Source organism: Hypanus sabinus, chromosome 10 (genome assembly GCF_030144855.1).
Source record: "Hypanus sabinus isolate sHypSab1 chromosome 10, sHypSab1.hap1, whole genome shotgun sequence".
In the NCBI taxonomy this organism is placed as follows: Eukaryota; Metazoa; Chordata; class Chondrichthyes; order Myliobatiformes; family Dasyatidae; genus Hypanus; species Hypanus sabinus.
Window position 1 is genome coordinate 56,550,494 of NC_082715.1, and position 576,716 is coordinate 57,127,209.

Here is a 576,716-nt window from a genome sequence, read left to right on the forward strand (position 1 = left end):
GGCTGGGTACAGCTCGCATATTATAAGTTCACCATTGACACCACGATTGTTGGCAGAATCTCAGATGGTGACGAGGAGGCTAACAGGAGTGAAATAGATTGGCTGATTGGGCAGTGTCTCAATAACAATACTGCACTCAATGCCAGTAAGATCAAGGACTGACTGTGGGCTTCTGGAAGAAGCCAGAATAAAACTCACCAGTCCTTATCGAGGGGTCAACAGTGGAAAAAGGTGAATAGCTTTAAATTCCTAGGTATCGACATCTCAGAGGATCTATTCTAAACGCAATATATTTATGTGTATATTAAAAAGGCACATCAGCAGTTACACTTCAGTTGAGAAGATTTTGTATGCAACATAAGACTCTAGCTAATTTCTGTGGATATACTGTGTGGAGTATTCTGCTTGTTTGAATCCCTGCCTGGTACGAGGGCTCCAATACACAGTCTTGCAACAAAGCTGCAGGGGATTGTAGATTCAGCTAGCTCCATCATGGGCACTATTCTACCCACCATCAAGGACATCTTCAAAAGGTGATGCCTCAAGAAGGCAGCTTCCATTATTAAAGACCCTCACCACTTGGAACGTACATTCTTCTCATTTGTACCATCAGGGAGGAGGGACAAGAGACTGAAATACATACTCAACACTTTAGAAATGGCTTCTTCCCCTCTGCCATCAGGTTCCTGAACGGTCCGCAAACCCATAAACACTACCTCATGATTTCACCCTTTACTGCACTTTGTAAAGTGTTTTATTTTAACTAATGGTCATTTTTGAAGCTCTGCACTGTAAAGCTGACGCAAGACAACAAATTTCATGACATAGAACAATGATGAAAAAACAGATTGTGATTCTGACTACAGATTCCCATTGCCATTTCAATACCTTGAAACTACCTAGAATGTCTGCTTCCATGGCAATCCTGCTGGAATGACAGCAGCAGGCCAGGGATCACAGCCTCAGAGACCCAAGAGTGGAATTATGGAAGTGCTCACGTTTGACGATCTATGCTAGCGGATCCACATACTCTTATGTTAATACTCCCATATAGCAAAGTCCCCAGAGGCTGGCGTTTACCAAGACAAGTGTCACAGAGGCATTGTGTTCTGGCCTACAGCCATACCAGGTCAAGAGCACCGCAACTTCCTCGCCTTGGTGTTATTCCAGGTGGTTGATGATACCATCTTTCATCTGCTGCTCACTGGAGTGCACTATATCCCAGGAGAAAGGAGTGTCTCCTTTTGTCCATTTGTGGAAAGGATGGGCTGAGCAAGTATGTGGATGTTCAGCATTTCTGGACTCTACCAAGGCTGTGGTAGACTCCACTCCTAAAGAATTTCAGGCTCCCTTCGAGAATCCCGGGAACTACATAAACTACAAAGGCCTTGCTCCCTCAAAGACTATGAGAGAAAAAAAACTTTCTTAGGGCCATGTATCCAAAACTCAGAGTATTCCTTCATTTAAAATGAGGACACTTGCTTGCTGTCCTTCACTACCTGCACTGGGAGGCCAAGATTTTAGTGAACAACAATCATCTCCAGGGTTTCACACCTGTCACAATGTTCAATCAACATTGGTTAAGCATTGCTGTACTGAAAGCCCCAGCACCACCAGATCCCTACTAAAGAATCACAACAGTTTTCACAAAGTAGGAATCCACTGTCTGCATCAGTCAAACTGTCCATCACAGAACACTCAAATAGGTCTTAAGACTTTACCATAATCAACTGTATCCTAACCAACAGGACATCTTAGATATTATTTCAGGAGCTACCATGAGGCAATGGTGTGGAACTCAGCCAAAGCAAGGAGAACATCAAGTACTGCAAACAGCAGTGTGTTAGAACTGTGTGATACTGCAGGAGGGGCAGCTTGACATGGTGTCTGTTAACAATCAATAGGCATCATATTGTGGCCAACTTTGTCTTGAACTGCAATAGATCTCACATAATGAAGAAAATGAAATTCTGCTTTTATTATTAGAAAATAAATAGTTCAGGAAACCACACAAAGTTGAAACAGATAGGCAGGAGCATTTCAGTCTGGCTCCATATATATATATGCCATCACTGCAAACGGTGTCTGTGAAATGTAAACTGAGTAGGCATTTGAAAAGGTCCAACTTAGTAGGCTAGTCCAAAAGGTTATGATAAATGGGATCCAAGGTGAGCTGGCTAAAAATGTTCAAAATTGGCTTGATAGCAAGTGGCAAGAGTGCAGTGATATTTTTTTTAATGAGCGTGTCTTTGATTCATGGTGTATATTAGGGATTAGTGCTTGGACTTTGGTACTTGTGATATATAGACAACATTGATATGAACACAGGAGATATGATTAGTAAGTTTGCAGAAGACATTAAAACTTATGGAGTTGTGGATGCCAACAAAGGTTGTCTAAAGCTACAGCAATATGTAAACAAGTTGGAAAATTGGGCAAAAAGATAATATCCAGTGCTTTAGCATTGCAAGTGCTGTTGGTTATGTTTGGTTGACCTAACATAATGACAGAATGTTCAATGCTAGAGGAACTCAATGAATCAGGCAGCAGCTACGAGTGAAAAGGACAGTCAGTGTTTTGGTTCATCAAGGCTGAAACACTAACGAGCCATTTCCTTATATAGATGTGGTCTGACCTGCTGAGTTCTTTCAGCATTTTTATCTTGTCCAGATTCCCAGCATCTGCTGTCACTTTTGTGTTCTTAGTGACTGCACACAGTTACTCCATTTCACTTTGAAGGCCAACTAGTATCTGAGAAAGAAATTCGTGAGGGGGTGATCCACTTTCACCTTGTGTGGCCACTCTGGAGAGCTAGCTTTGAGCCAAAGTCAAGCATCTAATCTAAGAGTCAATAGGAGCTCAAGGGTGCTAGCATGACAGGCAGATGGACTGGAATATTCCCCAATTCTCTCAGCTCTCAGACAGCCAGGTAGACAAAGTTGCTCTATGATCCAGATTAATCGTCCCCAGACCAGTGCCAAATCTAATGTCCACATTCTGCATACATTTTGCTTCAAATATACCCTCAACACCCAGCCCCACTATAGAACAGAAATCTCCAATTCAATGCTATGAATGACTTCTCCTTCATACTATTCAAAGCCGAAAAAGATCCATCAGCCTCCATACAGCAGAAATATTATCAGACCCGGGCACAGGGAGTAAATAGGCTAAACAAACTCACAATGTATTCACAGCTGCCATCTCACAAATATCACCCTACTGTATCCTCTTCTTGAGTAATGTTGGTGTGCTGATATCCTTCCCAATAGGCTGACATACCTTTAACCTTCTGTAATCAGCCCACCTGCGCCTAATGCTCCTTTTGCGCCCTCCCCCCGTAGTATCCTTTCAAATAAGCACAGGTTAATGGAGAAAAAAAACAATAAATTGGGGCTCAAAGGTGCAACTCATGTTAACAAAACCAGAAATGGGGAATACGCATAGTGACAATATTCAGTACACATCAAATTTTGACAGCACTGCTATTTTTCACACAGAAATAATTGCTAACATTATTTATGAGCACCTAAATTAAACCATGCTTACTGATTCAATTTCCAGGCTATTTTATTTCAGTATTTCAGGATCTGTGCTGTATTCTACACATGGGCCCACATTGTTGGGATTACAATTAAAGACGTTTCAACACACTGTCAAAAAGTGGAGTTCATGAATCCCAAAACATCAACATACAGAATGGTTTTAGTAATGCTGCAAACAACTTTACCACAGCAGCCTTATTTCTGTTCACATAGAGAGACAGCTCAGTTCTTTGAGGTGCATTTATACAAGCAGCATCTCTATTAGACACAGACTAGCCCATTTTGTTTGAAATAAAAGAAGTTTGGATACGCACTGTCGACGTTTCGGGCCGAGACCCTTTGTCAGGGTACTGACAAAGGGTCTCGGCCTGAAACGTTGACAGTGCTTCTCCCTAAAGATGCTGCCTGGCCTGTTGCGTTCCACCAGCATTTTGTGTGTGTTGCTTGAATTTCCAGCATCTGCAGATTTCCTCATGTTTGAAGTTTGGAAACAATAGTTTTCCTTTGCTATAAAATCTCTTCCTTCTATACGCAAGAAGCACACTGATAATATTGGGGTGAGCAAAAGTCATTCCATTTGTTAACTAATGGGCGCCCTGATGATTTTCTGGATATAAGAAATATACACAAATCAAAATGATTGGCAACTTAACACAATGTGTGAAAGTCCACAGTGCAGAAAAAAAAAGTCTGGTGTTGTAGCGGTGTGCTACACGCAGTGCTAAAGTTACGACACGGAGTCGGTAACTGCAGTCGAAGGAAAAACTTTATTCGAAATCCTCAGCCTCACTTTTAAGCCTCTCTTGACCTGCCCCCCGTTGCGCAGAGGCTCCAAAGCTCTGTGCTCGCAAACCCCCGTAGGCTATCTAATTGTGAGCCAGTTCGGATGTGCCAGGAAATGGGTCGCGACATAACCGCCCCCCCCCCAGCACCGGCGATACACCCCCCCCAACGTCCACAGTCTGGGCCAGAACCTGCTTGGGAGGTCGGCCTCTGCGCCGAGGTGCCGGAAACTCGGCCGGTTGCGCCAGGTCCACATGGGCCGGTTTGAGGCGGTCCACCGTGAAAACCTCCTCTTTCCCCCCAACGTCTAGCACGAACATGGACCCGTTGTTCCGGAGCACCATAAACGGCCCCTCGTATGGCCGCTGCAGCGGTGGCCGATGCCCGCCCCTTCGTACAAACACAAACTTACAGTTCTGTAGGTCTTTGGGTACACAGGTTGGGTGCCGCCCGTGCTGTGAAGTGGGTATGGGGGCCAGGTTACCGAGCTTCTCGCGTAGTCTGCCCAGGACTGCTGCGGGATCTTCCTCTTGCCCCCGTGGGGCTGGTAGGAACTCCCCGGGGACGACCAGGGGCGCGCCGTATACCAACTCGGCCGACGAGGCGTGCAGGTCGTCCTTGGGCGCTGTGCGGATGCCGAGTAGGACCCAGGGAAGCTCGTCCGCCCAGTTGGCTCCTCGCAGGCGGGCCATGAGGGCCGACTTCAGATGACGGTGGAAACGCTCCACTAGCCCGTTCGACTGTGGGTGGTAGGCAGTGGTGTGGTGCAGCTGAGTCCCCAAAAGGCTGGCCATAGCTGACCACAGGCTGGAGGTGAACTGGGCACCTCTGTCGGAGGTAATGTGGGCCGGTACACCAAAGCGAGATATCCAGGTGGCGATCAGGGCTCGGGCGCAAGATTCGGAGGTGGTGTCGGTGAGCGGGACCGCCTCTGGCCATCTTGTGAACCGGTCCACAATAGTCAGGAGGTGCCGCGCTCTGCGCGACACTGGCAGGGGGCCCATGATATCCACATGAATGTGGTTGAAACGCCGGTGGGCGGGATGGAACTGCTGCGGTGGGGCTTTGGTGTGCCGCTGCACCTTGGCCGTCTGGCAGTGCATGCACGTTTTGGCCCATTCACTGACCTGTTTGCAGAGTCCGTGCCAAACGAACCTGCTGGAAACCATCCGGACAGTTGTCCGGATGGAGGGATGCGCCAAGTTATGAATGGAGTTGAAAACACGGCGCCGCCAGGCTGTCGGGACGACGGGACGGGGCTGGCCGGTGGGGACGTCACAGAGTAGGGTCCTCTCACCCGGGCCCACGGGGAGGTCTTGGAGCTGCAAACTGGAGACTGCGGTTCTGTAACTTGGAATCTCCTCATCCGCCTGCTGCGCCTCTGCCAGTGCCTCAAAGTCTACCCCTTGGGAAAGGGCATGAACGGTAGGGCAAGAGAGCGCATCCGCCACGACATTGTCCTTACCCGAGACGTGCCGGACATCCGTCGTGTATTCAGAGATGTAGGACAGGTGGCGTTGCTGGCGGGACGACCAGGGATCGGACGCTTTCGTAAACGCAAAGGTAAGCGGTTTGTGGTCCGTGAACGCGGTGAAGGGCCGACCTTCTAGGAAGTACCTGAAATGCCGGATTGCCAGGTAGAGCGCTAACAGTTCCCGGTCGAAAGCACTGTTCTTGAGCTCGGGTGGCCGCAGGTGTTTGCTGAAAAACGCCAGGGGTTGCCAGCGACCTGCGATGAGTTGCTCCAGCACCCCACCGACTGCCGTGTTAGATGCGTCCACTGTGAGGGCGGTAGGGGCGTCCATTCTGGGATGTACTAGCATCGCGGCGTTCGCCAAAGCTTCCTTCGTTTGAACGAAAGCGGCGGCGGACTCCTCGTCCCAGGTAATGTCCTTGCTCGGACCCGACATGATCCAGGCAGCTGAAGGGAGGAAGCAGCGGTAGAAATTGACCATACCTACGAATTCCTGAAGGCCTTTGATCGTGGTGGGTCGGGGAAAGTGGCGGACCGCATCTACCTTAGCGGGCAGCGGGGTTGTCCCATCTTTAGTAATCCTGTGGCCCAGGAAGTCAATGGTATCGAGTCCGAACTGGCATTTGGCGGGGTTGATTGTAAGACCGTACTCACTCAGTTGGGCGCAGAGTTGACGGAGGTGGGACAGATGCTCCTGACGACTGCTGCTGGCTATGAGGATATCATCCAAATAGATGAACGCGAAGTCCAGGTCCCGTCCCACCGCGTCCATTGGACCAGAAATGACCGACGCCGCCTCTGTTCATGCGGTTTCGTTGAAACTGCCGGGTTTCTGGACACAGCGCCCGAACCTATGGTTCCAGCAAGCCGAAGCCCAATTCCACGTTCGCCGGATCACGTCGGGGTCACCAATTGTAGCGGTGTGCTACACGCAGCGCTAAAATTACGACACGGAGTCGGTAACTGCAGTCGAAGGAAAAACTTTATTCGAAATCCTCAGCCTCACTTTTAAGCCTCTCTCGACCTGCCCCCCGTGGCGCAGAAGCTCCAAAGCTCTGTGCTCGCAAACCCCTGTAGGCTATCTAATTGTGAGCCGGTTCGGATGTGCTAGGAAATGGGTCGCCACAGTGTAACTAAGGGAAAGCTTCCAGATACTTCTAACAATTGATGTCATCAAAACAAAATGTTGTTTTTTTTTCAACAATAACATTAGCACTGGGGGCAGAGTTTCAAGATGGCGACGTAAACATCTGCCTTTTAGGCGCTCTTCATTTTTTAAACTATAATCACCCTTTATTCAAATCTTTTCATCTTTATTACATGGGTTGATACTTACGATTTATTTCTTTTCTAAAATAATACTTGATTTAATCTTTCCAAACTTAAAATGTCTGCACCTAAGAAATCGTCTAAAGAGCCTCTATCTATTGACGCAATTTCTAATCTTCTGGATACTAAACTTGCAAGTTTGGAAAGTAAAATGACAAGTCTGGAAAATAAGCTTACTGCGAAAATGTCTGGGCTCGAAGAAGCCGTTAGATCGTTTGATACCAAGTTACAATCGCAGGCAGCAGATATTGAACGACATGAAGAAAAGTTCGCAGCTCTTGATAAGTTAATTTGTGAAAAAATACGTACAATCGGAACACTGGAGAAGAAGGTACTGTCGACTGCTAAAACAGTAGAGCATTATAAGTTTAAAATCACCGATCTTGAAAACCGATCTTGCAGACAGAATTTGCGAATCATCGGGTTTCCCGAAAATGTTGAATCTGGTGACTTAACTGAATTTTTCTCTAACTTATTATGGGAAGTTTTTGGCGCTGATGTTTTGAAAGCTAAACCTACTATTGATCATGCCCACAGAGTTTCGAGATTTTCGATCTCGAGAGACAAGCCACGAGCTGTGATTGTTCGCCTCCATTATCCTCGGGTGAAAGAACTTTTAATCCGACTAGCTCGTCAGAAAGGTATGATTTCTTACAGAAGCAACACGTTTCGTATTGTTGAAGATTATTCATTTGAAGTAATGAAAGCAAGAATCGCTTTTAAACCAATGATGGCAGAGATTCATTCGATTGGACTTAAACAAGCTTTAAGATACCCAGCGAATCTCAGAGTTACGTTGAGTGACGACACTCAGCGCTTTTTTAATACTCCGGAAGATGCGAAGAAATTCGTTGAAGAACATCGATCTTCCAGCATAAGCTGAACTATATGTTATGTTGAAGAATTTTTGGAGAGAAGATGCCATTTCGTTTTGGGCTTTAACCTATGAAACTGCGTTATAGCTTCTTACTTTGGTCTGTAGACCCGGTATTTTTTTTAACTATCATGGTTTATAGATGCTCTTTTAATTTTACTATAATGTTTTTTTTCTTATTTTTTTTCTGAATTGGATATACATGTTTATATTTTGTAATGATGATTTCTTTTTTTAAGATGTCATTTCTTCTTCCCATAAGACTTTGCTTGCCGTAAGCATTCATTTGTTTGCTTGTATTTGAGAATGGGACGAATGTTTTGGATTTTTGGACCCTTTTTTAAATATTGTAGTGATTATTGAATCCTTTTTTAATTCTATTTTGATAACCTTTTTTTAATAGATTGGTGAATTTACATTTATATTTTGTAATATGGCTTTTTCAAAATGTCGTTTCTTCTTCCCATAAGTCTTTGCTTTTGAAACATCATTTTTTTGTATTTGAATATGGAATCTTTTTTTTAAAGGTATATTACACTGTTTCAAACTTTAACGTCTATCCTTTTTTAATTAATGATCTTTTACTTTATTATATTACTTTTTTTTTATTTTGATTGATATATATTCTTTTTTTTTGCAACCCTGTACTTAAATCTGGGTGTTTTATAGTCTCTTTTTATCTTTTCATGGAGTTGCCATCTTGAAATGGGGGTAATATTAGTATTAGTTCATGCGCCTGCCGCTTGGCTTTTTTTTTGAGGGGTTGGGGGAGGGGGTAGGGATCTTTTTTCACGCTTTTGCTTTTTATTTTTTTGCTTTTAGTTTATGGGCCAACTTTAAATTATTAATATTGTTGAGGTGTCCTTTTCTCAGGTTGCTCCTGAATCATTTTTTCTTCTTCCTGAATTATGGGTTATGTGTCTTTTTAACCTTTTATGATATATACAATTAATATTGGCATGATGGATAAGTCTATTAATTTTATCTCTTGGAAAACTAATGGTTTAAATCATCCGATTAAACGTAAAAAAATATTTAAAGTACTCCATAGACTTAATGCTAATATTATCTTTGCACAGGAGACCCATATTAGGAGGGAGGATAATCAACGCTTTTTTAGGTGCTGGAAGGGTCAACAATTTCACTCGAATTGTACCGCCAAAATCAGGGGTGTGTCTATTTTTATAGACCCCTCAATTTCGTTTACACATCATGAAATTATTTCTGACCCACAGGGCAGATTTTTGTTGATTACTGGTTCACTTTTTAATTGAAAAGTGGTTCTAGTTAATATTTATGCTCCAAACTTTGACTGCCCTGAATTTGTTAAACGTTTATTTACTTCCCTTCCTAATCTAAATGAATATATGTTGATAATGGGTGGAGATTTTAATTGTTGTTTGAATCCTTTGATGGATAGATCTAAACCTATTCGAACTCTTCCGAATAGATCAGCCTTACTTATTAATTCTTTTATGGTTGATTCGGGAATTACTGAAATATGGCGGTTTTTGAACCCTAAAGATAAAGAATTTTCTTTTTTTTTACACATGTATATCATAGTTATTCTAGAATTGATTATTTCCTTATTGATCATCGTTTATTAACAGATGTTACTGATTGTAAATGTGATTCTATTGCCATTTCGGATCATGCACCTTTGAAGTTATCTATCAAGATTTCGGACTTCCATTAATACTAGATCTTGGAGACTCAACGCTACTTTGCTTCAAGATCCAGAATTTATTACCTTCATAAAACAACAAATTGACCTATTTTTTTCAACAAACTATACCGAAGAGATTGACAGAGGAATACTTTGGGACTCTTTCAAGGCTTTTATCCGTGGACAAATTATCTCATATTCCGTTGGTAAAAGAAAACAAAGATATTTAGATATAGCTTTATTGGGGGATAAAATTAAAGAAATTGATAAGATTTATTCCGTTACTCCTACCAAAGAACTTTATAAGAAGAGAGTTGAGCTTCAAATGGAACATAGCTTATTATTATCTTCTTCAATTGAGAATCAATTAATTAAGACCAGGGCTCAATTTTATATTCATAGTGATCGAACTGGTAAATTGTTAGCTAACCAATTAACAGCTATTTCGAATAGGCAACAAATTATTAAAATTCGTAAACAAGACGGTAATCTGACTACTGATCATAAAGAAATTAATAATACTTTTCAAGATTTTTATAAATCTTTATATCAATCAGAATTTGATGGCGATCTGTCCATGATGGATAATTTTTTTAACAATTTAAATATTCCCAAACTGACAGATGAAGATTGAAGTGTGTTTGATGCTCCTATTTCTGTGGCCGAAGTAGGAGAGGCTATCTCATCAATGAATTCAGGGAAAGCTCCTGGTCCTGATGGTTATATTATAGAATTTTTTAAAACTTTTTCTTCTTTGCTTTCCCCTTGGTTATGTGAAATCTTTAATGATGCATTTACTAAGAAGAGATTACCTCAGTCTTTTTATGAAGCTACTATCTCTCTAATTCTTAAAAAAGATAAAGATCCTACTTTATGTGCATCTTATCGCCCTATATCGCTATTAAATGTAGACTCTAAGATTCTTACAAAAATTTTAGGTATTAGGTTAGAAAAAGTATTATCACAGATTATTTCAGAAGACCAAACTGGTTTTATTAGGAATCGGTATTCCTTTTTCAATATTAGACAATTGATTAATATAATTTATACTTCTTCACCCACAACCTCAGAATGTGTTAACTCATTGGATGCTGAAAAAGCTTTTGATAGAGTTGAATGGACATACTTATTTAATGCCTTGAAAAATTTTAATTTTAGTTCTAATTTTATATCATGGATTAAATTAATATATTATAAACCTGTTGCTTCTGTTCTTACAAATAATTATAGATCCTCTTTTTTTCAATTATCTCGTGGTACGAGACAAGGGTGTCCCTTAAGTCCTTTATTACTTAATATCGCATTAGAACCTTTAGCCATTGCTATTCGTGAATCTCCTAATATTTTAGGTATTACTTGTAATGAAAAGTTATACAAGTTATCACTTTATGCTGATGACTTGTTGTTATATATTTCTGATCCTGATAGGTCTATTCCCGCTATCCTATCTTTGTTGGTTCAATTTGGTAGTTTTTCTGGTTATAAATTAAATTTGGATAAGAGTGAAATATTTCCTTTAAATGAGCAAACTTTATTGAATGACAGGACACCATTTTAAGTTGTTACTGATAATTTTATTTATTTAGGTATAAAAATTACTAAGAAGTATAAAGATTTATTCAGATTGAATTTTTTACCCATGCTTCATCAAATTCAACAACTTACTACTAGATGGTCTCCTTTATCCTTATCATTAGTTGGTCGGATTAATGCTATTAAAATGATGATTTTACCGAAATTTTTATATTTATTTCAAGCCTTACCAACTTTTATTCCTAAATCTTTCTTCGATAACATTGATTCAAAAATTTCCTCATTTGTGTGGCAAAATAAAAATCCCAGGTTAAGTAAAAGACAGTTACAGAAATCTAAAAAAGATGGTGGTTTAGCTTTACCTAACTTTAGATTTTATTATTGGGCGAATAATATTCGAAACTTAATATATTAGAAACTAGATTTGGATTCACCATTGTGCCCACAGTGGGTAAATTTAGAATGTAATGTTGCACAAGGATATTCTTTATTCTCCATTCTTGGTTCTTCTCTTCCGGTTGATTTAGTTAAACTCAATAAACAGATATCCAATCCTATTGTCAAACACACAATACGAATTTGGTTTCAGTTTCGTAAGTTTCTTACTCTGAAAAACTTTGTTCTTGACAGCCCTATCTTACTTAACTTCTTTGTTAAACCTTCTTTAACAGATCAAGCTTTTAGCATATGGAAAAGGAAAGGTATAATATGTTTTCGTGATCTTTTTTTTGAAGGTAGTTTGATGTCTTTTGACCAACTTTCCAACAAATTTAATTTACTTAAATCTAATTTTTTTAGATATTTACAAATTAGAAATTTTTTATATAAAGTTTTACCATCCTTTCCCAATTCAACTTTGATAGACTTTTCAGACATGATTTTTACCCTGAATCCTTGTCAGAAAGGATTAGTGGCTTTTATTTATAATAGGATTATGAAGATACAACCAGAAATATCAGGTAGAATTAAACAAGAGTGGGAAAAAGAACTTCAATATAATATATCAACAGAAAAATGGGAAAAAATTTTACAAATGGTTAATACTTCTTCTATATGTGCTAAACATGCTTTAATACAATTTAAGGTCGTACATAGAGCTCATATGTCTAAAGATAAGCTTGCTCGATTCTATTCTCATATTAACCCTCAATGTGACAGATGTCATTCAGATGTGGCCTCATTGACCCATATGTCCCACTTTACATAACTATTGGAAGGACATATTTGCTACCATTTCCTCAATTTGGAATATTGATTTACAACCTCATTCTATTACTGCAATTTTTGGTATACCAAATGAGGATGGTAGTCGACTTTCCCCTTCAATTAGACGAATGATCGCCTTTGTAACATTAATGGCCAGAAGGTCTATATTACAAAAATGGAAAGAAGTAAACCCTCCTACCACGTTTCAGTGGTTCTCTCAAACTATCTCTTGTCTGAGTTTAGAAAAAGTTAGAAGTACTATTTTCGATTCATCAATTAAATTTGAAGAAACTTGGGGACCGTTCATTCGACACTTTTATATGAATTAATTTGGCCTCTTCCAGACCTTTTCTCTTTTTATTCTTGTTCTGGTATGGAGTTCCGGAGTTTTTGACACTATCATACTCATATAAACTGGTATTATTGCCCATGTTAGTTTAGGTTTATTTTTTTTAATGTACATTTCTTCGTGCATTTTTACTTTTTTTTTCTTTTGATGACTATTTTTATTCTTTTTCATGTTCAATCAAAATAGGTTTGATTGTTTATTATAAGTTTTTTCTTTGGTTGATATTTAATAAGATATTGTTATCCTATTATAAATTTAACTTTAAATCTAATGCATTTATAACCTATTTATATTATGTTATGTTTCTCTTTATATATATGAAATTCAATAAAAAGATTGAAAAAGAAAGAAAAAAGACTGAGTAAATTATTGAAAGTTTGCAAAGATAAGTACTGCCATTGGAATATTCCAGAGGAATTATGCTTTACATCTTGAAGAAAATTAAATTTGATTCAAGATTTAAAATACCAAGGATCTATCAGTTTCCAAAAAAAAAGCAGAAATTACGTTCAGCAGGCAATGGCAAAATTGAGTATTTCATTAACTTTAACAGTAAAATTCATTTGTTTTCATTACATTTAATAGACATTACAAACAGTAGATTTTTTTCCTGGAATTTATAAAAGCACAATTTACAGAGAACCTTTTTTTCCAAAATGAACATAAATAAAGTACCGGTAATAGGCACCCTTGAAAGACTAATCCCAGAGATTTGATCATCTCTGTAAAAAGAGAAACAACCACAGTCCAAGTAAACATAAACTTTTCCTCCAGCAAGTAAAATATTTTACAAGAAACACACCAGATGCAGAGCCAGCTACTCGCTGAACTGATGGAAAACTATGGCATCTTTCCATGATTATATTTTTGCATCGAAAGCTCAAGAATGGTGTTTTCAAGCCGGTTTAAACAAAGGTTAGAAATCTAAAAATCTAGATGCATATCCAATTACATCTTAAAAGACAAATATGGTCTACTAACCTGTCCTGCTTTATAACACCTTTTCACAAAAAGAAAATTCATGGCAAGATCCCAAAAATGTGAGCTAGTTCCCACATTTTGAGATTCATTCTCAATGAAGACTCATTAACAATTAAATTCATTAACAAATTAACTGTGCCAGCATTGCCGCCAGTCAATGATAGAGAAGGATGTTTAAAATTCCAAGTCCTCAAGCAAGACAAAAAATACATCAGAAACAAGGATCATGATGCTGAGATACCAGCAGCAATTACTGTTCCTTAAAGCCATGCAGAGTTACCATCATTGCTGCTTTTACTTATTTTCCCAAATGTACTAGAAAGATAAATGAAACAAGAAAAACATGATCTTTATGCTAATATCACCAGAATTGAGGCACTAATTATATTCAAAAGTTTTCACTTGGCAGGCAATGCCATTCATGTTATAATACCACATTTCTGAAACAGAAGGTCTGTTCCCAGCTCCATCACAAGAAGACATTACCAGAGGCCTCAAGGATGTTCTCAAAGCTCAAGTTCTAAGCAAATTTATTTTCAAAGTACATATACAATATATCACCATTTACAAACCTGAGATTCATTTTATTGCAGGCATTCACAGTAACTACAAAGAAAAACATCCATAAAAGACTACACACAACAGGACAAACAACCAGCGTACAAAAGACAACAATGTGCAAATACAAAAAGAAAATAATAATAAATAAGCAATAAATATTGAAAACATGAAATGAAAGTTGTGGGAAGGGTTCGGTGTTGGGGTGAATGAGTTATTCCCTCAGGTTCAAGAGCCTAATGGTTAAAGGGTAATAACTATTCTTGAACCGGGTGGTATAGGTTCAGCGGCTCCTGTACCTTCTTCCTGATGGCATTAGAAAGAAGAGAGCAGAGTCTGGGAGATGAAGGTGCTTGATGATGAATGCTACTTTCCTGCAACAGGTCTCCATGTAGACGTGGAGATGGCTTTACCCATGATGGACTGGGCCATATCTACTACTTTTTGTTTGGTTTATCATTTAAGGACATTGGTGTTTCCATACCAGGCAGTGATACAACCAGTCAACATAATACAAATAAACTCTTCTCGGTCTTCCAGCTAGGTACACATATCAATTATAACCAATGTTGCAATGACAAACTCTGCCATCTTCATCAAGGATGATGCCTGAGCATGTCTAGAACAGTGGTATTTCTACCCCGTAGTCTGTCCCTCCTGATTGGACGAGGACTAATCAATCAGGTTTCTGCTGTCCCACCTTGTTTACAATCAAATTCCAGTTCCTATTTAGAGCGAGACCTTCAGTTTTTGTTAAAATTCTTTTCCTCTAGTTTTATTTCAATGGCTTCCTTGACTAGGCGGTCCCAAAAGCCACTGATGCAGCACAGTAGTTTTGTGCCAAAGTTAATCTTATAGATATTGTGCCTGCAATGTTCTGCTACTGCCAATTTCTCTGGGTAACCCAAAATGATACACCTCCGATGCTCCTTGATGTGGGTTTCCACTGTGCTTCTAAACAAGAACTGGAATTCCACTGTAAACAAGATGGGAGAGTGGAAACCTGATTGGATGAAGACTAACGAATCAGGAGAGATGAACTCCGATGGGTATAAATACCACTGGACTAGACATGCCCAGGCATCATCCCTGATGAAGATGGCAGAGTATGTCATTGAACTGTTGGTTAAAATCGATACTTGTACCCTGCTGGAAGCCCAAGAAGAGTTTATTCGTCACAAACGCCAGAAAAGCACTAGATCCTTTTTCAGTCAATATACAGTCCACAATGTAAGTATAGAAGTCTGTCAAAGTTTTAGATGAGATGCTGAATCGATGCAAACTTCTAAGAAAGTAGAGGCACTGCCGTGCTTTCTTTGTAATGGCACTTACAGCTGAACCCAAGGCAGATCCTCTGAAATTATAACACCAAGGAATTTAAAGTTGCTGACCCTCTCTTCCTCTTATCCCCTGATGAGGACTGATTTATGGGCCTCTGGTTTCTTCTTCCTCTAGTCAACCTGACCCGTTGACTGCCTGACCTAATAAGTGTTTCCAATGTTTTCTGTTTTTCTTTCATTTCAGATTTCCAGCATCTGCAGTTTGTTGATTTTCAAGAACCAAGGCAAACTCCTGCTCCTTGGTCGTGCTGACATTGAGTGAGAAGTTGTTGTTGTGGCACCATTCAGCCAGACTGTCAATCTTCCACCTATGTGCTAATTCGTCACCACCTTTGATCAGCCAATGACAGTGGTGGTATCAGCAAATGTAATATGGAATGGTAGCCTTACAGTCATTCAGAACATTTGTCCTCAGAGATTTCCTGGAAAGTATGCAATGTCCACTCTGATTCCAGGGAATTGATGTTCCATAACCATGATTTGCATTGGGAGAATTTGGACACCCATTCTTGAAATTAGCAGCAGCTAACCACCAACCTGTTCCAGCAGACACTTGCTGCTCCAGAAGAATGAATAGTCCTACTTTATCCTCATCAGTCTTCTTAGAACCAAAGCAGAAGATAACAGAAGAATGGTGACTGTATAGCTAAGTGAGCCGTTCTGTGCATTTCTGGACAATCTGACTGAGAATATCAAATGCTCATTTGACTATCTAGTAATGGGTTATCACTCCATCATGCCTGACAGCAAGGCTATAAGCTTGTAATTTGCAGTGTAAATTTGTTTCCTCCAGTAAATAGACAAAATGTTTTATTTCTTACTTTCCAATGGGACATGATAATGTCACTGTAATAACTGAACCAGACGTCTGTATTTTTCCTCCAAGAAGGCACAGAACTGGAACATTTACATTAGCAAGGACAAACTTATTTTTGGAACCAAAAAGACTTTAACTTGGTTTTAATGCAAATGACTTGACATGCATTTCCGAGAAATTTGAACTTCAATGATTTGTTTGTTTTTTTGCGGAGGTCAATCCATTGAAACAAGAGCAGTATCCGTTGCTCCCCTTTCTTCATCTACCAATCACCAACTTAAAACCAGGAATTATTTTCCTTTTCCCCAATTCTGACAAGTAGCCTTCCACTTGAAGCATCAAGTTGTTTCTCTCTGCACTGTTACTGCCTGCCGTAATATGTGTTTCCAATGTTTTCTGTTTTTTATTTCAGATTTCCAGCATCTGCAGTTTGTTGATTTTCAAGAACCAAGACAAACTTCTGCCCCTTCCGAACTCAAAGACAGAAATGCTCAACACAGTTCTCCTCTGAAACCTCAGCTGAAAAATTAAATAATTCAGCAAAAAACAACATATCAACATCGGACATCCTGGTCTGCTTGGGTCAGTGCAATCCTAAAACTAAGTAACCTACCATTGAAGATTTTACAAAATGAAGGAATTTCAAACTATGGCTCTGCTATCAAAATGGCACCAAACATTTCTAGTGCTATCATAACAGTGAGGATATTTAAGTAAGAAAAAAAACTTTTCAAAAGATTATGATAAATGTTCACGTTAGTTAAGTGTACAAACAAATGTAACTCTTGCTTTGGCGAGTGGCTTAATATAGGGGATGATAGCCCCCCCCCCACTCGGCCCAGCCAAACTTAAAAAATCTCATTTGGGTGGATGCTGTCCGATGTGTCCCCTGTTTCTAATCAGTACCACGAAATAACAAACAGTACACAATATGTAATTAAACAATTGAGCTTTATAATTCTTAATTTGACTATATAGTTAGTAAAGAAAATTAAAAAAGAAAAACAGCCAATTGTCATAAAACAGTCTAATGCGCAATGTTGGAGCTCACTGATAGGCCGTTCGTCCACCACAGACTGTGGCTGATCTTCGGATCCTCACTCCAAGTCCACTCCATCCAGTGGTCTACCAACTCTCTCCATTCACATCTTCTCTCCTCATCTCTCCCTGGCAAAAAACTGCAAATTCTCAGCTCCCACTCACACAAGAGGGAACAACATCCCGCTTATGGGCTAGCACAGGCATGGGCAAACTACGGCCCCCAGGCCATATGCGGCCCGTTAAGCTTTTTAATCCGGCCCGCAGAACTTGATGAAATTATATTAATAAACCTTGTCAACGTTTTTTTCCCCGCAATTCTGGCGTTTTCCCAATAGATGACGCACACTATATACATTTGTGGCGACCCATTTCCTGGCACATCCGAACTGGCTCAAAATTAGCCAGCATTCCAGCTAAGGGAGATTGCCTGCGGGGATTTGCAAGCACAGAGCTTTGGAGCCTCTGCGCGGGGGGGGGGGGGGGGGCAGGTTGAGGGAGGCTTAAAAGTGAGGCTGGGGATTTCAAATAAAGTTTTTTTTTCTTCGACTGCAGTTACCGACTCCGTGTCGTAATTTTAGCGCTGCATGTAGCACACCGCTACACATTGACCTTTGTTGAGGTGCAGCATATTACTCCACATTTGCGCTTTACTCTTTGTTCGGCTCGACCTATTTGTGTGAACAGGCGTTCAGCGTCATGAACATCAACAAAGCCAGCCACAGATCCAAGTTAACTGACCAACACCTCAGATCCATCCTGAGAATCGCCACAACAAAACTAAATCCAGACTTTGATGCGCTGGCTAAAAAGGGAGACCAACAACACTGTTCCCACTGAAATTAAAAATAAGTTTCTTCGTTGTGTTATGTAAAAAATGCATTTGAAAATATTTTTTTCAATAAGCCTTACATGTTACATGTCATTTCTGTTAAGTGATGGACATGAGTAGTGCGCAGGTGCACGTACGTTCTCAAAATAAAAAATGCGCTCCAGATCAAATAACGGGCTCCGCATACTGTGTTCTGCCCTTGTGCTGGTCGTTGTTGAGTTTTGGCACAGGGGACAATTGAATAAGAAGGAGCAGGACAAGTAGACCTGCATCTCCTACCGTCAGGAGGAGAGTGATGATGATAATATCTTGAAGGATAACAGAATTTTCAGTGCTTTAAAATAATAACTGTTACTATTAAAAAAAGCTGTATTTTATTCATTTAATTTTCAGTGTTTTAAAAGTAATTTCAATAAATAGCTAAATACCATGGGACTTCAAAGACATATTTTTTTGTAATGCATTTGTTCATTTTCAATTGAAATTAAGGCACATGTTTTCTACATATCCCATGATATTTTATTTTCTCTTATGAGGTGTATTACCAAAACACTCCGTCCATCTGCTCCTGGTCCGCCCCCCCCCCCCACCCCCGTCAAATTTTAGAACCCTTTGTGGCCCTCAAGTCAAAAAGTTTGTCCACCCCTGGGCTAGCATGCCTAGTTATCTCTAGTCATAACTCAAACATTGCCGCTACACAGAAACCATTACCTCAGCAGTGGAACAGTACAGAGAAGCCATTATATTAGCAGTGAAACCTTACAGCGTGTTACACAAATAATTAATTATTAAATCAGCAAGATCTCACCCTTGCTTTCTAATTATCCCTCTTAGCTTCCAATCAGCTAGTAACTAGAATTGCACTGTGTCCAATTTAGTCTTGGTAACTAAAAACAAGGCCCACTGTAAATCTGCTTTAATAGACAGAAACAGGTTTTGCTGCAATGTCCTTCAACAGTTAAAAAGCCATGAAGGTTCATCATTAAGACTCAATTTAATAATGAAGAATTGAATGAAGTATCATCCAGCAAGTGGTATTCAGAGACCGCATGACAGAAAGGAGTCAATATTTCCACAATATTAAAGAACATCTTTTTCATTGTACATTATTGTACAGAGAAAATCCAAGTAGAAATCATCACTTTTACCATGGTATCCACTAAGCAGCATGCACCACATCAGACATTCTTCACGGAGAAAAAAATGAAGAACTCTTAATTCTGGATTAAAAACTTGCAAAATTTATGTATGTATTTCAGAACAGGAATGTCTAAAAACAGATCTTTAAAATTTTCAAATGTTGTAATCATCTACAGTAAATGGTAAAAACAATTTCCAATTTTAGAAGTTTGGCAAATAGCAACAATTTTAAATTGATGACATGGATAGAAATTGGCATTTTTTTCTCATCTGTCAAGTGTTACAGCTTAGAATGTCTTGCCCTGGGAAGCAACTGAAAAGATCACAGGATGTTTCAAAAGAACACAAGAAATAGGAGCAGGAGTATGCCATCTGGCCCATCAAGCCTGCTCCACCATTCAATAAGGTCATGGCTGATCTGGCCATGGACTCATCTCCACCTATCTGCCTTTTCCCTACAACCCTTACTTCCTCTACTCTGCAAAAATCTATCCAAACTTGTCTTCAACATATTTACTGAGGCACCCTTCATTGGGCAGAGAATTCCACAGATTCACCACGCTCTGGGAGAAGCAGCTCCTCCTCATCTTTGTCCTAAATCTACTCCCCAGAAAGGCAGAAATATTTCTGAAGCAGTAAAATAAGATGCTTAAAAATGTAAGATTAATATTAGTTTTGATTTCTTTTGCAGAACAAGTATAGGCTGAGGCAGGTGACCAGTACTGTTAATTTAATGAATGGTTCAAACTCATATTTGACCTGTATTACTAATAATAGGTAGCCAATACATATTTAATTAATACAGGAAATAAATATGATAATACAGTAGATACCAGTTAATTGGGGCACACTGGGCCCAGTACATTTTGGCCCAATTAAGCTGCTGCACCAATTAGCCAGGTTTCATGGAAATAGTTCAAAGTATAAAAAAGACAAACTACCATTTAACTGAGTAACGATTAATGTATTTAAATGAAATTAAATATATTAATCGTTACTCGGAACAAATTAGAACACCATCAATCCTTCTACAGTACTATAAAACTGTGCATTAGTTCCTAAAAGTTATCGTGGTGAAATGGTGGAATTTATCTCCTGTGCTCTTTTGATTGTAACTGAACAAAATCGGCACAGATGCCTAATGCATCCTCCAAATCATCATTTTCATTGTAACATTCAAGATGACTGTCGATACCTTCGCAAATTCTTAATTCACTGAAGTCCTAAATGGAGAATCGCGGTGAGCAAAACATTTCATAATAGTCTTACTGCTTATTTCTCGCCAACTATGTGACAAAATCACGGCTTTGTGAACATAAACACGCACAACTGACGCTTTTTAAAAACTGCTCGCTCTAAGCACAGTGTTGTGTCCAACAGCCACTCAAGTACACGCAACTGACGCTAGGTCGAATGTTTCACGTCTCTTGCCCCAATGAAGCGGCAGTGTCCCATATAAACGAAGGAATCCCTGCTATTTTCACGATTTAGTTTTGGTTTGTCACTCGGACTGTCCCGATTAACTACTGGCCCAATTAACAGGAATCCACTGCAACAATACACCGCTGCCTATTCAAATCGCTAGGCTAAATTATTTATCTGCGAGCAAAATCAGCAATGCAATGCAGTCGCAATGGTGGAGGGAAACAAATTGTTTCCTACAATATCAACGATTGCAGAAGTTTAACATATAAAATTAAATTGATACAAGGTACATGAGCACATGATAGAAAGCATGCTCCTCAATATCTTATGTTGCCATCGCGGCTAATGGGCAAGTTTGCAACATCGATCCAGGAATAACATTGCCGGTTCTGCGATTACTTCAGTGAATTCGTATCGGGCGATGTGTTGTCGCTTCAGCCACTGTTGTGGTTGAACTTCCAAAAGTTGGCCAATGCTCGGAAATTTCCAATTTGTCAAATCACTAGAAATAATATCACTAATTACGGTAATATCGCAAAATGGTTACAGAAAATTTATCTAATATATCTTCCATAAAAATACATCCATTGTCTTTTAAATGGATAAGAATATTTTGATAGGACTTATAACACTAAGCAAAGGGAATCGGACGTATTTTCAGGACAAATCATGTGTGAAAATGTTACAAATATTGCAACATATCTTCAAACAGAAAAAATGCTCTTTTTGTAATTCAAAAGACGCCAAGAATGTTACGAAAAACAATCCAAAGGTTAAACCGTTCCTTGGCACGATGTTGACCACTGAAGTGTTTTGAGGATGATGATGAGCATGTGCGCGCGCGTTTAGATTTACCACACATATTAAAATATCTCTTCCAACCTGTAAATCAAGAGCACGGCATGCTTTTAATCATGTTGTATACGTTTTGCACTCGGAATGACAGAAATATAAGCACTCTTTTAAACGAAAATTTTCAACCCCAAGCTTCCCTGCAAACACATGCCAGCCCGTTCAAATAGATGTACTTTTTTTAAACGTTCCAGCGTGTGGGTCAGAACTTTGCATAAGACAGAAAAGCCCAAAAAAATCTTACCGCTAGACAAAATGCAGCTGTTTATTATCGTGGTACAAATCTCCGGTCGAGTATGTGCAAGATTACTCGCTGTTTTGAAAAAGAATGACAAAGCGAGCGATTAAACGCACACGTACGTCGACGAGCCCCACGCCGCAAACTGCTGAAGAGCAGAAGCAAGCGGCTCGCGCACCAGGGAGTTCCTCTGAAGGGAACCAATGGGTAAAGACCTTATGATCGGAGACAAATGCGCTTCCCTGCGCTTACTTCTTTCGCTCTGCAGCGTTCAGTTCACGGACACTATTTGATTATCAATGCACAAGGCGATTGCATGTCTGCTGGTTCTAAAATACTCCCACTATGTTCTTACTATGAGGCTTCGCAGGGACTTTTTAACGCCACCTCAGACGCTCTGCGATGAACTTTAATTGCGTTTTGCAGAGATTAATATTAGGCGCATGACGGAGATGTCCCCTTTTATCGGATTCAAATAGTGGGAGAGGTAAATACGTGAGTCTTTAGTAGCGTTGCTTGTGCTCCACGGGGCGCTCGCGCCCTCTTCCTACAGCTCAGCACAATTGTTGCTATTATCAGAGTGGGTCGGACTGAAGAAGGAATCAGACAACACTGGAGTAGCTCGGCAGGTCATGCAGCATCTATGAAAATGAACCTCTCCTTTAGTCGACCTCTCCGGCCGGGACCCTTAATCAGGACTGGAAAGGAAGCGCGAAGAAGCCAGAATAAAAAGGTGGGAGAGGGAAAGGAACGCAAGCTAGAAGGTGATAGATGAAGCCAGGTGGGTGGGAAAGGTAAAGGGGCTAGAGAGGAAGGAATCTGATAGGAAAGGAGAGTAGACCATGTACTTTTCACAGTTACTTACGAATGTTTGAGGATCAGCCATTGTAAATAAGTGTGATAGTCGATTTAACTGCAGCAATGTCCCACAGACTGCAACAAGAATGTCACGTAAATCTAGATTCTTTGGGTATAATCATCTTAAAAGAATTCCATGTTCTTATATAAAACTTTTCTGTATTTGTGTTTACATGGGAAGCCAAACAGACCTTTGTTTAACACACAAAAAAATCCCTTAAGCAACACACACAAAATGCTAGAGGAATTCAGCCCGTCAGGCAGCATCAATGGAAATGAATAGTCAACGTTTTGGGCCGAGACCCTTCTCCAGGACTGAGGATAAATATTCTTTAAGACTGGATTGGAAATACAGTGAAAATTACAAACCTGGATTTCAGGTGTAGGGTTTGAATCCACAACCTTCTGTAACAAAACACAAGAATGCTCTACATGGACCAAGGCTATATCAAAAACTGTACAAAAAAGATAACATTGGACAATTATACCTTCTAATTTCATAGCCATTGTTGATTTGTGTAATTTTCATCACACCCAAGGGCCTCCTCTTCAAAACTTGCAACACTTGCAAATCAAAATATGACTTTCTTAGAGTAGGAGATGATCCCAAAATGGAGGGTCATTCCATACTATCAGCATCTTGTCACCTCTTGAAAGACTGTTGCCTATATAGTAACTTAAAATTGCAGTGATTTACCACTGAAACTGTTGGATTACAAGAAGGCTTAGTTCTCCCTCTTCATACAACATCTTAAATCAGTATCAGTAAGTTGTCAGCTACTGAAGAAAGCAAACCTAAACTGCAAATTGATAAATGTGAAATAAAAGCTGAAAGTATTGAAAATACTCAAAAATATTGTTCTTAATCTCCTCATACAAATGGCATTACCATTCACATGACCTATCCTTGTATTAAAAGCAATCAGAAAAAAATAATTACTACTAATATAGTATATAAAAATATAGTATTCAACCTGATGGCATGAACATTGACTTCTCTAACTTCCTTTAATGCCCATCCTCCCTTTCTTACCCCATCCCTGAAATACTTAGTTGTTTGTTTTTTTTCTCTCTCTCTGCCCATCACTCTGCCTGTTCTTCATCTCCCTCTGGTGCTCCCTCCCCCTTTCTTTCTCCCGAGGCCTCCTGTCCCATGATCCTTTCCCTTCTCCAGCTCTGAATCCCTTTTGCCAATCACCTTGCTAGCTCTTAGCTTCATCCTACCCTCTCTGGTCTTCTCCTATCATTTTGCATTTCCCCCTCCCCCCACTACTTTCAAATCTTTCCTTTCAGTTAGTCCTGACGAAGGGTTTCGGCCCGAAATGTCAACAGTGCTTCTTCTTATAGATGCCGCATGGCCTGCTGTGTTCCACCAGCATTTTGTGTGTGTTGTTTGAATTTCCAGCATCTGCAGATTTCCTTGTGCTAGTATTACTACTTCTTTTGGGAAACTTTTAGTTATTGCTTGCATGATTTGTGGGTTTTTTTCCTCTTGCGCATCGAGTGTTGGTCTGTTTTTTTTAATTGGGTTCTTTCGGGTTTCATGCTTTGTGGCAAATTTCAATGTTGTGTATACATTCTTTGATAATAATTGAATTTTGAAATTAGAAGAACATATTAGTTAACTCCTTTGATTGTTTTGATTGCTGATTCTTGTTAATATCCATCTTTTCAGGACCCAGTGGAAGGTGATATGTTGCTCCATTTAGTCTAAATACCTACAATGGATGCTGCACAGACAAAAAAAAACTATCTCAAAAGTCAGAGGTATTTCCAATAATATTAATTTTGTTATAACCACTGTGGTGAACTGAACCTATGGGATTTCTTCAAGAACAATGAGTATTTATGCCAAGTAATTTCCTATCCTCCAGCCTCAAAAGCCATTTACAAACAAATGAAGTATTTTGTAAAATTTATTTCAAAAATGAATATTTTTCTTTCAGTCATTTTAATGCTTAGCAATCCATGCCTATTAGACAGATAATAAAATGTGGAATCTCTTTCCAGTTAACAAGTTTCACGTCACATGCCAGACCCACTTGATTCTGATTAGGGTGGATAAATCCACTGGGCCTGACAAAGTGTAAACTTGGACCCTCCAGGAGGCAAGCACAGAGATTGCCAGGGCCCTAGCAGAGATATTTAAATCACCCTTATAGACAGGGGAGGTACCAGAGGATTGGAAGATAGCCAACATTGTTCAGCTGCTTAAACAAGGGTCTAAACATAAACCAGGAAATCATAAGCTGGTGAGTCTGACATCATTTATGGGAAAATTATTGGAAGGTATTCTGAGGGACTGGATATTCTGAGGGATTGGATAGTCATGGTCTGATTAATGATAGGCAGCATGGCTTCCTGATTGGTAGATTATGTCTAACCAAAGTTATAGAGTTTTTCAAGGAAGTTACCAGCAAAGTTCATGAAGGCACGGCAGTGGATGTTGTCTGCATGGCCTCTGGCAAGGCGTTGGACAAGGTCCCGCAAGGACGGGTGGTCAAGAAGGTACAGATGCTTGGCATTCAAGATGAGATAGTAAATTGGATTAGTCCCTGGCTTTGTGGGAAAAGCCTGGAAGTGGTCGTAGATGGTTGCCTCTCTGACTGCGGCCTCATGACAAGTGGAGTGCCACAGGGATCGGTGCTGGGTCTGTAATTGGTTGTCATCTATATCAATGATCTGGATGATAATGTGGTTAACTGGATCAGCAAATTTGTGGATTACACCAGTGTAGTGGACAGTGGGGAAGGCTATTGTGGCTTGCAGTGGGATCTGGATCAGCTTGAAAAATGGCAGATGAAATTTAATATAGACAAGTGTGAGTTGTTGCTCATTGGTAGAACCAACAAGGGTAGGTCTTACACAGTGAACAGTTGGGTACTGAGGAGTGCAGTAGAGCAATGGGATCTGGGAATACAGGTCCATAATTCATTGAAAGTGGAGTCACAGGTAGATAGGTTCAAAAAGAAAACTTCTGGCACACTGTCCTTCAAAAAGCAAAGTTTTGAGTACACGAGATGGGATGTTATGTTGAAGTTGTACAAGACATTAGTGAGCAGTATTGTATGCAGTTTTGGTTACCTACCTACAGGAAAAATGTAAATAAGTTTGAAAGTATACAGAGAAAATTTACAGGGATATTTTCTGAACTGGAGGACCAGAGTTATAAGGAAAGATTGAATAGGTTAGGACGTTTTATTCCTTGGAATGTAAAAGATTGAGAGGAGATTTGCTAGAGGTATTCAAAATTATGTGGGATATAGATAGGGTAAATGCAAGCAGGCTTTTTCCACTGAAGTTGGGTGGGAATACAACCAGAGGTTATGGGTTAAAGGTGAAAGGTGAAAAACTTAAGGGGAATATGAGGGGAAACTTCTTCACTTAGAGGATTGTGGGAGCATGGAAATAGCTGCCAGCAAAAGTGGTCCATGCGAGCTTGATTTCAAAGTCTATGTAAAGTTTGAATAGGTATATGGATGATAGGGGTATGGACGTCCATGGCCCCAGTGCAGATTGATGGGAGCAGGCAGCTCAAATCAGAATCAGAATCAGGTTTATTATCACTGTCATGTGATGTGAAATTTGTTAACAGCAGCAACAGTTCAATGCAATGAAATAAAAAATAATAATTAATAAACAAGCAAATCAATGACAGTATACATATATTGAATAGATTAAAAATCACGCAAAAAATGGAAATAATATATATTTTAAAAATGAGGTAGAGTTCAAGAGTTCAATCTCCATTTAGGAAGAGGATGGCAGAGGGGAAGAAGCTGTTCCTGAATAGCTGAGTGTGTGCCTTCAAGCTTCTGTACCTCCTACCGGATGGTAACAGTGAGAAAATGCTATGCCCTGGGTGTTGGAGGTCCTTAATAATGGACGCTGCCTTTCTGAGACACCGATCCCTGAAGATGTACTGGGTACTTTGTAGGCTCGTACCCAAGATGGAGCCGACTAAATTTACAACCCTCTGCAGCTTCTTTCAGTCCTGCGCTGTAGACCCTCATACCAGACAGTGATGCAGCCTGTCAGAACGCTCTCCACAGTACATCTACAGAAGTTTTTGAGTGTATTTGTTGACATACCAAATCTCTTCAAACTCCTAATGAAGTATAGTTGCTATTTTGCCTTCTTTATCACTGCATTGATATGTTAGAACCAGGTTACATCCTCAGAGATCTTGACACCCAGGAACTTGAAGCTGCTCACTCTCTCTACTTCTGATCCCTTTATGAGGATTGGTATGTGTTCCTTTGTCTTACCCTTCCTGAAGTCCACACTCAGCTCTTTCATCTTACTGACGTTGAGTGCCAGGTTGGCATATCTCGCTTCCGTATGCCTTCTCGTTACCATCTGAGATTCCTCCAACAATGGATGTATTATGAGCAAACTTATAGATGGTATTTGTGCTATGTCTAGCCACACAGTCATGGTATACAGAGAGTAGCGCAGTGGGCTAAGTACACACCCCTGAGGTGCACCAGTGTTGATTGTCGGCAAGGAGGATATGTTATCACCAATCCACACAGATTGTGGTCTTCCAGTTAGGAAGTCGAGGATCCAAATGAAGATGGGGTCCAGAGGCCCAGATTCTGTAGCTTCTCAATCAGAATTGTGGGAATGATGGTATTAAATGTTGAGCTATAGTCGATGAACAGCATCCTGAAGTGGATGCTTGTGTTGTCGAGGTGGTCTAAAGCCGTGTGAAGAGCCATTGAGATTCCATTTGCCATTCACTTATTGTGGCAATAGGCAAATTGCAATGGGTCCAGGTCCTTGCTGAGACAGAAGTTCAGTCTAGTCATGACCAACCTCTCAAAGCATTAAATCGCTGTCGATGTGAGTGCTACTGGGCAAAAGTCATTAAGGCAGCTCACATTATTCTTCTTCGCCACTGGTATAATTGTTGCCTTTTTGAAGCAAGTGGGAACTTCCGCCCATAGCAGTGAGAGGTTGAAAATGTCCTTAAATACCCCCACCTTTGTTTGGCACAGGTTTTCAGAGCCTTACCAGGTACTCCATCAGGACCTTCCACCTTGCGAGGGTTCACTCTCTTTAAAGACAGTCTAACATTGGCCTCAGAGACAGAGATCACAGGGTCATCAGGTGCGGCAGGGATCTTCACAGCTGTAGTTGTGTTCTCCCTTTCAAAGTGGGCATACGAGGCGTTGAGTTCATCTGTTAGTGAAGCTTCACTGTCATTCATGCTATTGGGTTTCACTTTATAGGAAGTAATGTCTTGCAAACCCTGCCAGAGTTGCCGTACATCCGATGTCACCTCCAATCTCGTTCAAAATTGTCTCTCCGCCCTTGAAATAGCACTCCACAAATCATACCTGATTTTTTGGTACAGGCCTGGTTCGCCAGACTTGAATGCCACAGATCCCGCCTTCAGCAGACGACGTACCTCCTGGTTCATCCACGGCTTTTGGTTTGGGAATGTACAGTAAGTCCTTGTAGGCACACACTCATCAACACAGGTTTTAATGAAGTCAGTAACAACTGTAGCATTCTCATCCAGGTTCAAAGATGAATCCCTAAGTGGTTTAAATGTTTTTCACATGGACTATATGGGCCAAAGGACCTGTTTCTGTGCTGTACTTTTGTATGACTAGAAAAAATGGCAAAATATTTCAATAGGTCATCTTTCCCACTGAAGCATAGGATTAATTCAAAACCCTTCCAATGCAAATTTAACAAACACAATATAGACTTTAGATGCACACACACCAGTAAACTCACTAGTGGATACACCTCATGCAACAGTTTTTAAAGTTAAACTACTCACGGAGGGGGGGGGGGGTGCGGAGCAAATGTTCCCATCCTTATGGGAATGGGGCAGGAAGGCACCACCCACCCCCAGACTTCTGCCACCATTGAAGGTCTACCAGTGCCTTTTACAGAGCTTCCAGCAAGGGATATAAGGAATCCTGAATGGAATGCGAGGAATCCTGTGGAGAAACGAACATGTCCTTGTCGGGAGATGGCTTGAAGAACGACCCTTCTTCCTTAACAGCCTCCTGACCTTTCTTCCCCTGGCAGTGCTCTGACCACATGGCATAGAGGGGAGGAGTGGGAGCCCCATTTACCTGCTTATTTGGGACCCCTGCTCTGAGCAGTGCTAGAAACATCTCCCTAGAGGTCATGCGGGATCCCCCACTTCCCATTTGCTCATCCAACTTCTGTACCTGGCTACACGTACTTTATTCTACATGCTCCAACTCTTCTAGTAACTGAATGACTACACGTGCTACACCTACTGCCAGTCCCATTAAAAATGCCCCCACTCCTTTCAAGAAGAGAGCAACTGCCATAACCAAATGCCCTATTCAGAATCCTCTGGCCAGCTATCGCTATCACTGTATAAACCTGTAATTAGAGCCCGCTGGCGAAGGGTTCTGGTCCGTTCCTCTACTGTACTCCACTCTACCTGGGGCTTTCAATCCCACTCAAGGAGGTAATGATACCTGACCCTGACCGCTGCTGCCACCTCGTCCCATAATGATGCATTACCCTCATGAAAAGCGACCACAGGGTGTTAATGAACCTATTATGTCCATCTCTTTATTAGATAGACTCACTCAGGTACCTCTCTCATCCCGTGTCATCAACGACCATGTGCCCAGAGGCTCTCCCAGCTTGTCTGTACCTATTCCCTAATTCCATTGTCCTTAGTGGAGAACTCCCTCATCTCTGATTTCATGGAGGGGCCCATCTTTCTACTCTCCCTCCCAGGTTTCTGGCCCTCTCTCTTGAGGGCCAAAGAGGCCACAGGCTGAAGCTCCCCATAACAGGGTACCCATTCTGGCCTGTACTATCTCAGTTGCATAGGGGAGAGGATGATCTTTTTGAGGGAGAATAATAGGATTTCACTCTACCCTCTCTTCCCTATCCTCAGCATTCAGCCAGATAACCCCATCCCCCTCCATGTGTTGGAATCATCTCCACATGGCATCAAGGCTTGAACCTTAATGGGATCTGATTGCCAATTAGCCCATCCAGCAGCCTGTAATTTCTGCACCTTCATTATCTAACAGGCTATCTCTGTACCCTTGTCTTCTAGCTTGATGGCCCGGGTGTATGCTGACCGAGGAGCTTCTCATATGATGGTGCAGTGCTAGTACAGCACCTCCACCTCGTTCTTGAGACTTACTATCTTCTGCTATCTCTGTGCAATTGTTTCATGCTGGCACTCTATGATTGTTGTTAGCAGCCAGAAAGAATCCTTCCAGCTCTCCTTCTTTTTCAGAAACCTTGCCCTCTTTAGTACAGTCACAATGTGGTGTCCAACTTATCTGCCCTGCCTATGGGCATCCCATAGTCTGCTAGTAGGTTGGTGAGACTTCCAAATCCCACACCATTGTCAGTCCATTCTGCGACTCAGCGCTGTTCACACACAGGGTTCCGTCTCTCATATAACCTTCTGAAGATATTCATCTCCTGTTCAATAACCGAACCCTACTTGCGGTGCCAAATATTATGGGGAAGCAGGTTTGCCGGTTCAGTAAGTGGAACAGAAGACAATGACAACAGATCAGCACATTAGCCATTTATTTACAGACAAACAATAAAACACTTGACCAAACATCAAAGTCAACAAGTACTCATAAGCCATCCTAATTTACAAAAACTATGACACATAACATGCAGTTAACACTATAAACTCAACAGGTACTTTGCTAGGTCTCGCAGAGTTACACAACTACAAATGTAAATATTCAACTAACAGACAAGTGTCTGCTATCTCTGCAGCATACTTTCCCTATAGTTTTTTGGCTTTGGTCACAACCTCATTTTGAAGATAAGCCCCTAACAAAGAGACAGAGTCCTTTGCACATGCTATTTTTATGAGCTGGAGGGACCCAGAACCGGAAGCCAGTGCCATAGCATGAAAGCCAACCAATGGAAAAGAACTGCTACATCCATTGAGTGAGCCAATCAACAACTGACGCAGAAGAAGCAGCTTTCAACTGGCTCACCCTTCATGTTACAGCCACTTTGTCGCAAATTTATCAATATGTGGGGCCCAGGAAAGATCCTCTGAGCTGTCGATGACCAGGAGCTTGTTCACTCTTTCCACTGCTGACCCCTCAGTGAGGAGATGTGTGTTTTCCAACTTCCCCTTCCTGAAGTCCACAATCAATTGTTTGGTTTTGCTGACACGGAGTGCATGGTTGTTGTTGCAACATCACTAGACCAGAGGATATGTTGCTCCTCATCACCATATGAGTTTCTGCCAACAATGCTGGTGTCATTGGTAAATTTCTAGATGACATTTAAGCTGTGCCTAGCCACAACGTCATGAGTGTGGAGAGAGTAGAGCACTGGGCGAAGCATACATCCTTGAAGTGTGCTTGTGTTGATTGTCAGCAAGGAAGAGATGTTATCACCAATTCTACAGACTATGGTCTCCCAGTGAGAAAGTTAGGAATTCAGTTGCAAAGGCAGGTACTGAGTTCCATGTTTAAACACCTGTAAATTAGTATTGTGGGGGTGACGGTGTTGAACTCCAAGATGTAATCAATAAATGGCAGCCTGACATTGGTATTGCTATCATCCAGATGCCCCTAAGACTAGTGGAGAGGCAGTGAAATTGCATCCGGTGTAAACCCGTTATGACAATAGCCAAATTGTAGGCAATCAATTCCAACGTTAACGAAGAATGCTTCCTATATGTGTGCAAGTATGAACACATCTTTAAGTTTCCTGCCACTTTGATTCTCCATACCACTCCCACTCTGATTTTACAATCACCATTAACTTCTACATACTCCATTGAAACTCCAACATAGTGCTTCATTTAATGGACACATTACATCAGCCTTTTTTCCTTTCATTCTCTCCTGGCTTTCACTCTGTCATAGAAAGTGTCTTTTGTTCTTTCCTCTTTCCTACTTTTTTCCATTATAAACTTTGCTTTTGATCTATTTTTTTTCAAGGTTCTGATGAAAACTTTTCAACATAAAGACACCTCTCTCTATTTGCCTCTCCTTGGTTGTTTTCTGGACTTCTGAGTCATTACAATAAGTTCTGGTATTAGTTCAACTTTCCAGCAGGCAGTCATTTTTCTTGAATAAATTGAAAAGTGTTGGAAGAAGACAGTGACAGTGCTATAAGCTAACACTTACTCTGCATTGTGATCACTGACACTCCAGTGGGAGCCCTTGACTCTGGACCAATTTTGGAAGCAGGATTTAAAATTCCTGAGTTGATTTACTGTTGATGATTGTGAATGTTATATTGTTCATATTAATAAAACTGAAATCTAATGAGAATGAGGGATGAATTTAACAGGAAACTGGCACAAATCAAAATGGATGTGGTGGTTAAAACTTAATCACCGCATGCTCCGAAGATATTAGTGTAGGTATTTTTTTCCTTCAGCAGTTTGAACGGGGCACAACTGCGCAAGCGAATGAAGGTCAGCCTGTGACAACAGCGGGAGAGTTTAAAAAGCGAGCAGATTAACGGAGCAGGTGACGGAGTAGTGGGAGACAGAGTAAGAAGGCTTTGGCTCGAGCGAGCAGAGGCTGAGGACAAGCTTGCTCCCAGTGAGGTAAGGCCGGGTATAGCTCCTTTAATTAATCTAATTAACTTAGAAGTAGGTAATAGAGGCAGCAGTTAGGGCAGTTGGGTGCTCCGTTTGCAGTGTGTGGGAAGTCAGGGCGAGCACAGTTGTCCCTGATGACTACACCTATAAAAGGTGTATCCAGCTGCAGCTCCTGACAAACCAAGTTAAGGAACTGGAACTGGAGAGGGATGAACTTCGGATCATTCGTGAGACAGAGGCAGAAATAGACAGGAAGATGGTCACCCCTAAAAGTCAGGAGGCAGGTAGCTGGGTGACTGTCAGGAGAGGGAAGTGGAATAGACAGGAAGAGCATAGACAGGATGACGGTGAGGACAATATGAGTGAGGTTGATAGAATCTTTCCTTCTGAGCTGAGGGTCCAGTCTCCACTGTAACTTGTTCCTGGTAGGTTGACCCCATCAACGGTATCCAAAATGGTATACTTATTATTGATGGGAACAGCCACAGGGGTGCTCTGCTCTTCAGTTTGGGAGACACTTTTTTTACCTGTGTGGGTCTTTAGCATCACTAAGGTCTTCTCTAATGGTATCTTAGAAAACAGTCTGTTGTTTTCAGCCTCTGGAATTAGGACAATGCTGACCCTAAACCCAGTTCCATTTTCAGTTTTACACTAGACACATCTATTGTGATTCAGATGATTTTGTGATCTGCTTCAATTATACTATGCAGTTCGTAGCATGGAAATTCACCTTTGTCAGACTCAATGTTGTCTGATTCTGTTTTACATTCTGTAACTTTATGCATTTGCTTAGTTTTGTGTTTGGGATTTTTCACTCAGTTGTGCTTTTTGTTTGCTCTGCACACTTTCTCTATGTGACCTTGTCTGTGAGTACTGAAAACTTTTTCCTTGAACCAACAGTAATTTGCATCATGGGAGCATTTGCCACAATAGTAACATTTCTGGCTTTTTGCACCATCCAGGGACATTTTGTGCGTTTCACATTCTAACCTCCTTTTCTGTAGTTCTGCTGTAGTCTAACAATATTGCGATGGACAATGTTTGTTCTAAGATCAGGTCTGTTTCAGACAGTAGCCTCTTTTGAGTTCTTTGATTGTGCATGTCACATAGAAACCTGTCCCTTAATGCACCAGAAGATCCATCTCTAAAGTCAGAATACTGGGAAAGTTTGCGCAGTTGTGCAATGTATTCAATGCTTTCATCTTTTAACTGGTTCCTTTTATAAAATCTAAATCTCCCAGCTATTACCAGCAGTTTAGGGGTCAAGAGATTTTGTAAATTTGTAACAATTTTGTCAAATATCTTGTTTACTGGCTTTTCAGGGGTTCTGTACGTTCTTGTACCCATTAAGCTAAGAAGCATGGGGGCTTTCTTTTGCTCCTCTGTGTTATTCACGTTACAATACAGTTCAACCTACTCAATATAAGACTCCAGGTCTTCATTAGCATTATCAAATTTGTCAACTTTCCCAACTGAGGTTATTTTCACTTTAAATTCAGCGTATCTTTCACTGTTACAATGCACTGTACTCGCGCATCTGTTAGTGTCTGTGACTAACTCTCACTGTTTCGTCCCGTAACCGTCCATGTAGTTGGCAATATTTTCTCACATTCAGGTTCATACTTGTTGTCAATTTGCTGTGTCTGTGCACAACTGCGTAGTGAATGAATAAAAGCACGCATGTGGGAGATGACTTTAACTAGTGTATTCACATTGCAGTGCGAAGAGATAGAGAGAGCAATGCACATGTGTAAACAACAGATCAATACATAGTGATAAGGGCAGCCACTGCTCTAAAAGAAATAGATCCATACGTTACAGCAATAAAGTTAGAAGATTGATACATTGGTTTGTTATTGTCGCATGCACTGAGGTACAGTGAAAAGCTTTGTTTTGCATGCCATCCATACAGATCACTTCATCATAACAGTGCTTTGAAGTAGTACAAGGGAAAATCATTAACAGAAAGCAGAATGAAGCATTTACAGAGAAAGTGTAGATTATAGGTGCAAGGGCACAACGAGGAAAACTGTGATGTTAAGAGTCCATCTTATCATACTAGGGAACCGTAGACTTATAACAGTTGGATAGAAGCTGTCCTTGAGTCTAGTGGAAGATTGATAAAGCTATCCACTTCTCTGAATGACTGTACAGTAGCTATAGGAAGTTGAACTCCATTCAGGACAAAGGAATTAATTTCATTTCCAACTCACCTGCTGGCCTCATCACTTACTTCTCTACCATGCTCTTTGAATAGTATATCTGTGTACTGTCTGCAAGAAACATGTGTGATAAATTGCTTTAGCTTCATTGCTAGAACCTTGCAGCTCATAGCACTTTGTCCATGCAGGAGGACAAAGATAATACAATCATGAAAATAATAATATCTACATTTAGCTCTCCAAGTTATATCCATTCCTCTTCCAACATCTATCACCATTCTATTCTCAAAATTCTGGAGCTCTCTATCTGAAAGTATTGTAAGAGAACAGATGGTCTGTGACATGGCATGAAGTTTGGTGGTGCCGGCATTGCCATGTGGTAATTGTCTCTGTCCTATCTGGCAGTAAAGTTTGCAAGTTCTAAAGGTGCTAACAAAGTAGCCTTGAAGAGTAAATGCAGAACATCGATTAATTGATGCTCTCTGAACATGTGGTGTGACAGTGACATCACTGAATATCAAGAAGGTCTCTCTTGTTACAAATAATTGTTGCCTGGCAGTTTTCTGTTGTGCTGTGGATGCTACTCATCACTCATCCCATCATACCTGAAAGTTGTCTAGATCTTGTTGCATATAGATATGTACTACTGCATTTGTAGGGGACTTGTGAATTTAACATCATCAGTAGCCTTGCTTCTGACCTTATTATGCAGTGAAGTATCAATGAACCCCCAGCTGTAGGTGACTGAAGAAAGCCACTATCCTGAGGAACTCCTGTAGTGGGGCTTAGGGCTGGAATGATTTAACTCTTACAGCCATGCCTATTGCCAAGTTGCAAAGTATCCAAACACTAATGTGCTTTAATCCTCACTGACTTCATTTTTATGGGGGCCATTGATGAGTTAAATGCTGATTTTTTTATCATGGTTCTGTAAGCAGAATCGAAAGGAAGGGGCTCCATTTCAGCGTACTTGGCTGAGCTGAAGAAATTGAGCGTTGTCAGTTTAGTGACGTGCTTTAGTGCTGAAGTCAGTTTAGTTCTGAGTGATTCTTCAGTTTGTGAAATCTTACAAGAAAACATTCAAAAACAGCCCCTAACTAAAGCACAACTCACATTTAAAAGAGCAGTTGAAATTTCTGTATCAATGTAAACAGTAGACAGAGACACAATTGAGTTGCAGTCAGAGATTGAATTGAATTTGAATTTGAATTGATTTTATTTCTTACATCCTTTGCGTGTATGAGGAGTAAAAATGTTTACGTTACATCTCTGTCTAAATGTGCAATGTGCAATCATAGTAATTTATATTAAATAGAACAGTCAACATAGAAATACACTCAAATCAGCACGTTAATCAGTCTGATGGTCTGGTGGAAGAAGCTGTGTTGGAGCCTGTTGGTCCTGGCTATTAAGCTGCAGTACCATTTCCCAGATGGTAGCAGCTGGAATAGATTGTGGTTGGGGTGACTCGGGTCCCCAATGATCCTTCGGGCCCTTTTCGCACACCTGTCTTTGTAAATGTCCTAAATCATGGGAAGTTCACAACTACAGGTGCACTGGGCTGTCCGCACCACTTTCTGCAGAGTCCTGCGATTAGGGGAGGTATGGCTCCCATACCAGGCAGTGATGCAGCCAGTCAGGATACTCTCAATTGTGCCCCTGTGGAAAGTTCTTAGGATTTGGGGGATGATACCAAACTTCCTCAATCATCCGAGGTGAAAGAGGCGCTGACTCTGAAGACCAGTGGTACACGTTTTATATTTAGTTGTTCTTTTCAGCCGCAGCGTAGACTTTGTTTTCCATTTGAGAGTTTTAGTTAGTGGCCCTGTTTGACCTCGCATTTATTATTTTCTTTTCCCTATAACACTGTTCGCATTAAAGTCTGTGAACTATCAACCCAAGTCAATGTCTCTCACAAGGCACTTGGGCCATGTCAGAACCGGGTGACATCTGTAATCCACAACCAGCTCCTTTGTTTTTGTGACATTGAGGGAGAGGTTGTTTTCTTGACACCACTGTGTCAGAGAGATGACTTCTTCCCTGTAAGCCACCTCATTATTGCTTGAGATAAGGCCAATCAATGTAGTGTCGTCAGCAAATTTAATTAGCAGTCATGGGGATACAGGGAGTAAAGGAGGGGACTTAGTATACAGCGCTGAGGGGCTACTGTGTTGAGAGTCAGAGGAGTGGAGGTGAGGGAGCCCACTTTTACCACTAGCCGGCAATCTGACAGGAAATCCAGGATCCAGTTGCAGAAGGCAGGGTCAAGGCCAAGGCTGTCTCTGAGCTTCCTGTTGAGGGAGGGAATTATGGCGTTGAATGCTGAACTGTTTTCCAAGATTAGCATTCTCACATAAGCATCCTTCTCCAGATGTGTAAAGATGATATATAGATCAGTGGCTACTGCATTGTCTTTGAAATTCAAGTGAGCATAAACAAAATTGCAGTGTTTAGACAGAGGTCTGCTGGTCAAACAAATTGTGTTACCATTGTGGCAAGGGCTCACATACACCAGACCAATGCTGGTTTGAAGGCCAAAGTAGGACACATACAAAGAGCATGTCGGGCAGACAAAAATAAATGGACTACACAGGGAAGAGGAAAAGATAAAAAGTCAAGTTGCAGTTTCAAAAAGAACACTAATCAGTATGCTGTTGATAAAAAATCTGATAATGATGAGAGTGACACAGGACTGAACAGCCTTCAGATTTACAATGTGAAAAAAAAAAACAAGAAACAAGTAAAAAAACACAAAATGCTGGCAGAACTCAGCAGGCCAGACACCATCTATGGGAGGAGGAAGTAACAACGTTTTTGGCCGAAACCCTTCATCAGGAGTGAAGTAACATGGGATGGTTGAGGGGGGATAAGAAGTGGGGTGGAGGAATAAAGTAGAGAGCTGGGAAGTGATAGGCTGGAGGGAAATGGGTTAGGGGGAAGGTGGAGAATTATGGGAATTAAAAGAGAAAGAAAGGTAGGGCTGGGGGGGAGAGATTATAGTGGGGGGGGGAAGAAAGAGAAAGAGAACCAGACTAAAATAATAGATAGGGATGGGGGTAAGGGTAGGGGAGGGGTATCAACGGAGGTCAGTGAGTTGGATGTTCATGCCGGCAGGAAGGAGGCTACCTAGGCGGGAGATAAGGACAGCAAATTAATTAAAATTGAATTGTACACTGGTTCCACTGTTACACTCATTCCACAAAATGAGTTTAAATGGCATTTTAAATATACTAAACTGAAGCCTGCAGATGTCTAACTTTGAGCTTATACTGGAGAATACATAACACACCCTTGGGAATGGCATTCGTATCAGTGAAATATAACAACCAACAAGCCACATTGAGTGTGTATTTGGTAAAAACAGGAGGGCCAGCATTATGGGGACATGAGTGGCTGAGGCAACTACAACTCGGTTGAGGAACTGTTCTCTATTAGCATGCCACATCCTCTGCAGTAGAATTAAGAAAAGTACTGGATGATGTCATAGCAATGTTCAAGAATGGCATTGAAAAACTCAAACATATCAAGGGTAAAATAGTTCTAAATAAAAATGCCACACCCACGTTTTACAAAACTTGTCTGGTTCCTTATACCAACTATGATAAAGTAGTCAGTGAGCTAGATTGTATGGAAGCTGAAGGAATCCTTTCCAAGGCCGTCTACAGCCCATGGACAAAGCTGGTGGTCTTAGTGGCGAAGAAGAATGCGTCTGTCATGATCTGCAATGATTTTAAGGTCACTATCAACCCAGTCATGAAAGCAGATCTGTTATGAGTGAATGAAGTGAACACTCCATAACTTTTGCATGATATTCCCTTACTGCTGCAGAGAAAAAAGATGAATAGATTGACAGGGAGTCCTTGAGTCTAGTTTGGGGTATAAAACATTTTAACCTGTACTTGTATGGGAGACAGTTTACCCTCATTACTAATCATCAACCACTAGTGTCCATTTTGAGTCCACAGAAGGATGTTCCATTAATGGCAGAAGCATGAATACAGAGACGGGCTCTGTTTCTTGGAGGACAGAATTGCAAGATTGAATTCAAAAGGACGCCTAAGCATGGAAATGCTGATAGATTGACCTTTGGAAAAGGAAATACCTGAAAAATTTACAAATGAAGGCACTCCTCTTGATGTGGTCTCCCTAATGTAAATCAAAGATCCTCTTATTACAGCAGAGTTGATCCAAAGGAAACCAGAAAAGATGCCACATCATCTCCGGTCTGCATGGCAATCCAAAGTGGCTGGGATGTGCAGCAGAGTGTCCAGTTCCCCCATTTTTACCAGTGTCAGGATGAACTTGGCCTAGATGGAGGTTGCCCTATGTGGGAATTGAGAGTTGTTGTACCATCCAAGCAGAGAGCTGAAGTGTTGGAGGAGATATATGCTGGTTATATAAAATAAAAGCATTAGCTGGAAGTTTTCACTGGAGGCCTGGGATAGATCAGCAGATTGAGCAGCTTGCCATGCACTGTTTGGGATGCCAACATGTCCAGAAGGTGCCAAGAGCAGCACCTTTCCATCCCTGGGTATGCCCTGCATTGTCCTTGCAGAGGATTCATGTGGATTTGGCCAGACCATTCATGTTTGGTTGTAACGGATGTAGCTACAAAGTGGCCAGAGGTATTCCCAGTAGCCTCCACTATGGTCGAGCACACTGTTGATGTGTTGAGAAGCCATTTCTCAAGGATTGTTGGTCCAGAACACTTAGACAGTGACAATGGACCACAGTTTGTTGCAGAACAGTTACAGTCATTCCTGAAAATGAATTGAACAAGATATGTTATATCTGCACCATACCCCCCAGCTACAAATGACTTGGTGGAAAGGTTTGTCCAGAATCTAAAGAATGCACTGTGTACAAGGTCAGCAGAACACACTAAACTAACACTGAATCAGAAGTTCATCAATTTCCTCCTTGCATGTTGCAAAGCAGCACACTCCACAACTAATAGTTCACTAGCTGTGCTGTCCCTGGGTTGTCCCTTGTGTTCACATTTGGATTTTTCAAACCCAGTCTCGGAAGGAGTATGCAGGACAAACAGCTGAGACAAATTGATGTTTCACACCTGGACAAACAGTCCTACCAAGGGACTACAGAGGTGATCTAATGTGGGTACTTGGTAAGATTAAGCACAGAACGGAACCACTCTCCTACACAGTGGAGTTTGCATTTGTCATAATCTGGAGATGACTCATCAATCATTTGAGGAGAGCAGAGTCAATTGTTTGAGAAGAAAGTTGTCCGGAGCTGTCAGAGCCACTTCCCGCAGTCCCAGAATCAACTTCTACAACCACCATGGAGGAGGCACCAGAACGAGATTGTTTCCCAGCCACCAATCTCACCTGGCAAGCAGAGTGATTCACCATTGTCAGGAAAGACATTACCCCTCAAGAGTAAGCAAACCTCCACAGCGATTAAATCTTCAAGTCTGAATAGGACAATTTAATTATTTACTATGCTGTGAATGTCTATATATATATGTGTGTATGTGTGTGTGTGTGTGTGAAACCTATGTAAATATGTCATTACACCATACGTCATAACTGTGCTCCTCACTAAAGTAAAAGCTAAAAATCCGCTCCTGTGTTTTTCTTTCAATTAGTTTTATGTTTTGGAGTTACAAAACATAACAAGGATAACTTCTGTGATGGTAAGGATCTCAGAAAGAAATCTAATTGGATCATGTGCTTAGCATTTCTAGCTTTGCACTTTCCAGCTTTTGGCACTTTAATCCTGGGCCCCACTATTACTGATGAAGAAGCTGTTCTTGGAGTCACCTCCTACCTTTAGTTATATAATTGTCAAAGACTATTCATGACTCCATGTGGCAGTAAGGCAGAGCTTTGATGTGATCTGTTGAAATCATCCAGCACTGTCTGTGGCATTTGCTTTCTGCTTTATAGCATACGTGTGCTGTGCTGCAAGATAACAAAGTTGGCAACTCATATTTAGTTTAAGTCTGGTTTCCTGTATACACTGCTCTATAGTCATTATTGAACCAATAATGACGGTCTGACAATATTGCAATGGTAGACTGAGGGACATGTTATGTAGGGAGGTTACACATTGGCATGGCACACTTTTGTTAATGCCATGGACTACAACACAGCTTGGCTTTGAGTTACTAGATCTGGTCTGTGTCTTTCCCATTTAGTAGGGGTCTAGCATCACACAGCATCCTAACAGGAAAAAAGGATTGTGTATGGTCACTTTTACCAGTGCTGTCATGGACATAAACAAATGCAATGGCTAATTTGGTAAGTGCAAAGTATGGCAGTTTCATCTCTTGCACATTTTTATCAGTGAATCATCTTCAGAACTTAGCCAGCAGTGAAGCCACCAAGTGAGCTTCAGTGAAGAATACTTATGTCCTTAACCAGTGTACAGAATTTTTCTTCCAACTCTTACTTAACATCAACTGAGAGAGGTCAATAACTGATAACCAGAAGAATGTTTCCTTGCCCATTGTTTTATGTGGTACCATAAGACTGTGTGTGATCTGTAGTCAATACAGAGAACCCCTAGAGCTACACTCTCCTTCCCAGTTAGCAATAACCACACTCATTGGTGCATCTCATGTTTTTTTTAACCTTTCAGATCTTTGTGTCCATGTTAGCTCTCAGATAATTCCTGTCAACCCCATTCCCTCCACTTATCTCCTAGTACCCCATTTTCTTCCACATATCCATTGACTTCTTCCATCTGCCAATGTTATAATAGGTTAATTGACACCAGCCAATCAACCTATCAACCAGCACTACTTGGGATATGGGAAGAAAATTAATGAAACTGGAGTATGCAAACTCTGCACAGACAGCACCAGAATTTAGGATCAAGTCAATGTTGCTAGATCTGTCAGGCAGAAACTATGCCTGAGTCATTGCTCCAAGTTATGCCAGTTGAACAAGACAATTCTTGGGATTCTGAACTGTCTATCATGTTGTCTGTATGATGTGATTCTGTGAATATAACTCATGGAGGTAGTTGTTTGAAGGCTCTGTGCAGCAGCTTGACTAATATAGTCTCAAGTTCCTAAATGTTTGTGAAGAGGATTTTATAAGAGCTAGGAGCAAATTTGCTGCTTCTGCATTTAGCATTCTGGGTCAACACTGGGGGATTATATCTGATGAAACAGACTACAATTTTAACTTAACAACTCAGTGCCTTCCTGGAATATTTTGGAGGCCATTTAAGAAAACTTTTTTTAATATCAATAATCCAAGATAAACTAGCGGCCTTACGACGGGCCCCCATGGATAAAATCAAAATGGCCTGGGAGCAGGATTTAAGTATCTCCTTATCTGAGGAGTGCTGGGATTCAGTTCTCAGATCGGTTAACTCAACCTCTCTTTGTGCTCGCCACCGCCTTTTACAGTTTAAGATTGTTCAAAGAGCCCATATGTCTAAATCTAAACTATCTCGATTCTACCCTAGCGTTAGTCCGCTCTGTGATAAATGCAAGAGGTGCGTGGCCTCTCTCATCCATATGTACTGGTTCTGTCCTAGCTTGGAGAAATTCTGGAAAGATGTCTTCACTACGTTATCGTGTATTCTGAATCAGCACCTAGAACCAAACCCCTTAATTGCTCTGTTCGGTTTTTGGGGCGAGACAGATTTATGTCTGGGTCCGACCAAATGCCGAATATTATCCTTTGCCTCTCTCCTGGCTAGACGCTTGATCCTCCTCAGATGGAGAGATGTTGCCCCGCTCACTCATTCTCAATGGCTTAACGACATCATGGCCTGTTTGGACCTTGAAAAAATTCATTATTCAGTTCTCAATTCGGATTTAAAATTCCATAAGGTCTGGGGACCTTTTATCGAGTACTTTCATAACCTTCCTCTTGACTAGGGTTTTTTTTTCTTTTCGGTCCCTTGCTTTCAGCTCCTTTTTTTTCTGGTAGAAGGCATTATTACCCTCTTGCTGAGTGTATTCACAGTCTGGGAGCTTGGCTGTCCTGACTTATACGCTCTATATTGTGTTGTGGTTGGTCTGGAGTTGCTGTTGTTTTTTCTTGTGTTGTGGGGCTTGGGGAGGACACTAAGCTTATTTGTCTTTAATTTAGGTGCTTTTTTTTTGCTAAATTCTCTTCCTTTGTAGCATATTGTTATTTTATGCTTAATTTTGCACTGTTTTAATGTTCCTCATTGGGATTTGGGGTTTTTAATTTGTAAAATGTTTTGAAAAACTAATAAAAAACTAAGAAAAAAAGAAAACTTTTAAGATGGATTTTACACAGCAGATCATAGAGTGCAACTGTCACAAAGTAACTAAGAATGTCTAGCTGTCACAGAGTGCTGGCTTTAGTGAGGAGGGTGATTAATACGTATCAATCAGGTGGGCATTTTCAACATTCCCTTAACACTATCAAGGACTGTAGATTGCAGTTACTAATACATACAGTAAAAAAAAAAGCACCCTATGAAAGAGAATATGGGGCCATGGAATATTTCTCCTGCAAAGTAGGAAACCAGGTGACAATATGTGCAGGAGGTGTGTCCAGGTACAGCTCCTGATTGACTACGTTGTGTAGCTGAAGCTGCAGGTGGATCTTCTATGGAGCATGGAGCATCCTGAATGCTAACGACATCATAGATAATGCATTTATTGAATGTCACACCATTATCTCTCAATGCAATGCCCTCTTCTCACTGTTATCTTCAGGAAAGAGGAACAGAAGCTTGAAGACACACGCTCAGCAATTCAGGAACAGCTTCTTGCCCTCTGCCATCCATTTCTTAAATGTATTCTGAACCTATGAACACTATCTTACTTTTTTATATATTATTTCTGTTTTGCACTTTTTAATGTATTCAATATACATATATATATATATTTAATGTAATTGATTTACTTTTTTATCTTTTTGCATTATCAGGTATTGCATTGTACTGCTGCTGCTAAGTTAACAAATTTCACGACCCTTGCCGGTGACAATAAACCCAATTCTGATTCTGATTTGCAAAAAGCGGAACTACAACCTTATTTATCAAAGAGAGCATCACTGTAGTAATGGAAGCTGTACAAGCCCTAATATTCCTGAAGGTGGCAGCACAGGTAAATAGAGAGGTGGAGATGACATATCAGATGTTTGCCTTCTTTGGCCAGGGCATGGAGTACATGAACAGGCAGATCTTGATCCAAACTCTTTAGACCATAGCTATAAGACTGTGTGCAGTTCTAGTTGCCACAGAATAAGAATTGCTCTGGAAAGGGTCACAGATCAACCATTCTAGTTAGAACTCCCCGCTTCCATCTTCCTCTATTAGCCTGTTACTGCACTGCACTGTAAACTCATTAAACCATTTTTCATAATGCTGATTGCATTGCTAATACATGCTGATATTTATGTATTTATGCACATTTTGTTCCATATCTGTACGTTAACCTCTAGATTTGTTTTTGTATTTTTTAAAAATTCTTTATAATTGTTGAATGTTTTTGATTCTTATTGCATGCCACACCCTGACCAACACACCACAGCACATTCCAAAAGCCTGTAAATGTACATATATGGCAAATAAAGTTGATCCTTGATCCTTGAAGGGAGATTCACTAAGATATTAACTGGGATGGAATTTTCAATTATAAGGAGAGACTGCAGACATGGGGTTTGATTTCCTTTGAGCAGAGGAGGCTGAGGGTAGAGACTGGTGGATCTGTATTGGATTTGTCTTTATGTGTGATGTTTAGAATAGATATAGAGGGTTCAAAGACCCATTTTGGGCTGTATAACTCAATGAGTCTATGGCAAACGCAATGTCTGGAACAACTAATATAGCTCAAGAATTAATATTAACTTTTTTCTTAAGTTGTTGCAACATGCATTTAAAATTATAGTACAGAGGAAATAAAGTGGCACTGGTGACCAATGGTGACATTCTGAACGCTACAGGCAATTGTTCCAAACATACTTTTAAAAATACCTGTTTTGAACTAAATTTGTAATCTGCAGCATGTGACTTCCCTCTAAGCAATGAACTTTTAAAACAACTTAGCGGTCTTCAGAATTCACGATCAACTGAAGGGCTCGGTGGACCAGACAGGCAGAACACCTTCAAGAGGACGAAGGTTCATCACTTTGGCTGACAACAAGGTGGGGTGGGGGGGGGAGGGGTATCTCCAAGCCAGGCTGAAATGCAAAGGGATGAGACCTCCTCTACCTCCTCTTGTTGGCAGTCGCTGGAAAACGGAATTGAGGACCTGAGAGTAAGACTGCTGTTCAATTGTATGTTTGATTGAAACGTGGCTTTCTCCGGGCACTCCAGATACAGCGATCAGACCCAGAGGCTTTTCAATTTACAGAATGGGCCAAACTGCTGATTGGGGAAAGGCAAAAGGAGGAGGTGCATGCTTTATGATAAACTCTCCTTGCCCCTCCAATATGGCAGTTTTGTTGAACTCTTGTTCCCCAGATTTGGAACACCTAACAGTCAAACTCCATCCATTCTATTTACCTGGAGAGTTCTTCTCCGGGTAAATGACCATAGTTTACATAGTAGCATACTACTAGCATCATACTGCATGATGCTGTCTCCAAACAAGAAACAGTCCACCCTAATGCATTTCAAATCATAGTCAGAGACTTCAAACAGGATTGTATGAATAAAATCCTACCCAATTACCATCACCTGAAGCGTCAGAGGTCCCAACATACTAGACCACTGTTATACTAAGATAAGGAATGCCAACTGTTCCATGCCAGATCATTTTGGTAAATCTGGTCACTTGACTGTCCTCCTACCTGCATAGAGGCAGAGGCTAAAGCAGATGGCTCCAGAGATTAGGACAGCAAAGAGGGGGGTGCAGGAGGCAGAAGAGCGGCTACAGGATTGCTTTGAGTCAGTGGACTGGGCCACGTTAGAGGACCATTTGTGGATCTGAATGAATACACCATGGTTGTCATGGACTGTATTAAAACAGCTGTAGATAATTATGCCTTCAATAAATCATTCAGAGTCTTCTCCAACCAGAAGCCCTGGCTGAACCATGAGATCCAAAATCTGCTGAGAGCCAGGTCACTGGCATTAAAGTCTGGTTACCAAGAAAGTTACAAGAGGTTCAAGTATGATCGCCAGAAAGCTATCTCATGGGCAAAGTGGAAATTCAGGCCAAACTCGAATCAGTGAAGGATGCCTGACAGTCAAAGCAGGGCTTGAATACTATCGCCTCTTAGAAAGTTAAATCAGGCAACATAGAAGCCAGCTGTTCTTCGCTTCCAGATCAGCTCAATGCCTGTGTGCTTGCTTTGAATGTCAAAACATGGAGGAACCATCATGAACTCCCAAATCCCCTAATGATCCTATGATTTCAGTCTCTGAAGCCAATGTGCTTGCTGCCTTTGGGAGGGTGAAAACAACTTACCAAGATGGGGTACCTGGCCATGTACTAAAAATCTGTGCTGATCAACTGGCTGGTGTGTTCACTGAGATCTGTAACCTCTTGCTTTGGCAGTCTGAGGTAACCACTGGCTTTAAGCAGGCTTCAGTTATGCCAGTGCCCAACAAGAGCATGGTGACCTACCTCAATGACTATCACCCATTAGCACTAACAGTACATCCACAGTAGTGAAGCTTTTTGAGAGGTTGGTAATGAAACATATCAACTCCTGCCTGAGAAGCAACTTTGATCCACTCTTAACTTGCCTACTGGAGGGTCAACAAAAGACGCCATCTCATTGGCTCTTCACTCAACTCAACAGGATTCTTTAATAAAATACAAAATCTCTCTGTAACATTTAATTTTTGGGGAAATGGATGTTTAGGAAACCAAAATTTGCTCTTTTCTACTGACACTCTAATGCAAACAACAAAAAATGACCATCTAAAACAAAATTTATATAAAAAATCTAGGGCACTAGATATAGGACTTTTGCATAAATGTAGGACTTTTGTATGTAATGATAACAAAGCTCTCAACTTAGAAAAAGCAAGGTTTTCTCTCTTTAGAGTGTAAACAGAATCCAGCTATTTAAATATGAACCATGAAATGCTAATATTATAGGACCATATCATTACCCTCATTTAAGTAGGCTCAAGAAATATTGTATTAATGTTAAGGCAGAGTCCCTAAACATGAGAAAAGGTTGAGAGAGCTGGTTTGTAGATGATAGGCTAAAAAATGTGGGTTGGAATGAGCCTCTGTGATATGAAAATACAATACATTATTTGGTAAATTCAATCACAATCTTTCTCTCAAGGACATTTTCAACCTTTCACTACTGCAGTCAGAGGTTCCCATCTGCTTCAAAAGGACAGCAATCCTAACAGTATCCAAGAAGAGCAGGGTGGGCTGCCTCAATAACTATTGGCCAGTTGCACTCAAACCTACTGCAATGAAGTGCTATGAGAGGTCAGTTGTATCTAGAGTTAAATTCTGCCTGAGCAAGGGCCTGGGCCACTGCTAATTGCTTACAGCAACAACAGATACAATCCCACTGGCTATTCACTCTGCTTTGGAGGATCTAGAAAGCATATGTACGGCTGCTGTGTATTGATTAAAGTTCATCATCTCCTCAGTGTTTGTCACCAATCTTCAAACTTTGGGTCTGTACCTCCTTCTACATCTGAATACTTGACTTCCTCATTGGGAGACCACAGTGATAATGTCTCCTGACTGACAATCAACACTGTACACCTCAAGGATGCCTGCCTAGCTGATCGCCCTACCCTCTCCATACCCACAACAGTGTGGCTAAGCACTGTTCAAATACCTTTGCAGATGACACTGCAGTTTTGGTAAAACCTCAGATGGCAACCAGGAAGTGTACAAGGGTGAGGCCAATCAGCTGGTTGAGTGGCCTTGCAAGTTAAAATCAACAAAACCAAGAAATTGAGTGTGGACTTAAGGAAAGGGGAATCCCAAGTACCAATCCTGATGGAGGGGTCAGTGGTGGAACGTGCACAATAATGGAAGTAAACACATCTAGGCAACATACTGTATAACAAACCATGATTTAGATCAACTAATTATAAAATTTCACGAAAATGATCAGAATAAGTTTGAAATGTAACTTTATATTTCTGCAAATTAATCAAGACCCATATGAATAGACTCAGGCAAATAAAAGAAATCAGCATTTATGACAATACTAAAATTTCATTGAAAGTGAACAATACATTTTATCCTATATAAATTACAGTAAATAATTTTGATCCAAATAAAAAATGTGCACAAAAAGAGCGAAAGCAGGAGCTAAAACACGTTAGGAGTAAATCTTTCTATAATTCTTAGTTTTAAACTCAGAATCGTTGAAAAGATCCAATTTCAATAGGAAGATGCTGCGGACGCTAAGAATCGGAACTAAAACCTAAAACGGATGTGAACAGCACATAAACATAAAAGCTCCTCTGTCATTCACTCTAGAAAGTCGAATGCTGAAATTGACAATTGCCCATGTAGCAATAATGTGTGAAGCGAAACAAAACCATATTTTGACGTAAGCAAACTATGACTATCTTTTATTTTCACATGCCGGAGAAAATCTGCAGATGCTGGAAATTTTGTGTTATTTTAATTATTATCGTTATATTTTGTGGTTAGGCAAACTCATGGCAAGCAAATATGTGCGGAAAGTCAACTACTTTAACAAGTTTTTTTTTAGCTTTCTGACTAAGGACGCAACAATTCAAGACATTTTGACTTTCGGGACTTACTCGGGAAGAACGAGTGAACACTGTGAACACTGCTCTGATTTTGTTTCTAATTTGAGCTGCTGGATCCTGTAACTATTTCCCCTCTGACTAATATACTTGACTAACAAGAAAAAAAAATCTTACTTCTGTCAGTAAAAAAAACTTATTGTGGAGTTCTTGGAGTAATTAAGTTAACATAACATTACGCAAAATTAACCCACGAAGAAAAGAGTATTAACTTTGGTCTTAAAATTATAGACACTAAAATGGCTCTGAGATTACAAAGATTGTTAAACTATTTTTACTCTAAATGTTAGTTTTTGATTTCGTATCAAAACAATTCTTGAGAACCAATTCGGACTGGTTAAAATACACGTTCAATGCTTCGGACATATACAATACTCCACAACCTGCTTGCAGGTGCATTTTAATCGGTGTCTACAGTTATTCGCATAGAATAAATGATTAACACGACAAATAAAGTAAAGCAGAATCATAAAAAAATACGCTCAGTATCAAACTACATATTTGTTTCTTACGTCCTCTTAATGTAAAGTTTTATTTTGTATTTGTACAAGTAAAATTATATAAACTCAAATATATTAGGTGATAAACAACAGTTAAACAGTTAGTTTGTTACTAATAATGTTCCAATGCAAGCCCCGCGTTCCATATCCTTTCATGACTTCATAGTTCAATTGCGACGGGAGTTGTCACAGGAGTGACAGTCCGGCTAGGAATTCCATTGCCTGCAGCTGTTATGCAAGCGCTGCAACGACCAGAAAGACCGAGTCGTTTTAAACAGCTGACTGACTCTATTCTTTATTTGTCCTGCTGGTGGTTGACCACCCCCCATTCCATGATGCTTCCGACATGATTAAAAAAAACCTCTCAATTTCTTTGGTAGCCGGCTCTGGGTAGGCGCCTGCATCAAAGATGGCAGCCCCCAAACCTGGCCGCCAGTTGCCAGGCAGGGCAATCTCCGCTCCGCGAATGGGTGAGGGGGATGAGAACTGCGCAAGCGCACAGCTGGGAGACTCCACCCCGAACTGGGAACGATTGCCGTACACCCCGCCCACTCCCTCCCAACAGGCCTCGCGTGGCGAATTCCGATGACGTTTGGGAAGGTCTGTGTGGTTGTTTTTGTCATCGGCTCCGAGTGATCGACTCGCGGCTTCCGATTCAAATCGACACGGCGGCCGTTACTCTCGGCACTGGAAATAGGCGCGGCCTGCCTCAGAGGAGGAGCGGCGGAGAGGGGGCCACCCGCTTGTCTTATGTCTACAGCAAAGTTTTCCGTGTGCCCATCCCTTCCCAAAGGCAGCTGTTTTAGGCCCAAGCTGCCGTGGTCTGCGAGGAGACGGCGGTAGTGGGGCAGCGGGAGGAGAGCGGTGTGAGCCTGTGTCTTGAGCAACTCGCCGAGAGAAAGCCGCCTGATCTGGGGCACAGGACAACAGCCTTTTACGACATGTCGTCGGCAGACAGCCTTAAGTCGCGTCTGAAAAAGCTCGAGGCAATGGTCAGAGACCCGAAGTCTCCGATTAACGCGGAGAGTTTGTTGGTGAGTCCCTAGATAAGGAATGTTTCGCTGCTTCTCTCTGCAACTTAAATCCCCAGCCCACACCCTCCACATTACTGCTGGCCTCCACCGTACAGGCCGTGCCCGAAGTTTGGGATGCTGCTAAGTTGGCCCTTTGTGTTGCAAAGGCGAAAACCAAGTCGTCTTGTTTGGATTCGCGCAACTTTTTGATGTCCAGTACAGACTGTCCTGATTTGAGAGTGGAGGAGGGGGAAGAGGATGTATAACAATGAAGACAAAGCTTGTGATTTAAAATTATGGGGAAGTTGAGTGTTTGTATATTACGATTGACTTAGCGAAAATTGGAAAAAATATTTGTATCAAATATTCAGATGGTTCGTTTGTACTTTGAAATGGTTGAGTGAGCTTTCATTGTATCGTAATGTTTCTTTTTTATATGTAAACAATGGATTCTTTTGGTCACTGGCTCAAGTTTTGGTGAGTAGTGTTAGATTTGTTGATGAATTCTGCCACGGATGGTTGATTTCATTTTATTGAATTAGAAAAGACAGAACTGCCGAATCAGGAAAAATAACGCCTTATTTTTTCATGGCTATAAACTTAACATTGAACAGATATGTAATAGCTTTGTACGTGACATCGGTGGTAATTTTATTAAAATTGATATAATACATGAGCTAAACATTTGACAGTTGTATAAGTTAACATTATCCTGCTGAGCTTTAGTTGTGAAATGTAAGTGTTTCAATGTAATAGCATACTAAGTGCAGGCAAGTTTTAGTAGTAAGAATAAGGTTGAAGTGATTACTTATCAATCTTAAATTTATATCAGATTTTATTTTTGCCCATGCAGATCTACTTCCTGCTGATGTTTATAGGGATTTTGGTAGATGACAGTTCAATTGGAATGTTGATTTAGAGGATACTTTTTAAATATCATTAAAGTGATGTGTAGTTTTTAGGGTTTTACTATTTAAATCTAGAGTATTGCTTTTTGTAATGCTCATTGTGTCTGTCGTATGAATTATGAAACATGAAACAACTGTTTTAATTGTGCAAAGTCATAAAGCATGGTAACGGATTCTTAAGTACACCATGTCTTAGACTCAACTTGGAATGTTTTATGCAGTGATATTTCAAGTGATCATCTGTGTACTTGTGAAAGTGCCTGCCACCAGGTATCCATCATGCTGTGTGATTCAAATTTCAACCATTTGGATGAAAGCAGATCCACTTCACATTTCTTCATTATACCTGCTACTTTTAAACCTATGTCTTCAGGTTACAGACAGATTTAGTTGGGGGTAAGTGTTGTACTATCTGCCTTATTTGGGTGTCCTTCCTATCTGCAGCATCATTGAACTTCTCAATTATATCATTTGTTCAAACCAAATCAGTGCAGTAAAGGGTGAAGCTTGTGAAATCAAATGAATGAAAATTTTTCTTCATTTTAATTCCTTTGGTTTTGAATAGTTTTACCAGTCTGGTGGCCTTTTGGGCTCTGAAATCTAATATTAACTAGGTATCAATATAAAATATTTAAAAGGCATGACACAAATGTACTTGTAAATTTGGGAACTTTCAACAGAAACTCCTGAAAGCAACGTGAAAGCTCTTTGGCTGAGAGTGGCTTTCACTTTCTTTTTTGGCTTTCTTGTCAAAGAAAAAAGGATTTTTTTTAACCATAGTCTGTATTGCTGGAATGGTTTGGTGTTAAATATGTATTGAAAACCAAAATTTTTAACAATAGTTATTAGGATTTTCACTATATTGAAATTGCCTTTTCACTTGAAAGTAAAAACCTAATGTTGATAGTTAGCCAATTTTGAGGAATTTTCATTTGTTATTGCTTTAGTCATCCAAGACAAATTGTAATGGCAGAATTCAACAATTCATTTGGGAAAAGAAATACAGGTTGACACACCCAAAATACTAGAGGAAATGATGAAGGGTCTCACCCTGAAATGTTGACCCTTTATTCCTCTCTATGGATACTCTCTGGCCCGTTGAGTTCCTCCAGCAATTTTTAATGTGTTGCTCTGGATTTTACAGCACCTGCATAATCTCTAATGTTCATGAAGTGCAGATTGATGTGTTTTCCAGATATAAAAGTAAATGTCCTGTTAGAAATTAGTGACTGTAAGTTCTATTGGAGAGACTGTCTATGAGTTCAGTCACTTAGAGCCAACGGTGAGATATAATATCTATTTATGTGTCAGATATAAATATCTGTTATCACATGTATATGTCATAAAAGAGATTGAAGTTAACAGTGGGGAGTGGAAAAGTTCCCAAGATAGAAATTTTACTTAATACCTTGTTCCTTAGATATGCTCACAGTTTATTCAGGTGTGCTATTTGGAAAATGCACATCAATTTCAGCTAAAAGGCCATTTCAAAACATAAAATGTATTTTTATTATTACAATCAAGACAGGTTTTAAATTCTTTTTAAAATTTGAGTAATTTAAGTGAAATTTACGCTGCTGTGCATTTTTAAAACTGATGCTTCCTTTCCACTTAGTGGCAGCACGTGTTAGTTCCCATCTGACTGGGGAAATTTTCTTTGGCACTGTTGGCTCTCTGGATTGTCTCTCAATCCAGGCAACATCCTTGTAAATCTCCTCTGCACACTTTCTTTGGTTTCCACATTCTTCCTGTAGTGAGGTGACCAGAACACAGCGCAGTACTCCAAGTGGGGTCTGACCAGGGTCCTATATAGCTGTAACATTACCTCTCGGCTCTTGAACTCAATCTCACAATACTGACTCACCAGCAGTTGGACCTTCCAGAAACAGGTGTACTTTTACTACAATCAATTGAAACAACTTGACTGCACACAAGCCCCTAAAAACAGACCTCCATTTAACTAATTATGTGAGCTCTAAAATCGATTGGCTGCACCAGTGATGATTTGGTGCATCACATCATAGATGAGTGAATACTTATGCAATGAAGAATATTAAGTTTTACATTTATAATTAATTTAGATCCCTTTGTAGAGGTCTGTTTTCACATTGACATGGAAGAGTCTTTTTTCTGTTGACCAGTGTCAAAAAAAGTCATATTAAATCCATTGTGATTCAGTGTTGTAAACCAATAAAACCTAATCATAGAAAAATTTACAATGGTCAATTAACTTAGTAACCAGTACATCTTTGGACTATGGGAGGAAACCAGAACACCCGGAGAAAACACACGTATTCCACAGGGAGAATGCCTAACAGAGGACGCTGGGATTGAACTCTGAAATCTAACACCCCACGCTGTAATAGAGTTGTGCTGACCACTATGCTACCATGACACCCAATCTTTCGCAATCACTAACCCTGAAAGTGAATTCCACTTACCCTTTACTCAACTTAAACTTACTACATTTAATCTTGTAATTATGGCCAGACATTCCTGACCACTCAAGTGCCTGAAATAATCTGCTTCACACCACCTTCCCTCATCCTTCAAGTGCAAAAGCAGTTCCATATTTTGTAGTTACACTAAAAAATGTCTAATTTTCCCAAATCATCTCCACTTTATTTCCACATATCAGCTAACTGTATGTCCCTGTAACACTTCAATTTCCAAATTTCCATCTGAGTGCAATAATAAAACTACAATGGGAGATTTTTCTCATAACACTAATTAAAAACATGGAATCAACTTCAAATCCTATCTATCTACACTCAGTGAACCTCTATGAGTATAATTTCAACAAAGCTGCCATGTAATCTATACAGCAAGTGAAACAAAAATATAACTGACACCAATCTCAAAAGCACTATATAATAATACAGTTAATGCATTCATTGTAGATTAATATTTAAGCAGTAACTAGTGGTGCCTTTGAACAAGATGGAAGTTTCCTGATCATTTCTCTTACATCCATGAGATACATAGAACATAGAATAGTACAGCACATTACAGGCCCTTCAGCCCACAGTGTTGTGCCGACCCTCAAACCCTGCCTCTCATATAACCCTCCACATTAAATTCCTCCATATACCTATCTAGTAGTCTCTTAAACTTCACTAGTGTATCTGCCTCCACCACTGACTCAGGCAGTGCATTCCATTCATCAACCACTCTATGAGTGGAAAACCTTCCTCTAATATCCCCCTTCCCTCCCCTTTCCTTAAAACCATGTCCTCTTGTACTGAGCAGTGGTGACCTGGGGGAGGTGCTGGCTGTCCACTCTCTATTCCTCTAAATATCTTGGACACCTCTATCATGTCTCCTCTCATCCTCCTCCTCTCCAAAGAGTAAAGCCCTAGCTCCCTTAATCTCTGATCATAATCCATACTCTCTAAACCAGGCAGTATCCTGGTAAATCTCCTCTGTACCCTTTCCAATGCTTCCACATCCTTCCTATAGTGAGGCAACCAGAACTGGACACACCTCGAACTGCTGGTGAGTCAGTATTGTGAGATTGAGTTCAAGAGCCGAGGGGTAATGTTACAGCTATATAGGACCCTGATTAGACCCCACTTGGAGTACTGCACTCTGTTCTGGTCACCTCACTGCAGGAAGTATGTGGAAACTAGGAAGGGTGCAGAGGAGATTTACAAGGATGTTGCCTGGTTTGGGGAGCATGCCTTTGAGAATAGGTTGAGTGAACTCACCTTTTCTCCTTGGAGCTTTGGAGGGAGAGAAGTGACCCGATAGAGGTGTATAAGATGATGAGAGGCATTGATTGTGTGGATAGTCAGAGGCTTTTTCCCAGGGCTGAAATGGCTAGCACGAGAGGGCACGGTTTTAAGGTGCTTGGAAGTAGGTACAGAGGAGATGTCAGGGCTAAGTTTTTTATGCAGAGGGTGGTGGGTGCGTGGAATGGGCTGCCAGCGATGGTGGTGGAGGCGGATACAATAGGGTCTTTTAAGAGACTCTTGGATAGGTACATGGCGTTTAGAAAAATAGAGGGCTGTGGGTAACACTAGGTAATTTCAAAAGTAAGTACATGTTCGGCACAGCATTGTGGGCCGAAAGGCCTACATTGCGCTGTAGATTTTCTACGTTTCTATCCTGGCAAAAGCTACATCATGAAGACAAACCGACACTCCAAGCAACTCTGCAAAAAGGTTATTGAAAAGCACAAGTCATGTGATGGATACAAGAAAATGTCCAACTCACTGAATATCCCGTGGTATACAGTGAAGTCAATCATCAAGAAATGTAAAGAATATGGCACAGAGCAAGCCTAGAGCAAGCCATCCTCAAAAACTGAGTGACTGTGCAAGAAAGGGACTAGTGAGGGAGGCCACCAAGAGACCTATGACAACTCTGGAGGAATTACTAGCTTCAGTGACGGAGATGGGAAAGATTGCACATACAACTGTAGCCGGGTGCTTCACTAGTTTTTATGACAAAGTGACAAAGAGAAAGCCATTGTTGAAAAAAGCTCACATAAAATCTTGGCCAGAATTTGCCAGAGGGTATGTGGGAGACTGAGTCAGTTGGAAGAAGATTCAATGGTTTGATGAAACGTAAATTGAGCTTTTTGGCCATCAGACTAAACACTGTGTCGTAAGTCTAACACACTGCACCCACCATACTGTAAAGCATGGAGTGACTGCATCATCAAACTGTGGGATTGCTTCACTGCAGCAGGCCCTGAAAGGCTTGTGAAGGTAGACAGTAAAACAAGCGCAGCAAAATACAGGGAAATCCTGGAGATAGACCTGCTGTGGATGCAAGAGAACTGCAACTTGAGAGAAGATTTGTTTTCTAGCAAGACAATGACTCCAAGCATAAAGCCAAAGCTACACAGGAATGGCTTAAATACAAGAGTTAATGTCCTGGAGTGGTCAAGTTAGAGTCTAGAGCTCAATCCAATTGAGAATTTGTGGCTGGACTTGAAAAGAGCTGTTCATTCTTAATCCTCATGAGATTTGGCAGCTTGAGCAGTTTTGTAAAGATGACTGGTGATGGTGGGGGGGGGGGGGTGGAATTTGCAGTGTCCGGGTGTAGAAAGCTGATTGAGACCTATCCACACCTGACTCATGGCTGTAATTGCTGCCAAAGGTGCATCTATTAAATACTGACTTGAAGGTGATGTGTAATTATGCAATCAATTATTTTATCTTTAATATTTGTAATAAATTGACTATAGAAACACACACACAATGCTGGAGGAACTCAGCAGGCCAGGCAGCATCTATGGAAAGAATACAGTCAATGTTTTGAGCCGAAACCTTTCAGCAATACTGGACAAATAAAAAGCTGAGTAGATTTGAAAGGGAGGGTGGGGAGAGAAATGCACCAGGTGATAGGTTGAACTTGGAGGAAAAGCGATAAAGCAAACAGCTAGGAAGTTGATTGGTGAAAGAGACAGAAGGTCATGGAAGAAAGTTTTTAAAAAGGGAGGGGAGGAGGAGCACCAGAGGCAGGCGATAGGCGAGCAAGGAGATAACATGAGAGAGGGACATTTTTTCTGCAGTCCTGCGAAGGATTTCGGCCCGAAATGTCAACTGTACTTTTTTCCATTGATGCTGCCTGGCCTGCTGAGTTCCTCCAGCATTTTGTGTGTATTGCTTGGATTTCCAGCACCTGCAGATTTTCTCTTGTTTGCTGTTTGTAGAACTTTGTTTTCACTTTGACATGAAAGAGTCTTTTCTATTGATTAGTGTTAAAAAAGCCAAATTAAATCCACTGAGATTCAGTGTTGTAAAACAATAAAACATGAAAACTTCTAGGGGGATGAATACTTTTTAGATGGACTATAGATGTAGGTATTTGGAAAACAGGTAAAATTAAATCTGTCTGGCTGCAGGGACCATGTTTGCCAGGGGTTCCCAACTTGGGGTCCACGGACCCCTTGTATAGTGGTATTGGTCCATGACATAAAAACAGTTGGGAACCCCTGGTATACGCTGACATTGTCCTCTTTGAATTGAGTATCCTATTCCTGTTTTCTGTGTTCTGGTAAAATCTATATTGAATTGCAACAATGTATCTTTCATGTTAAACCTACAATAATTATAATTTAGTTAAAAATCTATAAATACTTGATTGTAGCTGCCTGCAGGAGGTAAATAATGGGCAGCTGATATGCACTGCTCTGTTATAGGTTCTTTTTGCTCCTGTAACCTATGACATTCCTGTGAAAAGATTTTGCAAATTCATCATTGTCGACTGAAAGAGGCTTAATGCATTTACCCTCAATGCAGAAGAACACGTATGTGGAAAAGGTCACCCCGAGGTTGTCACAAGACTGCAGATACTGGAATCTGCAGCAACACAAAAAACATGTAGGAACTCAGGCCAAGCAGCATCTATGGAGGGAACTGGACAGCTGAAGTGTCTTAAACTGAAATATTGACTGTTTGTTTTCCTCCATAGATGATGCCTAAACCACTGAGTTCCTCAGTTGCTTTGTGTTGCTGTATGTTGCAAGGTAATTCTAGGAATTGCTGCTGTATGTCAATGAAGAAAAGATTTTAAACTGTATATTCTATAAGAACTCTGATCTTGCAATATGAGATTCTGTTGTGTTTCTGTCACTTATTTGAAGCCAATGAATTTTGAGGGCTTGAAAGAATGCATCATCTGCATCTTGATCTATTAACAAGAAAACTATATTCCATGTGAACATTATCCAATTTTATGGGAATAAGTTGGGAAAATGTGGTTGAATTCTTGATGTTGATCTGTCAATTGTGAAATGCAACTCATTGATCTGGTGTGGCAGTTTCAATATAATCTTAGTGCAAAATAACAGGTACTTGGCTACAGTTAAGCCAGTAATTAATTATTCTCAATGCAGTATTGATTTGCCTGTATGATCCCACTTTCTGGCATTAGCCATGACACTCTGTATTCCAATTTTCCTTTTAGATGTTAGTTGACTTGCAGCAGTCATGCATAAGAATGTAAATTGTGTTCTGATGTTCTGGAAATTGAATTCATATACATGAATAAAAATCTTCACGTTATGTCTCTGTTTAAATGTGCAATGTACAGTTTGTAGTAATTTATAATAAATAGTATGTACAACAGGGCAGTCAATATAATATAGAAATACAATTGTATCAGCATGAATTAAGCAGTCTAATGACCTGGTGGAAGAAGCTGTCGTGGAGCCTGTTGATCCTGGCTTTTATGCTGCGATGACATTTCCCGGATGGTAGCAGCTGGAACAGTTTGTGGGTGACTCGGGTCTCCAGTGATTCTTTGGGCTTTTTTTATACACCTGTCTTTGAAAGTATCCTGAATAGTGGGAAGTTCACATCTACAGATGTGTTAGGCTGTTTGCGCCACTCTCTGCAGAGTCCTGCGATTGAGGGAAGTACAGTTTCCATACCAGGCAGTGATGCAGCCAGTTAGGATGCTCTCACTCGTGCTCCTATAGAAAGTTCTTAGAATTTGGGTGGGGGGGGGGGGCCATACCAAATTTCAACAGTCTGAGGCGAAAGAGGCACTGATATATAAAGACCTTATGAGATCCTTGGTGATGTTTATGCCGAGGAACTTAATGCTGTTCATCCCCTCAACCTCAGATCCATTGATGTCAATAGGGCTAGCCTATCTCCATTCCTCCTATAGTCCACAACCAACTCCTTTGTTTTTGTGACATTGAGGGAGAGGTGGTTTTCTTGACACCACTGTGTCAGGGTGGTGATGACTTCCCTGTAGGCTGCCTCATTATTATTTGAGATTAGGCCAATCAGTGTAGTGTCGTCAGCAAATTTAATAGCAGATTGGACCTGTGGGTGGTGATACAGTCATGGGTATACAGAGAATAAAGGAGGGGGTTTAGTACACAGCACCTGTGTTGAGGGGCAGAGGAGAGGGACCCCACTTTTATCATCTGACAGGAAGCCTAAGATCCAGCTACACAAAGCAGGGAGAAGGCTGAAGTCCCTGAGCTTCTTGGCGAGCCTGGAGGGAACTATGGTGTTGAATGCTGAACTGTAGTCTAAGAACAGCATTCTCACATAAGCATCCTTCTTCTCCAGATGTGTAAGGACGGTGTGTGGAGCTGCGGCTATAAAGTTCAGAGAGCTCTAAGTTTTCTTGTCCATGAATGGCAAAAGTGCACTATAATACCAACTAGAAACTACTAAAATACCAAGAAGCAATAGTTAAGAAGACAAAGTTTATTACAAAGGGATTGGAGTTTAAGAATAGGGAAGTTTTGTTACAGTTGAACACAGTGCTGATAAGGCCATATCTGGAATATTGTGCAGTGTTGTTCTCTTTACCTGAAATAAAGACATAAATTGGTTTTGATTGTCACATGTACTGAGGTACAATGAAAAACATTGTTTTGCATGCTATCCATAGTGATAACTTAATTACAGTAGTGCATTGAAGTAAGATAAGGGGTAAAATGACAATGCAGAGAAAGTGGATTGCTGCTTAACACTAAGGTGCAGGTTCATGAAGAAGTACAATGTGAGGTCAAAGGTATTAGAAGACCAGCAGACTCATGAGGTACAGTTCCAAGAAAAAGTTTGTGAACCCTTTGCAATTGTTCGGTTTTCTACATTAATTTCTCATAAAATGTGGTCTGATCTTCATCTAAGTCACAATAATAGACAAACACAATCTGCTGAAACTAGTAACACAAGCAATTGTAGTACTTCTCATCAATACTGAACACATCATTTAAAAATTCACAGTCTAGGTTCAAAAAAAGTAGGTGAACCTCTTGAATAATGATTTCAACGAAAACTATTTGGAGTCATATGTTCCAGTGAGTGAGATGAGATTGGAGGTGTGGATTGTGGAGATGCCCGGCCCTATATAAAACAAAGACACACAAAGTCAGGTGACTGACTGAGGCTGCTTTTCTCAAGAAAGATCTGTTAATGTGTGCCATGCCTTGATCAAAACATTTTTCAGAGGATCTTGGAAGGAAAATTGTAGCAATGCATGAAGCTGGAAAAGGCAATATGGGCATTTCTAAAGACCTGAGTGTTCATTAGACCGCAGTAAGAGAAATTGTCTGCAAATGGAGGGAATTTAGTACTGGTGCTACTAGCAGTGGGTGTCCTGCAAAGATCACACTAAGAGCACAATGTGCAATGCTGAAGGAGGTGAAAAAGAACCCAAGCGTAACAACAAAAGACCTGCAGAAATCTCTTGAACTTGCTAAAATTGCTGTTCATGTGTCCACTACAAGAAAAACACTGAACAAGAATGGTGTTCATGGAAGGATACCATGGAAGGAAACCACTGCTTTACAAAAAAAACATTGCTGCATGTGTTTTAAGTTTGCAAAAGACCACCAGGATGTCCCACAATGCTTCTGGGACAATGTTTTGTGAACAGATGAGACAAAAGTTGAACTTACTGGTAGAAATGCACATTGCTATGTTTGGAGGAAAATGGATACTGCACGCCAACATCAAAACCTCATCCCAATGTGAAGCAAGGTGGAAGGAGCATCATGGTTTGGTCTGCTTTGCTGCCTCAGGGCCTCGGAACAATGAATTCAAAATTATATCAAGACATTTTACAGGAGAATGTCAGGGTGGTGGTCCATTATCTGTAGCTTAATAGTCGTTGAATAATGTAACAAGATAATCCAAAACACGAGTAAGTCAACAACAGAATAATTTTTAAAAGAAAAAAAAATTGTGTTTTGGAATGGCCAAGTCAGAGTCCAGATCTTAATCCAATTGAAATGATGTTGCATGATCTGAAGAGGGCTGTTCATGTAAGGTATGCCAGAAATATTGATGAACTGAAACAGTTTTGTACAGAGGAATGGTTGAAAATTCCTCCTCACCGTCGTGTATGTCTGATCAACAGCTACAGGAAAGGTTTGGTGGCGATTATTGCTGCTAAAGGAGCTTCTGACAGTTAAGGATCACATACTTTTTCCAGCCTGGATTGTGAATGATGGAAAGTATAATTTTGTATTAATAGTTTAGGCAAAATGTTTCTCTTTTATTGTGACTTTGAAGATCAGCCCTCATTGTATGAGTGATTAATGCAAAAAAACAGGTAATTGCAAAGGGTTCATTAACTTTTTCTTGCAACTGTACATTGTGAGGTCACTGGTACCAGGTACTACTACACCAGGAGACCATTCAATAGTCTTGTACCAACAGGATAGAACATGGGGCAATCCAAAGGAGATTCACTAAGATGTTTCCTGGGAATTAGAGGGTTGCCTGTTATGAGAGGCCAGACAGTTTGGCTCTGTGTTCCTCTAAGTTTAGAAGAATATGGGGTGACCTAATTTAAATATATAAAACCTTAATTGCATTTGAAAGGGTAAATGTTTGTGGGTCTTACATTTGTAAAAAAAAATGGGATTTTCAAATTTTAATTCATGTTCTTTATTGTGAACCAAGGGCAAAATACAGAATATTTTAGTACCTACCCTTAAGAATTGTCATTCTAAATTTCACAAAATGAAAGGAACTAAAAAAAAGTTTTCTGAATAACAGTGATGTTGGTCTCAATATTTAGCATTGTCGCCATTTCTTTGTCAGTGTGTAGGATCTAAGATTGTAACTTTTTCACTCAACATTAATAAGTCAGTTATATCTAAACTCTATAAATTTTTTTCTCAGTTTGTTTTGTGGTTTAAAGTTATGGAGCTAGAAAGGGACCTACGTAGGAAAACTTGGAAGGTTGCTGCTATATCAAGTGAAAGTTGGTCACTGCTTGGAATGAATCAGAATCAGATTTATTATCACCGGCATGTGACGTGAAATTTGTTAACTTCGCAGCAGCAGTTCAATGCATTACATAATCTAGCAGAGAGAGAGAAAAAAATAATAAAAAGCCATAATAAATAAACAAGTAAATCAATTATGTATATTGAATTGATTATTAAAAATGTGCAAAAACGGAAATATTTAAGTTAAAAAAAAAAGTGAGGTAGTGTCGAAGGGTTTAAAGTCCATTTCAGAATCGGATGGCAGAAGGGAAGAATCTGTTCCTGAACCACAGAATGTGTGTCTTCAGGCTTCTGTACCTCCTACCTGATGGTAACAGTGAGAAAAGGGCATGCCCTGGATGCTGGAGGTCTTTAATAATGGATGCTGCCTTTCTGAGACACCGCTTCCTAAAGATGTCCTGGGTACTTTGTAGGCTAGTGCCCAAGCTGGAGCTGACTAAATTTACAACCTTCTGTAGCTTCTTTCGGTCTTGTACAGTAGCCTTTCATACCAGACAGTGATGTAGCCTGTCAGAATGCTCTCCAGGTACAACTATAGAAGTTTCTGAGCATATTTGTTGACACCCAAATTGCCTCAAACTCCTAATAAAGTGTGTAGTCACTGTCTTGCCTTCTTTATGACTACATCAATATGTTGGGACTGGGTTAGATCCTCAGAGATCTTGACACCCAGGAGCTTGAAGCTGCTCATTCTCTCCACTTCTGATATCTCTGAGGATTGGTATGTGTTCCTTCGTCTTACCCTTCCTGAAGTCCACAATCAGCTCTTTCGTCTTACTGATGTTGAGTGCCAGGTTGTTGCTGCGGCCCCATTCCACTAGTTGGCCTATCTATCTCCTCTACGCCCTCTCATCACCACCTGAGATTCTACCAACAGTGGTTGTACCGTCAGCAAATTTGTAGATGGTACTTGAGCTATGCTGAACCACACAGTCATGTGTATACAGAAAGTAGAGCAGTGGACTAAGCACACACCCCTGAGGTGTGCCAGTTTTGATCGTCAGTGAAGAGGATATGTTATCACCAATCTGCATAGACTGTGGTCTTCCAGTTAGGAAGTTGAGGATCCAATTGCAGAGGGAGGTACAGAGGCCCAGGTTCTGCAACTTCTCAATCAAGATTGTGGGAATGGTGGTATAAAATGCTGAGCTATAGTTGATGAACAGCATCCTGACGTAGGTGTTTGTGTTGTCTAGGTGGTCTCATCCACACAGGTTTTAATGAAGTCGGTAACAACTGCAGCATACTCAGCCAGATTCAAAGATGGATCCCTGAATACAGTCTAGTCCACTGATTCAAAGCAGTCCTATAGGCACTCCTGTGCTTCCCTTGTCCAAACCTTCTTGGTCCTCACTACTGGTGTTGCAGTCTTCAGTCTCTGCCTATACTCAGGGAGTAGAAGTACAGCTAGGTGCTGTGGGATTCTAACTTGGCCCTGAATATTAAGGTAATATTAACTTGCTGCTCCATTTTTATATTTACCTTGGGGCTCTTTTGGATGAAAGTAGCTTGTTGCTGACTATGCACCTGAATTCGGCACAGCTGTCTACTCTATAATTTTTACAGAAATTCCACCAAATAATGATGTAACTGATTTGTCCTCACGGAACCACTTGAGTGTATTGTCCCTGTCTAGATACTTCCTGAACTCTGAAGTTTCAGCCCAACCTTGCTATAAATCAATGAGCTTAGAAGTTTGGTGCTTTATGGTATTGGGTCACACTGGTAACTATAAAACTGGTAACAATATGATTTTCTTTAGTCAAAGTATATATATTTTTTTGTATCTTGTAATGTACACCTCATAATCCAGGCTTCTACTCAAAATTTTAAGAAACAAGATGGTTCAGAAACTCCTAAGATATATTTTACTAATCAATGGTTTTCTTTGTTTTTTAGAATGGGTATGTGATAATGTAGCCTAATGTACTGGGAACAAAAGGCCATGCATTGTAAAACTGTCATTGAACATAGTTAAACCCATTTTGATAGCCCGATGTGGATTTCAGAATGGTGATTAATCATGATTGTCCTGACCATTTACCACCCATTACTCTAATTCTAAATTGAGATTTTTATTATCCCATTATTTTCATCAATTCCCCAGATTCTACAACTCATCTGCACATTAGGGACATTTTCAGTCACCATCAACCTACCAGCCTACATGTCTTTGGGATGTGGGAAGAATCTGGGGCGTCCAGAGAATACTCATGAAATCATAGAAAAAACACAGATGTCATGCAGGTAGAACCAGAGGTCATGATTAAACTCGGGCACTGGGGCAGGTATATCTATATGTATAGGCAGGTGTGTGTATGAGTATGTGGCGCTGAATTGTGACAGGAGACTCTTGCTGAGCAGCTTCTAACTAGCTTCAGTCATGTGCACTTTTGTGGCAGTTACAGCTACTGTGTGCTTAGAGCAAACAGTTTTTAAATAGTGTCAACTGCTGTGTCTGTTCAAAAAGCGGTTATTTTTGTTATTGATAGTTGGCGAGAAGCAGTGGGACAATTCAGAACTGTTTTTCTCACTGCAGTTTTAAGGATTCAGGCTTGGAGATGCCAGAAATTGCTGGGGTTGAAAATGAAACTATTTCCTGACTTCACCAATTTGTGAACTATGAAGAATTGGAAGGTATCAACACTCATTTGTAATGTTTCAGAATTAGGTTTATTATCACTGGCATGTGAAATTTTTAAACTTAGCAGCAGTTCAATGCGATACATAATATAGAAGAAAAAAAGTAAAATAAAATAAATAATATGTATATTGAATAGATTAAAAATTGTGCAAAAACAGAAAAATATACGTTAAAGAAGTGAGGCAGTGTACACGGGTTCAATGTCTATTTAGGAATCGGATGGCAGAGGGAAAATAGCGATTCCCAAATCACTGAGTGTGTGCCTTCAGGCTTCTGTACCTCCTACTTGATGGTAACAGTGAGAAAAGGGCATACCCTGGGTGCTGGAGGTCCTTAATAATGGACACTGACTTTCTGAAACATTGCTCCTTGAAGATGTCCTGGGTACTTTGTAGGCTGGTATCCAAGATGGAGCAGACTAAATTTACAACCCTCTGCAGCTTCTTGCAGTCTTGGGCTGTAGTCCCATCCATACCAGACGGTGATGTAGCCTGTCAGAATGCTCTCCATGGTACATCTAAAGAAGTTTTTGAGTGTATTTGTTGACATACCAAATCTCTTCAAACTCTTATTGAAGTATGGTCACTGTTTTGCTTTCTTTATAATTGCATCCATATGTTGGGATCAGGTTAGGTCCTCAGAGATCTTGACACCCAGGAACTCGAAACTGCTCATCCTCTTCACTTCTGATCCCTCTCCGAGGATTGGTATGTGTTCCTTTGTCTTACCCTTCCTGAAGTCCACAATGAGTTCTTTTCGTCTTACTGACATTGAGTGCAAGGCTGTTGCTGTGACACCACTCCACTAGTTGGCATATCTTGCTTCTGTACGCCTCTCGTCTCCATCTGAGATTCTACCAACAATGGTTGTATCATCAGCAAATTTATAGATGATATTTGAGCTATGCCTAACCACACAGTCATGGGTTTAGAGAGAATGGACATAAAGCACATACCACTGAGGTCATCAGCGAGGAGGAGATATTAGCACCAATCCACAAGATTGTGGTCTTCCAGTTATGAAGTCAAAGACTAATTGCAGAGGGAGGTACAGAGGCCCAGGTTTTGTAATTTCTCAATCAGGATTGTGGGAATGATGGTATTAAACGCTAAGCTATTGGCCAAGACATAGGTGTTTGTATTGTCTAAGTGGTCTAAAGCCGTATGAAGAGCCATTGAGATTGCACCTGTCTTTGGCCTATTGTGGCAAAAGGCAAATTGCATTGGGTCCAGGTCCTTGCTGAGGCGGCAGGAGTTCAGTCTAGTCATGACCTCCTCTCAAAGCATTTCATCACTGTAAATGTGAGTGCTACTGGTGTTACAGTGAAAATGAAGATTTGGTGCATGCAATCATCGCAAGCATTATATGAAGGCACTATCTTCACCAGTCTGTACTGATTTTGTTCATTTACATGTTTCATATTCATTGACAGTCAATCAAAAGTACACAGAATCAATTCTTCTGGTAGCTATTAGGAACTAAGTTTTATAGTAGTGTATTAGTATTAATAATGTTCTAATTTGTTTTGTATTTCATTTAAGGACATAATTTGTTATAAACTTCTTTTTGATACCTTTTATCTGTTTCCATGAAACCAGCTAATTGGGACAGCCCCTTGATTGGGCCAAAATTGACTGGTCCAGTATGTCCCAATTAATTGGAATCCACTGTATTTCATATTTTGTATGTATGTGTGTACATTCAAGAGGTTGAAAATCAGCCTTTATCACAATTAAAATGTCAATTATTGTCAGATTTGCTCTGTTTATTGTATGAAAATCAATAATTTAACAAAAATTTGTTCGGCTGCACATTAGGACACGGACATGAATACTTAAGTGAGCAATGACAATGCCTGCATTTAATTTGTTTACCTCCTAAGATACTTAATTTTGTATTGTTATTTTGAGAGTCACGGATTAGAAGTCATGGATTTTCTAAACATGATTTTTAAAGCAGATATAAATCCCTAACACTTTTGAAATGTTAGATGTTTTCTGTTGTATTACTGAAATTCCCACTGCTAAGTATCCTAGTCAGTTCTGTCACAGTCGAACTGGGAGTACAACCACCAAATTTATATGGTCTTTTGAGAGTATTTTGACTGCAGGAATCAACATCTTATTCTGCTGTGGGTATTGTTTCTTCAATGTTCTAATGGGATAATTAATAACTACCCTTCTACGTTATGGGTTCACATTGCATATTGGGAAAATAGTCAAGCAACATTTCAGCAAAATACTGAGTGAATTCTACATATGGCCAGTTCAGTGGGATGATTGCAGATGTTTATCTGTTAATTTGATATCGTAAGCTTCAAAAACTTGACTAGGTATTATTTAGGATGTTTGTTGAGTAGAAAATGGGGGCTACCATACTTGAATCTTGTTTCTCAGTGAAGCTACTATGTAAATAAGCCTTTAATCTTTTAAAATGTAATATTATTTGACAGTCATAATTAATGGGCATTTCTTTCTATATTTGCAGTATTTCATGGTTAACAGCCCAGACAAATAATATGAAATGTTGTGTTTAGCAAGTAAATAATTGCTCTGAATAAAATGGGAGCAGAGCCTTTGCCTTTTTAGGTGAGATTCTGCAATTATTTTGCAAGCAGTTACCCAAGGGAAGGGAAGTCTGCCAACAATACTCCAAACTACGAACATGGGAACATAAGAAATAGGAGCAGGAGTAGGCGTCCAGCCCATTGAGCCTGCCCCACCATTCAATAAAATGGCTGGTCTGTCTGCAAGCTCAGCTCCATCTACCTGCCTGTTCCCCATAACCCTTAGTTCCCCACTATGTAAAAATCTATCTGACTGTATCTTTAAATATATTTAGTGAAGAAGCCTCAACTGCTTCCCTGGGCAGAGAATTCTACAGATTCACCACTCTCCTCCAAAACAGTTTCTCCTCATCTACGTCCTAAATCTTCTCCCCTAAATCCTGAGGCAATGTTCTAGTCTCCTCAGCCATGGAAACAACTTTCCTACTTCTATCTTATCTATCCCTTTCAAAATTTTGTATGTTTCTATAAGATCCCCTTTGATTCTTCTGAATTCCAGAGAGTATAGTCCCAGGCGACACGATCTCTCCTCATAAGTTAATCCCTTCACCTCTAATTCAATAAAAATGATCTCACTGTGGTGACCCACTTCCCAGCGCACTCGAACCGGCTTACAATGTGGCACGCGCCGACATTGAGGCCGGCCCCAGAAGGGGCACCAGGCTTTCTTCACCAGCAAGGGGAAAAGCCCGTGCGTGGGACGGGAATGTGAATATGCGCCCCCTACAGCATTCCTGCCTGGGGAGGGCGGGAACAGGAAGGCTTTAAAGCGAGGCCATGAAGTTTGAATAAATCTCTTTTGCAACTGCAACTCACCGACTGCGTGTCGTTATTTCAGCGCTGTGTGTAGCACACCGCTACATCACAACTATAATGCAAATAAATGGTGTTATTAATCTTGGTGCAAATCCAACGTGCTTGGATTGGTATCTGTTTTATAGTGTGACACAGTGCTGCTGCAAACACAAAAACATCAAGCCCTTACTTGCACAAAGACTAGCAGATGGCCCATAAGGACACATCAGATCAACAAACCCCTAACCTCCAAGCCCCTCCTATGCAAAAAAAAAAGACGGTGACAGTAGCATCAACAGCAAAACCCTATCCCCTCACACACTCAAAAAAAGTAACATTGCCCATCCACCAATCGGAACAAGAAAGAAAACACAGAGAAGCTGAAGAAGGCAATTATAGACAACAGTCCACACAGTCTTATATGTCTCAGAATTTCAAAAGCATCCTCCATTGGCATCAAGGAGAGCAATAGCTCAATCTCAGTCCTTCCATCGGGCCTTCATCCACTGAGATGCGGCCTGACCTATGAACAGTAACCACCGATCTAGCCTAATCCACATTCGATCTTAGTGTTTCAATCTTCCCCGATGCTTCCGATCGGTATGAAATGGAGTTGATCATTGCCCCCGCCCCATCTCGGGTCTCCTGTTCGGGACAGTTCATGCTCGTGGTCCTCTCCTGGAATTCTGAAATTTTCTTGAGGTCAGCAGAGTGCTAGATTACTTGATGGAACTCTAAACTGAAAGTCACAGGCTCCAACAGTTTCTGAAACACAATCAAGATAAGAAAGAGTAAAAGGTGTAGCAAAAACTAAACTGACTATCTGGAAGAGGCCTTATGAGGAGTCGCTGTTCGCTGACACCATCTTATAACTTACAGTTATTGCAAATTCATATGTACCTTTTTAGTGTGTTGAATGATGTTAGGTCCAATTTTCTGCAGTCAAACCTTAAGTCATGCCAGCTGATAAAATGGCAAAAGGGAAATTTGTGGGTCAGAATACTTCATGGTCTTGCAAACAAGAGCAATGAAGTCCATTTCCTGTTTCCTGGCTCCCATGGTTGCTTGAAATGATATAAGCAGAATTGAGCAGAACCAATTATATGGGAACCATGCATGTTAATGCCTGTAATAATGTTAGGATGAGATGTTTAATGGAGATCCAGTCTGTTTGTTTTGGTGAATAATAAAATGAAATTTAATGAGATCTTGGAACTCTGAATGTCTAAAATTCATCTTGTGGTCTTGTCTTGTGAGACAGATAAGCTATTAATAATTGAAACAATTGAGTTCCATATTATATCCTCTACACTCAATGTCTAGATGCAATATGTGATGCAGTGTATTCTGGTTAATTGGGGCACTTCGGGACCAGTAACCGCAATTAAGTGACTGTCCCAATTACCAAAGTTTCATGGAAATAGTTAAAAGGCATAACAAAGACCAACTGTTTTTTAAACTAACACAAATTATTTATTTAAATAAAATACAGAACAAATTAGAACTCTAACAATATGACTACAGTATTAAACTTTCAGTTCTTAATAGTTATTGACGTGCTGTGTTCTTTTGATTGTAAATGAAGAAAATCAGCGCAGACACCTAGTGCAAGTAACTGACTACCTTCATTGCTTTCCTGCTTAAAGTCAAAATAAAAAACAATGATCAATAATCACAGCATTTTGAATCACCATCCATTGGTCCAAATGAATAATATAACACAAGCACACACAACTGATGCTGTTTAAAAACTATTTACTCCATGATGTCTGATGGCCTTTGCTGACATCTCCAAGCCTGAATGCTTGAAACCACAGTGAGCAAAACAGTTCTGAATGGTCTTACAACCTATTTTTCTCCAACTATCAGTGACTTAAGAGTTAAGCCTTTGTATTTTCAACAGTAACACATACAACTGACGCTGGTTAGAAAGTATTTGGCAGCAGTCTTCTATCCCAATCAAGTGGCATAATGTTCCAAATAAACAAAGGGAATCCCAGCTATTTTCTCAATTAGTTTTTGTTCTTTAAGAGTTGTCCCAAATAAGCAGTTGCCCCATTTAACCAGAATTTGTTGTGTTTGGAAAATCTACTTAAGTGAACTTGGGCAGAGTTTCCAGATCAAAATAATTTAAAGCATTTCTCTGGAATAGTTAGCGCTAAATTATTTTCTGATTGTTCATTCCAGGTGGAAAAATAAAGAAATGGTAATTTCAAAATTATCAACAATGACACCTTTGTGCAAGTGGAAATTGGTAGGAAATTCAAAACCTGAGCAGTATTACTCAGCAGTTATAAATATTATAAATTTTGATTAGCGCTGTTTAGTCAATCAATTGTTTTTCTTTTCATAAGCTATTATTTCCTTAGAAATATCATATAATAACTTATAGAGACTTCTCATACATTGTAGTTCAAAGTGCTTTACAGTGGAACTGTGCAAATATAAAATAAAAGGTGATAGGTAGAAGCAAGGTTAAATAATTTGGTTTTCAACTGTGTTCTTCATGTATGTGTAAACCCCTTGGGGTTTTCTTTAATCCAATTTCTCATGTCCCCTTTGAACTCTGCTAGTTTGATTTGAAAATTTCTAAGGTACTACTCTCAACTACACACCTACGTAATTTTCCCATGTGTCCACAACTTGCTATGTAAAGAAATGCTTTCTGATGTTAGTCTGAAATATTCCTTTAACTAGTCTCCACCTATGGATTAATTTCAAAATAACAGCTCGCATCCACCTAACTTACTCCCCTTAATGATTTTGAATACACCAACCATGTTTTCTCTCATTCTGCGGCTACTTAGGCTAAAAAGATGTAATTCTTTCGATCTCTCTGCTTATACACTGCAGACCTGGAGTGAGTTTCATTGCCCTTCCTTAACTCTCTGGTGCCTTCACCTCCCTCACAAAATATGGAGACTAAAATTGTACACAGTACTCAAGGTGTTGCCTCACAAGTGCATGAATCGGCTTAAGGAGAATGTCTCTAGACTTAAATGTCACTGAGCTCATTATATACTGTAGCCCAACATTCTATTAGACTTCCTAATTGCTTCTGTACGTTGTCTAGATGTTGATAGTAATGAGTGTACCAGGACACCCAAATCCTCCTTGTACAGTGTACTTTCTAACTCAAGACCTACTCATATATTTATATCTAGTATTACTACTTCCTATATGTAATATTTTACATTCACCTACATTAAATTTAATCTGCCCACATCTGGATTTTTTTCATTCCTAAGCTCCTATTTGGCTATCTTGTCCCTCTCTAGAGCCCGGTCTTATCCTTGCTTCCTAAATTTTAAGTATGCTTCTTTCTTCTTCTTGACAAGATGTTCCACACCTCTTGTCAACCATGGTTCCTTCAACCTATCAGCCTTTCCCTTCCTGATGGGAGAAACCTATCTAAACAGTGTTATGTACTTCTCTGAACACATCCATTCCCAATCAATGTATTGATATATATGAATTTCCCAATGCATTGAGGTAGGAAAAGGTGAAACAATGACAGTGTGCACAATAAAGTGCATCAGCAACAGAGAAGTCAAGTGCACTATCCCTTCTGTGGCTAGCAATGATACAAATATAAATCCCAATGTTTTTAACAAGGTCCCTGCTATTTCTTTCTTCCTAAAATGGCCTAGGACACTGAATGTTTCAAAAAGGGACGGGAGAGGTAAGGGAGGTGGGGGAATAGCATTGCTAATCTGGGAAGTATCAGAGTTGCAGAATGGGACATCACATAGAGGGATTGCCTACTGAGTCAGGGTGGGTGGTTGTTAGAAATAGGAATAGAATAATCACTCTTTTGAGGCAATTCTAAACAGCCCCCTCCCGAATACTAACAGAGACCCAAAGGAACAGATCGGGAAGCAGTGTTTGGAAAGTTGCAAAAATAACAGGGTTGTTGCCTATAACTGCTATAACAGGGTTACAGCCAGCAAGGAACAAATGAAATTTTTGAGTATAATAAATGCAAGAGAGTGCTTAAGAGAGAAATCAGGAAGGCTAAAAGAAGACATGCTACAGTTGCTGTAGCAAGCCGAGTATTTAAAATATCTTTAGCTATGGGTGAGGTGCTGGAGGATTGGAGGATAACTAATGTTGTTCCATTGTTAAAACACCCAAGAGTAAGATGGGAAATTATAGGCTGGTGAGAGTAATGTCAGTAGTGGGTAAATTATTGGAAGATATTTTAAGGGACCGGATATATGAGTATTTGGATAAACGGACTGATAAGGGATAGTCAACATGTTTTTGTGTTTGGTAGATCATGACTAACCAATCTTACAGAGTTTTTTTTAAAGAGTTTTACCAGGATAGTTGATGAAAGAATGACAGTGTTGTCGTCTACGTGGACTTTAGCAAGGCCTTTGATAAGATCTCGCATGGCAATTAGTGAAGAACATTCAGTTGCTTGGCATTCAAGATGAGGTAGAAAATTGGATTCTGCATTGCCTTTGTGGGAGAAGCCAGAGAGTGGTCTTAGAGGGCTGCCTCTCTGATTGGAGACCTGTGACTAGTGGTGTGCCATGAAGATTAATGCTAGGCCCATTGTTGTTTGTCTGGATGAGCAAATCTGGGGATAACACCAAGATTGGGGGCATAATGGGAGTAAGGAAAGCTATCAAAGCTTAGACTATAAGATAAGATATAGGAGCAGAAGTAGGCTATTCAGCCCATCGAGTCTGCTCTGCCACTCTGTTTATACAATTCTTCCAGTCATCCCCACTCCCCTGCCTTCTCCCCATACCCTTTGGTTCCCTGGCTAATCAAGAACCTATTTATTTCTGCCTTAAATACACCCAGTGACTTGGCCTCCACAGCCAGTAATGGCAACAAATTCCACAGATTTACCACCCTCTGACTGAAGTAATTTCTCTGGATCTCAGTTCTGAATGGTCATCATTGAATCCTGAAGTCGTACACTCTTGTCTTAGACTCCCCTACCAAGGGAAATAACTTTGCCATATCTAATCTGTTCAGACCTTTTAACATTCGGAATGTTTCTATGAAATCCCCCCTCATTCTCCTGAACTCCGGGGAATACAGCCCAAGAGCTGCCAGACGTTCCTGATATGGTATCCCTGTTCAGCACCAACTGTCTGCCTCTTGCTTATTGCTGTAAAAGACTCTTGCTTGCTGCTGCTGGATAAGGTGTTTGTGTGTGACTGCCTTTCTCTTGCTGCTGCCGAATGGAGTTGACAGTGTGTGACAGTTGCCAGGCAAAGACCTCTGTGTTCAAGTGGCCTCTCTGTCCCATGATGCTGTCAGAGCATGTTACAGAAGTTCTGTGATTTATGAATTGGACTCTGGACTGTAGTTCAAATTGGTTTCTGTCAGTTTGTGTTTTTTCTTGCATTCAGTGTTTTCACCTGTTCTTTCTTCCTGCTGTTTGGTATCATTTGTTAAGCTATTTTGTGCTTGTGTGTGTTTAGGATTTGATGCTCTTGGTATTTGCACGATTTGTTTTTCTGTGGGGGGGGGTTGATATTCTTGTTGCTATTTGCACAACTTCTGTTCATAGAACAATACAGCACAGGAACAGGCCATTCAGCCCACTAAGTTGTGCAGAACCAGCTAAAAAACAAATCAAATACATGCAAACATTAATTCCTGCCAGCTACCCTGTTGACCATTTCACTCCACATGTGGAGGGATGATGATTGTGTTGCTATTTGAGAGATGCTTTTTGTATATAGGGGGTTTGATGTGTTTCTTTGAATGACTTTAGGGTTTTTGTTTCATGGCTCTCTGGAGAAGACGAATCTCAGAGATGTATACTGCTTACAAGCTTTGCTGATCTAGAAACATAGAAAACCTCAAAACAAAGCTGTGCCAAACATGTCCTTACCTTAGAAATTGCCTGGGGTTACCCATAGCCCTCTATTTTTCTAAGCTCCCTGTACCTATCCAGAATATGATTGGATCTCTTAAAAGATCCTATTGTATTCGCCTCCACCACCATCGCCAGCAGCCCATTCCATGCACTCACTACTCTCTGCATATATATAAAACAACAACTTCTGAATCTTTGACTTTGGGTGTAACTTCAAGTAAAGTCAAATCAAATCAAGTCACTTTTTATTGTCTTTTCAACCATAACTGCTGGTACAGTACACAGTAAAAATGAAACAATGTTTATCAGCACCATGGTGCTACATGAAACAACACAAAAACTACACTGAACTACGTGAAAACAACACAGAAAAAACTACACTGGACTACATACCTACCCAGGATTGCATAAAGTGCACAAAACAGTGGAGGCATTACAATAAATAATGAAGAAGACAATAGGCACTGTAGAGGGCAGTAAATTGGTGTCAGTCCGGGCTCTGGGTATTGAGAAGTCTGATGGCTTGGGGGAAGAAACTGTTACATAGTCTGGTCGTGAGAGCCCGAATGTTTCGGTACCTTTTGCCAAATGGCAGCTTAATAAGCAGAAAAGTAGCAGTTTGGAGTTCAATTCTGTATCATTGGTAAGACAGTTGGATGGTCTTCTCATGTGCTTGAGGGCTTTCCACTGAGTTCTCTAGTTTCTTCGCACAGTCCAAAGACATATCAGTAATTAGGTTAATTGGTCATTGTAAATTGTCCTGTGATTAGGCAGGGATGAAATAGGTGGGTTGCTGGGCTATGTGGCTTGTTGGGCTGGAAGGACTTGTACCACGCTGAACCTCTAATAAATAATTGCAGACGATTATCATAATGTATTTTTGTTGAACAAAAGGAAGATCCCTGTGACGGCAATTAAAGACTTATTTACCAGCTTATGGTCTCCAGAGCATTTGTTTGTTCCCCAGTCATCATTTCTTTCTATTTTAAGCTTTAGTTAGTGTCAACTTGACAGCTCAATGAGTTTGCTTTTTTTTTCTGGATAAGAATGCTTCAGCCTCATTTCCATACAGTTGGCAGTTTGCTGAGGGCTGGGGATTCTTTGCTCCCAATATCATGGCTTTCAAACCTATAATTCAGACCCTTTGAATACTTGTCTTAACATTGTTTGGGAATGCCTGAGATAAGATTAAACAAAATATTCAGGGTTCATTCAGAGAGTATTGAGACATGGGATCCAAGGAGACCTTTCTTTGTGGATCCAAAATTAGCTTGACCACAGAAGGCAAAGGGTGGTTGTAGATGGTTCATATTCTGTACAGAGGACGGTGACCAATGGTGTTCAGTAGGGATCTGTTCTGGGATCCCTCCTCTTTGTGACTTTTATAAATGATCTGGATGGGAAGTAGAAGGGTGGGTTAGTAAGTTTGCTGATGACAGAAAGGTTGGAGATGTGGATAGTCTGGAGGGTTGTCAGAGATAACAGAGGGACATTGATAAGGTGCAGAACTGGGCTGAAAAGTGGCAGATGAAGTGTGAAATGGTTCATTTTGGTAGGTCAGTTTTAAAGCCAGAATATAATATTAATGGAAGACTCTTCGCAGTGGAGGATCAGCAAGATCTTGGGGTCCGTGTCCATAGGACATTCAAAGCTGCTGCGCAGGTTGACAGTGTTGTCAGTAAGGCATATGGTGTGTTGGCCTTCATCAACTGTGGGACTGAGTTCAAGAGCCGTGAGGTAATGTTACACCTATATAAGACCTTAGTTAGACCCCACTTGGAGTATTATGTTCAGTTCTGGTCACCTCACTGCAGGACGGATGTGGATACTATAGAGAGAGTGCAGAGGAGATTTACAAGGATGTTGCCTGGATTGGGGAGCATGCCTTATGAGAATAGGTGAAGTGAACTTGGCCTTTTCTCTTTGGAGTGATGGAGGATGGGAGGTGACTTGATAGAGGTGTATAAGATGATGTGAAGCATTGATTGTGTGGGTAGCCAGAGGCTTTTTCCCAGGGTTGAAATGATTAACACAAGGGGGCATAGTTTTAAGGTGCTTGGAAAGAGGTACAAGGGGGATTTCAGAGTTAAGTTTTTCACACAGAGAGGTGGTGTGTGGAATGCACTGCCAGTGACAGTGGTAGTGTTGGATACAGTAGGTTCTTTTAAGAGACTCTCGGATAGGTACATGGAGTTTAGAAAAATATATTGCTATGTGGTTGGGAAATTCTAAGCAATTCTTAGTCGCTACAGCATTGTGGGGCGAGGGACGTGTAATGTGCTTTAGATTTCTATGCTTCTATATGTTTCTAATTAAAATTATTAAAACATTTTAAATATCGAAAAGCAAATTAGAGTTAAGAATAATTGAAAATAACAAATAATAAAACTTTCTCCCAGCATATGATTTCACTAATGTATTAAAATGTTTAAAAAAACTATGGAAATTTTGTGGTAAGTTGCAATAACTTATTGGACTTCATAATGTGTCCACTGGTTCAGCAGGATTGTGCCTACACCTGAATTAGTAACTCAGGGATCTTGGTTTTAAAGTGAATAACTTTTAGTGGAAAGTGCATCTTAAAACACTTATTCATTATTACAATTGTAGAATGATAAAACACAAAAGGAGATATTCAATTAGTTCTAATTTATGCTCTTTCCTAATAGCCCTGCGATTTTTTTTGCACTGAGAACTTAGATCCCTTTGAAAGCTTTCTTGTATTACAGATATTCACTGCCAATTTCCTTAAGTTATTTTAGTAAGCTAGCTAAGAACTGACAATTTGTGTTTTATGGATTTATTTGAATGTGAGGGATATAATTTGGGGGGCTGTAAAGCCAATTTTACTGATTGTGATGGAAGTAAGAGATGTAGGTTTTAGTTTGTTGATAATGTTTATTGTGAGAGGTGAGGGAAGCGTTCGGGGTCAAGGTAGTTGAGATAATGGGGAAGCACCACTAAGGGTATGAAGTGTATGACCAAGTTTGCACATCCAAGATAAGTTGTGGGGATAGTATTAAAGCACCCAACAGAAGTAGTGAAAAATGATGAGACAAGTATGGTTGAAGAAAGGATAAATAAATTTGAAACCCAAGCTTGAGGCACAAAAGATGCTAGCATTGTGAATTATTTCTAGAGACTGAAATGGTGTTAAGGTTTTTTGAATGAATCAATGGCAATTAAGTAGGGGTAACGGAAAAAGATTAAATAATTAACCTGCTAAGGACTTCCAGTATTCTAATTTTATTTGACTAACAGCTTTTTAGAAGTTTAACTTTTTAAATTTTAGGTTTGATACTCAGTTGGAGGAAGTGTGGATTTTAAGTTTTGTTTTGAGGAGGGAGGCATCAGTGCAGAAGTTTATCAAGTGTGTTTAAGAATGACAGCCAAACTGGTCAAAAGCTTCAAGTGTCACAGACATTGATTAGAATGGTCCTTTTTGTTACAGATGTCTCCCGGTTTTTTGAACATTCTCTTTACGACACCTCGCTGTTAAGAAAGACCTACATTAGTTAACTGTTTTTGCTAACAGAAGGTGTTTTCACTGTTACGAAAAAAGGCAGCATGCGATAAAAGGCAGTGTGTTTTTTTAAAAAAAGGGCAGTGCACGAAAAAAGGCAGCACGCGCGCCGAGCAACCAAGCTCCTCCCCAGAACTGCATTCTAGCCAGCATTGCTTAAACACGTGCCTGTGAGCATCTGTGCTTTATGTCAATTTATTTTGTGCAGCCGTTAGCAAGATGAGTTCTAAGGTATCGGAAAAGCCTAAAAGAGCGCGTAAGGGTGTTACACTTAGCATAAAATTAGACATAATAAAACGTTTCGATCATGGTGAACGAAGTAAGGACATAGTGAGTTTGGCTAAGGAGGCTGGGCTTGTGGAAGTTGACGAAGATGATGTTGAAGAGGTTTTGGCATCCCATGATCAAGAACTGACAGGTGAAGAGCTGATGAAAAGGAAAGGATAACAATTGAAGCCGAATGCAGTAGCCAATGACCTGAAAGTGAAGTCGTCCAGGAACTGAATGTGGAGCAATTGCGTGAGATTTTTGCTGCAATTTACAGCACTGCAATGATTGCAGAAAAGTATGACTTCAATTTTGAAAGGGTATGTAGGTTTAGGGCAGGGGTCGGCAACGTTTACCACTGAAAGAGCCAATATGGACCCATTCCCCACAGAAAAGAAACCACTGGGAGCCACAAAACCCGTTTGACATTTAAAATGAAATAACACTGCATGCAACGTTTTTTTTGCCTTTATGCTATGTATAAGCAAACTATAATGTGTTGCATTTATGAAATTGATGAACTCCTGCAGAGAAAATGAAATTACATTTCTGCATGCAACAAAAACATTTTGAACTCCGAAAAAAAGACGTTGGGTTGAAGGTTACTCCATAGTTAGCCTACCTTGGATCGAAGAATTAAAAAGAAAGCACGCACTGGCGGGTGTCAAGCATTGGCAGTGGTGATGTATATTAATAGCGATAAAAAACACGTTGTAGTGGTGTAGCGCTACACGCAGCGCTAAAATAAAGACACTGCAGTCAAAGGTAACTTTATTCGAACTAAACAGCCTTGATTTAAAGCCTCCCTCAACCTGTCCCCGTGGGCGCAGATGCTCCAAAAGACACGTACTCACAAACCCCTGTAAGCTATCTCCCTTAGCCGGAACGGTGGCTAATTGTGAGCCGGTTCGGATGTGCCAGGAAATGGGGTCTCCACAACGTTTTTAGATTGTACAAGATCACCATAATCTTCAAATTTTGAATTACATTTCAAAAACTAACAAACCACGGGGAGCCGCAGCACAGAGATCAAAGAGCCGCGGGTTGCCAACCCCTGGTTTAGGGCATATTTGCAGGATGGTTTGAGTGCTTACAAAAAACTGATTTAAAAAAAAATGCGCGAGGCTAAGCAGTCAAGCATACTGTCATTTTTCAAGCCTTTCACATCAGCCACAGCAGACAGCGAACCTCGACCTTTGGCATTGAGGCAGGCAGACACAGAAGGTGACCTGCCTGCCCTGACGGAAACAGACGACGATGAGGTGACATCCCAGTCTCCTCTACCTCCCACCACCCCAACCTCCGATGACTCAGCCTAACACACCACCATCAGTGTGCTCACTGTCTTCCCGATTCCATTAAGTGAAACTACACTGGATGCACATTATTTCTACTTTGGCTGTGTATTTTTATGTGTTATTTGGTATGATTTGGCAGCTTCATAGCTTAAAGGTTACTGGAAAGAGTGCTTCTGCCGAAAGCACTTGTGCTGTTTCAGCCAAGAACGCTTGCGCCGAATGTTTTTGCCGCAAGTGCTGCCAAGATTTTCACTACGCTAGACAGTGCTGCAATAGTTGCAGAAAAGTATTCCTACTTTATATAGGCTGTGTATTTATCAGATCATTCCTGCTTTTACTATATGTCACTGTTATTTTTAGGTTTTATGTGTTAATTGGCATGATTTGGTAGGTTATTTTTTGGGTCATTGAACGCTCACAAATATTTACCATATATCTGGATATATGTGGATATCTGTGGAATTCTCTGCCACAGGAAACAATTGAGGCTAGTTCATTGGCTATACTTAAGAGGAAGTTAGATATGGCCCTTGTAGCTAAAGGGATCAGGGGATATGTGGAGAAAGCAGGTACAGGGTTCTGAGTTGGATGATCAGCCATGATCAAACTGAATGGCGGTGCAGGCTTGAAGGGCTGAATGGCCTACTTCTGCACCTATTTTCTATGTTTCTCTAAAGAAATTATATTTGCTTCTTCACTTTATGACATTCCAGCTTACGAACCATTTCATAGGAACGCTCTACCTTTGAATAGTGGGGGAAACCTGTAAAAGTTTTCTGTGATTCTTTGGCGGGCTGGGAACAGGTGAATAACTATGTGATTTGAAGATCAGAAGATACAGTGTGGATTTTGGCCTGAAGAAGGTTGCAACAGTGGAAGAATTCAAAGTTTTTAAAAATCACTGCAGTCAAAGAAATATTCTGTTCATTAGAGTTTAGGATTTGTGTCACCATCTTCTGATGTGTGCATGGAATTGACAAAGGGTTGCACTTGGAAATCCAATTGAAAAGCGCTGGAAAATTTGAGGTTGAAAATAACAAATGATTTTATTTTGAAGGGCTGATTATAGAAGTATACTTACCTTGATGGTAGATTTACAGGGCATTGACTGACAGTTTAATACTGTACAATAAAGGCATACGTAATTACAAGGAATTTTTTTAAAAATCTCTGATTTAATGCATTCTGCAATGTATTTAACTTTGAAATTTCTCTTCATTGAAATGTGTGATGGCCATTTGCAAACTGTCACGATCATTATGGGTCAGCATCTATTTAAATTTTTGTTTCATAAAGTACTTTGGAGCTCAAAGTCCTTTAAATTAAAGGGGCTTTGATGTTCAGAGGCTAACATGTTGAAACGGCTTCCATTACTATTTGGTTTTGGTTTTCACAGTAATTATAATGTAGAAAGTTTTATTGTATTTTGACAGGAAAATCTCAAGATTTATCTGGATTTCTGTTAGCATGGTCATTTGAGTTACTGCAAAATTGTTTATTGATCCTTGTACAAAAAAAAATCGCACTAAAAGAAATCAGCAGAAAGTATTGGAGAAAATCAGTATTGGAGCCCAGAGAATAACTTGTGGATATATTTTGCATTGTCTGAATTTATTTGCATACATCAACAGTTCAGAACCATTTAAAGCTATTTTCTCAATGTTCAATACAATATTACAGCAATGTTGTCATCTTTTATTCAAGATTCATAAGTGCAATAGAATGAGGATGTTGCTACCTTTAAAATAGAACTGTATATTGAACCATATGCGCATCACATAAAGGTAGAAGTTTGTGAAGACGTAGATGAGATTGAATCTATTTGGGACATTATGATGAAACATTATAACTTTTAAATAAAAGGCTCTTTTCACTGGAACATTTTTCTCATGTTCATAATCATTAAAGTTTTATTAATACTAATTTAAAATAGAAGGAATGGTATTGTCAAGAAAATAGTGTTATTAATAAACTGCAGGTGTTTTGAGACTAAAATACCACAGTATAATTTTTGGGTAATCTTACCTTAAGGTGAAATTGATGTTTTTGGGCCGATTGCCACAATGAGATCACTCTCAAAGTGGAGGACCAACACTTCATATTCTTGTCCGAGTAGCCTTCAGCCTGATAGCATGAATATCTATTTCTCTTTCTGGTTTAAAAAAAATCCCTCCCTTCTTCCTCGTCCTATTTCCCAATCTGACTGCTCACCTCTTTTCACCTGTCTATTACCTCTCCCTGGTGTCTCTCCTTTCCTTTCTCCCATGGTCCATTCTCCTGGCTTACTAGATTACTTCCTCTCCAGCCTTTTACCTTCCCACCCACCTGGCTTCACTTCCCATCTTCTAGTTTGTCCTTCTTCACCTACTCCACCTTTTTATTCTGGTATCATCCCCCTTTCCAGTCCCGAGGAGGTTTCTCGGCCCAAAAAGTTGACTGTGTATTCATTTCCATAGATGCTACCTGACCTGCTAAGTTCTTCCAGCCTTCTGTGTATGCATCATTTTGTTCAATTCAAAGTCGAGTTTATTGTCATATACACAAGTATTTGTATTGGATACAGTCCACTCCTCTGTGTAGTTGCTTACATTCCAGTGCATTCAAATTGCTATTCTGCACATATGCAACTAGTCCAGATACTTTACAACTGAATCTGTAGAAGTTTGTTAAGGTGCTCAATGCCAATTCAGTCTTTATCTATCTGGAAGAATAAAGACACTGGTGTAGTTTCTTTGTGATTACATTTATGTGCTGGTCCCAGGGCAGGTGTTCTAATATGCCAGGAATTTAAAACTGCTGTCTCTCTCCATTGTTGATTTCCCACTGTAGCTTGGTGAATGTTTGACCTCCTACCCCTATCTGAAGTCAACAATCAGCTCTTTAGTTTTGTTGATGGTGAGCGAGAAGTTGTTGATACATTATCACTAACCAGTAAGCTGGCTCAGCACAAATTTTGATTGATCTGACGATAGTGTGATCGATGAATCTAAGTTGGCATTGAAGCTGTGTTCAGCCACACAGTTCAGTCTATAGAGAGGAGAGTAGGGAGCTAAACAAGGAGCTTTTTGGGTCTTTATTGAGGGTAAGATAGTAAGCAAGGTGATGTTGTTGTCAATCCTCATCAATGAGGAAATTGAGTGTACTGTTACAGAAGGAGGTACAGTGGCCCAGGTCTTGCAGCTTTATGATAAGTTTGGATGGGGAGATTGTGTTAAGTGTTGAGCTCTAGTTGATGAACAGCAGCCTGTCAAATGTTTTTGTTGACCTGATGGCCCAGAGCAGTGAAGAGCCAGAGAATTTACACCCGCTGTTGACCTGTGTGGCAAAAGGCAAATTGGAGCAGTTCCAGGTAATTTCTGAGGTGAGAATTGTCTTGGGCTGTGACCAACCTCTCAAACCACATTATAGTTGATGAAAGCCCTGCTGGATGGTAGTTATTGAGACAGATCACCACTCACTTCTTGGGCGCTGGTACAAAACATCCATTTTAAAAGCAGGTAAGAATGTCAAATCGCAGAAGTGAGAGGTAGAATACTCCAGCCACTTGGTCCTAATATCTGGACCAGATTCACCTCTTGAAGGTTACTTGATGTTGTCCTCTGACACTGAAATTGCAGAGTCATCTGGAAGTGTGGAGATTGGTGGTCATAGTTCTCTCTTAAAATTGCTTAAAAGGTGTTGATTTCATCTGGAAGCGATGTGTTTGCCACTTGTGCTACCCAATCTTGCCTTGTGAGAAGTTCTATTGTGCAAGCCCTGCCACAGTTGTCAAATGTTCATCTGTGATTACAATTTAGTCAGAAATTGTCTCTGTTTAATGCAATGGACTTCAGCAAGTTGTAGCTAGATTATTTGTGCATCTGTGGTCGCCAGCCCAAAACACCATTGTTAAATGATTGTTGCATAATCATTTAAATCTGCTGAAGAATCCTTGAGCATTGTTCTTAAACGGATGGACAATGGAGTTGCATAGGGAGTGATCCTTGCAGAAAGCATAATGGGGGGAGGTAGGGAAAGATGTGCTTGGTGGTGGGATGCTTTTGGAGATGGAGGGAGTGTTACGTACCCCGTAACTGGGTCACTTACCAGCAAAGATAGAGAGGTCCGTTGAAGTCTGATGGTACTATTTTTAACAGTATTTATTGATAAAAATACACAAAAATAATATCAATGCAAACATACAGATAATATACGTCGTCAATACTAAATCTAAAAGTGCGGGTATAATAATAATCGATAAGGAATAGCTTTATCGTTGTCTAGGGGATAATGTATTGTCCGATGGAAATATAAAAGTCACTTCAGTTCATTCAAGCTGCAGCTTTTTTGGTTGGAGAGAAGTACAGGTTAAAACCTGCCCATTCCTTTTATGATGTCAATCCTTCGGGAGTCGTTGGGAGTTGATTTCCCCGTTGTTAGCTAAAGACCGTTCTTCCGTGGTAAAGGCCCACCGATTCTGGGGCAAATGGAAATGGACGCATGTGGCTTTCCCACCGACTTTTGCTATTACGGGATCACTAGCGTTTCTTCTGGTGTGTCTGAGGGGCTGTTCCCACAGACCCTCTTTTATCCTGACTCACAGGGTCTCAGATGTCAATCAGGTTAGGATGATGCAATCCCTCCACCAACCTCCCCCTCGGTTCATTGCCTGGGGCTTCGATGCATTGTACATGATTCAGTACACAATTCTGTCTCCAAGAGACAATAGCCGGTATCAATGGTTCTGCCTTTCGGAGGTCAGGACACATTCCAACTCTTTGTGGATTCTGCATATCTTTCTTTCATTTCCTGGGTCTCCTGAACTGACTCAATAGTAGTGATCTTACAATCCTCGAAAAGGAGGGGGCTACCCCGCACCCTTCGGCCCCTCAGAGCTGTGGCACATTCGTAACAGGAGTTACAGAAAATTATGTGCTGGGCATGGAGGCTGGTAGGGTGGTAGGTGAGGACAGGAGGATAGGGTGAGGGCAGACATGTACAAAATGGAAGAGATGCAGTTGAGGGCAGTGTTGATGATGGAGGAAGGGAAGCCCCTTTCTTTGAAAAAGGAGGACATTCCTTCATTCTAGAATGAAAAGCCTCATCCTGAGAGCAGATAGGGTGGAGACAGAGGAATTGAGAGAAGGGAATAGGATTTTTACAAGTACCAGGGTGGGACAAGGTATAGTCTGGGTAGCTGTGAGAGTTGGTGAGTTTATAATAGACATCAGTAAAATAAGCTGTCTCCAGAGATAGAGACAGAGAGATCAAGAATGGAGAGGGAGTTGTCAGAAATGGACTAGATAAACTTAAGGGTAGGGTGAAGTTGGAGACAAAGTTGATGAAGTTGGCGAGCTTGGCATGTGTGGAGGAAGCAGCACCAATGCATTTGTTGATGTAGCATAGGAAAAGTGTGGGGGAGTGACACCAGAGCAGGCTTGGAACATAGTTAAACATTTCATCTTTTTTAAAATCATAATTAAAGAAATGTGTATTAATTTCAAAATTAAGTAGAAATTCATTCTCACTCACTTGTGCTAACCATGACATGACATTTAATGGAATCAAGTTGTGGAAGCTAAGAATAAATGGATCTATAACTGTGTGTTTTATGTTTGGCCAAGGATTGAGGGTGCTTTTCTATTCCATAAAGTTTGTTGCTTTTGAGTCAGTAAAATTAGCATAGTCATTATATTTAAAAAATTTAGTGAAGTCTGCTGTCTTTCACAGCAGGCACCTCTTGTTTGTACAAAATTATTTCTTTATCCAAGTAGTGCTCAGCAAAGTGGTTTTTATTGTTTGTATAACAACATAAAGGCTTTGCAGTTGTTGCTATGGGCTCATCAGTGCAGATTGCTATGTTGTTTTCCTAGCTGATATCTGCTGAAGACATTAGATTATGGATTGTTGTTTGGAGCTCTTTGAGAAGCAAAGCCACACTTAAAATCCTTATAAACATATTGGAGTCAAGGGGACATTTTGGAATTGTGTGGAATCATTCTGATCCACAACATTGTTAAATCATTCTCTTACAATTTCAGTGGTATATTGAAATTATCGTCTTTGGTTTAATTATACATGATTTTCCTGCTTCCTCTTGGAAAGACCACAGGTTTTTCAGCCATGATAACAGAGAATTTTATTGCTATATTAACACTGTTCCTTAACATTTCATTCAAAACAGATTTTGCTTGTCGTTGCATTTCATGTTTGGCCGTTAAGCTGTCTCTAATTTAGGCACTTTGAAACATTCACTTTGGAGTATTTATTTTATTTGGAGATACAGCGTGGAATGTCTATAGTATACTGTAGTTGATTTATTTCTACAGCTCCATTGCAAAGAAAACCGAAGTTCAAGTACTATACTTACTAATCACAACTTGTCATGATTGAACCTTGGCCTGTGGCATTGTGAATTTGTACTGAATATGTTGTTTTGAAAGTTATTTTTTGCAAGTATCTTCTGGGTTGCCTAAGCATTCAAGAAAGGAGAGAAGGTAGAATGATAATAATCTAGCGAAGGAAAAAACAAGTTTTTTATGCAAAAAGGAAATTGGTAAAAAGAATTTTTGGTGTTAAAGCCACTTAGGGAAATATGGGAGCTGAGAATGTGGGGGAAAGAAATTTAATATAAGTGGGTGCTCAAATTCGAGTTGCTGGAACCGTGATGCAAGCAGTGCTACTTGCTATGCCACTGTATTGCATCTTGAGTTGTTTATATTAAATAAAGATCTTCTTTGTTGTTGGTAACATTAGCATCTGTGGGTGATTGAATGAGCAGGGCACTTTCAGAATGACAAAAAACTGTTACCTGCAGGTCCAGAAGAATCATGACTAGGGTTACAGCAATTTACAATTTGGATCAATGTTATGGATAAAATGTGTGCTTTTTTTTTTGAAGTTTTCCAGCATTAAAAGTCAGACGGGAAGGTGCACTTTTTAAAATCTTCCTAATAGGCTATAGGAATACGGAATTTGCTGAATATATTCAGGAAGGTATGCAGATATGGCATTATTTATTTTGTTTAAGATGAATAGGAAAACAAGAGTTTTGGTACTGACTGAAGTTGAATGGGTTGAGAGCTTCATATTCTTAGTAGTGAATGCATTAATAGTGATAGAGTTCCTCTTGAGACCTACCACCCCATGAGTCTCTGCATCAAACATATCCTTCACAATTTCTGCCATCTCCAAAGGGATTCTACCACTAAACATATCTTTACATGTCTCTCCCTCCCCACATTCCGCAGGGATCACTCTCTGTGATTTTCTTGTCTAGTCATCTGTACCTACTAATCTCCCTCCAGGCACTTATACCTGCAAGTGGCTTAAGTGCTGCACCAGCCTATTCACCTCTTCCCTTACCTCCATTCAGGGCTCCAGACAGCCCTTCCAGGTGAAGCAACACTTCACCTGCAAACCTGCTGGTGTTGTCTATTGTGTTTGGCGCTCCTGATGCAGCCTCCCCTATATTGGCGAGACCCATTGTAAATTGGGGAACTGCTTTGTTGAACACCTCTGCTCCATCCGTCAAAATCAGAACTTCCCAAGGGCCGAACATTCTAATTCCGATTCCCATTCCCGTTCTAACATGCCAGTCCAAGGACTCTTGTGCCAAGATGAGCCACCCTCAGGGTGTAGAAGTAATAGCTTGTATCCCATCTGGGTATCTTCCAACCTGATGACTTGAATATCGATTTCTCTTTCAAGTAAAAAAAAAATCCCCCTCTCTCTTCCTCTGTTCCCCATCCTGGCCTTTTACTGCTTTTCACCTGCCTATCACTTCCCCTTGGGTTTCTTCCTTCCCTTTTTCGTACAGTCCACTCTTGTCTCCTATCAGATTCCTCCTTCTCCAGGCCATGAATTTTCTCACCTACCTATCACCTTCTAGCTAGCGCCCCTGCCCCTTTTTTTATTCTTGTGTCTTTCCAGTCCTGATGAGGGTATACTCTGCCTGAAACGTTGACTGTTTATTCATTTCCATAGATGCTGCCTGACCTGCTTGAGTTTGTCCAGCACTTTGTGTGTGTTGCTTTGGATTTCCAACATATTCAGACTTTCATGTTTATAACATTACCAATAGCCCATCGAGTCACATGTACGACACAGACAAGGAAGCTCACTACCACTTCTTCCTGAGGAGGTGAAAGAAATTTGATGTGTCCCTGTCAACTCTTGGCAACTTTTATCACTGCACCATAGAAAGCATTCAATCTGGATGCATCATTGCTTAGAATGACATCTACTGTGCCATGACCACAAGAAACTGCAGAGTTCTGGGCACAGTTCAGTACACTGTTGGAAGCCAGTCTCTCCTCCATGCTACCTCAATAAAGCAGCCAGCATAGTCAAAGACCCTTTCCATCCCAGACATTTTCTCTTTTCCCTTTTTGCATCAGGCAGAAGATATAAAACCTGTACCACCTGGCTGAAGGATAGCTACTGCCCTGCTGTAAAATACTATTGAATTGTACCCCCATGTGATAAGATGGAGTCTTGACTGCACAATCTACCTCATTACGATTTTGCAGAAGAGTTTTGGCCCGAAATCTCGACTGTACTCTTTTCGTAGCTATCTCCTGGCCTGTTGAGTTGTTCCAGCATTTTGAGTGTGTTGCTCATTTCACCTTAAGCCTATGCCCTCTAGCTTTAGATCATAAGATCTATAACCAGAATTAAGCCATTTGGCCGAATGAGCCTGCCCCACCATTTCAATATGGCTGATTTATGATCCCTCTCGACCCCATTCTCTTGCCTTCTTCCTATAACCTTTGACACCATGGTTAATCAAGAACCTGTCAACTTCCACCTTATACCCAATGATTTGGCTTGCACAGCATCTGTGGCATTGAATTCCATAGATTCACCGCTATCTGGCTAAAGAAATTTTTCATGATCTCTGTTCTAAATGGATGTCCCTCAGTTCTGAGATGGTTATCTCTGGCCCCAGACTCCCTCACCATAGGAAATATCCTCTCTGTAAGCACTCTATCCAGATCTTTCAAAATTTGATAGGTTTCAATGAGATCCCCTCCTGATTGTTCTAAACTTAAGCAAGTGTAGGAACAGAGCCATCAGGTCCTCCTCATATGTTAACCCTTTCGTTCCTGGGATCATTCTCGTGAACTTCCTCTGGAGTCCCTCCAATACAGGCACACCCTTCCTTAGATAAGGGGTCCAAAACTACTTAGTATACTCCAAGTGTGGTCTGGCCAATGCCTTAGAAAACCTTCAGCATGACACCCTTGCTTTTGTATACTAATCCTCTCAGAATGAGTGCTATCATTGCTTTTACCTTCTTTACCCTCTGACTCAACCTGCACATTACCCTATAGGGAATCCTGCATGAGGATTCCAAGTACCTTTGCAGTTGTGGTTTTTGGATTTTCTCCCCATTTAGGAAATAGTCCATGTCTTTATTACTTCTCGCAAAGTACATGGTGATGCACTTCACCCCGTTACATTCCGTCTGCCTCTTCTTTGCCATTCCCCCATCTAACAAAATAAGTAACTAAGTGCTTTGTTATTCACACCTTTTTTGGTAAATGATCACTGCAAACGGGCCTCTGGCTTCCCTATCGGAGTTGAGTGGAATTGTCTGTACAACTGGCATTTTTACATGAGATTTCACTACTTCAAGTTAGGAACTACAAATTTGAAGACAACCATCTTGAAGCTTACAATGGAAATTTAGATTTGTAGGATGCAATCATCAAAAGTATTGTATGAAGGTAGTCCATTATCTGCAGTAGGTGTCTGCGCTGATTTTGTTCATTTACAATCAATCAAAAGAACACAGCAGTGAACATGCTGGATGAATTCCAACGATGTAACTATGAGGAAATGCAGTTTTAGTAAGTTTTATAGTACTGTAGTAGTATTGTTAGTATTCTAGTTTGTTCGCTATTTCATTTAAATACATAATTTGTTACTCAAACTGTCGTTTGTCTTTTTTTTAATATGTTTTAAATTATTTCCATGAAACTTCAGTGATTGGGGCAGCCATGTAATTGACCCAAAATGTACTGGTCCCAATGTGTCCCAATTGACTGGACTATACTGTAAATATAAAAGCAATCTTACAGAACAGAATGTTCAAATAACTGAGTGTGGTCATATATATAAGATTAGCTTGCATACATAGATTATGTACACAAGTGACATTAGATGCAAAAGCATTTAAGCATAAGGTGATTCTGACAGGAAGAGAAAGTGACCCTTGGCGAGAGGAACTCTTAAGTAGCAGCAGGACAAATAAAAACAGTAGTACAGTAACTCTGTCAGTATGAGGTGTAGAGTGTAAGGACAAAGTGCATAGAAAGATGAAGAGTGCGGAGGGGCCAAGGAGAAGAGTGGCTGACACCGATGCAGTGGTGGGGTGGGTTAATCGATGGAGATGTTGCTCAGTTTCTCATTTGTTTTTCGGTCCAGCGGACCTAGTGTGGAAGCTGGGTGGTTGGGTTCATTCGTCATATCGCTGGTATTTTTTCCAGCACCTTTCTATTATATAGAGTATGTACTTGATGGTGGAGTAGGCTGAAGCTGGTGATGTGTTTACAGTTTTAGCTACTTGTTGTAGGGACATCCTGTCCGCCACAGCAATGTCCATACCACACAGTGATGAAGCATGTTTGGATGCTTTCAATTACACATCTGTAGGACATCATAAGGATTGGTGTCCATCCAGCTCTCTTCAGCCACCTCGAAGTTGAGGCATTGCTGAGCTTTCTTGATTGTGGAGGATGTGTTCTGGGACAATGAGAGGTTGTGAAAGATATGTACTCATAGGTATTTGAAACAGTTTACACAACAATATGGTTGTATGGAAGAAAAATAATAACATATTGATTAGACCTCTTTTAAAGAAGTAACATGTTCAGTGTTTCCGGCAGATTATTGTGGCTGCAACTGTGGGAAGAGAAATAAGGGTGATGTTTTGATTTGAGAGACCCTTGGTTTGAATTGAAAAGGAGTTAAAAGAACCCAGAAAAGTTACAGGAAGAATGGGGGAGTGGTGTTAGATTATGCCTCCTGGGTAACCACAACCTCATCCTTAACAATTGACTCCACTTCCCAATCACTTTCTTGTTTTCCGCTATTATTTCTCTGGTCTCAGTTTCTGGTGATCCTAAATCCACTCTTATCTCTTTTAAATACTTGGTTTTGTTTGCTAGCTTGTTTTCATATTTCATCTTTTTCCTCCTGATGATTCTTTTAGTTGCTTTCTGTAAGTCAAAATCTTCCAAGACCTTTATCTTCCTGCTAGTTGTTGTATGCCCTCTCTTTTGCTTTTACATTAGCTTTGACTTGTCAGCCATGGTTGTATTATTTTGTCATTTGAGTATTTCTTCATTTTTGGAATACATCTATCCTGCATCTTCCCCATTTTCCCCAGAAACTCAAGCTGTTGCTACTCTGCTGTCATCCCTGCTAGCATCCCCTTACAATTTAATTTGGCCAACTTCTCTCACTCTAGTTTTCAGTGGAGGATAGGAATGCTCAGACTTTGCTGACGTAGCGGTATTTCAGTGGATCAAATTTCAAGTTACATTCAATCATATTGTGATCACTGCCTTCTAAGGGCTCATTTACCTTAAGCTCCCTATACGCCTCTGGTTCATTGCGTAACACCAAATCCAGTATTGCTGATTCCCCCTAGAATGGCAAGCTGTTCTAAAAAGCCATCTGGTAGACATTCAACAAACTTATTCTCGGGATCCATTACCAATCTGATTTTCCCCGATCAATCTGCATATTAAAACCTCCCATGACTATCATAACATTGCCCTCTTGACATACCTTTTCTATTTCCCATTGCATTCTGTAGTCCATGGCCCAGCTACTGTTTGGAGATCTGTATGTATCTGGCACCAGGGTCCTTTTACCCTTGCAGTTTCTTAACTCAGTGGTCCCCAACCTCCGGGCAGCGAAGCATGCAGTGGTGCACTGGTAGCCGGCATGCACCCAGCTCATTTTTAAGAAAAAAGCTGAAGTAGACAATTAGAGCACCTCTGATCTGGGCCGATATTTATGTGCCAAGCGGCACCTATTCACGGCCCAGTATCAATCCGCGGCCCAGAGGTTGGGCAGTGTCTTAACTCAACCCACAACAATTCAACATCTTCTGATCCTATGTCACATCTTTCTAATGATATGATGCTATTTTTTTCCAGCAGAGTCACGCCAGCCCCTCTGGCTACCTTCCTATCCCTCTGATACAATGTGTAACCTTGGACATTCGACTCCCAACTGCAATCATCCTAACATGATTCAGTGATGGCCACAACATCATACCCAGCAATCAGTAAAAGTGCAACAAGATCATCCACCTTATTTCTTATATTCTCTGCATTGAGATAACACTTTGAATACTATATTTGCTAGCCTTTTTTTGATTCTGCATCCTTAGTGCACTGATACTTACTCTGCTGTCTGCAATTTTGAGCTATCACCTGTCTGCCCTTCCTGACTCTCTTGACAGCTGTCTTTGCTTTTTTACATCCGTCCTATCCTGAGTCCCTTTGTTCTGGTTCCCATCCCTTTGCTAAATTAGTTTAAACCCTCCCCAACAGCTCTAACAAACCTGCCCACGAGAATATTTGTCTCCTTCAGATTCAGGAGCAACCTGTCTCTTTTATACAGGTCATACCTCCCCCAGAGGAGATTCCAGTGATCCAAGAACTTGAAGCCCTGCCTCCAGACCCGTTTCTCAACCACAGATCTATCTGCCAAATCATCCTGTTTCTACCCTCACTGGTAATTCAGAAATGACTACCTTAGAAGTCCTGCTTCTAATTCTTCTGACTTGCTGTCTAAATTCTCTCTTCAGGACCGTTTTGCTTTTCATTTGTCATTGGCTGCTTCCCCGTCCAAAATGCTGTGGATGTGATCTGAGATGTCCTTGATCCTAACACCCGGGAGGCAACATATCATCAGAGTGTCTCTTTTATGTCCACAAAATCTCCTGTCCCACAGATTATTGAGTCCTCAATCACTACTGTTCCCCTCTTCTCCCTCTTTCTCTTCTGCACCACAGACCTATGCTCGGTGCCAGTAACCCGGTCTCTGTGGCATTCCCCTAGGAGGTCATCCCCTACAACAGTATCCAAAATGGCATTTTATTATTGAGGGGAATGGCCACTAACTGCCTATTCACTGCCCCATTTCCTCTCCTGATAGTCACCCAGCTGTCTGCCTTCTGTACCTTAGGGGCAACTACTTCCGTGTAGCTCCAATCAATGATCTGCTCACTCTCCTGTACAAGCCAAAGGTCATCCAGCTGCTGCTCCACATCCCTAACTAACACAGTATTCAAGGAGCTGCAATGGATGCACTTCACACAGATGTAGTTCTTTTGGAGACTCTGAGTCTCCCAGGACTCCAACATCCAACACAAAGAACACACAACAGCCATTTACACTACACTAAGCATCGTAAGAAAAAAGGGACTCTTAACAGAACCTTGCCCAGACAACTTAATCAGAGCCAAAACTTGACACTCCCACTCCCCCCACTGGCCCACTCCCAAAAATGGCCGCTCTGCTTATTCCTCCTGTTCTTTTATTTACTCCTCCTCTTTGAACTGATTGGGATGCTGGAATGATACCGAAAGCCCATGAAGCTCTCCTTTTAAATGAGAGCCACCAACCTGCGAGAAACCTGTGTGCACTGCTCCCACCACTGAATGGGATGTCGGAATGACGCTGGAAAGCTAGATGTGTTTGAGAAAGCATAGGTGGAGCGCAAAGGAATTTAAAGTAAGGGTGATTGTGATTAATTGAATTGTTCTGTTGGGAGTTAACATGCCCTTGATGGCAGATTAAGCAACAGATTGCTCTGGCCTTCAAGCTTCATTACAGCTGCACGGAATTGGAATTGGTTTATTGTTGTCACGTGCTGAGATACAGTGAATAGCTTGTCTTGCATATTGTTCGTACAGATCAGATCATTGAGGTAAAACAATAACAATGCAGGATAAAGTGTATCAGCTAAAGAGTAAAGTGCAGTGCAGATAAATAATAAGGTGCAAGGTTATAATGAGGTAGATTATAAGGTTAAAAGTTCATTTTATCATACCAAAAAGCAATTTAATAGTCTTATCTAAGCCAGGCATGGGCAAACTACGGCCCTTTAAGCTTTTTAATCCGGCCCGCAGAGCTTGATGAAATTATATTAATAAACCTTGTTAATGTTTTTTCCCCGCAATTCTGGCGTTTTCCCAATAGATGACGCACTCTATATACATTGACCTTTGTTGAGGTGCAGCGTATTACTCCACATTTGCGCTTTACTCTTTGTTCGGCTCGACCTATTTGTGTGAACAGGCGTTCAGCGTCATGAACATCAACAAAGCCAGCCACAGATCCAAGTTAACTGACCAACACCTCAGATCCATCCTGAGAATCGCCACAACAAAACTAAATCCAGACTTTGATGCGCTGGCTAAAAAGGGAGACCAACAACACTGTTCCCACTGAAATTAAAAATAAGTTTCTTCGTTGTGTTATGTAAAAAATGCATTTGAAAATATTTTTTTCAATATGCCTTACATGTTACATGTCATTTCTGTTAAGTGATGGACATGAGTAGTGAGCAGGTGCACGTACGTTCTCAAAATAAAAAATGTGCTCCAGATCAAATAATGCGCTCCACATACTGGCACGCAGTCACTGTTCTCTCCTTGTGCTGGTCGTTGTTGAGTTTTGGCACGGGACAATTGAATAAGAAGGAGCAGGACAAGTAGACCTGCATCTCCTACCGTTTTTGAAATAAAGGCAGTCAGGAGGAGAGTGATGATGATAATATTTTGAAGGATAACAGAATTTTCAGTGCTTTAAAATAATAACTGTTACTATTAAAAAAAACTGTATTTTATTCATTTAATTTTCAGTGTTTTAAAAGTCATTTCAATAAATAGCTAAATACCATGGGACTTCAAAGACAGATATTTTGTTGTAATGCATTTGTTCATTTTCAATTGAAATTAAAGCACATGTTTTCTACATATCCCATGATATTTTATTTTCTCTTATGAGGTGTATTACCAAAACACTCCGTCCATCTGCTCCTGGTCCAGCCCCCCTGTCAAATTTTAGAACCCTTTGTGGCCCACAAGTCAAAAAGTTTGCCCACCCCTGGTCTAAGCTGTTCTTCAACTTTTGTATCTTTTGTCTGATAGATGGGGAGTGGTGGAAGAGAGAATGCCTGCTGTGTGATTATGCTGGCTGCTTTATAATGGCACTGACAGCTGAAGGCTCTCTTTATGACCCTATTTACGTGTATTTACCCTCTTTATGTGTATTCCCAGATCTTTCTGATCTACCTTGTCGGTGCCCTACCGTTTACAGTGTAAGTCCTACCTTGGTTTGCCCTCGCAAAGAGCAACACCTCACTCTTGGCTGCATTATATTCCACTTTTCATTCCTCGGTTCATTTTTCCAGTAGGTTCAGATTCTGTTGTAAGCTTTGATAAACTTCCACATCTCAATCCTTTTTATTAAAGCACATTCAAAAAGCAGGCTAGCACACGTCTATTTGATAACATGTTTTACTTGCGTTCATTTATAATGAATTTTAGAACTGTGCTCCCAAGTTTTTTGATCACCTTTTGCCTGATTGAGTACATTTCTAATAGTTTACCCAACGCCTGTTCTTTTTAGATCTTCTTGCTAATTTGTGATATTTGCAAGTTGGAATGTAATCCTCTTATTTCTCCAAAATTATTATTAAAGCTGTTCCATTTGATGGATTTTTTTCCCTATTGATTAGATCCAAGAGGAGCACTACTTGTTCTCTGGGACATATACTGCTGTTTTCATTAGTGAGGAAAGTGGAGACCTAAAGTATTTTCTTTGCGGAAACTTCAGTTCATTGGGCATCCCTTTTTGCTGGTAATCTCCTTGAATAAATCTGCACTGAATTTGTTTTGGATTACATGCAAAGGTAGTGTATTAATTATCTTACACCATCAAGCTGAAAGTTAATTGGGTGAAGTCAGTATAGGATTGAACCATCAATAGTTGAAACTGAACTAGGATTATATTTCAACCAGTGCAATGAAAGTAAATCTTCATCTAATGAGTGATTTATTGTTTTCAATGAAATGTATTATTTCAAAAATTAAAGCACTCTTTAATACACACCAAGCAACACTTATATGGCTTTGTTCATTAGATTCAGGAAAAGGTTAAAATATGGGAAATAGTTTATGCAGAGAAGAGAATTTTGGCTGTTGTTTTGAATCTTTCACTAAACATGAAATATTAAGTGGTCACGAAACTCAAACCTTGCCGCATTGAGGTGAAGGATGACTCATGAGCATATACTGGAGTAAAATGTTAAGTTGTTTTTCCTAGGTATTTGTCTTTTTCAAAGCTGGGTATTTTCCTCTTGTTAACTCTTGATACTTCTAGTGATGTATTGCCTGAAATCAATTTTCTGATGGTGGTTGGATGATGGGATTAAAAGTCTGAGGATGTACGATAAGGTTCGTAACAAGTGAATTTTCATCCCATCAGGTGGTGTTGCAATCCCATTTGGAGTTACACCCCATAATTTTGGAAGTCTTGGTTTAAATCACTGATGATTATGTAAATGGTAAAATGACATTGTGGGTAAATGTTTCATACAGGATACAAAAGCATTTCATATGCTTCTATTTCTACTGACAAATAATGCAAGCAGCCAAGTTCATCCAGGATATTCAAAGTGCATTTCTATCTGAGCCTAACGGGATAAAATAAAAGAATCAAAAGTCATGGATTTTCTGTGATCTGAATTGCACTATACAGATTGAAGTAAGTTGATTCAAATGAAACTTTCAAAAAGTAATTGAATAACCACTTGAATGGGAAAACTATTTTATTGGAAGGCAAAGAGCAGGAGAGTGGTGTTATTGAACATTTGTACCAAGAAACAGTATCATTGGTCACATACTATTTTTCCAGGCACTCAAGCTTTCCTCTGAATTCTGTCTTCACTGTGGTTTTGTGAAAAAAAAATATAAATTTTGTCTTGTATTCTAGTCCTCAAAGCACTTAACTGCTTACAGTCGGTCCTCCTCAAATTCCGCATGCGCCAATTCAACCAACTGCGAATCGCAAAAACCTGGAAGGGCTCTTCCAGCACTTGTTGTTCGAGCATGTACAGACTTTTTTCTTCTTGTCATTATTCCCTAAACAATGCAGTATAACAACTATTTACATAGCATTTACATTGTATTAGGCATTATAAGTAATCTAGAGATTATTTAAAGTATACGGGAGGATGTGCGTGAGTTATCGTGGATCAGGATCGAAAAAATCGGAAGTTCTCTTACTAAGTAAGTCGGAACAGGTACATCCGGTACTATTTAACATCAGTTAGTTAAACGTTTACCTTAGTATATAGTATATATTTTACCTTTCTATGCATATAAAACACTTAAGAACGTATGTTTCAGCGCCGGGCTCAGGAGTTCGATCCAGTGACATATCAGTCCCGAGCGTGCTTTCCATCCATGCCGGGTTGATGTGGAGGATCTCAACCCAAAACCCAATAATTAAACCATTGCGTTGCTTGGTAATAATTGTAGCTTTCATCAAGGCAGAGCCTTTCTCACTTTATCCTTTAAAATTGTTCCCATTGTTGACCAACGTAGCCTAATGCTTTTCCAATGACTGATGGTGTTTCACCTCTTTCCGATCACTTTATTATTTCCACTTTATTTTCAATCGTGAACGTGATTATTTTCATGAACAGAAATACTGTGCTGCCACCGGGTCCTAATGCCCACTGCACTTAGACAGGTTAAACAAGGTCTGGGGTTCCGCTGGGTCCTAAGGTCCGCCACATTGAGGCAGGTTGGATAAAGGACTTCAGCATCTGTGAATTTTGGTATCCGCGAGGGGTCCTGGAAGCAATCCCTCGTGGATAAGGAGGGCCGACTGTAATTTGAATTATGTTTGAATCATTGTACCATTGTGGCTAGGCTTGGAGAAATGCTTCTTGACCAAACCCTAGGCAAATTTGGTTGCTGGCATATTTGCCGCCAAAAACAATTTCTCCTCATTTTTTTAGAATCACTCAAGGTTGTAGACACCTTTTACAAATCACATCTAAATCTCTAAAGAAATTAATCTTTGTCAAACCTATCTAACGACATGCTGCTCCTTGTATATTTCTGATGTCCTGCTTGAGCTCTTGGCATCCTCAAATTATAATTCCTAGAATAAGGCACGTAATAGCAAGTAGCTAGTTTTTATGCAACATTATTATAATTTTTTTGTTTTGCACTCTGTGCTTTTTATGATGCCAAAAATCTTAACTGCTTTAACTTATCCAGTTACATCTGAAGATAGGTGTTTAAACAAACAGCCCTGGTATCTTTGGTCCTGCACTAGTTTCAGTGAAAATGTTTAGTTTAATTGTGTAGGTCAACAGTTTTATCCTATTTTCCAAGAGAAATTACTCAAGGTGATTTTTAGAAAATGCTCGTTAAATATGTGGAAAAATGAGGAAATCTGCAGATGCTGGAAATTCAAACAACACACACAAAATGCTGGTGGAATGCAGCAGGCCAGGCAACATCTATGGGAAGAAGTACAGTTGACGTTTCGGGCCGAGACCCTTCGTCAGGACTAACTGAAAGAAAATATAGTAAGAGAGTACTATCTTTTCTTTCAGTTAGTCCTTGATTAAATATGTGGACAGTCCTTTGCACCAACAATATTTGTGCTTTGCTATTGTGTTACATTGGTTACATATTACAGACAAATCAAATTTAAATTCATGTGTTTTGATCCTCCACCGGTTATTTCTTTAGCTCTCGAGTTGGATTTGTGAGTATAAGCACCCTCAAAAAATCTAGGCCAACTTGTGTAATTTCAGTGAGTGCTGTTCCATTTAGAGATGACAGTATAATATGAGAGGGTAAACCACTGATTATCTGCTTCCTCAGCAAACTGCAATGTGCTGTGACTATTATGAAGAGAAGGGTTTTTATTTATATACACATCATAACCATCATTATAAAGGGTCATCACACTTGCTCTTTGAGTGTTTAATGCAGATTGGTTGTGGTTTCTTTCATAACCTGGTGATAGCATTTCAAACTTAATTTGATTAGCTGTAATACATTTGAATTGTTGGATGTATTGAAAAAATAGGTAGTAGGCTTTTTAAAGGTGTTGACTTATCACTCAGATTGCTCTACTAATGTTAGCCCTGACAGTGTTCTGCCCAAGAATTACAAAACCAGCTAAAAATTGTCCTGCTGGATGCTGTTAATTCAACTGGGTTCTTGCAGATAATTTTAAGCATCTGCCAACAATTTGGACTGATAAAACATTCCTTGTAGTTTGAACCTTTTGCACAACTTAGTATAAAATGTGCTAAAATTGATTTAGTGGGATGATGCTTAGAAATGCTTAGCTGCACTTAAAATGGATAAGCAACCTCATTTAAATTGAAATATGTCCCAGGTTTCTGCAGGAAGGGAGGAAATTGCCATAATCTTATCAAAAACGAATAGATTTGGGAAACTTGTAAAAATTTCTTTAGTAAAGGTGTAGGGATAAACCTAGTTCTGTAATCCTTGATGTCAGAGCTGAGGAAGCTCCTGTGCTGATGTTGGATTGATTCTGATTATTGATTAATTCTAAGCCAAGCTAATGCCAGATAATGGAAAATTTGTTGTGTGTAGAAACCCTTTAGTTAACTTTAGCATTGGATAAATTAATTATGGGCAAAGGGAAGTTACTTGGACATGCATATTAATTAGAACAAGCCAACATAGATTTATTAAAACAAATCATGTTAAATGACCATCCTTGTAAATCTCCTCTGCACCCTTTCTATAGTTTCCACATTCTTCCTGAAGTGAAGTGACCACAACTGAGCACAAGTACTCCAAGTGGGGTCTGACCAGGTTCCTGCATGGTTGTAACATTACCTTTCGGCTAACTTGACTTTTTCTCCTTGGAGCAACAGAAGATGAGAGGTGACCAAATAGAGGTGTATAAGAGGATGAGAAGCATTGATCGTGTGGATAGTGGCTTTTTTCCTGGGTTGAAATGGCTAACACGAGAGGGCACAGTTTTAAGGTGCTTGGAAGTAGGTACAGAGATGTCAGGGGTAAGTTTTTTACGCAGAGAGTGGGAGTGTGTGGAATGGGCTCCCGGCGACAGTGGTAGACGCACATACAATAGGGTCTTTGAAGAGACTCTTGGATGGGTACATAGATCTTAGAAAAGTAGAGGACCATGTACCTAAGTAATTTCTAAAGTACAGTATATGTTCAGCACAGCAATGTGGGCTGAAGGGCCTGAACTGTGCTGTGGGTTTTCTGTGTTTCTCTTTTTTATGGAGATAACCTAGGATTTGTGAGGGAAATATGGTCAATGTATAATTCTAAAAAGGCATTTGTCAGTAAGATTGAAGGTCATGGAATAGTAGCAAGGATTGAAAATTGGTGAAATAACAAGAAATATAACTACTGCAATAGGATATTGTTTCAAATGATGGCAAACGACCTCGGGAATTCTTACAAAAATATGTATGAATATATATATTAAAAATTACGGAATTGAGTGCTGATAAATTGAAATAGTACAATTTTGATAGGAAGAATATGAATAAACACTAGAAATTAGGTATAATTTAATTTTCTTTTTGGACAGTGCATATTTTGCTGAAGTGCTTTATGGGCTATTTTCTGGGCTTCATAAGTAAAGGTATGGATTAAAAGAGAACAAATATATTGAATCTGAAACAATTTTGGTACATCTCAATATATATATAGAAGGAAACTTAAAATTACTCCAATACATTCTCATGGACATGAGAAATAGAACCCGAAGCATTGTTATTCTTTAAAGTTGGAATGGACTTGATAGGACAAATGTTGTCCGCTCTTACTGAAATTAATGTAATTCTATCAATTCAGTTGTTGAATGCCATTGCGATGATCTCTGGTACCCAGAAGTTTAATGGTGAAATACACTTGTAAAATTTAATTTCTTGTATTGAGACAAGGCAAGGTATTAGAACATAGAAATCTACAGCACATTACAGGTCCTTCGGCCCACAATGTTCTGCCAACTATGCAATCTACTCTAAAATCTGTCTAGAATTTCCCTACCACATAGTCCTCCATTTTTCTAAGCATCATTTACTGAAGAGTTTCTTAAAAGACCCTGTTGAATCCGCCTCCACCACCATCGCCAGCAGTGCATTCTGCTCACCCACCACTCCCTGTGCGAAAAACTTAACCCTGACATCCCCTATGTACCTACATGTAGTCCCCAAATTACCAACGTCCGACTTATGAACAACTCGTAGTTCTGAACTGAGGAAGGAGAACGGCGTCCGCCATTTTAAGTTGGATCGCGACGGCGTCCACCATTTTAAGTCGTTGCCATTGACACTGTGTTGAGTGTGTAACTTTGTATTTGGCTGAAATTCTTAATTTTTCTTAGCAAGATTCATCCTGACTACCCCCCCCCCCCGGGTCGGCTGGTGGCACAGTTGAGATCAGCGCTGGGCTCGAGAACGGAAGTTCCCGAGTTCGATCCAGTGACTGACCGCTGCCAGGCACGCTGGGTTGATGTCGAGCTTGCAACTGGACCTCTTAAAATAAACACTGCCACCTCCAGTTTAAATTCCCACACGGAATATTGAGGAGGATCAAATACCCAAACTCAGCACAGCCCCCCCCCCCCCCCCCGTCCCATTTAACCTATCTCAGTGCAGTGGACTTTAGGACCTGGGGAATTCAGTGCGGTGATCCTTAGGACCCAGCGGAGCTCGGGAGCCAGCGGAGGTCAGGACTCGCCGCCGGCAGTGTTTCTGTTCTATTGATGGGAAGCGATCACGATTGAAAATAAAGTGGAAATAATAAACTGTTTGGAAAGAGGTTAAATGCCATCGGTCATTGGAAAAGCGTTAGGCTACAGTCGGTCAACGATCGGAACAATTTTAAAGGATAAAGTGAGAATAATGGAGCATGTGAAAGGCCCTGCCCCGATGAAAGCTACAATTATTACTGAGCAACGCAGTGGTTTACTTGTTGAAATACATACGTTTCTTGAGTGTTTTATATTCATAGAAAGGTAAAACATATACTAACTGACGCTAAATAATACTGGATGTACTTGTTCCAACTTAACGTACAAATCCGACTTAAAGACGGACTCAGGAATGGAACTCATACATAACCCGGGGACAGCCTGTACTTCTAGGCACCATGAAACTATGCCATTTCAGGCCTGGGAAAAAGCCTCTGACTATCCACACAATCAGTGCCTCTCATCAACTTGTACACCTCTATCAGGTCACCTCATCCTCTGTTCCAAAGGGAAAAGGCCATGTTCACTCAACCTATTCTCATAAGGCATGCTCTCCAATCCAGGCAACATCTTTGTAGATCTCCTCTGCACTCTTTCTCTGCCTTACTGAAATCCATATACGCTTCACCCACTGCTCTACCTTTATCAATGTGTTTTGTTACTTCCTCAAAGCATTCATTCAGGCTCGTAGGGCACGACCTGCCCTTGACAAAGCATGCTGACTATCCCTAATCAGATCGTCTCTCCAAATGTACATAAATTCTGCCTCTCAGGATCTTCTCCAACAAATTGCCTACCACTGAAGTCAGACTTGCTGGTATATAATTTCCTGGGTGATCTCTACTCCCTTTCTTGAACAAGTGAACAATGTTTGTAGCCCTCCAATCACCAGTACTTCTACCATCCCTATTGATGATGCAAAGATCATCTGTAGAGGCTTAGGAATCTCCTCCCTCGCTTCCCACAGTATCCTAGGTTATTTCTCATCTAGTCCCGGTGACTTATCTAACTTAATGCTTTTCAAGAGCTCAAGCACATCCTCTTTCTTAACTTCTATATGTTCAGGCATTTCAGTCCTCTGTAAGGCATCCGCACAATTGCCACAGCCCTTTTCCCCAGTGAATACTGAAGCAAAATATTCATTAAATACCTCTGCTACCTCCTCCTACTCCATGTACAAGTTTCTACTATTACACCCAATTGATCCTGTTCTCACACGGCTCATCCTCATGCTTTTTCTTGTAGATTTCCTTGGGGATTTTCCTTAATTCTCCTTGCTGGGTTCTTCTCAGGGCTCCTTCTAGCTCTCCTAATTTCATTCTTCAGCTCCTTCCTAGCAACCTCGTAGTTTTCTAGAACTCTATCAGTGCCTAGTTTCTTGAACCTTTCATAAGCTTTACTTTTCTTCTTATCTAGATTTTCCACATCCTTTGTACACCATGGTTCTTTAACGCTTCCCCACCTCAATGGAACATAGCTATGCAGAGCGCCATGCAAGTGTTCCCTGAACAATTCCCAGATTACTGCCATGTGTTTCCCTGAGATCATCTGCTCCCAATTTGTGCTCCCAAGTTCCTGTCTAATAGCATCATACTTTCCCCCTACCCCAATTAAATGTTTTCCCAAATTGTCTGTTTCTATACCTCAATGTTACTGTTGGGGGGGGGGGCGTCTGTTAAAAAAAAGAGTTATTCCCCCCTTCCTGTTTCTGACTTGCACCCACACTGTGCAGATAATCCCTCCATGACTTCCTCCTTTTCTGCAGTGATGACACAATTCCTGATTGCCATGCCCTCACCTTTTTTCCCTCCCTCCTTGTCCTTTTTGAAACATCTAAGGCCTGGCACACTCAGCAGGCATTCCTGCTTCTGAGACATCCAAGTCTCTGTAATGGCCACAACTTCACAGTTCCAAGTATTGATCCATGCTCTTAAGTTCATTCGCCTTGTTTATGCTACTCCTGGCATTAAAATAGACACATCTCAAATTATCAGGCTGAGTGTGTCTTTGCTCTATCATCTGCCTGCCCTTTCTCACAAACTCCCGACAAGCTGTCTCAACTTGTGTGCTAACCACCCCATTTTCTGCCTCTTCACTTTGGTTCTCACCCTCCTACAAATCCAGTTTAAACCCTTCCCAATACTATTAGCAAACTTCCCCGCAGGATTTTGGTCCCCTTTGCCTTCAAGTGCAACCCATCCTGTTTATGCAGGTCATATCTGTTCCAGAAGAGGTCCCAAAGATCCAGGAATCTGGATGCTGCCATGGTCTTGGTGAGCCAAGTTTGTCCAAATAATTTTCTGTTACTCAATTTTCTGCTCAACCGTATCATCAGACACTTGCAGTTCATCATAAGGTAATTCCCTTTAGTAATGAGAGTAGGTACAGAAATTATATTGTGTATCGAACATTTACTTGCTGTACTTTGCTGAAGTAGTTATCCTGTCATAGTGTTTAAATGCATCAGGAATTCAAAAAGCCTTCAAGTCACATCTTGCCCCCTCCAAGCTCGTTGACTAGTCTGTAATCTTGTTATTCATTCAATGTTTATTATGACTTTATTAAACTATTTATGACTTACAAGTTGGTTCAGTTTTCGGACAATGTGGTTGTGGAATTGTAGACCATTGCTAAAACAATATTAAAAATGCTTTCCAGGAATGAAACATGAGATGCTAAAATTAGATTGGTGTTATCGTTAACTTTGAAAGCAAATTGCAAATATATCTCACAATGCTCTTCTGAACTTTCCATAGCTTTTCATAGGACTGATCACGTAGGATTCTGATGTTGTAAATGTGTCTTGTGTTGTCGGTGATGAGCTTTGTGACTAATTTTGACATAATACTCAGAACATAAATGTCTTTTGTACATATTCCAGTCAATTATTGCATACCATAATAAAGGGTTGAGATGAATTGGTAGTGCTTAGTTTCAGCATGCTATCTGGCTGTATTTGTCAAAAATAGTAAAATACAGAATTCAACAGAAAATGTTTTTATGTATTATTTATTTTATTTGTCATGTTTATTGGTAGAGTTCAGCATATTTTTTCCTAAAATTTTTTTATGTACTATCTACATAGTGCTGAGTTTTACATGATTTTGGCCCCTAACCTCTAATATTTTACAGCTTGGTGAAGCAGTAGACTTACAGACTGACATCCAGGCCCCTGAGTAAGATCCAGCACCATTTCGATTTTATCATGAGTCTCAAATTTAAAAAAAAGACATTGGGTAGACCAGTGAAATATATTAACATTACTAACTGTAATTACTGTTGGTTGCTGATACTACTTTGGAATGTCAGATTGTTGTGTGCTTTCCAATTTGTCTGTTGTTCTGCTCCCCAATCTTTTGCTGTCTTTCTAACACCATTTTCAAGATGATCATTATTTGAGACTATATTGTAAAGGGAAAACATGTCAGGCAGCGCTATCCGTAGATGTTCAAAGATAAATTTGAACATCTATAGATGTAGGAGGAAGGGTGGGAAGAGAAATGACGCTACACCCTATGTATTTAAAGACCATAAAACATGGAGCAGAATGATGCCATTCAGCCCATTGACCCTGCTCTGCCATTCCATCATGGCTGATCCTGGATCCCACTCAACCCCGCACATCTTCCACCTTAAATATACGCACCGCAGTCTGTGGCAGAGCATTCCATAGATCTACTGCTCTCAGGCTGAAAAAATTCCGCTGTTGTCAAGGGTCACCCCTCAATTTTAAGGCTGTACTCTTTAATTCTGGTTACCCCCACCATAGGAAACATCCTCTCCACGTCCACCCTGTCTAGTCCTTTCAACATTTGGTGGGTTTCAATGAGATTCCCCCTGCAGTCTTCTAAAATTCCAGTGAATACAGGTTCAAAATTGCCAAACACTCTTTGCATGTTAACCACTTCATTCCCAGAATCATCCTTGTGACCGTCCTGTAAACTCTATCTAATGACAATACATACTTTCTGAGATATGGGACTCCAAGTGCTTATAAAGGCTCAGCATTATCTCCTCGCTTTTATATTCTATTTCACTTGAAATAAATGCCAACATTGCATTTGCCTTCTTTACCACAGTCTCAACCTGTATTTTAACCCTCTGGGAGTCTTGCACAAGGACTCCTAAATCCCTCTGCACCTTTGATGTTTGAACCTTCTCCCTGTTTAGATAATAGTCCACGATATTGTTCCTTTTACCAAAATGCAGTATCATACATTTCCCAATACTATTGCATCTGCCACTTTTTTGCCCATTCTTCCAACTTGTCTAAGGCCTGCTGCAATGTCATTGCTTCCTCAGCACTACCTACCCCTCCGCCTATCTTTGTATCATCCACAAACTTTACCACAAAGCCATCAATTTCATTATCTAAATCATTGACAAACAATGTGAAAAGTAGCGGTAACACTGACCCCTAAGGAACACCACTAGTCTCCAGCAGCCAACTAGGAAAGGCCCCTTTTATTCCTACTCGCTTCCTCCTGCCTGTCAGCTATTCTGCTGTCCATGCCAGTATCTTTCTTGTAATGCCATAGTATTTATCTTGTTAAACAGCCTCATGTGGCACCTTATCAAAAAACTTCAGAAAATCCAAGTAAATGACATCCATTGTTTCTCCTTTGTCCACCCTGATTGTTACTTCCTCAAAGAACTCCAACAAATTTGTCAGGCAAGATTTCCTTTTACTGAAACCATGCTGACTTTTACTTGTTTTATCATTATTTTCTAAGTTATTCGACACCTCATCCTTAATAATAAGCTCCAATCCTTTTCCAACCACTGAGGCTAGGCTAGCTGGCCTATAGTTTCCTTTCTTTTGCATTTCTCCCTTCTTAAAGAGTGGAGTGACATTTGCAATCTTCCAGTCCTTGGAAAATGCCAGAATCAAGTGATTCTTGAAAGATCATGACCAATGCATCTGTTATCTCTTCAGCAACCTCTTTCAGGACTCTGGGATGTAGTCCATCTGGTCCAGGTGACCTTTGAGTTTGTCTAGCACTTGTTCCTTTGTAATAGCAATGGCACTCTCTCCTGCTCCCTGATACTCACAGACCTCTGGCACACTGCTAATGTCTTCCACAGTGAATACAGATGCAAAGTACCCATCAAATTCATCTGCCATTTCTTTGTCTCCTATTACTACCTCACCAGCATCATTTTCCAGTGTTCCAATATCAACTCTCAGCTCCCTTTTGCTCTTTTGCTATCCTGCTTGTTATTATTGGTTAGTCTGTTGTCATATTTAATCTTTTCTCTTGTAGCTTTTTTAGTTGCCTTTTGTTGGATTTTAAAAGCTTCCCAAACATCCACCTTTTGGATTTTAAAAGCTTTCCACTCACTTTTGCTTATATGATCGTTCCTTGGCTTTTATGTAGTCTTTAACTTCCTTTGTCAGCCACAATTGCCTCCCCCGCCATTTGAGAACTTCTGCCTCTGCGGAATGTATCTACCCTTCACCTTGTGAACTATTCCCAGAAACTTCAGCTATCTCTGTTCTGCTGTCATCTCCGCCAGTATCCTCCTCCAATCCTGACGAAGGGTCTCGGCCCGAAACGTTGACTGCTTGTTTCCACGAATGCTGCATGACCTGCTGAGTTCCTCCAGCGTGTTTTACGTGTTCCTCCTCCAATCCACCTGGGCAAGCTCCTCTCTCGTGCTATTGTAAATGCCTTTATTCCATTACGATACGGATACGTGTGAGTTATGCTTCTCCCTCTCAAATTACAGTATGAATTCAATCGCATTATGATCACTGCCTCCTAAGGGTTCCTTTATGTTAAGCTCTGTAATAAGATCTGTGTTATTACACAGCACCCAATCTAAGATACCCTTTCCCCAAGGAGGCTGAAAAACAAGCTGCTCTAAAAACTGATTCATAGACATTCAAAAATTCTCTTTCTTGAGATCTGGATCCAAACTGATTTTTCCAATCCCCTTGCATATTGAAGTCATTCATTACAGTTGTGTCATTACCCTTTTAACATGCCTTTTTCATCTCCCTTTGCAATCTCCACCTCACATCTTGGCTGCTATTTGGAGGCCTATAGAACCATAGAACATTACAGCACAGAAATAGGCCTTTTGACCCTCTTGGCTGTGCCGAACCATTTTTCTGCTTAGTCCCACTGACCTGCACCCGGCCCATATCCCTTCATGTACCTGTCCAAGTTTTTCTTAAATGTTAACAGTGAGTCCACATTTACCACTTCATCTGGCAGCTGATTCCACACTCCCACCGCTCTGTGTGAAGAAGCTCCCCCTAATGTTCCCTTTAAACTTTTCCCCCTTCACCCTTAACCCAGGTCCTCTAGTTTTTTTTATCCCCTAGCCTCAGTGGAAAAAGCCTGCTTGCATTCACTCTATCTATATCCATCATAATTTTATATACCTTTGTCAAGTCTCCCCTCATTCTTCTACGCTGCAGGGAATAAAGTCCTAACCTATTCAACTTTTCTCTGTAACGCAGTTTCTCAAATCCCGCAACATCCTTGTAAACTTTCTCTGCACTCTTTCAACCTTATTAATTTCCTTCCTGTAATTCGGTGACCAAAACTGCACACAATACTCCAAATTTGGCCTCACCAATGCCTTATACAACCTCACCATGACATTCCAACTCTTTACTCAATACTGTGATTTATAAAGGCCAATGTACCAAAAGCTCTCTTTACTACCCTATCTACCGTGACGCCACTTTTAGGGAATTTTGTATCTGTATTCCTAGATTCCTCTGTTCTACTGCACTCCTCAGTGCCCTACCATTTACCTTGTATGTTCTACCTTGGTTTTTCCTTCCAAAGTGCAATACCTCACTCTTGTCTGTATTAAACTCCATCTGCCGTTTTTCAGCCTATTTTTCCAGCTGGTCCAGATCCCTCTGCAAGCTTTGAAAACTTTCCTCACTGTCCACTACACCTCTAATCTTGGTATCATCAGCAAACTTGCTGACCCAATTTACCACATTACCATCCAGATCATTGATATAGATGACAAATAACAATGGACCCAGCACTGATCCCTGTGGCACACCACTAGTCCAAGGCCTCCACTCAGAGAAGCAATCCTCCACTACCACTCTCTGACTTCTTCCATTGAGCCAATGTCTAGTTCGGTTTACTACCTTACCATGTATACCCAGTGACTGAATCTTCCTAACTAACCTCCCATGTGGGACCTTGTCAAAGGCCTTACTGAAGTCCATGTATACAACATCCACTGCCTTCCCTTCATCCACTTTTCTTGTAACCTCAAAAAACTCTAATAGATTGATTAAACATGACCTACCACACACAAAGCCGTGTTGACTTTCTCTAATAAGTCCCTGTCTATCTAAGTACTTGTAGATCCTATCTCTTAGTACTCCTTCCAATAATTAACTTACTAGCAGCGTCAAATTTACCGGCCTATAATTTACTGGATTACTTTTAGAGCCTTTTTTAAACAGCGGAACAACATGAGCTATCCTCCAATCCTCTAGCACCTTACCCGTACGTACCGACATTTTAAATACATTACATGATTCCCATAATGTTCTACCCTTGCAGTTTCTTAACTCCACCCACAAAGATTCAACATTCTCGGAACCTATGTGAAAGAGAACATCTGAGTTGAGTAAACCAAAATATATTGAGGTATTTAGCTCCCTTTTTAAACTCACCTGGTTCATTGGAAAATTAGTATTATCATGTGCCATCTAAATAGGGTAGGTTAAAATTTTATTGGGTTGTTATTAGAGATATTATGCAGTAGTCAGGAAAATCTGCAAGTCTGATACAACTCAAGTCATGAGAATTCCAGAGTAGTGGATTTCTTTTGTATAGACAGGCCCAGTTTATGTAAGCTGAATTGTCTATAAATTAGAAATGTTGGTTTTCTTTAGTAACCCATATTGTATGGCTCTGCATATACTTGTAATTTAATTTCATTGAATAATTAACCATTATTAAACTTATGAAATCAATACTGCTTTAATCATTCATGAATACTATGAAGCATTATTATTACTAGCTTGCAAAAAACTCAAAATATACATAGGAGAATTTGCATAAAGTTGTTTTACCATCAGTCAGGCTATTTGTAACCCAGAATCCTTCTATATTTGTGAAATTATGGGCTAACTAGATCACTGAAGAAAGAGATACCATCCTCAAACTCTGCATATACAACTTCACTCTGATCTTCCTGTCAGGAAGTTTTTAACAAGTGAACAGTTAAGCACAATGTTGACTCCAGTGCAACCTTTGTTCTATAGTTTTGTCTTTAGTGACTGTGTGTTTGGTCATTTAGAATCTTTGTCTTGCAATTTCTATTAGGGGGAGTTCTCCATTTCACCATTTACCATCCTCTGAAAGCCCACAATTCTGTCTTGCCTTTTGTTACCCTTCCTGCGATTTTTTTTCCTCCTCCTTTTCCCCCATCTGCTCCTACTCACTCACTGATAAAGTGGATTATCAGCTGGAGGGCACAGCATCAAAATAGAGGGACTGTGGCGACCCACTTCCCAGTGCACTCGAACCGGTTCACAAAGTGGCACGCGCCAGCATAGAGGCCGGTTCCAAAGAGGGTGCCAAGTCTGCTTCACCAGCAAGGGGAAAAGCCCGCGTGCGGGACTGTAAATATGCATTCACAGTATTCCCGCCCGGGGAGGGCGGGATCAGGAAGGCTTTAAAGCGAGGTTTGAATAAATCTCTTCTGCAACTGCAGCTCATCGACAACGTGTCGTTATTTCAGCGCTGCGTGTAGCACCGCTACAGGATGTCTATTTAGAACAGAGATGAGGAGTTTTTTTAGCCACAGAGCGGTGAATCTGTGTAATTCATTGCCACAGACAGCTGTGGAGGCTTAATCATTGAGTATACTTAAAGTTACAGATTGATAGGTTCCTGGTTAGTCAGAGTGTCAAAGATTACGGGCAGAAGGCAGGACAGTGGGGGTCAGAGGCATAATAAATCAGCCACAATGGAAAAGTAGAGGAGTCTTGATGGGCTGAGTTGCTTAATTCTGGTCTTCTATGGTCTTTATTTGAGCATCCTTCTATTGGAAACTGGAGATTTTTTTCTTTGATTAGAGCTGCTATAAACATCCTATTTATTAATGAAAATGGCTTTTAAATTTGTCCACACACAAATCCTAACCCCTTATTAGCTCTGTCACTTTCCTTATTTGAAGCAGGGCAGCATTCAACAGGGATTTCATTGTTTTCCCTGTTAATGGTGGTTAATTCAGCACTTTTGATCCAGAGTTCCCAGATCAGTCCAGTAGAAATACTTTGTGGAGTGAGTTGGAAATGTGAACAAGCAAATGTAGTTACTTTTTTGTTGATTCTGATGTAAGAGAGTACTTATCTTTGGAAGAGAAATACTTGCATCATTCTTTCCTCCTCTTGATTTTCCTTACAGGGTTTAAAATTTTAATTTTCCATTTATCAATTTCTACTTTTTTATACAGCAAGACAGGGGAATGTAATAAAAATGAGATATTCAAAAGTTAGATAAAGTTGACTGCTGATAAGAAAACTGAAATTAGATTTTTGCTTTTAGAGTTATCAAAAGTTTTTTGAACTACTTACTAAACGGTAAGCCCGATACATGATAGTAAAATATAATTTAAAGCAATCAGTGCTAAACAACAATCATTGGGTAAAATTTGTTCGCTCTGCCTAAGTATCCGGAGGCAGTTTGAAAAAATAACCTCAGTGAACAAAATGTACACTAACAAATAGGGAAAGAAAGTGCCAAATTGTACTTTATGTGGATAAAGCTAAAGTTTCCAATGAAAGGGCTTTTCATGATCAAGTGTTCAATTTGCCTTCTGGATTTAGCTGAAAGTAATGCACAGATTCTTTATTTGAATATTCATGAAGGGAGTCTTATTTCTTGGGTAACAGTATATTTGTCATAAATATGGCTTTCTTTTGTTTTACTTGGCACTTTTTAAAGTCCTTACTTATTTTAGGCCACAGAATAATTTGCACTGAGCAATCATTGGTATTCACAATCTTTGCCAAACATAACTTTGACGATACTGCAGCATGAAACAACATTGGGCTATATCAAAGCAATATGCATAAAAATCATTGATTATTTCACTGATAAGTCAATCAGTGGCATCTATATTTCAGCACAGTAGAAATGTTGTGGTTTATTTTATTTATTTTTATTTAGAGATACAGCATAGAATAAGCTCTTCTGATCCTTGAAGCCACGTCAGCCTGTAAACCCTGACATCTCCAATATAACCCTAGTCAAAACACAGGACGATTTACAATGAACAATTAACCTATCTGATACGTCTTTGGACTATGGGAGGAAACCAGAAGACCCAGATAAAACCCACACATTTCACAGGGAGAACCTACAGACTCCTTGCAGATGGCACCATTATTGAACTCTGAGCACCCCAACCTGTAAGAGTGACAGACTAACCACTGTTGTATATTGTTTTGTTATTGTTCACAAAAGACAAATCCAATCTGACTAGTTAATGTGTAATTAACCTACTGTTAGTCAATAAAATCGTAACAGTTACCGTGAATGGTGCTGCTGACTTTTGTACAAAATGCTTAGTTTTTTCTGTCAATTTACTTTTCAGACCATGTTAAAATATTATGATATCTTGAATCTCAGAATCAGCTGAGTTTCAGTAATGAGATGAGATTGAATCCTCTTGTTTTCAATCTTACCATGTATCCAAATGTTTTATTTGGAATATTGGTGTGAGAGGATAGAAACTAGTTAAAGATGATGACATAGTGGAGAATGGAAGCTTAGTGACATTTCATGTGTTCCAGTTGATTAGAATTGTGGATAACCTCTGGAAGAAGATGGTTTTGGTAGTACAGTGGATTACAGTTAATTGGGCCATCGGTTGCAGCTGCTAACTTGGGCAAACTCAAAGAACAGAAACAAATCAAGAAAATAGCCAGGTTATTTGGAACACGATGCTGCTTAATTGGGACAGAAGACAGTTTCTAACTAGCGTAGATCACATGAACTTGTGTGGCTGTTAGACACTACACCACACTTAGAGTGAACAGTTTTGAAATAGAGTCATTTGCGTGTGTTTGTATTGAAAGAGCAGTGATTGTTGGCAAGAAATAAGTAGTATGACCATTTTGAATTGTGTTTCTTACTGCGGTTTTAAGCATTCTGGCTTGGAGATGATGGAAATGACCAGGAGCGAAAAAGAATTGAATTCACTGCTTCAAATAGTTGAGAACTACAGGTGTCCCCTCCTTTACGGAAGTTCGCTTTACGCCACTTCACTTTTACGAAAGACCTCCATTAGTACGTGTTTTCACTAACGGAAAGAAATCCGAAGAGGATTTCTGCTTTTACGAGAAAAGGCACCCGCTTTAAACTTGTGTTTACCCCATGAAAGACTACCATGACGGTGAAGCCTTGCGCGGGCAGGTGTGTGCGCATGTGTGTACCTGCCGATTTAGTTTCCTCCTCCCCCCCCGACAAATCAGTTTTTGGCTAAATCCTGATTCCTGTAAGTGAAACTACACTGTACATACAGTATTTCTACCTTATATAGGCTGCATATTTATCATATCGTTCCTACTTTTACTAGATGTTAGTTTTATTTTAAGTTTTATGTGCTATTTGGTATGATTTGATAGGTTATTTTTTGGGTCTGGGAACGCTCAAAAATGTTTCCCATACAAATTGATGGTAATTGCTTCTTCACTTTACGCATTTCGGCTTAAGAAAGGTTTCATGGGAATGCTCTACTTTCGGATAACGGGGGAAATCTGTATGACGTATTTGAAGGTATTGATAGTCATCTTAAACGTAATAGTGGAAATGAAGATTTGGAGGATGCAATTATCCAAAGCAATGTATGAAGGCAGTCCATTATCTGCACTAGGTGCCTGCACTGATTTTACATAGAACATAAAATAGTACAGCACATTACAGGCCCTTCAGCCCACAACGTCGTGCCGACCTTCAAACCTGGTCTCCCATATAACCCCCCCCCCCCCCCCAGCTTAAATTCCTCCATATACCTGTCTAGTGGTCTCTTAAACTTCACTAGTTTATCTGCCTCCACCACTGACTCAGGCAGTGCATTCCATGCACCAACCACTCTCTGAGTGAAAAACCTTCCTCTAATATCCCCCTTGAACATCCCTCCCCTTACTTTAAAGCCATGTCCTCTTGTACTGAGCAGTGGTGCCCTGGGGAAGAGGCGCTGGCTGTCCACTCTGTCTATTCCTCTTAATATCTTGTACACCTCTATCATGTCTCCTCTCATCCTCCTCCTCTCCAAAGAGTAAAGCCCTAGCTCCCTTAATCTCTGATCATAATCCATACTCTTTAAACCAGGCAGCATCCTGGTAAATCTCCTCTGTACCCTTCCTAATGCTTCCACATCCTTCCTATAGTGAGGCAACCAGAACTGGACGCAGTACTCCAAGTGTGGCCTAACTAGAGTTTTATAGAGCTGCATCATTACATCGTGACTCTTAAACTCTATCCCTCGACTTTTGAAAGCTAACACCCCATAAGCTTTCTTAACTACCCTATCTACCTGTGAGGCAACTTTCAGGGATCTGTGGACATGTACCCCCAGATCCCTCTGCTCCTCCACACTACCAAGTATCCTGCCATTTACTTTGACTCTGCCTTGGAGTTTGTCCTTCCAAGGTGTACCACCTCACACTTCTCCAGGTTGAACTCCATCTGCCACTTCTCAGCCCACTTCTGCATCCTCTCAATGTCTCTCTGCAATCTTTGACAATCCTCTACACTATCTACAACACCACCAACCTTTGTGTCGTCTGCAAACTTGCCAACCCACCCTTCTACTCCCACATCCAGGTTGTTAATAAAAATCACAAAAAGTAGAGGTCCCAGAACAGATCCTTGTGGGACACCACTAGTCACAACCCTCCAATCTGAATGTACTCCCTCCACCATGACCCTCTGCCTTCTGCAGGCAAGCCGATTCTGAATCCACCTGGCCAAACTTTCCTGGATCCCATGCCTTCTGACTTTCTGAATAAGCCTACTGTGTGGAACCTTGTCAAATGCCTTACTAAAATCCATGTAGATCACATCCACTGCACTACCCTCATCTATATGCCTGGTCACCTCCTCAAAGAAGTCTATCAGGCTTGTTAGGCATGATCTGCCCTTCACAAAGCCATGCTGACTGTCCCTGATCAGATCATGATTCTCTAATTGCCCATAGATCCTATCTCTAAGAATCTTTTCCAACAGCTTTTCCACCACAGACGTAAGGCTCACTGGCCTATAATTACCTGGACTATCCCAACTACCTTTTTTGAACAAGGGGACAACATTTGCCTCCCTCCAATCCTCCGGTACCATTCCCATCGACAACGAGGACATAAAGATCCTAGCCAGAGGTTCAGCAATCTCTTCCCTCGCCTCGTGGAGCAGCCTGGAGAATACTCCGTCAGGCCCCGGGGATTTATCCGTCCTAATGTATTTTAACAACTCCAACACCTCCTCTCCCTTAATATTAACATACTCCAGAACATCAACCTCACTCATATTGTCCTCACCGTCATCAAGTTCCCTCTCATGAATACCGAAGAGAAGTATTAATTGAGGACCTCGCTCACTTCCACAGCCTCCAGGCACATCTTCCCACTTTTATCTCTAATCGGTCCTACCTTCACTCCTGTCATCCTTTTGTTCTTCACATAATTGAAGAATGCCTTGGGGTTTTCCTTTACCCTACTTGCCAAGGCCTTCTCATGCCCCCTTCTTGCTCTTCTCAGCCCCTTCTTAAGCTCCTTTCTTGCTACCCTTTATTCCTCAATAGACCCATCTGATCCTTGCTTCCTAAACCTCATGTATGCTGCCTTCTTCCACCTGACTAGATTTTCCACTTGTCACTTATGGTTCCTTCACCCTACCATTCTTTATCTTCCTCACCAGGACAAATTTATCCCTAACATCCTGCAAGATATCCCTAAACATCGACCACATGTCCATAGTACATTTCCTTGCAAAAACATCATCCCAATTCACACCTGCAAGTTCTAGCCTTATAGCCTCATAATTTGCCCTTCCCCAATTAAAAATTTTCCTGTCCTCTCTGATTCTACTTTTTTCCATGATTAATGCTAAAGGTCAGGGAGTGATGATCACTGTCCCCCAGATGCTCTGCTCACCCACTAACAGATCTGTAACCTGACCCGGTTCATTACCTAATCAGGGGTCGGCAACGTTTACCACTGAAAGAGCCATTATGGACCCATTTCCCACAGAAAAGAAAACACTGGGAGCCACAAAACCCGTTTGACATTTAAAATGAAATAACACTGCATACAACGGTTTTTTTTTTTGCCTTTATGCTACGTATAAACAAACTATAATGTGTTGCATTTATGAAATTGATGAACTCCTGCAGAGAAAACGAAATTACATTTCTGCATGCAACAAAAACATTTTGAACTCCGAAAAAAAGACGTTGGGTTGAAGGTTACTCCATAGTTAGCCTACCTTGGATCGAAGAATTAAAAGAAAGCGCGCACTGGCAGGTGTCAGGCATTGGCAGTGGTGATGTATATTAATAGTGATAAAAAACACGTTGTAGCGGTGTAGCGCTACACGCAGCGCTAAAATAAAGACACTGCAGTCAAGGTAACTTTATTCGAACTAAACAGCCTTGCTTTAAAGCTTCCCTCAACCCATGGGCGCGGATGCTCCAAAAGACACGTACTCACAAACCCCCGTAGGCTATCTCCCTTAGCCGGAACGGTGGCTAATTGTGAGCCGGTTCGGATGTGCCAGGAAATGGGGTTTCCACAACGTTTTTAGATTGTACAGGATCATCATAATCTTCAAATTTCGAATTACATTTCAAAAACTAACAAAACACGGGGAGCCGCAGCACAGAGATGAAAGAAGCGCACGCGGCTCCGGAGCCACGGGTTGCCGACCCCTGACCTAATACTAGATCTAGTATGGCATTCCCCCTAGTCGGCCTGTCAACATACTGTGACAGGAATCCATCCTGGACACACTTAACAAACTCTGCCCCATCTAAACCCTTGGAACTAATTAAGTGTCAATCAATATTAGGGAATATCAATATTTTGATCATTTATAGTCCATCAAAAGAACACAGTAGATGGTGATTGTCTATTGTATCTGGAGATGACAGTGAAACCCTGTGCAGAAGACTTTTTATAAGTGGAAAAGCCATTTCCCTTGTACATTGGCGATGTAGCATGGCGTTCCTGTTGGGTTGGAGGATGGCCTTCAGTGATTGATTGATGGAATGATGATTGTGTGTATACGTTATTCTGTGGACAGCTAAGAACTGGTTGTTCTTCCCAATAACACCTGTGTGCCATCAATTTACAGAGCATGTCACTCAGTGACTTGGGGTATAATATTTTTTTTAGTGTGACTGTATGTTTTACTGCTTTCTTATACATGCCTTGTGCTGTGTATGACTGTAGGTACTGTGTTTTGCACTTTAGTTCTGGAGGAATTTTGTTTGATTTGTCTATACTGATCAGTGTTCATGTATGGTTGAATACAAGAAACACAATAGAATCTATGAAAGTTCACCCCCAACAATGAACATCAACGTGCAAGAGACACCAGACTATGCAAATACAAAAAGAAAAGCAACCAACTAAATAAATAAATAAACAATAAATACCAAGAACTTGAGATGAAAAGTCATTGAAATTGAGTCGATGGGTTGTGGGAACAGTTCAGTGATGGGGCAAGTGGAGTTCAAGAACCTGATGGTTGAGGGGTTTTCTTGAACCTGGTGGTGTGGATCCTGTGCCAATTTCCTGATGTCAACAGCAAGAAGTGTGTATGGTGTGCATGGTGGGGATGATGGATATTGTTTTCGTCCAACGGTGCTCTGTGTAGGTGTGTTCAGTGTTGGAAGGGTTGTATTTATGATGGACTGGGCATGTCCCTATTTCACCAGGGTATGAAGACCCTGGCTGCCCTAGGATGTGGCCACTGTTGCATACGAATAGCTCGTTGGAGCCACAGGTGAGAGCTGAGTGTCCAGTATAGCCAAAGGTGAGTGAGTTGCCCCAGAATGGAAATGACAAGTTCCTTGAGCCAAAGTGTTATTTCCATTTATACTACTAGTAATAAGTACTCTACTGAACCTAAGTGGGAAATATTTCGTTTCAGCAGCAACATTTAAAAAACACTTGACAATACTTTTTCTTTTTTCTTTTCAAATCTTATTAGTATTATTATCCAAAATACAAGAGTACATCGAAGTAAGTAACACAATGTCTCAAAAGAGGAAAAAAAAACAATATTAAGGATTGAAAAATATGGTGACACAAAAAAAGAAAAAAAACCCTACTAAAGCAAGAAAAAGGTGAGAAAAAAAGAACCCATTAGGTGTTCAACCCCAGAGTCATGCGTCATACAAAAAGCTTCTAAAGATAAACATCAAACCGCCAGCAAAAAAAAATTATACCAAAATTTACAATTAGATCGCGTAGAACATCTATCAATGAACTCAAATGGTAGTAACGAGCAAATGAACCACATCTTTTCTCAAAATCGAACATAGGTTCAAAGGTTCAACTTCTAATTTTCTCCAAATTAAGACATAACATCACTGAAGAGAACCATTGTGACAGAGTGGGAGCCGACGTATCCTTCCACTTCAACAGAATGGCCCTCCTAGCTATTAATGTAACAAATGCAATAACATGTTTGTCAAACAAAGAAATACCAGGGGCGGGATAGAGAACCTTTAAAAATTTTCTTTGGACAGACAGAGCAGTCTAGACTTTGCTTTTCTATCATACGGTACTTGTTTTTTTCTGAGCTGTGGGGAGAGGGGGGTGGGGCTAGAGTTAGAGTTAGGGTTTTTTTTTCCATTGGGTCGTGCCAGAGCATGCGTGTTTTTTATGTGGCTGTATTCTTCACCGCCGCCATTTTTGATCATCCCATATTGGTTTGTGCTCTGCGCATGTGTAAAGTAGAATAAAATTATTGTATAATATTTAAATGGATTCATGTAATAAGTTGGAAAGTAAGTGGTTGGAATCATCCTATCAAATGAAAAAAGACTTTTAAAATCATTAATCAATTCCAGCCTGATACAATTTTTGCCCAAGGGACGCATATCATGGCGGAGATCAAGGCAGATTTTTTGGATTGTGGAATGGTTTGCAATTTCACTCTACTTATCAAAGTAAAACTAAAGGGGTGTCTATTGTTGGTTAACTCTTCCTCGATTTGTGCTAGCCATTCATTGGTTCAATTTAAAATTGTACATCGTTACTGTTTGACGAAGGAGAGATTGATGTTGATAGTTCCTAATGTTGATAGTTATTGTGATTGATGTAAAACTGAGACAGCTACACTTTTGGTCTTGTTCTATACTGGAACAGTTTTGGAAGTCAGTTTTTTCTACAATTTCTAAAGCACTTAAAATTAATTTACAACTTAACAAATTAACTGTGCTCTGTGGAATAATACTTCAAAATATTTATGGTATTTCTTTTTCTGAACACTTAGCAATACTAATAAATATAATAATACTGTATTAACTAATAAAGTACAGAATAATTCTATACACCATAATTTGCAAATGTGCAATAATAACTTAGGAAATAATAAAACAGACTCTTGTACTATGGTGTGTGTTCTCCTGTTGCACAGAGATGAACTGTGGTATATGCTTATTGTTTTAGTAGGAAAAATTTTCTGTAACTATCCTTATGACAGCAGAGTTGAATGAGCCTGTTAAAATGGGTGCCCCGCTGCTTAGTCAGTAGTTCATGGAGAGGATGTACTTGATTGTCCGTATGGCTAACAGTTTGTTTACTGACCTCTTCACCAGCACTAACTCAAAAACGTCCAGGTTGTAGCCAAGGATGGATCCAGCCTTTCTGAGTTTACTTAGTCTTTTTACATTATCAGTACCGATGCTGATCCCCCAACACAAAGCTGCAAAGAAGTCTGTGTTTGTAAAAGATCTCTAACATCCTGCTGCACACATAGAAGGATTTCAGCTTCCTTAGAAAATAGTCTGCTCATCTTATTCTTGTAAATGGCCTTTGTGTTGGTTTTCCAGTCAAGTCTGTTGTTCAGGTGAACACCCAAGCACTTGTACTCCTCCACCACTGCAACTTCTCCCAGAATGTATACAGGATTCATCACAGTCCCCTTCCTCTTGAAATCAATTACTGTCTCCCTGGTTTTGGCCACATTCAAGAGCAAGTGATTCCTCCCACACCACTTGACAGTCTTGTGCACCTGTCCTCTGTATTCCGACTCTTGCTCATCTCCCAACCACTGGAGAGTCATCACAGAAATTCTACATGTGACAAGACTTAGATTTGCACTGAAAATCTGAGGTGTACAGTGTGAACAGAAACGTAAACAGGACAGTCCCTTGTGATGCTCCAGTGCCACTCATCAGTATCTCATTTGTACGAAGTGGAGTCTATCTGTCAGGTAGTAAGTAATCCAGGAGATAGTGGATTTGTCTATGCCTGTCCTTTGCAGCTTCTCATTCAGAAGAAGTGACTGGATTGAATTGAAGGCATCAGAGAAATCAAAAACTGTGGTTCTCACAATGCCACCAGCATCATCCAAGTGGGAGTGAGCTCTCTGCAACGGGTAGATGATGGCATCATCCACTCCCACATGAGGTCAGTAGGCAAACTGTAGAGAGTCCAATGAAGATCTCATCTGCTTTCCAAGGTAAGTCAGGACCAGGCACTCCAGCATCTTCATCAAATGAGATGTGAGGGCAATTGGTCTGTCGTCATTAATTTCAAATGGAGTCACCTTCTTGAGTACAGGAACCAAGCAGGAAGTCTTCCATAGCACCAGTATCTTTTCCTGACTCTGACTCGGACTCAGATTGTAAAGGTGCTGCAAAATACCAGACATCTGGTTGCATAGGCCTTCAGTATCCTGGGGCTGATACCTTCTGGTCCAGCAGCCTTGCCGTGATGTAGCCTCTCTAGCTGTCTCTTAACTTGATCTGTAGTCACAGTCAGGTGGGGGAGGGTGGTCATCCCCATGGAGGCGGGATACTCCAAAGTTGAGAAGTTTGGAACACAACCACTCACCAGAGGGGAGGGAGGGATGGAAGGAGAAGGCTGCAACGCAAGGAGGGTATGTAGTTTGAGCAAGTGAGGGAGAGGACAGCAGGAGGACCCATGCTGAATCTGTTGAAAAACAAGTTCAATTCATTGAGGCAGCCCTCAATCTTCCTTTCCTTAACCTTGAAGCCAGTGATCTAATTCATGCTTGACCTCACGTCCCTTTTGCTATTCTACTGGAGCTTGTATCCAGCTACCTCTTGTAGGATTCTTTATACTCCCTTAGCTTTACCCTCAATTCACTCTGCACTCACCTCAGTACTCAAGTCCAGACCTTGAGTTGGTCTTGTTGCCTCAGAAAGAGGATTAGAATCCTCAGTAACAACCACAAAAGCATTCAGGATATTGAGTTTGTATTCCAAGAACCGTTGAAAGAATAGCATCGCATGCTATGTTTGCATCAGCTGATGGTTGAATGTAAACAACAGCTAAAACTGCAGCTGAGAATTCCCAAGGCAGATAATATTGTCATATCTCAAAGGCTAACAGCTCAATGTCCAGCTACATAAATGTTCTTTTACAGTAACATGTCTGGGATTACACAACCTGTCATTTACAAACACTGCAGTCCCTCCTACCTTCTTAGTGTAACTTCCCCATCTGCTCGGATGGTCTTGAAGCGGGGTATGGTAGCACCAGAAAATGCACATGTAGCCAAGTCTCAGTTAAGTGCAAAACACTGCATTTCCGGTATTCTTTCTGGCTCTTAATCAGTGCACCAAGCTCATCCATCTTATTTTCCAAGGACCCCACATTTCCCATGATAATTGTGGGGATAGAGGTTTATATTTCCTCCTCAGCCTTAACCTTGGCTACGGCCTTGCAGCCTTGGCATCCTCTCCTAAGCTCCTGCAGGATCTTGGACTACCTCTGGGTAATAGTGTCACTTTGCATAGCTCAATCAGCTGGTCTCTGGAATAAACAGAAGCTTTGCTCCAAACACAATGTAGCCATCACAAATGGTCCAGGCACACAATAATCCAGAATGATATACAAGAGAGCATAAAAATAACAAAAGAATATGAAAAACTGTAAAAACACAGGAGCTACTGTGACAAGCTGCCACTATTACGGTGCCATCTTGGATATTAGGAGCTAATGCAGATATTTATCATATTTATTGGTAGTTTCTAATTTGTTCTGTATTTCATTTAAATCCCAATTTACTCAGTTAAATGATAATTTGTCTTTTTTGATACCTTTTTAAACTATTTCCACAAAACTTCAGCTAATTGGGGCAGCCACTTAATTGGGCCAAATTGTACTGGTCCCAATGTGTCCCAGTTAACCGGAATCCAGTGTATTTGAACTGAGGTCACTAGATCAGTTGATGAATAATTGTCGTGCATCAAGTCTAAAAACTTGGAATTAAAGATAATGAAAGATAATTAAAGAGCAAAGGTAATGAATTTAATTGGGGGCGCCGTCATCAAGACTAGCCATGATACTCATAGTGAGTGAGAAACCTAATGATAGTGTCTTGGGTATTTGAGTTCTGGTCACAAGAATGCATGCAGACAGAAGTAAAGGAAACAACAGTGGAAATAGTTGGCAAGTAATGTGCTGAAGTTAACTATGATGGCATTTTCAAAAATTTAGATTGGTGAGTTGGCAGTGTTGAGGGGCAATTTAAAAATGACAAGGAACATTTCAGAGGTGAGGTGGAAAGATGGGAGAGTATTGAATCAAGAGTAGAGAGCAATTGAAGAGATCAAATGCAGATACATTCCACCCCCCCCCCCCCAATTTATTTTGGTTGTGAGTGGATAACTTTATTACTTATTCCTTAATTTTTAAGCAGAGAAAATACTGGCCTTACTCAACACTTAAGGCAACAAGAAGTTAATTGACAGTTCAGGATGAAGTCACTTAATCAGAATGGGGAAATGGAGAAAGCTGGTAAATTTCAAGTTTGAGAATGGAGAATGGATAGTAGAATAAAGTGTGGGGACATTGTGAGAGCATTATCCTTTGTCTTAACCATACATCTCTCTGAAATTTAAAATTGTTTTCACTCTTTCTCAGTTCTGATCAAGAACTGTTGACACGAAATTCTAACTTGGTCTATTTCCACAGATGTTGTTTAACCTCTTCGCCTGTTCTCACTGTTTTCTCTTTTGTTTCAAATGCTGAGTGTCTACAGTTTTTGCTTTAATAGAAACATAGAAGCATAGAAAACCTACAGCGCAATACAGGCCCTTCGGCCCACAATGCTGTGCCGAATATGTCCCTGCTTTAGAAATTACTAGGCTTACCTATAGCCCTCTATTTTACTAAGCTACATGTACCTATCTAAAAGTCTCTTAAAAGTCCCAATCGTATCCGCCTCCACCACCATTGCCGCAGCCCATTCCACGCACTCACAACTCTTGAGTAAAAAAACTTACCCCTGATATCTCCTCTGTACTGTTACGTACCCCATAACTGGGTCACTTACCAGCAAAGATAGAGAGGTCCGTTGAAGTCTGATGGTACTATTTTTAACAGTATTTATTGATAAAAATACACAAAAATAATATCAATGCAAACATACGGATAATATACGTCGTCAATACTAAATCTAAAAGCACGGGTATAATAATAATCAATAAGAAATAGCTCTGTTGTTGTCTAGGGGATAATGTATTGTCCGATGGAAAAATAAAAGTCACTCAAGTTCATTCAAGCTGCAGCTTTTGGTTGGAGAGAAAGAAGGATGTTTAACTTGCCCATTCCTTTTATGATGTCAATCCTTCGAGAGTTGTTGGGGGCTGATTTCCCCTTTTGTTGTTAGCTAAAGCCATTCTTCCATGGCAAGACCCACCAATTCCGAGGCAAATGGAAAAGGACTCACGTGGGCTTTTCCACCGGCTTTCGCTATTACGCTGTTACTGGAGTTCTAGCATTTCTTCTGGTGCGTCTGAGGGGCTGTTCCCACAGACTCTCTTTTATCCCCACTCACGGGGTCTCAGATGTCAATCAGGTTGGGGAGGATGCCATCCCCCAACCAGCCCACGTTGCCTGATTGCTTGAGGGCATCGATGAATAGCTCAATACACAATTCCGTCTCCAAGAGACAATAGCCGTTATCAGTGGTTCCGCCTTTCGGAGGCCAGGACTCTTCATGGATTCTGCATGTCTTTCTCTCATTTCCTGGGTCTCCTGACCTGACTTAATAGTGATCTTGCAATTCTCAAAAAGGAGGGGTGGGGGGGAGAGTACAGGCGTAACAGTACCTACTCCCCAGCACTTGAAACTTGTATCCTCTTGTGGCAACCATTTCAGCCCTGGGGAAAAAGCCTCTGACTATCCACGTGATCAATGCCTCATGATCCTGTACACCTCTATCAGGTCACCTCTCATCCCCCTTCGTTCCAAGGAGAAAAGGCCGAGTTCACTCAACCTATTTTCATAAGGCATGCTCCCCAATCCAGGCAGCATCCTTGTAAATGTCCTCTGCACCCTTTCAATGGCTTCCACGTCCTTCCTGTAGTGAGGCGACTAGAAATGAGCACAGTTCACCAAGTGGGGTCTGACTAGGGTCCTATATAGCTGCAACATTACCTCTCGGCTCCTAAATTCAATTCCACGATTGATGAAGGCCAATACACCGTACACCTTCTTAATCACAGAGTCAACCTGCACAGCTGCTTTGAGAGTCCTATGGACTTGGACCCCAAGATCCCTCTGATCCTCCACATTGCCAGGAGTCTTACCATTAATACTATATTCTGGCATCATATTTGACCTACCAAAATGAACCACTTCACATTTATCTGGGTTGAACTCCATCTGCCACTTCTCAGCCCAGTTTTGCATCCTATCAACGTCCCGCTGTAACCTCTGACAGCCCTCCACACTATCCACAACACCTCCAACCTTTGCGTCATCAGCAAACTTATTAACCCATCCTTTCATTTTCAGTATTTTTTAAACAATACTGTAGTAAAACCAAATTATATTGAATTCATTTTCACTAGAGGGTCATTTTTAATTTAAGGATGTTAATAGCATTAAGTTCAAGTATTTTACAATTGAAAAGCAAGAGGCTTGCAATTACTGGTAATATGAAATAGTTCTGGAAATCAGAGTGATAAGTCATTGATCTGAAATGTTAACTGAGGTGTTGCATATGTTAATGTATCAGCCTAGTGAATTTGATAAAGAATGCTGTTCATTACTTGTTGTGTAGTTCTGATGAAAATGGCTACTTCAACAGTATTGTGCTAGCATCAACATCCATCCCAACAGCAGTAGTTCAAGAAAGAGAAAATCAATCAAGTCAAAGTTGATCTTATTGTATTATGCTTGAGTGGCAGCAGTGCCAGAACAATATGGAAAACATTGACAATGTGTGTAAAGAACAGAAAGGCATGGAATGGTTTATTCTTGTCAATAATTTTTTGTTGTCAATAACATTTTGTTTAAAATGCATAATTACATATATGCATAGCTGCAATGAAACACTTAATTGTTGCATCATCACAGGCACATTACATCAGATGGGGATAGGTTCTGGAGGACTGAAGAGTGGCTAATGTATGCCATTGTTTAAAAAGGGTAGCAAGTGCAAACCAGTGGTGGATATGTTGCTGGAAGGGATTCTGAAGGAGAGGATCTACCAACATTGGGTAGATTTGATATTAAGAATGTGCATGTGCTATTACCCACATCCCAGGAATTCTTTTAAAATGTTCATTGTGTTAGCTGGGTGATGCATTAGCTTTAAGGAAAGAGTCAAGTCAAGTTAAGTTTATTGTCATTTCGACTATAAAAACGGCACTAGACTGCGTACCTGCACAAGACTACATAAAGTGTACAAAACAGTGCAGGGCAGTACAATAATTAATAAGCAAGACAATAGGCATAGTAGAGGACAAATTGCAATATAATAATAAATGATGTATATGTCAGTCTGGACTCTGTATTGAGGAGTCTGATGGCTTGGGGGAAGAAACTGTTGCACAGTCCGGTTGTGAGAGCCCGAATGCTTCAGTACCTTTTCCCAGATGGCAGGAGGCAGAAGAGTTTGTGTGAGGGGTGCGTGAGGTCCTTCACAATGCTGTTAGCTTTGCGGGTGCAGCGTGTGGTGCAAATGTCTATAATAGAGGGAAGAGAGACCCCGATGATCTTCTCAGCTGACCTCACTATCCGCTGCAGGGTCTTGCGATCCGAGATGGTGCAATTCCCGAACCAGCAGTGGTGCAGCTGCTCAGGATGCTATTTCAAGACCCATTTGAAGAGGGGGGATACCACAAAAAGAGTGGTGGACCATTTAGCTCATGGAGGCTGTTCATCCATTTGAATACCTCACTCATTTACCATTAAAATGTCAAAGAATGAGAGAGTCTGACAAATATTTATCAGTCTCAGTCTTGAAACATTTGATTGATATTGCAGCCACAGCCTCTTGGAGGTTTTCCCCTGCCCGTTATGTGGGAGAGTGCTTCCCCGTTTCTCTGAATAGTTTAATTTGGTTTAATTGGCACCATTTTCTTAGCCTGACTTTAAATGATACTATTATATTCCTATAATTGTTGAACAGCAGTGATAAATATGTTATAATACAAATAGATTAGTTTCAAATTTCAGACAAATACTATTGATATTTTAGGAAATCAAATACAGGTATTTTCTGAGTTACGAATGTCCAACTTACGGACAACTCATTCTTACGATCCGAGGAAGGAGAACACTGTCCACCATTTTAAGTCAAATCGTGACACCGTCCGCCATTTTAAGTTGGATCGTGATTCCATCCGCCATTTTAAGTCGTTGCCATTGACACTGCGTTGAGTGTTTAACTTTGTATTTGGCTTAAATTTTTCTTAGTAAGATTCACTAACCCCCCCCCCCCCCACCCCCGTTCCAGTCGGCTGGTGGTGCAGTGAGATCAGCGCCAGGCTCGAGAACAGAGTTTCCTGAGTTCGATCCAGTGACAGACTGCTCCCATGCCAGGTTGATGTTGAGCTCGCAACTCGACCTCGTTTAAAAAAAACATTGCCAACTTCAGTTTAAATTCCCACGCGGAATATTGTGGAGGGTCAAATACCCAAACCCAGCCAGAGCCCCACTTGTCCCATTTAGCCTGTCTCAGTGCGGTGGTCCTTAGGACCCAGCGGACCTCGGGAGCCGGCGGAGCTCAGGACCCGCCGCCCGCAGTGTTTCTGTTCCATTGACTGGAAGCGATCGCGATTGAAAATAAAGTGGAAATAATAAAGCATGTGGAAAGAGGTGAAATGCCATCGGTCATTGGAAAATCGTTAGGCTACAGTGGGTCAACGATGAGAACAATTTTAAAGGGTAATGGATAAAGTGAGAATAATGGAGCATGTGAAAGGCCCTGCCCTGATGAAAGCTACAATTATTTCTAAGCAACGCAGTGGTTTAATTGTTGGAATACATATGTTTCTTGTGTTTTATATGCATAGAGAGGTAAAATATATACTATATTTACTAAGACAAACGTTTGACTAACTGACGCTAAATAATACCGGATGTACTTGTTCCGACTTACGTACAAATCCGACTTAAAGACGGACTCAGGAACGGAACTGGTACGTAACCCAGGGACTGCCTGTAATTTGCCAGGTGGGTGAGAGGGGAAATTAAACTAATGTAACACCTTTATGATCCATTTGGAAATTTCAACTGTGATTTTAAGATTTTAAGCTCATGCTTTCTGTATTTTTAGACTCCCAAGACAGAAAAACAAATTCTCAAGTTCTCTGTATTTAATTTCATTGTATTACTATTCGAGAACTTGTTCTACATTAAAACTATGATAATTGATCAAAACTACATTTATGTACATTGACAGTGGTAGAAAATAAAGTTATTTTATCTATCTATCGAATGGAAAACAATACAGTTGCAAGATTTAACTTTTTAGAATATGAATCAGAATAAAAGACTTCTCCAAACATCTATATCTTTAGTATGTTTTAGCTGAAAGTGTTTATAGATCTTTGGACACTTAATTATTCCTGGGGGGGGGGTGGTTTAGTGTTGTTTGCCGCTGCTTGAGATGTAGACTTAAAATTTGATTTCAGAATACAGAGAGCTGCTTAAGTTTTTATTAGTTCCACTGAAATAATGCAGATGTGTTTATGATAAATGTATAGGAATCAAAATTCCTGGGACCACCAAGGACTATTGACTTAGATTGAAGAAGGAGCTGAATATTCAGTCGGATGTAATTTTTTTGGGTCTTTTGGTTAGTACAGGCAGTCCCCAAGTTATGAACGTCCAACTTACGAACAGCTCGTGCTTATGAACAGAGGAAGGAGAACACTGTTTGCCATTTTAAGTCGGATCACGATACCGTCAGCCATTTTAAGTCGTTTCCGTGCAGGTGGACTTTAAGACCTGGGGGAGCTAAGGTCAGGATCCGCCGCCCGCCGCTGCTGCTGAATTCGCAGTGTTTCTATTCCATTGATGGAAAACAATCACCATTGAAAATAAAGTGGAAATAATAAAGCAATTGGAAAGAGATCAAATGCCATTGGTCATTGGAAAAGTGTTAAGCTACAGTCGGTCAATGATCGGAACAATTTTAAAGGATAACAGATAAAGTGAGAATAATGGAGCATGTAAAAGGCCCTGCCCCGATGAAAGCTACAGTTATTACTAAGCAACGCACTGATTTAATTATTGAAATACATACATTTCTTAAGTGTTTTATAAGCATGGAAAGATCAAGTATATACTATATACTAAGACAAAGTTTGACTGACGCTAAATGATACCGGATGCTCCTGTTCCGACTTGTGTACAAATCTAACTTGAAGACACTCAGGAACGGAACTCGTTCGTAGCCTGGAGACTGCCTGTATAAACTGTTTTTATTATCTGTTGCACAGGTAGAATAGTGATTAAAATCTAGCCAGCTCTGCATTCTTTGTCTTATAAGTTGCATGACAGATTGACACAATTAATAGGATGACTGGCATACCATACTGTTTTCTGTTGGCATAAAAGGACATGAAATCGCATTTTTAAGAATTTGAATTAATTCACAGCCAACCAGGGCTAACTTCCAAGGGGGTGAATACTTTTGTAGGCACTGTGTAAGTAAGCATCATGGTTCCACAGTACTTGAGTTTAAGGATTATTATGATGTTTTAACGTCAATAGTCTCCATTTACTAATTAGTATTCAGTATTAACAGATGCACCATTTTAAGTTATGAATAGGAGCAGACCAGAAAACGATTTGTTCAAGCTAAATTTTTAGTTTATTGTACATCATAGTGCAATAGTCTGTTTTTTTTGTACATTGATAAATTATTGTGTATATTATTATTTTGTACTTTATTTGTTAAAATTATATGTATTATTATTTATTGTTATTGCTAAGTGTATTTTTAAATATTGCTGTTGTAATGAAATAATTTCCCACTTGGGATCAACAATTTATTTATTATTATTATTATTATTATTACTCAGATGTGCATTGATATGCTACCAAACAAAATAATGTTCCTCCAGCCCAAGATGCACTTCGCATCACATATAACTCACGCGCAACACATTATGTAATATTACTGCAAGTAAATTAGCAGCTAATAAAGTGCACTTATAACACAAGTTTAAAAATTAAACAGTATGACATAACTGGTGCTTCATGTGATGAGAACTAAGTGGTTGTAAGGAGTTCAGTAGTCTAACGGCACAGGGACGAAGCTGTTTTTCGTTCTAGCAGTCCTTCTCCAAACGCAATGTTACCTCCTGCTTGAAGGTTGGGGGTCAAAGAGATTGGACAGATGGTTGGGATCATTGACCAAGCTAAGAGCCCTGCATGCATAGCACTCCTGATAAATATCTCTGAAAGGTGGAAGAATGACCCCGATGATCCTCTCAGCAGCCCTCACAGTCCTTTGTAGGGACTTGCGGTCAGATGCCTTGCAATTCCATGACCATGCATGGCCTTGCATGACCAGAACATGTTAAGTTTTTATCTGCAGTTTAAGAAGGATAAAGGCAGATCGGAGGTGTCAGTGTTGCAGTTGAACGGGGAAACTATGGAGCCATGAGGGAGTAGCTGGCCAAAGTTAACTGGACGGATATCCTAGCAGAAAAAACAGTGGAACAGCAATGGCAGACATTCTTAGGAATAATGCACAAAGTGCAAAATCAGTTCATCCCCCGGAGAAGGAAGGATTCAAAGGGGGAAAAGGGGCCACAGTGGTTGACAAAGGAAGTCATAGCATAGCATAGATTGTATAGCATTAAAAAAAAGGAAATATGACAGAGCTAAGGTGAGTGGGAGGACAGATGATTGGGAAATTTTTAAGGAACAACAGAACTTGACTAAAAAGGCAATACGGGGAGACAAAATGAGGTACGAATGTAAGCTTGCCAGGAATATAAAAATACAAAGCTTGCCATGACCTCAGAATGGTGGTGCAGGCTCGAAGGGCCGAATAGTCTACTTCTGCTCCTATTGTCTAATTCCTGAAGTCCAGTAACAGAAAATGATGCAGCTGGCCAGGATACTTTCAGTGGTGCTCTTGTAAAAATTGGTTAGAATGAGGAGGGGGCTGGGGAGGAGGAGAGTCTTGCTTGTATCAGGAAGTGGCGACGCTATTGTGCTTTCTTTACTAAAGAGGTGGTGTTGCAGGGCCAGGTGAGCTTTGTTTTGTTTTCTCCTTATCTCTGGGTAATAATTTCTTTATTGCCTGCCTGGCAAGGATCAGTTAACACTGGCTAACCCAGATATTTAACTTGAACTGATTCAGAGATTTGATGCCTTAAAGAAAATATTAAGTTTGTTTGACATTGTGGTTATGTACAACACATCAAACAATTACAGTGGCACCTAAAACTGGATAAACATCCAAGCTGTGTATTATGTTTTAGTCTGTCATTTTTCCGTTAATGCAATCGCTTTTTTACAACTTAGAGCAGTAAGTTGGACCTTGCTATCATTCTGATGATGAGTGGTCATACCTCGCTCTTGAAAATGCTCAATTGTCAAACCCTGTAATCCCTAATTAAATTCAGCTGCTCCCCAAAACCAAAATTTAAATGTCTACAAGATGACTCATGTTTGGTTATGGAATATGAATGTCTAATGCTCCAACAAAATATTCTGCGTATTATTCCAGGAAATAACTATAGTGGTTATGGAGTTACAATCAGCTAGGAGATTATTTGGGATTTTAAAAACATGTAACAACTTGTCATGCTGAAACCCTCAAAAACATTTAACAGAGTCACTATGGGCACAGTGTTGTGAGTCTAATAAGGAATCAATAATAAGGAGTCTGATAAGGAATTGATGGACTTGAAGCAAAAATGAAACACATTGAAACAGTTACATGCTGTGTGAAAACAGTCATTTGATGTATGACCTTAGGGCTGTAAGTTATAGGAACAGAATTAAGACATTAGGCCCATCGAGTCTGCTCTGGCATTTTATTATGGCTGATCCAATTTTCGTCTCAGACCCAATCCCCTCAGTTCTCCCTGTATCCCTTCATGCCTTGACTAGTCAAGAATCTGTTAACCTCCGTCTTAAATATACATAAAGACTTGGTCTCCACAGCTGCATCATCTGCAAACATTATTCCTTACCTTCTCTTAAACTCTTGACTGTGTTTCATTTAGCACCGGTCACCTCCTATTCTTGTCCGAGAAGTGTCCAATTGTGTTCTTTCATAACACAGGCTTGAGCATATTTGCACTTAACATACTTGTTAGCAAGAAGAAACAGTTCTTGGAAATTTGACCTACCATGGTGATGAATCAATCCCCTTTTCCATTTCCCTTTTACTTACACTCTTCTTACTACCCTCTCATCCATCATCAAAAAGGAGTTGATTCCTACTCCCCCATAATGAACCAACTCAAAACAGATCTACAGATGTGGATATATCCTGATCTATAATGCTTTACTGATAACCAGGTAATTTGAACATTGGAATATGGTTGAGAACACGTAGTATGACTAATTTGACAGTACGTATAACAGAAGTACAAATTTCTAAAGTTAATTAGTTGATGTTTTTGATCTGTATTTTGTGATCAATGTATACAGTGTCCTTTGTTTTTGTTGTGTTGCTACCCTTCCAATAGGCCTATATTTCAGGTGTTAGTACAAATATCATCAGAATTGGTTATACATATTTCTGTAATTTCTGTTAGTAATTATTCATAATTTAACATCAAGTAGTCTAATTCTAAATTGCAACAGTTTGAATAAAAAATACTTTAGGAACCTCAAACTCAAAAAATGCAAATTGAATTTGAGGATTGGTTTTCATAATTTGGGGAAAAATTTGGTGATGTTATGATTCAAATAAAATGCCCAGAATGGGTTTGAAGAATATGGGCCAGTGGAACTGATTTGTAACATCGTCAGGTCTTCATCTGCAACTGCTTTTGTGTCTGAAAAGTGGGAGTTCTTGTTAGTAGAATTGCCCTCTGTCATGGAAATGTATACTTAGCTGATTTCTTTTTGGTGTTTCTCATTTGCCCATATAGCCTAACTAACACATCTCATTTTATTTTCAGGATGGGCTAAATGCTCTGGTTCAGGATTTGGACTTCCCTGCTCTCAGGAAGAACAAAAACATTGAAAATTTTCTCAATAGGTGTAAGTTGATTTTCTTTTGCATATCTTAGAAATTGGTTTTGCCTCTTTACTAATCCGATGAATCTGTTATGTTCAGCTTGAATTATAATGGCTTTTGAAAAATATAAATATTCAGCTAAAAATGAAAAAAGAGCATCACTTTAATAATTGTACATAAACATGAGTGGACACAAAGTGACTTAAATGGAGATATTTTTGTTATAGCACTGGGAAGCAAGAGATTACTTGGTACTGAGCTAAGTGTATTCAATAAAATAGGATTTTGGTAGCAGATGGATATTCTTTAATTAGGCTTACTTAGGGGCTAACATTTACTGCATCTCGATATCCCAAAGAAATATTGTCCTCTTGGTATCAGGTATAAAGTTAACACAGAATGAGTGGATAAGCTACAAAGAAAGACAGGAGATTTGATTACCATAAATTTCTACTGAAGTGACTGTCATAAATCATGCACAGTGGAAATAGGTCCTTTGAACCAATTGTTGAACTGTGTTGCCCAATGAGTTAATCCCATCAGTTTGTGTTGGCCCAGTTATCTGAACCTCTTCTATCAATGTATTTATCTCAATTGTTTTTAAATGTTGCTGATGTGACTGCCTCAACCACTATTTCTGGTAGCTCATTCCGAACATACACCACCTTTTTGTGTGAAGGTATCCCCAGTGATCCTTCTAAATCTCTTGCCTCTGATCTTAAACCTGTACCGTTTTGTTTTCAATATCCCCTCCATGGAAAGAGTTGAAATAATATAGTGAGGCTCTGTGAAGGAAGTCTTACAGGTTTGTAATCGATTAAGAAGCATTATTTTAGGGATAATTCCAGCGGTTGTATCACTGCTGCACATCATTTGAACTGTTAATAATTGTGTCATTATGTTGTACCAAATGATTTAACACATACAGCTGTTAAAATGTTGGACTTGGCAAGATTAACTCCAAATAAAAAGCAAATTTTTACTTTTCCCATTTCCTATCAACCAACCAGATGACAAAGTAATGGGTAAGGTTCGAGAAATGCAAATGAAAGTGGAGGACTATGAGGTCGTAAAGGTGATAGGACGTGGTGCATTCGGTGAAGTTCAGCTGGTAAGTTTGCAGTTGTCCAGAACAAAAGTAGACATTACATATAGGTATGGCAGCAATTCTATTTTATGTTTTATGCAGTTCTAGTGGACTTTTGAAAATGCTTTAAATAATTCATGAATGTTTTGGAATTAAACTCAATGGTTTTATTCCATTTTGCATACTATCAATTCGGTTGTCATCTATTTTCTTAAAGGTTTAGAAAGTGCTCTAGTCTTGTTTCTTGATTGGCTGAAGTATTTTAGAAACGAGTTGTGGTTGAACTCCCTTCAATGTTTATCTTTTAATGTCCATGTTATAATTTTAATGACCTCGCTATACAGAAAATATGGCAAACAGCTTATTAACATAATTCATTCTCACTCTTAAAAAACATTTCCGAACTTAAAGGCTTCCTTTATTTTTGGTGGGTACATTGATCATTTATTTCTTGAGTTCATTATAGCTGTAATGCCCATTGGTTGTGTTTCCTGATGATAATAACCTCTTTGAAGCTAATGGAAACAACTGAGACATACATGTATGATTAGTGAATATAACCATCATGGAAAGAAAGTGACAAAGGTGGTGATTTTAAAATGTAGGATTCAAGTTACACAATGCCAGTGTAGGTCAGTGAGCACAGTGGTGATAAATCCATTGGAGATGGTGTAGGTCAGGAAGCATGCGGCAGAATTTTGTATAAACTGGCTGGGGGGGTGGAAGAATGGAACTTGGATGAGAATGCTTTACAAACAAAGGGTTGAACTTCAAATGGAACATAGTTTATTACTTACATCCTCGATTGAAAATCAATTAATGAAAACTAAATCTGATTTTTATATACATAGTGATAAATCTGGTAAACTGTTAGCTAGTCAATTGAAGAATGCTCTGGTTAAACGTCAAATCACTAAGATTGGTCAGCAGAATGGGAATCTGACAGTTAATCATGATGAGATAAATAAGGCATTTCAAGATTTCTATACCTCCCTGTATCAATCTGAATTTCCTCAAGATTATAATACCATGTCTGATTTTCTGGGGAAATTAAATTTTCCAAGGTTATCATCTGATGATCTTTTGATATTGGATACTCCTATTACGGATGTAGAAATTAAAGGGGCTATTTCCTCAATGAATTCTGGGAAAGCACCGGGTCCAGATGGTTATACAGTTGAATTTTTTAAATTTTTTTCCGCTACTCTTTCCCCTTGGTTAGGTAAGGTTTTTGAGGAGGCCATTAGATTAGGGAATTTGCCACAATCTTTTTATAGAGCTTCCATTTCTCTAATATTGAAGAAAGATAAAGACCCTGCTAATTGTGCTTCTTATAGACCTATATCTTTATTGAATGTAGACTCCAAGATTTTTTCTAAGTTACTGGCATCTAGATTGGAGAAGGTATTACCCAAAATTATTTCAGATGATCAAACTGGCTTTATTAAAAATCGTTATTCTTTTTTTAACATTAGGAGATTGTTGAATATTGTTTATACTCCCTCACATGATACTTCAGAATGCGTGATTTCATTAGATGCGGAGAAAGCATTTGACAGAGTTGAATGGCCTTATTTATTTAATGTGTTGGAGAAGTTTAATTTTAGTCCGATATTTATATCATGGATTAAATTGATTTATCATACTCCAGTAGCCTCAGTGGTTACCAATAATCAAAGATCTCCCTTTTTTCGCCTATTTCGGGGCACTAGACAGGGATGTCCTCTTAGTCCATTACTATTTAACATTGCCTTAGAACCTTTGGCAATTGCCATCAGACAATCACAGGATATTTTGGGTATTAATCGTGGGACAGATATTCATAAGTTATTTTTGTATGCAGATGATTTATTACTATTCATTTCTAACCCGGAGAAATCCATTCCAGTAGTTTTATCATTATTGGCTCAATTTAGTGAGTTTTCTGGGTATAAGTTAAATCTTAATAAAAGTGAATTGTTTCCATTAAATAAACGGGTCCCAATTTATGGAAATTTACCCTTTAAATTAGTTAATGACTCTTTTACTTATTTAGGGATCAAAATCACAAAGAACCATAAAGATTTGTTTGGATTTAATTTTTTACCCTTAATTGATCAGATTAAAGGTTTGTTTACTAGGTGGTCACCTTTGTCTCTATCTCTAATAGGCAGGATTAATGCTATTAAGATGGTTATTTTACCTAAGTTTTTATATATTTTTCAAGCGATACCAATTTTTATCCCGAAATCTTTTTTTACTAATGTTGACTCTAAAATTTCTTCATATATATGGCAGTATAAAAATCCCAGGTTAGGTAAAACATATTTACAGAAGACAAAAAAGGAAGGCGGGTTAGCATTACCTAATTTCAGATTTTACTATTGGGCAGCTAATATTAGATATTTGTTATGCTGGTTGAAAGATGGGGGTGGATCTTTTGGCCCTTGTTGGGTGAGTTTAGAAACTAAATCGGTATCAGCTTATGCTTTGGGTTCTATTTTAGGGACTTCTCTCCCTTTTGCTCTTTCTAAATTGCCAAAACGAATCGACAACCCGATAGTTAAACATACATTGCGTATATGGTTTCAATTTCGGAGATTTTTTGGGTTGACTCAATTCGTTTTAAATAGTCCTATTGTATCTAATTGTTTTTTTCACCCTTCCATTATAGATCAAGCTTATTCAGCTTGGAAAACTAAGGGATTACTAAGATTTTCTGATTTATTTTTAGATATTTGTTTCATGTCTTTTGAACAATTATCCAACAGATATAACTTGCCGAGATTTCATTTTTTTAGATATTTACAGATTAGACATTTTTTAAGTTCTGTACTCTCTACGTTTCCAAATTTTGTGCCTTCAGATACTTTGGAGAGTTTATTTGAATTAGACCCTTTTCAAAAAGGGCTTATTTCAAAACTTTATAATATAATTATGAAGATACGTTCAGAGCCCCTTTATAAGACTAAACAGGATTGGGAAAGAGAGCTTAGTTTTAGTATTTCTAGTGAGAATTGGGATAGAATTCTTCAATTAGTTAATACATCATCGTTATGTGCCAAACATTCACTAATACAATTTAAGGTTGTACATAGGGCCCATATGTCCAAGGATAAATTAGCTCATTTTTACTCTCATATAAGTCCTATTTGTGATAGATGTCATTCTGAAATTGCGTCTTTAACTCACATGTTTTGGTCGTGTTCATTTTTGGAGAAATATTGGAAAGATATTTTTGATATTATATCTGCGGTTTTGAATATTGATTTACAACCTCATCCTATTACCGCAATTTTTGGTTTACCAATGTTAGATTCACAGCATTTATCTTCTTCAGCCCGTCGAATGATTGCATTTCTAACTTTGATGGCTAGAAGATCTATATTGTTGAATTGGAAAGAAACTGATCCTCCCACTGTATTTAATTGGTTCTCCCAAACTATGTTATGTTTAAATTTAGAAAAAATTAGAAGTGGTACTTTTGAGACTTCTATTAAATTTGAAAAGTTATGGAGACCATTTATTCAACATTTTCATATGATGTAATATGACCCTTTGCCAAGTACATTTGATTTCCCAGCTTTTAGCTTATGTATTTTGAGAGGACCGGAAGTGACGGCATTGATGAATACTTATTTTTGTGAGATATTATAAACAGCCCACTTTTATTTTCCTTCTCTTTTGTTTGTTTTTTTTTCTTTTATATTACTTATTAGCTATAGTTATTAGATTAGATTAGTTAGTTCTGCATTATATAAATTTTTTTTTGTTTTTTTTTTCTTTCTTTTTTCTGTTTTTTTTATATTATACATTATGAAATATTTAGATTTACTATGTCCATACATATATCTTATGGCTTATGTCTTGGTAAACTCATTTATATTGTAACTATTATGTATGTTTTTTTTCATATGTAATGGAATGTGTATGTTGGTAATTTCTTTATCAATATATCATCTGTATTCTGTCCATATTATTAATATTAATAAAAAGATTTAGAAAGAAAGAGAATGTTGGATAATCCACTTTGGGAAATGGCAGAATCATTGGTAAAGAATGCAGGTGGTGGTGGCTGATGTAGGTGAAGGTATAGATTTGCATTACAAAGATAACTTCTGAGCCAATTTAGATTGTAGTTGTTGTGCTATGTGGGATCTTGGACAATAAATTAGCTGGTCAAGGAATGGTGAATGTGACAAAGGCACGTGTTTATGGCAGGGAATAAAGGTAATAGCTTTGCCATTTAGTTGAGGACTTTTTTCATCTACAATTGGATTTCAGGCAAGTCAGGAAAAATGTAGAGAAATTCAATTGGGAGAAGTGCACTGATGCAGTAGTTCATCATTGCGCGAGGCCACTGAGAAGATGTAAAAAGTGAGGAGATTCTTTCAGCAGGAGACTTGATTAGGACAAGGGCATAGATGCAGTAGCTTGTTATTGCACAAGACCCCTGAGAATGTTTTAAAAAGCGAGGAGTTTCTTCCAGTGAGAGATTTGATTGGGAGAAGTACGCAGATGCGTTACCTCGTCATTGCGCAAGGTCACTGAGAGGGTTTTGGGATAAAAAAGAGAGACACTGCATAGGGGAGTAGCGTGAGTCTGGGTAGTAGGGCTTTGGCTCACTGGGCCTTTGGCGAGAACATGCCTAGGTGAGATAAGGAGATAAGTTATTTTCAGATCTGTCTTTTTCCTATAATTTAAGAATAGTGGGTATGACTGCAAGGCCAGTTTTCTGCTCTGGGGGTGTCAGATGTGGGATAACCAGAAGACTTTCAGCTTCCTTGATGGTCACATTAGTGCTAGGTGCATCAAGCTGCAGATCCTTAGAGACCAAGTTAGGGAACTGGAGCTGCAGCTCGATGACCTTCAGCTTGTTAGGGAAAGTGAGGAGGTGATCGATAGATGCCTTGGGCAGGTAGTCACACAGGGGCCACAGAAGACATAAGTGGGTGACTGTCAGGAAAGGAAAGGGAGAGTGTCAGGTAGTGGAGAGCACCCCTGTGGCCATAACCCTTATTAATAAGTACTCCATTTTGAGTACTGTTTGGGGGGGGTGGGGAAGACCTTCCTGCCTGGAGGAAGCAACAGTGGCTGTGCCTCTGGCACTGAGTCAGGCCCTGTGGCTTAGAGAGCAGGGAATGGAAGAGGATGGCTGCAGTAATAGGGGACTCTATAGTTAGGGGGACAGATAGGTGATTCTGTGGGTGTGAAAAAGGAACACTGATGGTAGTTGGCCTCCCAGATGCCAGTGTTTGTGATGTTTCTGGACGTATCCTCAATAACCTGAAATGGGAGGGTGAGCAGCTAGAGGTTGTGGTACGTATTGGTACCCACGACATAGGTAGAAAAAGGGAGAAGGCCCTGAAAGTGGAATACAGGGAGTTATGAAGGTATCTAAGAAGCAGGATCTCAAGGGTAGTAATCTCAAGATTGCTGCATGTACTCACATAACAGTATAGGAATAGAATGAGGTGGCAGATATATGCGTGGCTGAAGGATTGGTGCAGGGGACAGGGATTCAGAGTTTTGGATCATTGGGACCTCTTCTAGGGCAGATGGAACCTGTACAAAAAGGAAGGGTTGCTCTTGAATCTGGGGAGGACCAATATCCTGGTGGGGAGGTTTGCTAATGCTGTTGGGGAGGGTTTAAACTGGATTTGCAGGGTGGTGGTAACCAAAGAGGATGGGGTGGTTGGTGCACAAGTAGAGACAGCTTGGAGTGAGTTTGGGAGGAAAGATAGATGATAGAGCAAAGATGCACTCAGCCAGGTGGTTTGAGGTGCGTCTATTTTAATACAGTGAGTATTAACATAAACAAGGTGGATGAACTTGGAGCGTGGATCAATGTGTGGAACTATGACATTGTGGCCATTACAGAGACTTGTATATCTCAGGGGCAGGAATGTCTGCTGAATGTGCCAGGCTTTAGATGTTTCAAAAAGGACAAGGAGGCAAAAGAGGTGGGGGCGTGGCATTGCTAATCAGGGATATTGTCACACCTTCAGAAAAGGAGGAAGTCATGGAGGGATTATCTACAGAGTCAGTGGGGTGGAAGTCAGAGAAAGTGGGCAATAATTCTACTGGGTGATTTTTGTAGACCCCCCCACCCGCTCCTTAATAGTAACAGTGACATCAAGGAATAGATAGGGGGGCAGATTCTGGAAAGGTGCTATAGTACTAGGGTTGTTTTGATGGGAGATTTAAATTTTCCTAATATTGATGGCCTCTCTTTAGAGCAAGGGGTTTAGATGGGGTGGAGTTTGTTAGGTGTGTTCAAGAAGGTTTCTAGATGCAATATGTAAATAAGCTAACTGGAGGAGAGGCTGTACTTGATTTGGTATTGTGAAATGAACCTGGTCAGGTGTCAGATCTCATTGAGAGAGCATTTTGGAGGTAGTGATCACAACTCTCTATTTCCTTTACCATAGCATTGGAGCGGGATAGGGGCTGATAATTTGGGAAAACATTTAATTGGGATAGGGGGAAATATGATGTTAGGCAGGAACTTGGAAGCATAAATTGGGAACAGGCGTTCTCAGGGAGTTGCATGGCAGAAATGTGGCAAATGTGCCTATTGAGGCAGAGAAAGGATGGTAGGGTAGAAAAACCATGCTGTATAAAGGATGTTGAAAATCTAGTTAAGGAGAAAAGAAAAGCTGAAGTAAGATTCAAGAAACTAGGCACTGATAGAGTTGTAGAAAATTACAAGGTTGCCAGTAAGGAACTGAAGAATGAAATTAGGAGAACTAGAAGGGACCATGAGAAGGCCTTGGTGGGCAGGATTAAGGAAAACTTCAAGGCATTTTATAAGTATGTGAAGAGCAAGAGGATGAGCCGTGTGAGAATATGATCAATTAGGTGCGATAGTGGAAACGTGTGCACAAAGAAGATAGCAGAAGTACTTACTGAATACTTTGCTTCACTATTCACCAAAGAAAAGGACCATGGCAATTGTGGGATGCCTTACAGTGAACTGAAATGCTTGAGTACCACCAATGGTGTTCCATGGATATCTGTTCTGGGACACCTCCTCTTTGTGATTTTTATAAATGACCTGGCTGAAATAGAAGCTTGCTGATGATGCGAAGGGTAGGGATGTTGTGGGTAGTCTGAAGGGTTGTCAGAGGTTACAGCAGGACATTGGCAGGATGCAGAACTGGGCTAAGGAGTGGCAGATGGAGTTTAACCCAGGTAAGTGTGAAGTGGTTCATTTCAGGAGGTCAAATATGATGGCAGAATATAGTATTAATGGCAAGACTCTTGGCAGTGTGGAGGATCAGAGGGATCTTGGGGGTCTGACTCCATAGGAAGCTCAAAGCAGTTGTGCAGGTTGACTCCGTGGTTAAGAAGGCATCTGGTGTATTGGCCTTCATCAAAATGGGACTGAGTTCAAGAGCTGTGAGGTAATGTTACAGCTATAAAAGACCTTGGTCAGACACCATTTGGAGTACTGTTTTCAGTTCTGGTTACCTCACTACAGGAAGGATGTGGATGCTATTGAAAGAGTACAGAGGACTCGGCCTTTTCACCTTGAAGCAAAGGAGGATGAAAGATGACCTGATAGAGGTGTACAAGATGATGAGAGGCATTGATCGTGTGGATACTCAGAGGCTTTTTCCCAGGGCTGAAATGGCTAACATAAGGGAGTATAGTTTTAAGGTGCTTGGAAGTAGGTACAGAGGGGATGCCGGGGTTAAGTTTTTCCACACAGAGAGTGGTTTGTGCGTGGAATGCACTGCTGGCGACGGTAGTGGAGGCAGATAGAAAGAACATAGAAAACCTACAACATAGTACAGGCCCTTTGGCTCACAAAGTTGTGCCGAACATGTCCCTACCTTAGAAATTACCTGGCTTACCCATAGCCCTCTATTTTTCTAAGCTCCATGTACCTATCCAAAAGTCTCTTAAAAGACCCTATTGTGTCTGCCTCCACCACCGTTGCCAACAGCACATTCCATGCACTCACTACTCTCATGTGTAAAAAAGACCTTACATCTGACATCTCCTCTGTACCTACTCTCAAGCATCTTAAACCTGTGACCTCTTGTGGCAGCCATTTCAGCCCTGGTAAAAAGCCTCTGACTATCCACAGGATCAATGCTTCTCACCATCTTATACACCTCTATCAGGTCATCTCTCATCCTCCGTCACTCTAAGGAGAAAAGGTCGAGTTCACTCAACCTGCCTTCATAAGGTATGCTCTCCAATCCAGGCAACATCCTTGTAAATCTCCTCTGCACCCTTTCTGTAGTTTCCACATCCTTCCTGTAGTGAGGTGACCAGAACTGAGCATAGTACTCCAAGTGGGGTCTGACCAGGGTCCTATCTAGCTGCAACGTTACCTCTTGGCTTCTAAATTCAATTCCATGATTGATGACTTCTTAACCACAGTGTCAACCTGCACAGCTGCTTTTGAATGTCCTACGGACTCGGATGTAATAGGGTCCTTTAAGAGACTCTTAGATAGGTACATGGAGCTTAGAAAAATAGAAGGCTATGCAGTAGGGTAATTCTAGAGTAGTTTACATGGTTAGCACAACACTGTGGGCCAAAGGGCTTGTAATGTGCTGTAGATTTCTATGTTCTTAAAAAAAAAGGGATATTGTTGGAGAAACGTGTAAATGCTTGACATAAATAATGGTGTTGGAATAAAGAGATTTTGAGGATGACTTCCTTTTTCTAGCAAGGTGGATATAATTGAAGGAAAGTGAATGCAGACCTACTCAGATTGCTGAATGTCAAAATACTCAAAAGTTATAAATATGTTTCAGGAGATGATATTTTGAGATTTGAATCCAAAACTTTAAATGTTGTTTATTATAGGTTCGACATAAAGCATCTCAAAAGGTGTATGCAATGAAGCTTTTAAGTAAATTTGAAATGATCAAGCGATCTGATTCTGCATTTTTCTGGGAGGAGCGAGATATCATGGCCTTTGCAAACAGTGCCTGGGTTGTCCAGGTAAGGACTTATTGTTTTGTTTTGATAGACAAAGCAATTAGTTTGAATTCTAATTTTTGAATGACGTTTCAGTTGATCATAGTATTAAAGAAACCAAAACCTAGTATCCAACATAATTAGGATTTTTATAGTTCAATTCAATTAATCAGTTAAGGAATGCAGCTAGGTTACTGGATAACATTGTTTTAGCACAGAGTTGATGTGATTAAATATCTATAATAAAATATTTGTATTTCTAAAGAACTATTTCTTTGCAGCTTCATATATTTCCATTGGTAAGTTCTAAGAATAATTCTAGCTTAGCCATAAATGATGAGGCGTTTATTAATATATGTCGCTGTATTTTCAATGGATGACAACACTTTATATTTTTATCTGGCCCATGTTTTGGCAGAGCCATCTGTATGATCTATGATATATGAACTAAACAAAGGTCAAAATAGACAGTGGGACAGCTCTTATTTTTTGAGAAGTGCAGTTCTTGCCATAAAATGTAATTTATATGGGTTAATTCAATTAATTGCTTAGTATTGATTTTAGATATATTATTAAGTGCATCAAAATTCTATCATAGTTGTAAGTTAACTGTTTGAAATTTCAAGGTAAGCTTGTTCTTCAATGATTTTCATTCTACTTGGAATAATGAAATACAATAGATAATTTTACTATAACTGTGATGAGAGATGTTATGCAAAGGTCAGTTCTGGGACCTCAGTTATAAACGACTGGATGAAAATGTAGATCTAATTGGTAAATTAGCAGATAATGTGAGAATGAGTGGAGTTGTGGAAATTGAGGAAAGCTGTTGAACAATATAGTAAGATATGGATTATTTGGAAATTTAGACAGGGAAATGGGCAATTGGGCGGTCAGCTAGTGTGTGGTGTTATATTTTGGGAGGTCAAATACAAGAGGAAAATGTCCAGTGTGTTGCTTGTAGCAATACAGTCGTAAGAGATCCTGAGATGCAAATCCAGAGTTCCCAAATTGTAAAGAAGGCAACATGCCATCAGTCAGGGCATTGAGTAAAAAGGTTGGGGGGGGGGGGTCTTGTATTCTGTTGTTCAGGTGGCTGCATTACAGGAAATATGTAGACGTTTTGGGGGAGGGTACAGAAGACCTGGATTGGAGAGTAATAGATATGGGGAGAGTTAGACATACTTGGACTGTTTTTTATTCTTAAATGATGAGAGATGCAGAATCTTTTTATCAAGGTGGAAATATAAGATACTAGAGGTTACTGGTTTAAGGTAAGGGTAAGGTGTGTGTGTGTGTGTGTGTATGTATCTATATAGAGAGAGAGAGAGAGAGAGAAAGAAGAGACTCTTGGTGCTGTGATTAGTAAGTTTGTAGTTGATGCAACTTGGTGAAGTTGTAGATATTGAAGAAGTTTATCTAATGATACATGAGGATGGGGAACAGTTGAAATTTGGGCAGAGTGGTGGCAGATTGAATGTAATCCAGAAATGTCTAAGGGAGTGATATTTTTGAAGTCAACCTCTGGATATAGTAAGTGGCAGGAACCTTAATAGTGTGCTATGTATATTTGCAGAGAGGACCTGGGATGTAAGTTCACAGCTTGCTTGGAACGGCAACCTTAGGTACATAGAGGAGTGAAGAACACAGTTGTCTTAGCATAAGAGTTGCAGCTGTACAAATGTTGGTTTGGTTATAGTTGCACGTGTAGAGTTCTGGTTACTGCAGTATAGAAAGGATGTGGTACCAACAGAGAGAGTGTAAAGGAGACTTCTTTAGAAATAAACTGTATATTAGTACACATGAGAAAATTCCTTAAATAACAGTGATATATATGAAATTCCATTTAGAAATAGTGATTACTTCTAACCAAAGGAACTAAGTATTTGTTAAAAGATGAGCATTGCACTTTTCCAATGAGAATAGTTATTATTCTTTTACTTAAGGTGTTAGTGTTGTTAATGTATATTGTCTTTTCCACTGAAGTTACCAGAGAATTTAAGTTTAGGCATTGAAAGATGACTACCACTGAATTTTTCCTGTGCATTTATTGCCAAATCATATTGTAAATTTCAGTAGTAAATAGCTACTTTATTACCTGCAATGTACCTTCCTTCCTGACAATGGAATATAATGATCCTTGCAAAATTGAGTGTATTTCTTCCAAATGTTTCTCTTTTCTTTACCACATTGCCTTTGTCATTTTCTTCTTTTAACTACAGTCACTTGATACAGAACAGATTTACAGAAGCAAAGGATATAGTTATAGCTCCCATTATTGTCCTTTTATTTTTTGGAGTATGTGCTTCTCGACTGGTTTTTACCTGTCCTAATGTGTAGAGTTTCTTTTCTCTTATGGGGAAAATTGAATACTTCCTGCCTATAGCATTCTATACGCAGTAATATTTCATCTAACCCCTCTTTCTATACTCAGTAGTATTTTAACTTGAGTGTTCAACTTCACTGAACGTCTGCTGTGTCTTTACAGATACTGTCAATTTTTTTCAACACTAGGCTCTGTTAGGTATCGATAATCAATTCAGTCATGGGTAGTTAGCAATGGAGCTAAATCTGCGCTCTGAAACAAAGTCTGCCATTTGATCTCGTAGCATTCTTGCTTGATTTCAGCTGAACACATCCTTTGGATTGAACAAGATGATTTTGTTTTAATTTTTTTAAAAATACATCAATACAATATATTGCCGGCTCTAGAAATTCACTTTTACAGTTTCCAAATAGAAGTTGTTAGTATATTAGGTATAATATACAAAATGATAACTATTTTACAGGTGGGTGATATATGTGTGTTTGTCATAAAATATTTTAGACCATGTTCTTAAAAATAAATGTTTTTGTTTAATGGCACTGTTCAACACAATGAATACAAATCATTTGCAATTATTAAAAATACAATAATTCTAACTGGTGGCTACCTTTTGTTTGCAGCTATTTTATGCCTTTCAAGATGACAGGTATCTCTACATGGTTATGGAATATATGCCTGGTGGTGACCTTGTAAATCTCATGAGCAATTATGATGTGCCTGAAAAATGGGCCAAATTCTACACTGCTGAAGTAGTGCTTGCCTTGGATGGTATTCACTCAATGGGTTTTATACATAGAGATGTTAAGCCTGATAATATGCTGTTAGACAAACTAGGACACTTAAAGCTGGCAGATTTTGGCACTTGCATGAAAATGGATTCGGTAAGTTAACTAGCATACAAAAGATATGAAATGTTTAACAGTTTTTGGAAACTTTTTTAAACTTGTGCATTAAAATAATTGCAATTGTCCACTGAAGATTTTTATTTGTGGTATTGAAGTCTTAATTTGGCTGATTTATGATTTGCATGTAATTTAGTTAAATAAACTGTCTATATTTTAGTGATTGTAGAAAAGCAGCATTCATTTGTTTTGCTTTGTAAAGATTGAAACAGTTTCATCTTTTCATTACTTGTGAATGTGTGAAAAATATCATGTGCTAATTTGCATTTTTCATGAAATAGTAGCTGTTCCCTGACTCTGGGTTTCTGTTAATGCATTGGCATTTATAATTCCATTCATGTCCTTCAAAACTGGCGCAATAGTCAAAATTTCCATGCAGCAACAACCATTGTGAAGAAACAATTGGTATATTTTGTATTGTTTTCAAAATTTTTGCTTTAAGTTTTAGATGTGTTGGAATATTGCAGTTTTAATATCAAAGCAATATTGTATCTGATGTTTAATTCTGCATGGAATTAGTTTTGTACAAATATTGCTAATTGGGTTTGAATTTGAAATTCATTGATGCATACATTGATTCCAGTCTTTGTATGTAAGAGCAGACCAATAATTTGAGTTTTTTTTCTGGAAATTGTGTACAGATTGTTTCTCATTGTAAGTCATCCTGTAAAGTTATTTTTGCTTGAGCAATAATGATTGCCAAAAAAAATGTAGATTAATCTGATGCATTTATTCACAATTTGGAACAACTTTTACTAAATTTAATGTAGGTTTTTTTTTCCTTTTACATGACAGTACTGAAAATAAGCTCTCTTGTTTCATACAAAATGAATAGTGTTCAGTAAAGTGCCAGTCTTTTGGAAAATGCAAAATATTTGGGTTCCATGGGCTTTATTGTAATGGTGTAACTACTGTTAAAACATTAGCATTTTGGTGTTTGAGTTACTTATTTTCTAAATATTTCTGTTTCATAATCCTCTTAATATACAGAGTGGAATGGTTCGATGTGATACAGCAGTTGGAACTCCTGATTACATTTCTCCTGAAGTACTAAAATCACAGGGTGGAGATGGTTATTATGGACGGGAATGCGATTGGTGGTCTGTAGGAGTTTTCTTATATGAAATGTTGGTTGGTAAGTTTAGAATCTTGCTAATGGCATTAAAATTATAAATTAAACAGAAATTGATGGTTAAAATATCTTTCTTATGGCATTTAATTTTTCATGGTTAGTATGTATTCTTCTGTGATAGCTAAATATTGCCTTTCCCGTTGATATATAATTTTTTGCACTTTAGGAGTGTTGGTTTATGAAAAGCAGGCAGAAAGGTATTGTTATGGTTACGACTATTTTAACCATGATCTTACTAAGTGGCCAAGCAGGCTTAAGGTGCCATATTGCAAGACAATTCCAGTTTTTCTTATGTTCTTGTAAGCGAGTTAACTCTTTAGTTTGCAGCTACAAACATGTAATATTGCTTTTTGTTAGTTCTGGCATGCTTTGTACACAAATAATTAAACCCTAATTTTGTGATACTAAGAGTGAGAGATATAGTAGGTTATGAGGTTAAAGATTAGTGTTTTAATATAATGCAATGAGTTCTGATTGTGGGTAACCAATTTGAGATGTGTCCATTGGTAATCAATCCCATGGCTGTCTAGTTTCCACTGGATCAGAATTAGTTTTTCAATAAAGCAAAACATTCTTGAAATATTCAACATTTATAAAGAGAAAGAGTTATTGTTTTACATTGATGACCTTTCCTTAGATTATAAAGTGTATTTTAAGTTGTTGAGATGTGAGAGGGAAGTTAATAATTCCTTATTTCCCACTCTCTTTACTTAAACAATAAGCTATCTTTGTCATTTGAACCCCAGTCACTTTTGCTAATGATTTAAGTCCACATTCATTACATCAGATTGCAGGCAATCAGTGCTTTGATTTTTCATTCTATGAAACAAAAGCCATGTCTGCTGGAAATTTAAATATAAAATGCTTGAAGTATACAATAGGCACTACATTCACTACACTCCTTACTACATTCCTTACATCTGTTCCACTATTCATTTAGATCATGGCTCATCTGTAAAGTAATTCTGTGTGTTTTTCTTTATTCTATATCCTTTACTATCTGTGGTTATAGGATATAAATTAATAGTTGTGTTGACATCAATCATAATTTGATAAAGAGCTTCACGCTTTCTTCACATTTGCAAAAGCTTCATAACCTCATACCTGAGTGGTCTGGATATAGTGTTAAAATGATGCGCCATCTCTTTATTATAGCTTCTGAGATACAGACAATACAGACACAGTTGTTAATTTATACAGACTCTAATTATCATCTTGGTGAATGGTGTTGCCCTTCAAGATTAATAACTTTGTCTAGTGTGGTACACAGAACAGCATTCAGTTTTCCTCTTCAGCCGAACAGCATACTTTTTAGCCCTGTGCTGTATCCCTCTAAGTGCCAGTGTTCGCTAATTTTGATAAATGCAGTGTTCCCTAATTTTGATAAAAGAATGCCATTTTTGTTTCAAGTTTCTGGGTATTGAATGATTCTAGCTTTACAGCTTCTAAAAATTATACTGGGTATTAAAAGATGGAGCAAAAGTTCCTCCACTGTAATCCAGTTTTCCACAATCTTGGATCTCAAGTTATTACAACAATGGATATGTAACTATCCTTCCCATTTCTTGAATTATTTTTAATTGCCATTTATAATTACAGTCCCAAAAAATTCATGCATTCTGAACGCCTGCCGATTGTCCCCACTATCTGTCTTCTATCATTTTACATTAGGTCAAAAATTTTACATGAATTTCGTGCATTTTATGTAACTTTTACCTATGAAGGACCTTTATTTTGTATCTCTTGAAATTATACAAATAACTTGGATAGATACTCTGCTGTCCATAACTTAATTCGCTCCTTCAGAAATAAATAGATATGCTGTCTTTGGACTTGTTCCACACTACTAAGTTGAGAATTTTATGTGTTTTTACTTTCTTCTATTATCAGCTATTTTAAGGCCACCTGGTCAATAATTCAGTTTTTCTTTCTTTTGTTTTTAGTTTGGAAAATAGAGCATCTTACTTGTCTATTTAAAATGGGAATGATTTGAATTTGGAATTTCACAGTTAAAATGCTTCCAGCATTTCCACTAAACCACAGGAATAAAAAGTGTAAAAATCTTGTGGACTTGTGGCAATTCAGTGACACTGTTTTAACACCTATTTTGTTTACACGGACAAGTCTGTGTCCTTGATTTATTTCCTTAGAATGTCCTGTACACTATGCCTTCCCTCCATTTGAAATAGGGAATCAAGTTCAAAGTCTATTGATACTGTATTTACAGTGTCAATATTGGCCCTATTTTGGTGTTTTCCATAATTTTCTCATTGGTAAGAAAATGTTGTGCTGCTCCTTAAAGTAGGAATCTAATGATAAACTATTGTGCTCTGAGACTTTTATTGAGACTGAAAATATGCTTTGTTCAGAGAATGTTTCTTCTGATCTCATGTCACCTTTGGGAAGGTCTCTCCTCATCACCTGTGGATGCCTATGACTTTTATATCTTGACTTAAGTCTCCAGTCAGAAAGTTAATTTCCTCAACTTGTCTCTGTCATAAAACTGCTGTATTTTATAACTGCTGCTATGATCAGAGTGGCTAAAAAAAACCCTGTGAAATATTACTTTTTATTTTATGCGTCTCTGACGGGATTTAACATACTGCTGAGGTGTTTGGATTTTTTTAAGAGTACATCACCTTATGCGAATACCTCTTATGCTCTCTATCAGGTGATACACCATTTTATGCAGATTCCCTTGTGGGTACGTACAGTAAGATTATGGATCACAAAAATTCACTCAACTTTCCAGATGATGTTGAAATCTCAAAGCACGCCAAAGATCTCATCTGTGCCTTCTTGACAGACAGGTAATTTTGCTAAAATTTTAAAAGCCTGTATTGAATATTAACAAATGTGTAAGTTGATTCCTCTGTTAAGGTGTTGCTTACTTCACAAGTTAATATAAAACTAATGCCTCTTAAAATCATTAAATTTTTAGCTCAATTAATTTAAAGCACAAAAATCCATAATACTAATTTTCGAATCCTCTTCATATCACGAGACTTTTTATCCCTACTAATTCACAATTATTTCAAGTCAGATTTGTTGAACTTGATGTGAATGCATAGTCAATTTGAGGAAGGCTTGAAATAATGCAACTTTTTTGATTGACATTGTGAATCCTTTTTAGTGGCCATTAATGAAACAATAGAAACAACAATCTATCCAGAACCTGATTTTTGATTGTGCACAGGAAGACATAAATGCAGAGTTTATGTCTCACTGTGTGTTATATTGTGTGCAGTTTTGGTCACCTAATTACAGAAAGGATATTAATAAGGTTGAAAGAGTGCAGAGAAGGTTTACAAGGATGTTGCCGGGACTTGAGAAACTAAGTTACAGAGAAAGGTTGAATAGGTTAGGACTTCATTCCCTGGAGCATCGGAGAATGAGGGGTGATTTGATAGAGGTGTATAAAATTATGATGGGTATAGATAGCGAATGTAAGCAGGCTTTTTCCACTGAGGCCAGGGGAGAAAAAAAAACAGAGGTCATGGGTGAAGGGGGAAAAGTTTAAAGTGAACATTAGGGGGGGCTTCTTCATGCAGAGAGTGGTGGGAGTGTGGACTGAGCTGCCAGATGAAGTGGTGAATGCGTGCTCATTTTTGACACTTAAGAAAAACATGGACAGGTATATGAGAGGGGTTTGGAGGGATATGGCCCAGGGGCAGGTCAGTGGGACTAGGCAGAAAAATGGTTTGGCACAGCCAAGAAAGGCCAAAAGGCCTGTTTCTGTGCTGTAATATTCTATGGTTCTAGTTTGTTAATGTGGTCTGTGTAAAAAATGTACACCAAACAGCAAACCAGTAACAGTTTTCTTATTTAAAATGCAGGAAATTCTGTCTGATGTCCAAAAATATTTGATGATGTTAATTCGCTTGAATTAATTTTTATGGCCCTTTTAGTCTTTGATTTGATAACTGTCTGTTTTCAATCCAACCAACAGAATCTTATTAAAGTATAAAGCACCAGCTGAATATAGTAAGTTGAGAGGGCAAGTGAATAAAAATGGACAAAGGAAATGGATAGAATGAAAATTAACATAAAATAAGAACAAAAAGACAATTATTAAGGTTGTAAATAACGACTAAATATTAAGGAGGTGGGAACAATTATAAGTCAGGAGGGAAGTTAAAGGGAAACAACAAGTGAGTTTGCTGTCAAGGGGAAGCGGTCAAGAAAGTGGATGTCATGAAATTTGATGGGCAGGGTGGGGATGGATGTATTAAAAGAACGGCTCTGTTTAAAATAAGTAACAGATAGGATATATCCTATTTCTGGATACTTTCTGCTGGTGATCTTTGCATCATCAGTGGGACAGGAGAGATTCCAGGGAATTGGAGGGTTGAGGGAGATAGAAATGATATTTGCATAAGGACATGGCATAATCTTCCAATCTTCAGATATGGGGGATGTGTCATTGGAATGGAAAATAGCACGTATGATACCTATATTTAAAAATATATAAAAATATCCCTAGCAATGCATGCAACTGTTTAACCACAGCAACAGGAAGGATTTTAAAAGCATAATCAGGGAAGCCCTTAATAAATATTCAGTTCACATATATACTAAAGCTTTCTACAGTTGTGTATCCAACACTTACAGTTTTGTCTGAAAAGATTGCAAGTTGTCTAGCAACATTGGATTCATTGTTCCTCTCCCTGATGCTGAACACTCAGATCAGAAATGAGGAGGTCAGTAGGGAAAGCAGTATTCACTACGGAAAAGGATCTTGGTGATTGTAGGGATGACTTACGGTGGACTGAAAAGCTTGAGAGTGTAGATATTAAGAAAGAAGATGTGCTGGAGCTTTTGGAAAGCAAAAAATTGGATAAGTCACTGGGACCAGACAAGATATGCTCCAGGCTACTGTGGGAGGCAAGGGAGGAGATTGTTAAGCTTCTGGCGATGATCTTTGCGTCATCAATGGGGACAGGAGAGGTTCTGGAGGATTGGAGGGTTGCGGATGTTGTTCCATTATTCAAGAAAGGGAGTAGAGATAACCATGGAAATTATAGACCAGTGAGTCTTACCTCAGTGGTTGGTAAGTTGATGGAGAAGATCCTGAGAGGCAGGATTAATGAATGTTCGGAGAGGCTTAATATGATTAGGAATAGTCAGCATGGCTTTGTCAAAGGCAGGTCATGCCTTACGAGCCTGATGGAATATTTTGAGGATGTGACTTAACAGATTGATGAAGGAAGAGCAGTAGATGTAGTGCATATGGATTTCAGCAAGGCATTTGATAAGGTACCCCATGCATGGCTTATTGAGAAAGTAAGGAGGCATGGGATCCAAGGGAACATTGCTTTGTGGATCCAGAATTGGCTTGCCCACAGAAGGCAGAGTGGTTGTAGATGAGTCATATTCTGCATGGAGGTCGGTGATCAGTGGTGTGCCTCAGGGATCTGTTCTGGGACCCCTACTCTTTTGTGATTTTTATAAATGACCTAGATGGGGAAGTGGAGGGATGGGTTAGTAAATTTGCTGATGACAGGATGGTTGGGGGTGTTGTGGATAATGTGGAGGGCTGTCAGAGGTTACAGCGAGACATTGATAGGATGCAAAACTGGGCTGAGAAGTGGCAGATGGAGTTCAACCCACTTAAGTATGAAGTGGTTCATTTTGGTTTGTCAAATATGATGGCAGAATATAGTATTAATGGTAAGACTCTTGGCAGTGTGGAGGATCAGTGGGATCTTGGGGTCTGAGTCCATAGAACACCCAAAGCTGCTGCGCAGGTTGACTGTGTGGTTAAGAAGGTATACGGTGCATAGGCTTTCATCAATTGTGGGATTGAGTTTAGGAGCCAAGAGGTAATGTTGCAGCTATATAGGACCCTGATCAGACCCCACTTGGAGAACTATGCTCAGTTCTGGTCACCTCACTACAGGAAGGATGTGGAAAGCATAGAAAGGGTGCAAGGATGTTGCCTGGTTTGGGGAGCATGCTTTATGAGAATAGGTTGAGTGAACTTGGCCTTTTCTTCTTGGAGAGACAAAGAATGAGAGGAGACCTGATAAAGGTGTGTAAGATAATGAGAGTCACTGATCATGTGGATAGTCAGAGGCATTTTCCCAGGGCTGAATTGGGTAGCATGAGAGGGTACAGTTTTTAAATGCTTGGAAGTAGGTACAGAGGAAATAGCAGGGGTAAGTTTTTTTTATGCAGAGAGTGGTGAGCACGTGGAATTGGCTGCCGGTGACGGTGGTGGAGACGGTCTTTTAAGAGACTCCTGCATAGGTACGTGATGCTCAGAAAAAAAGAGTGTTATGGGTAACCCTAGGTAATATCTCAGGTAAGGACATGTTCAGCACAGCTTTGTGGGCTGAAGGGCCTGTATTGTGCTGTAGGTCTTCTTTGTTCTATGTTCTAACATCACCCAACAACTCTGGATCCTCCAGGAAAATGTAACAAGAAGATCTCATCTCCAGCAGTAGTACAGCAAACGGGTGTGGCTGATTGTTGAGTCCATGAGATAGGGAGTTGACTATGCATATGATGGTGTATCTTAATTGAAATTCATCTCTTTCCCATGCAATTTTGCTGGTATACAGTACAGTGATACTGGCTGAGCTCCTTGTATGATTATTCCATTTTGCCCCCCTGTTGTTGGTGTGATAATCTGTTAATAAATAGCTCTTCCATTGCTGCCACCAAGATATTACTTCATTCTGGAGATAAACAAGCCCTCACCTATTCTTTGTACATGAAATAATAGACAATAGGTGCAGAAGTAGACCATTCGGCCCTTCGAGCTTGCACCACCATACTGATCATCTACTATCAATACCCGGTTCCTGCCTTGTGCCCATATCCCTGGATTCCCCTATCCATAAGATACCTATCTAGCTCCTTCTTGAAAGCATCCAGAGAATTGGCCTCCACTGTCTTCCGAGGCAGTGCATTCCACACCCCCACAACTCTCTGGGAAAAGAAGTTTTTCCTTAACTCTGTCGTAAATGACCTACCCCTTATTCTCAAACCATGCCCTCTGGTACTGGACTCTCCCAGCATCTGGAACATATTTCCTGCCTCTATCTTGTCCAATCCCTTAATAATCTTATATGTTGAAATCAGATCCCCTCTCAATCTCCTTAATTCCAGCGTGTACAAGCCCAGTCTCTCTAACCTCTCTGCGTAAGACAGTCCGGACATCCCAGGAATTAACCTCGTGAATCTACGCTGCACTTCCTCTACAGCCAGGATGTTCTTCCTTAACCCTGGAGACCAAAACTGTACACAATACTCCAGGTGTGGTCTCACCAGGGCCCTGTACAAATGCAAAAGGATTTCCGTGCTCTTGTACTCAATTCCCTTTGTAATAAAGGCCAACATTCCATTAGGCTTCTTCACTGCCTGCTGCACTTGCTCATTCACCTTCAGTGACTGATGAACAAGGACTCCTAGATCTCTTTGTATTTCTCCCTTACCTAACTCTACACCGTTCAGATAATAATCTGCCTTCCCGTTCTTACTCCCAAAGTGGATAACCTCACACTTATTCACATTAAACGTCATCTGCCAAGTATCTGCCCACTCACCCAGCCTATCCAAGTCATCCTGAATTCTCCTAACATCCTTATCACATGTCACACTGCCACCCTGTTTAGTATCATCAGCAAATTTGCTGATGTTATCTCAATGCCTTCATCTAAATCATTGATGTAAATCGTAAACAGATGTGGTCCCAATACCGAGCCCTGTGGCACCCCACTAGTCACCACCTGCCATTCCGAGAAACACGCATTCACCGTTGCCCTTTGCTTTCTATCTGCCAACCAGTTTTCTATCCATGTCAATATCTCCCCCCCCCCCCCCCCCCAATGCCATGAGCTCTGATTTTACCCACCAATCTTTTATGTGGGACCTTATCAAATGCCTTCTGAAAATCAAGGTACACTACATCCACTGGATCTCCCTTGTCTAACTTCCTGGTTACATCCTCGAACAACTCCAATACAATGTGAAAAACTCCAATAATCTCAATACGATGTGAGCCTCAAAATTATTATGCGAAACTGCTGTTCTTTGAGTCGTCTGTACTTTCATCTTTTGCTGGGAGGAAGTACATGAAACTTTGCCACATTTTTTTTCATTTGATGTAAAGAGACTAACTTGCATTGGATACAGATGAGTACATTCTAGGCAGGTGTGGGTCCGCTACAGGAATAAAAGATAGCAACATCTCACAGAGGCTGAGATTTCAGTGCTTTATTTCAGTGGTATTTTCTGTTAATGTACATTTTTTAATCTCTGAAAATTGTCATTAATTATTTCTGTTTGTCAAAAGAAATAAGACAATGCTTCCAGACTTGGTCCTATCAAAGAAAGGGTAGTGCGTACTTTCAGGAGAACACAGGCCATTATCTCCAGGCTGGACACTCAACTTACTTGACTTTCTTTGTTGATGTGTCTTCAGAAGGGTGATTCTTCCTTCTGTAGCAACTGCTTTAGTTGACCAAAGTACGGAAAATAATGTACATCTCTTTCCTGTATTCCTGAAACTTGTTCTACCTTCTGGAAAATAAATATGAATTTACTTGTGAATTGTTATGTTTCTCTTATTAACCCTGATGTATTTAACATCCTCTTCAAGGTTTTTTTTTGACACTACCACTTTGACTTTCCAATTAATGTGCCTTCAAACATTGGACTCTGTGAACTGGTACTTTCCCTACCAAAATACACAGTATCCATGTATTCAGCTGCATAGCTGAAGACCAAAGCCTGATTCCTATTGCATGCCACCAATAAAATGTTGGTCTAAATGCTGACATTTACTTGCATATATGTCACCTGAAGAGTTTAGCATTATCTACAGTTCTTTTTCATTTAAGTCTTGAGGCCAACTGCACCTTGTATGCTTCAAAACAAGCAAACAGCCTTTGTTGCTGCGCGTGGTCTTTCATTAATTCTGTTGTTTCTTTGTATTTACTGTGAGTGCCCACAAGAAAATGAATTATATGTAATCTGATAATAAATTTGTTTTGAACTTTATTGGCCATTGGGTATTGTTCACATACATTGAGATTAATGGGCTTGGATAGATAATAAATCCATGGTTCAACATACAACCCAAAATTTTTACTCTCTGCAGACCTCCATGAAACAGAAGAAAAACCCCAAAGAATGAATGACAGGGAAATGTCAGAACCTCAAAGCCCTCCCTCCCCCTTTCCTTGCACAAGCAGCAGCAAAGCATCAACCCTCCTCTGCCGCTCCCCCCACCCGACTCAGCAAAAGCTTCTGCCCCCTGCACCACCTGGCATGCAAGTAATAGCAAAGCCTCCAAAGAGACCATAATCTCGCGTCCCATGAAAAACCACTGTTCATCCCAACAATTCAACGTGCCACTAACAAGGGCGAAAGAGGTATCACTCCTGTCACAGCAAGAGCGGAGACCAACGGTTTGTTGTTTCAATGTTACAGTCTGGAGTATCACTTTATTTCAAGTTCTCCGACTCAAGAATTGGTAGCAAACTCTCTCACCATTGAGAAGAGCATGATTGTCCAAGTGTAGAGGCCCCTGACAGCCACACCCATTGTCTTGATTTTCTGATCTCCCGCGAATCTTCATTCAGCGATACTAGTGAGCAATCAGGTCAACCACAAGGCCACACCCTGAAGATGCACGTCTTCTAGGCTGCTCTTGGAGATACCGAAAATGCTGGGAGCGGGAACCAGCCACCGTGAAGGACTGCAGTTTGAGTGCAACTGTAGATCAAGGATTCTGACAGGACCCCAGCCACCTTGAACAGGGACGAAGACGCATTAATGAGAAGAATTTAAACTGTTCTGCAGATGGATTGGGAGAAATCGCCCTCTGGCACTGTCTTTAGCTCCTCCTCTATGGAATGTATTATCAATGGTGGAAAGAAAATGTTAGATAATTAAACAGAATCCACCTGGAGCTTAAGGTAGCATCTCTGGCCACTTGGTACATGATGTATGACTTAATCTAACAGCCTGAGCTGTGAAATGCTGCAAGTTGAAGGATGGCTAGTTGTTGCTCCACTGTTAGCCATGAAAATACCATTAACCCCTTAGCTTTTTTGATTTTTTTTTGGTGTGTATTAAATTTGTTAATTGTGCATTTAAATTTGCCATGGAAATAATGGCATAATCATGTAATGCATGCCACTATTGTTCATTGGAATTAGTTTACTTGGTTTGATCCTTAGTGTATTTTGTATTAGTTAATCTGAGATTGGTTGAATGCAAGGTTAATTCTGCAGCTATCGCATTCTAAAATGTGTATGAACAAACATTAAATAATTTAAGTATTTGAATGTTATTTCTCCTCAATTTCATTTGAGTGTTGTCATTCTTTAAAAAAATAAAGGACTTGGGAGCACTTTTAGCACGTGCAGATAATTTCCTGTTTGTACTAAATTTAGGACAGGAAATATTTGAACCAGTTGCTCACATTACAAAATGGTAATTCAAATTTTAATCTCTTGGGTTTGAATTAATTCTAGAAAACTTATTTACAATTAAACATTTTTAAAAAGTAATATATTTAATGGATATTTTATGGTGTGTTCTTGTACATAATTAGCTAAGATAGGAATGGTTCAGTATGCTGCAATAATCTTTCTACTGCACATAACTTGAGTTTTAAATATTATCTCAGTTTAGAAAGTAAGTTGTTAGCAGTTCAGAATAAATAGTATTTTCTTGTAGCGTATTGATTGCATTGAATTCTCAATTTAAACATCTTACTGGTGGCTGTTTGTAATACAGACTCTTGCTACAATTTGGCAGCATTTGAGCTCTGGTCGCTTTCTTCCGCTCTGTTAAGACCCTCCCCCAAAACGTTCACAGTGTTTCAGTGTTTAAGCAGTATTGCTCCACACGTGGCAGAATGCAGCATTTAACCATGTTGATTATTGACTAAAAAGTGAAAGCATTGAGCATATTAAAAAACAGTAAAGCACATTCACTGCTAAGGAATTCTTATTCAGTGTGCGCAATGATTTGATTTATCTTGATTTAACTTCTCATTCCAACTAATTGTAATGTTCAGGGAAGTTCGCTTAGGGAGAAATGGAGTTGAAGAAATCAAGCGTCACCCTTTCTTCAAAAATGATCAGTGGACATGGGACACTATTCGTGAGGGTGAGTACTAATGGTTATGATAAGGGTATGTTTAATACACTGGTAATGTCAAATAATTAAAGTTAAACTGCTTGAATAGCTTAACTTTTGAAAATCCTTTAACAGTAAATTAGAGTACTTGCAGGTTATGGATACTTAGATTCAATAATATAGTTTCTCACTTTGAAGCAGTGATTTTTTTTGGCATTGAAGACAAAGCAGTGGTTAAAGTGCTTAAAGAGCACTCGGTCCTAATGTCTCAATGGATGCGGCATTCAAGTAATGCTGTAATTTAAAACAATTTGATATATCAGAAATAACATCATGGTAATAGAAAAATGTAAAATATGTGGAAATCCAATATGTGAGTCTGATGACTATCATCTTCCAAAGAATCTTTCAGAGGTTCCTTATGTTCATGGATCTGGCAATTCTAAATTTTAAAATAAATGCATGTATAATTTTAGCATCAAATCTTAAATTATATTTACAGTCAGCTGAACTGACTTCAGAGTGGCATTTGATCAGATTCTGTCAATCTTAACATTTTCTTTTCTAAATGCTTTGAATATTGTGTTGTTTGAGTATTTTTCCCTGTGAGAAGTATTCAACTAATCAAAGATGCTGTAAATATTTGAATGTTAAAACAAATGCTGTGCCTATGCACCAGTGCAAGACAGATGCTAATGTTGGACAAGGTAGTTAAGTTGGTTATTAAAATGAAATGTGTGTAATTTGTACACTACGTTTGGAGGAGATGTTGACTTTTTAATGTATAATTTAAAGCCAAAGCTGTCTGGGTATTATGTATTCAAGTGAAGAATAATCAACTCTACATATTGCTTTGACTATGAAGGCTTCTGTTTCCTTCCCAAACTCAGAAAATAATTTTACACAGATTTTGGGATTGAGTTTTCTATATATCATTGTCAGCAGTGCCTTATTATACTGTACTTTACAATATGTATCCAATTATCATAAGTAGTGAAAAACCCACAGGATTTAATATTTTCATATTATTTTGTATTTGCATGTTATATTGAGATTTGAAATTTATGGTATGGTGTGTGTGTGTGGTTGGTAGTTAAACTGAGTTCTAAATTGAAATACTGGTTGATCATTTGCAGTGCTTTTTTTAAAAACACTGCATGCTTGTGATGTAATCTTTAAAGTGTTGTAAGTAATTATTTTTGGAAATCAGTTGACTAACATTTAGGAAGGAAGTGAGGAGATTTTTAATTTAGTCTTTTGGTTTACATGATAATATCTCTTGAATGCATCCCTGAATTAAATTGTGTTGTAATGTGTGTCTTCTAATCCTCTGAATTTTGAAAGGTTTTTTGAGTGAGTAGTCTCAAATACTAATAGGCTTATTCATATGAAGGTTTTTGACTGTAATATTTAAAAAAAAAAGATGCTCTGAGCTGAGTGTGCACCAAGAATGATTCAGCTGATCTAATTGTTAATGAGGGCATGTCTTGGGAATATGTATTTTTAACATTATTAAAATCACACCAGGGAAAGAAGTTGCATTTTACTTTTTCCTCCATGAAGTATATTTGTTTTCTATTGAAGGAAGTATTTGCATGGAAAGAATAACAAATAATGGGACAAGTTTTCATTCTTTGCAAAATTTACCTGGTACAGTTCAGACAACCAACACAACCATGCTGTAAGCCTCACATGTCCACATAGTTGGATGGTAGGCAGTGTGGCTTCGGCTTCTCAATCCATTTGAGAACTGCTCCTGAAATGTATGGCTTTGGAAACCATATTTCAAGTTAAAACTAATACTGTCCACTAGTATGGGTTTATAGATTAAACATCTTTTGCTGGTTCATGAAGCTCACACCAAGATGATCCATAGTGGACATTGCTTGAAGTGTGTAAAATTTAAACATGCTCAGCACACTTAATGAAGTCGAATTCTAGTAAACTGGTGCCCTTGGGGCTTCGGTGCCAGACTTTCTGGATAAGGGATATTGCTTCTTTTAATATCACAACCCAATTTTAATGAACTGTTTTCAGATATTGTAGTATGATGCAATTTTTTCAGTGAACTATGTGAATTTAATGTAACGCAGGATATATAGGTACCAAATTAATGAATTTGGGAAACAGTCATGGTTGTCTGAAAAAAGTCCTGGAAACTAGAGCCTCAAAACAGAACATAGGAACCAGGGTCCTTATGAATTTATAAGGATGGCTGGATAAAGAGCATGTGGAGTTTGTAGGGAATTCTGGAATGGAGCCTAAATTAATTAACATGGAGGTTAGGAAGTTACTTGAGGTGAATCAGATGCCGAGCCATTAGGATTTCTGAACATTGTTGTTCATGGAAGATGGTGACAAACAAGAGAAAATCTGCGGATGCTGGAAATCCATGCAACTCACACCAAATTCTGGAGGAACTCAGCAGGCCAGACAGCACCTATGAAAAAAACATACAGTTGACGTTTCGGGCCGAGACCCTTCAGCAGGACTGTAGAAAAAAAGATGAGTAGATTTAAAAGGTGGGGGAGTGCAGAGAGAAATATAAAGTGAGAGATGAAACTGGGAGGGGACGGGTGAAGTAAAGAGCTGGGAAGTTGATTGGTGAGAGAGGGTGGGAGAAGGGGGAATCTGAGGAGAGGACAGAAGGCCATGAAGGAAAGAAAAGGGAGGAAGAGCACCAGAGGGAGACAATGGGGAGGCAAGGAGATGAGGTGAGAGAGGGGAAAAGGTATGGGGAATGAAGGGGGGCCATTACCGGAATTTCAGATAATCTAATTTTCAGATAATGCCATGAGGATGGAGGCTACCGAGATGGAATATAAGGTGTTGTTCTTCCAACCTGAGTGTAGTCTCATCACGACAGTAGAGGAGGCCATGGATTAACATATTGGAATGGGAAGTGGAATTAAAATAGGTGGGTACTGGGATATCATGCATCTCCTGGTGGTTAGAGTGGAGGTGCTCAGCGAAGCGGTCTCCCAATCTACGCCGGGTCTCACCAATGTACAGGAGGACACACTGGGAGCACTGGCCACAGTGTATAACCCCAACAGTCTCACAGATGAAGTGTGCTTCATCTGGAAGGACTGCTTGGGACCCTGAATGGTAGTGAGGGAGGAGATGTAAGGGCAAGCATAACACTTGTTCCACCTGCAAGGATGAGTGCCGTCAGGGACGAATGGACAAGGAGAGCATAGAAAAATTGGTGGACAGACACTAGTGTAGGCTTGGAACATACTATTCTGTGTAGCTGACAAAAAGGCAGGTAATAGCAGGGACCCATGAGAGTGCCCATGGTTACACCTTTTGTTTGAAGCAAGTGGGAGGAGCCAAAGGAGAAATTATTGAGAGTGAGGACAAGTTCCATTAGATGGAAGAGAGTGATGGTGGAGGAGTACTGGTTGATTCTGGTGTTTAGAAAGAGCTTTGAGGCCATCCTCGTGGGGCATGGAGGTGTATAGGGACTGGACATCCATAGTAAAAATAAAATGATGGGGATCAGGAAACCTGAAATCATTGAAAAGATCCAGAGTGCATGAAGTATCATGGATGTAGGTCGGAAGGGACTGAACCAGGGGAGATAAAATAAAGTTGAGGTATGCAGATATGAGTTCACTGGGGCGGGAACAAGCTGAAAAGTGGGTCTACCTGGTCAAGTGGGTATCCAAGTGATCTTGGGTAGGAGGTAGAAATGGGAGCTGCAGGATCTATGAGGTTGGTGGCAGTGGATGGGAGATCCCTGGAATCAATAAGGTTGCTAATGGTATGGGAGATAAATGGCTTGGTGTTCCTTCGTGCGATCCTGTTCAAGGAGTAAGTAGGAGGAGGCGTCTACGAGTTGTGGCTGAGGCTCAGCAAGGTAGAGGTCAGTCCGCCAGACTAATACAGCACCTCCTTTATCTATGGGTTTGATGGTGAGGTTAGGATTAGTGTGGAGGGAATGGAGAGTGTCGTGGTTACTTGAAATGACCTGGAGACACAGACAATTCTTAGAGAAGTTTAAACCTTTATTTGCAAACAAAGGCTAAGGCAATCAATGAACTTGTCACCGAAAGCCCATTGAGCTCCGGTGTACAGCATTCTTTATAGTAATTTCTTAGTTACATTTTGGTTTTATCAGCATACCCAATCAATTTTTAGTTGCATATCATCTATACATTAACTAATCAATCGCTCTTGCCTAGCTGTCAGTGCACCACCAGTATTTCTTTCCAGTTCACATCTTGGGCCTCATTCCTGGCCAAGGTTGTTTCTCAGTCAGCCTCCTTAACCTCCCTGACGTTGCATCTTCTGCTCGTACAATCCTGTCTGCAACCGTTATCTCTTAATAAACAAAGGCTGAGTATAATACATGGAGTACGTTTCAGCTAATTAGTGCTGCTAGCTAAACAGGTGTTCTTTAACTGTCACAGTATGTAGCTAAGAGAATACGAGTTATTTAGTAAAACAATACATAGTAATATTCAGTACATAGGAGTGATTACATAGTGTAAATAGCTAGTACCTAGTGGTTATATTTCAGGTATATATAATGATTATGTCAGGTATATTTCTCAATAAGAGCAGAGTGTTTGGAAGATGTGAGGTTGGAATAGGAGAGAGGAGTGTTGAAGTCTAGACAGTTGATGCTCAGTTGGCAATAAAAAGATCCAGAGCAGGCAGAAGACCAGGGCTGCATGTCCAGGAAGAGGAGACAGATTGAAGACGGGAGAAGCGGTCATCAGTGCGGGGTGGAGAGTCCTTGCCAAAGAAGTCAGCTCAGAGACAGGCAGTGGGAAAAAATGCCCAGCGTCTTGGCAGACACAGAACTTGCTTAGGTGTGGGCACAGCGGGACAGAGGTGAGGCCCTTACTATGGTCAGAGCATTCTGACGGAGAAAAGAGGGAAAGGTCAGAGGGAATGGCGAAGACCCAGCATGGATGAGAGCTGGTATCTTTGGGGGGGAGGGGAAGGGGGTTGGCAGTGTCTGAGGAGAAATGAGATGTGAGGTAGTCAGAGATGGTGGGGTGAGAGGAAGATGGAGTCTTCAATGACCCAAGAGCTGACGGTGGGACCTGAGAGACGTAGGGTTGCGGAATGGTGGAGGGGGAAGGGGAGATGGGAGGTCCAGCAGCAGTGCGTGCAGACCTGGCCTGGATATAATTAACTGTTTTTATGTTTTAGATTGTGTGCAGGTGTCACATCTTTTTCAGTTTAATTTTGCCAGCCTTAGTGCAGCCTCTTTTTGCTTGCTTTTATTAGTCATGAGCACTTACCTATTTGCCAGTGTTCACTGTTTTTGATCAGCATGTTCTTAGATCTATGAGAGATGTTTAGTAAATAAATGGGTTGAAAGCTTCTAAGAATAAAGCACACTTGCTACTCTGAGGTGTGCTTGTTGATCACTCACATCCAAATAGTTGTTGATGTGTGATGGAGAGCTGTCAGGTTCGCTAAAATAGCTATTTAGAATAATGTTATTTGATGAAGCTCTCATTTTAAAAATATAAAGCAGATTAATTACACATTATCTTAAATTGTTCTTATGCATAATATGTAGAGGAAACCCTCCTGTTCATTTGTGAAGACCTGATGACAGATCTTGGTTAACCAGGCTTTCAGTATCTATCCTTATTCTCAACAATATGTTATCATAGCTGGTTGAAATATCCCTTTACTGTTTGTCACATTTGATTCCTCCTTGCTGTGATACCTTTTGAGCAATGAATGTGATGTAATTAGGTACAAATTTGATGTTTTTATAGTTTACCACTATACACATGAATAAAATTCTGTTTTATTATTGGTAAATTAGAAAAATGCTGTTCATTATATTTCCAAACCTGAATATTTCTAGTTTAATTTTTATCGTCTAGAGTAAAACAAGAATATTTAGAAAAATTAAATTAATTCTGTAAATGAAATTTTGTGTTATATTGATATATGATCTTATTGCCAGTTGGCAGATTAAACTGTAGAACTATGGCAGAAGAATAATATCACAAGTTGTACAGTTAAGAAACATTGGATATTATATTGCACTGAACTGTCAGTCTTTTATTTACACTGAAGACCTAAAACTCCTGAGATTTGTGAGATTCCTGGCTGGTATAAAGAAGCAAAAGCTAATCACTTTTTTTTTCCTTTACAGCTGCAGCCCCTGTTGTGCCTGAATTGAGTAGCGACATAGACACAAGTAACTTTGATGATATTGAAGATGATAAAGGAGAAGTAGAAACATTTCCAACCCCAAAAGCTTTTGCTGGGAACCAGTTACCTTTTGTAGGATTCACATATTTCAGAGATAGCCAGTAGGTTTTTAACACTTGTACCTTAAAGACATTTGAAATTTATATTTGATAATATTGAATTTATACAGTTGAATAAGTTAACATTTACATTGCCTTGTAATAGTATTCAGCCCCCAACCCTTTGTTCACAACCAGGGATTTCGATCAATTTAACTGAGTGTTTTTACTTGTGAATCACATGCTCCTTTTTCCCCCACTGTAGAGCCCAAAAACAAGGAAAATTGTAAAGCATGAAAAACTAAAAAATTCAAAAACTGAAGTATTCATCCCCCTTTGCTCAATACTTAGTTGCTCAGTACCTCTTGCAGCTATTACAGCCAGTAGTCTTTTTGGATAAGTCTCTTTTAGCTTTGTACAATGTGATGGAGCAAGATTTGCTTATTCTCCCTTGCAAAATTGCTACAGCTGTGCAGGTTAGTTAGGGAGTGGCAATGGTTTGCAACAGCATCCTGAGGTTTTGCCAGAGATGTTGAATTAGGTTAAGGTCACTCCGTGATTTCTCTAGCAGTTGCTTTGTGTCATTGTCCTGCTGAAATGCGAACTTTTCCCACAGTTTAAGATTTCTGGCAGAGGCTAGCAGGTTTTTTTTTATCTAGGATCTCTCTCTTATTTAGCAGCATTCATCTTCCCATCAATCCTGACTTAGATTTCTAATTCCTGCTGCTGGAAAGCATCCCCATATCATTAAACTACATGCACCATACTTTACAGTATGGATGGTATTATCTGGCTGATGTGAAGTATTAGTTTTATGCCACATGTATGCTGAGTGGTGAGGCCAAGAAGTTCCACTTTAGTTTTATCTGACCACAAGACCTCCTTCCACATCTTTACAGTATCTTCTAAGTGATGATTTGCAAAGTCTTTAAGGGTAAGGATATGCTTTTTTTTCGCCAGAGAGTCTTCTTTGCCACTCTTCTATATATAGCCTTTTTTTTTTGTAAGGTCTTAGAAATTGTGGAACCATCAACTTTATCTCCAAGTTGCAGCCACCAGCTCCTCCATCTCATTCAGAGTGACTGTTGGCATCACAGTAGCCTCTCTGTTAAGTGCTGTTCTTCTCCAGTGACTAAACTTAGAGAGGCAGCCTGACCTAGTCAGTGTGGCTGTGGTTTCTTCTTTCTTCCAGTTTTTCACGATGAACTGCACTGTGCTCTGGGATATGTTCAATGCTTTTGAGATAGTCTTGTACCCCTCCCTGGACCTGGGCTTATTTATTATCATTTCCTGACTTGCCTTGAATGCTCTTTTGTTTTCATTTTGCTTTGGTCTGTTCTAAATATTATACTGTTGCACCTTACAAAAAGAGGGACTATTTATTCAGGTGGTCTTCCAACTTTGTACATCAACAAATTGGGTGAGTTGTAAGGTAATATACAGTAAGCACTATGTTTTGTGAATTAGGTCAAAAATCATCCGGTATATTTAAATTTAGAAGTTGAGACAGTAAAATTTGAAACTAGTAGGGGCTGAATAGTTTTACAAGGCATTGTAGATACACTGCACAAAAGTCTATTTGAATTAATGATGTTGTGACTAAGTTCCATTAAAATGAGGGCATCACACTGCATTGTATTTATACAAAGTACAACTCACCAAATGAACAACATTGGAGGTCAGTCCATGATACTGTATCACTAAAAGTGATTAAGTCCTGACGAAGGGTTTCAGCCCGAAACGTTGACAGTGCTTCTTCCTATAGATGCTGCCTGGCCTGCTGTGTTCCACCAGCATTTTGTGTGTGTTATTAAGTCAACGTTATTTAACAGTTCTACTTGAAAGCATTATGTCAATACTTCCTAACAGAGGTTCAGTAGTAAAATTCTAATGTCAGGTTTGTGTAGGTTTTCCCTCAGTGCTTCTTGACACTGTGGCTTACAATCAAATTGAACTGTTCAACAAATCTTAAGTATTCAGGGCATGAAGTGATTCAGTTAACATGTTCATTTAACTCAAACGAGAAAATCTACAGATGCTGGAAACCCAAACAACACACACAAAATGCTGGAGGAACTCAGCAGGCCAGGCAGCATCTAGGGTATAGTCGACATTTCGGGCAGGTTTAAAAGTTTGAAGAGGAGAGAGAAGCACAAGTCCGTGGGTTTATAATAGACATCGGTAGATAAGGTGTCGCAGGAGATAGTGAGATCAAGAAAGGGGAGGGAGACAGCTAATCCACTGTTGTCTATCATAAACCCATGGACTCTCACAGCTACCTGGTCTATACCTCTTCCCCCCATGTTACTTATAAAAACAACATCCCCTCTCTCAATTCCTCCATCTTCACTGCATCTGCTCTCAGGATGAAGCTTTTCATTCTAGAATGAAGGAGGTGTCCTCCTTTTTGAAAGAAAGGTGCTTCCCTTCCTCCACCATCAACACTGCCTTCAACCATATCTTTTCCATTTAAAGCACATCTGCTCTTACCCCATCCTCCCACAACCCTACCAGGATAGGGTTCCTCTTGTCCTCACCTACCACCCCAACAGACTTCGTGTCCAGCACACAATTCTCCAAAACCTCCGCCATTACCAACAGGATCCCACCACCAAGTACATCTTTCCCTCTCTCTCTCTCCCCCCCCCCCACTGCTTTCCACAGGATCACTCCCTACGTAACTCCATTGTCCATTTGTCCCTCCCCAGTGATCTCCCTCCTGGCACTTATCCCTGCAAGCGGAACAAGTGCTACACCTGCCCCTTCACCACCTCCCTCATTACCATTCAGGACTGCAAACAGTCCTTCTAGATGAGGTGACATTTCACCTGTGAGTCTGTTGGGGTTGTATACTGTATCCTGTGCTCCCAGTGTGGCCTCCTGTATATCAGTGAGACCCAATGTAGATCAGGAGCCCACTTTACTGAGCAGCTATGCTCTGTCCACCAGAACAAGCAGGATCTCCCAGAGACCACCCATTTTAATCCCACTTCCTATTCCCATTCCGTTATGTCTATCCATGGTCTCCACTTTTGTGATGAGGCCACGCTTAGGTTGAAGGAACAGCACAGTAAATTCTGTTTGTGTAGCCTCCAGCCTGATGGCATGAACATAGATTTCTCAAACTTTCGGCAATGCCCCACACCCCCACCTCTCCTTTACCAGTTCCCACCCCCTTTCCCCCCTCTCATTTTATCTCGCTGCTCACCCGTCATCTTCCTCCCCCATGGTCTTCTGTCTCTCTTTCACCAATCATCTACCCTGCTTTTTACTTCATCTTACCCCCTTCAAGCTTCACCTTTCACCTATCATCCCCTTCCCCCGACCTTTTAAATCTACTCCTCAGCTTTTTTTTCCTCCAGTCCTGTCAAAGGGTTTTGGCCTGAGATGTCGACTATACTCTTTTCCATAAATGATGGCTGGCTTGCTGAGTTCCTCCTGCATTTTGTGTGTGTTGCTCAGATTTCCAGCATCTGCAGTTTTTCTCTTGTGTAATAGTGGAATCAATGAAAGACCGCAATCAACATGGCAGACTACTAGTGTGGAAGATACAAAAAGGAAAACAAGAAATAATAATAAATAAGCAATAGAAATTGAGAACATGAAATGAAGGGTCCTTGAAAGTGAGTCTATAGGTTGTGGGAACAGTTCAGTGATGGGACAAGTGAAGTTTCCCCCTCTGGTTCAAGCGCCTGATTGTTAAGGGGTAATAACTTTCCCTGGACCCTCTGGTGATGAGTCCTGTGGCTCCTGTAGCAGCTTGTTAATGGCAGCAGTGAGAAACAGCGTATGACCTGAGTGATAGGGTCTTTAATGATGAATGCTGCTCTGTGTAGTTATGCTCATTGGTGGGGGGGCGGGGGGCGGGGAGCTTTACCCATGATGGACTGGGTTGTAGCCACTACTTTTTGCAGGATTTTTTATTCAAGAGCATTGGTGTTTACATACCAGGCCGTGATGCAGCCAACCAATATACTCTTCCGCACTTGGTCAAAGTTTTGAATGTCATGCCGAACCTTGCGAAGTCCTAAGGAAGTAGAGCTGCTGCTGTGTTTCCTTCGTAATTGCACTTGTGTGTTGGGCATCTGAAATGATAACACAAGAATTTAAATTTGCTGACCCTCTCCACCTCTGATCTTCAAAAGAGACCCTCCCTCCTTGTTTCTTCCTGCTAAGGTCAATAATCAGCTCCATATACTTGATAACGTTGACTGAAGTGTTGTTGTTATGGCAGCACTCAGCCAGATTTTCAATATGCTCCTATATGCTGATTTGTCACCACTTTTGTTTCAGCCAATGACAGTAGTGTCATCAGCAAACTTAAGTGTGGCATTGGAGTTGTGCATAGCTACAGTCATAATTCGAAAGCTAGTAGGGCAGGGGGCAAAGCACACAGCCTTGTGGGGCTCCTGTGCCAATGGAGACTGTGAAGATGTTGTCAATCTAAGCAGACTAGGATCTGCAAGTGCAGAAATTGAGGATTCAATTGCACAAGGAGGTATTGAGGCCTAGGTCTTGGACCTTAGTAATTCTTCTGAGGGGATGGTAGCATTGAATGCCCAACTGTAGTCTGTAAAGAGCATCCTGATACTTTGCTGCCCAGGTATTCCAGGATTGAGTGAAAAGTCAATGAAATGACATCTGCTATGAACCTGTTGTGTGGTAGGCAGATTGGAATGAACCAAACCCCTTAGGCAGGCAGGGGTCGATAACTTTTTATCGCCACCTCTCAAAACACTTCATCACTATTGATGTAAGTGCTTCTGGACAATGGTCATTGGGCAGGATTCCATCTTCTTAAGTATAATTGAAGCCTGCTTGAAATAGCTGAGTACCTCAGACTACTGAAGTGAGAGGCTGAACACTCCAGCCAGTTGACCACCACAGGTCTTCAGTACTGGGTACCCTGTCTGGACCGGATGCTTTCCGTGGGTTCATCCTTCTGAAGGATGCTCTCACATTGGTCTCAGTCACAGAAATTACAGGATTATTGGGCTGTAGGAGTGCATAATAGTTTATCCATGTTTTGAAGGTCAAAGTGAGCATAGAAGGCATGAGCTCATCTGCAAGCTCACCCTTCTGTCACCTATGTCAATTGATTTCACTTTGTGATAGCATTCAATCCCTATCACAGTTGTCGAGCATCCTTCCCAAGCTGCTGTGGCTTTTGATAGTTACGAAGATTTGTTGCAAAGACAGCACTGAGCCAGCTTTCTTGGGGAGAAAAATTTGTGTAAATGGAATATAATCAGGATGTGAAACACAGCAGAATAGTAATAAAGTGAACTACAGTATTCAGATAATTAACATGGAGTATCATGTTTCTCCAAAAGAGAAAAGTAAGCTTTAAAGGTAAAAATAGGCCTGAAATATTACAGTCAGTAATTCTGTTACTTATTCCCCTTTTTTGCCAAATTCTTCTCACAATTCAGGAACTAGTAGGTGTTTTTGATAATTTTGAGTACCTTGATTAAATTTGCAATTCTTTTATTTCACTGCAATAGTCTGATAATCTTAAGGCCATAAGATATAAGAGCAGAAGTAGGGCAGTCAGATCTACCATTCAATGATGGACTGATCTAATTCTTCTAGTCATCTCCACTCTCCTGCCTACTCCCCATACCCTATAATGCCCTGGCTAATCAATACCTATCTATCTGTGTCTTAAATGAACCTGATGACTTGGCCTCCAGAGCAGCTCATGGCAACAAATTCCACAGATTTACCACCCTCTGATGGAAGTAATTTCTCTGTGTCTCTTTTTTTAATTGAAGGTCCTTCAATCCTCTTGTCCTAGACTCTCCTACCATGGGAAATAACTTTGCCATGTGTAATCTGTCCAGGCCTTTTAATACTCTGTATGTTTCTATGAGATGCTCCTCATTCTCCATAACTCCAGGGAATACAGCCCAAGAGCTGCCAGACAGTTCTCATATGGTAGCCTTCTTATTCCTAGAATCATTCTTGTGAATCATCTCTGAACCCTCTCCAATGTCAGTATATCCTTTCTAGAATAAGAAGCCCAAAACTGCACACAGTACTCCCAGGTGTGGTCTCATGAGTGCCTTATAGAGCCTCAACATCACATCCCTGTTCTTATATTTGATTATCTCTAGAAATAAACACTAGCATTGCATTCGCCTTCTTCACCACTGACTCAACCTGGACATTTGCCTTTAGGGTATCCTGCACAAGGTCTCCCAAGTCCCTTTGCATCTCTGCATTTTGAATTCTTTCACCATCTAAATAATAGTCTGCCTGTTTATTTCTTCCACCAAAGTGCATGACCATACACTTTCCAACATTGTATTTCATTAGCTACTTCTTTGCCCATTCCCATAAATTATCAGTCTCTCTGCTGGTTTTCTGTTTCCTCAACACTACTCGCTCCTCCACCTATCTTTGTATCATCGACAAATTTAGCTACCAATCCATTAATCCCATTGTCCAAGTCATTGACAAACATCATAAAAAGCTGTGGTCCCAACACTGACCTGTGTTGATCTCCACTGGTAACCAGCAGCCATCCAGAATAGGATCCCTTTATTCCCACCCTCTGTTTTCTGCTAATCAGCCAGTGCTCCACCCATGTTAGTAACTCCCCTGTAATTCCATGGGCTCTTATCTTGCTAAGCAGCCTCATATGTGGCAGCTTGTCAAAGGCTTTTAGAAAATCCAAGTACACCACATCCACTGCACCCCCTTTGCCTACCCTGCTTGTAATTTCCTCAAAAAATTGCTGTCGGTTAGTCAGGCAGGATTTTTCTTTCAGGAAACCTACTGGCTTTGGCCTATCTTGTCATGTGTCTCCAAGTACTCCATAATCTCATCCCTAACAATCGATTCCAACTACTTCCCAACCACTGATGTCAGGCTAACAGTTCTATAGTTTCCTTTCTGCTGTCTTTATGTTATGCTTTTATAGCAAAACAATAAATACGTGTAAATAAGTAACAGGATTCATCCCTTTTCCTTAAAAAGTCCAGAATTGTTAATAATTAATTAATTAATAATCGCTGCTCAACGTTTTCAAGGCATGTGAGAGAGTTTTTTTAGAATTTTATTGCCAATTTTGGAACTTTTCACTGCCCTCAGTGGATGTGTACAAAGCTAGGCAAGGAGTTAAACACCATCTCAAAACTTCATCCAAGCTGGAAGCTTTCTTCAGTGGTTTTAGTGAGTGCTTTCCTTGTGAAACTGTAGAAAGTTAAATAAAATACATATTAACTTCGTACTGAATCAGATTAATGGAGATTGTTATCTTTCTACATGTGTGCTTCAAGTGGAATTCTGAATTAATCTGTGCAGGAAATCACATTAACAAAACAGCTTATGTACAGAAGGTGATGTTCCTACAAAATGAACTGTGTCTCTGGAGGCATGAACACTACCCACTTCCACTTGGCATCTATGGGATGTCAACTTAACTACTTAAACTAAAAGTCAGATGATCATTTCATTAAGTCTTTGGTTAAAGAAGGACGGTCTCCAAGACTGGCCATGAAAATAGTCTTACTGCACAGTTTTTATTCGTTCTTGCTTTGAAGAGGTCTGCTTTGATGACGTACTTGCTTGTGGTAATGCCTGATGAGCAGAGCAACGATGCAGTGCCAGTCTTCCCTCGAAATTTTTTTTTAAGCTGTGCAGACCAACCATTACTCTGAAAAGGAAATTTTCACATGGCCTGAAAACTGTGGCACAGTAAAGCTTTATATAAAAGAAAATTTCAGCTGAATGACAACGAAGGCTATGTGCACACGAGCATTTCAGTTATTGCGTGGCCAATGATCCATAAGTTTTAGGAGGAACAGTGCATAGTGCTCACCCAGTATGAGGATTCTGTGAGGTACCTTGGAAATGAGTTGTTCCCTCTTAATGTCTTTAACTCACAATGGCCCCTCAGTCAAAAAAGGGACAGAGTTCACTGAGGTAACTTTGAATTGGGAAAAGTTCCTGCTTTGTGATGCGCTGCACTTCCTCTGCATACATCTGGATAACCAATTCGGTTGCTCTGCACTGAGAGATTGTTTACAAATGTGCCAACCACTGCAAAGGCTTTTTTGGCTACTCCTACTATCTTCTTCTTCATATAGACACCTAACTCTCACAGAGTCTGAAATGAGGTGGGTATCCATTCTCCTGGATATTAGTCTTAAATGTGTTGACCATGGGCCGAGGAGCAGTGTTCATGTATCTTATGTACACAGGTGGTGTCTCCGTCAAGCAACAGAAGGATATCAACAGAAGCGTCAAATTGGGGTATGTTGTCACAATGTCTTTAAGGTGTGACTGACTGCATGCAATTTCAGGAGTTGGGACTTCATCCCTGTTATTGGGAATATGGCCATAGTCAGTAGGGATTGGGAAGGGTTACAACAAATCCACTGGTTCTAATTCTGGCAGCTGCTGATGTTCCAGAAGATATCTTTGGAATGTATGAGGAAGTAGTTACATCTGATGCCCAGCTGTCTCCCTGCTGTGCGGCGTGTGCTAGAATAAGTAGTAGTCCAAGGTGCTGCCCCTGAATTTACAACTGTGTCTGGGTCTATTTCTTCTGAAGTATCAATAGGTTCTTAGCTCAGCTTCCTGAAGTCCACTGGTGCTTGCTGCACCATGTGTCCATCTGTGTTCTGCAATGTATTGTTGCTGTTTCCCCAGCTTGCCTTGCTACCCTTCCTAGATTCTCCACCATTCTTCGGATGACTGTCTTGCCCACGTGTAAATAACTGTGCCCAGGGCTTCTTTGGCCACTTTCAGCACCTCACTCAAACTATTGTCCAATGGTGATTTATCACCACAGCCTGGTGCAGTGAGTTAAGACTGTGCAGTTGATTCTTTTGTAGCTTCTGTTGAAAGGTGAGCCACTGATGAACTTGGTGCACTGTTCATCCCTTGTGTGCTCTTATTAAGTGGTGAACACCCATGCATTTTCAAGTTGGGTGCTTCTTTCTTTCAACCTGAAGTAAGGGTTTATCTTTGGGTTTGAATCTGAAGCTGAGAAGAACTGGGTAAAAATTCGCTGTGAAGCATAACTGGAAGTTGGTTCTTGTGTTTGTCTTGCTTTGTACACCTTTGCCTCTGTTAAGGCAGCCCCAGCTTCATGCTCCTCTTTGAATGCAGTCAATGTAGCCTGTACATCAGCTTTCTCCATGTTTATATGAGCTTTCTCCATTTGCATTTCAATCCTGCGCTTTGCGCTGCTCTCATTCTTGCCACTTCGGCTGTGGCAAGGGCCCCATGCTACAGCTATGCTAATTGGGGTTTTGTCATGAAGACTGGATTGAATTTGCTTGGTTTTGAAGCTGTCATTGTAGCGTACAGCATTCAGTTGTGTTTTTAGACCATGGGTGGTGCCTTTGAAGATGAGTTGTCTTTTCACTCTACTCACAGTGCACCTGTACAAAGCTAGACAGTGAGTTAAACACCTTTTCAAAAATCACACAAGCCAGAATCTATCTTCAGGGCTTTTAATGAGAACTTCTTTGTGAAACTGCAGAAAGTTAATTAAAATGTGCTAACTTCAATGCAGAATCATTGCACTCCTGATTATACTTATACTATTGATTATTCTCATGAGTGGTGTACTCCAAGATAATATACTCAACATTCCATAACTATGCCGTGTAGTCCAGAGTGAACTCCTGGCACAACGATAGCTTAATACCAATAAACATATTACTTCCTTCAAAATATATACTAAATGTTTATCATATTAAAGCTCACAGATGTTGCTGTTTCAAGGGCATATGGGGAGGGGTGGGTGATGGAGATGGATGCCTTTTTACATCATGTGCTTCAAGTTGAAATCCAAATTAATCCACGCAGGAAATGATTTTAAAATCAGCTTGTGTGCAGGAAGTGATGTTTATATAAAAGGAACTAAATACAAAACGAACTGCCTCGAGAGGCTGGAACAGACATGCTCTCAAAAAGGTTTGTCGCCCCGGGAGCCACTAGGGTTATATCCCCTCTATCACCACGGCTCTAATGCAAACCTTTGTATTATTAGTTTATCACATTTTAGAATGTGCAGATTTCCATTCAGGTAAAGTTTTCATATACTGTGCTACAGAAAGTAACTCACTACTTGAAAGATTTTTGTTTAATTAGACCAATACCTCAGATTTTTTGTAATTCAACACACAGTACCTATAAAAAGTACTCACCTCACCTGGAAGTTTTCACTTTATTGTTTTACAACATTGGATTTCAGTGGATTTAATTAGGCTTTTTTGACACTGATCAACAAAAACTTTCGTGTCAAATGGAAAACAGATCTCTACAGAATGAACTAAATTAATTACAAATATAAAACAAAATTGTTGATTGCATAAGTATACACCCCCTTCAAGTCAGTATTTAATAGATGCACCTTTGGCAGCAGTTAGTCTGTGTGGATAGGTCTCTACGAGCTTTGCACATCTGGACCCTACAATTTTTCCCCTTTCTTCTTTACAAAACTGCTCAAGCTCTGTCAGACTGCAAGGAGATTGTGAGAGATCTGGACCCTGAGTTGACCACTCCATGGCATTAACTTTGTTGTTTTTAAGCCATTCCTGTGTAGCATCAGCTTTATGGTTGGGCTCATTGTCTTGTTGGAGTTTTCCAAGTTGCAGTTTTCTTGCAGACTGCAACGGGTTTTTCTTCAGGATCTCCCTGTATTTAACTGCATTCTTTTTATTCTCTACTTTCATGGTAGGGATGTGTGTTTTGGTGATGTGCAGTGTTTGGCTTATGTCAAACATAGTGTTTATTCTGATGGTCAAAAAGCTCAATTTTGGTCTCTTCAGACCATACAGTTTTCTTCTAGCTGACTTTTGAGTCTCCCACATGCCTTCTGACAAACTCTAGCCAAGATTTCATCGGAGTCTTTTTAACAGTAATGATTTGCTATGTCAGATTAAAGGAGGGTGAACACTTGTGTAATCAATTATTTTGTGTTTTATATTTGTAATTACTTTAGATCACTTTGTAGAGATCTGTTCACTTTGACACAAAATAGTTTTTTTTTCTGTTAATCAGTGTCAAAAAAGCTAAATTAAATTCACTGTGATTCAATGTTGTAAAACAATAAAACATGGAAACTTCCAGGGTTGGGGTGAATATATTTTATAGTCATAATATAAATGATGATTAGGATTTTTAAGTAAGTTCCTTTGTAAAACTCAGGGCTGACTGTACTTCCACCATCTTTCAGTGGCATCTGGCACCAGAACCCTCCAATTGATCAGTAAATGGATCAGCACTGAATGACAAAACAAAATTTGTTTGTGCTAATTGTTCACTGCATTGGGTTTTTTGGACAACAATTTGGATTGAATGATTTTTCTTGCTGACTATCCCAGAGTGTCTAGACCTTAAAAGGTTTTTTTTCCTTACTCAACCCATTATCAAAGGTAGGGCTTTCATGTTTGGTGTGAGTTGGTTGATAAATAAAAGAAATGCTGAGTTAAATTGCACTCTCATTTTAAATTGAGTTCCAAATATTGTCATGGCTACTAACCTTGAAGTCATCTTCTCCCTCAGGCTGCTAAGTGACACGCCCGCATCCTATAAAGAAAATGAGCCCAGTGTACCCAATAAAATTGAGGTGAGTACCAGACTGATGTATAGTTATCACACAAGGCAAGTACAAATTTATTCCCTTTAATTATTTAAAATAGTTTTCTATTTCAATCATGTTGTTTGTTAGAATTACTGTTCTGTGGGAAATTTTTTTTATAATCTTTGAATGACTTGAATATTGGAATGTAAGGTAGACACTCAATTTGTTCATTGTAAGCTTGGAGATATAGCACAAATGAAGATGCAAATCTCTGTAACAGATGGGTGTTATGTTTTCTAGCTCCAAAATATAAAAACTAATTGGAAGGATAATGGGAGTGCTGAGAATTACAGATCTTAGTTTGTATTTACTTTAAATGAGGTGCACACATATTATGTGGTAGCGTCATGACTTAGGCAATTGATAATTTTTTATAACCTGTAATGGTTTATTTAAACAAGAATGCTTAATCAAACAATATATTTACAATAACACTCAAATACTACTCAAATATTAAGTACACAACACTCCTCCCTGTTTAGCTGAGGCATTGATCATATGGGTAGTCAGAGGCTTTTCCCCAGGGCTGGAATGGCTAGCACAAGAGGGCACAGTTTTAAGGTGCTTGGAAGTAGGTACAGAGGAGAGGTCAGGGGTAAGTTTTTTATGCAGGGAGTGGTGATTGCGTGATGCGATTGGGTTTTTTAAGAGACTCCTGGACAGGTACGTGGAGCTCAGAAAAACAGAGGGCTATGGGTAACCCTAGGTAATTTCTAAGGTAAGGATGTGTTTGGCACAGCTTTTTGAGCCAAAGGGCCTGTATTGTGCTATAGGTTTTCTACGTTTCTATGTTTTACACAATACAACCATTATACAGACAGCCACAGCATAGTAAATTTTTAAATTGCCCCATTCAGGCCTAAAGATTTGAATGCCGTGGAAGCTTTCTTACTTTTATAAGGTAGTGGCTTTTCTGACAAAGGGGATCATTCTGACTGGTAGGGAAGATTTGAGGCTGTGAAGCTAACGTGGGTTTTGAGGCCTTCTCCATGGTGGTTGTAGGAGCTGACTGAGACTGCAACTGATTGATGTATCATCTCCAGATGATATTAGACATGATCTCCACTGAGTAAGAGAATGGTCCAGTCTGTTCGTGTCTTTCTGAGTATCCACTTTTGATCACTTCTGTAGTCCCTTGCTAGGAATGCCTGTCCAGGAGTGACACATTGAACCTCCATTTTATCTCGTCTGTTTGACCTGCATACTATTTCTGAGATATGGGTTTGAGGAGTTCCAAGGGTGAATGCAAGTGATGATCCAGGAACAGCAGAGCTAAGGAGCTTTTGGCTATGGTGTGTGCTGCATTTGCGATATGCATGGAGGAAATTCATGAGCTTGTGATTCAGTGTTAAGGTAGTGAGTTCTGCTTATATTGCTTGCAGTGCGTTCTATAGACTCTGGACAAACCTTTCAGCAAAACCATTTTTAGCTTTTTGGTACGGTGCAGGTACCTTATTCCATTTATTTTTAGGAATGACTGAAACTGTTCTTCCACAAACTATGGTCCATTGTCACTACGTGTTCTGGAACACCAGTTTTTGCTCCATCAACAGTCTCTGATGCTGAATTGGAGGCTATTGGGAACACTTCTGGCCACTTTGTAGCTGTATCCACTACTACCAAGGAATTTATGCCAATGAACAGTTCTGCAAAATCCACATGAATCCTCTGCCAGGACAATGCTGACCATTCCCAGGGATGGAGAGGCACTATTTTTGGCATTTTCTGGGTGTGTTGGCATCCTGCACAGTACATAACAAGCTGCTTGATCTGCTGAATTATCATACGACACCAGACAAAGCGTTGAGCGAACACTTTAATTTTAACCATGTCAAGATGTTGTTCCTCCAACACTTTAGCTCTCAGCTTGAATGACACAACAACTCAATCCCTAAGCAAGACAACCCCCATCAAGGGTAAGTTCATCATGGTGCTGGTAAAATGGGGAAACTGGAGTTTCTGCTGTACATTCCAGCCAGTTTAGGTGGCCCTGTAGGCTTGAGACAGTGTGGGGGCTGTTCTGGTTTCCCTTTGGATCAACTCTATTGTAATAGGGAGACATTCAAAGTAAATTTATTATGAAAGTACATATATGTCGTCTTATACAACCCTGAGATTCATTTTCTTGTGGGCATACTCAATAAGTCCAATAAGAGAATAATTATAATGAATCAATGACCATGAGAGCTGACTTCAAGTGACGGTGGAAGCCTTCCACTAGTCCATTCAACTGTGAGTGGTAGGCAGTAGTGTGGTGTAGCTGCGTTCCCAACAGGCTGGCCACAGCCGACCACAGGCTGGAAGTGAATTGGGCGCTTCTGTTGGAGGTAATGTGGGCCGGTACCCCGAAGCGTGCTACCCAGGTTGCAATCAGTGCTCGGGTGCAGGAATCGGCAGATGTGTTGTTGAGCGGGACCGCCTCTGGCCACCTCGTGAACCGGTCTACCATAGTTAGGAGGTACCGCGCTCCTCGGGACACTGGTAGGGGGCCCACGATATCCACATGAATGTGGTCAAACCTCTGGTGGGTGGGTTTGAACTGCTACGGTGGGGCTTTAGTGTGCCGCTGCATCTTGGCTGTTTGGCACTATGCACATGTTCTGGCCCATTCACTGACCTGCTTGTGAAGTCCGTGCCACGCGAACTTGCTGGAGACCAGCCGGATGGTTGTGCTGATAGATGGGTGCGCCAAACCGTGTATGGAGTCGAAAACTCGCCGCCTCCAGGCTGCCGGGACGATGGGGCGAGGTTGGCCGGTAGCCACATCGCACAGGAGGGTCCTCTCACCTGGGCCTACGAGTAAGTCCCGCAGCTGCAAACCCAAGACTGCGGTCCTGTAGCTGGGCATCTCGTCATCTGCCTGCTGCGCCTCCGCCAGTGCTGCATAGTCCACCCCCAGTGACAGGGCCTGGACAGCTGGTCTGGAGCGTGTGTCCGCCACGACGTTGTCCTTTCCCGAGACATGCTGGATGTCCTTCGTGTACTCGGAGATGTAGGACAGATGTCGCTGCTGGCGAGCTGACCATGGATCGGACACCTTCGTGAACGCGAAGGTCAACGGTTTGTGGTCTGTGAACGCGATGAATGGCCTGCCTTCTAAGAAGTTCCTGAAATGCCGGATTGCCAGATACAGTGCCAACAGCTCCCAGTCGAAAGTACTGTACTTGAGCTTGGGTGGTCGTAGGTGCTTGCTGAAGAACGCCAGGGATTGCCAGTGCCCCTCGATGAGTTGCTCCAGCACCCCACCGACTGCTGTGTTGGCTGCATCCACCGTGAGTGCGGTCAGAACGCCTGTTCTGGGGTGCACCAGCATTGCGGCATCTGCCAAGGCTTCCTTGGCTTTAACGAAAGCAGCCGCGGCCTCCTCGTCCCAAGTAATGTCCTTGCCTTTACCGAACATCAGGGTGTACAAAGGGCATATGATACAGGCTGCTGAGGGGAGGAAATGGTGGTAGAAATTCACCATACCAACAAACTCCTGTAACCTTTGACCGTGTTGGGCAGGGCAAAGTGGCAGATCGCATCTGCCTTGGCGGGCAGAGGTGTTGCCCCGTCTTTGGTAACCCTGTGGCCCAGGAAGTCGATGGTATCGAGACTGAACTGGCATTTGGCTAGGTTGATCATGAGGCCGAAATCACTCAGGCGGGAGTGGAGCTGGCAGAGGTGGGACAGATGCTCCTGACGACAACTGCTGGCTATAAGGATGTCATCCAAATAGATGAACACAAAGTCCAGTTCGCGTCCCACTGCATCCATTAGCCACTGGAACGTCTGTGCAGCATTCTTCAGGCCGAACGGCATTCTGAGGAACTCGAACAAGCCGAGCGGGTTCGGGACGTCTTCAGGGTGCACCGGGATTTGATGGTATCCCCAGACAAGGTCTACTTTGGTAAATATTCTTGCCCTGTGCAGGTTTGCTGCAAAGTCCTATATGTGCAGCATGGGGTAGTGGTCTAGAGTTGTAGCTTCGTTCAGTCTGCGGTAGTCGCCGCCCGGTCTCCAACCCCCAACTGCTTTGGGCACCATGTGTAGGGGGGAGGCCCATGTGCAGTCGGACCTCCATACGATCCCCAATTCCTCCATCCTCTTGAACTCCTCCTTCGCCAGGCGGCGCTTTTCCAGGGAGAGCCTTCGTGCGCGGGCGTGGAGGGGTGGTCCCTTGGTCGGGATGTGGTGCTGAACCCCATGTCTGGGCATGGCTGCCGTGAACTGCGGTGCCAGAATCGATGGAAAGTCCGCCAGGATTCTGGTGAATGCGTTGTCCGACAGCGTGATGGGGTCCAAGTGTGGGGCCGGCAGCTTGACTTCACCCAGAGAGAACGTCTGGAAAGTCTCGACATGTACCAGTCTTTTACCTTGCAAGTTGACCAGCAGGCTGTGAGCTTACAAGAAGTCCGCCCCAGGAGTGGTTGGGCCACGGCGGCCAGTGTGAAGTCCCACGTGAACTGTCTGGCGCTGAACTGCAGCTGCACTGTGCGGGTGCCGTAGGTCCGTATCGTGCTGCCAGTTGTGGCCCTCAGGGTGGGTCCTGGCTTCCTGTTGCGGGTGTCGTACCCTGTTAGGGGCAAGACGCTGATTTCCGCTCCAGTGTCAATCAAGAAACGGCATCCCAACTGTTTGTCCCAGACGTTCAAGAGGTTGTCCTGGTGGCCAGCCAACATAGTCATTAGCGGCAGCTGGCCCTGGCCCTTGCAGGGCAGGCAACAACTGCAGGCTTTTGTGCCCCACCGCTGGTGGTAGAAACACCACTGCTCACTGTCCTCCTCACTCCTGCCTCTGTGTTGTGTGCACCCCCCTGCTGGGCCTGGTCTGGTCCGCTGTTGGGCGCATGGCCTGGTAATCTGACCAATGGATGCCACGCTCTCCCTCTTGACTTTCCACAGCACGTCTACCCAGGCTGCCACCTTCCGGGGGTCGCTTAAATCTGCGTCGGTCTGCAGCAGATCTAAGTCCTCGGGCAGTTGCTCTAGGAACGCTTGCCCAAACATGAGGCAGGGCTTTTGTCTGTCAGCCAGGGCCAGCATCTTGTTCATCAATGCTGACGGCAGTCTGTCTCCCAAACCATCCAGGTGAAGCAGGCGGGCACCCCGCTCACGCCGTGAGAGGCCAAAGGTCCCAATGAGCAGCGCTTTGAATGCTTCATATTTGCCTGCTTCCAGGGGCGACTGTATGAAATCTGCAACCTGGGCAGCTGTCTCCTGGTCAAGGGTGCTCACCACGTGATAGTAACGCATGGAATCAGAAGATATCTGCCGAATCTGGAACTGGGCTTCTGCTTGGCTAAACCGCACGTGTGGTCACAGCATCCAGAAAGTCGGCAGTTTTAGCGAAACTGCATGAACAGATGAGTCGGTCATCTTTGGTCCAAATCCCATTTGGACTGTCGGGGTCAGCAATGTAGCATTGTGCTACACACAGCGCTGAAATAACGACACGCTGTCAGTAAGTCTTTTCGAGACTAGTTTATTCAAATTTCATGGTGCTGGCATTTAGTCCCTAGCGCCCGCCCTCTCTGGGCAGAAATGATGTCAGAGGTGCATTACCAAAGTCTCCCCCTGCACACAGGCTATTTGTGAGCCGGTTCGTCTGCGCAGAAAGTGGGTCGCCACAACACATCCTTTGGCCTTGGGGCATCCACCACTGCTTGACTTTTCTCAGCACATTTGCATCCTTATGCATCTGTAGTGTGACCACAGTAGGTGATCTTGGTTTGAAGGTTTCACACTTGTCAAGTTGTATACTGAGGCATGTTCCCTCTAAACTGTGCATGTGTACGCATGCACACGCGTTTCAACCAGCGCACAAAGGAAATTAATGTGCGCACTAAAGGTTAGTTACCTAAAATAATGTAGTAATTAATAATTATACTTACTGAAAATAATCTTTTAGCTAAATGTTTCTGTTAACTAATTAGTCAGTTTTTCAAATACCACAATGCACGTCACTAATTAATGTCACCTCATTGTTCTGTTTCCAGTTTCTACAGCTGCATCACGGCGGCAGCCATCTTTGGCAGACAGTGTTCATATCGTAAACTTCACATCTGGCGATGAACAAGTTAATGCCTTATGTCTAAAATATCATGATATTCTGGCTTGAAAATACTGTAATAGTTACACAGTTTAATGGCTTCAAATTTTCTGTGCAGGAAAAAATTAAATCCAAACTGATTTTAAACTTTGCTCAAATGGTTACATTTGTACTTCAAAATGAACAGTTTTGCGACCTTGCACAGTTGATGGACATTGGGGGAACCTTTCTTGTGTCTAGTGCGGACTGTGAGCGAGGTTTTAGCCTAATGAATCAACTCAAAAACAAGCTGAGAAGCCATTTAGGCGTATGTCATTTGGATATGTTAATGAGAATCAAAAGCTATCAATTGGATGGAAGTTCTATTAGCTCATATAGAGTTTACAAAGTATGGGTAAAATGCCAAAGAAAGGAGAGAGAAAAAATAACTGAGTAACTTAAATATGTATGTTATTTTGTTGTTCTGTGCAGTTTTATGTCGAGTATTTTGTAATCCTGTGCCATGTATGCATTCAGTGCGCACATACTTCTGTCAGGAAAAAAATCTGCACAACATAAGATTTTTGCGCACACTGACTACTAAAAATTAGAGGGAACATTGATACTGAGGCCATTATCTATTAATATTTTTAACGTTGCTTTGAGGTTTTGGAGATGTTCCTGGTCATCCTGACTGATAACAATGATGTCATCCAGGTAGCACTGAGAGCCTGGACTGCCTTGCAGCACGTGGACTATAGCACTGTGCGAGAGTGCAGGTGCTACTCCAAAAATAAGCCTATTATAGCGATAAAACCTTTTGTGAGTGTTTTGGGTTCTTCCATCTTCATCTGTCGGTAGGCCTCAGCTAAATCTACTTTGCTGAAGTGTTTTTCTCCCAAAAAATTTGCAAAGTTTCCCTCTATCCTTGTCAGAGGGTATTGATCTACTTTCATATTGGGTTGATGGTGACGTTCAAATCACCATTGACCCTGACAGACCAATTCTTCTTGACTACTGAAGTTGCCCATGGGCTCCATTCAAACTTGGAAAGAATTTCTTCAGCCTCCATGCGATCTACCTCACTAGTTACTTTATCACAGATGGTATAAGGAACCAGTCGGGCTTTGCAAAGCTTGGTGTGGCATTTTCATTTAGCACTATTTTACCCTTGATATGTTTGAATTTTTCAATGTGGTCTGATCTGGTACCTTTTAAAATTCACTTTCAGTTGATGCTATCACAGGCATGCAAATGGTAGATGGATCTTCAGTCAAATTGTAGTTGTCTCAGCCAATCATGGCCCCACAGTGTTGGTCCTCCTGTCTTGGTTTTACCACATACAAGCTCATTGTGGCTTGTTGGATGTTGAATTTCACTGTCAAGAATGCCATTCCCATGGGAGTTATCTTTTCTCCAGTAGAAGTTCTTAGTTGGATATCTACAAGCTTCTGTTTAGAATCTTTGAAATGCTGTTCAAGTTAATCTTGTTGAATGGCAGAAACTCCTGAGTCAGTGTCCATTTGCCATTCACTCCTGGTGTAGGCCATATTGCTTGTTCCTGTTAGTTGTCAATTTGTAATTCTCAAGGCTATCCAGTCCTGTGTCACTCTCATAATTATTAGATTTTTCACCAACAGCATGCAGATTAGTCCTCCTTTTGAAACTGCAACTTTTTAGCATTTTCTCTTCCCTGTGTAGTCCATTTATTTTTGTCTGTCCAACATGCTCTTTGTCTGTGACCTACTTTGTTGCATTTTCTGCAAGTTTCACTGTTAAATCTGCAGTAGTCTGGTATAGGTGAGCCCCTGCTACAACAGTACCACAACTTGCTCAGCCAGGTAGGTTTCTGCTTAGACATAGCAATTTTGTTCACACTCACCTTCATTCCTAACTGCAACTCAATTGTACCTCTGACTACTGTTACCATTGATACGGGAGCTATTTCAACTGCTCATTTAAATGTTAGTTGTGCTTCAGTTAGAAGCCATTTTTTAATGCTGTCTTGTAAAATTCCACCAACTAAACAATCTCTCAGTGCATCATTAAGCCCATTATTGAACTGACAATGTTCTGACAATCAATTCAGTTCAGTCATGTATGCTGAAATGGACTCCCCTTCTTGTTGTTTCCGCTTATGAAACCAGATGCATACTGCAATGAACAATGGTTTTGGTTCTACGTGTTCCTGTATTACTTTGACGATATCAGCAAAGTTCATTTTGGATGGAGTGGTTAATCTTCAAAACAAACTTTATGTCTTTAAACCCAATGCATTCAGCAAAATTGGTACTCATTTCTCATTAGCTATTTCATTTGCTTCAAAATACTGTTCAATCCATTCGGTATATTAGATCCAGTTATCTGTTGTGTATCAAACATATCAGTCTTTCCGATGTATCCACCCATTTCTACTTTTTCTTATGATTGTCAAACGATACTCACTTTATGAATTGATGCATTCTTTTTTAAGCTTGACTGGTTCTGCACATGCTGCACTGCCTTTTTAAAAAAAAAATCTTGACCATTCCTTGCTGTGCTTCTTTTTAATTTGAATGTTTCGCTGCTCATCTAAAGATCAGTGGTCATCTTGGATTCCTCTTAAAAAAAAAACCTTGTCACCACTTATATTTTGTAACATAAAATAATTGAAAGGAAAACAAGAGAGCTGAGAGATGTACATTTGAAGTGAGGCGTACACATATGTGGTAGTATCATGATGCATGTAATTCACATGTTTTTATATATAATCTAATTAAACAAAGTGCTTAATCAAGTGATATATTTACAGTATTACTCAAATACTACTGGAAATATTAAATACGCAACAGTGTGCAACATGGTAGTGTAGTTGTTAGTATAATGATACTACAGCTCTGGGCATTGGAGTTCAGAGGACAGAACCAATGTCATCTGTAAGGAGACTACATCCTTCCCATGGAATGCATGGGTTTTCTCCAGGTGCTCTGTGTTCCCATAGTCCAAAGGCATACTGGTTAGTAGGTTAATTGATCATTGGAAATTGTCCTGTGATTCAGCTTGGGTTAAGTTGGAGGTTGCTGGGTGGTCTGACTCAAAGGGATGGAAGGGCCTAATGCTGTACCTCAAACAAGCAAATAAATAGTAAGCAGGTAGATGGCGAATGGGGTCAGATACAGAAATATGAGAGTTAGTGTTTTAGAAGGAAGGGTGGGGAAAGGTAATTGGTCTCAATGGCACATTTCTAAAGAGTGTGCAGAAACATAGGGCTGTGTTTGTACATGAAGTTCTTGAAGGTGAGTGATTTAGTTAGCAGGGCAAGTTAATCTCTGCACATCATGAAAAGAACTAGGAGTTTGTAACAGGAAAAAGTATTCAGAAGGACAAGTTAAGTAACAGAATATTGTATCTAATTTTGGTCACTGCAGTTGGAAATGAAGGGCCAAGAGAATGTACAGAAGATATTTATCAGAATTTTTCCAAGGGTGTTGGATTTTAGCTGAAGCTTGGTTGCTTTTGAAACAATGAAAGCTAGAAGGTTTGATAAAAATGCACAAGGTTATGTAAGATTTTCTTCACCTTGACAAAAAACAACTGTTCCCATTACATTATGATAAAAAGATTAAAGAAGGTATATAATACTTTGGGCAAGTGTATATGTGGAATATAAGGGAGAATTAATTTAAAGCAATGAAAGGAAAATGTGCTGAATGTGCTATCCGCAATGGCTGTGGAACTGGAAGCTATCAATAACTATGAAAGAAAATGGGGGAAGTAGAAATAAATTGTAATCCACAGCTAAAATATTACATGGTGTTCTATTAATCATCATAGAAGAGATGAAAAATTCTTGAGCGAGTGCAAATGAAATTTATCAGAATAATTCCAAGACTGAAAAGCAAATCGGTTGCTTTATAGAGAGTAGGAGTATTCAAGTTAGATCAAGTTTATTTCTGCTCTTTAGTGACTGATACCAACGATGATTAGGATTTGTACTTGGTCAGTAATAATACTGGAAAATATTAAATGCTATGCTAAGGACTTTGAAGAATTAATAAGTGCTAGGTAACTAATAATAATGTACATCTCGCCTAGGTCGTAATTAATAGTTCACATTTCATTGTATTGAAAGTAAATAACAATGTGAAAGCTCAATATGGATATGTATTTTAACATTTATGTGAAAACTCACTGATTTATATTGAAAGCAGTTTATAAACCATTGTAAGAGCCTAAAATTTCCAGAAACCTTGTAAAAGATAATGGAAAAAAAAGGCAGTGGGTGTTGGTCATTTTTTTTTTTGTGAAGGAACGGGAGGGGCAGCTGGAGTTTCTATCCAGTTTTTTGATCATCAGATACAGGAGCAGAATTAGCCCATTTGGCCCATCAAGTCTGCTCCACCATTATATCATCACTGATCCATTTTCCCACTCAACCCCAATCTCCTGCCTTCTCCCCTTATCCCTTCATGCCCGGACTAATCAAGAATTTATCAACTTCTGCCTTAAATATACCCAATGATTTGGCCTCCACAGTTGCCTGTGACAACGAATTCCACAGATTTGCCACTCTCTGACTAAAGAAATTTTCCCTTAGTTCTGTTCGAAAAGGACTCCACTTTATTCTGAGGCTTTGTCCTCTGGTCTTAGACTCTCTCGCCATAGGAAACATCCTCTCCACATCCACTCTATTGAGGATTTTCAACATTCGAATAGATTTCAATGAAGTTGCCCCTCATTCTTCTGAATTCTAGTGAATTGCAGCTCAGAGCCATCAACTGCTTCTCATATGACAAGCCTTTCAATCCCAGAATCATTTTCATGCACCTGCTTTGAACCCGCTCCCAATGCCAGTACATTGTTTCTCAGTTAAGGGGTTAAAACTGCTCACAATATTCCAATTGAGGCCTCAACAATATATCCTTGGTTTTATATTCTAATCCCCTCTAAATGAATGCTAATGTCGTATTTTCCTTCCTCACCACCAAGTCAACTTGCAAATTAATCTTTATGAACCCTTGCAAGGATTTCTTGTGCCTTTTACTATAATGGCATGAACATCGATTTCTTGAACTTCCAGTAATGGCACTCCCCTCTTCACCATTTCCCTTCCCTCTTTCCGTCTCTCACCTTATCTCACCCATCGCCTCCCTCTGGTGCTCCTCCCCATTTTTTCTTCCGTGGCCTTCTGTCCTCTCCACTCGGACTCCACCTACTCCAGCCCTGTGTTTCTTTTACCAGTCAACTTCACAACTCTTTACTTTACCCCTCCCCCTCACAGTTTCACCTATCACCTTGTGTTTCTCCCTCCTCTTCCCCCATCTTTTAAATCTACTCCTGATTTTTTTTTCCAATCCTGTTGAAGGGTCTCGCCCCGAAATGTCAACCGTTAGGCTGATGTTAGGCTGTCTTTAAAGAGGGTGAACCCTCGCAAGGCATAAGGTCCCAATGGAGTACCTGGTAGGCTCTGAAAACTTGTGCCAACCAATTGTCAGGAGTATTCAAGGACACTTTCAACCTCTTACTGCTACGGGCAAAAATTCCCACTTGCATCAAAATGCAAAAATTATACCAGTGCCTAAGAAGAATAATGTGAGCTGCCTTAATGACTATTGCTCAGTAGTACTCACATCTGCAGTGATGAAATGCTTTAAGAGGTTGGACATGACTAGACTGAACTCCTGCCTCAGCAAGGACCTGGACCCACTGCAATTTGCCTGTTGCCACAATAGGTCAATGGCAGTTGTAATCTCAATGGTTCTTCGCATGGCCTTAGACCACCTCGACAACACAGTCACCTATGTCAGGATGCTGTTCACCGACTATAGCTCAGCATTTAACGCCATCATTCCCAAAATCCTGATTGAGAAGTTACAGAACCTGGGCCTCTGTATCTCCCTCTGTAATTGGATCCTTGACCTCCTAACTGTAAAACTGCAATCCGTGTGGATTGGTGCTAATATCTCCTCGTTGACAACCTCAGGGGTGTGTGCTTATCCCACTGCTCTACTCTCTCTATATGCCCGTGATTGTGTGGCCAGACATAGCTCAAATACCATCTATAAATTTGCTGATGATACAATCATTGTTGGTAGAACCTCAGATGGAGACAAGAGGGCATACTCCAGCGAGATATGCCAACTAGTGGAGTGGTGTCACAACAGCAACCTTGCGCTCAACATCAGTAAGACAAAAGAGCTGATTGCGGACCTCAGGAAGGGTAAGATGAAGGAACACATGCCATTCCTCATAGAGGAGTGAATGAGCAGCTTCAAGTTTCTGGATGTCAAGATTGCTTAGGACCTAACCTGTTCCCAACATATCGATGCAGCTATAAAGAAGGCAAGACAGCGACTATACTTCATTATGAGTTTGAACAGATTTGCTATGTCATCAAAAACACTCAAAAGCTTCTATAAATGTACTGTGGAGAGCATTCTGACAGGCTGCACCACTGTCTGGTATGGGATGGGGGGGTAGTGGTTGCTACTGAAGAGGACTGAAAGAAGCTGCAGAGGGTTGTAAATTTAGTCTGCTCCATCTTGGGTACTAGCCTACAAAGTACCCAGGACATCTTCAAGGAGCAGTGCCTCATAAAGGCAGTGTCCATTATTAAGGATCTCCAGCACCAAGGGCATGCCCTTTTCTCACTGTTACCATCAGGGGTAGGAGGTACAGAAGCCTGAAGGCACACACTCTGCGATTCAGGAGCAGCTTCTTACCCTCTGCAATCAAATTCCTAAATGGACATTGAGCCTGTGAACACTACCTCACTTTTTAAAAATATATTATTTCTGTTTTTGCACAATTTTTAATCTATTCAATATACATATACAGTAATTGATCTACTTAATTATGAATTATTATTTTCTTCTATATTGTGTATTACATTGAACTGCTTTGCTAAGTTAACAAATTTCTGGACGCATACTGGTGATAATAAACCTGATTCTGATTCTGTAGTCTTTTCCATAGATCCTCCAGCATTTTGTGTGTGTTGCTTGGATTTGCAAAATCTGCAGATTTTCTCTTGTTTGTGGCTATTGTATTTTGATCATTTGTCCCTTAGGGTTCCTTTATTTTAAGCTCTTTAATCAATTCTGGATCATTGTACAACACCTAATCCCCTAGTGGGCTCAACCCCAAGCTGCTCTAAAAAGTCATCTCGTAGGCAATCGAGAAATTCTCCCTCTTGGGATCCAGCATCAGTCTGATTTTCCCAATCTACCTGCATATGGAATCCAGCACCCACACTCATAACTATCATAACATTGCCCCTTTGGCAAGCATTTTCTATCTCCTGTTGTAATTTGTAGATTACATCTTTACTACTGTTTGGGGTTTGGGGTCTGAGGTCTGTATATATCTCCTATCCAGGTCTTTTTACCCTTGCACTTCCTTAGCTCTACCTACAATGGTTCAATAGCTTCTGACCCTATGTCATCTCTTTCTAGTGATTTGGTATTATTATTTTTTTTAATCAACTGAGCCACCTCACCCATTCTGTCTACCTGCCTGTACTTTCGATACTTCATGTATCCTTGGAGTTTAAACTTCCAACTATAATGTTCTTCCAGCCACCATTCAGTGATGCCCACACGTCATACATGGCAATCTGCAACTGTACTTCATCCACTCAAGTCCTTATAGTGTGCAGTCAAACATAACACATTCAGCCCTGTATTCACCCTTCTGGATGTTGTCTGTTTTTTGCATTGCTGGATTTGTTGGATTATTGATTTTGGAAATGTCTATACTCTAAATTTTCATAAGAATTAGGCAGCATGATATGTCTTAAGCACTTGTATGTTTTAAATTCATCTTAATTAAAAAGGGAACATTAAAAGGTACCTTTCTTTTGTATTTTCTAAAAACCTTTGAAAATATATGCAAGTTCTTTCAAATTGCTTGTATTTATTTGCTGATATTTCTGTCATATTTCATTGTAGTCTACAAAACTACAGAAGAAGATACACCAGCTTGAAGAACAATTAAGCAATGAAATGCAAGCCAAAGATGAAATGGAGCAAAAATTTAGGTATGTTGCAGGAAGGATAAATTTTGCACTAATAGGTTGAAAACAATGTTTGCACAAGTGTACGGAATGTGAAATTAATTTTTGTTGTGTTTTTTTTATACAGGAGGTTCAGCAATAATTGTTGCTGCTCTGAAGGTTCAGCTAATGGACATAATTGTAGCAACAGTTATTTCTGTGCTCGCTATAAAAGCTATGATTTTATGAACGTGCACTTATACAGTGTGCAACTGTAGTCTTGTCACTGTAACTGAATTGTTCAGATTTAAATGATTTACTGTCTCAGTGATCATTTTCAACTTGCTAGGCATTGTTCAAGTACAAAAGAATACCAGAAGCAACGTATAGTTACATATTTAAGCTTTTGAAGTCATTGAATTATAAACCATGGAAACAGGTTCTTTGCCCCACTGAATCCATGATGACTATGACTCTCCAGCACTATTAACCTAAAGAAGTCCTAACTTGTTATCCTGACATTGCCCTGAGCTTCCCCAAGATTCTACTGCTCAGCTACATAGGAAGCAATTTGCCAAGCTAAGAAACCCATTAACCTGCATTCTTTTACATTGTGGGAATAAAACTCCCACAGTTCACACAGACAGCATCAGAGATCAGAATTGAAGCTGGGTTGCTGCAAATGTGAGGCAGCAATTCCACCATCTGTTAATTTATGAACGTCTGCTCCAGTGACTAGGCTGTTTTAGAAGTCATATCTGATATTCAATGAAATTATGTTGATTGCTATTAATGTATGGATACCTAATGTAAAAGATGTCACCATAGCCAATAATGACCTGCAGCCAATGAATTAGTTTTGTTACATTATTACCTTTTTGCAGAAACTATAAGGGGGAGAGTGAGGGAGTAGTGGTCAGCAATTTGTGGGAAATCCCTCCCACCCCAAGCTTGTACCTTATTAAAGACTAACTGTTTTTAAGCTTATTTATCACAGACTTATCAACAACCTTTCTAAGCACAAAGTAAGTTTCTGCTTTGGCCTCAGTAAATAGTGCAGCCAAAAGTTTATAAATACTATCACTTTTCGTCTTATGTAAATGTTGTCCTTGTTTAGCACTTGAGTGTAGAGCTGCAGTGACAGGAATGGTGAGTGGGATCCCCATCAATAAAACCTATAAGAGTTGATAGGAACGTAGTGAAGCCTTGCTGTGCCCTGCACCCTGACTTCTTGTCCCTTTGCTCAGCCACGTGCAGATGGGCTAAGGCCACAAACAACAAGCCCAGTTTGAGCCTCTTATATTCACAGAATGTACCTTGGTGTTTACTTGCATTGAATTTTACATTTTGCAAAGAGAACTGACATACAAAATGTAGTTCCATGATCCCTTTATCCTGTAAAATTTTAATGATGCTATGTTAAGTACAACACTTGTTCCAAGCTGTATTGGTGCTTGCCCTTCCCTTGGACTATGTCAGTGACGTGGAGAGGGGGTACCTGCTGCATGGACAGCAGCTGGTTCTTCAAATTTTCTTCACAGTCCACCAGAAGCACAAACTTATTATCCCCTGGGATCAAAGGCTGCCTACTACTACTATGTTAAGTGCACTGATATACGCATGGGGTATTTTGGGCTTCCTCATCTATTCAGCCCAACTGACTTTAAATGTTATAAAGAATTTTATTTTGTGAGGCCTTCCATTGGTCAGGGATCACCATGGATATTGCGTATTAGCTGTCTACATGATACGTAAGCCAAGGCATTAGGATATGGAGAGTAAGCTGTTGGCCCGTGCAGCAGGTGAATCCAGTGGGATGGCAGAGACCGATACAGTTTAACACTAGCGGCATTGCAGGAATTACCAGTCAACATTGAACTCAACATAGGACTTATGGACTCCAGCTCCAGACATTTCCTGAAACCTTCCCTATGTGTGGGTATAGTCGCAAGGCAGTGGAAGTTTGAGATCAGTGTTCTCTTGAATGAGCTGCCAACCAAGGGGCTAATGAGCCCCATCTGCCTGAAGCAACTGGTTTGAAGCTGCCATTCTCCTAACAGTAAAAATGGATTTACTTTGCTTAGTCACTAAGCCGCATGTGAAGCAGTGAGCTGGACTTGTTTATCAGAGGCTATTTGAGGTACACATCATTGGAAGCATTTAATAGGTAGTGGGAGTTTATCCCCACTATCTCCCCCAGCTATGATCACCTTAAAGAAGCCTTTATTATAGGATTAAATTAATATTTAATAACAATTTATTTGATATCAGTGAAGATGGAAAGAAATGCAGATGAAGTTGGTGAGGAAATCTAAGAACATGGGGCTTTGCTTGTTGATTACCCAGTGTATTTAATCAGGAGAAATTAAATTTTAGAGATTTTCAGGAAGCCAAAATTAGACAAGTGTGGTAGAAATTGTCGTGTGAGTGGTATTACTGAAATTGGAATGGTAACATGGTGTACAAGTTGCTAAATAAGAACAAATATTTTAACCTTGAAGTGTTCATCAGAATCCACAATAAGTGAGCAATTAAAAGCGATGTTTGAAAGGGACTTTGCTTGAGTTTAAGTGAAACTCACATTTGCAGAACATAGAACAAGTGTGTATACTAGAATAGTCAAGCTGTGAGGTAAACACAGATATTAAAATTTTCAGCAGCAACTGAGCTGAGGAGCCAAATATACCAGAGGTTTTGAACCGTCCAGTTATTTTTCAAATAGCAAGTGGGAAATTTGATATAGTCATTTACTTGAGTTGAGTTTTTTTCAAGGACCAATATTTGTTTTGGCAAAATTTAAGGAAATTTCTGTTCATCCTGTACTGAATCTAGGAGAAATAAGTCAATAATGCAGAGACAATAAAAGGAGGGAGAGTTGGTGCTGATGCATAATAGGGTTTTGTAAATAGATATGCAGAATTTGGCATTGTCTTTGGGTGTTTTTGTTAATGGCTGGCATGTAAATGAGAGGATTGATTTTATGGAGAATTTAGAAGTTACTGCATAGAAGCTGAAAAAAGTTTACACTGAAGTAACACATAAGATGCTGGAAGAACTTAGCAGATCATGCAGCATCTATGGACAGGAATTGGAGAAATCAATGTTCATGTCATCAGGTTGGAGGCTACCCAGAAGGAATATGAGGTGTTACTCCCAACCATGATAGTGGCCTTATCATGGCAGTATAGGGTGCCATGGACTGATATATCAGAATGGGAATGATATTGGAATTAAAATGTTTGGCCTCTGGGAAATCCTGCTTTTTGTGCATGAAGCAAAGGTGCTCGACAGTGTGGTCCCTCAAACTTGCAGGTGAAGTGTTGTTTCATCTGAAGCCCTGAATGGAGGTGAGGAAGGATGTGAATGGGCAGGGAGATTTGTAGGGAGGGATGAAGGGACGAGAGAACAATCCCTACAGAAGGTGGAATGTCGGGAGAGCTGAGGTAACGATTGTGTTTGGTGCTAGGATCCCCTTTAAGATGGCAAAAGTTGTGGAGAATGAAGTGCTGGAAGCAGAGGATCATGGAGTGGTAGGTAAGGACAAGAGAAACTATATCCCTGTTAGGTTACATGAAGATGGTGTGAAGACGAATGATCATGAAGCAGAGGAGATAATGCAAGGGCAACACCAATGGTGGAGGAAGGGAAACCCTGTCCTTCAAAGAAGAAAGACATCTCTGATGCTATGGAAATGAAACTCATTTTGAGAACAGATGTGGCAGAGACAAATGAACAAAGAGAAAGGAAGGAATACTTCCGGTGTCTTCAACAGGACCTACCACCAAGCACATATTTACCTATCCCTCACTCTCCGCTTTCTGCACAGATTGTTTTCTCTGTGATTCCCTTGTCCATTCGTCCCTCCCTGTTAATCTCCCTCTTGGCACTTAGCCCTGCGAATGGAACAAGTGCTACACCTGCCCATTCACCTCCTTGCTCATTTCTGTTCAAGGCCCCAAGCAGTCCTTCCAGGTGAAGCAACACTTCACCTACAGGTCTGTCAGGGTTATCTACTATATCTGGTACTCCCGATGTGGCCTTTCCCTACATCAGTGAGACCAGACTTAGATCGTGGTACTGCTTTGTTGAGTACCTTCACTCCATCCGCAACAAAGAGGCTTTCCCAGTGGCCAGCCATTTTAATTCTAATCCCTATTCCCATTTTGGCATGTCAATCCATGGCATCCTATGTTGCCATGGCGAGGACACTGAAAGGTTGGAGGAGCAGCATCTTATATTCCATCTGGGTTTCCTCCAAACTGATGGCATGAATGTTGATTTATCTAACTTCTGGTAATTTCACCCCTTCCCCCTTCCCTCTTCTTCCATTCCCTACTCTTCCTCTGCTCTTAGCTCTTCTCCTCATGTGCCTGTCATCTGCCCCAGTACCCCTCCTCCTTTCCTTTCTCCCATGGTCCATTCTCCTAACAGATTCCTCCTTCAGCACTTTACCTTTCCCATCTGTCCCCCTTCGGCTTCTCACTTCATGGCCCCTCCACTCCCCCCACCCACCTAACTTTCCCCACACCTGGCTTTACCAATCACCCATCTTGTACTCCTTCTGCTCTCCCACTTTCAATTTCTGGTTTATTCCCCCTTACTTTCCAGTCCTAATTAATGACCTCACCCTGAAATAGTGACTGTTCATTCCTCTCTATTGATGCTGCCTAACCTGTTGAGGTCCTCCAGCATTTTGTGTGTTACTCTGAATTTCCAGCATTTGCAGAATCTCTTGTGCTTTACTGGAAGATTGCCTGGTTATGATTGGAGGATGGATAAGAATAGAACCAAACAAGAGTGGCCCCAGCCATCTGGATGAAAGATGAATCTGTCTGACTTTACATTCTCTAAATATTAATTCCCAATTATGCAGGAGGAGCACCAAAATAAAGGCTGACATTTAAGTAAGCATAGCTGGACGTCTTCTTAACTATTATTGAATTTTCACTCAGCACAACACATTCCGTTGCACAGTTGGTGGTGAAAATATCTATATACACTTAAGTGCACTAGTATGAGTGCTTCTAAAGAAAAGAAAATAGAATTATTATGAAAACATTATAACAGGAACTAAGATTTTGAATTTCTTCTGTTTTGTTTTAAGCTTTCTGTTTCAGGACATGATCTTTTCTTGATTTGTACTGTTTCTTTTGTAGAACTACAAGCAGTCGTCTTGAAAAGATATCCAAAGATTTGGAAGATGAGGTACAGATTTTTTTTAAAGTGCGCTTTAATCTCTGTCTAAAATTTAAATGAATTGAATTTGGCTGCATGAGCAGCTTGAGCTTGTTCTTAAATATTGTTGTATTCTTTCCTGTATTTCTGATTATTTGTTTAACCAGAAAAACTAAGTGAAAAATACACATATAGTAATCCTATACTCTACCCAAAAATGAATAAATATAAGAAACAAAAGGTTATGCTTAGACAAGAAAGAGATGTTATTTTTAGACTATTAAAGGGAAGAGATGTTGTAGAAATGTTAGCTTTTAAATTGCTTCTTATTTTTAAATAATCCTTTTGGATTGCATCGTCTTTGAGCAAAAAAAGCATTAGGTCAGCCTTTCTGTTATAGTTGGATTAGAAACATAGAAAACCTACAGCACAATACAGGCCCTGCGGCCCACAAAGTTGTGCCGAGCATGTCCCTACCTTAGAAATTACTAGGGTTACCCATAGCCCTCTACTTTTTCTAAGCTCCATGTACCTATTCAAAAGTCTCTTAAAAGTATTGTATCCGCCTCCACCACCGTTGCCGGCAGCCCATTCCACGCACTCACCATTCTACACAAAAAAAAACTTACCCCTGACATCTCCTCTGTTCCTGCTCCCAAGCACCTTTAACCTGTGCCCTCTTGTGGCAGCCATTTCAGCCCTGGGAAAAAGCCTCTGACTATCCACAGTGTCAGTGCTTCTCATCATCTTATATACCTCTATCAGGTCACCTCTCATCCTCCTTCGCCCCAAGGAGAAAAGGCCGAGTTTCCTCAACCTGTTTTCATAAGGCATGCTCCCCAATCCAGGCAACATCCTTGTAAATCTCCTCTACCCTTTCTATGGTTTCCATATCCTTCCTGTAGTGAAGCGATCAGAACTGAGCACAGTACTCCAAGTGGGGTCTGACCAGGGTCCTATATAGCTGCAGCATTACCTCTCGGCTTCTGAATTCAATTCCACCATTGATGAAGGCCAATACACCATGTGCCTTCTTAACCACAGAGTCAACCTGCACAGCTGCTTTGAGTGTCCTATGGACTTGGACCCCAAGATCCCTCTGATCCTCCACGCTGCCAAGAGTCTTACCATTAATATTATATTCTGCAATCATATTTGACCTTCCAAAATGAACCACTTCACACTTACCTGGGTTGAACTCCATCTGCCACTTCTCAGCCCAGTTTTGCATCCTATCAATGTCCTTCTCTGACAGCCCTCCACACTATCCACAACACCCCTAACCTTTGTGTCATCAGCAGACTTACTAACCCATTCTTCCACTTCTTCATCCAGGTCATTTATAAAAATCACTAAGAGTAAGGGTCCCAGAACAGATCCCTGAGGCACACCACCATGCACTGACCTCCATATAGAATATGACCTGCCGACAACCACTCTTTGCCTTCTGTGGGCAAGCCAGTTCTGGATCCACAAAGCAATGTCCCCTTGGATCCCATGCCTCTTTACTTTCTCAATAAACCTTGCATGGAGTACCTTATCAAATGTCTTGCTGAAATCCATGTACACTACACCTACTGCTCTTCCTTCATCAATGTGTTTAGTCAAATCCTTAAAAAAATTCACTCATTCTCGTAAGGCACGACCTGCCCTTGGCAAAGCCATGCTGACTATTCCTAATCATATTATGTCTCTCCAAATGTTCATAAATCCTCCCTCTCAGGATCTTCTCCATCAACTTAACAAACACTGAAGTAAGACTCACTGCTCTATAATTTTCTAGGCTATCTCTACCCCCTTTCTTGAATAAAAGAACAATATCTGCAACCCTCCAATCCTCCAGAACCTCTCCCTTCCCCACTGATGATGCAAATATTATCACCAGAGGCTCAGCAATTTCCTCTCTCACCTCCTACAGTACCCTGGGATACATCTCACCTGGTCCCGGCGACTTATCCTGATGCTTTCTAAAAGCTCCAGCACATCTCTTTCTTAATATCTACATGCTCAGGCTTTTCAGTCCACTGCAAGTCATCACTACAATCACTAAGGCCCTTTTCCATAGTGAATACTGAAGTAAAGTATTCACTAAGTACCTCTGCTATTTCCTCCGGTTCCATACACATTTTCCCACTTGATAGGTCCCATTCTTTCATGTCTTATCCTCTTGCTCTTCACATACTTGTAGAATGCCTTGGGGTTTTTCTTAATCCTGCCTGCCAAGGCCTTCTCATGGCCCCTTCAGGCTCTCCTAATTTCCTTCTTAAGCTTTTTAGCCTTATAATCTTCTAGATCTCTAATATTACCTAACTCTCTGAACCTTTAGTAAGCTTTTCTTCTTGACTAGTTTTATTACAACCTTTGTATACCACAGTTCCTGTACCCTACCATAACCTACCTATCTCATTGGAGAGTCACACTTACCTGGCTTGAACTCCATCTGTCACCACTTCCCACTTACCTGAGTTGAACTCCATCTGAATAAAGATTGATCAAGATAATGCAGTTGATATAAATACATTATCTTCAAAAATTATTTGATGTGGTGAAGTTAAGTCTGAAAGAGAAGGTTAATAGAGCAGTCAAAGCACAGAAGCTGCTTGGGTTTGTAAATAAGAGTAGAATACAAGTGTGAAGGAAACAATTCTTTCATTGTGGCTGAGTTGGTGTACTAAGTGGAAAGGTGGCACAGTATAATTTAGAACATAATATAGAACAGCACAGTACATGTCCTTCAGTCCACTATGTTGTGCCAACCTATGTAAACCTTTTCCATGATCAATCTAAGCCTTCCTTCCCGGACAGCCCATTACCCTCCATTTTTCTTATATCCATGTGCCTGTCTATGCCTATCTCCTCAGCAGTGTGTTCCAGGCCCCTACCACTTTCTGTCAAAAAAAAAAAACAACTACCTCTGATGTCTCCCCTAAACTTTCCTCCACTCATCTTGAACTGGTGTCCTTTGGTATTGGCCATTGCAGCCCCTGAGAAAAAGTTGCAGCCTGTCCATTCTTTTTATGCCTGTCATAACCTTATACACTTCTGATGAGTAGTCTCTTGTCCTCTTTTGCTCCTGAGCATAAAGCCCGAGTTTGCATTATTAGGCATGTTCCCTAATCCAAGTAGGGTCCTGGTGAGTGTCCTCTGCACTCTCTAAACCTTCCACATTCTTCCTAAAATGAAAGAACAAAAACTGAACGCAATGCTTGAAATGAGGTCTAACCAGACTTGTATAGAGCTCAAACAATATTTTGCGACTCTTGAACTCAATCCGCTGACTAATGAAAGCCAAAACACCATAGGCCTTCTAATCACCGTATCAACTCGCATGGCAGCTGCAAGGGATCTGTGGATTTGGGCCCCATAATCCTTCTGTTTCTCCATACTGCTAAGAATCCTGCCATTAACCTTGTACTCTGCTTTCAAGTGTGATCTTCCAAAATGTATCACTTTACACCACTAGACTGAACTCCCATCTGCCACTTCTTTGTCCTCCTCTGTAGCCTGTCTGTATCACATTGTAACCCATAATAACTTCTTACACTATCCACAACACCACCTATCTTCATGTCAACATCAAACTTATTTAACGCCCTTCTACTCTGTCATCCAAGTCATTTATAAAAATCACAACAAGCAGGGGTACCAGAACGGTACCTTGCAGAACAGCACTAGTCATGGACTTCCAGGCAGAACACACTTCATCTACTACCAGCCTCTGTCTTCTATGGGCAAGCTAATTTTGAATCCACACAGCCAAGTTTCCATCGATCCCATGCCACATAACTTTCTGCATGAACTACCACTGGGGGCCTTTTCAAACGCCTTGGTAAAATTCGAATACGCCACCTTCACTGTTCTACCTTTAATTTTTTTTTCACTTCCATGAAAAATTCAGTTAATCTCATTATGCACAATTTGTTCCTCATAAAGCAATGTTCCCTCCTGGCACTTATTCTTGCAAGCAAAACAAGTACCACACCTGCCTTACTACCCCTCCCTCACTACCATTCAGGCCCCAAACAGTCTTTCCAGGTGAGGCGACACGTCACCATTGAGTCTGTTGGGGTCATAAACTGTGTCCGATGCTCCTGGTGTGCCCTCCTGTACTTCAGTGAGACCGGATGTAGATTGGAAGACAGCTTCGCCAGGTTACCTACACTTTGTCTGCCAGAAAAAAACAGATCTCCCAGTGCCCACCCATTTTAATTTCACTTCCCATTCCCTTTCTGATATGTCTATCCATGGCCTCCTCTACTGTCACGATGAGGCCGCACTCACGTTGGAGGAACAACACCTTATGTTCCACCTGGGTAGCCTCCAGATTTCTTCAACTTCAAGTAATGCCCCCCACTTCACCATTCCCCAACCTCTTTTCCCTCTCTCACCTTATCTCCTTGCCTGCCCAAAGATTTATCTATCCTAACGTTTTTTCAAAAGCCCCAACACGGCCTCTTTTTGAACCTCAATATGCTTTAGTACATTAGCCTTTTGTTTGTTGACCTCACATTCATCAAAATTTCTTTCCCTGTTGAACAATGAAGTAAAGTATTCATTAATAACCTCCCCTATTTTCTCCTGTTATCCCTGAGTGGTCCTTCCCCATTCTACTCATACTCCTATTCAAAGCTGCTTTATGTGAGGTCTTTTACCTTAACAGTTTTAGAAAAGGTCTGCTTCCATTGTATACAAAATATTTTGATAACTAATTGAACCTGTGCTTTTTAGATAACATGCAGGAAAGATGTGGAATCAGCTTTAAGGCAGTTGGAACGAGAAAAGGCACTTCTTCAGCACAAGAACGCAGAATATCATCGTAAAGCTGAAATGGAAGCGGATAAAAAACGTGGCTTAGAAAATGAGGGTAGGATCAAAATTGCATTAACTTATCTAAAAGTTGCATTACGAATCAAAGAACGGTAATGGGCTAGTACGCAGCCCGGAGTTCACAATGAAGGAAAATTCAGTAGATTCTGGAAATCTGACTTAAAAAGAGTATGTTAACAATACTTTGCAAACCAGACAAGCATCTGTGGAGACTATACCAGTAATTATTTCAGGTTCATCAGATTTTATGTTGACTGGAAACATATAGTATAACTTTTCTTTCCTGCCAATTAAAAGTTTTATTGGTTCAGGTAGCTTTGTAAATTGGAAGGTATACATTAGTTAGCTGTAACTGTAGATTGAAGTGAGGGAAGCACAGAAGAAAGGTCTGGAATTCACTAGAAGCCATAAGAGATTCAGAATAATTATGAAGTTTGATATCAAAGTTGTACTGTAAAGCATTGTGCCAACCATTCTGCAACTGTGATTATTTGAAGTTTGTTCAATGTAGAGTTGTATTAATTATTAAGTGGGGAAAAGGAAGTATTGGAAGGTTGCTTTTTCTATGATTAATCTCTTGCTTCAGTGGTTCATAATGTGATGTCTCAGATGGTAAGCTCTTGCTTGTTATCATTATACTAGTTCAGCACGTTACCAGGAATGAGATTGGTTTATCTGAGATTTTGGCTGGCTGAATTGTCTGAAGAAATTGGGAATGGGGAAGTGAGTACTCAGCAGGCCAGGCAGCGAATATGGAGAGAAAAACAGTTAACATTTCACATCAAAGTTTTTTCATCTGAATAAGTTATGATGAAATAGTAATTGTTGTCTATACAGTGACCTATCAAAACTCCCCCAGGAAGTTTTCATGTTTTATTGTTTTACAACATTCAATCACAGTGGATTTAACTCAGCTTTTGTGATGCTGATCAACAGAACAAGACTCTTTTGTATCAAAGTGAAAACAGATCTCTACAAAGTCATCTAAATTAATTACAAATATAATACTCATAATAATTAATTGCATAAATATTCACTGCCTTGAAGTCAGTATTTAGTAGCTGCATTTTGGTAGCAGTTACGCTGGAATCTGCGTGGATAGGTTTCTATCAGCTTTGCACATCTGGACACTACAATTGTTCCCCATTCTTCTTTACTAAACTGTTCAAACTCTGTCAGATTGCATGGGGATTGTGAGTGAACAGCCCTTTTCAAGTCCAGCCACAAACTCCCAATTGGATTGAGGCCTGGACTTTCCTATGTAGCTTTGGCTTTATGCTTGGGGTCATCGTCTTGCTGGAAAAGAAATCTCCCAAGTCGCAGTTCTCTTGCAGACTGCATCAGGGTTTCCTCCAGGGTTTTGCTGCATTCATTTTATTCTTTACCTTCACAAGCCTTCCAGGGCCTGCTGCAGTGAAGCATCCCCACAGCATGATATAGCCACCACAGTGCTTCACAGTACGGGTGGTGTGTTTTTGATGATGAGCAATGTTATGCCAAACATAGTGTTAGTCTGATAGCTAAAAATCTCTGTTTGTTTCATCAGACTATAGAACCTTCTTCCAGCTGACTTCAGAGTCTCCCACATGCCTTCCAGCAAACTCCAACTGAGATTTCATATGTGCATTTTTTTTCCCCAACAGTGGCTTTCTCTTTGTCCCTCTCCCATAAAGCTGTGACTGGTGAAGTACCCGGGCAGCAGTTGTATGTGCAGTCTCTCCCATCTCAGCCACTGAAGCTTCTAACTCCTCCAGAATTGTCATAGTTCTGTTGGTGGCCTCCCTCACTAGTCCCCTTCTTGCATGGTCACTCAGTTTTTGAGAATAGACTGCTCTAGGCAGATTTACAGCTGTGCTCTAATATTTCCATTTCTTGATGATTGACTTAACTGTACTCCAAGGGATATTCAGTGACTTGGACATTTTCTTGTACCCATCTCCTGACTTGTGCCTTTCAATAGCCCTTTCCCAGAGTTGCTTGAAATGTTCTTTTGTCCTCATAGTGTAGTTTTTGCCAGGATACGGACTCACCAGCAGTTGGACCTTCCAAATAACAGGTGTATTTTTTTACTACAAGCTAATGAAACACCTTACTTAATTGTAAATAGGCCTCCAAAAAACAGATCTCCATTTAACTAATATTTTGACTTTTAAAACTGATTGGCTGCGATAAATCAGTGATGATTTGGTGTGTTATATTTAATGGGGGGGGGTGAATACTTATGCAATCATTATTTTGTGTTTTGTACTTGTTATTAATTTAGATCACTTTGTGGAGATCTCACTTTGATAGAAAAGTCTTTTTCTGTTGATCAGTGTCTGAAGAAACCAAATTAAGTCCACTGTGATTCAATGTTGTAAAGCAATAAAACATGAATATTTCCAAGGGGGCTGTTTCATCTGAATATTTCAGGAATTTTGGTTCTAATTTCAGATTTTCAGCATCTGCAGTTTTTTGTTTTAATGATTATTTTTCCGAGCTCCTGCTTAATTCAGCTATAGGACAGTTCTTACAGTTACGGTAGAAGTCCCTAGATGTTAGGAGATTGCCAACATTTGACATGGAGTGCGTTTCAGAATTTGATGCCTAGATTGGTGCCAGATGATGTGCCTGGTTTTATTCTTAGTGTTTTGCCTGAGGTGTTTTATATAACTGAGTGATAAGTGGACTTTGAATACAATTACCTGAGTCAGTGTGAAAATTAAAGACAGAGATTGGGTAGCCAGCAATGTGTAAGAGTTCTTTTTGAATGTAATGAACGTCTGAAGTTTATCGAAGAATATACTATTCTTTTATATTATATTTTTAGTAAATAGTATATACCTAAGTGATAACTTTACAAATGAAAAACATGGTTAGAAAACATAATTTTAATAGGTGCACATGACAATTTATTTCTTCAGTTAATACTCTAAAGGATCAACTGGAAGACCTGAAAAAACGGAATCAGAACTCCCAAATCTCAAATGAGAAAATGGCACAATTGCAGAGACAGGTTGGTTGAAGAACAACTTCTGTAAATATTGTTTCTTGGTTTACTATAATGGTACTGAAGCACTGACAGTCTGACTGCATCTTTGATCCCTTTCTGAAGAGGAATGGTTTGAGTTTTCTTCAAAACTTGGTTGGAAACTTCAGTATTTTGTTCAGCTTACTATTTTCCCAAACTAAAATTTTAATTTTAGTCTCTTTTTAACTTGAGCTTTTGCTTTATCTAATCTTGTCTAATCAAAGACTATATTGTGGAAGAACAGATGGAAGTGACTCGCAACATTATGTAATGACAGAGTCCAAAAGTTAGAACTGAAGTGTTAGTGACTGTGCCAAGTCCACATGGGCTGGTTTGAGTCGGTCCACCGTGAAAACCTCCTCTCTCCCCCCAATGTCCAGAACGTACTTGGACCCATTGTTGTTGATCACCTTGAACGGCCCCTCGTACGGCCGCTATAGCGGCATCCGGTGTCTGCCCCTTCGTACAAACACAAACTTACAGTTTTGCAGGTCTTTGGGTACATGGGTCAGGGTCCGTCCCTGCTGTGAAGTTGGGGCGGGGGCCAGGTTGCCGAGCCTTTCGCGTAGCCTGTCCAGGACTGCTGCGGGTTCTTCCTCTTGCCCCCTTGGGGCTGGTATGAGCTCTCCTGGGACGGCCAGGGGCACACCGTACACCAACTCGGCCGAGGAGGCGTGCAGATACTCTTTGGGCGCTGTACGAATTCCAAGCAGGACCCAGGGAAGCTTGTCCACCCATCTAGGTCCTCTCAGGCGGGCCATGAGAGCAGACTTCAAGTGACAATGGAAGCGTTCCACCAGTCCGTTCGACTGTGGGTGGTAGGCAGTTGTGTGGTGCAGCTGTGTTCCCAACAGGCTGGAGGTGAACTGGGCGCCTCTGTCGGAGGTAATGTGGGCCGGTAACCTGAAGCATGCTACCCAGGTTGCCGAGGCGCAGGAATCGGCAGATGTGTCGGTGAGCGGGACCGCCCCTGGCCACCTCGTGAACCGGTCTACCATAGTTAGGAGGTATCGCGCTCCTCGAGACACTGGTAGGGGGCCCACGATATCCACATGAATGTGGTCGAACCTCCGGTGGGTGGGTTCGAACTGCTGCGGCGGGGCTTTAGTGCGCCGCTGCACCTTGGCTATTTGGCGCTGCGCTCACGTTCTGGCCCATTCCCTGACCTGCTTGTGAAGTCTGTGCCACGCGAACTTGCTAGAGACCAGCAGGACAGTTGTCCTGATAGATGGGTGCACCAAACTGTGTATGGAGTCGAAAACCCACCGTCTCCAGGCTGCTAGGACGATGGGATGAGGTTGGCCGGTAGCCACGTCGCACAGGAGGGTCCTATCACCTGGGCCTATGAGAAAGTCCTGCAGCTGCAAACCCGAGACTGCGGTCCTGTGGCTGGGCATCTCGTCAACTGCCTGCTGCGCCTCTGCCAGTGCTGCATAGTCCACCCCCAGGGACAGGGCCTGGACAGCTGGTCCGGAGAGTGTGTCCGCCACGATGTTGTCCTTTCCCAAGACATGCTGGATGTCTGTCGTGTACTCCGAGATGTAGGACAGATGTCGCTGCTGGCGAGCCGACCATGGATCGGACACCTTCGTGAACACGCAGGTCAACGGTTTGTGGTTCGTGAACGTGGCGAACAGCCTGCCTTATAAGAAGTACCTGAAGTGCTGGATCGCCAGGTATAGCGCCAACAGCTCCTGGTCAAAAGCACTGTACTTGAGTTCAGATGGTCGTAGGTGCTTGCTGAAGAACGCCAGGGGTTGCCAGCACCTCTCGATGAGCTGCTCCAGCACCCCACCGACTGCTGTGTCGGATGCGTCCACCGTGAGTGCGGTCGGAGCATCCATTCTGGCGTGCACCAGCATTTCAGCATCTGCCTAGGCTTCCTTGGCTTTAACGAAAGTGGCCCCGGCCTCCTCGTCCCAAGTAATGTCCTTGCCTTTACCCGATATCAGGGTGTACAAAGGGCGCATGATACAAGCTGCTGAGGGGAGGAAACGGTGGTAGAAGTCCACCATACCAACGAACTCCTGCAGGCCTTTGACCGTGGTGGATCGCGTCTACCTTGGTGGGCAGAGGTGTTTCCCCATCTTTGGTAATCCTGTGGCCCAGGAAGTCGATGGTATCGAGACCGAACTGGCACTTGGCCGGGTTGATCGTGAGGCTGTATTCACTCGGTCGGGTGTAGAGTTGACGGAGGTGGGACAGATGCTCCTGACGACTGCTGCTGGCTATGAGGATGTCGTCCAAGTAGATGAAAGCGAAGTCCAGGTCGCGTCCCACCGCATCCATTAACCGCTGAAACGTCTGTGCGGCATTCTTGGCCGAATGGCATGTGGAGGGACTCGAAAAGGCCGAAAGGGGTGATGAGTGCCGTTTTGGGGACGTCGTCTGGATGCATTGGGATTTGATGGTATCCCCGGACGAGGTCTACCTTGGAGAAGATCCGTGCAGGCTTGCTGCAAAGTCCTGAATGTGCGGCACAGGGTAGTGGTCCGGTGTTGTAGCCTCGTTCAGCCTGCGGTAGTCGCCGCATGGTCTCCAGCCCCCTGTTGCTTTGGGCACCATGTGCAGTGGGGAGGCCCATGGGCTGTCGGACCTCCGTACGATCCCCAATTCCTCCATCTGCTTGAATTCCTCCTTCGCCAGGCAGATCTTTTCTGGAGGGAGCCTTCGTGCGCGGGCGTGGAGGGGCGGTCCCTTGGTCAGGATGTGGTGCTGTACCCCTTGTCTGGGCATGGCTGCCGTGAACTGCGGTGCCAGAATCGATGGGAAGTCTGCCAGGATTCTGGTGAATTCGTTATCTAACAACGTGATGGAGTCCAGGTGTGGGGCCGGAAACTTGGCTTCACCCGGGGAGAACGTCTGGAAAGTCTCGGCGTGTACCAGTCTTCTCCCTTGCAAGTCGACCAGCAGGCTGTGACCTCGCAAGAAGTTCACCCCCAGGAGTGGTTGGGCCACCGCGGCCAGTGTGGAGTCCCACGTGAACCTGCTGGCACCGAACTGCAGCTGCACTGTGCAGGTGCCATAGGTCTGTATCGTGCTGCCGTTTGCAGCCCTTAGGGTGGGTCCTGGCTTTCTGTTGCGGGTGTCGTACCCCGTCGGGGGCAAGATGCTGATCTCCGCTCCGATGTCAACCAAGAAGCGGCGTCCCGATTGTTTGTCCCAGACGTACAAGAGGCTGTCCTGGTGGCCAGCCGCCATAGTCATTAGCGGCAGCTGGCCCTGGCCCTGGCCCTTGCAGGGCAGGCGATAACGGCGGGCTTTTGTGCCCCACCGCTGGTGGTAGAAACACCACTGTTCACTGGCCTCTTCACTCCTGCCTCTGTGTTGTGTGCACCCCCCTGCCGGGCCTGGTCTGGTCTGCTGTTGGGTGCATGACCTGGTAATCTGGCTGAGGGATGCCACGCTCTCCCTCTTGGCTTTTCACTGCATGTCTGCCCAGGCTGCCACCTTCCAGGGGTCGCTGAAATCTGCGTCGGCCAGCAGCAGATGTATGTCCTTGGGCAGTTGCTCCAGGAACGCTTGCTTGAACATGAGGCAGGGCTTGTGTCTGTCAGCCAGGGACAGCATCTTGTTCATCAATGCTGACGGCAGTCTGCCTCCCAAACCATCCTGGTGTAGCAGGTGGGCACCCCGTTCACGCTGTGAGAGGCCAAAGGTCCCAATGAGCAGCGCCTTGAATGCTTCATATTTGCCCTCTTCCGGGGGCGAAGGTATGAAATCCTTAACCTGGGCGGCCGTCTCCTGGTCAAGGGCGCTCACCACGTGGTAGTAACATGTGGAATCAGAAGATATCTGCCGAATCTGGAAATGGGCTTCTTCTTGGCTAAACCACACACGTGGTCGCAGCGTCCAGAAAGTCGGCAGTTTTAGCGAAACTGCGTGAACAGATGAAGAGTCGGTCATCTTTGGTCCAAATCCTGTTTGGACCGTCGGGGTCACCAATGTAGCGATGTGCTACACACAGCGCTGACATAATGACACATAGTCGGTAAGTCGTTTCGAGACTGGTTTATTCAAACTTCGCGGTGCTGGCATTTAAATCCCTAGCGCCCGCCCTCTCTGGGCATCCGGGCGGAAATGACGTCGGAGGTACTTTACTAAAGTCTCCCCCCGTGTGCTGGCTATTTGTGAGCCGGTTCGCCTGCGCAGAAAGTGGGTTGCCACAATATTTTACATAAATAATGAGTTACAAAGGCCCGACACTGACTCCCGTGACACTACGTATCTCCGGCCTCCATTCCAAAAAATCAGCATTCAGCCACCATCCTCCGCTTCCTAACTCCAAACCTATTTTCAATACACCTGACTCGCTCTCCCTGGATTCCATGGGACCTAACTTTCCAGATCAGACTAAATGCAGAAACTTTATGTAGGCCTTGCCAAAGTCCAAATAGACTACATCCACTGCCCTACCCTCATCTACCCTTTTAGCTAACTCTTCAAAAAAGAACCCTGAAAGGTTCATCAAATACAACTTCCCACGCAAAAAGTCCTGCAAATTTATCCACCTTATTACATTGTAAGGCTGCAAATACACCTTCCTCGTAATATAAATGTTCTCCAGAACATCCCATTTGTTTTCTTTATCTCTTGAGCATCTATGATTTTGCTATCAATAAACACATTATTATTCACTAAGAAACCCACCCACCTCCTATGGCTCAAGACATAGTAGCCCACTGATCTTTAAAGAGAACTACTCTCTTCAAGTCACCCTTTTAATATAGTTATAGAACTCTTGGTAATTTTCTTGTCCTTTCCTGCCAGAGTGATCTCATGTGTTCTCTTTCTTCGCCTTCCCTCTTAAATTGTATTCTTAATTGTTGGATAAAAATCCATAAAGAGTAGTCACCATTGCCATCCATTATTTAAAAACCACTGCAGGTCAAGAATTTTATCCGAATTAATCTTTTCCTCAGTTTTAAAAATTATTTCTCTTTATTGAACATGTATAGCCAGATAATAAACAATATTTTTTTGTGTGCAAGTGGTGTTTTGTCAATTTCCCCACAGATCAATGTTAATTATTGCAATTAAATTTTCTACTGAAAGATATTTTTGATTTTTATTGTGCATATCTTTGATCTACATATAAATTAGTTGGATGAAGCTAATGCCTTGCTAAGGACAGAATCTGAAACAGCCGTGAGACTGCGAAAGAACCAAACAGAATTGTCAAAACAATTGGGACAACTAGAGACCAACAACAGGGAGTTGCAAGACAAAAATGCTGCATTGGATAATACTAAACTCAAACTTGAAAAGGACTACATAAGTTTACAATCAGCATTAGAAGCTGAACGAAGAGATCGATCTCATGGTTCGGAGATTATCAGTGACTTGCAAGGTATGTTTTAAGGCGAGCTTCAGTTAGGTGCAGAGTTTGTCACAATGTCTATGGTTCAAGATTTTTGGGACTCGTATTTTTATTACATCTTTGTATTAAATGTAAATGATAGTTAAGCATTCACTGTGAAATTTTATCTCCCAAAACGTCACTCCTTTTAATTCCAGATATATCAAAAGAAAAGATCTGAATTTGCGATTAATTTTCCTGTGAATGTACTGAGATGGGTGATCTATTATCAATTTCTATTCTAAGAGTGCTGTTAATTGTGTACCTTAACTATATTGAAAACAGAAAATGCTAGGAATATTCAGCAGTTAAGATGACATCTGTAGAGGGAGAAAAGAATGTTTCAAGTTAAGAACATTTTGATTAAAACTGTTTCCCTAAACTGTTCAATATTTCAGTATGAATATTTCTGAGGCATTATAAATCAATTATAAATTCATATGACTAGTGTATTCATATGTTTCTGATGGCTTTCAGTCTTAAAATTGGATTCCTTATTTGCTTATTAATTGGAACAAATAGTAGTGTAGCAAGTACAAAACCACGGGTATTAAATCAAGCGCTGAAATAACATACAGGTGCACCCTTCCCACTTCCCCCAGCGCCTGGTGTTAGGACCAATTAATTAATTGAAATTTCACCCTTACAAATTTTGTTTATCACCTCCTAATAATTTGAAGTACAGAATCAAATTCAGTCTTACTGAATTTGTGTGGAAGAGTGGAGGCTAGGGAAAAGTACTTTTTTTTTTCCCAGCTTAAGTTTCTTCACAGTAATGGGAAATTGCTGATATAGACAGTGTTTTTCATAGAACACAACCTTCCTGGAAAGTGGAAGTTGCCTAATTGTACTTTTAATTTATAAAAGGTAATTTCTGTAAATTTCTTCCATTAATAAAAATAACTGACATCTTTACAGCATTTAGCCACTTTGATTACGTGACTTGTTATTGTTGAGGTTTCTGTCAGTCAGAGTTGACTATGGATATTGTGTCCTAGCTGTCTAGATATACGAGCCTGGGCAGTACCAAATGGAGAGCAAGCTGTTGCCTCTGTAGCAAGCTCCCCTTCCCATGTATCTGAAGAACCAAAAGGAATGACGAAGACAGATTCAGTTTGGTACCAGCAGCATCGCAAGAATTGCCAGTCAGCATTGAACACAATGTAGGACTGCCTTAGGGACTCCAGCTCTTGATTTTTCCCTCAGGGTTTACTCCTGAAGTCTTCCCCAAGAATTGGTATAGCCACAAAGCAGCAGAGGTTTGAGATCAGAGCTTTCCTTATCCTAGATGAGCTGCCAGCCATGACTGTCTGAAACAACTGGTTTTAAGGCACCAGTAACCGACCTTTACCCCTTCTCCTGTCAGTAGAAATGGTTCTGCTGGGCTTAGTAGCTCAGGAGCTGGACTTGGTTGTCAGAAGCTATTTAGGTGCATGCCATTGGGAGCATTTAATAGGTAGAGCATTTACTAGCCCTGGTTATTAACAACCTTAAGAAACCATTATGGCTACATGCAAATTAAATTGCTTCCTCTTTAATGTAATTGAATTAAGAATTTCATTTGGAAAAATGTATTTTTCCTGTTTTTGTTTTTCAAGTTGATACATCAATGGTTTATTTAAGCTCAACTAACAAAAGTTTTTTGCAGGGCGGATTTCATCAATTGGAGATGAGCTGAAAAACACTAAGGGCATATTGTCCAAAACCGAGATGGAGAAGAGACAACTACAAGATAAACTAACAGACTTGGAAAAGGTGGGGCAGCTTTTATTTTCTTGTCAGAAACTTAATGTCACTAATTGAGGTTTTATCAAATGCATTCTCTCCCTTTTATTAAGTAATGTTTTCTGACCAAGTTGTGCCTCAAGGTTCAGCAGTGGTTTAGGAGTACTTCAGTAGATACCAGACTCTAATGCACATTGGGTATTGACTTGCCAGAAATCATGTACATATGTATAACATTTTTAATGTAGATTAGTATATGACTTTTGCAGTAAACAATGCACATGTATGCTGTTGCTCTTATCACTGTAGTATTGTATCTGAAATATTTTTAAATGAAACAATTCCATTACTCAAATGAAACACTAAAAATCAAGATATAAAAAATTTGTGCTCAGAAAAAGGAATTTTGCTGTTGAAGATGTTTGTAGCTTATCTAATTTCTTGTGTTGATTGTTTACAGGAAAAAAATAACATGGAAATAGACATGACATACAAACAAAAAGTGTTGCAGCAGCATCTAGAGCAGGAAGAAGCTGAGCACAAAGCTACAAAGGCACGGTTAGCAGACAAAAATAAAATCTATGAGTCCATAGAAGAAGCAAAATCGGAAGCCATGAAGGGTAGGTTTTTGCTACAGGAAATCATTTGACCTTGAGGAAACAATTCTGTCCCCAGACGCTCAAATTTTTGAGACGTTGCTTCCACAGACATAAAATATACTTATTTTGTCCCCCATTTCTTTGTTCCACGTTACAGCCTCGTCAGTGGTCTGATGATCCACTGTTGTATCTGAAAAATATTTTGGTATCCTCTTATATATTTTTGGCCTGCTTACCTTCATATTTAATTTTGTTTCTCTCCTTATGGCTTTTTAGTTGCCTCCTGTTGGTTTGTAAAATCTTCCCAATTCTCTATCTTCCCACCTTTTAGCTCTACTGTACGTCCTCTCTCTTGCTTTTTGCTGTGCTTGACTTCCCTCATTAGCCACAGTTGCCTCATCCTCCCTTCAGAATGTTGCCTCTTTCGGATTAACTGATCCTGCGCTTCCAAATTACTTCAAGAAACTCCATCCATTGCTGCTGTACTATGAGTCGTGCTACTGTCCCTTTGCAATCAACTTTGGGCAGATCTCTCTCATACCTCATACTCAACTGTGATACTGATTTTAGCTTCTCCCTCTCAAACTGCAAGTGAATATTCTCATGTTATGAATACTATCTCCTAAGGGTTCCTCTACCTTAAGCTCCCTAATAATCAAATCTATTTCATTGCACAGCATCAAATCCAGAATTTCCCCTTTCCTAGAGAACTCAACCATAAACTACTCAGAAAAGCCATCTGGTAGGCATTCTACAAATTTTCTTTCTTGGGAACCAGCACCATCCTAATTTCCCCAGTCTACTTGCATATTGAAATCCCCTATGACTGTCTAAACATTATCTTTCTACATGATTTTTCTGTCTCCTGTTACAATTTTCTTCTCACATCCTGACTACTGTTCAGAGGATCTGTAAATAACTCCCGCCAGCATCTTTTTAACCTTGAGGTTTCTTAACTCTATGCACAAAGAGTCTTTATCTTTTGATCATATGTCGTTTCTTTCTAAGGATTTGATTTCATTGTATTGTTAACAAACCCATCTCACACTCTCTATCCCACCTGCCTACCTTTTTGATCCAATGTTTATGCTTGGATGTTAAGTTCCTAGCTGTGATCTTCTTTCAACACAACTCTGTGAAGCCCATAATGTCATTCCTGCCAGTTTCTAACTGTGTTGCAAAATTACCTACCTTATTTCATATACTACATGCATTCAAATATAACACCTTCAGCCCTGTACGCACTCCTGTTCTTTTCAATTTTGTCTCCATGTTGCTTGAAGTTAAATCCTTAACCCTTTCTAATTTTTTTGTCTTTTTTTTTATTGGAGGTTTCAGTAACTACTCCTGTACTCAGTTCCATACTTTTCCAAGCTGTTGAACCCCACCCACCCACACCAGTAATCAGTTTAAAGTGTATTCACAGCCCTGGTTATTTGATTCATCAGGATCCTGGCCCCAGCATCGTTCAGATCAAGCTTGGCCCATCATAATTGCTCCTACCTTCCCTAATGCTGGTGTCATTGTCCCACAAATTCAAACCTACTTCTTCTACACCAAACTTTGAGCTATACATTAATAAAATTGCTCTCTGATTTTATTAACCTTGAGCCAATTTGCACATGGCTCAGGTAATGGCCTGGTGTTTATTACCTTTTTGGTTCTGGTGTTTTAATTTAGTCCCTAATTCAAATTCCCTCAGCAGAACCTGTTTACTTTTTCTTCCTACATCATTGGTACCACATGGACAATGACAACTGGATCTTTCGCCTCCCACTCCAACTTTTTCTGCAGGTCATATGAGGTGTTCGATCCTGGGCACCAGGCAGACAACACGACCTTTGTCCTTCTGATACGATGTGTATTTCCTTGGCTGATTTCATACTTTGAGTTACTCCCAATTTGTCTCCCTTTCTACCTTGAAATTGTTTATTCTTTGTGACTGTTTTGTGATCATGTACATTTTTGAATATTGTGCTTTCAAGCCCGATAATCAACTGATGGTTTACAGGAGGAGTAGGTCATCTGGCCTGTTGAGCCTCCTCTGCCACTTTATAAGACCATGGCTGATCTGACCATGGACTCATCTCCACCTACTTGCCTTTTCCCTATAACCCTTAATTTCCCTACTATTCAAAAATCTATCCAACCTTGTCTTAAATATATTTATTGAGGTAGCCTCCACTGCTTCATTAGGCAGAGAATTCCACAGATTCACCACTCTTTTGGAAAAGCAGTTCCTCCTCACCTCCATTCTAAATTTACTCCCCCGAATCTTGAGGCTGTGCCCCCTAGTTCTAGTCTCACTTACTAGTGGAAATAACTTTCCTGCCTCTATCTTATCTCCCTTTCATAACTTCAGATGCTTTTATAAGATCTCCTCTCATCCTTCTGAATTCCAGCAAATACAGTCCCAGGTGGCTCATTCTCCTTATAGTCTAACCCCCTTATCAACCTGGGGTGAACCTCTTCTGCACCACTTCCTAAGTCAGTATATCCTTCCTCAGGTAAGGAGAACAGAGCTGCATGCATTACTCCAGATGTGGCCTCGTTAGTGACCCACACAGTTGCAGGACGGCCTCCCTGCGCTTAAATCCAATCCCTATAGCAGTGAAGGCCAACATTCCATTTACCTTCTTGATGGCCTGCTACACCTGCAAACCAACCTTTTGTGATCCATGCACAAGTACTCCAACGTCCTTCTACACAGCAGTATCTGCAATCTTTTATCATTTAAATAATAATCTGATCTTCTATTTTTCCTTCCAAAGTGGATGAACTCACATTTACCAACATGGTATTCCATCTGCCAGACTCTTGTCCATTCATTTAACCTATCTATATATAACTCTCTACAGACTCTCCAGTCCTCTGCATAATTTGCTTTTCCACTCAATTTATGGTCATAGGTACACTACACTCAGTTCTCTCTTCCAGATTGTTAATGTATATTGTGAAAAGTTGCAGGCCCAGCACCAACCCATGGCATACTGCTTACCACTAATTGCCAACCAGAGAAACTCCCATGCATCCCAACTCTTTGCTTTCTATTAATTAACCAATTCTCTATCCATTCTTATACATCACCCCCAATTCTGTGCATCCTTATCTTATGGATAAGGCTTTTATATGGCACCTTATCGAACATCTTCTGGAAATCTAAGCAAGTAGAACATAGAACAATACAGCACAGTACAGGCCCTTCAGCCCACAATGTTGTGCTGACCCTTAAACCCTGCCTCCCATATAACCCCCCCACCTTAAATTCCTCCATATACCTGTCTAGTTATATCTTAAATTTCACTAGTGTATCTGCCTCTACCACTGACTCAGACAGTGCAGTCCACAAATAACATCCATCTGTTCTCCTTTATCCACTGTGCTTGTTATCTCCTCAAAGAACTCCAGTAAGTTTGTCAGACAGGACCTGCCTTTGCAGAATCAATGCTGTGTCTGCCTGATGGATCCATTTCTTTCCAAATGCCTGGCTATTTCTTGTTAAATGAAAGTTTCAAGCATTTTCCCAACTATAGCTGTTAAACTAACTGGCCTCTAGTTGCCTGCCTTTTGCCTACATACTTTCTTGAACAGTGGTATGACATCCACCGTTTTCCAATCTGCAGGGACCTGCCCAGAATCCACTGAATTTTGGTAAATTATCACCAAAGCCTCAACGATAAAATCTGCTATTTCTTTGAGTAGCCTGGGATGCATTCCATCAGGACCAGGGGACTTGTCTACCTTCAGGCCATCAAGTTTGCTCATCACTACCTTTTTAGTGATGGCCATTCTATCGAGGTCCTCACCTCCCATTGCATCCATATCATCTCTGTTTGGCATGTTGGATGAGTCCTCCACTGTGAAAACAGACAGAAAATAGTCATTCAAAGCCTGGCCTATTTCTTCATTCCCTCTTCTCCTCCTCCAAGGGACCTAGTTCACTTTGGCCACCATTTTCTGGTTTATATAATTATAAAAACTTTTACTATCTGGTTTTATATTTTGTTCTAGTTCATATTCATTATTTATCTTCCCTTTCTTTATTGCTCGCTTAGTGATTCTTTGCTGCTTTTTAAAGTTTTCCCAATCTTCCAGTTTCCCACTACTCTTGGCAACTGTGTACGCACAAGTTTTTAGCTTGATATCTTCCTTTATTTCCTTAGTTATCCATGGCTGGCTCTCTGCACCCTTACCGTCCTTGCTTTTAACTGGAATATAATTTTATTGACCACTGTGAGAAATCTCTTTGAAAGTCTTCCACTGTTTCTGAACTGTCCCACCATGTAGCCTTGTGTTCTCAATCTACCCTGTCCAATTCCTCCCTGATTCCATTGTAGTCTCCCTTGATTAGGCATAATGCACTGGTTGTAGATTGAACTATTGCTTCTCCATTTGTATAAGAAACTCAAGCATACTGTGATTACTCTTTCCAAAAGGATCCCTACCTACAAGATCGCTAGTTTTACCTGTCTCATTTCACAGGACCAGGTCTAAGATAGCACATTTTTTTGTAGGTTCAGTAACATACTGTTCAAGAAAGCTATCACATATGCATTCTATGAAGTCCTCCTCAAGATTGCCGTGACCGACTTGATTCATCCAGTCTATGTGCAAGTTAAAGTCCCCCACGATAACTGCTGTTTTATTCTGACATGCCTCAGCTATTTCTCAATTTATTGCCTGTGCCACTATAATGATATTATTTGGCGGCCTGTAGTCAACTCCCACCAGTGATATTCTTTTTTCCCCTTTACTATTCCTAATCTCTACCCAGATGGATTCAGCATTCTGCTCCTTAGATCTTATATCGTCTCTCAGTATTGTCCTGATCACATCCTTAATTAAGAGCGCTATCCCACCTCCCTTACCTTCCTGCCTAAACTTCTGTATTACCTGATATCCCTGGATATTCAATTCTCAGTTCTCTCCACTCTGCAACCATGTTTCTGTAATGGCCATTAAATCATATCTCTTTATACTGAATTGTGCCACTAGTTCACTGACTTTGTTGTGAATACTGCAGGAGTTCAGATGAAGTACCCTTATTCGTTGTGTTGTTAAAATCTTAGTAATCTTTCTTATGTGCACTTGACTCTTTTGCACTTCACCCTTACTTTTCTTTTTTAACTTTTGCTTTTACGTTATCCATACTTCTCCAGTCTGTTGAACCCATTTCCCTGCTATTTAGTTTAAAGCCCTATCCACAACCTTAGTTATGTGATTCTCCAGGTATAGCTTTTAAAACTATGTGACAAAATTGACTGACAAAGATACATAAGGTGCTGTGTACTTGTAGAATTGGTCTCTCATTTGAGCCCCTCCTCCTCCACTTTCTCTCAGCATCCCATCTCCTCCCCAAACTAAACAGTAGAAGCCTTATTTATTTTTCAAAATTTTAACTTGGGAAAACATAATGAGAGACTTCTGCTGTAAATGCTAATCTCTTGCAGAAAGCAAGGATGATATGTGCAAAGATACAATTTTTAGTATAATTTTAATACTGTATATTGCTTTCATGAGTGAGATCCACTCAGAGAATGGATCTGTATGTGCAAAAGATGATTCAATGTGATCGCAAGGCATTCCAGAGAAGACCTGGTAGAAGACGCACTGATGAGAGAAACTCAATAGAATCTCAAAAGTACACTGAAGCTTTGTACACTGTAAGCACAAACAGAACAGCAAATGAATAAATAGTTTCAATAGTCCCAAATACAGTTTACTTTGACTTTCTGCATGCAAATATATAGCTGTAGAATTACGTGTTTACAGTGGGAGCACATCTCTAATGACAAGAGCAACTTTGTTAGGATTATAGACACCCATAACAGATCTCTTTTATCAGCGCCTTGAGAAAGAGCCCTCTCCGGATACTGCCTTTATCATAGATTGAAAAATACTCATAGTTTGTCCCAACTGGCTGGGCCTATTCCTCAGCTTGCCTTTAGATTTGAGTGAACTTAAATATTTCATAGTCTTTAGCTTGGGATTTGTATAACAAATATGTTAACTAGTTGAAAAATTGTTAATTGAAACATTGTGTCTACACTTTGGAGCTTTAAGAAATTCTTCCCATACATTTTTTGTATATAAATTCCCGTCCAGAAAGAAACCAAAATTTTGCTTCCAGATTCTTTCTCCTCATTCCAGTTTCTAATCGATATAAAGTGACTTGATTTTCAATTTTCTTCCTGTAATACTGCACCAGCAACCTTCTATCGACCCTTACCTCCATCACCCACCCAATAGCACTTTAGAATAGATTTGTTAGGACCTGGGAACTCTTTCTGGGGTATTTCCTTTTTTTGTTGCAATTCCTAGGGTTTCATGGGATATATCTGTATTTAATGGTACTAATAGTTTCCTTTCTAACTGTACTTTATCAGAAATGGAAAAGAAGCTGCAGGAAGAGAGAAGTTCAAAACAGAAAGTTGAAAATTGTCTTCTAGAAGCTGAAAAACAGTGTTCAATGTATGACTGTGATATTAAGCAAGCACAGCAAAAAATAGAAGAACTGTTGAGTCAAAAAGAAAAGTTAACTGAGGAGGTGAGTAGCACCACAGATGCTAGGCTAAGATTTATTTTATTGTGTTTGCATCTGTACTGCAATCATGCCAAATTGAGTGTTTCTTACAAATAGAAACATTCCAACAATAACTTTGTACATACTGTCTAAATTGAGATGATTTGATTTTTGACATGTGGTTTATTGGCATGATGTGCTGAACACTGGATGAATTAGCCAATGTATAGTTCAGGAGCAGTGAAAAACTTAAATGTTGGTTCTTTGTGTTTCATTTTCAGGTCAAAAACTTGTCATTGAAGATAGAACAGGAGACTCAAAAACGTAGTTTAACTCAGAATGACTTGAAGGTGCAGACACAACAAGTAAATTCTCTGAAAATGTCAGAGAAACAGCTGAAGCAGGAGATAAATCACTTGATGGAGACTAAACTGAGTCTGGAAAAACAGATAGGAGAACTGCGAAAGTAAGTTTTTCTTTCTCTGCATTATTAGCCATTAAGATCTACGCAGTAGCGAACTTTAGGAACTTAACAATGTAACTAATTTGGAGCACCCTGCTTTGCAGATTTGATTTGGGCAAAGTGGATTTAAAAGTCAAGATGCAGATAAACTATCTGAAGTATTGCCAGTTGTATCCAATTACACTGAGTTTGGCATTCTGTCCTTGTACTGTCTAATCCACATTGTCACTTTTGTATCAAAGGTTGGAAAAGTGAAATAATATATAGATGGGCTAGTCTGCTGCACCTTTCATAGATCAGTGCTGACACAAATAAGCTTCAAATTCCTTGTTGCCACATTTCCAAGGATCTCACCTGGTTCATAGACTCTTCCATCCTGATCAAAAAGGCACAACAGCACCTTTATTTCCTGCGGAGCATCAAGAAAGCTCACCTCTGTCCCAGGATACTGACGGACTTTTACCGCTGTACCATTGAGCACATACAAACCAGCTGCATCTCAGTGTGGTACGGCAGGTGTTCCGCACCGGACTGCAAAGCACTCCAGTGTGTGGTGAAAACTGCCCAGCGGATTATCGGCACCCAATTGCCCACCATTGAGAACATCTACCATAAATGCTGCCTGGGCAGGGCAAAAAGCATTATCAAGGATGCAATTCACCCTAACCATGGACTTTTTACTCCCCTCCCATCCAGTAGGTACTACAGGAACCTCCGCTCCCACACCAGCAGGCACAGGAAGAGCTTCTTCCCCGAGGCTGTGACCCTGATGAACCTCACATCACAGTGCTAAGCAGTATTGCACCCATATTGTACTGTCTCAGTACGTTTATATTTGTGTGCTGCAGCACCTACCTTTTATTTGCAGTTATTTTGTAAAATATTCTTTGCATTTCTGGTTAGATGCTAACTGCATTTCATTGGCTTAGTATCTGTACTCAGCACAACGACAATAAAGTTTAATCTAATCTAATCTAAAGATATGCTACTACTCAGTCAAATACTGTGGATAAACTAGAAATATACTGCAAGATGGGCAGCTGCTTTATTTTAGAGACTCTTGTTGAAAGTATGGCTGTGTTTGTATTTGTCTGTTGAGTTTTATCTCCAAGATGTTTCTTAGGCATTTTGGCAAGCTTCCACTGAGTATCAAGCAAGAAATTCTTTCTCAAAATAAGATTCTTTTAAACCATTTATCTCTAATTTAAATCCAAATGAGAAGTATTGTCTTAACTTTATTTTTTTTATCCACTGTGAGGTCTTCCCGAACAGTCATTTGGAACCAATGAAATACCAAAAACTTCCTATAAATATTTAGAAGGTGATGGCAGGCCTGGATGTATTTCCTATATGTTTTTATTCTCCAACATAATTCAGATAGTACTGAAATACTTGAGGTAGCTTCTTGTGTTTAAGTTATAATTGTGACATGTTTTATCTTGCAATTAGTTTGGGAACTTTTAAACATCCGAGTGTTTGTAAGGTTTAAAAACCATATGTCCATTTTTTTTTAAATTCATAAACAGTCCTCTGCTTGCAAGATTGAATAGGTGACCAAGAATATTAGTTATCTTCTGCAGATATAAAGCTTTAAACAGTTTTAACCTTGATATACAAAAATGCTGCCAATCATTTCCTTGTTACCTCAAGTTTTTTGGTGCTTAGGTGTCTTTTATATTTGCAGATTGAGGACTATCTGGTCTGGCTTAAAGAAAAGGGCAGTTAAAATTGCCTAGCAGGTAAAGGAAGGTTTTCAATGGGCTTCCTGTAGTCGTGGATAACATTTTTCAAAGAAAAACACTCTTTATTTCTCCTGACCTTCCAACCTCCAATAAACATACACCCGATCACAATCACAACTAGTTAAAAATCTTTCAAGCTGTGGGGTTGTACTTGAATGCTGTGCATTTCAAAAAGGGTTTAGGTAACCAAATTTTAATTGAGATGCCAGCTTTCATATGCCCTGTCTTCAAATACTCAGTGCTTATACCATAATTAAATTTAGATATTGTTTACTAGCAGGAATAAGGGTTTTTAAAGTAAGGCAATTCTTCAGTTTGGCTTCCTTTGAAGCTACTTTCTTTGCATTGAACCTGTGGTTAAGTTGTAATTTTTATTAAAGGCTGGTTTGGGTTTGTGCTCCTTAAAACACTGAAAATGTATCCATTTGTGGTTTGGGCTACAAGTTTCTTCGAAAGTGTCAACTGAAGTTTAAAAGATAACAGAAACCTAAATCTCAAGTGTATGTTTCTTTTTCTGTTCTTCAAATTGTAATTTTGCTTTTAATTATATCCACAATTACAGAGAGCGCCAGGATGCTGATGGTCAAATGAAAGAACTTCAGGACCAGTTGGAGGCAGAGCAGTATTTTTCAGTATGTATTGCATTTGTAACTTTAAAGTGAAGAAAATTTGGTGTGATGAAATTCGACTCATCTTTTCAATAGAAATTTTAAATAATTTTTATGTTTTAACATTAAAAATAGTTACAATAAATGGATAGGTGCAATTGAGAAAACCGTTTTCCTAACTGACTACGTAAAAGAACAGATGCATTGATTTAAGCCGAAAGGAAAAAGAGATGATATGTTCAGCCATTGCTTTAGGCAACTGATAGATCCAGGACTTGACCTTAGGGCTTCATTCCTTAGAGCATAGGAGACTGAGAGGTGATCTTATAGAGGTGTATAAAATTGCATAAATTGAGTGAATATACATGATGTACTTCCCAGCGTGACTATTTTTAATACAAAGTATGGTATCTGTGTGGAATGAGCAACCAGAAGAAGTGGCTGAGGCAGTTTAAACAACTTTGAAAACGCAATTGAACAGGTACATTGAATGGAAGGATTTAGAAGGTTATTGGCAAATGGGTCTAGCTTGGATGAGACATCTTGGTCAACATGGACAAGTTCGGTAGAAGTCTTGTTTCCATGAAGTATGACTCTCTATCTGTACAGTTTTGTTTTAGTTTATTTTAAACCTTTAAATATTATTGTTTTTAAATTCTGCAGACTTTGTACAAGACTCAAGTAAGGGAGCTGAAGGAAGAATGTGAAGAGAAAAGCAAACTTTGTAAGGATTTGCAACAAAAAATGCAGGAGCTGCAGGATGAGAGGTGGGAATTTAACTCAGTTAAACAAATGCACAATCTTGCATATTTTACTTAAAATGCAATCTAAATTATATAATCCTAATTCTCCATTTGGAGAAGTAGAATTTTAATAACCTGGCTTTCCTCACTATGTGGAAATATTTTTAACAAATGTGTAGGGCTTGTCTTGTGACCGTAAAGCATCCCAGAGTCCAGGGATATAGAGACTTCTAAGGCACACTGTCTCTGAGCAGTTGTTAAAGCCTTGACAGCAGGATAAAATCCAGCCCCTCTGCTTTCTCAAATATAAAAACAGAAATCCAATTTTTTGAGGGAGGAAAACTTCACTTTGCTTGATATTGACAGCCTTCAGATCCCCATAGAATTTTAGGAGATCCAATATAAATGCTGGGGAATCTTCATGTCCAGCGACTCATCACCTTATTATGTGTTCAGTCATAGAGTGTATTGGCAGTTGACAGTGGAATTGTTTTAAAAAAAACTCAAAGATGGTTTTTTATTATACAGCTTGAAGTCAATTAAAGCGCTAAATTCAGTGATCATTTCCAGTGAGATCTGACATATTATTTACCAACTTCGAATAGGGAAAGTTCAAATCAAAGCTTTAAATTTCTGGGTAATGTTTGCTATGTAGTTGCAAAAAAAATGCTTGGAAGAAAAATTACTGGGAAATAAAATGTTACTATGAACTGCATCTGAAGTTTTGTGGGAAAATGATAAAAAGATTGCTTATCTAAGTAGTGGTTGGCTAGATTTAAAATAATTTGTTAGTTTTGTTTCAGAATGGGGTTTCATGAATCAAATCCTAAATTTCAAATCTAATTATGCTGTTGTGTTGTTTCTTGTTTGCTTCTCGGCAGAGATTCTTTGGCAGCACAGCTTGAGATCACACTAACGAAAGCAGATTCTGAACAGCTTGCACGCTCAATTGCAGAGGAACAATATTCTGATTTAGAGAAAGAAAAAATTATGAAGGAGCTTGAAATTAAAGAGATGATGGCAAGGCACAAGCAGGAACTGGTGGAGAAGGATGCTACTATTGCATCTGTGAGTCACTTTAATTAATTCCATACAATCGCTTTAGATATAGTATCTGGTGGGACTAAAGTGTTTTATTTTTGCCCAGAACACCTCAGTCCATCCTATAGTTAATAAGAAATTAAGTACATCATATGCATTGTTCATAATCTCTAAAATTGAGGTGGGAATTTATTTGCCAACTTTACGTGGAAGTGGTTGGAAGAGATAGTGGAATAGAATAGGTTTGGTGAAGGTCCAGTTGTCAGGAAATTTGAAAAGCTAAGTTTGCTCAAATCCTTTCAAAGCTAATGCTAGAACCAAATGATCACTTTTAAAATAATTTCCAGGCAGCAGCTAGCTGGGTTTAAATGGCTTGCTAGTCATTTGGCATTGAGACAAGTTGTGGATATGGAAGTGCGATTAGTGAAAGTGAAAAAGCATCAGTGTTGGTAGTGTGGGTATGATGTGGGATTGGGTATACTGGAGCCCAAAGTAGAGTTCAAACAGGAGTGCAGTAGAGGACCTAGGAGATCAGAAATCTGGGAAGACAGTGGTGAAGCACACAGAAATTTCAGTGGGGAACTCAGGGTTAGCATCAGAGTGGGCTACAAAGAAGTTGGGTGTGAGAAAGATCATGTGCACAGGAAAGAAAATACAGGAGTTCCCAGCAACATGGAGATCCATGGCAAGCTTGAAAAGGAAATTGTGATTTTGGAGAAGACTTAAAAACATTGTAAGACTATTGAATATTCTGAGGACTTGATACAGATCAAATTTTCCATTTTACACTATGTCATTTTGAAGCCTTTGTGATTCATAAATGTTATTTATCACATAGTCCACCAACAGCTTGAATATTATAAAGAACAAAGTGATTCAAAATATGGCCACTAAACAATGCACAAAATATAGCCGTGTTGCAGAATCAGTTACAAATCTGGCTTTCTTGATAATACAGTTACATTTTTTTTAAAACAACAGAAAAAGATGGCATAGTTCTCTCTGCAGTTGGGAAGATTAAGAGACAATTTGATAAAATTGTTTTAGTAAAGAAGACTTTGGATAAGATAAGAAACAAGAAAATGATTCAATTTTCTGAAGGATTTAGGCTGATTAACAAAACAAACAGAAGTTTTTCTTTTAATCACATGAGTTGTTAGGATATGGACTGGGCCCTAAAGGGCGATTCCTGCTGATTCAAAAGCAACCTCCAAAGACAATAGAATAAACGCTTGGATTAAAATGACGTGAAGGAAAAATACCCTTCAATGGAGCTGGTAACTAATTCATGGGTCTTATGGCTTCTTTGTACATACAGTCAGACCACCTTATCCATGGGGGATTGCTTCCAAGACCCCCAGCGGATACCAAAAACACGTGGATGCTCAAGTCCCTTATTTAACCTGTCTCAGTGAGGTGGACATTAGGACCCAGCAGTCGAGCTCTGAATCTGCAGTGTTTCTGTTCATGAAAATCATCATAATCACGATTGAAAGTAAGGTGGAAGTAATAAAGCGATCAGAAAGAGGTAAAACACCATCAGTCATTGGAAAAGTGTTAGGCTACAGTCAGTCAAAGATTGGAACAATTTTAATGGAGTATCTGAAAGGCCCTGCCCTGATGAAAGCTACAATTATTACTAAGCAACACAGTGGTTTAATTATTGAAATATGTATGTTTCTTAAGTGTTCTATATGCATAGAAAGGTAAAATATGTACTATATATTAAGAAAAACGTTTGACTAACGCTAAGTAATACCGGATGTACCTGTTCTGACTTCAAATCTGACTTAAATATGGACTCAGGAACGGAATTCATTCATAACCCAGGGACTGCCTGTACTTTTAAGTCATTTCCAGATTACTTATAATACCTAATACAACGTAAATGCTAGGTAAATAGTTGTTATACTGTATTGTTTATGGAATAATGACAAGAAAAAATAGTTTGTACACGCTCAAACTGCGAGTGCTGGAGAGAGAATTTCCAGGTTTTCCTGATCCGTGGTTGGTTGAATCCGCGTGTGCAGAACATGCGGATAAGGAGGGCTGACTGTAGTGATATTCCAGTTCATTGGAATGTATTTTTAGTTTGGGATAGAGCATTTTATTCAGTGAAATTAATTTTAAAGCAGTTTAATTTTAAGAGTGATTTTAAAGCAGAGTGCTTCAGATTTGTTTTTATCTGTCAAAATTGCCTATCTTCCTACTGATGAATTAAAATTGGGTCAGTTTAACTTGATCGGAAATGACTAATGTAGAATTGGCAATTTGGAGTATGTGCGAGAAGATTATTACACAACTGGCATGGAAAAATGCATTTAACTGTGCAGCATTTGTTTATTTTAGAAATTGTTTGAGTTAAGTATTCTAATTTACTTTTAAGCTGGAGGAGACCAATAGAACACTGACAGCTGATGTAGCAAATCTTGCAAGTGAAAAGGAAGAACTTAACAACAAAGTGAAGGAGCTTCAGGACCGTGAGTGCAAGCAAAACTTCAAAATAAGACATTTATTACTACTTTATTTACAAAAATTAGCTTTCTGTGAGCTGTTTATTTGACAATTGAGGAAAAAAGAAAAACCTATAGCAATGACTTCATTAAATACAACTCGGTCGTGCAGGATAAAGGTCTTTTATTGTCCTTGTATAATGTGCATGAAGTAAATTTTATGGCATGGCAGTAATGAAAATAAGCTAGTAACCTATATTTGGAATGAGCTGCCAGAGGAAGTGGTTGAGGCAGGAACAATAATTTAAGAAGCACTTGGACAGGTACATGGAGGGTGGAGCTTTGAGGGATATGGTCTGAATAAACTAGCTAAGTATGCACTGTGAACAGATTGGACGGAATGGCCTGGAGCAATGTTGTCTGTAATATAAAATAGTCCTTTTTGTTATTTAAAATTTTATATAACTTTCCATGTAAGAATTGGCTGATTGTGAAGTGTGCAGTATCCAGAGGATATAAGATAACATTGAAGTGATTAGGTATTATTATTTTGTCAAGATACAGAGTTTTTCACTGTATCTTGGTACTGTGATAATAACAAACCAATAACCAGTTCATTTGGTTGAAATTTCTGTGGATTATTGAGGTGTTCAATACTGTTAGAGATGCATCATTTAAGTTGCAAGAAACCAAAACTGGTAAATAGTTTTTTTTATTATAGTCATAAATACCGAGGTACAGTGAAAATCATGGTTTTGCATTCCATTTAGTATTTCATCACTTCAGTATATTGAGGTAGTGCAAGGTAAAAACAGTGCAGAATATAATGACACAATTACAGGGAAGTGCAGTACAAGCAGCCAATAAGTTGCAAGGCCATGACAACATAGATTCCGAAGTCAAGTTACCTCATTGGAGAAGAACCCTGTTACATAGTCTTATAGCAGTGGTATAGAAATTGTCATTGAGCATTTTGCTGTCTTAGATTTTATTGGTTGCTTATTGGAAGCACCAAGAAGTGTAAACAGAGCCCAGAGAAAGGAGGCTGATTTTTATGATCTGTGTTCACAACTCTGCATACTATGTTTCTTTGATCCTTTTGATTCACTAATCCATTGGCAATATTTCAGGGAGCACTGAAACACACAATCATGATGAGGGGATAGTCCATTTAGGGGTGAATTTAGATTTTTCTCACTCTAAGATTATGAATTTTTGAAAATCTATACCTGTGGAGGACTGGAGGCTCAGTTATGGATTACAATCAAAACAAAGATCAATTAAAATATTTCATTAATTTAGAGGAATTGAAAATTGCAGGAATGGGGTAAAAGAATTGTGTTTGAGGTAGAAGATCAACTGTGATCTCGAATGCTGATTTGGTTCCAGGGGATGAACCCTTTTTATTGTTTTTTCCAGTTGAGATCTGAAATGCAAAAAGAAATGTTGAAACATTATATACTTTAAATTGCAGCATTGTTAATAACTGTAGTTCAGCTGCATATAAAATCTTCATAAGAGGGACAGTTTAAGAATCTTAGAATTTCAAAGACAGTGTTTCATTTCAAATGTGGTGGCAGAGTATAATATTAATGGTAAGACTCTTGGCAGCGTGGAGGATCAGAGGGATCTTGGGGTCAGAGTACATAGGATGCTCAAAGCAGCTGTGCAGGTTGACTCTGTGGTTAAGAAGGCGTACGGTGTATTGGCCTTCATCAATCGTGGAATTGAATTTAGGAGCTGAGCGGTAATGTTGCAGCTATATAGGACTCTGGTCAGACCCCACTTGAAGTACAGTGCTCAGTTCTGGTCGCCTCACTACAGGACGGATGTGGAAGCCATAGAAAGGGTGCAGAGGAGATTTACAAGGATGTTGCCTGGATTGGGGAGCATGCCTTATGAGAATAAGTTGAGTGATCTTGGCCTTTTCTCCTTGGAGTGACGGAGGATGAGAGGTGACCTGAAAGAGGTGTATAAAATGATGACAGGCATTGATTGTGTGGATAGTCAGAGGCTTTTTTCCAGGGCTGAAATGGTTGCCACAAGAGAACACAGGTTTAAGGTGCTGGGGAGTAGGTACAGAGGAGATGTCAGGTAAGTTTTTTTACTCAGAGTGGTGAGTGCATGGAGTGGGCTGCCGGCAACGGTGATGGAGGCGGATACGATAGGGTCTTTTAAGAAACTTTTAGATCGGTAGATGGAGCTTAGTAAAATAGAGGGCTTACAGGTAAGCCTAGTAATTTCTAAGGTTAGGGGCATGTTTGGCACAACTTTGTGTGCTGAGGGGCCTGTATTGTCCTGTAGGTTTTCTATGTTTCTATGTAACATCATTTTCAACCATTAATACAATATTATTGGTGGTTGATCTGCATTAGCACCGTTTTGTAGGGTTAGCTTGGTATTTTGTACAAATATGTAAAGAACTGGCTTGTTGAGATCAGAAATAAAAGTCGAAGAATGTATTCAAGGTGTGTTACATCTAAGGAGAGAGAGTTTAGACTTCAGATCAATGACAATCATGATAGTAATTTATACTCTGATGCTGGAATCTAAAGTGTGTTTGCATTTGGTTTCAGAGGTTAACAAACTAAAAGAAGAAGATGCAAATCTAATGAATATTAAAGTCCAGTACGACAAACAATTGCTAAATGAGAGGACACTCAAAACACAGGTAAGCGTAAAGAAATCAAATCTTAATTGATACAACTGTATTGATATTGATAACTGTATTGTATTGATACAATTGGCACAACTGTAGCACATTCACAAAGCATGTTTGAATTCCTTCGAGCATCATCTTAAAATGGAAATCAATTTTTGTGTCTTAACAATTCAATTTTAAATTTGTTGAATTGACTTTCACGTTGCAGTGTCCATGAGATCTGCTCTGCTATATTTCTTTAGGTTTATTTTTTTTTATGACCACCACTAAAAATGAACAGTGTTTTATCTTCAATCAATGGTGCTGACAATTAAGTATCTGTACCAAAGTACACCATCTTTTCCCTTCTTAATCCACTCTGCACAGTGCTCTTGAATCTTCCTCCAGAATGTGCATGAAAACCCTTCTCATTTGCCTGTTAAGTAATTTTGGTTCAGCTTTTGCACAATGTCATTAGATTTTTTCTTTATGCAGGTAACTGTACATATTGGTTGAGACAGGGCAGGAGGGCAGGAGGTGTCCACATGGACGTTAGTAAACTATTGGACGAGAACCCTCATGTGTTAGACTAGGAAATTAAAGGCCTATAGGAGTGTAGTAATTAGCTTGACGCTATTACAGCTCGGTGTGTCAGAACTAGGAGTTCATTTCTGGTGACCTTTGTAACAAAGATTGTGTGTTCCTCCGGTGTGCACATTGGCTACCTCTGGGTGCTCCAGTTAGAAGGTTAATTGATCATTGTAAGTTGCCTTGTGATTAGGCTAGGGTGAAAATAGGTGGATCTCTGGGTGGTGCAGCTCGTTGGGCTGAAAAGGCCTGTTCTGTGCTGTATCTCTAAATAAATAACAAATGAAGGCACATGGATGGGATCCATGGTGAGCTGGCCATGGATCCCACATGCAAACTGTACAAATCTTCAAACTGCGTACTGAAATTCCAAAGCAACGCACACAAAATGCTGGAGGAACTATGGATTCTGCCTGGCGTGCTGACTTCCTCCAGCATTTTGTGTGTGTTGCTTGGATTTCCAGCATCTTCAGATTTTCTTGTTACTGAAGTTCAAAGTGTTATTTTCACTTTATCGTTTTGGAAACATTTGCAATTAAGCTTGGAGCTACAATGATGTCGGTCATTTTCAACAGCAATAGGAATCTGGTAATATGACTGTATCTGACTATTTATAGTAGGACACTAGACAACTGGGTGACCCTTTGAGAGAAAGGTAGTGCAGTCTGCTGTGATGTACTTTGGAAATTAAAGAAGAAGAACTCAGTTTATTCAAGAATAAAGACGAGTAACAAGACAAATACAGCTCCTCTTCGTTTAACGAGGGACACTTTTGATGACCATGTCTGGTTGAACTGTCACCCTTCAAGAATACTCTGATGTTTTCATTTCCTTTTCTCCGGCTTAAAGCCGCATACAGCTGACCATGCTGGAAGACCGGTTTCTCCAGATAAATCAACACATTCTCCATGGTTTGGCCTGCGCCTTATGTATAGTCATAGCAAAGCATGACTGTATCGGGAGCTGGATGTGCTCAAGAGGGACATCTTCCCCTCTGATAAATTGAGAGTAATTCTTGGGATCATGACTATGTCATTGAACGCACCAATGTTTATCTTTGCTACGATAAAATTGTCATGCAGTTCTTCCACCATCATTTGCGTTCCATTGGAAAGCCCTTGCTGGATCCAAGTTCCTCATTGAAATGATGGGCGATTCCCTCTTCTACTACAGTTTGTGTGGTGGCAATCCAGGGAGTTTGACCGAATCAAGGAATTCTGTTGGAAAATGAGTGGAATTAGCTCCTTCACTTAAGGCATTGAAGAAACAGTATTCTTTCATGATTCTAGGGAAATGTCTAATGCATGTGAAGTCTATTTTTCACATAATTTCATTGAGAGGAACCAAGATAGAATTCTTTAAGAACAATTCTTAAGGATTGTTGAATGTCGGGGCGATAAAATCAATGCATTCTTCCATAGTTATTGCTGACAGAATCATATCTTCAGGTAATTCGATTTCATTGTTTTCATTTTTCTCAATCTTCTCCAACATCCAATAAGAACTCAGAATATCATCCTTCTCCCTCACTCGATCACGTTTCTCTTTAATTGAAACTTGAAGCATTGATGATGTTACTCTGTCCAAGACCATCACTATACGTGCCAACCAGAAGCCATGCATGACCGTAGAGGTGCGTGTGCTGCTGAGGTTCCGCGACTCCGCCTTCAGAGCAGGTGACAAGGCAGCTTTAACAACAGCAAGGGCCAAACAGTCCCGAGCCATCAAAGGGGCAAAACGTGCACATGTCCAGCTAATCCACAGTTACTTCCAGGACAGCGGTGACACGTGGCGCATGTGGAAGGGCAGCCAGGACATCACCAATTACAAGACAACATCACCTGACTGTGCAGGTGATGCCTCCCTCCCAAATGCGTTGAATAACTTCTACACCCAGTTTGAGGCGAAGAATGACGTGGCGGCGAGGAAGTCCACCCCTCCTGCGAATGACCGGGTGCTTTGTCTCTCCATGGCCAACGTGAGAAGAACCCTGTGCAGGGTCAACCCACGGAAGGCTGCTGGACCAGACAACATCCCTGGTAGAGTGCTCAGACCCTCTGGGATGTGCAGACCAGCTAGCAGATGTTCTCACTGACATCTTAAACATCTCCCTGAGCAACGCCACTATTCCAACGTGCTTTAAGGCCGCCACCATTGTCCCCGTGCTGAAGAAGTCTTCAGTGTCCTGCCTAAATGACTACCATCCCGTTGCACTTACATCCATCATCATGAAGTGTTTCAAGAGGCTCGTCATGGGGCATATCAAGACACTGCTGCCCCCCTCACTGGACCCCCTGCAGTTTGCATACCATCCCAACCGCTCAACAGATGACGCCATTGCCACCACCCTCCACCTGGACAAAAAAGACACATACGTTCAGATGCTGTTCATTGACTTCAGTTCAGCATTCAACACAATCATCCCTCAGAAACTGATTGGAAAGCTGAGCCTATTGGGCCTGAATACCTCCCTCTGCAACTGGATCCTAGACTTCCTGACTGGCAGATCTCAGTCAGTCCAGATCGGGAGCAGCATCTCCAACAACATCACACTGAGCACGGGGGCTCCCCAGGGTTGCGTGCTCAGTCCACTGCTGTTCACTCTGCTGACCCACGACTGTGCTGCAACACACAGCTCGAACCATAGCATCAAGTTCGCCGATGACACCACCGTGGTGGGTCTCATCAGCAAGAACGTCGAGTCAGCTTACAGAGAGGAGGTGCAATGGCTAACAGACTGGTGCAGAGCCAACAACCTGTCTCTTAATGTGAGCAAAACAAAAGAGATAGTTGTTGACTTCAGGAGGGCACGGAACGACCACTCCCCGCTGAACATTGACGGCACCTTGGTAGAGATCGTAAAGAGCACCAAATTTCTTGGTGTTCACCTGATGGAGAATCTCACCTGGTCCCTCAACACCAGCTCCATAGCAAAGAAAGCCCAGCAGCGTCTCTACCTTTTGTGAATGCTGAGGAAAGTCCATCTCCCACCCCCCATCCTCATCACATTCTACAGGGGTTGCATAGAGAGCGTCCTGAGCAACTGCATCACTGCCTGGTTCGGAAATTGTATTATCTCGGATCGCAAGACCCTGCAGCGGATAGTGAGGTCAGCTGAGAAGATCATTGGGGTCTCTCTTCCCACCATCACGGACATTTACACTATACGCTGCATCCACAAAGGAAACAGCATTATGAAGGACCCCATGCACCCGTCATACAATCTCTTCTCCCTCCTGCCATCTGGGAAAAGGCTCTGAAGCATTTGGGCTCTTACGATCAGACTATATAACAGTTTCTTCCCTCAAGCTATCAGACTCCTCAGTACACGAAGCCTGGACTGACACCTTGTCCTACTGTCCTGTTTATTATTTATTGTAATGCCGGTACTGTTTTTGTGCACTTTATGCAGTCTGGTGTAGGTCTGTAGTCTAGTGTAGCTTTCTCTGTGTTTTTTATTTCGTAGTTCAGTCTAGTTTTTGTACTGTGTCATGTAAACCATGGTCCTGGAAAACGTTGTCTCATTTTTACTGTGCACTGTACCAGCAGTTATGGTCGAAATGACAATAAAAGTTGACTTGACTTGACTTGACTTTCTCCATAAGTAGGATTTTATATGCATGAGTTCTCCACATCAGCATCATTTCCACGTTTCACAACTGGTAGAAGCTGATGGAAATCGCCAGAGCAAATGGTTAAAATACTCCCGAAGGCCTCATTCTTGCCGCATACATCACAAAGAGTCCGGTCCACGGCTTCAAAGCTGTCCCTCCTAATCATGGGGCACTCATCCCAGACAATATGCCTCACATTTTGGAATAAATTTGCAGTATTGGTGTTTTTATCGAAGTTAAAAAGGGTATCTTCATTGACCTTGAGGGGTATTTTGAATCTTTAATGCACTGTCCTACCACTAGGCATCAATGTTGCTGCAATACCTGATGATCCTGAGCAATAGCAACACCTCCATCTCCCCTAACTTTAGTGAGGATCAAGTTGATGATAAATGTCTTGCCCATTCCTCTTGGTGCATCAATGAAAATCATTGAAGAGAGATTCCTTTCCAAGCAGTCACACACATATTCATATACTTTGCTCATTATTCAATAGGGGCTCCTTCTGTGAAACAAATTCCTGCTGTTCATCTCTGTTATATTGCAGTTCACACAATAATTCCAGATTGCCAGCACTTTGAGTAGTTGTACCGTTTTTTGGCATTGGCAAGTTATATTCTTCAGGCGTTTTGCCCAAGTTCTCAAGTTTCTCTTGGAAATACAGAAGAGCTTGTCCATGATGCCTCTCATCGATCATGATATTAGGATCATTGATAGTTCTCCTTTCCATTTGTAAGAAAGCTTCAGACATTGCATTCTTGAACCGGTTCTATAATTGCTGTGGATTGCTGATTTCAGTGTTTGTTAGCAAGACAACAAACAAATCTCTCATTGCTCTGGGCATTCTTGTTCTCTCTGCTTCTTCCATAGTTTGCTGCCAATGATTGTCAGCTTGCAACAATCCTCTCTCTCTGCAGACGTCTTGAATGATGGAAGGATATCTCCATCATGTGTTTTCAGTGATTCAAGAGATACTTGTCCCTTTATGTGATGAAGAAGTCTCAAATAGTAGAGGTCACCACTTTGTGGAGAAATGATATAAACTCAACCCAGAACATTTGCTTCAAAAATCCCAGAGTACTCCTCCATTCTTTTCCCCATTCTCCTTTCCCATCTCTTATTGGTCCAAGTGTAGAATCTGGGAATATCCGCATAGTACAGGGTTCTTGCAAATGGATCGCGAGTGCAAAGATCCATGAATTCCGTTAAAGTGGTTCTTGCCATACCATTATTCAGTTGCGCAACAGCATTATCTCGAAAAAATACTTGATGCTGTTAGGGAAGGTGCACTTAAGGCGAACAACGGCTGGTTCCCTCTCGTGAATTAGAAATCCAAGTATTGATCTGACAGCTTCAGAGGACCCGATATAGCTGCCTGTCAAATACTGTGTGATTTTTGTCTTCTCTATTCACTGCAAAAATTGCCCGATCACTCAAAGGTGGAATTAGCTCTGAGTATCGTGAGGCGCTGCTGAGACTGGCCATGCGCATGCGTCTTGGTGTCGCGTCCTGATTTCCATGATGGTGGATTGGCTCTCGGGTCAAAATGGGACAGTTGATTTTGGTGAATGAACAATTTTATACAAATATGTAACCCTGAATTTTGCCTGCATTCTGTAAGTTAGCACATTTTAAGTCGATTTAGCCAAAAATAGTGCCACTGTAGTGCACCTTGCACTAATTAGAGGTGATAAACACAGAGCATGAGAGTTTTAGTATTATATAAATAATGGAACTATGGTAAAACTTGTTTATTGTGAAGACCAATCAGAAAGAAGACTTTTCATAGTATTAAGCTCATAGTATTAAACTTCTATAGATGTAACTTGGAGAGCATTTCGACAGGTTGCATCACACTGTCTGGCATGGGGGGGGGGGGGGTGGTTACTGCACAGGACCAAAAGAAACTGCAGAGGGTTGTAAATTTAGTCAGCTCCATCTTGTGTACTAGCCTACAAAGTACCCAGGATATCTTCAAGGAGAGGTGTCTCAGAAAGGCAGCATCCATTATTAAGGACATCCAGCACCCAGGGCTTGTCCTCTTCTCACTGTTACCATCAGGTAAGAGGTACAGAAGCCTGAAGACAGACACACACAGCGATTCAGGAACAGCTTCTTCCCCTCTGCCTCAGATTCCTAAAGGACATTGAAACCTTGGACACTACCTCACTTTTTAAATATATATTATTTCTGTTTTTTGCACTATTTTAATCTATTCAGTATATGTATACTGTAATTTTTAAATTTATTTTATTATTTTATTTTGTGTGGTTTTTTTCTCTATTATGTATTGCTGCTGCTAAGTTAACAAACACATACTGGTACTAATAAATCTGATTCTGATTCTGGCAATCAAACAATGTTCCAACTTCTAGTTTACTTGGTTAATTCTACCCATTTTTCAAGCAACAGTGGCAGCTGGTTCAGCAATGATTACTGGTAGTTCTACACTTGCATTTTCTTCTTTCTATTACTTATTCAGGTATTCCTACCACTTGGTGAATCTGCACATTGAGACGAGACAATTGTCGCTTGATTGTTGTAATTGAAATGAATGTGAACGCACAGCTACAAGTTTACCAAAGAAAGTGATAGGAACTGTTGTCAGTCAATGGGCTTGGAGCCAGAATCGCATAGCACAGAAATACTTTAATCTATCATGCCTGTGCTGACCTTCAAATTGCTATCGATGTTGGATCTGAATGTGAGACCTCCTGTGCCCTTATAATTGAAATACTCATTCAGATGCTTTCCAGGCTTTGTGAGAGTACCTGTTGTCTTCACCTTCTGGACATTGTGTCCTAGGTTACAGCCACTCTCTGGGTGAAAAAATTACCACTAATCCCTCTAAGATAGGCAACCTAATATTCTGCAAATAGGATTACATATTGGGGAGAAAGAGATGCTTAATTTATTTTCTTTCCACAATGCTGCTTCTGTGTTGGACAGACTCAATAGATAGAGCACTCTGAAAACTGAAGGGCAATGCAGTTTTTATTAGGTGAACACAAGGAAGTAAGGGTAGACTACCAACATAATAATATAATTATTAAAATTGAAATCAGTAATTTTGGATGTTCACTCTTAATCTGGAACTCTGTCATATTTTAATTACCATTCCTTAGGCGATTCTTAATCACAAGACTTTTGCTAATCCTTCCTAATTACCCATGACTAAATCTAAAATAGCCTGTTCCCAGCTAGATTCTACAACATAATGCTCTAAGAAGTGATCCTGGATGCATTCCACAAATTTTTCTTGTATGATATCTTTGCCAGTTTGGTTCATCCTATTAATATGTGGATTAAAATCTCCCATTACAATTGCGGTTTCATTCAAATGTACTCCTGATATTTCCCCAGTTATGCTCTACCCTCTCAAGAGGTCACACTTTGGCTGTGTAGACAATTACCCCCGGAGTAATGCCTGTTATTGCCTGTTATTTATGATTATATATAGTTTTTACTAAGTGGGTTTGCTTTGTACTACATAATTTTTACATTTTCTGCCTCAGCTTGTTACACTTGTTAGTTTCCCCTTCGCTGCACTGCGCCTTTGCTTTCCTCACTTTGCCCTGATTTATTAAACATCCTGATCTTGGAACCCTTCTCCATTCCTATATAGTTGAAAGCATCTTCTGATCAATGGAAACCGTTTCTAAGGATTTGATTTCATTTCTTCAAGGTTTCAGTCTACAAATGATTTCTTGCCTATCCCTGTGTGCAGTTACCTGGCTGAATAAATGAATGTCAGATTCTATTGAGCTATGTTACAGGAGTTGCAAAATAAAATCCGAGCACATTGATGCTCTCACAAAGAATGCTTGTCAGCTGTTATTACTACTTTAGGAATTTAAGGAGATCCAATGTGTCGCCAGAGACTATAGGTTTTTGCAGATGTGCAGTGGAGAGCATCCTGACTGGTTGCAGCACTGCCTCATATGGACATTCCACTTTTAAAGGATGCTAAACACAGGGCTGAAGGTGTTATATTTGAATACACAAGTATATGAAACAAGGTATATGATCTTTATAGTTGAAATTGTTAGAAATTGGCAGATATGACGTACACAGAGTTGAGGTTGAAAGAAGATCACAGCTCAAATCTTAACATTCAAGGATACACATCATATTGAAAAGACAGGCAGGGGAGCAGATATCTTCTGGTGGCTTTGTTGGTTAAAAAAAATGAAATCAAATCCTTAGAAGTGATAAAGAATCAGAAGATGTAGAATCCTTGTGGGTGGATTTGAAAAACTGCAAGGGTAAAGAGACCCTGATGAGAGTTATATCCAAGCTTCCAAACAGTAGCCAGGATGTGGGATATAAGTTACTGCAGAGGATAAAAATGACATGTAAAAAGGGCAATGTTACAATGGTCATGGGGTTATTGATATGCAGATAGATTGGGAAAATCAGATTGGTGCTTGATTCCAAGGGAAAGCATTTATAGAATACTTTTTAGAGCAGCTTGTGGTCAAGCCCACTGGTGGAAAAAAGACAATTCTGGATTAAATGTTGTGTAATGTACCAGGATTGACTGGGGAGCTTAATATAAAGGAACCCTTAGGAGGTAGTGATCATAATAATTGTGGTGCATAGTAGCGCAGTGGTTAGCACAGCTCTTTACAGTACCAGTGACCCAGGGTTCAATTCCTGCCGCTGCCTGTAAGGATTTTGTGCATTCTTTCTATGACTGCATGGGTTTTTTGTAGGTGCTTCAGTTTCTTCCCACGTTCCAAAAACATACCAGTGAGAAGTTTAATTGATCATTGTAAATTGTCCTGAGATTAAATTCAGGGGGTTGCACAGCGGCATGGCCTGAAGGGCCTATTCCGTGCTGCATCTCAATAAATAAACAAATATCATAGAACTCACCCTGCAATTTGAGAGGAGAAGCAAAAATCGGATGTATTGGTATTATAATGGAGTAAACAGAGCTATAGAGGTATAAGGAAAGCTGGCCAAAGTTGATTCAAAAGGGCACTTGCAGGAATGATGGTAGAGCAGCACTGGCTGGAGTAGCTCAGAGGATCAGTTCACAACAAAGAAGAAGCAGCATTCTAAAGGAGAATGAGGCAACGATGGCTGACGAGGGAAGTCAAAGACAGTATATAAGCAAAAGACAGCTTATGCAATATTGCAAAATTAGTGGGAAGCTAGAGGACTTGGGAGCTTTTCAAAATCAACAGAAGGCAACTAAAACTGCATTAAAGAAAGGGTAAGTTAGCCAATAATACAGAAGAGGATACCAAAAGTTTTTTTTTTCAGGTATATAAAGAATGAAAGTGGACTTTGGACCACTGGAAAATGATACTGGAGGAGGAGTAGTAATGTGGGGCAAAGAAATGCTGGGTGAACTGAATGAGTATTTCATGTCACATGTCAGAAATTCAAGAGTGTCAGGGGAAGAATCAGTATGGTTGCTATTACTAAGTAGTACCATTGGAAGCTGAAAGGTCTGAAGGTGTAGAAGTCACCTGGACCAGAATGACTTCACTCCATGGTTCTGAAAGTTGTAGCTGAAAAGATTGTGGAAGCATTAGTCATGATCTTTAAAGAGTCACCAGATTTTGGAATGTCTCTGGAGGATTGGAAATTGCAATGTCACTCCACATTTTAAGAAGGAATGGAGGCAAAAGACATGGAGACACATGATAAAGCGGGCTTGAGGGGAAATCATGCCTGACAAATTTGTTGGAATCCTTTGAGGAAATAACAGGCAAGATAGACAGAGAAGAATTAATGGAAATTGAATTTTGGAAGACCTCTGACAAGGTGCCACACATGCAGCTGCTAAACAAGATAAGAACCCATGGAAAGATACCAGCATGCACAGAAGATTGGCTGAGTGGCGGAAGGCAAATTGTATGAACAAAAAGAGTCTTTTCTGTTGGCTGCTGGTGGTTGGTAGTGTTCCACAGGAGTCTGTTGGTCTGCTGCTTTTCATTATGTGTCAATAAATTGGATGATGGAATTCATGGCTTTTGTGGTCAAGTTTGTAGATGATACAAGCAGTGATTGGACAGGTAATGCTGAGAAGCAGGGTGTCTTACAATGTTGGAAAGTGTACGGTCATGCACTTTGGTGGAAGAAATAAACGGACAGACTATTATTTAGATGGAGAGAGAATTCAAAATGCAAAGATGCAAAGGGACTTGGGAGTCCTTGTGCAGGATACCCTAAAGGTTAACCTCCAGGTTGAGTCAGTGGTGAAGAAGGCAAATGCAATGTTGGTATTCATTTCTAGAAGTATAGAATATAAGAACAGGGATGTAATGTTGAGGCCCTATAAGGCACTCATGAGACCACACTTGGAGTATTGTGTGCAGTTTTGGGCTCCTTATTTTAGAAAAGATAGACTGATAGGAGAGGGTTCAGAGAAGATTCATGAGAATGATTCTAGGAACGAAAGAGTTACCATATGAGGAACATCTGGCAGCTCTTAGGCCTTATTCCCTGGAGACCAGGAGAATGATGGGGGATCTCCTAGAAACATTTCGAACATTAAAAGGCCTGAACAGATTAGATGTGGCAAAGTTATTTCCCATGGTAGGAGAGTCTATGACAAGAGGGCACGACTTCAGGACTGAAGAACATCCATTTAGAACAGAGATGTGGGGAAATTACTTTAGTCAAAGGGTGGTAAATCTGTGGAATTTGTTGCCACAAGCAGCTGTGGAGGCCAAGTCATTGGATACATTTAAAGCAGTAATAGATCGGTTTTTGATTATCTAGGCATCAAAGGGTATGGGGAGAAGGCAGGGGAGTGGGAATGACTGGAAGAATTGGATCAACCCATGATTGAATGATGGAGCATACTCAATAGGCTGAATGGCCTGCTCCCATATCTTACGGTCTTATGATCTGTAAAATGCTTTGGACACAGATTAGAAGAATCGGCAAAGAAGTGGCAGATGGAATACAGTATTGGGAAGTGTATAATCATGCATTTTGATAGAAGGATTCCCTGGAAAGGTTAACTTGCAGGTTGAATCGGTAGCATTCATTTCACAAGCACTGGAATACAAAAGAAAGCTGAGAGCTAGATGTCCTATACCCACTAGAGTTATTAACATCATTATTAATAAAATTATCTACAACAGGGTCTTCTAAAATATACTCACTGACAATGTCATTGCACTCATCCTGCAAACTGGATTCTACCTCGATAATCAATTAAGGGAAAATCTGCAGATGCTGGGAAGCTGAGCAACACACATAAAATGCTGGAAGAACTCAGCAGGCAAGGCAGCATCTATGGAAAAGAGTTTAGTCAATGCTTCAGGCCAAGACTCTTCATCAGGACTAGTAACAGATACATCTATTCTATTCAGGCACATCAACCTTCCCTTGTGTTCCAGTATTCCTTTGCCAGTCTTTTTACTGGATAAATTCTTCAAGCATTCATTTCGAGAGTACTAGAATATAAAAGCAAGGATGTAATGCTCAAAGTAATTGTATTATCAGTATGCATGTATGTCACCATATACAGCCTTGAGATTCATTTTCTTGTGAGCAGACAGAGCATATCCAAGTAACATAATAAAATGAATGAAAGACCGCATGCAACAGAAGGGCCAAACCTATTTTTATGTATTCTTTGGCATAGTGCTCCAAAACCAACTTGGAAAATTTACAAAGAAAAATAAGAACTGACATGACAAATTTCAGAAAAGATTATGTATTCTTGAATGCACTTAAATTAAAGCTACCTAGGACAGATGGGGAAAGAGGAATAATCTTACATTAAAAATCTACACAACAGTTAGATAAAACTTCTAAGCATATATTTTCATCAACGATAACAGGATTCAGTACTCCATGCGAACATATGCAATTCTGATGAGGAGTATACACCACTAAACTTAAAAGAGAGTACAACCCAGAAAAATGAAGACATTATCACTATTGAAGAAAAAGTTAACCAATGAAAGAATATATCATAAAAAATATCATAAATACATAATAAAAGACCAACAAATTCAAGATGATAAACATAGAGAAGAAAACGAATACAATCCAATACATTTCAGGATCCATATCAGTTTAGCTCGATTTGATTACTTACACAGGCACAATTATGTGGCAAACATCATTCATCAAAACCTTGCTTTAGAATACAAACATCTAGAAGAAATCATACCTTACTATAAATACAAGCAAGATCCAGTTTTAGAGTCAGAATCCCACAATTGTTTTTATGATTGATCTGTTATTATAGATCAGACACTCCTTAATAACCATCCATATATATTAACGCAGGATAACAAGCAAGAACAACTCACTAAATAGATATAGCCATTCCAAACACATAAACTTACAGAAACTAACAAGTGAAGAACCAGAAATATGCTGAATTAAGAGAGGAAATTGAAAGACTTTAGAACATAAGCAAGGTATACATTGTCCCATTAGTAATATATACAATTGTTATCATTCCAAATGCACTACACAATAGCATTAAACATTTAGGGCTACACAAAAATATCTATGTAAATCTTCAGAAAACCACAATACTAAAATACTCTGAAAGTTCCTTGCAATTGAGAAATGAGCATGCTTGGCTACGCCTGCACCTCCGGTTATACCAGCTTGAGATGAGAAAAACTTGTTTAAAAAAAAATAATGTCAAGAGCATGAGACAAAGAATCTTTCAAAAGTGAGTCCAAAAGTTGTGGGAACAGTTCAGTGGTGGGGTTAGTAAAGTTATATCCACTGGTTCAAGGGCCTGATGACTGAAGGGTAGTTGTTTCTGAACCTGGTGCTGTGGGTCCTGAGGCTCTTATACCACCTTCCTGATTCAGTTTCGAAAGAGCATCTATAGAAATTTGTCAGATCTTTAGATATCATGTCAAATCTTCACAAACTTCTAATGAAGTAGAGTCCCTGTTGTGATTTCTCTGTATCTGCATTTATGTGCTGTGCCAAAGGCAGATCCTCTGAAATGATCACATCAAGGAATTAAAGTTGCTGCCCCTCTCCACCTTTGATTTCCCCCAAAGAGGTCTGGCTCATGGACCTCCCAGTTTCCTCCTTGTGAAGTCAACAATCAGCTCCTTGGTCTTACTGACATTGAGTGAGAGGTTATTATGGCATCACTAAGCCTCTCCTGTATGCTGTTCAATCTCCCTCCTATATGCTGATTTGTCTCCACCTTTGATTTAACCAATAACAATGGGTGTCATCAGTATACTTAGATACGGCATTAGAACTGTGCTTAACCTCATAGTCGTAAGTATAAAGTGAGTAGAGTGGTGGTGGGGTATGTGTGTGCACACAACCTTATAGTGCACCTGTGCTGATGGAGATTGTGAAGATATTATTGCCAGTCCAGACTGGGGTCTGCAAGTGAGGAAATCAAGGGTCCAATTGCACAAAGAGGTATTGAGGCCAAGGTATTGAAGCTTTTTAATTAGTTTTCAGGGGATGATGGTATTGAATGTCGAGCTGTAGTCAAGAGCATCCTGATGTATGCATCAGATATATGCATTTTGCTGCCCAGATGTTCCAGGATTGAATGAAGAGCCAATGAAATGGCACCTATTGTGCTGATAGACAAATTAAAGCAGATCTAAGTCACTTCTCAGGCAGGAGTTGAGAAGTTTCATCACTAATCTCTCACATCACAGTGGTTCTAAGTGTTACTGGATGATGGTCATTGAGGCAGATTACCACATTCTTCTTAGGCACTGGTATAATTTCCTGAAGCAAGTTTTATAAGGCATTTGTGAGACCACATTTGGAGTTTTGTAAGCAGTTTAGGGCCACATATCAAATAAAAGATACACTGCCATTGGTCAGAGTCCAGAGGAAGTTAACAAGAATGTAAGTATTAATGTATGAGGAGCATTTCATGGCTCTGGGCCTGTACTCACTGTCATTTACAAGAATGAGGGTGGGTGGAGGGATCCCATTGAAACTTAATACTGAAAAGACTCGTGGAAAGGATGTTTCCAGTAGTGGAAGAGTCTACAAGCAGAGGGCACAGCCTCAGAATAGAAGGAAGCCCCTTTACAACAGAAAGGAGAAGCAATTCCTTTAGCAAGAGGGTGGTGAATCTGGAATTCATTGCCAGGATTGGCTGTGGAGATCAAGCCATTGGGTTTATTTAAAGCAGAGGTTGATAGCTTTTTAATTAGTAAGGGTGCCAAAGCTTATATAGAAGAGACAGGAGAAATTGGATTGAGAGGAGAAATAAATCGGCCATGATTCACAGAGCAGACCTGATGGGCCAAATATCATAATTTTATTCCTATATATTCTAGTCTCAAAAAGAATACTAGAGTCAAATGTGCTTAGTTTTGTGAAGTTGAATGTTGCATGTTACACTGTTGATGAAATATGTACAAATTTATTCAGTAACCATGTTCTTTAAGTGAAAGATTTTTTTTTTTTGCAGACATACTTTGGGACTTCTCAGTGGGCAAATTGTTCTTTGCTTAAGGAATTACATTCTCAAATGCAAATTCTCAAGAAAATAGTTTTTATCTTTCAGGCTGTCAATAAATTAGCGGAAATTATGAATCGTAAGGATATGAAGAGGGACCATGGGAAGCGTGGAAATGACACTGATGTTCGTAAAAAAGAAAAAGAAAATCGAAAACTGCAATTGGAGCTAAGGTCAGAGCGGGAAAAATTAACACAAATGATGATCAAATACCAGAAAGAGCTCAATGAAATGCAAGCGGTAAGATGATGCATGAAGTTTGCTCTGCAGGCAAAGATAGAAATTTTTATTCGTTAAGATCCCAGTTGTGATATGTGCAGACTCTGTCAATTTTATTATGTAGCAGTGCTTCAATTTCTTCTGCTCTTTGTTCTGTTACAATGGTTTGTAACGATGTTCCAGTACACATGCCTCTCATTTTCAGGGGATTAATTCTGCAAATGTTCTCAAAAGCAGATAAGTGGCCGAGGACAGCACAGTAAAATTTTATATTCTGATGTGCAGACAGTTACTTTGTAAAGTAATAGCTTGGGAAGAAACTTTGAAACACATTTTACACATAATATAAAAGCTTTGAAAAGCAGATGCTAACTGAAGCAAAATATGTACAAATTAAAGTTTACTTAAAAATGAAATTTTTTAACATGTTATTATTTGAAGACATGTAGGTGTGTTGATAAAAGGCAGAATTTTGGTGTGGATATCTTGTTACAATATAAGAACCTGTCACTTTCTGAAGAAGAAATAAGCATTATTAAACAGGTCAGATGAAGAATCTTCAGGTGTATGTTGTTTCTTCTGACATCCGTTTCCCATGAAGAGTATGTGATGAGATCCCTGGTCTATCAAATTATTTAACAAAATAAAGTGACTTGTAAGTGGCATGTATTGGTGAGGTTTGAGAAAAGAGAATTAGTTGATTCAGCAAAGAATGCAGCAGTAAACAATGGGTGGAATTGATGTTTTTTTAGTCGAGTTAAGGGTCAGTTGAGCAATCCTATAAGCTCTGCTAGGGGAAAGTAGTGGGAAGCAATTGTAAAGAAATTGTTTCTGGTTCATGTGAAAGTAATGATAAAGTACTGAAGTCATGAGAAAGGATGTTTGGAGATTGGGTACTAGAATGTAGAAAACATTTAATGTATAAAAAGAATAATAGCAAAATCAAACAGCAGCTTTTAATAAAGTAAAAAAAATGAAGTAAAGCTCATATGGAAGCAAAAGCAATACAGATAAGGCATGTGTTTAATTATTTGCACTAGAGTTCTGTTTTTTAAGGGTTATTTTGTATAAATAACCATAATTCACTGATACAATAATCTTCCCACAGCAAATTGCAGAAGAAAGTCAGGTGCGTATTGAACTGCAGATGGCATTAGACAGCAAAGACAGTGATATTGAACAGCTTCGTTCACAGCTACAGCTAATACATGTGGGCCTAGATACTACTAGTATTGGTAGTGGTCCTGGTGATGCAGAAGCAGATGATGGATTTCCTGGTATGTATAGCTTACTCCCTAATTTAAAAAAAAACATGTCTTTGGGTAATTAAACTTTAAAATGTAGTTAATATTTTAGTGGTTATTTAATGTCCTGATTAATACTTGTTCAGTGTAATGTCTGTGACTAGGATACTGTAATTGTACAATTTATGTAACAAATGCTGTTAAATTTAATATGGATAAATGCTTCACATGATAGTTTTGATGGAAATCAGTCAAGCTGTTTGCACCAGCGCCATTTCCCTAGTTGACTAGGTGTCAGTTTGACTTTTATTCTTTACATCCTTTACATCCCGAGTGTTTTCTCATCTTTTATATGAGCTTGTTTGAATTCTCTCATTTAAAATCCTTGTTCTCACTGTCTATTCAAACACCAAAAATTTTCTAGTGGTGGTACTTCTGCAGTTTTCCTTAGCCTTTAAGTACATTTTCATTCTCTGATTTTTAACCTTCAGCTTTATTCAGAATTCTCTCAATCCCCTTACTTTCACTGTTATCCTTGCTGTATCTCTTATAAGAGCATAAGAACAAAGTAGAAGTAGGCTGCTGTGCCATTCAGTCAAATTATGGGTGCTCTGAACTTTAGCTTTTTGTGCCTATCCTTCTGATGTTTGATTTCCTTGTTTAAAAGCCTATCTTGGAGTTGAATAGACTTACTGGCTCATCCACAACTCTCTTTGGTAGAGATATCCTGGTTTTAAACTCTTAAGATGAAATTCCTCTATCTTGAGCTGTCACAGCTTTGTTTTGCAATACTTTTTCCATAGCTTTTGTTTCTTCCACATAACCACTCCTCCTCCCCCCCCATTTGTCAAACCACCACAGAATCTTTCATGATGTCAACTAATATGTATAGAGATATAATTCCACTCTCTATAGCTGGTGTACTTATTCCTGTGTTCAAAATCCAATCCTAAGTTTCTCTGTCACTTCAAATTATTGCCTCTCAATCTTCTATAATAACACTTTCAATATTAATGTAGGAGTGGGAGCACTTAATAGGACTGAGCTGATCTACGATGCAAGTTCCTAATTACTAACTAAACTTGGCAACATTTTGAGGGCACTGTAGCTTCCCCACAGGATTAACAGCAAGTCTTTCATCTGGTTCGTGTATCCTCTCTCTCAAAAAGCCATATTATACAGTAAAATGTCTTCACTGACCTGAATGACCATAGTAATTCATTGTTTAAGTAAATAGGTACTAAAATGCCATTAAAACAATTTTTATTTCCAATTGAAATTTAGCTGTTTCATTCAGGTACAAAAGGTTACAATATTTAAGTGAAAACTAGAATTCCCAATCTAAACCTCTCCATCAAAGTGAACCATTTAATCCTCAATCAGATTTTGTTGACAAGCCACCTGCCAGATGTACATTAAAGGTGCAAAATAAATACTCCCCATTAGCTCTTCATATTTTGGTGAATGGATGTTTTGATATGCCATACAGTAAAACTTTCTAGTAGATTATGAAAAGACAGTAAAGGTTTTGTGCAACATGCTGTGGGATGATTTGCCCTTCTAATCAAAGTGAATCCGCTTCCTGATCGGGAGATGGCATGTGTAATGAACCAGAATTGATTAGAGAGCTTCGGGATCAGTAATCATAATATGATAGTACTAGCCCTGCAATTTGAGGAGAAGGTAAAGTCGGATGTATCAGTATTACAGTGGAGTAAAGGGAATTACAGAGGTATGAGAGAGGAGCTGGTCAAAATTGATTGGAAAAGAGCATTGGCAGGGATGGCAGCAGAGCAGCAATGGCTAGAATTTCTGGGAGCAATTTGGAAGGCACAGGATATATACATCCCAAATAGGAAGAAGTATTCTAAAGGCAGGTTGACACAACCATTGCTGACAAGAGAAATCAAAGCCATTATCAAAACCAAAGAATATAATAGAGCAAAAAGCAGTGAGAAGTTAGAGGATTGGGAAGCTTTTCAGGACTAACAAAAGGAAACTAAAGTCATAAAGAAGGAAAAGATGGAATACTTCATAGATAATGGAATGAATTGTATTGCTCTCTTGTATCAGCTAGTATAGAATTCTAAAATTATTATATTATAGTTTGAAAAAAATAGTTTCATCCACCCAACTAAAAATATTTTGCAAGACAAAATGTTGTATATAATTAACTTATTTCATTCTTTTACTTTTTGACTACTTTTGTTCAATTTAATTTAATGTTTTATCCTTGTCTGCACTAATTAAAACAATGGAAAGTAAACATCTTCACTTTTCTACTTGTCTTGTCACCTTGGTTTTCTCAGTTCGAATCACTCAATCCCACACCACGGAGTCCATGTCTTTTAGCTACAAGCGTTCTTCCACTTCTGTCACCATTGACACTAAGCCCTCTTATTCTCACCTTCATGGTTTTGATTATGAGTCTGGCTCAGACGACGATACAGAGACCATTGTACACGTACAGTCTGACCCTGATTCTGAAACTGAGCTTGAACCTGATTCTGCAGGTGATGTACTGCATGTGATAAAGCTCTTTCTGCTTGTGTTTATTAAAACTCAGATATTAGAGTATGCCTGGCGTTCTTTATAACAACAAAGAATGTTGTTTGAAGGAGATGCACAAATGAGGATACAGAAGAAAATTGATCGTTAAAATGCACTGCAAAAATTCAATTTTATCTTTAAAAAAATCTATCTTGCTTAACTGGAATTGATCTACCTGTAGAAACTAAATTTCTATGAATATGTTTAGCTAAAAATGCTAGTGAAAGTGCTAAAACATAACCTATTAACTTCCAAATTGTTGGCTTAGCTGATTAGCCTAACCCCTAGTGTTGATCACGTGGCTTTTTGTTCTGGCTTAATATGCAAATTCGAGATTAAAGCTGATTTTTATTTTAAGAGCTGTGATATTTACACAAATTTCAATTTGAGTTTGGATGTCAAATTTTATCTATTAGCAGATTTTGGGTTCTTTGGGTCACTTAATTAAGTGTATAAGAATATTATTCTAAATCGCCATAATTTATGGCTGAAGAACCTGCATAGGTTTCAAGTTGTGATTGGAAATAGTTCTGCAATTCTCTTTTAAATTTATTTAGTTTTATTTAGTTTAAGCTTGGCAAAAATTGCTCCATTGCTTTTTTCACACTGGCAGATATTTTCAAGATTCCAAATTCAAAGTAAACGGTGTCTTATGGATATTTGGAACATAAGAATTTATTGTTGAAGTTGCTGAAGCTTACAGCTCCAGGAGTGTGGGTACATCCTCTTGATAGTATGTCAATAGAGTATGTATAAGTTAGACTGGTGAGGTGGGGTGGGAGGTTAGTTTTCATAGACATCTACAACACATTACTGGCCCTTCGGTCCACAGAGTTCACTCAAGTTTCAAAAGGCATACTCTCCAATCCATGCAACATCCTCGTCAATCTCCTCTGCACTCTTTCAATAGTATCCACATCCTTCCTGCGGTGAGGTGACCAGAATTGAACACAGTACTTCAAGTGGGGTCTAACCGAGGTCTTGTATATCTGCAACATTACCTCACGGCTCCTGAACTCAAATCCATGGTTGATGAATGCCAACACACCATATGCCTTCTCAATAACACTGTCAACCTGCACAATAACTTTGAGTGTCCTATGGATACGGAATTCAAGATCTCTGATCCTCCACATTGCTAGAAGTCTTACCATTAATATTATATTCTGCCTTCATATTTGACCTTCCAGTATGAACCACCTCACACTCTGGGTTGAACTCCATCTGCCTCTTCTCAGCCCAGTTCTGCATCCTATCAATGTCCTGATGTAACCTCTGACAACCCTCCAGACTATCCACAACACCCCCAAACTTAATAACCCACCCTACTTCATCCAAGTCATTTATAAAAATCACAAAGATGAGGGGTCCCTAAACAGATCCCTGCGGAACATCACTGGTCATCGACCTCCATTCAAAACATGAAACATCTGCAACCACCTTCAGAGGGCAAGCCAATTCTGGATCCACAAAGCAAGGTCTCCTTGGATCCCATACCTCCTTAGTTTCTGATTGAGCCTTGCATGGGGAACCTTATCAAATGCCTTACTGAAATCCATATACACTAAATCCACTGCTCTGCCTTCTTTAATGTGTTTTGTTAAATCCTCAAAGAGTTCAATCAGGGCTCTAAGGAAGGACCTGCCCTTGACAAAGCCATGCTGACTATCCCTAATCAGCTAGTCTCTCCAAATGCTAATAAATCCTTCCTCTGAGAATCTTCTTGAACAACTTGTCCATCACTGAAGTAAGACTCACCATGGGAAGCTCTAGCTTGCTCCCTCTTGCACAGAAATGCTGATGTGTTAAATGTCTCCTATAATAACTTTAATGAGGAGAAAGGAAGAGAAAGGTAAGAGCTGGGGTTGATGGGATACATGAGAGAGCATAGGTTGCAGAGAGATGTGTGTGGGAGAATTGGAATGCTGCGTGTGTTCATGAGCTGGATCAATTCAGTAATATTAACGTCCTCCTGTGTCATAAGAAAGGGATACTGATATCACCCATTTGGTACCCGGAACTTTAGCCTAATTGTCATTGTTTTTAATTGCTTTTTGTAGAATCCAGACTGGAAGGCTGGCTTTCCTTGCCCATGAGAAATAACACAAAAAAATTTCTGTGGCGGAAACAGGTATATGAATAAATTCTTTATTATTAACCAGACTAGCTGTCCCTTGCCTGATTAAAATGTATTACTTGTAATTATGTTGGTAGTTAAGATCTCGAACTTGTGGCAATTTGCATACAGTGGCGCAGATAGTAATGACTATCTTTACTAGAGCACTTAAAGGTAGCTATCAGCGCAGGGGAATAATATACCTGCTTATAGCTTTGATAAATGGACATTTTATTTTATTTGCAAATTTCGGGTGATTTGCAGGCAGAAACAGAACATGTTCAGTTACTTTTATGCAAATATTTTGTTTAAAGTTTATTTTTTAAAGAACAATTTGAGTCAATTTGGCTAAGTATTTTTTGTTAAAGACAGACAAATTATTTAATTAAGGTTGATATCTACTCTGGGTATTTGCTTCCACATGTTCTAGAGTTATGGAATTTCAATATTCCTTCCTAAAAATTGGTTTGGCATCCATGGCTAAATCTGTCTGGATCATGTGTTTTCAAATTGTTTACTATTCTAGAATAATTCTGGAGAATAAACATATTCTCAGAGACTATTTTGAAGTTAAAGAAAAAATAAGATGAAATTGTATGTAGGCCAGACTGCATGAATGAGAGAAAAGCAGAGATAATATTTTGGGCCAGTGATCTATCAACAAACAGTAAAACGCTCTTCTCACCTTCAAGTACAAAACCATCATGGATAATTTTGTTGTTAATACTGAGACCATCTCCATTTGTGGCAATTTACTTGCAAACGTTTTGTCACCATACTGGGAAACATCATTAGAACACTATTAATTGTGGTGTATGTTCCAAATGCTTGACCTTTATGTACTTATCAACCAGCTGATCAGTCATCAATTTGGAAACTCAGTTGTGATGTTGGGAGGAAATCTCATCGCATGACCAAATTTTGTGCGTTGTGGTCTAGAATTTTGCCCATGTGGTGATTCATGAATAGCACTGATGTTTACATGTTTGCTTACAGAATTGTTCATAGAAAATCACGCTTCATATTCTATTCACCATTTGACTATATTTTCTCTGAAGCAAATATGATTTTATTTTGCAGTATGTAGTTGTGAGCAGTAAAAAGATCCTATTTTATGACAGCGAGCAAGACAAAGAATTGTCTAATCCTTCTATGGTGTTGGATATTGAGTAAGTAGCTCATTTTATTCTGATAAACCTTTAATATTTAAATTGCTTCAAACTTAAAATGAGTCTTGCTACCAATTAGTACTATAAATGAATAGTTTTTGACTCCCCTTTTCATTAGTTCCCTTATCTTCATTGTTTTCTCTTTTACTATTTATTCAAGCAGAGAGGGAATGGATGAAACCCCTTTATAATATCCTATTATGCTGCTTTGTGGCCTCTGAAAGTCTGTCATTAGTTTCCCAATCCATGAACATGAAAACAACTTTAAACATTGAAAGTACAATTGAGTTATCTAGTACAGTAGAACTCCCAATAATCCGTTCTGGTTATTCAGAACTCTTGATGGTTGAAGTTGTTTTTGCTGGCGGTTGTTGTGGGGATACTTACCCACTGCCTATCAAATGCTCCCAATACCAGGCATCTCAGCCTCTGAAAAGCAAGTTCAGCTCCTGACTTTGACGTGTGACTTATCAACTAAGCCTGGCAAAACCATTTTTACTGACGGAAAGGGGCAAAGATGGGTTACAGTGCCTTAAAACCAGCCACTTTGGGCAGATGGGGTTCATCAGCCATAGTTGACAGCTCATCTAGGAGAAGGAAGACTTTGATCTCAAACCTCCTCTTCTTTGTGGTTATATCCACTCAAGGAGAAAGCTTTGGGACTAAATACGGAGCTGTAGTCCCTGAGGCAGCCCTGCATTGATTTCAGTGGTGACTGGCAACTCCTGCGACACTGGTGGTGCCAAACTATGTCAGTCTCTGCCATTCCTTTAGATTCATCAGCTGTTTTGGAGAGGAAGAGCCTGCTGCATGGGCAACAGTTTGCTTTCCATATCGTATTGCCCTGGTTTCAGTATTATGTAGACAATGAGAACGCAACATCTTTAATCGACCCTGAACAACGGAGGACCTCAGGTGGTTCTGCATTTTTGCTCACTAGTGGTGTTTCCCACACTCCCTTCCAATGTCCATGGGCCCAAGTTTGGGTACTCCCTTCCAACTTGCATGGTTCACTACAACATAAAATCTTTTATAAGAAATTGAATGTGCTAATCCATCACTACCCAATTCCCAAGTATGCCAAATTATCACAGTTTTATTGTACCTCTCAAAATTTAGATACTTTATTGATCCCAAAGGAAATTGCAGTGTCACAGTGACATTACAAATTACAGATATAAATATCAGAAGAGAAGTAGAAAGTTACCTCAAACAATCTTAACAGGAGGGAGTCATCACTTCCCCGGCTATAGGTAGACATAGGGCCTAATGGCTAAGTGTAAGAATGTCCTCATGTAGTGCCCTTTGGAGCCGTGCAGTTTAGTCTATTACTAAAAGTGCTCCTCTGTTCAGCCAATGTGGCATGCAGCAGGTGTGAAGCATGTCCAGAATTGCCAGGATTTTCTGTAGGGTCCATTGTTCTACCACAGCCTCCAGTGTGTTCACCCGTGTTGATGCCATTGCCCCAGCGACACACCACTGCAGAGAAGAATTAACCCAGCAGCTCACCACCGTATAGAAGATGTAAATATAATAATAATTTAGATACAAATACAATTGTGCTTCCTGGAACACATATAATTCACAACAATTTTAGATGAATTCCCAAAATAGAAATAGATACTGTTCAGAAAAATATATTTTTGTGCTAGGACAGAATCTCAAAACATGGGCTGAGCAGCTGTTTCCAAGATGTAAAATTTCCCATGAACAATTATTTTTATTAATTTTCATGTGGTTTTTGTACTCAATTCTAACCATGTAGAAGAGCCTGTTGTCTGTTCTTGTTAGAATAAAGTATCACTGTAATTGAAACTTGTAATTCTTTAATTTTCCTTGGGTACAGTGGTAAGAGTTGAGTGAGCATACCTCATCTTTTCCATAAGCTTTGTTCCTGTGTAAATTCAGTATGAAACAAAACCAGTGCCAGATTTAAGGAAATTTTAATAAAATATAGCTTTTGTCTGGTATAGCATTAAGAGTTACTTCCACTTTACCTTTTAAATACCTAGTTTTTAAAATTGTAAATAATTGGTTCAAGTGGAACCTGAGATTTGTGCTTTTACTTTAATTTTGCATGATTTTTTTTATCACAGCAAATTGTTCCATGTTCGGCAAGTTACACAGGGTGATGTATATAGAGCAGATGCCAAAGAGATTCCCAGAATATTTCAGGTCAGTGGAATTCTGCATCTGGCTTTGAAATACAATGAATACTTGTTATATTTTCAACTTAAAGTATTTTTAATCATGATTATTTTTAACATCTGACTAGCATTAAATATTATTTTTGTGCTTCCTAGATCCTGTATGCTAATGAGGGTGAAAGTAGAAAGGAACAAGAATTCCCTGTGGAGCCTCCTGCCTTGGGAGAGAAGTCAAGCTACATTCCTCACAAAGGACATGAATTTATACCAACCCTCTACCATTTCCCAACCAACTGTGAGGCTTGCCCAAAACCACTGTGGCAAATGTTTAAACCCCCACCAGCTCTGGAGTGTCGCCGTTGCCATATCAAATGCCACAAAGATCACATGGATAAAAAAGAGGACCTTATAGCACCATGTAAAGGTCAGTACCAAAATGTGTTTTCATTTTACATTGTGTTAAATGTAGCATAAAGTAGGATGTTTTGTCATTTTGCATACTATTTAAAATTCAGTGGTCCCCCATAATAAAATTCATCAAAAATTGCTGATACCAAGTGGACAATTAGACGCTGCTTGAAAATTTATTTGTATTTTAATTAAAGCTGTTTCTGATTGTTTTGCTCCCTTTTTTATTGTTAGCATACTCTGTAGGATGTACTGTATATCCTTTTTAAATCTGGTTAAAATAGTACAAATTCTCCTTAGTTCTGATTTGAAGTATAGAAGAACATTTACCGTAATCTTTGTGTATTATTTAAAACAATCTAAAATTACACAGTGGTGAAAATTGAAAGTGAGGAAATAGAGCAGCAAAATGTAGGGCTCATTCAATAAGCTTTTCTAAAGAAGCTTCAACACCTTGCAAATCTCTTGTAATGGAATATTAGTGATTGTTTGACATTTCCTATTGCATGCATTCGGAAGTGGAAATGCATTAGTGTTATTGGGACTGAAATTTAAGTGCATCTCACAGTACTTAAGAAAAGGTAATTACTTAAAAGCCATAGCATCTGGAAAGTGATGAATTTCTTGCATGATTTTTCAGAGTAGATTTCTGCATCATTATCTCAGAGTGAACAAAGTACAAGTGCCACTAGATTGAAGAGTAACTAAAGGCCTAGATTTATTTTAAAGGTTGCAGCTACTTGATCATTTATCTGATAGAAATAATAATACTTATATTAATGTATTAAGGGAGAATGACAACTTGTGTCTCTGGATTTGGGTCTCCAGCCCCTGACCCCCGACTATGATGAGAGAGAGGGAGATTGCCCACAGTAAAATGGTGGCTAAGTCAATAGATGATCAGAAGAATGTAGAGTATAGAACCACTTTAAAATGCAAAACACAAGAGAAAATCTACAGATGCAGGAAGTTCAAGCAACTCATGTAAAATGCTGGAGGAACTCAGCAGGAAGCTCAGCTGGAAAAGAGTATAGTCAGCTTTTCCAGCTGAGCTTCCTGCTGAAGGGTCTCAGCTGAAGCTAAACTCTTTTTCATAGATGCTGCCTGGCCTGCTGAGTTCCTCCAACATTTTATGTGAGTTGCTTGAAGTTACTGCTTCTGTAGATTTTCTCTTGTTTGTGTTTGTGTTTGACGACTCAAGAGTTAAGGGCTTTCTTCCTTCTGTTTAGTTAGTGAGAAGCAAGTAGTGGTTCAGGAATACCTGGGTGCACAGGTGTAGAAAGTAATCCAAGGGTGACCTTTACACCAAGAAGAATGGAATTCTCCAAGCCTGTAGTAATTAAATGATCCAAGATGGCAGTGCGACACAGCTTGACCTGGCCACTCCGGAGCTGATTATCTGTTATTTGTGAAGCGGGGTGCCGTGCGCAATCATAATCAGATGAAAAATGGACGTGGTAGCACGGAGTAGGTCTCTGCTGGGAAGAACAGGCCCCCAGTCCTCAGGGTCGCGTTGGGGATGGCCGTTGGCGGGGGCGTCTTAATACGCTCGGCAGAGAATGGTGCTCGGAGAATCTGTGCTGGAGGGGATGGTTGGAGGCTTGGAGGATCGACGGACTCGGAGTCTGCTGCAGTCAGGTCGTTTTCAGTGTGTGCTGTGTCTGCGAGGCTGGGTTCGATGGAGCTTTCATTGTGTGCTGCACCTGCGAGGCTGAGTCCGTTGGCACCGTGGAAGTGGGGGTATTCCCTTCTGCCACCTGCATGGGATGACAAGTCTATCGGGGACCCTGAGGACTTGTGGAAACTGTGTGGTGGTTTCTTTTGAACTTGTAGTCCTTTAACATCTTTGGACTATTTTTACTGTGCCCATGGTCTGTTTTTTTATCAATTATGCTATTGTTTGCACTGTTGTAACTATGTGGTTTTGTGCAGGTCTTGTAGCTTTAGTTTTTGGTCTTGTTTTGTCTGGTGGGATTGGGGAATGCGCTAAGATGGTAGCGCAATATTATTATGCAGCAGTCTCTCCGGATTGGGGATTGCCAAATGTTATGTGGATTTTCTGGTGGTGTCTGTTTTGTCATGTGTTTTTGTGATATCATTCTGGAGGAATGTTGTCTCAATTTTTAACTGCATTGCATTTGTGTTTTCTAAATTACAATAATCTGAATCTGAAGTATTTTACACTTACAGCAGAGTGAACAGTTCTGCATTGCCTCTTGGTAAGGCCACTTTGGCATTAGTGGAATTTAGAATACATTTACGAGAATGATAACTGGTCTCTCAGATTTACTCATAAAAAAAGTTTTGAAAATAGTAGTTTGCTGGAATTTACAAGTTTAATGATTATTTAAAACACTAAGAAACATAGAAATTCTACAGCACAGTACAGGCCGATCAGCCCACAAAGCTGTGCTGATCATGTCCTGTCCTTAGAAATTACCTAAAAAATCTGTCTTCTGTCAAGGTTCATAGCCTACCTTTTTCTTTCAGTTGTAATTTACTGCTGCAAATTCAAGAATTGTGTTTGATTATTATTGAAAATAATTAACCTGTCTGTATCTTTTGCAGTAAATTATGATGTTTCCTCTGCAAAAGACCTGCTGTTATTAGCTAATTCAACAGAGGAACAACAGAAATGGGTGAGTCGACTGGTGAAAAAGATTCCAAAGAAGCCGCCTGCGCATGACCCTAACTTCCACAGATCTTCTCCTCGGTCCTCAATGCGGGTTCCACCTAATCAGTCCATGAGACGCCCAAGCCGGCAACTTCCTGCAGCTAAGCCCAGGTAATTTATTTAAGAACCTGTTAATTTTAAGTCTGTTGTACATTAGGAGAAAATTTTGACTGAGATGTATAAAGCAAAGCAGCTCTGACTGTAGTAAGTAAGTTTTGCATTTGGAAGACTGCATACTATTTGTAGCAACAATACTAGCAGTGAGAAGAGAGTGTGGCCTAGATGGGTAGGAGTCCTTGCTTCTTTCTTGTGGCGGCATCCCTTGTAGTTGTGCTCAATAGTAAGGAGGGCTTTTCCTGTGATGGAATGGGCTGTATCCACCACCGTTGGTAGGTTTTTGCATTTTTGGGCATTGTTGTTTCCAAACCAGGCCATGATGCAACTAGTCAGGATATACTCCACTGTGCATCTGTAGAAGTTTGTCATAGTTTTAGATGACTTGCTGAATCTGTGCAAACTTAGAAGAAAATAGACAAGCTGCTGTGCCTTCATTGAAATTGCACTTACTTGCTGGTCCCAGTACAGATCCTCTGATATGATAAAGCCCACAAATTTAGTTACCTTCCCTCTCCACCTCTTCCAAATTACTGATACAGATTATGAAGATTACAGATTATAAGGCAAAAATATACGTACTGCTGGAGGAACCCAGCAGATTTCATGGAGACAGAGTTAATAGACAATGTAGTATCCTACATCAGGAGTGAATGTGTTGAGATGGTCAGAATAAAGATGTGAGAAGAAGGGGTGAGATAGAAGCTGATAAATGATAAATAGAACTAGATGAGGTGGATGATAATAAGTGAATGGAGTCAGAAAGGTGAGCTTAGAAAGAGGCTTGTGGGTAATAAGGAAAAAAAAGGAGAAAGAGGAAGGTGGAGGCAGGTTGGAAGGTAATACTGTACAGTAAATTGAATCAGATAAAGGAGAGATAATAGGCAGATGGAACCAGGGGATAAAGGATCCATCAACATTACTAACCTGGATGAAAGAAATGATGCCATTGTGCCCAGGTTTTCATTTATCAAGATGAGGTGGAAGGACAGGTAGTGTTCTGGAGGCAAGAAGCCTCAGATGGACAGACAAGTTGGAAGATTGGGCAAAGTGGCAGGTGCACTATAGTGTAGGCAAGTGTGGTATAATGCATCTTGGTAGAAAGAATAAAGGTGTGGACTGTTTTCCAAATGGGGAGAGAAAGAGTTTGAAATTGAAGATGTGTAAGGACTTTAGAGTCTTCGTAAGGATTTGATTAAGGTTAACTTGCAAGCTGAGTAGGTAGTACAGAAGGCAAATAAAATTTTAGTGTTCAGATCAAGAGGACTAGAACAGAAAAGCAAGGATGTACTACTGAGGCTTTATAAGGCATTAGATCACATTTGGAACTTTATGAGCTCTTCTGGGCCCTGTTTCAAAGAAAAGATGTGCTGGCTCAGAGGATCCAGAGGAGGTTCACAAGAATGAAAGGCTTAACATATGAGCAGCTTTTGAAGTCTTTGGGCCTATACCCGATGGAATTCAGAAAAGTGAGGGGGTATCTCAATGAGTGGAAGTAGAGAGGATGTTCATGTTATTGGAACCTAGAAACCAAGGGCACAGCTCCTCAGGGTGTATTTAAGGCAGAGATTGATATTTATGGATAAGGGTTTAATGGTTATGGAGATAAGGTGAAAATGGGGTTGAGACACAAAAACAACCGATTAAATGGTAGAGCAGACTCAATGGGCTGAATTGCCTAATTGTGTTATATCTTATGGTTTTTGTAGGCAGAGAAGATAGAAAAAGTTGACCAAGGGATAAGCAACCCATGTGGATAGGTGTTTGGATGATAGGCAGATGGAACCAGTCTGGGGAGGGCAACTTCTTAAGTAACAAGTTCTAACATTTTTGCTGTTGCTGCTGTTGGGTTTACTAATTTGCAGTTCCTTGCTTTCTTCTTCCTTCTTCCTTCAGTAGTGGGATTGAGTTCACTTCCTTCATTCCAATCTGCAAGAAGCACACTAGATTCTGGAATTTTATAAGATAATCATCTTCAGTTACCTCTTTTAAAATTATGGGATATAGGTCATCAGATCCTGAGGCTTTGTCTTTTAGTCCCATTAATTTTCCCAGTATAATTTGTTTCATCCAATGATAATTTCTTCTATCTCTTTTTTCATTGTAGACCTTTTGCTCTCCACTATTTCAGGAAGCTGTCACTTCATTGTGGAGAGAGAAAATAATTAAATTTCGTTGCCATTTCTTCATTCCATGCTTTAATTTTTCCTGGCACAATCTGTACAAGACTAACATTGACATTTTTGATCCTTTTTAAAATTTTAAAGTGCTTTAAAACTTTGTTTTTATGTTCCTCACTAGTTTACACTAGGACCCTACTTTCTGTCAATCTCTTACCCCCTTCCTGTTTCTGTGGCAACATTACATGGTTAAACTTTGATAATATGTTATAGGATGAAACTCACAGGATCCCTGCTTGCATCCTTCCTATAATCTGGTAATGAAAAATGTTCATACTCCCACACCTGATTTCCCAACTGTATTTGTATTTTTTGGCTGGAAAACAGTTCATTGCTTGTGGTGAAAAGAGTAGAAAGATAACTGTCTTAAAAATTGAGCTCATTTATATAATAACCTCTATTTGTTGTCCAGATGGCTGAGTGTTTTTAATCTGTGCCATTTTAAACATCAGTCTTTTTATTCTTACACTCTATTAATAACTACTGAGAACTAAGGGACAGTGAGAGCATAGTTTTGTCAGGGATTAAATGTGAATTAGCTTATTCGTGGGCAGCTTGTGCACTATCTCATATTTTACTATTTCTGTAAAGAAATTGCTATCATCTTTTTGCACTTTCTGAATGCCAAACAACTGTAATTTTTGTTTGCTTCTTTAGCACTTTTCATAGTTAAGGTTACCCATGCCTGTTTTGTAGTATCAGCTGCCTTGCCTTTATGGAGTGTCTGGGTCTTAACTCTAAATAATAATTAAGTATTAACATACGAAACTTGATGGTGATTAGCATCAAAATGTACCTGTCCTGTTTGATGATGTTTGCCATTCACAACTATTTTTTCCACAATAAGGAATACTAGCTTTAACTGATTTTCAACTCCTCAATTCAGCCCAGAGTGAAATAATTTGTCTGCATTTAATGAGGATAGCCTGAATCAGCAAAACCCTCACCCCAGTGTTTTGAAACCAGTACATTTCATTCACTATGTTCATTTGATTACTTCCCCATTTCCTTGGCAAGTTTATAATTCACTTTCATTTATGTTTTATTACCTTTGTAACTTGCAAATATTTGCCTCGATTCCCATATTTGTTGCTATTCTTATAGCTTTGACTGTGGCCCTGCTCTTCGAATCATCCTACATTGACACATTTTAATAGCACCAGTAAGTTGTAGAGGGTCACTTTAACTTTGTTAGCATGTAATCAATATTAATTCACAAATTGTATCTAGACCATTCGTTCTGCATGATATTTTCCATGTTTCTTTATCTGCATGCATACTGAAATTTATATCTTTCAATAAGCGTATTAATCCTGTATGTAACTCTAACCAAGTACTTTCTGCATTTAATGTGTTTTTCTGTTATGCCTCTGAAGGCTGTGGCTGAGTTTCAAGGGTACATGCAGCTTTCTATATCCTTCTGATCTTTCTGTATGAAAATCTAGACAGTGCAGCGTGTACAGTAGGAGGGGAAATGTTATTCATTATAAAGAAATATCAAAACGGAAAGTAGATTAATGTGTATTTCCCTCAACTGTTCCAGATTATTTGATATGGCCTTTAAAGACTGGGACTGGCCGTTTGATGATGATGATGATGATGATGATGTTTTTGATTTTTGAAGAAGTTTTACCTGAATGGGGTAAACTATCTGTCTGGAAAGCATTGGGTTTGAAGTTTTGCAGTGTCTTTTAAATGAAGCATGGTGTGATGTGTGCCTTGTCAACACTTTCAAGAACAGCTTTATAGCAGAAGACTGTCTTTGCTGAAATGTTATATTTCAACTCTATTGTTGAGAGCTTTATTCATTCCCTGACAGTATAATCTGAAATTGAAGCCTGTTTCATTTACAAATAGGGTAGCATTATGAATATTTTAACCCAGTAGGTCTTCAAAACTAACTCAACAGAAAACATATCAACTGATGGTCATTTACAAAAAATAGTTCAGTGGCCAGGTTTTTATTTTTCAGCAGAAAGATCCTGGACTTCGATTAGAATTCAGGAACTATTCCCTATTGGACACTGGGATGTTAAAGTTTACTAATGCTTACGTGCAAATGTTAATAGCTTATTACTTTGATCTTTTGGTATAATTACTCAAACATGATTGACTGGTAGGAAAAAATGTCCAAAAAAAAGAGGGGAAAAAACAAGGACATGAAATTGGAATTAAATTGATTACCTTTTTCATTAAAACAACTCAGATAAAATGCAGTCCGCTTGAGAATGTTCAAGCATTGAACTAGCAATTATATTCATCCCAGACTTTTAGACTCTAAATGGAAATTTTTGAATGCTGTGCCCGCATATGTATATTTTGTGCATACAATATTAAATTGACCAAGTAGTGAAAATTCATTGAGTTAATTGAGTCATTACCCTTGTGTCATGGAAATGGGGGCTCTTTGACCTGCCTCATCCATGCTGACCCAAAATGATACTCTACCTAATCTGATTTTACAGCATTTGGCCTATATTCTTCTATTCCTTTTCTGTACGTGTCCAAATGCTTTTTACGCACTGGGATTGTAGCACATTTTTCAGGGAACTATAAACTTGCATCTCAAAGTCACTTTGTGCATCGACACTCCCAATGTGCCTGCGCCTGCCATATACTACATGCCTGACCAGCATTAGGTCACTCAAAGTGTGTTATCTCACACTTCTATGGATTAAATTCTATCTGCCGCATCGCTGCCATCTACTCTAGCTAATTTGTATCCCACCTTAACCTCAAGGAAATGTCAGCAAACTTATTTATCAGACCAAAAGCATTTTTATTCAAGTCATTTACATTTCTTTATGACAAACAGTAAAGGTCACAGCACAGACTCCTACAGTACATCACTGCTTACAATCTTCCAATTAAGAAATACAACCACTACCATCTGCCTCCTATTGCCAAGCCAATTCTGGACCCAGTTTGCCAAAGTACTTTTGGATGCCAGCCCTACTGTATGGGACCAAGTCTAAAGCCTTGCTAATGTCCAGGTATATACCATGTCTACTGCCTTTTTTTCCATTAACTTTCTTAGTAAGCTTCTTTAAAAAAAAGCTCCAATTTGTGAGGATTTTCCATGCACTAAACTATTGCAAACTCTCCCTAATCAGTACCTACTTTTCCAAGTGATCATAAATACTATTCTGAGAAAAATTATTTTGCCTGAATATCAGCTGATTTTTAACTGCTCTTAATTATTGCTGTGTATGCATCTAGTACATACGTGTCAGTGTGTGTTTTATTACAAGCATGTGAGTTACAGGTTTGTTTTAGTCTTCTCTGCACATATTAAGTGTTCAATTGATTTGTAGAGTTTTTAAAGGCAATTGAGGAAAACTTCTTTTTGCTTTTCTGGAAGCGCCATGCTGATAATTTGAGGGAATGAGCCTCATCCTCCGATAGATGAACCTACAATAGACAATTTCATATTTGGAGGAGCAAAATTCATATTTATATCATGTTTTATTTTGGGTATAACATGGTTTCATTATGTCCCCAAAATCCATAAAAATTGGGTAAATGTTAATTTCGCAAATGAAAGAGATGCTGAAGTTGTCCCCCAACATCCACATTAATATTGTACTGCTTCAGTGCAATGAAATAAAGCTGAAAGTCATTAATTTATGTAATTTGGCAGCTCACCAATGTACAAAATCAGTGTTCCAATTTTACCTCACTTCAGTTACGTTCAGCAATATTTTGGTTGCGATCATGGACAAGTTATTTATCTAATTTGACACAAATTCTTAATTTATTTTCATTTTTTTCCTAAAAATCTTACTATTTTTATAGGAAATACAAATTGTGATTTTTATAATAACTACCATTTTCTGCTATCTTTGAGGAGATTGTGCTGAATTTTGCTGAATCTCAGTGAATTTTAGCAGAAATTCATAAATATTCCAGTTTCTTTATTAAGTTGGAAATATTCAAATGGAGCACCATGGACCCATTGAGCTAAATGACCTGCTTGCTCAATGAATAATATTTATAAGGAGCTTCCCTATAATGTCATTTAGGCATAATCATTCTTTCTGTAGTCAATTCTCAGTATGTTTCTTCACAGATAGAATTGGCATTAATTGGCATTAAAGAGCGTGAATTCAGCATTTTAAAATTTTTACAAGGCATTTGTTAACCATTTTATGAATTAACAGTATAATTGCTCGCATGATGTAACTATATTTCTTCTGGGTAGATGTGCCATTTTTGTCCTCCTGACAAAATTCAATATAAAAAAGACATTAAGTCAAATAGCATCTACCAGAAGACAGTTGCCAAAGGCTTTTAGTATTGTAGTCTTGTATTAAAAGCATGTTTTAATTCCATTATCTTTTTGTTTCTTTTTCAGCTAACCCGTCTTCTTGGGAAATGCATTCATTCAGTTCAAGATAATGGGTTTCATTATTAAACAAAAAAGAGACTGTAATACACTTTCTGACATTCAAACAAGGGTGCACAAAATGCTGCAATTTATTTTATAAGAGCTAAAATGACTGCGTATCAAAAGTATCACAGTGGTTTACAGCACTTTGCAGCAAAATAGAATTTTAACCTGGGTACAGTATTGAGTATTGGTCTGCTGCAGACCCAGATAGCAATAGAAGTTGAATTAAAGACACCTCCTGGCTGCTTTGTATGTCTGAACTACATAGAGCTCTGTTGGATGAGATTTTACTTGGCAACCAAGTGAAAAAAAACACTAGATTGGTTGGAGCATAGGATGGGGTAAATAAACCACTGTCCAGTAGGTTGAGTGCTATAAAGAATAATGACTCTGTGAGGTGGTTACATCAGTCCAACATCGTATGAAACCAAATATACTAAACGGTCATGTGAAAGAAATTGTGTTGGACCATCCCAGGAGAGCTTTGGAAATTTCAAAGTTAGTCATACCTTTTCAAGTTTATGCAGAATAGTAAGTAGTGGAAACCTTCAGTTGTCTTGGCACACAATACATCATACGGTATGTATAAAGAAGAAGCTTTTGTAATCACAGTTGCATCTATGCACTTGTATAAAGCCATAGAGTTTAACAGAGTTGCTTATGAACATTTTATAGGAAGCTGCATCTGAAAGGAATGTGGGAAAACTGCAGCCCTTCAGATTGAGGAAATTTTGGAGTATGTCATCAGTCAGAACTACACACTTTATGATGGGCAACCCACAATTTTCATTTCATAAATAACGCCTTAATTTAACATTTTCTAAATGTTTGCCCATCTTGTTAAATTGAAGTTTACTGATGACTGTTATAATGGAAATTAAATGAAAGTTTATTGTTAAGAAAAATAGTGCACTATTTTTACACGTAACTATTTGCATTGGCCAATTTTGAATGTTTCTATAAAATTATTGAAGAAAATATTTCAAGTATGGAATCTTTAAAAAAATCTAGTTATTATAAAACTGTTACTACCCATTGCAAACTGAAAATTATACAAAGGAATAATGTGTTCTTGGCCCACTTGATAATATTGTAATAGAAAATTTACGGAACTTGTAATCCTTTAGAGTCACTAAGTGCTATGAAACCTTATTTGCCTTGGTTTGTGTAGCAGTCTAGATGTTTTATTTACATTATCATTTCTAAAAAAAGAGCATCTGTGTTATTTTTACTACATTCTCACAATACATATAAAGATTTTCACAAACTCTAAAATGATTTAACTGAAGTCATACTGTAGATGTATTTTAAAGTTTGAATAGAGTTCTCTAACACTGTAGCTGTAGCATAGACTCTAGTACAGTTGCAGTAGTTTGTTATGAGGACTCTAAATAGCTGGGAAGCTGAGGCCTTGCAGATAGGGCACTCACAGATATTTTACATGCCATCTTACAAAATACATAATTTATATTGGCTTGACCATTGTATTTATAAAGGCTATCAACTTGAAATGCATGTTTTATACAACTACAGTATGCTAAAGATAATGTAAAACATATTTGACAATAAAACCATTATGTAGCCTTCTAAATTTTGTGTTTTGCATAATTATTAATTAGCTTTTTTGCCCACTCCCATATACATTGTCATGAAATACAAAGCATTTAATGATCCTTCCCCCCCCCCCCCCCGTTTTTACAGGACTGCATTCCATTTGTTACCGTTTTTCTATTGCCCTTTCTTTTCACGTTTCTCTTTCAAGTTTATGGTCTTCATTCCGGCTATCCTTGGTGTTTGACAGCTTTTATTTATCTTCTGTCAAGAACATTTACTGTATTTGCAGGTTTCTTTTAACCACAAACTGAAAAATTATCGATTCTGGTTAAACACAGTGCATTATATTTCCTTAAACTATCAAATGTGATTCAGAGGGAAATTTAACCCTGGTAGATAATTTTTGTAATACAGTCATGGTACTCTGTGTATACTTGATGTGCTTTTTTTTCCTTTGTGAAGATATGCCTAATATATATTTTTGTGAATACCACTAATGAATCTGTACATATAAAATCTGTGAAGGATCTTGTTGCACAATTAATCCTAAACTAAAAGAAGGCTAGCTTAGTGCTGATGCTAAGAAAAATAAACACAACCATTCAGCTGGTAAAACTATTGATTATACTTTCAACAATAGACAAGGATGCACTATGAGAGGATCCTTGTGAAAAGCAAATGGTTCTAAGACCTGTCTTGGTAGATATAGAAAGAGACTGAACCATGGGTACAGCTGGAAGCATCCCGAATGAATAAATGAACTGAAAATACAATCTTGTGTCCCTTTCTTGAATATGTAAATACTTGTAGGTGTTTTCCTAAAGTTATTTTGTATCCATCATTAGCTTATCAGTGTTTCCCAACCTTTTTTAGCACTTTCATACTTGCCAACACCTCCCTAAAGCACTTTCATACTTGCCAATGCCCCTCTAAGGCACAATATACTTTCTGGCACCACTATAGTGTAAAGACATGCCTACCATATGCTGACATGAGAAAAATTATTCTGTTTTTAATTTTTGTCTTTAAACCTAGCTTACACAGTACCTGTGTGCTGTACGGCAGTTTCAGTGTGATCCTCGAGCTTGATGGTTTTTAGCAAGAGCTGAAATATCTGGTTCATGGTGTGACAGCAAAAGCCTTAAGTCTCCACATGTAACAATGTCCAAGTAGCTTCTGTCTTTTGTGAGTATGTGGTTCACTGCACTAAAGCCTCTTTCAACAAGGTAGGGGGATGAAAATGCAATGAGGAGCAGTTTGACTCTTCCCCAAAGACCATGAAACTCCATATGACAGTGTAGCCACATATCACAAAAGCAAGTATTTTTGATGCTTCATCATTTTGAATTTCAATAATTTCTTCTGCAAGCTCTTTTCCTTTTGTTCCACCTTGCAAGGAAATAAGTTAATTACCCAGTGCAGAATTTTCAGATCGTTCACATCAGTGGCAGGAGCAGAGCTCTGCATACTAAATAAAAGTACAGGAGGGATGAGCGGAGCGGGCATTGTCAGGAGTAGGCCAGTAGGCTTTGGCTCCGAGGAGGAGTTGGCTCTGGGTAGGCTTTTAAGGTTTTTTGGGTTTTTTTCTTACTGTACCTGGTATAGTAAATGAGGGTTGTGTGTTCTTCATGCTGGATGCTGCAGTCCTAGGAGACCCAGAGTCTCGTGAGGAACTATATCTGCATGAAGTGCGTCTGGCCTGTGACTCCTTGAATACTATGTTAGGGGTCTGGAACAGCAGCTGGATGACCTTTGGCTTGTACAGGAGAGTGAGGAGAAAATTGAGCAGAATTACAGGGAAGTAGTCACCCCAAATTTGCTGGAGGTGAGTAGCTGGGTGACTGTCAGGAGGAATGGAAATGTAAATAGGCAGTTAGAGTAGAGCACACCTGTGGCCATTCCCCTCAAAAATAATTACAGCATTGGATACTTTCATGGGGGATGACCTCCCAGGCAATGCCATAATGTCCAGGTTACAGGCACTGAGCAGAGGTCCATGGTGCAGTAGGGAAATAGAAGAAGGGAGCGGCAGTGATAGGGAACACAATATTAGGGGAACAGACAGGAGATTCTGTGGACATCAGTGGAACATCCGGATGTTATGTTGCCTCCTAGGTGCCGGGGTCAGGGGCATCTCAGATAGTGTCCACAACATTTTGGAGATGGAGGGAGAGCAGCCAGATTGTCTTGGTATATATTGGTACCAATGACATAGAAAGGAAAAGCAAAGAGGTCTTAGAGAGCCAGGTAGAAAGCTGAGAAGTAGGACCTCCAGGATAGTAATTTTTGGATTGCTACCTGTCCCCTGTGCCTGACTGCCCTGCCAGTGAGGGTAGGAACAGGATAATTTGACAGATAACTATGTGGCTGAGAAGCTGGTGCAGGGGCAGCGCTTCAGATGCTTGGATCATTGGGATCTCCTCTGGGGTAGGTACAACATGTTCAGAAATGCCTGGTTGCACCTGAACCTAAGACGGACCAATATTCTTGCAGGCACTTTTAAACTAATTTGGTGGGCAGTGGGAACCAGAGTGTTGAGACTCAGGATAGGACAGATGGTAAAAAAGTAAATGTAGCATGCAGTCTCAACTCACTGGAAGTTAGAATGATTGGGGGGGGGGGGGGGCCGATCTCATTGAAACCTTTCAAATGTTGAAAGGCCGAGACAGAGTAGATATGGACAGGATGTTTCCCATGGTGGGAGAGTCTAGGACAAAAGGGCACAGCCTCAGGACAGAGGGGTGTCCATTCAAAACAGATGCAGAGAAATTTCTTTAGCCAGAGGGTGATGAATTTTTTCAATTTTGTTGCCCCGTGCAGCTGTGGAGGCCAAGTTGTTGGGTGGATTTAAGGCAGAGATTAATAGGTTCTTGATTGGACATGGCATCAAAGGTTATGGGGAGAAGGCCAGGAAATGGGAAAAAGAAAAAAAGGATCGGCCATGATTGAATGGCGGAGCAGATTCGATGGGCTAAATGGCTAGTTATGCTCCTATGTCTTATGGTCATCCTGAATAAATAAATGAACTGAAAATAAAATTTTGTGTCCCTTCCTTGAATATGTAAACAAGTATTTTCTTAAAGTTAATTTGTATTAATCATTAGCTCATCAGTGTTTCCCAACCTATTTTAGGCCAACAACCCCCTAAATTGTGAGAACATGCTTCCTTGTATATTTCCAATTTTCCGATCAAAGTTAACACTGCACTTTTTGTCTGGATTAAATTGAAATTCTCATGCTGCAATTTCATATTTAGAATGCTCATTTTGTAAAACAGACTGGCTAGGTATGCCACATCTCCACCTTGAAGTTCAATCTTGTTTCCCAAGTTCTTGTTGACTTTGAGCAAAAATTCAACCAGTCAGAAAAACATCTTAAGCAGCAGCCTTTTTACAACCAATGCACTTAAGTGTGAAGAAGCAAGCTGTTCAAATTCTGCTTGGGTAGCTTGGCATAACTGGCCAAATATTCTGCTATTTAACGGATGAGCTTTAATTTTGTTGATAGCAGATTTTTACAAGAGTCATGCATGAAAATGGTCACTGGCTGAAGTTTTTGGCTGTGAGATGTTAATGATGAATTACACAATGGACTGCAAACAGACTTGGATTTTTTTTTCGTAAATCCTCTAAACCAGCATGGTGGCCTGTCATATATGGTGCTCCATCTGTTGCACAAGAAATCACGTTCCTAATCGGAATACTTTTATTCTTAATATACAGTTTGAGCTCGTCGTAGATTGATTCTCCGTTGATACTGGTTTTTAACTTTTAACAAAAGAGAATCTTTTCATAAACTTTTATATTTTTGATAAACCGTACATATGCCGTTAGCAGTGCCGCGTTGTTTGGCATAGTTGACTCATCCAGTCGCATCCCAATTTGTTTTTTTTTGTAGCTCCGTGCACGTAGATGATATTCAATGTCTTCACTCATTTCGTCAATACAATGAGCTACAGTTATTACTCGGAGGAATTGTTTTTAAAGTACTGCTATTTATTTTGGGAATAGTGGTGAGCACTTATGATATAGCAGGTGTTAATTAACTTTTCACCAATTGTATGAGATCTTCCACACTTTGCTATCAGTTTGAAAATGTAAAAAGAAGCAATGATAAACACCCGTTCACCATAGTTGCCCTTTCTCTGGAGCCTGTGAACACGACCTACTGGGAACTGCAGTCCGTCCCGGAAGCGAGATTTAGCTTGGGACCGAGCTTTGCCGCTAGCTTTCCAAGGTCCAAACGGTTCCACAATCTCAGCAACGACTTCGCAGAGAACTCGCCTTTCTTACACCATCTGTGGGAATGTAGTGGAGCGTTTATGATTGTTGGAACAAAGCTTAATCTAATTGGAAAAAACGAATACTCCAACCAAGAGACAGCAACTGCAGAAGCGCGGAAAATAATCGCTGAAATAAACAGAAATTTGAAAAAGACTGTCAAAGCATTTGTTCAAACGTAGTCTGTTAAAACTCATTGCAGCACTGATTGTCTCCGCATTTAACCCCGTTATTGAAGTGCGACAGATTCAATGCAAGTGTAGTTAATATTTCAATTGTGCCTGGGGATTTAATTCCCCGTTTTACTGTATTTCAACTGATAGGATCGGAACAGAACCGATTGTCAACTTTTATTCGGTTATTGTACAAACGCAGTCAGGGGGCCGCTCTTCAGAAAGTGGTGTAATAGCAAACTACTCTGAAAAAATCGTGATGGTGTTCAGCTCTTGCATTGAAACGGGTTAAAGAGATGTTACCAAAATGGGACAAAAGGTAAAAGCCGCATTCCCCACAGCAACTGAACTAGAAACAACATTAACTGCATTCTTCAGATAGGCTAAATGTGACCGCGAGGAACCGATAGGGAAGGTGGAATACTGATTCTGTGTCTGTGGGCTGTAACAGAAATCGGGGTTGTACTGAGTAAGTAGAGGACTGCAAATTCTGATTGTAGATGGAATTTGAATTAGCTCATCAATAAGAAATTTCCAAATTTACATCAAATCAATGTCTAACTATTGTGCAACTCTTGAATGAGTGAGTGGCTGTTGATTTTCCTGTTTGTTTTGTCAGTAATTTTGTCTTCACCTGGAGCTGGTGTACTTGGTCACCGCCTTTGTCCCTTCAGACACGGCGTGCTTGGCCGGCTCCCCGGAGCTGATGGTCTGACGGGAACGGATTAAAACCATACTCCAGGTATGTAACATTTTGACCCCCCCCCCCCCCACAACTTATATTTCCCCTAATGCCCCCTTAGGACACGAAACCGCCCCCTTTGAGCGGTGTAGGGATGAACCACTGTGATGGTTTTCTTGTGCTGTGGATGCCCTTTGAAATGCTAAATGAGACGGGGTATTATTCATTCTTGGGATTTTTTATTTTCTTACAGGTTTCTCAAATCCGGTCTCCATGGGCCCAAACGCTTGGCATCAGAGCCAGGAAAGAAAGAATTTCATCACCAGGATGGTCATGAAATCTTTGAGCTCTCTGCCCAGATAGCTGTGGTGGCAGAGGCATTGAATCTATTCAAGTCAGAATTGACAGACATTTAAACTTCACATCTGTCAAAGAGTTTGAGAAAGAGAGCAGGAAATGGAAATTAAAGCCATAATTGGATCAGTTAGGACCTTATTCAATAGAGTGGCCAATTTAAATTGCCTGTTTTATTACTGCTCTTATGTTCACATACTGGATCTCTTTATCATGTTGTCTAACTTTATCTCTGTAATACAGTACAGGAAACATTCAAATAAACTAGCTTTAATGGTATAAGATGCCACCCCCAATCTGATATTTTTAATTTTGGTAAATCAACAACGTAGCCTATTACCATAGTGAAGCTCTGCTTGCTGGCCAGCCCATTAACTGCATAATGGATAAATATAGTTCTGCCTTACAACCTCCTTATTAGCTGTAATACTGTGCATATAACAAGGTACTTAAGAGGAAAATTTTAATTTATAGAAATTTAATTACCATCTAAAATTTCAGCATGAAAGTATTAATCTTCCTGCTTTTGGAAGTAATTGCTAAGAAAGTAAGAAAATAGCAGGAAATGTCAAGTTTTGATTTCACTTCACTTTCAATATGTGAACTATTTATTATTGGATCACCCATCATGTAAATCAGTTTACTTAGGCTTAAGCTATAGTGTTCCCAGTTTCTGCTCCATTCCAAAACTAGCCTCTCATACAATCAATCACTTGCTTTCCTGATAATAGATCACAAGCCACCTGTACAAAGTGGCATCACTGGTGTTGATTGGGGAGGGGGAGTGAAGAATCAGTTTTGTGAATTCACCAGAATGGCGTTTACTGGTCAAACAGGATGTGGGTTGGAAAAGGAGACCCTGAACTTTATCACATCACTACTTCTTCCTCCACCTTGCATTCAACAGTATACTGCATATCCCACAACAAAAGGAGAGGTCTCTGAGAAGAAGCAAGCAATGTGAGCTCATTTTACTCTTGCTACTTTGCCTGCCTCTGGTGTGCATTGATGGTAGTTAGATTCACAGGAACCATAAATTATTAAGTACCCCTTCCCACCAGATCAAACCCTAGCCTTCTATCTCATCTGAAACTTTCCACCAATTAGTAGTCCAGGTGTGGCAATGATTTCAGCTAAGGTTGGATCACTACCAGAGTAGCTAATACAAGAGCTAGGCAGTTCCACCGATGGTGTATCAAGGGACAAGTGAGCAGATGAAACCAGTGAGTAGGTGGTTGTATGGTGTGCAAATGACTTTCCCAGGCTGGCCACCATAACAATTATATTAGTAATTGTAGGACTGGCCGGTACTGCCCAGTAGAGTAGTAAGCTAATAGTGGACATGTTGAATAAATATTTAAACTCTTAATGGTATAGGAAGAACATGCCAACCAGCTCCAAGGTGCCTAGCACCCTGGGGTACAATGGTAAATAAGGACAGATTAATAAATAATAAAGACATTAATATCACTATTGTGACAAATTCCACAGTTTCATTGGTTTTTCATCTCAGTGTTATCAAAAAAGAGTGGAAATACTGCACTTATTTTTTTGAACTTTTAAATTTCCACCAAATCAAACACTGGTGCTTTGCTTGGAAAATTGCAAAGGCTACACCACTATATAATAATGGAGAGTATGAGCAATCAAGCTATATAGACCAATTAGCCAATTATGTGTTGATCTTAGACAGGACAAAGGGAATCTCTGTTGGGGTGAATGTTCAGGGACTCATCTAACTACTTCCTTCATCTTTGCTCTCAGACTCTCTGCTAACCAGTGCATATACCTTTTGTGACTCTTGTGTCCACTCTTCTGCTTTTACCAACCACTTTCTCTTTTGAGGCAGTTTCCCATGCAACTGTTGAAGGCATAGGACCTAATCTTTTACTTCCCACCAACCAGGGACTCAAAAACACAAGCCTTAATCAACATTTAACTTAGGTGGCATGGATGAGCTAGGTTAAAGGCCTGCTCTGTGTTGTGTAACTCTTGATTCTTCTTCTAATCTATTGTTTTGCATTGGTGCTCACAAGTTATTTTTTAACAACAGAAAAAACACATTTGCAGAGTGGGTGACTGCTTTGTGGAACATCTCATTTCATTTCCCAAGAGTGACAGCATTTCTACTTGTCACTTACTTCAACTCAGTGGCCAGTTTTGTTATCTCAGTGTAATTATGACCTTTGTTTTTCTCCCTCTCAACATACACCAACTGATAAATTGGGCATTTTCAGCCATGGATTTGGTTTCAGCAGTCAAGGCTGGTTTTCATGTCAAGAGAATGGAAGTTAAGAATTTATCCACTGCAATTAACATGTTTGTTTCTGGATGACACACTTTGAAGGAGATATGTTGGACTTGCAGGAAAATCTTGATTTTACAACTGCAATTAAATTTGTTAGGTAGATTTATTAAGGAATCATTGATAAGAGGAGAGTGTGTGCATTTAAGTCAAAAATCAGTCACAATTTGATGAAATGCTTGAATAAGAAATTAAATGGCCGCTTCCTTTTCAATGACAAGTAATAATTCAGGTAAGAGAAATGGTGATAATTCAAGTAAGAGAAATGAAGATTAGCTATTATGTGACAAGGGAGTCTTGGACCTGTGACGTCTTTGCATTTGCACAAGCTCATGCTCACACCAACTAAAGCTGACTATAAAGAAGGACCTTGAAACACCCTACTTTGCCAGCACAGTGCTCACATACACAGTAGAAGCCTGGATTCGGTCTTGGTTAATGTGATGCTTGTTGTACAAAAACATAATGTGGCATGTTATATTTTTCATTAATGAAAGGTAACCCTCAGCTGTTACCATTATATTGAGGAGCAAGAAATTTTTACCTCATGGAAAAGCAGCATGGGGGGATTTTTTTTAACTGAACTGGACACGAGGCCAAATGATTCCCTCTATTATCAAGAATGTCCGTGATTCAATTATTTCTGAATTTGCTTGTGATAAAAGAGAGGTAGGCTTCTTTTTTATAAAGAAAATTATCTCTGTGAAATGTCAGTGGAAAATTGCTCTGATGATCAGTTTATTAAGTTTATTGTGAGACAACCATTCAGGGGCGTGAAATAATGACATATCTGAGGTGATAACAAGAAATTATAGCAGTATCATAACATTCTGGCTCACCAATCTCTTTAGGGCAAGGATATTGCTTGAGACCTCCAAGCCTACTATGTTCTAAAATGACCTAGCAAACTATTCAGTTGTAGCAACCTACAATTATGAAGTATCAAAAAGAGCAAAACTGGAGGAACATTCCCTAATTAACATGGCATCAGATCTGACTATGAGAAAAGCAGTCCCAACTCAGTTAACCTTGCTGTATTTCTCTGGGGATATGCCCAAATTCCACCAACTAAGTGGAATTATTCCATACAATCAATGTCTAGTCTTGTCTGAAATTATCATGGGTATACTCTGCCCCTTCAGTGGTGTACACTGGGAAAACACTGCTCTCAGAATTGTCATTATTAACTGTGGATCTCACAAAGTCTCTTGAAATTAGACCAAGCACTGTTAATAATCATTAATGGACCTGACAACTAAGTCAATCTAATTTTTTCACTGGTCCCTGTTTTTCTTTTCCAGCCTTCTAAAAATATTGTGTTGTTTCAGTGTAATTGCTGCTTTGCAATCAGCTGAAACTGTTCCTTTTGTCTATTGAATTAATCCATTCAGTGTTTCTGCATCCACCTCATATATAGATATATATAGATAGATAGATAGAGCACCTAAGATTTTTGCACGGTATTGTAGTAATTTTATGTATTGCACTGTACTGCCACAAAAACAAAAACAAATTTCAAATTTCATGACATATATGAGTGATGATAAACCTGATTTTGAACTAATGGTGGGAAGGGGGCGGGGGGGGGGGAAATCATTAGATGGTTTGCACCCGAACTGGAAGGGGACTAATATCCTAGTGGGAAGATTTGCGATTTGCTAGTGCTGCACAAGTGGGGTGGGGGAGTTAAACTGGAGTTGTAGGGGGATGAGAACCAGGGTCCCAGAACAGAGAGGAGAGAGGTTATGGAGACATGTTGTTAAGGACTCAGAAAAAGTCAGAATCAAAGGTTTGAGTATGGTGCAACTAATGTTCTGAGCTTCATATATTTCAATGCAAGAACTTTTGTAGGAAAGGCAGATGAGCTCAGGGCATGGATCAGCACATGAGATTATGATACTGTAGCCACTAGTGAGACCTCTTTGCAGGAGGGGCAGGATTGGAAGTTCAATATTCAGGATTCCGTCGTTTTAGATGCAACAGAGGGGAGGGTTGGTGTTACCAGTCGGAAAATGTCACGGCAGTGCTCTGGCAAGACAGACTGCAGAACTTGATTGGTGAGGCTTGATGGGTGGAACTGCAGATTAAGAAAGCTATGAGCACATTAATGGGTTATTTTATAGACCATCCAACAGTCCGTGTGATTTAGAAGAACAAAGTTGCAGAGAGATTGCAGACTGTTGCAAGAAACAGTCGGTTGTATAGGTGATTTTAACTTTCCAAAGATTGAAATACTCCCATACTGTACAAGGACTAGATGGGATAGAGTTTGTCAAGTGTGCTAAGGAAAGTTTCCTTAATCATTATGTAGAATTCCCAACGAGAGAGTGTGTGAACCTTGATCTCCCATTTGGGATTGAGACAGGCCGAGTGGCAGACAGTTTTGTAGGGGAACACTTTGCATCTAGTAATCATAATGCATTAGTTTCAAAGTAAATATGGATAAAGATAGGTCTGCTTTGTGGGCTGAGATTCTAAATTAGAGAAAGGCCAATTTTGATGGGATTGGATTGGGACAGGCAAAGATGCACTTGGCAAGTTGGAGGCCTTCAGAAGTGAAATTTAGAGAGTACAATACCTGTATGTACCTATCAGAATAAAAGGTAAAGATAACAGGTTTAGGGAACCTTGGTTTTCAAGTGGTATTGAGGCCCTGGTTAAGAGGAAAAAAAAGTAGGTGCTTAGCAGGTATGGGCAGATGGGTCCTAAATGAGGTAAGAAATGCAAGAAGACACATAAGAAAGAAATCAGTAGGGCTAAAAGAAAGCTTGATGTTGCCCTCACAGACATGGTGAAAGAAAATTCTGAGGGATTCTACAGATATGTTAAGAGCAAAAGGACTGCAAAGGACAAAACTGGACCTCCGGAAGATCAGAATGGTAATCTATGCATGGAGCCAAAAAGAGATGGGGTGGATCTTAAATTGATTTTGTGCATCTGTATTTACTCGGGAGATGGAGACAGAGTCTGCAGAAGTGAGGCAAAGCTGCAGCAAGGTCATGGAACCTATACAGATTCCATGGGAGGAGGTATCCTTGTTTGCTATCTTGAGGCAAATTAGGGTGGACGAATCCCCAGGGCCTGACAAGGCATTCCCTTTTACCCTGTAGGAGACAAGTACAGAAATTGCAGGGGCCCTAGGAGAGACACTTAAATCATCCTTAGTGACATGTAAAGTACCAGAGGATGGGAGGATAGTTAACCTGGGTCTGCCTTTTAAGAAAGGCTCTAAAAATAAAGCTTAAAATTAAAGGCCAATGAGTTTGACATCAGTAGTGGGGAAGTTATTGGAAGATATTCTAAAGAACTGGAAGTATGAATATTTAGAGAGGCATGGATTGATTAGGGATAATCTGCATGGCTTTGTGCATGTTGGGCTGTATCTAACCAATCTTAAAGAGTTTTTTTTGAGGAAGTTACCAGGCAAGTTGATGAAGGCAAGGCAATGGATGTTGTCTACAGGGAATTTAGCAAGGCATTTGACAAGGTCCTGCATGGGAGGTTGATCAAGAAAGTTCAGTCACTTGGCATTCAAGTTGAGGTGGTAAATTGGATTAGACATTGGAGTCCCATAGGTATCAGTGCTGGGACTGTTGTTGTTTGTCATCTATGTCAACGATCTGTATGATAATATGGTTAACTGGATTAGCCAATTTGCTGATGACACCAAGATTGGGGTGTTATTAGACAGCAAGACTACCAGAGCTTGCAGTTGGATCTGAACCAGCTGGAGAAATGAACTAAAAAATGGCAGATGGAATTTAATGTAGACAAGTGTAAACTGTTGCTCTTCAGTAGGACCAGTCAGGGTAGGTCTTACACACAGGAAGGCACTGAGTGCGGTAGAACAAAGAGATCTGGGAATATTGGTTCATAATTCATTGAAAGCAGTGGCACAGGGCCATATAGAAAGCTTCTGGTACATTGGCCTCATAAATCAAAGTATTGGGTACAGAAGATGGGATATTATGTTGAAGTTGTATAGGACTTTGGTACAGTTCTGGTCACCTACCTACATGAAAGATGTAAATAAGGTTGAAAGCATACAGAAGAAATCTACAAGGATGTAGCTGGTACTGGAGGACTTGAGTTATAAGCTAAGACTGAATAGGTTAGGACTTTATTCTTTGGAACATAAAAGATTGAGGGGAGATTTTATAGATGTATAAAAATTATGAGGGGTATAAATAGGGTAAATGCAGGCAGGCTTTTTCAACTGAAGTTGTGTGGGACTGCAAGTAAAGGTCATGAATTAAGGGTGAAAGGTGAAATATTTAAGAGGAACATGAGGGGAAACAACTTCAGGGGGTTGTGAGAGTGAGGAACGATCTGCCAGCTAAAATGGTTCATATGAGTTTGATTTCAACGTTTAAGAGAAGTTTGGATCACTACATGGATGGGAGTGGCATGGGTTGGGTGCAGGTCAATGGTACTAAACAGTTTTAATGGTTTGGCATGGACTAACTGGCTGAAGGACCTGGTTCTGTGCTGTACTTTTCTATGACTGTAAAAGGGGAAGGGGAAGGGGAGGAAGTGGGAAGCACCAGAGAAACAGTCTGTAATGATCAATAAACCAGTTTGTTTGGAATCAAATAACCTTGCCCGGGTCTCAGGGCTGGATGTGTCTGCACCAGTGCCAGCCCTGCCCGCCTGCCACTCCTTCTTTGCCACCTGTCTCACATCATTCACACCTCTCCTACAGCACTGAACCCCCGCCATTTCCAACAACCTTTGCTTCCGCCAGATTTACAAACTTGCTCTCCACTCCATGTTGACAAATACAGTACTGTGCAAAAGTCTTAGGCACCCAAGCTATATATATGTGCCCAAGACCTTTGCACAGTACCGTATAGTTTATTATATATTGGATTTGATAGTTAGTCCCTTAATTTTTCTAGTGTTTTATTAGTAATTAAACCACTAATCATTAAAGACCCTCACCATCTGAGAAATGCCTTCTTCATGTTACTACCGTCAGCGAGGAGGGTCAGGAGCATTGAGGTATACACCTAACTTTTTAGGAACAGGTACTTCCCATCTCCCATCAGATTTCTGAATGATCCATGAACACCTCATTAACAGTCTTTTGCACTATTGAATTTTTGTAACATAATAATTTTTATGTCTTGCACTGCACTGTGGCCTCAAATTAACAAATTTCATGACATGTGCCTTGAAAATAAACCTGATTTTGGTTTCTCACTATTAAAAGACACTTTGTCCTCCTATTTTGGCACAATGTTTATTTTACAGTGAGGATAGAATTTAGATTAATATTTGATATCCATAATATATTCTCTCTTCCATTCCCACTGCTGAGATAGTTTAGTTTTCTTCTGCCTTCAATTTTAATAATTTACTTAGAATCTTGTTGCTTATTTCATGCTAGTTTTCTTTTTTTCCTTTATATTTTGTTTTGATTGTCCCTGAGACTCCCTGTTTTAGGCTTATTGATAACAGCAACCCTTTCAACAAATGCAACCACTCAAATTAGTCATTGGTGGTCCATTTTGAAGGAACATCTATTCGTTGAGAATTAGAACATGCTCTTAGCACCAACCACATATGTCCCCTCCCTTTCCTTTTCTATTTTCTGCAGGTAGCACCAATGTCGTATCTGTTGGACTAGGGTAAAGTTGAAGCTCCTGCAAGACTTGTTAGCTTACCACATTTGCTTAATTTGTAATTGTCTCCTTCTCTTGCGGATCAACTAATTGACAGCTGTGACTGTCACTCTGCTTTAGCAGAGTGTAATCCTCCCTTTCCCCACGCTGTATAGCTGCAGCTCAGCAACACGGAGCCCAAATTCCTCAAAGCAAATGTTACAGCTATGGTGCCACTATTAATGTTCCATGTTTTACATCACCAGTATCCCACCCCTCATCAAATCCTGTTTTATGCATTGCTTCATTTTCACTGTGATTGTCCACGGTCATTCAAGTTTATCCAGTCTGTTAAAATAAGAGCAAGTTATCTTAATTCAAATCATTGCCCTAGTGCAAAAATGATTTAATTCAATCACTATTTGCTGGCTTACAATGTCACATCTTATTTTTCCTCCTTATTGAGATTTTTTAAAAAAAGGAAATCAAAGGAGCTTGATCAAAGCCTGCTTGATAACTGAGCATCCACACTCGCAAGTTCTCAACTCAATTCTCAAAAAAAAGTTGTCCCCTAGCTTTTTACTATAGTTCTTGGTTTTTGATGTTCACTGTGTAAATCTTTTACAGAACCTTAATCACTTCACTGAGATCACCTCTTTTTCTAAAATGAATTGAATATAGACCTTGGTTTCTTAAAGTTAATCCCATTATTCTAGGAATTAATCTGCTAAATCTATATTGCTGTAGAACTAAGTAAATTATATCTTCCTTTAATTCAGGAATTCAAAACTGCCTACTTTTGTCCAGTTATCTTCTCAGTTATCTCCCCAATACAACACAAGGCTTCACCTTTATTCCTCAGAGCAACTCAAATTACATGTCTGCTGGGTATTTGCTTTATGGATTGCACCATGCAATCTTGGAATCTGGGTCCCTGCAACTGGAAGTAACAAGCTGAACAATTGCCAATAAATTTCTTGTGAACCAGAAAGCAGGTTTGTAGGAGGTTACAAGCCTGCGTGCTCAGCTCCAGTGGTGGAAAGGGAAATGCTGGCAACTATAGCACTGGCTGCCAGTGGACAGGTTGTTACAACTTTAGTTACCTTCTATCTTTTATTTTTATATAATTCTTTACAATTGTTGAAATGCTGTTTTTTTTGTTGCCCATCACGCCAACACAGCACAGCAAATTCCCAATTTGTGTAAATGGATATGGTGAATAAAGTTGATCCTTGTACGATCTGCTTGACAGAATGTAGATAATGGATTTGTTTATCAAAAAAGTATTGGGGGGGGTGGTTGGCGAGTCACCATTAAGTAGAAACTCAACTGGAATGAAGATGAAAATACTTAAGTATGAAAATAGGTCAGAAGCCTGCCCTGAAGACATAACCGGAGTCATTCCATTTTATTTCCATTATATTCTTTCCATTTTCCTAAATGAGTGAAATTCCAGCAACATTTGAGAAACTCAACAGCATGTGGGCAATACAGTAGCACAGCTGGTAAAATTCAATCCCAACGTCTGGTTTTGTCTGTACAGAGTTTGCATGTTTTCCCTGTAATGGCTGGGATGAATCCTGCATTCCAAAAAAATGTGTTAATTCATCATCATCAGCATTATGTGCTGTGTTGTATGACATACGTCATCATGGTCCCATGACCATGATTGTTCATAGCGAATTTTTCTACATAAGTGGTTTGCCATTGCCTTCTTCTGGGCAGTGTCTTTTCAAGACGGGTGACCCCAGCTATTATCAATACTCTCCTGCTGTCAGTGGTCACATATCTCGGACTTGTTATATGCACTAGCTGCTCATATCCCCTGCCTCCATGGCTTCATGGACTTTATTCCCTGGAGCGTAGAAGAATAAGGGGAGACTTGATAGAGGTATATAAAATTATGATGGGTAAAGATAGAGTGACTTGATAGAAGTATATAAAATTATGATGGGTATAGATAGAGTGAATGCAAGCAGGCTTTTTCCACTGAGGCTAGGGGAGAAAAAAAACCCAGAGGACATAGGTTAAGGGTGAAAGGGGAATAGTTTAAAGGGAACATTGGGGGGGCTTCTTCACACAGAGAGTGGTGGGAGTGTGGAATGAGCTGCCAGATGAAGTGCTAAATGCAGGTACACTTTTAACATTTAAGAAAAACTTGGACAGGTACATGGATGAGAGGTGTATGGAGGGATATGGGCCAGGTGCAGGTCAGTGGGACTAGGCAGAAAAATGGTTCAACACAGCCAAGAAGGGCCAAAAGGCCTGTTTCTGTGCTGTAATGTTCTATGGTTCTATGTGATACTGATCAAATGGGGGGGGGGGGGGGAGGGGCTAAGCAGGTGCTGCACTTATCCAAGGGTGACATGCAGGCTAGCGGAGGGAAGGAGCACCTTATACCACCTATGGTGGAGGCGTATCTCCACCTCACCACCCCGGCAAGTTAATTAGCCACTGCAAACTGTCCAGTGTATCGGGGTAATTGGTGGAATCTTGGTGGGGGGTGAGGGGAGTTGTTAGGAATGCAGAGAGAATAAAAAGGGATGAGTGTAAATGGGAACGGGATTCAGTGGACAAAGGATTTTTTTTTTGTGCTGTATAACGAGGTGGACAACCAGGACAAGGCAGCACTTCTGATTGGCACCTATCTATCATCCAAATAGTCACTCCCTCCATGAGTTTGTCCTACAAAATGCACTATCATTGCCTCGTATTGCTGCCCTTTGTCATCACTGGATAGGGACTTCACCAGCAGAATTGCAGTGATTCAAACTCAATAAGGCACTTTTGGAAAACGGCGAATGTGGGTCCAGTTAGTATTTAAGTAGTCTCATTTAAAAAAAAGTAAACGAGTAATGCCCAATCAATTGTTAATTACCCATTTCACATCCCCCCACTCCTTTCCAACATGTCAATTGATATACTTCTAGCAAGAAAACCCAGTCTGGCCTTGCACATTGCAAACCCACCAAATAAGGTTAGGCCTTCAAGCCACCCCAGTTAGAAGGGAATTTAGGTTGGACAATGGATGCCTGCTTTGCCAACAATGTCCACTTCAATGAGGGGTGATTGATAAGTTTGTGCCCTAAGGTAGGAGTCAATTTTAGAAAACCTAGCACTTTTATTTTTCAACATAGTCCCCCTCCTACATTTACACACTTAGTCCTCTGGTCGTGGAGCATACAGATCTTGGACCTCCAGAAAGTGTCCACAGTTTGAAGTTAATAACTAATCTCCTTCTACCTTAGGCCACAAACTTATCAATCACCCCGATGAGTTGTTTACTTCAAACTTTCTGCATAATCACTCAAAGAATTTACTTGCATGTGCATGTAACGAGAGCTGTATAACTCATCTCCTTCTCCCTCAGGCCATGACTTATCAATCACCCATGCTGTGGACGTTTTCTGGAGATCCAAGATCCGTATGCTCCACGACCACTGGACTAAGTGTGTAAATGTAGGAGGGGACTATGTTGAAAAATAAATGTGCTAGTTTTTCTAAAATTGACTCCGTCTACCTTAGGCCACAAACTTATCAACCACCCTCGTATGAATGAATAAAACTAACCTGACACTTAACTCCTTTCAGCTTCTATCATCTTCTCTTCAAAAGGTGCTGCTATCTTCCCTCACCTCAAAAAGTAATCCTTCTTTCTCCAGTTCCTGCAAACTTCAACAACATCACCAACTTGCCCATTGAATATGCTATGCTGTTACCTTGCAAATCCATACTCCGCTTTGCATAACTCAATATTTGAAATCATCCAATCAGATTTTTAATGTAATTACATTATAAAATGGTGGAAATTATGTTTAACATTTCTTTTTCTTTCAATTCTTTTCTGTTGTGTAGCATAGACCCAGGAATGTTTGTAAACACAAGATTCATTCGAGCATAAGAAATAGGAGCAGGAGTAGGCCATCCAGCCCATCGAGCCTACCCCACCATTCAATAAGATCATGGCTGATCTGTCCGTAAACTCACCTCCATCTACCTGCCTTTTCCCCATAACCCTTAATTCTCCTACTATGTAAAAATCTATCTAACTGTATATTAAATATATTTAGTGAAGAGGCCTCAACTGCTTCCCTGGGCAAAGAATTCCACAGATTCACCACTCTCTGGGAAAAACAGATTTTCCTCATCTCAGTCCTAAATCTTCTCCCCTGAACCTTGAGGCAATGTGCCCTAGTTCCAGTCTCTGCAGATACCGCAAATTCAGAGTAACACAGAAACGAAGGTACTCACCAATCAGTCAGCATCTATTAAGAGGAAGAAACAGTTGATATTTTAGGCCAAGAACCTTCATCACCTTCATCAGGAAATGCTTCCTATGCCAATCCTGCCACCTAAAGGACTTTATTATCGAACTTTGATTTTTTTAAATTATAAGTATTCAATGTATAATGTATTTCATTAGGGATGGACGATTAAGCACACATTTAGGCCTCTATTGTGTGATCAATGAGCTTGGCTAAAAGCATTAGATGTAAAAGACATAGATTTTTGTGGGCCACAATAAAATAGAAATGTCAAAGTTGACTTCTCAAACAATTCAGTCCACACAGGCCTTCCACCACCCATCCTGGTTTCTCCTATTCCTCCGCACTACCTGGAACAAGATGCATGCAGGAAAGTCTCTGAAAGAGGAAACTGAGCTGATTCCTTCTCCATTGTGGCAAATTTACAGATAAATGGGTCATCAGGATAATCTGCAGGAGGATGAGGAGGAGGAGGAGGAGGAATAGGAAACTAATCTCCAGTCATATGTGAGACATTAATGCAGATGGTATTAATAAACCAAAAGTACACAAAGATTTAGTCTAGTCAAAATGTTATATTTATGTAAAAATAACATTGTCACATGAAAAATTTCTCCGCATGAATACATTTCCAAACAATTTGATCCGATATGTAGTTAAGCTTTATATATATATATATTAGTTAAGCATTTGTTTTCCATATGAAAATGATTAGAAATACAATTTAATAATTCTTGATCTGTTAAGCTGTAAAGCTATTTGCAGAAACACAAGCATGAAATTATATTTAAAGTTGTCCTTTGGGTCGTATACCCAACTCCCACTTTAACAGTACATTATGGGGAGAAAAAAGTAAAATAGTTTACACAAGATCACTGTGCAACAGACACCTGCACCTGTGGAATCAGGATGAAGTGCCTCTCAACACCATTCTAAGCCAAACAGCAAATACAGAGCTACAACAAAGTGAATGCAATGTTAGTTGCATTCATGAATCAAAATGTCTGAATTACTTACTCATCCAAAGAGGTCACCCCAAAATGAATCTAATGAATTCATATTTTCATCCAATTTAGTCAACTGTCAAGCGATAGAAAAAAATTAAATGTCAATGAAATAAAGCTGTGAAAGTTTCCTTTCACCTCACCTTCAAATTTGTTAATTAAAACGGTTCTGAAGTGGTTTCTCTTCACTTACACTGCATCAGTACATGATAAAATTCAAAACTGTTGCAATCAACTAAGTGCATGAAGGTAGTACATATCTTCCCAATGGCTCTAAAAATGCTTTTATTAGGCGTCTTTCAGAAACTCATGTTTTCACAGTGCCTACATTGATGTTATTTTGGAAATGCAGCAGCCAAAACAGGCACAGCAAGCTGGGACATTGCAAGGATAATCAATGGGTATAAATATTAGCCATCAGAACTTCTACCTGAAAATGTGGATGGAAGTTCAGACTCATCCAAAACACTCCACATTCAACAGTCCAGCTGGTCCTTGGAGTATCACATTGGAATATTCACCCCACACTCCACACATTTGCCACAGAGAGAAAAAAACTCCCATTAACCACCCAAAAACTTTCCTGAACTTGGAATCTGAGAAGTAAAACAATGTTTTAAAGGAGTGAAGCCCTGTATTTTAAATATGAAGTAACTATGAAAAAAAACCTATTCTCTTAATTTAAGGTTCAAAGTAAGTGGTGTTAAAGAGTTAGGTATCCCTGTGGTTAAATAAACTAGTAACATAATCTTAAAGATAGCTGCCTTATATAAAAAAAAATCCTTCATCAACCAAATTCCTCATATTTTAGTAGAATCACTTTGATTCCACAATTTCAAAAGCTGCCAATAATATTTTAAAAATGCTATGCTCTGGACTGCACTATTTTATACATAAGCTAGATTTCTGTCCTACATGTATGAAAAATAATCAGTTTTACATTGTTAAATAACATCCATGTTTAGAGTAAATCTAAAATACATCTCATATCAGCCATTACTCCTCCTGTCAACTGACCATGCATTTTAGTAAAATAACTTCCATTTCTTCACAGAAACTATTTTGCCATTCAATTTAGATCCAAATTCCTCTCCTATATTTTTTAGATTTAGGTTTTAACTTTTGTAAATTCTTATTCCATTAAGCAAACACAATCCAAATACACTTGGTTCCCAATTTTGTAAACCTGGGAAGCTGGTGAGTATGAGGGTGTTGCTGTGTCTGAATACTGTTGACCTCACTTACTCCAGAAAGGTTTTCTTTTTTTTTACCTCCCTAACAAGTTACAATTTTCTGGCGTGGCTCCAGCGCCCCTTCCAAATAAACTCTGGAAGTGATTCTAGTTGAGTGCATCACTCATGCTGGTTCACATGTAGCTGCCATGGGCTAGAATGTTCACCTTAAGAATTCTGGCCCTACTATCAATTAAAGTGAGAGGGCAAAGGAAAAGGGGAGAACTGAAAAGAGTGCGGGGGACATCACAGATGTAGGAGAATGAATTGGGTTACACTGGTTAGCTTGGTAAGAGAACATGCTTACCTTGTGCTTCAAATTAAGTATACTGCAGTATTAAGTGCTCATAAAGGAAACATGTTTAATGTTAGTATCTGTAGTGCAGATATAATATATAATAAAATAATCTTAACTTAGTTTTGCATTGTAATTGCTTTGGGTTAATTTTGGAGGGTTCTGATGTAAACAGTAATGAACCACGGATTAAAGGGTTAGATGTTCTTATTTTAGAGGTTCAACTGTTACAAGTCAGTATTTGTGATTATACTAATAATCATTGTATCAATTGGAATAAAGGGCTCCATCTGCTTTTCATTTTGTATGGAATTCTTGCAGTGAGTACAGCTGTTCCTTTGTATTATTCAAAAAGTAAAAAGCTCATCAGAATTTATTCTCATCCACTTTCTGCTGGCTGAGTAGCATCTATGAAAGACCATCAGATAGACTGAATAAAGAGAAGCCCTGCCAACTATTTTAATCAGTTTCTAGGCTTGGTCCAGAAGAGACCACACAGTCACATACACTGCCAAGACTCCAAACTATGTCTCGCCAACCACAATGTCTTGAGAATTTCTTGGGGGGTATTTATGTTGATTGCCTTTACAAAATATTTCAAATGAACAATAAGAAAGGGTTGCCCGGAGGTTTCTGTTTCAATCCAGAAATCCAGTTGTGCAGTTCTGAGATTCAGCTCCTCATCGTGTTCATGCTTGTTTCTTTCCAGTCTTCCTGTAGTAGATGATGGTAGTCAACACCCACACATTCAGCAAACACAGAATCACATAACGTATAATCACTGGAAAGGAAATCAGAGCCATTATATAAGATGTAGATTTTATTTGAGTACCAACAAGCCAAATGTGTATAAGTCACATGATTTTATTACAGAAGTTTGTAATTATCAAGAGTATTTTATATTAATTTCCATTTATTTGAAATAACAACATCACCTCTGTTAGCTGGACAAGGGTAATTATGCTTGGTGCATATACACTGTTTTAGGGTTTCTGAAATAAATCAACAGGCTCCTTTTTCTTTTACAAAAAAATGTTTTTATTACTTCTAATCAGCTGGCAGTGCTACCCAAAAGTTGCTACCAGATTTTGTCCTCCTCAAGTTTACTACCTGCAAAGGAAGAGGCACCAACTCCTTGTATTATTAATGAAAAAAAACCTGTTACTGAAGGCAAGGGGACACTGAGGAAAAGGTAACATGCATATTGACCCAATTATCCCAGGAAACTAAAATATTGTGTGGGTTAAGAAAACCTGGTAGTGTATTGGTTATGTCATTTAGACTAGTAATCCAAGAACCTGATTAATGAGCTGGAAATGAGTCCACATCCAACTGGAGAATATAAATTCAATTTGTTATTTGATATAAAAGCTAGTTAAGTACAAGTGACCAGAAACCAACCAGAGAAGTGCCAAAACACATCTGATTCACTGACACCTTGTCTGGAAAGAAAATCTGTCTTCTTTATCCCTGGTTATGCCTATAGGTGAATCCAATGCAACCGAATGACTCTGAAAAGCTTCCCAAAATAACCCTTTGAGTGACTCTATTTAAGAGTAATTAGGGATGAGCCATGTAATACAGAATTACATGCCTGTGGTCAAGTAGACAGACTACTCAGTTGTATACCAAATAAGGATGCATATTTTTGTAAATCACGTAAAAATACTATGGCAATTTTGGTATTATTCACTAGATATGATATTTACAGAATTCATTTCTTTCATCTGGGAACCTTTTCCCTTTTCAATACATGAGAAATTCTTATATTCTAAGAACCATTACATTTGCTATTTGGATGAAAGTGATGTTTTCACAAAGGAAGAGTTGATCAATTTTAATTTGTAAAAATTCCAAAATTTCAAATTAGAATTGCAATAAGAAGACTGCATACATATCAAAAACACATTCACCTGCTGTGTCCTGGGTGGTCATCAGTGTAGTGAAGATTCGTGCTGTGTAAGAATAATAAAATTAAGGTCACAATTCAAAGATTAAAAATTGCATAAATTCAGAAGAATAAATTGAATAAAAAGAATAAATAATTGAATAAATTCAGAAGAGAATCCACAGCTCATTGTTGTGGAAAAACACATTCACCATGTGTATAGTCTTTCCACACCCTGCTGTAGTAACTTCCTTTCACAGCAATAGTCTATCCCAATATACTGACTGCTTTACTCATTTCCACCTTTCTGGTCTGTCACAGTTCTACTTATCTACAGTTGTGTTGTTCACAGTCCTGAGTACTCACAAATCCTGCCTATACTTATTAACCTTCATTGGTTCCTTATCTATTAGGTTAGTTATTATACTAACTAAATCACTGAATTAGTATAGCATTGGTAAACCCTCAGCCAATTACTGTGTTGGTGTTTCACAGAAGGAATGAACTGAATTCCAGTCTCCAAGACTTCCCCTGTAGCCCCAGGAATTTTATTTTTTTCACATATTTTAATAGCATATCAGCCTAACTATAGAGTTGCACTTCTGATAAGTTGCCTTTGGCAATGTGCAAACTTTTGCTCACTGTCCAACCTAAAACAGTGTTGCCAAAATTTTTTTTTCAGTGGTTTGATCAAGGTACAACTGCGCAGGCGCACGAACGTCAGTGAGTTAGAGTGGTGGGTAGAATTTAAAAAGAAGACAGCTTTATAGAGCGGGTGTATGACTAGAGTAGGTCAGAGTAGGAGGTCTTTGGCCCAACGGGGCTTCAGTGATAATGCACTGAGATGAGGCAAGTTACTTGTGAAGAATAGGAACGGGAAGTAAGTCTGTGAGGCTGCTGTTCTGGGGATGTCTGGGAGACTGCCAGCCTCCCGGATGGCCACATCTGCACCAGGTGCGTCGAGCTGCAGCTCTGTATGGACTGGGTTAGGGAACTGGAGATTCAGCTCGATGACCTTTGTCTGGTCAGGGAAAGTGAAGAGGTGACAGATAGGAGCTATAGGCAAGTAGTCACACCGGGGCCTCGGGAGACAGATAAGTGGGTAACAGTCTGGAGAGGGAAGGGCAAGAGTCAGATACCAGAGAATACTCCTGTGGCTGTCCCCTTTAAAATAAGTACTCCTGTTTGAGTACTGTTGGGGGGGGATGGGGGAACAACCTACCTGGAGGAAGTAACAGTGGCCACGCCTCTGGCACAGAGTCTGGCCCTGTGGCTCAGAAGGGGAAGGAAAGGAAGAAGATGGCAGCAGTGATAGGGGACTCTGTAGTTTGGGGTTGAGACAGGTGATTCTGCGGATGTAGGAAAGAAACACAGATGGTAGTTTGCCTCCCAGGTGCCAGGATCCGGGATATTTCTGATCATGTCCACAATAACCTGAAGTCGGAAGGTGAACAGCCAGAGGTCGTGGTACATAGTGGAACCAATGTCATAGGTAGGAAGAGGGAGTAGGTCCTGAAAACAGACTACAGGGAGTAAGGAAAGAAGTTGGGAAGCAGGACCACAACATAGTAATCTTGGGATTATTGCCTGTGCTACACCACAGTGAGTATAGGAATAGAGTGAGGTGGAGGATGAACGTGTGACTGAGAAATTGGAACGGGGGCATGCATGACCTTTACAATAAGGATGGGTTGCACTTGAATCCGAGGGGGACCAATATCCTGGCAGGGAGGTTTGCTGAGGCTATTCGGGAGAGTTTAAACTAGAAATGCTGGGGAGTGGGAACCCCCAAAAGTTGTTTTGAAGAGATGGATGGCTCACAAACAGAGAAAACTTGGAGATAGTGCGAGAGGGAGGATAGGCAGGTGATAGAGGGGTTACGCTCAGACTGATGGTTTGAGATGTGTCTATTTTAATGCAAGAAGCATCATGAACAAAGCGGATGAGCTTAGAGCATGGATCAGTACTTGGAGCTATGATGTTGTGGCCATTACAGAAACTTGGATGGCTCAGGGGCAGGAATGGTTAATAAGAGTGCCAAGCTTTAGATGTTTCAGAAAGGACAGGGAGGGAGGCAAAAGAGGTGGGAGCGTGGCACTGCCGATCATAGACAGTGTCATGGCTGCAGAAAAGGAGGAAGTCATGGAGGGATTGTCTACGGAGTCTCTGTAGGTGGAAGTTAGAAACAGGAAGGGGTCAATAACTCTACTGGGTTACATGCAATAGTAACAGGGACATCGAGGAACAGATAGGGAGAAAAATTCTGGAACGGTGCAATAATAACAGGGTTGTCACAATAGGAGATTGTAATTTCGTCAATATTGATTGGCATCTCCCTGGAGCAAGGGGTTTAGATGGGGTGGAGTTTGTTAGATATGTTCAGGAAGGTTTACTGACACAATATGTAGGTAAGCCTACAAGAGAAGAGGCTGTGCTTGATCTGATATTGGGCAATGAACCTGGTCAGGTGTCAGGTCTCTCAGTGGGAGAGCATTTTGGAGATAGTGATCACAATTCTATCTCTTTGACCATAGCATTGGAGAGGGATAGGAACAGACAAGTTAGGAAAACGTTTAATTGGAGTAAGGGGACATATGAAGCTATCAGGCAGGAACGTGAAAGCATAAATTGGGTACAGATGTTCACAGGGAAATATACGGCAGAAATGTGGCAAAAGTTCAGGGGATATTTGCATGGCATACTGTTCCAATGAGACAGGGAAAGGATGATAGGGAACAGGAACCATGGTGTACAGAGGCTGTTGAAAATCTAGTCAAGAAGAAAAGAAAACTTATGAAAGGTTCAAAAAACCAGATAATGATAGAGATCTAGAAAATGATAAAGATCCTGAAAGGGCCATGAGAAGGCCTTGGCGAGCGGGATTAAGGAAAACCCCAAGTCATTCTAGAAGTATGTGAAGAGCAAGAGGATAAGACGTGAGAGAATAGGATCAATCAAGTGTGATAGTGGAAAAGTGTGTATGGAATTGGAAGAGATAGCAGAGGTACTTAATAAGTACTTTGCTTCAGTATTCACTATGGAAAAGGATCTTGGCGATTGTCAGACTGACTTACAGCGGACTGAAAAGCTTGAGCATATAGACATTAGGAAAGAGGATGTGCTGGAGCTTTTGGAAAGCATGAAGTTGGGTAAGTCACCAGGCCCCGATGAGATGTACCCCAGGCTACTGTGGGAGGTGAGGGAGGAGATTGCTGAGCCTATGGTGATGATCTTTGCATCATCAACGGGGATGGGAGAGATTCCAGAGGATTGGAGGATTGCAGATGTTGCTCCCTTATTCAAGAAAAGGAACAGACATATAGACCAGGAAATTATATTCCAGTGAGTCTTACTTCAGTGATTGGTAAGCTGATGAAGAAGATCTTGAGAGGTAAGATTTCTGAACACTTGGAGAGACATAATATGATTAGGAATAGTCAGCATAGTTTTGTTAAATGTAGGTCATGTCATACGTGCCTGAATGAATTTTCTGAGGATGTGACCAAAACACATTGACGACAGTAGAGCTGTAGATGTAGTGTGTATGGATTTCAGCAATGCATTTGATAAGGTGACCCATACAAGGCTTATTGAGAGAATAAGGAGGCATGGGATCCAAGGGAACATTACTTTGTGGATCCAGAACTGGCTTGCCCACAGAAGGCAAACAGTGGTTGTAGATGGGTCATATTCTGCATGGAGGCCACCAGTGGAGTGCCTCAGGGATCTGTTCTGGGACCCCTACTCTTCGTGATTTTTATAAATGACTTAGATGGGGAAGTGGAGGGATGGGTTAGTAAATTTGCTGATGACATGAAGGTTGGGGGTGTTGAGGATAATGTGGAGAGCTGTCAGATGTTACAGTGGGACATTGATAGGATGCAAAATTGCGCTGAGAAGTGGCAGATGGAGTTCAACCCAGGTAAGTGTGAGGTGGTTCATTTTGGTAGGTCAAATATGATGGCAGAATATAGTATTAATGGTAAGTCTCTTGGCAGTGTGGAGGATCAGAAGGATCTTGGGATCCGAGTCTATAGGACACTCAAAGGTTCTGCACAGGTTGACTCTGTGGTTAAGGCAGCATACAGTGTATTGGCCTTCATCAACCGTGAGATTGAGTTCAAGGGCTGAGAGGCAATATTGCAGCTATACAGGACCCTGGTCAGACCCCACTTGGAGTACTGTGCTCAGTTCTGGTTACCTCACTACAGGAAGAATGTGGAAACCACAGAAAGGGTGCAGAGGGGATTAATAAGGATGTTGCCTGTATTGGGGAGCATGCCCTATGAGAATAGGTTGAGAGAACTCAGCCTTTGCTCCTTGTAGTGATTGATGATGAGAGGTGACCTGATAGAGGTGTATAAGATGATGAGAGGCATTGATCGTGTGGATAGTCAGAGGCTTTTTCCCAGGACTGAAATGGCTAGCACAAGAAGGCAGTTTTAAGGTGCTTGGAAGAAGGTACAAAGGAGATGTCAGGGGTAAGTAGTGTTTTAAAAAAAAAAGCAGAGTGTTGAGTGTGTGGAATGGGCTGCCGGTGACGGTGGTGGAGGTGGATACGATAGGGTCTTTTAAGAGAAAAATAGATAGTAGGCTATGGGTAACCCTTGGTAATTTCTAAAGTAAATACATGTTTGGCACAGCATTGTGGACCATAGGGTCTGTACTGTGCTGTAGGTTTTCTATGTTTTTATGTTTTATCTGCCAAACAATGAGATCCATTTTAAAGTCATACTTACTGCAAGTAGTGTAGATTGCAAAACTCCACGTCAGTGCACTAACTTGATCAGAGTTTCGGGTCGTCCACAGAGATTGCAGTTGAGCATATTTACTTAAGGCACTGATATACGTGGATAGATTCTAGAACAAAAAAAGTTAATCAAAAAAGTATCACTAGCCAATCCCCAAGTACTGCCTCTGTGCAAATCAAATCTGTACCCAAGACGGTCATAGATTTCAATTAAAAAATACAGATTTTTTTTTTTAAAGTTCATCAATTAAAGGACTGCACTAGAACATATAAATGCTGGGTCAAAAGAGAATGAAGAATACACAGTATTACTATTCTTATTCTAATAATGAAAGATTAAATGATCTTTGATTCATTCAGTGATTTTTCCCCAAACTGTTCACCAACTTTCAATCAACAAACCACATTTATCATTGGCAATATTAAATGGATATTTTGTAAAACTATTACTTGGTACTAGTAGTGAGGGTCCAATGAACTCAAACCTCAGTTCTGGTAATTTGGGAAATATTACTGGAAAATACTTAGCAGCTTATAAAATAATTGAAATAGAACAGTTCTTAAAAACTTGATTTAGAACTCAAAAGGAAATAAAATGTCACTTTGATCCCAATACCCACTTTTGAATTGTAGTTATTTTAATACAAGCGTCAGTGAGGCAATAGCCAGACAATTTTATTTTGCATGATGTCAATTGAGGATCGATAAAGGTCAGAAAAGAGAATGACTCCTTTTTTTTTAAAAAAAGGCATCTTTCACAGAGACTGGAGTGGACCGGTGTTCAATCATTTGCTCCCATGCTTACATTTCTGGACAAGGGCTTGAATCCATAGCCTTCTGAAGGCCAACCCTCAGTCAATGTGACATCATGAAACCCCGGGCAAGCCCACGGTTTGAAAACCAACTTGCTACATTTGAAACCCGACTTCGTCACTTGCATTCCACTTCAGGGTTTCCCCCATCTTCCAAAGTCCACATCACCTTTTTACGCTTCGTGTGCAGAGAATAGTAAACAAAAGAATAGGAGAAAAGGTTAAGACAAGAACAATAGAATAAAACAGCGAGCAAGAGAAAAAAAAAGTGGGGACAGACTGTGAAATAAAAGGGTGGTGGGGCAATCAATTTCTAAACGTTTTAAATCTGTTTTAACTGACACTGACTTATTACATTTGAATATCAATGATCCTGATAAGTCTTTCTGTAATTAAAATATGTGAACTGATATGGAACAAAGATGTATTTTATACAGGTTTGAATGTTATTGTTATAATCAATTATTATTTTCTTCCATTTAGAATTCACTTTTCATACAAGTATTCTGGAATGGCAATCCTGGTCATGCAGGTAACCCTTTAAACAATTGATAATACAAGGGAAAATTATTTCTAAAACTGAAGTTATTACTTTTTTTTGCAGCACGTTAGATAGAAAACTGCTTGGCATTAGTAAGGACATTCATGATGGAGGCAGTATAGTGAAGTAATTTTTAATGTTAATTCATCCAGCTGCTTGTGAACCAGTACAGGAATCTTTAATTAGAGAGAATGCATCATCAGCCTCTTGGGATGACAGCAAGTTTCCACTTTCTGTTACATCCACACCTTGGCTTTTTTCCTGTACATTTGCTGTGCGCTGATAAAATTTACATCAATGCTATGTGATGGTAAGAAATAGTATGAGCAAAAGAAAAGGATGGCAAATAGCCAGAAAGACTGACAGACCAATTATATTGAATAGAATCAAATTATCCCAATGTTACTTTGCATGAATTAGGATTTTTCTAATTATTTTAGCAGAGTATGGTAATATTAATATCAGAACAGCCATCATAAAAAACTGCCTCTGACGATCACTGAATTCACAACAGTAGGAAAAATTTGCACTTTCTTTAGCAGAAGATACATGGGAAAGCAAAACACTTTGCCAATCACTCTCTCCTGCTCTCCATCTTATCATGGACTTTCCCTTCTGTTCTTTCTACACTACTCTCCCCAACATAACCACACACAGACACACGTGTTTGAGCAAAAGCTGAATTGACAATGAAACTCTTCAATTGATTAATAAGTTGAATTGTTACACTAAATATTTACTGATATTAATATATCAGAAAATATATATTTACTGCAAACAAAGCTCCAAGTTTGGTCTAATCAATGTAGAGTTGCAACATAATCTCCCAAATCTTATATTCTATGATGCAATTTATAAAGTCTCCCAAATTTGTAGTGTATCAAACTGAAAATTTGAGAACTACCACTTCCAAACCATCTTCTGTGCAGTTAAATTTATTAACTCACATTTATAGACAATTTATTTTTTTAAATATGTTTAGCTCCATATTACAGATGAATTTAGGAGTCAGCACCAAAGCAAAATGTTTAGGTTTTTATCTTGCTTGCCACTAATGAAGATATTTACAAGCAGCTCAACATCAAGCCATCATCCCACTGACAGTTGTTCTGTTCAATCTTTCCAAGTGAGTGTGAGTACACAGTATTAAACTGCCTTTACAAAATTTTGATGCTCAGAGCAAACTACATATGAAGACTCGAGGAAACAATAAGATACCAGAATCTTTCTGACTTTTAACATTTACATCTAGGTTTCTGGTTACATCAAGCTTTCAGGATGTCCGTCACTTTGCACAGATCTTTAAAAAATCTATTATTAAACTTATTATTATGTTTTGTATTTGCAGTTTGTCTTCTTTTGCACATTGGTTATTTGCCCATCTTTGAGTAGTTTTTCATTCTTTCTACTGTGTTTCTTTCTATCTGCTGTGAATACTCACAAGAAAATGAACCTCAGGGTAGTATGCACTTTGATAATAAATCTTCTTTGAACTTTAAAATTTCTGATTATATAATCAGAGCCTGTGCTCCAAGTACACTGTTTTTCTTATCATATACATGACATGGACTTTGCAATTTCAAAGTCGGTTAATAAACAAAAACTTATTCTGACGATGAATGATGCTTCAGAAGACTAGTTGGATTCTGCAATTCAATGCACTAACTTTGAAAAGAAACACTGAAGAGTAGTATACAAATATCTTGAGGGTGATGCAAGAACAGGGAATTCAGGAGAGTACACAAACCCTTGAAGGTAATAGGGCAAGCTGAGGCAGTTGAAGTTATGAAATACAGTAAAACTCAGATAATCCACTATTCAGCCATTAGGAAATCCTAGTGGTTTCACAGATCATTCATCAGGTATAATTTACCCTGTTCCCTGTCCGCTGGCTGGGCGTGGGTTTCTGTGCTTCCCGTCCACTCACAAGAGCCCCAGGTCCTCTGTTATCAAATATCTATTTGGGCTCAGTATCCTTTGAACTCACCTGCTTCTGTTGGCTCCACTCCATTAAAATTTACTATTTCTGGTACTTGCTTGAATTTTTAAAAAATCTGCTGTTCAAATGAATTAAAAAATAACGAATTTGTGCAAACACCCTTAGGCATCAAATACTCTCCACAGTTCTGAACAGCATATTCTAGGAAGGATGTCCGGACCTAGGAAAAAGAAATGCCCATCACGGGGATTCCAGGGATGAAAGAATCCAGTATTGAGGGAAGACAAAGAAGATAATCCTTGTTAAAGCGGAGATTAAAATGGAGACCTAATGCAGGAATTCGGCATCATCAAGGGTATAAAGGACCAAGCAGAAATCCTAGGAAGGTTGTGAAAGGAGAAACATAGAGAATTCTCTAGAGTGACTATGGGAAATTTAATTTAGTGAGGGGGTGAATGGCAGGCAAAGATATATTAGGCACAATTCCAGTTATCCAGCTGTAATCAATTTTAAAAACAGGATTAATTTCCCCCTCCTACAACACTTCCCCAACTATTTTCCAGTTTCAGGACAGGAAGTCTGATGATGGTACATCTTCCAGCTCCATGTATTGATCAACCAACTTAACAAAGCCTATGGTAGACTGCTTGTCAAATAGAGCAGGACAATCTGGGACCAAATGCCTTAAATCTTTTGGTTTACAGTGTTACTGGCACAAGTACAGACCTGAATGAAATCACCCTTATAATATTCAAAATTTACTAGAAAAACTGCAAACAGTGTTAATGCTGATTAACTATTTCCATTGTACTGAAACATACCCTCCATTGAGAGATATGTCAAACACTTAAGACCCTCGCTAAGCTATGGAGGTCAGAAGTTAAAGGAAAATCACTTCACTGCACTTTCACTGATTTCTCAGTCTTGGTACAGGAACTGCTGATAGCACAATCATCAGGATTCTGAACTGGTGTGAATAACTTCAATCACAACTATTCTGAACTGGTTCTATAACTTAAAGACTCACTTTTAATGACTCTTTACAAGATGTTCTCATTTTTACTTTATTATGTGCACACTGTCTTCTTTTTTACATTGGTTGTTTGTCAGTCTTCGTTTATGTAAATTCCGTTGTATTATTTTTCGTGTAAATGCCTGCAAGGCAGTGAATCTCAAGGTAGTATATGGTAACATATACATACTGTGATAACAAGTTTACTTTGAAATTAAAAATAGATTATTCTTTACTGACACAAAGGTAGCTAGTCCTGAAACTCTAATCAATGAGAACAAAATATTTTAAAGATAGGTCACAAATTCCTCCTGATATGCACCATTTTCTGGCCTTGAAAGTGAGCCCCCTTCCATTTCTATTATAGCTGATCTTCAAATCCCAATCAAATTCCTATTACAGGAGTCAAATAGCAATCAGGCTGTAGAGACAGCGAGACAATTTACTAACCTCTGAAAGCCATCTTGACCTACTCTAGCAGAATAGGAGAAACAGAAGGAGAAAGATTTAACCTTTCACCACCTTAGTAATATGTAATAAAACACTGTTGTCAATGTGCACACAAGCAAGTCGGCTTTTATTGCTAATTGTGTTGGGATAAATATAGGTCAAGTCAACAGAAAGTCATTGCTACCCTTTCAAATGTGTCTTAGAATATTTCACCAGTGGAGAAAAGAGGACCTTGGTTTAACATTCTCTCTGAATGACAGAAACTCACACAATATAGCCCAGGAACTTCTGTTTGTAATTAAGCTGCTCAAACCTCTGGAACAAGCAGCAAAGGAGCTCAATAATAAGTGGACAAAGAACCAGCAGTAAAAGATATATATTTCTATGCTTTAGAAATATTAAAATATTAAAAGTGCTTGCAGAAAGACATTTCTGAAGGAAGGCACTACAATGGCCCAATATTGTTTGATTACGTGCACGTAAACCAACATTTTCAATTTTCAAAGGAATTTCCCATATTTAGCCACATCTTCAGGGGAAAGGAAGAATAATGATCCAGAATGTAGAATAATCATTATTTAAGAGGGTTCACTGAAAAGATAGATTGCAGCATTTTGTTTGTAAGGACAATGCTGTAACTGTTTTAACGGAGTGAAAATGATTTACAAGCTTCCATGGGAACCCCAAGTTACATTCCATTCTGTATTTTAAAAAGCTCTTTTCTTGAAAGTGATCAGTTCCACACATTTTCATTACACTCATTTTAGATAGTGTTTATGGCCTTTTCTTCTCCCTTAGTGTGTCTACAAATTTTTACTTTGACACCTCAAGCAAACTGCTGCTTACAATTGAACAATATGGCCCATCCTAGTCTGCTCAGGCAAGAAGAGCAGACAAAGATTGAGATTTACTGAACATTTATTAATGTGGAAATGTTAAACATCCAAAGAAATTTAGCATCTCAGCCTCACTATTAATTGATTTTACAGCAACTTTTGGTTCTCCAGCTGTAGATGGGCTGATGATCTATCACTCTCCATCATCTGAACCTAATTATTTAGGATATCTCAAATGAATGGATTAGTCTGTTTAAAAAAACCCAAAATAAACAATATAATAAATACAACCACATGTAATACACTATTCAATATGTTTCCACTGTTTGCAAAGAGCCACCTCACAAATGGCATCTGCAATTCACAAACTACATAATGGAATACTTACCATAGCCAAGTCTATAATTAACTTATGGACTGTTAAAAGTCGCCAGCCAATGATAAATCTGGACATTGTTTAGGTAGAAATTAAGAAAAGAATTTAAGTTGAATATAATATGCACATAGAATATTAGCTAAGAGCTGTTACCATTTCTACACAACAAAGGCAGATTTCTCCCCCAAATATTTGAGAACACTCTACATACTGAAGTTCTAAAATTTGGCAGACTAAGATATTAAGCACCTAAATTTGTCACTCTTTAGAAAAGATGTAAAAAGGAAAAACATGACAAAATAATGTCTAATTGATCTGACTCAAGCTAAAAGGCTCAATCAATTTTCACTGTTTTGATTTGAATCTTGTCCTTATGTATAGTTTGAATTTATTTCATTCTTTTTATTTGCATCACTTACAGGAACATTCCATACCAAATAATGTTATATTTCTACAGTTACAAAACCATTCATATTTTCCAAATCATCCAGAAAGTTATGACCAAAACTCAATTATAAATGTTGCTCTGTTAAATTGAGCGTTCTGAAAGAAATATTTTAATGAGCTCTTGCTTTATCATTACAGACAGAATCTGCAACGTGTACTTCTGAACAAGTTATCATCAAAAGGATTGCATGGACAGATTTCATGATTGAGATATGGAAATCACTGGCATATATTGCTCATTCTTAAGGCCATGCATAGTGTGGGTTAGTGGTGTTTGCTGCATTGAGTTTACTATTTCTACACTGAATTCAAATTCTCCTGTTGTCACGCAGGTAATCTAAACTCACATTCTCCGTATTATCAGCTCCATGCAACTAATATTACTTAAAACATATTGTGTCTAACTTTCAGTTTTTAGGTTTGGTATTGCTTTGTAAAACCAAATTAGAATTTGTAGTATTTATTGCACTAACCATAAACTGATAAAACACAAACTCTAATCACAAAAGGACTACACCCTCGTGTTTAAGGAATCATGTTTTTTCTATTTCTTCATAGAATATAAAGGAAGGGGTTGGATCTGACTATTTAATTCTTAGATTAGAACGTTTAATTGATATTTTCTTTGGAATTTAACAATTAATGATCTGCTTGTATTTTAAGTCATTACTTATATGCATGTAACTGTTTATAATGTTTCCTAGTGGTTACAATTTGTTTGTGGAAGTTCATTGTGTTTCCCTAGTGGTTATGCAAAGTATTATTCTGAATAGATCTGGAAGCAACTTTGTTCTGCATTGGTTGAATAATGGCTTTCTCATTGTTTAACTCTTATCTACAAATTTGAATTAAATTTTTCCTATCTATGGGTTTAAAATAGCTGCACTGCAAGACAGTACCATCTTAGCATTCCCTTCATCTAGTAGACCTCTGTCACTGTTTCCATTTTCCTTTGTTCTATCAATGTTAAATAAAATGTTCATGAAGCTACAAGTTTTGCCCCCCCTTCCCTGATTTCTGAAAGAACCCTGGATTGTAACATCAGAATCCAATAGAGGTTTGCTATCTGACAACCAATCTACTTCTCAGTATGGTACTTCTATGTCCTTCCTTTTGTTATTAGCTTTTCACTTGACCTCCTCCAAATATCTTGCATTGGTTTATTAACCTCTTTCCTATATCCACTCTATTCCCATTCATCATGCAGGTCTGCACCACTCTGCCTATTTTCCTAATCTTAGAATGAGGCCCATATTAGCACTTTGCACGGTAATTGAAGGGCCTCCATTATCCACCATTTATTAAAATTTCAGCTAAAACACAGTACAAAATAATTTAATATCTCCCAAACTTTTGAATGTTAAATCAATATTTTTATATTATGCATTCACAGTAATATTTTTACATGAATAAAATTAACTCATTTGCTTTGAATAACCACTCACTCCCTCAGCACCACACCATCTCATAGCAAATAAAATAATTTTGAAGAATTTACTCTTGTCGCACAGCCAAATGCAGTAAACAATGTTAACCAACAAGGTACCAGCAAAAGGAAACAACATAAATAATGTTATTATCCTTTGGTAATTTTAGCTAAGGTTTGACTTGATCTGCAGCACAAAAAAAGTCTTCTTAAAACTGTGGGCTCCTTCAGATTTTACTATAAATTTATATGGAAAGAATATATCGGGGGTTTTTAAACAGCTAGCATATCATGGCTCAGTTAGCACAGGGTGCATCCCACTTCAGCACAAATATCCAGACTATTATTCTCAACAAGTTCATATTTGTGTTTCAGTTTGCTGCACATGAAACATAATTGCATGATGTGAGCCTTGCAGTGGAACATATCAAAGTCAGAGTTAAGTTGTAGCTCAGCAGTTTTCAGCACTAGGGATGAGGAATGAGGTCAACTACGACTGATTTTACATTTCAGATTTAAGAGTTTGATGTTTGGTGTTCTCTTACCTTTGAATTAGAATTTTATGGCTTCAAATCTCTGTGCTGAATCTTGAAGTATTCTAAACTAATTTTTTAATGCTGTACTGTAGGAGTATTAAAATGCCAGTGGTGTCAATTTTGAAAGACGTGATAAGTTGGGTCATAAACTACCCCATAGCCTGATTCAAAAAAAACCCAGCAGGTTTGTACTCTCAAAATGCTAGAAGAACTCAGCAGTCAGGCAGCATCAATGGAAAGGAATAAACAGTGTATGTTTTGGGCCGAGACCCTTCATCAGGACTGGAAAGGAAGGGGGAAGAAGCCAGAATAAGAATGTAGGGAGAAGGGAAGATGATAGGCAGGTAAGGGGAAGAGAAAAGTTAGTAGAGGAGCCAGAGTGTGGAATGGAAAAGATAGAAGGGGAGGGGGAGAAATTGCCAGAAGTTCGAGAAATTAACGTTCATGCCATCAGATTTTCACAGACAAAGGATTCAACAAAGAAATTCCCCAGTGGGACCACTCACTCTGGCTTCTTCCCCCTTCCTTTCCAGTCCTGATGAAAGGTCTCAGCCCGAAACGCTGACTGTTTATTCCTTTCCATTGATGCTGCTTGACCTGCTGAGTTCCTCCAGCATGTTATATGTATGCTCTGGATTTCCAGCAATTGCAGAATCTCTTCTGTTTAGGATTGCATTCTAACCAGTATTTATTCCTCAGTCTTCATCACTACAAACAGAGCATCTAGTTACCGTCATATTGCTGCTTGTGGAAGCTTGCTGTTGAAAAATTGGCTGCTGCATCGCAAAATATCTATGTATTTTATAAGTGCTTTGTTGGCTGTGATATATGTTGGCAGGTTCTGAGGTTGTGAAATAACAGTGTTTCTGGAACAATCATTTGAAAAAATAATTTAAACCACAACTACAATGGACAGTTGAAAAAAAGAATGAGTTACACAAGGATCCTTCAAGTACAATAAAACTAAAAGGATACAGTATTGCATAGGGTAAGGCTGTCCCAATGTTTCCATTGTAAAAGAGAACGCACATCAATAGAACAGCATCTACAAAGACAAAAGATGGCAGCATTAGTCAACATGTTACAGACAAGATTGGCACAAATTTGTAACTGTCTCTCGCTAATTATTAATATTTTGATTACCATTAATCCAACCAGCAAATAGCAATAAAATTGATTCTGTTGAAGAACACTAAACAAAACCAATCTTCTCTCTTTCAAATGTTGACTGATCATTCATACATCTCTTCCAGGTCTCATGCTAGATAAATTCTTCTTATTTTGTAGGCTAATTGGTTTCTTCAACCTTTAAGCAAGTGTGGGGGCAGATTTGAAAAAACATCTCCTATATTTAACTTTAAAAATAACTACCATCCTTTGTCTCTTTATCCCAAGTTGCCACATCTTTTTGGACAAGGCTGCCAGCCATTGGTAGGCATCTGGTAAGACAGCAAGACAAAGTCAAGTCCAACTCAAATAAAGCTAAGCTATACCTGTGCAGCAGAAGCCACTGGGCATGGGACTGAGTGTGGGTCAGCAAGAGGAAATGAGATGCTTCTGCAGCTGTCATAAACACCAGATCTATTTACATGCGAATCCCATTTTGGCCAAGGATCAGACTTAACCTTCAGCACCTATAGAATATAGTGCTGCTCATCCTGCTAGACGTGTATACTCTTCACACTCTTAGCAATAGAAATAGCAGCTGCTGAGTACACTCAGCTCCTATGACTACCATATTCTCAACTGGATTCACCTCATTTTCTCAGGCATCCAGTGTGGAGGATCCTTTTTAACTTTTCACAATAGAGTAGTTCCTCCCTCTCCCTGATCCCCAAAACCTCTCTGTTCGTTGTACTTACAGTTTACTAATTTATAGATTACCTTGTGCAATTAGAATTGGATACTCCAAATACGTTGCCAGAGGGTATTCATAATAAGTTTGGTAAGTCAGAAATACTAGAAACCTGAAATAGATCAAAATCAATTTTATGGTCAGTCGATTTGAGTTTCCAGTTTGAAAATCCAAAATATTCTCCACGCTAAGGATGAAAGCACTCCAATTACTTAAATGGTTGGCAATAACTTGAGAAAAGAGTTAGGAAGGCAGTTTGACCATTAATCAGGACGTGGGATACAAATTTCAATGGGAAATAGCAAAGGCATATAATAAGACAATGAAATGATAGTCATAAGAGATTTCAATATGCAGGTAGATTGGGAAAATTAGGTTCTTGCTGGATCCCAAGAGAGGGGGTTTGTATAATGCCTATGAGATGAGTTTTTAGAGCACCTTGTTGTTGAGCCCACTAGGGAAAAGGCAATTTTGGATTGGGTGTTGTGTAATGAACCAGATGTGATTAGGAAGCTTAAAGCAAAGGAACTTTTAGGAGTAAGTGATCATAGTATGACAGAATTCACCCTGCAGTTTGAGAGGGAGTAGATAAAGTTAGGTGTATCAGTATTACAGTAGAGTGAGGGGAATTACAGAGACGTGAGAGAGGAACTGGCCAAAGATAATTGGCAGGGGTCACTAACAAGGATGACAGCAGCACAATAGTGGCTAGAGTTTCTGGGGTCAATTCAGAAGGAACAGCATAGATACATCCCAGCAATGAAGAAGTATTTTAAAGGACAGGTGAGGCAACTATGCCAGATAAGGGAAGTCAAAGACTGCATAAAAGAGGCCAGATAATATAGCAAAAATTAGTGGGAAACTAGAGGATTAGGAAGCTAGAGGATAGAGAAAAGATAGTATGAACAACAAATACAAATTTTTTTTCAGATATATAAAGAGCAAAAGAGAGGTGAGGCCGCTGGTAAATAACATTTGAGAGATAGTAATGGGGATAAAGAAACAGCAGGTGAACTCATCAGGCATTCTGCATCATTCTTCACTGTAGTAGACACTAACAGTATGTCAGAAATTCAAGAGTATCAGGAAGCAGAAGTGAGTGTAGTTGCTATTACTAAGAAGGCATTTAGGAAGCTGAAAGGTCTGAAGTTAGCTAAGTCACCTTGGACTATATCCCAAAGTTCTGAAGGAGATAACTGAAGAGATTGTGGTGGCATTAGTAATGATCTTTCAAGAATCTTTCAAGAACTAGATTCTGGAATGGTTCAGGAGGACTGCAAATTTGCAAATATCGCTCCACTCTTTAAGAAGGGAAGGAGGCAGAAGAAAGTGAATTATAGACCAGTTAGCCTGACTTCCGTGGTTGGGAATATACTGGAGTCCATTATTAAGGATGAGGATTTGGGGTACTTGGAGTTGCATGATAAAATAGGCCTAAGTCAGCATAATTTCCTCAAGGGGAAATCTTGCCTCACAAATCTGCTGGAAATCTTTAATGAAATAACAGGCAAGATTTGGAGCCTTTGACAAGATTCCACATGGAAGGTTAGTTAGGAAGATTCAATCATCAGGTCTTAATATTGAAGTAGTAAAATGGATTCAACAGTAGCTGGATGGGAGATGCTAGAGAGTAGTGGTGGATAACTGTTTGTCAGCTTGGAGGCCAGTGACTAGTGGTATGACTCAGGGATCTGTACTGGGTCCGATGTTGTTTGTCATATAAATTAACGATCTGGATGATGGGGTGGTAAATCAGATTAGTAAGTATGCAGATGATAATAAGATAGGTGGCGTTGTGGATAATGAAGTAGGTTTACAAAGCTTGCAGAGAGATTTAGGCCAGTTAGAAGAGTGTGCTGAAAGATGGCAGATGGAGTTTAATGCTGATAAGTGTGAGGTGCTACATTTTGGTAGGACTAATCAAAATAGGACATACATGGTAAATGGTAGGGCATTGAAGAATGCAGTAGAACAGAGTGATCTAGTAATAATGGTGCATAGTTCCCTGAAGGTGGAATTTCATGTGGATAGGATGGTGAAGAAAGCTTTTGATATGCTGGCCTTTATAAATCAGAGCATTGAGTATAAGAGTTGGGATGTAATGTTAAAATTGTACAAGGCACTGGTGAGGCCAAACTTGGAGTATTGTGTACAGTTCTGGTCACCAAATTATAGGAAAGATATCAACAAAATAGAGAGAGTACAGAGGATATTTACTAGAATGTTACCTGGGTTTCAGCACCTAAGTTACAGAGAAAGGTTGAACAAGTTAGGGCTTTATTCTTTGGAGTGTAGAAGGTTGAGGGGGGACTTGATAGAGGTATTTAAAATTATGAGGGGGATAGATAAGAGTTGACGTGGATAGGCTTTTTCCATTGAGAGTAGAGGAGATTCAAACAAGAGGACATGAGTTGAGAGTTAAGGGGCAAAAGTTTAGGGGTAACACGAGGGGAAACTTCTTTACTCAGAGAGTGGTAGCTGTGTGGAATGAGCTTACAGTAGAAATGGTAGAGGCAGGTTTGATATTGTCATTTAAAAAAAAAATTGGATAGGTATATGGACAGGAAAGGAATGGAGGGTTATGGGCTGAGTTCAGGTCAGTGGGACTAGGTGAGAGTAAGCATTCGGCATGGACTAGAAGGGACGAGATGGTCTGCTTCTGTGCTGTAATTGTTATAAGGTTATATTGACAAAGAAGAGTCAATTGATGCTATTTACTTGGATTTTCCAAAAGTCTTTGACAAGGCGCCATACATCAGGCTGCTTAACAAAATAAGAGCCCATGGTATTACAGGAAAGATACCAGCATGGATGGAAGACTGGCTGACTAGTAGGAGGCAAAGAGTCAGAATAAAGGGGCCTTATCCAGTTGGATGGGGTCGGAATTGGGACTGCTTCTTTTCATGTTATATGTCAATGATTTGGATGAAGGAATTAATGGCTTTGTGACCAAATTTGTAGATGTTGCAAAGAAAGGTGGAGAGACAGGTAGTGTTGAGAAAACAGGGAGTCTGTCGAAGGACTTGGACAAATGGGAGAATGGACAAAGTGGCAGATGGAATATAGTGATGTGAAGTGTATGGTCATGCACTTTGGTCAAAAGAATAAAAGCATAGACTATTTTCTAATCAGGGAAAAAATTTTAAAAGTCAGATGTGGAAAGGGAGTCCTTGTGCAGGATTTCCCTAAAGGTTAACTTGCATGTTGAGTCAGTGGAAAGGAAGGCAAATGCAATGCTAGCATTCATTTTGAGAGGACTAGAATACAAGAGCAAGGAAGTGATGCTGAGGCTTTATAAGGCACTGGTCAGACTGTACGGAGTACTGAGAGCAGCTTTGGCCCCTTATCTAACAAAAGGTGTGCTGGCATTGGAGAAGGTGCAGAGGAGATTCATAAGAATTATTCTGGGACTGAATGTATGAGGAGCATTTAATTGTTCTGGGCATGTACTCGCTGGATTTTAGAAGAATGGGGGGTGGGGGGAGAGAGGAATCTCACTGAAAACTATTGCACACCAAAAAGCCTAGATAAAGTAAATGTGAAGAGGACACTTCCTAGAGTGGGTGGGTCTAGGACCAGAGGGCACAGTCTTAGAATAGAGAGACATCCGTTTAGAACAGAGATAAGAAAGAATTTCTTTAGCCGGACAGTGGTGAATCTGTGGAATTCATTGCCATGGACAGCTGTGGAGGATATGTCACTGGGTATATTTAAAGTGGAGATTGATAGGTTCTTTTTTTTGTCAGGGTGTTGGAGGGTACAGGGAGACAGCAGGAGAATGCAGTTAAGAGGGATAAAAAATATCATGATGGAAAAGTGGAGACTTGATGGGTCGAGAGGCCTAATTCTGCTCCTATGTCATATGGAAACTTAAACATTAATTAAATATAAACAGTTACTGCTGCTCAACATCCTCATTCTTTTCGTTTTTCTCCTCATTCTGCTTTGACTGTTAACAGCGAAAAGTTTTAACAGATTTTAACATTTACCATATTTTCTCTTTACTCAATCACTACTAAATCTCAATGATTGACAAGTCTGGAGGACACAACCGGTTACTACAGTTCATTATATCTAAACTAGAATTCTAATCCTATCTAGAATGACAGGGAAGAGCCCCCGAGAACAAACCAATCTCATCCCATGTGGCTTCACATCCTAAAATCTGCTTTGGGCTCACAGATCAAGGAGTGTGCAAGCGGCAGTCAGCAGTTCACAGAAGCCTCAACCTTTAGACCATTGATGCTGATTGTTCAAATATATTATAGGATAGGCATTTTATACTTAAACACCGAAAAACCTGGACCCAGGAGAGTTGCTTTAACTCACGATGTTACATTTCACTACCTTCAGCAATATGTTTCCCCCCCATTTCCAGCCAGCTAAGCAAGATCTTTTCATCTTGCTTCTGTGATTATGTAATTAAAATGGCTTTGAAATTTGATGATGTTCAAAATATATCAGGAAAACAACATCCCTACTAGTGCGAATTATGAAAGGAAGTGCCTTGCCCATTTACATAGAGGGCAGGACTTAACAGGAATTAGTACAAAATAGTGGTGTTTACATGTTTTCATGCATTAAAAAAAACACTACCCCCCCCCCCCCCCAACTCCCTACTGTAACTGCTTGATCCACTGAGTCCCTCAAACAGATTATTTCTTTGTAAAGTCAGTACATTTCTAGGTTTGCATGTCTGATTTCTCTCTTTACAAAATAAGACACAACAGCTGATCTCTTGCCTCTTCATCATTCCTAACTTTAATCACTCCACCCCAAGCCACTATGATTTTATCTGTCAAGAGCATGCACTCAAAATTTTCTTTCTGAACTCTTCTCTCTCTACCCTTTATTCTTCAGCTAACACCTCTTAAAATTAACTCTTTGACCATGCTCTTCTCTGTTCTAAATCACACAGAATGTAACGTTATCAAAATAATTTGCAAACTCCTCTGGTCAGTCCTTGATGTTAAAGTGCAATAAAAATGCAATTAATATCACACTTACGAACAAGCATTTCACACCCTGACTGCAACTTGAGAGTGGACCAGCCTTGCATTCAAATAGGTCACTTCTTTCTCCACTTAAACTTATCCAATCATCAGGGATCTTCAAATAACTCTCAGAGAGAACCCTACCTTTTCTGTAACCCAGGGTTCCCAACCTTTTTTTTATGCCATGGGCAAGTACTTTTAAGAAAGGGGTCTGTGGACACCAGGTTGGGAACCCCGCCTAGAATCAATTCTCTCACACACACCTATGAACTCCACCTAACTAGAGGCAATTTAAATCAAGTCAGGATTACTGACATATACACCTGATCAGTCTGAACCTACACAATGCACAAAACAAATTACACAAATCAGTGAAGGGAAATAAGATTGTGCAAAACAACATTAGTGTTAAAACAATACCAATATTCATCTATTAAAATTAGTTTTCTCTCTTATTTTTCCAATATTTTTGATACTTCTGTCAATCAACTCACCAGATTTGAAGAGGATCTTGGCAATTGTAGGGATGACTTACAGTGGATTGAAAAAGCTTGAGCATATAGATATTAAGAAAGAGGATGTGCTGGGGCTTTTGGAAAGCATCAAGTTGGATAAGTCTCCGGGACCAGATGAGATGTACCCCAGGCTACTGTGGGAAGTGAGGGAGGAGATTGCTGAGCATCTGGCAATGATCTTTGCATCATCAGTGGGAACGGGAGAGGTTCGGGAGGATTGGAAGGTCACAGATGTTGTTCCCTTATTCAAGAAAGGGAGTAGAGATAGCCCAGGAAATTATAGACCAGCGAGTCTTACTTCAGTGTATGATAAATTGATGGAGAAGATCCTGACAGGCAGTATGTATTAACATTTGGAGAGGCATATTATAAGGAATAGTCAGTATGGCTTTGTCAAGGGCAGGTTGTGCCTTACGAGCCTGATTGAATTTATTGAGGATGTGACTAAACACATTGATGAAGGTAGAGCAGTAGATGTAGCGTATATGGATTTTAGCAAGGCATTTGATAAGGTACCCCATGCAAGGCTTATTGAGAAAATAAGGAGGCATGGGATCCAAGGGGGCATAGCTTTGTGGATCTAGAACAGACTTGTTCACAGAAGGCAAAGAATGGTTGTAGATTGGGTCATATTCTGCATGGAGGTCGGTGACCAGTGGCGTGCCTCAAGGATCTGTTCTCGGGCCCCTTCTCCTTGTGATTTTTATAAAGTGACCTGGATAAGGAAGTGGAGGGTTGGGTTAGTAAATTTGCTAATGACACAAAAGTTGGGTGTGTTGTGGATAGTGTAGAGGGTTGTCAGAGGTTACAGCAGGACATCGATAGGATGCAAAGCTGGGCTGAGAAGTGGCAGATGGAGTTCAACCCAGATAAGTGTGAGGTGGTTCATTTTGGTAGGTCAAGTATGATGGCAGAATATAGTATTAATGGTCAGACTCTTGGCAGTGTGAAAATCTGAGTCCATAGGATAATCAAAGCTGCTGTGCAGGTCAACTCTGGTTAAGCAGGCATATTGTGCTTTAGCCTTCATCAACTGTGGGATTGTGTTCAAGAGCTGAGAAGTAATGTTACAGCTACGTAGGACCCTGGTCAGAACCCACTTGGAGTACTGTGCTCAGTTCTGGTCACCTCACTACAGGATGTGGAAACTATAGAAAGGTTGCAGAGGAGATTTACAAGGATGCTGCCTGGATTGGGGAGCATGCCTTATGAGAACAGGTTGAGTGAACTTGGCATTTTCTCCTTGGAGCATCGGCGGAAGAGAGGTGACCTGATAGAGGTGTATAAGATGATGAGAGGCATTGATTGTGTGGATAGTCAGAGGCTTTTTCCCCAGGGCTGAAATGTCTAGCATAAGAGGGCACAGTTTTAAGGTGCTTGGAAGCAGGTATATAGATGTCAAGGGTAAGTGTTTTTTTTAAACACAGAGAGTGGTGAGTGCGTGGATTGGGCTGTCGGTGACTGTGGTGGAGGCAGATACAATAGGGTCTTTTCAGAGACAACTGGCTAGGTACATGGAGCTTAGAAAAATAGAGGGCTATGGGTAACCCTAGGTAATTTCTAAAGTAAGTACATGTTTGACACAGCATTGTGAGCCAAAGGGCCTTTATTGTGTTGTAGGTTTTTTTTCTATTTGTTAGAACAGTTAGCCCTTCTTTTTCTCAATCTATGTACACTATCTCAAACCAAACTCTATCTCTATACCTCCTCCCCTCTGACCTCCCTTCCCCCCCTCCCAAACCTACCCCTGATCTCTCACACATCTCACAATGGTTTTTGCCTGCTGTCAGCTTGCAGGCCTCACCCCCATCCTTTATACAGGCAAACGAGAACAATTTAAAATCCATTATTAAGATTGTTTCATGGATTATCATACACGAGGAGTGACTTTGTTTTTGGCATCCCATTGCTTTATCTTAACTGTGCCCGTCTAAATTTAGATGAAACCTTTCCACTTGCAACATGTCAACAACCTTTCAGTAAACAAACCATCAGATTTAAAAATACTTCTCGTTATCCTGTCCTTTTGGCCATGTAGACTCTATCCACATGCTTAATTTTGAGAAAATGTTCTGCATAAAAATCCCTGATCTAAATGTGAAAAGGCTATCCACAACTGTGCATTACTAATAATAATTAATTATACCAGTACAGCAAACCACTAACTTAATCCAAATATGAGGGGCACTCTTTACTGCGAATGAGAACAGTTCTCAGACCATTCTTTATGATGCTGGCAATATCCATCACCTTTAAATCAAATTTACTTTCCTATCATGTGCAGGAAACAAATCAAAATACAATTTTGGAAGTTCTTCCTCACATCTGGTATGCAATAATGTTCTTTTTCTACTAAACACCCCAAATTTCATAATATAATGTTTATGAAAACACTAGTACCAAACAGTTCTAACAAATGGGTAATTTTGTTTCTACACAAAATCAAAATTTAAAAAGTTCTTTGGTTTTAAGCACACACTGAGGAAAAGCAATATCAAACAATATGTGGCAACCTCTCAGTTAAATATTCCATTCCTGTTTAACTACGGCACGTCAATCAGATTAAATACGCAAGTGATTTAAAAGAACCATTTTGTTCTGAAGGGCTGACAATACTATTACTAACAAGGCAATACAAAGTATGTTTGATAGAGTAATCCGACTACAGAATGTCACAATAAGTCCACATTTTGGATATTCTCACAAACAGGTGTAAATACAAATCAATATACAGAAAAGCTATGATGATCTTTTATTGGACCATTCATAAATTCAGAGGATCTGGCTCATCAGTTGTCTTTTGTGTTCACTTTTGGCACGCTGGGCCCCAATTCCTGAGTTACATCCTTCAACTCACTAGGCCACTGGTTCTCTGGTTCCCTTCAGATTCACAAGGGCCCAATTTTCCAAGCTGTCTTTAGACTTACCTGGTTCTGTTTACCCCACTTATAGAAATATACTGGAGCTTCGCTTCCTTCAAATTTAATATCCAAGAGAAGAGAATTAGAAGTGTGTTGGATTAATAATTGCAAAATAACCCGACAGCACCAAAATCTGGGTGTGCTGAATTTATGGTGTTTCACTGTACTGGCATGTTGTAACCCATCTTCAAATTCTAAGGGAATCAAGTGATTATGGATATCATGCAGATGAACAGGGCCACTTCTGCTTTTATTACTTGTTTTCTTCTGAAATGTTCAGAAACGCAGGACAGAGCCAATTTTTTTCTTCAGCTCAACTCAGCTTGATTCAATACAAAAACAGTATGTAGCAATCTTTGTGTTTATTGCATCCTTCCTGTTAAAGTTCTTATTTCACAGAACTGTTTTGTTCCAAAGGGATAACAATAAGATATTGCCACTAACAAGGCAATGGAAAGTACTGCTTGGCAGAATAATCCTGACTTCATTAATTCCATATTCTGTTTATTCTCACAAATATGTAAGCAGTTTAACCCTGCAAACAGTTCTCATTACACCTTCTGATCATACTGAATTTGTCCTGAATGAATAGAAAAGGACTGTCACAGTTTAACCAAAGATTTCAGTAACTTAAAAAGACAAATGTAGAGAAATATTTATCATTTGTTTAGTGATATCATATTTTTGAGTGGAAACACCAGCATGGTTAGAATCTAGGGTACAGTATTGGTGCAGATGTATGTAGGTCAAAGTTAAAAGTAAATTTATTATCAAAGTAAATATATGCCACCATACACAACCTTGAGATTCATTTTCTTGCGGGCATACACAATAAATCCATAATAGAATAATAACTATACCAGAATCAATGGAAGACTTGGGCCTTCAACCAGTGTGCAAAAGACAACAAACTGTTCAAATACAGGAAAATAATAAATAAGTAAATAAACAAACAACAAATATCCAGAACATGAGATGAAGACACCTTGAAAGTGAGTCCATAGTTTGTCAGAACATTTCAGTGATGGGGCAAGTGAAGTTCTCCCCTTTGGTTCGAGAGCCTGATGGCTGAGGGGTAATAACTGGTCCTGAACCAGGTAGTGGGAGTCCTGAGGCTCCTGTACCACCTTCCTGACAGCAGCAGCAAGAAGAGAGCATGACCCGAGTGGTGGGGGTCCCTGATGATGGATGCTACTTTCCTACGACAGCACTTTGTGTACACCCTTAATGGTGGGGAGGGCTTTACCCTTGATGGACTGAGCTGGATCCACTATGTTTTATAGGATTTTCCGTTGAAGGTTGTTTCCATATCAGGCAGTAATGCAATCAGTCAATATCCTCTCCACGACACATCTATAGAGGTTAGTCAAAGTTATAGACATCATGCCAAATCTTCACAAAATCCTAAAGAAGCAGAGCTGCTGCCTACTTTCTTTATAATTACACAGCTGTGCTGTGACCATGACAGGTCCTCTGAAATTATAACACCAAGGAATTTAAAGTTGCTGACACTCTCCACCTCTGATCCTCTGATGAGGACTGGCTCATGGACCTCTGGTCTCCTCCTCCTGAAGTCAATAATCAGCTCCTTGGTCTTGCTGACATTGAGTGAGAGGTTGTTGTGATGTCAACACTCAGACAGATTTTCAATCTCCCTCCTATAGCCTGATTCATCACCACCTTTGATTTGGCCAACAACAGAAGTGTCATCAGCAAACTTGAATATGGCATCGGAGCTGTGCTTTGCTACTCAGTCGTAAGTGTAAAGCGAGTAGAGCAGGAGCCCTGGTGGTGCACCTGTGCTGAAGGAGTTCCTGGGAGATGTTGTTGCCAATCCAAAATGATTGGGGTCACTGCAAGTGAGGAAATCAAAGATCCAACTGCACAAGGAAATATTGAGGCCAAGGTCTTGCAGCTTATTGATTAGTTTTTAGGGGATGATAGTACTTAATGCCACACTGTAGTCAATAAAGAGCATCCTGGTGTATGTATTTTTGCTGTCTAGATGTGCCAGGATTGAGTGATGAGGCAATGAGATGGCATCTGCTGTGGACCTGTTCCACTAGTAAACAAACTGGAGCAGATCCAAGCCACTTCTCAACCTCTCAAAACAATTCATCACTGTGGATAACAACTGCTGCCCAACACTGGTCAGTGAGACAGGTTACCACTTTCTTCTTAGGCACCGGTATAACTGAAGCCTGCTTGAAGTAGGTGGGTACCTCAGACTGCCAAGGTGAGAGGTTAAAGATCTGGACATAACTTGGAAAACGTGTAGCTCAGGTGGTTGGTACATGGCTTGAGATGTTCTCCAGTCTTGGCAATCCACTTGCAAATGTTTTGTCACCATGCAACAAGGTGTCATCAGTGAACACTCCATCCAGTTGATCAGAATGATACTGTCAGAATCAGATCATCACTGACATATGACATGAGATTTGTTGTTTTGTGACAACATAATCTATAAATTCTGAACATGGTAGCGTTCATCCTGAAACCTGCTGCTGGAGGGGAAGAAGCCATTCCTGAATCATTGAGTATGGACCTTCAAGCTCACGTAACTCCTGCCTAATAGTGGTATTGAACAGAGGACAGGTAGCTAATGGCAAGTATATTTAATGATGTTTGGTGGCTTCTTGCAACACCACCTCTTGAAAATGTTCTCAGTGGTAGGGAGGTTGTGGCCATGTTGGGAGCCAGCTGGGTCTCCAGCCCTCTGCAGCCTCTTGTGCACTGGAAGCTCCATTCCTGGCTGCACACAACTTGTCAGGGCTACTCCACTACTCAGCTACAGAAATTTGAAAGAAGCGTTGGTGACATACCAGATCTCAAACTCACCAAAGTGGAGCCACTGGTGTGCCTTCTTGATTGCATTAATGTGTTGGGCCCAGGATAGATCTTCTGAGATGTTGAAGCCTAGGAACTTTAGGCTGCTCACCCTTTCCACCATTGACCCCAGTGAAGACTGGTTTGTGTTCATCTGACCTCCGCTTCCTGAGTGCAAGTTTGCTATTGCGACACTACACAACCAGTTGATCCATCTCACTCCCGCACACTTCCTCATCGTCATCAGCGATTCTGTGGTGTAGCCAGCAAATTCATAGAGGATGCTTGAGCTGTGCTAAGCCACACCTTCACTATGGTAGAAAGAGCAGAGCAGTGGGCTAAGCACGCATCCTTAATGTGCACCTGTGTTGATAGTTTGCAAGAAAGAGTTCTTATCACTCATCCACACCAATGATGGTCCCCCAACAAGAAAGTTGGAGATCCAGATGCAGAATGAGGTACAGAGACCTAGCTTTGTTATACCTATTGAGTGAATTTGGGGTTTTATTGCAAGTGGTGACTGATAAATAGTAGCCTGATATATATTTTGCTGTTGTCTAGGTGCTCCAGAACAAAGTAGAGAGCCAGTGAGATTGCATCTGTAGACTTGTTGCAGTAGTAGTAAATTGCAGAGAGTCCAGTAGGCAGGAGTACTGAGAAAGCTCACCCACCTCTTCTTAAGCACCTCTTCTTAAGCTGCCCTATTGAAGCAGGTGGGAGGCTCTGACTGCAGCAGTGAGGGGGTTGAAGATGTCCCAAAACACTCACACACCAGTTGGTTGGCACAGGGGGTTTTCACAGCACTGACAAGTAAACCATCGGTGCTCGACAGCTTGTGAGGGTTCACCCTCTTGAAGGGTGTTCTGAAGTCCGCCTCCAGGACAGAGGTCACAAGGTCACCAGATGCTGCAGGGATTCACACAGGTGTAATGTTATTCTCCCTTTCAAAGTGAGTATAAAGCCAAAGAGCTCATCAGGGAGTGAAGCACTACTGCCATTATCCTACTCCAATTCACCCAATAGGAAATAATGACAAACAAACCCCTGTTGTGCAACTAATTCCAAATCTAGTTTCACTTGGAGGTGCCTTTTTGCTCTGACGATGGCCTCCCGTAAGCCATACCTGGACTACTTGTAGGACTCTGGACCGCAGTTCTTGAATGCCACAAGCTTCATTCAGGGCTTCCGGTTTGGGAAGACTCAGTGTGTTCCTGAAGCCACACACTTATCCACAGTGACTGCCATGGCATATTCACTCATATCCAAAGAAGAATGCAACCTGTTGGGCCCACTCTGCAGCAGCTAATATTAGTATTTTTTTTTCAGATTACACAGGATGTGGAATCTTTGGAAGGGGTGAAGAGGAGATTTACCAGAATGCTGCACAGACTGGAAAACACGTCTTCTATAGAACCATAAAACCATAGAACATTACAGCTCAGAAACAGGCCTTTTGGCCCTTCTTGGCTGTTTTGAACCATTTTTCTGCTTAGTCCCACTGTCCTCCACCTGGGCCATATCCCTCCATATACCTGTCCAAGTTTTTCTTAAATGTTAAAAGTGAGCCCGCATTTACCACTTCATCTGGCAGCTTATTCCACACTCCCACCACTCTCTGTGTGAAGAAGCCTCCCCTGAAGTTGCCTTTAAACTTTCCCCCCTTCACCCTTAACCCATGTCCTCTGGTTTTTTTTTCCCCTCCCCTAGCCTCAATGGAAAAAGCCTGCTTGCATTCACTCTATCTATACCGATCATAATTTTATAATGATGTAATGCTGTAATGTTATAATATTTTATCTTCACTCAACTTTGCTCTCAATCCTCATGTTACCCGATTTTAAAAAAACCTCTGGATTTCAGCCTTGAATATACTCAAATATTGAAGGTGGAGTGTCTCCGTGCAAAGTGCCGTCTCCTTTCAGTTCTATTTTCTGTATACTAACTACATGGTCAACTTTTAACTTTAAATGTATTCCAAGAATGAAAGTCATACTCAAACCAGCCAGGCTCTATCCTTGCGAAATGACGTTCCAAAAGATTCAACACAAAGTTTTAAACGTGTAACTTTACAAAACCATCACTAAGACGGAAGTGCAGAAATTAATGTAACCTCCAGAACACATCTCTGAAAGGGATGTTCAATCTCACTTTACCATTTGTATCTACGTTCAAGTACGAAATATTTTAACAAAAATACATTTCAGTTGGTTTCTAGATAATATTAAGTAGGGGCCAGGCGACAGAGGTGTGCTCAGGTGCCGGTGGCTGCGACGCGTCATTGCTGCTCCAGGTTTCCACGCTCGCCCGGGCCGCGGCGTGTGTTCCGGGAAAGGATCCGGATTACGAGCCCGCTACTCACACGGCCGGTCACCCAGCCCGGCGTTCCCTTCACTCACCCAATCAGCTCCAGCAGCAAACTCCGGACGCTGAGTCCCCGGGCATTTTTTGCGTGAATAACTGTAACAATTTGCGGGAACTTCAGCACCATGCACACTATTAAAGTGGTGGAGTGGGCCAGTATCAGCACAAACGCCAGCTCCATCGCGACACCCCTAAACTTCCAAACCACTCGGTGTCGAGCGCTTTCCTTTAAAATTAATGGAAATAGAGGTTTTCCGGATACGCCTTGAAACGAATTTCGGCCTTTAGCACGACCCGTACGCAGCCGAGGGGTGAAAAACGAACTTCAGCGACAAGGAAGAAAAGTGGAAGAATCGATCAGAAGCCGAGCTCAGTGGCTCCGAGCGGCGGCTGTGCCGGTCTTTGCAGTTAAACGCTCAATTCGAGGAAGTGGAACTTCTCCAGAGATCCCATTGGGCAACTTTTGACGGGTCATCTTGACTATACTTCCTCCCACCCTGCCTTTTCTAAGGTGTCAATTCCTCGTTTCTTTTTAAATCGCATTTTATTCCTCACAAGTGTCTTTGTTCTTCCCAGACAGGGTTGCTGACAGCTTCTCATTTATTTCCTATATTTCTGTTCTCACTCCCGCTCCTCCTCGGACAGAACTGAAACACAGTTCCCCTTGTGTTCGCCCATCTCCCCCCAGTCACCTGCGGCGCACCGCAAGGCTGTGTGCAGGTAGTTGTTTTATGCATTGGGTGGCTAAGTACAACGCTAAAGCCATACTTAAGTTTGCTGATGGCACCGCTGTTGTTGGGCGAATCAAAGGTAGTGATGAATCGGTATATAGGAGGAAAATTGTAAATCTAGTTGAGTGGTGTCACAACAGCCTCTCACTCGTCGGCAAAACCAAAATATTGATTATTGACTACAGGAGGAAGAAAAAGTTCAAAAGTAAATTTATTATCCAAGTACATACATGTCACCATATACAACCCTGAGATTCATTTTCTTGTGAGCAACTCAATAAATCCAATGACCATAATAGAATCAATGAAAGACCACACCCAATGGTGTGGACATCCAGTGTGCAAAAGACTGCAAATACAAAAGAAAAAAATAAGAAATAATTAATAAATAAATAAATGAATGAATGAATGAATGAATGAATGAATGAATGAATGAATGAATAAATAGATAGATAGATAGATAGATAGATAAATATATATATATATATAGAACATGAGATGAAGAGACCTTGAAAGTATTGTGGGAACAGTTTGGTGATGGGGCGAGTGAAGTTATTCCCTCTGGTTCACAAGCCTGATGATTGAGGGATAATAATTGTTCTGGACCCTGGTGGTGTGAGTCCTGAGTGTCCTACGTAGCATCTTCCTGATGGCAGTGGTGAGAGGAGATCATGACTTGGGCGCTGGAGGTCCCTGATGATGGATGCTGCTTCCTATCACAATGCTCCATGTAGATGTGCTCAATGGAAGGAAGGGCTTTACCCATGATGATTGGGGCATATCCACTATTTTTGTAGGATTTTCAGTCAAGGGCATTGGTGTTTCCATACCAGGCTGTGATGCAACCAGTCAATATCCTCTCCACCACACATCTATAGAACTTTGTCAAAATTTTAGACATCATTCTGAATCTCTGCATACCTCTAACAAAGTAGAGGCACTGCCATGCTTTCTTCATAATTGCACTTACATTCTGCATTCAGGAAATGATAACATTGAGGAATTTAAAGTTGCTGACCCTCTCCGCCTCTGATCCCTGGATGAGAACTCTGGTTTCCTTCCCCTGAAGTCAGCTCTCTGGTCTCGCTGACACTGAGTGAGTGATAGTTGTTCAGAGATCGGTGAGCCAGTCCTCATTAGGAGATTGGAAGTGGAGAGGGTCAGTAACTTTAAATTGCTTGGCATTATCATTTTTGAGGAACTGACCTGGGACAAGTGCCATCACAAAGAAAGCACAACAGCACCTCTGCTTCCTTAGAAGTCTGTATAGATTGACATGTCATTTGACAAATCTCTATAGATGCACAGTGGGTAGTATCCTGGCTGACTGATTCATAGCCTGGTACAGAAACACCAGTGTCTGGGAATTGGGAAAGTGGTGGATACAGTCCACTCCATCACTTGCAAAGCCCTCCCCATCACTGAGCACACTTACAAGGAGCATTGCCACAGGAAGCATCCATCATCAATACCCCCCACCATCCAGGTCATGCTCTCTACTTGCTACTACCTTTGGGAAGGAGGTACAACAGCCTTAGGTCCCACACCACCATGATCAGGAATAGTTATTACCCTACAACCACCAGGCTCTTGATGTAGTGTGGATAACTTCACTCACCTCAATGCTGAACTGGCTGCACAATCTATAGGCTCACTTTAAAGGAGTCTACAGCTTCTGTTCCCAGTATTATCTTTTATTTGGACATTGCACATAGATTGTCAGTCTTAATTTATGTAGAGTTTTTCATAAATTCCTGTGTATTTCTTTATTTTCCTGTAAATGCCTACAAATTGTCACTCAAGTTGGTATATGGTGATGGGTACTTTGATAATAAATTTACTTTAAACTATGATTGGAGGCCTTTGATCAGTGGCATGCAGCAGGGATCAGTGTCACTGTAGTGTGCCATCTCCTATCACCAATATGGATGAGAATGTGGAAGGCATGTGGATGACAGCAACATGGATAATATAGTGGATAACAAAGAGCATTACCTAAGATTATAACAGCATCTAGATCAACTGAGGAAGTGGGCCAAGAATGGCAAATGGAATTTAACTCAAACAATTATAAGATGTTCCGCATTGGTAAGTTAAACCAGGGCAGGATTGAAGCAGGAAACAGTAAGGGGCTTGAGAGTGTTGAGAGCACCTTAGTAATAGAGTAGATTAAAAGTGGAAGCATTGAAGAAGGCAGTGGTGAGACCATACTTGGTGTGCTGTCTTGGTCAACCAGCTTAAGGAAGGATGGCATTAAAATGGAAAAGATGCATAAAACATCTCAAGTAAGTTATCAGGACTGGAGAGTTTGAATTATTAAGAGAGGCCAAGTAGTAGTAGGCAGAAAGGTGACATTATTGAAATGTATGACATAAGGAGGAGCATAGAATGGTCACAGTCTTTTTCCTATGGATAGGTTTAAAAGGGATCTATGGGGCAACATTTTTGCACAGTTTGTGATGAATATATGGAACAAGCTGTAGGGACAGGTGCAACCACAAAGTTTTAAAGGCATTTGAAGTTTTGAAACAGAGACACCTCTTTCTCCCTTATTAGGGAGAGAGAGAGAGAGAGAGAGCCAGCCTGTGGTATGTCAGATACTGGGTGAACGAGTAGTCTTTGGGGTACTGCAAGTCTGTGTCTTTGCTGCACGCTTGAGTGTTTGATGGAGAGTGCCGATGCTTTTGTTTGATGGTGGGGGGAGGGGTATCTTTGCTTGCAGCCGCTTACGTGTGGAAGGGAGGGGAGCTGGGGTGGGAGGGGCTTTGGAGTTCTAACTTTTAACTGTCATTCATTCTTTGGGGGCACTCCTCTGTTTTCGTGGATGGTTGCAAAGAAAAAGCATTTTGGGATGTATATTGTATACATTTCTCTGACATTAAATGTAACTTCTAAAGCTTTGAAACGAGTACATGGATAGGGAAGGTTAAGAAGGAAGTAAGTCAGCACAAGTAAATGAGACAAGTGCAGGTGGGCAACTTGGTCAGCATGGACAAGCTGGGCCGAAGGGCCTGTTTCTGTGTTTCTTTTAAACATAAAGCCTCCTCGTGTATGACACAATGAAGACCTATGCACTACCAGTTATGTGGCTCATGATTCTAATGTGCCAGCCAAGAATTCTGGGCTGCATACGTGGAGCATCATCTCAAGTTTAGTTTAGCAGAGCACTGAGTAGACCAGGGGCAGTGAGCCTTTTTGAAAACGTGCCTAAATTGGTGATAATCTTCTAAAAAATGTATTTTTTTGGTTTTGCAAATGTTTAAAAGTGCCATTTTCACATCATGTTTAAATAATTCCAGAGTGATTTCAAAGGCTTTTATATTATCAGACAGAACATTAAGTGTTTTGCCAGAACCCTGTAATTTAGTGTTCAAGCCATTTAAAGGTGAGGAAATAAAAAATCAATTTACAAATGAATACAACGTTATAAAACTTATGAAAAGAAATTTTTTCATTCATCAAAAACGGGTGAATTTCATCAAACACCAAACAACCAATAGGACAGAACCACTACTAAGCCAACAAACATCACTGTACATGAGTAGTCCTGTGTACTCCAAATCCACCTCTCTCAGTAAATGTTGAAATTGGCTTTTTTATAGAGCATGCCCAGAAATAAAATTAATCCTCCTGGTTATAAATTTTTATCATTTCTTCAGATTACCTGAGGCCAGCTTTTGAATGCAGAGCCACCTCGTGTACTATATAATGAAAGTCTATCAATGGATGTCCAATATATTTTGCAAACACATTGATAATACCTGCCTTGTTACAAATCATGCTGGATGTACCACCAATTTTGATGGAAACTGTTTTTGAAAGGTTATCTTGTCAACCAGATAATTACTACTGCCTGACGCATTTGATACCCTGTGGAGTGTTCAGGGAATGTTACTGAGTTAACCAGTTCCTTATGCATTTCATCATCCCTGCAAAATCGAGATATAATGGCTAGCTAGTGGATGGCATAACTTCACTGCTCTCATCAAGACAAATGGAAAGAAATATACATGACTAATATCTTTGTTGTTCTGCAATTTTATTCCCATCTTTAATATTCTGTCCTTTACTCAGTTTCTGCTCACTGGCAAATCCTTATTGCACTGGATATTGTGTTTTCCCCCTGGAAAACTGTCAATAAGGAAAGGAGCACAGTCTAGCCATGATTCTTTAACATGTTACCCATCACTGAATGGTTTTCCATGTTGAGCAATAATCTTTGAAACCATAAAACTGGCAGCAACTAAGTTGCAACTACCTGAAATAAATATAAGAATATTTTACTGCATTTTTGTTGCTGATTTTTTGAGAATTATGTTTTTTTTGCTTTTGCTCACTTTTATAGCAAAGCCATTTACAAACAATTTCAAAATGGTGCTTTACAAATCAAGCAATGCACACCACTATTAAAGGGACATAAGATGCATGGTGTTTATCATCCTTTCTAATCACGCCAATCTTTCACTCCACCACTGTTGAACATCTTTGCTCTTTTCCTATCATTTGTTCATTTCTTGGTGTATCTGATGTTCTGAACAAGTTGCAAAATTGAACAATTTATAAATATTGCTCTTGGGTTGTAAAAATTCATTCACTCTTTCATTTGGCAGTAAAGATAATCATGATTTCTTTTTACAGATGGAGTTTAAAGGTTGAGGGGCAACACTGTATGCCACATGCCTTCAAAAGTGTTGCATGTGCCATCTTGGGCACAAACACCATAGGTTTGCCACCCTTGGATTGATGGTCTTGAAGGAAAACTGAAATACTTGGTAGTGCAGCTGTTGCAATTTAAGGTGTCATGGTGCTTCATAACGTTGCCAACATGGGAGTGTGGACTTGTTATTATTTGCCCACACAAGTAGTGGGGGGGGGGGGATGGTTTAAGGATGACAGCCCGTTTCAGACCAGGCTATACTCATCTCTGTTCTTGTAATATTTACAAAATTTTAACCAAGCTCAGTCAGTGCTCTCCACTTTCTTTCTTTGTCATGTGGTTTTTTTTTTGTGTTGGTCATCCGTTTCTAGCCTGGTTTTGCATAGCTCCACAGATTTACATGTGTGTCCATCTCTGGTAGTAGCCATTTGATCATGCTGGACTGTGTCATCATAAATAATCCAACCTCTGATGAGCAAGTCCTTTATGTCAATGAAAATGCACTATTTGCTGATAAACTCAGAGCCGTGTATATCAAAAGCTTCTTCTTACTCCTGATTGCAAGCAAGGAACTGGTAATGGTCAGTTGCTCCATTTCTGAATGTGTTACAATTTCCTTCCAATGTATTTAAGGCTAGGACCTCATTTATGAGTTTTGAGGTACGATTGGATGTCCTCTAGGTAATCCAGTTTCCTCCCACAAAGACATACAAGTTAATAGGTTAATTGCTCACAAAGGAGTAATTGGGCGACGTGGGTTCATTGAGTCGGTAGGTATGCTGTACAGTATTTCTAAGTAAAAATAAATAAAGATCTCTCTGCTTCTGAATAATGTGATGCAATACATTCTTACTTCCATCTGATAAGATTTATCAGCAATGGCCAGCTGAACATACAGTACTGTGCAAAGGCACAGATACATGGCTAGCGTGCCTAAGACCTTCACTCAATACTGTATTTGTCAATGTGGGGAGTGAATTTGTAAATCTGGCGGGAGCTAAGGATGTTGAAAATGGTGAGGGTGGAGTGCTGTGGGACAGGTGGCGGAGAAGGAGTGCCAGAGCAGGGGCTTAGTGTGGGTGCAGGCACACCGAGCCCTGAGACACCAGGCAAGGCCATTTAATTCCAACAATTGTTTTTTCGGTCATTGCAGTGTCTCTCTGGTGCTTCCCACTCTCTCCCCTCTCCTTTTGCCAACCATGATACCCTCTCCTTGCCCTCTTTCCACTCTCAGTCCACAGTAGAAACCCATATCAGAATCAGGGTTATCGTCACTCACAAATGCAATGAAATTTGTTTGCAGCAGCAGCATATAGTGCAATACAAAAAATTACTACAGCACTGTGCCAGTTTGACGTATTTTCAAATTATCTTCCTCAAATGACTTCTCTGAAAATCTAATGACTCTGGAAACTTTAGTTGCTTCATCATGTCCTATCTCAATTGAAGACACTGGCAAACTTTTGTACACATCCAGGTGTTCTGTCCGTGGGAAGAATCATATGTGGTTTTCAACACTCCATGACTTATAAAATTAATAGTTTCATTAGCTAGCAACTCTATTGCTATGAGTCTATTATCACCTTCAAAGTTGATGGTAAATAGTCAAATTAACACAAAGGTTACTTTATTGAATGAAAGTTTACAGTGACAAGGTAGCTTTTTGCTGTTGCTTTCTGTGGAGAAATGGACACCACAACTTCACATCTTTTAACCAATGTTATAATAACAGCAGCTGCCATTGCCTTAGCTGTGATTATTCACTGCGACTTTTTCATGCTAATGGTTGCTGAGAACAAGTAATTCAACTGTAATCACAAGTTTCTTCAATCAGTGCCAGTTATAAATGAGGAGGCAATACAAAATAGCTTGACGCCCTACATAAACCAACAAGAATTGTTTAATTGTCCACACCAACTCAGATACTTGCTTTCAAATGGCTATCAAGGTCTTCAAATTCCTAATCATCTGAGATAGTGTGCAGTTAACATATACAGCCACTAACCTCCTTAGCATTGAGGACTTCAAAAGACAATGCCTCGGAAAGGCAGATAGAATACTCAGTACCCCCATCACCCAGGACATGCCCTTTTCCCATTGCTAATATTACCTACAGCAGGCTGAAGACACACACTAAAATTTTAGAAACAGCTTCCCGAATGGGACAATGTACCAAAGTGCAACTACCTCAATAAATTTTTGCTCTCTTTTTGCATTAATAATTTTATATATTATTGTGATTTATGTTTTTATCATTGCACTGTACTGCTGTTGCATAACAACAAATTTCATGACATTTGCCAGTGATATTAAATCTAATTCTGCAATATTACATTGTAAGATCCACTTTCTTACGGCAGTGAAGGATCTGGACAGCAGCCAGAATGCTAGTGAAGGCCTCTAACTAAGGGAAGGAAGATGGTATTGGCACGCCCTGAGGCAGAAGACCAAGCTTGTGGCGAGCTGGGACCCCAGCAAAGACACTTGTGACCAACCCTATATGTAACAGATAATGTTTGCGACTTGAACAGACAGTTAGTATCCAAGTACTCCATGATTAACTGCATGTGTGTGCTCATATTTTAGTGCAAATATATGTGTATGCACATGTGTACAAATGTGAATAAAGCTGCATTTGCAGCAGGATTCAACTTTAGTTCTTTTTGATCATCTCCAAAGTATAAAGCACCTGGGCAAAACACAAAGTGATATTGGCTGACGTGCTCAGAAAATGTAGGAGCAATATGTGATCCCAATGCATAGTCTCAGGTTGTCAATATAATTTCAAATGTGTATGGTTCTATGAGTGGACAAATTACTGTTTAGTCCAACTCATCATCCTTTACACAGTTCTGAGGACACTGCTGGCCATTTCACTCCCCCACCTTCTCACCATGATATCTTGCTGTCCCATTGGTACCAGATTTCTTTTCTTCATATGTATCATGCAGCCTATCTTTTATACAGCTTACCTGTTCACTGTCCTTAACCCTAATTTGTACACTTGATCAGGGTGATGAACACATGCTACTGGTGCCCAAGGTGGCATACACAAAAATTCTGTTGGCACACAGCATGCAGTGTCACCCCTCAATTCTTAAAGTCCCATCCATGATAAAAGATATGCTATGTGCATAGCTCTCAAAACAACCAAACACAAAGAGGATATAAGGTACTATTTGGAAATAGTTTTATTTTTTAATTCTTTTTAAAAGATTAATATTAATTTTTGAAATGGTTTTCTAAAATGCTTCATTTATTTCAATCTGTCTCAGCTATACTTTTATTAATAGTAAAACATTAAATATATTCACATCTTGTATACATCAAGAACCTATCAATCTCTGCCTCAATTACTTGGTCTCCACAGCCCTCTATTGCAATAAATTCTGCAAATTCATTGCCCTTTGACTGAAGAAATTGCTCTTCACCTCTGTTTAAAAGGTATGTATCTCTACACATCCTCTATGCATGTATTTTTATGTACAGTGGTGCTAGTAAGTTTGTGAACCCTATAGAATTTTCTGTCTCTACATAAGTATGACCTAAAATGTGATCAGATCTTCACACAAGTCCTAAAACTAGATAAAGAGAACCCAATTAAATAAATGACACAAAATACATGCACTTGTTCAGTTTTTTATTGAGGAAAATGATCCAATATTACATGTATTTGTTGGCAGTATTTGAACCTCTGGGGTAAAGCCTTCTACAAAAGCTATTTTGAGTCAGGTGTTCTAATCAGTGAGATGAGATTTGAGGCGTGGGTTGTCGAGGTGCCTGCAGTTCTCACCTACAGAACAGTTTTGGGTGGTGTTCTTGGTGAAAACAGTGAGAGTCAATTTGCAGAGTAAGACATCACGGAACCAGTCTCTTCAGCTCACCTCATCCATGCAGTTGTGTAGGCTTTGGACAGTTTCAGTATGAACTGTCTCTTATTTTTACTGGAGAGCAGCCTTACTGGTTGGAACCAACAGCTGGGCCATCCTATCAGCTGTGATGCAGGGGTGGGCTCGTATGTGAATAACCACCACAGCTAGTCTGATAGAAACACCAGTAAAAAAAAAACAAGTTAATTTTTTTTACATAGTACCCATCATTAGAAACATAGTAATTGTTTTAGCTTTGCTAGATATTAAACGCAACCAGTTGTATTTAATATCCTAGTTTCCATACACAGGTCTGTTAGTGACAACAGTAGAAATTGGGGTTGCTTTTTCCTGATGCTTTATGATTTTAAATTGTCATTTCATGGTCTTGTAGCACAGAAAATATTCCTAAGGTTATTATAGCCTGGGGTGGTAATGTAGATAACCTCCCACTACCCATAAAATGCTCCCAATTGTGTTCATATCAAATTGCCTCTGACAACCAAGTCCAGCTGCTGCCCTTCTTCACAAGTGGCTAAGCTACCAAGCCCAGCAGAACTGTTTCTACTGACAGGAAAGAGGCAAAGCTGGGTCACTGGTGCCTTAAAACCAGTTGCAATGGGCAGATGGGGCTCATCAGCTGTGGTTGTTCACTCATCAAGGGGAAGGAAAACTCTGATCTCAAAGCTCTGCTGCCTTGCGGTTATACCCACTCAAAGGGAAGGTTTTGGGAGTAAACTCCAAGGGAAAAGACCAGAGCTGGAGTCCCTAATGCGATCCTACATTGAGTTCAATGTTGACTGGCAATTCCTGCAACGCTGCTGGTACCAAACTCTATCAGTCTTTGCTGTTCCTTTGGATTCATCAGATGTGTGGAGAGGGGGAGTTTGCTACATGGGTAACAGCTTGCTTTCCATGGCTCGAGACAGCTAGGATGCAACATCCATGGTCGACCCTACCAATGGAGGCCTCGGACACCACAGAAATTGATTATTTAGACCATCACGTCCATGCTGACCTTTCTTTATCTACCTGAATCACATTTCATCTTCATTTCAGCAACATTATCCTTTTTCCTGCAGCGATTAATAACTCAACCCATCAGGTGGTAGTGGAAACATAAAAACTAGGAACAGGGGAGGTCATGTGATTGCTTGGACCTTCTCCACCATTATTCAAGATCATGGCTGACCTTCTGTTTCAAACTCAGTCACCTTGCGGTGTCCCCCATGTTTCTTCACTTATCTGTCATTCAATGTCTCAAGTCAACATCCATAATGCAAACACTTTATTGTAATACAAACATTTCCCAAGCTCTTGCTGCTTTAAGATTTTTCTTCTCATTTCCACCTTAGCTTTTGAGGTGTAGATTTATCAGTTACATGTATAATAAACACAAGTGTAACTAACATCTTACTAACTTTTCATTGAAAACATTTCTGCTTAATCCTTGCCTGTGTCTGCTTAATCCTGTTTAGTCTATAATTCTGGCCCACTGCAAGTTCATGTCATTTGACAATGTACAAAGATGCTTATTAAATTTATTATTGGCTCAAATTATTGTTTTTGTGGTACTGATTCAATCCAGAGATTGTGAATTCAACTCAGACAGCAGCAGATTCCAAAGAAACAACCAAGTTAGAAGCATAGAAAGAAACACAGAAAACCTACAACACAATACAGGCCCTTCGGCCCACAAAGTTGTGCTGAACATGTCCCTACCTTAGAAATTACTTGGGTGACCCTTAGCCCTCTATTTTTCTAAGCTCCATGTACATATCCAAAAGTCTCTTAAAAGACTGCATCATATCTGCCTCCACCACCTTAGCCGGCAGCCCATTCCACGCACTCATCACTCTCTACGTAAAAAACTTACCCCTGAAATCTCCTCTGTACCTACTACCCAGCACCGTAAACCTGTGTCCTCTTGTGGCAGCTATTTCAGCCCTGGAAAAAGTCTCTGGCTATCCACACGATCAATGTCTCTCATCATCTTATACACCTATCAGGTCACCTCTCATCCTCCATCACTCCAAGCAGAAAGGCAAAGGTCACTCAACCTGTTTTCATAAGGCACGTTCCCCAATCCAGGCAACATCCTTGCAAATCTCCTCTGCACCCTTTCTATGGTTTCCACATCCTTCCTGTAGTGAGGCGACCAGAACTGAGCACAGTACTCCAAGTGGGGTCTGACCAGGATCCTACATAGCTGCAACATTACCTCCCGGCTCCTAAATTCAATTCCACGATTGATGAAGGCCAATACATCATACACCTTCTTAACCGCAGAGTCAACCTGCGCAGCTGCTTTGAGCATCCTATGGACTCGGACCCCAAGATCCATCTGATCCTCCACACTGGCAAGAGTCTTAACATTAATACTATATTCTGCCATCATATTTGACCTACCAAAATGAACCACTTCACATTTATCTGGGTTGAACTCCATCTGCTACTTCTCAGTCCAGTTTTGCATCCTATCAATGTCCCGCTGTAACCTCTGACAGCCCTCCACACTATCCACAACACCTCCAACCTTTGTGTCATCAGCAAACTTACTAACCCATCCCTCCACTTCCTCATCCAGATCATTTATAAAAATCACGAAGAGTAAAGGTCCCAGAACATATCCCTGAGGCACTCCACTGGTCACCGATCTCCATACAGAATATGATCTGTCTGCAACCACCCTTTGTCTCCTGTGGGCAAGCCAGTTCTGAATCCACAAAGCAATGTCCCCTTGGATCCCATGCTTCCTTACTTTCTCAATGAGCCTTGCATCAGGCACCTTATCAAATACCTTGCAGAAATCCATCTACTGCTCTTCCTTCATCAATGTAAAGCCAGATCTAACAAATGGAGAGGCTTTGAGGAAAGAGCAGCAGAATAGAGGGTATAAAGGTAGTAAGGTAGAAGGGCTAAAGTGTGTGTACTTCAATGCAAGAAGCATCAGGAACAAAGGTGATGAACTGAGGGCTTGGATACATACATGGAATTATGATGTAGTGGCCATTACAGAGACTTGGCTGGCACCAAGGCAGGAATGGATTCTCAATATTCCTGGATTTCAGTGCTTTAAAAGGGATAGAGAGAGGGGAAAAAGGGGAGGGGGTTGGCATTACTGATCAGGGATACTATTACAGCTGCAGAAAGGGTGGGTAATGTAGCAGGATCCTCTTTTGAGTCAGTATGGGTGGAAGTCAGGAACAGGAAGGGAGCAGTTACTCTACTAGGGGTATTCTATAGGCCCCTTGGTGGCAGCAGCAGAGATACCGAGGAGCAGATTGGGAGGCAGATTTTGGAAAGGTGCAAAAATAGCAGGGTTGTTGTCATGGGTGACTTTAACTTCCCTAATATTGATTGGCACTTAATTAGTTCCAAGGGTTTAGATGTGGCAGAGTTTGTTAAGTGTGTCCAGGATGGATTCCTGTCACAGTATGTTGACAGGCCGACTAGGGGGAATGCCATACTAGATCTAGTATTAGGTAACGAACCGGGTCAGGTCACAGATCTGTCAGTGGGTGAGCATCTGGGGGACAGTGATCACCGCTCCCTGAACTTTAGCATTAATCATGGAAAAGGATAGAATTAGAGAGGACAGGAAAATTTTTAATTGGGGAAGGTAAATTATGAGGCTATAAGGCTAGAACTTGCAGGTGTGAATTGGGATGATGTTTTTGCAAGGAAATGTACCATGGACATGTGGTCGATATTTAAGGATCTCTTGCAGGATGTTAGGGATAAATTTGTCCCGGCGAGGAAGATAAAGAATGGTAGGGTGAAGGAATCATGGGTGACAAGTGAAGTGGAAAATCTAGTCAGGTGGAAGAAGGCAGCATACATGAGGTTTAGGAAGCAAGGATCAGATGGGTCTATTGAGAAATATAGGGTAGCAAGAAAGGAGCTTAAGGGGCTGAGAAGGGCAAGAAGGGGGCATGAGAAGGCCTTGGCAAGTAGGGTAAAGGAAAACCCCAAGGCATTCTTCAAATATGTGAAGAACAAAAGGATGACAGGAGTGAAGGTAGGACCGATTAGAGATGAAAGTGGGAAGATGTGCCTGGAGGCTGAGGAAGTGAGCGAGGTCCTCAATGAATACTTCTCTTCGGTATTCATCAGTGAGAGGGAACTTGATGACGGTGAGGACAATATGAGTGAGATTGATGTTCTGGAACAGGTTGATATTAAGGGAGAGGAGGTGTTGGAGTTGTTAAAATACATTAGGACAGATAAGTCCCCGGGGCCTGACGGAATATTCCCCAGGCTGCTCCACGAGGCGAGGGAAGAGATTGCTGAGCCTCTGGCTAGGATCTTTATGTCCTTGTAGTCCAAGGGAATGGTACCGGAGGATTGGTGGGAGACGAATGTTGTCCCCTTGTTCAAAAAAGGTAGTAGGGATAGTCCAGGTAATTATAGACCAGTGAGCCTTACGTCTGTGGTGGGAAAGCTGTTGGAAAAGATTCTTAGAGATAGGATCTATGGGCATTTAGAGAATCATGGTCTGATCAGGGACAGTCAGCATGGCTTTGTGAAGGGCAGATCGTACCAAACAAGCCTGATAGAGTTCTTTGAGGAGGTGACCAGGCATATAGATTAGGGTAGCGCAGTGGATGTGATCTACATGGATTTTAGTAAGGCATTTGAGAAGGTTCCATATGGTAGGCTTATTCAGAAAGTCAGAAGGTATGGGACCCAGGGAAGTTTGACAAGGTGGATTCAGAACTGGTTTGCCTGCAGAAGGCAGAGGGTCGTGGTGGAGTGAGTACATTCAGATTGGAGGGTTGTGACTAGTGGTGTCCCACATTTGTGATTTTTATTAACGACCTGGATGTGGGGTAGAAGGGTGGGTTGGCAAGTTTGCAGATGACACAAAGGTTGGTGGTGTTGTGGATAGTGTAGAGAATTGTTGAAGATTGCAGAGAGACATTGATAGGATGCAGAAGTGGGCTGAGAAGTGGCAGATGGAGTTCAACCCGGAGAAGTGTGAGGAGGTACACTTTGGAAGGACAAACTCCAAGGCAGAGTACAAAGTAAATGGCAGGATACTTGGTAGTGTGGAGGAGCAGAGGGATCTGGGGGTACGTCCACTGATCCCTGAAAGTTGCCTCACAGGTAGATGGGGTAGTTAAGAAAGCTTATGGGGTGTTAACTTTCATAAGTCGAGGGATAGAGTTTAAGAGACGCGATGTAATGATGCAGCTCTATAAAACTCTAGTTAGGCCACACTTGGAGTACTGTGTCCAGTTCTGGTTGCCTCACTATAGGAATGATGTGGAAGCATTGGAAAGGGTACAGAGAAGATTTACCAGGATGCTGCCTGGTTTAGAGAGTATGGATTATGATCAGAGATTACTCTTTGGAGAGGAGGAGGATGAGAGGAGACATGATAGAGGTGTACAAGATATTAAGAGGAATAGACAGAGTGGACAGCCAGCACCTCTTCCCCAGGGCACCACTGCTCAGTACAAGAGGACATGGTTTTAAGGAAAGGGGAGGGAAGTTCAAGGGGGATATTAGAGGAAGGTTTTTCACTCAGAGAGTGGTTGATGCGTGGAATGCACTGCCTGAGTCAGTGGTGGAGGCAGACACACTAGTGAAATTTAAGAGACTGCTAGACAGGTATATGGAGGAATTTAAGGTGGGGGTTATATGGGACGCAGGGTTTGAGGGTCGACACAACACTGTGGGCCGGTGGGCCTTTAATGTGCTGTACTATTCTGTGTTCTATGTGTTCAGTCACATCCCCAAAAAATTCAATCAGGCTCGTAAAGCATGACCTGCCCTTGACAAGGCTACGCTGACTATTCCTAATCGTATTATATCTCTCCAAATATTCATAAATCCTGCCTCTCGGGATCTTCTCAACCACTGAAGTAAGACTCACTGGTCTATAATTTCCCGGGCTATCTCTACTCCCTTTCTTGAATAAGGGAACAACATCTACAACCCTCCAATCCTCCAGAACCTCTCCCGTTGATGATGCAAAGATAATCACCAGAGGCTCAGCAATCTCCTCCCTTGCCTCCCACAGTAGCCTAGGGGACATCTCATCCAGTCCCGGCGACTCATCCAACTTGGTGCTTTCCAAAAGCTCCAGCACACCCTCTTTCTTAATATCTACATGCTCAAGCTTTTTAGTCTGCTGCAAGTAATCACTACATTTACCAAGATCATTTTCCATAGTGAATACTGAAGTATTCATTAAGTACCTCTGCCTTTTCCTCCGGTTCCATACACACTTTCCTCACTGTCACACTTGATAGATCCTATTCTTTCATGTCTTATCCTCTTGCTCTTCACATACTTGTAGAATGCCTTGGGGTTTTCCTTAATTCTGCCCACCAAGGCCTTCTCATGGCCCCTTCAGGCTCTCTTAATTTCCTTCTTAATCTTCTTCCTGTTAGCCTTATGATCTTCTAGATCTCTAACATTACCTAGCACTCTGAACCTTTTGTAAGTTTTTCTTTTCTTCTTGACTAATTTTCAACAGCCTTTGTACACCATGGTTCCTGTAACCTACCATAACTTTATAAGCTGTCCACAGCATAAGTTGTCCACATTTCTTTTAGAGGAAGGGAAGTTCTGAATCATACATCACTTGCTCTACATGTGGTACACAGAATGAGAAACGTTTGCATAGTTGTGCTTGGAAAACACCATCCATTTATAAGTACAGGTGAAAAATGTGGAGAGCTCCAACACTTGTGGAAAACTGTACCACTGCTCCGGAAACCCTATGTCGCAAACATTGCGACATCAGTGTGCACATGAGTGACAAGAGGAATTATTGCCCAGTTTTACTGCCCTGTAAAATGACTTCAACATGCAGAACAAATGCACTGAACCAACATCTAAAGAATTGTGTAATAACTGGTGGCTGATAGCAATTGGATAAAAATATTGCTCCTGGTAACTACTAGCCTCCTTCAGCAAATAACTAGAGTTGACTTAAATGTCAAGTATTGGATTTTAATTGTCATTTAATTCTGAACACTAAAGATGCAAATGCACGTAGTACTGATCTTGCCAATAACATTGTTGTATCCAAAAAGCCTGCTGTAGCTTTGGTGATTACGTAAATGGAATGAGTAACCAGCTGCAAAGTTCTCTCTTTGAGTAAACATCAGTAGGTGTATAACTTAGGAACAGCATATTTATGCAAGTTGATAAAAGATGCAGTGCTGACGGCCAGGCGCTCTTCGCAGACAAGGCGTCCATTCTGAACCAGTGGTCGGAACATTTCCGGACTCTCTTTAGTGCCAACCACATGGTCCAAGACTCAGCACTTCATCGCATCCCACAACAGGCAGAGAAAACAGAACTGGACAGGATTCCAACCCTAGAAGAGACTGTCAAGGCCATAGAGCAGCTGAAAAGTGCTAAGGCAGCAGGAGCTGATGGAATCCCAACAGAGATTTGGAAGTATGGGGCTCAGCGTTACACACCAAACTCCATGAGTTCTTTGTCTGCTGCTTGGGAACAAGACAAACTACCACAGGACCTCCATGATGCAGTCATCATCGCCCTGTGTAAGAACAAGGGGGAACAGTCCAACTGCACCAACTACTGGTGGATAACTCTGCTCTCCATCGCAGGAAAAATCCTCGCAAGAGTACTCCTGAACAGATTGGTGCCCGTCATTGCAGAAGAACACCTCCCAGAGAGCCAGTGTGGCTTCAGAGCCAACAGGAGCACCTCTGACATGGTATTTGTTCTCAGGCACCTCCAAGAGAAATGTCGGGAACGGAACAAGGAACTGTATGTGACATTTGTTGACCTCACCAAAGCGTTCGACACTGTGAGCAGGGAAGGTCTGTGGCAAATTATGGAGCGACTGGGATGCCCCCCAAAGTTCCTCAGCACGGTCATCCAGCTACATGAAGATCAGCATGGCCAAGTCAGACACAACAGCGTCTCAGAGCCCTTCTCAATAGGCAATGGTGTAAAGCAAGGATGTGTCCTCGCGCTGACTCTCTTCACTATCTTCTTCAGCATGATGCTGGAAAGAGCCACAGAAGACCTTGATGACGAGAACGAGTCCACATCCGATACCGTCCCGATGGCAGCCTATTCAACACGAGGCGACTACAGTCCTGCACCAAGACACTGTAGCAACTCATCCGAGAGCTCCTCTTCACCGACGATGCTGCCCTTGTTGCCCACACAGACACCCCTGCAGTGTGTAACATCCTGCTTTGCAGAGGCTGCCGAGCTCTTCGAACTGGAAGTCAGAAGTTCTCCATCAGCCCGCACCTCAGGAAGATTACCACCCTCCCCACATCACCATCGGCAAGGCAGAGCTGAAGACAGTCCGCCAGTTCAGCTACCTGGGGTGCACCATCTCGTCAGATGCCAAGATCAACAAAGAGATTGACAACAGACTGGCCAAGGCAAACAGCGCATTCGGCAGGCAGTACAAGAGAGTCTGGAACAACAAGCATCTGAAGAAAGGCATAAAGATCAGCATGTACAGAGCCATTGTACTGATCACCCTCCTGTACGGCTCCGAGTCGTGGGTCACCTACCATCACAACCTACGACTCCTTAAGCATTTTCTCAAGCGCTGCCTCCGCACCATCCTTAACATCCACTGGAGTGACTTTGTCACCAACACTGAAGTCCTCGAACAAGTGGAGGTCACCAGCATCGAGGCCAGGCTGTTGAAGACACAGCTGCGCTGAGCAGGGCACATCTCCAGGATGGAGGATCATCGCCTGCCCAAGACCGTGCTGTATGGTGAGCTCTCCACTGGCCACCGTGACGGGGGGCACCGAAGAAGAGGTACAAGGACTCTCTGGAGAAATCCCTTGGTGCCTGTCACATTGACCATCGCCAGTGATCTTTAGCCTCCGATCGTGAGGTCTGGCGACTCACCATTCATCGATCTGTCTCCTCCTTCGAGAACGCACACAGGGCTGGCCTTGAGGACAAAAGGAGAAGGAGGAAGAACCGTGATACAGCAGCACCAAACCCAGAACAGATTTTCCCTTGCAGCCGCGTCTGCCTGTCCTGTATTGGCCTCGTCAGCCATCAGCGAGCCTGCAGCTTCCTAAATCTTCGTTCGTGAAGCCAAGCCATAATACAAATTATTCCCAAGTGGCAATACAATGTAACCTTTAATAACATTGGCACAAATTATATGAAGTAACTCTGTTTTAGTGTCAGAATAAATAAGACAATAAGACATAGGAGCAAATTAGGCTATTCAGCCCATCTAGTCCTCTCTGCCATTTCATCATGGCTGATCCCAGATCCCATTCAACCCTATACACATGCTCATTCACCATATTCCTTGATGCCCTGACCAATCAGATATCTATCAACATCTGCTTTAAATATACCCATGGACTTGGCCTTCACCGCAGTCTGTGGCAGATCATTCCAGATTCACCACTCTTTAGCTAAAAAAGTTCCTCCTTACCTCTGTTCTAAAAGGCCATCTCTGAACTTTCAGGCTCTGCCCTCTAGTTCTGGATATCGTCACCATAGGAAACATCAACTTTATCTAGTCCTTTCAACACTTGGTAAGTTCCAATGCGATCCCTATGCGTTCTTCTAAATTCTAGTGAGTACAGGCCCAAAGCTGCCAAACGCTCCTCATATGTTAATCTCTTCATTCCTTGAATCATCCTCGTGATCTTCCTCTGGACTGTCTCCAATGACATCTTTTCTAAGATAAGGGGCCCAAACATGGCCTAACCAGTGACTTATAAAGCTTTAGCATTACCTCATTGTTTTCTTTTATTGTTATTCTATTCCCCTTGAGATAAATGCCAACATGTATTCACCTTCTTTACACAGACTCAACCTGTAAACTAACCTACTGGGAGTCTTGCACAAGGAATTCCAAGTCCCTTTGCACCTCTGATGTTTGAATTTTCTTCCCATTTCAATAATTGTCTGCACTATTGTTTCTTTTACCAAAATGCTTTATTCTACATTTCCCAACAATGTATTCCATCTGTCACTTTTTTGTCCATTCTTCCAAGTTGCCTAAGTCCTTCTGCAATCCTTCCTCAGCACTACGTATCCCCTCCACCTATCTTCGTATCATCCGCAAACTTTGCCACAAAGCCATCAATCCCATTATCCAAATCATTGACAAACAATATGAAAAGTAGTGGTCCCAATACTGTTCCCTGAGGAACACCATTAGTCTTTGGCAGCCAGTCGGCAAAGGCCCTCTTTATTCCCACTCGCTGCCTTCTGCATGTCAGCCATTCCTCTATCCATGCCAGTATCTTTCCTATAATGCCATATGATTTATCTTGTTAAACAGCCTCATGTAAGGCACTTTATCAAATGCCTTCTGAAAATCTAAAAGACATCCACTGCCTCTCCTTTGTCCACCCTGCATGTTACTTCCTTGAAGAATTCTAAGAGATTTATCAGGCAAGATTTCCCTTGACAGAAACCATGCAGACTTTGACTTATTTTATCATGAGTCTCCAAGTACCCCAAAATCTTGACCTTAATAATGGACTCCAACACCTTCCCAGCCACTGAAGTTAGGCTAACTGGTCTATAATTTCCTTTCCTTTGTCTTCCCCCCTTCTTAAAGAGTGGAGTGACATTTACAATGTTTCAGTCCTCCAGTCAGAATCAAGTGACTTTTGAAAGATCCATTACCTCCTCAGTAACCTCTCTCAGGACTCTGGGATGTAGTTCATCTGGTCCAGGTGATTTATCCACCTTAAGACCTTTGAGCTTGCCTAGTACTTTTTCCTTCGTGACAGCAATGGTACTCACTCCTGATTCTTGACACTCACGGACTTCTGGCAGACAGCTAGCGTTTTCCACAGAAAACATAAAGCAAAGTACTTAATAAGTTTACCTGGCATTTCTTTGTCCCCCATCACTACCTCACCAGCATCATCTTCCAGTGGTCCAAGATCAACTCACACTTCCCTTTTACACCTTATAAAATGAAAAAAAACTTCTAGTATTCTGCTTTAGATTATCAACTAGTTTCCCCTCATATTTCATCTTCTTTCCAGTTGCCTTTTGTTGGATGTTAAAAACTTCTCAATCATTCAACTTCCCACTCACTTTTGCTACTTTATACGTCCTTTCCTTGGCTTTTATGAAGTCCTTAAATTCCTTTGTCAGCTACAGTTGCTTAGCCCTGCCTTTTGAGAGCTTCCTTTTCTGTGGGACCTGTCTATCCTGCACGTTGTAAACTATTCCCCAACACGTCTGCTGTCATCCATGCCAGTATCCTCCTCCATCTCATGACTCTGTAATTCCCTTCATTCCTTTGTGATACTGATACATATGACTTGGGCTTCTCCCTCCCAAATTGCAGTATGAATTCAATCATATTATGATCAATTTCTCCTAAGGGTTCCTTTACATTGAGCCGACTAATAAGATCTGGGTTATTACACAACACCCAATCTAAGATACCCTTTCCCTGAATAGGCTCAAGGAGGAGCTGCTCTAAAATGCTGTCTCGTAGACATTCAAAAATTGTGAAGAATGTGCTCTTCACAAACATTTTAATTACAAGACCTATGGTTGTGGAATCCAGAGCGCTAATAAAAGTTATTTTAATGAATATTTTCAATGGAATTTGAAAATAATCTTAACTCTCCCTCTCAATTCTAAATATCGGCTACCTTTCCTCTCAGTCCTGATGAAGGGTCCCCAGCTACAATGCCGATGATCTCTTTGTCTGCATAGAATGCTGCTTGACCTGCCACGGTCTTCCTGCAGTTTGTTTTTTCTGCTCCAGCCTCCTAGTTGTCTGTGTCTCCACAATGTTTCATGGATCAATGCCAAGAGAGTATTTCAGCTCCTTTTCTAAACAATCAGTGCCACTGCTGTTACTATAATTAACTAAACAATATGCAAGCATGAATCATCTAATCTTGTTCACTATTCTTTTAAAGATAAAGCTTCCTTTATTTGCTACTATTTAGAAGAATGAAAGTGATCGGATTGTGGGATTCTGAATGAGATTGTTAAGAATGGATGAGGGTGTGGAGAGGGAAGTGGAGGGAGAGGAGACAGCTGTGGGAAGGAAGGCAGATTAAGTGATGGCACAAGACTGTGGAGTTCAGGAGCACTGGATGCAAATGCTCAGTTCCTTAAACTGAAACCTCTAAGAAAGGATGTGGATATCATCTAGAAGCGTAGATGGAGGTTCAAGGTGATTTTGATGAAAAGTGGAGTACATGTGGGATTTTTCATGCTCTTAGTTCCATCTCTTATGTTCTCATGTTCAAAAATAAATTAGCTTTCAAGATGAGGAAAAGTATGACCACTTTCGTAGGCTGCAAACCCATTTGTTTATCTTTTCTCAGTATTGATTATTTCTCAGTTACACCTGCATGGCATAAGCCTGCGACTGTCTTCACTCCAATTTTAGCCTGGATAATTTCTACTCAACTGCTGTAATTCTGAGGAAAGACAGGCCACGTTTGCCTTTTACTAAAGCCAATTTGCCGCTCACAACAGCTGTGCTTTTCTTATTGATATGAGTTCTAAATCTACACTCAGGTAAAACACAGCCTTCTAAAGAGATAATATTGTCTTTACACTGACAGACATTCTATCTTAACCTCAAACATAATATACTTTTGTTTTCCAATCTTCTGCCTCATCTGAAAGACATTGGTATAAATTTAACCAATTTCTGCATTTACCTTATCTGGATCCATGTTTATACTGTTCACCTATACTTACAAAAAAATTGGTTAAATTACCATGTATTAATAATGTAAGGCACAGAGGAAAGAAGATTATTCTGATCAAACCTGAAAAGACAATGCTTTTAGTCAATCACTTATTATGAATAAATGGTTATTTTAAACAGTACTTACCTTGACAGAAACTGAGAAAATAGACAAATAATTAAAAAGAAAATACTGCAATATTTTATTTATTTACATTTATCGCATTACAAATTTGGAGGAATTCATTCTTCCAAAGACTGAGTTAAATTTAATAAAACCAAAAAATATCAACTGTTTGGCAGAAGATAGTTCTAGGTTGATGCTCATAGCTTTCCCCCTGTTTTATGCAGGGACCACTTCAACTCTCACTTCATCACATGGATCCTGTAGTTTGGTGAGCAAATACCTTTATGGTGAATAAGAGGTATTTGGAATTCAAGTATTGAGGCAAATCATCCTTTTGTAGCACAGTGCCTTGTGAAAGCAGTTATTATTTACTTACGGTGTTTTATAAATTTCCTGAAAACAAAGTTAGAATCAAGAATTTCCATTTTGGTCTGAAAATACTTTTTGATTTTACTTCTAGAAATCAGATGAAACTAGAGAATTATGAGGAAGTCCTAATTAACAACATGGATAATAAAATTTGCCTACTTGAAGTCCGAGTATTTTTTGTGGCGTTGGAAAGAAAGTCTTAGTACAAGTAAAGACCAGAAATAAACAAAAACAGATCCCAAATAATACACAAAATACTGGAGGAACTCAGCAAGTCATGCAGCATCTATGGAGGGGAATAAACGGTTGATGCTTCAGATGAAGACACTTCATTCCGACTCAAAACATTGACTGTTGACTCTCCTCCATCAATGTGGTTTCCCTTGCTGAGTTCCTCCAGCATTCAGTGTGTGTCGTTCAAGATTTCCAGTTTCTGCAGAATCTCATGTTTGGGGTTCTAAGATGGGAATTATAATCCCCCACAAAAGAAGCAAGTGGGATGTTAAAAAATAAAATTGACACTCAGTCTAAATGAGAGAGAAAGTGGAGCTGAACTGGAATGTGGGAGCAACACTTTCCAGGGGGACTTCAATATTATAACAACAGTACATGTTATAGATTTATTCACATTCTTAAAGTTCACTGAGGATGGAGGAGTATTACAACTCTCAAGACACTCTGCAGCAGAAGGAAGATAAGGATACAACACATTCTTTTTAATTACTTTGCCACTTTCCTGCTTGATTTAGCTTCCCCGTATTCCCCATTCAGACCCGAGGTCATAACCTCCCACTAACCTGACCTTCCAGTCTCCCACTGGCCCTCACTGCCAATGTGCCTCAGACTTACTGATTCAGCCGAACACCACAACTACTCTTTGCTTCCTGAATGCTGAAGACCTTCTAACCTGGTTGGATGGCATCAATCTGTCAGACTGCAAGATGAAAATGGAAGTAGGGTTAAACATTCTTATGCCTAAGTTTTGAAGGGTGAAGAAAACCCCTTTTAAGTTTCCTGAATTCCCAGAAAACTCCCTTCCCCCTCCCATCTCTGAATTGGTATCAAGGCTCCGCCTTGATAAATCTCTGCTTTATTTTTAATATGGGACGAGCTCACTATCCAGTTTTTTCTTTCGGTTGTCTAACTGAAGCTGATAATCCATTCTTATTAATGCTTGACCAAGATGACAGTCCATTCTGCTGCCAAAAGTCTGGTTTGTAGTGTTTGGAATTTTGTTGGAGAACACAGGAACATATTCAGGTAGAGGCTCGCGTATTTTTAATGCTCCCTGGAAAACAAAAGGTTTAAATAAAACACAATAAATTTCTTACAGGTAGAAGAGAAATAAAAAGTACATTTGGATTTGTTACTTGAAAGGATTTATTAGTTGAAGGACGTTTATCTACAATCCCATTGTAACGAGATCTTGGACTTCTTAATGGAGAGACCTCAGACAATCCACGTTGGCAGCAACATCTCTAGCTCCATCACAATGAGCACTGGTTCCCCCCACCCCCCACCCCCCCCAACCCCCTTGGCCATTCACAACACAGATGCACAACTATACTGCTAAATCTAGCAGTGTTTAGGCTCATCAGCAACAATGAGGAGTTGGCATACAGACTGCTTGTAGTCTTGTGCAAACACTACAACTTGAGCTTCAACGTGGACAAAACTAAAGAGATGATTGTGGACTTCAGGTAGTTGCAAACTGACCAGTGCCTATTGCATGTCAATGGCTTCTCTGTGGAGAGAGTCAGGAGCACCAAGTTTCTTGGAGGGCACATCAGGTACAATTTCACCTGGTCCCTCAACACCCGCTCTTTAGTCGAGAAAGCATAGCAGTACCTCCACTTCCTCAGGAGATTGAGGCTTGAAGGGCTCCACATACCCTTTCTAATCACATTCTATAGGATCACCATTCAGAGTGCCCTGACCAGCTGTCTCAAAGATTCAAAAGTACAAAGTACATTTATCAAAATATGAATGCAGTATAAGACCCTGAAATGAGTCTTCCCACAGACAACCACAAATCTGATATGAGAATTGCAAGGCATCTAACTGCAAAACCCTGCAATGGATAATGAGGACTGCTGACGCTCTCTTCCCCCACCCCCCAACCAGGGCATATACCAGGGATGCTGCATTCGCAGAGCATGCATCATCGTCAATCCATCCCACAATCTCCTTGACCTCCTACCATCAGGCAGAAATTATCACAGTATAAAAAAAACAAGGACGTAGGCTGGGTGACAGCTTCTTTCCCCAGGTGGTGAGACTTCTGAACACCCTACATTATATATGATAGCAGCAGTAGCATTATACTGTTGTGTATTTAACCATATGCCATATACTGTATACACTTTGTCAACTTGTTTATCTACAGCATACTTTTTATCTGTTAATATTATTTTATGTGTTATATGTGATAATATGTATTATGTTTTGCACCTTGGTCCCTGAGGAATGTTGTTTAATTTCACAGTATACGTGTGTATGGTTGAACGACAATAAACTTGAACTTGATGATGTACTACACAACTTAATTTTGCCAAATTATCACTGCATTGGAACCGCTGAAAGAGCCCTTCTGTGAAACGTTGAGTGTAAGCAGTGTCTAGAGAACCTAGAGTGGGTGAAATGTAACCTCTAGTCAAACTAGTGTTGTGAAACATCACAGGGAAGGTTTCTTGGAGCCAATGATAGATGAGGAGTAATGTTTAGGAAGAGATAAAGTTTGAAAATTTCACCAGTTACAGTCTGCTCAGTTTTCAACAAGTCATGCAGCCCCAAAACAGCCCCTGTCCAAACAAGTCTATCAATGACCATCTCTACGAAACCCAGCACCTGGTCTGCAGCCTGCAGTCAGTTTAGTTTCACCAGCTTCAGCTGCGTTCACCACCCTAATGTGAATAGGTGGCAACTTTCTTTAATGTGTTCAGGCTGCAGGATTTTAAGTGGCATGAGCTGTAATATCCAGATGGTTCGATCTGAATGTCACTAGACTTTTTATTTTGAAGAGCATCCTGGCAATGACTGAGTTGCTAAATTTTGTACAGTCATACATAATTGAAGAGGCTTCTGGTAACTTACCATAAAAGGTGATAAAGGGAAGGTAGATGCTGGTATAGATACACTGTACCAATGCTGGAAGAGGAGGAAATAGAATAATAGAACAGCCCTCTTAGGTGGCAGCTGCAACTGCGCTGCATTTCCAAAGACAGCTGTTTTTAGGGCATTGTCTCTACTGATGGGCAAATATTTCTTTTTTTTGCCAAAAGTCAAGTCTTAGCTTGTTTAGATAAATATTGTCTTCCATGACTGACTGCAAGTGTTGTTGTACTAGGTCATTTAATATAATTATCCCACAGAAGATGGTAGGTAAACTGTCCTTGTTGGGACTTAACACCTCTTTTTGTAACTGGATCTTGGACTTCTTGATGGAAAGTCCCCAGACAAAATTCAAAGAAAATTTATTATCCAAGTACATAAACATCACCATATACAACCCTGAAATTCATTTTTTTGCAAGCATTCTCAGTAAATCCAACAACCATAATAGAATCAAAGACTACACCCAACAGTGCAGACAAACCACCAATGTGGAAAAAGTAAAAAACTGCAAATACAAAAGAAAACAGAACTAATAATAATTTAGAGTCAGAACCTGATTCTGATTCTAAATAAATATCAAAAACATGAGATGAAGAGTCCTTGAAAGTGAGTTCATAGGTTGCAGGAACAGTTCAGTGTGATGGGGCAAGTGAAGTTGAGTGGTTACTACCTCTGGCTCCGGAGCCAGACTGTTGAGGGGTAATAACTGTTTCTGAACCTGATGCTGTAGGTCCTGAGGCTCCTGTACCTTCTTCCCAATGACAGCAGTGAGAAGAGAGCATGACATAGAAAATGCTGGAGGAACTCAGCAGGCCAGGCAGCATCAACAGGAAAAAAGTAGTCGACATTTCTGACGGAAATTTCAACAGTACATTTTTCCTGTTGATGCTGCCTGGCCTGCTGAGTTCCTCCAGCATTTTCTATGTGTTGCTTGGATATTCAGCATCTGCAGATTTTCTCTTGTTTGAGAAGACAGCATGACTTGGATCGTGGGGTCCCTAAGGAGGGACTCTGATTTCCTGCAACAACCCTCCATGTAGGTGTGCTCAATGGTGGGGAATGCTTTACCATGATGGACTGGGCTGTACCCTCTACTTTTTTGTAGGATTTTCTTTTCAAGGGCATTGGTGTTTCCATACACAGCTATGATGCAACCAGTCAATATACAGTCCACCACACATGGACAGAAGTTTGTCAAAGTACTAGATGTCATGCCAGATTTTCACAAACTTCTCAGGAAGTAGAGGTGCTGCCATACTTACTTTGTAATTGCACGTACGTGCTGGGCCCAGAACAAGCCCTCTGAAATAATAACACGGAGGAATTTAAGGTTGCTGACCCACACCACCTCTGATCCCCTGATGAGGACTGGCTCATGGACCTTGGGTTTTCTCCTCTTGAAGGCAATAGCCAGCTCCTTAGTCTTGTTGATGTGACACCACTCAGCCAGAATGTCAACCTTCCTCCTGTGTGCTGGTTCATCACCACCTTTGACAGCAACATCTCAACCTCCATCACACTAAGCTCACTGATGATACAACAGTGTTGGCCTCATCAACAATGATAAGTCGGCACATAGACGGGGGTCAAGAGGCTTGTGCGGTGCTGTGAGTAAAACAACCAAGACAAAAGAGATGATTGTGGACTTCAGGAAGGCACAGGTCAACCATTCCCTATTGCACATCAATGGCTCTGCCTTGGAGAGAGTGAAGAACACAATGTTCTCTGGTGTATTGGTGCAGAAGCAGAGCCAAGGAGTCAGACATCAGGAAGAGCCGTGGTAGTAGGGGACTCCATAATAAGAGGTACGGAAAGGGGTTTCTGCGGCAACAGGCAAGATTTAAGGATGGTGTGTTGCCTCCCTGGTGCTAGGATCCAGAACATCATGGACCGATTGCAGGGAATCCTCAAGGGTGAAGGTGAACAGCCGGAAGTGGTAGTGCATGTCGGCACAAATGACATCGGGAAGAAGAGGAAGGACATTCTGCAGCGGGACTTCAGAAAACTCAGAAGAAGGCTGAAAAGCAGGACTTCCAGGGTGGTTATCTCTGGTTTGTTTCCAGTTTCTCATGCTGGAGAGGGCAGGAACAGGGAGATAATGGATCTGAATGTGTGGCTGAGGAACTGGTGCAGGAAGCAAGGATTTACATTCTTGGACTACTGAGATCTGTTTTGGGGTAGGGATGAATTGTACAAAAGGGACGGGTTGCACCTTAATAGGTGGGGGACCAACATTCTGGCAGACAGGTTTGCCACTGCAACACGGATGTGTTTAAACTAAGTAGTGGGGGGGGGTGAGGATGAACTGAAAATGTAAGGATGGAGTTAAAAGGAAAGTGAAAATAAGAAAAGTTAAAAAGGACAACAGAATCAATGGAGTAGAAAGCTCAAGGAGATCATACAGTATGGCCAAGTGAAATAGGAATTGATATGAAAGGAGAGGGGAGTACCGAATTAAAAGTATTATATATGAATGCACGAAGTATAAGGAATAAAGTAGGTGAGCTTGAGGCTCAGTTGGAAATTGGTAAGTACGATGTTGTGGGAATAACAGAGACATGGCTTCAAGGGGACAGGGCCTGGGAAATGAATATTCAAGGATATACATCTTATCGAAAGGACAGACTGACTGGCAGAGGGGGTGGGGTGGCTCTGTTGGTGAGGAATGATATTCAGTCCCTTGCGAGGGGAGACATAGAATCAGGGGATGTAGAGTCAGTATGGATAGAACTGAGAAATTCTAAGGGTAGAAAGACCCTAATGGGAGTTATCTACAGGCCCCCAAACAGCAGTCTGGATGTAGGGTGTAAGTTGAATGAAGAGTTAAAATTGGCATGTCGCAAAGTTGTCAGTTGTCATGGGGGATTTCAACATGCAGGTAGACTGGGAGAATCAGAATGGTACTAGACCCCAAGAAAGGGAGTTTGTGGAGTGCCTCCGAGATGGATTCTTAGAACAGCTGGTACTGGAGCCTACCAGGGAGAAGGCAATTCTAGATGTAGTGTTGTGCAATGAACCAGATTTGATCAGGAACCTCCAGGTAAAGGAACCATTAGGAGGTAGTGACCATAATATGATATGTTTTAACCTACAATTTGAGAAGGAGAAGGGAAAATCTGATGTGTCAGTATTACAGTTGAACAAAGGGAACTATGGAGCTATGAGGGAGGAGCTGGCCAAAGTTCAATGTAACAATACCCTAGCAGGGAAGACAATGGAACAACAATGGCAGGTATTTCTGGGAATAATGCAGAAGGTGCAGGATCGGTTCATTCCAAAGAGGAAGAAAGATCCTAAGGGGAGTAAGGGGCGGCCTTGGCTGACGAGGGAAGTAAAGGACAGTATAAAAATAAAAGGGAAGAAGTATAACATAGCAAAGATGAGTGGGAAACCGGAGGACTGGGAAACTTTTAAAGAGCAACAGAAGATAACAAAAAAGGCAACACGCCAAGAAAAAATCAGGTAGGAAGGTAAACAAGACAAGAATATAAAGGAGGATAGTAAAAGCTTCTTTAGGTATGTGAATAGCAAAAAAAGTTAGGACCAAAAGTTGGGCCATTGAAGACAGAAATGGGTGAATTTATTATGGGGAACAAGGAAATGGCAGATGAGTGAAACAGGTACTTTGGATCCGTCTTCACTGGGAAAGAAACAAACAATCTCCCAGATGTAATAGTGGCCAAAGGAACTAGAGTAAAGGATGAACTGAAGGAAATTTATATTAGGCAGGAAACGGTGTTGGATAGACTGTTGAGTCTGAAGGCTGATAAGTCCCTGGGACCTGATGGTCTGCATCCCAGGGTACTTAAAGAGGTGGCTCTAGAAATCGTGGATGCATTGGTAATCATTTTCCAATGTTCTATAGATTCAGGAGCAGTTCCTGCTGATTGGAGGGTGGCTAATGTTGTCCCACTTTTCAAGAAAGGAGGGAGAGAGAAAACAGGGAATTATAGACCGGTTAGCATGATGTCAGTGGTGGGAAAGATGCTGGAATCAATTATAAAAGAGGAAATTATGACATATTTGGATAGCAGTAGAAGGATCAGTCCGAGTCAGCATGGATTTATGAAGGGAAAATCATGCTTGACTAATCTTCTGGAGTTTTTTTTTGAGGATGGAACTATGAAAGTGGATAAGGGAGAGCCAGTAGATGTAGTGTACCTGGACTTCCAGAAAGCTTTTGATAAAGTCCCACATAGGAGATTAGTGGGCAAAATTGGGGCACATGGTATTGGGGGCAGAGTACTGACATGGATTGAAAATTGGCTGGCTGATAGGAAACAAAGAGTAGTGATTAACGGGTCCCTTTCAGAATGGCAGGCTGTGACCAGTGGGGTACAGCAAGGTTCGGTGCTGGGACCGCAGCTGTTTACAATATACATTAATGATTTAGATGAAGGGATTAAATGAATTAGCAAATTTGCTGATGACACAAAGCTTGGTGGCAATGTGAAATGTCAGGAGGATGTTCTGAGAATGCAGGGTGACTTGAACAGGTTGGGTGAGTGGGCAAATGTATGGCAGATGCAGTTTAATGTGGATAAATGTGAGGTTATCCACTTTGGTGGCAAGAACAGGAAGGCAGATTACTATCTAAATGGAGTCAAGTTAGGAAAAGGGGAAGTACAACGAGATCTAGGTGCTCTTGTACATCAGTCAATGAAAGCAAGCATGCAGGTACAGCAGGCAGTGAAGAAAGCTAATGGCATGCTGGCCATTATAACAAGAGGAACAGAGTATAGGAGTAAAGAGGTCCTTCTGCAGCTGTAAAGGGCCCTGGTGAGACCCCACCTGGAGTATTGTGTGCAGTTTTGGTCTCCAAATTTGAGGAAGGACATTCTTGCTATTGAGGGAGTGCAGCATAGGTTCACAAGGTTATTTCCCGGAATGGTGGCGGGACTGTCATATGTTGAAAGATTGGAGCGACTGGGCTTGTATACACTGGAATTTAGAAGGATGAGAGGGGATCTGATTGAAACATATAAGGTTATTAAGGGATTGGACACGCTGGAGGCAGGAAGCATGTTCCCGCTGATGGGCGAGTCCAGAACTAGAGGCCACAGTTTAAGAATAAGGGGTAGGCCATTTAGAACAGAGATGCGGAAAAACTTTTTCACCCAGAGAGTGGTGGATATGTGGAATGCTCTGCCCCAGAAGGCAGTGGAGGCCAAGTCTCTGGATGCATTCAAGAGAGAGTTAGATAGAGCTGTTATAGATAGCGGGGTCAAGGGATATGGGGAGAGGGCAGGAACAGGGTACTGATTGTGTATGATCAGCCATGATCACGGTGAATGGCGGTGCTGGCTAGAAGGGCCGAATGGCCTATTCCAGCACTTACAGTCTATTGTATAGATAACAGACAAGCTCACCTGGACCCACAATACCTCCTCATTAGTCATGAAGGAGGCACCTATAATTTCTGAAGAGACTGAGGCACGCAAGGTTCCCCACCCAGATTCTATCAACTTTCTTTAGAAGCATCACTGACATCGTTGTGTGGTACAGAGACTGCAAGGCACCAGGGCACAAGAGGACAGTAAAAACTGTAAAGTGGATCACCGGGGTCTCCTTCTTCCCATTTGTGACATTTACTAGCAATGTTGGATACAAAGGGCCCAAAGAGTTGTTGAGGATCCCTGCCACCCATACCACAGTATCCTTGATTCACTATTGTCAGGAAGGAGGTACAGAATGATCGGGACAGGACTGCCAGACAAGTTAACAGCTTCTTTTTCAACGGGTTCTACAGTATTGGGTTTCTTTTTTTTTTTTTGCAGCTGCCTGTAAGGAGATGAATCTCAGGGTTGTATATAGTACACATACTTTGATAATAAATGTACTTCAAACTTTATCTGCTATTTTTTGATATGGAAAATGTGTTTGCAAAAGGCATGTGGATACCTCATGATTGTGAGACAAAGAATATTCATTGATAAGAAGAAAGCTATCAATAATGAAAAATCAGGATTGCTTTTGAATAATGTTAATTTTGACAGAGTGGCCACTTAAAATTTCCTTACCAGTATCTTCAACATCATTTTAATAATGCTGATGTGGTCCTTCTTGCCACATGACTGGCATAAGCATTTAAGAACTCCAATGCCCATAGTCCAAAGACATTCAATCATTGATTTTTCCTACACTTATACTATGCATTTGATAAAAATAATAAATATATATTTTACATAGGATATCTTACATAAAGCTGCAAGAGCAAAATTGGGATTTGTAGATAAGAGCACTAGATGGTCAATGTGGACATGATGGGTCAAAGGACCTTTCCAAAGGCAACTTAGTGAATATAGCTATTTGCAGGGTACCATCTCTACCCAACAGGCAATTTACATTTGCTAACTTATCTCAGAGTATAAACACTGAAGCCTGTACTTGTTTTGGAATAGTAATCTCAACTTTCTGTGGCACCTGGGGTCCATGGTTACAATGGTTATGAATGTTACTCCAGCCCAATTTTGGTGCTCCAGGGTTATTGCAACCTGTAAGCAGGCAGACCTTCTTGGGGTTTACAGTCAGTATCTCGCTCTTACAGGTGTTGGCCTGAGCTTGGAAGACTAAGGTTCCATCAAAAGCACAGATGCATCTCACTACACATTTGCTGTGTTAGTTTTATGCAAAATATTTCAAAAGTACACAAAAACACCACTTTTAAAGACTGACAAATATTATTATGTATAAGTTGAATGTATACGTAATTTGAATCTTGCTTAGTGTTATGGAATTTTATATATACACACACCCAATTTCACTTCAATATGCACAAGGAGACAACAGAGCATTTAAATATTGAACAAAGTGACAAAATATTTGTAATTACATAAAATCTAATAATATAGACCATACTTGGACAACCTTAAAGCAGGGACCCTGTAGATTTACTTCTTCTCCATATGGGGCAGCAAAATGCAACTCATCAGGATCTGCTGATTTATCTGTCTTAGGTATTGCTCAGCTTTCTAGCGCGTCTTTTTTATTAATTTTTAGCCGACCCAGACCACATCTTCTTTTGCTGAAACCCCAGCATAATCTTTTTCATTGGTTAATACTAATATAAGGTAGGTATTTATTATCTCACTGATAGTCTTTGTCTTCCTTTATTGTGTCAATCAATGTCACCACCAATTTTAAAACCCTCGTCTTATATTAAAAACCCACAGACAATTTTAGATCCACTTTAATGTTTGTTGCCTAGTCGTCTTTTATATTCTTTCTTTGGCCTCTGTTACTTTCTTTTTCATTCCATCTCTGAGATTTCTGTATTTGTCTGGTTCTTAATTCTGCCATATGCCTTTTTTTAAACCGCTCGGCTGCATCTCTATTACGTTGGTCATGCAGGGAATTCGGTCTTAATTTCCTTATGGGAATATACATAGACTGAGAGTGAAATATCTCCTCCTGAAATGTTAAATACCTCCCTGTTCAATTAGAGTTTTGCTAAGCTTTGATTCCAATTTACTATGTTGTTATCCCATTGAAATTAGTTCTTCTCTAATCAACATTTTTTACTTCAGAGGTGTCTAAATCCACAAAACGTGCCTTGATGTGGCTCCGTTGGTAAAAATGCAAAGAAATCTGTGCAATCCTTTTTTTACTGACACTTCCCACAACTTAAAAATCCAAGTTTTAATTCATTTTGTTATAGCAATGCAATACTGGTTCAAAAATGTATTTCAACTTTATTCTGGGGTTAAAAGTCACACTATATCTGGATGAAAACATTGCACATGATTGAAAGTAGAGTTAAATATGTTTGTATTATATTGCATGAAACACAATGCATTTTCTTCACAAAAGAGAATATCTCATCAAGGCAAAAATGGTGTAAAATGGAATTACTGAGGCTGATCTCTGGAAAAATAATTGAAAATCGGTCCTGCTCAATACTACACGTCATATACTAATTAGAGTTCTTACCTTTGCATCATAATCTTTAAGAAAACTCCACTTATTTTCCCTGGTAAGGAAAAGGGTGAAAGATTTATTCAGATGCCAGTTAAATAGACAAAAAGGCAAGCTGACAGTATCATTATGTTTAATAAAACACACATTCTTTGAAAGTTTCTTTAAGACATTAGCTCATCTTCAAAAATAAAAAGGTAATATGAAGTCTGCATCAATGATATCCAAGTAACAGAATTGATATTTGCACAAAGTACAATAATTTGCAATAAAATAAAGATTATGTGTTCTCTTAGATCTAATTTACCAAATAATAGGAATGCATTCAACAAAACAGAGCCAAGAATAATTACACAATTGGAGGCATGAATCAATTGTAAAGCTGAATGATATCATATAATAATAACACAAAGAGGACACTTAGATGTTGTTACCAGAATGAATAGGTCTACTATGAAAGCACTACTTTGTGCTCATTGCATAATGAAAATAAGTTATGTATTAAGTTAGTAAACAAAAGAAACACCTGAACTGCAGTGTTCAGCAACAAAGCTATGTTGATATTGGATCATGTGAATTTATGGCCTATAATCCATCTATATTACTTAGCAATGTACCTTGTGATACATGAGGCAAGGCTTTACAGGTTTGTATTCAGAAAGTGATATCCACTCTGCCAAAAGTATTTATCAGGAATTTAGTCACACACTTCATAAAGTATTTCACATGCTCAATGCAGGGTCTCACCAGAATGAATAGGTGAGGGGTGCACATTAGAATTCACACCGTTACTCACCATTTTAAATCTACATTCCCATCAATCATTCCTGCAGAACAAGGTTTGCAGTGGGAGCAACGCCACTACTTTATCCAGGGACGTAGGTATCAATTACATCAACATGCAAACTAGAATGGAGTTAGAATTATTAAGATCTTTGAAAGGGTAAAATCTGAAAATGTGACAGTACAGACAAGCACTGGATGTGAGTTAACAGCTAACATTAAAGAGCAGCTGAATGAGTTCTGAATTGTGACCAGTTTGATCATGTACAGAAGGTAGCTAGAATATCAGTGGCATGTCTTCTGATCACTACTGCATTTTTGAACTTGTTCAATTAGTCTTGGAATCAGAGAATTTCCTGGATTATTTTTCTATATTATTTGCCAGGTGATTCATATACAAGTACAGGAGGGCAGAGAGCGATCATGATGCCATAAAGATAGTCTGAAATGAGCTTTATGAAGCACTCTGTTTAATTATTTACATCCTTTTCAATCATTTTGGGTCAGTGTTGCAGAGATAGTAAAATGATTTGGTAGCTTGCACGACAGCAGAACAGTTAGACTGAAAAGGCAAAACGTGCAGATCTGCTGTGGAGAGCAGTGGAATGGGAATCCAAGATAAACTTTTCAGAGAGACAACAAAAGTCAGGAATGCCTTCCCTGGAATTCAAGAAGTGATATGATTGCAGGTTATGAAGATATCAAGATATAACAAGGGGATAGATGTAAACTATTTTTGTTAGTGAGTAAATGTGTAGGACAGCTGTCTAAATATTGGAGCTGGGCTTTCAGAAGTGAAGTTTGAAAAATCCAATGTACAAGTCTGAACCCTCTTTTGCAAAAAGCAATGAGTACTAGGTGAACTATTAACTTTGGTTCTGAGACCGCTAATTTTTTGATGAATATTATGAGGGAACGAATAAACTCTAGAAGCCCAACAAGATTTTATTTGTCATATACACTGGGAAAGCACTGGATCCTTTTTCATTATGAGGGAAATTGGAATGTTAGGCATGTGCAATTATATCACAGATCAGCACAATATTACAGGGTGGGGAAACAGTTTGGAGGGGCTAAATGGTCTGCTCTTCCTCCTACATTCCTCATTGTATATAGTTCTACCACAGAAGCGGCATTATACTCTACCTAACTGTGTGGATTTTCTCTTCTGAAAAGAAACAAAGATATCCATTGCAAATGTTTTTTCAGGTAAAAAAATTATAATAATATTTAAAAGGCTCAGATTTTCTGAATGGCGTCTGCTGCTTATGTCATGGGTTTCCTATTCCCTGGAACTCTAGATTCAGACAAGAGATTTCATCAGTCCAGATGGTTTTGCAGCCAAGTGATGACCTTCTGCAGTAGTCAGATCTCAAAAGAGGGAATTGAGCAGATCAGAACACGCCTGCCCACAATCCCCTTCTGAAAACCAATGACAGACAAACTCATGCTTTGCTGTTTGTCATTCCAGCCAAAGTTCTTCAATGTTTCTGAAAGACTTTGAAAGTTAGAGACATTTAAAAACTAATACAGTGAAATTATTGTATCACTTTTAATATTCTTAAAATTTAAGAATGACCAATTAAAAGTACATTAAAGTCTTATCAATAATTAAAAAGCTTTTACAACCATAATATTAAAAAGTAACTACATTTTTTTTTACCATTAATCCTTACAGCCCTACAACCTCCATTCAAAATAGTGCATTTTCAAATTCACTTTTGATCTTGGCATCACTTTTAATACTCTAGGCCAAAATTTTATCACTCATTCTTAATACTCAAGAGGTAGCGGCGAGTCACTACTCCTTTGAACCGCTGCAGCCCTTCAGGAGGAAGTGTTGTATCGTGAAATCCAGAGCTCCGTTTAAGTCACGACAGTGTATGGCGCCCCTTCAAGAGGAACCTGTAGCAGTTGGTGTTCCCCTGCACCTTCGGTCCTTATCTGTTCAGATAGTAGAGGCTGCACGTTTAGGAGGTGCCGTACTGGTAACTTGTGTGTGTAATTGAAGTGTATTTTGTACATGGTACACACGGCGCTCACTGTGCACTCGCGGTTAAAGGTGAATAGGGCTCCTAGCAAAAACGCTGCAATGTCCAGGATGTTTGTCCAGCTCCTTGAGAGTTGTTGGCGCAGCATTAATCCAGACAAGTGGATGGCGAAATGACTTTGAGGTGTTAGAATGCGAGTCTTTCACCATTTATCACTGTTCTGATAACCTCATCAATGTGGCTGACGCTGTCTAGTCAATGATGATCCCCAAGATAAAATTCTTCAAAATTTCCCGCCATCTGTAGAATAACTTGTATTCATGGTTGGCGGTCTAGGTTTTTCAGAAGTTGAGGATGGCACTACACATCATGAACTAGGCTCCGGTAAATGCTCCGTTACCAGTATCCACAAAACAGACAGCGATTCGCAAGGAAGAGCGGGATATCCGCGGGAAATCCCACCTACCACTAGCAGCGGTTCTGCGAGTCACCGTCTGGACCACTAACCTGCACAAAACTTACGTTCAGCGAGAAAGTTGGTGGAAAAGACTCACCACTGCTGGGCTCCTCGCCGCTCCGTTCTCACGAACTCCCTCCACACGCGATCGTTTCTCACCACATCCAGGTCTTCTATCTGCTCTGCCTTGGCCGGAGCTAAGCGGACGCTACCCCCCTGCTTGCTGTACAGACCCAAGGCACCGGCCGTCGGTCGGTCCGCCAAGCGGTAGCCAGCCGAAGTGGTCCTGTTGAATTCAGCCATCCTGTCGGCAACAAGACGAGACCGGGTGGAAAGGGAATAGGCAGCCGTGATTTCAGAGTGAACAGCAAATCCTCCTGATCTTCCCCTCGCCGCCGGCTCCAGAGAATCCGGAATGAAGGAAACCTGCAGGCGGCGAGCGCGCTACTCGGGAGCAGCTGCAGCTTGTTTACCGTCGCTATTGGAAACCTGCCTCTTGACTTGGCGTCTAGTCTTGGAAAGAGAGTGCACCCAGAGAGAAATGCACCTCTGCACCCCCCCCCCCCCCCCCCCCCCCCATATGGTAAGCAGTGAAACGTTACCAAAACATAGGCTGCCGTTGGTTAGGAAAAAGGAATTAACAACAAGAGGTCACCAGGTGAGGAATAGGAGTGGGAAATTAAGGGGTTCATTCTACGCTACATTTTACACACTTACTCATTGAAAACTGCAAAAAAAAATATACCCTCCACAGTATATTGTGGTATTTCCTTGATTCGCTTAAGTCAAAAGAATCTTTAAAAGTAATGGCAATAATTATTTTTTACACCACACTCAAAATGCAGGAGTAAATCAGCAGGCCAGGCAGCATTATGGAGAAGAATGAACAGTTGATGTTTCAGGCCGAGATTCATTTCAAGAGGACTATTATATTAAAGTAAGGATGTAATGTTGAGACTTTATAGGGCACTGGTGAGTCTCACTTGGAGTATCATGAGCAGTTTGGCCCCCTTATATTAGAAAGGATGTGCTGAAACTGGAGAGGGTTCAAAGGAGGTTCACAAAAATGATTCCAGGATTAAACAGCTTGTCATATGAAGAGCGTATGATGGCTCTGGCCTATAGTCACTAGAATTCAGAAGAATTGAAACCTATCGAATGATGAAAGGCCTTGATAGAGTGGACATGGAGAGAGTCTCAGAGGACACAGCCTCAGAATAGAGGGGCATCATTTTAAAATGAGATGACGAGGAATTTCTTTAGCCAGAGAGTATTGGAATTTGTCACCACAGACAACAGCTATGGAGGCCAAGTCTTTAGGTTTATTTAAGGCAGACGCTGATAGATTCTTGATTGATCAGGACAAGAAGAGATATGGGGGGGGAGGGGAGAGAAAAGGCAGGAGATTAGGGCTGAGAGGGAAAATGGATCAGCTATGTTGAATTGGCAGAGCAGACTCAATGGGCCAAATGCCTACTTCTGCTCCTATGTCTTATGATCTTATACCTATACTCTTTTGGTCTAGACTCCCCTACCCTAGGAAAAAGGCTGTTACCATTCACCTTATCCTGATTTTCTACATCCCTAAATGTTCACCAATTTGCTTTCTACACCGTGTGGGAGAATGTCCCAGCCTATGTTGTTTCTCATGATTTCAGTCTCCTTAACATTCTCAGGATTCTTTCTGCATCCTTTCCAGCTTAAAGACATCCTTTCTCTATCTAGGTGTCCAGAATTGCACACAGTGCTGTTTCACCAATATCTTGTACAACTGTGGCATTGAATTCAATTTCTCTAGCAATGAAGTCAAGCATATTAAATGCTGGCTTCACCATGTGTCTTCATTTTTAAATTTCAAAGTACATTTATTGTCAAAGTATGTACACATTATGCAACTTTGAGGTTTATCTCTTTACAGGTAACCACAAAACAAAGAAACTTAAAATAACCCATTAAAAAAAGACTGTCAAAAACCCAATGTGCAGAGAATGAAACAAATCGTGCAAAAAAAAAGCAAGCGAAAAGCATTCTGAAGTCAAGTCCACAAAGAGAGTCCATCCACAGACCATAGTTCAGCGCAGAGTCAAATTCAGCTCACAGAGCAGCAAACCAAATCAGCCTATCCCTCACCTTGGGCCCTGACATCCTGACCTATACAATCTGGCTTGCTGCCTACATTGTCATCAAAACATTGGGTTCAGTCACTTCAGGAGACTATGTACCAATACTCCAAGGTTCCTCTGTTTTACAATACAGTCCAGAGCCTTACCACTTACTGTGCAAGTCCTCCTGCCTTAGTTTAACTTACTGAAGTGGAACATGCCACACTTGATAGAATTAAATTCTGTTCACCATTCTCTGATCCACATCCCAAGTTGGGATAGTATAGAGCCTATAAAAAGTATTCACCACCCTCCCCTTGAAGTTTTCATGTTTTATTGTTTTACAACAGTGAATCACAGAGGATTTAATTTAGCTTTTTTGACACTGATCAATAGGAAAAAAAAGACTCTTTGTTTCAAAGTGAAAACAGATCTCTACAAAGTGATCTAAATTATGTTACGAATGTGAAACAACTAAGGGTACAAAGTCACCCCCTCCTTTTTGAAAATCGCAAGATGCTATTAATTCGGTTCTGGGACCCAGGAAATGAAAGGGAGACACTCAGAATACACAAGGTTTGGAATGTGTCCTGACCTCAGCGGAACGGAACCACTGATAACGGACATTGTCTCTTGGAGACGGAATTGTGTATTGAGTTCTGTACTATTCATTGAAACCCCTCAGGGGACAACCAGAGTGGGCTGGTTGAGGGATTGCATCATCCCAACCTGATTGACATCTGAGACCCCGTGAGTAAGGATAAAAGAGGGGTCTGGGGAACAACCCCTTTAGACGCACCAGGAGAAACGCTAGAAATCCCGTGACAGCATTTTATAGCGAAAGCCGGTGGGGGCTCATGTGCGTCCTCCCTTGCCTGGGTGGTGGGCTCACCATGGAAGAACGGTTTAGCTAAAGGAGAGACCACAATTGAACGGCCACGACAACAAGACTCCTGACGGATCGAAATCATAAAGGAAAGCCGGCAAGTTTTTCTCCAAATCTCTCTCTCTCTCCAACAATTCCAACACAGCGGTCCCCAATGGCTGCAGCCTGCATGAGCTGAACGAACTATATATTTCCATCGGACAATACATTATCCCCTAGACAATGATAGAGCTTATTTCGTATTGATTATTATTATACCCGCACTTTCAGATTTAGTATTGACGACGTAAATTATCTGTATATTTGCTTTGATATTATTTTTGTGTATATTTACTAATAAATACTGTTAAAAATAGTATCATCAGACTTCAATGGATACTCCTATCTTTGCTGGTAAGTGACCCAGTTATGGGGTTTGTAACAATTAATTAAAAATATAAAACACAAAAAATCGATTGCGTAAGTATTCATCCCCTTCAATATGACACACTAAATTAACACTAGAGCAGCCAATTGGTTTTAGAAGGCACATAATTAGTTAAATTGTAATCACCTGTGTGTAGTCAAGGTGTTCCAACTGATTGCAGTAAAAATACACCTGTATCTGGAAGGTCCAACTGCTGGTGAGTCAGTATCCTGACAAAAACTACACCAAGAAGACAAAAGAACACTCCAGGTAACACCTTGAAAAAGGATATTGAAAAGCACAAGAAATGAGATGGTTACAAGAAAATTCCCAAGCCACTGAATATCTCTTGGAGTAGTTAAGTCAATCATAAAGAAATGGAAAGAATATAGCATGACTGTAAATCTGCCTAGAACAGGCCACCCTAAAAAACTGAGTGACTGTGCAAGAAGGGGACTAGTGTGGGAGGCCAGCAAGAGACCTATGACAACTCTAGAGGAATTACAAGCATCAGTGACTGAGATGGGACAGACTGAACATATGACAACTATTGCCTGGGTGCTTCACAAGTCACAGCTTTGTGGGAGAGTGGCAAGGAGAAAGTGACTATTGGAAAAAAAACTCTCATGAAATCTCAGCTGAAGTTTGTCAGAATGTATGTGGGAAACTCTGAAGTCTTCTGTAAGAAGTTTCTGTGGTCTAAGTGAAACCGAAATTGAGCTTTTTGGCCATCAAACTATATGTTACATTTGATGTAAGCTGAACTCCGCACATCATCAAAAGCAAACCATCCCTACTGTGAAGCATGGTGGTGGCTGTATCATGCTGCACAGATGCTTCACTGCAGCAGGCCCTGGAAGGTTTGTGAAGGTAGAGGGTAAAATGAATGCAGCAAAATACAGCAAAATCCTGGAGGAATACCTGATGCATTCTGCAAGGGAACTTTTACTTGGGAGAAGATTTGTTATCCAGCAAGACAAAGACCCTAAGCATAAAGCCAAAGTTGTACAGGAATGGCTTAAAAACAACAGGTAATGTCTTGGAGTGGTCAAGTCAGAGTCCAGAGCTTAATCCAATTGTGAATTTGGACTTGAAAAAGGCTGTTCACTCATGATCCTCATGCAATCTGACAGAGCTTGATCAGTTTTGGGGGGGAATGGGGGGGGGGGGAGATTTCAGCATCCAGACGTGCAAAGCTATAGAGGTATAGAGGCCTACTCATACAGACTCAAAGCTGTAATTGCTGCCAAATGTGCATCTACTAAATACTGACTTGAGGGGGGTGAGTGAGAATGCAATCAATTATTTTGTTTACTAATGTCATAAATTTAGACCAATTTGTAGAAATTTCTTTTCATTTTGACACAAAAGTCTCTTATCAATTGATCAGTGTGAAGAAGAGCACAAATTAAATCCACTGTGATTCAGTGTTGTAAAGCAATAAAGCATGAAAACTTCCATGGGGGGGGGAATACTTTTAATAAGCACTGTAAACTTGGGTAGCCCTCTTCACTGCCCACTACACCACAAGTTGTGTCATGGCATTGTTAAAGATCAACTTTTGAACCTTGTCCCTTTTTCTTTGATGTTTAACCTTGCAAACTACGGTAACGTGGTCTAACAGAGGAGCTCTGTCCCAGCAATACCAATTCCTTTCCACAACCTCCCCAACATAAAAGATTGCAGATGCTGGATTCTAGAGCAACAAATAATCTGCTGGAACAACTCAACAGGTGAAGCAGTATCTGCAGGAGGGAAATAGTCACCAATGTTCTGGGTCCAAACCCTGCATCAGGACTGAAAGAAGAAATGGAAGTATAAAGAGAAGGAAGTTGTGAGAAAAGAGTGTGAGATGAATGGTGGACTGAAACAGGGTGTAAACAGGCAGAATGTGCCACATAGTTGAGGGGAGTGGGGTGCAGTTAGGTCCCACACTCTATGGAGAGGAGACAACAGAAGCAGAATCTACTTATCTGTGTGAATGAGAGAGAAGTTTAAAAATTGATTTTAGCAAGTTGTGAATGAAGGTGAAAACAGGAGATCAATGAAGAGATTAAATGTTGAGGACTTGCCTAAATGTAAACCAAGAAGTCACGATTTTTTGAGGTACAAGAGATTCTGCAGATGTTGGAAATCTCGAGCAACACACACAATGCTGAAAGAACTCAGCATGTTAGGCAGCCCCTGTGGGGGGGAAGTAAACAGTCAATGTTTCTTCACCAGGACACCAGTTTGATTTCCTTCATGGGTGCTGCTGAGATCCTTGATGGTTTTGTTTTGAGGTATTTTGTGAGGGATACTATCTTTTCCGGGAGACCCCTCATGGCAAATTCATGCCTATTATGCCAGATAATCTGCATTACCTCCTCACACACCTAATACTCCTCCAGTGGTTTATGTTTTCAATTGATGTCTCTTGGGTTCTTCGTTGAAAACCAGGCCATTCAAGATAAAGAAGCACTTTCCATTAGCTGGAAGAATGCCATTCACATTGGTTACAAGTCCCTTTTAGCAACGGCTGAAATCACAGCTATGTGGCTGAGGGTTGGCAGCTTAATAATACCCAGCAGAGAATTAAAATAGCAATTACTGTTGTAATTGACACAGTATGTTTGTTTTTCAAACTCCACAATGGAATATTGCAGTCATTATGGAACTTGTGTAAGCAGTAGTCTTTGCTAGTTCCCAAATTCACCCCCCCCCCCCCCGTTCAGTGTACCAGAACAATGACTGAGACTCAAAGAGGAGTAAACAAGATGAGCGATTGCAAGAGGAAAGGTCAGAGGTTCCTGTTCCATGGTGTAAATCCAAAAATGAAAAAGGTGTCTCCTATCATTGCCTGAGGCACATGGAAATTCTGTTATGTTACGGAGTCTTGTGGAGAGCTCAGACTTCCCCTCAGCTCATATGGAGATGGGCACACTGGTTCAGTCATCTGTTAAACTTTCTTCCACTAAGAAAAGCCTTAAGTGTCAACACTTACTCCTATAATTGCCATCATTTCATTGGAAGGTAATCCCCTCGATGTATCAAGTAAGCTGTCTCTTTAAAGTAGAGACTGCTTTAAAATGTCATAGTTACAAGCCATATTTTAAATGTTTTCATTAAATTAAGATGCAATAATAAAGCTGTGATTGATTTACCAAAGTTATAAAAGGTCTAAAACTCTGCCAGCAGGAAGCTGAAGTAATTCATTTGAAAAGAAAAGAATGTGGTTGACGATAGATCCTCTAATTCCTTAAATCACACTGCTGCAAGATTATTCTGTGCCATTATTTTAGACTTTATTAGCAGATGGGATAAAAGTTTTGTCAATGCAGGAACTTGGCGATCACAGCTGATCTTAAATGGCAAAGTGAAGTATAATAATGAACTTTTCAATGTTATCACAAGACTTTTGCTAGAACAACAGAAGTCCTTCCAAAATCATGATTGCATTTCTGTCAAGAGCTTGCTCTTGTGATGAACACCCATCAACACAATGGCACAAATCTTCCAAATTTGCTGATGACACAAAGCTGGGTGGCAGTGTGAAATGTCAGGAGGATGTTATAAGAATGCAGGGTGACTTGGACAGGTTGAGTGAGTGGGCAAATGTATGGCAGATGCAGTTTAATGTGGACAAATGTGAGGTTATCCACTTTGGTGGCAAGAACAGGAAGGCAGATTACTATCTAAATAGAGTCAAGTTAGGAACAGGGAAAGTACAACGAGATCTAGGTGTTCTTGTACATCAGTCAATGAAAGCAAGCATGCAGGTACAGCAGGCAGTGAAGAAAGCTAATGGCATGCTGGCCATTATAACAAAAGGAACAGAGTATAGGAATAAAGAGGTCCTTCTGCAGCTGTACAGGGCCCTGATGAGACCCCACCTGGAGTATTGTGTGCAGTTTTGGTATCCAAATTTGAGGAAGGACATTCTTGCTATTGAGGGAGTGCAGCATAGGTTCACAAGGTTAATTCCCGGAATGGCGGCAGGACTGTCATATGTTGAAAGATTGGAGCGACTGGGCTTGTATACACTGGAATTTAGAAGGATGAGAGGGGATCTGATTGAAACATATAAGATTATTAAGGGATTGGACAAGCTGGAGGCAGGAAGCATGTTCCCGCTGATGGGTGAGTCCAGAACTAGAGGCCACAGTTTAAGAATAAGGGGTAGGCCATTTAGAACAGAGATGCAAAATAACTTTTTCACCCAGAGAGTGGTGGATCTGTGGAATAAGGCAATGGAGGCCAAGTCTCTGGATGCTTTCAAGAGAGAGTTAGATAGAGCTGTTATAGATATGAGGAGAGGGCAGGAATGGGGTACTGATTGTGTATGATCAGCCAGGATCACAGTGAATGGCAGTGCTGGCTAGAAGGGCCAAATGGCCTACTCCTTCACCTACTGTCTATTGTCTAAAATTCTGGGGCCTCTATCATACAGTAAATGCCATAATTTATTACGCCAACATGTCATATATGAGTGTCTCAGAAAAGAACAGAAACTAAGTACACGAGTATCCACAAGCTCTTGTGTTTTTCTTTCGAGTAGTTTTTGGAGTTGCAAAACATAACAGTGACGACAAGGACATTTTAAAATTAACCCAAGATGACTACTTACCTGTTGAAGTGGAGCATATTTATCTCATCAGAAGGGGAGAGAGAGAGACATTTGAGTTTAAAAAAAAGTGCAGCTTGTGTTTGTTCAGAAGGGGAGAGAGACATTCATATTTTTACTAAAAAAATGACACGGACAAAATTCACAGGTAAACAGTGAGATGATGAATTTCAAAAAGCAGAACTGGCTGGCTACATTGGAAAGTAGATATGTTTGATTGCACAACAGATAGCTAGATATATACTGAACAAATTGAATAATATTTTGAAGAAAATGGGGTAGCCAATGAAAAGCAAGTGCCAGTGATACTGAGTTCAATAGTAGAACAGCATACAGTTTGCTTAGAAGTTTAACTGCTCCAACCAAACCAGCTGAAAGGAGCTTTGATGATATCATGAATGTAACGCAGGGATATTCAGAACTGAAACCATTGTTGATTGCAGAACTTCATAAGCAGAATCAAAAGGAAGGAGTCCATTTTACTGTATGTGGCTGATTTAAAGGAATTGTCTGAGCAATGCCAGTTCAGTGATGGGTTTAGTGATGCACAGAGCGATTGTTTAGCTTGTGGAATCTTATAAAAAAGCATTCAAAAACAACTCCTCCTGAAGCAAAACTGATTTAAAAGAGCGGTTAAAATTGCTATATCAATGAAAATATGTGCCAGAGACCCAATTTAGTTACAGTCAGGAATGAAAGGAGGAGTGTAGTGCATACATTTAATATTGCAAATATGTAATTACTGTGTTTAGACATCCACAGCATAGTCCTGGTAGCCAAAAAGGATGGGTCTGTCAGGACCTGTGTTGATTTCCCAGTCTCTATCAACCCAGTACTGAACGTAGATCTGCCCTATCCTGGAGATAACATTTCTGGAGAGAAACTCTTCAGCAAAGTGAACTTGACAAAGGCCTACCTACAAATGGAGATGGAAGACTAGTCTGACTACAAATGACATGGCAGAAAGGTTTGCACAGAGTCTAAAGAACACACTGCAAGCAAGGCAAGCAGAATACACCACACTAACACTGAGTCAGAAGCTCGCCAATTACATCTACTCACCAGCAAAGATGTTCCTTTGATTTCCACCACCTCAGAACCCAGATTGTTTCACAACCGCAAGTCTCATCTGCCAAGCAGAGGACTCTGTTTCCTTCCACCTGCCCCTTTCTCCCCACCCCCAGGTCAGGAAAGACATTATCCCACAAGAGTAATAAACCCTCCACAGCAATTAAATATTTAGCCCTGAATGAGACAATTTAAAATTTACTATGCTGTGGATGCCTATACACAGAGGTTGCATATTTGAGTTGAGATACTTTTTATATTGAGTTGAAGTTTATAGCTAAGTCAGGAGGTGGGTGTGTAGTGCCTATATTTAATATTTCAGTAATATTTGAGTAATATAGTAAATATATTAGATTAAGTATTTATTACTACATAATTCATTATGGCTACATGTAAGAAGCACACAAATGGCACACATCATTATGCCACCACATCATATGTGAGCCCCCACCCCCACAAAAGAACAGAAACTAAGTACATGGATATCCCTGGGCTCCTGTGATTCTATTTTGATTAAGATTGCAAAGGGAGCTGGAAAAGGCATGTAATAAGGGTAATGTCACAATTGTAATGGGGGACTTCAATATGCAATGGGATTGGGAAAATCAGGTTGTCGTCAGATAACAAGAGAGAGAATTTGTTGAATGTCTATGAGATGGCTTCTTAGAGCAGCTTGTGCTTGAGCTGACTCAGAGAAAAGCTATTATAGATTGGATGTTGAGCAGCAACCCAAATCTTATTAGGGAGCTTAATGTAAAGGAGCCCTTAGGAGGCCGTGATCATATTATGATTGAATTCATACTGTGACTTGAGAGGGAGAAGCACAAGTCAGATGTATCAGTATTGCAATGGAATAAAGGGAATTACAGAGGCATGAGAGAAGAGCTTGCCCAGGTGGATTAGAAGAGGATATTTGTGGGATGATGGCAAAGCAGAGATGGCCAAAGTTTCTGGGACGAGTTCACGAGACACAGGATAGATACTTCACACGGAAGAAGTTGTTCACAAATGGCAGAGCTAGGCAACTATGGCTGATAAAGGAAGTTGAAGACTGCATAAAAGCCAAAGAAAGGGCATATAAGGTCGCAAAATTGAGTGAGAAGTTGGATGATTGTGAAGCTTTTAAAACCCGACAAAAGGTAACTAAAAAAGTGATAAGGGGAAAAGGTGAAATATCAGGGCGAACTAGCCAATAATTTAAAGCAGAATGCTAAAAGTTCTTTTTTTCAGTTATATAAAGAGTAAAAGGGAGCTGAGAGTCAATATTGGATCACTGGAAAGCGAGGCTGGTGAGGTAGTAATGGGGGACAAAGAAATGGCAAATGAACTTAATGGATACTTTGCATCAGTCTTCACTGTGGAAGACTCCAGCAGTGTGCCAGAGGTCCGTGAGTGCCTGGGATCAGGAGTGAGTGCCATTACTATTACAAAGCAAAAAGTGCTGGGCAGTCTCAAAGGTCTTAAGGTGGATAAGTCACCTGGACTTGACTAAGAGTTCTGTTAGAATTCTTTGAGGAAGTAACAAGCAGGGAGGTCAAAGGAGAGGCAGTGGATGTCTTTTACTTGGGTTTCCAGAAGGCATTTGATAAAGTGTCACACATGAGGCAACTTAACAAGATAAAATACTATGGCTTTACAGGAAAGATATTGGCATGGATAGAGGAATGGCTGACAGGCAGGAGTGGGAAGAAAGGCGTCCTTTTCTGATTGGCTGCCAGTGACTAGTGGTGTTCCTCAGAGCTGGTATTGGGACCACTAATTTTTACATTGTTTGTCAGTGATTTGGATAATGGAGTTGCTAGCTTTGTGGCAAAGTTTGCAGATGATACAAAGATAGGTGGAGGGGTAGCTAATGCTCAGGAAGCATTGCGATTGCAGCAGGACTTAGACAAATTGGAAGAATGGGCAAAAAAGTGGCAGATGGAATACAGAATGGGAAACATGTGATAATGTATTTTGGTAAAAGAACAATACTGTGGACTATTATCTAAATGGGGAAAAGGTTCAAACATTAAAGGGACTTGGGAGTCCTTGTGTAAGACTCCCAGAAGATTAATTTACAGGTTGAGTGTGTGGTAAAGAAGGCAAATGCAATGTTGGCATTTATTTCAAGGGGAATAGAATAAAAAAAGCAATGAGATAATGCAGAGGTTTTATAAGACACTAGTCAAGCTGCACTTGGAGTATTGTCAACAGTTTTGAGCCCCACATCTAAGAAAAGATGTGTTCTCATTGGACAGAGTCCAGAGGAGGTTCACAAGGATGATTCCGGGAATGAAAGAGTTAACATGTGAGCAGCGTTTGGCATCTTTGGGCCTGTACTCACTGGAATTCAGAAGAATGCAGGGGGAACTCATTAAAACCTCCCAAATGTTTAAAGGACTAGATGGAGTAGATGTAGAGAGGATGTTTCCTGTGGTGGGAAGTATCAGAGGATGTTTCCTAAGGTTGGGGGGGGGGGGGGTATCCAGAACTAGAAGGTAAGGCCTCAAATTTGAGGGGTGACCATTTGAAACAGAGGTAAGGGGGAATATTTTTAACCAGAGAGTAGTAAATCTGTGGAATGCTCTACCACAGACTACAATGTCCGTGGGTATTTTTAAGGCGAAAGTTGATAGTTTCCTGATCGGTCAGGGCATCAAAGGATATGACGAGAAGGCAGGTGTATGGAGTTGAGTGGGACCTGCGATCAGCCATGATGGAAGACAGGGTGGGCTGAATGGTCTATTTCCACTCCTATGTCTTATGGTCTTATTAGGTTTTGGAGTTACAAAACGCAAGTTCCCTTTCCAGAAAATTTTTATTCTGTTTGTTTCTAATTTCCTCAGTCAATCTATATTATTACTATTGGTGAAATACCATTCTGTCAGTACATAAGCCCTTGAGATACAATGGGACCTTCAATTCCTGCATTTTGAATTTTTTGTTTTAGTGTTTTTTGACTCAGCAGTAGTTCTATGGTAATGAGGATAACATATTTGATTCCTGGGTTTTTACTATTCTGTTAATTTCATTAAAGAAAAATGAAAATAATGCAGATCTTTGTAACAACTTCTACATGTACTCGGATAATGCACTATCTACCTTATGTCTTTGTTGTCACAGCAATGTTTTGATTCAGACAGGCTGAAGAAATCTGTTGTGATAATGTACAGTGTGGTGTCCAAAATAGATATTGTAGAGTATAGATCTCATGTTTAAAAAGGGTAGCTGGAAATATAACAGTGAAAATAAAAAAACAAACTGAAGGTAGAAATGTAAAATTAAAATAAAAATTCTGCAAATACTCAGCAGTTCAGGCCTTCATTTTGTGACACCTGTGTAGCACCATTCTTGTCGTGTATGACTGGTTGTTGCACTCTTTCGAGGAAATCATATTACACTAGGTGCTGGTAGGCCATCAGGAGGATCTAGGTATCAGAAGGAGACAGTGAATAGAAACCACACACTTTGGAAATAAAGTTTCTTTTATAAGAAAAAAACAACAATATGTACAAAATATTCACATAAGCAAGAACAATTCAAAATACAAACATTAAGTTTAGATTCCAAATCTTAGACATCAACAAAAGCCAAATTCCTGTTTATTTAGAATCAGCGATATTCATTAGTGTAACCTTTGTTACTCTGATTTCTCCAACTAATTAAATCTAGTGTTATTCCCTATTTAAAAGTTTACAGACTAAGCTTTCCTTTTTACGTATCCCTAGTTGGAAAACCAAATATAATTCCTAATCTCAAGTATTATAGTTAACTTAAGTTTCAGTTCCAGGCAGTATATCTACAAGTTTAAGTTCAAATTCAAAAATTATATATACACAGTTTAACACCTTTTGTGACAGTCCTTCAACATCAGAACTCTTAAAGCAATCTCATTCAGTAACTTATCAAAGTCTTTGCAAAAATAATTAGTTCTTGCAGAAAGTCAAATTCAGGTTCTTCGAATGAAAATCAACTTGCATTTCAACCATAATTACAGTACATCCTCTGCATCATTACCCATTTTGTTCCCACACTGGTTCTGCATTTTGGGTGGCTCGCCACCTTGTTTCTTGGTTCGTTGGAATGAAATAGTTTATCATCCACAGAAAGTCAATTCACAAACTTGTACAAAAACTTGGCCGAAATCCCTTGATATGATTTTGCAGAGCTAACTGACTACACAGTAGAGATTTTGGACTGATATTGTCTCATTAAAGCTACTGCATGTTATAGCTGTAGTTTCAATATATCTTTTATTGCTATTGTCTCTCCACCAGCAGTTTCACCCTGAGGGTTTTTTAAGTTAAGCGGGTAAAGATACCCACTACTAATTCCACTCTTAACAGTCCATGTCTTCATCTTCTAGTTATTGCTGTGTTTCTCTCCTTGTCTGTCCGGTGTCCAGCCCACCCCGCCCTCGCATAGAGTATTTTTTCAATTTTTTAAAAGTCAGTAAACCTCATTTTCATCCCTCTGCAGATAGAACTTTTTAACATTACAACTTTGGGTTTAATTAACCTGGGTTATAATTGGGTCTTTGACATGCAATATTAATTTTGTTTCCTTCCCACAGATGGGCCTGATGTGGTGAGTACTTACAGTGTTTTCTGTTTTTATTTTAGAAAGTAGAATAGTCAAGTTTATAAAAAGTCTATAAATATTTTCAGGCCTGGCTTCCTCTCTAACCAAACACTCATTGCAACCTTAAATGTCAATCACAACTACTACCTTAAAAACAAAATCTAGAATATTACAATAAAAAATCCTTTTGGAATTTGGGATGACCACGCAAGCTACAGATACTGAGAAACTCCTGAACAGTACAAGCTCTCTGTGGTGTTATGCACATATTGGTCAGCGTTGCACCAAGGCACTTAACAAGTAGCAACAATGAATGCTGACAACGTGCAAGTATTCCAAACAGCACTAAGCAATGTCAGTATTATTTGGGTGGTTTTTAAAGCTCTGCTGCTATTTCTCTGAGAAGGATATAATGAAGTTGTCTCTGGTGATAGCGTGAGGAGTCAGTGAATGTAGAAAAGCAATGATATAAGATGAGCCGGATTTTATGTGAAGACTTGTTGAGAGTCATTTGAATTGGAAATTGCACAAGATGGATCTCAGATGAGGAAAGCATTGAGACAAGCTCCAGGTGATAGATGGAGACATTAAAAAGTATTTCAACAGCAGCAAGATAGTTTAGGATGGAGATGGGTGATATAATTTATAGTTGAAATTATATAGCATTTTGATGTACTGGTTGCAGGGTCATGATTAACTCTGACAATTTTTTTTTGTTTCTTCCATAGAAGTAATGGTACTGGTTCAACAGATTACAGGCAGCATAGCTATTCTATTAATCACAGTACCATCATTGTGCTGTGAAGTAAAAAGTGATGAAATCTGCAGAGCTGGAAACTTCTTTCGAAGGCTCAAATAAATTTTGTTTTAGGTTCTTCATATTTTTTTTCAGAGATGCAGTGTGGAACAGGCCTTTCCAGCCCAATGAGTTGAACTGCCCAGCAAACCACTAACATAATCACAGGACAATTTACAATGAACAATTAACCTACTAACTGGTATGTCTTTGGAATGTGGGAGGAAACCAGAGCACATGGAAGAAACCCACGTTTTCACAGGAAGGATGTACAATCTCCTTGCAGATGGCGTTGTATAGATGAAGACCAACAGCGTGAGCTGTAATAGCATCATGCTAACTACTTCACTACCATAATGCCCCTGTCTTAATGAACTTTGACTCAATTATTTAATGTGCAATCCACTTTTCTTTTTGTTAAATTTTTGGATAAGCCATTTTTATATCTATGACCATCACAACCAAAAAGAAATAGATTGCCTTTGGAAGCTTGTGTCATTAATCTCTGGTGTACAGGTGAATTGCATTGTTGTAAGGCTATCAACAAAATTAAGGTCAGCACAATCAGCTACTTAGTTTCCCCTCTTCCAGGATCTCTCTCGGAATCACTGATGTGGCTCATCCTTGGATACCGTGAATTTTTGTCATGCTTTGACATCATGCCCAAGTGACATATCTTTATGCTTCAGCCTGGAGAGTGTGCCTCAGTTTCTCCCTTCTTGCCCTGAACATCCTGAAGAAAGCTTTATCAGAGTATGGATCAAACCTTGCAGCTGACAACCTAGCATTCAGGAGTTGCAGTATGGTCACTGCAGTGGTGCTGCACTCAAAACTGAATGGTATTGTTGTTGAATTCTTGGCAGCAGGTCAACGTTGAGCGACATAAACTATCAACGCTAACTGTTGCTTGTTATTTCTTTTAGGGCTCCCTGTGGGCCAAGAGGATTCGGGGTGGCCACCCCAAGTTCTAGGCCTCACAAGCCAGTCATCACCCCCTCTCCTGCCAACTGCAATCACATCTTGGATCTTCATCTTCATAGCAACCCAGTTCACTTGCTGAATAATGTAGGTTATCCCCAGTAATTCATGCCTGTTGTTTCTTGCTTAATACTTCTACTTGCTGAAATTGATTGGCTATCTTGCAGGAGTTAACACAAAAATGTTCCAAGTTTGTCTTTTGATGTTGAGAAGATCTTCGTGTCCCAGATGTTGCTGAGCCCGTTCCTCACCACCAGGCTTCTCAACTTACTCCTCACCTCACCATTTATTCTGAGGCTCTCTCGTACTCCCCGCTCCTCACAAATACCAGAGCCACCAGGCTTCCCAACCTGACTGCCTTCCCATTAATACTGAGCTTAATTGACCATTAATATTGTCCTTCACGAACCTCTACAAACAGCCAATGCACACTTAAGGAATGACACTTCATCTTTTGCAGTCTGTTTCTCTGAAAACAAATTGGCCATTTCTGTCTGCAATAGCCTGCTGGACATTTATCCCACAGCTGCACCATTTACAACATTTTATGCAGAAAAAGAAGTTTTGTGTGCTGCTGACTGCCCTCCTCAATCCACCTGAAGTTACCTTATCAGAGAGATTACTTTTATCTGATTCTAACTTGTGTTTTTGTCTTTCACAAACAGTCTGGAACCTGAAATGTTAACTATTTCCACTGATGCTGCCTGATCTGTTCATTATTTCCAGAATTGTTTTTCTGTTTCTAGTCTCCAATATCTGCGTTTATGTTTCCCTTGTTAGCATTTACATTTTCACAGATCTTGGGGCATCTGGGCTCACTCACTCCCTGGCTGTCTGTAAATATCAGGACTTTAGTGTTGGCAATTTCACAGTGCATGAAAGCCAGTCTTCTGCCTTATGCACATGCCATACCAGAAAAAACCACTAGATAGCAATCATTAACAGCAATCTGAGCTGATGTTGTTCCTCCATGGCCTGTACATTCTGGTGCATGTACTAAATAAAGTGCTTTTTCTAAGAAAATTAATAAGTTCTCTGAATCCACAGCCACAAATTACTGGCAAGTGTTTGCAGGATAATACAGCAATGCCTTAGCAATCATGGAGAAATTCAGTGGTACCTATCAAGGAAATCAAACTGGTGTCATTGATGAAGAGTCTCGGTTCGAGCCATTGATTGTTTATTTGTTCGAAATAATTTAACTCAGCACAAGTGCATGAATTAACTCTGCAACTTTGCAATTGGCAGCCTTGCATTTTAAAACCAAAATACAGCAAACCTCAGAACTTCCGGAATCATATGATCCATCATTTTAACTGCTCGTTGTTCTTCAACAAGCATCGGACTCTAAGTAAATCTCATGTCATTGCTTGCCATTGTTTTCTAATGTAGTTCTGGTGGGATGGGCTCAGATGGCAGATGGTGACAGATTTGCATTTACAGAATGGTCACTGGCAGCAAACAGAATCATCACACGTTTGCATGTTGGGTCACTTTGACATGACTGATTTTAAATTGAGCCAGGCCAGGGGACAGACAGTAGGCTTCCCAGCAGATGGAGGCAGGTTGGCAGCTGTGAACCTAGCGGCCTCCCAACATATGGAACCACCTTTTCGATGTGTTCAGATTGCAATTTGGTTTTAATTGGCTGTGATTGAGGTTGCTTTGTGAGGTTGAGGTGATGCATTTCTGCTTATCTTCCTCCATAAAGAGCCAATCTGTAGTTGTTGAAACCTCATGCTTCCTGCTCGTGGTCTGCTGCAGAGCAAAGAAGGAATGAGTAGTTCATGAGGTCAGCACACCCTTCTTTGTACTGGGACAAGCCCACCCCCCATAGGAGACCATTCTGAATCTGGTAACTAACTACTTTATCATCTGTTGGCTGGTGCCTTCTTTCTCTTGACAGGCACCTGAGGGGTATTGCACATCAGTAAACCACACCAGTGACCTGCTCTTGTTTGGAGCCGGTGGTCGGGCCGGAGAGGGTTTGGAGGAACTGACCTGGGTGCAGACTGTGCTGCTGTCTGCAACTCAGAGGCATCAGAGTTGCTGTGCGAAAGCAACGTGCAGAATAACTGAGTGACTGCCTTGGATGTTTCTCTTGTGAATGCAAGATCCTGTTGGACTTTGATAATCTAAGATGCCTGTTTCCTCGTTTGGTGAAACAGGTGATGAGTTAGCTGTGTGGCCTCGGTTGTAGTGTGTGCTAGGCCTTAAGCCAAGGGCTTGCCTGCTGCTGTAGTCCAGGTGAGGAGATGCCAAAGGCGGTGCAGTGTGGCATCAATGCTGGGTTGGGAGCTGGCCTCTCCTGTTGGTGCTGCCCTCCAGTGTTCAACTGGTAGAATGACAGACCCATCAATTTGCATGTTGCTCAGGGTCTTGCACTATACCTGTGTTTTCTTGCATAACAATGTGTTTTTATTTTCTCTTTCGCTCTTTTGAATGCATGTTTTGCAATTCGGCCCAGAGGAACACTGTGTCATTTGACTGTATACATGTATAGTTTGAATGATAATCAAATTTGATTTGAAAATGAGGCTGAAGATTTAAAGTACCTGCACCTGAGTCCAGGGTTGACAAGTGAGGCATAATTATCCCCCTACCAAAAAAATTTCCCATTTACACCCAGCACTCTAGAGCTAATTTCAGCATTTCAAGACCTGAAAAAATTGCTCTTATTTAGCAGTGTTTGCTTTCAACAGAATAGTCAACATATCAATTGTTTTTACTTAATAGATTTGGCAAACAATTAAGTGAACACACTGTTCCATCATTTTGATAAACCATCTCTATGTCTGTCCAGTTGGTGTATCTTTGATCAATATGTGTACTTAGGGTAATGTTCAAAATATTCAGCTTTTCTTTTAAGTTGGAGCTTTTGGAAACATTCTGCAATGTCCCCTTTATCCGGTTGTTGCCTGATTTAAAGACCCAATGCTTATCTCATTTCACCAGTCTCACTTTACAAGCATTCAAGGTCATAAGTCCATCTTAATTTGACACAGGTGAAGAATGGATTCTGTTATACAATACTTCATGCTAGATGTGATAAATCTGCTGCTAACTATTTAATAATTTCCAAATTCATGTAGTGGCAGACAGACTGATTACACACTTTTCGCATTGCACTATCCACTACATTTCCCTGTCAAGATCTCCACTTTGTTATGTGGCATTTTAACTCCCTGTCTCACTTCAAGTCACCTTTCTTCCACCCTTGGCCATATATGCAGTTAGTGGCTCAGCGTTAGCTTGGTTAGCGTTAACCAGTTAGGTATATCCAATCTTTTGGCCTCAATGTAGGTACTTCTATATATTTTTTTCTCAGACAGCAGGTGCTGTTAATGTTTCTTAAATTGCCATATATATAGCACCTCCAGGCCTGTTGTTGATTGGGAGGTTGTGGGAAAGGTGACTGCCTTGTTTGTTCTAATGACATGAAAAGAACAATTGTGCACAAAAACAGAGAAAAGATTTGGCAGCTAAATGATGCTCTGAGTCAGAACTATCATTCAGTGAATGTTTCTGAACATCAGAAAACAATTGAACATTTCAAAACATTGAAATAATCTTTAAAGTTTCAAGCAGATAGCAATACACGAAACACTAAAGCAGTTTAAAGACTGGAAGTATTTACTTCAGTCCTTTCCGACTGTTCTCCTGCATTCAGATCAAAAGGGAGATAACTCCTTCTCTGAATGCTGATGGCATCTTTGGATAAACTCTCAATATTTGAATGGGGGATGCACTTGGCTTCCTGCACCCTTTGTCGAACTCCTATTGGAAGTTTGGTTTTGGCGTGCAGCCTGCTAACAGAATTGCATAGCATAGTACAAGCTCCTCATCCCACAATGTTATGTCGAGCTTTTAAGCTACCTCAAGATCAATCTAAGCCTTCTCTCCCACATGGCCTTCCATGTTTCTTTCATCCATGTACAGAGTTTCTTAAATGTCCCCAATGTATCTGCATCTAATACTGTCCCTGGCAGAACATTTCATGAACATGCCATTCTCTCCTAAGCCCCATCTTAAACCCTTTGCTGCCTACCTTAACTCTCAAGAGCCCTGTCTGATCTAACCTATGATGAATTGCTGCCATCCGCTATTGCTTTGGATATTTCGATGAGCTGCCCCTTCCTAGAGTAATGTAGGCAAATGGACAGGAAAATCTGCAGATGCTGGAAATCTAAGCGACATGCCCAAAATACTAGAGGAACTCAGCAGGCTAGGCAGCATCTATGCGAAAGAGTAAACAGTCGACATTTCGGGCTGAGACCCTTCAGTGGTGGGGGGGGGGGGAAGGATGAGCAGTTGGAGCAGAAAGGAGGGAGGAAAGGAGGAAGGAGTGATAGGTGAAACCAGGAGGTAGGGGAAGGGGTGAAGTAAAGAGCTGGGAATTTTACTGGTGTAAGAGATAAAGGGCTAGAAAAGGGGTGATCTGATCGGAAGGTGTAGAAGTCTGTGAAAGAAAGGGAAGGGAAGGAGTGCAGAGGGAGGTGATGGACAGGTGGGGGGCTGAGGTGGAGAAGGGAATGGGGGAATGGTAAAAGAGGGGGTGAGCATTACTGGAAGTTTGAGTAATTGATGTTAATGCCATCAGATTAGAGGCTACCCAGACAGAATATAAGGTGCTATTTGACCAACCTGAGTGTGGCCTCCTCCTCGTAACAATAGAGGAGGCCACAGACTGACATGTCGGAGTGGAATGAGAAGTAGAATGAAAACGGGTGGCCACTGGGAGGTCCTGCTTTTTCTGGCAGACAAAGTGTAGGTGCTTGGTAAAGCAGTCTCCCAATCTACATCAGTTTGAACCAGTATACAGGAGGCCACACCAGGAGCACAGGAAACAGTATATAACCCCAACGGACTCATGGGTGAAGTGTCATCTCACCTGGTAGAACTGCTTGGGGCCCTGATTGGTTGTGAGTGAGTAGGCGTAGAGGCAGGTGTAGCACTTGTTCCGCTTGCAAGGATAAGTTCCAAGTGGGAGTTCAGTGGGGAGGGATGAATGGATAAGGGAGTCATGTAGAGGGTGATCCCTGCAGGAAGCAGAAATTGGGGAAGGGGGATAGGGAAGGGAAGGACATGCTTGGTGGTGGGATCCCATTGGAGATGGTGGAAGGTAGAGACTTGTGTGCTGGATGTGGAGGCTCATGGGATGGTAGGTGAGGACAAGAGGAACACTTGTTCCTGATGTGGTGGTGGGAGGATGCAGAAAGGACAGACGTGTGTGAAATGGAAGAGATGTGGGTGAAGGCAGCTTTGATGGTGGAGGAAGGAAAGCCCCTTTCTTTGAAGAAGGAGGACATTTCATTAGTTTTTTAATGAAAAGACGTCCTGAGAACAGATGCAGCAGAGACAGAGGAAATGGGAGAAGGGGACGGCATTTTTACAAGTGGCTGGGTGGGAAGGGGTATAGTCCAGGTAGTTGTGACGATCAATAGGTTTACAAAAGATATCAGTGGATAAATGTCTCCAGAGATGGAGCCAGATCGAGAAAGGGGAGGGAGGTGTCAGAAATGGACCAGGTAACTTAAGGGCACTGTGGATGTTGGAGGCAATGATGATGAAGTCGACAAGCTCAGCATGGGTGCAGAAAACAGCACCAATGCATTCATCGATGTAGTGTAGGAAAAGTTGGGGAGTGGGAGGCTTTGAACATTGACTGGTCCACTTGGCTGACAAAAGACAGACGTAGCTGGGATCCACCTGTGGTTTGAAGGAATTGGGAGGAGCTGAAGGGGAAATTGTTGAGAGTGAGGACCAGTTCTGGCAGATGGGAGGAGAGTGGTGGTGGAGGGGAACTGGTTGGGCCTGTCATCTATAAAGAAGCAGAGAGCTTTAAGGTCCTCCTGATGGCGGATGGAGGTGTATAGGAACTGAGGTCCATGATAAAGAATAGGCAAATACTGACAGTAGCCCCTCAATATCCAGACCACTCTATTACCGCTGCCTTTACCATTTCATTTTCATCCATTCTGTTATTCAATCTCTACTGTCATTGAGCATCACAGATATCCTTGAATGCTTGGATTTAAAATAAAGATAAGATTTCTATGAATACTCAGATAATTGGGCAGCAATTATGGAGACAGAAGTAGATATAGTGTTTAAGTTTGACATCCTTTCATCAGAGATTTCTTTTTATCCTTGTGTTTCTCCCTTGACTCTGATAAAAAAGGTCAATGACCTAAAGCATGAACTCTGTTTCCTTCAGAATGGGTGCCTCCTGATTTGCTTTATTTCCAACACTTGTGTTGTAGACACAAGTACACAGAGCCATGAGGGATGTGTATGCATACTCCTCTGAGCCTTTCAAATTTGCGTGGGTGGACTTGCCAGGTGATTGCCTATGTTGGGGAATCTGTTCCTATTTCTTATACACGAATAGCGCAAACATTCATCAACCTTTCATCCTCTAACATAAAATGATTTGTTCTGAAAATTACATCACTATGTGCATCTCCCTTTTTTTTTACCTTAATCTACATGCATTGGCATTTTACCACCTTCAAGATTCACAAGGGGTTCATCTGTTATACATTGCACTATATTTCTGGTACAAACCTGCTTTGGTGACATTGAGATATCTGAGTGACCACCTTTTGATAATCACAAATATCACCCAAAGTCCACTCTGAAACCCACAGTGAATGAACTTTCCTGTATTTAATAGCCCAACTACTCATGCAGTCATGTCAGTGGTATCCACTTATTACTGGGTGAGTTGGTACATATATAATACACACTTTTGCACAGTACTACTCCCACAAACAAGCAACAAATTTCATGACATGTGTAAGTGATGGTAAATTTGATTCCAATATGGTGTCTACTGTGGACTGAGAGTGGGAAGGGAGGAGGGAGAGGGGAATCATGGTTGGGAAAGGAGAGGAAAGGGAGTGGGAAGCACCATTTTAGCATAAGTCTGAACTTTTGCAGGAGAGCCCGACTGGATCCAGACATGACTGCAAGGATGAACTTGAACTTCATCTGTTCACCTACTATAGATGACACATTTCTATAAAGCTGTGAGAGCATTCAGTTCTGAGAACTTGAAAGGAAACTATCATTGTTTGACATTGCAGAACTGGCTACAAGAGAAAAGAGATGGGTTCCTTCATGATCATTGCCACCTCCTGTGTGTCATTTTGAGTGACGATGCGCCAGCCATTTCTGAGGGCGTCCTCATGAATCACAGTCAGAGCATTCACCTGTTTATGGTGGGACAATGAAAATTCTTGGACTCTACTCTAATGAGACCCCACAACCAATCCCACCTGCCTCATACCTGACTGCAGCTCGTGACTATGGGACATGCACCCTTCAGCACTAAGGCCATCATAAAGATCAGAAGTAGGAGTAGGGATCTCAGCCCTTCAAGCTTACTCAGCTATTCAACAAGTTCATGGCATGATATTCTATCTGTGATGACCACTCACCTTCATACTAATCAAGAATTGGTCTAACTCTGCCTTAAAAATATTCAAAGAATCTCCTGCCACTGTCCTTTAAGGAGAGTTCCAAAGACTCATCACCCTCCAAGAGAAATAAATTCACCTTGTCTTTGTTTTAAATGGGTGATCCCTTATTTCTAAACAAGGACCCCTAATTTAATCTTTGGTGCTGATCTGAACTGCAGCTGTGAAGTGTCAGGTATAATGCCAGAGTGTGCAGACCCTTGCTCTTCTTTTCATCTCCCCTTCAAATCTCTCCCATCTGAGATTTCCTTCATTGAGCATCTGCTTTGGCTCCTCCTGCTCTATTTTGTTTTTTCCTCTTCTGAGGAAAGGGACATTCCAGACTCGTATTAGTCACATGCCGAGACAAAACAAAGGATAGTGGAACTTTTAAGAAGCAGCATCCAAGTTGTCAGGTTAACTCAATGCCAGAGTGAGTGTGTGTGAGTGTGTGTGGTGCTTAGGAACTCGGTATAGATGATGTCATCTGAAAGAAACTTTGGAGTGTGTGCCTGACAGCTGACATGCTTCTTGCTCTCCCAGCTATAAACAGCCTCGTAGCTCCTGGGTCATAATTTTCAATATTTGTAAGGAGACAGCTCTCTGAAGAATTCCTTCCAGTGTGTGATGTTTTCCTCCCTAAATGGGCAAGAAAACGTATATCAGTAGGCTTGCCATGTCTTTCCTTTTGAATGATAAAGGGATTGTGGTATGTGGATGTGAAGAGTGTCATGTGGGCGGGGTGGGGATGATGCAGGGAATCGTGTTGTAAGGAGTTAGATAGTCACATGCTTTATGTGTGCATGTGCGTGAGTGCAGAGCGTGTTTGTGCCTACCAAGACACAACTTCTAAGAACCAGTATCCATGTCTTCATATTGATTTACTGCCATTGATGGCAGTGATGTCTTTACTTCTCAAAAAACAAAATCCTCAAGTGACTTCGCTCATTTATCTTGATGTAGCTTGTCAAATTATCACACTTCCTGCAGCAGCATCACTGTCTCCAGCATACACCTCAATCCCTACCTCCCAAATTCTACTTTCATCACCCCACCAGAGTACAGAAGCTCATTCCTTGTCTCTAGGGCATTATTTAATGCTTCTAAATTGCCTTTTCAACCATATTGTTCTAATTGTAATGATTCTATTATTATTATTTGTAATTGTCTTTTCATAATTTTTCACAAGTGCATTATTTTTCTTAATTGTCTTTTTAAAATGTAATTTTTTTACACTTGCAAGACCATGCTTACATGTTTGAGATAAATGCAAGTCTATGCTTCATCTTCTTATCATTCTAGAAAAGATGCAGCTTGATCAAGATGGAAAATCTAATTTATATCAGCTGTTCTTAGTTAATCGAGACATTCATTTCTCGTGATGGAACATTTCTTGTTAAGGGCATGAAGTATATGTAAAGTCTGAATGGGAAAGGTTTAATAAGATCACTATAATTACGTGTTCCAAATTGTTATGTTATCATTACATAAATCATCCCCTCAGCTTATGCTCTGGAAGCTTTTCAAGAAGTAATAGAGAACCTTGCTGAATCCACAGGAATGAGCAAATTTATGAGAGTGAAAATGAAGTGAACTCCTTTTATTTATTACAGTGATAAATAATGTCAGAAAGACTAAAGGTACTTATGAAGATTATAAAGAAATTCCATTTGTGCAATCTCAGGCATATTGGCAATGATTAGCACTATATTTTTAAAGTAACGAGTAGCTTTCCCTGAGAGAATGTATCGAATGATAAACGTATTACGTCTATTATTTCTGGACATAATAGAGTATGTTCAAGGAAGAGTTAGCACAGAAAATGTTTATTTAATATTTTACAGTTCCACTGATCTTTTATTTGTAAATAGTTTTAATTTTACACTGAACAGAAGTGTGACTGCAGTAGAAAATTAACTTTATATAGAACTGGAAGCCAACAGTGTAAGAATTGATCTAGTATGCAATAGTTAATTATCTTTGCAAGTTTATCTATTTATTTCCTGTCTTACACTCTTAATTCATTCATTTTTTTTCCAAATATGCAACATGTTAAGAATAGCAATTATTGTCTCCATTCTCTGATTTTTTTTTTTGTGTAGTGATTTAAAAATATTTACTCAGCAGAAGAGTTTAGCATTGTCTGAAAAATTACAGGATTTTGCTGGGAATCAGATTGCTTTTTCAGTGTTTTGCTTATTCTGTTTTTGCATCTAAAATTTTAGCTACTGAATGATCTGCTTTTCACTCTTCCTACACAAATATTCTGTTCACACTGTACATCCTCACTTCTGTCATTGGCAGTAGCTTGATCGCTTCATGCCAGCGTTGAATCTGTTCAAGGACAAATTGTGGACATGAGATAAGACTCAGAACTTCTCAAGTTAACAGTAATCCAATAATTATTAGGTATCTGAAAATGTATTGCTCTGGAATTAGCTGAAAAAATTAATACTCTGTCAATGATACAACACATTATTCCTTTACAAATCATTCAGCACCTTATGGTGTGAAAAAGAATTCCTAAATTATGAATTGCTGTAAGTTGCCAGGCAATTTGCCATGCAAAACAGACATCTCTTCTTTAACTTCCTGTAATTTCATGAATTTGTTGCACTTGTCCTCATGTTGCCTGTTAACAACCTGCAGAATTATAAATCCAGTGATTAATGGCATAACAATATGAATGCTAATTCTAGTGTAAACAAGAATAAGACATAACTAGGAAACTGAATGTGCTATATAGAATGACTTTAACCTAAACGCTGAAGTAATGGGACTCTCCAAATAAGTACAAACAATACTTCACACCAAGGTCATTGTTCATGGCATTAACTAAGTCCCAAGAGGGCTTATCTCACAACAGGATTTAGACAGATTAGGAGAATGGGCAAGAAAGTGACAAATGTTGGAAAATGCATGGTCACGCACTCTGGTAGAAGAAGTAAATGAGCAGACTATTTTCTAAATGGGGAGAAAATTCAAAAATCTGTGATGTTGTGTAGAACACCCTAAAGGTTAACTTGTGGGTTAAGTCAGTAATGAGGAAGGCAAATGAAATGTTGCCATTTATTTCAAAAGGTCTAGAATATAAGAGCAGGGATGTGATGCTGAGGCGTTATAAGGCACAATACTCACCTTGAGTATTGTGAACAATTTTGGGCTCCTCATCTAAGAAAAGATGTGCTGCCATTGGAGAGGGTTCAGAGGAGGTTCACAAGGATGATTCTGGGAATGAAAGGGTTACCATACGAGACACGTTTGATAACTCTGTGTCTGTAGTCACTGGAATTTAAAAGGATGAGGGGGATCTCATTGAAACCTTTCAAATGTTGAAAGGCCTAGATAGTAGAAACAGAAAGAATGTTTCCCTTGGTGGAGGAGTCTAGGACAAGAGAGCACAGCCTCAAGATAGAGGGGTGTCCATATAAAATGGAGATGTGGAGAAATTTATTTAGCCAGAGGGTGATGAATTTGTGGAATTTATTCCAAAGGCAGTTGTGGAGGCCAAGTTATTGGGTATATTTAAGGTGGAGATTGCCCATGGCATCAACGTTACGGGGAGAAGTTCCGGGGAATGGGGCTGAGGAGGAAAAACTGAGGATCAGCCATGATTGAATGGTGGAACAGACTCGATGGGCCAAATGACCTAATTCTGCTCCTACGTTTTATGAGCTTATGGTTGAATCAATATGACAGCTCAAAATAGGACATCCATGAGGCTGATGTACACCTTCAGCAAAAGCAGAAATGTATTCACCACTATATGTAACCTCAAATCTCTGCATTTTGCTTTTTTTATTTTATATTTTGTTTCATTTGGAGATGCAGCATAGAACAGGCCCTTCTGACCCAAAGATCCACACTGCCCAGAATCCTATCACAAACAAGTGAAAATCTGCAGATGCTGGATATCCAAGCAAAACACCCAAAATGCTGCAGGAACACAGCAGACCAGGCAGCATCTGTGGAAAGAGTACAGTTTTGGGCCAAGGCCCTTCTGCAGGATTCGCTCCTGCCAAAACATCAACTGTACTCTTTTCCATAGATGCTGCCTGGCCTGATGAGTTACTCCAGCATATTGAGTGTGAGTGTGAGTGTGTGACCAAGCATCCCATTTATTTAACCCTAACCTAATCAGAGGACAATTTACAATGACTAATTAACCCACAAACTAGTATGTGGTTTGTAGGTCTTTGGACTATGGGACGAAACTGGACCACCCGGAAGAAACCCATGTGTTCACGGGGAGACCATACAGACTCCATACAGATGGTGTCAGAATTAAACACCGAATTCCAATGCCCCAAGCTGGAATAATGTTGTGCTAACCGCTACACTACCACGGTGCCCATGTTTGCTATTGCTGATCTCTATCATATATTGACTTGAAAACAAAATTAAATTCTTGTGTATTTTTTTTTGTTCCTACCTATTTATTGTTCTCGAATTATTTCCCAAAGTTTTGGATTCTTGAATCTTTTAGGGAGCAAACACAAATCAACATTCCCTGGCCAACTACTGCTAAGTTCAAGTTGCATGGAAATCACTAAATTTAGAAGTTGACACTTTAAAGTGAATGTGATAAATAGTTGTTGTATAAACTGGACAGATGGCTAGGATACATTTCTACCAGTGGAATGCCAATGAAGCTTTGACCTTCAATGTATTTGTGTTTGGAACTTGCATGTGCTAATAGAGCTGGAAAGTGCAGAACTTGTGTTCTCCAGATATGATTGCCTCTTAGAATTTAGTATGAAAGTATCTTTCAACATTTTATTCAGCCACTCTCTCATAACAATCATAAACCCTATTCTGATGGAGCATCATTGACCCAAAACATTAATTCAGTTTCTATATCCACAGAAGCTGTTGGACAGCTGATATTGACTTCTTACCATGGGAAGAGGTACATCATTATTGTTGCTCTTCATCCTTCTTTACATGCGGACATCCATCATTAAGAACTTCCATCACCTCTTTGAGGAGGTACAGGAGCCTGAAGACAGATGCTCAGCATTCTAGGAACAACTTCTTCCTTTTCACGTCGGATTTCTGAATGGCCAATGAACCCACAAACGCTACCTCAATATTTTTTTTTGCTCTTTTTGCACTATGTATTAATATAAATTTAAAAGTAATATATTTCTGATTGTAATTTAGTGTACTTATAATGTATTATAATGTACTGCTTCCACAAAACAACAAGTTTCATAACATATGCCAGTGATATTGAACCTCATTCTGATTCTAATGAGTATCACTGGTTAATAATCAAGAGGAGGAATAGTAGCCAAATGCAGTAATCTGGAATTCTCGTGCAAGTGGCAAAAACTTCTAAAAATCTGATTTGGTTTTCTGTATTTTTCATCAATACTATTTGGCCTTAAAATCTAGAATTGCAGTGTAAAACTTTATTTCAAAGAATAAGGAGGTGACATATAGTTTGGCAATTTATTCAAAGGTTCGTGCTTAGAACATTAGTGTATGATGTACAGCAATGTTTTATTTAAGTACTTCTTCTGCAAATGGCATATTCATGTAATTGGCCACCCCGATTTCCTTTGGATGGCTGAGACTACTGTAGTTTCCCTCCAAAAGCACCATCTGGCCCATCAGGCCTTCTCCACCATTCAATAAGATTGTGGAAATGGAAGGGCGGCAGCAGATCAGGTACATCACCAAGGCTTGCGCTCAGTGCTGGATTACACCGTGGAATTCAGGACCCTTGCTGTGGAATGCAGCTGCCCCATTGCCATCACAGCCTCTCGGAGTGTTTGAACGACAAGCTCTCTACCTGGGAGATGCCCACCAATCTCAAAAGCTTTCATCACTCTGGTACTCTTGTGTAACAACATCTTATGTAAAGACCCTCCAGATCATCAGCCAGAACCCCAGTTCCATTCCCAGAACCATTTTAGGCTGCAGGATTCTCATCAGCAATGCCACCAGAAACCATGCAGTTAGGGAAAGCTTCCTTCTATCCCCAAGAGCATGAGTCTTGGTGGAGGAAACAATCACACACTGTGGAGCAGTCAATCACACATACTTCTGCTGCCCACTGTGTTCAGGAAACAGTACCAGCAGGTGGAGATGAGAGGTCTCCTATCTGGTAAGCAACCCCCAGCACCATAGCCTGATTCTCTCTTGCAGTTCTCCTCCACACCCCGATGGCTCCCTGTACACAGGAGGCTCTGGTGGATTCTGGTACAGCAGGCAACTTTCTAGTCTCTATGTGTGCAGCTTGGACTCGCTACTGATCCTGTCTCTCACATTTTCTGCGTCATGACCATTGACAGATGCCTCTTGGGGTCTGGGATTGTCACAGCACAAACATGATCTGTGCATGTGAGCAATGGAGAAGACCACGCCCATCTAGTTCCTCCTTATTGACTCACCCAGCATTCCTCTTGCATTACTTTTCACTCAGGACCCTCACTTTGCCTGATTGTCCAACTTGCTGCTGAGTTGGGGACCCATCGGCTGGAAAAACTGCCTGCAAGCTCAATTGACATCACTCTGTTAATCCAAGGAAGCAGAGAATACACTCGACCTCACCAAACTCCCAGAAGAATATCACTGCCTTGCCATTGCCTTCAGTCAGAGAGAAGCCAGCACCCTGCCGCCACACAACTGCATAATCAACCTCCTCTCCAAGGTTGTCCATTCTCCCTTTCCCCTCCTGAGACTGAAGCCAGGAATGACTACATTGGCAGTGTTACAGCATGGCTTCATTTGACCATCCCAGTTCCCAGCTGGTGCAGGATTCTTTTCTTGTATAAAAGAAAGTTGGGGGTCTTTGCCCCTGCATTAACTACCGTGAACTTAACAAAATCACCATTAAGAATTGCTACCCTCTCCCCTTGATGGATGGCGCATTTGAAACACTCCACTGGATCTACAACATGATTCACATCTGCCAGGAGACTGGGTGAATGAGAATCTGTTCATCTACTTCAGTTCCTACAACAAATGATTCATTTGTCTGCAACTGTTTGATAAGACTTTTTTAGCTTATAGGAATTGTACCTGTGTTTAGGAAATCCAATGAGGTCTATGCATAAGAAATGTTTTGTTTTAGAAATGGTTAGTGTTTTTGAAATGTTTAAGATAGATATCTTCTAAGTGTGTCGTTTGGATTTGAGCATCAATCACTGAAAATACACAAACTGCCTTTTAAACTACTTTATTAACTGGAAGTATCTTCTCCTCAGTAGGGAAAGGGGATCCACCGCTTGAAGAGTGGGTATTGGCAGCTAAACTCGCCATGGAGTTACAGTATAATTTCTCTTTAATGAGAGTATCAGTGGCTATACTCTGATATATTTGATCTTCATCTGAGTTTAGAACTTGATGATCGGTGAAACCAATACCAACACAGCCTGAGTTTGAAGTATTATCTAAACCTTTCTTGTTCGTGTATCTGTGTAAATATCTTTTAAATGTTTGTAATTGTACTCACCACCCACCAGTTCCTCTGGCAGCTTGTTCCATGTACCCATTGCAGTCTAATTGGGATAAATTGTCTCTCGAGCCCTCTTATAATCTTACCCCTCTCACCTTAGGCCTATGCTGTCTAATTTTAGACTCCCCTACCTTAGGAAGAAAACTGTGACAACATGCCTTATCTATGCCCTCATAATTTTATATAACGCTATAAGATCATCCATTTCCCTCCTACACTCCAGGAAAACTTGCCCAGCGTATCCAGTCTCTCCATATAACTCAAGACATCCAATCTGGGCAACATCCTTGTAAATCCCGTTAATGCTTCTGTGATGTATTTGTATGTTATTTTATGTTATTGGGAAGCCTCTGAAGAATATGCATGTGCTATATGGCAATTTTTGTGTGGCTACTTCCAAGAACCTCTATGGTATTACATTTAAGATTATGAATCTTACATTAAACTGAAGCAACACACAAAATGCTGGAGGAACTCAGCTGGTTAGGCAGATTGTGTGAAGGGAAATGGACAGTTGGATTTTCCGATTGAGATCCTTACTCCAGACTGAAAGATAGCAAGTATAAAATGGTGGAGGGACATTTTAATACTGCCAACTTCCCCTCTCTCTTTCATTCCAGACTATTGGTCTTGATGCGTAATACCAACTGTTCATTTCCCTCCATAGATGTTACCTGAGTTTCTCCAGTTCTTCATATTTTGCTTCAGATTCTAGCATCTACAGTCTCTGTATTTGCTTTCACATCCCTAGGATTTCAAAATGAATTATATACTTGGGTAGTGTCTGATGAAGTATCTTTTGCATAGAGACTGTAATCAGCAGTTGGGATGATGAGTGATACTTATTAAAGAGAGCTGATGGGGATGTGTAGGAAAATCGGAAAGGCACTAAATCTTAGATCTTAGAGCTTTCTATTGACTGATCGCATGGGACATTGATGATGCCTAATAAACTGCATGCATTCCATCTCATCATCAGAAACGTAAGTTAAACTGACCTGATGATAACAGTACATAATGCTCATAGCTTTTCCAAAATGCCCAAAAGTTAAATCAGTGCAGTTCATTTTAGCAAAGTAAATTCCTTTGCCTTGGGATGCTGCATGTGAGTTAATAATGATAATCATTGAAGTCAAGGAATACATTCAAATAAATTCAATTAAAACTGGGTCACAACTATAAGAACTGTTCACAAATCTGAACTTTCCAACCTGAACTTCTGTGAAGTTCCTTGCCAGGAGCTCCATCTAGCAGTTTTGGGGTTTAGTGTTTATTTTGTAAGTTGGTAGAGTACATTGACCGAAAGTCCTCTTCCCTCTTTCTGGGCTTGCACTCATGAAACTGATTGTGCACTCTTGAATATACTGTGGAAGGTGCGACCATGTCATGTGGAAAAAGAAGAAACTAGTTTGAAGTGAGCAATGGACATTATTATAGAAGAGTCCAGAAGCTGCAAATTTTAGCTGAGTTGAGAGAAAGTTTTGCAAAACATTTATTTGGGCCACTAATTTATGAAAGTCCAAGTTGGAGCAAGTATAGGTAGTATGTGTATAGCTTAGAATCATAGTATAGTTCTTTTAAATTTTGTATGCGGCTCTCAGTTTCATGACAAACCCACTTTATGGCTCTCTAACCTCCTAACATTAATTGGGGATGATGTTACTCTTTCCACTTTGCCTTCTATCCCCAGCAGACTGTAACACATATGCTGCCAGTAGCACTGGAAGCCAAGAAATCACAAAGCTAGAGTCAGACTGACCTCAGCCATTGTACGAACACATGTGATGAGCTTGTGAGCTCCCTGTGGGATATTTCTGCAGAATTCAGGGCCTGTGCATGATAGGTTGAATTCATAACACAAGGTTCAAGTATCAGTAGTCCAAAATTAAATTTGTGAATGAAAATAACATTATTGAATTGTAAAAGCTGCTGAAAAAGACAGAATTTTGAAATCGGGACAAGAAGATGGGTTGGAATTCACCAGTGAAGATGTTAATTGCTGTTCCCTAGCCTCGAAAAATTAACAACTCTAATTGTAACCATGAAATGATTTGCAATGAGTTTTCATCAGTTTCCTCCTGGATTAGAATTAAGGAAAATCATGGAAACCTCGTTAGAATCGTGCCTGAATAACTGATTTGTGCTTGGTTTCATATTCATTTGGGAAGCTGGCTAACCAAGGCTGGTTTTGTTGTTTCAAGCCATGTCACTTTTGTTAAATGTTCACGTTCTGATGAAGAGGAATATTGCAGTAGTTTCAGTTATAGATAATTTTCCAGCTGAATGTGGAAATGAGCACCTATTAGCTGTTAGGAATGACTGAAATGAATTTATCTTCATTTCCTTATTCTAATCCGGGAGGAGGTCTTGTAATTCTTTTCATGGAGGCATTTCAAGTTGCACACTTTATGTGAGAGAATAATTATGTATGTATGCCTCCACTGCCCAATCACACCCAGATGCCCAATTAACCTGTATATTTTTGGACTGAGGGTGAGACCTGGAGCATACAGAGGAATCCTCTACATAGTCACAAACTCCTTATGGACTGTGGTGGGAATTAAGCCTGTGTTGCTGGTGTCAGAATAGCTTTATGCTAACCACCCTTAAATCACAAATCTTGGGAGCTAAGCTTGCTTGACTATTAATGTAAACTCCATTTTTCAAAGGGATTTTGATCAAGACAAGGATTTAAAAAGCTTCTGATTCTAGCACAAATTAGGTAACACATACTAAAGAACATACTGGAGGAGACAGGCAGCATCTATTGAGAGTGTTTTGAATCGAGAACCTTCATCTGGACTGAAAGATAGAGAGGCGTTAGCCAGTATAAAAAGGTCAAGTGAAGAGGTGAGCAAGTGGTGGTGGGTGATGGGTGGATCCACTTGATGAGTGGTGACAAGCAGATAGAAGACGGAGAGTGGAAATAAAGACAGAAGTTGGGAGGTATATGGAGGTGACAAAGGGCTGAAGATGATGGGAGAGGAAGGGGGTGAACAGCCAGGGAGGCATGAAGTTAATGATCCCTGTGGAAATGCGAGTGTGGTTGGGAGAGTGGAAAAGGTAAGGACCATGGAATCTCTCTATCCCTGTTGTGGAGCAAAATAGAGAAGATGCAGATCTATTAATAACAGTGGTGAGGGACCCCTGTTTTCTGAAACTGGAAGACATGCCAGTTGTCTTGGAATGGAAGGCCTGATCTTGAGAAATTTGTTCCCTCACCTTTTTATGCTGGCCACTGCCCTTCCATTCTTCTATCCAGATGAAGGGTCTCAACTTGAAACATCTACTGTCTATTTAACTCTACAGAACTCATGGTTTTCCTCCAGCATCTGTGCATTGCTCCAAATTTGCAGTCTCTTGGATCTCTCTGATACATTATGTATGTGTATAACTCTGCATTTTATAAGTAAGAGTGATACACTGAGGTTGTACATACAGAATTGTGCTTCTTCTGAATATTATTGCATTTTGTTCTGAGGGTAGGTAAGTTGGATAAAGTATGCTCCAGAAGATTAGTTGGAAGTTGCATCTGTATATGGGATTGTCCTATGCATGAATGATTGTTTGCTGGGGCAGGATTTGGGTTCCAATTGTTCTAGCCAGCCAGAGCTTCAATTTGGATTTGAATTTGTCATGAGAAAGTTAGACAAGGAGTTTATTAAAATAGATTGCAGAAGGAGGCTGATAAATTTGTTAAAGTGAGTTGCTTAGTGCACTGGGAGACCTGCCAAGAAGTGCTGTGTCCAGAATTAATTTGGCAGAGAGTTTTGTCTGGAGCTCAGAGCACACTCCCGGACCCAGCTATCTTTCAGTACGCCAGCCAACAAGTACATGCTGCGGACTTAAGATCAGTACCCTGCCTTTGTAGCTGTGTACTGCACAGAGCAAAGTGGCTTGAAACACTTGTAGCAGTCCAGCAATCCATCCTCAGAGAGGTCACCGAGGTTGCTCGGGTGGCTCTTGGATACAAAGGCATTGATGAATAACAATAGCAGCATGGAGCAGGACCCTGCATCTTCTCTTGGAAATAACATTTTCATCTTCCTATATTACAAGGAGAACATCTTTTGCTGCAGCCATGTGGTGGGGGGGAACCTACAGAAAATGTGCATCAATTTTTTTGGTACACTTAATGTTGCACTGGGTATGGATCAAATAGAAATTAAAGTGTACATATATCTTATTACATTTTAGGTAAATAGGCATTTTGGCACAGTCAACATTCATTGTTCATCCCAAATTGCTCTAGCAAAATCAGTTGAGTTATGGTTCCTGAACTAATGCTACCTCATATTGATGTTAGATCATGAGTTCCTGTATTTGCAATGAATGAAGGAACTGCAGTGTGTTTCTAAGCAAGGTAATTTGGATGGGAACTTCCAAATGATGGTGTTCTCCTGCTCCTGTAATCACTGTTGTTCTAATGGCAGAGGTTGCAGATTGTGAGGTACTTAAACAATTGCTGGTGAGTATCTTCCAGGGGGACCGCATTATGACCACAAATCACTAGTGGTGGAAGAACTTGTTTAAGGTGGTCGCGCATTTGGGTTCTATACTGTATTCTGGGAGGGCTGAGATCATTGAGTGTTGTTTGAGATGTAAGCAGAGAGTATTTCCTCAGCTTCCTGCTTTGTGCTTTTCAGATGGAGGGAACACTGGTGAAAGAAGATTGAGTCAATCACTACAGAAAAGCTTCTCCTGCTTTCGTAGCCACAGCACTTGTCTGGCTAGTCCAGATAAGTTTCTTGTTGGTGGTTGACGATGGTAAGGAATTTAATGATAATGCTGTTGAATATCAAGAGACAGCATTATTATTAATTTAAATAATATTAATTATGTAAATATGTTTACTTCATGTACTGTCATTTTAGTGTTTGTAAGATTTAGAAAGTATGCTACCAGGATTATTACACACTAAAGTTGCTGTGTTGGTATAAATCAATGTTGTGCACTACTATCAACTTGTGCACTTACAACACGCTTTCTTGTCTTGTAACACCCTCACTCTGTACCTACGTCTGTGTCTCAGATCACTCAGTGGGTATTATTTTGTAGCAGTCAAGACGATTGTAGCATCAGTGACAGGTGCAACTGTATCCAAACCTGCTGCTCGTGTTTTTAGTCTGTTTGAAACTAGTAGGGTTTTTAAAAATGTATCCCAAAATAATAATTTGTTTTGTGAGAGAAAGATTTGCAACTTCCATTGCAATCAAATGGTAGTTGTAATAAGGGTCATTCTTTAAAAGACAGTTTTATTCTCTTAATCTTGTCTAAGAATTCAGACATATCAAGTTATTATTTTTTTGTAAATCAGTTTTAAATGTGTGTGACTTTGATGGGAAAAGAAGGATTGATGCCTCGAATTTATACAGGACAGTGTTCAAACACCACAGCATTGGCTTTGTGTCTTACTTCACAGGGACTTTGTGATGAATGTTGAAAGTGGCTAGCACGGTTAGTGATGGCATTGACTATGGTAAATATGTACTGATCCATACATCATACTTGTGTATTCATGGGCATAGAAGTAATTCCATACCATTATTTCTGTGTAAGGTTCAAGGAGCAGAAATTCCATTGTTAAGCTTGTAAACGTAAACCAGAGCGAGTCCTGTATTCAAGTCAAGTCAAGACACTTTTTATTGTCATTTCGACCATAACTGCTGGTACAGTATACGGTAAAAATGAGACAATGTTTTTCAGGACCATGGTGCTACATGAACAATACAAAAACTACACTGAACTACAGACCTACCCAGGACTGCGTAAAGTACACAGAGCAGTGCAGGCATTACAATAAATAATAAACAAGACAATAGGCACAGCAGAGGGCAGTAGGTTGGTAGTCCGATGGCTTGGGGGAAAATCTGTTAAGTAAACAGCCGAATGGTGGTGTCGGGGATTCCGTCCGTTTCTGTACTCCTGCCGAGTATTTCGTTGCCACAGATGTAATCCAATTTAATGTCCATTGGAGAGCAGAATGGACAGAAGAGGAGCCGGCTAGGGCTTGCTTTTTTCCTGCCATGGACTCCTGCCCACTCGCCTCACTTCCACTTCCTTGCACACCGCCTACAACGTCCCCACCACTGGCCACCAGCATCAGGCGGCTCCGAGGACTGCAGGCCCGATTCCCTCAGCAAGCCGAGGTCGCGCAGTCTAACCAGCAGATTTTCATGAAGGTTTGTTTTTGGGCGATCTCTGTATTGTAGCAGTATCTGGCAATGGTGGATAGTCGCTCTGTTATCCATTGCCCTAAACCCTAATTGTGCCTTAAAATTAAATTTTAATTTAAGAAACTAAATTAATGTAGCACCAGATCCGAAAGGCTGCTACTGCCGTGTGCCGCACCGCCTGCTGGAACAAAAGGGTTGGAAATTGCATTTCGGAAATTATGGATATCACATCGCTCTGATGTGGTGCCTGTTGTGTAACACATCCTTACAGACAGAAAACATCAGTGTGAGATTACTGTAGCAGCAGCTGAGGGCTTCAAGTAATGTCTTGTGGAAAGGTGATAGACAGGGGTTATGATGCCCACTAAGTCCTGTGACCAGTACTACTGTCCCTAATACCCAAAATCCCTGCCCAATCCATTACTAACATTGGCAGTGTTTCACACATTTCAGTTTCAAGGATTTGAGTGTTTTTTTTAAACATTCAACTATGACACAAGTTTGCCAATTAATAAGATTGCACAGACCATTCCATTAACTAATTAATTATTTTGCTTTGTACCCTTTTTGTTGCTGATAAATGGCTGGAGTGCATGCCAGCTTACTTGGACAGCTATCAACTCTAAATGGTGTTTATGGAGATGATATGGGCAACCCAGACTTAATGATATTTAACTGGTATTATCAATGTAAATTTATAGAACTTGATTATAATTTTACATCTTTAAAAAACCTCCTGTAAAATGTTTCAGAATGTAAGAGATTGATATGTCAATAAGCTATTTGTAAATGTTGGAGAGGAAGTAATTCCCATGCTGAGAGGGCTTGCTGCTGGGAACGAAATCATTCGCAATGGACCATCAAATGCTCCTCTCAAAGTTCCACCACTGTAAAGTTCTACTCTTCATGAGTCTGGTGGGAAGGGGAGTTCTGGGAGAGAGTGGGTGGTGTTGTACACAATGGGTCACAGAATCAATAACTAAAATGACTGCAAATGCTAGAATCTGGAGCAACAAACAATCCAAGCTTCGGCATCGAGACTGGGTATCAGGAATTATAAAGATCTTTTTTTCCTGAGGCCTCTGTTGGTCAGGGTTGACAATGGATATAGTTCTCGAGATGCGCAAGACCGGGCAGTACCATATGGAGTGCAAGCTGTTGGCTATGTAGCAAGCTCCTCCTCTCCACACATCAGATGAACCCAAAGGAAAGGCAGAGACTGATACAGTCTGGTACCACCAGTGTCACAGGAGTTGCCAGTCAACATTGAACTCACTGTAGGCCTTAGGGACTCCGGCTCCAGATCTTTTCCTCGGGGTTTATTCATGAACCCTTTTCCATGAATGGGTATATCCAAAAGGCAGCAGAAGTTTGAGATCAGTTTTCCTTCTCCTAGATGAGCTGCCAACCATGGCTGACGAGCTCCATCTGCCTGAAGCAACTGGTTTTAAGGCACCAATAACCCACCTTTCACCTTTTTCCTGTCAGTAGAAACTGTTCTGCCAGGCTGAGTAGATAAGCTACCTGTGAAGGCTAGGAGTTGGACTTGGTTGTCAGAGGCTATTTGAGGCATACACCATTGGTAGAATTTAATAGGTAGTGGGAGCTTGTCCCCGTTACCTCCCCCAGCTATAAGAACCTTAAGGATCTATTCTTCACTCACTTCATAATGGTAGAGCAAGGTAGGTCAAGATGAGTCGATGGGGAAATGAGGTAGCATGGGACTGCTTTGGGAAAGAGGCCAGGATGAATGGGATTGGTTGCTGAAGTCTCCTATGGGGGTATTTCAGAGATGATGGTTATCATCAAGGATATATCCAAAGGTGAGCTACCATGAACAGTAAGACTTTGAGTTACAGTGGGCCTTTTTGAAATTGATGGTCTGCTTTGGGCAGGAGCAGGATCTTTTCAACATACAGTGAAACTAAATTCAGATGCTGTGAGAGATGCTGAGCAAGAGGCCTGCACCCATACATGTCACATATGCAGCGATAACTCTCAGAAATTATAGCTAGACATACGATGGTTATAATTGAAAAGCTGGAAGAAAAATCATGGCCTTCATAGAGAAGTGGATCACACGTCACAAAAAAGAACATAAAGTATGAAGGCCAGAAATTCTGTGGACGCTGGAAATACAAAGCAACACAGAAAATGCTGGAGGAAATCAGCAGGTCAGGCAGCATCTATGGAAATGAATAAACAGTCACCTTTTCAGGCCAAGACCCTTCTTCAGGACTGAAAATGGAGGAAGAATGAAAAGGTGGGGGGAGGGAAAGAAGGATAGCTGGAAGGTGAAAGGTGAAGCCAGGTGGTTGGGAAAGGTAAAAAGATTGAGATGAAGGAATTGGAGAGGAGAGATGACCACAGGATAAAGGGAAGGAGAGGGACCAACAAGGTGTAGGTGATAGACAGGTGAAGAGAAGAGGTAAGAAGCCAGAGTAAGCAATAGAAGAGGGGAGTAGGAGAGAATTTTTTTCCCTGGAAGGAGGCTACCCATATAAGGTGTTACTCCTTCCACCCCCCCCCCGCCTCCGAGGGTGGCCTCATCATGGCACAAAAGGAGGCCATGGACTGATGTGTTGGATCGGGATTGGGAATTAAAATGTTGGGAAGTTCTGCTTTTGGTGAATGGACTGGAGGTACTCAATGAAGCAGTCCCCCAATTTACGACAGGTCTCAACAATGCAGAGGAGGTCGCATCGGGAGCGCTGGATGCAATAGACAACCCTAGCAGATATTCAGGTGAAATGTTGCCTCAACTGGAAGGACAGCCTGTGGCCCTGACTGGGGGTGAGAGAGAAGATGAATAGGCAGGTATACCACTTCAGCTGCTTGCAGGGATAAGTGCCAGGAAGGAGATTAGTAGGGATGGTTAAGGGAATCATGGAGGGGATTTCTCCATGGCAGAAAGCGGTGGGGGGGGGGGGAGGTAAAGATGTATTTAGTGGTAGGATACCTTTGGAGATGGTGGAAGTTGCAGAGAATGAACTATTGAATGTGGAGGGTCATGGGGTGGTAGGCAAGAAACTCTATCATTTTAACATGACAGGAAGATGGAGTGAGCACAGTACTTCAGGAAATTGAGGATATGTGTGTGAGTTCAACAAAGATGGTGGAGGAAGGTAAACCCTGCTCCTTGAATAAGGGAATCGCTGCTTTCCTGGAAAGGAAGACCTCATGCTGGGAATAGGTGCAGTGGAGATTAAGGAACAGAGAAAAATGAATAACTTTCTTTTATTGAGAAAGAAGCAGAGAGCTTTAAGGCCTTCTTGATTGGGAACAAAACTGTATAGGGACTGGACATCCATGTTGAAAATGAGGCAGGGAATTGAAAGTTGGAGGGGAGATCGAAAGCCCGAAGGGTTGCGGATGTATGTGGGAAGGGACTGAACTCAGGGATAGAATGGAGTCGAGGTAAGAGGATACTTGTTCAGTGGAGTAGGAGCAGGCAGATAATGGGCCTACCTGGACAGTCAGGTTTGTGGATCTTGTGTGTGCTTTTAAAAAAAAACTAGAAGCAAGCAGTGCAAGGTAAGGGAATGATGAGTTTGGTGGCAGTGGATGGGAGTTTTCCAGAGTTGATGAGGTCAGTAATGATTTCAGAGGTAGTTTTCTGACAGTCCAGAATGGGGTCCTTTTCAAAGTGGTGGGTATGAGGAAGTGACTGAGATTTGCTGCCTGGCCTCAGCCAAACTACAACAGCACCCCCATTGTCTGCAGCTTTGATGGCGAGGTTGAGTTTGGTGCTGAGAGAGTGGAGGGCAGTGTCTTCAGAGGGGGTAAGGTTGGAGGAGGAGAGAGAAGTGCTGAAATTGAGCTGGTTGATGTGTCATCAACAATTAAGGACAAAAAGATCCAGGGCTGTCAGGGACCGGGGTGTCCATGAAGAGGAGGAGGGGTGGAGACAGGAGGAGGGATCTGTTGTAGGGTGACGATTTCTTGCCAAAGAAGTGGGCTCGGAGACTGGGGTGGCGGGAGAAGAGCTTGGCATCCTGGTGATCTTGGATCACTGAGGTATGGGAGAAGTGGGACACAAGTAAGACCCTTAGGACAGAACATTCTGTTTCAGAGGGGAAGGTCAATGGGAATGATGAAGTTGCAGCATGGTTAGAGCTGGGGTTGAGAGGGGGTGGAGTGTATTGGAGGCATCCGAGGAAGGGGGAGGGTGGGGTATACATGGAAGTTAAGGTGGGAGGAAGATGGAGGTTTGAGGATCCAAAATACTGAGAGACACAGGGTTGGAGAGTGGAAGAAGAGAAGCCCAGGGCCCAGCGAGGCTTGTCTTGGTCTGGAGGTGCTAGTGGCCAAGGCTAGAGCTGGAGCTGCTCTGAAGATTCGAGAGCTGATGGTGGAGCCAGAGAGGCCCGGGGTTGGTCTTTGTGGATTTTCTGTGTCTGCCCACAAGATAACAAATCTCAGGGCTCTATGTGATGACATATGCGTACTTTGATAATAAACTTACTTTGCAATACAGAGCAATAAGTCTTCATAACTTGCTGCATGTGCCTGCTAACATCCTTTGACTCACGCACAAGGGCAGTGATGCACCATCAATAACTCTCGGAGATGTGAGTCGAGATAGGCTTTTATTAGCTGGAAGAAAGCACCCTCAGCAGCAAGAGCCCACCACACAACATCCTGGAGACCGAAGGAGGATCAGTGCCTCCAATCGCATTTATACCGGGGTCTGTGGGAGGAGCCACAGGAGCAGTCAGCAGGGGGGCGTGTCCAGACATGTATATGTAGTTCATCACAGGCAGCTAGATTGTTTTGTATTTTATTCATTTACTGTGTCGTTGCATTTAGTTAATAATAATCTACATTCTGATGTGCACAACATTTTCCCATATTAAACTCCAGTTGCCAAGTGACTTGCTATACTCCATTTGCACCTACTGACTTGCTAAATCCTGTTGTAGTATCACAATGTTCTTTGTGTAATACGTCATTCCATTTAGTTCGGGGTCACTGGCAAAATGGGGTACATTTTACCCCATTCTCCAGCTCATTAATATAAATAGTAAGTAATTAAGGGTTAGGAACAGATCTCTGGGGTACTGCACTGGTTACACCCTTCCAACCTGAAAAGGTTCCATTTTATTGCAAAAATCTAAGGGCAGGATTGAGGCCACTTGACCCATGGAGTCTGCTCTGCCAATCAATCATGGCTGAATTATTTTCAACTCCATTCTCCTGCCTACTCCATAGCACTTAACTCCTTTACCAGTCAAGTGTGTGTGTGTGTGTACACACAAATTTCCATAGCTTCACCATTCACAGCTGAAGAAAGTTCTCCTCATCTCAGTTGTAAAAGGATATCCCTTTATTCTGGGGCCATATTCAGTAAAGGACGTACCGGTAAGTAGGCTTAGTGGTCATTGTAAATTGATCCATGTTTAGGCTAGAATTAAATCAGGATTTACTGGGTGTTGTGAATCAAAGGGCCAGAAGGACCTATTCTGCACTGTATCTCTAAATAAATAAAGTTTAATGCATGTGCATGCTCATAACTAGTATTTGTCATGCTCTTTGATTAGTTTTGTCTGTGATTATGGTATTACTTCCCATCATATAAGGTAGAACAGTTTTCAACTGATTAAGTACAAGAGATTCAGCAGAAACATGATAAATTCTCAGATGCTGGAAATCCAGAATAACACTCTCCAAATGCTGGAGAAACTTATCAGGTCAGGTGGCATCTATGGAAATGAATGAACAATTGAGGTTTCGGGTAAATCTCCTGCTTTTGATTGTAGGAGGAAACTGAATCACCTGGAAAAAAACATTGCATTCCATGGGGAGGACGTACAGCCTTTGTAGATGACGTCAGAACTGGACTCCGAATTCCACCCTATTTTGTAATAGCATTGTGTTAACTGCTACATTACCGTTGTGCCCAGGTGGAGAGGAGCAGTCACGTAAAAACGTATGGGAGCAAGTCAGATAAATGATGCAGGCTCCATTAGACCAGCACTGTTGCAATGGCTTTAGTTCCTCTAGTAATTGGATATTGAATCCTAGTAATGGTATCACTGACTTTGGATGTGAATGATGATGGAACAGTACTCCGACCCTGATGGGTAACATTGTTTTATTTTGCAGCTGAGCCTTGCACTGGAGATATGTGTAGACAGATGAGTATCTGTTCCATGATGTAGTTGAGGTCAGAAAAAATTTCTTTTTACAAACCCTGAGAATTTTGACAAGGAGGTGCCCCAGCCCCTGTGTCAAACTTGAAATAGGAACAACTGTCCATTCCACTGAATATTTGTGTTGCCTCTACCATTAATTTCTTTCAATGGTATGGATCAGAGATGAATTCTGGATAAGTGTCTCAACTCAGTTCTGTCTTAGGAAGTAGAAATTATAATTTGATTGTTGTACCATGCCAATATCTTTAAGAAAAAATATTTCAGGATGTATATTGTATACATTTCTCTGACATTAAATGTACATTTGAAACTGTGACAACAGAGATGTAAACAACATCACTAATCAAATTGCCTCTTGGTAGGTACTCGGAAATCACTCAGTGAATCGATGAAATGTTACAAAACATTGGTCTTTTTTCCAGCATTGGAATCTATTGATTTTCCAACTGTGTTGAGCATTTATTTACTTTGAAAACTCATTTTGTGCATGATTTGCCAATTCTGCTTAAAGCAATGCTGCCTTCATGTAACAGCAGTACTCTGTGACACAAGTCATGCGGAAATGTCTGTCTTTTACAGGGCATGACTGTTTCATTAGGCTTTTAGAAATGGTTTACTGACAGCCCAAAGTTAAAATGGATTGCTGCCCACCAGTTATTCTCACGTGTGATTAAACAAAGACTTCTGTGAGAAGAATTAATGACAATGCATGAGTTTTATTTTGTTGATGTACCATACTCTGGCCCATTTCATAAGATTATGAATAGGTCAGTTCTGATGCAATGGCACAGATGATGTTTGTAATTTTCAATATGCTAGGCTTAGTGTTAGAGGACATGCTTTCTGATCCCCAATTACCCATTGCAACAGATGCAGAACTTGTCCTGTACATTGTAATCAGAGTTGACAATTAATTATGAACTTAAAGTTCATCTTAAAAATAACATTGTTTGCCATAATGCAAAAAGTATATGAAATAAATCAGTTTATCTTGCTTTAAAATATAATTTTCAAAGCTCGTTGTGAAAAAATGCTGCCTAATTCACGTAGCCACGTTTTTATCTATAGCTCTTCTGTATTTAAAACAAAAATCCATATTGCATCTGAGGCAAGAAGTACGAATATTTGGAACTGAACTGCAATTCAAAACAGTGGGAAAAAGTCAGTGCAATAGTGTTAATAGATTTGTGTTCTTACTGAAAGGAAAATAGTGGGGTTTATAACTTGGAATTGATCTGAAAGCTGTAAGTTTCTGTCTGACAGGTTTAAGACAATTGTAATTTACCCTGGTGTGTTCAACTGTTTCAACTGGCATCTATGGTTTAAGTCAAGTGCACAAACCTTTCATTTCCTGGTTCTGACTATTGACCTTTGAATATTGGCCCATGGGAATATTCTCTGACCCCAGTAAATTGTTCAATATGCAGCTGAGGCTCTCTGAACAGCTGCAGTTTCTTTTAGTACCCTTGGGTAAATGCTATTAAGACCTGGAAGTTAATCTGTTTTTAAACCAGTGTTATTTCCAATTTGAAATAAAAGATTTTGTTTACTAGTTAATTTCAATCCTGGCGACTGAGCAGACTTACAAAGAAGCTTATTCATTGTGTGCCATAGTCCTCAAAAATATTGTTTGAGGGCTATTCTGTACCATGGAGGATTATTGGCACTGACCATAATGCTGTAAGATATATTAGAGGCTGCTGAAGAGATAGCAGATGCATTCGTTATGATCTTTCAAGAATCACTTGATTCTGGCATGGTTCCAGAGGACTGGAAAAGTGCATATGTCACTCACTCTTCAAGAAAGAAGGAAGGCAAAAGAAAGGAAATTGTAGGCCATAAGACATAGTAGCAGAATTAGGGAATTCAGCCCATCGAGTCTGCTCCACCATCTCATCATGGCTGATCCTGGATCCAACTCAACCCCATACTTCTGCCTTCTTGCTGTATCCTTAGATCAGGGAGACTGACCAGGGAGCTCTCAACTTCTGCCTTAAGTATACCCATGGACTTGGCCTCTGCCGCAGTCTGTGGCAGAGAATTCCACAGATTCACTACTTCCTGGCTAAAAAAAAATTACTCCTTGCCTCTGTTTTTAAAAAGTCGCTCCGCAATTCTGAGGCTGTGTCCTCTAGTTCTGGATACCCCCATCAGAGGAAACATCCTCTCCACAACCACCCTATCTAGTCCTTTCAACATTCAGTAGGTTTCAATGAGACCCCCCTGCATTCTTCTAAATTCCAGTGAGTACAGGCCCAAAGCTGCCAGACACTCCTTGTATGTTAACCCCTTCATTCCCAGAATCAGCCTTGTCAACCTCCTCTGGACTTTCTCCAATGGCAACACATCCTTCTGAGATATGGGCCCCTAATCTGTTAGGCCAGTTAGCCTAACCTTAGTGGTTGTAATACTTCCATTAAAGGACGAGGTTTCTTATGGTGGGGGTGTTCAGAACTAGAAGGTACAACCTCAAAATTGAGGTGTGACCCTTTAGGACAAGAGTTAAGGAAAAACATCTTTTAGCTAGAAAGTAGTGAATCTGTGGAATGCTCTGCCACACACAGTGTCGAGGCCAAGACTGTGGGTATATTTAAAGCAAAACTGGTATTTTCCTGATTGGTCAGGGCATCAAAGGTTATGGCAATAAGGAATGTTTCTGGGGTTGAATGGGATCTGGGATCAGCCATGATGGAATGGTGGAGTAGACTCAATGGGCTGAATGGCCCAATTCTGCTTTTTTGTTACGGTCTTATACTGTTGGAACAGAATTGGGCCTTTCAGTCTACTGGGTCTGTGTCACCATTCAATCATGGCTGATTTTGATTTCATCCACTCTCCTGCATCCTATGCATAACACTTAATTGCCTTCCCAATTGAGAACCTATCAATCTCTGCCTTTAGTTGTGGCGGTCAATGAGTTGTCACCCACAATCCTCTGTGACAGCAAGTTCCACAGATTCATTGCACTCTAGCTGGAGAATATCCTCATCTCAATTTTAAAACTGTCTCTGTAAATAGACATTTTTGAAGCTGCACCCTTGGATTCCTGACTCTCTTTCTAATGGAAACATCCTTCTCTGTTCAGCCTTTCAGTATCTGGCAAGCCTTTCAGCACTGGTGCTAATTTGCCCTTGGTCAGTTGTACTAATCATGGGATAGAGTATTCCCACATTGTCATTAAAATTTGATCCCACTAATCTCCCTCCAGGCTCTTATCCCTGTAAGCACCTAAGTGCTACATCTGCTCATCCACTTCCTCCCATTCAGAGCCCCAAACAGTCCTTCCAGGTGAGGCAATACTTCAACTGCAAAATTGCTGGGATCATCTATTTTGTCCGATGCTCCTGATGCGGCCTCTACATCGGCGGCACCCATCATAAATTGGAGAACCACTTTGCCAAGCGCCTTTGCGACATCCACCACAAGGGACCAAACTTTTAAATTCTGATTCTCATTCCCGTTCCACCATGTCAGGCCATGGCCTCCTCTTGTGCCAATACCTTCTATATTCTGTCTGGAGGAGCAACACCTTGTATTCCATCTCAGTACCCTCCAACCTGATGGTATGAATATCAATTTCTCCTTCTGGTAAACAAATGAAACTCCCCCACCCTCGCCCTGTCCTCCTCATGTCCCCACTCAGCCCTTTTACTACGTCTCACCTGCCCATAACTTCCACCTGGGTCCCCACCTCCTTCCATTTCTCCTATGGTCCACTCTCCTCTCATATCAAGTTCTTTCTTCTCCATCCCTTCACCTTTCCCATACACCTGGCTTCATCTATCACCTTCCAGCTAGCCTCTTTTCCCTCACCCCACCTTTTTATTCTGGCATCTTTCCCTCTTCCTTCTCAGTCCTGAAGAAGGGTCTCAACTTGAAATGTCGACTGTTTATTCATTTTCATAGATGCTGTCTGACCTGCTATGATTCTCTAGCATATAGTGTGTTGTTTGATCCCATTGCCTTCAAAGCTTTAATCCTCTGTGGGGAAAAATGTTCATACCTTGTTCTGCCCAAAGCTTCTTAGGATAGCATTTCTCCTTTAGATGTAGTTAGGGAATTGCTTAGAAAATGTTGTCAGATCTCTGAGGTTCAGCTTGAAGCTATAAATTTAATAGTCAAAGACAAGAGTGCTCTCATTGGGTCATATTTAATCCCTGAAGTCACTTGCCTGTTTCGGTTGTCGCATACGGTGCAACAACAAATCAAACACAAATACGTTAATAAATATGATATAAATGTTTGCACAATGTGATTTAATTCATTCTTAGATTAAGTTTGAAACTATATTGCTATGCTAAAACAGTTAATTTTAAGACATTGTTCTCAGAGGATTGTTTCCTAATTGAAGCTGAGGACTGTGATCTGTGAATTGCATCATATTTATTTTCAGACTACAAGTGTGCGCTGCCAGGAGATACAATATGCTCTCTGTAGGGAATATAGAGCAATAGGACCCTATATATAGATATCTACTCATTATTGTAATAAAATACCATCTCTTTTCTTTAATAATTAAAAAAATTAAACCGGTGTTCTGTGCTCGGTGTCAGATGTGGGAAATCTGGGAGAATCCCAGCCTCCTTGAAGGCCACATCTGTGCCAGCTGCCTCGAGCTGCAGCTCCTTGGGGACCGTGTAAAGAAACTGAGGATGCAGCTCAATGAACTTCATCTGGTCAGGGAAAGTGAGGAGGTGATAAAGAGGAGCTATAGGCAAGTAGTCACACCAGGGCCTCGGGAGACAGATCAGCGGGTAACAGTCAGGAGAGGGAAGGGCAAGAGTCAGATGCTAGAGAGTACACCTGTGGCTGTTCCCCCATAACAATAAGTACTCCTGCTTGAGTACGGTTGGGGGAACTACCTACCTGGGAGAAGCAAAAGTGGCCACATCTCTGGCACAGAGTCTGGTCCTGTGGCTCAGAAGGGTAGGGAAAGGAAGAGGATGGCAGCAGTGATAGGGGACTCTGCAGTTACGGGGGGTGGGGGGGGGCAGACAGGCGATTCTGTGGATGCAGGAAAGCAGCATGCATGGTAGTTTGCCTCCCAGGTGCCAGATTCCAGGGTCCGGGATGTTTCTGATCATGTCCATGATATCCTGAAGTGGGAAGGTGAGCCAGAGGTCATGGTACATATTGGTACCAACAACATAGGCAGGAAAAGGGAGGAGATCCCGAAAGCAGACGACAGGAAGTTAGAAAGGAAGTTGAGAAGCAGGACCACAAAAGTAGTCCTCTTGGGATTACTGCCTGTACTCACTGTCATGTGACATAATAGAGTTAGGTGGGGGATAAATGCTTTGCCGAGGGATTGGAGCAGGGGCAGGGATTCAGATTTCTGGATTATTGGGACCTCTTTTGAGACAGGTGTGACCTGTACAAAAAGGATAGGTTGCACTTGAATCCCAGGGTGACCAATATCCTCGTGGCAAGGTTTGCTAAGGCTATTGGGGAAAGTTTATACTAGGTTTGCTAAGGCTATTGGGGAAAGTTTATACTAGGATTGCTAAGGCTATTGGGGAAAGTTTATACTAGGATTGCTGGGCAGTGGGAACCAAATGGAAGAGGCGGTTGTCTCACAAATAGAGAAAACTTGGAGACAGTGCGAGAGGGAGGATAGTTAGGTAATAAAGAAGGGATGCACTCAGACCGATGGTTTGTGATGTGTCTATTTTAATGCAAGGAGTATTACGAACAAATCAGTTGAGTGTAGAGCGTGAATCAGTACTTGGAGCTATGATGTGGTGGCCATTACAGAGAATTGGATGGCTCAGGGGCAGGAATGGTTACTTCAAGTGCCAGGCTTTAGATGTTTCGGGGAGGGAGGCAAAAGAGGTGGTGGTGTAGCACTGCTGATCAGAGATAGTGTCATGGCTGCAGAAAGGGAGGAAGACATGGAGGGATTGTCTACGGAGTCTCTGTGGGTGGAAGTTAGAAACAGGAAGGGGTGAATAACTCTACTGAGTGTTTTTTTTTATAGATTACCCAATAGTAGCAGGGACATCAAGGAGCAGATCGGGAGAGAGATTCTGGAAAGATGTAGTAATAACAGGGTTGTTGTGGTGGGAGATTTTAATTTCCCAAATATCGATTGGCATGTTCCTAGAGCGAGGGGTTTAGATGGGTGGAGTTTGTTAGATGTGTTCAAGGAGGTTTCTTGACACAATATGTAGATAAGCCTACAAGAGAGAAGGCTGTATTTGATCTGGTATTGGACAATGAACCTGGTCAGGTGTGAGGTCTCTCAGTGGGAGAGCATTTTGGAGATAGTGATCACAATTCTGTCTCCTTTACCATGGCATTGGAGAGGAATAGGAACAGATAAGTTAGGAAAGTGTTTAATTGGAGTAAGGGGAAATATGAGGCTATCTGGCAAGAACCTGGAAGCATAAATTGGGAACAGATGTTTTCAGGGAAGTGAACAGGAGAAATATGGCAAATGATCCGGGGATATTTTAAACACAAAAATACAACTGCAGATGCTGTGGATCAAAAAATATGAACACAATGCTGGAAGAACTCAGCAGGTCAGGCAGCATCCATGAGAAAAGAGTAGCCAACGTTTTGGGCCGAGACCCTTCATCAGGAATGGTGGGGAAGAGAGGGCCGAAGCCCAGTAATAGAGATAGGGGAGGGGGTAGGGTCTAGAGGTGCCAGGTGGAAACCCAATCAGAGGAAAGATAAAGGGGGGAGGGGATAAGCATGAAAGAACTGTAGAGATAAAGAAGCAGAACATTGAAAGGGGAGAGAGGCAGAGAGGGACCTGGGATAGGGGAAGGGGGAGGGTATTACCAGAAATTGGAGAATTCAATGTTCATGCCACCAGGCTGGAGGATACCCAGACAGTAGATGAGGTGTTGCTCCTCCAACCTGAGTTTGGCCTCATCGTGGCAGTAGAGGAGGCCATGTATGGACATATCTAGATGGGAATGAGAGGCAGAGTTGAAGTGGGTGGCAACCGGGAGGTCCTGTCTATTGCGACAGATGGAGTGTAGGTGCTCGACAAAGCAGTCCCCCAATCTGCGTCGGGTTTCACCGATGTAGTGGAGGCCGCACCGGGAGCACCGGATGTAGTAGACGACTCCAGCAGACTCGCAAGTGAAATGTTGCCTCACCTGGAAGGACTGTCTGGGGCCCGGAATGGTGGTAAGGGGGAGGTGTGGGGACAGGTGTAGCATTTGTGCTTGCAGGGTAAGTGCCAGGTGGGATAAGTGCCAGGTCCACATGTCCCTCCCCACAGAAATCCCACCTGGCACTTATCCCTGCAAGTGCAAATGCTACACCTGTCCCCACACCTCCCCCTTACCAGCATTCCGGGCCCCAGACAGTCCTTCCAGGTGAGGAAACACTTCATCTGTGAGTCTGCTGGAGTCGTCTATTGCATCCGGTGCGGCCTCCTCTACATCGGCGAGTCCCAACGCAGATTGGGGGACCGCTTCGTCGAGCACCTACACGCCGTCCGTCACAATAGACACGACCTCCCGGTTGCCACCCACTTCAACTCTGCCTCTCATTCCCATCTAGATATGTCCATACATGGCCTCCTCTACTGCCATGATGAGGCCAAACTCAGGTTGGAGAAGCAACACCTCATCTACCATCAGGGTAGCCTTCAGCCTGGTGGCATGAACATTGAATTCTCCAATTTCCGGTAATTCCTTCCCCCTTCCCCTATCCCAGGTCCCTCTCCGCCTCTCTCCCCTTTTAGCTTTCTGCTTCTTTATCTCTACAGTTCTTTCATGCTTATCCCCTCCCCCCTTTATCTTTCCTCTGATTGGTTTTCCACCTGGCGCCTCTAGGCCCTACCCCCTCCCCTATCTCTATTACTGGGCTTTGGCCCTCTTTTCCCCACCATTCCTGATAAAGGGTCTTGACCCGAAACGTTGGCTACTCTTTGCTCATGGATGCTGCCTGTCCTGCTGAGTTCTTCCAGCGTTGTGTACGAATCAGGGGATATTTGCCTGGAGTTCTGCACAGGTACATTCTGATGAGACAGAGAAATAATGGTAGGGTACTTGAAATGTGGTGTACAAAGGTTGTTGTAAATCTAGTTATGAAAAGAGCTTATGAAAGGTTCAGAAAACTAGGTAAAAATAGAGATCTAGAAGATTACAGGGCTAGCAGGAAGGAGCTCAAGAAAGAATTAGAGCCAGAAGGGGCCATGAGAAGGCCTTGGCAGACAGGATTAAGGAAAACCGCAAGGCATTCTACAAGTATGTGAAGAGCAAGAGGATAAGACATGAGAGAATAGGACCAATCAAATGTGACAGTGGAAAAGTGTGTATGGACCCAGAGAAGATAGCAGAGGTACTCAATGAGTATTTTGCTTCAGTATTCACTATGGAAAAGAATCTTGGCAATTGTAGGGATGACTTACAGCAGACTGAAAAGCTTGAGTATGTAGATATTAAGAAAGAGGATGTGCTGGATGCTTTGGAAAGCATCAAATTGGATAAGTCACCGGGACTGGATGAAATGTACTCCAGGCTACTGTGAGAGGCAAGGGAGGAGATTGCTGAGCCTCTGGTGATGATCTTTGCATCATCAGTAGGGATGGGAGAGGTTCCAGAGGATTGGAGGGTTGCGGATGTTGTTCCATTATTTAAGAAAAGGAGTAGAGATAGTCTAGGAAATTATGGACTTCAGTGTTTGCTAAAGTTAATGGAGAAGATCCTGAGAGGCAGGATTTATTAACATGTGGAGAGGCATAATATGATTAGCAATAGTCAGCATGGCTTTGTGAAAGGCAGGACTGATTGAATTTTTTGAGGATGTGACAAGGTACACCATGCAAGGCTTATTGAGAAAGTAAGGAGGCAAAGGATCCAAGGGGACATTACTTTGTGGATCCAGAACTGATTTACCCACAGAAGGCAAACAGTGGTTGTAGACGGGTCATATTCTGCATGGAGGCCACCAGTGGTGTGCCTCAGAGATCTGTTCTGGAACACCTACTCTTTGTGACTTTTATAAATGACCTGAATGAGGAAGTGGAGGGATGGGTTAGTGAGTTTTCTGATGACACAAAGGTTGGAGGTGTTGTGGATATTGTGGAGGGCTGTCAGAAGTTATAGTGGGACATGGATAGGATGCAAAACTGGGCTGAGAAGTGGCAGATGGAGTTCAACCCAGATGAGTGTGAGGTGGTTCATTTTGGTAGGTCAAATATGATGACAGAATATAATATTAATGATAAGACTCTTGGCAGTGTGGAGGATCAGAGGGATCTTGGGGTCCGAGTCTGTGGGGCACTCAAAGCAGCTGTGCAGGTTGACTCTGTGGTTAAGAAATCATATGGTGCATTGGCCTTCATCAATCATGGGTTTGAGTTAGGAGCTGAGAGGTAATGTTGCAGCTATATGGGACCCTGGTCAGACCTCACTTGGAGTACTGTGCTTAGTTCTGGTCGCCTCACTACAGGAAGAATGTGGAAAGTATTGAAAGGATGCAGAGGAGATTTACAAGGATGTTGCCTGGATTGGGGAGAATGCCTTATGAGAACGGGTTGAGTGAACTTTGCTTTTTTTCCTTGGAGTGACAGAGGATGAGAGGTGACCTGATATAAATGTATAAGATGATGACAGGCATTGATCGTGTGGCTAGTCAGAGGGTTTTTCTCAGGGCTGAAATGGCTAACTCAAGAGAACTCAGTGTTAAGGTGCTTTTAAGTAGGTACAGAGGAGATGTCAGGGTTGATTTTTTATGCAGAGAATGGTGAGTGCGTGGAATGGGCTGCTGGCAACGGTGATGGAGGAGGATGCGTTTGGGTCTTTTAAGAGACTCCAGGACAGGTACATGGAGCTCAGAAAAATAGAGGGTTATGGGTAACCCTAGGTAAGGACATGTTTGGCACAGCTTTGTGGGCTGAAGGGCCTGTGTTGTGCTGTAGGTTTTCTATGTTTTTAATTAACAGCATTCTAAAAGGGGATGGTGAGCAGCCAGAGGTCTTAGTAAATGTTGACACCAATGATATAGTAGATAGGAAAAAGGGAGGAGGTCCTAAAGAGAGAATTTAGGGAACTAGGTAGAAAGCTGAAAAGCAGGACCCCCAGGGTAGTAACTTCTGGATTATAGCCTGTACCACATGTCAGTGAGGGTAAGAATAGGATAATTTGGCAGATGAATGTGTGGCTGAGGAACTGGTGCAGGGAGAAAGATTTCAGATTTCTGAATCACTAGGATCTCTTCTGGAGATGGTATGACCTTTACAAAAGGGGCAGGTTACACCTAAACCCAAGTTGAACCAATAGCTTAGCAGGCAAGATTGCTAGAACTGTTGGGATGTGTTTAAACTAAGTTGGCATAGGGATAGGAAACTGAGTGATAGGGCTGAGGGCTGGGCAGTCTGTATACAAGCAGAGGCTGTGTGTAGTGAGACTGTCAGGAAGGACAGGCAGATGATAGAGCAAAATTGCAGTCGTGAAGGTGTGAAGGACTGAAGGATTTGAATGCACGCAATACACGGAATAAGGTAGATGATCTTGTAGAACAGTTGAAGATTGAAGATTGGGACAGTTGAAGATAACTCATTGTGACCATCAATGAGTTGTGGCTGAAAGAAGATTATAGATGGGAGCTTAATATCCAAGGATACACATTGTATCAAAAGGACAGATAGGTAGGCGGAGGGGTTGGTATGGTTCTGTTAGTAAAAAATGAAGTCAAATGAAGCCTTAGAAGGTGACATAGGAATGGAAAATGTGAATCCTTGTGGGTAGAGTTAAGGGAATTGTAAGGGTAAAAAGACTCTGATGGGGTTATATACAGGCTTTCAAACAATAGCCAGGATGTGAGCTACAAATTAAAATGGGATTTAGAAAATGCATGTCAGATGTACAGTGATGGGAGATTTCAATATGCAGGTAGATAGAGGTTGGTGCTGATTTTTGGATCCCAAGAGAGAAAATTTGTAGAATACCTAAAAGACGGCTTTATAGAGTAGCTTGTGGTTGATCCCACTAAGGGATCAGTTATTCTGGATTGGCTATATTTGATTAGGAAGTTTAAGGTAAATGAACCATTAGAATATAGTGATGATAATATGGTTAAATACACTCTGCAGTTTGAGAGGGAGGTAAAGCCAAATGTATCAGTAACTTGAAGGGAATCACAGAGACATGAGAGAGGAGCTGGTTGAAGTTGATTGGAAGGTAACACAAGTAAGGATGAAGGCAGAGCTGCAATGACTGGAGTTTTGGGGAGAAATTCGTAAGGCACGGGGTAAGTACATCCCAAACAAGAGGAGATATTCTAAAGGCAGGATGACATGACTGTGGCTAATAAGGGAAATCAAACCCAATAAAAAAGCAAAAGAGAGGACATGTAATCGAGCAAAAAACAGTGGGAAGTTTGTGCATGGGAAGTTTTTAAAAAGCAACAGAAGGCAACTAAAAAGCCAAAAGGAGGGAAAAGATGAAATATTGAAGATAAGCTAGCTAATAATATCAAAGAGGATACCAAAAGTTTTATCAGGTATATAAAGAGTAAATGTGGTGAGAGTAGATATTGGACCATTGGAAAATGATGCTGGAAAGGGATTAATGGGAGAGAAGGGACTGGATGAACTGAAAAATTATTTTGTCTGTCTTCACTGTGGAAGACATTAGAAGTATGCTGGAAGTTTGAGAGTGTCAGGGACAGAAATGAGTACAGTTGTTATTACTGGGGAGAAGGTGCTTGGGAAGCTGAGAAGTCTGAAGGGGCCCAAACAGCTCACAATACTCCAAGTGAGGCATCACCAGTGCCTTATAAAGCCTTAACACTACATCCTTGTTTTTATATTTTAGTCCTTTTAAAACGAATGCTTACATTTGCATTTGGCTTCCTCACCACTGACTCAACCAGCAAGTTAACCTTTGGGGAATCCTACATGAGGACTTCTAAGTCTCTTTGCATCTCATATTTTTGGATTTTCTCCCCACTTTGAAAATACCTAGATGGAGTGGGTGTGGAGAGGATGTTTCCTATAGTAGGGGACCAGAAGGCACAACCTCAGAATAGAGGGATTTCCATTTAGAATGGAGAGGAGAAGGAATTTCTTCATTCAGAGAATTGCAAACTTATGGAGTCCATTGCCACAGGTAGCTGGGTTTATTTAATGTTGCTGTGTGTATTTAAGGTGGAGGTTGATAGATACCTGATGAGTCAGTGTGGTGGGGTGGGGTGGGGGGGAGATTGAGGTTGAGAGGGAAATGGATCAGCCATGATCAAATCACAGAGCAGATTCAATGGGCTGAATGATCTATTTCTTTTCCCATGTCTTATGGTCTAATCATTACACCTAACACTTAAAGCATCAGTTCAGCCTCCATTTTGTAGACTTTGATGTAATTATCCCTCTGTTGTTGGTGTGTTGTCTGTTCCTCTTGATGTTGCACTTGTGACCTTTTGAAGTTGCTTAGAGCCATAGAACATGAAGAACCACAGCACAGAAATAGGCTCTTTGGCCCATCTAATCCCTGCCAAACTCCTATTCTGTCTAGTCCCATTGACCTGCACCTGGATTATAACCATCCCATCCAGATACTTACTCAAATTTCTCTTAAATGTTGCAGCTGAACCCACTTACTCTGTGGCATCTCATTCCACATTATATTATGCCAATAATGAGTACCAGTTACTGTACCCGCTGTTACACTCATCTCATTTTACTTTCCCCAATTTCCCATCAATTTCCCCCAGATTCTACCCCTCACCCATGCACTGGGACAATTAACCCACCACACTCAGAAAAATGAAGGAAGTACCCATGGTCAGGGTTGAACCCTGGTCTGTGGCATTGAGAGGCAGCACTCTAACCAATGTGCCACCTGCTTCTGATTTGCTTTTTCCACTTTTGCTCTGATATGGAGTTGGATTCTGTTCAGCTTTGATGCATGTTATTTATCAATATTTCAGCTGGTTCACATTTTCATAAATCAATTATGTCAAGTTGCTTGCCTTTCAATATTTCGGGTAATGATTATGGTAATGTTCGTTTTCTAATACTTGTGTTTCAGTCAGTTGATGTCTTCTGCTTGATTATGTGGAGGATATGCTTTTGCCTGGCTGAACTGTCTTATACTGTATTTCTGCCATTCAGTCGTTGCTGGCAATTTCATGATAGCCTGAGGAGGTGTTATAGGTACTAATGACTACTGAACTGACCACTACAAAATCCACACTATTAGTTACATCAGCTTGGCCTGAAAACAGAAACAACACTGCAAAAGAATCAGTCACAGGTTTCAAGAACCTGTAATGAAAGTCCTCAGATAATGCCTCAAACATACACATCCTGAAGTTTCAAAACTAACAGGGGCCACATGATACTTGCTGTTCTGTGAAGTCCACTGATATTAGGACCTATGAAGAGATTCTCTGCTTCTCCAGCAGAAAGCACCAGATCTAGTTTGACCAGAAGGTCCAGGAGCCAGTCAAACTCTAAAGCAAAGTGCTCTTCAGGAAGCAACATCCAATCTCAAGGGTAACATATGGTTCTACTGAATCCTAAAGGCTGAAGGCCAACAGAAAATTTGTGACATAAAGAACATATGGTGAGAGGAAAGAGATGCAACAGTTGCTCATCTTGAAAGGCCAAACATATTGAGAAACTCCTGGTTAAGAGCCAAGAACAGAGTAGTGCTGATCAGTTATAAGGGGGTAGTCAGATTCTGCTGGTAAGAAAACTTCACCAAGAACTCCTTAACTTAGAACCTATCAGTTACACTAGAGTTGTTAACTCCATCTCAGAGCACCCAATCTAATGCAGTCTTGCCAGCGCCCTAGATTAAAAAGAGATTGAAAAGGCCAAATGCCAACTGAAGATGATCAAGGTTTGGAGCAGGTGCTATCCTTGCAGAAGTTCTAAAACTTAGCCCAGAAGATCATCAGACACAGGGCCGAAAGGTGACACACAATATCCCTGATATGTTCTGAAATAATCTGCAAATATATTAAGATAAAAAGAATAACTAGGGAGAGGGTGTCACATTAATGATCAATATGGTAATCTCTGTTTGGAGCTGCGAGGACAAAGGTCTTAAATTAATATTTATCATCTGTATTTACTGTGGTGAAGTACCGGAATCACTGTGGTGAGGTACTGGAAAACTAGAGAAAGACTAATTTCCTGCTTTCATTTTTAAATGACTAAGTACAAGCCAGGGAGCTGCAGGCTAGTGACTCTTGCACTAATAGTAGGAACATTATGCAAGGGATTCTAGGAACAGGGTTTATTTGCTTAGGAAAGGTAAGAACTACTTGAGGATGGACAGCATGACACTTTCATGGGAACTCACTTCTTGACTGAATCTTTTGAGATGGTGGCCAATGGGATTGAAGAGGGCAGGGCAATGGTCTTCGTCTCCATGGACTCCAGCAAGGCCTCCAACATGGCTCCCCATAGTAGGCTGGAGCAGAAGGTTAGAATACACAGTATTCAGGGTGAAATAGCAAATTGGATACAAACTTTGCTTGCTGATAGGAGGCAAAACGTGGCAGTGGTGGGTTGCTTTTTAGCTTGGAGATCTGTAACCAGTGATGTGCCACAGGGATTGTTTCTGGGTTTTGTATTGTCTGTCATAGATATCAATGATTTAGAAGAGAATGTAGGTGGTATGTTTAGCAAGTTTGCAGTTGACACTACAATAGGTGAGAGAGTGGACATTGAAGAAGGTTGTCTCAGGTTACAACAGGTTCTGAATCAAATGGGAAAGGGAATAGGTGCTGGAATTTAACACAGACAAGTGTAAAAGTGATGCATTTTGGGAAGCTAAACCAAGCCAGGACATGCAGTACACAATGAATGGGAAGTCCCTGGGGAATGTTACAAACAGTAAAACCTCAGGGTAGAAGTGCACAGTTCTTCTGAAGGTGGTGACATAGGTGGACAGAGTGGTGAAGAAGGTACATGGTGTGCTTGCCTTCATCAGTGTTAAGTACAGGGGTAGCGGCATCATGTTACAGTTGAAAAAGATTTCTGGCTGAGCACTGTGTGCAGCTCTAGCTGATGCTGAAGAGGTTTGCAGGATTGTTGCCTGGATTGGAGAGCCCGAGTTATAAGGAAAATTTGGATAGATTGGAACTGTTTAATCTGAAGTGAGGGAGGCTGAGAAGCACACTTCTGTTAGTTTATAAGATTATGAGGGGTGTAGATAGTCGCAGAAACTTTCCAAAGTTAGGGGAGTTGTATCCAGAGATACTGGCCACGTGACAGATGCACTGCCACCTGGCTGGTCGGAGGACACACCACACGCCAATCAACATTTGGTCCCTCCCAACTAATCAATGCACACCTAAATTATTGGTCACCTTAATTGGATTATTTTGCCCAGCCCCATGCTATAAAAGGTGAGACTTGTGCCTGACTCAGTCTCTCTTACAGACCACCTCATTGAAGGTAAGTGCATTGATTTATGCTTGGTTTGTCCTGGTAAGGGAGCCGCAGCTATCCAAGGTCAAGGGGGATAGCTGTCATAGTGCTTTTCCCTTGTTCTTTGTCTGTGTAACCGTACCCTGTCCCCACACCGCTTCCTGTGTATTGTAGTTGCTTGTGTTGACCCGACTTCCCCTTGTAAATAAATTCCTTGTTATTAAAACTGTGTGTGTCCAGGCCTCTACTGTTAAGACTCAAAGAACCAGTTATTTTCCATCACAACAGGAGTCTAAAATAAGAGGGATTTAGGGGAAAGGGGAAAGATTAAAGTTATCTGAGTGCCAAGTTAATCATGTAGAGAGTGATAGATACCTGTAATGAGCTGCCAGAGAAAGTGGTAGAGGACAAGTACTGTACATGGTCAAGAAGGGTTTAGAGGGATAGGGGCATGAAAATGAAATTATTGTGGATGGGCAGCAGGGATAAGTTGGTCTATTTCCATGCTGGATAACTATGAATCTGTGATACCTGAGAACCAACATAATCAGTTTCAAGAAAGGAAACCGTTCCCTTTAAAGTAACTGCAGAGGGGTTTCAGCCACAGGCTATTTCTCTGGAAGTATTGTCTTTAAACAATCCCTCCTACTGCCTGAAGCACTGCTCCCCATTCAGAATGTGAGTATTAGGTATCCTGAGGCACATGGACATGCTTTCACCACCTGACACTGCCAGGAGGCAACGACAATATAGTTTTCTTTGTCCTTATTAAAACATTGACCCTATCTACTGAAAGGGTCTGTAGAGTACTCTTCTTAAACTTGTCTATTCTCAGAAAATCACTTCTGCTCCACAGCTGCTCCATGATGTGTTCTACAAGTCTGACCATCAGGTCCACAACCGACCCAACTGCAAAGTAGTCAAGAATCAAACAGTGTTAACACTTCAAAGCTTGTCTCAATCATTGTTGCTACAGTGATGCACCTTACAAACCTCCTGCCAGGTTACAGCTAATCTATATAATAAATAGAAAACATTTCAACTCACCTTGCACCCACTCCAGTCTCAATCTGTGAGTTACAGTACAGAAGAGACACTAATGTATGGACAAGCTCCTGGTTATCAGAAGGCTGTTGAGTGGGATATACAAGGGAATATGTCCTACATTAAATATCAGTAAATTAAAGATAATTTACCAACCCACTTCTGCTGTAGTACAGCATCCTCTGGCAATAAAATGGAAGACATTGATAACTATCCTTATCTCAGGACACAAGCCAGACATCAATACCAAAATTCCCTACCTCCTCCAATGTGGCAGAACATTCCCAAGAAAAAGATTGTTTGAAGATCAAGTATCTAAACTAGGATTAAAGATTATGCTCTACCAGGTAATAGTGATGTTTACTCTCCTATGTGCATCAGAGACCTGGATTACTTCAAAGTACTGGTGCGATGCCTGAAATATCTCTCCAAATTTTCTCAATCCTATTGGTAGGATTAGTTGACCAACATCAACATCGTATTCCAGCAATGTGTCTTTAACTGCACTAATTAATCTTGAATTATAAACATGAGAGATTCTGCAGGTGCTGAAAATCTTGCGCAAAAGCATTTTGTGTGTGTAATTCATCTCAAATAGGCAGGAGAATTAACCTCCCTTTCCAACCCAAACACTCAAACCAGACACTATATTCCAAGCTTCATTTTGGCAAGTGCCTGTTTGGAGAATGCAGGAGGTTCTCAAAGGTTCATCTTATTACCTAAGTATGTACACAGAATACAACTGAGATTTGTCTTCTGCAGCTAGCCATGAAGTACAGAAAAACTATGGAAGTCATTGAAACAAAAGACATCAACGTCCCTGCACGAAAAAGAAAAAAAAACAAAACACACAAACCCCAAACTCCCCAATCCCACCCTTGCAGAAAAATTAACAGATCTCCCACCCGGAAAATGGCCACTAGGACATCAAATCTCTAACCCCCGACCCCTCCTATGCATAAAAACAGCAACAATAACATCAAACCCCTAACTCCTCCCTCACTCACAAACTAACATATTGCCCATCTGGAAAACTAGAAAATAAAAACACAGGAAACTGAAGAGACCATACAAACTACAGTCTACACCAATAATCGCATACGTCTCTGAATTTCAAAATCATTCTCTATCAGCAATGAGGAGAGTGTCAGCTCAAACTCAGTCCTTCTATGGGGAGTAACCGCTGACCTGCTGCCTCCCTACCACCAACCCGATGCGGCCTTCGTGGACAGTGATTGCCGACCTAGCCACCTCTGCATTTACCTCGATGTTTCAATCTTCCTCGACCCTTCATGGCCTTAAGCCACTCGGAAAAAAATGCAATATTATGATGTGGGAACCCCTGGTCCCCGATTGCTCAAAATTGGGAAGGCACATTTGGGATGGCATTGAAACTCTTGTTGAAAGCACTTGAAAGCCCAGCAAAAGAATATGGAAGTAGTATGCAAATTATACTCGATCAGTCCGAGTCAGCATGGATTTATGAAGGGAAAATCATGCTTGTTTAATCTTCTGGAGTTTTTTGAGGATGTAACTATGAAAATGGACAAGGGAGAGCCAGTGGATGTAGTGTACCTGGACTTCCAGAAAGCTTTTGATAAAGTCCCACATAGGAGATTAGTGGGCAAAATTAGGGCACATGGTATTGGGGGCAGAGTACTGACATGGATTGAAAATTGGCTGGCTGACAGGAAACAAAGAGTAGCGATTAATGGGTCCCTTTTGGAATGGCAGGCTGTGACCAGTGGGGTACCGTAAGGTTCGGTGCTGGGACCACAGCTGTTTACAATATACATGAATGATTTAGATGAAGGGATTAAAAGTAACATTAGCAAATTTGCCAATGACACAAAGCTGGGTGGCAGTGTGAAATGTCAGGAAGATGTTATGGGAATGCAGGGTGACTTGGACAGGTTGGGTAAGTGGGCAAATATATGGCAGATGCAGTTTAATGTGGATAAATGTAGAGGTTATCCACTTTGGTGGCAAGAACAGGAAGGCAGATTACTATCTAAATGGAGTCAAGTTAGGAAAAGGGGAAGCACAACGAGATCTAGGTGTTCTTGTACATCAGTCAATGAAAGCAAGCATGCAGGTACAGCAGGCAGTGAAGAAAGCTAACGGCATGCTGGCCTTCATAACAAGAGGAACTGAGTATAGGAGTAGAGAGGTCCTTCTGCAGCTGTACAGGGCCCTGATGAGACCCCACTTGGAGTATTGTGTGCAGTTTTGGTCTCCAATTTTGAGGAAGGACATTCTTGCTTTTGAGGGAGTGTAGCGTAGGTTCACAAGGTTAATTCCCGGAATGGCAGGACTGTCATATGTTGAAAGATCGGAGCGACTGGGCTTGTATACACTGGAATTTAGAAGGACGAGAGGGGATCTGATTGAGACATATAAGATTATAAGGGGATTGGACACGCTGGAGGCAGGAAGCATGTTCCCGCTGATGGGTGAGTCCAGAACTAGAGGCCACAGTTTAAGAATAAGGGACAGGCCATTTAGAACTGAGATGTGGAAAAACATTTTCACTCAGAGAGTGATGGATATGTGGAATGCTCTGCCCCAGAAGGCAGTGGGGGCCAAGTCTCTGGATGCATTCAAGAGAGAGTTAGATAGAGCTGTTATAGATAGCGGGGTCAAGGGCTATGGGGAGAGGGCAGGAATGGGGTACAGGTTGTGTATAATCAGCCAGGATCACAGTGAATGGCAGTGCTGGCTAGGAGGGCCAAATGGCGTGCTCCTGCACCTATTGTCTATTGAATCATCAACCCTGACCCCCCCCACCCCTCCCCATTGCAAAGTCCGAGTCCCACATTGGCTTCGTCAGACATCTCAGAGTCTACAGAAACTGAAGTGTAAGCAATTCATCCTCAACTTCATTGAAAGGTCTAAGAAAGTGAAGAAATGCTGGGGAAACAAATACAGGAAGGTTTAGATGTTTTGTCTCCTTGCTTCTGATAAAGACCCTCTTGAAAGTTTGGAGATACCTTTCTGTGAAATACACTATTTTTAATAGAGGGATTGAATTAAGATGGTGAACATTAATCTCTCTACAAATTTTCTAGCTCAAAAAATTCAGGAACACCTTTCTGATAACAATCCTTAGCACGTGTGACTGAGCAACAAGGACTACTCAAGGAAAAACTGCGTTGACTGGACCAGCGACTTCTCCCTCCCTGATGCTCTAAATAACTTCTAAGCACGCTTTGAGGCAACACAACACCTGACATGAAAGCTGCCCCTCTCCCAGGTGAGCAGATGCTGTCAGTAACAGCAGGAGATGTGAGAAGGATAGTCAACACCCCCCCATAAGGTGGTTGGGCCAGACAACATCCCAGGCCAGATACTCAGAGTGTGCACACTAGCTCACTGATGTCTTCATGGGCATCTTTGACACATCACAACAGAGCTGAAATTCTGGATGAAGCGGCAATAAGAGTTTGCAAACCCCATGAAGAGGCCGTACCTGTTTGACTGAAGATGGTTTGGGCCTCTCTATAACTGCCTGAACTAGGGTCCATTTGAACACTGGATGGGGTAAGTATATAGCACAGAAATTATCTTTATGGTCTATGGAGCTCACATTTATTGGGCTTGGTGTACAGGTTATTTTTGAGGAGCTATCTGAGAACCCTCTGGACATGCTGGACATGTTCCTGATGAGAGGAGAACTAGACAAGGATGCCATCTAAATACACCGAAACAAACTGGTTCAACATGTTCCAGAGTGTATGGTTAACTAAAGCCTGGAAAGCAGTGGTGGAGTTGGCCAGATCAAAGGGCCTCACAAGGTGTTCATAGTGGCCATTAAAGGTGTTAAAAGGTATCATCCACTCATCCCCTTATTTCATGTGGACCAGATTGTAAGCATTGTGCAGATCAGTTTTGGAAAATATGGTTTTGTTCGAATGGAGATGTTCGAATGCAGATGCCAGCAGGAGAAGAGGGTCATGGTTCTTCACAGTGTTGTTGTTCAGCAGCCATTAATCAATGCAGGGATGGAGCTTGCCACCTTTCTTGCTCATAGAAAAGATGATTGCTAGACTGCCCCTGAAGGCGAGGTTGATTGACAGATAAACCCCATGGCCAATGGCTGCCCCCATCTAATGGAAACACTACCAATTTGGTCACTGTGGATTGATTTTTTCTCCCCAAGGCTGGCCTCTTCATTGCCCTCCCTAAGCTCCTGTTAGTTTGTGGGACTGACACTCATGGTTCAGCATGTGTTCAGGCTCCACGGCTTCCCTCAAGACATAGCGTCTGATTGTCTGACGTAGTTCACTTCCCACTTTTGGAAGGCTTTCTGCTCTCTTGTAGGAGCCATGGCCAGCTTCTTGTCTGGTTTCCACCCCCTGTCCAATGGCCAAACTGAGAGAGTGAAACAGGAGTTGGAGACAACCTTGTGTTGCTTTGCCTCTTCCAACCCCACCTCCTGGAGCTCCCAATTGGTTTGGGCAGAAATCGCCAACAATAACCTTCTGTGGTCCTCCACAGGGTATGTCTGGCTGAATATGTGGATCTTCCTGAGGTTTTCAGTAAAAGGAAGGCCACCTCCCTGCCCCCCACACTGGCCCTACAACTGTGCCATAGACCTCCTATGTGGCACTCCCTGGGGCTGATTCTTTTCCCTCTGTCGTCCTGATTAGCTGACTGGTGCATATTCACAAATACAATTGCTGAATTTGCTGCACTGCCTAGTCCGTGGTCTAGAAATGTATATATTCTACAGATGCATAGTAGAGAGCATCCTAACAAGCTGAATCACTTCTTGGTATGGAAACTGCATTACAGTGGACAGGAAGACTCCACAACAGGTTGTCAAAACTGCCCATCACTGGCACCAGTCAACCTGCCATCAAGGATAGATAAGTGCCGGAAAAGTGCTACTAACATCATGAAGGATCCTACCATCCCTGCTCATGGACTGCTTGTCCCACTCTTGTCAGGGAGGAGGCTACATAGCATCCATGCCAGGACCACCAGGCTCAAAAATAGTTACTTTTCCCAAACAGTAAGGCTGACTAACACTCCCACTCACTAAACCACCCCTCCACACCCCCCACCAGCACTACTTGATCTTTTCCTGTCAGTCACCCTGTGTACAGACACTCACATGCCTAGTATCACTTTATGGATATAAATGTATATAAGCTATCTTGCATATTTACATTTATTGTGTTTTTTTTAAATTATTGTGTTCTATATCTTACTTTGTTTTTTTGTACTGCATTTACAATGGATTTACAATGATTTCATTCTCCTTTGCAGTTGTCTACTGGAAATACATTAAACAATCTTGAATCTTCTGTTATCATGCACCAGTTTCTCAGGCACTCTTTACTCATAAGATTCCAACTAGAATGGTAATTGTTGTAGTCTAAAGTCTGTCCTTCTTTTGACTAATGCAGTAGTAATCTACAGGTTTGAAATACCATTCTTGATTGTGTCTGAACAAATCAGTTCCCAGCATAAACATTATCCAGTTGTTTTCTCAGTAACTCTCATCTCATTTGTGTGCTCATCTATACTTTTAGCATATACATCATATTGAACCTATTCTCACTACACCTTTGCAGATTCATTATGGGGCGGGGCTTCCTCTCAGCTTGCACCTTATTTATGTATACCTCAAGGATCAGAAGTGATTTTCCTTGCATGTGTTTGGAAATGGTGGTTCTGGTTCTAGCTCGTAGGGCGTAATTTTCCAATGAAATATCATGCTTGATAGATGTATTTTGGTAGCTCTGTTGGTTTTATAATTTGGGCATCCCTAAATCTCTTTTTGACCTTACTCTGTTTTGTTGATGACTTACAATATAGTGTACTTCCACAACTAAAGTGCTCTCCTGCCATATGGTGATGGATGAGATAGTACCTACCAGCCGCATTTTTACCCTTGGATTATAGATCAGTGTGAAATCATGACTTTGAAGGCTATGCAATCTGGCTGGTGTTGCATAGGTTTTCTTGTAATTTTGTTGAAGGGATTAGTGATTGTCCTCTGCTTTGAATTTCTTCCATGGAAAAGATGCAGGCATCTCACATTATTTGAAGGACCATGCATCTTTTTCTTTCTAGTTTGATCAATCTTGTTTGTCCTGACATAGGTGCTTCACATACAAATGCTTTGACTTGCCAATTTGTGCTAAATTATGTCAGCTCTTTAATGGACAACCTCCTGTAAATTGAGAGGTTTTTCTGCATTGTATTATGATAGGCTTTTTTCAGGTTTGTTTCAGTATGCATTGCATCCTTAGCTTCATTAAATTTCATTTTGTAGGATTGCAGTCATTGGTATTCACCATAATTTTCAATAGTTTTCTCAAATTTGTTTTTACTATGGATGTAAATGTAACCCCCTGGGTCGCCTCAGGCTCGCTCAGCTCATTCTCGTCTAGGGGGAGCTGCCTTCGGCCCCGCCAAACTGGGTAATCAGCTGGTGTGGATGCTGTGTGATGTCCCCGCCTCGCCCACAAACAGACAGTACACCATATGCGATTAAATGAGTACAATTTATAAAGGTTACTATAACTAAGTGATTAATAACGATACAGTATATATGAAGAGAAAATTAAAGAAAAGGCGCCAAACTTATCAAAGTCCAAACCACTTCGTGCACAGCCGTTGGAGCTCAATTTCTGAAGTCTTCTGGCCACCATTCGATCCCCTCCGAACTCCTCGACTCGCAGCTCAGGACCCTCCGAACTCCTCGGACTCTCCAAACAGCTCAGGACCCTCCGAGTGGTCAACCAAGCACATCTAGCTTCATCCCCCCCCCCTCCTCGGAGAATCTCCTGGCCTCGGACCCCCCTTTGGGGTCCGATCCTCGCCCAGCTTAGAGCATTGCGTCCTCTCTCTCGACCCCCTCGCGCCGATCTGCCCAAAAGCCCGTCAACAAAAGCTTACAGACTCAGAAGAAAGAACATTAATCCCCATTTGTTTACAAAGGAATACCATTCTCGTTATCAGTAAATTAGCATTCCTGCTAGTTAACAAAAAAGAAAAAACCCTCTTTACATAAAGAATGAAATGATTCTTGTAGTTGAATAGCCATAGAAAACTTCTCAATTCTTTGGCATGATTGGTGTTTTCATTCAGAAGTGTCCATGATTTTTTCTTTGACTTCATTCTATATGGTGGACATGACATTATGCAAAGCTGGAGTTCTGTCTCCTTTTGATGCATTTGTCAACAGTTATCATCAATTCAGCCTTTTTGGTTTCCTTTTCATAGGGAAAACATTTGTGGGCTTTGAGTTCCACTGTATGGTTTTGGACATTGTCTTCTAGTCCTCATGAATTTGGTCATTGTCCACTAACCTCCTTGCACCACTATAAGTCTCTGCTGAAGCACGTCCTTGTCTATTTTATGATCAGATGGTAGAGAATAGAACTTGTATCATATAGTGATAAATGTGGGGAATAGCAAAGAACCTTTATTTAGCTTCACAATACAAATCACGTTTCTTGCATCAGATTTTTTGACAAATTTGAGCTCTACCATATGTAATTTGATATCTTTCAGAATTGGATACTGGTTGATCTTGATCATCTGATTCTAATCTTTTGGGCTAGGCATTTCCTTGGCCAGAAGTATGGCTTCTCTCTCACCACAAAGGAGTCCACTCATCAGAAACGACTCTGATTTTTATCATCTTATGCTGCTTCTCTCGGAGTTCTCTTTTAATCTTCCTCTTCAATTCAATCGGTTCTCTAATGTTGGTTTGGCATCACTGGTTTCACTTCAGGGGTCAGCAGTACACTGATATTCAAAATCCTCAGAGAATTTGACCATTTTATTAAAACATTGTGAATCCATTTGCATAAAATTTCATAGTGGGTGCTGCATTTTGATCATCACAATGTATTCTCCTTCAATTTGTGGGTCATCAAAATCAACTGTAGTTCCTCTCTGCTTCAAACCATATTGGCAAGTCCTTCCATTCTAGTGACATAATAAATGCAGAAAGTTTACTTCTCTTTGCATATCTCTCTGATTTGGGTTTCTTCAAAGTTGTGGAATCTTTATCTTTCACTTTCTGCCAAAATGATATAGTCCTTTAAATACCCATCTTTTTTTCCCAAGTTTTCAGCTAAGATCTTTTCAGTATAATCTGATGGTATGCAGTATCCAGTATTGGCTTGAAGTTGATAGTTGTGGATTTGTACCATAGTGTTTTATTTTCATTTTGATAGTGATGTGAATTCCATTTCCCTGGGAACTTCTGCAATAAATTATTCTGAGCAGATGTATGGTTTCAAAGGGTAGCTTCTACTCGTTTTTTGGCATCTTTCATCGAATGGATTGTCTATTTGTCTTGGCTTTCTTTGGCATTCATTCTATAAGTATATATTTCAATGTGTAGATCTTCTCCCACTGGTTGAACATACTATGTGTGCAGGACATTATAATTTCTGGGAACTCCCATGGTTCTGCATAGCCTACCTTCAGTCTGATTTTCATTCTTTTTTTCACTTCTGACTATGCTGGCCCATAGTTCCTTTTCTGTGACTGATCTGCAGATCCTGATTAACATTTCATCTGCCTCCTTATATAGTCCCTTGTATTCTGGCTTCCAAAGCTACAGTAAGCTCCTCCAAGGCTTTCTCCAAGTTTAGGTATGCAAAGACTCAAAAGAATTTACTTTTTGTCAAATTGTGTTCCCTAAATCTTGTAACCAAATCACCGCAGGAATCACCTGCTTCATGCTTTGGAACTTAAGCGTGGGTACTGAATTTCCTTTGATTTATTTATTCCAAGTTGTGGAAAACTGATTTTTTGTTATTCATACATTTCAGAAAACTGTTGAATGTCAGTTCTGAGTACCTCCAGAACATTACCAGCCTCCGATGTTACCAATGTCTGAAACAGCACACCATTCACAGCTGCTTTCAAACACAGTCTACCAGTTAGTGCTGTAGCGCCTCATTTCCTAGCGTATCCGAACCGACTCACAATTAGATAGCCTACGGGGGTTTGCGAGCACAGAGCTTTGGAGCCTCTTCGCCATGGGGGGCCGGTTGACAGAGGCTTAAAAGTGAGGCTGAAGTTTTCGAATAAAGTTTTTCCTTCGACTGCAGTACCGACTCCGTGTCGTAATTTTAGCGCTGCTTGTAGCACACCGCTACAGTGCTTCCTTTAAATCAAATTAAGCAAAATCAAATATTAACTCTTTTACATTCCACACATGCTGCCTAATTTGCTCTGTTTCCATATGCTTGTGACATGCTTATTTCCAATTTTTTTTAATTGGTGTAATTATTGATACATTTTAGAAGAACAGATTTATAATTTTAGTAGCTAATCAGAGAAATTCTTCATGGTGTACTTAAAAATAAATTTACAAGCACATCCTACTAATGCTTGTACCTTTAACAGTACAGATCCCAAGTCATTCTTGGAATAATATAATTATCTACGTTAAACTTTTATAAATAGATCATATTAATTGTACAAAAATTTCCTTTGCTGCTGTTAAGCATGTTGATGGTGAACCAAAACGCCTTCACGTTCTAACAAACCATGCCCTTGGATTCTCCCAAATACAGGACAATGAAATGGAAAGCCTCTGAAAGCGATCTGAAAACAACAAGCATTTTACAAATATATCAACACATGACAAACTCAGCAAAATAACATTACTCCTTTCAACATTTATTATCGCCATGGGGGCATACGATATTTTGAAAACAATGTGAAAATGCTTTGGTCTGACTCATTTGCCAGAGGATCATTTTGATTAATTCATGCCTGTCAGAAGCTGAAATACAGAAGACCATATCTGTGCTGTTTACTGAACCACTACACCTAATATGTTAGGTAATAGCATTTATTACTTGTCCTATTTTGGTAGGAGAAATAAATGATATTTTTAGACACTTAATAAGTATGCGTCAATAGCACTGAAGTATGCCTCTATGTAAGAACTTGAGACAGTGATCTTTGACAAGATAATTTCTGTTATTAAGACAATAACGCAAGGCTTTGAATCTAGCCAGTGAAAGCCAAGGGAAAATAAATGTTTTACAGGTTTAGTATGTTTTTTCATCATCCCACACAACTGATAATTTCACAAGCCTATTGAATGGTGCTTAGAAATTATCTATTAAAAGAATACCTGTCTTGAAACTAGTATGATGATACAAAGAAACACAAAACACTAAAGGAGAACATTTGTCTATGGCAGCTCTTTGAAAATGTTATGCAAATAGTCCCACTTTACTGGTCTCTCATATGAAGCTACCAATTTGTTTCATTCATTTATCTAATTCTCTTTTGAAAGTAATTATTGACTCTAGTTCCACCTCACATACTGTAAGCTGTGGATTCAGCAGTGCAGTGAACCAATTCAAAGAAATGAGTTCTCTGTAACCCTGATCTTTGCCAATAAACTTAATTCTGCTCTTTAATTACCAACAGTACTGTGCCTGAAAGCAGCTTCATCTTACTTACACCAACAAACCATTTCAGATTTTTCTACCTCAATTAAATTTTCTAATTTCTCTCCGTAACTGTAGTCCTTCATCCATGCAAACTATAAAGCTTGTTGGTATCTTGCCAAGGCTTCAGCCTCTTTCCTAAATTGTATTGCTGTAAAATGAATGTAGTATCTCAACTGTGGTGTAAGCATTGACTTTCAAAGCATTATTATAACTTTTTGCTCAGCTACCTAATGCTTTCAATAGAAAAATATTATTGATGAACTGAATTGGTTTATAATTGTTGTGTTGAACTACAGTGAAAAGCATCTGTGTGTGCTATCTGAACAAATCATTCCATATAAAAATACATTGACATCATTTTTAAAAAAAAACAATGCAGAATATGATGTTCATTTGCAGAGAAAGTGTGGTGCAGGTGGCCAGAAAAAGTGCAAGTGTCATAACGAGAGTGCAGCAAGAGGAGTAATGGAATCATAATATTCATCAAACACAGATTAGTGCAGTAAATTTTCATTGTACACATCTGCTGCTAATCTGTTTTATTCTCATACAAATGAGCATGGCATTAAACGAAAACCATCAGGGTTGCTTAAAGGAATCATAATGCTCATACTGTAGATTCCTTTCTGAATTATTTATTGTAGAGGTAGATCCTTTGCATGATGGCAGTGGTGAGGAGGTAGAGAAGAGGAAGGTCAATTGGCCAGCATTGGCAGATGAGAAGGCTTGGCGTGCGTTTGTTGAGGATATCAGTATGGTGTTGGAGAACAACTCATGGGAACATCAAAGAGAAAGTTGGAAGTGATGGGCGATATGATTTATAATGTTGGAAAGTATCGGTTTGGTTTGGTTGAGTTGAAGAAAGCAAAGCCTACACAGACACCAAGCAGGTGTCAGAAGGAGATTAGTAAGTTGAGGAAAGAGCTTAGATCATTGAGACAGAGGTGGAAGGTAGCAAGTGAGGGTGACAAGCCAGGGCTTGCTGATCTCCGAGAGCATTTTTGATTAAAGTTAGCATCACATCCATCGTGCAGAGTCACAATGTAAAAAGGGAAAGACGAGAGAGAAGGCAAGAAACTCAATCTTTGAGAACCTTCACCAGTTCACAAAGAAATTGATTGAACAAAGTAAGAGTGGGCAGCTTAACATCTCTCAACAAGAACTTGAGGATCACCCGGCAAGCACAGACTCTAATGAACAGCGGGAGGCTCCTTTGCTTGACATTCCTGGGCTTGTGGAGCCTACCGAGCCAGGAGTGAAGTTCAATCTGTCAGAACCCAAACTGGCAGAAGTCGAGCAGTTCATCAGAAGGCCAAAGTCAGGTTCAGTGCTAGCAAATAATGGAGTGCCGTATAAGGTTTTCAAGAAGTGTGAAGAGCTGAGGAAATACTTACGGAGATTGTTAAGGGTGATGTGGAGACAAGGTTTTGTTCCTTTGTCATGGAGTGAGGCTGAAGGAGTACACATCCCGAAGGAAGAGAATTCTACTACATTGAATCAGTTCCGAACAATTTCTTGACTTCCTTGCTGGTAGAGCACAGTGTGCAGATTGGAAATAATCCTTGCTGACCTTCAACTCTGGCATAGCTCAAAGATGTGTGCACAGCCCACTGCTGTACTCTCTCTACGCCCATGACTGTGTGGCTAGGCATAGCTCAAACAAAAACTATAAATTTCAGGACAGCACAACTGTTGTTGGCAGAATTGCAGATGGTGATGAGGAGGCATATAGGTTGACTGAGTTGGCTGAGTGGTGTCACAACATCATCAATATGACTCTGGAATTGATTGTGTGCATTCTGCTTCCCATTCCTGAAGCGTGCACACCCCCCCCCCCCCCAATCAAGGCGTCAACAGTGGAAAGAGCGAATAGTTTCAGATTTCTGGATGTGAACATCTCTGAAAATCTATCCTTGGTTCAACATGTAGATGCAATTACTAAGAAGGCATGATAGAGGCTAAATTTCATTAGTTGTTGAGGAGGCTTGGTACATCACCACAGACTTTCACAATTTTCCACAGATGTACCATGGAGAGCATTCTAAGCATCTGCATCACTGTCTGGAAATGCAGGGACTACAGTACAGGATCGGAAAAAGCTGCAGAAAGCTGGAAACTCAGTCAGCTCCATCATGGGCACTAGCTTCCCCAGCATCAAGGACACCTTCAAACTACAATACGTTAAAAAGGTTGCATCCATTATTAAGAACCCCCATCACCCAGGACCTGCCCTCTTCTCATTGCTGCCATCAAGGAGGATGTACAGGAGACTGATTACACTCTCAAAATTTCAGGAACAGCATCTTCCTATCTACCATCAGATTTCTGAATGGATAATAAATCCATGAACACTAACTCAATTTTTTCCCTCTCTTTTTGCACTATTTATTTAAAAATACATACTACTTATTGTAATTTAGTTATTTATTTTATTGATATTATTTGTTGCAATGTACTGCTGCCTTGATATGACAAATTTCACAAGACATGCCAGATATTAAATCTGATTCTGTTTTTTTCTCTCATGTTCTCTTTAACTATTTTACATTTCACCCTTACCCCATGATCTCTAGATCTCATCTCACCCAACCTCAGTTGAAAAAGCCGAATTGCATTTACCCTATCTACACCCCTCGTAATTTTGTAAACCTTTATCAAATCTCCATTCACTTCGCTCCAAGGAATAAAGTCTTAACTTATTCCACCTTTCCCTATAACTGATATCTTCAAGTCACTGCAACATTCTGGTAAATTTTATCTGCACTCTTTCAATCTTATTGATATCTTTCTGGTAGCCAGCCCAGAACTGCAGAAAATACTCCAAATTTGGCCTCACCAATGGTTTTTTAATTTTTTTAATTTTTTTATTACAACCTTGACATAATGTCCCAACTCCTGTATTCAGTTTGATTTATGAAGCCCAATGTGCCAAAAGCTCTTTTTACAAATCTATCCACTTTCAAGGAATTATGGATCTATATTCCTAGATCCCTCTGTTCTACAGAATTCCTCAATGTCATATTGCTCACTATATATGTACTACCCAGGTTTGTCCTCTAAAAGTGCAATACCTCACACTTCTCTGAGTTTAGTTCCATCTGATATTTTCAGTCCATTTTTTTCAGCTGGTCCAGATCCTGCTGCAAGCTTTGATAGTCTTCCTCACTTCCATTATACCTCCAATATTAGTGTCATGTGCAAATCTGATGATCCAGATCATTGATAGAGGTGACAAACAACAACAGACCCAGCACCGATCCCTGCAGCACACCACTAGTCATAGGCCTCCTGCCAGAGAGGCAACCATCTACTTCCACTCTCTGGCTTCTCCCATGAAGCCAATGTCTCATCTTGAATGTAAGCAACTGGACTTACTTAACTAACCTCCATGTGGAACCTTGTCAAAAGCCTTGCTAAGGTTTATGTAGACAACAACCACTGCCTTTTCTGCATTAGTGTTGCTGGTAACTTCTTTAAAAATCTCTCAGATTAGTTATACATGACCCAACACTCACAAAGCCATGTTAATTACCCATATAGAAGATAGAAAATGTGTGCCACGAAGGCAACTTTGCAATAGTCACGGGGGACTTCGATATGCAGGTCGATTGGGAAAATCAGTTTGCTGCTGGATCCCAAGATGAAGAGTGCCTTAGACAGATTAGGAGAATTGACAAACAAATGGCAGAATGCAATACAATGTTGGTAAGTAGGTTTTTTTACCTTAAATTCTCTAATCAATTCCGGTTCATTGCACTACACCCAATCCAGAAAAGCTGATCCCCTAGTGGGCTCAACCACAAGTTACTCCAAAAAGCCATCTTGTAGGCATTCTAGAAATTTCCCCTTTTTTGGGATCCAGCACCAACTTGATTTTCCTAATCTACCTGTGTATTGAAATCACCCATGGTGATTGGAACATTGCTTGTTTGACATACATTTTCTAGCTCTCATTGTAATTTGTAGACCACATTCTTACAACCATTTGGGGTCTCTATACAACTCCCATCAGGGTTTTATTCTTGTATCTTTAGCTTTATCCACAATGATTCAACACTTTCCATCTCTATGTTACATCTTTCTAATGATTCGGTTTCATTTTTTAAACCAACAGAGCAATGCCACCCCCTCTGCCTTCCTGCCTGTCTTTTCAATATAACGCTTATCCTTGGACATTAAGCTCCCAGCTAATGAACTTCTTTCAACCATGATTCAGTAATGCCTATAACATCATACTTGCCAATCTATAACTGTGCTACAATATCATCAACCTTATTCCATATACTGTGTGCATTCACGCATTTCTTTACCCTTTCCAATTCTGTCTGCCTTTTACATTGCGACTCATCCCGTTGACTGAAAATTTGCCCTATTTTCAGCTTTGTCTCACTCAGTTTCACTACATGCTGCCTCTGTTTGTAAAGCAACTACCTCATGTCAGCACTATCACTCTGGTTCCCATCCCCATGCCAAATTAGTTTATACCCTCCCAAAGAGTGCTAGCCAACCTGCCTGAAAGGATATTGTATCCCCTTGGGTTCAGGTGTAACCCGTTCCTATTGTACAGGTTATACCTTCCCCAGAAGAGATCCCAATGATCCATGAATGTGAACCTGTTCTGCAGCCATGCAGTCGCCTGCCATATCATCCTATTTTTACCCTCACTGGTACGAGGCATAGGCAGCAATCCAGAGATAGCTATCCTAGAGGCCCTGGTTCTCAGCTTTCCACTAGCTCCCTAAAATCTCTCTTACACCGTAAGGTCAAAAGACATGGGAATTAGGCCATTCAGCCCATCGAGTCTTCTCCTGGATCCCACTCAATCCTATACAACTGCCTTCTCACCATTTCCTTTGAGGCCCTGACCGATCAGGAAACTTATCAACTTCCGTCTTAAATATACCCACGGACTTGGCCTCCACCGCAGTCTATGGCAGAGCATTCCCCAGGTTCACTACTCTTTACCTCTTACCTCTGTTCTCAAGGGTCATCCCTCAATTTGAGGCTGTGCCCCCTAGATCTGGATACCCCCACCATAGGAAACATCCTCTCCACATTCACCCTGTGTAGTCCTTTCAACATTCAGTAGGTTTCAATGAGATCCCCCCACATTCTTCTAAGTTCCAGTGAGTACAGGTCCAAAGCTGCCAAATGCTCCTCATATGTTAACCCTTTCATTCCTGGAATTATTCCAGTGAGCCTCCTCTGGACTCTGTCCAATGGCAACACATCCTTTCTGAGATATGGGGCACAAAACTGTTGACAATACTCCATGTGCAGCCTGATTAGCGTCTTATAGAGCCTCAGCATAATCTTCTTGTTTTCATACTCTATTCCCCTTGAAATAAATGCCACATTGCATTTGCCTTCTTTACCACAGACTCTACCTGTAAATTAACTCCAAACAAGAGAAAATCTGCAGATGCTGGAAATGCAAGCAACACACACAAAAAATGCTGGCGGAACTCAGCAGGCCAGGCAGCATCTGTGGAAAAGAGTACAGTCGATGTTTCAGGCTGAGACCCTTCAGCAGGACTGGAGAAAAAAAACGATGAGGAGTAAATTTAAAAGGTCAGGGAGGGGAAAGAGAAACACAAGGTGATAGGTGAAAACGGGAGGGGGAAGGATGAAGTAAATAGCTGGGAAGCTGGTTGGTGAAAAAGACAGTGCTGGAGAAGGGGAGTCCAAGAGGAGAGAACAGAATGCCACTGGGAGATCATGCTGCATCTCCAATGGGATCCCACCACCAAGCACATCTTTCCCTCTTCCCCCCTCCCCCCACCCACTTTCTGCTTTCCGCAGGGATCTCTCCCTATGCAACTCCCTTGTTCTCTTGTTCCTCCCACTGATCTTCCTCCTGGCACTTACCCTTGCAAGTGGAACAAGGGCTAAACCTGCCCCTACACCTCCTCCCTCAGAACATTCAGTGCCCTAAACAGCCCTTCCAGGTGAGGTGACACTTCAGCAGTGAGCCTTTCAGGGTCATGTACAGTGTCTGGTGCTCCTGGTGTGGTCTCCTGTACATCGGTGGCAACCAAGTAGATTGGAGACCATCTTGCCAAGTGCCTGCGCTCCATCTGCCAGAAGAAGCGAAATCTCCCAGTGGCCACCCATTTTAATTCCACTCCCATTCTGTTATGTCAATCAATGGCCTCCTTTACCGTTGCAATGAGGCCACACTCATGTTGGAGGAACAACACCTTATGTCCCATCTGCGTAGTTTGCAACCTGATGGCATGATCATCGACTTCTCCAATTTCCAGCAATGGCCCCACCCTCTCTCCTTCACCACTCCTCATCCCCTTTTCCCTCTTTCACCTCATCTCCTTGCCTGCCCATCACCTCCCTCTGGTGCTCCTCCTCCCTTTTATTTGTTCCATGGCCTTCTGTTCTCTCCTTTTGGACTCTCCCTTCTCCACTCCTGTATCTCATTCACCAAATCAACTTCCCTCATCTTTACTTCATTCTTCCCTCTCTGTTTCACCTATCACCTTGTGTTTCTTTCTTCCCTCCCTCACCTTTTAAATCGACTCCTTATCTTATTTTCTTCAGTCCTGCTGGAGAGTCTCGTCACTTTTTTCCCCCCATAGATACTGCTTGGCCTGCTGAGTTCCTCCGGCATATTTTGTGTGGTTTGCCTGTAAATTAACCTTCTGGAAGTCTTGCACGAGGACTCCTATGTTCCTCTGCAACTCAGATGTTTGAACCTGGCTCCTGGGAGGCAACATACCATCCAGGTGTCTCTAACGCACCCACAGAATCTCGTCTCTGTTCCTCTAACTAGTTAATCTCCCATCAACACTGCAGTCCTCATCAACTCTCTTCTCTTCTGAGGTACAGCACCAGGCTCAATGCCAGAGATCTGGTCACTGTGGCTCCTCCCTGGTAGGTCATGGCCCTCAATATCATCTAAAGGTTATATACTTACTATTGAGGGGAACAGCCACAGGTGTACTCTGCATCAGCTGTGCATTTCCTAATTACCTGCTTCCTGCAATCTAGGGGTGTTTACCTCCCTGTGGCTCCTGTCTATCACTGCTTCATTCTCCTATATGATTTGAAAGTCATTGAGTGCAGCTCCAGGTCCCGTATATGTTCTCCCAGGAGTTGCAATTCAGTGTACCTGCTGCAGATATGTTTATCTTGGAGACTGGAGGTCTCCCAGACTTCCTACATCCCAAATACAGTGCAAAACACTGTGGCCTGGAGCCTGTCTCATGACACTACTATGTAAGGATGAATAAATAAGAGCAGAAAGAGAGAAACTTACCAAATACTTAACATTGCCTAAGCACGAGGAGTCTAAACACTGAAAAGAATGGCCACTCCACTTGCATTTGAGCTATTTTTATTGGAGCTTTCTAATGAATCTCTCTGATTGATTGGTCATTCCTCCAATTAGAGAAACTGCCTTTTAAAATGCTGAATGTTGACCTGACAGAAAAGTACCATTTATTTTTACAAACTACCTCTTGCTGATTGATTGCTCCTCAACTCGGAGAAACTGTGTGATACTGAGTTATATTTTTGAACCAGGTATTTGTAGCCTGCCAGTGTATCATTGTGTACACATTTGACTTCTTCCATAGCTGGGCTTACCAAAGTCATTACCTGATTTCTGTCTAGCAGAAATAATTTGTAACCTCATGCTTTGGTGAGCCAAATCTTATCCCATCATTTTGCACCCCAACAGATCTGCCTTCTTTTACCTTCATTTATCTTCACGTACATTTGCACCTCTTAAAAAAGTGTGAAGGGGTTGAATTCTTAGTGTAATCGATGAAAGTATAGGATTTAGTAAAATATATCTTCTTCTTCACCGGTTTCTTTCTCCTTCCTGTGATGAGGTTCCAGTTCTGGACTCCCATAAGTAAAAATGTAGCAAGAGTTGTCTTGAGGAGAGTGGAAAAAAATTCCTGTGGTTTGTGACTCAGAAGAATTTATAAGAAAGAAGGGAGAAGAGGAAAAGAGGATTAATTACACACATATCGCCTTCATTGTTCCTTCCCCTCGCAACAATGATCTTCTCACAATGTCCAGCAGTCTCATCCAACACCCCATAATGCAATTGTAGAGTCTCATTCTGTACTGCCATCTGCTGTAAGTGAGGGGGTAATGAAGCAGACAACATCTACGGTGTTTGGTTATCATGATTGAATAAACGGAAGCATAGGATGCTTTCGGATGCACAACTGGCAGCAGTACTAATTGAGTGGAGATATGAAATACGGTACGCTACTGATTGATGCAGGTTGTTGGTGCTTGGCTGAATTAAGTGGTGAAACCTGTAGAAGACGAATTCTTTCATTTTATGACTTGCACTTTTCTTTCTAAAAAAAGACAACACAGCTAATGATGTCCACAGGAGCACAACCTCATACTATCTGATTCATTTTGTTGAAATAGAAGTATCATCTTGGATTTCATCAGTTCCATTCAATTACTTCCAACACTAGCAGGAAGAAACTGAGTCATCCTTGCATTACGAGCTTATACCCAGTGTCGGTAAAATGTTTTGATACAGGTTTGACATAAATGCAAGAAGTATTAATGTTTTGATTAAGTATCAATGTGAGAAGTATTAAGAACAAGGAACTTAGAGCATAGATCAGTATATAGAATAAAGATGTTGTGACCATTATCAAGACTTAACTGTCCCAAGGATAGGATTGGCTGCTTGAGGTTCTGAGGTTTTAATATTTCAAAAGGGACAGGGAAGGATGCACAAAGTCTGGTGGGGGGGTGGTGGGAGAGTGATATGGCATTGCTAATCAGAGATGTTATCACTGCAGCAGAAAGGGGGGACATTGTGAAGGAAACATGTCCTGATGAAGGGTCTCAGCCCGAAACGTTGACTGTGCTTCTCCTTATAGATGTTGACTAGCCTGCTGCGTTCCACCAGCATTTTGTGTGTGTTGTTTGAATTTCCAGCATCTGCAGATTTCCTCGTGTACTGAGTCAATGTGGGTGGAAGTCAGAAGCAGGAAGGTGGGAGTATTCTTAAGGCCCCTAATAGCAACAGGGACAATGAAGAGCAGAAAAGTAGGCAGATTGTGGAAACTTGCAAAAATATCATGAAGTGACTTCAACTGCCTGAATACTAATTGGCACCTCCATAGTGTGAAGGTTTATAAGGAACAGAATTTGTTAGGTGTGTCCAGGAAGGCATCCTGACACAGTGTGTGGACAGGCTAACTGGAGGAAAGGTCATACTCGATCTAGTACTGGGTAATGAACTGGGTCAGATGATAGATTTCTTGATAGGCAAGCATTTCAGAGATAGTGACCATAACTCCCTAACCTTTAACACAGACATGGACAGAGATAAGAGCAGATGGAATGGGAAAGTATTTGACTGGGGGAAGAGCTGATTATGAGGGTATTAAGCTGGAGATTGGTAGCATAGATTTGGTGCAGGTGTTCTCAGAGAAATGCACTGCAGAAGCATGGAGGTTGTTTATAGAGCACTTGCTTAGTGTTCTTGACAGGAAAAGGGTGGTAGGGTGACGGAAACATCATTGATAAGAGATGTGGACCATTTAGTCAAAAGGTAAAAAGAGGCTTTCTTTAGGTTTAGGAAGTAAGGACTGGACAGAGCTTTATAATGTTACCAGATAGGCAGGAAGGGGCTTAAGAATGGACTTAAGAGAGCTCAAAAGGCACATGAGAAGGTCTTGGCAGTAGGATTAAGGAAAACTCCAAGGCATTCTACACTCATGTGAAGAACAGGAGGATAACTAGAATGAATGTAGAATTGAACAGGGACAAAAGAGGAATCATGTGCCTAGAGGTAGAGGAGGTCTTTAGTAAATACTTTGCTTCAGTATTCACCAGTGAGGGGGACCTTGACAAATATGAGGACTGTGTAAAACAGTCTAATGTGTAGGAATATGCACGAGGAATGCGAGAAAGAGTATGTGCTCTATTATTTGAAAAACATTAGGTTAGATAACTTGCCAGGGTACTACTGGAAGTAGTTTGCTGGGACATTGAAGGTGATCTTGGTGTCATCACTGGCCACAAGAGTAGTACCAGAGGATTGGAGGATGACAAATGTTATTCCTTTGTACAAGAAGGGTAATAGGTTTAGCTCTGGGAATTATAGGCCAGTGAGCCTAGTGTTAGTGGCGGGCAACCTACTAGAGAGGATTGTTAGGGACGGGATTAATGAGCATTTGCAGAAACATAGTTTTTTAAGGATGGTTAGTGTTGCTTTGTGACAAGACTGATCGTGCCTCATGAGCCTGGTTGACATTTCTGAGGAAGTGACAAAACAAACTGAAGGACACACTGCGAATGTAAGGGGGGAGGATGTGTGTGTGTGTGATCTTTTCTGGGACACCAGCTTTTTGTGATTTCTATATAAGACTTGACTGAGAAAAATGGAAAGGTAGGTTAATAAGTTTGCAGATGACACAACTGTTGGTGGTGCTATAGATAGTGTAGTAGGTCACAACGGGACAGGGATAAAATGCAGGCTGGGCTGAGGAGTAGCAGATGGAGATCAAACTGTAAAAAATGTAAAATGATAACACCTTGGATAGTAGAGTACATGGATAATGGCAGGATTCTTAGCAGTGTGGAGGAACTGAAGGATCTTGGAGTCAAAGTCCATATTTCTTTCAAATTTACCATGTAAGTTGATAAGGCATCTTTAAGAAGGTGTATGGAGTGTTGGTCTTCATTAGTTAGCAGACTAAGCTCAAAAGCTGCAAGGTAACATTGCAGCTCTGTAAAACTGCTTAGATCACACTTAAAGTATTATGTTCATTTTTGCTCACCTCATTTTAGAGAGGACAGGAAGCTTTGGAGAGGGTGCAGAGGCTATTTACCAGGATGTTGCCTGGATTAGAGAACATATCTCATGAGGAAAGGTTGAGGAAGCTCTGGCTTTTCTCTTTGGAGTGAATGAGGGTGAGAGGCAACTTGATAGCGGCGCATAAGATGATAAGAGGCATAATTAAAGTGGACAGCCTAAGATCTTTTCCCAGGGTGCCAATGGCAAACACCACAGAAAATACTTTTGAGGTGAGTGGAGATAATTTTTTTTACATAAGTGCCTGGAGAACAGTGCTGGGGATGATGATCGAGGCTGATACATTGGATCATTCCAGGATCTCTTAGCTAGGCACGTGGATGATGAAAAATGGAGGATTTTGACCGTGTAAGAGAGAAGGGTTAGATTGATTGAGAAGTAGGTTAAAAGGATGGTACAACATCATGGGCCAGAGGGCCCACATGGAGTTTTCTTGTTCTGTTATAAATCTGTTGCAAATGAAATCAAAGAAATGGATGGAGCTTTGTAAGTAAGGATGAAGTCCTCCTCCCATCCCGTAGTGACTAAGAATAAAAAAGATGTGAGTGTATGCATATATATGTAAAATATGAATTACGTTAATGGAAATTAAAACAAACATTGCAACCCCACTTTGGAAATACTGCTGAATGCCAAGTTAGATGCTTTTTGAACATGTTAAAGTGTTTTGCATTATAGCTTCTAACACTAAACAGCATTGGGTCTTACAATAAAATTTATGTTCCTAGATATTTTATGATGGTCCTTGACATGAAGTAAAGAAGTTTGCAACCATATATTAACTAGATGAATTAAGTTAATGGAAGTTAATTCAAACACTGCAACCACACTTTGGAAACATTGGTGAACATGCGTTTGAACAAGTTGGAGTACTTTTTTACTGGTGGCTTTGAAAGTCACCAGTCTTAGTTACCAGTCTTAGTCACCAGTCACCAGTTAAGCCTTAGAATGAAATGGACATTTCTAAGTGTTTTAGAATTGTTCTTTGCATTAAGTAGTTTCCAACCATTTATTTAATAGCTAATAAATTGTTAATGGAAGTTAAATCAAACATTGCAATCTCACATTGCAAATGTTATTTAACACACTAAGTTGGATACCTTCAAACAAGTTAGAGCATTTTGTGATATGGTGGCTTCTGGATTGGAGATCTTAGGCTATCAGGGGAGATTGGATAGGCTAGATCTGTTTTTCCTGAATCAGAGGGGGTGGAGGGGTGACACGATAGACATACATAAAAAGAATGAGATGCATAGGTAAGTTTGAAAGCCATGGCAGGTGGGTATAAATTAGAAAGTGTAAGTTGAGAGTGAAGAGGTTTAGGAAGGATCTGGGGTGGGGGGAGGGGGAGCTTTTCCATGGAGTTGTGAAATCTGGAACTAGCTGCCAGAGAAGATGATGGAGGCAGGGACAGTACCAACATTTAAATAAGTACCTGGACAGATAGTTTCACTGAGCAGGTCATAAAGGCAAGTTAGATTAGTATGGACAGGCATGTAAGTCAGGACTGACGTGCTGGGTTGAAGGATCTGATTCTCTGCTGTACAAATCTTTGACTATATGTGTGTTCAAACCTTCCCTCCAGAAATGGCCAAGTAAATTTCAATGTATAATTCTGAATGGAATTCCATCTCGGATTCTACAGTTTTAAATACCGGAAATCTTTGTGGGATGACTTAAGAAAGTAATGCAGATACTGACCAATTACAAATGAACTCTTGCAAAGCTGATAGATCTTTTAAAATGTTTGTTTTTATCTTCCCAGGCCAATATCAAAGCAGCATCTTCCACTGATGGATGATCTGCAATCTAGCCTCCACTAATGCCTTGCTGGTTCAGTCTTATACACTCTGTGAGACACCCGGGTGTGCCCATTCCTGATTTCTCCTCTTTGCGAGTACAATGTCCTTTGCACAGTTGGTGCCTCTCAGAGGTGAGAAACTTCAGTTAGGACAACATGCACTATCTTTATGAATTGTTGATCATGCTTTTGTGTCTTAATCACACTTTTTTAAGCAAGTAATGTCCCAATTCATGACTAGTGCTCTTCAGGTTTTGTTGTACTTTAAAAATCTTGCTTAAAAAAAAAGCTCTGGATCATCAACAGATTATATTAGGCTAAAGCTCCATCACTGCCTGCAGCTTCTAAGTTAAGAATGATGAGATATTCCATTGAATTAATGTTGCTGAACAGAGAACGCGGGGATCCAAGTCCGTAGTTCTGTGAAAGTAGCAACACAGGTGGACAAGGTGGTGAAAAAGGCACATGATTTGCTGCCTTCATAAGGTCAGGGCATAAAATATATAAGTTGTGATGCAAAATTGCAGCATTGAGACTGCACTTGGAGTATTGTCACACTATATGAAGGATGTGGTTTTGCTGGAGAGAGTGTAGAGGAGATTTATCATGATTTTGGCTGGATTGGAGGACTTTAGTTCTGGGGAGATATTGGAGAGGTCTGGATTGTTCTCACTGCAGCAAAGGATGCTAAGTGGTGACTTTGTAAATTACAAGAGACCTAGATAGGATAGACAGTCAAAATCTTTTTCTATGGTTGGGATATCAAAAAGCAAAGTGAGAGGAAGGCATTGTAAAGGGGATTTGAGGGGTAAGTATGTTTCATTGAAAGTGGTTAATTCCTGGAATGTGCTGCTTAAGGGAGTGATAGAATCAGATGCAATTGCTACATTTTAGAGGCATTTAGACAGACGTTTAAATAGGCGATGTTTCTATAGGCAAGGGTCCTTAGGGTGAATTGCAGAATAGATGGATCCAGGAATAAATGTACATAGTTCCTGCAAGTGGCAGCATGGGTAGACAGGGTGGGGAAACAAGTCAATTGTTACAAGGGTCTTCATCAGTCATAGAACTGAGTATACAAGTTGGGACCTTATGTTGTAGTTGTACAACATGTTGGTGAGGATATACTTGGAGTACTGTGTAGTTTTTGATACTCAGTTATTAAAAAATTGTCATTAGGCTTGAAAAAATTGCAAAGAAGATTTAGGAGAACATTGCCAGAACTTGAGAGGCAATGTTGTAGACAGAGTTGAGCAGTGGGCAAGGACATTAGGACAGCTATATGGATCGGAAAAGGTTAGAGGGGTATGTGCCAAATGCAGACAAATGGATCTAGCTTTGATGAACAGCTTGGTTACCACGGTTGGGTTGAGTCAAAGGGCCCATTTATCTGCTGTACTATTCTATAACTCTATATGCACTTATTTGTGCAAAACATGAGCTATCGGGTGAAAACACAGCCATCCATCTCACAGAAAGACAAAAATAAACCCAAATGCTGGAGATTTGAAATAGAAACAAAAATCAGACTTAATGGTCCCACTGAGTAGTATTTTGGTCTTGCGACGGTGTGCTCTCTGAAGGTTTTCCTTCCTCTGATTCACTTGCTTGCCCTGTCAAGTAATTCATATTGCATACATGAAGGTCCTGTGGGAGATAAAATACATGATTAGTCATGGTGAGATGAGAACATGGGCAGATAATTATTATGAAGGTATTAACATTTCAATTAGTGTTGAAACCAAGACAACATATGGCAATTGCTCAGAATACTCCATTTACACATTTCAACAGCCAGGAATGGCATACCCCCAGTGACATTTTTGTGTGTTGATTGATGAGTGAATGGCTACACAGATTCCCACTATCTTACTGATATCATGTGCCCTCTAGGCAGGTCAATAAATAGACTTATCAATAAAAATTATGGCTTATCTTCATCCCAATCAATGCTATGCATTTGGTGACTTGTTATGTGAGAGGTATAGAGCATTAGTTTTGGTAGGTAGGTTGATTTTGGATGTTAGGAGGCTCATAGAAAGAGCAGGATGGGTGACACTTTCTGAGTGTATGTGACGAACGGTCAGCAGGCTTGGCAAGACAGTGCAAGGATGTTAGAGCAAAGTTTAAGTGAATGTTGGTTAATGAGTTGCTCTGTCCACTGTTCCTGACTAGTACCTCACTAAATTGTTTTACAGGCTGAATCCAGGATTTGATCCTCCACAGCAGGGAAGATCATTGCCAGTGGTTACTCCATTCAGCCACTTACTTCTGTCTCTTTTCCAATTCTTAAATTTGCATCTTTAGATCGCCCTCTACTGGAGTTGAGATTACATTACATGATGCTACATTAATGACTGCGGCCATTCAATGGATAGAAACTGTAAAGTAAAATTATAATGGATTTCTGTATTAGTTATAACTGGCATGCATATTGAACTTGTACTTCAATGTTTTCTGTGTATTATCAGAGTAAGTGGAGCTCAAAATTTAATTCCACATTCCCAGTTGTAGTAGCAGAATTGTTCAGTAAGTGGTTTTGTGCCAAGGCATTTTCTTGTAGCTCAGGAAATGGTTGCAAAAAGACTAAAAGGAAATAGGCAACAAATTGACCTGGAAACTGAATAAATTGACATGCTCCAGAGACTCTATTGATGTAAATTAAACATTTTGAATTTGGATCCAAACAACAAAGAGAAATACCTATAATGGAGACTCAAGAACCCATCTGCTTATTTTAAAATATGTGCCCATGACCTTAAACGTTTGGTTGCCTTTTACTTGAATTTTCTGCTGCATGCCCATTGTGACCTGTGCTAGGTTTCTTATACTTTCCACTGAAAGCCAATAATAAGTTTGAGGTTCAACACTGTCTTTCAACTGGGCATATTACAGCCTTTTTCACTCTATCTTGACTTCACCAATTTCACACAATGATTTTGTTATTCAGATTTTTACTTCCTCTAGGCCTATGCTTTGTTAATTCACATTTCTCTTCACCGTGCCTTTTACTTTGTATGGCCTGTAGGATCATTGTGGACCCAAGCCACCCCAACCACAATCTATTCCAGCTGCTACCATCTGGGAAAGGGTACCGCAGTATAAAAGCCAGGACCAACGGGCTCCGAGGCAGCTTCTTCCACCAGGTCATCAGACTGATGAACTCATGTTGATTTGAGTGTACTCTACGATACATTGACTGTTCTATTTATTATAAATTATTATAAATTACTATGATTGCACCTTGCACACTTAGACAGAGATGTAACGTAAGATTTTTATTCCTCATGTATGTGAAGAATGTAAGAAATAAAGTCAATTCAATTCACTTCTTGTTCTCCTGCTTCAGCTTATCTTTTACACATCTTGATCTGATACTTGCTGACAACCTTTTACATCTTCCAGTTCAGATGCAATTTCATTGACTGAAACACAAATTCTGTTTCTCTCTCTGTAGTTACTCTTTGATATTTTGAGTATTTTCAGTTTTCTCTTATTTCAAATTCCCTGCATTGACAGTGAATTGCTTTTGTGTTAGTCAATCCGAAAGCATTTGTTGGAAAACTAAGAGTTAAGATTATAAAATGTCCATCCATGAAACAAAAACAAGGCCCATTTGAAAATTAATTGCGCTCAGTTGTTTGATTGATTGCAAAAATACATCCAAATGTCCTCAAAGATTAGATCATTTTAAATCAAATCCCATTATCGTTCCTGGAATTGCTTTTTGCTAAAACAAACACAGGAGAATTCTGCTGGCCCATTTGAATTACTTATTCCAGTTTTGCCTGTCACTAAGAATAATAAATAATGGCGTGGGAAAAGCTAATGGGCAAAGGGAAATTTTTTTTTTAAAATACCTTGGCTCAAATTCCATTTGATTGCCATCTATGAAACTGAAATTAGAAATTGGAAGCTAGAAGTAATGTTGAGGTGTTACAATGAATTTGACCTGTAATATATATAGTATTTTCATATAAGGTGGTAGTGAATATATCAATAATACATTGGCTATCACTTGAAGAGACTATGAGCTGCATATATATTGATATATGGATGAAATGCGTATCAAAACACTTCAAGCACTTTTTATTGAGGTTGTCCAAATGTTGTGTGTATTTAAGGAATGCTCTCCAATAGGTGTTAGCATTAAAGTGAGGCAGGTAGCTACAATTGCCAATTGTAAAAGTGATAAATTATGTATTTGTGATATTGATTGCTGATTCGATTGAATAACTTGGAAATGGAGTTGGAACTGGTTCACTAAGGCAGAGCGAAGTACAGACAGGCCCCATGGAGGGGGAGACTGGTTTCTGTGAAGTGTTAAGCTCCGTTCACTCTGCAGTTTTTTGTGGTCATGTACAGAGCAGTTGCCATGCCATGCTGTTATGCATCCAGGTATGATGCTTTCTATAGTGTATTGATAAAAATTGATAAGGGTCAATGGGGACATGCCTCCTGAGGAAGTAGAGATGTTGGTGAGTTTTCCTTGCTCTGTGATGTCACTATGGTTGGACCAAGACAGGCTATTTGTAATGTTCACTCTTAGGAATTTGAGGTTCTCAACAAACTCGACCTCAATAGCTCTTTTGTTTGCTGACATGTGAGGGAAAGATTATTGTCATAACACCATGTCACAAAGCTTTCTGTTTCCTTCCTGTACTCTGACATCATTATTTAAGATACAGTGCACTCTGATGGTATCATCTGCAAACTTGTCAATGGAGTTATACAGAATCTGACCACGCAGTCATGAGTGTACAGAGAGTGCAGTGGGGCATTGAGGATGTGACCTTGTGGAGCACAAGTGTTCAGAATGATAGTGCTGGAGGTGTTGTTGCCTATTACGTACCCCATAATAGGTTAAAAGAACCCGCAGAAATGGAACACACCTGGAGTCTGGTTTTGCTACAAACAAAAACATTATGTATTAGTATCTATGTAATATAGTAATATAAAACCAGATAAATCAATCAGGTTAGCAGAGTTTATGCATATATAAGTGTGGAAATATAAAACCCCAAACTTCTTCAAGCTTAGGTGGTAAGTGATGCAGTCTTACGATGGTATAGGAATGAAGTCAGTTCGGTTCATGTTATTGAGTTGAGTAGAATTGAGGAGAGTGAGAGAGAGAGGTGATTGGTTTTTCAAGTAAGCTGATGTCATCGATTCTTCCCACATTGTCCTCCTAAGTCTTGTTAATGTCACCAACTGTGAACATGCAAAAGGGTACCATCTTCACGTGGTAAAGCTATCAACCCAGGCAAGGGTTAAACACACCGATAGCCTTCCACCAGTCACCCCTTTTCCACACTGCGAGCAAAACCCACCCTTTGTGGGTACTCAAAGCTCATACAGAGTCTATTTCTTCCATGTGTCTGTCTGAAAAGCCAGCTGACCTTGTATATATCCCAGACATGCTGAACGGCAACTGTCCATTATATAGCTCTGCCCTTCCGTAACCATGGTGACTCATGAGCTGCTCGGTGTTCTCTCTCTCTGAATCAGTGTACATCCCCTCTCTCTCTTTTTAAAGGCACAGTCCATAATGAATAAACCTTAGGATCTCATCACACCTCCCTCCTTTTGGGAAAAACTTTGATCAAGGAGCAAAATTTTTGTCTAACCATAGATTATACAGCTTGAAGCAATATATATGTAATTATCAGGTAGCATAGCAAAAGCATACACAAAGTTTAACTTAACATCTGGACAAACAGTCTGTTGTCAGTTCCTTTCACATGTCTTATTTCCATGTCATATACTTGCAAGATCAGACTCCAGTTTAGTAATCTTCTTTTCTTATCCTCCATTTTACTCAGAAACACTAATGGATTATGGTCAGTTTAAACCACAAGTGGTTTCTGAGCAGGGCATAAACCTTAGGATCTCGTCACACTTTCCTTACTGATGGCGGACTGTTAGTCAGGAAGTTGAGTATCCAGTTGCAGAGGGTAGCATTGACTCACAGGGTCCACAGTTCGGTGATGAGTTTGCTTGGAATTATAGATTTGAAAGTGGAACTGTAGTCAGTAAACAATATTCTGATATAGGCATCTTTACTGTCCAGAGTAGGGCCAGGGAGTTGGCATCCATCATAGTCCTGTTTCAGTGATAAGCAAATTGCAGTGGGTCGAGATTGTCAGGAAGGCTCGAGTTAAAGCATCCGTGACAATCCTCTTGAAGCATTTCATAATGGTGGATGCCTGAGTCACTGAGCAGAAATAATTAAGGCAATTTATCTTGTTTTTCTTAACTGCAAGGATAAGGCAGATGGGAATCATAGACTGAAACAAGCAGAGGTTAAAAATGTCTTCTAATACCCCTGCCAGCTGATCTGCACAGGATCTAAGGACACAGCCAGGTACACCATTCAGGCCTGATGTTTTGCATGTGTTCACTCACCAGAAGACTGATCTTGTGTCTGCAATAATGTCTCTTGGTTCAGGTGCACTGGAGACTATCAGGGTGGGTGGTGACATACAAATTTCCTTCTGTTCAAAACTTATCAAGCTCAATTAGAAGGAATGTGCTCCCCAACTTTATTTTGTTGCCTTTTATGGCATGTAAGCCCTTCCACAACTGTGGCTAGTCTGGGCCTTAATTTTGTACTGTAGCTGTCACTTGGCATCTCTGATAATTTTACAGAAGATGTATCTTAATTCTTTGTAAAGGTCAGGGTCTCCTGATTTGATTGTTGCAGATCTAGAGTTCATTGTGGAGTAAATCTCCTGATTGATCCATGGCTTCTGGTTTGGGAACACCTGGATGTCTACTTCAGTACACAGTCCTCAAAACACTCACTGGTGAAGTCCATAATGGTAGTGGTTTACTCATCTAGGCTTGGAGCAAGTCTTTAAAAATGGACCAATACCAACTTGAAGCACATTTGGTTCTTCAGACCACCATTTCTGTACTGGATCTTCCCTTTTCAGCTGCTGTTTACATGCAGGAAGTAGGAGCACAGTTTAATTTACCAACATGTGGATGGGGGTGTCTTGGTAGGTATCAATGGCTTTGGCCCTGGTGGAGGGGACCTGTGCTGGCAGTACTTTGGTAGCACATTCTTAAAGTTGAGCTTGTTGAAGTCACTGCTAATGAATCAGATTTATTGTCAACGGCATGTGTTGTGAAATTTGTTATGATGAAGAGGGCCTCAGGATGTTTCACTTCAAGGCTGTTGACCAGACTGTTGAGTGTAAACCTCTTGTCAGCCTGAGGTGGGAGGTAGTCAAGATAGATGAAGCGAACTCCCATGGCAGGTAGCATGAGTGACACTTCACTGTTAAGTATTCCAAACTTGATTTGGAGGGCTGAGTATTTCAAGGATTTGCAGCTTGATGGACAAGACCTTAGGGCCACAGATTCTGTGGGATGCACTGGTCCTACATAAGTAAGATGGCCCAAGACATGCCAAGAAGTACAGAGCTCATGAATGTGACCTTATCAGGGATTCCAACCACCTCTGAGAAAGTGACTGTGGAGAATGGGAAACAGGTAGTCATTTATCTGGAGAAGAAATCATAGCAAAAACAGGTGATGCTCTCTTCAGAAGAATACTTGGTGATCATGGTATCATCAAGCATTGCTGAGTCTCACCCAGGGCTCCCTAAAACTATTTATTAGAGGCACAGCAGCCCTGATGAAGGATCTTGGCCTGAAACATCAGCTGTTTACTTCCCTCCATAGTTGCTACCTGACCTGTTGAGTTCCTCCAGCATTTTGTATGTGGTGTAACTAACAATAACTATAATTTACACACTAATTGGGCTCACTAAATTAGTAGCAACACTGCAGAGGAGGATCCCCTGAAGTGTACATGGAATGGTTCTTTAGACCAATACCAACAAAAGAGCAGGCCATCCTAGATTAGGAATAGTGTAATGAGAGAGGATTAATGAAAGGTCTTGATGTGTGAGGCCCATTGGGGAGGAGTGACTATATTCTGTATTAATATGAAGAGTGACATAGTTGATTCTGAGATTCTAAATAAAGGAAGTCATGATGTGATGAATTGAGAGACACTAAGATAGATTCCCATTCTGATATGTCCGTCCATGGCCTCCTTCACTGTCATGATGAGGCCACACTTAGTTTGGAGGAACAACACCTTGTATTCCTTTTCAGTAGCCTCCAACCTGAAGTCATGAACATTGATTTCTCAAACTTCTGGTAATGCCCCCCCCAACCCCCCTCCTTCATCATTTCCCAACCCCCTTTTCCTCTCTCATGTTATCTCCTTGCCTGCCCATTGCCTCCCTCTGGTGCTCCTCCCCCCTTTTTCTTTCTTCCATGGCCTTTTGTCCCTTTCACCAATCAACTTCCTAGCTCTTTACTTCATTCACCCCCTCCAAGTTTCACCTATCACCTGGCATTTCTCTCTCACCCTCTCCCCACCTTTCAAATCTACCCCTCGTCTTTTTTCTCCAGTCCTGCCGAAGGGTCTCTGCCTGAAACATCAAGTGTTTACTCTTTTCCATAGAGGCTGCCTGGCCTGCTGAGTTCCTCCAGCATTTTGTGTGTGTTGCTCAGATTTCTAGCATCTGCAGATTTTCTCTTGTTTGCAAGATAGATTGGGCATTGTTACTCATGCAGACGTTTAAAGATGGAATGGATAGGCAGCGATGATTGTTCATTCTGATCTGGACTCAATTAGCAAAAAGTATTAGATTCAAGGAGGAAGCATGTAAATTGATTCAAATACTGCTACAGTACAAACCTGACTTGCTGGGTTTTGCCAGCATTTTGTGTGTGTTGCCCAAGATTTCCAGCATCTGCAGAATCTCTTGTCTTTATAAACATGAGGACTAGGGAAAACTTACAACTCTGTAAGGGAGATCCAAGGGATGAATTAAGAGGGGAAATAGAATATGGGAAAAAAAATTGTATGAATAAAGGAAAAACTGAATATAAAAGTTTCTGTTGACAAGTTAAGAGATAACTTCCCAGAAATAGAAGGGAATCTAGAGTATAGGAAAGTTGTAGGAGCAGGGGAATGGTGTTGGAAATTGATGGGATTGAAAGCAAATAAATCTCTGTGGCCTGATATTCTGCATGCCAGAGTAACCAAAGATTTGCCCATCGAAGTAATGAATACACTGGTATGATTTTCTAACATTCCTTAGACTGGAGAGGTTCCTATGGATTAGAAGGGATCTAATATGAACCGTTGTTTTTTTTTAAAAAGGAAAGAGAGAGAGAGGGAACAGCATTATAAGCACAGCAGCCTCAAGTTGGAAGTGAGAAAAATACAGGAGCAGAATTTTTGGAAAACAATGAGAACATCAATTATAGTCAGAATGGATGTATGAAAAGAAAATTGTATTTGGCAAATTTACTGGATTTTTTTCAGAATACAAGTAGTTGAGAGGATCTGGGAGAGCTAGTGGATGTGCTATACTTCTAAAATAATTTTGACATGGGATGAGATGATAGTTGTCAGACACTATCACCATCTGGGATTGGGGATAATATGTTGACAATCACTGGAAACTGGTTGGTGGGTAGCTTAAAAAAAAGAGTAAGAGTGAATAGATCCTTCTCCAAATGGCAGGTAGGGTTTACTGCTTGGATCCATGCTACTAACAATATGCATCAATGATTTATGTGATGGAAGAAAAGAAAGCATCTCCAGGTTTGCAAAGTCATTAAGTTTGAGCTGCGAGGAGAATGCAGAAAGGCTCCAGTGTAATTTGGATAAGTCAAGTAAGCGAATGGAAAATGTGGATGATTGTTTGGTATTCCACTTGGAGCAAAAATGGGAAGGCAAATGAATGGTGGGTGATTAGGAAAAAAGGGAGGTGCAGTGATACTTGGGTGCCTTTGTACATCAATCAGTGAAATAAGCAATCAGCTGCATGTGGCGGTAAAAATGCAAGTAGTCTGCTGGATTTTGTAGCAAAGATTTGAGCAGAAGGCAGTGATATTTTACTGCAGTTATATATGCTGAGGCCACTCCTTGAGTGTTGTGTGCAGTTCTGGTCTCCTTATATGAAGGATGTTCAGCCTTGGGTTAGAAGATAACCGTGTAGGACCAAGGATAAGGAGAGTATTCTTCGCTCAGTGGTTTGTGAACCTATGGAATTTTGTACCACAGTTGGTAGTTGAGATTAAAATATTAAATATATTTAAAAGAACTTGAACACCGTTCTTATGGCTAAAGAAATCAAGCAATCTGTGGAAAAAGCTGGAGTAGGATACTGAATGTGGAGATTACCATTAATCTTAATAAAAAAGGGAGACGTCTTAAAAATCCAGATGCCCTACTTCTAGTCCTGTTTCCTTGCTCCGATTGCTTCACTGCAGGACAGCTGCAAAGCAAATAATGGCCACAAAACATTGATGTTCCTGGTGGAAGCGTCTTTGGAAATCGTCACAAGGAAAGGAATAGCAATAGAGCAGAGATCAGGATGGCATACCCTCATATGACAACCATTTATTGATGAGGAGTCTGTTCTAGGTAAAGATAAATATGGAGGTCATGCTTTTCCTGACAGGCAGGTTAGTAAAGGGCTTTTATTTGTTTAGATAACACAAGGCAGTTGGTTCAGTGGAGTAAGGACAATGGTCTGTCATTGTTGAAGTTCACTGGGAAGATGGCAAGTGCAGAGACCATTTCAATCATGTCAGAAGATGTTGTTGTGTATGTTTTGGAAAAGTCATGGTGTCTGTTGTTCACTGAGCTGCTGAGTGACTTAGCCAGTCTCAGACTGAGTCAGATGCCTTGAGGGAGGATTATTTGTCTATATGGACATGACTTAAAGAGTTTGAAGATCCCACAGGTGTTGTACTGCATCTTGTACTTACTGAGAGCAGCTCAGTACAATGTAGACAAGGAGTGGCAAGGGTGGCAGAAAATCAAGGTGAAAGAATTTCTGGTGCCAGAAACCAGCCAAAAAGAGAAGGCCGAACACCATTCATTCATAATTTTGGTGGGATCACTGGCAAAAGGACAACCAGAGTGGAAGTTGTGATTATAAACAAATTGTGAGTAAAAGCAAGAAAATGTCCTTATTTTTATTTTCTCATGATAGTCAAGGAGGCCACTCCACACGAAAGTCAAGGTTAAATTCAAGTTAATGGAGCTCTGAGACACCTACCTTTGGCACTGCTCGGGTCTGTGCTTTTTGAAGGCATTTTGTAAACATTGTGCACTGGTTAACACACACAAAATTCTGGAGGAACTCAGAAGGTCATACAGCATCTGTGGAAATGAACATACAGTCGACTTTTCGGGCAGAGACCCTTACTGGTTATTACTTAGTGGTTAATGGTATAGTTAAAGAGGGTATGGATCTAGAAATAAATGTGAGATATTTTATTCAAGATTGTCTGTTGTCAAAAATAACACCTTGAGTACGTTGAAAATTTTAACAAATTAAATAAAAAAGGGAAACACTGGAAACATCCAGCAGGTCAGGCAGCATCTATGGATGGAGAAACAGAGGCAATGTTTCAGGTCAAGGTTGCTAATCAGAGCAGGGAACATGAGAAACATGTTAGTTTAAAGTTGCAGAGGAGGCATGGGAATGACGGATAGGACAATTAATGAGTTGCAAAGCAGACTGACCAATGATGTCCTGATGAAATTTCAACTGTTTATTCTCTCCCTGTCTGACACGCTGAGTTCCTCCAGCATTGTGTGTGTGTTACTCTGACCAAAGAGGGCACTGAGCAAGAGAGATCTAATAAGTAAAGGTACCTATAAGAGTAATGAAATACAGAGCAAACCCGTTGAAGAGAACTGAAAACAAAAGGAGAATGTTAAAAATGCCCCAAAGATTGAGCAGTATCCTTGGAGAGAGAAAAACTTAGTTAATATTGCAAACAGAGACTTACAGTGGAACTGACCAGTATTGACACAAACAAAGCAAGCAAAGTACAGTACCTGTAATTGTTGAATTCATTATTGAGCCCTGAAGCCTGCAACATGTCGGGACTGGAAATGAGATACTGCTACTCAAGGCTACATTGAGACTTGTTGAAATACTGGAGGAGGGCCAGCATGGAAGAGAAATTGGAATTCAAGTGCCATGTGACTGGAAGCTGAGGGTAATCCCTATAGACTGACTGACCATGTGCTCTGCAAAGTATTTACCTATTTTCAATTTCATATCAATCCCTTGTGCCAGAAGGGAATTAGTACCTGATGAGCTTCTTTGCAAAGATATTTAGTACTGGGGGCATCTTGGGCCTTAAAGTTCCCTCACTGGGCATTTAAATATAGTTGCACTCAAATACGAAAAATGCACAATTTCTAAAGAAAATTGGAAAAATCCGACACTGTGAGGTAGCAGAAGCTGTAAATCTGAGAATCTTACAGCATTTGTCCAGCATCTATGGAGCTAGAGGTGAGGTAGAAGGAGTTGGAAGAGGAGGCCATAATTAATTAAATCCTTTCCTACTACACTGTCACAATTGGGCTGTGATTTGGTCATTGGTGTCCTGTTGTATGCAGTGGCAGAATAAGAGCCAATAAAATCAACATTCTGAACCATATTTAAACATTTATCCATCATGCCTGGACAGACGATCTGGTGCTTTGTTATACTGTAACAGTTCAGGGTGTTATTGATGGGTAATATACCTCACTATTAGGAGCAAATGAAGTTGGAGGCAGACTATGCCCTTGAGGTGTAAATTAACTTTAATCATGACAGGAAAGTTAGAACCAGTGAATCAAAAATTAGAATCTGTGATGATCTAAAGTAATTCACATAGTATTAGTATCAGAAGATTACTGAAATACAAATGAATTACATATTTCATGTATATTAGAGCTTCCATCGGTCTAATGGTGTGGATCAATCAAGCTTGGAAATTCAAGTATGTTATCTCATAAACCCTATCCATAAATTAGCCACCATGAATGTGAGCTCCAGAAAACTGTGCTCTGTATCTTCTTGCCGCAAACAGCCCATTGGTAATCTGCGTGCAGTCATTAATCAAAAGATTCATATTGCAAGCTGCATTTGTTGTTCAAAGATAAGCAAATACATTTATTCTATCACTTGAAAAACTATCTTTTATTTGACCATTGTCAGACACAATCTGCCACATTTAGGAGACAGCACATCATTTGGTCTTTTAGTACTATCCTGCGTTCATTTCCTCTTCAAAAGAAAGGTTAGAGCTCATAAATTTCAGAGTGAAATTGCAGTTTTGACTGGGATGTGTTCACATGTTCTGAATGGATTTATTTTTCTGACGGGTAATGAAACAGTGCTTCAATGATGAATTCTTCTCTCCACAATATTCATTAATTAAATACATGAAAGGGAGTTCTCTGTGCTTGCATGATACAAAATGGTTTCGGATGCTGAAATATATAATGAAAGCAAATATTTATTCAAAGGAGTCAGATGAACAAATCAGCTAAATATATACTTGGCAAATTACATTAACTAGAAAATAATTCATATTCTCGCTAATATATGAAAGTAATGAAAGAAAGCCAAACCATTGAATGGGACAAAATAAATTAGAAGTAATAGTGACTTATTTCATCAAAGTTGCCTATACAATGTGAGACAGCGATTATAGCAAAACTTGAGTCTGCATTGACCTTGTTTTTTAGTGGATCCTAATGCTCCTGTGGTTCAAGAAAATACTTCAAATAAATTGAAAGAAATGATTGATTGAAAGAAATGCAGATCTTCTGGGGGTTCAACGGCTTCAATAGTTCTGAGATCAACTTATAATGCAGATCATGACATTCAGTCAAAATTCCAGCTCTTCTTCCTCAATAGATTATATATTGAAAATTCCAAGGTATGAATGTCATTTTGATTTAGGATTGTAACACATTTCCCTTCCCTGCATTTCTACTAATTTTTCCTTTAATTGACGTGAGCAGATTACAACCATGCAAGCTCAACATTAGTTTAACAATGTAAAAGGTGGAAATGACAATTGAATGTATGCAGACTTCTGAGTAAATAATCCCATTTTGCTTTGTCTTTCCAACACAAAATTATGACCATCTATAGTTTCAAGATAAAATAATTCAGAAAAAGAACAATGTGTATAACTGGACAATAACAACTTGGCTTGTGAAGTTCCAACACCACCAGGCAGATAAGGCTACAAGAGAAGAGACTGTTCTTGATTTGGTATTGGGAAATGAACCTGGTCAGGTATCAGATCTCACAGTGGGAGAGCATTTTGGAGATAGTGATCATAATTCTATCTCCTTTACAACAACATTGAGAGAGATAGGAACAGACAAGTTAGAAAAGTGTTTAATTGGAGTAAAGGGAACTATGAGGCTATCAGGCAGGAAACTGGAAGCTTAAGTTGGGAACAGTTGTTCTCAGGGAAAAGTACGGAAGAAATGTGGCAAATGTTCAGGGGATGTTTGTGTGGAGTTCTGCATAGGTACGTTCCAATGAGACAGGAAAGTTATTGTAGGGTACAGGAACCATGGTGTAGAAAGGCTGTAATAATCTAGTCAATAAGAAAAGAAATGCTTACAACAGGTTCAGAGAGTTAGGTAATGTTAGGGATCTAGAAGATTATAAGGCTAACAGGAAGGAGCTTAAAAAGGAAATTAGGAGAGCCAGAAGGGGCCATGAGAAGGCCTTGGCAGGCAGGATTAAGGAAAACCCCAAGGCATTCTACAAGTATGTGAAGAGCAAGAGGATAAGATGTGAAAGAATAGGCCCCATCAAGTGTGATGGTAGGAAAGTGTGTATGGAATCGGAGGAAATAGCAGAGGTACATAATGAATACTTTACTTCAGTATTCACTATGGAAAAGGATCTTGGTGATTGTAGTGTTGACTTGCAGCAGACTGATTAGCTTGAGAATGTAGATATTAAGAAAGAGGATGTGCTGGAGCTTTTGGAAAGCATCAAGTTGGATAAGTTGCCGAAACGAGATGAGATGCACCCCAGGCTACTGTGGGAGTTGAGGGAGGAGATTGCTGAGTCTCTGGCGATGATCTTTGAACTGTCAGTAGGAATGGGAGAGGTTCCAGAGGATTGGAGGGTTGCACATGTTGTTCCTTTATTCGTGAAAAGGAGTAGAGATAGCCCAGGAAGTTGTAGACCAATGAGGAGAAGATCCTGAGAGGCAGGATTTATGAACATTTTGAGAGGTATAATATGATTAGGAATAGTCAGCATAGCTTTCTCAAGGGAAGGTCGTGCCTTACGAGCCTAGTTGAATTTCTTGAGGATGTGACTAAACACATTGATGAAGGAAGAGCAGTAGGTGTAGTGTATATGGATTTCAGCAAGGCATTTGATAAGATACTCTATGCAAGGTTTATTGAGAAAGTAAGGAGGTATGGGATCCAAGGGGACATTGCTTTGTGGATCCAGAACTGGCTTGCCCACAGAAGGCAAAGAGTGGTTGTCGGCAGGTCATATTCTATATGGAGGTCAGTGCATGGTGGTGTGCCTCAGGGATCTGTTCTGGGACCCTTACTCTTCGTGATTTTTATAAATGACCTGGATGAGGAAGTGGAGGGATGGGTTAGTAAGTTTGCTGATGACACAAAGGTTGGAGGTGTTGTGGATAATGTGGAGGGCTGTCAGAGGTTACAGCGGGACATCGATACGATGCAAAACTGGGCTGAGAAGTGGAAGATGACGTTCAACCAGGTAAGTGTGAACTGGGTCATTTTGGTAGGTCAGGTATGATGGTAGAATATAGTATTAATGGTAAGACCCTTGGCAGTGTGGAAGATCAGAGGGATCTTGGGGGTCTGACTCCATAGAACACTCAAAGCAACTGCACAGGTTGACACTGTGGTGAAGAAGGCATACGATGTATTGGCCTTCATTAATCATGGAATTGAATTTAGGAGCCAAGAGGTAATGTTACAGTTATTTTGGACCCTGGTGAGACTCCACTTGGAGTACTGTGCTCAGTTCTGGTCGTCTCACTACAGGAAGGATGTGGAAGCCATAGAAAGGGTGCTGAAGAGATTTAACAAGAATGTTGCCTGGATTGGGGAGCATGCCTTATAAAACAGGTTGAGTGAACTTGGCCTTTTCTCCTTGGAGCAACGGAGGATGAGAGGTGACCGGATAGAGGTGTATAAAATGATGAGAGGCATTGATCGTGTGGCTAGTCAGAAGCTTTTTCCCAGGGCTGAACTGGCTGCCACAAGAGGACACAGGTTTAAGGTGCTGGGGAGTAGGTACAGAGATGTCATGGGTAAGTTTTTTCACTCAGAGTGTGGTGAGTGTACTGAATGGGCTGCTGGCAATGGTGGTGGAGGTGGATACAATAGGGTCTTTTAAGAGGCTTTTAGATAGGTACATGGAGCTCAGAAAAATAAAGGGCTATGGGGAAGTCTAGTAATTTCTAAGGTAGGGACATGTTCGGCACAACTTTGTGGGCTGAAGGGCCTGTATTGTGCTGTAGGTTTTCTATGTTTCTATTGGAACCATCCTCTTCACTTCTGCTCTATCTAGGCCTTTCAATATTCAGTAAGTTTAAATGAAATTCCTCTCATTCTTCTAAACCCCAGAAAGTACAGATCCATCAAATGCTCCTCAAATGTTAACCTTTTCCCTTCCAGGATAATTCTCGTGAGCCTCCTCAGGATGCTCTCGCATGACAGCAGACTTATTAGGTATGCAACTCAAAACTGCTCAGATTACTCCAAATATGACCTGACCAATGCCTTATAAAGCCCCAGCATTATATTCCTGCTTTTATATTCTAGTCCTCTCAAAATGATGATATCATTGCATTTGTTTTCCTTACTGCTTACTCAACAACCTGACGGTTAACCTTTAGAGAATCCTGCACTAGAATTTCCAAGCCCCTTTGCACCTTCATTTTGAATATAGTCTATGCCTTTATTCCTTCTTCAACATGCATAATCATACCCTTCTCTAAGCTGGATTCTATCTGCCACTTCTTTGCCCACTCTCCTAATATGTCCAAGTCTTTCTGCAGACTCCCTGTTTCATCAACACTATCTGGCTCTCCACTTCTGTGAGTTGATGTGGAGAGGATGTTTCCTATAGAGGGGGAATCTTGGACCAGAGGGCTTAGCCTTAGAATAGAAGGACATCCACTTGCAACAGAGATGAGGAAAATATTTCTTTAGCCAGATGGTGGTGAATCTGTGGAATTCATTGCCACAGATAGCTGTGCAGGCCAAGTTATTGGGTATGTATAAGGTGGAGGTTGATAGGTTCTTGATTAACCCGTGCATTAAAGGTTACCGGGAGAAGAGAGAAGAAAGGAGTTGAGAGGGATGACAAGTCTCAACTATGATGGAATGGCAATGTAGAATCATCGGTCTGATTAGCTTAATTCTGCTCCTATATCTTAAGTTTGTATTATCTGCAAACTTGACTACAAAGCCTTCAACTCCATCATCTGGATTATTAATACATAATGTGAAAAGTGAGGGACCCAACACTGACCTCTGCAGAACACTACTGGGCAGTCTACCAGAAAAAGCCCCCTTTATTCCCACTCTTTGTCTTCTGCCAGCCAGCTAATCTTCTGTCCATGCTAGTATCTTTCATGTAATACCATGCGCTATTACCTTGTTTAACAACCTCCTATGCAGCACCTTATCAAAGGGCTACTAAAAATACAAATAAACAATATCTACTGACTCTCCTTTGTCAATCCTATCTGTTATTTCTTCAAAGTATTCCAACAGATTTGTCAGGCAAGATTTCCCCTTAAGGAAAGCATGCTGACATTGGCCTATTTTATCATGTGTTTCTAAGTAACCCGAAACATCATCTTTAATAATGGACTCTAACATCTTGCCAACTACTGAAATCAGGCTAGCTGACCTATAATTTATAAACATGAGAGATTTTGCAGATGCTGGAAATCCAAAGCAACACACACACACGCACAAAATATAACTTCCTGTCTTTTCCCTCCCTCCCTTCTTATAGTGTGACTCTTATTCCTTAATTGGTATGTCATAACAACTTAGGTCTTAAGGTAATTATAGATAAGGAAAGATTAGATACTGAGGGAATTACTAAATTGGCAAAAAGCTAATTAGAACTGTATTAGATAAGACTTGTGGTGAGTAAATTGGGTAAGTCTTCATGTGACATGTGGGAGTCAGTTATAGCCATCTGGTCAGAATTCGGGACCAACGTGTTCCAGTGAAGAATAAAGGCAATGATGCCAAAGTTCAAGGTTCTTGGAAGAAGAGAGTTTCTGCAAATTTAATCAGAAACTAAAAGGAAACATTAAGAAGCTGAAATTAAACAGACCCTTTGGAAATAGGAGGCAAGTTAAACAGGTTAATCAGGAGAGCTACTGTAAATGGAGCCATGAAAATTATTCATTAGTTGAATTAAAAATAACTCCAACATATTTTATATATATCAAAGAACTCAACTAGGGAGGGGGTAGGACCTCACAAGCAGAAAAGAATTAATGACTGGAGCTAGGGGAAGTAGACAAGGTACTAAATTAATACATCATGTCAGTATTCACTAAGGAGAAGGACATAGAAGTTAGCAAGAACAGAGAAGGAGGGGTATACTGATATTTTACTGCATGTTGATATCAAAAATGGGGAGGTGTTGCTCTGTTGAAGAGCATGAGGGGAGCCCAGCATCTGATGAGATCTATCTCAGTCTGCTGACAGAGGCAAGAGAGATTATTGGGACCACCTTAGCCAATGGTGAGATCCAAGAAGACTGGAGAACAGCCAATGTTGTTCCTCTGTTTAAGAAGGCAGAAGAGACAAACTAAGAAATTATAGTCTGCTGAACCTTACTTAAGTTCCAAGGAAGCTATTATGAAGAATTTCAGAAATGGGATCTACTCACATCTGAAAAAGCATTAACTTAGTAGGGATAGTCAACATGGGCTTTGTATGTGAGAGATCACATAATGGCTGTGTAGTACTCAGATAGTATCACCATTGTTGGCAAAATCTCAGATGGCAATGAAGAAGTGTACAGGAGGGAGATAGATTGTATATGGGTCACAACAACAACTTTGCACTTGACATCAACAAGACCAACGAATTGGATGTAGAATTTTGGAAGGGGAAATTGGGAGAACACATACCAGTCCTCACTGAGGAGTGAGCAGTGGAGAGTTCCTGGATGCCAACATCTTAGATGATCTGTCCTGGGCCCAGCACATTGTGATGTAACCATGAATGAGGCGTGCCAGCTGCTTAGCTCCATTAGGTGCTTGAGGAGATTTGGTATGTCAAGAAAGACTTACAGATTTCTATAGTTGAATGAGAGCATTCTGGCTAGTTAAATCACAGCATGAACCCTGGAATTCAGAGCTCAGGAAGGCAAGAAACTTCAGAGAGTTGCATACTCAGCCAGCACAACCCTCCCTACTATACAGGACATCTTCAAGAGGTGGTGTTCCCAGAAGGTGGCATCCATCAGCAAGTAACCTTAGCATCTGGCATATGTAATCTTCTTGCTAGTAACATCAAGGAGGATGTAAAGGAGCCACTCAATCTCTACCATCAGATTTCTGAATGGTCCATTAAGACAATCTCATTGTTCCACTATTTATTTATGATTGTAATTTATAGTAATTTTATGTCTTTGCACTGTACTGCTGCTGCAAAACTATGAATATCACATCATATAAGTCAGTGATAATAAACCTGTTTGTAATTTTGATGTACAATGTGCTTGCCTTCAGCAGCTAGGGTAATGAAAATAAAAACTGAAAAGTCTTGTTGCAACTGTATAAAACTTTGGTTAAGCAACTTTTGGAGTATTAGGTCTGGTTCTGGTCATCACATTAGAGGAAGACTGTGGAGGCTTTGGAGAGAATGTTGAAAATGTTCATCAGGATGTTGCCTGAAGTTGACTGTGTTAGCTGCGGTATAAGGAGAGGTTGGACAAACTTGAATTGTTTTCTCTGGAGATTCGGAAACTGAGGGGCAACAGGAAATGCTCGAACCACTCTGTGGAAGGTTAAATGGAGTCAATACTACAGGTTGAAAACTTTTTGCGCAATGGGAATATTTATGACTGACAGTTATAAAATAAAAATAAAACATATGTAAATACTCACCTTAGTTTAAAATAAAAGGCCTGAACTAATCTGCAATATTGAATTACTACTTTCACCTTGTGCTTGAAAGAAAATGGTTTCCATTACATATTAATTTTAAATTGGCAATCTCACCAAAGGTGTCTGAGCGTGAGAGCCAGACAAGTCCACTCAGCCTAGACTGTACAGATTTGATCAGAATACGTGGCTTCCACCTCTCAGAATGTAATTTCACAGTCTGGATAAAAAGGAAGATTTTATTGAAGAACACAATCCAACAGGTGGAAAGGAAAAACTAATAGAATTTTCCACATTAATCCATTAAAGTGTTTGAAGTCAGTCGAGGAGGTTGCTTGGGTCCTGATTTCAAAACTGATAGTTCCGTTTTATATATACTGATCTCTGCCCCAACCGGCAATAGACCTACTTGAGAGAATACAGCAAATCAATAATTATTGTACATTCCAGCAACTAGTTCCAAACGCCTACTACTCTCTGGGAGAAAAAAACTGGCTAAGTTCTTATCCATCTCTGCTCTTGCATAAATTTTAGGTATCACTACACGTCCTGCCCAACCTACTAACTAAAAAATAAATTTATTTACATGTAGGTAATCATACTGCTTCAAGATCCATATTTTTTTCTAAAAGATACATACTTTGAACTTAATTTGGTAACTAAGATGATTTAAACCAATTATTAATTCTTCTGCAGCTTTCCACTTGTTTGTACAAGAAGAAAACAGAAAGTGGTTTTTGTGATGAATTGTCCTAACTCTAATCATGCATCTTGATCAAAGATTAGCAGAGATTGATGAACTCAAACTTCTTAGTTCAATCAATTAAGGAATATAAGACATAGGAGCAAAATTAGGCCATTCAGCCCATTGAGTCTGCCCCACTATTCTATCATGGCTGACCCTGGATCCCACTCAACCCCATACACCTGCTTTCTCACCATATCCTTCGATGCCCTGATCGATCTGGAAACTATGAACTTCTGTGTTAACATTATCCATGGATTGCCCTCCACCATAGGCTGTGGCAGAGCATTCCACAGCTTTTCTACTCTCTGGCTAAAAGAAAAACCTCTATTATAAAAGGATTGTCCCTCAATTCTGAGACTGTGTCCTATAGTTCTGGATACCCCCACCACAGGAAATATCCTCTCCACATCCACCTTATCTAGTCCTTTCAACATTTGGTAGGTTTCAATGAGATTCGCCCTCCCCCCCCCCCACATTTTTCTAAATTCTAGTGAGTACAGGCCCAAAGCTGCCAAAAGCTCCTCACATGTTAACCCCTTCATTCCCAGAATCATCCTCCTGAACCTCCTCTGGTCTCTCTCCAATGACAACTCATCCTTTCTGAGATAAGGTGTCCAAAGCTGTTTGACAATACTCCAAGTGCAACCTGATTAGTGTCTTATAAAGGTTCAGCATTACCTCCTTGCTTTCATATTCTATTCCCCATGAAATAAATGCCCACATTGCATTTGCCTTCTTTACCACAGATTCAACCTGTAAATTAACCTTCTGGGAGACTTACATAAGGACTCCTAAGTCCCTCTACACCTCTGATGTTTGAGCCTTCTCCCCATTTAGATAATAGTTACCAAAATGCATTATCATACATTTCCCAACACTGGATTCCATCTGCCACTTTTTTTTGCCCATTCTTCCAATTTGTCTTAAGTCCTGCTGCAATTGCATTGCTTCCTCAGCACTACCTATCCCTCCACCTATCTTTGTATCACCTGCAAATTTTGCCACAAACCATCAATTCCATTATCTAAATCATTAACATTAATGTGAAAAGTCGTAGTCCCAATACTGACACTTGAAGAGCACCAAAGTCACTGGCAGCCAACCAGAACAGGTCCCTTTTATTCTCACTTGCTGCCCCTGGCTGTCAGCCATTCCGCTATCCATGCTAGTAACTTTCTTGTAATGCTATAGGATTTTATCTTGTTGTGCAGCCTCATGTGTGGCCATAGTGGGAATATAATTACCAAGGTACAAAACAAGAACAAAGTTTGGGATGTTCTAACTAACACTTACCTGTTAGAAATCAGATCACCAGTTCACAATTGATGGACTACACCCCAGGATGGTTGTTGAAGAGATTGTCGATGCATCAGTAAAGACCTTTCAAGAATCACTAGATTTTGGAATGGTTCCTGAGGATTGGGAAATTGCTTAACAGAGCCTATAGTATCACCATATGCTATAGGAGCAGAATTAGGCTATTTGGCCCATCAGGTCTGCTCCACCATTTTATCATGGCTGATCCAACTTTTCTCTCAACCCCAATCTCATATTCTCTCCCCAATATGGAGAGAACGTTTGCTGTAGTGGGGGAGTCTAGGACCAGAACGCACAACCTCAGAAAAGAGGAATATCCATTTAGAACAAAGATGAGGAAAAAAAATTCTTCAGCCAGAATGTGATGAAACTGGAATTCTTTGCCACAGATGGCTGCATAAGGCCAATTCATTGGGTATAAATATGGCAGAAGTTGAGTGGTTCCTGATTAATCAGAGCATCAAAGGTTATAGCAAGAAGGCAGGAGAATGGGATTTAGAAGGCAAATAGAGGCCTAATACTGCAGTTAGGTCTTATGGTCTTATATTTTGTGAGCCAATATAGAATCCCTCACAATGTCTGTCATTGATGGAGCTCAAGTGTGATTCTCTTTGAAGAATCTAAACGACACGGATGCAGGATTCCACAAGAATAACTTTAAAGGGTAATTGGTTAAAAAGAGTCCCAGAAAAATAGGTGTGAAATTTGGGTTTCTCAGTCCCCTCCTGAAATTCCCAGCATCACAGGTACCTTGAGTACCTGGCTGAGTACTGAAGACTTGAGCCGACCAACTGGCTGGTGTATTCATGGATATCTTCACTCTCTTACTCCGGCAGAGTGTGGTACCCACCTGCTTCAAGCAGGCTTTAATCGCACAGGTGCCCAAGATGAGCGTGGTAACCTGTCTAAAGTCTATTGCCCAGTGGCACTTACATCCACAGTGATGAAGAGTTTTGAGAGGCTGGTGTTGAAACGTATCAGCTCCTGTCTGAGTGGTGACTTGGATCTGGTCCAATTCACCAACCGAAGCAACAAGTCTAGAGCAGATGCTATCTTGTTGGCTCTTTACACAACCCTGGAACATCTGGAAAGCAAAAATGCATACATCAGAATGCTCTTTATCATTTGCAGTTCAACATTAAACACCATCATCCCCTCTAAACAAAACAGTAAACTCCAAGACCTGGGCCTCAATATCACCTTGAGCATTTGGATCCTGGATTTCCTCACTTGTAGACGCCAGTCAGTTCGGATTGGCAAAAACATCTCCTCCACAATTTCCATCAGTATAGAACCACCACAGGGATGTGTGCTTATGTTATACCTAAGACTGTGTGGCTAAGTATAGCTCCAACACCATGTACAAGTTTGCTGATGATACCAAAGGGAGTGATACAGGAGTGAGATGGGAAATTTGGCTGATTGGGGTAATTACAGCAATCTCTCACTCAATGTCAGTAAATTGAAGGAACTGATAGTAGACTTCAGGAGAGGGAAACCAAAGATCTATGAGTCAGTACTCATCAGAGGCTCAGACGTGGAGAGGTGTCAATAAATTTAAATTCCTGGGTGTCACTATTTCAGAGGACCTGCCCTGGACCCATCATATAAATAAAATTGCAAAGAAAGCACAACAGTGCCTCTACTTCCTCAGGAGCCTGTGGAGGTTCAGCATGTCATCACAAACCTTGACAAACTTCTATGGATGTGTGGTCAAAAGTATGCTGACTGGCTTCATTATGGCCTGGAATGGGAACACCAATGCCTTTGAGCAGAAAATCCTACAAAGGGTAATGGATTCGGCCCAGTACGTCGTGGGCAAAACCTTCCCAACCATTGTGCACATCTGCATGAAACTTCTAATTACCCTCAACCATCAAGCTTTTGAACAAAAGGGGATAACTACAATCCTTTAAAGATTATTTTGTTATTTGTTGCTCATTATTTATTGCTATTTATTTTTTATCTGCATTTGCAGTTTGTTTAGAGTTTACAGTTCCTAATGTTTACAGTTACAGTTCTATACATTTGCTAAGAATGCCTGCAGAAAAAGAATCTCAGGGTTATATATGGTAACATGTATGTACTACTCTGATAATAAATTTGACTTAGAACTATTAAACTTTTAACAAATTTGGTTTATTTCAAATGATACCAAGTAAAACCTTAGGATTTGCTGTACATCTATCTTTGCACATCCCTCAATGCTGTGACACTATTGCTATTGAAAATGTAGAAAATTTAATACTTGTATTCTCTCTGGTAAATTGGAGAACAAATCTAAGCTAAGTGGTTGCCACTTTATTAATGTTCTCTTTGTCCTTAGAAAAGAAGTGGAGGGAGTTAGTTATATGCAGTGGTATCGAACACTATCTACTCACTAGTAATCCGCTCACTGATGTGCAACTTGTGTTCAGTTAGGATTACTTGCCACCCATTATGTAGATAAAGCATAGAAAACCGGATCTTTTGCAAATGTCCTGTAAGTGGAGAATCAAAGTAAGAACAAAGAATACTGTTCAAGTACCAGCTGGGCAGAGAAACAGGATCAGCAGGCTGAACTGACAATATTTCTCTGCTTTGATGCCACCAAGTCCCAGATTTTTCCATAAATTGCCTGCAGAGTCCTGAAATTGTTTGCCATTCCTGGCAGGCAATTCCCCAACATTTCTCTTGGACTTCACTGATGAAGGTGTTAACTTGTAAGCAAGGATGAAGGATCTCTCCACTGTATGTTTCCTCTTTGAGACTGAGGAATCTGCACCAGATTAGATCTAAGGCGGAAACTGAGAGTTCATTCATTTGCATAGAATGGAATGTCTGCAAGGACAGAAATATTATGCAAATTGCAAATTTTAATTAACTGAGAGCCTTTAAAACATTTTTAGTTTTCAAGCTGTTATTAGTGTTTTCCCAATGTTTTAAACAAACAATATTTTAAACTATTGTTATTTGATTCATTAGTATGTAATAGTTTTTTGATATTTCTTAATGTCAGTAATATTCAGGAGCATTCAGGATAATCAGGCTTGGTATTCAGCAAGAGGTGGCATGCAACAGCAACATGCAGCATGTCAAAGATTTCTCTGACTTTCCATGGGCCAGGCTTTTTCTGCTTACCTTTCCATTTTATGGCATTTCATTCTCCAAGGCTCAGTTACAATGCTGGATGGCTTCTCAAAGAAGCAGACACAAAAAAAGCCAAGAACATTATCTCTGTTTATCTGCTCAGTAGTGCAGCCTGACTTGCTGAATATTTCCAGTATCGTTTGTTTTACTTCAGAGTTCCAGCATCTGCAGTACTTGATTTCTGTCTGCGATGTGTGGCAGGCTCCATGAATGTGGTGGATTTGTTAATAAAGCTAATCTGAATATTGATCCAGGAAGTGGAAGTCGGCTCACCCTCAGCATATTAAACCCATTACCCAGGGATCCAACTGCAATTCATGTACCTATAGTACCCTGTCATTACCACGACCATCCTTGTCAGCCTCTTACTAATTGTGTGGTCATCCCTCTCGCAGAATGTAGCTACATGAGCTTTCAGAGCAGCGTCCTGGGCACAATTATATTCAGAATCAGTATCAGGTTTATTATCACTGGTGTATGTTGTGCAATCTGTTGTTTTTTTGGCAGCAGTACAATGCAATACATAATAAACATCTATAAATATATGAAATATATGTGCAAAGGTTTATTCACATTAATATAGATAGAGTGCCTAAGACTCTTGCACAATATTGTATTTGGCAACGTGGAGTGGAGTGGAGAGCAAGTTTATAAGTATGGCGGGAGCAAAGGATGTTGAGAATGGTGAGGGTGGAGCACTGCGGTAGGGTATGGGACAGGTGACAGAGAAGGAGTGCCAAGGCGCAAGGGTAGCAGAGGTGCAGACATGTTCAGCCCTGAGACCAGGCAAGGTCACTTGATAACAAACAATTTGTTTATCTGAAGACAGAGAGGGAAAACCTGTTCCTAAAATGTTGAATGTGTGTCTTCCGGCTCCTGTACCACCGCCTTGATGGTGGCCATGAGGGGAGGGCATGTCCCAGGTGCTGGGGTAATTAATGATGAGTGCTGCCTTTTTGAGGCATTGCCTTTTGATAGTGTCCTCAATGGAGCCCACAATGGAGCTGACTGAATTTACAACTTTCTGATCCTGTGCAGTGGCCTCTCCATACCAGACGGTGATGCAACCAGTTAGAGTGCTTCCACGGTACATCTGTAGGAATTTGCGAGTGTCTTTGGTGACATACCAATTCTCCTCAAACTCCTAATGAAATATAGCTACTGTCATACCTCAATATGTTGGACCCAGGATAGATTTTGACACCCAGGAGCTTGAAACTATTTACCCCTTCTACTGTTGGCCCCTTGATGAGGACTTGTGTGTGTGTGTATGTGTTTCCTTGACTTCCCCTTCCTGAAGTCCACAATAAATTCCTTGGTCTTACTAACATTGAGTGCGAGGCTGTTATTCTGACACCACTCAACCAGCTGATTTATCTCGCTCCTGTACATCTTTCCACCACCTGAAATTCTGTCAATCAAATTTATAGAAGGTGTCTGAGCTGTGCCCGGACATGCAGTCATGGAGGTGTAGAGAGTGGAGCAGTGGGCTCAGCATGCATCCTTGAGGTGTGCCAGTGTTGACTGTCAGCGAGGAGGTGTTGTTATTTCTGATTTGCACTCACTGTGGTCTCCTGATGGGAAGTCAAAGGTCTAACTGCAGAGAGAAAGACAGAGGTCCAGATTCTGGAGTTTATTGGTTAGTACTGAGGGTATGATAGTGTTGAACACTGAGCTGTGATAAATAAACAGCATCCTTAAATAGGCAAAACACACAAAATGCTGGTGGAACACAGCGGGCCAGGCAGCATCTATAGGGAGAAGCACTGTCGACGTTTCGGGCTGAGACCCTTCGTCAGGACTTCTTCCTATAGATGCTGCCTGGCCTGCTGCGTTCCACCAGCATTTTGTGTGCATTGCTTGAATTTCCAGCATTTGCAGATTTCCTCATGTTTGATCTTAAATAAGCATTATTATTGTCCAGGTGATCTAAGGTTGAATGGAGAGCCAGTGAGATTACATCTGCTGTAGACCTATTGCGGTGATAGGAAAACTGCAGTGGTCCTACCTTTTGTTTACTCTGGCCATGACCGACCTCTCAAAACACTTCATCACAGTAGATGTGAGTGCAGCTGAGTGATTATCGTTGAGGCACCACGCCCTGCTCTTCTTGGGCATTGGTATGATTGTCGCCCCTCTGTAGCAGATGGAAATCTCTCACTGCAGCAGAGAGAGACCGAAGGTTGTCCTTGAACAGTCCTGCCAGTTAGTTGGCACAGTTTTTCAGTGCCCTTCCAGGAAAACCACCAGGGCCTGATGCTTTGCAAGAAAGATATTGACATCAGACTTCAAGATCACAGGGTCACCAGATGCTGTAGGAATTCGCACATTTAGTTTTATTCTCCCTTTCAAAGCAGGCATAAAAGGTGTTGAGCTCATCTGGGAGTGAAGCATCGTAGCTACTTATGATGTTAAGTTTTGCCTTGTAGGAAATAATGGCCTGCAAATTCTGCCAGGGTTGATGTGCATTCAATTCTGTCTCTAGCTTCCATTAGAATTATTTTTTCACTCTTTTTTTAAAAATATGTTTTTTATTAAATTTTTAAGAGAATTACATAAAATGAATAGAATAATAGAGTAATGAAAATGAAAATTAATATCAGCCCTCCCCCTCCCCTTAACCCTTCCCCCCTTAACATCCCTATCTAAAAAAAAGAAAGAAAAAAGAAAAAAAAAGAAAAAGAAAGAAAGAAGAAAGAAAGGAAGACTGCCTGGATATCAGAAGATCCCCACATGCTCCATGGAGGTCAAAATAGCTTTAGTATATATCTTTATTTATTTTTTCCCCAAATAGCTAATAATTTTATCTTTGAAGGACCTATTTAAGCCTATCTTTTGTAAATAAGGGTGACAAATTTTCAAAAATATATCATTCATTTCTTAAATTATAAATAATTTTTTCAAGTGGAATGCAGCTAAATATTTCATTATTCCAATGGTCCATAGTTAAGTATGAATCTGATTTCCAAGTAACTGCAATAGCTTTTTTGGCTACTGCCAATGCAATTTTTATAATTTTTTTCTGATACTTATTCAATTTAGGTTTCGGTATTATCCCTTCAATAAAGCCTAATAAAAATAATTGGGTTACGTGGAAGTTGTATTCCAATAATTTGTTCCAGTCTTAAATTTACCCAAAAGGTTGAATTTTAAAACAAGACCAAGTAGAGTGTAAAAAAGTACCAATTTCTTGATAACATTGAAAACATTGGTCAGATAAATTTGGGTTTAATCTATTTATTTTTTGTGGAGTAATATATAATTGATGTAAAAAATTGTATTGTACTACTCTAAGTCGGACATTTATTGTATTTGTCATACTGTCAAGGCATAGTCTTGACCAACTTGTTTCATCAATTTTAATATTCACTCCCATTTTTGTCTTGACTTATGAATTCCTTGTTTAATTGTCTGTTTTTGAAACAAATTATACATACAGGAAGCAATTTTTAAAATTTTTCCTTTTTGAATTAAAATTTCTATTTCATTAGGTTTCGGCATTAACATTGTTTGACCCAGTTTATCTCTTAAATAAGCCCTTAATTGAAAGTAACAGAAAAGAGTGTTGTTTGATATTTTATATTTATTCTTTAGTTGATCAAACAACATCAATTTACCTCCTTCAAAACAGTCACCTATATATCTAATCCCTTTTTGAAACCAGTTATATAAAAGTTAGTTATCCATTGTAAAAGGAATGAGTCTATTTTGAACTAGGGCTCTCTTTGCTAATAAAGATTTCTTTATCTCATCATCAACATTTATCTCATTCCATAAATCAATCAAATGTTTTAATATAAGAGATTCTTTCTTTTCCCATATCCATTTGGATTCCCATTTATATATAAAATCTTCTGGTATATTTTCTCCTATCTTATCTAAACTCTATTCTAATCCATGTCGGTTTATCTTCATCAAAAAAAGATGCAATAAATCTAAGTTGATATGCTTTATAATAAGTCTTAAAATTTGGGAGTTGTAACCCTCCTAGGTCAAATTTACATGTCAATTTTTCCAATGATATTCTTGACATCTTACCTTTCCAAAGAAACTTCCTCACACATTTATTCAACTCTTGAAAAATTTCTGCACCAGTTGTAATGGTAATGTTTGGAATAAATATTGTAATCTAGGAAATATATTCATTTTTACAGCATTAACTCTACCTACTAATGTTATTGGTAACATCATCCATTTATCAAGATCCTCTTGAATTTTTTTCAATAATGGCAAATAATTTAATTTATATAAATTCTTTATATCGTTATCGACTCTTATACCTAAATATTTTATACCATTTATCAGCCATCTAAATTGAGTTACTAATCGACATTGATTATAATCTCCTTTAGTAAGGGGTCAAATTTCACTTTTATCCCAGTTTACTTTATACCCTGATATTTTCCCATATTCTTTCAATCTAAAAGATAGTTTATGCAATGAATGCAATGGGTTTGTTAGATAAATCAGAACATCATCAGCAAATAAATTAGTCTTATATTCCTCCTGATTAACTCTGAAGCCCATAATATCTGAATCGGTTCTAATTAATTCAGCTAATGGGTTCTATCGCCAATACAAATAGGGTAGGTGATAATTGACAGCCTTGTCTAGTTGACCTTGTTAACTGAAATGATGTTGAAATTTGACCATTTGTCACTACTTTAGCTTTGGGACTAATATTTAAGATTTTAATCCAGTTTATAAAAGATTTTCCTAACCCATATTTTTCCAATACCTTAAATAAAAAGTCCCATTCCAATCTATCAAATGCTTTTTCTACATTCAAAGCAACTGCCACACTCATTTCCTCCTTCTTTTGTGCCAAATGAATTATGCTAAGTAACCGAGTTATGTTATCCGCCAATTGTCTATTTTTAATAAAGCCTGTTTGATCCATATGTATTATTTTGGTAAATATTTAGATAATCTATTAGATAAAATTTTTGCTATTATTTTATAATCTGTATTCAACAAAGAGATAGGCCTATATGATGTTGGTCTTAAAGGATCTCTATATCTTTTTTTGGCAATACTATTAAGATAGCTGTCGAAAAAGATTGTGGAAGTTTATGTGTTCTTTCTGCTTGATATATTAACTCCATAAAGGGAGGGATTAATAAATCTTTAAATTTTTTTTATAAAATTCAGGTGGAAAACTGTCTTATCCTGGAGAGTTAGTACTTTGTAGTGATTCTAGAGTTTCTTCAACCACTTTTAATGTAAAGGGCATATCTAATCCTTTCTGTTCTTCTGAATTCAATTTCGAAAGAGTTATTCATGATAAAAAAATTTCTATATCAGCAACCTCATTTTGTGATTCCGATTTATATAATTCAGAATAAAAATATTTAAAGGTTTCATTAATTTCTAAAGGTTTATAAGTAATTTTATTTTCACTCGTTCTAATTGCATTTATTGTTTTGGAAGCCTGTTCTGTTTTCAACTGCCAAGCAAGAATCTTGTGTGATCTTTCACCTAATTCATAATATCTCTGTTTAATTCTCATAATTGCTTTTTCTATTTGGTATGTCTGGAGCGTATTATATTGTAACTTCTTATTGACAAGTTGTCTTTGTTTTTCTTCTGTCATATATCTTTGAGATTCTTTTTCTAATTTTGTAATCTCTTTCTCTAAATGATCTATTTCTACCATATATTCCTTCTTAATTTTAGAAGTATAACTTATTATCTGGCCCCTCAAATATGCTTTCATCGCTTCCCATAATATAAATTTATCTTCAACTGAACATGAGTTTGTATCCAAAAAAAATTGGATCTGTTTTTCCATAAAATCACAAAAATCTTGACGTTTTAATAAAATTGAATTAAATCTCCATCTGTAAATCAATTCCTCCTTATCCATCATTATTATTGTCATCATCAAGGGGGAATGATCTGATGGTATTCTCGCTTTATATTCCACACTTCTCACTCTATCCTGAATATTCATTGATAATAGGAAAAAATCAATCCTTGAATAAGTTTTATGTCTATTTGAATAAAATGAATAATCTCTTCCTCTTGGATTAATTCTTCTCCATGTATCAATCAAATTTAAGTCTTTCATCAATGATAAAGTTAGCTGTATTACTTTTGATTTTGTAACAACCTTAGTTGACCTATCTAGAACTAGGTCTAGACAAAAGTTAAAGTCTCCACCTATTAATATTTTATCGTGTGCGTCGGCCAAATTCAAAAAAGCTTGTATGAATTTTGCACCATTTTCATTTGGTGCATAAATATTCATAAGAGTCCATAATTCCAAAAAGATTTGACAATGTAAAATCACATATCTCCCCGCAGAATCAATTAGTACATTTTGTATTTTAATTGGTAAGGTTTTATTAACCAAAATTGCAACTCCCCTCGCCTTTGAATTAAATGAAGCTGCAATAACACTTCCAACCCAATCTCGCTTTAATTTCTGATGTTCTATCTCTGTTAAATGTGTTTCCTGCAAAAAAGCTACATCTCCTTTCATTTTCTTAATATATGTTAAAACTCTTTTTCTTTTCACCGGTCCATTTAGCCCATTAACATTAAAATTTTAAAAATTGGGTAAATTAGTCATTTCATAATTCCTTGGGGAATCTCTTTAAAATTCTCCATGTTGCTATGTGTCTCCCCCCACCAATCATCGAGGCAAAAAAAGAAAAATAGAAGAATGATAGATAGTAAAAAAATAACAAAATACCCCCCTACTAATGTTGTGAATGAATAGAAACACAACCTCCTCCATTTTACGGGTCATGGCAATTGTCATGATTACACACGTGAATCCCGCAGCAATCAATCAGAAGCTCCTCCAGCTCCCCTGTAACAAAAAAAGATATATATGTGAAGAAAAAAAATTAATATCTCTACTCCCAATTAATATTCCTCAATTTTTTTTATCTTTCTCCCCTTCTATCATATGTTTAAAGTATATTTGTATATTCTTCTACTCTTAACTATACATCAAATCCGATCCCTATCTCAGTCTTCATCTTTAATCCATTTCACTTCCATAATTCTTTACCACGTCTCATGAATATTAAGAAGTTCTTGTACAAACTCCTCCACTTTCCGATGATCAGTAAAAAAATCTTCTTTCTTCGTCTTCCAGAAAGATTCTCAGTGTTGCTGGGTAGCTCAGTATAAATTTATAACCCTGTTCCCATAAGATTCTTTTCACTGGGTTAATTTCCTTCCTCCTCTTCAAAAGGTCATAACTTATATCAGGATAGAAAAGAACTCTTTTCCCTTCTATCATCAATGGCCCGTTTCTCTTTCTGGCACTTTGAGCATCTGCCTTCAAGTTCTTTTCTTTATCTTGATATCTTAAGCATTTTATCAAGATTGATTGTGGATTTTGATCTTGTTGGGGCTTTGGTCTTAAAGCTCTGTGAACCCTTTCAATCTCAATTAACTGACTTCCCTCTTCCATTTCCAAGATTTCCGGGATCCATTTTTGAAAGAATTTTATTGGATCTTCTCCCTTTATACCTTCTTTAAGACCAACAATCTAAATATTGTTTCGTCTGCTAAAATTTTCAAGCACATCTACTTTTTCCAATAACTGTTTTCTTTCTGATGTCCAAGCAAGGATATTATCTTCCATTGTGTCCACTCTTTCAGTGGTGTCTGCCATTTTTTCTTCCAACTGTTTAACTTCCTTATCCGTTTTCTTTTGTTTTTCCACCACCTTATCAAGCGTAATCTTCATATTTTTAATATCTGTTTTTATTACTTTTAATGCTTTAAATTCATGTGTTATTTGTATCAGGGCTTTTCTTATGTCTCCAGAGAGTCTTCCACCTTTAATTTCTTCCTGTTCTTCTTCTCCTTCATCTATTTCCTCATCTGTGTTTTCCAGGGAGTCTGATTCTACTTCCGGTTCACTTTCACTTTCAGTTGCAGCTGGAAATTGTAGTTTTGTTTGCACCTGTTTGCACATACCCATTTCTTCATGCATGTGCAGTTCCTGCTGTTTCTTCATAGAGACCGTCAATGCTACTGCAGTTTCCTGTTCTGCATCGTCGGAGGTGACATGTACTTTGCTGGGAAGAGATCCAACTTGAGGACGAGGTTCCGTCATAATGGTCGGGCCTCTTTCTTTGCCAACTCGTGCTATCTTCAAAGTAGTAGCTCTCTTCTGTTTCTGTTTAGAAGACATATCTAAAGATAGTCCTGAGTTGTTTATAAGTAGTTTTTAGAAAGTACTTATTAACTCTTCTTCACTTAAACTTTATTTTACTAGTTTTTACGTGAGAGCTGGATTTCCACATCTCGATCCTACGTCATCACGTGACGCCCCCCCCCCCTATTTTTTCACTCTTAAATAGCCTTCTGTTGGTTATTCCTTGGACTTCTTACAGTTCTGGATCACCAGTCTTGCATGCTGCAGAGCTAGCCCTCAACTGACTACGAATCTCCTGGTTCATGCACAGCATCTGGTTTAGGTATGTCTGGTATGTTCTCAAGGCACACACTCTTCCACACAGACCTTGATGAAGTCATGGCAACCGCGGCATATCAATTCAGATTCGAAGATGAGTTTCTGGATATTGTCCAGTCCACTGATTCAAGGTGCTTCTCTGCCTCCCTTGACCACCCCTTCCTGGTCCTCACCACTGGTGCTGTGGTCCTTAGTCTCTGCCTGTACTCAGGAGCAGCAGTATAGCCTGGTGATCAGACTTCGCAAATTGCAGGCATGGGATGGCACGATAAGTGTATTTGATGTGGTGTAACAGTGGTTAAGTGTACTGGATCCTTTGGTTCCAAAGGTGATATGTTGATGGTAGTTAGTTCAAAGCTCGAAGTACATTTATTATTAAAGTATATTTACATTATCCAACTGTGAGATTCATCTCCTAACAGGCAGTCACAAAACAGAGAAACCCAAAAAAAACAAACCCTATATATATGAACAAAAGACTGTCTAACATCCAAGGTGCAGAGAATTAAAAAAACACTTCATGTGCATAAGAAAATAAAATAATAAAATAACTCATATAGAAGACCTTTGAACAGCCGATGTACAATGAAAAAAAAAATCACGCAAGCAGATAACTGCAAGCAAACAGTGTTTCTGAACTGAAGAACTGAAGTCTGTAAACAGAGTCCAAGACCCATAGTTTAGTGCAGAGTCAAGTAAACATCATGGAGCAGTGATCTTAATTGGCCCATACCTCACCTCAGGCCCCTATATCTTGACCTTTTCAATCTGGCCTGGCGATTAACTCTCCATCCAAACAATGGGTTCTGCGGCTTTGAGCAGTGATCTGAACCAGCTCATTCCTCACCACTCTGACCTTTTTAATCTGGTCTGGCGTTTAAATCTCTGTTCGAACAATGAGTTTTGTTGCTTGGATATACCGGACTTCACCGCCTTGATTTGGCCTGTAAATCTCCATCCAATCATCATGTTCCATTGTGTCAATACACTCTGGGGCTTGCACCCTGAGGCTTCTATTCGGCCTGTGTCCAACCGTTGATGCTCTTCCATGTTCTCGGTGGTGGGCCTGCCGCCTTGCCTTTGTTCTGCCACATCGAATTTGCCTCCAAGTCCAAAGAGGAGTTACAGACTATTACTTGCGATTTGCCAGGAAAAGTATTTGTTGTTATCCTTGTTTCATTGGTCACCAGCCAGAAGTTGCTGAGGTTCACCAGAGCCTTCTTAAACCAAAAGTTTAGTCTGTGGCTTCTTCCAGCTGGCCTGGTTGAAATCCCCCACAATGATAGGGAAGGTATCAGGATTTGCTGTTTCATGACTGCTCATCACAATGCTCAGCTCCTCTGGTGCCAGCCTGACTTTGGCCAGGGTGGAATGTACACCATGACCAGAACGACAACAGAAAACTCTCTCTGCAGGTAAAATGAGTGTCACTTGACTGTTAGATGCTCCAGATTGGATAACCAGGACTGAGATGGAATCATTTCATATGTGCACCATGCTGAGTTAATAATGAAGCATACTCACCTCCTCTACCTTTAAGAGGCCCAGCTGTTGTGTTTTGGTGGTGGATGGCGATTCCCTCGGGCTGCATTGCTGCTGCTGACAAGGTGGGGATGAGCCATATTTTCATGAAGTAAAGTTCACAGTAGTCCCTGATATCCATTGATCCTGCCATCCTGCTCAGAAGTCTTCAATTTTATTTTCTAGGGACTGTGCATTCCCCAGCGGGATAGTAGGGAGTGCAGGTCAAAGTGTTTTGTGTTTCAGTCTTACTTGCAGGCCAGCAAGCTTTTTCTGATTCCTTTTTCATAAAGAAGAACTGCATTTGTGACCTGAGCCTGCAGTCCAGGGTCTAATGGTTTTGAGGATCAGTAGGTTTTTAGGTTTTTTTACAATTGCTTTATCAATGACCACACTTCCATTTTAGCGTTAGAAGTAGTGGACTGTGGGAGGAGCAGTGACACAATCATCTTTATCCAGGGGTCTGTGGGAGGAGCCACAGGAGCAGTCAGCAGAGGGGCGTGTCCAGACAGATATACATGGTTTACCACAGGCACAGCAGTGTTCAAGGATGGTACTGAAAAACTCAAACCTATCAAAGATAAAATATGGTGATTTTAAGGTCACCATCAACCCTGTAATGAAAGTAGATCAATATCCTCTGCCTAGGACAGAAGATATCTTTGCAAACATTTCTGGAGGGAAAAACTTCTTTTTAATGGAACTTAGCTAAGGCCTACATACAGATGGATATGGAAGAAAAGTCCGAAGTGTTTCTCACCGTAAACACTCATAACAGGCTTTATTGCTATAATAGGCTTATTTTTGGAGTAGGAACTGCACCTGCACTCTAGCAGAAAACTACAGACCAGGTGCTGCAAGAATGCCCGGTTACTCATTCTTACCCAGATGACAATATTGTTACCTGTGAGGATGACAAGTAATGTCTCCAAAAAGATTGGAATTTTAAGTGCTCAGAGCATGGCATAAGTGTGAATTCTTTAAATCAAGCATCACTTTCTGTAGTCACACCATTAACACACAAGAATTACACAAGTGAGCTGAGAAAATTTAGGCAGTGGTGGGTGTCCCAAGGCCAAAGGACATGGCACAGTTTCCATCTTATTGAAGTTTTGTCAATTACTATAACAAGTTCCTGCCAAACCTGGCTGGTGCTCCACCCCTTTAACTCCTTATTGCAGGTCAAGAAGAAATGGCACTGGACAAAGCAGTGTGAGGTGGCTTTCCAAAAAGTGAAGGAAATGGTGACATTATACACTGTGCTCATACATTTTGATCCACATCACCCAGTGGAGCTTGTTTGTGATGACTCACATTATGATATAGCTGCAGTCAGGTCATTATAGGTGATGGAAGTGAACATGCCATGGCTTTTTCATCAGGTTTCCTTTTCACTGCAGAGAATAATTGCACACAGATTGACAGAAATGTCTTGCACCTGGTTTGGGCTGTAAAATGTTCCAACCAGTATCTGTATGGGAAAGAGTTTACCATCATTACTGATCATCAACCACTATTTTACATTTTCAAACCACAGAAGGGTGTTCCACTACCAGCAGCAGAACAAATGCAGAGATGGGCTCTGTTTTAGGAAGACACAATTACGAGATTGAATTCAAGAGGACGACTTATCATAGAAATCCTTATGGACTGTCCTGTTTACCTTTGGAAAAGAAAGTGCCTGAGAATTTTGCAAAGCAGGAAGCACCTCCTGATGTATTCTCCCTAATGTAAATCCAAAGTCTCTCTGCTACATCAGGGGTGATCCAAAGGGTAACCAGGAAAGACCCCACATTGCCTCAGGTCTACATGGCAACTCAAAATGCCTGGAATGTGCAGCAGAAATTCTAGTTCCCCCATTTTTGCCGGTACATCAATTAATCAATTACTCTATATGATGAGGTAATTTCTGCTCAGAAATGCTTTACTTCAGTTTTGTGTAAAAGTCCCAATTATAAATATGCCTACACTGAACAGATCAGTGAAAGCCCATGCACATCATTTCCATTGCAAGCTGTTGACAGTACAGAATCTGTAACATGCATGGCAATAAGAGAAGCTAATTTTAGAAGAAAGAAATAGGAAGTAAAAGACAAGCTTGTGGGCAATATTTAGCTCTGATATATGGATTATATTCAACAAAATATCCTGATTTACTGTTGTTCCCAAAGCATGATATTGTTTTAAAAAGTTTGATTTTATTAATAAATAAGAACAGAAAATTCTGGGGAATGTTACTGTTTCAGGTCAATAATCTGATAAAAGAATATATTGTTCTGATGAAAGATCATAGGTTGCCTTCTGATTTTTATTTTCACAAGGGTTTGTGTTCACAGCAAAGCAGAGTGATGTAGTGGATGTGAGAATTAGTTTTAGCTTATCAGTGCAGTTTAAAAAGATCCCAAACCATTTTCAGCTCAGCGAATTTGTTGTTTTCTATTGGCTGTTGCACAATTCAGTGCTTTCTGCATTCTGCAAGATTCCCAAAATCTGTGGAATGGTGTACAAGGTGATGAATGTGAAGTGGAGAATCAGCAGAGCTATTCCAAAAGGACAGGCTGCAAGGAAAGAGAGAAATAAGAAGGAGAGAAGGTCTAGCGATTAAGGATATTTCCATTTCTGTCCACAAGGTTCAGCAAGGAACAATATGTGAATTATCCTCAGTTTAGTGAAGTCTTGCACACTGAACTGTGAGATCCCATACCACTACGGTTTATTTATTGATTGATTGATTTATTCATTTTGTGGTACAGCGCTGAACAGTACCTTCCGATCCAATGAGCCGCCCAGCATTCCACCGGTTCACAATGACCAATTAACCTGGTAACTGGTATCTGGGAGGAAACCAGAGCGCCCAGAGGAAACCTACACAGTTCATGTGGAGAAAGTACAAACTCCTTACAGACAACTCGGGAATAAACTCCGAAGTCTGGGACACCCCGAGCTGTAATAGCGTTGCACTAACCACTGTGCTACTGTGATGCCACCCCCACTCCTCCCCATACTTCTCCTATCCGAGATGCAGGCTGACTTAAACAAAGCTTGAGGGCAATGATATTAAGTTCTCTGTTGTGGTATCCAGGCACTCAACAGTGTTGTTAGCCCAGACTCTACTTTGTACACTGCAGGCAGTCATTATGTTAATTAAAGAGCAACATTTAGCCAGCATGCGGCCTGCAGTAGAAGTAATGGGCTGGTATTAACTTAAACAAGAGAAAATCTGCAGATGCTGAAAATCCAAGCAACACACACAAAATGCTGGAGGAACTCAACAGGACAGGCAGCATCTATGGAAAAGAATAAACAGTTGACATCTAGGGCCTAGACCCTTCCTCAGGATCGGAAAAAAGATGAGGTCAGAGTAAGAAGGTGGTGGGAGGGGAGGAAGAAGTATAAGGTGGTAGGTGCTAGGTGAAACTTGGAGAGGGAAAGGGGTGAAGTAAAGAGCTGGGAAGTTGACTGGAGAGGGTAGAAGACCATGGAAGAAAGAGGAGGGGGAGGAGCATGAGAGGGAGGTGATGGGTAGGTAAGGAGATAAGGTAAGAGAAGGAAACAGGAATGGGGGAATGATGAAGCAGAGTGGGAGGTGTCAATCAGCAGAAGTTCGAGAGATCAATATTCATGCCATCAAGTTGGAGGCTACCCAGATGGAATATAAGGCATTGCTTCCCCACCTGAGAGTGGCCTCATCGCAACAGTAGAGGAGGCCATGGATGGACATGTCAGAATGGGAAGTGGAATTAATATCGGTGGGGGGCACTGGGAGATCTGCCTTTTCTTGCAGATGGAGGGTGCTTGACAAAGCAATCTCCCAATCTATGTCGGGTGTCACCCATATACAGGAGGCCACACTGGGAGTGCCGAACACAGTATATGACCCCCAACAGATTCACAGATAAAGTGTGGCCTCACCTGGAAGGCCTGTTTAGGGCCCTGAACAAAGGTGGGGAGGAGGTATAGGGGCAGGTATGGCATTCGTTCGGCTTGTAAGGGTATGTACCAGGAGGGAGATCAGAAGGGATGGTGGGGGGACGACGAATGGACAAGGGTGTCACGTAGGGACCGATCCCTGTGGAAAGTTGGGGGAGGGAAAGGGGTGTTTGGTGGTGGGATCCTATTGGAGATGGCAGAAGTGATGGAGAATTATGTGGTGGATGCAGAGGCTAGTAGGGTGGTAGGTGAGGACAAGAGGAACCCTATCCCTGGTGGGGTGGCAGGAGGATGGGGTGAGGGCAAATGTGTGCAATATCAAAGAGATGTGAGTGAGGGCACTGTTAATGGTAGAGGTAGGAAAGTTCCTTTCTTTGAAGAAGGACATCTCACTAGTTCTGGAATGCAAAGCCTGAGAGCAAAGCAGCAGAGATGGAGGAATTGAGAGAGGCGATGGCATTTTTACATGTAACAGGAAGAGGTATAGTCCAGGTAGCTGTGTGCGTTAGTGGGCTTATCCATAGATATCAGTAGATAAACCAGCTCTGGAGATAGAGAAAAGAGATCGAGAAAGGGGAGGGTGCTGTTGGAAATAGACCAGACAAATTTGAGGGCAGGGTGGATGTTGGACGCAAAGCTGATGAAGTCGATGAGATCAACATGGGTACAGGAAGCAGCACGGTGCAGTCATCGATGTAGCATGGGAAAAGTTGGGGAGTGGTACTAGTGTAGGTTTGGAACATAGACTGGTCTAGTAGCCGACAAATAGGCAGGCATATTTGGGACCCATACGAGTGCCCATGGCTACACTTTTTGTTTGAAGGAAGTGAGATGAGCCAAAGGAGAAATTATTGAGAGTGAACACCAGTTCCACCAGACGGAGGAAAGTCGTGGTGCAGGGGAACAGGTTGGGTCTGTTGACTAGAAAGAAGTGGAGTGCATTAAGTATCTCCTGATGGAGGTAGAGGTGTATATGAACTGGGCATCCATGGTGAAAATAGGATAACTGGGGCCAGGGCATTTGAAGCCATTGAAAAGATGTGAAGAGTGTGAAGAGTCATTGAAGAAAATTAGAAGGGACTGAACCAGAGGGTATAACACAGAGTCAAGGTATGCAGATATATGTTCAGTTGGGCAGGAACAAGCAGAAACAATGGGTCTACCTGTACAGGCAGGTTTGTGGATCTTGGGTAGGAAGTAGAAACAGGAGCATTATGGGGTGTGGGGTATTAATACAGAAGCATAGTCCTGCAAAATAACGTAGGGGCAATCATAAAAACACGAAATGCTGGCAGAACTCAGCAAGCTAGACAGCATCTATGGGAGGAGGTAGTGACGACATTTCGGGCCGAAACCCTTCATCAGGAGTGAAGTAACATGGGATGGTCAAGGGGGGATAAGAAGTGGGGGGTGGGATAAAGTAGAGAGCTGGGAAGTGATAGGCTGGAGGGAAATGGGCTAGGGGGAAGGTTGAGAATTATGGGAAATAAAAGAGAAAGAAAGGTAGGGCTGGGGGGAAATTATAGTGAGGGGGGAAAAGAGAGAGAAAGAGAACCAGACTAAAATTATAGATAGGGATGGGGTAAGGGTGGGGGGCAGGGGTATCAACGGACGTCTGTGAGTCGAATGTTCATACCGGCAGGTAGGAAGCTACCTAGGCGGGAGATAAGGTATTGCTCCGTCAACCTGCGTGTGGCCTCATCTTGACGGTAGAGGAGGTCATGGACAGACATGTCGGAGTGGGAGTGGTCTGTGGAATTGAAGTGTGTGGCCACAGGGAGATCCCGCCACTGCTGGAGGACTGAGCGCCGGTGTTCGGCGAAACGGTCTCCCAGTCTGCGGTGGGTCTCCCCAATGTATAAATGGCCACATCGGGAGCACCAGATACAGTATATCACCCCAGTTGACTCGCAGGTGAAGTGGTGCCTCACCTGAAAGGACTGTCTGGGGCCTGGGACGATGGTGAGGGAAGAAGTGTGGGGGCAGGTGTAGCACTTCTTCCGTTTGCAGGGATGAGTGCCCAGAGGGAGGTCAGTGGGGAGGGATGGGGGGGGGGGGGGATGAATGGACAAGGGAGTTGCGTAGGGAGCGATCCCTGCGGAAAGCTGAGTGGGGAGGAGGGGAAGATGTGTCTGGTAGTGGGATCCCGTAGTAGCTGGCGGAAGTTACGGAGGATTATACGTTGGATCTGTAGGCTGGTAGGGTGATAGGTGAGGACCAGGGGGACTCTATCCCTGGTGGGCTGGTTGATGCACCATCAATAACTCTCGGAGACGGGAGGTGAACGATAGGCTTTTATTAGCTGCAAGAGACCACGATTAGTAGCAAGAGACCACCACACAACATCCTGGAGACTGAGGGAGGAGCAGTGCCTCCAACCGCCTTTATCCAGGGGTCTGTGGGAGGAGCCACAGGAGCAGTCAGCAGAGGGACATGTCCAGACAGGTATATGTAGTTAACCACACTGGTGGGGGGATGGGGTGCGTGAAATATGCAATCATACTGAGCTCTCATTACCTTTAGATACTCCAGAATGCATTATTTAAAGATGTAAAAAGTCACGTGATAAAAGGTAAATGTTTAATTTTATTTAGTCAAATATTGTAAACGTCAGAGGTCGTGAAGCTTCCTGCCTGTTGTAATTCTTGCTGAAATGTCTTGGAGATCTTAGAAACATGGCCTTAATTTTGCATTGTAAAACACAGAACTGTACAGCTTAGGAACAAGTTCTTCAGCCAATGATGTGCTGAACTACTTAAGCTAATGACACCTAATGCTTTATGCATTTTCATAGTCCAGATCCTTCCATTTCAGCAGATTTATCAGCCTATCTAAGAGCCTCTTCAATGCCTCTATCATATTTGCCTCCACTACCACTCCTGACAGCATATTCCAGTCACCCACCATTCCCTGTTTAAAGGCAATTCTGCCTCACACATCTGTGAACTTCCCCCTCTCACCTTAATGCCATACCCTCCATTATTAGACATTTCAACACTGGGAAAAGGATGGCATCTGTTTACTCTATGTACATATGTCTCTCATAAATTTATAAACTTCTATCAATTCTCCCCTCAGCCTCAAGCACTCCAGAGAAAACAACCCTAGTTTGTCCAACCTCTCCTTATAGTAATCCCCTCCAGTACAGGCAGCATCCCGGTAAACCTCTTCTACACCCTTTTGGGGTTTTCAGGGATATTCTTCAAAAACAACTAGGAGAAATCTTGTACAAATTCATCTCCATACTAAATCAGGTTTAATATTACTGGGATACTGTATGTCATGAAATTTGCTGTTTTACAGCAGCATAACACTGAAGTACTACTATAAATTACAACAAGAGTGTGTGTGTGTGTGTGTGTGTGTATATATATAAATATGGTAAGTAGTGCAAAATGGGAGGGAAAAATTAAAAAATAATGAAGTAGTGTTCAAGGGTTCATTGTCCATTCAGAAATCTGATGGTGGAGGGAAAGAAGCTGTTCCTGACATGTTGTGTGTGTGTGTCTTCCTGTTCTTGCTCCCCCTCCTTGATGGTAGCCTTGAAAAGAGGAGTGTCCTTGGTAATGGGGTTCTTAATGATGGACGTTGCCTATTTTGATGCATTGCATTTTGAAGGAGTCCTGGATGCTCGGGAGGCTAATAACCATGAAGGAGCTGGCTGAGTTTACATCCTTCTGCAGCTTTTTCTGTTTCATGACTGTGGCTGCCAAAGCAAATGGGATCTTATAATAAACAGCTCTATATTAGAAGAGTCCAAGAGATGAGAAGCGTCACTATATAAAGCACTGGAGAGGCTGTGAATCACCATGCCTAACTATACTTGGTAAAAAAATAACGAGAGAAAGATTTAAGGAAAGGGAGCACAGACTTTAGATGATGGAGGTTAGTAGAGAATTTTAATGAAACTTAATCTGATCTTATTGGAAAGAAGATTAAGATAGATTTGTGCACTCATTTAATATTCTTGATTCACTCTGAATTTTTAACTGATTGCACTTCTGCTAGGTACCTTGGGGTTTTTTCTAATCTTTTCACTTCAAATTGTTCCTCTCACTTGACACAGTGGAAAACTGCCTGAACCTTTGATTTACACTAACCAGCTGGTCATTCTTACAAACGTTTGTAAAGTCTTCATCTTCATGATGATGCCCATTTTGTTAGTCTTGTTAATTTCTAATCAAAGGTAAATATTTAATTTGCAAACATGAGGAAATCTGCAGATGCTGGAAATTCAAGCAACACACACAAAATGCTGGTGGAACACAGCAGGCCAGGCAGCATCTATAGGGAGAAGCTCTGTTGATGTCTTGGGATGAGACCCTTCGTCAGGACTAACTGAAGGGAAAGATAGTAAGAGATTTAAAAGTAGGAGGGGGAGGGGGAAATGCAAAATGATAGGAGAAGACCGGAGGGGGTGTGGTGAAGCTGAGAGCCAGAAAGGTGATTGGCAAAAGGGATACAGAGCTAGAGAAGGGAAAGGATCATGGGACGGGAGGCCTAGGGAGAAAGAAAGGGTGAGGGGAGCACCAGAGAGAGATGGAGAACAGGCAGAGTGATGGGCAGAGAGAGAGAGAAAAAAAAGAGGAGGGGGAAAAAACTAAATATATCAGGGATGGGGTAAGAACGGGAGGAGGGGCATTAACGAAAGTTAGATAAGTCAATGTTCATGCCATCAGGTTGGAGGCTACCCAGCCGGTATATAAGGTGTTGTTCCTCCAACCTGAGTTTGGATTCATTTTGACAATAGAGGAGGCCATGGATAGACATATCAGAATGGGAATGGGACATGGAATTAAAATGTGTGGCCACTGGGAGATCCTGCTTTTTCTGGTGGACTGAGCGTAGGTGTTCAGTGAAACGGTCTCCCAGTCTGCGTCAGATCTCACCAATATATAAAAGGCCACACCGGGAGCACCGGATGCAGTATACCACACCAGCCGACTCACAGGTGAAGTGTCGCCTCACCTGGAAGGACTGTCTGAGGTCCTGAATGGTGGTGAGGGAGGAAGTGTAAGGGCAGGTGTAGCACTTGTTCCGTCTACAATGATAAGTGCCGGGAGGGAGATCGGTGGGAGGGGATGGAGGGGACCAGTGGACAAGGGAGTCGCATAGGGAGCGATCCTTGCGGAAAGCAGAAGGAGGGCGGAGGAAAAGATGTGCTTGTTAGTGGGATCATCACCAACTTTATCAGCTCTGGGGATCTCCCATCCACTGCCACCAACTCATAGTTCCCACACACCGCACTTCCTGTTTCTACCTCCTACCCAAGATTCACAGACCTGACTGTCCAGGAAGACCTATTGTCTCAGCTTGCTCCTGCCCCACAGAACTCATTTCTGCATACCTTGACACTGTTTTATCCCCCCTTGTTCATTCCCTTCCCACCTATGTTCATGACACTTCTCACGCTTTGAATTTTTTCAATGATTTTAAGTTCCCTGGCCCCCACTGCCTTATTTTCACCATAGACGTCCAGTCCCTATATACCTCCATCCCCCACCAGGAAGGTCTCAAAGCTCTCTGCTTCTTTTTGGATTCCAGACCTACCCAATTCCCCTCTACCACCATTCTCCTCCATCTAGCGGAATTAGTTCTTACTCTCAATAATTTCCCCTTTGGCTAATCCCACTTCCTCCAAACCAAGGGTGTAGCCATGGGCACCCATATGGGTTCCAGTTATGCCTGCCTTTTTGTTGGCTTTGTGGAACAGTCCATGTTACAAGCCTATGCATGTATCCGTCCCCCTCTTTTCCTTCGCTACATTGATGACTGCATTGGCGCAGCCTCCTGCACACATGCTGAGCTCGTTGACATCATTAACTTTGCCTCCAACTTTCATCCTGCCCTCAAATTTACCTGGTCCATTTCCGACACCTCCCTCCCCTTTCTTGATCTTTCTGTCTCCATCTCTGGAAACGGCTCATCCACTGACATCTGCTATAAGCCTACAGACTCTCACAGCTACCTGGACTATTCCTCTTCCCACCCTGTCTCTTGCAAAAATGCCATCCCCTTCTCGCAATTCCTCCGTCTCCGCCGCATCTGCTCTCAGGATGAGGCTTTTCATTCCTGGACAAAGGAGATGTCTTCCTTTTCTAAACAAAGGGGCTTCCCTTCTTCCACCATCAACTCTGTTCTCAAATGCATCTCTCCCATTTCCCGCATATCTGACCTCACCCCATCTGCCCACCACCCCACTCATGACAGGGTTCCCCTTGTCCTCACCTACCACCCCACCAGCCTCCGGGTCCAACATATAATTCTCCATAACTTCCGGCACCTCCAACAGGATCCCACTACCAAGCACATCTTTCCCTCTCCCCCTCTTTCTGCTTTCCTCAGGGATCGCTCCCTACACGACTCCCTTGTCCACTCATCCCCCCCATCCCTCCCCACCGATCTCCCTCCTGGCACTTACCCTTGCAAGCGGAACAAGTGCTACACCTGCCCTGACGTCCTCCCTCACCAGCATTCAGAGCCCCAGACAGTCCTTCCAGATGAGGCGACATTTCACCTGTGAGTCGGCTGGTGTGGTATACTGCATCCGGTGCTCCTGGTGTGACCTTTTATATATTGGTGAGATCCAACACAGACTGGGAGAACACCTATGCTCTGTCTGCCAGAGAAAGCAGGATCTCCCAGTGGCCACACATTTTAATTCCACGTCCCATTCCCATTCTGATATGTCTATCCATGGCTTCCTCTACTGTCAAGATGAAGCCACACTCCGGTTGGAGGATCAACACCTTATATACCGGCTGGGTAGCCTCCAACCTGATGGCATGAACATTGGCTTATCTAACTTCTGTTAATGCCCCTCCTCCCCTTCTTATCCCACCCCTGATATTTTTACAAAATGCTGGTGGAACACAGCAGGCCAGGCAGCATCTATAGGGAGAAGAGCTGTTGATGCTTCAGGCAGAGACCCTTCATCAGGACTAACTGGAATGAAAGATAGTAAGAGATTTGAAAGTAGGAGGGGGAGGGGAAAATGCAAGATGATAGGAGAAGACCGGAGGTGGGGGGGGATGAAGCTGAGAGCCAGAAAGGTGATTGGCAAAAGGGATACAGAGCTGGAGAAGGGAAAGGATCATGGGACAGGAGGCCTCAGGAGAAAGAAAGAGGGAGGGGTGCACCAGAGGAAGATGAAGAACAGGCAGAGTGATGGGCAGAGAGAGAGAAAAAAAGGGGAGGGGGATAAAACTAAATATGTCAGGGATGGGGTAAGAAGGGGAGGAGGGGCACTAATGGAAATTAGAGAAGTCAATGTTCATGCCATCAGGTTGGAGGCTACCCAGCCGGTATATAAGGTGTTGTTCCTCCAACCGGAGTGTGGCTTCATCTTGACAGTAGAGGAGGCCATGGATAGACATATCAGAATGGGAATGGGACGTGGAATTAAAACGTGTGGCCACTGGGAGATCCTGCTCTCTCTGGCGGACAGAGCATGGCCATTCAGGGCCCCAGACAGTCCTTCCAGGTGAGGCAACACTTCACCTGTGAGTCGGCTGGTGTGGTATACTGCCTCCGGTGCTCCCGGTGTGGCCTTTTATATATTGGTGAGACCCGACGCAGACTGGGAGACCGTTTCGCTGAACACCTATGCTCAGTCCGCCAGAGAAAGCAGGGTCTCCCAGTGGCCACACATTTTAATTCCACGTCCCATTCCCATTCTGATATGTCTATTCATGGCCTCCTCTACTGTCAAGATGAAGCCACACTCAGGTTGAAGGAACAACACCTTATATACCGGCTGGGTAGCCTCCAACCTGATGGTATGAACATTGACTTCTCTAACTTCCATTAATGCCCCACCTTCCCTTCTTACCCCATGCCTGATATATTTAGTTTTTTTCCCCCTTCCTTTTTTTTCTCTCTTTCTGCCCATCACTCTTCCTGTTCTCCATCTCCCTCTGGTGCTCCCACCCCCCTTTCTTTCTCCCTAGGCCTCCCATCCCATGATCCTTTCCCCTCTCCAGCTCTGTATCCCTTTTGCCAATCACTTTTCCAGCTCTCAGCTTCATCCCACCCCCTCCGGTCTTCTCCTATCATTCAGCATTTCCCCCTCCCCCTCCTACTTTCAAATCTCTTACTATCTTTCCTTTCAGTTAGTTCTGACGAAGGGTCTCGGCCCGAAACGTCGACAGTGCTTCTCCCTATAGATGCTGCCTAGCCTGCTGCATTTCACCAGCATTTTGTGTGTGTTGCTTAAATATTTAAGTTAGCTGCATTTGAACAATATTCACAACATTGTAATCTTAGACAAATACTTCTCCTATTCTTATCTTAATGTTATCTTGGACAATGTTTATATGCCATAGAGGCCCTTCAGTCTATCTTGACTATGACAGCATTTTGAAAGAGTGCTTCCATTTATCTCAGTACTCCAGATTTACACCATTGCCCTCCAATTTTTTTTTTCCCCTCCAGGTGTTTATCTATTCCTGTTTGAAATTTAGTACTGAATATGCTTCCAACACTTTTCAGTGCATTCCAAATAAAATTCTCCCCATCTCCTCTTCAGTTTGTTCTTTCATTGAGTGTCATGTTTTTTATTTTCAAAGGTGGTGCAGATATAATTGTCTGTAAATTCAATCCAGAGGTATAGAAGTCAAAAAGTGTTTCATGCTTGGATTTAACAAGTTTGGTGTGATTCTGATTGTATCAAAAATAGAAAATGACTGTGTTTGGTGCTCAGCTGTGCCTGCCCATCTCGGATCTATTTTCATTCTCAGCAAGTAGCCTTTCAAAATGATAACCAAATTCTTTTTCATACAAATTGACAGATCCATTTTCTACTTATACTGTGACATAAACCCTAGTGGAATAGCACAAGGCGGTAGAAATAGGTTAATTTAAAGTATAAACAATGTGCTGCTGATTACTTTGGGTTTTGTTGTTCTGATGATTTTGAGCAGTCTTTTCCACTTCAAACTTACTGAGCCACATTATGGGGTATGAATCAATTAAAAACAGAAAGAAAATACCCAAGAAGGCCCGTCTGGAAAATCATCCTTTCATTCACTTAACAATAAGTTTCAACCTTTCAGAATTTACATTTTTGTTTGCCTCGCTACAGGAATTCAATATTCAGATAGGCTACACACCAGAAGTGTTTTTTGTGTTGTGCTATTCAGTGGCATCATGGTGATGACCAATTTGAAAAAGACCAGGTAAATGAAAGTACAAGCTGCAATAGAATGAAAACATGCAATAACATGAAAGAAATTGAAGGCATTAGTTGTAGTATAGCCTGAATTTGTCTATTGATTCTATTGCTTTCCATGAATGGAAGGTTGAAGAATTTCCTAACTGAAGATTTTCTTGATAATTGAATATGACTGAAGATCAACAAAGCAACCCAGAACTTGACCAATGAATTATGTACTGTATATAGTGAATGTTGAAGAATTGTTCATTTCCATTTATTGGTGGACAATTTTCTATAACCAGTCAAAGAACAGCATCTTTGCAGACTTAGACTTGTCCTTAGGCATTTGATTCCTACATTGTAAGGAGAGCTGTCAATTAATTACCCTTAAAGTACATGATTAACAATAATGCATTTTGTATTAATTATATTTCATATTTTGTCTGACAAAGAATGAAGCTTTTCAGGCCATCAAATCTCTACTGGCTGTCAGAGCAAACCTATCAATCTCATTCCCCAATTTATCTCCCTGTAACCCATTTACAGTAGGGGTAACAGACAGTGGCCAATGAATCAACGCCTACCTCCCCACAACCCCCACCTCCTTCATCCCAACCAGGAAACCAGAGAACACAAGAGGAAGCACAGGTGGTCACAGACAATTGTGCAAATTCTACTCCAACAACACCAGGGATCACTTTCAAACCTGGGTAGCTGGAGCTGTGTTACTGTGGGACACTGCTACCTGCACCATTGCCCTTGTATCGTTTACATATTATGACAAAAATATGAGCTACTGTATTTCAAAAAAATTGAATGCATTTTATGCCACCTCAGTGCTGGGTATCAAGGTTCACAAGGACTGCAATGCTGATCACATTTGTAAGCAGTGGCCAGGTGTGGTCAGGACTGAATTTGAATGAAGCAGATTGCACACTTTCAGTGAACTGTGACTTGTCAGACAGGTGGGTGCGGCTCCACTGAGTCTCAGAGTGGCATTGACCTTATTCCACCAGTTATTGTACTACTTAAAACCACAGTCTCCATTCAAATAGGAATAAAATATAGACAACACCTGTAATTTTTCACTTCCCTAAGAGTTGGAGTTTATTCAACAATGGCAGTGATTAACACTTATCACTTCTTTGAAAAGATATTGAAATTATTTATCAACTTAACTTGAGAGGGTGTTTACTTTGGTTAAACAGACATTTTACTATGAATGGACTACTGACAACAAATGGTTAATTTCTGTATTTAATCGTCATTTTGTCCTTGTCTAATGTTGTGTTATTTGCTCATACTAAATGTTCGATGATGCTCCTCATCAATGTTTCAGCAAATTTTAGACCAGCAGTACACAAGTAGTTTACACAAAGGACCAGGAGGAATATGTTAAATATTTCAAGTCGCCATTCAAGTGAACACTGCAGATCCTGGATTAAGCATGCAGTTGAAGGTTTGATTTCAATCTACCACAATTCAGATATGTTTTAGCCATTGTTAAGACATTTTTCTCTCATGGGCAAATGCCTGAAATGTTTATTATTCAGCTTTGGAGCTTACTGAGATAAATAACAGGAGCTGAACCTCACTGCATCTTCTGAAGAGCATTGTTGTTGCATTGAAGAGCATAGGTTTTGTTTGATGAGTAACAGAAAACAAGCTTTTTAAAGCTTTCTTTTAAGACAGTGCTCCATTTGACATCAAAAGGCTAGATGTCATTTGGAAGTTGACTTTTTTTTGGTAATGTTTAAGATGTTAGCAATGATCAACTATTAAAATATTTATAACTTGAGATATTTATGGGATAAGAATATTCTTGGCTCTGAACTGACAGCTTACATTTATTTGAAAGGAAAAGATCTGATGCAAATGGCAGAAAAGTTACATCTTTCTACTCTATGGAGAGTTGAAGCTTCCTTGTTTGATAGATAATCCAGGATGGAGGGTAGGTTGTCCCACTGATGTAATCCAACATGCTGAATGAGTTCATTTTCTTCTCAAATTTGCCAAAAATATCAATGAACTTAATATAAAACATAATTGTCTGGGAAGATAAACATCAAATAAAGTATGGATTTAATTCAAATGATTTCTCATCTCTAATGGGAAAAGAGCCAAAGGATTAACAGCTCAAAGATTTTAAGAAAATGGACAGTATATTGTAGTATTTTGAAAGCTATTTTATTGAAATTAAATCCATTTGCTTTACTGTTAGTATAGAAACAGAAATTTAAATGTGGATTTATCATCTTCAAGTGTAAAATCTAATTTTAGAGACAACAGAATAATATATAAGGATTCTGTATATGAAGTTATCAGTGTGAAATGTAAAAAATAATTTCAACCTGGAGTACATATTTACTTTGAGAACTGAATAAGCAGTGTCATTTATGACTAAATACAAATAGAAAAATTAAAAACATAATCATTAGAAGATATGTCTCTTATATAGTATATTAGAAGACTTTGAAATGAAGTGAAGATTTTGCTTATTTCACCATTGAGCTTCGTCAATGTTAGATGGGCAGTGCTTTTCTCATAATTTATTTTCAAATGCCACCATTGTTTATGAGCTTATATTCCTGGCATATCTTACTTAACAGTTATGAAAAAGCATTTTTGTTTTAATTTTGCTGTCTGCTTTCTGAGTGGCAGGGTGGAGACATGTCTCTACTGAAGGAGGTGTAAGGTGCTTCTTCCCTCTGCTAGCCTTGGGCAAGGTGTAGTAGCTGCTTTGCCCCTCCAATCAAGGTCCCGTGAAGCCATGAGAGCAGGTCGAGGATGGTTGTATGAGCATCTGTTGCACATCACAAGTTCTGGTCATGTGATGACTATGGAATACTATGGAAGACTATTAAATGGTCTCATTTTATGATATGATGGACTCATAACCTCATAACTTATCTTGTCATTATTGCCTTACTCTTATTATCTGCCTGCAAAGCACTACGACTGACGTGACTAAAGACTGGTACAGCAGGTTTTGTTGTGTGTGAGAAACAACTTGTCATTTTAGGGTTTTTATTCAGGGATCTTGTGTCTTACCTAGTTAAAACGCAATCTAGTAGAGTTTATGCAGCCACAGTTTTGCTTCAAAGGATAATGAAAGAACATCATAGTGAAATTAAGTCTTTGGGACAAACTTAACCACCTTTGCCTTGGGTTGCATTGTGTTAGAGTTGTATGAGTTCATGAACTGTTTTGAAGCAGCACCATCTGTTGCTACCAGTACTTTATATCCACTGACGGTGAAGCTTTCTGAGGCTCTCACTTCCTGGGCTGGGGGTCTAATTTAAATAGTAAGGACGTAGTCTGTACCATTGTTAACATTTCAGCCTCTGCATCTGTGAGGCCCACAAAGCTTCAATGCTGCCCCATCAACCAGAGAGGAAACTGTGGCCAGGATGGTCCAAGTTAAGTTTGAAAAAAAAACTTTTGGCAGAGTTATTACAGACTTGGAGGAGCAGGATGTGCAATTAAAAAAATCCAGCATCTCCTATTCCTCATTTCCATGCAGACATTCTATCCTGCTTGCCCACAACCATTTCTGTAAGACACAGGTGCCACTCTGACTCTCTGCAACTTTCCATTTGCATTATTCTTGTTGACTTTGGACAGGAACCAGTGCCCTGGTATTTAAATAAGGTCTGGGAGATTAATTTGATGGGACTTGTGATCCAGCTGTCCACACACTTTGATCCTTGCACTCAGTACTCCCACCACTGACTGAAAATCAACTCTGTTGTTCCTGTTCACTTATGATGCATTTGCTGTTTAGTAAATCCTGCGTGGGCATTTGCAGAAGAAGCTACATTCAAAATCCCCTTATATGTATATCACTGCCAGAAGGCTTCATTCATCCTCTATGTTGGTGACTGTTCTTCGGACAAATTATTTTGTTCATTGTGGTGAACTAGGCTGTCATCTGTGTAAATCTGCTGATATTTATTCTAATAATAAGGGTAATGTTGTAGGCAAGGACACAATAAGCCCCATTGTACAACAGAGGATCCAGATGCAGCACAAAATGTGGAGATTACAACATGAAATGGTATCAAATGAATGAATAAGGAAGAAAAATATGATATGGGATTGGTTAGTTACATTTTTAAAAAATCTGATCATTAACCTCTTAAGACATCATTCAAGTTATTCAGAAAAATACAATATAAAGGTATTTTAAATATCTGCTTATTTGCACTTTAATCTCAGATAGCAAGCGCTTCCCATTCCCACTTATTTTCTGCCTGAACACCAAATACCATTTTCTTTCCAGCATCAAGTATTTAGGTGTCTGTCTCCAACAAGGGTAAAATCTTTAAATGATGCTGGAGCTTTTGAAGGATGGTGATTCAAAGAATCTTGAAACCCATTGTGTCTGGAACAACACTGAAGGAGCTCTTTCATGTTGTGTTAAGTGCAATTTCAGTCCTGTTGAGGACTAAGCTGATCCCTTCTGTGGGACCTGAATCCTCTGTTGATTTTATAGGAAAATTGTCATCATGTCTCAATGTCATATGTTCAAACAGTAATGTCATTACTCCCTTCAGTAATGTCAAATAATATCAGAGAAATGTCAGAGAAAAGAGATCTGTTGGCAATTTTATACTACAGTCACATTAATATTGTGGCTACAAGATTAGGTTAGAGACTTAGTATCCTGTAATGAGTGACTTGTCTCCTGACACCTAAGGTCCTTCTACCTGCAACAAAGTCTTTCTGTCTGCTACGAATCACAAGTCAATTGGAGATAAACACTGGTAATCATTGGTGTCTCCAAATGCAGCTGCTAGCCTCTTACGAGATTCACTTTGGAAACTGACAAGGCACGGGGATGCTAAAATTGATCATGGAGTTGTAGTTGATGAAGAGCATCCTGATGAACGGATCTTTGCTGTCCAGGTGTTCCTAGGATGAGGGAAGAGCCAATGAAATGGCATCTGCTGTGGACCTGTTGTGATGGTAGTCAAATTGGAGGGGATCCAAGTCTCTTCTCATGCAGGAAATGATATGTTCTATCACCAACCTCTGAAAGCACCTCATCACAGTAGATGTAAGTGCTACTGAACGATAGTCATTGAGGCAGGCTACCACTTTCTTATTAGGCACCGGTATAATTGAAGCCTGCTAGAAGCAGGTGGGTACTTTTGACTGCCAATGTGAGAGGTTAAGGATATAGGTGAATACTCCAGCCAGTTGATCAGCACAGGTCTTTACTACTTACCCCATCTGGGCCAGGTGCTTTCCCTGGGTTCACTCCCCTGAAGGATGCTCTTCTGTCTGTCTCAGAGACTGAAGTCACAGGATCATCGGAGGCTGTGGGAGTTCATAAAGGTCTCTCCATACTTTTGTGGTCAAAGCGAGCACAGAAGGCATTGAGCTCACCTAGGAGCAAAGTTTTGTTGTCACCCATGTTGCTTTGTTTCACATTCAAGCCCTGCCACTGCTGTTGAGTGTTCTTCAATGGTTCAAGTTTGGCCTGGAATTGCCATTTCACACATGAAGTGGCTTTCCTGAGATCGTACCTGGAGATCTTGTATCTTACTTGGTCGCCATACCTGAATGCCACTGATCGGACATACAGCAGATTGCGGATCTCGTGTTTCATCCTGGGCTTCTGGTTGAGGAAGACTCTGAATGATCTTCTGGGGCACACTTGTCTACGGCTGATTTTATAAAGTCTGTGACAACTGTGGTGCATTTGTTGAGATCCTCTGATGAGTCCTTGAACAAGACCCAGTCCACTGACCCGAAGCAATCTTGTAGCTGCTTCTCTGCATCCCAGGACCACCTCTTCATTGTTCTTACCTCTGAAGGCTTGCGCTTTAGCCCCTGTTTATGTGCAGGTGGGAGGAAGACAGTCAAGTGATCAGATTTCACAAAATGTGGTCTAGGCATGGAACAGTAGGCGTGCCTAGACTTGTGCCTAAACCACACAAGGACTGTTAGATATTCAAAGATAGTCAAAGACTGCAATGAGCTTTAAAAACATAAGAAATAGGAAAGATTTGAAAAGGTTTGTGAAATTTGATCCATGTCAGCATTTGCTATTATTGCCAATGGCAGGGCAATTACTTTAGAAGTTAAAAGAACAGAAGACTCAAAGCATAATATCACTGTGAATTGTATGTTTGCAGATATTACATAGAAAAGAGAAGATCAAGGAAGGAAAGAAAAGATGTGATCTCAAAATTCAGTATTGTTTAAATGGGATCTACCACAGGTCTAATCAGCAAACGTAAAATGGTGCAAATTAAAGGATATATAATAAAGATTTGGATGATGTTAATTTAATGGATAATTGAGGATAGTAAGGTGTCCATTGAAAAAGTATGTTTAGAGGTAATAAAGGCAGGGGGTTAATGTTTCAATAGGAGATGAGTTGATACAGGCACATTATTGATTGCAAATAAGGTTTTCTCAGTGATGTGGTCATAAATCATATTGCGGTCCGATATAACAGTAAGGTTACAAATGACTGGGTTCAATCTCAAGCAGCTGCAAGGGAGAGAGGTTAGGGCATTTATGGCAGAGGTCAAACAATGAAAATCAGTTTGAAAATCCAGCTATGATGCGGAGGTTCAAAGAGGTGGGGGAGGGTAAGTGCTAAATCTGGAGAGGACTGATAATGGATCCATGTGGAAGAAAACCTGAAATCTGCAGTCAATTTGAGAAGGACGAGGAAGAAAAAATTACCATTATCACTGTTCATTATTAGAGATAAACCTTTTGATCATCGGTTTGGAAAGGGACCCAATAATTGTTACAAATTCATGGTAGAAGTTCTGTTTCATCAGCTATTCCCTTCCATAAGGGAAATCCGCAATTGATGTCTTCTGAAATGGGCTAAACCTTTTTATATCTATATAAACTCAATTATGTATTTCCTTTGCTTTATTTATTTATTATTTATTGTGCTACTGTGCAGAACAGGCATTTCCCGCCCTTCGAGCCCCGCTGCTCAGCAACCCATGATGTAACACTCACCTAAACATGGGGCAATTTACAATGACTAAATAGCCTACCAACCGATATGTCTTTGGACTGTGGAAGGAAACCGGGGCACCTGGTCAAAACCCACAGATTCGTAGCGGAGGACGTACAGACTTCCTACAGGTGACATTGGAGTTGAACTGTGAACTCTGATACCCTGAGCTGTAATAGTGTCACACTAACCAGTACACTACCATGTTGTTCAACTACTTGTTGGTTGTGTCATTATGCACAAAATTATTAAGTTGCTTCATTTCACAGGACCCTGATTATAGTGCATAATAGCAATAATTAGAATCATTTAGAACCAATCAATAGATAATGATAATTGTGTTGACGTTGATGATAATTGTGCAGAGATACCTTCAAACAAGTCGAATTGAAGTCCTCAACAACGATTTAAAAGTCATTGGGAAAGGCTATTGCTTGTTTGCTAACAGCAACATTCAATACTTTGAGTACCTGTTTAACATCTGCCTTTGGTAGTATGTGAACTGCAGTCAGGATCATGGAGCAGAACACTTTTGTTAAGTAGAATGATTGGCACTTAATTGTGAGATGTTCCAAATTAGAGAGGATGAATGCAACAAGACTGCTGTATCTGAGCACCATGAAGAATTTATCATAAAATAGAGACCCACCCCTTTTGTCTTCTCCAAATCAAGTCTGGTCTATCCTGTGTATTGAGAAACCCTTGAGTCTTTCAGATGTATCCAGCATGTCCAGAGCGAGCCATGTCTCTAGGGAACACAGAACACAGCAAGTTCTCATTTCGCTCTGATTCAGCAATTTTGTCCTTAGATCCTCAATTTTGTCTCTATCAACTGTACATTTGTTAACAAGGTGCTGGGTAAATGAAGTTTCATTCCACTGTGTTTCAGTCTAGCTTGGAGTCCTCCCTTCCACCCTCTATTATGGCCATGGTGTTGTACCTTTGTCGGCTTAAAGGTGCTGTACCTGCATCCTTCAGAGTTAAGTCCGCTGAGTGGTTCAGAAGACTGTGAAATTACTAGTTAGCTAAACAGATCATAAGTATGTCACCTAAAGGAAATTACAGGCTAGAGTGCCGTGAGAATAGTTCAGAAGAAGTAGTATATTTAAAGTCGTCAAGTCACTTTTATTGTCATTTCAACCATAACTGCTGGTACAGTACATAGTAAAAATGAGACAACATTTTTTCAGGACCGTGGTGCTACATGACTCTGTACTAAAACTAGACTGAACGACGTAAAAAAAACAACACCAAAAAAAACTACACTAGACTACAGACCTACCCAGGACTGCATAAAGTGCACAAAACAGTGCAGGCATTACAATAAATAATAAAAAGGACAATAGGGCAGTAAGGTGTCAGTCCAGGCTCTGGGTATTGAGGAGTCTGATAGCTTGGGGGAAGAAATTGTTACATAGTCTGGTTGTGAGAGCCCAAATGCTTGGATGCCTTTTCCCAGATGGCAGGAGGGAGAAAAGTTTGTATGAAGGGTGGGTGGGGTCCTTCATAATGCTGTTTGCTTTGCGGATGCAGCATGTAGTGTAAATGTCCATGATGGCGGGAAGAGAGACCCCGATGATCTTCTCAGTTGACCTCACTATCTGCTGCAGGGTCTTGCAATCCGAGATGGTGCAATTTCTGAACTAGGCAGTGATGCAACTGCTTAGGATGCTCTCAATACAACCCGTGTAGAATGTGATGAGGATAGGGGGTGGGAGATGGACTTTCCTCTGCCTTCGCAGAAAGTAGAGACACTGCTGGGCTTTCTTTGCTATGGAGCTGGTATTGAGGGACCAGGTGAGATTTTCCGTCAGGTGAACACCAAGAAATTTGGTGCTCTTAACGATCTCTACCGAGGAGCCATCAATGTTCAGTGGAGAGTGGTCTCTCCATGCCCTCCTGAAGTCAACAACCATCTCTTTGGTTTTGTTCTCATTCAGAGACAGGTTGTTGGCTCTGCACCAGTTTTGTAAGTAGCCCGCAACTAGTTGCCACAATTGACCAGCACCATCTTACCACTTGCTGTTTTACATGATCAGATCTGGAGAGAAAGCAGGGATTTTGAGGCAGTTTGCAACATGCTTCCTGCTCTTAGTAAGCCTCATAACCTATGGTAATTCTATATGTGGTCACCTTTCTGCGTGCTATTGGGTTGCAAAGCGGAATATGATAGGTGACAGAGGTAAATGGTGCAGATAACTGAAATCTGAAGTAAAAGTAGTAAAATTGGAAATAACGGGTAATGGTCCTGATCTCATCTGGGGTGAATAAGAAAACAGAGATAATGGACTGTTGTCTTTAGAAACACAGAAAACCTACAGCACAATACAGACCTCAGTCCACAATGCTGTGCCGAACATGTGCTCACTTCAGAAATTACCTAGGGTTACTCAGAGCCCTCTATTTTTCTAAGCTCCACATACCTATCCAGGAGTCTCTTAAAAGACCCTACTGTATTTGCCTTCACCACAGTTGCTGGAAGCCCATTCCAGGCACTCACCACTCTCTGCATAAAAAACCTACCCCTGACATCCCCTCTTTACCTACTTCCAAGCACCTTTAACCTGTACCCTCTTGTGCTAGCTATTTCAGTCCTGGAGAAAAAGCCTCTGACTATCCACACAATCAATGCCTCTTATCATCTTATACACCTCTATCAGGTCACCTCTCATCCTACGTCACTCCAAGGAGAAAAGGCCAAGTTCACTCTACCTATTCTCATAAGGCATGCTCCCCAATCTAGGCAACATCTTTGTAAATCTCCTCTGCACCATTTCTATAGTTTCCACATACTTCCTGTAGTGAGGTGACAAGAACTGAGCACAGTACTCCAAGTGGGTTCTGACCAGGGTCCTATACAGCTGTGACATTACCTCTTGGCTCTTGAACTCAGTCCCATGGTTGATGAAGACCAATGCATCGTATGCACTCTTAAGCACAGGGTCAACCTGCGCAGCAACTTTGAGAGTCCTATGGACTCGGACTCCAAGATCCCTCAGATCCTCCACACTGCCAGGAGTCTGACCATTTATACTATATTCTGCCATCATATTTGACCTACTAAAATGAACCACCTCATACTTATCTGGGTTGAACTCCATCTGCCGCTTCTCCAGTTTTGCATCCTATCGATGTCCTGCTGTAACCTCTGACAGCCCTCCACACTGTCCACAACACCCCCAACCTTTGTGTCATCATCAAATTTACGAACCCATCCCTCCTTTTCCTTATCCAGGGTATTATAAAAATCACGAAGAGTAAGATCCCTGAGGCACACCATTGATCACCAACCTCCATATAGAAAATGACCCGTCTACAACCACTCTTTGCCTTCTGTGGGCAAGCCAATTCTGGATCCACAAAGGAAGGTCCCCTTAGATCCCATGCCTCCTTACTTTCTCAATAAGCCTTGCATAGGGTACCTTATCAAATGCCTTGCTGAAATCCATACACTCTACATCTACTGCTCTACCTTCATCAATGTGTATAGTCACATCCGCAAAAAATTCATTCAGGCTCATAAGGCATGACCTGTCTTTGACAAAGCCATGCTGACTATTCCTAATCATATTATGCCTCTCCAAATATTCATAAATCCTGCCTCTCAGGATCTTCTCTATCAACTTATCAACCACTGAAGTCTATAGTTTCCTGGGTATCTCTACTCCCTTTCCTGAACAAGGGAACAACATCTGCATCCCTACACTCACTAAGGACCTTTTCCGTAGTAAATACTGAAGCATAGTATTCATTAAGTACCTCTGCTATCTCCTCTGGTTCCATACACACGTTTCCACTGTCACACTTAATTGGTCCTATTCTTTCACATCTTATCCTCTTGCTCTTCACATACTTGTAGAATGCCTTGGTGTTTTCCTTAATCCTGCTCACCAAGGCCTTCTCATGGCTCTTTCTGGCTCTCCTAATTTCATTCTCAAGCTCCTTCCTGCTAGCCTTAGATCTCTATCATTACCTAGTTTTTTTGAACCTTTCGTAAGCTTTTCTTTTCCTTTTGACTAGAACCCTACCATTCTTTCCCTGTCTCATTGGAGCAGACCTGTGCAGAACACCACGCATACATTTCTGCCGTACATTTTCCTGAGAGCATCTGTTCCCAATGTATGCTTCCAAGTTCCTGCCATCTAAACCTCTTGCTCGAGGGAAATGCCAATCAATATTGGGAAAATAAAATCTCCCACTATAACCCTGTTCTTATTGCATCTTTCCAAAATCTGTCTCCCTATCTGCTCCTCGATGTCCCTGTTACTATTGGGAGGTCTATAAAAAACACCCAGTAGAGTTATTGACCCCTTCCTGTTCCTAACTTCCAGCCACAGAGACTCAGTAGACAATCCCTCCATGACTTTTTCCTTTTCTGCAGCCATGACACTATCTCTGTGCCACACTCCCAGCTCTTTTGCCTCCCTTCCTGGCCTTTCTGAAACATCTGAAACCTAGCACAGTAGCCATTCCTGCCTCTGAGCCATCCAAGTTTCTGTAATGGCCACAACATCACAGCTCCAAGAGGTGATCCACACTCTAAGCTCATCCGCTTTGTTCATCATACTCCTTGTATTAAAATAGGTACATCTCAACCATCAGTCTGAAGGTTTCCCTTCTCGATCACCTGCCTTATTCTCCTCTAACACTGCCTACCAGCTTTCTCGATTTGTGAGCCAACTGCCCCATCCGCCATCTCTTCAATTTGGGTCCCACCCTGCAGCGATTCTAGTTTAAACTCTCCTCAATAACTTTAGCAAACCCCCTTTCCAGAATAACGGACCCCTGGGATTCAAGTGCAACCCATCATTTTTGTACGGGTTACACCTGCCCCAAAAGAGGTCCTAATGATCCCGAAGTCTGAATCCCTGTCCCCTGCTCCAATTCCTCAGCCACGCATTTATCCTCCACATCACTCTATTCCTATACTCACTGTTGCATGGCACAGGCAGTAATCCCAAGATTACTACCTTTGAGGTCCTGCTTCTCAACTTCTTTCCTAACTCTCTGTAGTGGGAAGGTTTTCAGGACCTCGTCCCTATTCCTACCAATGCCGTTGATACCAATATGTACTACAACCTCTGGCTGTTCTCCTTCCCACTACAGGATATCGTGGACGCGATCAGAAACATCCCGGACCCTGGCACCTCGTGTTTCTTTCTAAGAAACTACCATCCGTGTTTCTTTCCTGTGTCCGCAGAATCACCTGTCTGACCCCCTAACTATAGAGAGCCCTTTCACTGCTGCCATCCTCTTCCTTTTCTTACCCTTCTGAGTCACAGGGCCAGACTCTGTGCCAGAGGCATGACCAATGTTGCTTCCCCCAGTTAGGTCATCCCCCCCAACAGTACGCAAACAGGAGTACTTATTGTTAAGGGGGACAGCCACCATTGAAGTGTTCATCAAACACAATTGGCTTATCTTTAAAATTAGGTACTCCTAGTATCTGAATTTTGCCCTTCCCTCTCCTGACTGTTACCCACTTATCTGTCTCTCAAGGCCCCGGTGTGACTATTTGCTAAAGCTGCTCTCTATCACCTCCTCACTTTCCCTGACCAGATGAAGATCATCAAGCTGTAGCTCCAGTTCCCTAACCTGGTCCTGGCTGCAGCTCGATGCACCTGGCACAGATATGGCCTTCCGGTAGGCTGTGTGTCTCCCGGACTTCCCACATCAGACACCCAGTACACAACACTGGCCCCACGACATACTTCCTATTCCTATTCAAAAGTAATTTACCTCGCCTCGACCTGATATCACCAAAGCTCTCCTACTCTGACTCTTTCTATTCCATTGCCTGCTCTGCCGATGCCCGCTCTATAAAATGTCCTCTTTTTAAACTCTTCCTGCCAGTCTAACTTGCTGACGTCTACGCGCCCACACAGTCATTCCTCGATCAGACTTTTAGAAATTAATTTTGAATCTGATCAGCTAGGGATACCTAATATTGACATGAATTGACAAATTTGCCAGCATAAACCTCCTTCATCATGCGGGATGCAGATAAACATCATCCAGAAATGTTAAATTCACAAGAATAGTGCCTCTTAATTTGAAGATACTTAAAATAACAACTTACTTGTAATCCATAATTTATTTCAAGAGATTCACTCAAAATGGATTCCTTCCATAGACACATTGCTCCAGAAATGGTGGACCATATCTTGAGAATCAGACAGATGGTAATAAACATACACCTTTGAAACCAAGTTATGTTGCTTTGACTTGCCATTAGATCTAACACTTAAGGTGAAATAGTACTGTTGTCACCAGGAGCAACAAGTTATCTGTAACCAGCTGCTGTGGGCCACAAGTACAAAGAGTTCAAGTCATTCTCCAAAGTTTATAGTTCACTTTAACTGGGCAGTGAAATGTTCATTAAACATAATTGGCTTATCTTTAAAATTAGGGGCAAAGTGGAGTTGGAGTCAAGATATAATGCTAATTTACTTTAGCTGGAAGTTGAACTCATTCTCTCGTGTATCGAGTGCAAACATGTTCACAATGAATGGATTTATAACTGAGCTAGTTGCATGAAGTCAATTTTACATTTTTATTGTTGAATGTAATTATTGAAAGTAAGTTTGGAGCTGCTAGATAGATTATGTGTCTACCCCATTTGAAAATGGAAAATGTTTTGAAATTCTCCAGTTGCCAAGGTCATATTGAATTCATATCTCCAGATCATTGAATTACTCACCAGTAACAAGCTGCAGCCTAAAATTGATCTCCAGTTGTCAACCACAACTGAAAGAAAATGCATTGACAGCTAGGAATTGAAGAATATTTCATCTATAATGATCCTTGTCTCAGACTACTCATGCTGTGCTGCCACTGTGAAAATTTATTTCTCCCTTCATTCACAAGTAACTCCTTTTGTTTGCCTCTTTATAATTCCCTGTCACGCCATCTGTATTACTATTGGGGACTGGCTGTCTATATACTGAATCCTCTGCCTTTTTACCTCAAACTATAAACTTATGTTGTATTACTCTCATGTGTACACTGCTTCTAGTCCTTATTACTATATTATTTTCCTCCTGTAGAAAAGATCACCGATGCCTCTAATCTCTCTTACTTTTTTCAGGCTTACGTTGAAGAGACAAATATGAGAATTTTCAGTCTCGGTGATGTAATAAAACTGGTGGGGTCAAGGCAGAAACAAACAAGAAAATCCACAAAACAAGAATTATATCCTTCTGCCAAAGTCAAAGGATCAAGCTTGTACAGTGATGCTAGAAAGTTTGTGAACCCTATAGAATCTTCTCTAATTCTGTATAAATGTGACCTAAAATGGATCAGATCTTCACACAAGTCCTAAAACTAGATAAAGAGAATCTAATTAAATAAATAACAGAAAAACATTATACTTGTTCATTTATTTATTGAGGAAAAATATCCAATATTACATGTATTTCATGTATGTGAACCTCTGGGGTAATGCCTTCTACAAAACCTATTTGGAGTCAGGTGTTCTAATCAATGAGATGAGTTTGGAGGTGTGGGTTGCAGAGGTGCCCTGCCTTGTAAGATAGACACGCAAAGTCAGGTTACTGACAGAGCCTGCTCTTCTCAAGAAAAATCTGTTTATGGAAGATGGAGGGCAGATTGGAAGACAGTGAACATCATGCTACTATTCAAAAAAGGATGTAAGCCAAAGGGCATGTAACTATAGGCCAGTTAGTTTAACATCTGTAGTTGGAAAAATGCTTGAAGCTATCATTAAACAAGAAATAGTGAGGCATCTGGAAAGAAATGGACCCATTAGGCAGTCACAGCATGGATTCAGCAAAGGCAGGTCCTGTTTGACAAAATTACTGGAGTTCTTTGAGAAAATAATGAGCGCAGTGGATAGAGGTGAACAGATGGATATTATTTACTTGGATTTCCAGAAGGTGTTTGATAAGGTGCCACATAAAATACTTATCCATAAGATAAGGTTGCATAGAGTTGGGCTGATGTATTAGCATAGATAGAAGATTGGTTTACTAATAGAAAGCAGACAGTTAGGATACATGGGTATTACTCTGGTTGGCAATCAGTGATATGTGGTGTGCCATAGGGGTTGGTGCTGGGTGCGCAACTGTTCGTGATATTCATTAACGAATTGGAAGAGGGAATCAAGTATAGTGTATCTATGTTGGCTGATGATAGTAAATAGAGTGGAAATGCTACTTGTGCAGAAGATATGGAGAGTCGGCAGAGAGGGATTGAATTTAAGAGCAGGGAGGTTATGCTGCAGCTGTACAAGGTATTTGTGAGGCCGCACCTGGAGTTCTGCATGCAGTTCTGGTCTCCTTACTTGAAGAAGAATATACTGGCTTTGGAGGCAGTGGAGAGAAGGTTCACCAGGTTGATTCCAGAGATGAGGGGCTTAGACTATGAGGATAGATTGAGTTGCCTGGGACTGTACTTACTGGGGTTCAGAAGAATGAGAGGAGATCTTATGAAAACATTAAAAATTATGAAAGGGATAGATAAGATAGAAGCGGGAAAGTTGTTTCTACTGGTAGGTGAGACCAGAACTAGGGGACATAGCCTCGGGGGAGTAGATTTAGGACACAGATGAGGAGGAACTGCTTTTCCCAAAGAGTGGTGAACCTGTGGAATTTTCTGCCCAATGAAGCAGTGAAGGCTACCTCAGTAAATGTATTTAAGACAAGGTTGGACAGATTTTTGCATAGCAGGGGAATTAAGGGTTATGGGGAAAAAGCAGGTAGGTGGAAATGGGTCCATGGCTAGATCAGCCATGATCTTATTGAATGGCAGAGCTGGCACGATGGGACTGATGGCCTACTCCTGCTTCTGTTTTTTATGTTCTTATGTTCTTGATCAAAAGAACTTTCAGAGGACGTTAGAAGAATTGTACAGATACATGAAGCTAGAAAAGACTACAAAAGCATTTCTAAAGACATATGTGTTCATCAGTCCACAGTAAGAGAAACTGTTGACAAATGGAGGAAAATCAGTACTATTGCTACTCTCCTTAGAAGTGGGCATCCTGCAAAGATCACACCAAGAGCATAACTTGCAATGCTGAAGGAAGTGAAAAAGAACCCAAAGATAACAGCAAAAGACCTGCAGAAATCTCTAGAACTTGCCAAAGACTTTGTTCATGTGTCCACTACAGTATAAGAAAAACACTGAACAAGAATGGTGTTCATGGAAGTAAACGATGGAGGAAACCACTGCTCTGCAAAAAATACTTGCTGCACATCTCAAGCTTGCAAAAAGACCACCTGGGTGTTCTACAATGCTTCTGGGACAATGTGGAGAGATGAGAGAAAAGTTGAACTTTTTGGCAGAAGTGCACACTGCTATGATTAGAGGAAAAGGGGCACTGCACACCAAAACCAAAACCTCATCCCAATTGTGAAGCATGGTGGAAAGAGCATCATAGTTTGTGGCTGCTTTGCTGCCTCTGGGCCTGGACAGCTTGCAATCATTGAGGGAAGTATGAATTCAAAACTGTATCAAGATAGTTTACAGGAGAATGTCAGAGTAGCAGTCTGTCACCTGAAGCTTAATAGATGTTGGATAATGCAACAAGACAATGATCTGAAAGATGAGTAAATCAACAACAGAATGACTTAAAAAAAGAAAATTCATATTTTGCAATGGTCAAGTCAAAGTCCTGACCTTAATCCTGTAGAAAAGTTGTGAAGGACCTGAAGCAAGCAGTTCATGCAAGGAAACCCACCAACATCTTAGAGTTTTGTAAGGAGGAATGGCCTAAAAGTCCTTCAAGCCTATGTGCAGGACTGATCAACAGTCACCAGAAACATTTGGTTGAAGTTATTGCTGTACAAGGCGGTCACACCAGTTACTGAAAGCAAAGGTTCACATACTTTTTCCAACAAATACATGTAATATTTGATTATTTTTCTCAATAAATAAATGAACAAGTATCATATTTTTGTGTTATTTATTTAATTTGGATTTCTTTATCTAGTTTTAGGGCTTAAGTGAAGATCTGATCACATTTTAGGTCATATTCATGCAGAAATAGAGAAAATTCTACGGGTTTCATAAACTTTCTAGCATCACAGTATCTCTTGCTGAAAGACTCCGCAATTATTTCCTGTGCTCAAATCTTAGAGCATAAGCTGTTTGAGCTCCCCATTTCAAATTATGTACTACTTTATGTAAATATTGGAGGAAAAATAATATGGATGGAAGGAAGGAGCATTGTGACCTGACAAAAATCAAAGCAGCAAGTTAAACAATCTTTAAACTCAGCTGCCGTTTTATTCTGTGAAATTCCTGTGGAAGTGAAAGTGATTTGACTCATAATTACAATCAACATTCATCACAATGGTTCTCAATGTTCAATTTTGATAACTCGCTTCTGAATGAAAATACATTAAACAACAAAGATCATAACAGTGAATACTCAAATAGTCAATACCTGTTTGTAATTGAGTACTGCTGTCATTGTCTGGCCATAATGGTTCATTTCGTTTCAGCCTCATTTCAGATAATCCATTATTTCGCTGGACTATTTTCTTCAATGATGGTGCAATATCTTTTCCAACAATCTGCCTGTTAAGGTCAATTTCATGCATTGAAAGTCAAACAGTCAGTGCTGCTAAATATCGGGACTGATTTAGCAGAAAAGCAATTGGCTATATTACAGCAATAAAATAAATTCATCTTTTCAAGATGACTAGTTAGGATGAAATAATTATAAACTGAAATGGCACAGTTGCTGTTTATCTGTGAAATGTGTGCAAGACCAAAGAATGTATTTTTGTATTTTAAATATTTATGTTTTAAGTTACGGCTGCACCCTAAAAACTATACAGCCAATTGCAATGTGGTGAGGGGGGTGGTTAATGCTCATTTCCATCACTAGCCCTCTGCTGAAAATATTACTTGCCCCAGAGGCAAATATGCTGAGTGTTACCCATTCTCAGAAGCAAACATGTGAAGACTGGAACCCCTTTTTGGAAATATGGATCAGATATGAGCTGGCAGAGACCATAACCATGGTTGTGGCAGGGAGCAAGGATGAAGGGTGTCAGAATCTGGAAAAGGTTGGTGGTGTTTGGAGGAATTGGAACAGAAGAATGCCAGTTGAGTAAGGGATGAGAAAATTGTTAAAGATTAGCTTTATTTGTCATGTGTACATTGAAACAGGCAGAGAATTGTGTCATTTTGCTTCAGCAAGTTTAAAGACTGTGCTGGGCACTGCTGTGCTTCCAGTGCCAGCATAGCATGCCCACGCAGGTCACTAACCCTAATCCTGCTCATATGAAGGTGGGAGGAAACTGGAGCACCCAGAGGAAATCAACATGGAAAAAAACATACAAACTCCTTACAGACAAGGTGGGAATCAAACCCCAATCACCAATTGTTGGCACTGCTTGTGCTATCCACTATGCTACCATGGTGCCCACATTGAGAAGAGGGTTGACTGACATTTTCATTTGGGTGAAATGGCTCTACTGGGGAAGATAGGCAAGAGATTCTGGAGTGGTTGGAGGTCAGTCTTGTGTTGAGGTAAAGAGGTACAGATGAGGTGAAGTAAATCAGTTCATTGTCCAGATTTGCATTGGGAAGACTGCTGTTATCTTTAGAGTACTTAAAACACATGCTTGCAGATGTTATTCAGTTCCTCTGCAAAGCTTCAAGGTGTGTCCAGAGGTGGCAGACTGACCAAACATTTACCGATGCTGCCTGCAGCTCCAGGGATACTGGTTCAATCTTCAGCCCAGGTGCTGCCTATATGCCAGTTTGCACAATGTCCTTGTGACTAGATGCATTTCTGCTAGGTAATCTAGTTTCCTCTCACATCATAAAATATGCTGATAAGATAATTGGCTGCTGTAAATGACCCATTAGTGGCAAAAGAATAAAAAGAGAGTTGATGGGCAAGCGAGATAAGCAACTAGCAGGGATACAAGGGAGTAACTCAGAATCAACTCCCTCTATGTCATAAAGGTAAATATATATTGCTGAAGAAAAGAGATGGTCACATGCACTTCTAACACAGTTGTTGCATTGGTGGGACAATGGAGACTCATACCAAGAAGTATCTGGTTGGATTTCCTGTGCAACATGAAATAGCCCAGAAATGTCCATGATCTGTTAGAACCATGAGATTCAGCTACTCCCCATGCACAGCCATATGTGTAAACTTCTTCCGTTCCTTCAGCAGCAGCATTGGAGTTCAAGGCTCACCTTGTCTTCAGTTCCAAGTATGTAGCACCATCCTCAAGCAAATATCTAGGCTGATAACTCTCATTACCACCTGTCCTCCTATATCCTTCAGTTGAGTTCATTTACAAGGAGCGCTGCAACAAGAAAGCAGCGTCCATCATCAAGGGTGCTGTCATCCAAGCCATTCTCTCTTTTCACTATAACCATTGGAAAGGAGTTACAGGAGCCTTTCGTCCCACATTACCAGGTTCTGGAACAGTTATTACCCCACAAGTATTAGAATCCTGAACCAGTGTGGATAACTTCACTCACTTGAACTGATTCCACAGCCTACAGATTCCCAACAAGTCATGTTATTAATATTATTTATTTTTTTAAAGTTTGCACTATTTGTCTTCTTCTGCACATTGTTTGCTACATTTTGTTAATGTATAGATTTTTATAAATTCTTTTGCAATTCTTAATTTTCCATAAATCCTGGATCCTGGACTTCCTGTCAGATTGCCAGCAGGTTGTAAGAGTGGGCTCCCTCACCTCCAACCCTCTGACCCTCAATACAGGAGCCCCTCAGGGCTGTGTACTAAGTCCCCTCCTTTACTCCCTGTATACCCATGACTGTATCAACACCCACAGCTCCAATCTGCTAATTAATTTTGTCAATGACACTACATTGATTGGCCTTAACTCAAACAATAACGAGGAGGCCTACAGGGAAGAGATCATCTCTCTGAGACAGTGGTGTCAAGAAAACAACCTCTCCTTCAATGTTGCAAAAACAAAGGAGCTGGTTGTGGATTACAGGAGGAATGGAGATGGGTTAACCACTATTGACTTCAATGGATTTGGGGTTGAGACGGTAAACAGCTTCAAGTTCCTCGGCATCGACAACACCGAGGACCTCACGTTCTCTCTACACACCAGCTGTGTGGTGAAAAAGGCACAAGAGCCTTTTCACCTCAGACGGTTGAGGAAGTTTGGTACGGGCCCACATATCCTAAGAACATTCTACAGGGGCACAATTGAGAGTATCCTAACTGGCTGCATCACTGCCTGGTACGGGAACTGTACCTCCCTTAATTGCGGGAACCTGCAGAAAGTGGTGCGGACAGCCCAGCGCATCTGTAGTTGTGAACAAGGACTGGTCTGTAGGATCATTGGGGACCCAAGCCATCCCAACCATGCTCTATTCCAGCTGCTACCATCCTGGAAGTGGTACTGCAGTATAAAAGCCAGGTCCAATAGGTTCCACAACAGCTTTTTTCACCAGGCCAACAGACTGATGAACTCACGCTGACTTGAGTGTACTCTATATTACATTCACTGCTCTATTTATTATAAATGACTATAAATTTCTATGATCGCACATTGCGCATTTAGACAGAGATGTAACGTAAGATTTTTACTCCTCATGTATGTGAAGGATGTAAGAAATAAAGTCAATTCAATTCAAATTCAATTCAGTACAAATGCCTGCAAGAAAATACATCTCAAGGTAGTATAGGTGGCAGATCCATACTTTGATAATAAATCTACTTTGACTTTGAAATAGGCCTGATGAAGGAACCTCCTTTAAATGTTAAACATTGGGCCTGTTAGCATGTGCACAGATCGAGTTTTAATACTGTTTTCTCAAACCTTTGTCTGTTCCCCGCACTCCCACCCCAGTGAAGAAACTCTCACTGTGCTCATGAGTACATGTGAATGCATGAGATGCAGGGAACCTTCTACCTCATAGGTTGTTCTGTATTTAATATCTTAGCCATATTTAAGTAATATTGTAAATGTGTTGTTGATTAAGTATTCGTGTTTCTTTAATTAACTTATTATGGGTTATATGTAAAAATGCATTTATGTCATACTTCATCATGTTACCACATCATATGTGTGTGCCTCACTTAAAGACAAAGTTTTACCTGCATTCCCGGTCATCCTTTGAATTAATTTATTGCTTTGAAGTTAAATAGGTAAGCATCAGTTTATTCAACATGTACAAACATGCTGGATGAACTCAGTAGGTCGGGCAGCATCTGTTGAAATGAGCAGTCAATGTTTTGGGCCGAGACCCGTCGTAGGACTGAAGAAGGAGGGGGCAGGGGCCATATAAAGTAGGTGGGGGGAGGGTGGAAGGGTCTCGGCCTGAAACGTTGACTGCTCAATTTCAATGGATACTGCCCGACCTGCTGAGTTTATCCAGCTTGTTTGTACGTGTTGATTTGACCTTCCATCCTCCCTCCACCTTCTTCATAGGGCCCCTGTCCCCACCTTCTTCGGTCTTGACGAAGGGTCTCGGCCTGAAACGTTGACTGCTCATTTCGATGGATGCTGCCCAACCTGCTGAGTTCATCCAGCTTGTTTGTACGTCTTGATTTGACCACAGCATCTGCAGTGTACTTTGTGTTTAGCATCAGTTTATTTTCTGCCATGTCTTAAGTTAGCCAAATTAACCCTTGTACATAAAAACAAAACACAGTTGATAGTGGAACTCTGAATTTTGAACACAAATAGGGAGATACAGAAGCAGAATCAATGGAGAGTGAAATGGAGTTAATATTTTACAATTGCTTCAATTCTCCTTTCCATAGTTGCTGCCTAATGTACTGGTATTCTCCAGAAATGGAGTTTCGCATGATAAAGGTGAGTTTCATAATTTTTCAAGAGAAGGAGGATATCAAAGTGAGTCTTAACAGGTCACCATGCAGTGAGTACTGCTAAAAATCTTTGCTTGTGAGTTGAATTCCTGGTTAAGTAAATAATTAGGCTTGACAATGATATTTCCATAACGTTTCGATACTCACTATCTTGGTTTGCTTTACACTGTCTGTTTGTAGGCAGTTGGAGAGCTGTCCACACCCATCAGCCTATATAAGAACAGAAGAAAGATAATAGACAACAGACAATAGGTGCAGAAGTAGACCATTCGGCCCTTCGAGCCTGCACCGCCATTCTGAGAACATGGCGGATTATCTACTATCAATAACCGGTTCCTGCCTTGTCCCCATATCCCTTGATTCCCCTATCCGTAAGATACCTATCTAGCTCCTTCTGAGGCAGTGCATTCCACACCCTCACAACTCTCTGGGAGAAGAAGTTTTTCCTTAACTCTGTCCTAAATGACCTACCCCTTATTCTTAGACCATGACTTCTGGTACTGGACTCTCCCAGCATCTGGAACATATTTTCTGCCTCTATCTTGTCCAATTCCTTAATAATCTTATATGTTGCAATCAGATCCCCTCTCAATCTCCTTAATTCCAGCATGTACAAGCCCAGTCTCTCTAACCTCTCTGCGTAAGACAGTCCGGACATCCCAGGAATTAACCTCGTGAATCTACGCTGCACTTCCTCTACAGCCAGGATGTCCTTCCTTAACCCTGGAGACCAAAACTGTACACAATACTCCAGGTGTGGTCTCACCAGGGCTCTGTACAAATGCAAGAGGATTTCCTTGCTCTTGTACTCAATTCCCTTTGTAATAAAGGCCAACATTCCATTAGCCTTCTTCACTGCCTGCTGCACTTGCTCATTCACCTTCAGTGAGTGATGAACATAGACTCCTAGATCTCTGTATTTCTCCCTTACCTAACTCTACACCGTTCAGATAATAACCTGCCTTCCTGTTCTTACTCCCAAAGTGGATAACCTCACACTTATTCACATTAAACGTCATCTGCCAAGTATCTGCCCACTCACCCAGCCTATCCAAGTCACCCTGAATTCTCCTAACATCCTCATCACATGTCACACTGCCACCCAGCTTAGTATCATCAGCAAACTTGCTGATGTTATTCTCAATGCCTTCATCTAAATCGTTGATGTAAATCGTAAACAGCTGTGGTCCCAATACCGAGCCTTGTGGCACCACCTGTCATTCCGAGAAACACCCATTCACCGCTACCCTTTGCTTTCTATCTGCCAACCAGTTTTCTATCCATGTCAATATCTTCCCCCCAATGACATGAGCTCTGATTTTACCCACCAATCTCCTATGTGGAACCTTATTAAATGCCTTCTGAAAATTGAGGTACACTACATCCCCTGGATCTCCCTTGTCTAACTTCCTGGTTACATTCTCAAAAAACTCCAATAGATTAGTCAAGCATGATTTGCCCTTGGTAAATCCATGCTGGCTCGGCCCAATCCTGTCACTGCTATCTAGATATGCCACTATTTCATCTTTAATAATGGACTCTAGCATCTTCCCCACTACTGATGTTAGGCTGACAGGATGATAGTTCTCTGTTTTCTCCCTCCCTCCTTTCTTAAAAAGTGGGATAACATTAGCCAGTCTCCAATCCTCAGGAACTGATCCTGAATCTAAGGAACATTGGAAAATGATTACCAATGTATCCGCAATTTCCAGAGCCTCCTCCTTTAGTACCCTAGGATGCAGACCATCTGGACCTGGGGATTTGTTAGCCTTCAGTCCCATCAGTCTACTCATCACTGTTTCCTTCCTAATGTCAATCTGTTTCATTTCCTCTGTTATCCTATGTCCTTGGCCCATCCATACGTCTGGGAGGTTGCTTGTGTCTTCCCTAGTGAAGACAGATCTAAAGTACTCATTAAATTCTTCTGCCATTTCTCTGTTTCCCATAACAATTTCACCCACTTCATTCTTTAAGGGCCCACCATTGTTCTTAACTATCTTCTTTCTCTTCACATACCTAAAAAAGCTTTTGCTATCCTCCTTTATATTCCTGGCTAGCTTGCGTTAGTACCTAATTTTTTCTCCCCGTATTGCCTCTTTAGTTAAGTTCTGTTGTTCCTTAAAAATTTCCCAATCATCTGTCCTCGCACTCACCTTAGCTCTGTCATACTTTTTTTTAGTGCTAAGCAATCTCTGACTTCCTTTGTCAACCACGGTGGCCCCTTTCCCCCCTTTGAATCCTTCCTTCTCCGGAGGATGAACTGATTTTGCACCTTGTGCGTTATTCCCAAGAATACCTGCCATTGCTGTTCCACTGTCTTTTCTGCTAGGATATCCGTCCATTTAATTTTGGATAAGAGCATGTTGAATGCCATTGACGTGCAAGACATTTGAACACTGATGGCTATTGCTCGACAATTAACATTTCCCTGTCCGTTCTTCACTACCTTGTGTTTGTAAATGTTTAAATATTTCTCCATACCATCTTGCTGTGGACCCACTCAGCTGACTGAAGCAACTGTCTTGCCCCATCCTTTCATAATTTTGAACATTAACATACTGCCCTGTTCTGTTCTAACAGTCTGTTATTTTTCATTATTCAAGGCAGGGTCCTGGCAAATCAGTGCTCTCCATCCTAGGTAAAGATTTAAGATTGTTTCTTCAGTTTGGTGTTAGTTACTGTTACAGATTTCTATGAAGAGTGAAATGCTAAAATGTGTAAATTTGATGGAACGGTTGTCAGAAATCCAAATAAATATAAATAAGAATCTATCCAAAAACATTGATAACAAGCTGAACAGCAGCAGCAATAGTGTGTTTATGTGTCTAGATTGGAAGACTGTAGAGCAGGGCTTAAATTATAAATATTTCAGTACTTTTAATCTTCAGCTGGGCCTTTCACAACATGTGATGCAAAGAAACAGAATAGCAAAAAGCAGATTTTATGAAGAAATGTTGAGTGCTTTCTCTGCAATAATTGACATTTCTTTAGGTAATAGGCAGCAACCTTAGGATTCCTGTATGAAATTAGAATAACAAAGGATTTGAAATAATATATTTGAAAGAAATAGCCCAGAAATAGCCCAGAAGATGTAGTGATAACGACGGTGATCATTATGGTGTGTGCACTGCAGGATTGCTCAGGGTAACTTATCTACACTGAAGGTTCAGAAGTTGCTGTCAATGGTTGATGGTTTTAAGTAGCAATGCACTCCAAGAAAAGGCAGTTTTCGTAGAGCCCAGGGAGGAAGCATGATGATGCAGAGATTACCCATCACTAACAGTGGCGAATTGACTTCAACACATCTGACACAGGGAGTTCTTTTTTAATGGATTGGCTGCAAGTGACTAAAGATATTCATATTTTTAAATTTTCTTTTCAAATTGAGTCTATTTCAAGCATTTTAATAATTTTTGCTTTTTATGTACTGTACTTTTGAATGTTTAATATTTTAAAGTATTTTAATTGTTTAGATATAAATGTTCTGAATAAAATTATATTTCTAACAGCTGTTTACTGACAGATGTTTTGGAGGCAGTCCTTGCTCTGTAACCACCCACACCTCACCTCAACATGACATCAGTCTTGATGAAGGGTCTCAGTCCAAAATGTTTACTCTTTTCCACAGATGCTGCTTGGCCTGCTGAGTTCCTCCGGCATTTTGTGTGCATTGCTCTGGGTTTCCAGCACATGCAAATTTTCTCCTGTTTGTGGCATCATTTATGCCGCAGAAGGCCTTGTGATCATGCAAGCTACACAATTCTTGATCCATGATTCTCATCCCATTTTGCAGCAGGGATACTGCATGGTATCTATATGGTTAATTGATCTGGGCTAAAGTTTTGGAAGTCTCTGTGAGCAAAGGATCAATTCTATGTCTTTGGAAGCATGATAACATATTAAAAGATGTGAAAATTAAAATATAACATCCTCAGTCAGATAATAATGTTTTAATGACATAATATTAGGTTACTTGCTGTGGTTTGTTAAAAATTTGTCCTGACTTTTGTAAATAAGGGCTCCAAATTTTCAAAAATGTTTCATATTTATCTCTTAAATTATAAGTAATTTTTTCTAATGGAATACAACCATAGATTTCTTTCTTCCAAGAATCTATACTTAAATGTGTATCCGATTTCCAAGTAACTGCAATAGCTTTTTTGGCTACTGCCAGTGCAATTTTTATAAATTCTTTCTGATACTTATTTAGTTTGAGTTTCGGTTTTATCCCTTCAATATCACCTATAAAGACAGGATTAAATATATAGATGCTTTGAAGATGAAACAATTGGTTATTAGGGGAAAGAAATAAATATACATATTAAAATTATTACGAATTCCGTGGAGCATGTGGAGATCTTCCAACAACCAGGCATTCTCTCTTTCTTTCTTTCTTTCTTTCTTTCTTTCTTTTTTTTTTCTGTAGGGCAGTTAGGGGGGAGGGGTTAAGGGGAGGGGGTATGGGTTATATACATTGTTTTTTCATACTTTGTAATCATTTAAAAATGCAATAAAAAAAGTTTATAAAAAAAAAAAATTTGTCCTGAGAACACCAAAAGACACATTGCAAATTTAATGCCACTTCACTATTAGTGAGTATTCCCTATATTTTTTTCATAGTTTTCTTTGTTATTCGGTCAGTTTACATCACCAAACACTATATTTAACTATTTGGTGCCCTGGGATCAAGCAAAGATTATACCAGTAAAGAACTGGAAGTTCATAAGGAGGAAGAGTGGTTTGCTGGGATAAGGAGATTTCTAGAAACTCAGAATATTCACATCCCACAGTTTTCCAGTTCCTACTGTCAGGAATGTGAAATGCTGACATGAACTTATTAGAGAAAATGATGTTCACAGTCTCTTATTGCAATGTGAAGGGCATGGTAAATCTCTGTCACAGTTGTTAAAAGTCAAAGATTAGCTATTTGACTTTCTCTCTTATTAGTAATTGACAATTATGTTTTTATCTTCAATTATATAGCTCTAATTCCTTAGCCTTCACATGAAACTGACTTATGTATATCAGTATTTCAAAGGCTTCTTGGTTGTATCAGTGGAAGATAGTCTTTCATTTATTCTTACAGTGGCATTAAGACTGGGCATGTGTACGTGTGTCATGCTTCAGAGAAAGATACACGATTGAAGCTCTGGTTGCTCAGCTTCCCATCTCTGCTGTTTCTTGCCAGCAGTTTTGGTTAGCTGGGGAATAATTAACTGAGGTTGATTGCTTTGGTTAACTTTACGGAGTTTGTACATTTTCCCAGTAACTGTGTAGGTTTCCTCTGGGTGCTCTGGATTCCTCCCACATTCCAAAGACATATGGGTAGGGTTAGTGAGTCGTGGGCATTCTATGTTGGCACCTGAAGCATGGTGACACTTGAGGGGCAACCCCCAGCACATCGCCGATGTAAGCGATACGTTTCACTCTATGTTTTGATGTACATGTGAGAACTAAAGCTGATCTTTATCTTTTTAATCAATCCATTGGAATGGCAAAGGCAAACAAGATAGAATGACCTCTCCTAATATTTCCCATTTCCCCAAAGACTACCTCATCTACAAAAATTTTCAGGCTATACAATCAATAATATTATTATGGTTCTTTTGTTAAGCACTTTCATGAAGTTAGGATAACTAAGAAATAGTCAAGAAAAAAAAATAGTACTTGGCTAATCCTGAGTTAGTAAAAATACTGCTGGAAATGGGGTTTAAGAGAAATCATTGTTAATCTATAAGACAAAAGCCACTTCTAACCACTATTAGTGATGCAAACATTAGAGGTATTGAGAGGAAAATTTATTTTCTTCCATTACTGTTGAAAAGAGTGTGCTTAAGCTTTTACTGAAGAGACTTTCAATCATCAATTTCACTATGAAATGGTATTTATAGGGATAAAGTCAAATGCCCACATGAAGGATAAGTGCTTCATAATAATGGTACTTCAAAAACACGAGACACAAAATCAGACATTTGAACCTGCAGTGGGGTATTGTCAGTGAACAGAAGCTTGGTGTTTTGAGTGGTGCCATTCTTTGGTTGATCTCAGTTCTAAAATACTGACTGTCTTGCTATGATTTTAAGCAAACCTGATTTTCCATTTCAGGTTCTGTTATATACGGTATTTGTTTAAAGCTGTCATAGCCCATATTGTATAAAGCTCATTTAAAACCTGATTCTACAGTGACAATCACTTTGTTTTAATATGGAGAAACACAAGGTGCTTCAGAGGAGTGTTAGACCATAGGAGCAGAATTAGTCCATTCAATCCATCAAGTCTGCTCCGCCATTCCATCATGGCTGATCCCAGATCCCATTCAACCCCAAACATTGATTGATGTCATGTAGCAGAAGATGAAACAATACTTGGGAGTAACAAAACTCCAATAGGCTGGTATTTATGGTCACTTGTGACTATCCTAGCATGAACCTGGACAAACATGGAGAAGTATTCCAGCAATCTATGTTGTGCAGAGATAATAGAGATATCATAGACCATTCAACTTAGCACATCACATAAAATAGGGAGAAAGCTGCTGTAGATTAAGCTTTACCCAAATTCAGTTGGTATTCTTTAAAAAATATTAAAAATCCAAAAACCTAACATGTTAATATAAATATTTAGAAGCCTTGAGAAAATTTAAATATCTGAAAATATATACTTTCTAAATTTTGGAAAATACCTTTTAACTCCTTTAAATGTCTAAATTAACAAGTATTTGAAATGATTGTTATATGTCTTGGAAGAACTTAACAAATATTAATAAGCCACTACCACACTGCTTCACCACTAGGGAGAAGGTATAAGAAGTTCCTGTTTCTGGAGGTCTATGCACCATCCTTCTTTAATGTTCACTTAACACAGTCTTCATTTTAAGTTATCAAGCTATTACCTTGGTTTTTCACAGCTATTTGCATTATCCAGAAACACCCACACCAATCGTCATCTTGACTGCAACCCTGGAACTCACAGCTATTAATAGAAACGTAGTAAACGTACAGCACAATACAGGCCCTTTGGCACACAAAGTTAAGCCAAACATGTCCCTACCTTAGAAACTACTAGACTTACCCATAGCCCTCTATTTTTCTAAGTTCCATGTACCTATCCAAAAGTCTCTTAAAAGACCCTATCGTATCTGCCTCCACCACTGTTGCTGGCAGCCCATTCTAGGCACTCACCACTCTCTGCATAAAAAACTTACCCCTGACATCTCCTCTGTATCTACTCCCCAGCACCTTAAACCTGTGGCCTCTTGGGGCAACCATTTCAGCCCTGGGAAAAGGCATCTGGCTATCCACACGATCAATGCCTTTCGTCATCTTATACACCTCTATCAGGCCACCCCTCATTCTCCATCGCTCCAAGGAGAAAAGGCAGAGTCCACTCAACCTGTTTTCATAAGGTATGCTCCCCAATCCAGGCAACATCCTCGTAAATCTCCTCTGCACCTTTTCTATGATTTCCACATCCTTCCTGTAGGGAGGCAACAAGAACAAGTGGGGTCTGACCAGGGTCCTATATAGCTGCAATTAGAGACAGCACTCTTTGCATCTTCTCAAACTAAGCACAGAATATCTGAGTAAGTTTCCTCCTTATGGGCAATCAACTCTATTTGTTTCTCTTTTCATACTGGGTTCAAGTAGAGCACCAAGGCAATGTTGAATCACTGGAATTCCTTGTTCAAACAGAACTCCCAAAATTGTCAAAATTGTTGTTAGTTTAATTGAATGACAAAAGCACACAATGGGAGTTTCATCATTGTTACTAGGTATTTGGACTTCAGCATGTTACTAAACTTATAATGAAATGCAGACACATAAATCACACGTAAAGCATTTCCCTTGTACAGTTACACAATGTCCTGGAAAGTATATTTTAATTTCCCAACATGGAATTACAACATTAACACTGTATCAAGTAAAGGTTCAAACTGTTGTTGAATGCAACAAGATGACTGCCTGGCAACATTATCTGTGTCTATTTACATATGATAGTGGTAATACTTTTCTATTGGGAATAAGGCATAGGATACTCCTGTTTCCGGAGGTCTATGTGCCGCCATCTTTCTTTTTACGAAAATGCATTTTCCAAAGAACAATTGCCTTTTGAGTTTGTGCTACCAAGTACCAAAAGAATTACACTGCCATTTTACTAATAATTTTCAGGACTTTTGGCTTTGTTATTGCCAATAATTGGATTAAAAAAAACTGTCAGTGGTTGCTAAGAATTTGCCAGCCTGTTTAGAGAAAACAAATTTAGCTCCCAGCAATATTAAAATGAATGGAAACACTGTGGTACTCCACACATCAAATCCCATGTGAGTGTACTCAGTAATAGACTCCTAAAGTTCAGCATGACTATAGTATTACACAAAGGATTAATAACCAGTTTATAACCCTGTTCAAAAATGCAGCAAGACATTTAGGAAAGTAGTCTCAACAGCTGGTCGTGGTACCTCATGGTATACTTGTGAAAGTGATCCTGAAGCACAGACCATGACTTATTTGGAATCCTTTGTAGGGATTGTTATGGTTCTGCATATAGAAAAAGAAATCTATGGTCACGGCATGGCTTTTTCACAGCAACAAGAATTATGAAAGGTGACCTTTAAAACCTAGAGATCTCTTGAAGATTTGGACCGAGAAGCAAATAAACATTTCACAAAATAATTGTCTAAATTGATTTTGATTTTTGTTTCTTTTATAGGTTTGTGTGCATGAATGTGTTTTTTTTTCATAATGACATTCGTTTTGATTTTCATTGACTAAAGAAGCAATTGAAATAAAAACAAGAGTATTGATTGTTTTACTTGTTCTTTTTTTCAGGAGTAGGGTGTTGCTGGCAGGATCAGCATTTCCTGCCCATTCATAACTCTTCTTGGAGAAGGTGGTAAGTGAGATGTTTTGCTCAACTGCAGCTGTCTGTCTTTTAAAGGTACACCCACTGTATATATAGCTAGGGAGTTCCAGTGATGTTGAAGGAAAGACAATATACTTCCAAGCCAAAGTCATGTATGGCTTTGAGAGAAACCTACTGGTGGGTATTCCCATGTGTCTGCTTCCCTTTTCCTTCTGGATGGTAGAATTTGTGATCTGTAATTTGCTGACAAGGTAGCCTGAGCAAGTAATTGCAACACACTCAGTAGATTGTATACGCTGTAGCCACTATATGTCAGTGGGCTGCCTTTTTTGGATGGTATCAAGCGTTGTTGAAGCTGTATTTATCCAGGCAGGAGGAGAATATTATATTGCATTTACAGGTACAGTATAACATGTGCCATTTAGGCAATGGAAAGACCCTTGGGTGTGCCAAAAATAGGTCACTTGTCGTATTGTACTCAACCTTTGATTTGTAGTTCTATTTAAGTATTTGTGTAACTGGTCAAGGGTGAGCCCATGCTATTAATATTTTGTCTGTTGATAATGATGATGCAAGTAAATGTCAAGGTTATGTAGCTAGACTCACTATTGTTGGGAAGGCCATTGCCTTGCAATCTTTTGACAAGATGCCCAGTTCTGGGCATTGTTTAGATCTTGCTGTGTGCAAGCATAGACTGCACATTTTGCAGAGAAGTTGACATTTCCAATGGGAATAGAAATGAATAGTTTGTAATCATCAGTGGGCATCTCCATATGTGACTTTTAGTGTTGGTTAGGGCTAGGATATTTCCTTAAGGAACTCCTTCTACTATGTTTGAGATGACCTTCCACAGACACATTCATAAGCCTTCATACAGGGAATAATACCAGCCCTTCGAGTGTACTCCCTTTGATGTTCATTAACCAGATTTTCCAGGCTCCCTGATATCAATATCAGTCATTTGATGACTTGATATCAAGGGCAGCTATTCTCACTTCATTTCTAGAATTTAGGACTTTGGTCCACGTTTGGCCAAGGAAGTAATGAGGTCTACAGCTTAGTGGTACTGGCAAAACCCAAACTCTCTAATTGTGACAAGGCTGCTGGTGAGGAAATGCTCATTGATAGCAATGTCATTGACACATACAATTGCTTTGTTGATGATTACGTATAGAATCAGAATTCAGAATCAGAATTAAGTTTATTGTAACTGACATAGATCATGAAATTTGTTATTTTGTGATGGGATATAGATCAGTTGCAGATATGGGTGGTGAAATGGCAGACGGAATTTAATATAGCCAAGTCTGAAGTGTAGGTCAAATGCAAAGAGATAGTACGCAGCTAAGGGCAAGATTCTTGATGAGCAGAGGGATCTTGGGTCCAAGTTCATAGCTTCCTGACAGCGGCTACATAAGGTGATATGGTGCTTAAGAAGGCATATGGCATGTTGACCTTTATTAGTTGAGATATTGAGTTCAACTGTCAGGAAGTCATGCTGCAACTTTATAAAAATCTAGTAGAACTGCATTGGAAGTATTGCATAGAGTTCTGGATGCTCCATTATAGGAAGGATGCTGAGGCTGTGGAGAGGGTGCAGCAGAGTTTTACTCAGATGCTGCCTGGATTAGAGTGCATGTGCTATAATGTGAATTTGGATAAACTTGGGTTGTCTGCTCTGGAGCACCAGAGGCTGAGGTAAGATTTGATAGAGGTTTATAAGGTTATGAGACACATAGATAGAGTAAACAGTATCTTTTCCCAAAGATTGAAAAGTCTACTACCAGAGGGCATGCATTTTAAAGTGAAATAGGGTAATTTCAGCAGCAATTTGAGGGGCAAATTCTTTACACAGAGAGTGGTGGGTGCCTGGAATGCGTTGCCTGGGGTGGTGGTAGAGGCAGAAACAGTAGAGACTATTATAAGACATTTAGATAGGTACATGAATGAGAGAAAAATGGAAGGATTTGGACATTGTGTAGGCAGAGGAGATTAGTTTAGTTAACCATTTGATTACTAACTTAGAACATAGAACACAGACATCTACGGCACATTACAGGCCCTTCAGCCCACAATGTTGCGCCAACCATGTAACTTACTCTAGAAACTGCCTAGAATTTCCCTAGTGCATAGCCCTCTATTTTCCTAAGCTCCATCTATCTATCTAAGAGGCTCTTGAAAGACCCTATTGTATCCTTAATTGCTTCGGCTCGACATTGTCAACCGAAGGGTCTGTTTTTGTGCTGTTCTATGTTCAGTACAGTGCAGGTACAACAAATTATGACAAGTTACAATAATAATAAAAAATAAACAAGCAGTGCAAGGAAGAATAATGAGGTAGAGTTCATGGACCATTCAGAAATCTGATAGCAGAGGGAAGAAAATGTTCCTAAAATGTTGAGTATGGATTTTCAGGTTTCTGTACTCCTTCCCTGCTTGTGGTAATAAGAAGAGGTCATGTCATGATTCCAGGGATTAGACCCATGGTGAAGCGATGGCAGTATATTTCCTTCATAATGGATGTCGCCTTCTTGATGTGTGTCTTTTGAAGATTTCCTTGAACGTGGAGGGTCTTGTTCCTATAATGTAGCTAGCTGAGTCTACAACTCTCCAAAGCTTCTTATGATTCTGTGCACTGGTGACTCCATACCGGATGGTGATCCCAGTCAGTCAGAATGCTTTCCATGGTACATACATCTATAGAAATTTGTGAGAGTCTTTTGTGATGTACCAAATCTCTCAATCTCTTAATAGCAAAGTATAGCTGTTGGCAATTACATCAATATGTTGGGCTCAAGATAAATGATCTGAGATGTTGACCACCAGGAACTTAAAAGTGCTCACAGTTTCCACCACTGACCTCTCAATGAGGATAGTTATAAAGATTGTTATTGTGACACCATTCAACCAACCAATCCATACATCTTCTTGTCGCCATCTCTGAGATTCTTCAAAGAACAGTGGTGTGATCTACAAACTTATAGATGGAGTTTGTTAGTGTACATTGATTGCATGGCATCATCTAGACTGGATTTGTCCTTTTTTGTAAACACAACAAATCTGAGAAACTTTTCATGTGGTCAGGTAGGTGCCAATGCTGTAACTGTTAAGAATCAGTTTGAAGTTCCTTCTGAATTGCAGGTTTTTAATATTAAAGCCACAATGTTGTCTGGTCCCATGACCTGTGCTGTGTCAATTTCTCTCAGCTGTTTCGTGATATCACTTTGATTTGAATTCATTGAAGAATAATTTCAGTTATAATGGGGAGTTTAGGAGGAAGTCTGATATACCAGCCAGAAGATGGGGAGGTGATTTAGGCTTGAACCATTTATTAATAATAAGTCTTAGATTAGTAGAATCATGGAGCTGATTGTGGATTTCAGGAAGGGTAAGATGAAGGAACACATACCAATCCTCATAGAGGGATCAGAAGTGGAGAGAGTGAGCAGTTTCAAGTTCCTGGGTGTCAAAGATCTCTGAGAATATAACCTGGTCCCAACATATCAATGCAGTTATAAAGAAGGCAAGACAGTGGCTATACTTCTTTAGGAGTTTGAAGACGTTTGGCATGTCAGCAAATACACTTAAAAACTTCTAGAGATGCACTGTGGAGAGCATGATGAAAGGCTGCATCACTGATATGTGGGGAGGGTGGGGGGAGGCTACTGCACAGGACCGAAAGAAGCTGCAGAGGGTTGTAAATTTACTCAGCTCCATCTTGGGTACTAGCCTACAAAGTACCCAGGACATCTTCAAGGAGTGGTGCCTCAGAAAAGCAGTGTCCCTTATTAAGGACCTCCAGCACCCAGGGTATGCTCTTTTCTCACTGTTAACATCAAGAAGGAGGTACAGAAGCCTGAAGGCACACACTCAGTGATTCAGGAACAGCTTCTTCCCCTCTGCCATCCAATTCCTAACTGGACATTGTACCCTTGGACACTAACTCACTTTTTAAAAAATATATAGTATTTCTGTTTTTTTGCATGATTTTTAATCTATTCAATATATGTATACTGTATAAAGGATACTGAATAAGATTTACATATTTATTTATTATTATTATTTTATTTTTATTTCTTTTATATTATGTATTGCATTGAATTGCTGCTACTAAGTTAACAAATTTCATGCTACATGCCAGTGATAATAAACCTGATTCTGATTCTGAGTTGTATCACATAGAAATATGTTGCTGCCTCACAGTGCCATATATCTAAGTTCAGTTCCAAACTCTGGTGCTATCAATGTGGAGTTTGCATGTTCTCCCTGTTAATTCATGGATTTCCTCCTCATGCTGCAGTTTCCTCCTGAATCCCCAAAACTTGCAGGTCATTATGTTAATTGTCTGTAAATGGACTCTGGTGTGTAGATGAGTGGTAAAATCTGAGGGAAGTTGGAAGCTGAGAATGTGGATTAGTGTAGGATTATTTCAAGTGGGTGGTTGGTGGTTGTTGTTGACTTGGTGGGATGTACGTCCTATTTCCATGCTCTATTTCTCTATGACTCATGTCCATGCTGATATTTGTGCCTGTCTTCCACTAAAGTCATTGATCACATTATATCTGCATCCTTTTGTCACTTGTCCATTTAAGTGCCTTTCTTAATACTTCTTAAATGTTGTGATTCTATCTGATTCCACACCTTCCTCTCGTTCCATGTTCCAGATGTCAACCACTCTCTATGTAAAGTTTTTTTCCTTCAAACATCCTTTAAAGCTCCTGACTATTTACACTATCTATGGCTCTTATAATTTTATAAACTTCTATCACATTGACCCAGCAGCCTTCTTTGCTCTTGAGGTAAAACCCAAGCCTATCCAATCTCTTCCTTCTAGCTAAACACTTCCAATCCAGAAAACATCCTGGTCAGTCTCCCCTGCACCTTCTTCAGTGTGATCACATGCTTCCTATAGTGTGGTGACCAGATCTGCATACAGTACTTCAAGTGTGGTCTGACAAGTGTTTCGTAAGGTTGCAACACAACACCCTGGCCAATGATGGCAAGCTTGTCATATGCCTTCTTCATCAACCTATCTACCTGTGTTGCACTTTCAGGGGACTATTGACTTGAATTCCGAAGTCCCTCTGTTCTTCGGGATTCCTTATTGTACCCTGACTTGACTTCCCAAAATGCATCAACACACATTTGTTGTTATTAGATTCCTTCCGCCAATGCTCTGCACAATTTTCCATCTGATCTATATCCTGCTATGGCCTAAGACAACTTTTCTCATTGTCCACAATACCATCTCCTCCATAGAAGTACTAATCATACCCTTACATTCACATTCATTACTGGAGGAGAGCCAGTGTTGTCCACAGTGCAGTGGCAGGAAATATTGCTGTGGACTTGAGGGCTAACACAGGGGAGGGGAGTTATGATGCTTTCCTGCATACTTGAGAATCTTCAAAATGATGAACTGGCCTGATTGCCTTGTGTGGAGTGAGTGACCCCAGTCCATGTGGCCACTGATGTCAGTGAGAATGCAGCTCAGCATTGGCTTATGAAGAGGTGCAATCAGGAAGGAAACATCACTGATTAGTCCTCTATAGCACTAGCAGTGTGCGCTGAAGCTGGCAGATGCTGTGGGTAAGACATCAATATAAGTAACAGTGCAGGGAGTTTCATTGCTGTGTCTTTCTGAACCTTGAGTGATATTTTCTCATTTTGTATTGTAAGTGCATGTCAAAGGTTTAAAGATAAGATTACCTTGACATCGAAACATACAGCGAAATGCATCAATAGCGTCAAACCAAATCAGCAAGAATGATGCTGAGCTGTCCACAGCTGATGCTGCTGAATGGTTCTGACAGCAACGTTGCATGCTCACAACCCACAAACCTAACTGCATATCTTTGGAATGTGGGAGGAAACCAGAGCACCCCAAGGAAGCCCACATGGAGAACATGTAAACTTGTTATAGTCAGCGAGGGAATTGAACCACTATGTTACAGTTGATGCTGTAAGAGCATTATGCTGCAATGCTGCCCCATTTTACATCCTTTCAAAAGGCCTACCTTTTGCTGGAAATAGATGAAGCATGTGCTGATTACTTTGACATCATTAGGTATGCTAATGACACAGTGTAAATGTAATCTGTACTAGGGTGAATTGCACACAGAAGTAGCCGGACCAATTTATTGGAACGAGAAATAAAGTTTAAGTAAAGACCGATACAGAAGGCCAACATTGCCCTTACGAAAGCAGGTCTTAATTAAAGACAAGACATTTATGTGTTGTATCTATTTTGAGATAGTTTCACATGTATCAATCACTTGTCTAGATTATTTATTCAGCCCTTTGAGCCATGCCACCCAGCAATCTCCTGATTTAATTCAAGCCTAATAATGAGACAATTTACATGGATCAATTAACCTACCAACTGGTACGTCTTTGGACTGTGGGAGGAAACCGGAGCACCCGGAGGAAACCCAGAAAACGTACAAACTCTTTACAGACGGTGGAAGGAATTGCCTGTACTGTAAAGTGTTGTTAGTAAGCAAATTTATGGCAACCAAAAAAAGCAGTGAAATGTCTCAAGACATTACACAGGAACCACATGAAAAAATATCGGAACAGATTATAGAAGTGGCAGGTTTTAAAAGTAAAATAAGTTTAGTGAAGGAATCTTAGAGCATAAGTCCATAGGAACTGCCAATGATGGAATAATTAAAACTGAGCAAGTAGGATAGGCTGGAATTGATGGAATGTGGATTCTTCGGAGCACTGTTAGATTGGAAGTGGATACAGAGATACGGAAGGTCAAGGCCAGTAATGCAAACAAGAATAATAATGCTTAGATGGAGGCCTTGCTGAGTAGGTAGCCAGTGGAGCTTAGCACACACATTGATTTTGGTCGAACAGAACTTGGTGTGAGAGTTAGGATTGAGGCAGAATGGTTTTATCTACGCTAGGAGGGCATTGGAATAGTCAAGCTTAAAGATAAAACAGCTGTCTGAATGTCCATCTATTATTATCACTTCTATGATTTCATTTATGAAAAAAAATTGACACTTGCTTCCTTATACCCTGGTTTAAGCCATGACCTATTGTGTGCTTCCTGCAAGAAGCCAGAATCTTCTTGATTGACAACTCTTTGCTCATTGAAACAGACTAAGTGTAATTTAAAAGAAAATATGCTTCTTTTGTTGAACTAAGATGTGTTGTATAGCATCTCTGACCAGGATATAAAAATGGTGACACTTTATTTCTTGGTATGTAATAATCTAGCATCAAACTGCTTTTTTCATTAATACATAAAATATTTTTGTAAGGTCTTAATACACCTACATATTTGTAACAACAATGACATTCCTGGGTTTAAACTGGAAGAAGGAATCAATAGGAATTGATAAATGAGAAGTTTCTATGTCCAGATTCCTAAGGAATCTATTTTATTTATTTTGACAGCTCTGATATTAAGCCCAACAAAACTGACATTTTATTGTACGTTTATTTGCAAAAGCACCTAAAGTTAACATTCTGTTATAAGTGTAATACCTTGGTTTAAGACCATGCCTTATTTTATTAATACAATTATGCTGTTGTGTATTTTATTTTCTGGAGATTTTCCTCAAAATGTAATGTATTCCTTTAATTATATTAGACAATTGGGTATTTCATGTTTTGCTGCTTAAGATAAAAATTCAGTTGACTAATGAATTGTTGAATTAGCCAATAGGATTTGCCTTGTGAACATTCTAGAGAGAGCGTGGGAAACGAATCGGTAGCCATTTTTTAAAGAGAGTGCAGGATTGAGGAAGCAGAAATGAGGAAAATGGAAACAGACAATGCTCGTAGCAGAAGGTCACAGAACCCATTTGGAAGGACAAATACTGATATCAGAAAATCCTCATGTAGATGATGGTTTCACAGAGAATGTACAAATATAGTAGCTTTCAGTTAGTTAGCTAGCACACGACTTTGGTAAAAGTTCAACACCCTTTCCTTGGATGTTGCATAGATATTTATTTATGTTTCGCTTGGACTGGTTTTTCAGTGCAGAACTGTTTCAGAATTGTGAGTAAACTAAGTGAAGCAAACTGAATGGATTATGCAAACACGAACTTCAACAATTGAGTTCACACTATAGACTAATATATATACATATATGATTGGCCATTTGCTTTGTTTTGTTTCTTATAGTTTAAAATATTTTGCCAACACAATTTTAATCTAAGTTTATAGTGGTGTGAGCTAATTTATTGCTTCCTGGTGAATGTCAAATTCGTGTGTCAGTATTCATATAAGTAATAGTTTTATTTTTCCCTTAAAAGAAACATTCAAACTTTATGTTCTTGTGTTTACCTGAATCATATCCATCCTAGACATGTTTATTTGCTAGTAATGGGTTTTCATCATTATTCCCCATCTATTGTAGAGTTATGTTACTGTTAGTTTGCATTCACAGTACAAGCTGACTCATTATGAACCTACGGTGTGAGGATTACATGGATTTGTTTATTATGGGGAATTAAGTGAAACTTCTCTATTAGCTTCTCACCATCATGGTTCTTAAACATAAAGCAAACTTTATTCTAATTACAAAATGTAACAAGTACCCAGCAGATTATGAAGAGTGAAAACAATTAACAATACAAACGAATGATCTTTCTTCTCCTGAATCGGAAAACTTTCAAGATATACTATATTGCTTTAAATTTACTAAAACACTTCTTTTTAAATGTTATGTATTCATTTAAGGATGCAAGGTCTGTCACTATTGTCAATATTTTTACCCACCCCTCATTGCCGACGAACTGAATGATACCATGAGGGTTTTCAGAGAACAGCTAAGAACTATCACTTTGCTCAGGGTTTGTAGTCACAAATAGGAGAGCGGATGTAAGAGTGTAATCCACTATTTGAAGAGATTAGAGAACTAAATGTATTTTTCACACAGCCAAGTGTTTTCATGATTGCCTTTACCATTGTTAACCTTTTATTTACTGTCCCTTATTTACTTTATTGACTGAAATTAAATTCCCCCGCTGCCATGGTGTGATTCAAGCTTTTCTCTTCAGATCAGTAGTCTCGGCCACTGGATTGCTGTTTATATCCAACATGTTATTGTGGACCTTGCACCTCAATTTTCTCTCATTCTGATGAAATATCAGCAAATAGAAACTTTAGTTTCATGTCTCCCTCCACAGATGCTGTCTGAGAATTTCCAGTATTTTATTTCTTTTATTGTAGATTTTGCTGTTGAATTCAGTTTTGATACTAATTCCTATCCTATAGTCCTTTATGTCAGACTACTTATATTTTAAATTCATACTTGCATGAATGTCCTTTTTGTATTCAGAAATGCACATGACCCCTATATGGGAAATCATATGATCCTAGGAAATTGTTGTCCTGGTAAATTAAGATATTTTTTTAGACAGACATTCAGTTCTAAAGCTCTGAGACAATAGAAAGATCATTTTAAATTTAAGTAGCTTTGCTTTAGAAACATTAACATTACATCTGTAATTGTTGCTAATAGAGTTCATGTCTACTGATATTGTTGTCATGACAACAGCACTCTTATAATTGTCAGATCAAAGGTTCTGTGTTAAATCTCAAGAGAAAGGTTAATTTCACAGTTTATGGATTTTATATCACTGTTTCTGAAAGACTACCATGGTATGCAAGAAACATGATTTCAAAAGGCAAGCTTTTTAATGCTTCTTTGTAAAGGATGATAACCATTTCAGCCTACTGGGCAGAAATAAATCAAAATGTTAGGGGTCAGATTGAATCAATTTGTATGAAGCGGCTCAACCTCTATGTTTGTGTTACAGAAACACTGAAGATGAGTTATTGAGAACCATTAAAGTAAAATCTTGTTACACCACACTTGAAAGACTAGCTATCGCTTTCTTATACTTATTTTATTGTGACATTAAAAGACATCTTTTGGAACACTAGGTCTATGCCAGCTCTCAGAGCATTGCCCACAGTCCAACTCCATCAGTCATTTCCATGTAACCTGTTCACTTATGCAAGCTCCAGCACCACCATAGTTCTCTTCTTAAATTATGACTCAATTTTTACATATCAAAATTAAGGGATGAATTTTACTGGTGAATGCTAACCATTTAGATTTAATTAGGGAAATAAAGGTAAAGGAATCCTGAGGACCATTGATCATAATATGAAAGGATTCACATAGTTTGAGAGGGAGAAGCTAAAGTCAGATATATCAGTATTATAGTGGAGCAAAGGGAATTACGGAAGCATTAGAGAGTAGCTGGCCAAAGTTGATTGGAAGGGGTGATGCAGGCATGATGGCAGAACAGCAATGGCTAGAGTTTCTGGGGGCAATTCAGAAGGCACAGGATAGATACATCCCAAAGAAGAAGTATTCTAAAGGGAGGATGAGGCAACCGCGGCTGACAATGGAAGTCAAAGACAGCATAATAGCAAAAGAGAGAGCATATAATATAACAAAAAGCACTGGGAAGTCAGAGATACGGGAAGCTTTTAAAAAGCCATAGAAGGCATTTTTTTTAAAAAAGCAATAAAGAGAGAAAGTACAAAGGTAAGCCAGCCAATAATATAAAAGAGGATAAAGTTTTTTCAAATATATAATAATCAAAGTAAAAGACAGACAAGAGTTGATATCAGACTACTGGAAAATGACTCTGGAGGGGTAGTAATGGAGGACAATGAAATGGTGGCTGAACTTAATAAATATTTTGCATCGGTGTTCATTGTGGAAGACACTTCCAGTATGCCAGAAATTCAAGAGTGTCAGAGGGCAGAAGTTGCTATTGTTATATTCTCCTGAATGTGCTTGGGGAAACTGAAAGATCTGAGGGTAAATAAGTCACCTGGACTAGATGAACCCTACACCTCAAGGTTGTGAAAGAAGTTTATGAAGAGACTGTGGAGGTATTAATAATGGTCTTCCAAGAATCATTAGATTCTGGAAAGGTTTCGGAGGCCTAGGCAATTGCAAATGTCACTCCACTCTTTAAGAAGTGGTGGTGGGGGGGGGGGGGGCAGAAGAAAGGAAATTATAAGCCAGTAAGCCTGACTTCAGTGGTTGGGAAGTTGTTGGAGTCCATTATTAAGGACGAGGTTTCAGGGTACTTTTAGGCACATGGTAAAATAAACCAAAATCAGCATGGTTTCCTTGAGGAAAAATCTTGCCTAACAAAAACTTAGAATATTTTGAGGAAGAGACAAGTTAGAAAAAGGAGAGTCAGTGGATGTTGTGTACTTGGATTTTCAAAAGGCCTTTGACAAGGTGCCACACATGAGGCTGCTTATCAAGATAAGAGCCCATGGCATTACAGGAAAGATACAAACATGTACACAAGATTGGCTGACTGGCAGGAGGCAAAGAGTGGGAATAAAGGGGGCCTGGTTGATTTGCCACTAGTGGTGTTCTGCAGGGGTTGGTATTGGAACCACTTCTTTTCACATTATGTATCAGTGATTAGGCTAGTGGAATTGATAGCTTTGTGACCAAGTTTGCGAGCGATACGAAGATAAGTGGAGGAGCAGGGTGTGTTGAGAAAGTAGGAAGTCTGCAGAAGGACTTAGATTGGGAGAAATGGCAAAGAGGTGGCAGATGGATTATAGTGTAGGGAAGTGGATTGTTATGTACTTTGGTAGAAGGAATAAAGGTGTAGTCTATTTTCTAAATTTGGAGAAAATTTGTAAAGCAGATGTGCAAAGGAAGATGGGAGTCCTCATGCAGGATTCACTGAGTCAGTGAGAAGGGAAGCAAATACTAGGTTAGCATTAATTTCAAGCGAACAAGAGTATAAGAGCAAGGATGTAATGCTGAGTCTTTATAAGGCATTGGTCAGACCGCACTTGGAGTATTGTGGGCAGTTTTTGGGTTGCTCATCTAAGAAAAGATGTGCTGGCATTGGAGGGAGCCAGATGGTGTTTACGAGAATGATTCCAAGAATAAAGAGGATAATGTATAAGGAGGTTTTGTTGGCTTTGGGTCTGTTCTTGCTGAACTTTGGAAGAATGAGGGGGAATTTCATTGAAACCTACCAAATATTGAAAGGTCTGGATAGAGTGGATTTGGATAGCATGTTTCCTATAGTGGTGAATCTAAGAACAGAGGGCACAGCCTCAGAATACAGATATGTCCATTTAAAACAGATGAGGAGGACATTTTTAGCCAGAATGTAGTGAATCTGTGGAATTCATTGCCACAGATGGCTGTGGAGGCCAAATAATTGCATATATTTAAAGTAGATGTTGATAGGATCTTGATTAGTCAGGTAATCAAAGATTACGGGGAGAAGGCAGGAGAATGGTATGAGAGGGATAATAAATCAGCCATAATGGAATCACAGAGCAGATGTGATGGGCCAAATGGCCTAATTCTGCTGTTATGTCTTATGGTCTCATGTTTTCACCATCATGGCTGGTGCTCAAACTTCAAACAGTGAAGCTCAAACCCACATTTACACTGGTGAATCTGCTCACAGACCCTTCACAAGATCCTTGAGCTCACTTCTTTCAATGAAAGAATATCAGGTAACAAATGTCTGTTATCGACAGCACAATCTTCTAAGTGGTGGTGTGTTGGGGCAGGGGCATCAACACGGATGATGCCAGCACCTCAATAAACTGATCAGAAAGGCTGGCTCTATTATAAGAGTTAAACTAGACATTCTGGAGGCTATGGTAGAACAAAAGACCCTCCAGAAAACCCTGGCAACTCTGGACAATGTTCCTCACCCTCTCTGCATGAACAGAGGAGCACCTTCAGTAATAGACTAGGACAACTGTGCTGTTCCAAAGAGCACTATATGAGGTCATTATTACCCATAGCCATTAGGCTCTACAATGAGTAATCCTACCGCTGGGGAAGTGATGACCCCCTCCTGTTATTAACCTCTGTTTAGTTCTGTTTACCGCACCCTGCTATCGCAGACATTCTGTGCAATACTACCATTACTTCTTAACTGGACGGTGTAAATGTGCACTCTTTACTGTAGAACATAATGGTAATTCTTGCACTACCATCTTATCAGTTTGAACTTGGAATCTTGTAAACCTTGTAATCTTATTTTTGAGATAATTTTTTAATTCTTTTTTATTTCTTTAATAATATTTGTATATCTGTGCACTTGCCATGCTACTGTGATACTTTAATTTCCTTTGAGATCAATAAAGCATCCATCTACATAGGAGAAAGACAAATTGCTTTGTTTAATTATTTATGCCTAATATCGTGACTCATATTATTTTTAATGTATTTTGGTTTTTTTTGACACTTTTATATTTCAGACGTTTTTGAAGTTTTTTGTTTCAAAATAAATTGAGATTTAATAGTTCTTAAGTGCTCCTGGAAGTCAGGGACAACAAGAGCAGAGAAATGTCACTTTGCTCTCTGAGCAGTTTGGTAAGAAGCACTCACTTTGGTCCACCCTGTAACCTGATTGCCTCATTAGAGCCCTTTAGTTCTGGGAAGTATTAGTCAACAAGTTTGGACATCAGACTCCATGAAAGGCAATAGGAAATCTGATGGGTGAGTGCAAGCAAAATCTAAGCTCTTCAGTTCTGTTGTCACAGTTTTTAATGAGATGCTAAATTTTCCTTTCTACTGTGACCTGTGCATTGTAATTATGTTCTCCCACCAGTAAGAATATCCAGTTTAGTTGCTTCCCACATGTCAACCTATATTACTAGAAAATGCTTCAGCAGATAATTTTGCATTCCTAAAACACTTCAAAATGAGCAACTTGTCCAAAATGTAATTATCTCAGATTTGACTGTTCAAGGACTTCACATCCACAGCCTTTCAAAGATGTGCAGTCGTCTGAGAGAAGTAATTCTCCATCTCATTTTAAATGGTTTATCATGAGATATCACCCTTTGTTCTAGATTCCCCCCCCCAGAGGCAAACACTTTTTCAGCATCCAGTCTATAAAGTCCCATCCGAATCTTATGCTGCAATGAAATCCTTTCTCATTTTTCTAAACTCTAGAAAGTTTGAGACTATTCAGCTCAGTCCCTCCTCAAAAGGCAACCTATTAACAATATCACGAACAATGTACAAATATCCCCATTATAAGAAAAGTTCCATAAAGCATCATTGTAAAACTATCTGCCACATGAGTAACTGCACATAATATCCAACAGTAAAAATAAAATAGATCATTTGGAAAAGCACCTTGCAATTTGTTTGTCATCTTGATGCGATAGAACAATTTAATTGAACATTTGATTTTTCCATTTTTGCAGTAATGAAGAGGATGGTTTGTGGTTAAGTGAAATAGTGTGACAGTCTGAACGGCATTTTAATGTTCAAGATGTTCATCATTGAATATTGCAATTAGCTGAATAGGTAATGACAGTAATCATTATAAAATACAGGAGAGAAAAATATATTGGCCACATTTTTATATGATTATGATAGAACTTCTTTCCTGATACAATAAGCCTGCTGGTTTGCTAATGGATACAGTCTGTCTCTGTTCACCCTATCCAAATCTGTTACAAATTTGAATAATTCCATTGCATATCTTCTCAGACTCTTATGTAAGAAGGCAATTCTGCCAAACCTTTGATATCCTAACATAAGTGACTAATTATTTGTGAAGTTTCTAAGAAAGTGTTTCTGCATGCTATGTTCATTTGCCTCAAGGTCATCAAACAGAAATAAAGACATAAATCTTGAATTACAGTTACAGTGGTCTATCCATAAAAATTGCATTGGACAGATGACACTCCTAGAAATTTCAACAGAATTGAAATTACCAATTACTTGATTATCATGTATTTCCCAATGGCCTTTTCCTTTAAAAGTTATTTAACTCCTCTTCATGTGGCATGAGAAGTTTATTTAATTTTGTTCATGTTTATCATGAGTGGCTGTCTCCAGCATCTGTTGTCAGGTTAAACCTGAACCTGTCTGAGGCAGGCTAGTCAAGACTCATAGAGCAGCAAAACTCAGGGTGTTTTAAGAAGTTTGTTAAAACTGTGCTAATATCACACATAGGCTGTTATCAATACAAACACAATGAATAATGTGACATAAAATATTGCAAGATATTACTTAGTGGTGTAATTCAAAGTACTACAAACTGTCATTCTCCAACTGTCATTCTGTATTCTAAAAATCAGAGGGTCTGTAGATGTAGGAAATCTGAACTAAATCAGAAATTCCTGCTAACACTCAGTGGGTTAGGCAACATCTATGGAAAGAGAAACAGAATTTACTTTTCAGTTCTACAACCCTTCACGCTGAAATTTACATAGTTTACTGCCTGACTGTAATTCTGCCAGGTACAGCCATACACCCATTAGTTACTTAATTCTATTTGTAGTTCACTTGCAAATTATTATTGTTTTTACCTAGTATATTACTTAATAATTAATTCCACATAATCATAGACGGAACTTCTTGGGAATTTCTTGGTGTTCACCTGGCAGAGAATCTCACCTGGTCCCACAACACCAGCCCCATAGCAAAGAAAGCCCAGCAATGTCTCTACTTTCTGCGAAGGCCAAGGATAATCCATCTCCCACCCCCCATCCTCATCACATTCTACAGGGGTTGTATTGAGAGCATCCTGAGCAGCTGATTCACTGCCTGGTTTGGAAATGGCACCATCTCGGATCGCAAGACCCTGCAGCAGATAGTGAGGTCAGCTGGGAAGATCATTGAGGTCTCTCTTCCCACCATTATGGACATTTACACTACATGCTTCATCCGCAAAGCAAGCAGCATTATGAAGGACCCCACGCACCCTTCATACAAACTTTTCTGTAGTCTAGTGTAGTTTTTTTTCTGTGTTGTTTTGATGTAGTTCAGTGTAGTTTTTGTACTGTTTCATGTAGCACCATGGTCCTGAAAAATGTTGTCTTGTTTTTACTGTGTACTGTACCAGCAGTTATGGTCGAAATGACAATAAAAAGTGATTTGACTTGAACTCATCCTGGTGACTATTCAGAATTGATATTTTTGTTGTGTCAGAATCAGATTAGAATCAAGTTCATTATTACCAGCATGTGATTTGAAATTTGATAACTTAGCTGCTGCAGTTCAATGCAATACATAATAGAGAAGAGTAAAGAAATAATAATAATAATAAATGAAATAAATAAATTACAGTATACGTATATTGAATAGTTTAAAAAAAAGTGAGGTAGTGTCCAACAGTTCAATGTCCATTTAGGAATCGGACGGCAGAGGGGAAGAAGCTATTCTTGAATCGCTGAGTGTGTGCCTTCAGGCTTCTGTATCTCCTACCTGATGGTAACAGTGAGAAAAGGGCATGTCCTAGGTGCTGGAGGTCCTTAATAATGGACGCTGCCTCTCTGAGACACCGCTCCTTGAAGATATCCTGGGTACTTTGTAGGCTAGTAGTCAAGATGGAGCTGACTAGATTCACAACCCTCTGCAGCTTCTTTTGGACCTGTTCAGTAGCCCCTCCATACTAGACAGTGATGCAGCCTGTCAGAATGCTCTCCACAGTACATTTATAGAATTTTTGAGTGTATTTGTTGACATGTCAAATCTCTTCAAGCTCCTAATGAAGTATAGCCACTGTCTTGCCTTCTTTATAACTACATCAATATGTTGAGACCAGGTTAGATCCTCAGAGACCTTGAAATCCAGGAACTTGAAACTACTCAATCTCTCCACTTCTGATCCCTCTATGAGGATTGGTATGTGTTCCTTTGTCTTACCCTTCCTGAAGTCCACAATCATCTCTTTGTCTTACTGACATTGAGTGCCAGGTTGTTGCTGTGGCACCACTCCACTAGTTGGCGTATCTCACTCCTGTACACCCTCTTGTGACCACCTGAGATTCTACCAACAATGGTTGTATTGTCAGCAAATTTATAGATGGTATTTGAGCTATGCCTAGCCACACAGTCATGTGTATATAGAGAGTCGAGCAGTGGGCTAAGCACACACTCCTGAGGTGCACCAGTGTTGATCGTCAGTGAGGAGGAGATATTATCACCAATTTGCAGAGACTGTGGTCTTCCGGTTAGGAAGTCAAGGATCCACTTGCAGACGGAGGTACAGAGGCCCAGGTTCTACAACTTCTCAATCAGGATTGTGGGAATGATAGTATTAAATGCTGAGCTATAGTCCATCAACAGCATCCTGACATAGGTGTTTGTGTTGTCCAGGTGGTCTAAAGCCGTGTGGAGAGCCATTGAGATTGCTTCTGCCAATGACCTATTGTGGTGATAGGCAAATTGTAATGGGTTCAGGTCCTTGCTGAGGCAGGAGTTCAGTCTAGTCATGACCAACCTCTCAAAGCATTTCATCACTGTCAATGTGAGGGCTACCAAACAATAGTCATTAAGGCAGCTCACATTATTCTTCTTAGGCACTGGTTTAATTGTTGCCTTTTTGAAAGCAAGTAGGAACTTCCGCCTGTAGCAGTGAGAGGTTGAAAATGTTCTTGAATACTCCCTCTAGTTGGTTGGCACAGGTTTTCAAAGCCATACCAGGCATTCCATTGGGACCTTCTGCCTTGCAAGGATTCACTCTCTTTAAAGACAGCCTAACATCGGCCTCTGAGACAGAGATCACAGGGTCATCAGGTGCAGCAGGGATCTTCGCAGCTGTAGTTGTGTTCTCACTTTCAAAGTGAACAGATCCCTTTAAGTTCCCCAGAATATTTTATGTCTCCAGAATCATAGAGCACAATTGGCCTTACCAACCAAGATGCCCTTCCAACGTGACCCATTAGACCATAAGACATAGGTGCAGAATTAGGCCATTCAGCCTATTGAGTGTGCTCTGTCATTCTATCATGGCTGATATATTATCCCCTTCTCCTGCCTTCTCTCAATAACTTTTGAAACCCTCATAATCAAAAACCTATCAACACCCACTTTAAATATACCCTCCCCAGCAGTCTGGCAATGAATTTCACAGATTCACCACACTCTGGCTGAAGAAAGTCCTCCTCATCGCTGTTTTAAAGGGATGTCTTTGCATCCTAAACATCCTTCCCACATTCACTCCATCTAGGCCTTTCAATATTTAATAGGTTTCAATGAGATCCCCCTTATTCTAACGTGTACAGGCCCAGCACCATCAAACTCTCTTCATATGTTAACCCTTTCATTCCCAGGATTATTCTTGTGAACCTCCTCTGGACCTTCTCCAACACTAGCATATCCTTTTGTAGATAAGGGGCTCAAAACTGCTCAAGATATGCCAAGTGTGGTCTGACCAATGCCTTAAAAAGGCTCAGCATGACATCATTGCATTTACATTTGAGTCTTCTGGAAATGAATGCTAACATTGTATTTGCCTTCCTTACCACCGACTCAATCTGCAAGTTACTCTTTAGGGAATCTGCAGAAGGACTCCCAAGTCCCTTTGTACCTCTGATTTCTGAATCTTCTCCCCATTTAGACATTAGTCTACACCTTTAGCCCTTAACAAAAGTGCACAACCATACATTTCTACACACTATATTCCATCTGCCACTTCATTGCCCTTTCTACTAATCTAAGTTCTACCAGCTTCTTCACCTATCTGTATCATCCACAATCTTGACCACAAAGCCATCAAATCCATTATCGAAATCATTGACATATAACGTGAAAGGAAATGGTCCTGGCACTGACGCCCGTGGAACACCACTAGTCACTGGCAGCCAACCAGAAAAGACCCCTTTTATTCTCACTCTTTGCCTTCTGCCAGTCAACGAATCTTCTGTCTATCTAAATGCTTCTAAACCATTCCAATCTATGTACCCATATAACTATTATTTAAATGTTGTTATTTTCCCTGCTTCCTCTGGCAGCTCATTCCAGATATGTATCACCCTCTGTGTAAAAATGTTTCCCCTCAAGTTCAAAGTAAATTTATCATTGATGTACAATATTCTGAATGTCACCATGTACAGTAACACAGTGGTGTCACAGGATGGGAAGATGTGGAATTGTTGTGGGTAGAGTTAAGAAACTACAAGGGTAAAAAGACCCTGATGGAAGTTATTGTATATACAGGCCTCCAAACAGTAGCTAGGATGTAGGCTACAAATTGCAATGCGAGATAAAGAAAATCCAGAGGGCAATAGTACAATAGGCAAGAAGGATTTCAATATTCAGGTAGATAGGGAAAATCAGGTCAGTGTTGATTTTGAATCCCAAGAGGGAGAGTTTGTAGAATACTTACAAGATGGCTTTTTAGAGCAGCTTATGGTTGAGCCCACTAGGGGATCAGATATTCTGGACTGGGTGTTGTGTAATGAACTTGATTTGATTAGGGAGGTTAAAGTAAAGGAACCTTTAGACGACAGCAATCATAATATGATAGAATTCACCCTGGAATTTGAGAGGGAGAAGCTAAAGTCAGATATTTCAGTATTACGGTGGAGTGAAGGGAATTAATGGGCATGAGAGAGGAGTTGGCCAAAGTTGATTGGAAGAGGACAGTGGAATGACAGCAGCAGAGCAGCAATGGCTGGAGTTCCTAGGAGCACTTCGGAAGCTACAGAATAGCAAGCATAAAAACATAAAACAGAGCAAAAATTAGTGGGACTTTAGAGGATTGGGAAGGTTTTAAAAACCAACAGAAAGCGACTAAAAAAAAGCCATTGAGAGAGAAAAATGAAGTATGAAGGTAAGCTAGCCAACGTTATCAAAGAGCATGCCAAAAGATTTTTTTTCATATATATAAAGAGTAAAAGAGAGGAGAAAGTTGATATCAGACTGCTGGAAAATGAAGCTGGTGAGGGAGTAATGGAAACAAGGAAATGGTGGAAGAATTGAATAAATTGGGAGACTCTAGTAGTATGCTGAAAGGGGGCAGAAGTGAGTGCAGTTGTTATTACTAAGCAAGAGGTGCTAGGGAAGCTGAAAGGTCGGAAGGTACTGTAGGTTTGTCAGCTGGAACTGATGAACTATACCCAGAAGTTTTGAAGAAGTTCTGAAGGCATTAGTAATGATCTTTAAAGAGGTCAGTAGTTGGAGGAGTGGAAGATAGTAAATATCACTCCACTCTTTAAGAAGAGAAGGAGGCAGAAGAAAGGAAATTATAGGCCCAGACGGCCTGCATTTAGTGGTTGTTGGGAAGATGTTGGAGTTGATTATTCAGGATGTGGTTTCAGGGTACTTGGATAAAATGGACCAAGTCAGCATGGTTTCTTTAAGGGAAAATCTTACCTGAAAAATCTATTTGAATTCTTCTTGGAAATACCAAGTAGGATAGACAGAGGAGTATCAGTGGATGTTGTGTAGTTGTGGGTGGAAGTTAGGAACAGGAAGGGGTCAATAACTCTACTGGGTGTTTTTTATAGACCTCCCAATAGTAACAGGGACATCGAGGAGCAGATAGGGAGACAAATTCTGGAAAGATGCAATAATAACAGGGTTGTAGTGGGAGATTTTAATGGAGTCAAGTTAGGAAAAGGGGAAGTACAACGAGATCTAGGTGTTCTTGTACATCAGTCAATGAAAGCAAGCATGCAGGTACAGCAGGCAGTGAAGAAAGCTAATGGCTTGCTGGCTTTTATAACAAGAGGAATTGAGTATAGGAGTAAAGAGGTCCTTCTGCAGCTGTACAGGGCCTTGGTGAGACCCCACCTGGAGTATTGTGTGCAGTTTTGGTCTCCAAATTTGAGGAAGGACATTCTTGCTATTGGGGGAGTGCAGCGTAGGTTCGCAAGGTTAATTCCCGGACTTTGATGGCTCAGGGCAGGAATGGCTACTTAGAGTGCTAGACTTTAAATGTTTCAGAAAGGACAGGATGGGAGGCAAAAGAGGTGGAGCTGTGGCACTGTTGATCAGAGATAGTGTCATGGCTGCAGAAAAGGAGGAAGTCATGGAGGGATTGTCTACTGAGTCTCTGTGGCTGGAAGTTAGGAACAGGAAGGGGTCAATAACTCTACTGGGTGTTTTTTATAGACCTCCCAATAGTAACAGGGACATCGAGGAGCAGATAGGGAGACAGATTTTGGAAAGATGCAATAAGAACAGGGTTATAGTGGGAGATTTTATTTTCCCAATATTGATTGGCATTTCCCTCGAGCAAGAGGTTTAGATGGCAGGAACTTGGAAGCATACATTGGGAACAGATGCTCTCAGGAAAATGTACGGCAGAAATGTATGCGTGGTGTTCTGCACAGGTCTGCTCCAATGAGACAGGGAAAGAATGGTAGGGTTCTAGTCAAAAGGAAAAGAAAAGCTTACGAAAGGTTCAAAAAAACTAGGTAATGATAGAGATCTAAGGCTAGCAGGAAGGAGCTTGAGAATGAAATTAGGAGAGCCAGAAAGAGCCATGAGAAGGCCTTGGTGAGCAGGATTAAGGAAAACACCAAGGCATTCTACAAGTATGTGAAGAGCAAGAGGATAAGATGTGAAAGAATAGGACCAATTAAGTGTGACAGTGGAAACGTGTGTATGGAACCAGAGGAGATAGCAGAGGTACTTAATGAATACTATGCTTCAGTATTTACTACGGAAAAGGTCCTTAGTGAGTGTAGGGATGCAGATGTTGTTCCCTTGTTCAGGAAAGGGAGTAGAGATACCCAGGAAACTATAGACTTCAGTGGTTGATAAGTTGATAGAGAAGATCCTGAGAGGCAGGATTTATGAATATTTGGAGAGGCATAATATGATTAGGAATAGTCAGCATGGCTTTGTCAAAGACAGGTCATGCCTTATGAGCCTGAATGAATTTTCTGAGGATGTAACTAAACACATTGATGAAGCAAGAGCAGTAGATGTAGTGCATATGGATTTCAGTAAGGCATTTGATGAGGTACCCCATGCAAGGCTTATTGTGAAAGTAAGGAGGCATGGGATCCAAGGCGACCTTGCTTTGTGGAACCAGAATTGACTTGCCCACAGAAGGCAATGTGTGGTTGCAGACGGGTCATATTCTGCATGGAGGCCGGTGACCAGTGGTGTGCCTCAGGGTCCTGTCCTGGGACCCCCTGCTCTTCGTGATTTTTATAAATGACCAGGATGAGGAAGTGGAGAGATGGGTTAGTAAATTTGCTGATGACACAAAGGTTGGACTTGTTGTGGACAGTGTGGAGGGCTGTCAGAGGTTACAGTGGGTCATTGATAGGATGCATAACTGGGCTGAGAAGTGGCAGATGGAGTTCAACCCAGATAAGTGTGAGGAGGTTCATTTTGATAGGCCAAATATGATGGCAGAATATAGTATTAATGGTAAGACTCTTGGCAGTGTGGAGGATCAGAGGGATCTTCGGGTCCGTGTCCATAGAACACTCAAAGCTGCTGCGCAGGTTGACTGTGTGGTTAAGAAGGTATATGGTGCATTTGCGTTCATCAATCGTGGAACTGAGTTCAAGTGCTCAGAGGTAATACTACAGTTGCATAAGACCCTGGTCAGACCCCACTTGGAGTACTGTGCTCAGTTCTAGTCACCTCACTACAGGAATGATGTGGAAACAGAGGAGATTTACAAGGATGTTGCCTGGATTAGGGAGAATGCCTTATGAGAACAGGTGAGTGAACTTGACCTTTTCTCCTTGGAGTGATGGAGCATGAGAAGTGACCTGACAGTAGTGTATAATATGAGAGGCATTGATCATGTGGATAGTCAGAGGCTTTTTCCCAGGGCTGAAATGGCTAACACGAGAGGGCAGATTTAAGGTGCTTGAAAGTAGTTACAGAGGGCATGTCAGTGATAAGTTTTTATGCAGAGAGTGGTGAGTGCATGGAATGGGCTGCCAGCGAATGTGGTGGAGGTGGATACGATAGAGTCTTTTAAGAGAGTCATGGATAGGTACATGGTGCTCAGAAAAATAGAGGGGTCTGGGTAACCTTAGGTAATTTCTAAAGTGAGTACATGTTTGGCACAGCATTATGGGCCACAGGGCCTGTATTGTGCTGTAGGTTTCCTCTGTTTCTATTTTTCTATCTCTTGAAATGCCCAGATAGAGTGGATGTTGAGAGGATGTCCCTTGTCGTTCGAGTCTAGGACCAGTGGCTCAATCCCAGAACAGAGGGACATCTATTTAGAACAGAGTTGAGGAGGAATATCTTTAGCCAGATAGTGGTAAAGCTGTGGAATTCATTGCCAGATCATTGGGTGTATTTTAGGCAGTGATTTTTAAGTCAGGGTGTGAAAGATTATGGCGAGAAGGCAGGAGAAGGAGGTTGAGAGTGAAATGGATCAACTAAAATTCTGCTCCTATGTTTTATGATTTGATGGTCTTACACGCTATCGTGAGATTCATTTTCTTCCATTAATTTACAGTAGAATGAAGAAAAACAATAGAATCAATGAAAAACTACACTCAAGCACTTCATCAAGAAACTCAATCAAGTTCATCAGGCATGATATCTCAACCACAAAGCCATACAGACTATCCTAATAAGCTCCTGTCTTTTCAGATGCGTATACTGGTTATCTCATCCCTCAGAATCTCCTCCAGTAATTTACTTTTTAATAGTTCCCTGAATTTTTTCTGTGCAACCCTTGTTAAATAAAGAAACAATATTTGCTACCCTCCTGTCTACTGGCCCCTCCCCCGGGCAAACATTGATGTTAATATCTCAGCCAGTGCTCCTGCAATTTCTTCTCTAACCTTCAATAATGTCTCTGAATATACCTGGTCAGGCGTCTTCTATGATGTACTGTATTAAATCCCGATTCATACCTGTGACATTCTGATTGAGCAACCTTCACTTTTAAATGTATCATTTTCATTCTCGTTTTCTGAAGACCACTTTTTTGACATATGGCGTTAGAATATGAAGAATGCTCTGATGGAGTGGGAAAATGCTTGTTATTATACTAAAGTTTCTCCTATGAAGTTTACACATTCCAACACCTGTTGATGACAGATTCTAATACACATCTTTTTATTTATGTAATCACTTGTAACTTCTGTGATATTGTCATATAACAGGCCAGAAGTGAAGCTGATGTTGTATAAACACATACATCAAGATTTATTTTCAGCTTCCAGTCTGTTTGAAAAATTCAACCTGGACACTAGGATTCACTCACCATCTTGGGATAAGAATGTTGGTCAAGTTTTGATCAATTTTGGTTCCACATGGTTCTTATATTCTCATTGAAGGCATGACAACAACCAAAACAATATGCTGGAAAGTTTGAAATTATTCAAATAAGGAGAGAAAATCTGTATACTTCAAATGTCCTGAATGTAAGCATGGATCTTATGGACCTGAATAGTTCATTAATTTAAGTTATGCCAGGAATTACAATTAAAATGGATGTGGAGGATGGACCACGATATACTTGTTTCTCCAAAGTATTTGTGTTGAGCATGGTTGGTATGGTGGTCTACCCCAAACTCCCTGTAAACTGGATTGTAGAGAGGGCCTTAGGAAGAGAAAGAGAAATTAATTAGGATTCTCTTTAAATATTGTCTATTGCCCATGGTGTAGTAGGATCTGCACTGGAGTTTGGAGTGAATGGTCCCAGGTTTGAATCCAGCCACTCCTTAAATGTTTTCCATCTGTGCTGGGTTAAGCATTAAGCTAGTGACTCGGCCTCATAAGCAGACAAATGCTAAAACAACAGCAAGGTTACCGCCTGATATGCCAAACAAGGTGCGGGAAAGGACTTCACCTGTACTTTTTTACCTTTAAATATTGGCATTAGTCATTCATCGCTACATGAAAACATTTGCCTTTTATCAACAAGGTATTAGTGCTATCATCAAGCCAGAGCCCCATAGAGAGCGTGCAGAGGATCTCAGGTATAGTTTGAGATCCTGGTGAAGGAAATGTTTTTTATTGTATAGAGGAAGGAATCCACTTCGTAACTCCTGCCTTTGGTGAAAGCAGTGTCAGGTGGAATTTAATTCCGTTAAGTGTGAGATGATGCATTTGGATGGACTAATCAGCGTCCACATACATAATGGATGGCCGGCCCCTGGGGAGTATTTCATAACTGAGGAACATTGGAGTAAAAGTCAAATGGTCCCTCAAAATAGTAGCATATGGTAGAAAGGGTTAAGAAGGTTTCTGAGATATTTGCTTTCATTAGTTGGAGAATAGCATATAGTAGCAGGCAGCTTGTGGTACAACTTTGTAAAGTATTGGCTAGGTTGTTGCTGAAGTATTGTGTACTGTCCAAGTTGCTGCACTATTGGACATGATTTCACTGGAGAGGGTGCACAGGAGATTGACTGTTGGAGCATTTCATTTATGAGAAGACAGTAAATTGGCTGGGGATTGTTTCCTTGCAACTGTGGAGACTGAGTGGGATTGTGATAGAAGTGCACAAAGTTGCGAGAGGCATTGATTAGCTAAATAGTGGGAAACTTTCCCTGTGGCAGAAGTGTCTAAAGGTAGGGGGCGCAGCTTTAAGCTTTAGAGAAGATCTGAAGAAATGCTTGTTTTCCCAGAGGATGGTTGGAATCCTGTAAACACTACTTGATGGGTGGTGGAGGCAGGAACTCGCACAGCATTTATGATGTATCTGGCTGAGTACATGAACCACCAAGGCTATGAATGATCATTGGTAAATGGCATTAGTACGGATACATACTTGATAGTTGGCTTGGACACGATGGGCCAAAAAGTCTCCTTCTGTGCGCTATAGCTTGATGACTCTATCAAATGCTATGTAATCTCCTTAAAGGTTGGTAGCAGACATTTATAAAGTGAGGCAGCTGTTTAATGAGCCTCTGGAAACTCTTCTCATTGCTGGCTTTAACTCCTTTCACAAGAGGGTGATCTGTGTCAAATGCATGCTAAACTGGAGTTTCTGCTTAAGAGCCCATTTTAGCTATTTTTTCAATATTCAGTCAGCACCACAATCGTGAAACAAATGTTTGGATTATGACAATAACTTGTGGAATGAGATTTCATAGAACATAGAAATGTACAGCACCACACAGTCCCTCCGGCCCACAATGTTGTGACAACTATGTAACCTACTCCAGAAACTCTCTAGAATTACCCTGGCGCATAGCCCTCTATTTTTCTAAGCTCCATGTACCTATTCAAGAGTCTTTGAAAAGACCACATTGTATCCGTATCCACCACCGTCACCGGCAGTGCATTCCACAGACTCACCACTCCCTGTGTGAAAAACTTACCCCTGACATCCCCTCTGTACCTGCTTCCAAGCACCTTAAAACTATGCCCACTTGTGTTAGCCATTTTAGCCCTGGGAAAAAGCCTCTGACTATCCACGCGGTCAATGCCTCTCATTATCTTATGCACCTCTGTCAGATCACCTCTCATCTTCCTTCACACCAAGGAGAAAAGGCGAAGTTCACTCAACCTATTCTCATAAGGCGCACTCTCCAATCCGGGCAACATCCTTGTAAATCTCCTCTGCACTCTTTCCAGAGTATCCACATCCTTCCTGTAATGAGGTGACCAGAACTGAGCACAGTACTCCAAGTGGGATTGAACTGTCTTATATATTATAGACTAGTCTATAATTTCCTGGTTATCTCTTCTCCCTTTCTTGAACAAGGGAACAACCCCACCCCACCCCCCCCCCCCCCGCCAATCCTCTGGTACTTCTCCTGTCCCTACTGATGATGCAAAGATCATTGCCAAAGGCTCAGCAATCTCCTCCCTCGCTTCCCACAGTTGTCTGGGATATATCTCCTTGGTCCAGGCAACTTATGTAACTTAAATTTCAGTGGATGGCCAGATTTTTCAGAAAAATACTGACAGTCTAAGTTAATATAATTTGCATGGGTATGGTTAATGTATGCCCTTTATTTCTCATAAACAATCTAAAAGCCCATGTTTCTGCTGCACAAAATAGAACATGTATAGAATATTGTATATTTCAGAGTCTGTGCTTGGCTTTGTTTTATTCACAATTCATTAAATATCATATTCTCATCTTTGAGGAAGAATAAGCGGGGTGGAAAAGGAGAGGTAGTGGATGTCATTTACTTGGATTTTCAGAAGGCGTTTGATAAGGTGCCACACATGGGACTGCTTAACAAGATAAAATCCTATGGTGTTACAGGAAAGATACTGGCATGGATAGAGGAATGGTTGGCAGGCAGGAGGCAGCAAGTGGGAATAAAAGGGGGCCTTTTCTGGTTGGCTGCCAGTTACTATTGGTGTTCCTCAGGGGTCAGTTTTGGGACTGCTACTTTTCACATTGTCTGTCAGTGATTTAGATGGTGGAAATGATGGCTTTGTGGCAAAGTTTGCAGATAATATGAAGATAGGTGGAGCCGTAGATAGTGCTGAGGAAGCAATGTGATGCAGCAGGACTTAGACAAATTGGAAGATTAGACAAACAATTGGCAGATGGAATACAGTGCTGGGAAATATATGATATTGCATTTTAGTAAGAGGAACAATAGTGCAGACCATTACCTAAATGGGGAGTAAATTGAAACATCAGAGGTGTGGAGGAATTAGGAGCCCAAGTGCAAATGTTACTCTGCTATTTAAGCAGGTGAGAGGCAGCAGAAATGAAACTCTCAACCTGTTAGCCTGATATCAGTGGTTGGGAAGTTGCTGGAATTGATAGTTAGGGATGAGACTACAGAGTACCTGGAAGCACATGACAAGACAGGTCAAAGCCAGCATGGCTTCCTGAAAGAAAAATCCTGCCTGACTAACCTACTGCAATTTTTTGAGGAAATTACAAGCAGGGTAGACAAAGGAGATACAGTGGATGCGGTGTACTTGGATTTTCAGAAAGCCTTTGACAAGGTGCCACATAGGAGGCTGCTTAGCAAGGTGAGAGCCCCTGGAATTACAGGGAAGTTACTAGCATGGATGGAGCATTGGCTGATCGGCAGAAAGAAGAGAGTGGGAATAAAGGGATCCTATTCTGGCTGGCTGCCAGTTACAGGGATCGGTGTTGGGACCGCTTCTTTTTACAATGTATGTCAATGATTTTGACTATGGGATTAATGGATTTGTGGCTAAGCTTGTTGTTGATACAAAAATAGGAGAAGTGGGTAGTGTTGAGGAAACAGAAAGCCTGCAGAGAGACCTAGGTAGTTTATGGGAATGGGTAAAGAAGTGGCAAATGAAACACAATGTTGGAAAGTGTATCGTCATATACTTTGGTGGAAGAAATAAATAGAAAGACTACTATTTAGATGGGGAGAGAATTCAAAATGCAGAGATGCAAAGGGTCTTGGAAGTCCTTGTGCAGGATACCCTAAAGGTTAAACTCCAGGCTGAGTTGGTAGTGCAGAAGGTGACTGCAATGTTGGGATTCATTTCTAGAGGTATGGAATATAAGAGCAGGGATGTAAGGCACTCGTGAGACCATACTTGACATATTGTGTGCAGATTTGGACCCCTTATTTTAGAAAGGGTTTACTGACATTGGAGAAGGTTCAGAGAAGATTCACGAGAATGATTCCATGAATGAAAGGGTTACCATATGAGGAATGTCTGGCAGCTCTTGGGAGGGGACTCTAGGATAAGGGCATGACTTCAGGATTGAAGGACGTTCATTTAGAACAGAGATGAAGAGAAATTACTTCAGTCAACAGATGGTAAATCTGTGGAATTTGTTGCTATGAGTGGCTGTGGAGGTCAAGTCATTGGGTGTATTTAAGGGAAAGATAGATAGATTCTTGATTAGCCAGAGCATCAAAGGGTATAGGGAGAAGGCAGGGAAGTTGGGATGACTCGCAGAATTGGATCAGCCTATGACAGAATGGCAGAGCAGACTTGATGGGCTGAATGGCCTACTTCTGCTCCTATATCTTTTTGTCTTATGATCTTAAGACTCCCAGAAGGTTAATTTGCAGGTTGAGTCTGTAGAAAAGAAGACAAATACAATGTTGGCATTTATTTTAAGGGGAATAGAATTTGAAAGCTAGGAAATAATGCTGAAGTTTTGTAGGACACTAGTCAGGCTGCACTATTGTCAACAATTTTGGGCCCCACATGTGTTGTTATTGGAGAGAGTCTAGAGGAGTTTGACAAAGATGATGCCAGGAATGAAGGGGTTAACATGTGAGGAGTATTTGGCAGCTTTGGGGCTGTACTCATTGGAATTTAGAAGAATGCGGGGTATCTGATTGAAAGCAACTGAATGTTGAAAGGACTAGGTAAGTTGGATATGGAGAATATGTTTCCATGGTGGCAGTATCCAGAACTAGAGGGCAGGGCCTCAAAATTTAGGGGTGATCTTTTAGAACAGAGTGAAGGAGGAACTTTTGTAGCCAGAAAGTAGTGTATTTGTGGAATGCTTTGCCACAGATTGTAGTGGAGGCCAAGTTTGTGGGTATATTTAAAGTGGAAATTAATAGGTTCCTGATTGGTCGATCAGTATTTGGCGAGCAGGCAATGTGTGGGGTTGCATAGGATCTGAGATCAGCCATGTTGTAATGGCACAGCAAACTCAATGGGCTGAATGGTCTAATTCTGTTCCTTTGTTTTATGGTGTTAGGGTCTTATGTCTAATAAAGTTTGAAATAGCTCCGTAGTAAGAATTAAAGCAGGTTCACAGTAAGAATTAATACATATGAAATCTGTTTGCAGAACATGTTCACATTCCAGCAGGTGGAATAGTCCTGCCTATCTTTGGGAGCCAGAAGTATTTCTCAATTTGTACTTCCTTTCACTGAGTTCAACATTTCCAACAATTCTGGGACTGCACACTAATTAATTATAGAAAACTTCTGATAAATAAGAATTGACTGCCGGCTTAACATTATTTCAGTGAGAGAACTGGATGAGAAGCCAATCAAAGATTTTGTTATGTCTCAATGAGGTTGATATCTAGTGTAATGTTCCCTGTTGTCAGAATCATGTTATCCAAATTGAGTACTGCTTAATGGTTTTATCTTAACAACCCTATGAAACTGAAGGCTTATTCAGTTACTGAACTGTGATGCTTATTTAAAAAGTTATGGTGACAATCGCCAGAGCAGATCAAGTACACAGCTTTAATACACCACCACACCAACTATGCTTGACTGCTGAAAGTGAAAGACAACAAAGGTTTTTCTATTTTCGTGTTAGTTTCAGGATCAGGACTTTTGTTGGCAAAGTCATCATTTATTGCCCTTGTGTTCATGGTGATGGCACTTGCGACATTGTCAAGATAGCAAAGTTGTCCTTGTTGCAAGCAAGCATTGCCGAAGAGCTGTGAACATTCATTTGCCGAAGAGCTGAGAACTGAACTGAACATTGCATCTCCCCTACTGATCTTAGAGTGAAGATGAAAGTCATCAGTCTTATGATAGAATGACGAAGCTGATACTTCAAAGATATTTCAAGTGTTTTGGCCTAGACTTTGTTCCATTTTGTTGCAATCTCCCTGTTGTTCCAAAAAGCTTCAAAAAATAATTCTTTGAATCATTAGACCAGTTCCAAACCAGTGTGGATGAGCTCACTCATGGAACATTTATCTGTATCTACTTGCGGTTGAATTTCTTAAATTAGCAACAGCTTTCTGTACTACTCTGATATCTGAGAGTAGCTCATAGAGTCACACCACAGTGCACCCAACATTAAGCCAATGGGCATGATGGCAGATAAATACCTCACAGGGCAGCAAGTGAAGGCACACAGATTTCACAGCTCAGTCAGGAAGCAGCCTGCTTGTGCAAGAGTTGCCAGACTTGGATTTGTCTTTAAAATAAATGTTAGTGGATATGTTTTAAATACATAAATTAATGTAAAGGGGGTTTCTTCTTTTGTCTTTGTTACTGTGTATGTAATCAAAAGGGCTTCTTTTGTTTTGTTAACTAGCAGGAATGCTTCTTCGTTGCGAGAGAGTGCTGGGAGAATTGTATTCCTTTGTAAACCAAATGGGGATTAATGTTCTTTCTTCTGAGTCTGTAAGCTTTTGTTGACGGGCTTTTGGGCAGATCGGCGCGAGGGGGTTGAGAGAGAGGACGCAATGCTGTAAGCTGGGCGAGGAATGGACCCCAAGTGGGGATCCGAGGCCAGGAGGTACTCCGAGGAGGGGATGAAGCTAGATGTGCTTGGTTGACCACTCGGAGGGTCCTGAGCTGCGAGTCGAGGAGTTCGGAGGGGATCGAATGGTGGCCAGAAGACTTCAGTAATTGAGCTCCAACGGTTGTGCACGAAGTGGTTTGGACTTTGATAAGTTTGGCACCTTTTCTTTATTTTTTTTCTTCATATATACTGTATCATTATTAATCACTTAGTTATAGTAACCTTTATAAATTGTACTCATTTAATCGCATATGGTGTACTGTCTGTTTTTGGGTGAGGCGGGGACATCACACAGCATCCACACCAGCTGATTTCCCAGTTTGGCTGGGCCGAAGGCTGCTCCCCCTAGACGAGAACGAGCTGAGCGAGCCTGAGGCGACCCAGGGGGTTACATTAATTAAGATAGAAAAATTAAGCAATTCAGAGAGCACAAGACTGTTCCACAACATCCTAGTAAATAAGTTCATTTGGTGAGCCACATCATCACTGCTCACTCTGTGCTTTTCATGTCTTTAGAAACTAAACTGTGGGCATTGTAATCAATGAGATGTGATCAAAGTATGAGGGTGTAATCACAAAATAAAACAAAACATAGCTAACAACAACACACACAAAATGCTGGTAGAACACAGCAGGCTAGGCAGCATCTATAGGGAGAAGCATTGTCGACGTTTCAGACCCCGAAACGTCAACAGTGCTTCTCCCTATAGATGCTGCCTGGCCTGCTGTGTTCTACCAGCATTTTGTGTGTGTTGTTGTTTGAATTTCCAGCATCTGCAGATATCCTCGTGTTTGCTCTCAAAATATAGCTGTCTGCTTTTGTGTATTAATGTATCGAACATCATTTAGTAAATTGACCTGAAATAAAAGAAATGCAGATCTGGCTATGAAATGGTTAACTACCTTTGGGATCAGAATCAGGTTGAATATCACTGGCATATGTCATGAAATTTGTTGTTTTGCAGCAGCAGTACATTGCAATACATAATAATAAAATCTGTAAATTACAATAAGTATATCTTTGTATGTGTGTGTGTAATATGTAATTTGTCGATTTTCAGTCACCAGTTTAGCCATGATCTTCTCTCTGATTAGAGCAGCCAGCAATGATATACCCCAAGGTGAGATCTGAACTTATATTTCCCAGGCACAAGGCAGTGCTATTAGCTTTGTATGATCTCTGATTTGCGGAGGTGAGGTTTGCACTTGTGTTTATTGATTGGCTCGATTCTACGGTGATGTTGCTGTGGTGCATTGTGATAGTATGTCTTCCAATTCAAGATGTGATAGCAAGCCTTTGTTGACAGTGTTTGATCGCTGGGTAACCATTCGTTGTTCTGTGAATGCGGATGATGGTCTTTGTCGTTGCCGGAGTCTCCCCATGCGCTTGATGTACCCTCTTTCATGTGGGTGCTGTTGAAGTAGCATTCCAAAATGGCTGCACTAGAACACATTCTGAACATAAGAGCAATAGAGGCAGGCGTCTGTCACACAAGACAAGACCCAAGATACAGACTGTGCAGGAATCTGTTGAAACGATCCAGCACATAGTAGCAGGGTGAAAGATGCAGGCAGGGACAGCATACACTGAATGGCACAACCAAGTTGCAGGAATTGTGTACAGGAACATCTGTGCTGAGTGTGGATTGGACCCACCCAACTCCAAATGAGAAACACCCAAGATGGTAGTGGAGGATGATAGAGCTAAGGTTCTGTGGGACTTCCAAATACAGACTGATAAACAGGTACTGGCCAAGCAAACAAACAAAAGAAAGCAAAAGTAATAGATGTGGCAATCTCAAATTACAGTAACATTGGGAAGAAAGAATATGAGAAGCTGCAGAAATACCAGGGCTTGAAAGAGCAGATAGAAACAATGTGGAAAGTTAAAGCCAGAGTAATCCCGGTGGTGACAGGAGCACCTGGAGCTGTGAGAGTGGCTCCAACTAATCGCAGGAACAACATCTGAGATCTTGGTCCAGAAAAGCGCTCTACTAGGAATAGCAAGGATACTGCACTGAACCCTTAAGCTTCCAGGCCTCTGGCAGAAGACACAAGATTGAAGGAAAATACACATATACACCACCCATAAGGGTGAGAAGGGGAAAAATATATAAAGTAGTGCAGTAGTGCAAAAAGAGAGAGAAAAAATAGTGTTCATGGGTTCATTGTTCATTCAGAAATCTGATGGCTGAGGAGAAAAAGCTGTTCCTGAAACACTGAGTGTGTGTCTTCAGACACCTGTACCACCTCATTGATGGTAGCAATGAGAAAATGGCATGTCCTGGGTGAAGGAGTCATTAATGATGAATGCCACTTTTTTGACCCACTGCCTTTTGAAGGTGTCCTCGATTCTGGGGAGGCTGTTGCCCGTGATGGAACTAGCTGAGTGTACAACTTTCTTCAGCTAATTCTGATCCTGTGCAGTGGCCTTTCCATACAGACTGTGATGAAACCAGTTAGAACTTGGCCTGTAAAGGCGTGAATGTTCACCTTGAATGTTTGCACTTCTGGGAGGCCAATGCCCCTCCTAGTGTCAAGCAGCGGGTTGTTTTATATAGTACGTTTCAGAGGAGACAGATTGAGAGGGTCCAGAGGCAGGGTGCCTCAGGGTAATGCTGACTTTGGCAGCAGTACAGGTGCCATGTTGATGGACATGTTGTAGGTAGAAAATAAAGACAAGTGGGGAATCATACATTTTTGACAACATAACTTTATATTCGCAGCAGGAACCCCCACAAGTGCAGGTGTTCACAGAGGGTATTCATGTTCCTATAGATATCTACCTGCTAAGCTCCTTAGAGTGCAGCTATTTTGCTTGATGTTTTTCTTCAGACTTCCTCATCTGTTGCATATGGAATCATTTCTCTTTTGCAAGATTCCTTCTGACACCTTATTTTGAGGGCACACTTAGTGAAACCACCTGGGTGTGTGATGATTGAAATTCACAGTTTTAGTCAGTTTGTTTGGCCAAAAATTGTGCAGCAATATTTTTAAATATCAGCAATTTAATTTCTTTGTATGGTAAACTGGGATATCTTTCAAGTAAACCTGAACCAAGTCTAATCAAATCAAATGGTAACATGCCTCAGAATTAATTTTAGGTATCTTTTGTTTTGTTTTTGCAAGCTCTAGTCCCTAATAGTGAAATCAAAGCGGCAGCTGGTATTTAATTTGTAATGTCACAAGTTCTATTTTTCATCAGTCACTAGCACTTTGGAGTGATAAAAAATGCATTCTTTAGTGAAAAATTTATAACACTTAGCCAAATAGGCAGTCAGTCAAGTAAACCAATAAGTCCAATGCACTGATAGCCTAGATCTGCTGTGACAGTTTCATGAAATGTGAAGTCTTCACATACTGTAGACCTTGTTAAACAAATTGTTGCAAATAAAAAGACTTTGCTGCCAAGAATATTTTTCAATGCTTGCAAAATGTTGTTAAATAGGTTTTGCTCAATGGATCTTTGAAATTTTGTTAATGGATCAGTCACTAAGAAATTCAATCATTCACAAGACCCAGATGCTTCATATGTGACTGGACAAGCCTTTACATGAGGTTAGGCATTTCCTTCACGTGCTCTGCCATTGTGTAGTATGCAAAGGAAGTAGGTAAGGTCAGGGCTGAGTCTGGGGAATAGACTTGGGAAAGAGAAGCCTGGAGGTGGTGGGAAGGGGGAATAGTTGGGAGATTCATAGGTTAGATGGTAAGAAGAGGGGTGAGGAGAGTGATGGCTCCTGGATATCAGAAGAAAGATGGTGGGGTTGGGAGGGGTCAATGGTCATGTAGTCCCTATAGTTGGGAGGGGTTGGGTTGAGGCAGAATATTTATGGATGAGGTTGTATTATGCAAGGGTTGTGAGTCAGGACAAGTGGGGCAGGAGGTGAGGGCCTCATCATTTAATTATTTAAATCCTAAGTTGTGATCCCAGCATCAGTGTAGATCTGCTAAGGAAGCTTGTCTTAAGTTACTCAGAAGCAGGCCTGGCCGAGGAGTGGCCAGCAGATGTCGCAGGACAGGCTTTGCCATTGAAATGCATAACGCTGACACCACTACATGTGTTGGGGCTTGTGTTTTGGGTTGAGAGGTGGAGGTCACCATGCATTATGTATCAGCTGAATGGAAAACACTGGAATGAAAATTGTAAATTAATCCTGATCTTTAGTACTGATACTTATTGTGCAAATTGAATTACTTAGTCACTAAGTTCAGATCTTAGAACTGAAATTTGGAGCTATACATTTCAATTGTAGTAAAGATAGGGATGAATAAAGATTCCATGCAGACAACATCACGACCATGATACCTCAAGACTTCTCAGAGCTCCTCGAAGTAAGAACGCAGTGAAGAGCGGGGGTGGGGTGGGTTTAGAAGCCTGAACAGTGAATTGAAGCCATGATTGACAGCTAGGGCTTTAATATGCTTTTTGAGGCATGCAGCAGTGCCCCAAATAAGATACTATTGGACTAAGATCTTAAAGCCATTGCTATGTCATACACTATGTATTTTTAAAAATATGTTGTTTGAAGCTTTACTACATGAGAACTATCAAACCTATTTGGCTTGAGGCAATCCTGCATACTAAATCATCCAAATCCCATGTCATACAAATGACATAGCTCATTGCCTTGTCTTGTTTATCTCCTTGCTCTTCAGAAAGCACAGGATTTATAAATATTTTTCTTTTCTATTTTATCTATTCAAAGAGATTATCGCTAACTGCATGGAAAGCTTATCTCTGCATACTTAATACCCAGTCATCATACACAATGCAGTTCCATTTCTTGCAGGCTGTGGATCACCATTTAAGGAATTATCAGTGATGGTTATTATTTGCTTAGTCTTTGGTAAAGAACTGTTGAACATATGTAGTGACATGCAGGTTAGGATCTGTGATTGAAGTTTTGGATGTACTTGCTCTGATTAATTTATTACTTTCATGCTTGGCTTCCACTCATGCACTGCTTGTTAAGAAGTTGCAAGTCATCCGCAGATGATTAATGGGCACCTAATTACTTATGAACAAATTCCAATATTATTAAATTCACAAACCTGATGCATGCACACCCTTTCATTTCTGTGAAGAGCAGAATTAGTTTCCTCTCTCTTTTTCCACTTTTAGCAATTGTTTTTCATCTTCCATTATGTGCTTTTGATGCCATTTATTACAATACTGTGGGGGAATGTTGACCATATTGAATGATTTTTGTGAATTTTCTGCTTTATGGATAAAATTGACTGAAGAATATCTGTCACCATAGGCCGAAACATCAATTGTACAGATGCTGCCTGGCCTGCTGAGTTCCCTCAGCATTTTGTGGGTGTTGCTTGGATTTCCAGCATCTGCAGTTTTTCCTTGTTTGTGAACCTGTTCGTTAACCAGGGGTAGTGTGTAGTGCTCAGGAGGATTGCTGATTTACCAAGGTGCATGTCAATTACCAGGTCCAGCAACTTCCCAGGAAAGACAAACAGAGTTAATGTTTCAGGCTGAAGATCCTCCATCAGCACTTAGAAGGCAAAAAAGCAAGGTAGTTTTAATTTGCAATGATGATGGGGCAGGCATGGATAGGACACTTAAGCACGAGTTCAGAGCAAGTTAAGTTCCATAACAAAATTATCATACCCTTTGAAGAGTTTTGTATTTTATAGAAGTTTAAGTTATCAAAATCAGCACAAAATTAGATTGCAAGAAAGGAAGTGGTACCATGATAATGTGAAGAAGGGGAAATTTTATTGCACATCCTGGAGGCCAGGGATGAAACAGCAGAGTAGTCACCATTAATGGAATGAAGAGGCAGTGGGATTTGGATATTTCTCATTCTTACCCTAACTTGAGGCAGCATGATGGTTAAGTTGCTCTGTTATCAATCTTGGACATGAGCCAGATTTCTAATCTCACCATGTCAGTCGGTGTATTGACATAATTGAATAAATCCTGGCATTTGAACAAAACATATATCAGTAGCAGTAACCAAAACAACCACTGAACTATTATGAAAACATTAACAACTGTTTGTTCATGTCTGAAGTTTTCTTTTGTTAATGGGTCTGGTTATTACGTATTCCAGACACATGGCAATGTAGTTGAATTTGAAGGGCCAGTTTGATGGAAATTAGAGTCAAAGAACACTACAGCACAGAAACAGGCCCTTCTGCCCATCTGTTTCATACTGAACTATTAATTTGCCTAGTCCCATCAACTTGCACCAGACCATACCCCTCCATACCCTTCCCATTCTTGTAGCTATCCAAATTTTTCTTAAATGTTCAAATCAACCCTGCATCCATCATTTCCACTGGCAACCCGTTCCACACTCTCACCAGCCACTGTGAGGAAGTTCCCATTCATGTTCCCCTTGAACATTTCACCTCTCACACTTAACCCATGACCTCTAGTTCTAGTCTCACTCACCTTTAATGGGAAATACCTGCTTGCATTTACCCTACCTATATCATTCATAATTTTGTATACCTCTATCAAATCTTCCCTCATTCTCCTACACTCTGCAGAATAAAGTCCTAACCTTTTCAACCTTTCACTATACAGTAACTCAGGTGTTCAAGTCCTGACAACATCTCCGCTCTCTTTCAATTTTATTAATATTTCCCTGTAGTTGGATGACCAGACCTGCTCACCAATGTCTTATACAACTTCCCCTACACATGTCCTTATACAATGTCTCATACCCTAATAGGAGCTGGGCAATATAATGCTTACTATTACAGCCATGGTCTGTGAATAAAAGAAAACCTACTCTAAATGGTAGGTAAAATGAGTTTGCATGATCACATTTGTGTCCTTAGGCTTGAGACAGAGCCTTAACTCCATGGTAGTAAAAAATTCAAAGGACATTTATTATCAACCTATAAATAAATCCTGGTCAACTGAGATAGGTGTAGTCATGTGATTTAACTTACCATTGTCATGCTATATTATTTTTGTGCATTCATTCATTCATCCAAGCATTTATGTATGTATGTATTTATTTATTTAATTAGAGATGCCGCACATTAGCAAACCTTTCTGGTTAAATAAGCCTGTACCGCCCAATTACTCCCATATCATTAACCTACTAACCTGTATGTCTTTGGACTGTGGGAGGAAACTGGAGCACCTGGAGGAAACTCATATTGTCATAGGGAGAGCGTACAAATTTCCTTACAGGAATTGGACCTGGGATTACTGACATTAAATAGTGTTACATTAATCACTATGCTATCGTGTTGCCTCCTATCTATCCACTATATAGCCAATTTTTGTGATTTCCAAGATGCCATATGTAAAGGTGTAATCAGGTAGCCTAGTCTATCCAAGCAAGGAAATAGGGAGACTTGCGAGGATACTGATGTGTGAACCATTTCAAAGGTTGTGATGAAGTTAAGGGGATAAAAAAGCAGCTGCATCTGTCACAAATCTCATAGCTTTCTATGAATTCTGTTGTTTACTTCCCAGTTTCAACAATTTTGCTGTAATGAATCAAACTGTCTTCCCTGTCAGCTGTTCTTCACAAAGGGTAGCTCACCTGTCTTTCATGAGATAAATCATCAACCCTATTGCCGTGATCCCTTTCTGGTTTCAGTCGCAATCTTATTCCTCCAAAGGTAACGGCTTACAAACGGTAGCTGGCTATAAGGCTTCTCTCACTCTGCCTCCAGGCATGCATGCCTCAATTACTGAACATGATACTGGAACAGTTTACTTTATAAACTGTAGCTCCAAACTGACAAAAAAAAAACTACTCCGGGGTGAAATGCAGATTCCATTAGTTCAGTCAATTGCAAACTAAAAGTGATGTCAATTATAACACACACAAAACACTGGAGAAACTCAGCAGGTCAGGCAGCATCCAGGGAGATGATTAAACAGTCGATGCTTTGAACTGCGATCCTCCATCATAACTGGAAAGGACCCATAACAAGAAGGTGGGTGGAGGAAAGGAGTACAAGCAAGAAGGTGATAGGTAACGCCAGGTGAGAGGGAAGTTAAGTGGGTGGGGAGAGGGAATAAAGTAAGAAAATGGCAGGTGATAGGTAATCTGGAAAGGTAAGGGTTGGAGAAGAAGGAATCTGATAGAAGAGAGGACTGTTGTGACTGTGCACAACTACTTATCAATAAAGTAAAAACACGCTCATGGGAGAGAGCTTTAACTGGTGTATTCCATTGCAGCGAGAGAACAATGCACATGCGCTGACAACAGACCCATACATGGTGCTGTGGGGGGGGGTGGGGGGGGTTATTGCTCTAAAAGAAATCGATCCATATATTACTCTTCCTCCCCCTTTAGATAAATACAACATAAAATTTCATATGTATAAAACATTTGATTTCCCTTTCATAACCCTCTATTCCAAATAAACGTGCTTGCACAATAGCAGTCCATAACTAACTACACAGCTCTGAAGGTTCTGTCTTTTGGGCAGCGCTCTGTTTTTTTCAGGATAGCACCTCTGGGCCTATGGAGTGACATCACGTTTGGTAGGTGTCTTGTCTAAGACAACGCTCTCGGTTTCAGGTGTCACATTGCTGTCAGCGACATGATCATCACTGAGAGTTGAGTCCACTGTCCGTAATGTGTCCATCTTGCTGGATGCGATCGACTCAGGTGTGTTCTTCGGTTGAGCATCCATTATCTGGTCCACATGATGTCTCCATGTCTGATCTCCAACGTCCGCTGTGTATATCAGTTTTCCTCTTATCTGATGTCCACTTGTCTTCTTGGTAATCATGTGCAAGGACATCCTATCCAATCTTGAAGCTCCTTGCTACCTCATTTGGCAACTGGCTGAACTATTTATTTTGTACTTCCCTTTGGAGATTTTGCTTCAGAAGGTCTTTGTGAGAGTTCAGATTCCTGTTCATGAACAACATTGTAGGTGTTTGATTTGTCATCACATGAACCTAGTTCCGATACATAAAGGGGAAGTTGTTCACTTTGTGCTATAGAGAAATGTCCTCCTTGTCCATTGCTTTAATGGACTTCTTCAAGAATGGATAAACCTGTCAGCTAACCCATTCATTGCTGAGTGGTGTGGAGCTGACTTGAAATGTCTGATGCTAATTTTTCTTCATGAACAGTCTGAATTCTTCTGACGTGTATTGTGGTCCGTTGTCACTCTCAATTTGATCTGGTAATTAGTTTCTGCTGATATAGTCCACAAAGCGCAGACAGTCTTTGTTGACGTCGTTGACTTCATTGGGATAACCTCTTGCCACTTTGAATGAATGTGCACAGCAAGCAAAAACATGGAGTCAATGAGTAACCCAGCAAAGTTAAGATAAGGTAAAGACGGCCACTCCCACGGGTGTAATGGTGCCAGTGGGGTGCATTTTGAACTTCTTAGCATCCCAAACAGCTTTTGGCTAAGTCTGCAATCTGCAGGGGCAAAGGTGGGGTGAGGTTAAGTTGGTGCTAAACAGCGGACTCCTTTGCTTGCATCTTCGAAAGCAGCTTTATTTCTATCTTTGTTATCTCTTTTTTCCCTTTTTGGGGTGTGGGGGCTCTTTTGAAGACCCTGACCTGGAGTTACACTCTGACTTTGGTTCTTCGTGGGAATGGGACCTACTCTCAGGGCCTCACGACCGGCCACTTTTTGATATCCCGAGGACGCAGCCTGGGAGGCGAACACGCCTTCAGGATTCCAGGTTTTCATGGCTGTGGGGATGTGCTGATTCTAGGCCGGTGCCCCTGACTGAACACAAAACATCGGGAGCAGCGGGGTAACTGCCGGTGGTCGTGAGCCCGTAGAGCTGCACCTTTTTGGTGCCGACTCTTTGGGCGCAGAGCTCAGAAAAGGGACACAACAGACTTTTAACATTGTAAATCAGTGAATTGTTTGTTATGTTTCCCCTCTCGCTGTGAAATGGGGACACCTCTTTTTCCCTTATTTGGGAGAGAGAGAGCCTGTAGTATATTGAATTATTGGTGAACGAGTAGTGTTTGGGGTACTGCAAGTCTGTGTCTGTTGTTGCTTTGCTGCATGCTTGAGTGTTCGGTGGAGGGTGTTGATGCTTTTTTGCTCGTGGGGGTGGGGGTGGGGAGGACGTTGCCTTGTGGCTGCTTGTGTGTGGGACGGAGAGTTGGGGGGACACTTTGGGATTCTAGTGTTTTAACTGTCATACATTCTTTGGGGCACTTCTCTGTTTTTGTGGATGTCTGCGAAGAAAAAGAATTTCAGGATGTATATTATATACATTTTTCTGATATTAAATGCACCTTTTGAAACCACCTGTTGTTTATCTATTCCCAGCCATCACACGTGACTCCAGGCAAGACTCTTCATCTTAACTGTACCCAGGTGTCCTCCATGCAGATTTTCTAACACTCTGGTGTACAGTTTAGAGGGAACCACAACACAAGAGCCACACATCAGCATTCTTTGACAAACCGTCTCATCTCACTGAGAGCTCTGGAAACATAGGGTTATCATGAGCTGGTCATCCTTGCCATAGACTTTTGACAATGTTGGGCCATTCTTTGTATCTTGGAATTTGTTATCGGCAAATGGTTCAGCAGTGCAGTGTAGAACACTTCTGCTGGGTCACAGTATGAAGACTTTTCCACTTCACTTCCCAATAGTGGAAGACGTGATAAGCCATCAACGTTGCTGTGTTGTTTGGTACGCTTGAACTCTATGTCATCAGAGTGCCCAATATTGAAACTGAGTAGCAGAAATCACTGGAATTCCCTTCCTGAGATTGCAATTGGACACAAAGGGCTGGTGATCTGTCACTAGCATAAACATTTGTTTATAGAGGTAGTGGTGGAAGTCCCTAATTCCCCGTGCTATATTAAGGGCCTCTCAGTCGACCTGTGCGTAGTTGCAATCTGCTCTTGTCAGTGATCTTGAAGCAAATACAATCGGGCATTCGGGTCCACCTTTCCTAATGTGTGACAAAACAGCTCCAGTGCCAGAAAGGGACACATTGCATGGCAGTCTGATGGGCAGTGATGGATCATAATGGGTGAGCAATTCATCTGATGTTATGTCTCTTTGTTTCCTTGAATGCTTTTTCACATCTTTCTAAAGAATGGTCTTTCTGACCATTCCCACTTTGCTCCTGTCTGTGTGTGCAGGCCTCCGTTAGACTCGATAGACCATGGATTTCCACCTTTGAAAGTTTCCAGGGCGCAAGCCTGGGCAGGGTTTTTTAAGGAAGTCCAGCAGTTGCCCAAGCTGCAAGTCTCCACACCACCAATGTTGTCCAAGGGAAGGGCATTAGGACCCATACAGCTTGGCTCTGGTGTCGTCGCAGAGTAATGTGTGGTTAAGTGCCTTGCTCAAGGACACACACACAGCCTCAGCCAGGGCTTGAACTAGAGACCTTCAGCTAACTAGACAAACGCCTTAACCACTTGGCCATGCACCTATCTGTAACAATACATTCAATGGGTGCAGCAGTGCAGCAATGTTTGGGAGAAACTGGTGGTAATAGTTTACAAGGCCCAAGTATGACTTGAGTTGTGACACATTTTCCAGTTAGGGTGCCTGTAGCACTGCTTCAGTTTTCCCTTGTGAACTATGCAAGCCATGCTCGTCAGTGACATGTCCACAGTATGAGGTTTCATTCTTGGACAACTTACATTTCTCACTTTGTGTGCAGACCACACTCACTCAGCCTGGTAAGCACTTTACCAAGGCTCTGGAGGTGCTGCTCATCATTTTTGCCAGTCGTGATGATGTCATCAAGGTATCATTGTGTTCCCGGAATACCTTGGTCCATTGCTGGAGCTGATGCAACACCAAAGATGAGACACGTAAACAGTAACTGTCCCTTATGAGACCTCACACTAGAGAAAATCTGCAGATGCTGGAAATCCGAGCAATACACATAAAATGCTGGAGGAACTCTGCAGGCCAGGCAGCATCTATAAGGAAAAGCACAGTCGACATTTTGGGCTGAAACCCTTTGGCAGGACTGGAGAAAAAAAGCTGAGGAGTAGATTTAAAAGTTGGGAGGAGGGGAAAGAGAAATGCTAGCCAATAGGTGAAACTTGGAGGAGGAGGGATGAAGCAAAGAGCTAGGAAGTTGATTGGTGAATGAGACAGAAGGTCATGGGAGGATGAAGAAAGGTGGGGTAAGGGGAGTGGCACCAGAGGGAGGTGATGGGCAGGCAAGGAGATAACATGAGAGACAAGGGGATGGGAAATGATGGTGGGGGGGAGGGGTGGAGACTTCACTGGAAGTTTGAGAAATTGATACCTATGCTACCCAAACAGAATATAAAGTTTTGTTCCTCCAACCTAAGTGTGGCCTTATCCTGACAGTGGAGGAGGCCATGGATGGACATATCGGATTGGAAATGGGAAGTAGAATTAAAGTGGGTGGCCATTGGGGAGATCCCGCTTGTTCTGGAAGCTGAAGCGTAGATCCTCGGTAAAGCAGTCTCCCAATCTACATTGGGTCTCACCGATATACAGGAGGCCACACCAGGAGCATCAATCACAGTATATGACCCCAGCAGACTCACAGGTGAAGTGTGGCCTCAGCTGGAAGTACTGTTTGGGGCCCTGAATGGTAGTGAGGGAGGAGGTATAGGGATAGGTGAAGCAATTGTTCCACTTGCAAAGTTAAGTGTCAGGTGGGAGATCAGTGGGAAGGGACTATTGGACAAGGGTCCCTTATTAGTGTTGATTGTGGAGAACTTCCTGCTTGACTCCTCAGTTTCTATTTGTAAGCTTGTGACAAATCAATCTTTGAAAACCTCTCCCTGCCTGCCAAAGATATAAAAATATCCTCTATTCATGGCAGGAGATATTGCACAGTACGCAACACTGGGTCGATGCTCACCTTGAAATCCCCAAGTATGCGAATGGCTCCGGCCTTCCCTTTCTTGATCACTGGACAATGGGTGTGGCCCATTCGCTCTGCTCAACACTGGAGAGAATTCCAGATGCCTCCAAGCTCTGCAGTTCAGCAGGACATAATGTATAAGGCACTGGACACATTTTGTCTCCAGGGATGGAAACAGAGAGATTGAGGAAAGGAGAGAGGTTTCAGAATGATCAAGTGATGTTAAGGGCAGGGTGGAAGTTGGAGGCAAAGTTGATGAATTTGACAATCTGGCATTTTGCAAATTGACTGGAGACTCACTGGGGTTGTAGCATGTCTGGGCTTGAGTGGTGGGAGTGGACTGGAGGTAATTCTATGTGGTGGAGCTGAGGCATGGAAAGATGTGAGATTTGATTGATTTAAAGAACTGAGCGGAATTGGAAGGATCAGTTACTGGCCTTATGGAGGTAATAGAACCCAAGCCTAAGAGCCAGGAGTGACTCGAGATTTGGACAATTTAAGCACTGGGCTAGAATGAAATGGTTGGGGTGTTGGGGTTAGAGATAAGAGACGGGTCGGTTCAGTTCACTGCTCTGCGGGGTTTGCTAGACAGAAAACTTCTGGATGGGTTTCTGTGGACTGCAGTGTTGTCTGGCGTTGTGAACTTCAGTTCTGAATGTAGTTTGCTTGCTTTATTGTTTGAACAATTTGGGTTTTTTTCTCTGCACAGTCGGTGTTTGACGGTCTTCTTTTGTTTTTAATGGGTTCTATTGGGATGCTTTGTTTCATGGCTGCCTGTAAGGAGACAAAGCTCAAGGTTCTATAAAATATACATACTTTAATAATAAAGGTACTTTGAACTTTGAATTTTGAGCTCAACATGGGTGCATGTAGCAACACCAATGCAGTTATCAATGCAGTGTAGAAAGAGTTGGAGAACGTTCCCAGTGAAGGCTTAGAACATGGACTGTTCCAAGAAGCCAACAAAAAGGCAGGTATAGCTGAGCCAATTCATGTGCCCATGGCTTCATCTTGGGTTTGGAGAAAGTGGGAGGAGCCAAAAGACAAACTGCTGAGTGTGAGTTCTAGTTCTGCCAGATGGAAGAGGGTGGTGGTGGAGGGGAACTGGTTGGGTCTGTTGTAGAAAAAGAAGTGGAGAGCTTTAAGGCATTCTTGATTGGGGATAGAAATATATAGGGACTGGACATTCATGGTGTAACTGTGATGGTCAGGACAAGGGATTTGACAGTTGTTGAAAAGATCAAGAGTATGTGAAAAGTTGTGAACGTAGGGAGAAGGGACTGAACAAGGGGAATAAAGTGGTGTTGAGGTATGCAGGCATGAGTTCAGCTACGCAGGAGCAGGCAGAAACAATGGTTCTACCCGGACAGTCAGGTTTGTGGATCTTGGGTAGGAGGAAGTAACGAGCAGTGTGGGGTAAAGCAGCCATGAGGTTGGTAACAGTGAATAGGAGATACGCTTACAGGTTGGAGGAGCAACATCTCATATTCCATCTGGGTAACCTCCAACCTCATGGCATGAACATCGATTTATCTAACTCCCATTAATTTTTCTCACTCCCCCTTGCCTCTTTTTCCATTTCCCACTCTGGCTCCTCTCTTACCTCTTCTCTTATCCTGACTTGCCTGTCATCTACCCTGGTACTCCTCCTCCTTCCCTTTCTCTCATGGCCCACTCTCCTCTCCTGGCAAATTTCTTTATCTTCAGCCCTTTACCCTTTCTACCTTCCTCCTCTCCTAGCTTCACCTATCACCTTCTAGGTTGTATTCCTTCCCTCCCTGTACCTTTTTATTCTGGCTTCTTCCCTCTTCGTTTCCAGTTCTGATGAAGGGTCTCAGCCTAAAAAATTAACTGTTTATTCACATAGATGCTGCCTGAACTGCAGAGTTCCTCCAGCATTTTGTGTGTATTGCTCTGGATTTCCAACATCCGCAGAATCTCTTCTGCATATGGTTTACCGATGTCAATTAGTATTTCATTTGGTCATTTAAGTTAGATATAATTATATCAAAATTTGAGGACTGAAAACTGATTATAGCTTCAATTTTTATTTCATCCTCATTAAAGTATCATTAGTTCTGATGGTTGTCAGCAGTAGTTTTATCAAATTACTAAAGCTGTGCTACACATCACTTATCACAAGGCATTTCCACAATTAACCTGCCTATAAAGCATCAGTCCTGATGCAAGGTTTTGACTTAAGACAGTGACAATTCTTCTCCTTCTACAGATGATGGACTTACTGTTATCCTTCACTGTCAGTGTACTGTGTTGTAAATGGTGACGTTGTAGGATGTATCCAACAGGCCTCACTATAAAAATGGGACAAGAAAAACATCCAAAATGTAAGAGGCAGAAGTGGCCAATTCTAATAAAGAAAGGAAGAAAGGACGTGTTGCACAAAGTAGGTTTCATTCTGCCCAGTCAGAAGGTGAGCTGTTCTTCTTACATCGGGCATCATTGTAAGAGCGGAGGAGCTGGCAAACACAAAGGCCAGACGGGGAGTGGGATGGTAAAGAATTCTTGTGGTTGCTGGAGGTCAATCATCCCAGTCCCTGGATATCACAGTAGGGGTTTGTGAGGACGGTGTACTAGGGTGCTTCATTAATGACCTTCCTTCCATCAGCAGATCACGTGGAGATATTTTCTATATTCAATTCCATTCACAATTACTCAGCAAGTAAAGCAATCAATGCCTGCATGCAACAAGGCTTAGACACCATTCAATCATGGAATGATTAATGACATGAACATGAGAACTTAAGAAATAGGAGCAGGAGTAGGCCATTTGGTCCATCGAGCCTGCTCCGCCATTCAATAAGATCATGGTTGATCCGGTCATGGGCTCAACTCCACCCACCTGCCTTTTCCCCATAACCCATAATTCTCTACTATGCAAAAATCTATCCAAATTTGTCTTAAATATATTTACTGACGTAGCCTCCACTGCTTCATTTGGCAAAGAATTCTACAGATTTACCACTCTCTGGAAAAAGCAGTTCCTCCTTATCTCCACCCTAAATCTACTCCCCTGAATTTTGAGACTATGCCTCCTAGTTCTAGTCTCACTTACCAGTGGAAACAACTTTGCTGCTATCTTATCTATCCCCTTCATAATTTTATATGTTTCTCTAAGATCTCCCCTCATTATTTTGAATTCCAGTGAGTACAGTCAATCTCTCAAAAGTAATATTTTCTCAACAAAAATTCAAGTTCAAAGTAAGTGTATTATCAAAGTACTTATATGTCACCATATACTACCTTGAGATTTGTTTTGTTGCAATCGTTCATTGAAATACAGTAAAAGCAATGCAAAACACAAAGACTGACAAACAACCCATGTGCAAAAGAAGACAAATAGAAGGCAAACAAAATTAATTGATTAAATGACACTGACAACATGAGTTGTAGAATCTTTGAAAGTGAGTTCATATCTTGTGGAATCAGTTCAGAGGTGTGTGAAGCTGTTTCAGGAGCCTGAAGTGGTCAGAGAAAAGCAATGACCACTTCCAATTAAAGTGAGTCCAGCCTCTGATCAGCAGCTTTATCACTATTAACTTCCCCACCATCAACGTCCTGGGTTTATCATTGACAAGGCATTCAGCTGGAGCTGCCACATAATTACTGTGGCTACTGAGCAGAATGGAAGCAGGATATGCAGTTGCATGTGGCTCAGCTCTTAATACTCCAAAGTCTTTCATAATCTACAAGTCACAACTTCATTGCATTGAATGAGTGAAGTTCCAGCAAAACACAACAGTTCCAGGAAGCACAACAGCAACCGAATCAAGTTCATCTGCTTGACTGGCAATCCATTCCATGCAGGGCTGGCAGTGAGTACTGTCTGTAAAACGCACCACACTTGCTCACCTTTGGCAACCCAACACCAGTGATTCTCACCAACGAGAAGAAAAGATGCCACAAGTGCATCGAAAATACTACGTACAACTTATTGGTTCCTCTGCCAGTCACATACTATCCAGACTTGGAAATGTATCTCTCTTAGACCCCCTGGGTCTAAATCTTAGAAGTCTTTGCTAAACAACATTGTAGAGCACCAACGGGAGAAAGAGTGTAGCAAGAAGATAGTTTACCATCAACTTCTCAAGAGCAGTTGAGCCAGCAAATGAAGGCATTGCCATTGAAGCCCACATCTTGAGAACTGAATGAAACCTGTCTTCCTGTTCTAGCTTTGCACTCAATTGCTGCTCTCTGCTCTGGCATCTGCTTTTATGCTCTAAAGCTGAAAATTTTATATGACAATTAATTAATGTTTATTGTCACTGTGACATCCACGTGACACGAGGTTCACGAGGATGTTTCCGGGAATGAAGGAGTTAACATATGAGGAGCATTTGGCAGCTTTGGGCCTGTACACACTCGATTTAGAAGAATGCATAAGGATCTCATTGAAGCCTATCAAATGTTGAAAGGACTGGATAAAGTGGATGTGGAGGAAATGTTTCGTCTGGTGGGGGTATCCAGAACTAGAAGCCACAGCCTCAAAACTGAAGGGTGCCCTTTTCGAACAGAAGTAAGGATGAATTTTTTTAGCCAAAGAGTGGTGAATTTGTGGAATGCTTTGCCACAGACTGTGGTGGAGGCCAAGTCCATGGGTATATTCAAAGCAGAAGTTGGTAGATTCCAGATTGGTTGGGGCATCAAGAGATAGGTTGAGAGGGCAGGTGTAAAGAACCATAGAACCATTGAATGTTACAGCACAGAAACAGGCCTTTTGGCCCTTCTCGGCTGTGCCAAACCATTTTTCTGCCTAGTCCCACTGACCCGCACCTGGCCCATATCCCCCCAATACACCTCTCATCCATGTACCTGTCCAAGTTTTTCTTAAATGTTAAAAGTGAGCCCGCATTTACCATTTTATCTGGCAGCTCATTCCACACTCCCACCACTCTCTGCGTGAAGAAGCCCCCCAATGTTCCCTTTAAACTTTTCCCCCTTCACCCTTAACCCATGTTCTCTGTTTTTTTTTCTCCCTAGTCTCAGTGGAAAAAGCCTGCTTGCATTCACTCTATCTATACCCATCATAATTTTATATAACTGTATCAAGTCTCCCCTCATTCTTCTACACTCCAGGGAATGAAGTCCTATCCTATTCAACCTTTCTCTGTAATTCAGTTTCTCAAGTCCCGGCAACATCTTTGTAAACCTTCTCTGCACTCTTTCAACCTTATTAATATCCTTCCTGTCATCAGTGACCAAAACTGCATATAATACTCCAAATTTGGCCTCACCAATGCCTTATACAACCTCACCATGACATTCCAACTCTTAAACTCAATACTGTGATTTATAAAGGCCAGTGTATCAAAAGCTCTCTTTATGACCCAATCTACCTGTGACACCACTTTTAGGGAATTTTGTATCCATATTCCCAGATCCCTCTGTTCTACTGCACTCCTCAGTGTCCTACCATTTACCTTGTATGTTCTACCTTGGTTTTTCCTTCCAAAGTGCAACACCTCATACTTGTAATACCTCACAATTGTATAGGGTTGAGTGGGATCCGGGATCAGCCCTGATTAAATGACAGAGTGGACTTAATGGGCTGATCCAGTTAATTCAGCTCTTATTTCCTATGGTCTTATGGTCTCATATGAATTGGGGGTCAGAGGACACAACTTGACCTACTGCACATACAGAAATACTGGAGGATCACAGCAGATCAAACGGCATCTCTGGATGGGATGTCGATGTTTTGGGCTGAGGCTTTTTATCAGGACTGGAAAAGAAAGGAATATAAATCAGAATAAATAGTTGTGGGAAGGGGGACATGTACAATCTGGGAGGTGATAAGTGAGACCAGTAGACAGGAAAGATGGAAGAAGCTGAGAGGTGAGATGTGGAAGAGGTATTCTGTGCAGGGGACATTGGCAGATACGTCAGAGTAGGTCAGATTTAAATGGCAAGCAATCGTAAATTCAGGGTCGCCCGCAAGTGCAATTGTAAAACTAAGAGATCATCCTGTGGTTATTTGCTTTTTCCATTACAGAGAATTAGATGGCTGTTCGTGTTGTGTGATGTCAGTCCAGCTATGTGATATAATAGGCACTGCGGTGACTCCAAGAGAGCAGAGTTGGCTTATGCTTGCAACACACTGTAGACACAGCAACTGCCTTATCCAAATGGCAGCAGGTGACAGAGGTGTTCATGCATGTGGGCACTATTCTGGAATCTTAAGGAGTCTCAAAGGGATGCTTTTGAGTCCTCTGCTATCTCACCCCTTTTATTCAAATTACTACCTGTTGCTCTCACTTTCATAAACTGTTTTTGGATGTTCTTGTTTAAAATGAACTGAATAGAATTTCATTATGCAAACTTTGGGCCAGGTTATTGGCATGAACGGTGTGATGCCACGAATAAATCTTACTTTCGTTCTTGTCAGCCTTTGGCCTTCTTCAGCTATTCAGAACAAAATCTTGTAGGAGAAATACTTTCTCTACTGTGTCATTTCTGTTTCTCTCCTGGGTGCCATAATTCACAGTGCACTGATTATGTTCCTGTCAGTGTTAGTTGCAATTCTATGCTGTCTGCTAAACACAATACTTATTCTCTGGTCCAACTGTCGCAGTTGCTCAATATATGCTTCTGTGAGCTTTGGTACAATGTTCCAATCTCAGTTCTTAAAGAAAAACTAGCAACATTTAGGCAAATCTCTGTGAAAGAATCATCTCAAAATATAGAACATCAAGAAGCCAGGGACTAAATGCATCATGTGGAAGCAGAAGAATGCAGAGTTCTGGTGAATCCTTGGAAAATTATTTAGACTCTTGTTTGATTACAAATTCTATGTACTGCTCAACACACTTAAAATTTTAATCATTTTCTTATTCAAAATTCTAAAATCACCCTTTGACGTGCTTCATAATCAAGTGACAGGTCCCTTTGATGTACTGGGGCATCCATGTGGACTCCAGTCTTCTTAATGGGTAGAACAAGAAAAGGAGCCTGCAGTTTTGATGAAAGGAACTTTTGTATTTGTCATTCCTCTATGTGCCTTTTGACAGATCAGGTAGCAATCTTGCCATTTCTTTAGCACTTGTCTGTTTTTTTATGAGGCCGAGTTGCTAGCTCAACGTTCAACCCAGCATGGATTGAAGGTGTGCAAGGATCCAGCTAGATTCAGAGCTGGCTGGCTTTGAATCCAGGACCACTTGCCTCGAAATCTGGTGCCACTGTACCACCGGCTGGCTAAGAAGGAACTATAAAACTATTGACATGTGATAACCCACTTTCTGCGCAGGCGAACGTGCTCACAAATAGCCAGCGTGCGGGGGGAGACTTTGGTAATGCACCCCTGACGTCATTTCCGCCCGGAGAAGGCAAGCGCTAGGGATTAAATGCCAGCACCACGAAGTTTGAATAAACTAGTCTCGAAACGACTTACCGACTGCGTGTTGTTATGTCAGCGCTGTGTGTAGCACATCGCTACATTGGTGACCCTGACGGTCCAAACAGGATTTGGACCAAAGATGATCGAGTCTTCATCTGTTCATGCAATTTCGCTAAAACTGCCGACTTTCCGGACACTGCGACCACGCATGTGGTTTAGCCAAGCAGAAGCCCAGTTCCAGATTCGGCAGATATCCTCTGATTCCACGCATTACTTGACCGGGAGACGGCCGCCCATGTTGCGGATTTCATACAGTCACCCCCGGAAGAAGACAAATATGAAGCATTCAAGGCGCTGCTCATTGGGACCTTTGGCCTCTCATGGGGTGAGCGAGGTGCCCGCCTGCTTCACCTGGATGGTTTGGGAGACAGACTGCCGTCAGCATTGATGAACGAGATGCTGGCCCTGGCTGACGGACACAAGCCCTGCCTCATGTTCGAGCAAGCGTTCCTGGAGCAACTGCCAGGGGCATACATCTGCTACTGGCCGACACAGATTTCAGTGACCCCTGGAAGGTGGTGGCCCGGGCAGACGCGCTGTGGAAAGCCAAGAGGGAGAGTGTGGTCAGATTACCAGGCACATGCCCAACAGTGGACCAGACCTGCTGGTGCACCCCAGAATGGATGTTCCGACCACCCTCACGGTGGACGCATCCGACACAGCAGTCGGTGGGGTGCTGGCAACCCTTGGCATTCTTCAGCAAGCACCTACGACCACCTGAACTCAAGTACAGTGCTTTCGACCGGGAGCTGTTTGCACTGTATCTGGCAATCAGGCATTTCAGGTACTTCGTAGAAAGCAGGCCTTTCACCGCGTTCACAGACCACAAACCGTTGACCTTCATGTTCACGAAGGTGTCCGATCCCTGGTCGGCTCACCAGCAGCGACACTGTCTTACATCTCCGAGTACACAACGGACATCCAGCATGTCTCGGGAAAGGACAACATCGTGGCGGAGCACTCTCCAGACCAGCTGTCCAGGCCCTGACCCTGGGGGTGGACTATGCAGCACTGGCGGAGGCGCAGCAGGCAGACGACAAGATGCCCAGCTACAGGAGCGCAGTCTCGGGTTTGCAGCTGCAGGACTTTCTCGTAGGCCCAGGTGAGAGGACCCTCCTGTGCGACATGGCTACCAGCCAACCTCGCCCCATCATCCTGGCAGCCTGGAGACGGCGAGTTTTCAACTCCATACACGGTTTGGCACACCATCTATCAGGGCAACCGTCCAGCTGGTCTCCAGCAAGTTCGCGTGGCACGGACTTTGCAAACAGGTCAGTGAATGGACCAGAACATGCGCGCAGTGCCAAACAGCCAAGGTGCAGCGGCACACTAAAGCCCCGCCGCAGCAGTTCAAACCCACCCACCGGAGGTTTGACCACATTCATGTGGATATTGTGGGCCTCCTACCAGTGTCCCAAGGAGCGCGGTACCTCCTAATCCTAACTATGGTAGACTGGTTCACGAGGTGGCCAGAGGCAGTCCCGCTCACCGACACATCTGCCGATTCCTGCGCCCGAGCATTGATAGCAACCTGGGTAGCACGCTTCGAGGTACCGGCCCATATTACCTCCGACAGAGGCGCCCAGTTCACCTCCAGCCTGTTTGGGAATGTAGCTACACCACACAACCGCCTACCACCCACAGTCGAACGGACTGAGAGGACCTAACTGGGTGGACGAGCTTCCCTGGGTCCTGCTTGGAATTCGCACAGTGCCCAAAGAGGATCTGCACGCCTCGTCGGCTGAGTTGGTGTACGGCACACCCTTGGCCGTCCCAGGAGAGATCATACCAGCCCCAAGGGGGCAAGAGGAAGAACCCACAGCAGTCCTGGACAGACTACGCGAAAGGCTCGGCAACCTGGCCCCCGTACCATCTTCACAGCAAGGACAGACCCCGACCCATGTACCCAAAGACCTGCAGGACTGTAAGTTTTTGTTTGTATGAAGGGGCGGACACCAGGCACCGCTACAGTGGCCGTACGAGGGGCCGTTCAAAGTGATCAACATCAACGGGTCCATGTACGTTCTGGACATTGGGGGGAAAGAGGAGGTTTTCACGGTGGACCAACTCAAACCAGCCCATGTGGACTTGGCGCAGCCGGTCGAGGTTCAAGCACCGCGGCGCAGAGGCAGACCTCCTAAACAGAGGCTGATCCAGACTGTGGACATTGGGGGGTGTATCACCGGTTCTGGGGGGGGGGGGGGGGTTATGTGGTGACTCACTTTCTGTGCAGGTGAACCGGCTCACAAATAGCCAGCGCGTGGGGGGAGACTTTGGTAATGCACCCCTGATGTCATTTCCGCCCGGAGAAGGCAGGCAATAGGGATTAAATGCCAGCGCCGCGAAGTTTGAATAAACTAGTCTCAAAACGACTTACCAACTGTGTGTCGTTATTTCAGCTCTGTGTGTAGCTCATTGCTACAGACATTTGTTTTTATTCTTGTTAAGGAAGACATATCTGAAAATGAGTTCTGTTGATTTTCCCTCTGCATTAATATATTGCTGACATTTCTTAATTTTATTTGCATAAAAGTTTCTGTAGTTTATGCCCATATGATGGGCTTAGTTGCTAATTTATTGAAACTGATGGCTAATTATTAAGTAATAATTTACTTGGCAATGTACTTGAATAATTTCAGTACTGGAAAACGTTCAGAACAGGATACTATATAAGTTTCAGTATATATATATAGATATATATGTGTGTGTGTGTGTGTGTGTGTGTGTGTGTGTGTGTGTGTGTGTGTGTGTGTGTGTGTGTGTGTGTGTGAGTGTGTGTGTGTGTGTGTGTGTGTGTGTGTGTGTGTGTGTGTGTGTGTGTGTGTGTGTGTGTGTGTGTGTGTGTTCGCAGTTTGATCACATCCATCAGAGCCTGCTCAGGATCACAACAGAATGAATTTTAAGTGCAACAGCTTCAGAAAATCAGCTATCCTGCACAAATGATCTATGTGTATCTAGCATCCGGGATCTTTTTTTCAATCCCTACTACTGGATATTTCACATTTTTATTCATTTTTTTACATAAACTATAGACTACCCTGAGCTATTCACAAATCACCTTGCTCTTTTTTTATTTTGGATTTCTGGCATCTGCAGGTTACTCTTTGCTTTTGGATATATTTGATCATTTTCCACCTGACTTGCCTACATACCCACTTGGTTTTTGCAAGTAGAATTCTATTGTGGTCTTGTGGTGCGACTGAAGTTGTGGCTGGGAGAAGTGCCACAGTAGAGGTTTATGTTAATTACTCCCAGCTGTCAAAAGAATCATGAGCTAGGGCTTGGTCCTCTTGGAACAATTTGTCTACTCTTCCATTTCTTTCTGGATCAGATCAGGTGTGGAGTACTAAGCAGATTACTTAAAAGAAGAAAACAAAAGAAAATATGACCACTGCCATGAAAATGGTTATTCATTCTCACGATATTAGACTTCAGCTCGATGAGCATATTGATGGAATGAAAACCTTCACATTAGGTGAAAGTTGCTCGCTTTCTCTTAAAGTAGCTGCCAGCCATTGTTTAACAATGAACTATAATATATCAGAGTAATAACTAACAATGTACCAAAATATTTTGAGGTTTGGGATAATGCAGAGCATTTATTCCAATAACTTCTAGTGCTTTTGGACTTCTCCTTCTGGCAGATAGACATGAAGGCATTGGTGCTCATTTTCCTGTCTTGTAATTGGTTCTGTCAGATCTTGCTTGTGCCGCTCAGCTCTCCGCGGAGTTGAGTGTTGCGGTGCAGTCTCCGTATCTAAGACGTTCCTATTACTTGTGATGCTAGGCAGCACTGATATGGGTCACTGCGAATGGACTACTGAAATGGCAACCACCATGCCCGTATCTTCAGGCCAGAAATCAGGCAAGTGGTGTGTGAACCAGCATTCGTGGCCTTTCCGAAAGCAGGGACGGGGGACTGGGTGGCACTGCGGTGCAGGTAGTAAAGCTGGTGCCTCACAACTCCTGTGACCCAGATTCAATCCTGTCCCTCGTACTGTCTGTGAGGAGTTTGCATGTTTTTTCCTTGACTGAGTGTGTGTGGTTTCCCCAGGTACTTTAGTTTACTCCCGCATCCCAAAGATGCGTGGGTCAGTCGGTTAATTAGGCACTGCAATATGTCTGTGGGCACTCTTTGTGATAGAATCCAGGGGAGTTGAAAGGAAAGTGGAGAGAATAAAAGTGACATTAGTGCAGGATTAGTGTAAATGTATACATGATAGCTGGTGAAGATCTAGTGGGCTGAAGGGCATATTTCTGTAGTGTTTACCTTTTGGGGAAGGTCTGATGTAACTGTGAGAGGATACTTGGGAATACAGTACCCATTCTACATCTAGAATGGAACAGAAGTGAAAGAAAGGGATCCACTACTGGTGAGAGCTGAATGACAGGAAAAGGAGTAGATTACAAACACAGCGCACATTCTGGCTACTGCCATCCTCTCTGGATTTCCCAAGAGGTCTCTGCAGAATGAGGTGCCTCGGAAAATATGCATTTACGGATGATTTATTTTGTGCTGAAAAGTAAATGAAGGTAGGGAGCTCTGTGTCCCTGAATCATTTACATCGTAAGTATTTTTGAAGCAGAAAGAAATTGCACTTCATTGTGTAAAGACAAATACAGGACAATTTGTTCTAGATAATAGCTAATAACAAGGCTTTTAGACTAGGTTATAGGACATAGATTGAAATAGCTTACATTATTTTTTGCAACTGTAAGAAACCCGTGTCTACTTTTTAAAGCTCTCACAACCAAAATCAAAAATAAACAGCAGATGCTGGAAAAATGAAACAAATGCAAAAACATTCTGCTGGTCAGTCAATATTTATGGGTAGAGAAACAGAATAAACGCTTCAGGCTGAGGATCCAATGTCAGAACTGAAGAAAAAGAGGAAATAACTTAATTACACCACAGATGATGGGTTGCTGCAGCTACTGTGTGATACAAAATGCACACCAGCCACAGCCCTGCAGACCTTCATGCCTGCTGAAGGTCTTATGAGAGACGGCCTACCGTATGATCATGTTTATCTATACCTGCTCATGCTGTTTCTATGCCTGATGTGAGAACCTACGCACTGGATAGAAGCTTCCTTCACTGTGCTATCAGAATTTGGAACAGCCTTCCAGATGCTGTGGTTGGAAACATTTGCGACGATGGGGTCCAAGCCTTCAAGTCGAGTGCACAAACACCTATCATCTATAGGAGGGAAGTCACATGCTTCTTCATAAGCTATCGTGAAGGGGACCAGGATGGCAATGCTTGGTTGTTGGCAGATAGGGTTAATAACTGACTCGAGCACTTGTGAGTTATGTTCCAGCTGGACTTAATCCTTAAACTGCCGGAGAACAGTGCAGAAAGATCAGGAGCTGTTTTCTCCTGGTAGAGATTAGTTTTTTAGTTCCGAGTGCTCCTGCCACGTTTTGTCACCCTGCAACCTTATCCTTCAATCTCTCTGAATGATGGAGGACAGCATCTCTATAAATGTCTCTCCAGCAGACTTCATCATGATCATCATGACTCCAGTATTTCTACTATTTTTTAATGTTTCTTAATTGTACACATGATTTTTTGTGTTCTATCACTGAGCAGAGTGAACCGGCTGATTGGCCTATCAGAATTCTCTGTGGGAACTAGTTGACTTGATCAGCATTTCTGATCTGGCTATTGTTCATGATTACATTTAATAAGAAAAAATCCAAGGCAGAAATAGTGGGGGAAGGATTGATAAGACAAAGTGAACATCACTGATACAGTGAGCCCAGGATTGGCTTGGTGATCTACTATTGATGAAATGTTCTGGTTGATAGGTTAACGAAGCGGAGAGAAAGAGGGAGGTGGGGAAAGAGAAAGACAAAGGGAGAGAGGGAGAGAGTTGGAGAGATGGAGAGAGAGGGAAAAGAGAGAGAGAGAGAGAGAGAGAGAGAGAGAGAGAGAGAGAGAGAGAGAGAGAGAGAGCAAGCACAAACAAAGATTGTGAAATGAACTGTAGGAAATGCCCAGGTGACCATGCAGTATTAAGTGGAGAGAGGAGAACTGAGACAACGTCACAGATGGATGACCTACTCAAGGAGTAGTCAGTTCTGAAACAAATAGAGAAAGTCTGGTGAATCCGATGAAATCCAGTTTGGAAAGAAATAACACAGCCAGACAAAAGCAAAGACACTTCCCTTCAAGTTTGTGTTAGATCATGTTATGTTTAGCAGGACACAGGCAGATCAGTCACATTGGGAATGGGTTGGAGTATTAAATGGCCAGCCTGCACACTGAAACTATGGGTTCTGCAAAATGATCGCCAAAGTGGCATTCATTTTTCCAAAGGAGTGGAATTTCCAATGCTAACGCAGCTGGCCACTAAACCCAGTGAACTGGGGGTGGTGGGGGTGGAGCCTCACTGAATATCAAGTTCATTCAGAGCACTTACGACTGATTTTCCTGGTCTGCAGTATTACATAATGTGTGGCATATGACTCTTAATGATTTTGATGCCATGTGCAGGGAACAGAACAGGGAAATTATATACAATATGGAATGTTTTCTGGAGTCAAATATGTAAAGGTGCCTAAAAAACACTCACTCACAGGTGATGGTTGATGCCCACTGACATTATTTTCATCCGGGTAGCCTCCAGCCTGATGGCATGTACATTGATTTCTCAAACTTCCAGTAATGCCCCCACCCCTCCCGCTTCACTATTTCCTCATTCCCATTTCCCTCTCTCACCTTATCTCCTTACCTGCCCATTGCCTTCCTCAGATGCTCCTCCCCCTTCCCTTTCTTCCATGGCCTTCTGTCTCCCATCAGATTTCCCCTTCTCCAGCCACTTAATCTATTTCACCAATCAACTTCGCAGACCTTTACTTCACCCCTCCCTCTTCCAGGTTCACCTATCTTCTATTTCTCCCTCTCCTCCCCCCACCTTCTTACTCTGACCCCATCTTTTTGTCTCCAGTTCTAATGAAGGGTCTCAGCCCAAAACGTCGATTGTTTACACTTTTGTATAGGTGCGTGCATGCTGCTTGGATTTCCAGCATCTGCAGATTTTCTCTAGTTTGTTAATTACCAGGAATTCAAGCTGAATTTCATGGTGTAAGATCTTTTGTTTCGTTTCAGCGGTACAGTGCAAAGAGATAAAATTAAAATAAATTAGAAATAAATAAATAGTGAAAAGGGAGTAAGTGTTCATGGGTTCATGGGTAACTTAAAAATTTGATGATAGAGGGGAAGGCACAGTCTCTGAATTTTTGAGTGTGTGTCTTGAGGCTCATATACCTCCTCCCTGATGGTAGTAATGAGAAGAGGGCCTATTCTGATGGTGAAGGTCCTTAATGATGGATGCTATCCTCTTGAGGGACCACCCCTTGAAAATGTCCTCAATGGTGGGGAGGGTTGTGTTTGTGATAGGGCAGGCTGAGCCTACAATCCACTGCAGCCTCTTCCGATCCTGATCATTGGAACCTCCATACCAGGCTCTAATACAAACAGTCAGAATGCTGTCCACCATACATTTATAGAAATCTGCTATAGTCTTTGCTGACATACCAAATCTCTTCAAGTTAGGGAGTTATTAGGGAGTTAGAACCATTGGCATGTCTTTTTCGTAATGGCATCAGTCTGTTGTACCAGAGCAGATTCTTGGAGCTGTTGACACCCAGGAACTTGGATCTGCTCATGCTTTCCAATGCTAAATACTGGTAAGCTCCAGACTTTCCCTTGCTGTTGTCCACTTCCTTGGTCTTGCTGATGTTGAGTTCAAGGTTGTTGTTGTTGTGAAACCATTCTACCAGCGATCTACCTCACTTCCGCATGGCTTCTCATTGCCACCTGAGATTTACCTACAATGATGATGTCATCTGTGAATTGATCAAATGTTCTTCCTTATCCCTGCAACAGCAGACTCTTTCTCCATTCCATCCAGGCCTTCACTCTGTTGAGAAAGTGAATGAACTTACAGGCTTGAACTGCTGAGATCCTTTCAGTTCTGAGGCCTTCCTTTCTTTTAGTTGTACTTTGGTTTGGTGGCCGGGTCACACCTGCTCCTCATGAGAAGATCCAAACTTCTACAGTGTAAGAGTGAGGGAGGTGCGGTACTGGGTTTATTGAGAGTGAAGGGAATGGTGAGGAAATAGACATGTGGGAGCCGGGTCTGGGTCAGCAGATGCCATTTGACATGCAGTGGTTGAGGTGGGATTTACATCAGACAAGGATTGAGGTGAACTGTCATGGAAAATGTGGCTGGAAGCTTGATTGCACTGAGTGGAGGGATTTCCAGTTAACGGTCTGATTCTAGGAGATTTAGTAATGGGTCACAGTGAGGGAGTCCTGTATCACAGAGCCACTTACCTTCGAAGTCAGGATGTCTGACAGCTCTGGGGGGAATGGCATGGTTTAACATGGATGGCTGCATTGTAGGCTGGCAAAGTGAAATGGGCCGATCTTCACTGGCAGTGCAAGCTGCAGAACAAGTATCAGAAGTGGAAGTGTTTTTGGTGCAGCAGTAAGAAAATACCTGAGACAATCTGCATGAACGAGATAAATCAGAACTGTTAGTGAGAGGATGGTGCTGAAAAAAAATGTTGGTTTCATCCCCGACAAACCGCTTAAAGTGGATATGGAATTGAACAAGACCTCATGCAGTAAATTGTCTTTGTACACTCTATGGCCTCTAAATTAAGCACCTCCTGTACCTAATAAAGTGGCCACTGAATATATGTTCATGGTCTTCTGCTGCTGCAGCCCATTCACTTCAATGTGCATTCAAAGATGCTCTTTTCCACATCATTGTTGTTCAGCACGGTCACCTTCCTGTCAGCTTGAACCTATCTGACCAGTCTCCTCTGAACTTGGTCAGTAACAAGGTGTTTTTGCCCACAGAACTGCCACTCACTGGATATCTTTTGTTTATCACACCATAAACTCTGGAGACTGTTGTGTGTGAAAGTCCCAGGAGATCAGCAGTTTCTGAAAAAACCAAACCACTCTGTTTGACATCAACAATCATTCCACAGTCAAAATCACTTAAGTCACATTTCGTCCCCCTTGTGAACAACAATTGAATCTCTTGACCATGCCTGCATCCTTTATTGAGTGCCCACATAACATCATAAATGAAAAATAATTTTGGTAATTACAAAACATATGCATGGTCTGAATTTCTTCTCTACTTAAGATCTCATGTTTGAGCATTACATTTCAAGAATCATTATTGCATTAAAATATAACATTGACATTTTTCACAGTGTTCATTACATTTATCTGTAATTAAATTAAATCTTTGTTTTTATACCTTACATGATGCCTAAAAAAAGGTAAAATACAAATACAGTACAGTGTACAGTAACAATTTAATCAAAACACAACATGGTAGATGGAAACTGAAAGCCTGCCATTGTTTGTTGTTGTTCAACAGTTGACATTATATTCTGCCCAAATTATATTTTCATTATGTTAATGGTATGCAATAAATCTTACTGTTGAGTACATATGTGTGATAAATAACTGTAAGAGACAAACTGCTTACCTGTAGCACATAAATTCAGAGTTGGGAATGATGGTGATGCCAAACAGCCACTTATTGTCCACCTGGGAGGCCAAGGCAGTGATAGCTTACCTCTCTGATGGTTCAATGTACACATTATTGTTTCATACACAAAATTATTAAAGTATTATATGCAATTACCTTCAGAGTATATGCATAAGCTGTATATGTACAGTAATGTAAATAGATTTTGCATTTAGATTTGGGTCCCAGTCCCAAGCTATCTCATTATATAGATGAAAATATTCCAAAATCTGAAAAAAAATTCTGAAGTCCAAAACACCTCCAGCCCCAAGTATTTCAGATAAGAAGTGCTCAATCTGCATTTGCATCAACAAGCTGGTATAAATCATACCTAATAAAGTGGCCACTGAGTGTATAGCACACTACAGCTATTGCCAGGAAAATGTGCACATACCCGCTGATCGGACATCAGCTGCACATTAATAACAAAAAAGCCCTTTCAGTTTATGTACATCATGTGGTCACCTGTCCGATCCTGCAGGGATAACTATATGGAAAACTGGTAATCTGGACAAACTTCACAAGTCGTTGCTATTTCTTCCCCAGATCCATAGGTGATAACATGTTGCCTACCATTAATGGCATCAGGCGCTGTTTTAAAAGCAGCGTGAGGTGCCAATGTCCCAAGACAGCATCATGAGAGCTGGGGCAAGACAGCGAACACTGCAGTGACCTTGGTCCCTTTGGATAGTGGCAGTGAGACCCTGGCATTAATGTAGGGGTGGCTTAATCCTGTTATACCCACAAAGAAGTGCAGCTTCTGTGACTCTACTCCTATAGGGATCTAGTACTGGGCTTATATAAGGGGTTCTTGGCAACTCCCCTCTTTCTATTTACTCACCGCTTCCCCCTCCAGCCACTGCTTCTCTCAGCCACCACCCTCTGCAAGTATCTCAAGCATCACTAGCACGTTAAGAAGGTCTTCAATGGTAAAGGACCACATCGCAATAAACATAAAATGCAACATTATGTTGCAGCTGTCTACAAGATAAATTGTGATGATATTAGCTGAGAGTACTATGTTTCCTTTTCATCCTCTGAGTCGGAAGAAAAACCCTGCGTAGAATGTCTGCTTTAAAAAGAAATGGACACAGCATCTAATTTCTACTTAAGTGCAAATAGAAAAGGAGGAGCAGTGGAGTTAAATTGTAGATGGTACATTGGTTCTTTATTTAGGGCTTTCTAGTGGGCAGCTGTGATGAAAGCACAAATTAAGCAGGTTCCGCGTTAACAAAAGCAGTGATTTTTTTGAAGCAGGATTGCACTCATTGGTAGAATGACATTTAATGTAATTGCCTTTAAAAATAAACTATAAAAAAGTACATCTAGGATGTGCATTTGCAATACTGCACTGCCAACACTGACCCACAATGCCAGCCAAATAGCTTATATGCTGTGCATGCACTTTGGAAAGATCTCCCACATTCTTAGCTTCATTTTAATGTTGTGTGTCATGTAGGCTCTGCTCTTTGAACACTTGACAATGCCCTGCCTGGTGTCTGGTATTGGTACATGGATTCAGGAAGATTATGAGAGCTTTGTAAGCTATTGTTAAGAAAATCCCACCTTCTTGGTTCCCAAGCTTCATCCTCTCCCAATAAATGCAAGATACTCCCAAATTCTACTCACCCTCATCCTTCACCCTACTTTCATCAGCTTTTTTAATGTAGTAACTCTTAGTATTTACCTCTGCTTTCATTGCTTCCTTAGTACACCTATAACTTCACTTCCATTAAAACTGATAAACAGTATATTCATAAATAGTCCCTCGCTTTTAAAGTGTTTGTTCCAATAATTATCTTTGGACTTCACTGGAGGTTTATCTTTATTTTCTGTTGTTCACACTCCTTTGTAGGCTTCTAACTGATACTTTCATATTTCCATTCACCTGTATTACCAACTCCTCACCATGTCCATTGTGATGGTTACTCTTTAATCTCACTTCTGCTCTTGTTTTTCTGTCATGGTATATGTAGGAATTTACATCTGCAGGCCTTTGGAGAAGACATGGAATGGGTATTCTGTCATAGACATGTCTGCATTTCCAGACCTTCAGGATTGTACTTTTTTTTTATAGGTGATTAAAGTGTGTTTTCTCTTTATCCATTCTTTACTGCAAGCTTTTAATGTATTCTAACATTAACATATCCACTTGGAGTTCTTTAGAGACATGTCTTGACTAAAATTAAATGTGTTATTTGATCAGTCCTTTTACCTCACAGATTTTATTTCCATAAAATAAGCTAATTTCCAGTTCAGCACATTTAATATTTGGCTGCTTTCAAATTATTTTTAATAGGAATATTTTTACACTTGATGCTTAATATTAAATTAAAACTTGTACCCTCTTGAAACTTCTGGCAGAGAATGGAGGCACTGCTATCTGGTTAACACAATGCTTTACAGTATCAGTGACTTGGGTTCAATTCCCACTGCCATCCATAAGCTATTCCTGGGACAGTGTGGCCTTTCTCTAGGTGCTCTAGATTCCTCCTACAATCCAAAGATTTACTAGTTGGTAGGTTAACTGGTAAATTCTCCTATGATTAGGTTAGGGTTAAATTGGGTGTTGCTGGGCAGCAGGGCTAGAAAGGCCAGAAGGGCCTACTCTGCTCTGTATCACAATAAATAAATAAATTATAATTTATAAAAGACGGGGATGACTGCTTGATCTAATAGTATGGAAACTGAGTGGCGCTCTGTGGTACCATTAGCATTTTATCAGGGACGCATTTGCTAGCTGTCAAAACACATTTATATGGACTGTGGGCATCTATATCTGAAATTAGTTGTGACTGACATTTTTTTGACTTATCTTGTCGGTAACTTTTATATCTTCCTCAATAACAGTAAACTTAGGAGATGATAAAATAACCACAGACCCTAGGAATTGATACCCTTCAGCAACCGCAATTTGATGTTTGTTGACCCAAAAGGATTCAACCAAAGTTAAAGTTTCTTTCAATGCAGGCTTCTGGTTCAAAAGCTCTGAATGGAATCATTAATATTTGAAGTGATCTTATTGTCTTTAAAACCAACACTATAAGTCGTGAAGTTCATAATACTGACCCAACCCAAGTTTTGCTTTTATATTCCATGCTGTAATTTGTCAGGTCATAACATTGACAGATCATTAATTTTTGTACTTGCTTCTATTTAATAGTTTTATTATACTTTATTATTTAATAACTGGTAAGACCTGTCAGTTTTAGACATATGATCCTTGAATGCAAGGCTTTACATCATATAGAGAAAGCAATAATAATGGTTATGTCTTGTATTCGACCAGTGCCTGAAAAGGTACAGGAATTTATTTCTCACCCTGCTGTCCCTTCTACTTTGCATGCACAATTTCATTGACTGAATCTTCTTCCGTATATTGGCCAGTTTGGGATCTTGACATGTTTATATGTATACGCAGAAGTCTTGAACTTGCTCACAGATCCCAGCTGAAGGATCACTTTGGCCTCCTGGAGGAGGGGGATGGACGTTCTTCTCCCGAAGGATGACTTTGCCCTCTTTAAGGAGAGGGATGGACCTTATTCTGAATTTATATTGTGGAATCTTCTGAAGGATCCTGCCCCAAGTCACATCCGGCAGATTCCACAGATCCTTTCATTTCAATTGAGCATCTTTTGGTGATGTTATTTTGTCTAATTTCTCAAGCTGGGACAGGGAATGATCTGTTCATGTTTTTCTCAGCAGATTTATGGGCAGGGTTTGCTTGGATGCACCCATGAGGACTTGCATCGCATAAATCACTGCAGCACTGGATGGATTCGGGATGTTCTCAGCTGCTTGTGCTTTGCAGGGATGGGAATGGGGCTGCAGTGGTTCACAGTCTACAGTCGATCAATGATGTGGATGGGGGCATCAAATGTACCTATTAAGATCTGCTGTTGATACAAAGCAAATGGCAGTGTGGGCTAGGAGGAGGATGCAGAGGCTTCAGGAAGGTAGAGACAGGTGAAGTAATTGAACAAGGCCATGGCAAAAAGAATACAACATGGAAAAAATAGAATAGTGGAGTATTTTGAAATGGTAAAAGATTTAAAGGTGTTGGTGTACAATGGGACCTGCATGTTCTTTTACGGATTCACAGAAAGTTAAGATAGCTTCATCAAGCAATTAGAAGACCAATAGCCCTTTAGATTTGAGCCTCAGAGAAATTTACTCAATTTATGTAGTGCCCCAGTGAGACTGCATCACCGATATTGTTTTTAGCATTGATCCACACACCTAAGGAAATGTATAAATTACAACTCAGGAAGTAGAGCAGAAATTACTCAGATTGTGATCTGGAGTGCTCAGTTTGTTCCATTGGCCAACTGGTTCTGTACTTTGGGAAAATGACTGGTGATTGAAATGTAAAAAATTCTTAAAGGGCTTGACAGGTTAGAAGTGGATTAGGTGTTTCGAATATCAAATTGGAACCAGGGAGTCACAGCCCACAAATAAGGAGTCATCCATTGTGGATAGAGCACAGGAGAAAATTCTTAAAGCAGAGGACAGAGAATTTTTGGAATTTTATATCTATGAGGGCAATGGACGCAATGGAGAACTGAGTACATTCAAGACAGGTCAATAGGTATGAAAGTATCAAGCAAGTGATGGTGCTGATGTAAAACATCAGCCACAATTTCATTGGATAATGGAGCAGGCATAGTGGATGTTCTTTTGCTTCAATGTTTATGTAAGATCACCCATTTGGCTCCTAGCTCAGTAAATTGAGTATCTGTGTGCTGAGTAAGTTCACAGGCCCCTCTTAACAGAATCTGGGTTATTTTGCAAGTATCTAGGGACTGAGGGTGTGTCTGTAGAATCGTGTGCTTGCATTGGACATGGACTAAGATTAAAGGGAATAAATTGGAACAGCAATTTCACTTCATGTGTCTAGGAGTACACATATACCCACCAGAGGGCAGTAGTCATGGAGACAATGGACAGGGACAGCAACCATAAGTTTAGTTTACATATACTTGAGCTTATTCAGAACCAAGTTCTGTGCACCCGTTATAATGTGTCATATTGTTGCGCTGAAGCAGGTACTGTCATAAACTCAGCTTGTTGCCCACTTGATTAAAACCAAACCAATTAATCAACCGAGTGTGGTTGAACTGCTCCAAACTCCAATTTGCAAGCTGAATTTACACTCTTGGAACAATAACTCAGAATAAAAATCAATGCATAAGATTGCCATTAGTCATGATGGTTCTGCTGCCAAGATCCCCTTTTCTCCCTTCATTAGAGGTGCTATTAAAACATCAAAAGGAATAACTGGACCTAGCAAGTAGGGAGGGCTATGAATAGATTGACAACCAGCTGATGCTGCAGAACAGCTGCACAACCTATTGATTCAAATTACATTATTAAAAGAAAGAACTAAAGTTATCATATTCTAAGAGATTTGATCCTCCAACAGAAATACATGCAGAATATGTAAAGGTTAGGAGACGTTGCATCCCTTAGGAGCTCCCGATCTGCACTAATTTGCAATATCGCAGGTGCTCAACCTGAAGTAGTTCATGCCTACAGATCTTCAGGAGTACATACAAATGCAGGCCTTGGTAATTTCAGCTTTTTGTCCAAGTCTAATTCTGTTATAAAATTAAAAGAAACATTTTTGCAGCCAGAACAATGTTTTACCAAACCATGAATGGACATTCACAGAAGCCTCATGGGTTACTGCAGCCAAACTCAAAATATGGTTGGCATAGTTTCAATCATGCCTTGTCCATCATTTCTCCCCGGCTCAAACCAAGGTCACTCATCTCTCTGTTATCACTGGATCACTTGTATGATTAGTGCTGCTATGTTTGCTTTTCACTTCAAAGAAGCTGCATTTTAAAGAAATTCATAAGCATTTTTTAAACTCTATAACATTTCTAAGAGAGCACTTTATATAATGTTTTTGAACATCACGTTATTTTCTTCCATTACCTTTGAGGAAATTATTGGCCAAATAAACACAAATAAAATAACAGTCAAGGAAGTGCACTTAATGAAGTGTAAACGAGTCCGTAAATTGCTGTGTTTGTATGTGCAGGGTCTAACATGGAAATACACCAGTCATTTACATAGGATTTGAGTGATTCCTCTTTTCAGTAGCATACCTGGTAGCCAATGTTCTGTTCGAAAACTCCCAATCTAACTTATTCCCCTGTCACCCTCTCAATGGTGCTTATCCCTTGGGTTCCATTAGATCCTGTCATATTCCATCTCTGAAAAGTCAGAGCAGCTTTGGTGCAGCCTATTTGAGGCAGGCCGCAAATACACAGGCAGTGCCTGTTGCCATGGAGATTGGTTTTAGTAGCATGATGTGCACAGTTCCAACACACAAAAGAATAGCTCTCACTACAACCTGCTGCTTTATTATAAAGATAACGCAATGTTATCTTCAGTCTGCATTTAAAATAGATTCCAATGGCCACATCTCATTAAATTCCTAACTTCATTTTGACAATTATTTCTGAGCAGCAGAAATATTAGATAGGTATATGACTGACACTCTCCAGATTACTTTGATAGGTGCTGTTTAGGCTTCAGGGACCAAAGCTCATCAGAATGCTTGGTATTCAGATAAAGCAGTCTCACTGCAGGCAGTTCCTTTCACAAGATGGGATGTAAAAGCAATATTTTATTCTAGTGGCAGAATAATCCACAGTTGCAGTTTATCTCATGCGCTTGTTACTGCACTTATTTACAGAAATTTTGAAAAAAAAAATTATTTCTGCCACAGAATTTTTTTTTCTTACAGTGGGAAGAACTTAGCCTTCGTTTATACACATGAACTTTGCCAATTCTCTCCAGAGTGGAACACAAAAATGTACAGTTGGAGAGACAGCACTTTGCAGGGGAAGCTGCACCGAGTAATTCTGGATCACAACAACAGGCCCAGGGAAGTGGTATGCCAAGAAGCCACAATTTGTATTTTTGTCCTACAGTCACACTTGCACAGGGACACCTAACTTCCACCAGTTCATGCCAACCATTTGTTTGGAGGGCAGAAAATCTACATTCTTGTAATATCATAATAATATATATTTTTATATTTATATTATATAATTTATATATATTTTTTATATATTCTATAAAACTCTGTTTAGGCCACACTTGGAATACTGTGTCCACTTCTGGTCACTTCACTATAGGAAGGATGTGGAAGCATTGGAAAGGGTACAGAGGAGATTTACCAGGATGCTGCCTGGTTTAGAGGGTATGCATTATGTTAGGAGATTAAGGGAGCTAGGTCTTTACTCTTTGGAGAGAAGGGGGATAGAGGTATACAAGATGTTAAGAGAAATAGATAAAGTGGACAGCCAGCGCCTCTTCACCAAGGCACCACTGCTCAATACAAGAGGGCAGACTTTAAGGTAGTGGGTGGGAAATTCAAGGG

At 40.6% G+C, this 576,716-nt stretch overlaps 3 protein-coding genes and 2 long non-coding RNA genes across 7 annotated transcripts; 3 read left to right on the forward strand and 2 right to left on the reverse strand.

Annotated features, from left to right (window-relative positions):
- Positions 1-22,570: 22,570 nt before the first annotated feature.
- Positions 22,571-43,926, forward strand: LOC132400291 (uncharacterized). The gene is made up of 3 exons (XR_009514213.1): positions 22,571-22,713; positions 24,514-24,605; positions 43,442-43,926. It is a non-coding gene; the product is annotated as an uncharacterized LOC132400291 (long non-coding RNA).
- A 5,366-nt stretch (positions 43,927-49,292) lies between these two features.
- On the forward strand, positions 49,293-259,040 carry rock2a (rho-associated, coiled-coil containing protein kinase 2a). 3 transcript variants are annotated; one of them, XM_059981881.1, is made up of 32 exons: positions 49,293-49,758; positions 130,701-130,782; positions 131,770-131,870; positions 140,652-140,789; positions 143,712-143,972; positions 144,984-145,128; positions 147,797-147,935; positions 156,161-156,252; positions 162,356-162,515; positions 173,979-174,042; positions 187,995-188,083; positions 193,195-193,243; positions 197,942-198,077; positions 200,944-201,035; positions 206,154-206,400; positions 208,058-208,164; positions 208,595-208,754; positions 215,120-215,280; positions 215,538-215,722; positions 218,024-218,093; positions 218,733-218,836; positions 219,694-219,880; positions 222,240-222,333; positions 224,883-224,977; positions 239,648-239,839; positions 240,927-241,095; positions 245,673-245,743; positions 246,809-246,897; positions 248,994-249,072; positions 249,201-249,468; positions 252,021-252,237; positions 258,775-259,040. In XM_059981881.1, the coding sequence occupies exons 1-32, from the start codon at positions 49,666-49,668 to the stop codon at positions 258,776-258,778; spliced, it is 4,140 nt and encodes a 1,379-aa protein (XP_059837864.1). In that variant the 5' UTR covers positions 49,293-49,665; the 3' UTR covers positions 258,779-259,040. The 3 variants fall into 3 exon arrangements, with proteins under 3 accessions (XP_059837864.1, XP_059837862.1, XP_059837865.1); XM_059981879.1 differs by lacking the exon at positions 258,775-259,040 and adding an exon at positions 257,236-258,760; XM_059981882.1 differs by lacking the exon at positions 258,775-259,040 and adding an exon at positions 255,964-257,200.
- Positions 259,041-265,014: 5,974 nt separating this feature from the next.
- On the forward strand, positions 265,015-295,830 carry LOC132400668 (uncharacterized). The gene is made up of 4 exons (XR_009514329.1): positions 265,015-265,286; positions 265,437-265,559; positions 288,491-288,539; positions 293,747-295,830. It is a non-coding gene; the product is annotated as an uncharacterized LOC132400668 (long non-coding RNA).
- On the reverse strand, positions 278,588-311,431 carry slc66a3 (solute carrier family 66 member 3). Its single transcript, XM_059981883.1, has 7 exons — positions 311,078-311,431; positions 297,455-297,537; positions 296,546-296,615; positions 293,174-293,231; positions 287,185-287,305; positions 282,471-282,512; positions 278,588-281,338 (listed from the first exon to the last, which is right to left on the reverse strand). The coding sequence occupies exons 1-7, from the start codon at positions 311,221-311,223 to the stop codon at positions 281,247-281,249; spliced, it is 612 nt and encodes a 203-aa protein (XP_059837866.1). The 5' UTR covers positions 311,224-311,431; the 3' UTR covers positions 278,588-281,246.
- Positions 311,432-333,163: 21,732 nt separating this feature from the next.
- c10h2orf50 (chromosome 10 C2orf50 homolog) lies at positions 333,164-348,199 on the reverse strand. The gene is made up of 3 exons (XM_059981884.1): positions 347,825-348,199; positions 344,512-344,551; positions 333,164-334,756 (listed from the first exon to the last, which is right to left on the reverse strand). Exons 1-3 carry the CDS (start codon positions 348,028-348,030, stop codon positions 334,565-334,567), a joined length of 438 nt encoding a protein of 145 aa, XP_059837867.1. The 5' UTR covers positions 348,031-348,199; the 3' UTR covers positions 333,164-334,564.
- Positions 348,200-576,716: the final 228,517 nt, after the last annotated feature.

What these genes read in the sequence shown, in the direction of transcription:
- rock2a (XM_059981879.1), top strand. Translation starts at nt 49,666, where the DNA reads ATGTCGTCGGCAGACAGCCTTAAGTCGCGTCTGAAAAAGCTCGAGGCA. An exon ending in TGAAAATTTTCTCAATAGGT is followed by an intron (nt 130,783 to 131,769) that starts GTAAGTTGATTT and finishes TCAACCAACCAG; the next exon opens with ATGACAAAGTAATGGGTAAG. An exon ending in ACATATTTCAGAGATAGCCA is followed by an intron (nt 162,516 to 173,978) that starts GTAGGTTTTTAA and finishes CTTCTCCCTCAG; the next exon opens with GCTGCTAAGTGACACGCCCG.
- slc66a3 (XM_059981883.1), bottom strand. Translation starts at nt 311,223, where the DNA reads ATGGAGCTGGCGTTTGTGCTGATACTGGCCCACTCCACCACTTTAATA. An exon ending in TAATTATAGACTTGGCTATG is followed by an intron (nt 287,306 to 293,173) that starts GTAAGTATTCCA and finishes TTTTTGTTCTAG; the next exon opens with AATCTATCCACGTATATCAG. An exon ending in TGCAATCTACACTACTTGCA is followed by an intron (nt 282,513 to 287,184) that starts GTAAGTATGACT and finishes ATTCTTACACAG; the next exon opens with CACGAATCTTCACTACACTG.
- c10h2orf50 (XM_059981884.1), bottom strand. Translation starts at nt 348,030, where the DNA reads ATGGCTGAATTCAACAGGACCACTTCGGCTGGCTACCGCTTGGCGGAC. An exon ending in CGGCGAGGAGCCCAGCAGTG is followed by an intron (nt 344,552 to 347,824) that starts GTGAGTCTTTTC and finishes TTTCCTTACCAG; the next exon opens with GGAAAATAAGTGGAGTTTTC. An exon ending in TTAAAGATTATGATGCAAAG is followed by an intron (nt 334,757 to 344,511) that starts GTAAGAACTCTA and finishes TTTGTTTTCCAG; the next exon opens with GGAGCATTAAAAATACGCGA.